Source organism: Nycticebus coucang, chromosome 14 (assembly GCF_027406575.1).
Source record: "Nycticebus coucang isolate mNycCou1 chromosome 14, mNycCou1.pri, whole genome shotgun sequence".
NCBI classification, from domain to species: Eukaryota; Metazoa; Chordata; class Mammalia; order Primates; family Lorisidae; genus Nycticebus; species Nycticebus coucang.
Window position 1 is genome coordinate 51,347,928 of NC_069793.1, and position 576,716 is coordinate 51,924,643.

The 576,716-nt window shown below is 42.3% G+C and overlaps 3 protein-coding genes, 1 long non-coding RNA gene, 1 other non-coding gene and 1 pseudogene across 14 annotated transcripts; 1 reads left to right on the forward strand and 5 right to left on the reverse strand.

The window, feature by feature from the left end:
• Positions 1-15,205: 15,205 nt before the first annotated feature.
• Positions 15,206-108,988, reverse strand: RASSF10 (Ras association domain family member 10). The gene is made up of 2 exons (XM_053562666.1): positions 107,116-108,988; positions 15,206-15,221 (listed from the first exon to the last, which is right to left on the reverse strand). The coding sequence occupies exon 1, from the start codon at positions 108,838-108,840 to the stop codon at positions 107,320-107,322; it is 1,521 nt and encodes a 506-aa protein (XP_053418641.1). The 5' UTR covers positions 108,841-108,988; the 3' UTR covers positions 15,206-15,221; positions 107,116-107,319.
• A 29,536-nt stretch (positions 108,989-138,524) lies between these two features.
• LOC128564580 (39S ribosomal protein L42, mitochondrial-like) lies at positions 138,525-138,953 on the reverse strand. Its single transcript, XM_053560032.1, has one exon. It carries the CDS (start codon positions 138,951-138,953, stop codon positions 138,525-138,527), a length of 429 nt encoding a protein of 142 aa, XP_053416007.1.
• A 17,486-nt stretch (positions 138,954-156,439) lies between these two features.
• On the reverse strand, positions 156,440-160,230 carry LOC128564710 (uncharacterized). The gene is made up of 3 exons (XR_008374144.1): positions 160,173-160,230; positions 158,067-158,163; positions 156,440-156,528 (listed from the first exon to the last, which is right to left on the reverse strand). It is a non-coding gene; the product is annotated as an uncharacterized LOC128564710 (long non-coding RNA).
• A 27,979-nt stretch (positions 160,231-188,209) lies between these two features.
• TEAD1 (TEA domain transcription factor 1) lies at positions 188,210-453,942 on the reverse strand. Of its 9 annotated transcripts, XM_053560911.1 has the most exons (15): positions 453,571-453,942; positions 452,822-452,983; positions 363,195-363,450; positions 265,354-265,418; positions 262,907-262,969; positions 262,755-262,817; positions 250,013-250,024; positions 249,078-249,212; positions 247,656-247,702; positions 246,734-246,795; positions 245,298-245,422; positions 230,524-230,697; positions 207,707-207,847; positions 202,537-202,689; positions 188,210-196,073 (listed from the first exon to the last, which is right to left on the reverse strand). In XM_053560911.1, the coding sequence occupies exons 3-15, from the start codon at positions 363,349-363,351 to the stop codon at positions 195,960-195,962; spliced, it is 1,311 nt and encodes a 436-aa protein (XP_053416886.1). In that variant the 5' UTR covers positions 363,352-363,450; positions 452,822-452,983; positions 453,571-453,942; the 3' UTR covers positions 188,210-195,959. The 9 variants fall into 9 exon arrangements, with proteins under 9 accessions (XP_053416886.1, XP_053416890.1, XP_053416889.1 ...); XM_053560915.1 differs by lacking the exon at positions 452,822-452,983 and having other exon boundaries at positions 453,571-453,728; XM_053560914.1 differs by lacking the exons at positions 452,822-452,983; positions 453,571-453,942 and adding an exon at positions 447,140-447,228.
• LOC128566227 (small Cajal body-specific RNA 16) lies at positions 226,443-226,634 on the forward strand. Its single transcript, XR_008374512.1, has one exon. It is a non-coding gene; the product is annotated as a small Cajal body-specific RNA 16 (non-coding RNA).
• Positions 453,943-512,294: 58,352 nt separating the features above from the next.
• On the reverse strand, positions 512,295-513,203 carry LOC128564980 (40S ribosomal protein S2-like; annotated as a pseudogene). The gene has a single exon (XR_008374188.1). The product of XR_008374188.1 is annotated as a 40S ribosomal protein S2-like (transcript).
• Between the last annotated feature and the right edge of the window lie 63,513 nt (positions 513,204-576,716).

The following is a 576,716-nucleotide window of genomic DNA, read 5'->3' on the forward strand; positions in this document are numbered from 1 at the left end:
CCTCATGTCTTCCTTCTTTTGTGGAAAATGCTCTTGGACTATTTCTATTAATTCCCCCCCTCCCCTTGCTTTTTTCTGTTCTCTTTCTGGGACTCCTCCTGGCTGGGCATTGGCCCATTTGGATCATTTCTCTATGTTTCTTCTATTTTCATTCATATTTGCTGTAATTTTCATATTTGTTACATTTTAAGAGATTTTCTGGACATGAATCATCTAACTTTTTTTGAGGTTTTTATTTTGCCAATCCACTTTTTTCTTTTCTAAAATCTCACTGCCTCTGGTTGTCTTTTGCGTAATGTCGCTCTGAACTATTTTTTAGCTGTAATAGTGTCTCAAATCTTCTCTGAAGACACTAATTAGAGTTTTCTTTTCAAAAGAAGTTTTTCTTCGGCTAAGTACGCGTGTCCTTTGAAGTCAGGTTATTGGTAAATCCTGGCCTTTCTTTTTCACATCAGGTTCCTTAATGTCTGGCTGCATCATTCACCACCCTCACTGGAAGGGGATGACAAACTCAAGCCGAGTACTCAAGGAGAGTTTAACAAAGAGATCGCTTATAAAGGTGGGAGAAAGGTGCAGGGAAACCAGTGAGGGACAAGGCAACATCTTAGGGCTAGCAATTGCTGGACCCTTCTTTAGGCCAGAAAGGGCAGAAGGAGGGAGGCATTCCAGGAAGCCACAAAAGGTGGCTGCATTGGGAAAGTGGTGTGACAGGGGCTGTCGCTTCTCTCAGGGGGACGTAACCAACCCACAGCAGCTCAGAAGGATCAACCCAGGGAAACAAATATTCTGACCTCACTCTTCCTGCTTCCTCCCATCTCCCACCAGTACTTTCCATGGACATTATTCAACAGGAAGCTGGAGGCAAGAAAGGCCATTGGTGTAGTGCACACCTGCTAGACTCCTGGGCACAGGGCAGGGAGGAAAAGGACAGAGAGTGGATCCAGAGAGACAGGCAGATGGTGCCAGGCACAGCAGTGATCCTTAGCTGTTTACATTGGAAGTTGAAACAATAGAAAATGAGGAGTTTGGGGGTACAAGAGAGGGAGTTTTTAGTCACTGTCAGTGTTGACGGAGTTATCTGCTGATGCAATCGTTTTGGAAAGGAATTTGGCAGTAGTAAGAGCTTTGAAACTGTTGTAACTTTGATAGCCTTGATAAATTAAGTTCCATCCCTAGGAATGTATCCTAATGAAAGCATCAGAGATGCACAGAAAGATTTATGCACAAGAAGCTTCATTGCATTATTATTTATGACGGCAACTTTTTTTAAAAAAGGGAGGTTGGTTAAATAAATTATGCTACAGCTATAGAACATTGAAAAACATGTTCCAGATTTATGCAGTCCAGTTTGGACTAGCCAAGAGTGGCTACTCAGCACTTTACATTATTGTGCACTTCATTTTTGAAGACTTAAAAGAAAATAAAGCATGGAAAATATCCTAGAAGCAATTTTTTATGTTGATTACACATTGAAATGATAATATTCTGGGTATGCGGGTTAAATAAAATACGTTGTTAAAATTGAGTTGACCTGATTTTTCTTATTTTGTAAATGCAGTTTTGGGAAAAAATTAAAATATGACTTACAATATGTATCTATAGGACAATATTGTTCTTGATAAAAATTACAAAGTGGGGGAAAGTATGTTTTCAAATAATGTTTTGTGGCAGGATGTTTTGATGGTTTAATATTTCAGCCAATTAGCATGTAAATTGATATGGGGTAAGCAGACACCAGTCAGGAAGTATTCCTCACCAAAATATATGACCTGAATCTAATCAAGAGGAAACATCAGACAAACCCAAATTAAGGGACATTCTACAAAACACTGGCCTGTGATCTCCACATATGTCAACATCATATAAGACAATGAAAAATAAGAAATGGTTGTAGATTAAATGAGTTCAAGAAGACATAATAACAAAATGCCACACTTAAAAAATACTGTAAAGGGGGCGGCACCTGTGGCTTATGCTGAGGGTGGTGGGTTCGGACCCAGCCCCGGCCAAACCGCAACAGAAAAATAGCCAGGCGTTGTGGCGGGCGCCTGTAGTCCCAGCTGCTTGGGAGGCTGAGGCAAGAGAATCGCGTAAGCCTAAGAGTTAGAGGTTGCTGTGAGCCGTGTGACGCCACGGCACTCTACCCGAGGGCGGTACAGTGAGACTCTGTCTCTACAAAAAAAAAAAAACAAACAAACAAACAAACAAAAATACTGTAAAGGACATTCTCAGGACAAATGGGCAAAATCTGAATAAGAACTGTATACATAATCATATTCTCTTTATGTTCAATTTCCTGATTTTAATCATTGTGCTGTGGTTGAGTAAGAGAATTCTTTCTTCTTTTTTTTTTTTCGTTTTTTTGAGACAGAGTCTCACTATGTCGACCTTGGTAGAATGCCATGGCGTCACAGCTGACAGCAACCTCCAACTCTTGAGCTTAGGCGATTCTCTTGCCTCTGCCTCCCAAGTAGCTGAGACTACAGGCGCTCACCACAACACCCGGCCATTTTTTGGTTGTAGTTGTCATTGTTGTTTGGCAGGCCCCAGGCTGGATTTGAACCAGCTCTGGTGTATGTGGGTGGTGCCCTAGGCGCTTGAGCTACAGGCACTGAGCCAGAGAATTCTTGTTCATAGAAAATATAAACCAAAAGATTTAGAGGAAAAGGGTCACAATGTCTACAACTTACTCTCAAATGGTTTGGCAAAAGTTTTTATCGGTCTACATGCATATATGTACACAGGTGGAATATCCCTTACCCAAAATGCTTGGGACCAGGAGTGTTTCAGATTTGGGATTTTTTTGGTCTGATTTTGAAATGTTTGCATTATATACCAATAGAGCATCCCTGATCTGAACACCTGAAGTCTGAAACAGTCCAATGAGAAATTTCCTTTGCACATTCAGATTTTGAAGCAATTTGAAATTTGGGATTTTTAATATTAGGGATCCTCCACCTGCATATGTAAAGAGAGAAAGCAAGTGGGAGGGGATTCATTGATGCTCTTTTTGCATCTTTTCTATAAATTCAAATATTTTTTAGAGTAAAATGTTAAAAAATGGCTTGGTGCCTGTAGCTCAGCAGCTGGGGAACCAACCACATACACCGGAGCTGACAGCTTCAAACCCCGCCTAGTCCTGCTAAACAACATTGACAACAACAACAAGAAAAAAATAGCCGGGTGTTGTGGTGGGCACCAGCTACTTGGGAAGCTGAGGCAAGAGAATCACTTAAGCCCAAGAGTTGGAGGTTGCTGTGAGCTGTAACACCATAGCACTCTACTGAGGGGGACATAGTAAGACTCTGTCTAAAGAAAAAAAAATGTTGGCTCAGCGCCTGTGACTCAAGTGGTAAGGCACCAGCCATATACACCTGAGCTGGTGGGTTTGAATTCAGCCCAGGCCTGCCAAAAAATGACAGCTGCAACCAAAAAATAGCCAGGCGTTGCGCCTATAGTCCCAGCTACTTGGGAGGCGGAAGCAGGAGACTCGCTTGAGCCCAGGAGTTGGAGGTTGCTGTGAGCTGTGATGCCACATCACTCTACCCAGGGCGACAGCTTGAGGCTCTGTCTCCAAAAAAAAAAGTTAAAAAATGTTCAAAGTATAAATTTTTGAAAGCAAATGAGAGGTGGCACTATAGAAAGTGCTGGAAAAGTACCTTCTTCAAATAGTAGCACCCGTAGATTCAAGCTAAAGCAGCTCTTGCTCTGGGCCTTGCCCTCAGAGGGTCTGATTCTACCCTGATCCATCCATGTCCCCCTGCCACTGCCTGCCACACAGTGTGAGAAATCTATAGGACTAAAGGGCTGTTTCCACCCAGAGCCCACCACTCTAGAGCACCCTCTGATACCCCAGAACCTTGGAATTCCTTGCCATATGAGCCTGGGCCCACTTCTTGGCTGTGTGTGTCTGATGCCTAGGCCCATACTACAGAGGAACACACTGAGGGTGTGCACACAGCTGGGCTCAAGGGACAGATGTTTGGAGAAGGGGGACTGCGCAAAGATTGGACATGCAGGCCAGGTTGTCCACATGCATTCCCAGGACACCCCTTCGAGGGCAGGATGGTGGGAGGGTGAAAAGAGCAAAGAGCAGGCTGGGAGGCCAGCTCTGGTGTGGCACTCCAAGGAGCCTGGGAAGTCTAAATTCTAGCCTGGTCTTGTAGGTAACGGTGGAGGTGCACATAAGGCAGAGGTTAAAACTCATTGTATATATTTTGCCATCTTCACATGTAGTTTTTACAGCAGATGGTATGTGGAGCTCCATTTGCAGGCTCTTTCCAGGCCCCTGCTTAGGGCTGTCAGAAAGAGCAGGGGAAGCCCAGAGCCCTAGGATGATCTGGGAAGTTTGATAGGAACCTGAACTGGATCCAGGGGGAGACTGAGATAACCCAGGAGGTCCCCCAGAGAAAACACTTTCCAAGAAAACCTTTCACAAGGGATAACAGGTCACAGAGGGAAAACAACACTTTCTGCCTGGCAAGGATGTAATCTCCAAACCCACAACAGTGCAGATTGTCTGGGAAACTCTTTGGAGGTGGAGTTCCAGTCCTTTAAGCCTTACCCAATAGCCTCAGATAGGATTGGGGTGGGACCAGTAAGTAGCCTCATCCCCAGGGTGAGGATGCAGTATCAGCTTCCTTGCAGAATCACCAGAGCTGAGAACCAGGAAAACTCCTGGACTGAGGAAGACTTCAAAGTCCCTGCAGGGGCTCATGGTGGCCCAGTCCTGGTGCTGGCAACTGCCAGCAGCCACATTTCCAACTCTTCACAGGTCTGGCTCCTTTTCATTGCTTAGGTCTCAGCTCAAATGCCACCTGCCCATAAGCCTCCCAGACCACCTCAGTGCAACCCCATCCCCACCCTAGCCATGTCTTCACCTTTTTTTGTCATCTTCACAGCTCCTTTTCCTTTCTTTTTCTTTTTCTTTTTTTTTTTTTGACACAGAGTCTTATTACATTGCCCTCAGCGTCACAGCTCATAGCAACCCCCAACTCTTGAGCTTAAGCGATTCTCTTGCCTCAGCCTCCCAAGTAGCTGGGACTGCAGGTGCCTGCCACAAAGCCTGGCTATTTTTTGTTACAGTTGTCATTGTTGCTTAGCTGGCCCAGGCCAGTTTCAAAACTACTTTGGTGTATTTGGCTGGCACCGTAACCACTGTGCTACAGGCACCAAGCCATCTTCACAGCTCTTAATACTCCTGAAATTGTTTATTGATTCCCTTACTTATGATTAGTTTCCCCTTGCCTAGAATAAACCACTTATTAGAGCAGAGAACTTTACCTGAATTATTTGTTGCTATAACCCTCAGTCTAATGGCTGAAAGATACAGACATTAAATTCAATATTTGTTAAGGGAATAAAATGTGGACCTGTAATCCAGCCTTTTGCAAGCTTTCCTCCTTAACTTTCTCTCTGTAGGAAGTATAAATGGCAAGCAACCCCATGGTGTCATTGAACAGGCATCCAAACAGCCTATAGCAAGCCAGAAATTAATCTAAAATATTTTTTATTCTAAAAAGTCAGTGTTTTATTCTTTTGTTGTGTAACAAGTTACAGGAAACTTAATGCTTAAAACAACACAAATGTACATCTCATTGGAATTAGAAATTTGAGGAGCAATTCAAAAGTCAGAATTAGAAATTCGAGGAGAAATTCAAAAGTTGTCTCAAGAATTTAACAAATTTAAAGACAAAACCACAGAAGATTTTCATGCATTGAAGCAAGAGTTTGTAGCCCTCAAAGATCTGAAAAATACAGTAGAATCCCTCATTAACAGAGTGGAGCAAGAAGAAGAAAGGATTTCTGACATTAAAGACAAAGCCTTTGAACACTTCCAAACTCTCAAAGAGGAAGAGAAATGGAGAGCAAAAATGGATCATTCTCTCAGAGAGCTCTGGGATAATTCGAGGAAGGCTAATGTCCACCTCATTGGAATCCCTGAAAGTGATGCAGTGGCCTTGCAAGGCACAGAGGCCCTTGAAAGAGAATTTTCCAGACATGCCAAGAGATTCTGAAATTCAGATAGCAGACAGTTTCAGAACCCCAGCACGACTCCATCTGAATAAGACATCCCCCAGGCATATCATAATTAACTTCACTAAAGTTAATATGAAACAGAAAATTCTGAAAGCAGCCAGACACATGAAATCCATTACCTAAAAGGGAAGACTATTAGAATGACTGCAGATCTCTCTGCTGAAACTTTTCAAGCCAGAAGAAGGTGGTAATCTACTTTTAATCTCCTAAAGCAAAATAACTTTCAACCCTGGATCCTGTATCCAGCTAAACTGAGTTTCATTTATGATGGAGAAATTAAATACTTTAATGACATTCATATGTTGAAGAAATTTTTCATAACCAAACCAGCTCTTCAGGATATTCTCAGACCTATCCTCCATAATGACCACCCCAATCCTCTACCACAAAAGTAAACTCACTCAGAAACTTTTGATCAAACTCCAACTTCCACAGTGTGAAAGGATTAAAAATGTCCACTGGACTTTTGAAAAACTCGATACCCCAAATTTTACCAGACTTATCAATATTCTCCATTAATGTGAACGGCTTAAACTATCCTCTAAAGAGGCACAGGTTAGCTGACTGGATACACAAACTCAGGCCAAATATTTACTGCATACAAGAGTCCCATCTTACCTTAAAAGATAAATATAGATTCAGGGTGAAAGGATGTTCATCCATATTTCAGGCAAATGGTAATCACAAAAAAGGAGGTATTGCAATTCTATTTGCAGACACAATAGGCTTTAAACCAACAAAAGGAAGGATAAGAATGGTCACTTCATATTTGTTAAGAGTAATACTCAATATGATGAGAATTCAATTATTAATATATATGCACCGAACCAGAATGCACCTCAATTTATAAGAGAAACTCTAACAGACATGAGCAACTTGATTTCCTCCAGCTCCATAATAGTCAGAGATTTCAACACTCCTTTGGCAGGGTTGGATAGATCCTCCAATAAGAAGCTGAGCAAAGAAATTTTAGATTTAAACCTAACCATGCAACATTTGGATCTAGCAGACATCTACAGAACATTTCATCCCAACAAACACATACTTCTCATCAGCCCACGGAACATACTCCAAAATCGATCACATCTTAGGTCACAAGTCTAACCTCAGTAAATTTAAAGGAATAGAAATTATTCCTTCCACCTTCTCGGACCACCATGGAATAAAAATTGAACTCAGTAACAACAGGAATCTGCATGCTCATATAAAAACATGGAAGTTAAATAACCTTATGCTGAATGATAGCTGGGTCAGAGATGAGATTAAGAAGGAAATTGCCAAATTTTTGGAACAAAACAATGAAGGCACGAATTATCAGAACCTCTGGGATACTGCAAAGGCAGTCCTAACAGGGAAATTTATAGCATTACAAGCCTTCCTCAAGAGAACAGAAAAAGAGGAAGTTAACAACTTAATGGGACACCTCAAGCAACTGGAAAAGGAAGAACATTCCAACCCCAAACTCAGTAGAAGAAAAGAAATAATCAAAATTAGAGCAGAATTAAATGAAATTGAAAACAAAAGTATTATACAACAGATCAATAAATCCAAAAGTTGGTTTTTTGAAAAGGTCAATAAAATAAATAAACCTTTGGCTAACCTAACCAGGAAAAAAAAAGAGTAAAATCTCTAATCTCATCAATCAGAAATGACAAATACGAAATAACAACAGACTCCTCAGAAATCCAAAAAATTCTTAATGAATATTACAAGAAACTTTATTCTCAGAAATATGAAAATCTGAAGGAAATTGACCAATACTTGGAAGCACATCACCTTCCTAGACTTAGCCAGAATCAAAGTGGAAATGTTGAACAGGCCTATATCAAGTTCTGAAATAGCATCAACCATACAAATCTCCGTAAAAAGAAAAGCCCGGAACCAGATGGCTTCACATCAGAATTCTACCAAACCTTTAAAGAGGAACTAGCACCTATATTACTCAACCTGTTCCAAAATGTAGAAAAAGAAGGAAGACTACGCAATACGTTCTATGAAGCAAACATCACCCTGATCCCCAAACCAGAAAAAGACCCAACAAGAGAAGAAAATTATAGACCAATATCACTAATGAATATAGATGCAAAAATATTCAACAAGATCCTAACAAACAAAATCCAGCAACACATCAAACAAATTATACATCATGACCAAGTTGGTTTTATCTCAGGGTCTCAAGGCTGGCTCAATATACATAAATCTATAAGTATAATTCAGCACACAAACAAATTAAAAAACAAAGACCATATGATTCTCTCAATTGATGCAGAAAAAGCTTTTGATAATATCCAGCATCCCTTTATGATCAGAACACTTAAGAAAATTGATATAGAAGGGACATTTCTTAAACTAATAGAAGCCATCTACAGCAAACCCACAGCCAATATCGTATTGAATGGAGTTAAATTGAAATCATTTCCACTCAGATCAGGAACCAAACAAGGCTGCCCATTGTTTCCACTGCTCTTTGACATTGTTATGGAAGTTTTAGCCATTGCAATTAGGGAAGAAAAGGCAATCAGGGGTATCCATATAGGGTCAGAAGAGATCAAACTTTCGCTCTTCCCAGATGATATGATTATATATCTGGAAAACACCAGAGATTCTACTACAAAACTCTTGGAAGTGATCAAGGAATACAGCAGTGTCTCAGATTACAAAATCAAATTCATAAATCAGTAGCCTTTATATATACCAACAATAGTCAAGCTGAAAAAACATTTAAGGACTCTATTACATTCACAGTGGTGCCAAAGAAGATGAAATATTTGGGAGTTTATCTAACAAAGGACATGAAAGATCTCTATAAAGAGAACTATGAAACTCTAAGACAAGAAATAGCTGAAAATGTTAACAAATGAAAAAACAAACGATGCTCATGGCTGGGAAGAATCAACATTGTTAAAATGTCCATACTACCCAAAGCAATATACAATTTTAATGCAATTCCTATTAAAGCTCCACTGTCATCTTTAAAGATTTTGAAAAAATAATACTTCGTTTTATATGGAATCAGAAAAAACCTCGAATAGCCAAGACATTACTCAGCAATAAAAACAAAGCAGGAGGAATCACGCCACCAGACCTCAGACTATACTATAAATCGATAGTGATCAAAACAGCATGGTACTGGCACAAAAATAGAGAAGTAGATGTCTGGAACAGAATAGAGAACCAAGAGATGAATCCAGCTACTTACCATTATTTGATCTTTGACAAGCCAATTAAAAACATTCAGTGGGGAAAAGATTCCCTATTTAACAAATGGTGTTGAGTGAACTGGCTGGCAACCTGTAGAAGACTGAAACTGGACCCACACCTTTCACCATTAACTAAGATAGACTCTCACTGGATCAAAGATTTAAACTGAAGACATGAAACTATAAAAATAGTAGAAGAGAGTTCTGGGAAAACCCTTGAAGAAATCAGTCTGGGCGAGTATTTTATGAGGAGGAAGCCCCGGCAATTGAAGCAGCTTCAAAAATACATTACTGGGACCTCATCAAACTAAAAAGCTCTGTACAGCCAAGAACACAGTAAGTAAAGCAAGCAAACAGCCCTAGAATGGGAGAAGATATTTGCAGGTTATGTCTCCAACAAAGGTTTAATAACCAGAATCCACAGAGAACTCAAACATATAAGCAAGAAAAGAACAAGTGACCCCATCGTAGGCTGGGCAAAGGACTTGAAGAGAATCTTCTCTGAAGAAGACAGGCACGCGGCCTACAGACATATGAAAAAATGCTCATCATCTTTAATCATCAGAGAAATGCAAATCAAAACTACTTTGAGATATCATCTAACTCCAGTAAGATTAGCCCATATCACAAAATCCCAAGACCGGAGATGTCGTTGTGGATGTGGAGAAAAGGGAACACTTCTACACTGCTGGTGGGAATTCAAATCAATACATTCCTTTTGGAAAGATGTTTGGAGAACACTTAGAGATCCAAAAATAGATCTGCCAATCAATCCTATAATTCCTCTACTAGGTATATACCCAGAAGACCCCAAATCACATTATAACAAAGATATTTGTATCAGAATGTTTATTGCAGCCCAATTCATAATTGCTAAGTCATGGAAGAAGCCCAAGTGCCCATCAATCCATGAATGGATTAATAAATTGTGGTATATGTACACCATGGAATATTATGCAGCCTTAAAGAAAGATGGAGACTTTACCTCTTTCGTGTTTACATGGAGGGAGCTGGAACATATTCTTCTTAGTAAAGTATCTCAAGAATGGAAGAAAAAGTACCCAGTGTACTCAACCCTACTATGAAACTAATTTATGGCTTTCACATGAAAGCTAAAACCCAGTTATAACCCAAGAATATGGGGAAGAGGGAGAGGGAGAGGAGGATGGGTGGAGGGAGTGGGGAGTGATTGGTGGGATCTGCGGTGCATCTTACAAGGGTACATGTGAAACTTAGTAAATGTAGAATGTAAATGTCTTAACACAATAACTAAGATGATGCCAGGAAGGCTATGTTAACCAGTGTGATGAAAATGTGTCAAATAGTCTATAAAACCAGTGTATGGTGCCCCATGATCGCATTAATGTACACAGCTATGATTTAATAATTTTTTTAAAAAAGTTAAAAAAAAATGTACATCTCACTCTTTCTGTAGGTCGGGAGTTCAAGATGTCGTATCTAAGTCTTCTGCTCAGGGTCCAGTAAAGGTAAATTGAAGATGTCAGTGAGCTGTGTTCTTACCCCGAGGCTTGACTAGGCAAAGATTTATTTCTCAGCTCCACTTGGTTGTTGACAGAACTCAATTTCTTATGATTTTAGGACTGAGATCCCTGCTGTGCTGCTGGTTGTTGACTAGTGATGGCTCTTGCCTCCCAGAGCCCACTCCTAGGTCTTCATGTGTGTTACCCTCACTCTCCACAATGGAGAAACTTCTGTGCATAGAAACCCTCTCATACTTGGAATCTCACACTTTGCTTTCTGCAACCAGCTTTGCTTTCAAAGGGTCCAAGTAAACATATCACTTACCTAGATAATTCCTCATCTTAAGGTCAAGTGAGCCCTATAATATAACCTAAACCCAGGAGTAAACTCCTATCCTACCCACAGTTCCAGGGATTATTCAAGGCACATATATCAGCTCTAGGAAATCTCAGAGGACATCTTACAATTCCACTTACCACACTCAAGTTCATTTTTATGTCTACTTCACTGTATTTTTATTTGTTTAGATAAAGGAGTATTTATATGTATTTGCATTTTTATGTATTTATTTGTATTTATATGTAAATAATTTAATAGAGGCAATCCTCAGGTTACCAACAAGAGATGTTCCTAAAAACGTCTTTGGTCAGATTTGTATGTAACACAAATCCCTGATTAACAACTCATATATTGTAATAATAATAATGAGAAAAACAACAACACAATAATGGCTCATATGTGGTAATAATAATATTATAATAGGGGTGGCGCCTGTGGCTCAGTCGGTAAGGTGCCGGCCCCATATACTGAGGGTGGCCGGTTCAAACCCTGCCCCGGCTGAACTGCAACCAAAAAATAGCCGGGCGTTGTGGCAGGCGCCTGTAGTCCCAGCTACTCGGGAGGCTGAGGCAAGAGAATTGCTTAAGCCCAGGAGTTGGAGGTTGCTGTGAGCTGTGTGATGCCATGGCACTCTACCGAGGGCCATAAAGTGAGACTCTGTCTCTACAAAAAAAAAAATAATAAAAAAGAAAAAAATAATATTATAATAGTAAGTTACAGAATTGATTGTGCTCTTCCTTTTAATTCAAACAAACATAACATAAAAACAAACTCATATAAAAAGTTTAGATAGGGGTGGTGCCTATGGCTCAGTGAGTAGGGCGCTGGCCCCATATACCAAGGGTGGTGGGCCAAACTGCAACAAAAAAATAGCCAGGCATAGTGGTGGGCACCTGTAGTCCCAGCTACTTGGGAGGCTGAGGCAGAGAATCGCCTAAGCCCAAGAGCTGGAGGTTGTTGTGAGCTGTGACGCCATGGCACTTTACGGAGGGTGACAAAGTAAGACTCTGTCTCTAAAAAAAAAGTTTAGATGGGAGATATTCAAAAAAGAATATTAAAAGTTAGTGTTCATTGACTCGGCATCAATAGCACAGTGGTTAGGGTGCCAGCCACATACACTGAGGCTGGCAGGTTCAAGCCTGGCCCAAGCCAGCTAAAGAACAATCACAACTATAACAAAAAATAGCCAGGCTTTGTGGCAGGCACTTGTAGTCCCAGCTACTTGGGAGGCTAAGACAAGAGAATTGCTTCAGCCCAAGAGTTTGAGGTTGCTGTGAGCTGGGATGCCTCGGCACTCTATGGAGGGTGACGTAGTCTCAAAAAAAAAAAAAAGTTAGTGCTCATCTAAGGTTACCTTGGTGTCTTGCTTACTGGAAGGAGCATTTCTGAGACAAGAAAGCAGGCTGATACTAACCAGAAGGCGATGGTGGGGATGGTGCTGGACAGGACAGAGAGTGGGTGCTGGAGAATCAGGATAAAATTCTGTTGCTAGAGTTGGGGAGCTTACCACTGGAGTCAGCTTCTTGAAAAAGGTATCTAGGGTTGTTTGCACAGATTTTCGCTCTCTCTCTTTTTTGGGGGGTGGAGGGGCCCTAAGTGGCCTGTGGCAGCTGATACTCTCTCTAACTGCGTGGTATAGCTCTGTCAACCACTCCGTATTAGGGTCTTGCTCTCCTAGCTTAGCAAAGCCAACTCTTTTCCCCTACACTTTCTTGGCTCTGGATCTTTTGATTCTTCGTGTTCTTGTGTATCTCTGTAAGATGCTTCTCTATCTATCCATGAGACCAGCCATTCGAGTAAAGGTGCTGCACCGGTGCACTGCTTACACCATGCGGTTTTGTTTACATATGTGGAAGAAACTAGTTCCCAAATTAGTAATTTAATTATTTAATTGTAAATCATCCTTATGCGGAGTCTTGGGAGCACTTCACAGGTAATTAAATATAATTAAATAATTGTATAAAAGAATATGTAAATAGAATTGGCAGGCTAGGAAAACTGTAGGATGGCTCCTCTGTGGGAGCTCATCACAGTCCTGCCCACCACCACACACCTCGTTTAAAAAGCCCAGCTGGGTTCAGCATGGGATGCTTTGAGCATCCAGTGAGAAAAAGCCTGGGAGGGGGCAGAGACCAGCAATTGTGGGGGCTCCCTCTACTTCTGCTGAAGCATGAAGGCCCCCTCACTTGACAGTGCTCTAGACTCAGGCGGAGCCAGTGTCAGGATGCCCAGGAGTGGAACAGGCCCAGGGAGAGCGTGAAGGCTCCTGTGGGGGGCAGGGGAAGCAATCTGAACTTTGGACCTTTTTTGAGTTTTGACTTCTCCATGAGGACACAGTCAGGGAGCCTTCAAACTGGGTCAGGCAAAGAACCAGACTGACAGGAGGCAGCCAGGAATCTTTTCACTGCTGAGATAAAATCAAGGCATCTGTCCTGCCCAGGCCATCGAGACCAACGAGGCCTTGATTCCCAAGTTGTGTGTCCTTTAATCACAACCTGCTTGGTGAAAGAGCCCCACTGCCTCCTACAGAGACACTCTTGCTAAAAGAAGGCTTGTCCAGTTATGGAGCCAATGGAGTCAAGCCTCCCCAGAGTCTCAGGATGTGTTAGGCCTTCTTTTTTTTTTTTTTTTTAAGAGACAGCGTCTCCCTTTATCACTCACAGTAGAGTGCTGTGGTGTCACAGCTCACAGCAACCTCCAATTCCTGGGCTTAAGCAATTCTCTTGCTTCAGCCTCCCTAGTAGCTGGGACTACAGGCGCCTGCCAGAACACCGAGGTATATTTTTTGTTGCAGTTTGGCCGGGGTTGGGTTTGAACCTGCCACCCTCAGTATATGGGGCTGGCGCCCTACCCACTGAGCCACAGGCACTGCCCGTGTTAGGCCTTCTTCTGGGCATTCTGGATCCCATCAAGGCCACTGATGCTTCTCTGGTTGGAAACTGACTCAGAAAGAGAAAGGGACAACCCCACTCCCACCTGCCCAAGACCAGGCAGGGGGTCTATAGCCCGGTAGAATATTATGGAACAAACTCTGGGATTGTTTGGAATTGGGAGCAGCTCTCAGAACAATTACCCCAACACCTTGATTACCTTCTTGTGTTCTGACCTGAATAGCTTAGTGTGTAATTAACCACCCTGATGGTTTTGGAATTGGCAAATCAGCTAATTAAGTTATATGACGATCAGTTGTAAGACAAAACAAAACAAAAATCTTGGGCTCGCAAATTCTTTAGCACCTTAGCTTTCACACCCACAGTTGCCTGTCCCAGGTGTTCGACCAGCCCTCATCCAGCCTAGAGAGAAGACTCTTGTGTGGGTGATGGGGAAACCAGGAGGAATTGGAGAGGGAGGTGAAAGAGGAGCAGGGTAGAAGGGTGGGACCAGATGTTATGTTTCTGAACGCATAGTCTGCATATTGTGAGGAAACGGAGTCATCAATCAGCATACAAGGATGAAAGAAGAGAAAGAAAGGGGATTGATCCTGAAAGGTCAGGCACTGGGACACTTGGAGGGTCTTTGGGGTTTTCTCTGATACTTAGCATCCTGCACAGAACTTGAAGCATCTGAGTCCTTGGCAGCAGGGAGAGGTTGGAGGGCGGGGGTAAGTCTAGACTGCCTGGCAAAGAAAGCAGAGAGGACAACCGAAGAGGCAACCCGCCCTCTGGAGCAGCTGGTGGAAAGCTGCTGGGCAATGCCCTGAGACCTACACAGTCTGGGGAGGAAAGTCAGGCGCAGGAGCGCTGGAGGTTGAGGAACCATCTAGAGCCTGCACAGGAAGAGGGGGCCACATTCTGTATAGCGGGAGAAGCCATTTGCAGCTCCAGCATCAAAAAAGAAGTGACTCTTCCAACTAAGGTGGAGGGTCACTTCTTTTTTCAGCCCTTTGCCATCACATATCCCACAATATGGCGTCTACAGAGAGAATGAAAATCCAGAGCCCTCAGAGAGCTAGAGAGACAACAATTAACACTGTTTCTGCAGGACTTGGTTTCTATTTTATTTAATTTATTTATTTATTTTTAGTGTTTGGGATTCATTGAGGATACAAAGAATCAGGTTAAACCGACTGCATTTGTTAGATAAAGTCCCTCTTATAATTGTGTCCCACCCCCAAAAGGTGTGCCATGCACTGTGACCCCCATCCCCTCCCTCCTCCCTTCTCTCCAGGCCCCCTAGGCCCCCTAGGCCCCCCCTTATATTAGCTCATCTACTCCCTTTATATTAGAATTGAGTACATTGGATTCTTGCTTCTCCATTCTTGTGATGCTTTACTAAGAAGAATGTGTTTCACCTCCATACAGGTTAATACAAAAGATATAAAGTCTCCATCTTTTTTGAAGCCAGGGTTGTCCATGCCACACCCTCCAGATTAAGTGAGTCAAGAGCAGCGAGAGGCACACAGACAGGGCGACCCCTCCTCCTTGCATCCAGCTTGGGGCCCCCCAGCACAGGCAGCTGCTCCAGGCCCTGTAGTAATCCTAACCCAGGCACTACCATTGTCTTTGGCCTCCTGACCTACGAACCTGTGGCCCAGGGACAATTGGACCCCATCCTGAGGACTACTCTTCTCTTCCAAATGTTATGCCTATCAAAGCCCTTCTCTCCCGGCAGGCAGCCGTGTTGTAGCAGTCCACGAGACCGGCCTTCATCTGCCTCCCTCCTACAGTCCTGGATCAATCCCAGGGCCCAGTAGTCCAGCCCCTGCACTAAACCCCAGACCCTGCATGTGCTCACCCATCCTTTTCTCAGGGCTGGGTCCTAATTTCCACCTTCCTAGCTTCCAGCCACTACCTGATCCACTGTGTTCTGAATTCCCACAGGATTCTGGGTGCTGACCATTTCTCAAAAGCCATGTCCGTGCACAGAATTTCACATCTAGAGAGAGAAAGTCCCCTTCAGGCCTAAGTTTATCAAGGGAGATGTTCACTGAGCTGCCTATCCTAGAACCAGAATTTCTCTCCTAAAGCTCTGGTAGGGGCTTTTGGTTTAAGCATTTGCATTTAACAATGTAGAATAATGAAGACAAGACTTGAAACATCACAAAGATAACATTGATATTTTAAGAATAATCTGTACCTGTTCTCCAAGGAGAAAGGGCATGGAGTGGCTGGTTCCTTATTTCATTTGCAGGTGGCAGGTGTGTGGCTGTTGACTTCCTCTGGGACATGTTCCAGTGAATTCTGATGTGACTTATGGGCTCAACATTCAGGTTTCGTTGTAACTGCATTACCCTGGGCCTGCCTGAGCCTCAGAGTCTGCATAATGCTTTTGGGAAAGTACATGTATCCATCTGTCCACTCATTCATTTATTCAATATGTAATTTCAGTGACCTGCTATGTAGGAGACCCTGGCCTGAGGCTTGTACCTTCTGCAGAGGGTAGTAATTTTCAACTGGTATGCTGCGAGAGAATCTTTGGTGTGCTGTGAAAATTTTTAAAGATCATTAATTAAATTATTTTCAAAAGAAATTCAAAGCAGGGTGGCGCCTGTGGCTCAGTGAGTAGGGCGCCGGCCCCATATGCCGAGGGTGGTGGGTTCAAACCCGGCCCTGGCCAAACTGCAACAAAAAAATAGCCAGGTGTTGTGGCGGGCACCTGTAATCCCAGCTGCTCGGGAGGCTGAGGCAAGAGAATCGTGTAAGCCCAAGAGTTAGAGGTTGCTGTGAGCCGTGTGACGCCACGGCACTCTACCCGAGGGCGGTACAGTGAGACTCTGTCTCTACAAAAAAAAATAAAAAAAAGAAATTCAAAGCATAGTAAGTATATTCTTTTTTTCACTTTTTTTTTGATCAACATAATTTAAGTGTGTACAGAAGTTTAAATATAGGTTCAAATGTGCTGTGAGATAAAAAATGTTGAAAAACACCGCATTACATAGTGGTTATGAGTATAGACTTAAGCCTGAGTTCAAATGCTGGGATGAGCTGTGTGAGATCTTGACCTAATCACCAGCTTCCTGAGCTTCAGTTTCCTCACCAGTGAAAGCAATAATAGTACCTAACTCATGGGGTTTCATTATGTTTGGCATAGAATAACTGCTTGATATCTATTAGGTCTTATTTTTGTTTTTTTTTAGTTCAAAACATTTTTATTTTATCAATTGAAAGTTTTTTGTTTAGTTCATTATTTCTTTTTTTTTTCTTTTTTTTCTTTTTTCTTTTTTTTTTTTTTTTTTTTTTATTGTTGGGGATTCATTGAGGGTACAATAAGCCAGTTACACTGATTGCAATTGTTAGGTAAAGTCCCTCTTGCAATCATGTCTTGCCCCCATAAAGTGTGACACACACTAAGGCCCCACCCTCCTCCCTCCATCCCTCTTTCTGCTTCCCCCCCCCATAAACTTAACTGTCATTAATTGTCCTCATATCAAGATTGAGTACATAGGATTCATGCTTCTCCATTCTTATGATGCTTTACTAAGAATAATGTCTTCCACTTCCATCCAGGTTAATATGAAGGATGTAAAGTCTCCATTTTTTTTAATAGCTGAATAGTATTCCATGGTATACATATACCACAGCTTGTTAATCCATTCCTGGGTTGGTGGGCATTTAGGCTGTTTCCACATTTTGGCAATGGTAAATTGAGCTGCCATAAACAGTCTAGTACAAGTGTCCTTATGATAAAAGGATTTTTTTCCTTCTGGGTAGATGCCCAGTAATGGGATTGCAGGATCGAATGGGAGGTCTAGGTTGAGTGCTTTGAGGTTTCTCCATACTTCCTTCCAGAAAGGTTGTACTAGTTTGCAGTCCCACCAGCAGTGTAAAAGTGTTCCCTTCTCTCCACATCCACGCCAGCATCTGCAGTTTTGAGATTTTGAGATGTGGGCCATTCTCACTGGGGTTAGATGATATCTCAGGGTTGTTTTGATTTGCATTTCTCTAATATATAGAGATGATGAACATTTTTTCATATGTTTGTTAGCCATTCGTCTGTCATCTTTAGAGAAAGTTCTATTCATGTCTCTTGCCCATTGATATAAGGGATTGTTGACTTTTTTCATGTGGATTAATTTGAGTTCTCTATAGATCCTGGTTATCAAGCTTTTGTCTGATTGAAAATATGCAAATATCCTTTCCCATTGTGTAGGTTGTCTCTTTGCTTTGGTTATTGTGTCCTTAGCTGTACAGAAGCTTTTCAGTTTAATGAAGTCCCATTTGTTTATTTTTGATGTTGTTGCAATTGCCATGGCAGTCTTCTTCATGAAGTCTTCCCCCAGGCCAATATCTTCCAGTGTTTTTCCTATGCTTTCTTTGAGGATTTTTATTGTTTCATGCCTTAAATTTAAGTCCTTTATCCATCTTGAATCAATTTTTGTGAGTGGGGAAAGGTGTGGGTCCAGTTTCAGTCTTTTACATGTAGACATCCAATTCTCCCAACACCATTTATTGAATAGGGAGTCTTTCCCCCAAGGTAAGTTCTTGTTTGGTTTATCAAAGATTAGGTGGTTGTAAGATGTTAGTTTCATTTCTTGGTGTTCAATTCGATTCCAAGTGTCTATGTCTCTGTTTTTGTGCCAGTACCATGCTGTCTTGAGCACTATGGCTTTGTAGTACAGACTAAAATCTGGTATGCTGACGCCCCCAGCTTTATTTTTGTTACTAAGAACTGCTTTAGCTATACGGGGTTTTTTCCGGTTCCATACAAAACGCAGAATCATTTTTTCCAAATCTTGAAAGTACGATGTAGATACTTTGATAGGAATGGCATTGAATAGGTAGATAGCTTTGGGAAGTATAGACATTTTAACAATGTTGATTCTTCCCATCCATGAGCATGGTATGTTCTTCCATTTGTTAATATCCTCTGCTATTTCCTTTCTGAGGATTTCATAGTTTTCTTTATAGAGGTCCTTCACCTCCTTCGTTAGGTATATTCCTAGGTATTTCATTTTCTTTGAAACTATGGTGAAGGGAGTTGTGTCCTTAATTAGCTTCTCATCTTGACTGTTATTGGTGTATACAAAAGCTACTGACTTGTGGACATTGATTTTATATCCTGAAACATTACTGTATTTTTTGATGACTTCTAGGAGTCTTGTGGTTGAGTCTTTGGGGTTCTCTAAGTATAAGATCATGTCGTCAGCAAAGAGGGAGAGTTTGACCTCCTCTGCTCCCATTTGGATTCCCTTTATTTCCTTGTCTTGCCTAATTGTATTGGCTAGAACTTCCAGCACTACGTTGAATAGTAAAGGTGACAGAGGACAACCTTGTCTGGTTCCAGTTCTAAGAGGAAAAGCTTTCAGTTTTACTCCATTCAGTAAAATATTGGCTGTGGGTTTGTCATAGATAGCTTCAATCAGTTTTAGAAATGTGCCACCTATGCCTATACTCTTCAGTGTTCTAATTAGAAAAGGATGCTGGATTTTATCAAATGCTTTTTCTGCATCTATTGAGAGGATCATGTGATCTTTATTTTTGCCTCTGTTAATATGGTGGATAACGTTTATAGACTTGCGTATGTTAAACCAGCCTTGCATCCCTGGGATGAAGCCTACTTGATCATGATGAATGACTTTTTTGATGATAAGCTGTAATCTATTGGCTAGGATTTTGTTGAGAATTTTTGCGTCTATGTTCATGAGTGAGATTGGTCTGAAATTCTCCTTTTTGTTTGGGTCTTTTCCTGGTTTTGGTATCAGGGTGATGTTTGCTTCAGAGAATGTGTTGGGGAAGATTCCTTCTTCCTCAGTTTTTTGGAATAATTTCTGCAGTACAGGAATAAGCTCTTCCTTGAAGGTTTGATAGAATTCTGGAGTGAAGCCATCTGGACCAGGGCATTTTTTAGTTGGAAGCTTTTTTATTGTTTCTTTGATCTCAGTGCTTGAAATTGGTCTGTTCAGGAGGTCTATTTCTTCCTGGCTAAGTCTAGGGAGAGGGTGTGATTCCAAATATTGATCCATTTCCTTCACATTGTCAAATTTCTGGGCATAGAGTTTCTGGTAGTATTCAGAGATGATCTCTTGTATCTCTGTGGGATCAGTTGTTATTTCCCCTTTATCATTTCTGATTGAGGTTATTAGAGATTTTACTTTTCTATTTCTAGTTAGTCTGGCTAATGGTTTATCTATTTTATTTATTTTTTCAAAAAACCAACTCCTTGTTTCATTAATTTTCTGAATGATTCTTTTGTTTTCAATTTCATTGATCTCTGATTTGATTTTGGATATTTCTTTTCTTCTACTGAGTTTAGGCTTAGATTGTTCTTCTTTTTCCAATTCCATAAGATCTCTTGTGAGATTGTTGATGTGCTCTCTTTCTGTTTTTCGAATGTAGGCATCTAAAGCGATGAATTTTCCTCTCAAAACTGCTTTTGCAGTATCCCACAGGTTTTGGTAGCTTGTGTCTTCATTGTTGTTATGCTCAAGGAAGTTAATGATTTCCTGTTTTATTTCTTCCTTCACCCATCTGTTATTCAACAGAAGATTGTTTAATTTCCATGCCTTTGGGTGGGCTTGAGCATTTTTGTTAGAGTTGAGTTCCACCTTTAGTGCCTTATGGTCTGAAAAGATACAAGGTAAAACTTCAATTCTTCTGATTCTGTTGATATTTGTTTTGTGTCCCAGGATATGATCAATTTTGGAGAATGTTCCATGGGGTGGTGAGAAGAATGTATATTCTTTATCTTTGGGGTGGAGTGTTCTATATGCATCTATCAAGCATAGTTGTTCTAGGGTCTCATTTAAATCTCTTACATCTTTGTTTAATTTCTGTTTAGAGGATCTGTCCAGCTCTGTAAGAGGTGTGTTAAAGTCCCCTGTTATGATGGTATTATCAGATATCATATTGCTCAGACTGAGTAAGGTCTGCTTCAAGAATCTGGGAGCATTTAAATTGGGTGCATAAATATTTAGAATGGAAATGTCTTCTTGTTGTAGTTTTCCCTTGACCAATATAAAGTGACCATCTTTGTCTTTTTTGACTTTAGTTGCTTTAAATCCACATGTATCTGAAAATAAGATTGCAACTCCTCTTTTCTTCTGAATTCCGTTTGCCTGAAAAATTGTCTTCCAACCCTTGACTCGGAGCTTTAATTTGTCTTTTGAGGCCAGGTGTGTTTCTTGCAGACAGCAAATGGATGGCTTGTGTTTTTTAATCCAGTCAGCCAATCTATGTCTCTTCAGTGGGGAATTCAGGCCATTAACATTTATTGAGATAATTGATAAGTGTGGTAGTATTCTATTCGTCTTATTTGGTGAGAGTCCATTGCTTAATTTTATCTTTTGCATCAGTGTGGAGGTTAGGTTTTGTCCTTTGATTTCTGAGTTCTTACTTTGCTGCTGATCCATTGTGGTGGTCAGTGTGCAGAACAGGTTGAAGTATTTCCTGTAGAGCTGGTCTTGTTGTGGCGAATTTCCTCAATGTTTGTATATCCGTAAATGATTTGATTTCTCCGTCAATTCTGAAGCTTAGCTTAGCAGGGTACAGAATTCTGGGCTGAAAATTGTTCTGTTTAAGTAGATTAAAGGTAGATGACCATTGTCTTCTTGCTTGGAAAGTTTCATTAGAGAAGTCTGCGGTAACTCTGATGGATTTGCCCCTGTAGGTCAACTGGCGCTTACTCCTGGCAGCTTGCAGAATCTTTTCTTTTGTCTTGACTTTGGACAGGTTCATCACAATGTGTCTTGGAGAAGCTCGGTTAGAGTTGAGGCGACCCGGGGTCCGATAGCCCTCTGAAAGCAGTGTGTCAGACTCTTTGGTGATGTTTGGGAAATTTTCTTTTATAATATTCTCTAGTATGGCTTCCATTCCTCTGGGGCATTCTTCTTCCCCTTCTGGAATTCCTATAACTCGTATGTGGGAACGCTTCATAAAGTCCCATAATTCTGACAGTGAACGTTCTGCTTTCTCTCTCTTCTTTTCTGCCTCTTTTACTGTCTGAGTTATCTCAAGAACTTTGTCTTCTACCTCTGAAATTCTTTCTTCTGCATGGTCTAACCTGTTGCTGATACTTTCCATTGTATCTTTAAGTTCCCTAATTGACTGTTTCAGTTCCTTCAGGTCTGCTATATCCTTTTTATATTCTTCATATCGTTCATCTCTTATTTGATTCTGTTTTTGGATTTCCTTTTGGTTATTTTCCACTTTATTAGCAATTTCCTTCATTGTTTCCATCATTTCTTTCATTGTTTTCAACATGTGTATTCTAAATTCCCTTTCTGTCATTCCTAACATTTCTATACTGGTGGAATCATCTGCAGTAGCTACCTCATGGTCCCTTGGTGGGGTTGTTCTAGACTGGTTCTTCATGTTGCCTGGAGTTTTCTGCTGATTCTTCCTCATGAGTGATTTCTTTTATCTGTTTCCTTGCCCTAATTTTCCTTTCACTTCCTCTTGCTCTTTAGGTTCTTGTGCCTGTGGACTAAGGGTTATAGGACCAGAAGGGTGAGAAGGTTGAAGAGCAAAAAAAGGGGATGAAAGAAAGGAGGACCGAGTGATAAGAAAAAAAGAAAGATAGAGAAAGGAGAGGGGGTGGGTATAAGGAATATTGACAAAAAGAAGAGAGGCACAGAAAGAGGGAGACAGGGCAATATAGGTGTACAGTAGGGTACTTTGACACAACCTTAAAAAACCCCACCTTCTGGGGGTGCCCAGTTGCGTGGTTCCCTTGAGGTCAGCAGCTCTTTGCTAACCTGATCAGACACAGTACCCCACCTCCACCAAGTAGAGAGGAAAGACAAAAATGCTTTAAATCAAACCAAAAGAAGCAAACAGAAAACTTTACGGGGATAAAATTGGGTGAAAAACCAAATTATATCGGTAGAAACACTAGCAAAAATGAAGTTGAAGTTATTAAAAAAGGCAGCAATGGGAAATTATAATTAAACTAGGAAAATTGAGAAAGAAAAAGGGATCTGTGTGGAAAAGATTGAAATTAAAAAAACAAAAGAACATCAGCAACGTCAAAATAAACAAATAAAAAAAACAACCAAACCAAAAACAAAAAGAAGAAAAAAATACACAACCAAAAACAAAGCAGTTTGTATATGTTATTGAATATTGTCTGGGCAACACGTGGTCTTCTGGGGTATGAGATGTTAGTCACAGTTCTGATACGACTGGAGGCTGCTGATTTCTCAAACCCCAGCAGGTAGACACCCTAAATCTCTCTTCAGCCTACTTAAAAGGCACTTTGAACTTGTAAACTTGCTGAGCAGAAGCTTTCCCAGCTTTCTCGCTGGAATCGCTGCTGAAGTGGCTATGCACTTACTCAGTGTGCCAAAACCCATCTCACTCTGCCCCTGAGGGTTAGGGCTGCAAGGCGGCTCAGACCCCACCCTTAGGCTACTTGGTTGCTGGGTTACCAGCTCCCACCCGTTTCTAGCTCTGCGACCCTGAGGGCAGAGCTTGCCGGGGCAGATCACTGACAATGGATCCGTGTGACCCACCGCCAAACACTATCAGCTCCGTCTGGCTCAGCGGCTCAGACTGGGGCCCTAGACAACGGCCAAAGTTCTCCGCACTCCCACTCAGGCCTTCCCCAAGGCAGTTCAACTCAGTGCCAAGTCCAAGGACATCAAAACAGTTCACAGGTAAGGCCTTTCTGGTTTGCAGTCTCGCTGCTACTGAACTTACAGTTGTGGGCGGGTTTAGACGGATTGAACACACGCGACCACTTGCCGGCTTTCCACTGTTTTAGTCCTCCTCTTGGGGTCCAGAAGTCTCTCGCTGACTCCCTGTATTTTCATAGGAGTGATGATAGGCAGTTCCCACCAGCCAGAGATGCCTGGAGTCCTATCTCCCCAGACTCACGGTGCCCAGATGCAAGGAAGCTGTTACTCGGCTGCCATCTTGCTCCGCCTCTCTCTTTTTTTTCTTTTTTATTGTTGGGGATTCATTGAGGGTACAAGAAGCCAGGTTACATTGATTGCAATTGTTAGGTAAAGTCCCTCTTGCAATCATGTCTTTCCCCCATAAAGTGTGACACACACCAAGGCCCCACCCACCTCCCTCCTTCCCTCTTTCTGTTCCCCCCCCATAACCATAATTGTCATTAATTGTCCTCATATCAAAATTGAGTACATAGGATTCATGGTTCTCCATTCTTGTGATGCTTTACTAAGAATAATGTCTTCCACGTCCATCCAGGTTAATACGAAGGATGTAAAGTCTCCATTTTTTTTAATGGCTGAATAGTATTCCATGGTATACATATACCACAGCTTGTTAATCCATTCCTGGGTTGGTGGGCATTTAGGCTGTTTCCACATTTTGGCGATTGTAAATTGAGCTGCAATAAACAGTCTAGTACAAGTGTCCTTATGATAAAAGGATTTTTTTCCTTCTGGGTAGATGCCCAGTAATGGGATTGCAGGATCAAATGGGAGGTCTAGCTTGAGTGCTTTGAGGTTTCTCCATACTTCCTTCCAGAAAGGTTGTACTAGTTTGCAGTCCCACCAGCAGTGTAAAAGTGTTCCCTTCTCTCCACATCCACGCCAGCATCTGCAGTTTTGAGATTTTGTGATGTGGGCCATTCTCACTGGGGTTAGATTGTATCTCAGGGTTGTTTTGATTTGCATTTCTCTAATATATAGAGATGATGAACATTTTTTCATGTGTTTGTTAGCCATTCATCTGTCGTCTTTAGAGAAAGTTCTATTCATGTCTCTTGCCCATTGATATAAGGGATTGTTGGCTTTTTTCATGTGGATTAATTTGAGTTCTCTATAGATCCTAGTTATCAAGCTTTTGTCTGATTGAAAATATGCAAATATCCTTTCCCATTGTGTAGGTTGTCTATTTGCTTTGGTTGTTGTCTCCTTAGATGTACAGAAGCTTTTCGGTTTAATGAAGTCCCATTTGTTTATTTTTGTTGTTGTTGCAATTGCCATGGCAGTCTTCTTCATGACGTCTTTCCCCAGGCCAATATCTTCCAGTGTTTTTCCTATGCTTTCTTTGAGGATTTTTATTGTTTCATGCCTTAAATTTAAGTCCTTTATCCATCTTGAATCAATTTTTGTGAGTGGGGAAAGGTGTGGGTCCAGTTTCAGTCTTTTACATGTAGACATCCAGTTCTCCCAACACCATTTATTGAATAGGGAGTCTTTCCCCCAAGGTATGTTCTTGTTTGGTTTATCAAAGATTAGGTGGTTGTAAAATGTTAGTTAATTTCTTGGTTTTCAATTCGATTCCAAGTGTCTATGTCTCTGTTTTTGTGCCAGTACCATGCTGTCTTGAGCACTATGGCTTTGTAGTACAGACTAAAATCTGGTATGCTGATGCCCCCAGCTTTATTTTTGTTACAGAGAACTGCCTTAGCTATACGGGGTTTTTTCCGGTTCCATACAAAATGCAGAATCATTTTTTCCAAATCTTGAAAGTACGATGTTGGTATTTTGATAGGAATGGCATTGAATAGGTGGATTGCTTTAGGTCTTATTTTGTTTTATGCCAGTCCCACTTGGATTACTAGGCATTCCCCACCATGCAATAAGGAGGTCTCAGTCAGTAAAGCAATGAGAATAAAAATATCTTAGACGTCTCTGTGTCAACTGAGATGGCCTGGGCTGTGTTTAAGCCATTTCCCATGTTGCTTTCTATTCCACCAGAAAGAGAAGGGCTTCATCATTTAGGTAGGGATGAGACAGACTTTCAGAGGAACTTTCTTTTAGGATCTTAGCAGGCAAAACTTCTTCATTCTCCATATCTTGTCCTTTCCAGCAGCTCCTCAAGCTGGGATCTCCGTGCTACCCAGAACACGAGTTGGTCTGAATGAAGCAGGACACCTGCCAGGCCACCAGTGTGGGGAGCTTAGGATGGAGCTGCTAACCCAGCTTGGGTCTGCGTCCAGCCCCAGGTAGGGGAACTTCTCGTGCCTCCTGCTCCAGCTCTCCTTCCTATGCTATAATTAACCCCGGAACTACTGGACTGGAGAAAGTTCTCAGCCTCTGTGTATCCTCCAAGTTCTATTGCACGGCACTTCACAGACCCCTCTCCCCTTGTTGGCCGCTCCAAAGACAGGGCCTTTGAGCATGATTCTTCTCCCTCATCTCAGCCACGGGCTGGGGTTCCTGACCTGGATTCTAAATCCTCCTCCTCAAGACTAAAGTCTCTTTCCATCCCTCTGCCTGCTTGTCTCCTTGCATAACCTTGATCTTCATATGGAGTCAGATCTGCCCTGCCCCTGCTCGCTGCCCGGGATGAATTTGGAAATTGTCTGTGGGGACCCTTATCCCTTTGCTGTCACCCTCAGGGCTGGCTGCTGACTGAAGCTCCTGGGTTTGGATTCCTGAGTCTTCCTATCAGGACAGCTTCTCCAGTGCCCCCCTGACCCCATTCAGCCTTTAGGGAGCCAGCACCAAGGTGTGACCTTGGGCAAGTTACTCAAAATTGTTTCCTCAAGTGTAATAGGGGATGATAAGACCTACCTCGTGGGCTATTACTGTGAGGATTCAGTGAGGTAATTAATACAGGTAACCCCGCACGTGGTAAGCTGTCAGTAAAAGGCAACTTTCACTAAGCAACGAGACAAAGAGATATTCGTTCTTTTTCGGGCACCTCAGTTTTGTGCTCTGTACTTCTCATTGTCCCTCCTCCAGCTCCCCCTGTCCCCACCTAGCACAGAGCCCAAGCGGGGGTCTGACAGGCTCTGAGTGGAGGGGGACAGTGTCCACGCTCTCAGGGCACAGGCAGAGTGGCCCAGGACTCCAGCCACCTCTTGGTCACCCAAGGTGCAGAATCTCCTCAGGACTCCAGCCTAAAAGCTGTTGGAGTGAGCATGACCCATGCAGAGGAACAGAATGAGAGTGGGAGGCAGGGGCCCGGAAATAAGGGTGGGAAACAATCAAAGAGGCAAACCAGGAGGCTCTCTGTGGCCAGGTGCCCCTCCACCCTCTGTTCTGCCGCGTCAAGCCTCACGGGCAGGGCTGAGTTGGAGGACATCTGCTGTCGACCCCTGGGCTGTCTGCACAGCACTCGGCCTGGGCCTCGCCAGCTTTCTAGGGCATCTGTCTACTTACGCTGCCCACCGGAAACACACTCTGTCCATTTCACAGATGGAGGTGGGGATGAGCAGGTGCTTTTCTCTTGTGTGTTGACTGTCCAGGAGCCATAGATGTCCACAGGCTGGCTCCCCGGGAGTTCTCCAGTATAGGGTATACTCTCGGGTCCACATCTTTCAGCCCCTTCAGCACCTTCCCCCAACAACACACCCTACAGCCTCCCTGCCACCTTGATCCGACATTCCAGGTCTGGTCCTCTTCCCGACTGCACGTGTATGCCAAAGAAAGCTCATCACACTTGCTTTTCACATGAACACTGGTCGGTGAAAGATTTGAGCCAGCCTCTTGCCTTCCAAATTTAGTAGAGGGTGAGGCTGGGAGGAGGCAACTGTCACTGATGTTCAAACATTCCTCCAAATTCTAGGATACAAATATCACTTTTCCCAACAACTCTTTTAAGATGGACCCATACTTTCTGCTGTACCTTAGGACTGGGAGATACAGCCTTCTTTTTTTTTTACCCCCCTCTCTCCTTTTTTTTCCAGTCTCAGTTTCTGTCAGTGTCCTCACTCGGTGTGGAGGTGATGAGAAATACTGGGGAAGCATCACAGCAGCCCCCCACCCCACCCACTATGCTGGCAACTCTTCACCTCAAGGACTCTCCTGAGCAGCCTCCTTCAGTTTTCTTGTTTTGTAGGTAGATTCTGGACCTATTTTTGCTAACCTCTGAGAAGTCCTGCATGGGTATGTTTACACCTCTCTTTGGAATGCATGGGGATTTCTCACCTATGTCTTCAAATTTAAGGCTTTTTTGCCAAAATTTGGGGTCAAATGACTGGAGAGCTCAACTTCACATCATTTTGTGCTACCCCCTCTAATCTCCCAGGGCCCTCACATCAGGAAGAGCCGGTGGTAATAACAGCGCTGGCCTGCCCGGACCTCTTCCTTGCTGGCTTGCCCAGACCTCTTCCTTGCCGGCCTGCCCAGACCTCTTCCTTGCCGGCCTGCCCAGACCTCTTCCTTGCCGGCCTGCCCAGACCCTCTTCCTCGGCTGACACACAGGTTGTGCCACATCTGTAGAGACACTTCTGGGACCCACAGTGGTCAGAATCCTTGCTGGTCTTTGTCACACTGGGCACCACTCTGAAGCCAAAACGCTGCTGCTGTGGTTTCTCAACCATATCAACTCTTTCAATTCTACTGCCCTAAGAATTTCCATTCTTAACTGCTAATTGTATCTCTCTTTATAACAGACCTTGGATTTAGCCCAGAATAAGAAAGAGAAATGTCTTGAGCTGATGTCACCTAGAATCCTTTCACTCACTGTCACTTCTGTGCCCAGATCTTGAAATCCCCCACAAAGACCACCAGGGAGCCGAGTCTGATGCAAAAGCAAAAGGGCCGTTTATTACAAGTTCCAACTTGGGCTCCCAGGGACTCCGTTGCAACGGATCGGAGCCAGGAGCCTGAGCTCTAGAGCAAGGGGTTCTTATGGTCCTGCGCAGCGGGTGGGCGTACACAGCTTGAAACAAAGGGGGCGCTTCTGATTGGTTAGGTGGGGGGGGTCCCTGATTGGTGGGCAGTTGTCTCATGATTTCGGGGAATTGCCTGGGCTTGTCTGGAAAGTAAACTTACTGAGTGAAATGGTGGGGGGGAGCGACACTTAACTCTTAAGATGGCGCTGGTCTGGTTCTTTGATCACTCTACGGTTGTTTACTCATTTACCTCCCAAATGTCCACTAACTGCCGCATCTCTGCAACCCACTTCATGTCTCATTGGGCTTTTGCTGATTAGATAGCTCAGGCTTCCTTTTCTGTGGGTTACACGCTTTCTGCTCATCTTTCTCTCTCTTTCTTTCTCTTCCAGTTTGACAATGTTTTTTCTTCTTTCCTTGTTCCCACTTATGCCTCAGTTATGCTGGAGAACCTAAAGACCGAAGATATTTGTGGACCCTGACTAAAAAGCCAAAATGCTCTGTGCTCTTGCTCCTTATGGCTGGACTGGGGACCCTATGCCCAGCCTCAGGCCACTTTATATTCCATAGTCACTTTGGTAAAGGCTTTTGACATCGCCCCAGTACCCTGACTTTGCTGTCTCTGTGTGTGCCAACCTGCCTCCCACCAAAAGGACCCGATGCCTATGTCCAGCTGCTGAGGCACATCTGGAACAGACGAGGTGTGAGGTGTGGGGATCAACCTTGCCCTCTCCCCTGGGGCAGCTCAACAACACCTGATGGGCGCTGGTGGCTGAAGAACCTGTGCCCCTGGCCCCTCGGGCAGGAAAACCCCAGAGCACCCGTTCCACACTGCCTCCCGCTTACCGCTGCCTTCCCTCCCCTAGCGCTCAGTAGGCCCTCTCAGGATCTTATTCTAGGCAACGCTAAACTAAGAAAAGTTCAAACTAGAAATGAAAATATCATGGATAGATTGACAGGACCAATGAACTCCGACCCAGGACTGAGCAACCTTCCTGGGTGACATGCCAAGCCTGTGGCACATCCCGGTAGGCAGCGCTCCACAGAAACAGGAAATCTGCAAGAGAGGGAACCACCTCCAAGCAGCCCCCAGGGAAAGGTGAGAAGAAACTCCCCCTCTCTCTCTGCTTCCCCTCTTCCTCCCCCCTTTTCTAGTCTCTCTCTTGCTCCCCTCTTCTCCCCGTTCCCACCTTTGGAGTACAGCCTCAAGCTCTATAATGTGGCCATCTGTCCTCCCTGCCACAGGCCACCATCTGTGGGCACCCTTCAAGGTGCCAGCCGTTGTCTTAGGAAGACAGCAAAATGATTCACTGTTAAAAGAATCTGGTCCTAGGAAATAAATCCAAAGTCAAACAAACCTACATACTGTTTTTTCTCCTATTGGATGACAGGAAACCTCTTGCCTCTGTCAGCTGGGTTAGGAAAGTGACTAACTTGTTATTAAATATTGGCAAAAGTGGTTTAAGGACTTCAGAGGAGGCCAGTCAATGTGCTCACTGCAGCGGTGACAGAAACAGAGGGGATTGCCCCATCCCTCCCCCAAACAGGTCTGGAACACGGGAGGTTGCTCCCTTCCACTTGAGGTAACCCAGAAACCTCATAAAGCTTCTTAATATATCCTCTGGGGGTGGAGGTGGCCTGAGGGGCTTGTCCCCGCAGCAAAATCACAGCCATGAAGAGCCACTGTTACATGCAGGTAGCATCACAGCCCTCGGGGTACAGGATAGGAGGGTGGGGAGGAAGGGTTGAGATGTGGCTCTGACAGTGCCCCCTGTGTGACTCCCCACCAAGGCGGTCATATCCACCCCACAGGGCCCTCAGTCCTGCTGACCCTGCCCCTTCTGTCAGCAGTGGCCTTTCCCTGGGAGAATCCCTCTTTGATCAAGGCCATGTCTCACACTGGATATGCCCCTCCTGTCCCCTGCAGCACCCTGACTATGGAGGCTGCACCCAGGAGTTGTAGGGCAACTCCCATTTCTGCTCCAAGACTGAGGTTGGGGCCTGGGAGTTGGGTGGCTCAAGGCTTGGCTGTCCTCAGAGCTCAGCAGCTGGAGCTTCACCCGCACGGTTCACAAGCACACTCAAATTTTCACCTGCACAGTTCACAAGCACACTCAAATTTTCTCTGCCAAGCAGAATGATTTATTTGCATGTCTTCATCGAGGGCGATTATTCTTCGGTGCCTCACTGAGCGTGCTGGGTGATCTCCTGGGAGGGAAAAGCCCCAAGTGCGGGTCTCGCCTGGAAGGAAAGAGAGGCCAGCAGCCTGCCCTCTCCTGTCTCACAGGAAGCTGTCCTCTCTCTGGCACTTCACACAGAGAGACAAGCTTCCTTTTTTCTCTGGACAGCCACTAGTTGACCCATAACACTCACCAAAGTTGATCATTAAAACACACCTCTGTTTTGGGGAAAGAAGTTTTTGAGTGAGAAAGAAAGAGGATTTCAGCTCTCTCTGTCCCCTGGTTTTTAAATGAAAACAAATAGCATAACCCTTTATTCAGGAAGCAGACCCAACCCTAAACATGTGTGCAATGTCCCAGATGTAGCTAGTTGGGGGCAGGGAAGAAAGAGGGAAAAGAGGCAGGACCCAGGAAGGGCCCTGCAGCAGAGGGAACCCTGCAGACAGGGGAGAGGCGGCAACAGAGGCGGAGGAGCCGGGCGCTGAGGGAGGAGAGCCAGAGAGGGCAGAGGGCATGGCCCACCCAGGCCTCTGGGCTCCCCTTTTCCTCACTCCCAGTTTCGCTTCCCACCCTCTCCTGCTGCCCCTCAGTTTGGCCCCACAGTCCTGCCACCTCTGCCCCTTCTCTGGGCCAGGCGCGAGGCCTTTCCTTGGGAGTGCCCCCCCACCCCACCCCCGTTCAGTCAAGCCAGGGGTGATGCTGGACACACCCATCCCCTCCCCTGCAGCACCCCAGGACACGTAGCTCCCCCGCCAGCCCTGCTGCTCCCTTCCTGCTCCACCTGGGCCTGCCCCTGCCCAAGCAGTGTTGAGAGGAGGTGCTCCTCAGCCTGCTTCCCACACTGGGTTCTGGGGCTTTCTGGGCGGCCTGGGTTTATGTGTGACTGGGGTATGGCCACCCTCATTCTTCATCTCAGTCCCTGTGCAGGACCTTCCCCAGGGCTTGCCTTTTACCCTCTTCAGTTCCTGACCCTCCTTCACTCACTTTCTCTTCTCCTGCCAACCCAACCATCACCCACAGTGTCACCAACAGCCGGTGACTCCTCCAACTCCACCTGCAGTCCTCTCTAGAGCCACAAACCACGCCTGGCTGCTGGCGCACCTCAGCGGCTCTTTAGATCCAACACGTCCAAGATGGATGTGGGATGGACAGAACACCTCAGTTTGCCTTCAAACCACATCTTTCCTCCAGAGGAGCAGAAAACGTTCTATGGATAGACTCAATTTTAAATCCCAGCAACACTGTGGATTGCCTGGTTGCAACCTGCCTTGGGTTCCAGTCTGCTCACTCATAAAATGGGTATAACAAAAGCTGACTGAAATGTAGGATGAGGACGCAAAGTGAGGAAATATTAAATAACAGCTCATGCAAGACGAGGCCAGGAGGGCCCACGCTGCAAGACCTCTGTTCTGCAGATGCTCCTCAAGTTCTAGGTTAGTGTGGGTCTCAGGAGGACACTCCCTCTGGCGGGGCGACAGTCCTGACTCTAGGAAATTGACAATGTAGCCTAGAAGTCAAGAGCACAGATGCATGAGACAATTCCTGGTTTTGCTACTTACTAACTGTGTTGCTTTAGTAAGTTACTTAACCTCTCTGTGCCTCAATTTTTCTCTCTGTAAAATGGGAATCATAATAGTAACCTTTCCCATGTAGTTGTCATAAGGTTTAAATCATACAAATTTATGTGGGCTGCTTACAACAATGCCTGGCATGAAGAATATACCATATAAATATTTTATTAACAAACGAAATACTTGGAGGCCTTATAACATCTTGGGAGTAAGAGGGCTAAAGACACAAGCCTTGAGACGTGCTTTGTTGCTTTGTCTTCTGTTGTGCCATAGCCGACCCTATGCAGTGACACAAGTAACGTCCATCCCCATCCTCTCCCCTCCCCCTGCCTCCTGGAGCCCTGGTTTGAGCCGGTTTCTTTGGCGCAGGTGCCTACAGGCAAGAGGGAAGTGCTGGTGCAGGCAAGTGGGTGACATGAAGGGGGAGATGGAAAGTGCCTCTGGGTCCCTGCTTTCCCTACCTTTGATGTGCACATGGCATCACCCCGTGACTCAGGCCTGTGGCATTATGGGTGACCATGGGCACAGTGGGCAGACAGGGGGTGTAGGGATTGGGGCATGAAGAGAGAAAGAGTGGTGGAGCCAGGAGCTGGGGTCCAGGGAGCACAGGGGCCATGCCCTGTGGACAAGGCCAGACTTGCTCCTAAGGGCAGTGGGGAGAGTCCTAGGCAGCTTTCTATTCCAGAAAGATCTCTCTGGCTGCTGGGTGGGCAGCAAGGCTTAGCGCAGGGCGGGACGGGAAGTGAGAGGAAACTCACAGGGCAGTTGTGGAAGAAAGACGAGGAGACCTGGAGTGAGAGGGAGCAGTGGGCAGGCAGAGAGAGACCAGATGAGTCCAACTCTAGGGGTGGAATTGGCTGCACTTGGTGGCCACTTAGATGTCAGCAACAAGGAGGAGTGGAGTCCAGGTTGGCACCAAGGAGTCACAGTGTAGCTTAGGATGGCAAAGTGCTTTGTCAACTGCGATGAGCTCTGCATGTGTCAAAGTGTCAAAGGACAGCACAGTAGTGTTCACCACTTCCATTGACAAGCCCAGCTGCTGTGCTAGGAGCTGGGCTGGCAGGTGCAGAGAGCTGGGAGATGTGGCCCTGCCTTAGGGGGGCTCATGCCTGAGTTGGGGAGGCAGGCCAGACTCAGTCAAGAATCACAGAGGACCCAAACTTCCTCCCGGGTAGCGGTGGGGCTCCAGGACAGACTAGCCCAAGATTCCATCTCTTTGCTCCTCATACCCTGCCCCAGAGTACTGAAGTGGTATGTGGGTTCAAATCTCAGTTACTGGCTTATCGAGAAATTTGTCAGCTAGTTGATTCATCTGTAAAATGGAGATGATAATAAGAGAAGAAATAAGTTAGTAACGTATATAAAGGCTCAGCACGGTGTCTAGCACATAGTAAGTGTTCAGTTAAATGAGGCATTTTGTTGTTGTTGTTGCAGTTGTCTTTGTTGTTTAGCTGGCCCAGGCTGGGTTCGAACCCGCCAGCCTCAGTATTTGTGGCTGGCACTGTAACCACTGTGCTATGGGTGCCAAGCCAAATAAGGCATGTTTGATTATCATTATATTACTATTATATTTTTTATTGCACCCCCATCTGGCTCTTTTGTTTTGCCTTTAATATGTGATATCTCCAACACTTCCCAGACCTCCTCCTCTAAGACTAATCCAAGCCAGTTAGTTACTCCTCCCCCACATGCCCCTGAGAACTCAGTGCAGGTCTGAACAAATTATCTCAGGCTCACAGTGTTTGAAGTCTGCTTCCTTCTGTGAGTGGATCTACTTACCATCAAGAACAGAGTCACAACAAAAACAGACAAGAACGATTGCATCAAACTAAAAAGTTTCTGTACAGCCAAGAAAACAATCAGCAGAGTGAAGAGGCAGCATATGGAATGGGAGAAAATATTTGCAAAGCTGCAAGAGGGTCAATATCCAAAATATGTAAGCAACTCAAACACCCCAACAGCGAAACCGACACTCTAACAACCCCAAAATAGACATTTCTTGAAAGAAAACCTAAAATGGTCAACAAGTATATAAAAAGGTGCTCGACATCACTAATCATCCGAGAAATGCAAATTAAAACCACAATAAGATATTATCTCACACCTGTTGGGATAGCTCTCAGCAAAAAGATGGAAGATAAATGTTGACGAGCATGTGGGGAAAAGGGAACCCTTGTGCATTGTTGCTGGGAATGTAAATTAGTATAGCCGTGAGGGGAAACAGTTTGGAGGCTTTTCAAAAAATTAAAAGTAGAACTACAATGTGATCCAACAATCCCAATTCTGGGTATATGTTCAAAAGAAATGAAATCAGTACCTCCAAAGGCATATCAGCAGCTCCATGTTCATTGCAGCGTTTTTCACAATAGCCAAGATTAGGAATCAACCTAAGGATTCGTCAATGGAGGAATCAACAAAGAAAATGTGATTCATATATATACACATACACACACAGTAGAGCCTTCATAGTTGACCACCTCCCTACATTGACCGCCTCAAGTAGACCTTATTTTCATGACCAGACACACATGTACGTATCAGTACGGTAGGCCTAGTTCCTTATATTGACCACCTCCATATGTTGACTAGTTTGTTACAGTCCTCTGGGTGGTCAGCTTACAAAGGTTCTGCTACTCTGTCTGTGTGTGTGTGGAGAGAGAGAGAAAGTAGACTATCATTTATCCTTTAAAAAGAGAGAAATCCTGCACTTTGTAGCAACATGTATAGACCTGAAGGACATTATGCTAAGTTAGCTAAGCCAGGCACAGAATGACAAATCTCCCTGATCTCACTGACACAGGCGCACCTCAGAGATATTGCAGGTTTGATTCCAGACCACCACAGTAAAGCAAGGCACACAAACTTTTTGATTTCCCAGTGCATATGAAAGGTATGTTTATACCATACTTTATTCTGTTAAGTATCTTTAAGAAAAACGTACATACTTTAATTAAACAATACTTCTTTGCTAAAAAGTGCTGACTTTCAGTGAATGGTCATCTTTTTGCTGGTGGAAGATCTTGCCTCAATGTTGATGGCTGCTGACTGGTCAGTGGTGGTCGCTAATGGTTGGCAATTTCTTAAAATAGGATGAAGTTTGTCATTGTTTGACCCTTCTTCCTTTCATGAATGATTTCTCAGAGCATGCAAGGCTAGTTGATAACATTCTATTCACAGTAGAACTTCTTTGAAACTGGAGTCAGCGCTCCCAAGCCCTGTTACTGCTTTATCAACTAAGTGTATGCAATATTCTAAACCCTGTGTTGTCATGGCAGCATGCCGTCTGCACCAGGAGTAGAGTCTATGCATTTCAAGAGCCTACTTTCTCTACTCATTCATAAGTAAGAACTCTTCATTTGTTTTATCAGGAGATTGCAGCCATTCAGTCCCATCTTCTGGCTCCACTTCTGATTCTAGTTCTCTTGCTATTTCCATCCACATCTGCTGTTACTTCCTCCATTGAAGTCTTGAACCCCTCAAAGTCATCCCTGAGGACTAGAATCAACTTCTTCCAAACTCCTGTTAATGGTGACACTTTGACCTCCTAAAATTGAATATTTACGAATCACAAATATTCTTAAACGCACCTGGAATGGTAAATCCTTTCCAGGAGGCTTTCAATTTATTTTGTCCAGATCTATCAGAGGACTATCTATGACAGCCATAGCTGCACAAAATGTATTTTTTAAATATTAAGACTTGAAAGTCAAAATTCCTCTTTGATCCATGGGCTACAGAATGGGAGTTCTGTTAGCAGGTATGAAAACAACATTGCTTTCCCTGTGTGTCTCCATCCGAGCTCTTGGGTGACCATGAGCACTGTCAGTAAGCAGTAATACCTTTGAAAAAAATCTTTTTACTGAGCAGTGGATCTCCACAGTGGTTTTAAATATTCAGCAAACTGTAGATATGCTGTTATCAAGGCTTTGTAGTTTCTAAAGCACAGGCAGAGTAGATTCAGCATAATTCTTTTTTTGTTTGTTTTTGTAGAGACAGAGTCTCACTTTATGGCCCTCGGTAGAGTGCCATGGCATCACACAGCTCACAGCAACCTCCAACTCCTGGGCTTACGCGATTCTCTTGCCTCAGCCTCCCGAGCAGCTGGGACTACAGGCGCCCGCCACAACGCCCAGCTATTTTTAGGTTGCAGTTTGGCCGGGGCCGGGTTTGAACCCACCACCCTCGGTATATGGGGCCGGCATCTTACCGACTGAGCCACAGGCGCCGCCCAATTCAGCATAATTCTTAAGGGCCCTGAGATTTTTGAAATGCTGAATGAGCCTTGGCTTCAACTTAACAGCCCCTGACAAGAGTGAGCCTGCCCTTTGATGCTTTGGAGCCAGGCACTGACTTCTGCCCTCACTATGAAAGTCCTAGAGACAGCATCTTCTTCCAAGAGAAAGCTGTTTTGTCTACACTGAAAATCTGTTGTTTAGTGTAGCCACCACCATCATCCTCTTATCTAGAGCTTCAGGATAACTTGCTGCAGCTTCTAAATTAGCACTTACTGTTTCACCTTGCACTTTTATGTTATGAAGACAGTTTCTTCCCTTAAACCTCATGAAACAACCTCTGTGATCTTGAGACTTTTCCTCTGCAGCTTCCTTGCCTCTCTCTCTCTCTTTTTTTTTTTTTGACAGAGTCTCTGTTGCCCTAGGTAGAGTGCCACAGCTCTCTGTGTCACAGCTCACAGCAACCTCAAACACTTGGGCTCAAGTGATTCTCTTGCCTCAGCCTCCCAAGTAGCTGGGACTACAGGTGCCCACCACAATGATAGCTAGTTTTTCTATTTTTAGTAGAGACAAGCCTTTGTCTTGCTCAGTCTGGTCTTGAACTCCTGAGCTCAAGCAATCCACATACCTCAGTCTTTCTAAGTGCTAGGATTACAGGCATGAGCCACCCCGCCGTGCCCTTCTCAGAATCGAAGAGTTAGGTCCTTGCTCTGAATTAGGCTTTGGCTTAAGGGATTGTTGTGGCTGGTTTGATCTCCTATCCAGAGCTCTAAAACTTTCTCCATATCAGCAATGCAGCTGTTATGCTTTCTTAGCATTTATGTGTTCACTGGAGTAGCACTTCTCATGTCCTTCAAGAATTTTTTTCGGGCGGCACCTGTGGCTCAGTCAGTAGGGCGCCAGCCCCATATACCGAGGGTGGCGGGTTCAAACCCGGCCCCGGCCGAACTGCAACCTAAAAATAGCCGGGCGTTGTGGCGGGCGCCTGTAGTCCCAGCTGCTCGGGAGGCTGAGGCAAGAGAATCGCTTGAGCCCAGGAGTTGGAGGTTGCTGTGAGCTGTGTGAGGCCACGGCACTCTACCGAGGGCCATAAAGTGAGACTCTGTCTCTACAAAAAAAAAAAAAAAAAATTTCTTTTTCATTCTCTTCTTGGCTAACTGTTTGGCAGAAGAGCCCTAACTTTCATCCTATCTCAATTTTTGCCTTCCTCCCTAAGCCTAAGCATTTCTAGTTTTTGATTTAAAGCGAGATTCGTGCGACTCCTTTCATTTGAACACTCAGAGGCCATTGTCAGGTTATCAGTTGGCCTAATTTCAATATTGTTGTGTCTCAGGGAACAGGGGACCCCAAGGAGGGGGAGAGAGATGGGGGAAAGCTGTTGGATGGAGCAGTCAGGACACACACATTAATGAATTCAATTTTCTGTCTTATAGGGGGCGCAGTTCTCGGTGCCTCCAAACAATTACATCAGCAACATCAAAGATAACGGATCACATCACCACGAAGATATACTAATGCTGGAAAAGTTTGGAACATGACAAGGATTATAAAAATATGACACAGGGCTGGCACGTGAGGCTGGAAAAATGGCACCAGTCGACTTGGAGTGTTGCCACCAACTTTCAATTTGTATTAGTAAATAATGCAATATCTGTGAAGTGCAATAAGGCAAAGCAAATACAATGAGGAAATGGGGAGATGTTGATCAAAGGTACCAATTCAGTTACACAGCATGAGCAGGTTCTAGAGACCTCGTGTACAGCGTTGGTGACTATCGTTAGTGCACACTTGGAAAGGGCTGGGAGTAGGTCTCAAGTGCTCTGATCTCACACATGCTCACACGTGAAAGGAAGTAATTAAGTGAGTGATAAATATGCTAACTACTTGGATAAATATGCTAACTAGTAACTTCTCATGATAAGAAACATACATCAAAACATCATGTTGTGCACCTTCAACTTAGATGCTTTTTATTTGCCAAGTACAACTCAGTAAAACGTGGGGGTGGCAGGAAGGAGGAAGGAACTTACAGTTCTCAAGGGCGGCTCAGCACCAGGCCCATCACCACAGTCTGGTGGAATCCTTACAGCCCTGGAAAGAGGAGATATCATTACCTTCACTTTACAGGAGATATAATATGAACTACAGAGAGATGAAGTTGCTTGACTGTAGGTCACACACAAGTAGTCAGGGAGGCCAGTCCAGGATCAAATGGGGAGGCTATCCTCTGCAGAACAGGGGTCGTGGCTTCTAAGCCCCACAGTCTTATCAGGCCTCCTGGCCTTGGGTGAGCAGGGTCGTCTACCCGTTTGGCCAACAGCCCAGAGAAGGAAAGTGAGTCATTCAGTTCCACGTGACCTTCCAAATGGAATTGCCAAATGTATGTTTTAGACTTGAATAATCCAGACTGACCATGCTGGGGGGAAAGAGTCACTGTTTGCTTCCCATCACTTCTTGGTGTGGCCAAGTGCTGCGATGGTTATGACACAGAAGGGCTGGGGAATGCTCTGGGCTGAGGATGTGCCGAGGCAGAACGCTCTCTGAACGTTACACTCACCTGAACAGCATCTCCACTGAACCCAGAGCTGGCCTGGCCTCTCCATGGTCAGGGCTGCGAAGCGGGGGCTCTTCCAGGTCATAAGCACACGTTCTGCCCTGACTAGTGGAGACGGTCCTCCTTCTAGCCCTGGCAGGCGACACTCATGGTTATCACGGGCAGCACTCTTGAGCGCAGTTTACACATCTCCTTTCCATCATGCTCTTGTGGAGATGAAGCAAGGGTCCTGGGTTCAGACCCCGGTTCTGCCACTTACTGCTGTGGCCTTGGGTTAGCTACTCCTCTCAGTGCTACCTGGGAGAGTTTCACTTCATCCATAAGGACTTTGGCTCAGAGAGGTGCCGGGTACAAGGCAGAAATGGTCTATGGGATTCTGAATCTGGCTCTTTCCCAAAGAACTTTTGGCTCCTCAGTTTGTGGCCCCTGTAGAAAGGGAAACCTCAGCAAACAGAGCTCTTTTGCTGCTCCTCCTGCGTCACTCACCCATCAGCAGCTCATCACATGAGGCCAGAAAACAAGCCGTCTTGGGCTCCCTCAGTAAAGACTTGATTATGGCTGAGTGAGATTGGATTTCCATTTCAGTGGTGCCTGTTTCCACACAGACTAGCCATAGGAAGGCCTCAGCTCTAGGGGCCGCCGGGGCTCTCTGGAGTGCAAACGCTGACAGAGACTTCAGGATGGTGTAGGTCACACAAAAGTAGGGCTCAGATGATCTGGGGGCCCCCAAGTTAGATACACACAGGGCCCTGGCTAGCTGAGGCCAATGCACAAGGCCCCTAGAAATGGGAAGCCTTCTGTTCTGAGATATTCCTGGCTTGTTCCCATTGCCTGTAGAGTAGCAGTTCTCAACTTGTGGGTCGCAACCCCTTTGTAACAATGAAAACACATCCCGGCATTAGGAAGGTTGAGAACCACTGCTGTAGAGGGACCAGGTCAGTGCGACTCCTGGAGACTGAGCTGCTAGCCAGCACGCACCGTACTGCACTTCCCTGGTGCAGCTTCTCTCCAACTTGACCTTCTCTAGGAGGGACTGGAGCCCTCAGGGGTTCTCAACCTGTGGGTTGTGACCCACAGGAACTAAATTAAAGGGCCAGGGCATTAGGAAGGTTGAGAACCACTGCATTGGCTGGTCGCAGTATTCAAAGCATGCAGTTTACTGCTCAGTCACCCAATTCATTTATCCTGTCAGCCATGGAGGACACCCTGGGAAGAACACAGAACACAGCCTCTGCCCTCACAGGCTTAGCAGGCTTAGCGGGGTGGCGTGGGATTTGGAGGCAATAGGACTGGGGCTGTCCTCCCAGCCCAGCATTTGCAATCTGATGATCTCACCAGTCCCTGAACTCCCTGAGCCTCAATTCCCTTCCCTCGGGTGTAAGATGTATATAATGACACCAGGAGGGAGGCAGCAGAGATTCCAGTGAGAAGGATTTGATCATGTGAATGTGAAAGTGTTTGCTAACCGTAAATGTCATACCCCTCTTAGTTATTGCTGTTAGTGAGGTGACTGTTATTATTTGCTACACTTTTCCATTCAGGAAGTTTTCTCTGCCTGACCTGCCTATTGTGCCAAGAATCTGGGTCAAACTGACTTCGCATGGCAAGTTCTTTCTATGTGAATGATCTACCCTGGGCCATTAGCCAGCTTTGATTTCTTTTCCAACAGCTTTATTAAGATATAATTCATATACTATGCATTTCACCCATTTAAAGTATACCATTTGATGTTTTTTAGAATATTGAAAGGTTGTAAAACCGTTGTCACAATCTAATTTCGGAACATTTATCTGCCTTAAAAGAAACCTATACCCACTAATAGTTTATCCTTCACTCCCGCCCCTCAACCCTCTCTCTCTCTCCACTGTAAGCAGCCAGGAATCATTTTGCCCGTAGTGGCAAATATCCACAGTTCTGACATTTTACATAAATGAAATCACATAATAATATATATAACATATAATGATACATAATAACATGCAATATAGTCATAATGTATAATAATGTGGTCTTTTGTGACTGTGACTCTGGCTTCTTTCACTTAGCATATTTTCTTTGTTTTTTCAAACAAAGCCTCATTCTTTTGCCCTGGATAGAGTGCCATGGCGTCACAGCTCACAGCAACCTCAAACTCTTAGGCTCACGCAATCCTCCTGCCTCAGCCTCTCAAGGAGCAATCCTCCTGCCTCAGCCTCAGCAGGTGTGTGCCACCAGGCCCAGCTAGTTTTTCTGTTTGTAGTAGAGACAGGGTCTCGCTCTTGCTCAGGCTGGTCTCCAACTCCTGTACTCAGGCAACCCACTCGCCTTGGCCTCTCAGAGTGCTAGGATTACAGGTGTGAGCCACCGCACCTGGCCACTTAGCATGTTTTCAAAGTTCATCCATGTTATAGCATGTATAAGTACTTCATTTTTTTATTGCTGAATAATACTCCATTTTATGAATTAAAAAACATTTCATGTATCAAATCATCACTTGATAGACATTGTGTTATTTCCACTATTGGCTATTATGAAAAATAATACTATGAACCTTTTTATATGAGCTTCTATGTAGATGTGCATTTTTATTTTTGTTAGGTAAACTGTATACCTAGGAGTGAAATCACTAGATCATATGGTTGCTCTATGTTTAACATTTTGAAGAGATATTAGGCTGCTTATCAAAATAGCTACACAATTTTTCATCCACTCTAGCGGTGCATGAAGGTTTCAAGTTCTCCACACCCTCACCAGCACTTGTTATTACCTGTCTTTTTGATTATACTTATCCCGTGGGTATGAAGTGGTATCTCAATACGGTGTTGATTTGCAGCTCCCTAATGATTAATGAGATTGAGCATCTTTTCATGTGCTTCTCGGCCATTTGTATCTCTTCTTTGAAAAAAATGTCTATTTAAATCCTTTGCCCAGTTTTGATTAAGTCATTATCTTATTATGAATTGTAAAAGTTCTTTATATATTTTAGATGCAAATCCCTTTTCAGTTACATGATTTGCAAATATTTTCTCCTGAAAGTTGTCTTTTTACTTTCTTAGTGGTATTATTTGCAGCACAGAAATTTAAACTTTAGATGAAGTCAACTTACCTATTTTTCTTTTGTTGCTTGTGCTTTTGGTGAGGTAGGTAAGGTCTACTTCTTAAATGGGCTTTGCCTCTTAAAGCACATGTACATTATTTACATAAAACTTTGGTGTTAAATACCTGGCTTAAATCCAAATCAGGAAAAAAAAAAATCAGTGAGTCATCACTACAACCTTTAAGATGTAATTGAATAAACCTAATTGAAGCCTTCCTGCTATGAAAGAAATGGGGAACCGATGGAGTTTTCAAGCTGGGCAGGGAAGCTGTTGAGTAACACCCTCACCACCCTCACTATCTCCTACATAAAGTACTTGGCAGAGGGCTTGCTGGGAGGGGGAAGAGTGAAAAGAGTAACAGGGCTGAGATGCTGAGGAAAGAAGAAAGGTTGTTACTTTACCTACATTTTCTTCTGAGGTCAAGGAGGGCCAAGACTGGGTTCCTGGCCCCCACCACCTTCCCTCTCCACTTACCCCCTGTAAGAACCTGAGGAAATGGAGTGCTTTGAGAGGTTGGGCGGGACACCAGGGCCTTTGCACATGCTGCACCCTCACCCCAATCCTTCACCCAGCTGGCTCACACCTGTCCCTCAGCTCCTGCCTGGCTTGTCAGTTTCTTGGGAACATTTCCCCTGAACCTGACACCTCCTACTAGACTAGAGTCTGCATCTGTTCTCACAATTCTGTGCTTGTGGCAAAGCCTGGCATAAGGTGGATGCTCGGTAAATACGTGTGGAGTGAATGACTGAAGAATCACAAGGACTGGAAAATCTCCCCAGAGGGGTCGAATTGTTTCCAGAGAAGTTTGTTTTCATGGTTCTTATGGAACCAGAGTAATAAAGTTAAAAAAAAAAAAAGGAAAGAAAAAAGAAAAGGCCACTCTGAGTAGGTTTCAGCAGCAGAATCTGCTCTGCCATAGGAAGGGACAGGATGTCCAGGATGGCTGGGCAGGGACAAGTGGAGGCAGCCTGGGAACACAGTAGCTCCTGAGGTCAGCACTTCAGGAAAAGAAGGGGACAGGCCAAGAGCCACTGACAGCTAAGTTATTCTCCTGAGACAAACAGCCTTCCTAGGTGGACATGTAAAAAGGAACCATTTAGGGCCGGGTGCCAGTGGCTCCCACCTGTAATCCCAGCACTCTGGGAGGCCAAGGTAGGTGGATTGCTTAAGCTCAGGAGTTCAAGACCAGGCTGAGCAAGAGCAAGACCTCATCTCTAAAAATAGCCAGGCATTGATCTCTAAAAATAACTGGGCATTGTGGTAGGCACCTATAGTCCCAGCTACTGGAGAGAATGAGGCAACAGAATTGCTTGAGCCCAAGCGTTTGAGGTTGCTATGAACTATGACGCCATGACACTCTCCAGAGGGGCACTAAAAAAAAAAAAGGAAGCATTGTCATTATCTCAATGCCATCTCATCCACGCCGCTACATCATAGGGAAGCAATTCACCTGCAAGGAAACTTGAGAAAACAACTTTGCTTTCTGGAAATTTCCAGCAAAATCAGCCCAGTTTCCATCCTGATAAACATGCCTCCTAAGGTTGCAACATTTTTCTTAACCTATCTATGTGGCTCAGTGTTATTTTATAAAATGTAAGGGTTTGTTTGTTTGTTTTGGTTTTTTTAGCTCTCACATTCCATTTACTTCCACAAACAACTTTTGAGCACGTACGATGAGTCAGGCTCTGGGTGAAGGGCACCTGGATAAACAGGCCGTGGCCCCTGTTTTCCAGGATCTCACAGCCCAGGGGCAAGACATATGGTCCACAGATCAGCACGATGTGGCCAGAAGTGCCCTGACAGAGCCCTAAGGAGGCCCTCAGAAGAAAGAGGTTCCTCTGGTCTTGGGGGTAGGGACCTGGGAAGGCCTCCTGGAGGAGGATCATGAAGTATGAATCTGAACAGTCAAGGGGACATGGTAGGGTCAAGAGGTAAAGATGTTTTATGCAGAAAGAACTGAATTGCGTTGAAATGACAGTAATAAAATTCAAACTGGAAACTTCCTGAACAGGCCCAGTGCTCTTGAGAGTGGATTCTCCATCCTGCTCACACCCACTCTCATTTCCTGCGGGGCAGTTCTAACTGGGTCCAAAAACTCAGTGTCCTGGGACTCCCAGGGCACACGCCTGTTTCAGAACCAATCCTGTGGCCGGGGGAATGAAGTCCTGACAGACACTGCTTGGCCAGGCCTGAATCACAGGCCCGCCAGGAACCAGAGGGCTGACTCCCCAAAGGGAAATAGAGGTGTCGCAACCAGCCAAAGTGGGGGTGGAGGCAGGCGGGCAAAAGGAAGAGTTGTTCACCATAGCCACTGTCCGAAGCACCAATCTGATCCTGTTGCTCTGTTGTCTTTTGGATATGGTCAGCAAGGCCTTCACAGTGGCCCACAGGTCCAAAAGGATTGTCCACCCCTGCCCTTCATGCCCGCCCATTTCCTGCTTTTCACTATCCATACCTTGGCCTGTACCGTCCCTCCATCTTCTTTCCAGAGCAGTGCAAGCCCCCTCCCCCCACTCCAGGAGGCAGCTCCCTCAGCCCTCTGGGCCTCAGCAGAGCAGGCTGCGGCTGCCCCCCTCTGCTCCACTCTCCTTTGGGTAACACTGAGAACACCATTCTGCACCTGTTATTTACCCCTCGCCACCCCAGCCTGGGAACCTCCCAGGTGTCTGCTTGTCTTTGAAACCCAAAGCCTGCACGGGGCATCCTGACACATACTAGTTGCCTGGTGAAAGTTGGTTGAATCAATTAATTAACCTGCCAGGCTAGGTGGACACTGAAGGATGTTTAGACAATTTGGGGATCGACCAGCTTAATCACGACACTTGAATTAGAGAATAAAACCTCAGCTCTACTTAACTTCGTTCCTGCTTCCCCAAAGAGAGGACAGTTTTCGTTTCTCCCATCAGTGACCGGGCACCCTCCACCCATGCACCGAGCCTCTGTGCCCATTCTCCCCACCTCTGCCAGATAGGCAGAGCCCCGGCTTGGCCATGGAAGGCCTGCTCCTGGCCTCAGGTACCCAGTTTGAAGCTGAAAGCACACACCGTGGGCCCCTGGGAGCAGGAGATGCTGTCCATGGCTTCCAAGGTGGCCCAGATTTCTGTCCACCGCACTCCTACAGCCAGGCTGCCCGTTGGTCTGTCTCTCCTTCCAGGCCTGAAGCTGCCTGCTGCCAGGAGCAGCCTCTTCTCAGATTGATCCTGTCCTGTTCAGATTTTATCAGGGTGAAGGGGGTGAGAATGCTCGTGTCTCTACCCAGGCATCCTGCAAGTATCAGAGACAAACTGAGTCTTAAATGGCAAAATAAACGGCCTGGTGTGCTTTCGTCTGCATGACTAGACGTCGTTCTTCATACCACACAATTATACATCAAGTAGACTTGGAGAAATACGGGAGGACAGTGAGGGTCTGTCCACCACCCAACTTCTCTGACCCACTGCCTGGGCCTCCATTAGTCCATCACTCATATTTATCTTCTAGGCACAATTCTCAGGTTTGGAGGATTCAGCATGAAACAAGACAGACACAATAGCTTACATTTCAGTAGAGATGATAGAAAATAAATACCTACACTATATAGATAATTTCAGATGGTGATACATGCTATGCCAAAAGTAAATCAGGTATTGTTAATATTCCAGAACTTAAATTGGTTGGCCAGGTTTGTTATCATGCTTAATAACATACTTATTCTTTGACTATCATACTGCATAATAAAAAATTCTGTCTAGGAAGATGCTGTGATGGGGTGTGGAGTATCTTAGATGAGGTCATCAGCGAAGGCTTTGTCTATTTCAGGTGAGTTCAGGAAGGTGACAGGGAACCTGCAGGGAACAGATCAGAGGATGGAGCAAGAAGGGCCTCGGGGTGTGGGGGCAGCAGGAACAGCAAGGGCAAAGGCCCTGCAGGGAATGGCCTCTACAAGGAGGAATGGCCTCTACAAGGAGGGAATGGCCTCTACAAGGAGGAATGGCCTCTACAAGGAGGGAATGGCCTCTACAAGGAGGGAATGGCCTCTACAAGGAGGGAATGACCTCTACAAGGAGGGAATGGCCTCTACAAGGAGGGAATGGCCTCTACAAGGAGGGAATGACCTCTACAAGGAGGGAATGGCCTCTATAAGGAGGGAATGACCTCTACAAGGAGGGAATGGCCTCTACAAGGAGGGAATGGCCTCTACAAGGAGGGAATGGCCTCCACAAGGAGGGAATGGCCTCCATAAGGAGGGAATGGCCTCTACAAGGAGGGAATGGCCTCTACAAGGAGGGAATGACCTCTACAAGGAGGGAATGGCCTCTACAAGGAGGGAATGGCCTCTACAAGGAGGGAATGGCCTCTACAAGGAGGGAATGGCCTCTACAAGGAGGGAATGACCTCTATAAGGAGAGAATGGCCTCTACAAGGAGGGAATGGCCTCTACAAGGAGGGAATGGCCTCTACAAGGAGGGAATGGCCTCTATAAGGAGGGAATGACCTCTACAAGGAGGGAATGGCCTCTACAAGGAGGGAATGGCCTCTATAAGGAGGGCGGGGAGTGGCAGGGAGACTGGGTCCAGGTGAGCAGGTGGGGACTACATAAAAAGGAGTTGGAGCAGCCCCCAGGGTCAGACCTTGGGGGCGCAACTTTGTGTGGATGTTATTCTAAGCATAATGGGAAGTGGGTTTTGTTTTGAAAAGATTAGTCTCCCAGGAGTGCCAAAGGAAATTGCAAGCGCCTTCTCATTTTCCCTCCTCTCTCCCCGCCTCCCCTGGTTGAGAAGGCTTTCTGTGGATGTTCCCACTTCTCTCTTTCCAGACTCGTCAACTCCCAGAGCTTTGTTTTTATAAGGCAAGGAAGCAGAACAAGTCAAGGTTTAACTTGATGCTGTTTTACTGGTGATGATTCAATTCACATTGCTAGTAAGTTTCAAGTTCAAATATGTTTATGAAACGATGCTTGAGCCATTTGATTTATACGCAAGTGTCAATTTTCCCTCCTTAACGGAGCTAATAACTTCATTCCTTTCCTCTTTGGTCAGGACTCCTGTCCCCAGCAATTCTGCAGCAGTCTGCCTGGACGCCAGCCCTCCAGGCAAGAGAAGGCAGTGGTCCTGTAGCGGAAAGAGCCTGCAACGGACCATTTAATCTCTTGGAATTTGTTTTCTCATCTGTAAAATCAGAATAAATCCTTCCTTGCAGAAATAAAATACAGGAAAAGCACTTAACACAGTCACTGAGATGGAAGAGGGGATCAGGGTAAGCAAGTTGAGTTCAATTTTAATTTCATTTTTAAATTTAAAAATTAAATCTGCTCAACTAAATAAATTTGATCATCATTAGCACTGCCTTGGTCACCCAACATTTTTCTTGTTACTTTTAAAAATAACTGTATGTTCTCATTGTAGAGTTTCTGTAAAATACTAAATAGTATAAAGGGGGAAATCCAAACCATCGATAATTCTACCATTCAGAGATAACTGCTCTTAAAATACCCATGTTTCCCTCTAGGCTTTTTTTTTCTTTATGTATTTTCATATTTGGATGGTTCTATTTATTCCATTTTGTATCTGGCTTCTATGAATGATATTTCATCCCATAAATTTCCTATGTCACTAAAATATTCTTTGAAACCTGTAATCCCAGCTACTTGGGAGGCTGAGGCAAGAGAATTGCCTAAGCCCAGGAGCTTAGGTTGCTGTGAGCTGTGTGAGGCCACGGCACTCTACTGAGGGTGATAAAGTGAGACTCTGTCTCTACAAAAATAAAAAAATTAAAAAAATGTTTGAAAACATGAGAAGTAAATAAATAAAAGAACCTCTGCCTTGGGACTAAACTGTAGTGTCAGGAATAGAAATGTGAATGGCTCCATGATTGCTGCAGGGTGACCATGCTAGCTTGGACTAGGATGGAAGTGGTGGCAGATTCCGAAGGTGATGGGAAGGGAAGGAGATGGATTAGATGTGGAAGATGAGAGACAATTTCTGGTGCTGGGACAGGGCCCCTAGGTGAAGAGCGGTTCATTTACTGAGATTGGGAATGGGAGGGCAGCTCTGGAGGACATTTGTGGTGAAGGGAACCTTGCAGCCTCTTGGGTCTCCAGAAAGCTGTGATGGGGCTGGGGCAGTGGTGGGGGTGCGGGGGTTGTGCTTAGTGCTCAGAGGTCGTCCACACATGATCCCTAAGATTTTATAAAATCCTTACCCCTCCCCCCACAGTGTCCCTTGAGCCACTCAGAGATGCCCTTCTAACACTCTCAATCTACAGCTCCCACCTTTTCTCAGGAAGGAGATCGTAGACACATCCGTCAGCAGTTAAATACTGACACAGAGTGTGTGTCTCATTCCGCTGTAATTACTGGGTGCTGACTCTGTGCTCAGCACTCTTCCAGACACTGGGCATATAGCAGTGAGCAGAACAGGTTCCCTGTCTGTATGGAGTTTCTAGTCTAGCAGGCAAACCAATAAAATTAGTACTACATAGTATGTTCAAGAGTGGTAAATGCTATGGAGAAAAATGAAATAGAGACGGGCTAGGAGGTGTGGAGGGCAGTGGGCTGCCAATTTAATTAGTATGGTTAGGAAGGCCTCAGCAACAAGGTGACATCTGAGCCATGAGCAGACAAGCGTCTGGAGGATGAGAATAATCTGGGAGTGTCAGTTCTCTTGTAGTGGCCCATATAAAGAAGACTAATGAGATTAGTTCTGATGGTCCCAAGATAGATAATGGCAACAAAGTTGGTGTGCTGGGGCTGGACAGGCTGGGACACTCACAACTGCTGTCTGGTCTCCTGATGATGGTGACAGCAGGGTGGCAGAAGGGCTCTCCCACAGAGGGCTGCAGGGCGCACTCTTGATTCCTGCTGATGCAGAGGCCTTAGCTTGGAGAAGCCTATGCAAAGAACTCAGGGTAGGAGTCTAGGTGAGAATTCCAAGGTGGGTTAGGAGAGCCAAGGCACAAAGGGAGCTAGGCAGTATACTGCCCCAGCAGGCCAAGGAGGGTAGGTGATGGGAATTGGAGGGGTCTCCTGCCTAAATGACAGACACTGCCCAGTTGCTTAATTTTATGTATAAGTGCAATTGAAGAGCTGCAATAAAGTTACTTATGTCCATAGCACCTCTTATGCCCAGCACTATTCACAGTTCTTATCCTACCTGTAGTAGGCACTAGATACATCGCTGAAGACTTAAACCAAAGTTCTTTTTTAAAAACAAAATCTATAATTTATTGAAAACTTTCTGTGAGCAAACTTCTAGGTTAGGTATAAGGTTGTCTTTTTTTTTTTAAAAGACAAGACATGAGAATTACCCTAAGAAGTTTACATTGTTAAATTAAACTGGAAATATACACTAAAAGACTAAAACTAAGTCCAAGTTAAGAAAATTTAGGACCAGATCAATGAAAGAAGTTAAGTCCCAATATAATTCCCACGTACTTGAAAGGAAGGAATCATTATCAGAAATGCATGAAACAACAGAACTGAGCAACCTAAGAACTCATTTAGCCGGTATTACTATAACCTTTTAAATCATAACTACATTAAGAATATATTTTATATCACAATTCAGTATAAACACAGTTAAAACAAGTCTCTCTTGCTCTTCATGTATGGAATATGTTCTAATATAGTCTATCCTGTTCATGTACCTATTAATGCTGGTCTCAACACCTAACCTGCTATATTGATTTCACAGCCCACTAACGGGGGGTTAGATCTGATCTAACCTTGTCCTTACATCAAGCCTTCAGCTGGGCACTCTACAGGGTCCCAGAGGGGTGGTGACTTGGTAACCACTCAGTAAAATTAAAGAGTCTTGACTCCGCAACTCCAGGGAGGAAAGAACACTGGATCATTCTACTCACCACCCTGATTCTGAGACCCGGCGCTGTGCCTGGAGCACAGAAGATGGTCAGGAAATTGGTTCGGTGATGGATGACAGCCACAGGTCCCACAGCCACTTAACTGAAGACTGATACCTCCTTTCAAAGATAAGCTAGAACAATCAGACAATTGTTGGCTGTTAGGCAATAGCAGTGATTTTATAATTCCACGGGAGAATAAATGGTAATTTTAAATGTTAAAATACTCCTCTGCCTTGGCTCTTTTCAAGTGATTCGTATGGTGCTCTAGATAATTGCACATTGTTTTATGTACATACATCCTCATCTATCCATTGTCCCTCTGGCCAAAACTGAATTGCAAGCACTTGGGTGAAATAGATGTCTTCTTTCTTTGTACCCACCAACCCTCCTAGAATAGACAACAAATATTTGGGGAAAAACAATTGAAATCAACGTATAGAACAGACTATCATCTACCTCCACCTATAGTTATCAATGTAGGTAACTGTGTAAGTATGTACCTACCTATATAAATAATGGGACGTATTCTTTTCCATTGTTTCAGAACAGCTCCATGAAGTGTAATTGACACGCAATAAATGACACATATTTCAAGAATACAACTTTTGACATAAATACGCACCTGTGAAAAATTGTCATCACAATCAAGATGATGAAAATATACATGATCCGGGTGGCGCCTATGGCTCAGTGGGTAGGGCGCTGGCCCCATATACCTCGGGTGGTGGATTTGAACCCAGGCCCGGCCAAACTGCAACAAAAAAATAGCCAGACATTGTGGCAAGCACCTGTAGTCCCAGCTACTGGGAGGCTGAGGCAAGAGAATCCCCTAAGCCCAGGAGTTGGAAGTTGCTGTGAGCTGTGAGATGCCACAGTATTCTACTGAGGGTGATAAAATGACACACTGTCTCTACAAAAAAGAAAAAGAAAGAAAGAAAAAGAAAATATATGTGATCCACAAGTTTGTTTCCTATTTCCCTTTTGTGGTCCCTCCCTCCTGCCTTTTTCCATACACTTCTCATCCCCCAGTGTGAATACAAACACACTGTACATTAGTTTGTATTCTCTATAACTTTACACAAGTGGGAAAAAAGAGCATGCACTCTTCTTTTGGTCTAGCTCCTTTCCCTAAGCATAATTATTTTGAGCTTCATCCATATTGCAGAGTCATTTCTTTTTACTCTTAAGTGGTGCTATTCTGTTGTATTCCATGGTATGACGAGATCACATATTAATGTAGTTATCTGGAAACAGTTGAATCCTTTCTGGTGTTTCCGTTATAATTTATTTGATGTGTTCCTAGCAATACTCAGTTGCTGTCATTTGAATGTTTTTCCCCTCCAAATCTCATGTTGAAACTTGATCTCCAATGTTGGCAGTGGGGCCTTCCTGGGAGGTGTGTGGATCATGAGGGCAGCCTTCATGAATAGATTAACGCCCTCCCTGGGCGTTAGTGAGTGAGCTCCCCATTAGTTCCCATGAGAGCTGGTTGTTAGAAAGAGCCCGGCAGTCCCTTTGCTCTCTTGCTTCCTCCCTTTCCCCGTGGTCACTGCACGTGTTGGCCTGGCTTCCCCTTCTGCCGTGAGTGGAGCAGCCTGAGGCCCTCGCCAGGAGCAGACACTAGTGCCCTGCTTCTTGTACAGTCTGCAGAACCATGAGCCAAATAAACATCCTCTCATGATAAATCGCCCAGCCGCAGGCATTCCTTTGTAGCAGCACTAAACAGACTAAGACATCCATTTAGGCATAATTATTTTCCACTACTGTGGCAAAACATCCTTGAGTATTCTGCCCAATGCCCCATGAATCGTGAATTGTTTTGTGTGTAATGATGGAAACAGGACTATCTCTGGCCCTTTGTGCGTGCTCATTATTATTCCTCTAATCTTTTTGGATGGTTCTTTCTCGAAACTTTGGTAGTTTCCTCACACATATAATATATGCTGATCATATCCTGCTAAAACCTTGGAAAGAGATGCTCTGAAAGATCTCTCTTTTTTAGTAATTTTACTTGTCTTTAAAGATATTTCTTGTATGTTTTGTCTTTTCTTAGTAGTTTCAGGTAGGAGTGTTAATCTGGCTCCTTTTATCCCATCTTGATCTGGAGACTCTCTCCATTTTTTCCTCTTCTCTTCCTGTACAATGTGATTTGTGTAAGATGACTCCTTAGAAATTACTCCATAAGCTATTAAAAGCTTGTTACTCGCTATTGGCCCACAACACCTTAATAATATAATTGCATATTAATTTTTATTTTTTTATTGTTAAATCATAACTGTGTACGTTAATGCAATCAAGGGGTACAATGTGCTGGTTTCATATACAATCTGAAATATTCTCATCAAACTGTTCAACGTAGCCTTCATGGCATTTTCTTAGTTATTGTATGAAGACATTTGTATTCTGCCTTCAGTAAATTTCTCCTGTACCCATTCTAAGATGCACCGTAGGTGTGGCCCCACCCTTTACCTTCCCTCTACCCTAACCTCCCCCCTCCCTTCCCCTTCCTTGGCCCTTTCCTCATAGCCTTGTGCTATAGTTGGGTTATAGCCTTCATGTGAAAGCTATAATTTAGCTTCATAGTAGGGCTGAGTACATTGGATACTTTTTCTTCCATTCCTGAGATACTCTGCTAAGAAGAGTATGTTACAGCTCCATCCATGTAAAAATGAAAGAGGTAAAGTCTCCATCTTTCTTTAAGGCTGCATAATATTCCATGGTATACATGTACCACAATTTGCTAGTCCATTCATGGGTCGATGGGCACTTGGGCTTCTTCCATGACTTAGCAATTATGAATTGGGCTGCAATAAACATTCTGGTACAGATGTCTTTGTTATATTGTGATTTTTGGTCTTCTGGGTATATACCTAGTAAAGGAATTATAGGATTGAATGGCAGGTCTATTTTTAGGTCTCTAAGTATTCTCCAAACATCCTTCCAGAAGGAACGTATTAGTGTACATTCCCACCAGCAGTGTAGAAGTGTGCCCTTTTCTCCACATCTACGCCAACATCTCTTGTTTTGCGATTTTCTTATGTGGGCTACTCTTACTGGGGTTAGGTGATATGTCAAAGTAGTTTTGTTTTGCATTTCTCTGATGATTAAGGATGATGAGCTTTATTCATGTGTTTATAGATCATGCATCTGTCTTCTTTAGAGAAGTTTCTCTTCAAGTCTCTTGCCCGCCCTGATGGGATCACGTGTTCTTTTCTTCTGATATGTTTGAGTTCTCTGTGGATTCTGGTTATTAGACCTTTATCGGAGGTATAACATGAAAATAATTTCTCCCATTCTGAGGGCTATCTGCTTGCTTTACTTACTATGTTCTTGGCTGTGTAGAAGCTTTTTAGTTTGATCAGGTCCCAGTAGTGTATTTTTGATACTGCTTCAATTGCCTGGGGAGGCCTCCTCATAAAATATTCTCCCAGGCCGATTCCTTCAAGAGTTTTCCCTGCACTTTCTTCAAGTATTTTTATAGTTTCATGTCTTAAGTTTAAATCTTTAATCCAGTGAGAGTCTATCTTAGCTAATGGTGAAAGGTGTGGGTCTAGTTTCAATCTTCTACAGGTTGCCAGCCAGTTCACCCAGCACCATTTGTTGAATAGGGAATCTTTTCCCCACTGAGTGTTTTTAATTGGCTTGTCAAAGATCAAATAATGGTAAGTGGCTGGATTCATCTCTTGGTTCTCTATTTGTTCCAGACATTTACTTCTCTGTTTTTGTGCCAATACAATGCTGTTTTGATCACTATCAATTTATAGTACAGTCTCAGGTCTGGTAGCGTGATTCCTCCTGTTTTGTTTTTATTGCTGAGTAATGTTTTGGCTATTCGAGGTTTTTTCTGATTCCATATAAAACAAAGTATTCTTTTCTCAAGATCTTTAAAATATGACAGTGGAGCTTTAATAGGAATTGCATTAAAATCATATATTGCTTTGGGTAGTATAGACATTTTAACAATGTTGATTCTTCCCAGCCATGAGCATGGTATGTTTTTCCATCTGTTAACATCTTCAGCTATTTCTTTTCTTAAAGTTTCATAGTTCTCTTTATAGAGGTCTTTCACATCCTTTGTTAGGTATACTCCCAAATATTTCATCTTCTTTGGCACTACTGTGAAAGGAATAGAGTCCTTCACTATTTTTGCGGCTTGGTTATTGTTGGTATATATAAAGGCTACAGATTTATGGGTGTTGGTTTTGTAGCCTGAGACAATGCTGTATTCCTGGATCACTTCTAAAAGTTTTGTAGTAGAATCCCTAGTGTTTTCCAGATATATGATCATATCATCTGCGAAGAGTGAAAGTTTGATCTCTTCTGACCCTATGTGGATACCCTTAATCACCTTTTCTTCCCTAATTGCAAGGGCTAAAACTTCCATTACAATGTTAAAGAGCAATGGAGACAATGGGCAACCTTGCCTGGTTCCTGATCTAAGTGGAAATGATTTCAATTTAGCTCCATTCAATACGATATTGGCTGTGGGTTTGCTGTAGGTGGCCTCTATTAGTTTAAGAAATGTACCTTCTATACCAATGTTCTTAAGTGTTCTGATCATGAAGGGATTCTGGATATTATCAAAAGCTTTTTCTGCATCAATTGAAAGAATCATATGGTCCTTATTTTTTAGTTTGTTTATGTGCTGAATTACGTATATTGAACCAGGCTTGAGACCCTGGGATAAATCCCACTTGGTCATGGTGTATAACTTTTTTGATGTGTTGTTGGATTCTGTTTGTTAGGATCTTATTGAGTATTTTTGCATCAATATTCATTAGTGATATTGGTCTATAATTTTCTTTTCTTGTTGGGTCTTTCCCTGGTTTGGGGATCAAGGTGATGTTTGCTTCATAGAATGTGTTGGGTGATAGTCCTTCTTTTTCTGTATTTTGGAAGAGGTTTAGTAATAAAGAAGAATACTTCTTCTTTAAAGGTTTGGTAGAGTTCTGACATAAACCCATCTGGTCCTGGGCTTTTATTTTTAGGGAGATTTTGAATAGTTGATGCTATTTCAGAACTTGATATAGGCCTGTTCAACATTTCTGCTTCGTTCTGGCTAAGTCTTGGTAGGTGGCATACTTCCAGGTATTGGTCGGTTTCTTTCAGATTTTCATATTTCTGAAAGTAGAGTTTCTTGTAGCATTTGTTAAGGATTTTTTGAATTTCTGAGAGGTCTGTTGTTATTTCATCATTACCATTTCTGATTGATGAAATTAGAGATTTTACTCTTTTTTTCCTGGTTAGGTTGGCCAAAGGTTTATTTATTTTATTGATCTTTTCAAAAAACCAACTTTTGGATTTATTGATCTGTTGTATAATTCTTTTGTTTTCAATTTCATTTAATTCTGCTCTGATTTTGGTTATTTCTTTTCTTCTGCTGGGTTTGGGGTTGGAGTGTTCTTCCTTCTCCAGTTGCTTGAGATGTCCCATTAAGTTATTAACTTCCTCTCTTTCCGTTTTCTTGAAGAAGGCTTGCAGTGCTATAAATTTCCCTCTTAGGACTGCCTTTGCAGTATCCCAGAGGTTCTCGTAATTCGGGTCTTGTTTGTTGTTTCGTTTCAAGAATTTGGTGATTTCCTTCTTAATCTCGTCTATAACCCATCTATCCTTCAGCATAAGGTTGTTTAGCTTCCATGTTTTTGTATGGGTATGCAGGTTCCTGTTGTTATTGAGTTCAATTGTTATTCCATGATGGTCTGAGAAGATGCAAGGAATAATTTCTATTTTTTTAAATTTGCTGAGGTTAGATTTGTGGTCTAGGATGTGGTAGATTTTGGAGTATGTTCCGTGGCTGATGAGAAGAATGTGTATTCAGTTTTGTTGTGATGAAATGTTCTGTAGATGTCTGTTAAGTCCAGATGTTGAATGGTTATGTTTAAATCTAAAATTTCTTGGCTTAACTTCTTTTTGGAGTTTTGGAGTTTCCAGCACTGCTAAAGGGGTGTTAAAATCTCCAACTACTATGGAACTGGAGGAAATAAATTTGCTTTTATTTGTCTGTTAGAGTTTCTGTTATAAATTGAGGTGCATTCTGACTGGGTGCATAAATATTAATAATTAAAATCTCATCATGTTGCGGATTACCTATAACAAATATGAAGTGTCCATCCTTATCCTTCCTTATTTTGGTTGATTTAAAGCCTATTGCATCTGCGAATAGGATTGCAACACCTGCTTTTTTCTGATTTCCATTTGCCTGGAGTATAGATGACCATCCCTTCACCTGGAGTCTATATTTGTCTTTTAATGTAAGATGCAATTCTTCTATGCAGCAGATATCTGGCTTGAGTTTTTGTATCCAGTTAGCCAAGCTGTGCTTCTTTAGAGGACAATTTAAACCATTCACATTAATTGAGAGTATTGATAAGCCTTTCGAGAGTCCGGTGGACATTTTTAATCCTTTTGCGACTGTGGTAGTTGGTATTTGATCAAAATTTTCTGAGTGGGTTTACTTTTGTGGTGAAGGATTACACTGGTCTTTATGGAGAATAGGTCTGAGAGTATCCTGGAGAGCTGGTTTAGTTATGGCAAATTTCTTCAACATATGAATGTCATTGAAGTATTTAATTTCTCCGTCATAAATGAAACTCAGTTTAGCTTGGTACAGGATCCTGGGTTGAAAGTTATTTTGTTTTAGGAAATTAAAAGTTGATGACCATCCTCTTCTAGCTTGAAAGGTTTCAGCAGAGAGATCTGCAGTTATTCTAATATTCTTCTCCTTGTAGGTGATGGTTTTCTTTCGTCTGGCTGCTTTCAGAATTTTCTCCTTCATATTAACTTTAGTGAAATTGATTATGATGTGTCTGGGAGATGTCTTATTTGGGTTGAGTCGTGCTGGAGTTCTGAAACTGTCTGCTACCTGAATTTCAGAATCTCTTGGCATGTCTGGAAAGTTCTCCTTCATAATCTCATGGAGAAGAGACTCTGTGCCTTGTGAAGCCACTTGGTCGCTTTCAGGGATCCCTATAAGATGAATATTAGTTTTCTTCGAATTATCCCAGAGCTCTCTGAGATAGTAATCTGTTTTTGCCCTCCATTTCTCTTCATCTTTGAGAGTTTGGGAGCATTCGAAAGCTTTGTCTTCAATGTCAGAAATCCTTTCTTCTGCTTGCTCCATTCTGTTACTGAGGGATTCTACTGTGTTTCTCAGATCTTTGAGGGCCACAACTTCTTGTCTAAATGTGTCAAAGTCTTTGGTCATTTGGTCTTTGAATTCATTGGATTCTTGAGATATCTTTTGGGTTACTGCTTGGAATTCTAATTCGATCTTATTTGCTATCCAGATTCTGAATTCGATTTCTGACATCTGAGCTATTTGTTTGTGCATGGGATCTTGTGCTGTGTCTGCCCCATTGATCCTTGGGGGAGTTGATCTACTCTGATTATTCATATTGCCAGAGTTTTTCTGTTGATTTCACCTCATGATTGTTTTTCACCATTGCCTCTGGCTGTCCTCAGAGTTGGGGAGATGCCTGTCCAAGATTAGACCCCAGTGAGATCACTCTGTTGTTGTTGGATCTTTGTAGGAGTGACCCTGTGTAGTTCCTCTGGGGCTGCCTCAGCCAGGGAGTTCTGGTTGTGGAAGCAGCTCCAGAGTGCGACACATCCGGATCCAGCAACAGTGTGGGAGGTGGTGCGCATGGTTCTGGGTGTGCCTGGCGCCCAGTGACTTTGGCACAGAAAGCCCAAGACTCCAGCAGTCTCTGGCCAGGAGAAGAGCTCCGTGCACAGGCAGGGAGGGCTCTGGAGGGCACGTGGCTACCAGAGTCCCTGGCCAGACGAGTGGTCCGTTTGGAGGCAGGGAGGGTACAGAAGGGAGGACACAGTGTTGCGCAGCTCCCGCAGTTCCTGGTCAGGGCATGTGCAGGTCACAGGTTAGGGGTCGTGGCTCAGCTCTTATGGAGTTCCGGGCCACACCAAGCCCAGAAGTTTGAGGTTGCTATGAGCTGTGACGCCACGCACTCTACTCAGGGCAACAGCCTGAGACTCCAGTGTGCCAAAACCGGTCTCACTCTGCTCCTGAGGGTTAAGGCTGTAAGGCAGCTCAGTCCCCGCCTTTAGGCTGCTCAGTCACTAGGTTACTAGCTCCCGCCCGGTCTTTGCTCTGCGACCCTGAGGGAGGAGCTTGCCAGGGCAGTTCTCTCACAATGGCTCCCTGCGGCCCACAGCCGAACACTATTAGCTCCGTCCGGCTCAGTGGCTCATTCTGGTGCCCTAGACAATGCCCAAAGTTCTCTGCACTCCTGCTCAAGCTCTCCCCAAGGCAGTTCAACTGAGTGCCAAGTCCAATAACACGGAAACAGTTCACAGGTAAGGCCTTTCCGGTTTGCAGTCTCACTGCTGCTTGTACTTATGGCTGCAGGCGGGATTAGGTCGATCGAACACACGCAACCACTTGCCATTTTTCCACAGTTTTTGTCCTCCTCTTGGGGTCCAGGCATTGGGGCAGGTGCCTGCCAAGCAGTCCAAGCTACTTGGGAGGCTGAGGCAGGAGGATCACTTGAGCCCAAGAGTTTGAGGTTGCTGTGAGCTACAATGATGCCACAGCGCTCTATCCAGGGTGACAGAGTGAGACTCTGCCTCAAAAATAACTAGCCAACTAACTAAATAAATAAACTCTAGCAAGGCCAACTGCTCTGCAATCTTAGCTGTTGAAAAATCGATGTAGCACCTCTCTCTGTATCCTGCAGGGTGAGCGAAGGGTAAGCTGGGGCCTGAAAGGGGCACACAATCCCTAAATTGAGAGATTTCATAAAAATTTCACAATCCCTAAATGGAGAGATTTCTCCATTTTGATAAATAGAGAGTCATAAATTTGTCTCTGACATTTATCTTCAGATATTTAGAGTAGTGGCTTGAAAGACTTTAATACAGATGTAATCTTAGTTTCAAACAGTCCAAGGTGGCTGCTGGCGTTGCTGAAAACACCATCAATGTTCTTGGCCCGTGCGCAGCTGCAGAACAGTGGATCATGTTTTTCACTGAGCTTCAGATGGCAGCATGGAACATGCCTGGGCATTAAACTTTTAGGCAAGACAGCCTTAAGGAGAAATCTCAACATTGCCATTTACTTTTTCCATAAGCTGGGGCAAATCAATAGTTCTCTCTGAGCCTCAGTTTCCCCAGGCTGTATTTTTCTAGGACTACTGAAATCACTACATCTCATGTGACAGAGCAACAGCAGTAATACCTCCCTTTTCAAAATCTCATTCAAATCATCTATTATATCTTCTCATGATACAGTTGCTTAGCTTTGGCTTTTTTGTGGTTGTTTTGTTAATTTGTTTGTTTGTTTGTTATAGAGTCTCATTCTGTCACCCTGGCTAGAGTACCATGGTGCCATCCTATTTCGCAGCAACCTCAAACTCTTGGGCTCAAGTCACCCTCTTGCCTCAGCCTCCTGAGTGCTAGGACTACAAGCACCCACCACAACCCTGCTAATTTTTCTATTTTTTAGTAGGGATGAGGTCTTGCTCTTGTTCAAGCTGGTCTTGAACTCCTGAGCTCAAGGGATCCTCTTGCCCAGCCTCCCAAAATGCTAGGATTTCAGGCATATTTGCAAATAATTTCAGGCATGCCAGCCTCAAGTATGTTAGCTAAATTTTTCTGAAATATTTTATTTGCAGGGTTGCCTTGGGTTCCTTCTGGTGATGGTTACTCTCATCTGTACTATTTAATCTTCCTAATTTCACTTAAAGAGATACCTGTTTTCCAAGACTGACTGAACAGAACAGTGCTTATTACATTGCTTTTGGAATTATTGCTATTTTTACTGACTGCCCTACTAGAAGATAAAGCCCTTAAAGGCTAGGACTATGTATTATTATTATCCATGTTTTATTCATTTTGGTATTACCAACATCTATTACTTTGAAGAAAATATAGTAGGGCCTTTTTGAAATAACAAATGAGCAGTCAGTAAGCTATTGGAAGGCCAAATGGATATGCTGTCTGGAAAGGACACTTCTGAACAGAATCAGAGACTAAAGATGAACGACCAGAGAGACCAGCTGGAAATAATAATATCAGGCCTATGGTTCTTCCTAATGTTGGATATTTTCTTTCGGACAACTCCAAAGTTTGTACTCACAAGCCAAAGGAAGTGAACACATTCGTGGAAAAATCAGCATCTCAAAGGGATGCAGGTGCCAGTACAAGCCAGTGGCAGAGTGGCTCATAATTATAAGGACCTACATTGTGTTGGTGAACTTGGATGGGATCAAAAGATTTGCTTAGGTTTGTCAGCAGATTCTGTTTAGCAATGTTATTTTCCAGGGAAAACTCTTTCCCAGTTTTAAATTAGTCTTCAATCTTCCATGTTGCCACTTCCCCTGCCCCACACCTCCCAAACTTACCACTAGCACATGAGGTTACCTCCATCCCTTATTGGTGAGTGCTTCCATCTGAGGGAACTTTCTAAGGAAACATTTGGAAGGGAGTTGAAGGACTATATCACAATTTTAAATTCTTTAAAAATTACTATTCTTTCCCCCCAAGTACATGACCTCTATTATAGAATGACGCCAGAAGATCAGACTTTGTGACAGAAAGAATGTAAAGAGAATTTCCAAGCTAGTCGTTAGCTCTGGAAGTCACAATTTAGGCAGCAGGATGATAGCTTTGCACCCAAGACTGCTGTCTTGAGAGACGGTTTTCCAAATTCTTTTGTCTTTCTCTTTAGCGCTCAGGGTTCAAGTCTGGAGAACCTGGCTCAGAGAGTGCTTCTGTGATGGGGAGAAGATGCTTTCCCCTCATAGGAGCCAGAAGCACCTTATGCCGGAAGAAAGAAATGAAGCAGGCAAAGTCAAAGACGAGCCCTCTGCTTTCCAGCCCAGGGAATAAACAGTGGGAGACAGAAGGAACACGCAGGGGGCACGAGAGCAAAGCCTTGGGTCTTGTCAGCTACCTCCTGGAAAACCACAGAGGGGGCTTTGTTCTGCTACCCAGAAAAGACCAGGAGGACAAGGCTCATTCCCATGTCCACACTGAGCTGGCAGACACCCTGGTGGCTCCAGCACTGTCAGGTAGAGGCAGGAACTTGGTTTCAGTGATGTATAGACAGTTTGGGGGAATACCCCCGAGTCAGCGAAGGAGTTAGCAACTTGGTGAGGATGAGGGATCTCAGTACCTAGAGCTGCTGAATGAAGCCCCCGAGCCAAGGTCAAAGGAGAATCTCATCAGAGGAGTCTGTGATGCCATAGAGAATCCAAGTCAGGATGACCTGACCAGAGAGTGCTCCAGGCCCTGACCCAGCCGAGATCATGACTTACACTTCAGCAGAGACTAGAGGAAGCAGAGGGCATAGGCACGAAGGCTCTAGATCTTCCCTGTAGCCATGAGGTTGCAAAAACAGCCACCAGCCCTTACACACTCCACCTCTGGACACTCCTTTGGAAATGAAACAGAAGGGGGAAGAATATTACCTGAGAGACTGAGTAATTTTTTTCCCAAGAGAGATCAATCCAAATATGCTTTAATATTCCATTAAGCTTCACTATTACATTAAGCTTTAATAGGAGTTAACCTTTAATTTGAACACTTACATTTTCTCTTTGCTAACCAGTTGAGTGTGGGCTTGGGAGAAAGGCTATATTCAATGTAGAAAGAACAAGGCATGTTTTCTCTGCACATCCAAGTTAGAATGTGAAGTCGATATTGGGCATCTGACACATAGGAATAAAGGGAACATAAAAGACTTGTCAAAAATCTCAGCAGTGTTTAGAAAAACCAGGCAGTCGGTTGCTGCAGGGTCAGATGGGTCACATTCCTAAAGCCCCTCTGCCCCCCATGAAAAGGGGCTGCCTATAACTCTCACAACTTCAGAAAATACAGGAGGAAATTCCAGGAGTCAACCAGGACAGTAGACTCTCCAACAGTAGATTCTGTCCTCCTCACAGACAGGAGCCCAAGCTGAGCCCCCAATCACACCCACCCTCTAAGGCAGTGATTTTCAACCGGTGTGCCGCAGAACATTGGTGTGCCATGAGAGGATCTTAGGTGTGCTGTGAATTTTTTCTTTTTTTTTTTTGAGACAGAGTCTTACTCTGTTGCCCTTGGTAGAGTGCCATGGCATCATAACTCACGGCAACCTCAAATTCTTGGGCTCAAGTAATCTTCTTGCCTCAGCCTCCCGAGTGGTTGGGACTATAGACGCCCACCACAATGCCCAGCTAAATTTGCTATTTTTAGTAGACACGCAGTCTCACTCTTCCTCAGTCTGGTCTCTAGCTCCTGAGTTCAAGCAATACACCTACCTCGGCCTCCCAGAATGCTAGGATTACAGGCATGAGCCACCATGCCTGGACCTGCAACAAATTTTAAAGATCATTAATTAAATTATTTTCAAAATGGCTCGGCTCCCCTAGCACAGTGGTTATGGAACCAGCCACATACACCAAAATTGGCGGGTTCGAACTCAGCCCAGGCCAGCTAAACAACAATGACAACTGCAAAAACAAGAAAAAATAGCCGGGCATTGTGGTGGGTGCCTGTAGTCCCAGCTACTTGGGAGGCTAAGGCAAGAGAATGACTTGAGCCCAAGAGTTTGAGGTTGCCGTGAGCTGGGATGTCACAGCACTCTACCAAGTGTGATATAGTGAAACTGTCTCAAAAAAAAATTATTTTCAAAAGAAGTTCAAAGCACAGTAAGTATATTCTTTTTCTTATTCCTTTGTTTGGATCAATAAAATTTAAATGTGAGTGGAATTTACTATAGGTTCAAGTGTGCTGTGAGGTAAAAAAAGGTTGAAAAATACTAGTGTAAGGGGTAGCTCAGCTGGTCTGCCCATCGTAGGCAGTACCTCTAGGCATATGTCAGCAAAAAGATTTGTTTAGAATAACTGAGTCCACATATATAAGGAATCATACACATTTACAGAATTGTTAATTTTTTTTTTTTAAGACAGAGTCTTATTTTGTGGTAGAGTGCTATAGCATCATAGCTCACAGCAACCTCAAACTCCTGGGCTCAAGTGATTCTCTTGCCTCAGCCTCCCAAGTAGCTGGGACTAAAGGTGCCCACCCACCACAACTCCCAGCTGTTTTTAAGAGATGGGTCTCACTCTTGCTCAGGCTGGTCTTGGAACTTGTAAGCTCAAGCAATCCACCTGCCTTGACCTGCCAGGATGCGGTGGCTTACAGGCATGAGCCACCACATCCAGCCAATAGAACTGTTAATTTAAGCATAAATATAACTATATTAGAAAAAACATAGTACCTACTTAAAACAACCATATGGGTCTGGTGTTCACTACCTGTCCCTCCCTGCCTGGATATGACTTTGGCAGTCTCTTCCCTGTTTCTGTTCCAGATTCCCTTCTTTAGTGTCCTTGGGACTCTCCCATGGATGTCCTGCATGCTGTGCTGGGCCACGTGTCACTGTGATCCCGGCTGGCCAATGAGGAGTGTCCTATCGTTGCATCAGGACTGAAACCATAATAGTCAGCAAGCTCTAGGTCCTTCCACCTGCAAAGTCTTGATCTTCTATAACCCTGACCATCCCTGTTCTTGCTTCTCATTGCATAATAAACTTACGTGCAAGCTGTGGTTCTCCTCCAGTGACAATCCACTCGGTCAAGTGCCTACTGCCAAAGATGAATGAATGTCACCTTCTCATGGTGCTAAAAGGGACAGGCTTTCTAGTCCTCTTTAGCTATTGGGGAAATAGCGTAATTTCCAGGCCGGAGGCTTCTGCTCCCCCATGCTATGATTCGGAAGGCTTTCCCTTAAACATTGCCTGTGTCTGTTAGTGTCCTGTCAGGTGCAGCATGCAGATTTAAAATTGCCCACTTGGGTAGTCAAAGGATTTTGCTGCTTAGTTTTGTAATTCCCTCTGCACGTATAAATCAAACCCATTCTATTTTATTTTATTTTTTGGAGATGGGGGTCTCTCTCTGTTGCCCAGGCTGTAGTGCAGAGGCTGGATCATAGTTCACTGTAACATTGAACTGGGCTTACATGATCCTCCCACCTCAGGCTCCTGAGTATGCACCACTAGCTGTGGCTAATTATTATTATTATTATTTTGTAGAGACAAGGTCTCAGTATATTGCTCAGGCTGATCTCAAACTTCTCAGGCAGGCCTCCTATCTTGGCCTCCCAAAGTGCTGGGATTACAGGTGTGAGCCACTGCTCCTGGCAAAACCCACAGTTTTGCTGACACAGTTTACCCACCTGCTTATTGCTGCACTTCTGAGCACTCCATAGCATCATCAGAAAATTCTATACAATGACAACCAACTCTTTGGAAGATTCCTTAGGACAGGGATGTTGCTTTATAGTCTTCAACTCCCTCAAATACCAAGCAAAATTACATAGTTACTACTTTGATTTGAGGTCATTTCACCTCCAACTGATATTTGATATCTAACAAGTGGTTACCAAGTACTTATAAAAGGCTTAGGGGCTTTCTTTTTTAAAAAAAGACTATTTTTACTTGACACCTAATACTTGTACATATTTATGGGGTCAAGTGTGATGATACTTCAATACTGTGTACAATGTGCAATAATCAAATCAAAGTAATTAGCAAATCTGTCACCTCAAACATTTATCATTTCTTTGTGTTGGGAAATTCCAAATCTCTTCTGATTGAAAACAGATGATATATTATAGTTAATTACTGTAAGCTATGTGTTATAGGCCACTAAAACATTAGAACTTATCCTGGTATCCAGTTGTAATTTTGAATGCATTAACCAACAGTGAGAGTTGCTTATAAATTATCTTGATTTAGGGCGGCGCCTGTGGCTCAAGGAGTAGGGCGCCGGTCCCATATGCCAGAGGTGGCGGGTTCAAACTCAGCCCCGGCCAAAAAAAAAAAAAAAAAATTATCTTGATTTAGTCTTTACAACAAACCTCGGGATTTATGAACTATAGTATAATTTCAACTCTATAGAAAACACTAATTCAGAGAGGGTAAGTGGCTTGCCCAATCACTTAGCTAGAAGGTAGCAATGACAATATCAGAAGTCAGTCTTCTTTGGAGGGCAGTGCTGTTTTCTTTTTTGTTATTGCTTTTTCCTTTTTTTTTTTTTTGCTATTTTATTAAACAATTAGATTACAATGTTTGCATTTGTTAGGTAGAGTCCCAGTTGTAGTTGTGTCCCACACCCAGGAGGTGTGCCTTATACCGTTATATCATGCCCATTAAGTGAGAGCACACCAATCCTCCTCCCTCCTCCCCTCTCCCCCATCTCCCCCCGCCCAATATTGAATTGAATCAACTTTTTCTCTTATGTGAACATCTGTTAGATCATCTACTGGCTTCATATTAGAATTGGGTATATTGGATTCTTGCTTCGCCATTCTTGTGATACTTTACTAAGAAGAATGTGTTCCACCTCCATCCAGGTTAATACAAAAGATGTAAAGTCTCCATCTCTTTTAATGGCTGCATAGTATTCCATGGTATACCACAGCTTATTAATCCATTCTTGGGTTGATGGGCATTTAGGTTTTTTCCACAATTTGGTAATGGTAAATTGAGCTGCAATAAACAGTTTAGTGCAAATGTCCTTATGATAAAATGGGATAAAATCCCATTACTTGATGCCTAGTAGTGGGATTGCAGGATCAAATGGGAGGTCTAATTTGAGTTCTTTGAGGATTCTCCATACTTCCTTCCAAAGAGGTTGTATTAGTTTGTAGTCCAGGCAGAGCTGTTTTTGATACCACAGTGGTCCTTTCCTTAACAAAGTTCCAAAACCCTTGTATCCTGTTGCTGGGAACTTAAATTAGTATAGCCATTATGAAAAACAGTAAGAGGTTCCTGAAAAAAAGTTAAAATTAGAACTACCATATAATCCAGTCATTGCACTGTTGAGCATAGGCCTAGTAGAAATGAAATCAGCATGTCAAACAGATAACTGCATCCCCATGGTCATCCCAGTGTTCTTCACAGTAGCTAAGGTAGAAATAACTCAAGGGTCCATCAACACATGACTAGATAAAGAAAATGGAATAGTGCTCAATCTTTAAAAAGGAGGAAATCCTGTTTGTGGCAGCATGGAGGAACTGAATACTAGAAGTGAAATAAAGCAGTCACAGAAAGACACTCCTGCATGCTCTGACTTACATGTGGAATCTAAAAAGGTCTAACTCATAACAGTAGAGATTAGAAAGGTGGTTACCAGGGGGTGGGAGGGGGGAGAGGTTAGCCAAAGAATTCAACTTGCACTTTAGACACGAAGAATAAGTTTAAGAGATCTATTGTACCAATGGTGACCATAGATAATAACAATGTAGTGTTGTATTGTGGAAAATTGCTAAGAGAGTTGATTTTAAAGGCTCTTACCACAAAAAAGGGTATCAAAAAAGGGTATGTGAAATAATACATGTTAATTATCTCTGTTTAGATATTTCATAATATATACCTATTTCAAAGCAATGCATACAATAAATATATATAATTTTTATTTATCCATTTTAAAAATAAACATGTAAATACATAAATAAGAGACTTGAGACCAGCAGACTTGTCCAAAGCACAGGGAGAGGGCAGAACTCCAGCCTTGTGGGGCTGGGCCTGGAGACTCCAGCCCATGCAGGCACCAGCCCAGTGGGTTCCAGGCTTTTGACAGTGTCAGGGAAAAGGCCATGAAAGTAGTTTCTGATGCATATGGAAGGGTGATCTGGGCCCATCTCACCATTCCTGCCAGCAGTGATGGGATAGAGGGGGACCAGGGCTTGCTGGGTCGAGACCTTTTTCCTGCAATGCCCATGACAATGGCTTTGGGTTTAGTCCTTTACATTAAGAAGGTAATATGGTATCCAGTCTTCCCACATCAGAAGGCTGTGGTGGGGGCAGGTGGGCATTCCCACACCTACCCTGCCCATGTTCATGATCACACAAACTCCAGGTACCATCCCTTGAGCAAGGAATGGGGCCAACTGTGTTGTAAGAACCAGGCTTAACAGGAGCTGACAGGGGCAGATGCAGATGGGACCCAGGCAGGCCTATCCTCCCCTCCACGACCATAGGAGCTCCATGAGAGCTGAGGTTTAGAATTCCTTTCTCACTGCAGTGTCTTCACTGCCTTGAACCATGCCTAACATCTAGTAGTCATCCAATAAATGCACGTTCAAGTGGATGAGCCAAAGAACCCAAAGGCATGGTGCATCTTGTGTGCACAAAATCTCTCCTGCAAGAGGACCTACACACAGGTTTTCTGGTTTTGTTTTTTGTTTTTTTTTTAAAGCTTCTCCTTACACCTTACAGCCCCACACCCTTCTCCAATACAGGCTATCTTCCAGAAAAAAAAAAAAAAATCTCTGCATGATCTCTAAGCATTGCCCTTATGCTGGCACCTTCTTTTCCAAAGGCAAGAAAAACTTGTCTATCGAGTTTCTCTTTATTTGAGTAGAGACGACTGTGGCTCTCTCTCCAGGAGCCGAGCACTTTGATCTTCACCCCACTTCCCTGAACTAAAAGGGTGGAAACAGAGCCACAGCTGGGGTCCCAGGTCTCCTGGCCACAAGCTGCCAGAGGCAGAACCAGCCTGGGGCCAGGTGCTGGAGCACATCTGGGAGAGCGGTCACAATCCCCCTGTACCCTATTAAGCTTCATCCGTGCTCCCTCAAGGCTCTTTGTCCCCAGGGAGTCTATATAGGTGGTCAAGTATTTCAACCATACACAGATTTCTTGCCTTGGCTAAGCCTTCAGTTCTTTTAATCTATAAAATTAGAATAACAATAGTGTCTGCCTCATAGGATCATTATGAGAAATAAAAAAGGCAATATATTTTTATTTATTCATTTTTTTTTTTTTTTGTAGAGACAGAGTCTCACTTTTATGGCCCTCGGTAGAGTGCCGTGGCCTCACCCAGCTCACAGCAACCTCCAACTCCTGGGCTTAAGCGATTCTCTTGCCTCAGCCTCCCGAGTAGCTGGGACTACAGGCGCCTGCCACAACGCCCAGCCATTTTTCGGTTGCAGTTTGGCCGGGGCCGGGTTTGAACCCACCACCCTTGGTATCATATACTGGCGCCTTACCGACTGAGCCACAGGCGCTGCCCAAAAGGCAATATATTTAAAGTGCTTGGCCCGTAGTAAGAGCTGGAGAAGTGAGAGCTGTTACTATCCCTGCTTACTGTGGTCTGTTTATATGCTTTTGTTGTTGTTGTTGTTTAAAAAGGACAAACACAACCCACAATCTGAAATAAGTGGGAAAAGCTCATTTATCATTATTAATTCATTCACAAAAGACTGAATCAAACTATACACAGGGTCCTAGCTGGGTCAGGGCAAGTGTGCAGGGTACCAGGGCTGAGTCTGTAAGTAGGTCTGGGCCCTCAGTCCAGCCGAACTGTGGAATGACTCACCTTTGCCCCCCTCATTTTCAGCTTCCACAACTCAGCTGAATGTTACCCCCTTTAGGACATTTTCCCTGACCAGACACAGGTCAGGCTGGACCCCTTATGAGACAAATTCTGAGATTAGCATGCAAGAAATTTACAGAAGAGTGCTCTTGGGATTGCTGCCTGTGGAAGGGAGGAGAAAACAAACCGGGCACGGGGGCGGGGGGGGGGGTTGAACTCATTGTAATTCCATGGTGGAAGGACTGGCCTGGCCCTTTATTCTCCCAATTTGATGACCTGCTGGATGCAGGGACCCCCTGGAAGGCAGGACCTTGGGTGAGACAGTTTTCTTCAGCCCATACAATCCCCACAGAGAGTTGTCAGCCGGAGAGTACCTCTGGAAGCGCTCTCCACAGCATCGGGGTGAGGTGTGGGGTGTGTGTGCATGGGGGTGGTGGGGTGATTCTTTCACTCCCCAGAGGGGTTTGGGTGGTACAACACAACATCCACCACATACTCCAGTTAAAGACGTGTGTGTCTGGGTAGCACCTGTGGCTCAGTGGGTAGGGAGCCAGCCCCATATACCGAGAGTGGCAGGTTCAAACCCAGCCCTGGCCAAACTGCAACAAAAAAAAAATAGCCGGGCGTTGTGGCGGGCGCCTGTAGTCCCAGCTACACGGGAGACTGAGGCAGGAAAATCGCCTAAGCCCAGGAGTTAGAGGTTGCTGTGAACTGTGTGACGTCACGGCACTCTACCAAGGGCGATAAATGGGAGGCTCTCTTAAAAAAAAAAAAAAAAGAAGAAGAAGAAGTGTGGGTCTGTGTCCGCTTGACAGCTGGACCCTGGTGCCTGTATCTGAATCAATACATGATGCAAGTGGGAAAAGGGGAAAAGAATTTAACAGGGCCCTGAACATCCGACCCCATCAAAATCTCCATTATCCAAACTGGAAGGCTTTCCTCTCCTATCCACAGCTGTGGGTCCTTCCTTCATCACCAATCATCCCAGGCATCAAGGCTGCCAGTCTACAGACGTAGGGGGGTGTACACTAAACAAAATGAGTCCAAAAACGTAAAGTAGGAATTATGGAATAATTTGGGGGTGGGGTAGGGCAGGATTGTGTTTATCTCCAGATTGGTCTGGACCTAATTTAAGACAATTTTTAATGTTTCGTTGCTTTGGCTTTTTTGGGGGGGGGGGGAGTCAGGGGGAGATCAGTCTCATCTGAGAGAAACCAGAATCGTTTCCCTGGGCTGTCTGGTAGACTCGCTGCTGTGATCAGTTTGGCGCAATCTGTCTTCATGAAGCGTGGCTGGTGCTTCTGCTGTCTGCTGGCATGCTCTAACAAGACCAAACCCAAGACGTACTGAACGTAAATGCCTGTTAGAATGAGTTCTGGAATCACACAGTGGATCTGTAAGCACATCCTCAATTAAAAGCCACTCTTAGGAAACTATAGCTGCCTTCCACCCTAGAAATAAAATATCCAAAGATCTAACCCCAAACTGTGAATTACAATTGTATTTGAGGCTTACAACAGACTTTAATCAAGAGTATCTGAGTCCCCAGGATATTTTCCAAATTTCCCACTGTTAGCCACTATGAGTTGTAAACAAATCCTAAACTCATTTTAGTAAGTTTGTTTATTGCAATGGTACGGGTGGAGGAATTCTGATACCACTGTGTAGGTCTTATAGAAGGGAGAAATGAGCAGTCGTACTGATCATGCTGAGATCTGAGGTTTCACTATGGAAGGGACATGCAAATATAAATAGGAAGAAGGCAAGAAAGAATCCTAGGGGTGTGAAAATGGAGATATCAACGTACACTCAAAAGCACATGTATGTGTGTGAATATGCATGTCTGTTTATACACATATATACATTTCCTGGCTCTGTCTACAGACAGGCTAAAGAAAACAACCCAGTAGCAATGAGCACTCCTTACACCCGGGGTTTGGTCTCTAATACCATTCCCCACTGAAAGGAACCAGGCTTCTTAGAAATGGCTGACTCCAGGGTTGAAGTGAGGTAGGGTCAGGATGAACCTATGATAGCATATTTTGGTGTGTCTGAAAATAAGGACAGAGAGAGAGATTGAGACGTATCACAAGAACAGGAAGCCAAATTAAAGGGATTCCCGCCAGCCAAATCAATTAAGTACAGTAATGAATTATAAATCATTGGAAAAACCAAGAAATCGTGAATCCTCTCCAATAATGAATAAACAAACAAATGAAGTAGTGGATAAGAGCTCTTGCTTAAAGTAAAATGCTAAGAGCCAGCTGGTAAGCGTGGGGGAGGGCTCTAGTCAGAAAACGTACATTTTTCAAACATCACAGTGAAGATAGAATTAGGCAGGAACTATTAATGAAAGCTACTTCTAAGGAGAAATTTTGATTAAGAACAATATATTTTGAACCATCTTTAATGTTTCCCTACGGACTGTTTATTAGTTGAAAGGTAGGGGGAAAGCAGTCATATAAAGTGGAGAAATTGAAAAACACTTCCGGGCGGTGCCCGTGGCTCAAAGGAGTAGGGCGCTGGCCCCATATACCAGAGGTGGAGGGTTCAAACCCTGCCCTGGCCAAAAACCGCAAAAAAAAAAAAACCAAAAACATTTCAACTGGGTGATGGAAATTAATATCACCAAGAGGCACAGATGGACATCATGCACCTTGAGATGTGACTTCCTGAGCAGGCTCTATACTCTGAGCTGGCCAGGAATGTACAATCCGAATGTAGGCAGAAGGAGACATCCAATAAATCTAATGTATTAACACCAGGGGGAGAGGGGTAGTATTCTCCAAAAAGGTTAATTTCATAAAAGACAAAGAAAAACTGTGGATTAAGACAAAAGGCGAAAAACAGACAACAACAACTATTAGAGAGGATGTGCAGAAACTGAAATCCTCATACACTGCTGGGCCGTTTTGCAAACAAATCTGGCAGTTCAACTTTTAAACATGAAGTTACTGTATGACTCAGAGATTCTATTGCTACGTATATACCCACAAGAAATGGAAAACTTTTTCATGCACAAAAAACTTGTACATGAATATTCATAACAGCACTACTTATAATAGCCCCAAAGTGGATAATAGGCAAATGTTCATTGACTGATTAACTGGATAAGCAAAGCTTGGTATATCCCTGCCATGGGTATAGAATATGTGACCATAGAAAAAAACGTACTGCTGGCACCTGCTACAAGATGGATGACCCTCAAAAACATTATGCCAAGTGAAAGAAGCCCATCCCTAATGACCGCAAGTTATACGATTCCATTTATATGAAATGTTTGGAACAAGCAAATCAGTATGGACAGAAAGTAGATTAGTGCTTGTGTAGGACTAGGGGAGAAGGGGAGTGATTGCTAATGGGAAAAGGGTTTAAAAAGGGGGTGATAAAAGCATTCTAAACTAAGATGTTGGTGACAGTGACACAATTCTGTGAATATACTAAAAACTATTGAATTGTACATTTTATTTATTTTTATGTAAAGAATATTCATTTATTAATTTTTAATTAATTAATTTATTTATTTTTATTGTTAAATCATAGCTATGTACATTAGTGAAATCAAGGGGTACAATGTGCTGGTTTCATATACAATCTGAAATAATCTCACCAAACTGTTCAACGTAGCCTCTATGCCATTTTCTTAGTTATTGTATGTAGACATTTGTATTCTGCATTTAGTAAGTTTCACCTGTACCCATTCGAAGATGCACCGTAGGTGGGGCCCCACCTATTACCGGCCCTCCACCCTAACCTCACCTCTGCCTTCCCCTCCCTTGGCGCTTTCCCCATAGTCTTGTGCTATAGTTGGGTTATAGCCTTCATGTGAAAGCTATTAAATTAGCTTCATAGTAGGGCTGAGTACATTGGATACTTTTTCTTCCATTCCTGAGATACTTTGCTAAGAAGAATATGTTCCAGCTCTATCCATGTAAACATGAAAGAGGTAAAGTCTCCATCTTTCTTTAAGGCTGCATAATATTACATGGTATATATGTACCACAATTTGCTAGTCCATTCGTGTGTCGATGGGCACTTGGGCTTCTTCCATGACTTAGCAATTATGAATTGGGCTGCAATAAACATTCTGGTACAAATGTTTTGTTATATTGTGATTTTTGGTCTTCTGGGTATATATCTAGTAAAGGAATTATAGGATTGAATGGCAGGTCTATTTTTAGATCTCTAAGTATTCTCAAAACAGCCTTCCAAAAGGAACATATTATGTGCACATTCCCACCAGCAGTGTAGAAGTGGGCCCTTTTCTCCACATCCATGCCAACATCTCTGGTTTTGGGATTTTGTTATGTGGGCTACTCTTACTGGGGTTAGGTAATATCTCAAAGTAGTTTTGATTTGCATTTCTCTGATGATTAAGGATGATGAGCTTTTTTTCACGTGTTTGTAGATTGTGCATCTGTCTTCTTTAGAGAAGTTTCTCTTCAAGTCCTTTGCCCACTCTGAGATGGGATCACTTATTCTTTTTCTTGCTAATATGTTTGAGTTCTCTGTAGATTCTGTTTATTAAACCTTTATCAGAGGTATAACCTGCAAATATTTTCTCCCATTCTGAGGGCTGTCTGCTTGCTTTACTTACTATGTTCTTGGCTGTGCAGAAGCGTTTTAGATTGATCAGGTCCCAGGAATGTATTTTTGATGCTGCTTCAGTTGCCTGGGGAGTCCTCCTCATAAAGTATTCACTCAGGCCGATTCCTTCAAGAGTTTTCACTGCACTTTCTTCAAGTATTTTTATAGTTTCATGTCTTAAGTTTAAATCTTTAATCCAGTGAGAGTCTATCTTAGTTAATGGTGAAAGGTGCGGGTCCAGTTTCAGTCTTTTACAGATCGCCAGCCAGTTCACCCAGCACCATTTGTTAAATAGGGAATCTTTTCCCCACTGAATGTTTTTAATTGGCTTGTCAAAGATCAAATAACGGTAAGTGGCTGGTTTCATCTCTTGGTTCTCTATTCTGTTCCAGACATCTACTTCTCTGTTTTTGTGCCAGTACCATGCTGTTTTGATCACTATCGATTTATAGTACAGTCTCAGGTCTGGTAGCGTGATTCCTCCTGCTTTGTTTTTATTGCTGAGTAATGTTTGGGCTATTCAAGGTTTTTTCTGATTCCATATAAAATGAAGTATTATTTTTTTCAAGGTCTTTAAAATATGACAATGGAGCTTTAATAGGAATTGCATTAAAATCATATATTGCTTTGGGTAGTATAGACATTTTAACCATGTTGATTCTTCCCAGCCATGAGCATGGTATGTTTTTCCATTTGTTAACACCTTCAGCTATTTCTTTTCTTAAAGTTTCATAGTTCTCTTTATAGAGGTCTTTCACATCCTTTGTTAGGTATACTCCCAAATATTTCATCTTCTTTGGCACTACTGTGAAAGGAATAGAGTCCTTAACTGTTTTTCGGCTTGGTTATTGTTGGTATATATAAAGGCTACAGGTTTATGGGTGTTGATTTTGTAGCCTGAGACATTGCTGTATTCCTTGATCACTTCTAAAAGTTTTGTAGTAGAATCCCTGATGTTTTCCAGATATACGATCATATCATCTGCGAAGAGTGAAAGTTTGATCTCTTCTGACTCTATGTGGATACCTTTGATCACCTTTCCTTCCCTAATTGCAATGGCTAAAATTTCCATTACAATGTTAAAGAGCAATGGAGACAATGGGCAACCTTGCCTGGTTCCTGATCTAAGTGGAAATGATTTCAATTTAACTCCATTCAATACAATATTGGCTGTGGGTTTGCTGTAGGTGGCCTCTATTAGTTTAAGAAATGTCCCTTCTATACCAATTTTCTTAAGTGTTCTGATCATGAAGGGATTCTGGATATTATCAAAAGCTTTTTCTGCATCAATTGAGAGAATCATATGGTCTTTATTTTTTAATTGTTTATGTGCTGAATTACATTTATAGATTTACATATGTTGATCCAGCCTTGAGACCCTGGGATAAATCCCACTTGATCATGGTGTATAATTTTTTGAATGTGTTGTTGGATTCTGTTTGTTAGGATCTTATTCAGTATTTTTGCATCAATATTCATTAGTGATATTGGTCTATAATTTTCTTTTCTTGTTGGGTCTTTCCCTGGTTTAGGGATCAAGGTGATGTTAGCTTCGTAGAATGTGTTGGGTAGTATTCCTTGTTTTTCTATATTTTGGAAGAGGTTTAGTAATATAGGTACCAGTTCTTCTTTAAAGATTTGGTAGAATTCTGACGTAAAGCCATCTGGTCCTGGGCTTTTCTTTTTAGGGAGATTTTGTACAGTAGATGCTATTTCATAACTTGATATAAGCCTGTTCAACTTTCCACTTCATTCTGGCTAAGTCTTGGTAGGTGGCGTACTTCCAAGTATTGGTCTCTTTCTTTCAGATTTTCGTATTTCTGAGAGTAGAGTTTCTTATAATATTTGTTAAGGATTTTTTGAATTTCTGAGGGGTCTGTTGTTATTTCATCTTTGTCATTTCTGAATGATGAGATTGGAGGTTTTACTCTTTTTTTCCTGGTTAGGTTGGCCCAAGGTTTATCTATTTTATTGATCTTTTAAAAACACCAACTTTTGGATTTATTGATCTGTTGTATAATTCTTTTGTTTTTAATTTCATTTAATTCTGCTCTAATTTTGGTTATTTCTTTTCTTCTACTGGGTTTTGTGTTGGAATGTTCTTCCTTTTCCAGTTGCTTGAGATGTCCCATTAAGTTGTTAACTTCCTCTCTTTCTGTTTTCTTGAGGAAGGCTTGCAGTGTTATAAATTTCCCTTTTAGGATTGCTTTTGCAGTATCCCAGTGGTTCTGGTAATTTGTGTCTTCATTGTTGTTATGTTCCCCAAAATTGGTGATTTCCTTCTTAATCTTGTCTATAACCAATCTATTTCCTTCAGCATAAGGTTGTTTAGCTTCCATGTTTTTCTATGGGTATGCAGATTCCTGTTGTTATTGAGTTCAACTTTTATTCCATGATGGTCTGAGAAGATGCAAGGAATAATTTCCATTTTTTTTAATTTGCTGAGGTTGGATTTGTGGCCTAGGATGTGGTCAATTTTGGAGTGTGTTCCATGGGCTGATGAGAAGAATGTGTAATCAGTTTTGTTGGGATGAAATGTTCTGTAGATGTCTGTTAAGTCCAGATGTTGAATGGTTATGTTTAAATCTAAAATTTCTTTGCTTAGCTGGAGGAAATCAAGTTGCTCATGTCTGTTAGAGTTTCTCTTAAACATTGAGGTGCATAAATATTAATAATTGAAATCTCATCATATTGAGTATTGCCTTTAACAAATATGAAGCATCCATCCTTGTTCTTCCTTATTTTGGTTGGTTTAAAGACTATTGCATCTGTGAATAGGATTGTAACGCCTGCTTTTTTCTGCTTTCCATTCGCCTGGAGTATAGATCACCATCCCTTCACCATGACTCTATATTTGTCTTTTAATGTAAGATGAGATTCTTGTATGCAGCAGGTATCGGGCTTGAGTTTTTGTATCCAGTCAGCCAAACTGTTCCTCTTTAGAGGACAATTTAAACCATTCACATTAATTGAGAATATTGATAAGCCTTTCGAGGGTCCAGTGGACATTTTTAATCCTTTTGCGACTGTGGAAGTTGGAATTTTCTGGGTAGGGTTACTTTTGTGGTGGAGGATTACGCTAGTCTTTATGGAGGATAGGTCTGAGAATATCCTGGAGAGCTGGTTTAGTTATGGCAAATTTCTTCAACAAGGAATGTCATTGAAGTATTTAATTTCCCTGTCATAAATGAAACTCAGTTTAGCTGGGTACAGGATCCTGGGTTGAAAGTTATTTTGTTTTAGGAGATTAAAAGTCGATGACCATCCTCTTCTAGCTTGAAAGGTTTCAGCAGAGAGATCTGCAGTTATTCTAATATTCTTTCCCTTGTAGGTGATGGTTTTCTTTCATCTGGCTGCTTTCAGAATTTTCTCCTTCATATTAACTTTAGTGAAATTGATTATGATGTGTCTGGGGGATGTCTTATTTGTGTTGAGTCATGCTGGAGTTCTGAAACTGTCTGCTACCTGAATTTCAGAACCTCTTGGCATGTCTGGAAAGTTCTCCTTCATAATCTCATGGAGAAGAGACTCTGTGCCTTGTGAAGCCACTTGGTCGCTTTCAGGGATCCCTATAAGATGAATGTTGCTTTTCTTCGAATTATCCCAGAGCTTTCTGAGAGAATGATCTGTTTTTGCCCTCCATTTCTCTTCGTCTTTGAGAGTTTGGGAGCATTTGAAAGCTTTGTCTTCAGTGTCAGAAATTCTTTCTTCTGCTTGCTCCATTCTGTTACTGAGGGATTCTACTGTGTTTCTCAGATCTTTGAGGGCCACAACTTCTTGTCTCAATTTGTCAAAGTCTTTGGTCATTTGGTCTTTGAATTCGTTGAATTCTTGAGATATCTTTTGGGTTACTGCTTGGAATTCTAATGTGATCTTATTTGCTATCCAGATTCTGAATTCAATTTCTGACATCTCAGCTATTTGTTTGTGCATGGGATCTTGTGCTGTGTCTGCCCCATTGATCCTTGGGGGAGTTGATCTACTCTGATTATTCATATTGCCAGTTTATCCGTTGATTTCACCTCATGATTGTTTTTTCACTGTTGCCTCTAACTGTCCTCAGAGTTGGGGAGGTGTCTCTCCAAGATTAGACCCCTGCAGGATCACTGTATTGTTGCTGGATCTTTGTAGGGAGTGACGCTATGTAGCTCCTTTGGGGCTGCTCCAGCCAGGGAGTTCTGGTTGTGGGAGCAGCTCTGGAGTGTGACACACCCAGATCCAGCAACAGGGCGGGGGGTGGTGCACATGGTTCTGGGAGTGCCTGGCACCCAGTGACTTTGGCTCAGAAAGCCCACGGCTCCAGCAGTCTCTGGCCAGGAGAAGGGCTCTGCGCAGAGGCAGGGGGGCTCCGGAGGGCACGTGGCTTTCAGGGTCCCTGGCCAGAGGATCAGGCCAGTGTGAAAGCAAGGAGGGTACAGAAGGGAGGATGCCAGGTTGCGCAGCTCCCGGAGTTCCTGGTCAGGGCGTGCAGAGGCCCAGCGGGCGCAGCTCTTACCAGGGTCTGGGCAGGGGCAGATCTCTGATCACGGTGCAGCTCTTATGAGGTCTGTGTGCTGGTTCCGTGCAGCTCTTACAGAGGTCCACGCACTGATCACTGATCGCAGCGGAGGTCCAGGCGCTGATCCTGATGACCTGGGAGAGGTGGGCTACATGAACGTCCCATCCGTCATCATGCTCCACCCCGAATTGTACATTTTAAATGGGTGAATTTTATAGTGTGTAAATTGTATCTCCATAAAGATGGTATTGTATTGTATTGTAGTGTAGTGTAGTGTATTGTATTGTGTTGTATGGTATTGTATGGTATTGTCTTGTATTGTATTTTGACAGGATCTGGCTGATTTTTATTTTTTATAGAGATGGGATCTCACTAAGTAGCCTTGACTGGTCTCGAATGTCTAGCCTCAGGTGATCTTCCCACTTCAGCTTTCTAAAATACTGGGAGTACAGGTATGAGCCACTACACCCAGCCCAAGATGGTTTTTAAAGTCTGTTGTTCTTTATTTAAAACATTTGGGTGAGAACAATATTTAACAATAGAATATAACTGTATAAAGAGCAATTTTGAAAAATAAAGAAATAAAACACACACACACACACACACACACACACACACAGGAAGATGGATCGGGAAGCACAAGTGACATTGTAATCTTGGCATAGCAATTTTATTGGCGGATAGTCAGAAAGCACACCAGCCTGGCTCAGAGGCCAAGGAAGTGTGGAGGTAGGCGGGTATATTCATAGTGTAGGCAACTCTTTCAAGGTGCTTCCATGTGAAGGGAAATAGAATGAGCACTACAGAGGTCTGGAGGGGTTGGAGGATTTCTCTGATGTAGGCGAGCTGGAGTGTTGAATGCTGATGGGAAGGACTTCCTAGAAAAGGCCCAGCTGGAGATGCAGGAGTTGAGAGGAGAACCCACATGGCAAGGCCCAAGAGAATTTACAGGATTCAGAATCCTGGAAGCACACTTTCTCTGTCTCATCAGAGGGATGGCAGCAGGATAGACGCTGATGTGGACAGACCCATGCCTTGGCTGTGGTGTCAGCTGGTCTCTAACTGCAGGAGAGGTCTGAGGAGATTTTGTAGCCTAAGTCTACCCCACACTAGCTATACGACGTTGGCAAGTAGAGTGAGCTGTTCTGAGCCTGTTTCCTCCTCTATAAAGTGGATGATGCCTTGGAGTGTTCTTGTGAAGACAAAATGAGCTAACATAGATAAAACAGAGCAGAGTGCTTAGCACATCAGGGTCTCAATGAATGTTACTTTATTTTTAAGTTTATTTCTATACCTTTGCTTGTTCTGCTCACACACCCAAGTGCATGTAAACAAAAAGAGCTCTTTAAAGCCAATAACCTTATTTTATCCATTCCCATGCTCTTTCTACATATAACAATGCCTGGCACATAGTAGATGCTCAATAAATATTTGTCTTCTAAATTCAGATCCAATTCTTCTCAGAGTAGCTGTAAGTATCCAGCCCCATGTTGAGGGTTTTCACTTGTGTCATTGCACTGCTGTCTCATAGCAGGACTAGAAGTGGGTGGTGTCATCTCAGTGTGGTGGGGAAGAGGGAGGTTAAGTTAGCCAGCTGCTGGCAGGCAGGGCACAGCCTCAAGCCAGTAGCTCACTGAAATTCAGGGGCTTTTCACTACCTCACAGCTACCTGGTGTGGGTTTTGTCTTTTGTTATTGCTGCTGTTGTTTCTCCTCTTTGAGACTGGTTTATATGCAAGTCTTCAAGATGTTGCCCAGAGGAACCTTTGTAAGCTGCACAGAGTAAAGAGCAGGGCCTTCTGCTCCTTCCTTTACCCCAACTCTTCTGCCTCCTCTTCCCATCCGCCCTGACTTGAGTTAGGAGATTTCAGTCTTTGTTTTTTGGTATTTTCAGACCCAATTGAAAATACAGTAGAACCTCTGTAAGTTGACCATCCAAAGGAGTGTAATAAACAGGTCAACATACGGAGGTGGTCAACATAAGGAACTAGGCCTACTATACTGATTTGTACATGAGGTGCATGTCTGGTCTTTAATAATTAGGTCAAATTAAGGAGGGGGTCATGTAGGGAGGTGGTCAACTATGGAGGGTCTACTATATATAAAACAATAGAATGAAGGATGGTCTTAAAGATTAATAAATTATCAGTCTAAGCAAATGAAATTCATCATCCACTTAGGGCAAAATAGCAACAGCACTGGAGATGCCCAAATTTTACTGGGGCAAGAAAAGGAAGAATAACCAAGATCAGGGAGCAACCAAATTGTTTGCTTTATATGTCCTATCCTTTTTTTTTTTCCAAAATTTTTATAAGGAAAAATGTCAATGATAACATACTAGAGAAATTTATAATAAACCTATATATCCAACAATTAGCAAGATTTTGCCACTTTGACTTCATCTATGTTTCTTTTTAATACAATGCTCTAATTTCCTGTCATTTCATTCCCCGTTTCTATTTGCATCTTTAAAAAAGTGGGTATTTCTTTTTTTTACGTCTCTTTTTTTAAATTTCAGATTAATGTGAGGATATGAACAATTAGGTCAGAATGTTTGCATTTGTTGAGTCCCTGTTGTAGTTGTGTCCCACACCCAGGAGGTGTGCCATGTACCCTTACCTTGTGCTCATTAACTGAGAGCACACCAATCCCTCTCCCTCCTCCCCTCTCCCCCAACTTGAATTGAATTGAGTTTTTCTTTTGTGTGGGCATGAATTAATTCGTCTACTGGCTTCATATTAGTATTATGAACTTGGATACTTGCTTTTTCATTCTTGTGATACTTTACTAAGAATATGTTTCAACTCCATCCAGGTTAATACAAAAGATGTAAAGTCTCCATCTCTTTTAGAGGCTGAATAGTATTCCATGGTGTACATACATCACGGCTTGTTAATCCATTCCTGGGTTGGTGGGACTTAGGTTGTTTCCACATTTTGGCGATTGTAAACTGAGCTGCAACAAACAATCTAGTGCGAATGTCCTTATGGTAAAATAATTTTTTTTTCTCTGAGTAGATGCCTAGTAATGAGATTACAGGGTTCAAATGGAAGGTCTATTTTGAGTTCTTTGAGGATTCTCCATGCTTCTTTCCAAAGAGGCTGTATTAGTTTGCAGTCCCACCAACAGTGTATAAAGTGAGTATTTTTAAACCCACTCATGGGACCATTTTTACACCTGATAAACTTGACAACAGTCTCTTGGCATCACCTCATTCTAAATCCATATTCAAATTTCCCTGATGGTCTTCTTTTGTTTTTTTCCTCTCCCTCCCTTCCTTCCTTCCTTCAGCCGTCAGTATGTTTGAACCACCATTCCAGTTCCACACCCTGCATTTGGTTGTTATGTCCCTTAAATCTTTTTAGGTGGTGCAATTTCTCCTTCCCAGGCCCCCTCCTTGTTTTTTTAATGCCAATGCTTTGGTGAGAAGCAGATCCACTGCCCTATAGAATGTCCCACGGTTCTGAGTGAGTGTATTTGTTTCCTTGTGGTGAAATTTAACTTGTTCTCTCTCCCCTGCAAGCTAGAAGTTGGTTTTAAACATTGGATCAGCTCCAGGTTTTCTGGCCTGATTCTTCTTCAAGGCTTCACAAGGGACCGTCTCACTCCTGACCAGGCTGAGACTGATTGCAGTGGGGAGACCCTCAAGCTGTTACCCCACTCCTTTGCAGGATACAGTAACCATCTGGTGAAATTAAGAAAGTCAGGTTAAGAACATTCTTTCATTCACTTACGAACAATCACCTGAGTCCCAACTAGGCAGCCTCTTGTGATAAGGAGATACAGAGATAAGTAAAATATGCTCTCCCTGCAACTCAGTGGCATAGTGGAATTAAAGTGTGAACTGTCCTGGCCTTACCCCGTGAACGGCCTCCTCTGTAGACTCACAGCCCTATAAACAGTTACAAAACACAGACTGGGGCCAGGCAGCACTAATACTGTCTCCAAGACATGGTCTTGCTGGAGACTTCTGGAGTCCTAAAAGGGTCTCCTTAAGAGTGTTTCTGTTCTCCCTATAGGAAATGGGAGTTTTCTGAAAAAAAACCCACAAAGTACCGAGGTTGAAACCTCTTTAATTCCTGAAAAGTTTGACTTCATAATTTAATAGCAATTGGATTTTTTGCTTTATGTGTTATAAAAGTAGAAACCCTCACCTCCCAAGGAAGGAAAGAGTTTGAATGAGTTTGTTGTAAAATGTCTGTGTGTTGAGTACCAGGCAGCTACGTGGGAATGGGAAGACTTAAATCTAACTTGGCAAAGCTAGCATTTTAGAAGTGGGTCGGCTCAGCTTTCGCATGCTGTCCAATGGCCTTGCTTTTGCTTGGCTCTCAGTCTGCTTCAAGCCCTCACCAAGACTTCTCTGCTTGAATTCGAGAGTAGTTTGTATTCAACTATTTCATGCGGGATAAACAAAAACGTGGAGTATAACTCACTGCTAGTGCCGGCACCTCAGAGAGTACGTGTTGAGTTAGGCTTTCTACTCCCAGTTGCCTGAAACGAGGAACTGGTCTTGGAGTTGAAGGGAGTTGAGTGCAACTGAGGGCCCCAGTGGGATAGCTGCCTGCGGCCTGATTTTCTCCTAGTGTTTGTATTGTGGGTATATTGCATACACCTTTAAAAGGGATGAAGGCACTCTTTATTGCAAGAACTCCCTCTGTTTGCATTTCTAGCACCACTTCCTAGCCAACTCTGAAACAAATTCTTTCCTCTACCGCCCCTCCTTCTGAGTTTCTCCTCCTGAATTCTGAGCCAGCCCTGGTGACTGAAACAGCAAATGACACATCCGCTCCCCTTGCTTTGTGACAGAGACTGCTGTGGCCTGTCCTCTGCTGCCCCACCCACCTCCTCCGGAGCCTCCTCCTGGGAGAGTTCACCCCAGTCCTCACCAGGGGTCAGGGCCTTCCCCACAGGTTGGGTTGATCAGAATGTGGTTCCCTTGACAACTGCCCTGGAGCCTGAAGGAAACAAAAGTGGGTACTTTGCCTCCCTTCTCACCTGTGTGGGAGCCCAACCGGCACCACAGGCCAGCAGTTCCCACACGGGTTGCAGGTTGCCTCACACCCAGTCACCTAGTTTCAGGCAGTCTCTTTCTTCTGTTTTGTCATAACCTTACATAACTTTGGCTCATGCACCAGATAACTCACTGGGAGGACTCCAAACTTGAATGCTTGGGATTTGTGAGAAAAATTCTGAAGAATATCCACAATAGAGAAATGAAAATCCACTTTGCTAGCAGAGTGGGCTTCAGGTGGGAAGAGGGTCATTTGCATAGCTTTGCAAATCTCACATCTTTCTACCCCAAGGTGCCATGCTCACTTTCATGGGTGCTGAGGGAACAGACAGAGCTAAGTACTGCCACAGTGCGGGTATCCTCAGGTCACAGAGGGTCTTCTCGGCCAGCTGGTCTCTTATTACCTTTGATAATAAGACATTTTTTTGCAGGTGCTTACATTTGGGTCATAAATTAATACTTTCCTTATTTAAACAAGTTTACAAACTCTCAGAGGCAGACATTGTCCCCTTAAACATAAGCACGTCCCTGGCATTAGGAAGAGGGAGAAGACCTGAAAATTTAAAGCATCACTATGTGCTCAATCCTTTTCTAGGGCAGGGTGGGCTACCTCTTTCTGCTGCTCCTGGAATCAGATCTTAAGCAAACCGCGTACTGTCTGTCCGAGGTGAGCCCTTGGAGCCTCTGCCTGTACATATATAAGTCAGGGAAGCTACCACCACATTCGTGAATGTGTTGAGAGATTTAAATAAGAGCACACGTACATTATTGGCCCCTCATGGGTGCTATCACAATGAAAAGGTGGAAGCTTTTTTAGAATTCATGAAATCAATACAGTAACTTTAGAATATGGGCTTCAAAGCTCTACTCCTTTGAGCTTAAGACTCTTTCAGAAGCCCTATAACCTTGACATGTCCATGAGCTTTACTATGCTCCAGTTCCCTTAGCTGGGAGGTAGAGAGAGTGGCAATAATTGCATTAACAGTCCCTGGCACAGGATAAGTGCTCAATAAATATAGCTGTTACATTCCAGAAGCTTACTGTACGAGTGTTGGGGTAAAACTTAACTTTCTACCTGACTTTGTCATCCTGACAAACTTCTTTTGCAATTAAAAATAAAAATTCTACTGCTTTTCTCTAAGAGGAGAAAAACTCATTAAGAAGCTACGTGAGTTGAAATGTGCTATCAGGAAGCTCTATTTGGATGGATTGTGGAAAGTTCCATCCAGCTTGCAACGTTCGAAATGAAATCAGTTACGCTTTTGTAAACTCTTCTCATTCTAAGAAGGTTAGTGCCTCTGTGGGCTCTCCAGGGACAATGCATGCTTTTCTTGGAGATTGACATTTAAAAGTGTTTGATTGTTCAGTATGTGTTGTTTGAAGAGTTGCTTTCCTACCATTTAATGGCAAATTCCAGTCCGGATTTCCTGCCAACAAATCTATAAAGCTTTGTCTGAGACTGAAAGCATGCAGAAGTTTTTCTTTAAAGCTGAAAGGTGCTGGGTGTACATTAAAAAGAAAAACAGGAGGAGGAGGAAAAGAAGAAGAAAGGTCTTGTAGATGGAGAGTAAGTGTTTGATGTAGGAACTGGCTGGTCTGCTCCAGAGTCCGGCAATTAAGAGAAGTATAAAAGAGCAAAGATTAAGAGTAGAGCAACTCCAGCCAGTAGCTCCATCAACGCCCAGCCCAGAAGAAACAGCCCAGGCCCTACTCTGTGCTTCTCATTCGACAGCTTTGTTCCTGTTCTGAGCTGATGTGATGACAAAGCAGCTTCTAGGGCATTCTTACCAGAATGCAGCATTACACAACTCCTGCCTGCATGGGGAGCTGCCGCAGGTGTCTCTGGGTAATATCAAGGCCAGTGTTCTAGTATTAAGCTCAGGAAATAAACACGTGGCTCTCCTGCCAATGCTCATGGGTAGCACATGGTTAAAGAGCAGTTTCAGGCTATGCCCTGAAGTTGTATCCGTGTTAAGCCACCCTATATTCATTTTGAAACAATACAGATTAAAAATAGAATTAAAGTGGTCATTGACAGAGGACTTGTTTTTTTTGAAAGATGGATAAACATCAAAACTATAATGTCGAGTGAAAAGAACAGGTTACAAAAGGGTATGTAACTGCACGAAGCAACGAATGTGAGTTTTAAAATAAAGCTGTATTACTATTCTTTACAGAAGCAAACACGGAAAGTACAGAACTATGCACAGCAACGTCAGGGCAGTTCTCAAGATCTGGAGAAGGATGGAAGGAATAAGGAAAAGAGGGAGAGGGAAGGGAGCCGGGGCTTACCTGAATCTGATTTATTTTCCTTAAATCCAAAACAAAAAGATCTGAGACTAGTACTTCAAATGCTAACATCTATTAAACCTGAGACTCACATGTCAAAATGTTTACATCAAATGTTAGGTGTATGGATACATGCTATATATTGTGTATTTTTCTGTTTTTTAAATATTTAATAATTTTAAAATGTCAATAAAAATGCTATATTCGTGTCATGGACTACAGTCAGCCATTTATAAGAATGAGGGAATTCTACACAGGTTATCAGAGAAATATGTACAAGAAATATCTTAAATCAAAAGAACAGGATGATATATATGTGTATAGTAGGATACAAGTTCTATTTTTGCTTATGTTCACAGAAAAGAACCCAAAGTCTATAAAATAATTTGAAGAATTTTATTCTAAGCCAGGTATGAGTGACCACGTCCCAGAGCCACACCCAAGAAGCCTTGAGCAAGTGGTCTCCCTGCAGTTGAGTTACACTTTGGTTTCATACACATCAGAGAGACACGAATTACACAGAAAGTCATAAATCAATATGTGGAAGGTATACATTGGTTTGGCCCCAAAGGGAGAGCATCTCAAAGGGGAGGAGAAATGCAGGTGAGTTCAAAGATTCTTTGATTTGTTATTGGTTAAGGAAATGAAGCTTTGTCTAAAGGTCTGGAGTATCCTAACTGACTGATTGATAGTAAATCTATCAATCAGAGATAAGGCATAAACATATACTGAGGGAAAATTGAATGAATTTATTAGTTTTATTTATTTATTTAATATTTAATTTATTTAACTCAAGCAAATGTTCATTGAAACCCAACCATGTGTTCAGGTCTATGTTAGATGTTATGTTTTGCTTGTTCAGCTTTCAAATCTAAGCCAACTGCAACAAGGTTTACGCAAGACTTTCATTTTGATTATAGCCCTTTGTAGAGGAATGTCCATGGTGGAACCTATCTCTGCTATGCGATGGGTAAGATTCAATGGGAATGCAAACACACATTCATTTCTCACAGGACAGAAAAACTCTTCCATACTAAGTCTTCCCCTTAGGGAGACAAGGCTAAACAGTCCCCATTGCAATCATTTTTATCATATACAACTACAAGTCCAATCACAAGGTAAATTTCACTATGTTCCCATTGACCACAAGTTCCAAGATTTCTGCATCACACTACTTTAAGCTTGCTAACTTTCTGTGCCTAGAGTTTACCAGATACCTGCTCAGAAGCTTCAGAGCCCTTTGTGAACAGTTCCTGGGATACACAGCCACGTCCCCAGGGCTGTGTGCACTCTGCCTGCCAGAGCAGCTTTGTCACTTTGGGCACAGTTCAGATAAAGGACTCATTTCGAAATCCTGGAGGGAAAAATCTACCAGGAGAATATACGTTGGTAAGACCTGAATTCTCTGGGCTGATTATTGCTCTTAACTCAAGTCAGTTTCCTTTATTACCTTTTTGTCTCCCTTAAATATCTGCGTGTACAAAAGAACACTCAGGGAACATCTGACTAATTGTGATATGAATGGAGTTAAGCATAGAGTTCAGAGCATGGGCTTTAGAGCCAGAGAAACTTGCACAATGTGCTCTTGCGTTCATGACCTGCCTTTGGCTTCCAGAGAAACTCCTACTCATCCATCAACACCCACCTTAAGTATCACTTCTGGAAAATACTCACCAACTCAATTCATCTAAGCAGGCAGTTTTTGTTTTTTGTTGTTTTTTTTTTGTGGGTTCTCAAAGCATATCTATATATATAGTTTAGCACTTGCCATAGTGTCACAATTATTTGTTTACTTGAGTGTCACCCCATTGACTAACATTATCCCCCCAAGGCCAGAGCCGCACCTTACCCTGTTTAACATAAAGTCTGGCATACATGACAGTCAAATAGGAGTGCTCAGCAGCCGGTCAGACCTGGGTTCAAACCCTGACTTCACCTTTGGATTACCTATTTGAACATAAGAAGTTACTTAATCTCTCTAAGCCTTAGTTGCCCTGTCTAAAAGATATCCACCTCTAGGGATTGTTGAGAAAATTAAATTAGTCATTGCACATTACCAGCAGCATGGTAACTGGTCTATGCTGAGGAAGTTCTAACTTCCATTTTTATCATTACCTGGGTAAGTGTTTGTTTGCCAAACTAATAAAGAAATGACCTACACCTCTGAGCACAGCCCTTTCATGCCGACTGAAGCCAGCACCATGAATGTCGTGTAGTAGGAAAGATCATTCGCATGATGCCCACTCTGTAAATAAACACATAGCTAAAAATAAACAGTCTCTTGAGGAGGATGCCTGTTAGAAGAAAGTAAGCTAAATTTGCTAAACTGCTCCCTGAGTTATGGTTTAAAAAAAAAAGCTCAGTTTAATGCTGCAGGTCTTCTAATGTGCATTTTATAGTCTGCCTGTTTGGGCAAGTGATTTTCTCTGGCAGCTTGCATGAGACAGCTTAATTGGTGGTCATTAGAATAGATGTAACTGATTACACATCACTTAAAAGCATTTCAGGGCTATTTTTTTCACTTTGTAATCTTCTACCCTCATCCTTCCCTGGCAACTTTTCTGCTTACGCCTGGTGGAAGTTTCAGAGATAGACACATTTTCACAAAAATTTGCAGCCTGTCCTGCTGCATCAGGCTCTTTGTTCGCTCCTTAATTACAGCAATAGTGGCACCAATTCTGGGAGCGCCTACTGTGTGCCAGACATCCCTGATCTCTCCTTTCCCTGGTGCTGTCACGTATCCTTCTAACACAGCAGATAATTTGGCATATTATTTCATTGTTTATCTTCTCTCTCCTTCCCTCCCATCCTTACCTCCTTGGAAGGTAGGAGCCTGAAGGCCAGGATCTCTGTTTTCTTTCACAATGTATCTTAACAGATGAGAACAATGTTTGGCACATAGTAGATGCTCAATAAAAATTTGTCGTCGGCTAAATGCATCTTCATAGAACCCTGAGGGAGGTAATATTATCTTCATTTTGAAGTTGGGGAAACTGAGGCCCAGAGATATAAAATAAATAGGCCAGCTCCACACAGCTATCGCATAGTAGCTGGTGGCCCTTGGACTTAGTTTTTTCTGATAATAAATTTTATACTTCCTCCATCAGGGATGCCTTGTTGCAATTGAGTCCTCTTTGGCAACATACACTGGCCCTAAGCCTTACCTGATTTGGGATAGGACTTGAGCTTGAGGACTTGGAAGCACCAGGACTGCATATAATTGTGTTGTCAGATCGGCCAGCCACAAGGAGGGGGCTTGGAATGAGGGACTCTCTGTCCTCTGTACTCAGATAGAATTCTGGTCTTTTGACAACCCCGTTGTTTGTGGGTGCCACAAGTTAGTATAATTTTCTTTGCCTCTTACAGACCTTCCGAACTTCCTGTGAAGATTCATGGTTTCTGGGCAGAGATTCCAGTTTTATGGAGAAAGGATGGTTCATAAATGCCAGGTGTTAATAAGTATATTAAGTTCTCAAATGCATAATCATTATTTATTGCTTTTCGTTCCCTTTAATATCGATACTAAGCAGCTTGGGTCCTGGACTTCTCATACTCAAAACACAGACCTATTCTTTCACTTTGAATACTGAAAGTAAAAAAAGCTCTTGCCAAGTTCCACATTCCCATTCTGGATGTAGATTTCAGTGAACGAGCCAAATTCAGAGACCCAGCCCTGTGCGGGAGGCTTGGCATGGCCTCCTCTTCTCATGGTACACACTTTCTGGCTCCCAATTCCGTAGCCGTAGCCACCATTTACGTGTCTATGGTCCCCCAATCAGTATCATGCTCCCCTTTCCTGAAAAGCATCTCACATCCAGCGTACTCAAAGCCCAGTTTAAGCCTAATCACTTCTAAGCCTTTTGCCTAAAAACAACTGTAAGTCTAAATATCCTCCTCTCCCTAAACCCTATGAATGGTATTTGTCGTCTTTTACTCCTCCTCAATTCTCATTTCCTCACCTCCCACATCCAGGCATCAAATTCTGTCCATTCCAAATCAGGAATGCCACTCACATCTGTTTCTCACACTCCGTGTTTACACACGCTGCCTTCCATCTGGCCCCAGCTGACTGCTTCCCTTCTCCCCGGTCTTTCTGCACGTGATTTGTTCCTCCACACAGGCTCACGGCAGCTGTCTCTTGAGAGGTCAGATCTGGTGATGCTGCGCACTCTTTCACTTCTCAGACTTTTAGCTTTCGTCCTTGTCTGTCACACTTATATCATCACCTCTTCCAGGCAAACCTGCTGCTTTAACTCCTCACCCTCCCCTAACACACAGCAGCCTTCCTTTCTTCAAGCTTTAGCACACTCTATTCCCCTTGTTGGGAATGCCTTTCCTCCTATTTGCCAAGTGACAGGCTCCCACGGGCCTTTTAGGTTCCATTTCCTCTCCTTTTCCAAATCCCTCCAGGGGGCATGCGTGACCTTGGTCTCTGCAGCTCTGCAGCCCTGAGCAGATGCCCTCTCACACATGTCACAGCAGTCAGGTGGCACATGGTCTGTAACGGGCACTTCTCAGATCGCTTCACACATTCACCCGATGCTTCCAACAAGCCACTGACTAGTTATCATCTTTATCCTCATTTTACGAATGAAGAGGCTGAGACCAGAGTTAACTCACCTGTCCAGGGTCACTCCACTAGAAAATGAAATTGCCAATCAAAAGGAGATGGTCTGCACTAGAATCCGTGCACGAGCCCACCACCCTTTTGTCTCTCACGATGAAATGCATCTGTCTTTGGTTTCTCCAACTCTAAAACCTGGATAATTATCATTAATGACTATTTCTCAGGCTTTGGTGGAGCATCAACAAAACGATCAGAAAGTAGATGTAGATATAGACGGTGAGATCCTGGCTGAGTTGTCCGCTGTTATTATTATCACCTGGACTATTGCACCAACCAGTGTCTTGATTATAATCATTCCCATCCCTCCTCTTTGAGACTGGTTAATATTCTAGAACACAGATGAGATCATGTGATTCTAATACCTAAAATCAATGGCTCCTGATTGTCTCAAGGATGCCGTCCAACTCCCTACCCAGAAATATAGGCCTTTTATAAGCTGTGCCTGCTGTCCCCTGTATGTTTTCTCTGCTGTTCTGGCAACTTACACTCAGCCATGAAGAAAACACTAGTCATTTTCCGAACACACCCATGACCTCTTTACCCCCCAGGCTCTATGTCTTTGCCTGGTCCATTCCCTCAGTCTTCCTTCTCTCTTTACCTGTTCTGTGAATGTCCACTCACCAATTAAGACTGTACTCCGTGATGCCCACTCTGTGAAGCCCACCCTGATATCCTCAGGCAGAATTAGGCCCACTTACTTTATGCTACCATTGCACTGGGACAGTTTCTTATCTATCACCCCTGCTAAAAAAGGAAGCTTTGCTAATTCAATTCAATCCAATTTTTTAACTAGGTGTCATCTGGACCTACCTCCTTCTTGGATATATTAGTTCCCTGGGGCTGCTATAACAAAACACCACAAACTGGGTGGATTAAAGCAATAGAAATGTATTATCTCATAGTTCTGGAGGCTGGAAGTCTGAAATCCAGGTGCCCACTAGGTCATGCTCTGACAGCTCCAGGGGAGGATCCTTCTGGTCTTTCCTAGCTCTTGCTTTTGGTAGGCAGTCCTCAGTGTGCTCCTGGGCTGGTAGACACATCACTCCAGTCCTATAGCTCTCTCCTCCCTGTGTATCTTCATATCTTTCCACCAAGCCCGTCTCTGTGTACAAATTTCTCCTTTCATGAGGACACCAGCCATATTGAGTAAAGGTCCACCCTAATGACCTTACTTTAATTTTATTACCTCTGTAAAGACTCTATTTCCAAATAAGGTCATATTCTGAGGTACTGACGATTGGGACTTCAACAAATTTGGGGGAATGGAGGACTTTCATTTGTGACCCTCAGACAATCAGAGTCACAGACCCTCTGTGACTACTGTGGCTTAGCTCATCCTGTTTCTATCAAGTTCCTCTCCTGTGTTCCCACAAGCTGTTCCAGTTCCAACACATGGCCCCCGTAAGTGCGTGTCTTCAATATTTTCAAAACTTAATCCAATAAGATCAGGAATTTCATGCATTTAGCAACTTCACAAACTGGGGAGCTGGATACATGGAAAGATGTCATTAAGCATCTGCCATCTTTCTCACTCCATCTCTCCCAGAAACTTGGCTGGTTTCCAACCCAGAATCTCCCTAGGAGAACCTTTTTATTTCCTCCAGCTCCCTGGGAGACATATTCTAGTTCTCACCTCCCATCCTGACCTGAACTGCTTCCTTCAGAGATTGCCTCTAACTTCCCTGGCCAAGATTCAATAAATAAAAATTTTATCAAATAAAAATTCGTTGTTGCATTTTTATTGGTCACTTACGCGCTGGCATTAGCTAGATGCTGATGATACAACAGAGTGAGAAATACACATTCCCTGTCACTATGGAGCATAGAGTCTGCTAGGAAGGCAGATGTGAAACGTGTGGTTATGCGTATGACTGGTATTGTGACAGAAGGCATGTGGAAGAAATGTACTGTGTGTGTTTAGCAACAACACCAAGTGCTATATTTTTACTGACATTATACTGCACGCCATGCACCATTCTAGGCCACGAGAAATCATTATCCTCATGGAGTTTGCATTCTAATGGGAGACACAGACCAATAAACATTTTAGATAATGGTAAATGCAATGAAAAAAATCAATCATGATAAGGCCGAAGGTGGAGGGATAGAATAGTCTGTGTGTTATACTGGTTAAGATTAGCTTCAATTGCTTTAATAAGGTTTGTTTCTCCACCACAGAGAAATCCAAAGGTAGATAGTTCAGGACTTTCCAAGTAGTTTCAAGGTCCAAAGCCTCACTCTCTCTTTTTTCTCTGCCATTCTTTTTTTTTTTTTTTTTTTTTTGAGACAGAGCCTTAAGCTGTCGCCCTGGGTAGAGTACCGTGGTATCACAGCTCATAGCAATCTCCAATTCCTGGCTCAAGTGATTCTCCTGCCTCCGCCCCCCACTACAGGCTCCTGCCACAATGCCTGGCTATTTTGGGGTTGTAGCGTCATTGTTGTTTGGCGGGCCCGGGCTGGATTCAAACCCGCCAGCTCATGTGGCTGGTGCCTCAGCCACTTGAGCCACAGGCGCCGAGCCAAAACCGGTAGATGTTATTAGCTGTGTGTATACGTCCATGCTCTGTGTATATATATATATATATATATATATATATATATATATATATACACAGAGCATATACATGGAGGAAGTGTATGTAGCATTTTGGCTGGGGCAGGGTTTGAACCCACCACCCTCGGTATATGGGACCAGTGCCCTACTCACTGAGCCACAGGTGCCGCCCTTCTCTGCCATTCTTAATGTGTCTTATGTCATCAAGATTGCCTCATGATTGAAGATAGCTGCGAGAGCTCCAGCCATCATATCTGAGGTCCATATATTAAAAATGAGAAAATGAGTGAGGGTAAATAAGGGGAACTGCTCAGCTGAGTCATCTCTTTTCAAGGCACTTTACCAAAAACTTTGATCAACTTCTTCTTCTTACATTTCAATGGTCACCCCTAAGTGCAAAGATTGAGAAATGAAATATATCAGCTACATATATAATGCTACCCACAAGGTACCCTATATCCAGAGTTTATTCATAAGGAAAAGATGGTGTTGAAACGACAACTTGCTGTACCTGCCAGGGTCCATCAAAGGCTTTCCAGAGAAAAGAGCTTAGCCGACACAGAAAGATGAATGAGAGTAGCAAGTCTGAGATGAAGGCAAGGAAAAGAGCTCTGCCGCCAGTCAAACAGAAGCTCTGACATTCCAGAGGGCAGGGACCACGTTCATCTTTGCACTCCAGTGCCTAGCTCATAACCTACCACAGTGCTCATCTCAAGAAATGTTTGTTTACTAAATGTTGGCCCCTAATCAGGTGCTTATGCCAGCTAATACATAATCTCTACCCCAAGAGGAAAGTGCCCAAAGAGATTCTCTCAATTATTTCCATTCTGCTTACAGCAAAACAAATGGCTCCTGGTGAAAAATCATCCAGTGTCCAGATAGAGATAGGACCATGTGCTCAGCTACCCAGAAGTCAAAATATGAACCATGTGCTACAATAATAGCTGATCACAACATGGAATACTGCTTCATGAACCAGTGAAGATCACATACGAAGTGTCCTTTATTGTTTATAGCTGCAGAAGCTGCTGAGGTTGGGGTTAAGGTGAGGAAATGGGAAGAAACCTGCCCAGTGCTTCCTGTTGATGAAATTCCAGTGGAGCCTGGTTCTCACATTTGGTGATTATTAAGCCCAGTCTAGGGGCCTTGGCATGGAGCCCGTTTCAGCTCTGCTGGCAGACCCAGGAGGAGTGGATGGGATGACACAGAGAGGGATCAGGTGAATATGTACCTTGCTCAGAGCCTGACACAGAGTAGGTGCTCAATAAATATTGGCTCCCTGAATGGCTAGGGCACTTGAGAAAGGATTTATAGAAGAGTTATATTTGAACTAATTCATAGAGGGTGAATAGGGGTTCTGGCAAGGGTAGGAAGAAGGGTCAGACATTCGAGATGGAGGGACAATGTGTACAAAGGGAGAGAGGTGTGGACAGCACAGCATGTGTAGGAAGCCTCGCGTGGTTCAGTGAGGCTGGGGGAGGGGAGAGGTGGGAGAGGAGGCTGTAAGGTAAGAGGTTGTGCCGGGCAGTGGTAAGATATTGGAACCTTTTCCAGTGGGCGAAAAGGACTCTTTCTCAGCCCTTCATCCTTTTACAGCTACAGTCAATTCTCCACCCCCATGACACCGAACTCCTCAGATGAATTCTCATTACTTGCTGTCTCCAACTTTCCACTTGCCACTCACTCCTCAAGGCACTGTCAGAGCCACTCAGCTCCTACCACCTACTGACATGTCTTTCTCCAGGTTATATTTACAAATTGCCGTACTTCCTAAGTCCAAGTGGCCACCTTGTCCTGAAACACATGCCCCTAATATGGTTTCCATGATGTTACCTTTTCTTCCTTTTTTCCTATTTTGTTCTTTCTTTGTCTTTGTGAATCCCCCATCTTCTGTCAGCTGATATCTCTGCTGTATAGTTCCCTTGACATCTACTCCACCAATGATCATTAGATGCATTGATTCATTAGTAGTTGCATAAGGCTGATTTTATTTTATTTTATTTTTTGGAGATAGAGTCTCACTATGTCTTATGTCACCCTAGGTAGAATGCTGTGGCATCACAGCTCACAGCAACCTCAGACACTTGGGCTTAAGTGATTCTCTTGTCTCAGCCCCCGAGTAGCTGGGACTACAGGCGCCAGCCACAACACCCAGCTATTTCTTTGTTGTTGTTGTAGTTGTCATTGTTGTTTGGCAGGCCCTGGCTGGGTTTGAACCCACCAGCTTCAATGTTTGTGGCTGGCGCCCTAGCCGCCGAGCTACAAGCACCTAGCCAAGGCTGATTTTCTAATTCAATTACTCCTTCTGCATTTCCTAGCTAAAATTCTCTTGTAAAGAACTTCTCCCATCAACTCTTAGATGACTTAGAAACATGGTGCATACAGAAAAGACAGAATAAATGTTCTTTTTATTACCAATTTCTAGAAAAACAATTTGGTAACTTAGCAACCTCTAATGTTAATTAATGAGTTAATTTTTCCTTTTTTTTTGGTAGCATCATTGTGAATCTGTAGATTTTATACTTTTGACAAATTGGTTGCAGTTTTTATTCTCACTGAAACTCAAATTTTTCCATCTTTAGCCATCAGGACCTCCTTAGTTCAGTTGGCCCTGAGTTCTTTAGACATAAACATACAGTTTTTAACGGTTTACTTGCTTTCTGTGTACATAAGCTGTAATAAATCCATTTTATCCATTTCCTGCCCTGGATTTGAAATCAGTCATTACTTAAAGAAACCCTTATCCTTGTAATGGAAAGTGATATTTAAGGGCCACAATGTAGGTGCTAGGGTGCTCATTACTACTGGATGGTCATTGATTCAAGAACTTTTCAGTGGACAGAGCTAAAAAATGTATAATTTCTAGAGCTATAAAAATAAGCAATGAGTTTATGCTATTTTCACTTACTAGCTTTTTAAAATAATATGTCATAGATATTCTCCCATGTCAACAATGCAGATCTAATTATTTTTAATAGCTAAAATATATGCTTATAATATATGCTTATATAGTTTATATAATCAGTTTCCTATTCAGATGATTTCTAATTTTTCACTATTGCAAACATTGCTACAATGAAGATCATGAAGTTACATCCTTTTTAGTTTGTGCAAATATTCTGTGAATTCTGTGGATTCCCAAAATTACTTTGCCTAAAAAGTATAAATCCAATGGATCAAATTTGTTTCAAATCCTAATGCCAGTGTCTTTGAGAGTATTTTTAATGATGTAAAACTACCTGTATTATTTATCCCTGATTTTTTAGGCCTAAACCTTAAACCAGGTGCATAGTAGTCATATGTGTGCAATATTTATATGGTGAGCTGAACTGGAAAAGCCATCAACCATAGAAGATGTAGAAAAGAAAATTTTAGGCTGACCTCTCTGTAACATTGCAAATGATCCTTTGGGAAAGTTCTATGCCTCTAGTACAAGGAGAATAAGAGACATAGGCAGCAAGTCTAAGCAAAGTGGCCAAGTTTAGCTGAATCAGCTAACCCTGGCAGACTCACACAGATGCACGGGTGGAATAAATAATTATTACTTTAAGACATACCAAATTTGGGGGTGATTTTTATACTACATTACTTATTATCTTATTCTTGGATAGAATGACTCAGCATTATAAAGATATAAATTCTGCTTAAGATAATGTATACATTTAATGTAATACCAATAAGATTGTCTAGAAATGAAATTGTAAATGATACCAGAGTGAAAAGAAAGAGAACAGAGAAGTGAGAGTAGTATGTTAAGATTTTTGTCTTGCTGGGCGGCGCCTGTGGCTCAAGGAGTAGGGCGCTGGTCCCATATGCCGAAGGTGGCGGGTTCAAACCTAGCCCCGGCCAAAAAAAAAAGAAAGATTTTTGTCTTGCTTGGGAACAAACACAGATTTGATAAGTTTATACAATAGTCAAGAAAAATAAGTATATGTATGCTTCTGAGTAAGTCTGAAGAAACAAAAGAACAAAATCAAATGTAAAACTTTTACAATAAGCCAAATAAAACTCTATTCTTCTAATGAATTCTGATTTTAGGGTTTTAAAAAAGAAAAAACAAAAAAATTTTAACAAATGATAACAGTGGGATTGGCAGAGTGAGGCTCTCCAAAGAGCCACTCAGCAATAAAAGCACTAAGAACACAAATAAAAATTGTCAAAATCAACTTTTTCAGAATTCTTCAAATTAACCAAAGGATTACATTTATTAAGGAAAAATGACAGGATCTCCATAAGAACAACAAGTTTTCTTGCTCCTATTGAAATCCTCTCCACTAGCTTCACAGTAACCTTGAAAACCCAACAGCCCCACAATCACAGTGAAAACAAGGCCCCTCACAACCACAGTGAAATCAGCAGCCTAGGAGCCATGGGGAAGGGAAAGAATGGGTTTGGAGCTTCTTAAAATGTTATTCTTAAAGAACCTCCAATATTTGACCTGTCTAGTAGTTCCCTGGCTGGTATTCACTTGACCTGACTCAGATCTTCTCGCAGCGCAAACAGCATTTTTGCAACATTTGTCAAAAATACCTACAGGTAATTATTTAATATAATAACTCCTTGAAACAGTGATTACTATTGGGAAAAACAATAAGCTGACCAGAAATGGTTAAAACAAAAAGCAGATGAATGAGATAGTGATAGGAAGATTTGAAAAATCTCTGACATATTCCTAGGAATCTAAAAGGTCTTGCACTATATGAGAGATATACACAAGCCCATGACAGACCTAAGAAGGTCCTAAGCCCTCATCTCTGCCTGAACTTCAGCCTCTGAGAAAATAAGGGCTAAAGCAGAGCTGTAAACTGAGTCCCAGAATAGTGAAGATAAACCCCAACTCTTACACACACATAGTCTCTCATTAAAGGCTAGGAGACTTATTTGTTCCAGGAATTTAAGGAAATCTCTGTCCAATCATTAGTGAGCAGTAGACTAACTAAGCAGACTTTACAGAATAAATTCAGTAACATCACTAAACATATAAACAGAAGTAACAAAAAGAAAAAAATAAAGACAAACAATAACAAAACAAACCCTGGGGAAGAGAAGAATATTATTTCCAGAGTTTTCATGTTATATTATTTTAAAGGTCCAATTTTCAACAAAAGATTATGAGACATGCAGAAAATAAGAAAATATGATTTATACACAGGAAAAATTACAGTCAATAGAAACTATCCATTATTCCATGAAGAAGCTCAACTGTAGAACTTACTAGACAAAGACTAAATCAGCTGAGTCCAAGGAACTAAGTAAACGATATCTAGAAAACTAAAGGAAAGAATGAAAATGATGTTTCAATAAATAGAGAATATAAAGACTCATTTTAGATTTAAAGACACAAGTAGGTTAAAAGCGAAAAGATAGAAAAAGATATTCCATGCAAATAGTAATCAAAAGAAAGCTGGGGTAGCTATTTTAATAATATTAGACAAAATAGACTAATTAAAAACTGCTATAAGAAACAAAGAAAATTAAATATTAATAAAGGAGTCAATTCACCAGCAATATAACAATTATAAACATATATGCACCAAGTGTCAGTGCTCCCAAATATATAAAGCAAGTATTGACAGAATTGAAGGAAAAATAGTTCTATAATAGTGGAAGATTTCAATATACCACTTCCAATAATGGATAGAACAATCAGAGAGAAGACAAATAGGGAAATAGGTGACTTGAACAATGTCAAACCAACTACACCTTATAGATACATGTAGAACACTTCACCCAATAACATTTCAATACACATTTTTCTGGAGTGCATATAGAACATCCTCCAGGATATAGCATATGTTACACCACAAAACAAGTCTTAATAAATTTGAAAAGATTTAAATCATTCAAACTATTTTTTCTGATCATAATGGAATGGGTTAAAAATCAATTAACAGAAGAAGAACTGGAAAATTTTCAAATGTGTGGAAATCAAACAAAACACTCTTAAAGAACCAATGAATCAAAGAAGAAATCATAACAAAAATTATAAAATCTTGAGACAAATGAAAACAAAAACATAACATACCAAAAATAATGAGATGCAGTGAAAGTAATGGTGAGAGGGAAATTTATAGCTCTAAATGCATGCTTTGGATAAGAAAAGGATTTCAAATTAATAATCTAACTTTATACCTTAAGGATTTTTTTGAAAAGCAAATTAGACTCATAGCTAGCAAAAGAAAGAAATTATAAAGTTTATGGACAAACTAAATTGAGAATAGAAAAACAAAAGAGAAAAATCAATAAAACCAGAAGTGATTCTTTGAAAAGATGAACAAAACTGACAACCTGATCTCAGGAGTTTGAGGTTGCAGTGAGCTATAATCACACCACTGCATTCTACCCAAGGAGACAGAATGAGACTCCATCTCAAAAAAAGAAATAAATAAAAAATAATCAAAACCCTCGTAATAAGAAAAGTTCCAAATAAGATGGTGAATTCCACCAAAAATTTAAAGTAGATTTAACATTAATCCTTCTCAAATTCTTCCAATAAATTGAAGAGGAAGAAACCCATAATATACTAGCATTATTCAGGTAACAAGACAAAAACAAAGTTACTAAAAGAAAAGAAAACTACAGATGAATATCTTATGAATATTGATGCAAAAATCCTCAACAAAATACTAGCAAAACAAATATAGCAGTATATTAAAAGGATTAGATGCCATGACCATGTGGGATTTATTCTTGGATTGCAAGGATGATTCAACCTATAAAAATCAATCAATGTGGTATGCTACATTAACAGAATGAAGGGAAAGACAATCATTTTCATTAATGCAGAAAAAGCACTTGAAAAAAATTCAACATCTTTCATGATTAAAAGGAAAACATCTAATAACTAGAAATTGAAACATATTCAACATGATTAAGGCTGTATATGAAAAACCCACAGCTAGCATACTTGAGGGTAAAAGTCTGAAAGCTTTTCTCCATAGATTAGGAACAAGACAAAGGTGTCCACCTTAACCACTTCTATTCAACATAGTATTAAAGGTTTTAGGTAAAGAAATTGGGCAAGAAAATGAAATAAAAGAAGTTCGAATTGAAAAGGAAGAAGCAAAATGATTTCTGTTACAAATAACATGATCTTACACGTAGAAAACCTTAAAGATTGTGTATCAAAAACATTGCTAGGGCTAATAAATAAATTCAGTAAAGTTTCAGGTTACAAAATAAACGCAAACAAAAATCATCTGCATTTCTCTACACCAGCAATGAAGAATCCAAAAAGGAAATTAAGAAAATAATTTCATTTAGCATCAAAAAGAATAAAAAAATAGTAACAAATTTAACAAAGACACAAAAGACTTGGATAAACATTGCTGAAAGAAATTAAAGATGACATAAATAAATGGAAAGACATCCCATGTTCATTCATTAGAAGATTTGGTATTGTTAAGATGACAATATTGCCCAAAGATATATAAAAATTCATTGAAATCCATATCAAAATCCTTCTGACACTTTTTGCATAAGTAGAAAACTCCATCTTAAAAGTCGTATGTTCTTTAAAAACATAGTCAAAATAAAATAAGAATAAAAAGTGGAGAACTCATACTTCCTGATCTCAAAACTTACTACAAGTATTATTGCAGTAATCAAACCAATATGGTACTGGCCTAAGAATAGGCATTCAGACCAATGGACTAAAATAGAAAACTTAGAAATAAACCTTTGCATGTATGGTCAATTGCTTTTTGACAGCTGTGCCAAGAACATTCAAAGACAACAATTCAAATTTAAAAAATTTTTGTGCATCAAAAACATTATCAACAATGCCAACTAATGGAATGAGGAACATACTTACAAATAATGTATCTGATAAGGAATTAATAATTGGAATATATAAAAAACTCCTACAACTGAACAACAGTCCTCCTCCCCCCAAACCCAATTGTACATATAAATGGTCAATGGACTTGAATAGACATTGCTCTATGAAGGTAATGCAGGTTACCAGGGGTTGGTAGGGGGTCAGGGAGAAGAAAGAGATGTTATCATTTAATGGATACAGAGTTTCTATTTGGATTGATGGGAAAGTTCTGGAAATGGATAGTGGTGGTGGTTGCACAGCATTGTGAATATGCTTAATGCCAATTAGCTTTACACTTAAAAATTGTTAAAATGATAAATTTTGTTATCTATGTTTTGCCATAGTAAAAAGTAAAAGAAAACACAACAATATACATCCTATACATTGCCACTGAAAAGTCCTAACAGCAATCACTAACCCCGGGGCAATGAGCACCCCAGACTGTGGTTTCTAAATATCATTTCCCACTAAAAGCAGCGGTTCTCAACCTGTGGGTCGTGACCCTTTGGGGGTCAAATGACCCTTTCACAGGAGTCCCCTAATGTCAGATATTTACATTACAATTCATAACAGTAGCAAAAATTACAGTTATGAAGTAGCAACTAAAATAATTTTATGGTTGGAGGTCACCACAACATGAAGAAGTGTATTAAAGGGTCGTGGCATTAGGAAGGTTGAGAACCACTGCACTAAAAGGAATCTGGGTTTCTTGAAGTGGTGGCTGATTTCAGGATTTAGACAGAAAATGTACAGTATGAGTCTAGAATAATTTGACCCACCAAAAAGCAAAGGAAACTATTAAAGACTATGAAAAATATGTAAAAAGAATTCAGGAGCTGACTGGAAGAGGGTTTCACCAGCTAGGGATGGGACAATTTGAGGATCAGAAGATTAATAACTACAATGGTTTGAAAGTCATTAAATATTTTAAATTTAAAATTTCATAATGATCCTCAAAAAGATGAAAAAAACAAGAAAACACTATTAGTCACCTTTGGAGCATGCTAGAGGGTAACCTCATTATTTTGAACCCTGGTGAATAAAAATAAAAGGTAAGAATGTTGCTTTTAGTCTATATTTCAGGATAATCATAATTTAAGCTGTCCTTTAGGATTTGATGAAAGAAAGATTCTTTCTACGAAAGTATTCCACTTAATCAATGAAGAAGAAAGGAAGGCGGAAGAGAGGGAAAGAGGAAGAGAGAAATGGAGATGGAAAGAATGAGGCTAGTAGAAGAAAACATAGAAGCCTGCTTTTGTGACTTCATTTCTTAAACATGACTTCTCAATCTCAAATCACAGAGGAGGTAGATGCCAAGTTTGATTACATTAAAATTCAAGACTTTTTTGACAACAGATACCATAGGCATAGTTAGAAGACAAATAGACTTGGTCTCAGGTTACCAAGAAAGTAATGTTAGAATACATAAGAAACATCTGCAAATCTGCCAGAAAGGTGAAACTTAAAGGAAAAATGGCCACTAACAACATAGGCAATTAATAAAACAGTGACCGAGGCCACCATGGTGGCTCATTCCTGTAATCCTAGCACTGTGGGAGCCTGAAGCAGTTGGATCACTTGAGCTCACAAGTTTGAGACGAGACTGAGCAAGAGCAATACCCCATCTCTACTAAAAATAGAACAATTAGCCAGGTGTTGCACTGGGCACCTGTAGGTCCAGCTATTCAGGAGTCTGAGGCAGGAGGATCACTTGAACCCAAGTTTGAGGTTGCTATAAGCTAGGGTGGCACATGGGCACTCTAGCCTGGGCAACAAAGTGAGATTCTGTCAAAAAAAAAAAAAGGAAAGAAAAAAGGAAAAAAGAGTGACCTAAAGGATAATAAGCATATAAATGAAGCTCAGCTTTACTAGAATTTAAAAAAATGCAAATTAAAGCAGATTTGCAAACAGTAGAAAGTTGGATAATATCAAGTGCTGGTGAGTCTGTGGGGAAAATGGGAATCTTCTCTCCTAGTAAGAGCCTAACCCAATATTGACATTTGGGAGAGCGATCTAGCAGTTTAGCACTCACAATTCTGGATTTTAAATCTCAGATCCTCACATATGTCCACTAATTTCTGGGTTCATTGTAATCCTGTTTGAGACAACAAGGAATTGGTGACAACCTAGATGTCCCTCACTAAGGAAAGACAGAAAGTGATGGCATACAATGCAGGTCAAAAAATAAATTAACTCACATACTATAATATGACATACTTGCACACACATAATGTTGTGTGAAAAGTGAAAGAAATGTAAGCTTTACACTCCAATAAGGCCATACATGTTGAACACCAGCACAGTTTTAGTCTACTTTTCAAAGATACATGTATCACATACACACAAGCATATAGGTTGTGCAGCACATTGGTCCACCTTGGGGTTGCCATTCACACAGTCTTTTATGTGAATGGTGCCCTCTGGGGCACAATGCCAGAAAACAACATGAATGGTGCCCCCCAGTGGTGTGCAACATGGCAGCCTTGACTGTGTAAGATGGCTTGGAAGGTTGTATTTAGATTAATGAATTGGAATAGGTGCCTATGGTGAAAGCGAGAGGGAAATGTGAGTGGGACTAGGGGAGGAAAAGGGAACACTAAGTAAAATAATAAGGAAAAAGACAGCCCTTGCACCAGTGGAGGACGGAAGTGTAGCCTGGATGAAGAAATGGGACCAACTCATTTCTGAGGTCTTAAATGTGGGGAGGGCGGACGTGGGGAAGGAATATTAACCTGGATAACCAACAACCTTATAAATTCTGAAAATAAATGTACATTGTATCCTGAAAGCTATAGGAAATCCTAGAAGTGTCTGAACTGGAAGAGATTTACAATGGGAATGGATGGAAATGCAGAGATGGGGACAGCAGTCCTTCAAAACAACCCATACCAGCTCGCAATGTGCACAGTGGGGTCAACGTGGCCACACATGCCCTGAGCCACGTGTGCACGCCTAACTCTAGGGGGTCCTTGGAAGGCCCAGCACTCCTCCTCTTGACTCTTCCCTAATCCTCCTTTGCCCAGAGGCTCAAACAGAAACAAGCACTGAGGACAGCTCAGAACAGCCATGATGGGTGACCTTCCAGATGTGAATGTGAATAGCACAGAGCTGTCTGCCCTGAAGCCTGGGGATTCCATGTTGTTGACTGGTGATACAACTGTGTGCTGCAGAGCAGCTACAACCCTAGGGACACTCAGTCAGAACTCTGCGCTGATAAGTTGATTTTTTGTGAGAAATTTTTCCTTCATATTTACGTGGGAATTTCTCCTCCTTTGTAGTTTGCTGAATTTTCACCTCGCAGATGTTTACTAGGTCGGTGATTTTGAGAAAATTATTCTACCTACTTGCTGGAAATACTGGGACAAGATGACAATCTCTGAAGCCTGCCCAATGCCAACACTCTGGAGCCACAAGGGGTGTTTTTTCTGGGTGTGCTGAACACAATGTGTATAAGGTGGCTAGTGTGTGTAGCAACACGGGCACAGCTCTGGGGTCAGGCTTGGGTTAGAATCCTGCATCTGCTACTTGGCAGCTGAGTCCCAGTTTCTTTATCTGTAAAAATGGGTGGTTAAAAAGTTTTATCTCACAAGATTAAAGCAGGGTAAATGCACGTGAAACTACTCAGCACAAGGACCTGCCATTTGGAAAGCACTCAGCCAAAGCTGATTCCTCCTCATCTTCCTTCATGTCTGTTTCAGAAAACATCACAAACATTTTCACACTGGAAAATTCACAGATTGTCATAATCAAATCTTTCCTTTCCAAACATTTAAGAATAAGCTCAAGTACAGTTCCAAATGTTGAAAGAAATTCCTAGAAAGATCTAACCTGATAGATAGAGGTTGTCGGCCAACCTCTATCTTTATGTGTTTATTTTATTTTGATAGACATGGACAGGGAGAAACACGAAATCAATTATGTTTTACGGTGCCACCTTCTAAGAGTGACCTTTTTTGCTAGACTCAAGATGAAAAAGATAGTATTTTCTTTTTATGAATCTGATTCTATTTGTTATTCACTCTACTGATGTGGAGTTTTTGCCACTCTTAACCTCAGATTATTGGCCAATTCTGATCTGAGACAATATTGCTATTACCTTAAGCAGGTGTTTAAGGAAAGGGAAAAATGAGAGAGAGAAACCACACCCTGTCAACACTTCTGATCTGTTGACTTGCTCTTGTTGTTGTAAGGATATTTCAACAGTGATTGCTAGCCCTGGCTTCCTGAGGCCACAAAGAACTAATTAGTAAATTTCGATAAAAATGTTTCCTTAATAAAATATAATCTCTAACGGATGCTACTCTGTGGTAAAATAGGTACTTTCAAACATAGCTGATTATATTAAATAATTAGAACAAATCTTTTGAAAAGCAATTTGGCAGTAAGTTATCAAGACTCTGGTGTCTATACTCTTTGACCTGAGAATTCTTTCTGGGAACCTATCTTATTAGGGGCAAGATGGGAATCTAATTAAGGAAACAGATACACACACAAAGAAGCTTACCAGGGTATTAGTTTATAACAGTAAAAAAAATTATGGGAAACAACCTGATCACACGAGTGGTTATATAAACTATGGTGTATATCCACCAGACGGATGGATCTGTTTATAAGGAGACTGTCAAAACCTGAGTGTAAAAGCATATGTACAATCTTATCAAAATTATATTTTTAAAAAACAGAAGCAAAATATGAAATCTGTGCAATTCAAAAGGTCTGGAAGGAAATATACCAAATTATGGTAGTGATAGGCTTTTGGTGACTTTCTCTTATTGTTTTATATATATTATTTTCAAGCTTACCAGAAGGGCTACAGTGTATAACTTTTCTAATCAGCAAAACGTAATAATGAACACATTTCATAAGGGAATAAAGAAATATAGAGATCCCATGTGGAATCTTTGGGTTTGTTAAATGGGATAATTCAGATCAAAGATACCATAAATTGTCTGAATTCCAAAAAAAGGATGAGGGCTGGCTGGTGGGGGGTATGCACTTCATACTCTTCTCCACAAACTTGCTGCTCCCTCCCAGGATTTCTTTCATCTCAGTGCCATGATGATTATAAATGTGAATGAAAATTTAAAACATTTAGCATTTATTAAGTACTTTCTAAGCACAGACACTGTTTTGGTGCTTTTTATACCTGTATTTCACCTTTCTCGGGCTTGCAGAAGCTCTCGATAAAAGGAACCATTATTTCCCCCTGCCCACGCCCTGTTCCCCTTTCTCCTGCCCACACAGAGAATGCCCTTTAGGAATAGAATTGATTTGGACAAAAGAAAACTGGGCCGACTTCCTGAAGAGCTTCACAGAGTTGACTTGAGAGGAATCTTCAAGAGGTCAGGACAGGGAAGGTTCTAGAAACAAGGCACCAGAAAAGCCCACAGGCCTTCTCTCTGTGATGTGGCTTATTTGCTTTATAGGCTTCACACGTCTTTGCTGACATCAGCAGCCCATCAACGTTTAAAATAATAACAGTGAAAAGGCAAACAGCCCCATTCTGCCAGGCAGTTGTCTTCTGCCAACTTCTATGTTCTTTTTGAGTTAATAAACGTCCAAGAACTAACCTCCCCTACCACCCTGGGGGCAAAAAAAAAAAGCACAATAATTTAAAAACCACCAGGTCAGCCTATTGCCAGCAGAAAACCATTCAGACAAGTAGCATTTGTCATATTCTAATGAAGATTTTACCTCTGCTTCAAAATGAAAACTATCATTAGGCTTTGTGTTTATGGGAGCAAATGATTGGGGACAGTGGGTTTCTTGTGGTCCCTTCCTCATTTTAATCACACTCAGGACCAAATACATAGACATTTTTCTGCATCAGATGAAACTAAAAAGCCATAATTATGCCAGCTAATCTCTTTTGAAAACATCAATTAAGAAAATGGCCTTTTAATGCTCATTTTACTTGAAAATCTGCAAACATACACACGTGTTGTCATACCAGACCAGTGGTGGCAGTGGTGGCAGTGGTGGTGGGAAGGCCGTCTCTAAAAAGGAGAGGGCATGCATAGTGGTTTGACAAGGTCAGAAGGGCAAGCATCCATTGGCAACAAGGAGATATCTGCAAGGTAAGAAACTTTTATATAAAGCAAGACCTCCTGTTACCTTCATGTGTAGTGTTGAAACTGGAGCCAGCCCCTTAACAGGCTTTTGCACCAACCCAGTACCACACACATGCCTCATTGTTAATACTTCCTCAGGACAGATTAGATACCACATTCCTCAGACATACTCAGCACCCAGCTCCGGAGGGAAATTGGCCACAGGCTCCTTCCACAGGGCTAACAACTAGCTACAACTGATAAGTGTTAATGGAAATAAATAGAACAATTAAACATTGAGTCCCCACCAGCACTGTTACCAGGTGGTAGGAAGGGTTTGCTCTTGCATTGCCCAGCATGTGCCAGACAAGAGTAATTCAAGTCCTTAGCTCACCTTTATCCATAGCTACATGCAGTTGTTAGTCATATTGCTCACCCAAGATGTACCATGAGATTGTTTTGTTTTATTTTTTCTTTCCAGGCCTTATCTGGGAAACCTTGATATTTATCCTATCTCAATTCAAGCTTGAACAAGTAACTAATTAATCTCTGACCAAAGATACTGAAGTTAAGACTTGAGTCTGGGTAAAAATCCGTTGAGGTCACGGCTGCTTTTAATCCTATAGCTTAATTCAAAAACTGAATCCTAACAAAGATCTTGGCTTTCAAGTCTTAGTTTTAACTAGAGTGTGCCTTGAGCAGCAAATTTAATTGTGCATCACATGAGTTCTGCAACTTCCTTTCATTTTTTTCTGAAATAACAGTGATTGCATCAATGGAGTGGCAATATGAATTAAAGGACAACACACCTGCCTTTGCAGGAACAGATCCCAAGGGCCCAGCTTAAATTTTAACCAGGACTATGTTTGCCAGGATTCTGTATCTCAAAAGTGTTATGTTTGGCTTTTGTAATAATAAAAGGCTATTTTGGGAAAAGAATTTCCTTCTAACATATACTGTATTGACCAGGAAGAAAAACAGACTTCAACATAGTTTAGCCTTTGAAAGAAAATAGAAGTCAAATGATTTAGCAGATGGGTAATTCCCTAATCTGCAGAAATGTAAACAGCCGGGATCTTGGTGCCTAGGAGTTTTATCAAAGATGTGTGAGACTCAGACCAATACCAGTGAGTTCTCTTTGGCTAGTTTTAACACGTTTACAGTCACAATTAACATTCAAGGAATTTCCTTTTCATCCAAGTGTTTCTTTTAAAAGCACTTTATGCCACAAACTAAAGTTCCAGCTTCCTTTCCATACAGAAAAGTAGTGAAATCTCCAGGATACCTTTCGTTTTTGTCTTTTTTTTTTTTGAAAATGGGTTTGGACCATGTCAATTTCCCTGGGGTATTTTCCAATATAGGGGGATCTCACCTTCTCCCTCCTCCTCCCCTTAAAAAGATCTTGGATCGGTGACCGGCTCCCTCCTCCTCACCCTCCTGTACACACTCTCGCCCACACTCTTCACACTTTCGCCCCAGCCTGAAGAGCCCCGCTGCGGACAGGCGTCCCCAGCCCTCTCCTGCTGCCAGACAGGAACTCCGGACTCATTCCAGCCGGGTTCTAAGTCCCTGAGCCGGCCAGGCCAGTGCATTCCACAAGAAAACGAGAAGCGTAGGTCCCGTCTCTCTCCCTGCTCCTATACAAGGGATTCGCACACAGGCACAGAGTCCGAGTCTTGGCTGTGCATAGAGCTCAGCCCCGTGTCCGAGTCCTCGTCGTTGCCAGAACAGCTCTTGGCCAGCCCGCGGGCCTGGTCCACCCACACGTCCGTGCAGGCCTGAGGCCCGGGTTCTTGCAAAGGATCTCCAGAGCTGGGAGTCCCATCCGGCGACACCTTCAGCTCCAAAGTGTGCAAAGTCTGGAGAAGGCCCTGCAGCTCCCGGTCTTTGCTGTCCCACTGCTGCTGGCTGTAATCCAAGTCCGACTTGACCGCCTCCAGGTCGGTGTTGAGCCGGAGCCCGATGTAAAGGCTGGTGCTGAGCTGCGTCCTGACCCGTTCCTGCTCCAGCAGCAGCTCGCCGTCGGGGCCACCGTCGAGCTCCGGGAGCTCCTCCCCTGCCGCCAGCTCCTCCTGGCGCCGCCGCATCCACCTCTGGTTCAGCTCCTCCTGAATCTCGGCGGAGAGGCGCTCTAGCAACTCCTCCTGCTGAACCCGCTGCTCCTGCAGCCGCAGCAGGTCTTCGCAGCGCCGGGCCAGCTCCTCCAGCGCCGCCGCTTGGGTAATCCCGTCTACCGGCGCTGCCGCCGTTTCCTTCTCCGCCGCTGCCACCTCCTGCTGCTGCTCGCCCGGGCTGGGTCCGGCGAGCTCTATGCCTGCCCCCACCAAGTAAGTCTCCTGAACGTAGTTAACCCCGTGCCGCCGCATGCGATCCAGGTGCACCTTGGCCTCGTAGCGGTCGATCTCGTGGTCCAGCTCGCGGAGCCGCTGCACCTGCTGGCGGATCGTGTGGTCCTGGGAGAGGACCAGATGCACCAAGGTTTCCATGCGCTCCACCGATGCGCCCTCGTGGGCCTGCGGCGACGACGAGCAGGACGAGGCTGTGGACGACGAAGTGGACGAACAGGACGACGGTGGCTGCTGCTGGCGCCTCCTGTTGAGCTTGGCCAGCTTGCGGAAGGCCTTGCGCACCACCCGCCGCTGCTTCTCCTGGGTCAAGGCCAGGTTGGGCCGCGCTGGGGCCCCCCGGGACGGGCAAGGGCGCTCGCGGCTGAGCACTACGCGCGCCTCGGCGCTGCGGGGCCCCGCGTTAGGCAGCGACGCCTCGCAGCGCACTAGCACGAAGCGCACATTCTCTTGCTCCTCACCCCAGGCGGCCCAGAGGCGCAAGATACGCGTCTTGTTGGGCAAAATGCGCTCAAAGCCACGCCACTTCTCCACAATGCAGTAGCACTGCGGGGGCCCGCACAGCATGCCCTGAGGCAGCGCCTCTTCGTCATCCTCGCCGTCTTCGTCCAGCGGTTCGGACAGCTCCCCTGGGCCTGGAGGGTCGCCGGCCGCCCCTCGCCGCCGGCCCCGCCGCTGTCTCCGTCGCTGCCGGCAGCCATCCTCCAAGAGCACTCGCACAACGTCCGAGCAGGTGGTGCGGCGGGAAAGGCCAGACACCAGCTTTTCCTCCTGGCATATCCACACGGATATCTTCTTCTCCGAAGGGTCCATGGCGCGACCGGAGCACAGGTGGCAGGTCCGGCCGGGCTCTACTGGTGTGGCAGGGGCAGCGCGAGCAATCCAGCAGCTCCGGTGCGGGAGAGGAGCCCGTGGCCCCCGCAGCCGGTGGCACTGGCCCTTCTCCCTGGCAGCGCACCGAAGGCAGGCGCCGGCTCTGGCTAGAGCGGTTGCGGCTGCGGCTGCGATCGGCCCGGACGGCGGGCGCTCCCGGGGCAATGGGCCCCGGATCGGGCTCCCGCCTCTGTGGCTCTGCCCAAGGTGCCCGGGGCCTCCGGGTTTTGCTCCTCCCCACGTGGCTCCACCCCCTCCCGCCCCCAGCGCCCAGAGCTGCGGCTGTGAGCTCTGAAGGCGCAGCGCCCAGACCCGCCACTAGCAGCTTCTCCGCGCTGGTGCGCCCTGTCAGCCCCTGGAGCGCGTTGCTGGCATCCTGAGTCTCAGCCCCTTCCGCCAACTTGCTACTCTGTCCCGCGCGGGCGGGCAGGAGGACTCGGAGATCCTGTTGCTGCAGAGCTGGGAGCCTGCGCCTCCGCAGGTATCGGCGCTGCGTGTTCCTGGGCCTACTGACTCCTCTCCTGAGTCTACAGCTAGCTGGACGCATCTTGCTTGACTTTCTCATTTTATCCCGCGCCGCTAGACGCGATTCCTGGTCCCTCGATCCGGCGCCGTCTAGAAAGTGCACTTTGCACAGATGGGCCAACCGAGGCATCCAGCGGTCTCTAGTGGAGACACAGTAATAGCCTTGCGTGAGCACGTAGAGCAGTCTCCCTCGACAGGAAGCAATATTTGCGTATTTAAGGCCATCAAGATACAGTCGTCTGCTTGGAGAACGAGGGTAATCGTGGAACGTGTAGGCCAGAGGGGGACGTTCGGCGTCAGCTGTCGCTCCATGGGTCCCACACCGCCTGGGCTTCACTTCTTGGCAGAGAGACTCATTTCAATGAGAGTTTGGGGCCCAGACCCCAGCCACAAGCATCCCAACGAGATTGTTTCATCTTTAGCTGCTCATAAGAATGGTCCCTTGGTGTGCCAGGCTTGCCTTGAGTTTGTGTTTGTGAACGAGGGTCTGATGATAAAATCATTTCCTTGTTTCAAGACCTTGGATGGTTCCTCACTGTTTCTTACCTAAAGCGTTTTTGTTAATTCCCTGATTCATTCAGTCAGTATTTATTGAGTACCTACTGTGCTCTCTGTCCTGTGCTAGGGCTTTGAAGACAAACAAATCACCAGTTCTGGTTTGCAAGGGGCTTGGCATCTACTGGAGAGCACAGCTGAGTGAACATTTCAACACGGTGTCTTCTGTGCTCTGACACAGGAGAGCAGGAGGGGCCAGAAGAGCCTGAAATGGCATCCAACCCATCTGGGAAGAGCAAAGAAGCCCCCCACCCCCCAACTCCCGCAGGTGGTATCTTAGACAGGGTCCAAAGGACCACTTGAGTCTGCCAAAGGGAAAATAGATGAAGAGGAGGGGCAGACAGCACTCAACGCTTGAGGAACAGTAAGGCAAAGTCAAGGAACCAAGAATATGATGGTTACTGGGGCTGCTAGGAGTTTAAGTGAAAGAAGTGTCTATTATAAAAATGAGGTTGGATGATGGAACAGGAGCTGGATCAGGAAGAACCTTTAATTCTATGCTTTAATTCTTGGCTTTATCTCAAGAACAACAAGAACCTATAGAATGGTGGCGCCTGTGGCTCAAAGGAGTAGGGCGCTAGCCCCGTATACGGGAGGTGGTGGGTTCAAACCTAGCACCCGCCAAAAACTGAAAAAAAAAAAAAGAACCTATAGAATGCAGATCTGAGGTCAGAATGGCCAAATAAAAATCTCAGCTCACCACTTAGTAGCTCTTGTGACCTTAGGAGAAATATTTAATTTTGCTGAGCCTCGGTTTCCTCATCTGTGAAATCATCATAATGAAAATACTTGCCTAATACAACTGTTACAATGATTAAATGCCTGGACCTGGTAAGTCCACAATAGTTTTATTGGAGGGTTGGAAACCTTGAAGGTTTATTGGTTTTCTATTGCTGTGTAAACAAATTGCTGCAAACTTAGTGGCCTAAAACAATGCCCATATATTACTTCACCGTTCTGTCAGAAATCCAACTTGTCATGCCTGCTGGGTTCTCAGCTCAGGGTGTCCCAGGACAAAGGCCAAGTTTGGGCTGTTTTGAGCTCTTGTCTGAAGGTTCAAGGGAAAAATCTACTTCCAGATCCATTCAAGTTGTTCATGTCCAGTTCCTTTCAGTTGTAGGTCTGAGGTCCCTATTCTCTTTTGACTGTCAACCAGGGTCATTCTCAGCAACTAGAGGTCTCTCTCAGTTCCTTTCTGTGGAATACAACCCCTACCCCATTTTAAAGCCAGCAACAGCGTGTCAAACCTGTCCAGTCCTCCTTTGCTTCTAATCTCTTTGCCCTCCTCTTCTGCCTCTGGCTGGAAAAAACTCTGTGCTTTTAAAGTGCTTGATTAGGCAAACCCACCTAGATAATTTCTTCATTTTAAGGTCGACTGATTAGTAACCTTAACTACATCTGCAAAATCCCTTTTGCTGGGTAATGTAACATAATCACTAGGGAAATGGAGACCATGAGACTGTCTTAGAATTCTGCCTAACACACGGCATAACATGATTAGATTTCATTTCTGAACGATCACTGTGTTTGGACTAGGGACGATGGGTGGCACATACGGGATGAGAAGTGAGAGGCCCTTTAGTAGACTGTCACGTTCATTCCAGGAAGAGATAGTGGCCTTTATTGAGCATCGTGGTGGTGAGAAGACTTGATGAAATTGAGTGCTATCAGGGAGGTGGAAGAGACAGAAGTTGGTGCCAGCGCAGAGGAGGACTTCTTTCTCCCTAGAATAGTGTCAGAAGTCTCTTACCATCTAGCCCAGCCCACTTCTCCAACTTCTCCTTCACATATCTAGCTATCCCATCCTCCTTTTTCTCTCACCTATGATGGTTAGAGATCTGAAATCAACTGCCATCCCTAATGGAGTTTAAGTTCCACTAGAGTAGGGATCATATCTGTTTTTCTCACTTTTGAATCCTGTACATTTAGCACAATGCCTGACATATTCTAGGTTTACTCAGTAGGAAATAAATGAGTCAATGAAAGAATACATTTAAGCAAGTCAACACCTCACTCATCTGGAACAGCTCCTGCATCTTAACACATCCACGCTTTTTGTGTATGCTTTTCCCACTAATTAAGACCCCTCTTAAACAACTGGAAAACTCCTACACATCCTTCAGCAGCTCAGATCAAAGATCAGCTATTCTGGGAGTCCTTTCTTTCCTCTCCAGGAAAAATTGGTTCCTTGCTTTTCTTCTGCCTCTGATAATGCAGAGGTTACATTATAGCTGAGATGCATTTCATACTGTTTGCCCCCTCCCCAAACTAAGCTTTTCAAGAGAAAGGATTGCCTCTGTCTTATTCAAAGTTGAGTCCTTGGTGCCTAGAGTGCCTGACACATGGTAGGTTCTCCATCTTCCCCTCTGCTCTAAGGAACACGGAAGAAGATTAATGCCTAAGATATTGTGCTACTTTCAAGGTAACTTCTTTCTAGAGGCAGATAAATATATGGAATCCCTGTTGTAGTAATGATATATGTGAAATTACTGCTGTACTAATTAGAGGATAGAATGATTGATGGGTCCTGGGAAGGAAGAAGGCAGGCTTCAATACATGGAGAGGAGGGGTTGAGGGCATCTTTCATGGGAGAAATTACATGAGTTAAAATGTTAAGGTGAGTCTGCACATGTCTACAGACTGGTGTTTTAGAGAGCAGAATCTGGACTCACCCTGCTTAAATATGAATACCATCTACAAGCTTTCTTATCCTCAATTTTCTCATTAAGGAAAAAAGATAACAATAGAGCCCTCCTTGTAGAGTTGTCATTACATAAAACGAAATAATGCATAATATATAAAAGATTTGGCACAGTATTTGGTGCATAACAGATGCTCAATGATACATAGCTAGCATTGTCAAGAAACTTTATGTGTCTACTCATTCTGTGTCCTGGGATACATGTTAAGAATGCATCAGTGAACTGTAAGATTGCTAACCTCACAGAGATCACAATCGGGACAAGTTTGGTTTAGAAATGGATGCATTAGGCTGCAGTAACAAACAGGACCAAAAGTGTGTGATGGCTCAAACATAACGAAAGTTTATTTTTCACTTCCATAATAGCCAAAAGTAAATCCCCTGGTTGGTAGGTGACCTCACGACAGACAGAGATACACAGACCCTCATTCCTTCCATCTTGTGGCTCTAATAGCCCCTATCCTTTATCATCATGGACATCTAGCCAGAGGAAAACGAGAGAGAGTATAGAGGGGGTACACCCTCTTCTTCAAGGCTCTGGCCTGAAATGCAGCTCATATTCCCCTGGCTAGAAGCCAGTCACAGGGCCACTGGCAATGGAGGTTAAGTACTACAGTGAGTGTCTCACAGAGGAAATGGAGTTTCAGAACAGCTAGTGACATGGCATAAACATCTTTGTTGAAAAATGAGACGTGAAGCAGAGAGGAGTTTCAAAGATCTAAGAATTGCAAATCAGTGGCCCATAGACCAATTCTTGCTGCCTTAGACAGAGCATATCCATTCTAGTTAGCCATGAACCCAGCACTCTGTTTCATGTATGCTCAATTCACACACATTCACAGCTCACCTGAGCCCTGGTGTCATTTGAGTTGTGACTCTTGCTTCCATGTGTCCTCTCAGGATTATCCATCCATCCCCAGGGATTTCATACTGTTTATATGCCATGGCTGCCACATCTGTGTGTCCTTTCCAGAATTCTCTGTTGATCTTCAAATATGCACATATAATAGTTTGCTGCATAGCTCCACTTGAGTACCCACAAATACCCCAAACCTTGTTAAAAAGATAAAGATGAGCCCATCCATTCCCCCCCACCCACCACCCACCCCCGCTGCTAACCTGTTCTGCCTCCTATAACATCTATATCAGGGAATGGTCACACCATTCACCAGGCAGAGCCAGAAACCTGAGGATCATCCTCATTCATTCACCATCTACTTCCTTTCCCCACAACATATTGAAGCTCCATGACAGCAGAGGGTTTTGTCTGTTTCATTTTGTCCAACGCCTGGGACATCAGCTAGCACCCAGTATGCGCTCAATAAATATTTGTGGAGTGAGTGAATGAATGAATAAATTGCCTTAGCTTCAGCCCTTTTTATTTTTTACCTGGATACAGCACTTTCCCTGCCTCCTGCCTTTCTCTCCTACTTCCTGCTGATATGTGGGATGAATCTCCATCATCTTCAGAATGGTATCTGTGTTCTCAACAGGTCCTCTATGTCCCCTGAGGATCTGAGGTCTGCTTCACTGTGTGCCTGCCCATTCCAACCACACCCTGGCCCACATCTGCCCTCCTACCCTCTGGCCAATTTCTACCTGCCTTCTGAGTTTTGCCTTAACTATAACTCCTTCCAAAAGTCTTCACTGGCAGCAACACCCTCTCCAGGAAATAATCCAAACCAAACTATGCTCAGGAAGATTAATCTACACCAATGGGCAGGATCAAATGAAGTTACAATATGCTTGTGTTAAGAACAATGGGATGGGGAGGGTGAAGGATGGACTTAAATATTTAGACTGTGCTCACTTAATCACTTTAATGTAAACTACAAGGATGCCTCTCATGGACTTTTTCAGTCTTACTCTTCAGGGCTGCTCTGTCCAATACAGTAATTGACATACATGGCTATGGAACACTTGAAATGTAGCTCTCTTAATTGAGATGTGCTAGAAGTAAAAATACACACTAGATGTCAAAGACTTGGTACAAAAAAAAAGAATATAAAATACCTCCTTAATACCATGTAATTCACCATGATTACATGTTGAAATGATACTATTTTGTATATATTGGGTTAAGTCATTAAACTTTTGTGTTTTTTTGAGAAAGAGTCTCACCATGTTGCCCAGGCTAGAGTGCTATGACATCAGCCTAGCTCACAGCAACCTCAAACTCCTGCCTTTGCCTCCTGAGTAGCTGGAACAATAGGTGCCAGCCATAACATCCAGCTAATTTTTCTATTTTTAGTAGAGGTGGGGACTCACTCTTGCTCAGGTGGTCTTGAACTCCTGAGCTTCAAGCAATCCTCCTACCTTGGCCTCCCAGAGTGCTAGGATTATAGGTATGAGCCTACAATGACCATCAGAGCTGTCATCATATGCAATCTGATAATTAAGTTCACAAACTTGCCATCAGGTCTTACAGCACTGTATAAACAACTTGGTAAGGTTTCATAACCTTGGTATATCAGTGTCTCTCAGCTGTGTTTGTGTCAACATGTGGCAGTGTCTTGCTGAGTGGCATTCATTATTTGCTGCATGTTTCTGTGTGCTGTACAGTGACAGCTCTGATGATCATTCAAGAAAAACAGTTCCAAAATTGCTCTGAAGGGTAGACTAGGTGCTGGGGTGGGTACATAGCTGCCTAAGGGGACTACTTCAAAGGTGACCATAGAGATATTCAGCAGTGAGTATGTAGCACACTCTTTCTAGGAAGAGTTCATGAACTTAATTTTTACACCTCATATACATACATAAAATCACTAATGTGTTCCCCAGGAGTACAGCTTTCCATGTGTGTATGCATAGAGCAAGGTCTTAAAACATTTTCATCAAATCCAAGGCAGTGAATCCCTCCTGGAAGAATGCAGATATTTTCAGAGGGAAAGTCAAAGGGAATTTAAACTCATCTTATAATGATTTTACAAGAAGAATTGAGTCACTTGATACTTTACTATTCTACTACAAGGTACAGCTTTTAAAAGTGAAGGAGCTTGGGTGGGATCCATAAATTTTGATTCTGCTTTAGATTTTTTCTTTACCTGCCTATGTATCCTTTCTGTGGACCAAACCCCCAGGATAACCTCTAAGAATCTCTGTTCCCTGTACCTTGGTGGAACTTACGTAACCACTAGCTTATCCCAAGGGGTTGGGAAGGTGAAGTGCGCTGCTGGCTGAGAAGTTGTCTGGTGGAGCACATGGTTCAAAGCACTGCATAGTATTTGCATTATGCTGGGTGGTGTCTTTCTCTTCCAGGCGAGCCTTTTAGAAGACAGCACAGTTTTCACCGCAGTGACAGATGCCTTTGCTAAATCCTCACGTTGGCTCTCAAAGGTGCTAGGTCATTACACAATGTAGTTTTTTTTTTTTGTCATCTTGTCATTTATTTTCATAACACCTACAAGGGGCAAGGCATAGTTCCTTTACCCATGAGAAAGACGAGGCCCAGGGGAAGGAACTGGCCAGTTTCCCAGCTCACAAAGCTCTGTGAGAGCTGGTATTTTGTCTGGAACTCCTACCTGTCCCATCTGTCAGTTACGGTTTGTGGCTGCTGTGGAACACCCAAAACAGGAACTTCCGCCCATAATTATACCAAGCCATGGAAAAGTGTGGCTGAAACTTACCATCTGAATGAGATCTTTGTAATGATTAACCTCAGAAAATATTCCAGCAAATTGTGCTTACAGAAACTTGTGGCTACTCCCTAATGCACTGGGGGGAGTTTGGGAACTGCTGCTCTGGTCCAAGGGAAGCTATCCCTGACTAGACTAGGATCAGGGCTGTGGCAGAGATGCTGAGCTGTCATCCTTAGGAACATGGCTTCTTAAGGCAAGGTCAAGTTACCTGTCCAGAATTGCCTGTGGTGTTTATTAAAATACAAATTCCTTGGTACCACACTAGATCTAGTAAATCAGATGTGGGCCTAGGAATCTGCATTTAAAACAGTCTACCTTGGGAATTCTTATGCACACTAAAGGTTGACCCTAACTGTACTAGGAGGAAAGAACTAGAGATAAGAATGCTCTTAGCAAGAATGCTCTTTAGCCATCTTGGCCCCACAGATGGCAATGATAAATCTATCACATATGTAAATGAGAGGACAGTGACAATGTATGACAGGTGAAAAAGAGATGCCCTGGTAAGAGGGAGAAAGGAAGAGATGGGTCAGAGCTGGGGAGGACCTGTTCATTCTTCATTATCCTCTATACAATCTTGCATCTTTGGTGGAAGCCTGGGTTGTAAGATGATAACATAGAAACGTTTAGGTAAGAGAGTCTAAGGTAGCAGTGACTTCAGTCATCTGTGAAAGACATTCTGCAAGATCTTTAGCTTTCTTACCTTTGTTTCAACAAAATTATCTTAGTCCCTGATTCACAAATCATCCTGGGAATGTACAGCACTTACATTCAGAGAGAAGTCTCTAGAGCAAAAAACATCACGTATTCAATGGAATGTGACATCACCATTGAAGACTATGTCAAAAGGGGTTTTGTTTGATTAATTTTCATTATCTGTTGTTCCCCAATTAATGAAAGATGATACCATTAATGAGTGTGTGAATGAGACAGTGTCTTCATTGCCACATCTGAAACATTCCCCAGCCTTTTCAGGGTAGAATAGCCCTGACCCAAAGTGTGGCCTTTCTTCATTGTAGGGAGTTACACTCTTTCTCTCCAAGTGCCCAACACCAATTATTGTGTGTCAGCTGCTCACCACCCAGAGCACAATAAGAGGCCTGTGCTTAAAATACTGCTATTTTATGTGCACAAAATGCTGTCTTTATTTTTCAACAAAGTCAATAGAGTTGGGAGAAGTTTGACGAGTAATACCGCATTTATCAATTGGAAAGCATGATTGTTTCACCAGCTGGTATAAACTGCAAAGAACTTCACAACTCCCTTTAAGAAATAATCTTTCCAAGAAATTAAATTTGACTAAATGGAACCTTTGATGCCAACGTCTTTCAAACAACAAAACCACATTCACAAGGAGATGTTCCTGTTTTCTCCATTGAAGAAGAAATAGAGACATGTTTCCTATTGTCCTTATGTCCATCTGGATAGAAAAGGAAGTCTGTGGGCTAGACAAGCAAAAATAGGTTGCATGTGGGGAGCCCAGCAGTGTCTCCCTGCTGGCTGAAGAAGCTCCTCTTTGTTTCATTCCTGAAGCACAGCGTTGTTTTCTTGGGACCCGGCTCCAAGTTAAACCTGGGCTAGACTATGGATCCCTTACACTTGATTTGGTGATTGTGAGACTTACCCAAATGCAAGCCTAGAACACAATTGAACCCTTATTAACTTAAACTTCCATGAATAGGAAAGAAGCCACTTGATCTTACAGAAGTTTTGCCTGGTTGCTTTCTTTTATACCTATTGTTAAGCCATAAAATGAAATCACTGAATTCTGAATTCTCCCTCTGTGAGCATTTGCTACTTTAGAATATACATTTAAGAATTTTACAAAACAAAACTGTGCCATTAAAAAGTACTTCATCCATATGATAGTGCAATTCTACTTCTAGTATGCATATACCCAAAGGAATTGAAAGCAAGGTCTCAAAGGTATTTGTATATCCCTGTTCACAGTAGCTAAAGTTCCAATAACCAGAGGTGGAAGCAATCCAAGTGTCCATCAGTGTATGAATGGGTGAATAGAATGTGGTATTTACAAACAAATGAGGAATTGTTCTTTAGCTTTAAAAAGGAAGGAAATTACACATGCTGTAACAATGGCTGATCTTCGAGGACATTAGGCTAAGTGAAAAAGACAGACACTGCACAGCTCTACTTACTTACATAAGATACTGAGACCAAATTCACAGAGACAGAAAGTCAAATGGTGGTGACCAGGAACAGGGGGAGGGAGGCATAGGGACTGAGTGTTAATGGTATAGAGTTTCAGTTCTGCAATATTAAAAGAGTTCTAAAGATGGATGGCAGTAATGGTTACACAACAACGTGAACATACTTAATGCCATGGAGAATGCCACTTAAAAATGGTTAAGGCTGGGTGTGGTGGCTCACACGGGTAATCCTAGCACTTTGGGAGGTGGAGGCAGGAGGATCTCTTGAAACCAGCCTAATATAGCAAGACTCTGTCTTTACAAACAAACAAGGAAAAATCAGCTGGGTGTGGTGGTGCACACCTGTAGTCCCAGCTACACAGGGGCTAAGGCAGGAGGATCCCTTGAACTAGGCATTCAAGACTTTAGTGAGCCATGACTGTACACTGCAATCCAGCCCAGACAACAGAGCAAGACCCTGTCTCCAGAAAGAAAAGATGGTTGAGATAGTATATAATAATATTTTTAAAAAGTATATTAGGGGCGGCACCCGTAGCTAAGTGGGTAGGGTGCTGGCCACGTACACTGAAGCTGGCAGGTTCAAACTTGGCCAGGGCTAACTAAACAACGACAACTGCAGCAAAAGAATAGCTAGGCCTTGTGGCAGCACTTGTAGTCCCAGTTACTTGGGAGGCTGAGGCAAAAGAATCACTTAAGCCCAAGATTTCGAGGTTGCTGTGAACTGTAACAACACGGCACTCTACCTAGGGCAACAGCTTGAGACTCTGTCTCATAATAAAATAAAATAAGATAAAATAAAATAAAATAAAAATTAGATTATATTCCAAACCTCTTATTAAGGAAAACTTCAACATTTTCAAATAACTGTAAAATGCTTCCCACCCAACTTTCAAAGTAAATACAATGTTTTGCCAATTCCTTGGGACTCTCAGGAAATCAGATTTCTGATTATTATTTATTTGAAGAAAGCACGAGGGGTGTTCCAAACTTGCCCTACACAGGAAAATGGGAAATTGTAGCTAAATGAACATTTATTGAGAAAATATTCGTGAAATGTTCTTTATAAGTTAATCACTTCTTTCTACACATGCACAGTCTTCCCTCTTGTTGCAATTTTCCTGTGTATTGTGACTTTCCGGACACCTGCTATTTCTCCCCGGCTCTGTGTATTGGTCAACTGATCTGTGGCTTTTATATTGCTCTGGTCTTTACCAGAAGCTTAGGTAAATATTTATAAATTTTGTTAAGCTTCCTAATAGCTGGGTACTGAGAAGCCTGTACATCTTTATGAAGCATATTCTTAATAAAATTCACAAAGATGAGTGCAGGATAAATAGCACAAACCCTGCTGATGTTCCTGGAACAGTAAACAAGAACACATATCGTCCTTGCTCATATTTGCTCATCCAGCAATAGCATCCAGCTCAACAGCAAAGACTAGAGCTGTATGAACCCAGAGATTCTCTTCATCCCTGCCTTCTGGAGCACTAAGTTTCTAAACAGGTCTCTTAGGAGTGACAGAAGATAGGGCCCTAAACCCCCATCTCTACATCAGCTTGTAAAACTAAATTTGCGTATAATTTGCATAGTGAGGTTCTGTTCACCCCAGAAAAGATTGAAATCTGCTAATCTTGAAAATATGTTGCTTGATTCAGCACCTTTCCTTCCCCTCGTCTCAGTTCCCAATTGTCCTAATTCCATATGGCCATCCATGCAATTATGGGAAATCCACCTTCAGCAACGGGAATGGACTTAACACCACGTGGCTTAGGCTGGACCAATCATCACATTCCATCCCCAGTGACTGGATGAGCAGGTGCCCTCACAGGGTATAGTTGGGAGGAAATCTCAGGACTTATGCTGATAACATTGCCACAAAGAGTCTCTCTGTTCGTTGTACATGAACGAGAGCATGTACATCAGGAAATAGCTGGAGGCCGTTTTGCAACCACAGCAATCTGCCAAAGTCTGCCCGAGATGAAGAAAGACCGAGGAAGCAGAGCCAAGAAATGGTGAGGGGAATGTTGGTTCCTGGGCAAGCTGTTTGAGCTTTCCAAATCCATTATGAGCTAGTGAATTCCCTTTATTACGTCAGTCAGTCTCAGACAGCTTTTCTGTTACTTAGAACCAAAAACATCCTCAGTGGCACAACGCTGACCCACATCAAATGCCCCCTTCATTTTACAGATGGGACTACGTTTCACAGATGCTACACGGTCCGTGAAGAGGCTCCGCCTTCCCAGTTCTGGGCCCTTTTCTTCCTTCTGTCCTAGCCAGCTAAAGCATGTTTGTGATGGGTTTAGCAACAACGAGCAAAAAGTTTGTTGTCGTTATGGCTAACAACTGATTGAATGTGCTCTGATGTGCTGAAATTGATTTTCCTCAAGTTGGATTTCTGACAATCAAGCTTGTTGCTTTACAGCTACACTTTGTATTATGAATTAGGATAAATATCATGATGCATTTGTCCTTGAGATTCATTAGAAAAAAGAAAGGATTAAATAGTTAGAGGAGGTATGAGGATCTGATTTTGGAACTTATTTTATCAGCAGCTAGTTTAGCTGAAACTTAGGCTCAACTGTGCACGCTGCTTTGCTGTTTTCCTCTGAACCTCTCATACGCTCTCATTTCTTGATAATCAGCTCTCATTACCATCACTCATCTTTCACATATTACCCCGTCTTCCTTCCTTTGCGGCTTCCCTCTACAGCTAGGATTTCCAGATTCTGTGGACTTTCCTCTATAAAATCTGAAAAGCATTCCATTTTTTTCTATACATTATATCTCCCTCACTCAACCATTGACCTTCTCTCTCCCTAACCCTAAAAATAATTAAGACAGTGTTCATCAAACCTTTGCAGAAATGTCCCTTGAGAAAGAGAAAAGAGAAGAGAACTTACATTTTTTGCAGTAGGAGAGGCACTAGAACTCAGGGGTGCTCAAACTACGGCCTGCGGGCCACATGAGGCAGTGTGAATGTATTTGTTCCCATTTTGTTTTTTTACTTCAAAATAAGATATGTGCAGTGTACATAGGAATTTGTTCATAGTTTTTTGTTTGTTTTTTTAACTATAGTCTGGCCCTCCAGTGGTCTGAGGGACAGTGAACTGGCCCTGTGTTTAAAAAGTTTGAGGACCCCTGCAATGCTTTACAGATACTAACTCGTTTAATTCTCACAACCACACCATGGGGAGTAGGTGGTAGTATCCCAGTCTCAAAATAAGGAAACTAAGGTTGGGTGACTTGTAGGGTTGAGTTCCAAACCTGGGTGTGTACAGTTCCAAAGACACTTCCTATTTTGTTGGGCAATAGGTTTTGCCCCTTTTGTACCAGTTCCAAATGATAACGATCTAGTGTCCAAATGTCAAGATCTCATCCAGGTTGAGAGAGAAAGACAATGGATATGTCTGCCAACCTTTGCTGAGGGGCAGAGTGGCAATTCACACATCACGTATTTCAGGTCTCGGCATGCCTAGGCCACAGCCAGTTGTGGTTTCCCAGGAAGGATGGGTGCACCAGGAAGTTTAGCTAGAGCTTGTAAACTAGGATCTGTTGGGAAGACTCTGCTGCTTAAAGTTGAGTTAGCCTTTATAGTTTATATCTGAGAAAACTGGAAGTCAGGTAAACATTATCTCCTAGGAGGTGAATCACAAACCCTAGTAGGTGAGAAGTTCGGGGTCTGAAATGACTAGTGCACTTTTGTGGTGCACTGGGGCAACATACCTGCATCTTTTTTCTTTTTTTTGAGACAGAACCTCAAGCTGTCACCCTGTGTAGAGTGCTGTGACATCACAGCTCACAGCAACCTCAAACTCCTGGGCTCAAGCGATTCTCCTGCCTCAGCCTCCCAAGCAGCTGGGACTACAGGCATCTGCCACAATGCCTGGCTATTTTTTGGTTGCAGCCATCATTGTTGTTTGGCAGGCCCGAGCTGGATTCAAACCCACCAGCTCAGGTGTATGTGGCTGGCGCCTTAGCCACTTGAGCCACAGGCACCGAGCCATACCGGCATCTTTTTTTAGATTAATGTTGGCACACTTAAATGCATGAATATGGCCCTCTGGAAAGACTCATTTAGGAAAAACCAGTTCACCTGCCATTACCTAGGCTACTCATGGTGTCTTACTATCAAACCATGCAGTTTGATATGGTTTGATATGGTTCATGTAGCACATAAACAAGCAGTGAGAAACGGTCAGGCTTTCTTTCTCTGAAGACATAGGGACATCAGGGAAGAAGCAGCAAGTTGGCAGGTGTGGAAAGCTGCTCTTATGCAGATAAGTTCATCAGGCATCATCCTTAGCCTGGTGCTAGACAACACTGAAAGTTGCCCAGTGACACGGCTTGTGGTTGCAAAGATAATGGCCCTCACCTGGGGCTTTTCAAGATGTTCAAATGGCAAGAAGTTGAATCTGGTCACAAAAGGCATTCCATAAATACTTAACAAATGAATAAGCCCTGCAGTGGAAATTGGGGCAAATTATGGATTCAGAAGACCTGAGCCATATTGTCTTATTTCCTCATCCGATGAGTATCTACCATATTCACCTGTCTGGGGAAGAATCTTTTAGTGTAGATGGCAAGGAGGCAGATTTAAGGCTCGGTTAATGGTGTGGGTATTTGGGACTGGGAGGAGCCAGCATGTGAATGACGGCAGTTTTCAAGGGCAGCTCTCTAAGGAATGAACTCTGAAGGTGACTTGGGAGGCTGAGAAGGTGAAACTCTTCTTACACTGTAGCACATTGTGGTTCTATCTGATCAAAGGAAAGGGGGCCATCCCCAAGAATGAATAACAAAGGATTTGAAAATAGACTTTGACACTGACAAATTAAAGATGCCAGATCTCTATGGAGAGTTTAGTATGATCTATAAATTCTGGAGCTCGGATTTTCAGCCCTGCCTGCATCCAAGGCTTACTCGGGAGGTTCTCAAACCTAACAACACCCGGATCTTTCTTCCAGAGATTGGAATTCAGTTGATCAGAAGTGGGGCCCAGGAACTGATATTTTCAAAAAGATCCCCAAGTGGCTTTAATGTACTGGGATGATTGAGAAATTTCCACCCTACATATAACTCAATGCAGGTAAATTTTCAGGATTACATTGTTGAACTAGGAAATTTTGAAGGACCTCAAGTGAAACATTTTGGGATTATTGATCCATAACATAGGGTCCTTGATTTCTCACCAGCCCCTATTCTTAAGGCTTGGCAGTTCCCAGGTGACTTCCATGGAGAGTTTGGATCATAATCACAGAAGACCAATCCTGGAGGCCATAATCCCCAATGCTGAAATCCTTCAATAGATCAAAATCCCTAACATCTAAAATCCTGAAAACCATTATCACAGAGCAGTTGCATCATGTTAGGTAGAACTATTATCTTGTTATTGTATTTATTTGGAAATTAATTATGGTTTAAGGAGATGCACATGGGTGCCAGGTTAACAAGGGGTGGACGTGTGGACTTAATTTTAGGTGTCACCTTGACAAAATTAAGGACTGTCTAGGAACCTGGTAAAGCATGATGTTGGGTGAGACTGTGGGCTGTTTCCAGAGATCAGTGTGTGAGTCTGAGTGGGCCAGGTGGGGAAGAGCTCCCTTCCGTGTGGGCAGGGACCACCTAACCGGCCAGGGCCCCTCCCTCTCCCAGAGAGAACAAATGCAGACGGTGAATTGTTCTCTCTGAGAGCTGGGACGGACTGTTCTGCTGCTGCTGTGGACATCAGAACTCCAGGCTCGCCAGCCTGTGGGCTCCAGGTCTCACACCAGCAGAGCCCCAGGGCCTAAGGCTGTCAGCCTCAGACTGAGAGGAAGACCATCGCTGCCCTAGTTCTCAATGTAAAAAAGTTGAAACTTCCCCAACAAATGAAGAGATGTCCCTTTTGTACATCTGCATTTGTGAAAGATAAAATTTCTCAAGATCTTGACTCTTTGGGTAACTGCATATGTGGTGGTGATTCATCATGGTTTGTGAATGATCTTGTCAAAAAATATAGGTGTTCATCATAGTAATTCAGATGATGATAACCGTGGATGTGCACGGTTATCAACCACAGTGAAATGCATTTATACATTTCCCTTTTTATTATTATTATTTTTAATTAAATCATAACTGTATACAATAATGCAATTATGAGGTACAATGTGCTGGTTTTATATACAGTTTGAAATACTTTCATCGTACTGGTTAACATAGCCTTCATGGCATTTTCTTAATTATTGTGTTCAAACTTCTGTATTCTACATTTAGTAAATTTCACCTGTACCCTTCTAAGATGCACCTACAGTTCCCTTTTGACCTATTTCTTCATGAAAACAATTCCTCTGCTCATTGTTATACCCAGGAGACTATCATTAGTATACCCGAGTGTTTATGCTTGCAAAAGTATGTGTGATTATTGCCTACTTTTAGTGTGTAAATTAGCCTATGCAGTATTCTATTGAGTTTTTACAGTTTTCTCCAATAAATTTTAAAATTTAAGGAATTTAAAAATTTTTAAATTTCCTTTTAACAATGTAAATACATGTCTTTTTAAAAATTTTTTAACTTATTGCAGCTCAATTTACAATCGCCAAAATGTGGAAACAGCCTAAATGCCCACCAACCCAGGAATGGATTAACAAGCTGTGGTATATGTATACCATGGAATACTATTCAGCCATTAAAAAAAATGGAGACTTTACATCCTTCGTATTAACCTGGATGGACGTGGAAGACATTATTCTTAGTAAAGCATCACAAGAATGGAGAAGCATGAATCCTATGTACTCAATTTTGTTATGAGGACAATTAATGACAATTATGGTTATGGGGGGGAAACAGAAAGAGGGACGGAGGGAGGGGGTGGGGCCTTGGTGTGTGTCACACTTTATGGGGGCAAGACATGATTGCAAGAGGGACTTTACCTAACAATTGCAATCAGTGTAACCTGGCTTATTGTACCCTCAATGAATCCCCAATAATAAAAAAAAAAAAAACAATATCTGTAAAAAAATAAATAAATAAAAAAAATAAAAGAATTCTGAGAAGAAAAAAAAAATTTTTTAACTTTATTCAAATTAATATAAGGGTAGAAATTTTTCAGTTACATTGTTCTCACTTCCAGGGTAAAGTTCCATTTGTGGAAGAGCCCCTCCCCCAGGGGGCGTGTTATGCACCCTCATAATGTGCACATTAGGTGAGATCCCGCCTCATGCCCTCCCCCTTCTGCCATACGTCCTCCTCCTCCCACCTCCCATTTCCCTCTATCCCCCCCGGACTGGACTATATTAGTGTTTTATTGTTCTTATGAACATGTAATTGTTTATATATTGATTTCATATTAGTATGGAGTACATTGGATATTTATTTTTCCATTCTTGCAATACTTTACTAAGAAGAAGGTACTTTTATTTAATTTATATTTTTGTTGTTGAGATAGAGTCTCACTATGTCACTCTCAGTAGAGTGCTGTGGCATCATAGCTCACAGCAACCTCAAGCTCTTGGGCTTAAGCAATTCTCTTGCTTCAGCCTCACAAGTAGCTGGGACCACAGGTGCCCGCCACAATGCCCGGCTATTTTTTGTTTGCAGTTGTCATTGTTGTTTAGCAGGCCCAGGCCAGGTTGGAACCCACCAGCTCAGTGTATGTGACTGGTGCTGTAACCACTGTGCTTCAGGCACCAGGCCAGAAGAGTGTACTTTTAAATAATTTTTTATCTGAATTATATTTTCAGGGTTGGTCTTTCAGTATTTCAACACTTGGAATTTGGCATTTGGGATTGTGTCTTTCCGGACTCCCCTCATGGACCTATACTGGGGAGACTATGACAAAGAATAAAATCTCAGAAGCAGGGTGGGGGCTCGACATTAGAGGAAAGGGCACAGCTCGGTGGGAAGAGCTCCAGGCCTTTCTTTCCCTTGTGACTCTGCAGCTGAACTCTGGCCTAGGCAAGTCACTTCACCTGTCTGGATCTGAGTCCTGTCACCTATTCCCTTCAGTCTTAATGTTTCCTTCTCTAAAACTCCTGCTAATTGGAGATCTCTAGGCCACTTGAGTTTCTGGCTTTGGAGGATACGGTGATAAGGAAGGGGAAACAGTGTAATTAGAAGAAAGGAGAAAAAGTAGACAAGTTATTTGAACTTAAAAGAGACATTGACAAGGTTCTATATCAAGGGTATGAAAAACACTAAAATTTGGTTCTGGATAGAGAACCTACTTAAAGAAGAAAAGTTGGGACTCATTGGGCACTCCTCTAGTTGGAGAGAAAACCAACATCATCATTGTCTCCGCAAGAATAATGATAATGGACAGCTATATCGCACTTGACAGTACTTCCACATAATAATTGCTATTATATGGCACGTTAGAATAACTTATTTTTAGGGCTTTTCTACATGCCCCTGTAAGAGTGAGTGTTGGTGGATAACATAGGTGGACTTACTGACCTGATTGTTGGGAGGTAAGATGGGTGGAGATTCAGCACTAGCACTTGGACAGCAAACAGCACAACAGATGACCAGGCAAACCTTCACCAATTGGGTTCAACCTACCCTTGCGTTCAACCTGGTGGTCTCTTGGTTGTGGTCAAGAGCAAAATTGGCATTGTGAGGCCGTACTTGTCTGGGCCATATATCCTTCCTTTATCATTTTTGAGTCCTTACCTGGCTTTGTTTCTCCTTCCCTTTCTTTCCATTCATTTTTTATTTTGTCCTTGGAGAGAAATCTGATCTGTAGGTCAGAAATTCTGGGTCCCAGTTCCACCTCTGCCATTGATTTTTTTCATTCCCCCAATTGTCACTTTCCTCACTTGGAGTAGAGTGAAGCCAGGTCTGACCTACCTTATCAGGTCTTCTCCAGCCTCAGATAAAGTGATGTACATAAAAATGTTTTAAAATGTTAAAAACACTACTCAGAAGACTTGAAAACATGGAAGCTATTATTATCTGGGGGCTTAACAGGACCAGGTACTTGATCTCATTGGCTCCAGGTTGTTTTGGTGCTGTGTTAACCTCATGGCCTCCAAAGACACCTCCTTTCTGTCACACAGGACTCTTTTGGGTACACCAATCCCGGGATTGTCCCCAGGATTTCCAGAGTATGCTGGGACTGACCTCACCACCAACCCGGGTTGTCTCCCTGGTTTCCTACAGTCCTCATCTGAGCTCTGTTTTCAGATGTTAGGTATTTCCCCAGGGAAAACTAAATATTTTGCTATCCATCTACAACTGTAATTAGGAAGATAGATCAGCAGCCCAAAGAAAAGAAAAACCAGGTATTACAAAGTCCAATATAAAGTGAAGTTTTACAGAGTTGGCTAAAGTTGTATCCTGACTGCCTTCTTTGTCCCTCCCTTGAAACAATATCTTTATCTTTCAAATACCTTATTCTCTGTTAAATTTCCATTGACATCTCAAAATGTGTTTGTGTGTTTCTTTCTTAATCCATGAATGTTGACATCATTTTAACTAGGGCCTTTATGGTTACTTGTAGGCAGGGACCAATGATACATAGCAACAATAAAATCTTATCAACACTTGGAAGATGGAACAGATTATTAAACTTTATTTTATTAAAAACATGTCCATAAATTAATCTACCACCAATTTCAGTCATATATTTAAGTTTATAATCCTGTGGAATCCACATAATGGTGTTTTCCAGGAAAAAAAAAAGATAAAGTTTAATAAACTAAGGACTGTTTTTAAAATTTTTACCAAATGAGCATTCTAGGAATGAATCTTTAGTGGAGAGAGAATTGATCATTTGATTGTTTGTTTTAGAAATTTAAAGTTTAGTTCATAAATAAAATGGATTCCTGCCTAATGTGGGTACCAAGTGAATTCCTTTTTAATCTAATCTTTTAAAATATTTTTTAAATACAGTGTATGTTTTCCCATCTAAACTACAAACAAATTTTATTTAAAAAGTTTTTTTTTAAGGGATTTAGTACTAATGCTTATTGGGCACTTGTCAATTGTCAAGCATGGTGTAAGCACTTTGCCTCCTGCGTATAATTTAATTCCCACAACCCAATGAAATAGGCATTTTTAATTTAGTTGATTGAAAGTCCATCAGGATTGGTTTGGCGCCCACAGCACAGTAGTTATGACACCAGTCACATACACCGAGACTGGTGGGTTCAAACCCAGACTGAGCCAGTTAAAGCAACAATGACAACTGCAACCACAACAAAAAATAGTCGGGCCTTGTGGCAGGCACCTGTAGTCCCAGCTACTTGGGAGGCTGAGACAAGAGAATCACTTAAGCCCAAGAGTTGGAGGTTGCTGTGACATCACGGTGTTCTTGACATAGTGAGACTCTGTCTCAAAAAAAGAAAGTCAATCAGGATATACTTTCCAAGAACAATAGCAATAATTTCCCGAGTTCTCACTATGTGTTAAACACTCTGCTAGGTGCTTGAATTTTTATTTAGTCTCCACTATAGCCCTGAAAACAAGGCTTTATTTTCCCCATTTTGCAGATGAAAACTTTAGCATTTCAAATGGTTAAGTGAATTTCCCAAGGTCATGGAACCAATGACAACTGTAGCTTTGGTTTTCTGCTTCTAAGCACAGAACCTCCACCAAACCCCCAGATCAGTCCAGTCCACTCAGGGTATGCACTCTGTCATAAGTGTAGGAACTGGGAGCCAAAAGCATTCATCTCAGATGGTTCAAATTTTAGTCCTTCCCAAGGAACCACAGTCATCTGTTGCTTAAGAATAGGAATACATTCTGAGAAATGCCTCGGTAGGCGATTTTGTCCTGATGTGGCATCATAGAGTGCGACTGCACAGACCTAGGTGGTCTAGCCTAGTACACACCTAGGCTATGTGGGGTATCCTATTGCTCCCAGCTGCAAATCCTTATAGAATGGTGCTGTTCTGAATACTGTAGGCAACTGTACCACTTTGGTAAATATTTGTGTATCTAAGCATATGGAAACACAGAAAAGGTACAATAAAACTATAGTATGACAGTCTCATGAGACCACCATCGTATGTGCAGTCTGTCATTTCATGAAAGGTCATTCTGCAGGGCACAAGTGTACTTCACAGCAGGGAAAGGGGGGTGAGCAAGGGAGGGTGTAGCCTAAGAGATGACTACATAGGAATCTGGTAAAGAAACAAAAGTTATAAACAGAAACCATACCCGAGTATGAACAGAAAGAATTTAATAGAATGAATTGATTATTCAGAGATTGGAGTACTGAAAGGGCAGGAGGGAACATCAGCTCAACATCATACCGTAAACAGCTTCTAAAATGCCTCCTGGCATTCATGGCCTTGTATAATCCCCTCGTGATGGGATGTCATTCTGAGATTAGATGACAAAAGGCTCTCGCTTCTGTCTCCCTTGCCCTCTTTTTCTCTCTCCGTGTTGTAAATTGCCCTCTGTTGTAAATTGCCCCATGGAGAGACCACAAGGCAAGGAACTGAGGAACACCTCTAGCCAACAGCCTGTGAGGCACCGAATCCTGCCAACAGCTACATGAGAAAGCTTGGAAGTCTATCTTTCCCTCATCAAGCCTTGAGGTGACGGAGAGTTGGACTGTCCAACTCTTTGAGTGCAGTCTTGTTGGAGAACCTGACCCGGAGACACCCAGCAAAGCTGCACCCAGATGTATGGCTCACAGGAAATGTGAGTTACTTTATGCTGCTAACCTTTGGGGTCATTTGTTACACAGCAATAGGTAACTAACAAATATAGACTTAGTAACCATGTATACTATACTTAGAGAGGAAAACAAAGGAAATAGATAAAAGAATGGGATGATTCATTGGGAGAAAGAACTCCACAGAACTGAGACCCAGACCTCTGTTGAAGAGGCACTACTCAGCTGGCCCTGAGGGCCCCAGAGCTGAGAAAACAGACACCAGGGGGCTCATACGAGGCCCAGGAGTGCAAGGTGCTCTTACATGGTGCTGGGATATGTAGGAGGGTACGACAAGGCTGATTCAGGGAGAGCCAAAAACATGAAACTTGGAACCAAGTACCACTGCCAGGGGGACAAACTATTGTGTGGATCTTGCCAGAAGAGGAGTTCAAACTGTGGACCGTGGGCCACATGAGGATTGTGTGAGGACTTTTTGATATCTGTGGTGGCAGATATCATGAGAATTAGATCTTCTTTTTCGTTCAGCAGTGCTTGTTAATGTGTGGCCCAAGACAACTCTTCTTCTTCCAATGCAGCCCAGAGAAGCCAAAAGGTTGGACACCCCTGGTAGAGGATGCTGATGGGAGCAGCAAGCCTGAATTGAAAGAAGCAAGTCCCCCCTATTCTTCCTCTCACCAACCTCCTTTAGTGCTCCTTCTGGACAGACCCTAATAGGGAGCAGCTGGCAAAGGAGGAATGCGGCTACAGAGTCCCAGACTCAGCATGAAAACCCAGAGACTAGGAGGAGGGGGTTGGAGCTGACTATCCGGCATTGTCTATTCATCATTCATATACTTGTATACACACTTGAACTTCCACACAACAATACAGTTTTAAGCCTCTGCCTAACAGCATGCAACTCTCTTTTGTACAAATGAAGACATGCCTGCCTCTCCCAGAGAGGAAAGACACAAAATCTGAAAAGTCACAGTGTCTATTTCTGGATGACAGTAACAGCATCTGTCTCTAGGTGATGTGACTATCAGTCCCTCTTGACTATTCTGTAACCTAGAATTTCCTTTTGTTTTTTATAAGATGTTCATACCAGTAGTGTTTACCTTAGTGAAAGAGAAGAAACAAACCAGGTGCAGGGGTGGTGAAAAATAGGACATTGGCTCAAATAGACCTTGTTTAGATCACATAGCACCACAGACAGTGAACTTGAGTATGTGATGTCAACATTCTAAACCTTAGTTCTTGAATGTTCACATTGGAGTCACAATTCCTGTCTCAGGGAAATGAAGAGGGCTCTGCTGAATGAGACCATATCTGGGAAGCACTTGAGAAAGACCTCAGTTAATGGTAGCTTTGGCTAGCTAGCTGCTGGTCAGAGGAGCACCCCCCGACGAGAGGGTTCTTGAGACCTTAAACAGGTGTGGAAATGAAGAAAGGACACGGTTGACCATCTCATCTTTCTCAAAACTTTCTTCCTTTTGGCTTTGGAGTCTCTTAAAAGACTAAGTTTTAAAGTTAGGTTAACCACCACCAATACTTAAATAAGTTGTAAATCATGAGGGAAGGAAAAATAAGTAAAGAAATGAGTATTTGTGTAATTACACATGTTTAAATGACATGTAGGGGAGAAACAATGCATAGCTTTTACGATCCCCAATTCTGTAACTGAGCCCCAGGCAGAGCCAACACTCACAACTTCCTCCACTACTCTTTCCACAGCTCCTTCCTCTGCCCTCGGCCAAGAGGGTGGCTGGTGTAGATTCTGTACCTCGTAGGATGATCCCAGCTTTCATTTCTAAAGGGTCTGAATCTTCAGTGGTTCTGCCTGTTTTTTCATTAAGTACTACTGGATACAGAAGTAGTAAAAGGTGCTCCCAAGAATCCCCTGGGCTCCAGATAGTCCTCTTCACTGTGGGGCAGGATCTGATTTCTTCTTGGTGATCAGAACCAGCCACCCCAGCTAGCAGAGTAACTCCTTTCTTTGCCTTGTAGTGTAGTGTCCTGAAGAGCCCCTAATGTTCAACTTAGTGGAACCTGCTGTGTCCCCTGGGGGGAGCATTCTTTGCTTGGATCCTCAGACCTCCAAAACCTCAGAATCAAGTTCTGTGAGTTATTAGGTACAGGAGTGAGAGGAGTCACTCCTGCTTCTGCCCCTTCATATTCAGGCCTGTGCGTTTTGTCTATGAGTAAAACAGCAACCTACGAGTACACTGGTTGCTCACTCAAACTGTATACTGTATCCTGCAAAATAGTAAAATAGAGCCCTAAACTTCAATGGTGTCACCTCCCTTCAGGTGCCATGAATAGGTCTTCAGTAGGTTGCTCTGTCTTACCCTTCTACCTGCCACTCTGCTTCTTACAAGATAAAGGTGGTGGATCCCGTGGGTGTGGGTGAGGTCCATTGCCTCACTTCTTTTGCTGTGAAATGTGTTTCTTAATGGAAAGTAATGCTGAGAAAACCAAGACAGTCGACAATGTATTTTGCAAGTTCATAGAGTGAGACAGCAGCCTGGTTTGGGGCATAATTTGCATCAGCTGGAAGGCATGAGCACCCTTGGGCCGGAAAGGACAAGGCAGAGGGAAGAAATCATGTTTCTGGGCCAAGTGAGAACTAGAAACTCAGAGGAGGTAGCTCCCTCCCACCCACCCTGGCTGGAGCTATTGCCAGAAGGGACACGACTATTGCCAGGGGCACAGTAAGAAAGCTGAGAGGAATCAGGAAAGAAACACTCCAATCTCCTCCTCCCTCTGCCCTTTGATCTCTAGCCACTGACTCCCTTTGTGTGAACCCAAAAGGAACCAAAGAGCAAAATTGCTGTGCGGGGACTTCCTGGAGGGGTCGGACTCCCAGGCCCAGAGGGGGCAAAGAAAGGCAGTGGGATTGAGGTGGAGGTGGCAGAAGAATTCAGGCAAAAGGAATCTGGAACTCTGAAGTACTAGGTAGAAAACCTCAGGGTTAGGATGCTCATTTTTATGCTCACTTTTATTAGTATGCTCATTTTTATTCAAAACTGGGAGTGAGTGGCTGGCTGCATAGTTGCTATGGAAACAAAAGATGTGAAGGGCCCTGCTACCGCCCTGGACAGACACCTGCGGATTGGTGCGTGTCTCCTGAGGACAGTAGATAGAACTGGTAGTGATATGCCAGTCTACATCAAGCCAATCACATTTTAGGAATAGAACTAAAATTTTAAGAGAAATCTTTAGGTTGGCAACTTGTCATTGTGGAAAGAGGTGGACTTGAGTCTGAGCACTCTGTAATGAGGAGCCTTCAGTTTGCAAGGTGCAGAAGGGGCCCAGTGACACCCACTTTGCAGGAATGACAAGGTATAACATGAAGCTAGCATTAAGCTGGTGCTCAAAAATTGATGGCGGTCAAGCAAAGATGAGAAGAAAAAAACATATCCAAAGAAAATAAGATGATCATGACACAAAATAATGCTGAGGTTCTAAAGGGCGACATCCTTGTCATTTGTATTTTGGCATCACTGGAACCAAGTCTGGGCCCAACCAAGCAAGGAACAACCACTCATGGCTAGCTGATAAATGAATAAAAATGACATTAAAAACAATTCCAATCGGGGAGAGGTGCTGAGGTCTGAAGCAGATGGCCACCCATGAAAAGAAACTAAAAAACAAGTTAAACTTGGGGTTTTAATCTAAGGATGCAAACGTGGTCCCATTCACATCTTTAGGATTTAAGGGGATGAAATTGAAGCTTAATTTTTTTTTTTTTTTTTTTTTGAGACAGAGCCTCAAGCTGTCGCCCTGGGTAGAGTGCCCCAGTGGCATCACAGCTCACAGCAACCTCCAACTCCTGGGCTCAAGTGATCCTCCCAAGTAGCTGGGACTACAGGTGCCTGCCACAATGTCCGGCTATTTTATTTTATTTATTTATTTATTTTGGTTGCAGCCTTCATTGTTGTTTGGCGGGCCGGCTGGATTCAAACCCGCCAGCTCAGGTATATGTGGCTGGCTCCTTAGCTGCTTGAGCCACAGGCACCGAGCCTGAAGCTTAATATATTGTTTGAGAAGCCATGACAAAGAAAAACAATTCAGAAGGGGATGGGCAGAGAGGCCCTACCTATGAAGTCTAAACACACCTGACTCTGAGAGTGAGTACCCAGGTAGACGGTAGAGGAAAGGAGCCTGGCCAGAGCACTGCAGGCCTATTTGGGAGCCCCCTGGGGCCACTGAGAAGGCTGTGAACTGAGATTACCATGATAATAGTTACCTGGCAGGTAGTAAGCATTTGATAAGTAAGTCATCTTTTAAGAGCCAACCTTGAGGCCTTAAAGGTCAACCGTATCCTTCAGATTTTAGAGATGTGCAGTTCAAGACTCAGAGATTTTTTTACCTGTGGTAACACAGCAAATAAGTGGTGGAACCAGGATTTGAATTGGATCTCAATTCAAATTGAGGAGTTTTGAGTGACGATCCTGGCCCCCTGGTATTCACCCTGGGTGGCACCCTACCCTGTTGTTTGTATGACCGATAGAATATGGGCGAAGTGATGGTATGGCACTTCCACATCTAGATCACAACCAACACAGTGGCTTCTGCCTCTCTGGGATCACACACTCTGGGAAGGTAGCTGCCATGTCCTGGGAAAAGGCCCAGCGGGGGAGGAACTGTGGTCTCCTGCTAAGATACCTCAGTGAGCTTGTGAGTGGAGCCTCCAGCAGGGCAAGCCGTCAGATAACTGCAGTCCTTGCTGATATTCTGCCCACAGCCTCACGGAATACTGTAAGCCAGGACTACCCAGCTAAACTGCTCCCAAGTTCCTAGCCTACAGAAACTGTGAGCAAATAAAGATTTGGTATTTTAAGCCACTCCATTTTTAGGCAATTATTTTATAGACATAGACAAGCAGGATAATGCTGTAAAACAGGAGGATCTCAGAAGACTAAGGTCTTTCTCCTAGTTTCTAATCTGCGTCTTGAGGGATGAATATGAGCTCATTGGGAAAGGAGAGTAAAGGGCAGCCTGTGCGACAACTGAAGGCTGCAGTTCAGCAGCTGAGATTCTTTTTTTTTTTTTTTTGTAGAGACCGAGTCTCACTTCATGGCCCTCAGTAGAGTGCCATGGCCTCACACAGCTGACAGCAACCTCCAGCTCCTGGGCTTAAGCGATTCTCTTGCCTCAGCCTCCCGAGCAGCTGGGACTACAGGCGCCTGCCACAACACCCAGCTATTTTTTGGTTGCAGTTCAGCTGGGGCCGGGTTTGAACCCGCCACCCTTGGTATATGGGGATGGCGCCTTACCGACTGAGCCACAGGCGCCGCCCCAGCGGCTGAGATTCTTTAAATAGCATGATTCAGTTGGAGAAGAGCACATACAAGAAGCAGAGATGGGTAGACAGGCTGCGGGGCGGGAGATGATGCGGTGTTGTTTATGTCATGCTGAGATGTTTGGACCCTATATTGCAGGTGATAAGGAGCTGCTAGCCAGTAACAGTAAGGGCCAAGGCAGTGAAGAGAATAGACTTTTTTTGTATTTGAAACAGAATCTCACTCTGTTCCCCTGAGTAGAGTGCTATGGCATTATAGCTCACAGCAACTTCGGCCTCTTGGGCTGAAGAGATCCTCCTGCCTCAGCCTCCTAAGTAGCTGGGACTACCGGTGCCTGCCATGCCACCCAGCTAGTTTTTCTATTTTTACTAGAGAAAGAGTTCTTGCTCTTGCTCAGGCTGGTCTCGAACTTCCGAGCTCAAGCAATCCATCTGCCTCAGCCTCCCAGAATGCTAGGATTATAGGTGTGAGCCACCATGTTCTGGCCCAGCCAGGACAGACTTTTTTTAAAAAGATATAAAACCAGGGCAGCACTTATGGCTCAAAGGGGTAGGCACCAGCCCCATATGCCAGAGGTGGTGGGTTCAAACCCAGCCCCGGCCAAAAACTGCAAAAAAAAAAAAGATATAAAACCATTAAAAGACCACTATGGGAGGTTTATTGCACTGGGGGGAGATGTCAACAGTGTGGGCAGGGACAATGGGGACAGGGAGGAGGGGGACAATACAGGAATCCTAGGGGCAGACACACTGTGGGTTCAGCACAGAGTGGGGGTAGGGCACGTGTGTGTGTGTGTGTGTGTGTGTGTGTGTGTGTGTGTGTGTGGAAGACAGAGGCCGGGAGAGAAGTCCTGGCACAAGGGACACCTACTTGTTGGTATTTTTATTCTTAAGGTAGACAGAGCAAGATCTTCAATTAACACATCAAAAGAATCTATGAGGAAAAACTTCTCAAAAACAGAATTCTTTACCTTTTCTGCACAGGGAGAAAGCTCAAGCTCGTGTCACTAAGAGTTTTCAAGTGTAAAAGACATTTTCTTCCACGCTGTTGAGGAAATCTGTGGATTGTGGAGACCAAGACAAGAGCGGAGTGGCTGAGACGGCAGTGAGCACGCTCTAAGTTGGATTGAGGCTTCGGCACCCGCTAGGATGGGCAGCGATCACTTCTGCAGACCAGCCCTGGCAGGAGGGAGGCGGCCAGATCTCCCAGCGGCTGACATCTGTGAGCAGGCTGAGCTCTCTGTAACTGCGGGCTCTGGCTTGTAAGTGCTCAGCGGAGAGGGATCCACTCAGCATCATGTGGCCTCCCCTGCACTTCACAGTGTCCTCTTGTTATTTAAAGAGTTTTTTTTTTTTTCCGCCTTCTCAAGTTCCTCTGTCAACAGTCTCCTGGAAGAAGCCGAGGCTGCTGCCAGAGGAGGTGAATTCGGGCTCACGTTTTATTTGTCACTGTTTAATCATCGCCTTGATCATGGGTCAAGCGCTGCCTTTGTTTCAAAAGGTTACATGTGGAAAAACTTCCCTTTCTACGTGGAAATTAATAGGGAGGCAAAGATGAGTCCTCTGATAAGCAGAACTTTCGAACTCAGAGAAGAGATGTTGCTGGAGTGTGTGTGAGTGAACCATTAAGGAATTACAGACGTGGTGGCAGCCACTGTTGCAGGGTAAGACAGTTCTACAAAGATTTTGACATCTCTGTATACTCACTCCTGTCCCCCTGAGTCCCCCAGAGAGTCTTAGCTACCCAGACAGGCAACCAGAACCTATAGGGGAAAGAATGGTGGGTTCAAAAGAGGTGGTAGGAAACATGAAAACACAGGAGGAGACAAAAAAAAAGGAATCCATGCTCGATGAAAATTTAAAAAGATGAGAGGAAGGCGGGGCTGCTCTCTTGCATGTCTTTCTGTTTTATTTTGCTTTTTTAAAATAGCACATAACACTCTATTTTATCTTGTCCGCGTATTTCTTTTTATCATTATCTATTGCCTTTCCTAAAATGAACACTGCACAGCAACATGGCAATCAATTTTGTTCAGGTCCGCACCCCGGGCCAGGAACAGAACCCAGTGAATAGAGAGGACACCAAAACAGTGGATACACATTTTAAGAAAGAGAAAATTGTATTAAAATTGTAATACTCAATATATACTAATAATGTTTGTTATCTTGTATATTGTATCTTACACCTTCTGTAACTGCAGAAGTCAAATGTGACTTGAATATTACAAAGTTTTTTCCTTTCTTAAATAACATGTATACTTTTTTTGCATCCTCTGAATTTATAGAATGAATGAGAGAATGAATGAAGATGACTTCCTCTTAGGAGCTAGGCCTTGGCAAATGTTCTCAGTTCCATCCACTCTGACCACACAGCTGCAATACATCCATTTCAGGTTGTCACACGTTGGGCGAAGGAGCATCTATTAGAGCTGCAGGCCACTAGGGAAGGTGGGATGTAGCTGGTCACCCCTTCCCCTGATCCTCATGCCAATGGCTTTCCAGTGACAGGGAGCTATGATCCCTAGCAATAAGGAGAGGGGCATTCAGAGCAGGGGGCAATCAGGGAGTAGGACAGTCGTGATGAGGCCTCATCTTCCTTGGTTCAGAAGAAGTGGGAAAATCTCCAAGGGTCAAAAGGAGGAGGAAGAGGGTCTGATATACCTATTTATAAGCTTTTCAGACAACTGGGTTTGTGCTTTAGAAAGGCAATCAAATTTGATTCTCATCTTCTGCACCCGTGTTCCCATGCTACGCAGTACTGGAACTTGGGTCAGGCCTAGCTGCCTCATTGATTCATTTATGAATCCATCTAGCCAATGATCACTGAGAACAGCCTTGTGCTGGGAACTGTGTTTCTTTGTCTTCAGAAGGTTTGGACTTGTGGATTCCAAAATCTTTTGTGACCTATTGGGTAAAACATTGCTTTCCAAGAAAAAGGGCATCCTGATAGCTGAATAACATATTCAAATTACCTTGTGGAGCACCAGCCATTCTGAAACTGGGGTTTACCTGTGTTGCCTTTTTTTTTTTTATATGACAAGGCATTTTATTATTACTATTTTACTATATAAAATATTAATGAATATACCAGATTGCATTTTCTCAAATGCCATATGAGGCACATTTCTCTCCAATTCCCTGGAAAACCTCAGTGTCATCTGTCCTTTGGAGGATTCAGTTTCTTACGATGAGTGTGATACTGTCCATGAGGATACCAACGGTGCTTAGTAGTAAAGAACTTTTTGCTAAGTTGTTCTATCATGGGTCCTTGTTCAAGGCGTTCACTTTTTTCTGCTAATCTGGTTTTCAGCAGTTGATCATGTGTTTCTTCATTATTACACACAGGATCTGGTAGAGGAATAGATTTTGTGTGTTCATATGGAATGTCCACAGAAGGATGGTAGCATACTATTGTCCTGCCATCAGATGTCAAAGCAAGCTCTACTTTGCAGTTATAGTCATCTGGTAGAGAAGAATATGTAGATTTATGACAAACACAATATAAAGCTCCATTTTGGATTGGAAATAAACATTTCAAGATACTTCTCTTTGATATCACCCATTTTACTGCTGCTCCAGCCATGGTGTATCAAGATACTTATGAAGAAAGATGTTTTGAAGAAACACTGCTTTGAAAATCTGCTTGTAGGAAAAATCAATTTTCACCCCTTGACAGTGCCTTACCATGAGCCCGCCATCTTGTTTTCTGTGTTGCCTTTAACAATCACATCCCCACTGATATCTGACGGTTTAATGAACTGTTCCCCAGCCCAGTGGGGTATTCCTTGAAGATAGGCCTGGTTAAAAATCGTCATCATCATCCAATTAGAAATGGGAAAAACATCTGAATAGATATTTCTCAAAAGTAGACACACAAACATCAATAGGTACATGAAAAAATGCTCACCATCACCAATCATCAGAGAAATGCAAATCGAAACCACAAAGAGATGTCATCTCACCCCGGTTAAAATAGCCTGTATTAAAATGACAGGAAATAACAGATGCTAGCAAGAATGTGGAGAGACTCTTAAGTCCAGATACACATCCAAAAGAAAGGAAATCAGTATATTAAGGTGGTCTCTGCCTTCCCATATGAATTGCAGTACTGCTCACAATAGCCAAGTAGGGAATCAGCCTAAATGCCCATCAATGGATGAATCGATAAAGAAATTGTGGTAACATACACAATGGACTATTATTCAGCCATAAAAAGAATGAAATCCTGTCATTTGCAGCAACATGGATGGAACTGGAGGCCATTATGTTAAGTGAAATAAGCCAGGCACAGAAAGACAAATGTTGCAACTTCTCACTCCCAAGTAGGAGCTAAAGAAGTGGATCTCATGAAGACAAAGAGTAGAATCATGCTTGCCAGAGGAAGAAAATATATATAAATGTATGTATCACCACTGAACTGTACTCTCAAAAATGATGAAGTTAATAAACCACATATGCATAGTTTACCTCAATTTAAAAAAATGACAGGCCCAAGTCCAACCATTGCAGTAAATACTGCTAACCTGGGGGCCTAATTCTGCTGCTTTTGTGGCCGCTACTTTATTTATTTTTTTATTTCTGCTGTTTCCTATGAGGTTTTTTCATAATTTTGGATGGTGGTTTGATGTTGAGTTTGTCCATAGGATTTTTTCTTTTTTTTTTTTGAGACAGAGGCTCACTTTATTGCCCATGGTAGAGTGCCATGGCATCACACAGCTCACAGCAACCTCCAGCTCTTGGGCTTAGGCAATTCTCCTGCCTCAGCCTCCCAAGTAGCTGGGATTACAGGCACCGGCCACCACGTCTGGCTATTTTTTGTTGCAGTTTGGCCGGGCTGGTTTCGAACCTGCCACTCTTGGTATATGGGGCTGGTACCCTACCCACTGAGCCACAGGCACCGCCCATCCATAGGATTTTTATGTAGCTTGTGTTAACCGTCTCTGTTCAAAAAGGCTTCTGTATTTGCTTCTGACAGCCTTATTATCAGCTTTCAGGACATTTCTGACATTGAACTATTGGGGATAACCCCTGATTCAGGTAATGTAAATTTGAACCTCAAATGCCTGTGCACATGGGTATAATCCCGTAGTTCCATTCAGACACTTGCTATACTTTCTCAGAAGAAAAATACTTTTTCAGGCCAGGTGCAGTGGCTCATGCCTGTAATCCTAGCACTCTGGGAGGCTGAGGCTAGCGGACTGCCTAAGCTCAGGAATTTGAGACCAGCCTAAGCAAAAGTGAGACCCCCTCACTACTAAAAATAGAAAAACTAGCTGGGTGTTGTGGTGGGCACCTGTATTCCCAGCTACTAGGGAGGCTCAGCCAAGAGAATCGCCCTTAAGCCCAAGATTTTGAGGTTGCTGTGAGCTGTGACGCCTCGGCACTCTACCCAGGGTGTCAGAGTGAGGCTCTGTCTCAAAAAAATAAATAAATAAATAAATAAAAATAAGAAAAGAAAAATAATTTTTTTCTGCCCAGACCCCTTTAGAGGTGAGCAGAATCTTTCCAAATGTGCCCTGCAAAGGTACTGTCTTTGAATGCCTCATTCCTGTCCTTGAATGAGCAATGAAACACAAAATTGACAACCCTGTCCCGGAGGAGGATGCCAAGGTACTAGATGCTGCTTGCAACTCCTTTTGTCAGCTTCCACTCCATTAGTAGACCCTGAGCAGTTCTTTCCTTTTGTAAATTTAGTTATTAGGAATAACAGACGATAATAGGAATTAACAGAAGCTCTAAAACCTCTCCACCACATCCCCATGTACCAAATATCACCTTCTTGCCTAACTTGTCTGATGCTCCACATTGTTCTCTCAGTCTTTTCTTGTTTTGTTTGTCTTTTTGTTTTTGTTTTTCATTTCAGATTAATGTGATGGTACAATTAGGTTACAATGTTTCCATTTATTAGGTAAAGTTCCTCTTACAATTGTGCCCCGCCCCCAAGAGGTGAGCTATATACTTTTACACTGTGCCCATTAAGTGGGAGCATACTCATCCTCCTCCCTCCTATCCTCCTCCCTCCCGCCTCCCCTATATTGAATTGAATTGCGTTTTTCTCTTTTATGGGCACATTAGATTGTCTACTGGCTTCTTATTAGTGTTAAGTACACTGGATGCTTGCTTTTCCATTCTTGTGATACTTTACTAAGAAGAATGTGTTTCAATGCCATCCCAATTAATACAAAAAAATGTAAAGTCGCCGTCTTTTTAAGTGGCTGAATAGTATTCCATGGTATGCACAAACCACGGTTTATTAATCCATTCCTGGGTTGATTGGCATTTAGGCTATTGCCACACGTTGGCGATTATAAATTGAACTGTGATAAACAATCTAGTACAAATGGCTTTATGATAAAATAATTTGGTTTTGGTTTAAGTAGATGTCTAGTAAAGGGATTGCAGGATCAAATGGAAGGTCCATTTGAGGAAGGAAGGAATTTGAGGATTCTCCATACTTATTTCTAAAGAGCCTGAACTAGTTGGCAGTCCCAACAATATAAAGTGCTCCCTTCTCTCCACATTCCTGCCAGCATCTTCAGTTTGGGGAGTTTGTCGTGTGGGCTATTCTCACTGGGGTTAGGTGATATCTCAGGGTGGTTTTGATTTGCATTTCTCTGATGATAAGGGATGATCAGTGTGTTTTCATATGTTTGTTTACCATTTGTCTGTCTTCTTGGGAGAAGGTTCTCTTCATGTCTCTTGCCCAGTGATAGATGGAATTGTTCGCTTTTTTTAATTTTTTTTTTTTTTTTTGAGACAGAGTCTCACTATGTTGCCTTTGGTAGAGTGCCGTGTGGCGTTACAGCTCGCAGCAACCTCAAACTCTTGGGCTTAAGTGATTCTCTTGCTTCAGCCTCCCAAATAGCTGGGATTACAGGTGCCCACTAAATGCCTGGCTAGTTTTTCTATTTTTAGTAGAGACAGGGTCTCCCTCCTGCTCAGGCTGGTCTCAAACTCCTGAGCTCAAACCAATTTACTTACCTCAGCCTCCCAGAGTACTAGGATTACAGGTGTGAGCCACCGTGCCCAACTCCTTTTCTTGTTTTACCAGAATTCTGACTTTAACTTTTTGGGGTAGCAATGCTTGTTATCCTTTTTAGATCCAAGTCAAGGGACAAAGCTATGGTACATGCCAGTTTCATTCATTTTTAGTTATATAATTTTTCTATTCATCATTAGTTACATAAGTCTAGATATCTGACTTTATTTGTTATAACTCCTGGTGACAGTATGGCTACAGATCCAAAGTATGTTTCTGGGCAATAGTAATAGAAATCTTTATGACCTTGGACACACCCTGTCTCACTGTACTTGCAAATAGATGAATAGCCCATTCTTGCTAGGATGAATGAAGAATGTTTACCTTTGTCAACATTTATTAGTGTAGAACTATGTGCAGCTACCCTTTTAACAAGATAGTAAATCTTAACCAGAGTTTATAGGTTGTCTTTCATCCAAAGACCTCAAAGAAACTTTGCTAACACTATGTCATTGTTAATCATCCAACTTGCCTAGGGAGGTAAGCAGTGGTTGTTTCAGAGAGAGAAATGGAGTTTCCAAGGTTTATGTGACTTCTAAGGGTCACAGGCAGGGTCAAGAATGAGCACCAAGCCCAAACTCCTGTCTCTAAGACACAAGACTCAGCCCCCCAACCCCCAGGTTTCTAACCATTTCCTTCTGATAGAAAATGCAATTTGCGAGAGTGAGAGCAAGATGGCAGCCAAGTAACAGCTTCCCTGCAACTGGGCACCGCGAGTCTGGGGAGATAAGACTCTAGGTATCTCTGGCTGGGGATCTGCCTATAATCATCCCTTTGAGGATACAGGGAGTCAGCGAGAAACTTCTGGACCCCAAGAGGAGGACAAAAACAGTGGAAAACTGGCAAGCAATCACGTTTGTTCGATTGGTCTAAAACCGCCGGCAGCCATAAGTACAGCAGCAGCGAGACTGCAAACCAAAAAGGCCTTACCTGTGAACTGTTTTGGTGTTTTTGGACTTGGCACTCATTTGAACTGCCTTGAGGAGAGCTTGAGCAGGAGTGTGGGGAACTTTGGGCATTGTCTAGGGCCCCAGACTGAGCCGCTGAGCCTGACAGAGCTAATAGTGTTTGGCTGTGGGCCACAGGGAGCCATTGCGAGAGAACTGCCCCGGCAAGCTCCACCGTCAAGGTCGCAGAGCAAGGATCAGGTGGGTACTGGTAACCTACTGACTGAGCAGCCTAAAGGCAGGGACTGAGCCACCTTACACCCTTAACCCTCAGGGGCAGAATGAGACCAGTTTTGGCACACTGGGTAAGTGGACAGCCACTTCAGCAGTGATCCCAGGGACAAGCACTTTCCTGGGAAAGCTTCTGCTTAACCAAGTTTAGAAGTTTAAAGTGCCTTTTAAGAGGGCTGAAGAGAGATTTAGGGTGTCCACCCTGTGGGGGTTGAGAAATCAGCGGAGGCCTCCAGTTGTATCAGCATTGTGATTAACATCTCATACCCCAGAAGACCACCTGTTGCCCAGACAATATTCAACAAGATATATATACTGCTTTGTTTTTGGTTGTTTTTTGTTATTGTTGTTGTTGTTTGTTTGTTGTTTATTTTGTTGTTGTTTTGTTTTGTTTTTTAATTTCAACCTTTTCTGTACAGATTTTTTTCTTTTTTCTTTTCTTTCTCCATTTTTCTAGTTTAAATATAATTTCCCATTGCTGCCTTTTTCAATAATTACAAATTCATTTTTGCTAGTGTTCTACCCCTATTATTTGGTTTTTCACCCAATTTTATCCTGTAAAGTTTTCTGTTTCATTTATAGCATTTTTGTCTTTCCTCTCTACAGGGTGGACATGGAGTACTGTGTCCAAGCAGGTTAGCAAAGAGCTGCTGACCTTAAGGGAACCACCCAACCCAGGCACCCCCAGAGGTTGGGGTTTTTTTTAAGGTTGTGTCCAAGTACCCTACTGTACGCCTATATTGCCCTGTCTCCCTCTTTCTGTGCCTCTCTTCTTTTTGTCAATATTCCCTTTTACCCACCCCCCTCCTTTCTCTATTTTCTTTTTGTTCTTTCTTTCTTTCTTTTTCTTTCTTTTATCCCTTCTTGCTCTTCAACCTTCTCATCCTTCTGGTCCTGTACCAAAAGAAATCATCGAAACTTGAGTCCACAGGCACGGGAACTTAAAGAGTAAGAGGAAGTGAAAGGAACATTAGGGCAAGGAAACGGATAAATCACTTATGAGGAAGAATCAGCAGAAAACTGCCAACATGAAGAACCAGTCCAGAGCAACTCCTCCAAGGGACCATGAAGTAGCTACTGCAGAGGATTCTACCTATAAAGAAATGTTAGGAATGACAGAAAGTGAATTTAGAATACACATGATGAAAACAATGAATGAAATGATGGAAACAATGAAGGAAACTGCTAATAAAGTGGAAAATAACCAAAAGAAAATCCAAAGACAGAATCAAATAAGAGATGAACGATATGAAGAATATAGAAAGGATATAGTGGAGCTGAAGGAACTGAAGCAGTCAATTAGGGAACTTAAAGATGCAATGGAAAGTATCAGCAACAGGTTAGACCATGCAGAAGAAAGAATTTCAGAGGGAGAGGACAAAGTTCTTGAGATAACTCAGATAGTAAAAGAGGCAAAAAAGAAGAGAGAGAAAGCAGAATGTTCACTGTCAGAATTATGGGACTTTATGAAGCATTCCAACATACGAGTTATAGGAATCCCAGAAGGGGAAGAAGAATGCCCCAGAGGAATGGAAGCCATACTAGGAAATATTATAAATGAAAATTTCCCAAATATCACCAAAGATTCTGACATACTGTTTTCAGAGGGATATCGGACCCCAGGTCACCTCAATGCTAACCGAGCTTCTCCAAGACACATTGTGATGAACCTGTCCAAAGTCAAGACAAAAGAAAAGATTCTGCAAGCTGCCAGGAGTAGGCGCCAGTTGACCTACAGGGGCAAATCCATCACAGTGACTGCAGACTTCTCTAATGAAACTTTCCAAGCAAGAAGACAATGGTCATCTACCTTTAATCTCCTTAAACAGAACAATTTTCAGCCCAGAATTCTGTACCCTGCTAAGCTAAGCTTCAAAATTGATGGAGAAATCAAATCATTTACGGATATACAAACATTGAGGAAATTCACCACAACAAGACCAGCTCTACAGGACATACTTCAACCTGTTCTACACACGGACCGTCACAATGGATCAGCAGCAAAGTAAGAACTCAGAAATTAAAGGATAAAACCTAACCTCCACATTGATAAAGATAAAACTAAGCAATGGTCTCTCACAAAATAAGATGAATAGAATAATACCACACTTATCAATTATCTCAATAAATGTTAATGGCTTGAATTCCCCACTGAAGAGACATAGATTGGCTGACTGGATTAAAAAACACAAGCCATCCATTTGCTGTCTGCAAGAAACACACCTGGCTTCAAAAGACAAATTAAAGCTCCGAGTCAAGGCTTGGAAGACAATTTTTCAGGCAAATGAAATTCAGAAGAAAAGAGGAGTTGAGATCTTATTTTCAGATACATGTGGATTTAAAGCAACTAAAGTCAAAAAAGACAAAGATGGTCACTTTATATTGGTCAAGGGAAAAATACAACAAGAATACGTTTCAATTCTAAATATTTATGCACCCAATTTAAATGCTCCCAGATTCTTGAAACAGACCTTACTCAGTCTGAGCAATATGATATCCAATAACACCATAATAACAGGGGACTTCAACACTCCTCTTACAGAGCTGGACAGATCCTCTAAACAGAAATTAGACAAAGATGTAAGAGATTTAAATGAGACCCTAGAACAACTGTGCTTGATAGACACATATATAATACTCCATCCCAAAGATAAAGAATACGTTCTTCTCATCACCCCATGGAACATTCTCCAAAATTGATCATCTCCTGGGACACAAAACAAATATCAACAGAATAAAAAGAATTGAAATTTTACCTTGTATCTTCTCAGACCATTAGGCACTAAAGGTGGAACTCAACTCTAACAAAAATGTTCGACCCCACACAAAGGCATGGAAATTAAACAACCTTCTGTTGAGTAATAGATGGGTGCAGGAAGAAATAAAACAGGAAATCATTAACTTCGTTGAGCATAACAACAATGAAGACACAAGCTACCAAAACCTGTAGGATACTGCAAAAGCAGTTTTGAGAGGAAAATTTATCGCTTTAGATGCCTACATTCAAAAAACAGAAAGAGAACGCCTTAACAAACTCACACACCAATTATGGAATTGGAAAAAGAAGAACAGTCTAAGCCTAAACCCAGTAGAAGAAAAGAAATATACAAAATCGAATCAGAGATCAATGAAATTGAAAGCAAAAGAATCATTCAGAAAATTAATGAAACAAGGAGTTGGTTTTTTGAAAAAATTAATAAAATAGATAAACCATTGGCCAGACTAATGAGAAATAGAAAAGTAAACTCTCTAGTAACCTCAATCAGAAATGATAAAGGGGAAATAACAACTGATCCCACAGAGATACAAGAGATCATCTCTGAATACTACCAGAAACTCTATGCCCAGAAATTTGACAATGTGAAGGAAATGGATCAATATATGGAATCACGCCCTCTCCCTAGACTCAGCCAGGAAGAAATAGAGCTCCTCAACAGACCAATTTCAAGCACTGAGATTAAAGAAACAATAAAAAAGTTTCCAACAAAAAAATGCCCTGGTCCAGATGGCTTCACTCCAGAATTCTATCAAACCTTCAAGGAAGAGCTTATTCCTGTACTGCAGAAATTATTCCAAAAAATTGAGGAAGAAGGAATCTTCCCTAACACGTTCTATGAAGCAAACATCATCCTGATACCAAAACCAGGAAAAGACTGAACCAAAAAGGAGAATTTCAGACCAATCTCACTCATGAATATAGATGCAAAAATTCTCAACAAAATCCTAGCCAATAGATTATAGCTTATCATCAAAAAAGTCATACATCATGATCAAGTAGGTTTCATCCCAGGGATGCAAGGCTGGTTTAACATACGCAAGTTCATAAACGTTATCCACCGTATTAACAGAGGCAAAAATAAAGATCATATGATCCTCTCAATAGATGCAGAAAAAGCATTTGATAAAATCCAGCATCCTTTTCTAATTAGAACACTGAAGAGTATAGGCATAGGTGGCACATTTCTAAAACTGATTGAAGCTATCTATGACAAACACACAGCTAATATTTTACTGAATGGAGTAAAACTGAAAGCTTTTCCTCTTAGAACTGGAACCAGACAAGGTTGTCCTCTGTCACTTTTACTATTCAACATAGTGCTGGAAGTTCTAGCCAATGCAATTAGGCAAGACAAGGAAATAAAGGGAATCCAAATGGGAGCAGAGGAGGTTAAACTCTCCCTCTTTGCTGATGACATGATCTGATACTTAGAGAATCACAAAGACTCAACCGCAAGACTCCTAGAAGTCATCAAAAAATACAGTAATGTTTCAGGATATAAAATCAATGTCCACAAGTCAGTAGCCTTTGTATACGCCAATAACCATCAAGATGAGAAGCTAATTAAGGACACAACTCCCTTCACCATAGTTTCAAAGAAAATGAAATACCTAGGAATATACCTAATGAAGGAAGTGAAGGACCTCTATAAAGAAAATTATGAAATCCTCAGAAAGGAAATAGCAGAGGATATTAACAAATGGAAGAACATACCATGCTCATGGATTAGAAGAATCAACATTGTTAAAATGTCTATACTTCCCAAAGCAATCTACCTATTCAATGCCATTCCTATTAAAATACCAACATCATACTTTCAAGATTTGGAAAAAATGATTCTGTGTTTTGTATGGAACCAGAAAAAAACCCGTATAGCTAAGGCAGTTCTCAGTGATAAAAATAAAGCTGGGGCATCAGCATACCAGATTTTAGTCTGTACTACAAAGCCATAGTGGTCAAGACAGCATGGTACTGGCACAAAAATAGAGACATAGACACTTGGAATCGAATAGAAAACCAGGAAATGAAACTAACATCTTACAACCATCTAATCTTTGATAAACCAAACAAGAATATACCTTGGGGGAAAGACTCTCTATTCAATAAATGGTGTTGGAATAACTGGATATCCACATGTAAAAGACTGAAATTGGATCCACACCTTTCCCCACTCACAAAAATTGATTCAAGATGGATAAAGGACTTAAATTTAAGACATCAAACAATAAAAATCCTCAAGGAAAACACAGGAAAAACACTGGAAGATATTGGCCTGGGGAAAGACGTCATGAAGAAGACTGCCATGGCAATTGCAACAACAACAAAAATAAACAAATGGGACTTCATTAAACTGAAAAGCTTCTGTACATCTAAGGAGACAACAACCAAAGCAAATAGACAACCTACACAATGGGAAAGGATATTTGCATATTTTGAATCAGACAAAAGCTTGATAACTAGGATCTATAGAGAACTCAAATTAATCCACATGAAAAAAGCCAACAATCCCATGTATCAATGGGCAAGAGACATGACTAGAGCCTTCTCTAAAGAAGAAAGATGAATGGCTAATAAACATGAAAAAATGTTCATCATCTCTATATATTAGAGAAATGCAAATCAAAACCACCCTGAGATACCATCTAACCCCAGTGAGAATGGCCCACATCACAAAATCTCAAAACTGCAGATGCTGGTGTGGGTTTGAAGAGAAGGGAACACTTTTACACTGCTGGTGGGACTGCAAACTAGTACAACCTTTCTGGAAGGAAGTATGGAGAAACCTCAAAACACTCAAGCTAGACCTCCCATTTGATCCTGCAATCCCATTACTGGGCATCTACCCAGAAGGAAAAAAAATCCTTTTATCAGAAGGACATTTGTACTAGACTGTTTATTGCAGCTCAATTTACAATCGCCAAAATGTGGAAATAGCCTAAATGCCCACCAACCCAGGAATGGATTAACAAGCTGTGGTATATGTATACCATGGAATACTATTCAGCCATTAAAAAAAATGGAGACTTTACATCCTTGTATTAACCTGGATGGAAATGGAAGACGTTATTCTTAGTAAAGCATCACAAGAATGGAGAAGCATGAATCCTATGTACTCAATTTTGATATGAGGACAATTAATGACAATTAAGGTTATGGTGTGGGTGGGGGGAAGGGGAGAGCAGAGAGAGAAAGAAGCAGGGACGGGTGGGGAAAAGAAGAGCAGAGAGAGGGAAGGAGGGAAGGGAGTGGGGCCTTGGTGTGTGCCACACCTTCTGGAGGCAAGACACGATTGCAAGAGGGACTTTACCTAAAAAACACAATTAGTGTAACCTGGCTTATTGTACCTTCAATGAATCCCCAACAATAAAAAATAATAATAAATAAATAAAATTAAATTTAAAAAAAGAAAAGAAAATGCAATTTGCTACCTTGATCTATTAAACAGAGATGAACTCTGAACCCTTCTATGACAAGAGCAAGTCCAATTTTATTTTTGAAGTTACTTCAAGTCATCAAACGCTTGATTCATTGTATTAAATAATAACATTGAAACAAGTAAATAGCTTTGTAATTGTCATGATACCTTGGAATTAAATAGTGCCCTGGAAAGCAGAGCAGTCCACAGGCTTCTGAAGACCTTTGGTTTCTTTTGGCTGCCCCCCTTCTTAAAATCAAATGTCTTTTTCTCACAGGTCTTTTCCCCACTGGCCCCTTCCTTCACACACACCTCTTTCCTTTCATCCAGTGATTTCTTCTTATACATCAGAAGCTCTCCAGATTAAAAAAAAAAAAACTCCCTGCCTTAGCTGCATGTGAAGAAAGACATCTAGGCCCTCTGAAAGAGGCTGTAGAATGCCATCCCTTGGGCAAGCTCCAAGAGACTCATTAGGGATGAGTCAAGATCCCATCTTGCTTGAAGGTAAATGATCAGTGTTGCAAAGACTGGTTAGAACTCATCAACATTCAAGTGCTTCTCTCAATTTCTAGCCCCTGTTCTATTTAGATTGAGGCCTTGCAACTCCTTTAACTGGCTTCCATTCCTAGCTCTGGCCAATTCCTGACCTCCTTACAGTGACTTTTGAGGTCACATCTTTCAAGATGGTGCAGCTGTAGGACAGAATATGGCTGCCCATCTGACTGCAGACTTTGCATGAGCAAGAAATAAATTTTCATTGGGTTAATTCCCTGAGACTGCTTTTGTGGCAGCTGCTACCAATTATCCTGACTAAGACCAGGAGTGAAATATTGCTATAATTTAAAAAACCCTAAGAGATGTGGCATTAGCTTAATAGCCAGGCTAGATAGATGGCAATCCATGATATACAGTGGCAAAGTTCGTGAGCTGAGGCTTGCAATAATTTGAAAGGCAGATGTGACCCAATGATGTTTTTATAAGTCTAAGGCAAGAGCTGACAAACTTCCCTGTGAGGAGACAGAAAGTGAATATTTTCAGCTTTATGGGCCATATAGACTCATTTGCAATAACTACTGACCTCTACATTACATTGTGAAAATAGCCATGGACAATACGTAAATGAATGAGCATGGTTATGTTTAAATAAAACTTTATTTACAAAAACAGGTAAATGGATTTGATCCATTTGGATCTGGATTTGATCTTTTGGCTGTTAACTGCTGACTCCTGGTCTAGGGAAAGAGTTTGGATTTTTTTTTAAAAAGTTAAGTTTGTGTTACCATTGCCTACATTTGTCAGAGAATTAAAATCAAGAGATGAGTTCAGAAAGAATTGGCTGGTTTGCAAGCAGAAATTAAAGAAATAAATCAGAAATTTGGTTCCCCAACTTTCCATAATCTGTAAGTGGGCCAGGAATGCTATGCAGCCTCCAATACCCCCTGAGATGTGGAGAAAGAAGATAAAGGCAGATGGAGGAACCCCCAGGACAGCACGGCAGGAATGGGGCAGTGGGTGCATGAGGGGTTAATATTTGAATAAAGATCTGAAAAAAATGAGGGATAGGCCAGGCAAATACATGGTGGAAGGGCCAGGATTACAGCAAGTGCAACAGCCCAGAGGCAGGAGTGTGCCTGGTACCTTCAAGGCACCACAGGGATGCCAGTATGGCTGGAGCAGAGGGAACAGGGATGGAGGGGGTGTTAAGAGAGAACATCAGAGAGGGAAGGCAGATGGACACGGGCAGTCTTGGAGGGTAATCACACAGGGCCTGGCAGGGAATTGAAGATGCCGGCTCTTATTCTGAATGAATTGGGAAGTAGTATCAAGATGAACAGGGAAACACTCTGAGATATTTTTAAAAGGATCATTCTGGTACTAGGTTAAGTAAAAAGCAAAGTAGGGGAATGTATGCAGTAACACCAGCCAGGAGTGTTTTGCAGCAATCCAAGCAAGAGATCATCCATCCATTTACACATTCGTCCTTTCACAGGTTCACCCATTCGCTGCACAAGCCACTGCCTAGGAAGACATTGCCAAAGAGTTTCTCATGTTATAAAGTTATTGTGGGGATTTTCCTCAAACAACAATGCTGTATCCCTGCTATGGCAAAGAAGCATAATTACTATACTGTGGTGATATGTTGCTAGTTCTTAAAGAGCTGAAGCCTTTTTAAAAAGTTTCCATTTTTAACTTTTGAGGAAATGTTTTCTTGTTTCAGTGTAAAAAATCTAATTTATTTTTTATTGTTTTACATTTCAGATTAATACGATTAGGTTGCGTTGTTTGCATTTAAAGTCAAGTCCCAGTTGCACTTGTTTCCATCATCCAGCTTTTCAGGAATTTTTTAATAAAAAAACTTCCACTTATGAATTTGGGGAATGATAAGTAATATGTTTAGAATCAGATGACATCTCTTCTCATGTTATTTGCTATGTTACACAGTAAGAAATTTCTAATATAAATGTCTCTTTCCTATCAGGCAGTTTAAAGTATTAAGAAATGCAATATATGATGTGGATTGGACCTGAATTGGAAAAATAATCCATAAAAGATGTTATTGAAATAATTGGAAATATTGGAATATGGACTGTAGATTAGATAATAACATAGTTATCAATGTAGCCAAGTGTGGTGGCTCACGCCTGTAATCCTAACACTCTGGGAGGCCGAGGTGGGTCAACTGCTTGAGCTTAAGAGTTTGAGATGATTTTGAACAAGAGGTCCCTATCTCTATTAAAAATAGAAAAACTAGCTGGGTGTTCTGGCAGGTGCCTGTAGTCCCAGTTGTTTGGGAGGCTGAGGCAGGAGAATTGCTTGAAGTCAGGACAATCACTTGAAGTCAGGACTTTGAAGTTGCTGTGACCCAGTACACCAGGGCACTCTACCTCTGGTGACTGAGTAAAACTCTATCACCAAAAAAAAAAAAAGGCAAAATAGTATCAGTGTCAAATGTCCTGAATTTTATAACTGTAGTGTATTTATTTATTTATTTTTATTTTTATTTATTTATTTTTTCTTTTTTTTTGGCAGTTTTTGGCTGAGGCTGGGCTTGAACCCGCCACCTCTGGCATATGGGGCTGGCACCCTACTCCTTTGAGCCACAGGCACCACCCTATTTATTTTTTTGAGACAGAGCCTCAAGCTGTCACCCTGGGTAGAGTGCTGTGGCATCACAGCTCCCAGTAACCTTCAACTCCTGGGCTCAAGTGATTCTCCTGCCTCCGCCTCCCAAGTAGCTGGGACTACAGGCGCCTGCCACAACACCTGGCTATTTTTTGGTTGTAGTTGTCGTTGTTGTTTGGTGGGCCTGGGCTGGATTCGAACCCGCCAGCTCAGGTGTATGTGGCTGGCGCCTTAGCCGCTTGAGCCACAGGCACCAAGCCACTGTAGTATATTTAGATAATATCATAATATCCTTGCTCTTAGGGATATACACTGAAATAGCAAAGATAAAAGGACATCTATACATAGAGAAGGGACATGATGCATGTAACTTACCCTGAAATGGTTCAGAAAAAAACATGTACAATAGGTACACATGTGTATATATGTATTAATATATGGACTTTTATGTGTATATGTATGCTTGTGTATGTAGAGAGATTTATGGACGTGCGTATGTATGTATATTTATTTACATACACGCAAGATTATGTGTATGAACGTGTGTGTATATATAGGCAGAGATGTATATGTGTATATACATAATGTGCATGGATATCCTTATGAGAGAGCAAATATGGCAAAATATTAACAATTAGTGCTTCTGGATCAAGTGTCTACAGGAAATCTGGGCACAGTGGCATGAGCCTGTAGTCCCAGCTACTCAGGAGGCTCAAGTACAAAGACTACTTGAGGCCAGTAGCACCCTGGGGAACGGAGTAAGAGATATACGTAGTAAGAGATAAACTATAAGATATACAGATGTACTCCTGCAGCTCGGGTATGCTCTGTGTCCCTTCCGCTCTCCCTCCCCTCCTCTACAGTCTGACAGGATCCAACAGAAGTAACGCTCTTTTTAAAGTAGTATCATGGGGCTGGGTGTGGCGGCTCACACCCGTAATGCTAGCACCCTGGGAGGCTGAGGCAGGTGGATCACTTAACCAGCCTGAGATCACACTGAGCAAGAGGGAGACTCTGTCTCCACTAAAAATAGCCAGGCATTGTGGTGGGTGCCTGTAGTCCCAGCTACTTGGGAGGCTGGGACAAGAGGGTCACTTGAGCCCAAGAGTTTGAGGTTTCTGTGAGCTGTGAGACCATAGCACTCTACACAGGGTGACTGAGTGAGACTCTCTCACAAAAAAGAAAAAAAAAGTAGTATTATTATATAAATAAATGTGAAACATAGAAATAGGTGGAGAACATGAAAAGACAAAAACCCTACCATTTTGCTCAGCACCTTCTGTAGAATTTTCTTCCTGCAGGTTGTTAGAAAAAGAGGGGTGCATTATTTATGCCAGACCCTGTACTTTTCCTAAAAAAAAAAAAATTGTTTAATTAATTAATTGTTTAACTAATTAATTAATTAATTGTTTAATTAATTAATTGTTTAACATTAATTAATGTTGTATGCATTATTCATAACATTTCTCTGTTAAGTTTGAAATTGTTTTTAAGATCTATCTATACTCCAAAATCCAGTAAAAAAAAAAAATTAAGCTGGCTGAGCTATAGGATCCCTTTTTCAAAGAAAGAAGTGAAAGTACTTGTGCCCCCCCCAAAGATATCACCAATCTCACAGGAAAGGAAGGAGGAGACTGAGCCTTCTTTGCTGGGATACTTCTTTTCTAAGCAGAAGCCAATAAAACTTCTGTTCCCCGACCGGACCCCAGAGAATCATCTCAACCACTTGGCATCACTAGTTCTCAAGCCTGGATGCATGTTCAAATCACCTGAAAAGCTTAAAAAATGACTACAGCATGGGGGCGGCGCCTGTGGCTCAAAGGAGTAGGGCACTGACCCCATATGCCGGAGGTGGCGGGTTCAAGCCCAGCCCCAGCCAAAAACTGCAAAAAAAAAAAAGACTACAGCTTGGATGACACCTTCAGAGATTCTGGTTTATTGGGTATGAGGCTGGGGAAGGGGTAATGTGTGCCCCGATGTCTCCTGATCTCCACCGTATTACATCCTTTCCAAGCTGCGCGCACAGCCTTATGGGGTGCAGGTGTGCAATTACCTTCCAGATCTCTGGTGTCATTCTTCAACTTCAGGGAGCATCTATCCTCTACTAATAGCTTTGCAGTCCCCATCAGGGGTGCAGGGCAAAAGTGCGGGGTGGGGGAGGGGGGAGGGCTTGGCAGTGCCCAACCTGGAACCATCATCAAAACCACCAATTTGTTTCAGAGTTTTAATAGCCAAGCTCATCCCTAAAGGAGTCAGTGCAGTTTGGGGGTGGCCTCATTTATGGGAATGTGGCCTCTTGCAAAAGGGAGAAGAATGGGAAAGAGTCTCATGTTTTCAGAACCTTTTCTTGCAGTTGACATCCCTGTTCTGTTTTGAAATCCTAGACTGGTTTCTCCAATAGCCTGGAATGTCCAAGTAGCCCAAGAAACACTTCTCTGCATATAAAACTGGCAATCAGAGGACAGGTCCCTGAACCCTGAGCACAGAGTGGTCTCTCCTACAGCTCAAGTATACCCTGGATCCCTTCCCCTCTCCGTTCCTCTCCGTCTACGTTCTCCTAAAGGAAGCTCTTTTCACCAGCCTTAGAGTGAATGCCGGTTCAGAACAGCCTCTGGCATTGCAGAAAGCAGCGGTACTTTTCATCTCTGATCCCCCTGCTTCCTATTAAAACATACATTTTCAAAGCGATGGGAGCAAGTTATTCATTCAAATGCTGTTAACAAATAACAGGACCTGAGTATGTAACAGGGAGTTATTCAGCTTTGACAATCTGCCTTGAAGAGTTAAAATTTCTGCTTCATTGGAAATTAGAGGGAAGGGGGGTGTACCTTTGTGGGAGGAATTTTTAGCCCCTGGAATTTTATGTCTGATCTCCCTCCCCTGCATCTGAGCTGGAACTCAAGATCCAGGGGGAGATTGCAGGAGAGGGCGGGCTGGGGACAGACCTGGGCCCCTAGGTATTTAGTTCCTGTGCCAGCCAGAGGGAACTGGTCCCCCCCCACACACCAGCAGACGCCAGCCAAGACTTGCTGGAACCCATGTCAGGAGAGCTGGCTTGTAAATGACTCTCCTGCCCATCACTCCAGGCTGGATCAAATATTAGAAGGTGGATGCCGTCAGGCCTTCAGGGGGAGGGGTCTCCGGAGGAGCTGCACCAGCAAAGCCTGAGGGGCAGTGAGGAAACGCTACAGCCTCCCCTCTCCTGCCCCAGGCGCAGCCTGACCCAGAGGCTGCAAGACCGCCCCCCTTTCCCACTTCTAGTTGTATTACTGCTGTTTCTTCTAATAAATACTTTCTGTCATCCTGTACCTTGAGAAGTGGGAACCATAACGCCCTCCAGGGAGGCTGCAAGTCCATGTTCAGTATCATTAAGTGCCCAATAAATGTCAGTGCTCTTCTGTGGTTTAAGGAAAATACACAGCCTGCCACATAAGCGCTGTGACCTGTGGGTCCTAAAATGGGGTCAGGAATAAGGAAACAAGGACAGTCGGGAGGTCGAGACTCCTCATTAGGGCAGAAAAGGGACCTCACCTGTGCCAATTACCAAGGGCTTTCAGGGTTGGCTCTTCTGCTGACAGGCCTTTGGTTAAGAGAATATTTATGGTATAGGAATTCAGAAAATACCTATTAAAAGAAGAAAGGGTGACTCAGTTAGAGGTAGGAGGGAGGGCACCATGACCAAAGCCAGAGGCAGAAAAAAAGGGTTTCAAGTTTCCACTTGAGGGCAGCTCCTGAGCCTGTGGACAGGGAGCTGGGAAGAAAAGGGGATGGGTGGAATGCCACTTAAACTTCTTTGGGGCTTCAAAGAGAGTGTGGAGGGAGAGGGAGGAGGCTAAAGGAGAAAGGGCAGGAAGAGAAGAGTCAAGGGTGAGTTACTCACGTTCTCTCCAGGCTCCCCTGGGGGGAACTCAGTCCCACCAGTGGAATTGACCTCCTTGGGTTCCCCAGCCTTTCCGGGCCACCCACTGACAAGGACACTAGATTATAGCTTGACAGTGACTGCACTCAGGACCCAGGCCAATGCTTTACATATCATCCTCCAAATCTAGAAGCCAGTCCTAGCACCTGTCATCCTACAACTTGGCTTTTTCTGCATAAATCCCCTTCCAAATTTCTTGTCTTGGATCCAGTTGGCACTGATCGACATTTTTGTGATAACAGTTTAATTAAATTTGCATTCATCTATTGGTTTTCATGCCCAGCCTCATTCCAAAAGAAATTGGAGGCAACTTCTGAAGTTTCAACATGGTAACTGGTAAGTCTGACGTCCCACCCCCCTCACAAACACCTGTGTCCACATTCACAAAATATAGATGATCGTCTTGGTTTAATTATAAAACAACATACAAAGCCCCTTTGAAAGCTGGCTCTAAGTTTTGAACTATCCAAAGACATTTCAGACAGTATTAGGTATCCTGGCCACAGAAAAGTAGTCTTGTGAGTGGCAGTATCCTGCACGTCAGAGCTGTTTGAGACATCCTAGTCTTCCCCAGAAGTGTGACCCTCCCAGCAGGACACTGACCCTCATGCTGGAGTTTGAATTTAGAGTTTGGAACAGCCAGAAATGTGACCTTCTTGACTTTCTTTCCTTTGTTAGGTACAGAGAAAAAAAAGAGGCACAAAGGTGGTATTGGAGAGAGGCATTTTGTTCAAATGGAGAAGCAGAGGAGCTGGGAGGAGGGAGGACCCCTGCAGTGCCCCAGATCTTGCCAATGCAGGCCCCGTCCCAGCCAGACATGCATCCTATCCACTGGTCAGAGCAGAACCACCATCCTTTGCTAAAAGGCCTCTTGGCAAGTGTCCTACTCAGAAGGGATGGGGCTTCTGCAGAAGGTCCCACTCGTGGGGGCTCCCATGCTATGGGCCCCTGGCAGGCACCCCTCCCCACATTCACGGAGGGTGCTTTTGAACAGGAGGTGCTTCTCTGTTATCTCTGTGAAACTCAAGACAGCCCATGCTCGGCTTCCCCAGGATCAGCAGCCAGGTCTTCTTCTGCCAGTGACTCTGCCGAGTGCTTTTCCCTCCTCAGCCCAAGGGGACCCAGAAAGAGCATTTTACTTATTTATGAATTCAACAGGTATGCCTATCTTCTGAAAACGTCCGAAGGTCTTGAGCATGACACAGGAGAAGGTAGCGCAACATGAAAAGCAGGAGCTCCTTACCGAGCAGAACACTCACTTTCCAGCCGCCAGCGCAAGGAGCAGGGGAGAACAGAAGAGCGTCCGTCTGTGAGTCCCTCAACACTTGGCATCTGCCAACCTGTTCATTTTTCACAACACTATGGTTAATGTTGTCACCACCATGCTATCAAGACACATGGCCCCGCACACGCTGGCCCCCAGCTTGTATAACAGGATGTCTGTGTGTAGTTTGTGGGTTCTTCCTATGTGTATGTGGGTTTTTTATTTTTTTTTTGGATAAAAAAGTTTCCTCCCTCACCCCAAAGCTGTGCAAGTTAGATAAATAGGCATGTCTACAAGGTCCCAGGGTGAGCAAGTGTGGGTGTATATATGAGTGTGTCCTGCAAGGGAATGGCGTCCTGGCCAGGGCTAGGTCCCTCCTTGAGCTGCCCGAATGGGCTCTAGCCATCTGCTACTGTGAACAGGAGTAAGCAGGTAAATAATTCTCTTCCTATTAATCTTCCTTAAATGTATGTATACCTCACATTTATTTTCTATGTTTAATATTAGAAGTAGTTTAGGTCTTTATTTTGAAATCTGGTGATGTTTTATGACCAGAAATATGCCATGGGAACTTAACTCTTGTTACTGTTGGTCGGGTGCAGTGGCTCACCCCTGCAATCCTAGCACCCTGGGAGGCCAAGGGGAGTGGATTGCCTGAGCTTAGGAGTTCGAAACCAGCTTGAACAAGACTGAAACCCCATCTCTACCGAAAAATAGAAAAACTAGCTAGGCGTTGTATGGCAGGCGCCTGTAGTTCCAGCTACTTGGGAGGCTGAGGCAAGAGGATCACTCAAGCTCAAGCGTTTGAGGTTGCTGTGAGCTGTGATGATGCCATGGCACTCTACCCAGGGTGACAAAATGAGACTCTGTCTCAAACAAACAAACAAAAATCCCCAAACTCTTGTTTCCGTCAATTAGTGGTCAAATGGGTTTAGTTATATGTTAAAGTCACAGTCTCAAAGAACCTGTGGACCGAGTTAAGCGAGAACTGACCATACTGTTAAGATCAAAGAAACTGCTCTAATCAGAATGGATGGACGGACTTCACAGGGGCAGCACATGCCACACGGTACCTCACTGAGGTTGGGCCCAGTTGTGTCGGGTTTCGGTTTTCAGTGATTAAAAATAAGCAGACAAACATTCACCGAGACCCAACACACACACACACACACACACACACACACACACACCTCTCTTGCCACATTCCCACACATTCAGGAAAGCCAGCTTCAAACCCCAGCCCGCTTGGTGGCAGCCCTCAAGTGGCAGTTTGCTGCCCTCTGCTGTCCCTGTGGGGAACTCCCGGGGAGGATGCTCTGGGCAGCGCTGCCAGACCAAAAATTCCAACAAGCCGGGGAGCCGGAGAGGGAGTACCAGGACCAGCCACATAATATGAGGGCTCCTGGGTCAAACAGAAATGTGGGGCACCTAAAAAAAAAAAAATCAAAAATAAATAAATAAATAAATTTTAAAGGAGGAGGGAGGGGGTGGGTTCTTGGTGTATGCCACACCTTTTGGGGGCAAGACACGATTGTTAGAGAGACTTTACCTATTAAATGCAATCAGTGTAACCTGGTTTCTTGCACCCTCAATGAATCCCAAACAATACAAAAAAGAAAAAGAAAAAAGTGTGGGGAACCTTGTGAAAAGATGTGTTAAGAATTTCAAGACAGCAGAGTGTTAAGACCTTGCTCCGGGCAAGGTTGAAGGCCGTGTCCTACGCCCCACACGTCTCGCCTGACGCTGGCCTTTGTTCATTGTCACCTGTTCCTGACATTAAACTGCTGGGACTATGCATGGTCTCAGCAGTTCCAGGAAGGAATTCAAAGTTAGCAGAATATGTCTGGGAGTGGAGCTGAAGGAAAGTCCTTCCCTAATAAGCCACAGTAGAGGAACACTTCCTCCTGGCTATGACGCAGTAGTATCACACATCTCCTCGCGTTTCCACTTACTATTGGAGTTTGAAGGATTAAAACAAAAATAATAGTCCTTGTCCTGGCTTTGGGAACCAATTCCCACTCAGGAGTTAGAGACTAAAGTATCTCCTTTATTACAGAATAGGACATATTAGAGAGCAGAGCTTACCTGCCACTGAAGAGTGTGCTAAGATTCACTCCCAAATCCCGCCAGGAGAGCCACACCCAAATGAGAATGGGAGCAGCTGCTGTCACCAGGAAGCAGATGACTCAGCACACTTCCATGGGGGGAGGAAGGTGCAGAGCGAAACTCCAGGAGGATTCAGAGAAAATCCCTCTCTGCAGAATGCTGTGGGGAGCAAAGGTCCTGTCCAGGAGCTAGCTAGGAAAAGAGAATCTGCCTCAGGTACTTATAGCAAAGGGAATCTGATGCAGAAAATTGTGGGAGGTGCTGAGAAGAGAAAGCCCAAGATTAGCAGGAATAATCAGATCACTAGTAAGAGCTGCAACCATTTAGGGTCCCTTTGACAGGAGATGGAGCCATGAAGGAAATACAGCAGCTCCTGAGATGGGTGGTGTGGGGGGACTAATACCCTGGATTCTCCCTTCTTCCCACACGTGGTCTCCTGCCAGAACCTTCCATTGGCCACATTCAGCCAAAGACCGCTGACATAGGAGCCTGGAGAAGACAGGCAACAGGGGTCAGTTTCCCTGCATCCCGGAGGAGGGAACAGGCCAGGGGTAGATATGAGCACAGGGGATCCAGCACTCTCCCCTGAGGGTGACACATGCCAAGGGCTGCCCACTGCCTAGTGGATCTATTGGATAAAAAATAAACTCTTCTCCATGCCAGGCAAGGTCTGTCACAGGCCCTGACCACTTTTTGAACCATATGTCCTGCCACTCCTTGTTTCCCGCATCATCCAGTGATTTCCCACTTCCAGGCCCTTAGTCCTCTTTCTTGAACACTCAAGGCCTGGATAGGTGGTCTCTCGTTTTCCTCCGGCCTTCTCTCTTCTCTTTCTTTTTTCTTCTCTACCCTGCAGTCTTCTCTTCACTCCAGGCTTCTTTTTCATTCCCCTCCTTTTTTCTACTTTCATATGTGTTTTCCCTATTTTCTTTTCCATTCTCTTTCCTTCCTTCCATCTTTCTTTCCTACCTATTAGCAAGTAGATTGAAGTCTAGGTATTTGTGTATGTTAGTTGTTTTTCCTTTCCAGTAAAAGTTTCTTTAAAAGCAACTACTAAAACCTATGATAACCAATAACCACCTCCTGATCTCTGCCTCCACACCCAGATAGCTCTATAAAAGATATGACAATAAAACCAGTCCAGATTTTCTTTTCTTTTTTTTTTTTTTTCAGATTTTCTCTACCACGCCACTAGATGTCATATTGATTTCACAGCAGAACTGGTACAGCCATAGTAGAGCTCAAAATCTGCAAAAAGAAAAAAAAAGAAGAAAAAAAAGCATCTAAATACTCATATTTGCCTTAATACTTCATAGTCAGACTTCTGTTTGCAGTAAAGACTGGACACGATTTTACTGATATAATACAAAACTCACCTACCCAAAAGCACTGGAGGCAGATTTGGGTGGGAAGTCCATGTGTAAAGGACAGGTGTTAGTGGGAAGTGAGCTCCCCATTTTTGCTGTTTTTAGCCTTGGGGAAGGCGCAGTCAGTGTTGCAGAAGCCAGTGGTTGTGCTGGTCAAAAAACAGCCATCTCTTTGGTGTATGAAATGAAAAGGTTGAGTTCAAGGTAACTACAGCTGCCAAAGGAAAAAGAGGAAGTTCCGGAAGAGAGTCAGAGAAGAGAGTCAAATTCTATCTGCTCACATTCGGGCTGACTCCAAACCATGTGCACACAAGGGGACCGCAAAACATCCCAGCTAAAAACAGGGGCCTGAAAGAGAGCAGAGAGGATGCCCGTGGAACAGTTTGCATTTATGTTCAATAAAGAAAACGGCCTCTAAAGCAAAAGAAATAACACTTATTAGAGAAAACTATTAGAATGTGGAGCCTTCACAGCTTAACGTGTACAATCCAGAGTTACCCAATGTCTGGCAAACAAGAAAAAGTGGGACAAGGGAAGGGACCCTCGACCAGCAGCATCTCCAAAATGACCCAGATGTTGAAACCATCAGCTCAGACTTTCAGAGCAGCTCTATAACTAGTCTCATGATATAAAACCTAACACGTAAATCATGCTTAATGGGGAAGGTCTGGATTCTTTTCTTCCTGAGATTAGAAACAAGGTATGGATACCCACTTTCACCACTTCTATTGAATTTTGTATCAAAGCCCTAGCCAGTTCAATAAGGAAAAAGAAAAAAGAAATAAAAGACATTCATATTGGAAAAGGAAAAGTAAACTGTATAAATCTGCAGATGACAAGGTCGTATTATGCTTTAAGAAAGCAACTAGAACTCATATGTGAATTTACCAAGATTATAGGACACAAAATCAACATGCAAAAGTCAACTGCAGTTTGCTTATTTATAATGAACAGTTCAAAATGGAATTTTAGTTCAAAACTTCATTTATAGTAGCTTCCAAATTCTGCAAGTTTCTTTTAAAAAGAAATTGGCAGAAGTACAGAAGTGTCCATCCACAGATGAATGGAAAAACAAAATACAGTATGTAAATATTAACGCAATGGAATATCACTTAGCCTTTAGAAAGAAAGGAAATTCTGGCACATACTACCACGTGGATAAATCTTGACGATATTATGCTAAGTGAACTAAACCAGTCACAAAGGACAAATACTGCATAATTCTGTATCTGTGAGGCACCTAGAGCATTCAAACTCAGAGAAATACCGAATAGAATGGTGGTTGCCAGAAGCTGGAGTGAGAAGGGAATGGGGAGTTATTTTTTAATGAGTAGAAAGTTTTAGCTTTGCAAAATAAAAAGAGTTCTGTGCACTGATGGTGACGATGGTTGCCCAACAATATAAAGGTACGAAATGTCACTGAACTGTACACTTAAAAATGGCTATGATGGGGCAGCACTTGTGGCTCAAAGGAGTAGGGCACCGGCCCCGTATGCTGGAGGTGGTGGGTTCAAACCCAGCCCCAGCCAAAAACTGCAAAAAAAAAAAAAAATGGCTAAGATGGTAAATTTTATGTTATGGATATTTTATTTATTTTTATTTTTATTTTTTTATTAAATCATAGCTGTGTACATTGATATGATCATGGGGCATCATTCACTAGCTTTACAGACTGTTTACCAAGTTTCACATATACCCTTGTAAGATGCCCCGCTGGTGTAATCCCACCAATCCCCTTCCCTCTACCCACCTCCCCCCTCCCTCCCCTCCCTTATGTTATGGATATTTTACTCTAATTTTTTCAAAAAGGTCTCAAGGTAGACTTTATAATGTCGGGCAATTTAAGGTATTTATGTTCAAATCTTCATTTAAAAAATACTTGATCAGGTATTCTAAAATGTGTCTGGTTAGGCAAAGGACCTAGCATAGCAAAAACAATTTTAAGCAAGAAGAATAAAGTTGGAAGACCAGCAATAACTCAATTTTAGACTTACCATCACAAGACAAAAATCACAACAGTGTGTTGTTGGCCAAAGGACAGACATATAGATCAATGGAACAAAATAGGAAGTTTAAAATTGTACCTATACTTTCATAGTCAACTGATTTTCTATAATGGTATCAAGGTAATTTAATGGGGGAAAGCATATTCTTTTCATAAATATTGCCAGAACAACTGGAGATACACACACAAAGAGATGGATGCTGTATATACATATTTTATATGTTTCTATTTTTATATGTATGTAACTTCAACCCTTATTTCCTATTGTCATCTAAAAGACCACCAGGATGACTAAATAGTAGAAAGGAGAGCTTTATTGGTGACATCAGATTGCAAACTGGGAAGAGACAGTCTCTGGCATATACCAGAGGCACACTGTCTTCAATGAGGGAAAGAGTAGGTTGGTGTTTTATCCTCACAGGCCTGTATTACACAATATAGTCACACAATTCAGCAGGCTTGGGGGGAAAGCTACACACATTTCTGAGGCGAGTCAAGTGCATGCACAGTGAGTAAACTAACATGTAACAGACAGCCCCTGTTCGTTGTGAGGTAGAGTTTTAGCATTAAAATGAGGTAGAATTTGGCTCTTTCTGTCAAAAGCTGTACATTCTCTGTAAGCTGGCTAAAACTGACTTACAGACTGCCGTTCCTTATCAGGGAGAATGTTTGTAAGTCAGCCCTCTGTCTAATCAGAGTTGTAGGAGTCTGGGTTATAAATTAAGAGTTAGAAAGTAGTTTGATAATTTGTCCGTAGCTCCTATTGTTAGGGGGCTTAACAAGAGTGTGTTTTTTCTCATAGCCATAGGAATTTAGGAAGTTGCCATCCCAGTCCAGAGCTGAACCCTTGATCCATAAGTAACTTGTTTGCTTAACCTTAGGGACCATCTTAGTTGATCAACAGGCATTTATTTGGGTCTCTCAGATCACAAGAGTATAGCATGTGGCATACATATATCAATTCTGAATTTTAGATGGATTGTAGACCTAAGTGGAAGAGCAAAAACTGTAAAACTTCTAGAAGAAAGCATAGGAAAATAACCTGGAATCAGGCAATTATTTCTTAAACAGGGCACAAGACGCACAAATCACACATACACACAAAATATAAAGTAGACTTTGTCAAGATTAAAAGCGTTCACCCCTCAAATGACAGAGTTGAAAAAACGAAAAGACAGGCCCACAGGTTGGGAGAAAATATTGACAAAACATCTCTCTAAGAAAAGTTTTCTATCCAGATTATACAAAGAATTTCTAAAACTACATAATAAATAATGGGCAAAAGGTAAGAGCAATCACTTCATAAAAAAGATATATTAGGCTCAGCACCTGTAGCTCAGCAGCTAGGGCGCCAGCCACACACATCGGAGTTAGCAGGTTTCAATCCAGCCCGGGCCTGCCAAACAACAATGACAACTGCAACCAAAACATAGCTGGGCATTGTGGTGGGCCCCTGTAGTCCCAGCTACTTGGGAGGCTGAGGCAATAGAATCACTTAAACCCAAGAGTTGGAGGTTGCTGTGAGCTGTGACGCAACAGCACTCTACAGAGAACGACATAGTGATACTCTGTCTCAAAAAAAAAAAAAAGATTTACTAATAGCCAATAAATACATGAAAAATGTTCAGCATCACTCAAGGATGTTCAATTTAAGACCATAATAAGATTCCATCACATATTCACTAGAATGGCTAGATTAAAAACATTAATTTCCAGGTGCTCTAATATCTTCCTGGAAGCAACAGAAAGCAGTATAATCAGGTTGGAAAACAGTGACAATGTCCTTCCTAGAAAGTAAAGGTATATAATACTTAACAAGGACCAACCATCTCCCTCCCTCATAGAGAAATGAAAGTACAATGTTCTCACAAAGTGCTCAGAGCAACATTACTCATCACAGCTGAAACTGGGAAACAACCCAGCTGTCCATCGATTGGAGAATAGACATGTTTTGGTATATCTATACTATGAGATGTTACTCAGCAGTAAAAAAGAAGGAACTGCAGCATGTCTCAAAGACATAGGGAAAGTGGGAAATTACAGTTAAATATACATTTATTTATAAAATATTCATTACAAAATTTTACAAAATATTCACAAAATCTTCATTCATGTTGGCCACTTCCTTGGAACAGCCCATATTGTTACATGAAACACCATGGATAAATTTCACACGCGAGGCTAAAGAGTCAAGGAGGAAGGCCTGCATGCTGCATGATTCCATTTATATGAAATTCTAGAAAAGGTGATATTCAGGGACAGAAAACAGATCAGTGCCTACCCGAGCCTGAGAGTCAGGGGAGAGGATTGGTTGTGTAAGGGCAAAGGGAAAGCTTCCTCTCTGCCCTCAGAAAATTTGTTGAAAATCACCTGCCTGAGGCAGAAGAATTGGAGAAAAGGTTTACAAATGTATTTAATGTGTACACGGGAGCCTTCAGAATGAAGACTTGATTCCCCAGGAGGCTGCAGAAGCTTATATACCATGTTGAGGTTACAGGATGGATGGGGGTTTGGATCCTGACAAAACAGGTTATGGGATGGGGGAGCAAGGGCGGTGTGGTGAAATTCTGTTAAAGGGTAATACATGATTACTAGGGAGAATGAATGGATCTGGGAATAGAGATTTATGTGTAAATCTTTGGAATTTGAATGAGTCTGAAAGACAGACATTATCCTCTAGAAGCATCTATTCAGATGTGCTTTCCTTTTTGGTCCTCTTTTCTGCAATGAGTAAGGAGATAACAGGGTGGGTCTGCCTTAGTTTGGGCAGATAAAGACCTAAACTAAGAGAAAGATGGTGTGTTTGGGGGAGTGATGGGGAGGAGAGAGATCTCCCAAGGCTGCTTCTGTTCTATGTGTCAAAGCACCATAGTTTAGTTTATCAGTTTCTGAGCCCCAACAATTGCAAAGGAGTAAGGGAGGCTTTGGGGAAGTGATGAATAAATATATAGGTTTTTTTTCTGTTTTTGGCCAGGGCTGGGTTTGAAGCCACTACCTTTGGCATATGGGTATGGCGCCCTACTCCTTTGAGCCACAGCACCGCCCAATAAATATATACGTTGAATGTGGTGATGGTAACATGATGGTATACAATTGCCTGAATTCATCAGATTATATACTTTAAGTGAATGCATTTTATTATATTATAAATCATACCTCGATAAAACTATAGAAAAAGTAAATAACAAAATTACAGTCAATGGGCTTTTCTTTGTGGTTATAAGATACAGGATCCTTACTTTCAAGCATCCTTGGTATTCATATCATGGTCCATTACATAAACAAATCATAATTTATTCTTTAATTCTACTGTTGCTGAACATTTACAGTGTATCTATATTCTTTCTTTTCTGAGCACCAAGGAGTATTGTACAAATCCATAGACCATTTTTACAAGTATTTCTTATACACCTACGTGTACATTTTGTTGGGTCATAGATGATAAATGCATTCATCTTTTTTCTGTCACTATGGTTTTATTCTGTTCTAGAATTTCATATAAATGGAAACGTATGTAGTCTTTTTATTGATACATAATAGATGTACATATTTTGGGGGGCACATATGACATTTTGATACATTCATGTAACATGTAATGATCTAATTGGGATATCCTTCACATTAAACATTCATCATTTCTTTATTCTAGGAACATTCAAATATTCTCTTCTCTGAAACACACAATAGATTAGTGTTAATTATAGTTCCCTACTAATCTAGTAAACAATAGGTCTTATTTCTTCTAACTGCATTTTGTACCCATTAATCAGCATCTCTTCATGTCCCACCTCCCCCCATCCTTCCTAGCCTCTGTTAACCACGATTTTACTCTCTATCTTCATGAGATCCACTTTTCTTGCTCCCAATCTGAAAACATGCAATATTAGTCTTTCTGTGCCTGGCTTATTTCACTTAACATCATCACCTCCAGTTCCATCCATGTTGCTGCAAATCATAGGACTTCATTCTTTTTTTTTATGCTTAAATAATACCCTATTATGTCTATCCACTACATCTTCTTTATTATTCATCTATTGATGGACATTTAGGGTTGGTCCTCATTTTTGTTACTGTGCTGCAATAAATATAGGAGGGCAGATATCTATCTCGTGTATCCATTTCTTTTCTTTTGGGTATATACCCAGTAGTAGGATAGCTGGATCATGTGGGAGTTCTATATTTAATTGTTTGAGGAACTTCCATAGTGTTATATACAATTTACATTCCCCCCAATAGTGTATTACGCTCCTCTTTCTCCACATCCTCACCAGTATTAACTTCTGTTTTTTTTTTTTTGTTTGTTTGTTTTTTAAGTTTTTTTTTTTTTTTTATTGTTGGGGATTCATTGAGGGTATAATAAGCCAGGTTACACTGATTGCAATTGTTAGGTAAAGTCCCTCTTGCAATCATGTCTTGCCCCCATAAAGTGTGACCTCTGTTTTTTGATAAAAGGCATTTTAACTGGGCATTTGATTTGCATTTCTCTGATGATGAGTAATGGTGAACATTTTTTTTCAAATACATATTTGCTGTTTGTATGTCTTCTTTTGAAAAATATCTGTTTAGATCTTTTGCCCATTTTTTAATCCCATTTTTTTTCTATTGAATTTTTTGAGTTCCTTGTATATGCTGGTTATTAATCCCTTGTCAGACGGATAGTTTGCAGATGTTTTTTCCCATTCCGTGTGTTGGCTTTTCACTTTGTTGATTATTTCTTTTGCTGGGCAGAAGTTCTGTAACCTGATGTAATCCCACTTGTCTAATTTTGCATTCTGAGATCTTACTCAAAAAATATTTGCTAGAGTGTACTTCTCCAGTGTTTTCTTCTAGTAGTTTTCTAGTTTTAGGTTGTAGACTTAAGTCTGTACTACATTGTAATTTTATTTTTATTTTTGTATATGGTGAGAGAAAGCTATCTAGTTTCATTCTTCTGCAGGCGAATGTCCAATTTCCCAGAACCATATATTGAAGAGACCACCTTTCCCCAGTGTATATTTTTGATGTCTTTGCAGAAAATTAGTTGGCTGTTGTTGTGTAGATTTATTTTTGGATTCTCTACATTGTTCCATTGGTTTATGTGTTTGCTCTTATGCCAGTAATATGCTGTTTTGGTTACTATAGCTTTGTTATATATTTTTAAGTCAGATAGTGTGATGCCTCCAGCTTTGTTATTTCTGCTCAGGACTTCAGTAGTTATTTTAGGTCAGTTGTGGTTCCATACAAATAATGGAATTGTATCTATTTCTGTTAAGAATGTCATTGGTATTTTGACAGGGATTGCACTGAATTTATAAATTGCTGTGGTGAATATTGATATTTTAACAATATTAGTTCTTCCAATTCATGAGCATAGAATATCTTGTTTGTGTGTGTGTGTGTGTGTGTGTGAACTCTTCAAATTTTTTCACCAGTTTTGGGGTGAAACTGGTGAAACTGGGGGGGGGGCAGTCTCACTCTGTCATCCTGGGTAGAGCGCTGTGGCTTCATTGTAGCTCACTGTAACCTCGAACTCTTGGGCTTGGGCGATCCTCTTGCCTCAGTCTCCTGAGTAGCTGGGACTACTACACAAGGCTAGTTTTTCCTTCCTTCCTTCCTTCCTTCCTTCCTTCCTTCCTTCCTTCCTTCCTTCCTTCCTTCCTTCCTTCCTCCCTCCCTCCCTCCCTCCCTCCCTCCCTCCCTCCCTCCCTTCCTCCCTTCCTTCCTTTTCATAGAGATGGGGTCTCACTCTTCCACAGGCTGGTCTCAAACTCCTGAGCTTAAGCAATCCACACACTTCTGGCTGTCAGAGTGCTGGGATTACAGACATAAGCCACTGAGTCCAGCCCTCATCAGTGTTTTCTAGTTTTCCTTGTAGAAATCTTTCAATTCTTTGGTTAAATTTATTCCAAAATGTTTTTTTTTTTTTTGGTAAGTATTATAAGTGGATTGTTTTCTTGATTTCTTTTTCAGATTGTTGGTTATTGGTGTATAGTACATTCTGGTTTGTTTTTTTTTTTACGTTGTTTTTGTGTTCTACAACTTTACCAAATTTGTTTATCAGTTCTAACAGGTTTTTTTTTTGCAGTTTCTGGCCAGGGCTGGGTTTGAACCCGCCACTTCTGGCATATGGGGCCAGCACCCCACTCCTTTGAGCCACAGGCACTGCCCAGTTTTAACAGTATTTTTAGGCATCTTCAGGTTTTCACAAATAAAAGATCATGTTTTTACGAAAAAGGATAATTCGACTTTTTCATTTCCAATTTGGATGCCCTTTATTACTTTCTCCTGCCTAATTGCTCCGGCTAGGACTTTCAGTAGTATGTTAAATAAAAGGGGGGAAAGTGGGCATTCTTGTCTTGTTCTAAATCTTAAAGTCTTTCAAATCTTCCCCATTCAATATGATGTTAGCTGTGGATTTGTCATACACATACATGGCCCTTCATGTTTTTAGGTATATTCTTTCTATTCCCAGTTTGTTGAGAGCTTTTATTTATTTTTATTTTATTTTGTTTTTTATTGTTGGGGATTCATTGAGGGTACAATAAGCCAGGTTACTCTGATTGCAATTGTTAGGTAAAGTCCCTCTTGCAATCATGTTTTGCCCCCATAAAGTGTGACACACACCAAGGCCCCACCCCCCTCCCTCCGTCCCTCTTTGTGCTTCCCCCCCATAACCTTAATTGTCATTAATTGTCCTCATATCAAAATTGAGTACATAGGATTCATGCTTCTCCATTCTTATGATGCTTTACTAATAATAATATCTTCCATTTCCATCCAGGTTAATACGAAGGATGTAAAGTCTCCATTTTTTTTAATGGCTGAATAGTATTCCATGGTGTACATATACCACAGCTTGTTAATCCATTCCTGGGTTGGTGGGCATTTAGGCTGTTTCCACATTTTGGCTATTGTAAATTGAGCTGCAATAAACAGTCTAGTACAAGTGTCCTTATGATAAAAGGATTTTTTTCCTTCTGGGTAGATGCCCAGTAATTGGATTGCAGGATCAAATGGGAGGTCTAGGTTGAGTGCTTTGAGGTTTCTCCAGACTTCCTTCCAAAAAGGTTGTACTAGTTTGCAGTCCCACTAGCAGTGTAAAAGTGTTCCCTTCTCTCCACATCCACGCCAGCATCTGCAGTTTTGAGATTTTGTGATGTGGGCCATTCTCACTGGGGTTAGATGATATCTCAGGGATGTTTTGATTTGCATTTCTCTAATATATAGAGATGATGAACATTTTTTATAATAAAGGGATGCTGAATTTTATCAAATGTTTTTCCAGCATCTATTCAAATGATTACAGTTGAACCTCCATAAGTTGACCACACAAGGAACTATAACAAATTGGTCAACATACAGGTGGTACATGTCTGGTCTATGAAAATTAGGTCAATTTAAGGAGTTGATCAATGAAGGGTAGTGGTCATTTGTGGAGGTTCTACTGTGTAAGGTTTTTGTTCTTGGTTCTGCTAATGCGATGCATCATGTTTATTTATTTATTTTTTTTTTGGCCAGGGCTGGGTTTGAACCCGCCACCTCCAGCATATGGGACCGGCACCCTACTCCTTGAGCCACAGGCACCGCCCCGATGCATCATGTTTATTGATTTACATATGTTGAACCATCCTTGAATCTCTCGGATGAATATCACTTTTTTTTTTTTTTTTTGAGGCAAAGTCTCACTTTGTCACCCCAAGGTAAAATGTTGTGACATCATCATAGCTCACAGCAACCTCAAACTCTTGGACTCAAGAGATCCTCTTGCCTCAGCCTCCTGAGTACCTGGGATTACAGATGCCCACCACAATGCCCAGCTATTTTTCCTATGTTAGTAGAGACAGAGTCTCACTCTTGCTCAAGCTAGTCTCAAACTCTTGAGCTCGAGTGATCTGCCTGCCGTGGCTTCCCAGAGTGCTGGGGTTTAGGCGTGAGCCATTGTGCTTGGCCAGATCATGATGAACAGTTCATCTTTTTAATGTATTGTTGAATTTCATTTGCTAGTATTTTGTTAAGAATTTTTGTATTTGTATTTATCAGGGATATTGGCTTATACTTTTCTTTTGTTGTTGTGTCCTTGTCTAGTTTTGGTATCAGGGTAATGCTGGTCTCATAGAATGAGTTTGGAAGTGTTCTCTCCCTTCAGTTTTTTTTGAACCGTTTGAGAAGAATTGTTTTTAGTTCTTTAAATGTTTGGTAGAATTTAGCAATGAATACAGCAGGTCCTGGGCTTTTCCTTGATGGGAGATTTTTTTATTATGGCTTCTGTCTCATTACTTAATACTGGTTTCTACTTATTAATGGTATAATCTTAGTAGATTCTATGTGTTCAGGGATTTATCCATTTCTTCTAGGTTTTCTTTATCTTTTTTTTTTTTTTGAGGCAGAGTCTCACTATGTTGCTCTCAGTAGTGTGCTGTGGCATCACAGCTCACAGCAACCTCAAAATCTTGGGTTTAAGCGATTCTCTTGCCTCAACCTCCTGGGTAGATGGAATTACAGGTGCCTGCCACAATACCTGTTTTTTTTTTTTTTTTTTTTGTTTTTTTGGTTGCAGTTGTCATTGTTTAGCAGGCCCAGGTCGGGCTTGAACCCGCCAGCCTCAGTGTATGTGGCTGGCACCCTACTCACTGAGCTATGGGTGCCGAGCCCATTTCTTCTAGGTTTTCCAATTTATTGTCATATATTTGTAATAGTCTCTAATGATTCTTCATATCTCTGTGGTAGTAGATAATATATCTTCTTCTTTTTTTTTTTTTTTTTTTACCTTGAGTTGATTCAGAGGCATGTTGTAAGGTTAAGGTCCATTTTAATTTTTTCCCCACAGTTAACTAATTTTCCCACTATCATTTATTGAATAATCTATTCTTACCCCATGGATCTAGTGCCTTTCCTGTCATGTACTAAGATTTTCTATATGTTTGGATCTTTTTCTCATCTCCCTATTTAATTCCATTAGCTAATTTGTCCAATTCTGTACTATTACCACACCATCTTATTTACTAGGACTTTATAATAAATATTAATACCTTGGAAAGGCTTATGCTATCAAAAACCTTATCAGTCAAGATACAATCAGGACACAGAAACCACACCAGTTATTTCAGCAGGAAAAATGTAATACAAAGAATTATTAGGTGGTAGAGTTGTTACCTTGTAAATGAGGTAAAAGAAAACTCCAAGTAGTTCAGAAGTAGTATGTGAAAAAAGGCAGCTATTACTTCTAGATGGAAGAAACGTGGACAGTGAAGGAGCTGAGGACTTAGGAGAATCCCACTCCCTTCACACCAAAGGCTGAGATTCATATCTCTTCAAAGAGAAGGAACATGCAAAGTACCAGTAGCAGAGAAAGTAGACAGAGGGCTAGAACCAGTGTGCAGAGATAGTTCACCACTGCCATAGGATGTAAGTGGAATAAAACTGGTCTGTAGAAATCACCCACTTGGTGGGAAGACAGTCAGAGCTGCTGTTGACACAGCCAAGTGAATCTGCAGAGGGGTCCACAGCTAGGAAAGTGGTGGTCTGAGGCATAACTGGAGTCCTTCCACAGGGGCTGCTGGGCTCCTGTGCAGAATAATAATGGAGGACTAAAACCCAGGAAAAAATGACTTCCTGTCACTATTGGTTTACACTGTAATCCTAGCGCTCTCTACTGACAAAGCTTAACATGCCAGCTGGAAAAAAAGAAATGTTTATGGGTTCAGCTCCACTATCACAAAGCAAAGAAGGGTGGATTTGGAGCTGAAAGAAAATTGATTGGTAATTGGCCTATTCTTCCAACTTGTTTTTCTTCTTCTAGAATTTCTTAGCTATTTTTGGTTCCTTACATTCTCATATACACAATGGGGGAGCAGTAAAGGGAAGGTACTACATTTCTACTTGAATTGCATTTAATCTATAGATTTGGTGGAACTGAGAACTTTACATTATTTCAGATCCTGAACATTCCTATCTCTCTGTTGATTCAGGTCCCCCTCAAAGTTAAGTATGTATGTATGTATGTATGTATGTATGTATGTATGTATTTGAGAAAGGGTCTTGCTCTATCATCCCGCCTGCAGTGCAGTGGCATAATCATAGTTAACTGCAGCCTTAAACTACCAGGCTCAAGTGATCCTTCTCCCTTAGCCTACGAGGTAGCTGGGACTACAGGCATGTACCATCACATCTGGGATACTTTAACTTCTTTTTTAGAGAGATTGGGTCTTATTATGTCCCCCAGGCTGGTCTCGAACTCATGGCCTCAAGCAATCCTCTTGCTGTGGCCTACCAACACTGGGATTACAGGAATGAGCCACTGTGCACAGCCTTTAAGTTTTTGATAGCATTTTAATACTGTTTTCCATATAATTTTCTTACATAAAGTTTTCTCCATAAAACTTTCATTAGATTTATGGACTTTCTGTTTTGTTTTTTTTTTTTTTACATTCTTTTTTTTTTTTTTATTGTTGGGGATTCATTGAGGGTACAATAAGCCAGTTACACTGATTGCAATTGCTACGTAAAGTCCCTCTTGCAATCATGTCTTGCCCCCATAAAGTGTGACACACACTAAGGCCCCACCCCCCTCCCTCCATCCCTCTTTCTGCTACCCCCCCCAATAACCTTAATTGTCATTAATTGTCCTCATATCAATATTGAGTACATAGGATTCATGCTTCTCCATTCTTGTGATGCTTTACTAAGAATAATGTCTTCCACTTCCATCCAGGTTAATACGAAGGATGTAAAGTCTCCATTTTTTTTAATGGCTGAATAGTATTCCATGGTATACATATACCACAGCTTGTTAATCCATTCCTGAGTTGGTGGGCATTTAGGCTGTTTCCACATTTTGGCGATTGTAAATTGAGCTGAAATAAACAGTCTAGTACAAGTGTCTTTATGATAAAAGGATTTTTTTCCTTCTGGGTAGATGCCCAGTAATGGGATTGCAGGATCAAATGGGAGGTCTAGGTTGAGTGCTTTGAGGATTCTCCATACTTCCTTCCAGAAAGGTTGTACTAGTTTGCAGCCCCACCAGCAGTGTAAAAGTGTTCCCTTCTCTCCACATCCACGCCAGCATCTGCAGTTTTGAGATTTTGTGATGTGGGCCATTCTCACTGGGGTTAGATGATATCTCAGGGATGTTTTGATTTGCATTTCTCTAATATATAGAGATGATGAACATTTTTTCATGTGTTTGTTAGCCATTCGTCAGTCATCTTTAGAGAAAGTTCTATTCATGTCTCTTGCCCATTGATATAAGGGATTGTTGGCTTTTTTCATGTGGATTAATTTGAGCTCTCTATAGATCCTGGTTATCAAGCTTTTGTCTGATTGAAAATATGCAAATATCCTTTCCCATTGTGTAGGTTGTCTCTTTGCTTTGGTTATTGTCTCCTTAGCTGTACAGAAGCTTTTCAGTTTAATGAAGTCCCATTTGTTTATTTTTGTTGTTGTTGCGATTGCCATGGCAGTCTTCTTCATGAAGTCTTCCCCCAGGCCAATATCTTCCAGTGTTTTTCCTATGCTTTCTTTGAGGATTTTTATTGTTTCATGCCTTAAATTTAAGTCCTTTATCCATCTTGAATCAATTTTTGTGAGTGGGGAAAGGTGTGGGTCCAGTTTCAGTCTTTTACATGTAGACATCCAGTTCTCCCAATACCATTTATTGAATAGGGAGTCTTTCCCCCAAGGTAAGTTCTTGTTTGGTTTATCGAAGATTAGGTGGTTGTAAGATGTTAGTTTCATTTCTTGGTTTTCAATTCGATTCCAAGTGTCTATGTCTCTGTTTTTGTGCCAGTACCATGCTGTCTTGACCACTATGGCTTTGTAGTACAGACTAAAATCTGGTATGCTGATGCCCCCAGCTTTATTTTTGTTACTAAGAACTGCCTTAGCTATACGGGGTTTTTTCCGGTTCCATACAAAACGCAGAATCATTTTCTCCAAATCTTGAAAGTACGATGTAGGTACTTTGATAGGAATGGCATTGAATAGTAGATTGCTTTGGGAAGTATAGACATTTTAACAATATTGATTCTTCTAATCCATGAGCATGGTATGTTCTTCCATTTGTTAATATCCTCTGCTATTTCCTTTCTGAGGAGTTCATAGTTTTCTTTATAGAGGTCCTTCACCTCCTTCGTTAGGTATATTCCTAGGTATTTCATTTTCTTCGAAACTATGGTGAAGGGAGTTGTGTCCTTAATTAGCTTCTCATCTTGACTGTTATTGGTGTACACAAAGGCTACTGACTTGTGGACATTGATTTTATATCCTGAAACATTACTGTACTTTTTGATGACTTCTAGGAGTCTTATGGTTGAGTCTTTGGTGTTCTCTAAGTATAAGATCATGTCGTCAGCAAAGAGGGAGAGTTTGACCTCCTCTGCTCCCATTTGGATTCCCTTTATTTCCTTGTCTTGCCTAATTGTATTGGCTAGAACTTCCAGCACTACGTTGAATAGTAAAGGTGACAGAGGACACCTTGTCTGGTTCCAGTTCTAAGAGGAAAAGCTTTCAGTTTTATTCCATTCAGTAAAATATTGGCTGTGGGTTTGTCATAGATAGCTTCAATCAGTTTTAGAAATGTGCCACCTATGCCTATAGTCTTCAGTGTTCTAATTAGAAAAGGATGCTGGATTTTATCAAATGCTTTTTCTGCATCTATTCAGAGGATCATGTGATCTTTATTTTTGCCTCTGTTAATATGGTGGATAACGTTTATGGACTTGCGTATGTTAAACCAGCCTTGCATCCCTGGGATGAAGCCTACTTGATCATGATGAATGACTTTTTTGATGATAAGCTGCAATCTATTGGCTAGGATTTTGTTGAGAATTTTTGCATCTATATTCAGGAGTGAGATTGGTCTGAAATTCTCCTTTTTGTTTGGGTCTTTTCCTGGTTTTGGTATTAGGGTGATGTTTGCTTCATAGAATGTGTTGGGGAAGATTCCTTCTTCCTCAGTTTTTTGGAATAATTTCTGCAGTACAGGAATAAGCTCTTCCTTGAAGGTTTGATAGAATTCTGGAGTGAAGCCATCTGGACCAGCGCATTTTTTAGTTGGAAGCTTTTTTATTGTTTCTTTGATCTCAGTGCTTGAAATTGGTCTGTTCAGGAGCTCTATTTCTTCCTGGCTAAGTCTAGGGAGCGGATGTGATTCCAAATATTGATCCATTTCCTTCACATTGTCAAATTTCTGGGCATAGAGTTTCTGGTAGTATTCAGAGATGATCTCTTGTATCTCTGTGGGATCAGTTGTTATTTTCCCTTTATCATTTCTGATTGAGGTTACTAGAGATTTTACTTTTCTATTTCTAGTTAGTCTGGCCAATGGTTTATCTATTTTATTTATTTTTTCAAAAAACCAACTCCTTGTTTCATTAATTTTCTGAATGATTCTTTTCTTTTCAATTTCATTGATCTCTGATTTGATTTTGGATATTTCTTTTCTTCTACTGAATTTAGGCTTAGATTGTTCTTCTTTCTCCAATTCCATAAGATCTCTTGTGAGATTGTTGATGTGCTCTCTTTCTGTTTTTCGAATGTAGGCATCTAAAGCGATGAATTTTTCTCTCAAAACTGCTTTTGCAGTATCCCACAGGTTTTGGTAGCTTGTGTCTTCATTCGTTATGCTCAAGGAAGTTAATGATTTCCTGTTTTATTTCTTCCTGCACCCATCTGTTATTCAACAAAAGATTGTTTAATTTCCATGCCTTTGGGTGGGGTCGAGCATTTTTGTTAGAGTTGAGTTCCACCTTTAGTGCCTTATGGTCTGAGAAGATACAAGGTAAAACTTCAATTGTTTTGATTCTGTTGATATTTGTTTTGTGTCCCAGGATATGATCAATTTTGGAGAATGTTCCATGGAGTGATGAGAAGAATGTATATTCTTTATCTTTGGGGTGGAGTGTTCTATATGCGTCTATCAAGCATAGTTGTTCTAGGGTCTCATTTAAATCTCTTATATCTTTGTTTAATTTCTGTTTAGAGGATCTGTCCAGCTCTGTAAGAGGTGTATTAAAGTCCCCTGTTATGATGGTATTATCAGATATCATATTGCTCAGACTGAGTAAGGTCTGCTTCAAGAATCTGGGAGCATTTAAATTGGGTGCATAAATATTTAGAATTGAAATGTCTTCTTGTTGTAGTTTTCCCTTGACTAATATAAAGTGACCATCTTTGTCTTTTTTTACTTTAGTTGCTTTAAATCCACATGTATCTGAAAATAAGATCACAACTCCTCTTTTCTTCTGAATTCCATTTGCCTGAAAAATTGTCTTCCAACCCTTGACTCGGAGCTTTAATTTGTCTTTTGAAGCCAGATGTGTTTCTTGCAGACAGCAAATGGATGGCTTGTGTTTTTTAATCCAGTCAGCCAATCTGTGTCTCTTCAGTGGGGAATTCAAGCCATTAACATTTATGGAGATAATTGATAAGTGTGGTAGTATTCTATTCGTCTTATTTGGTGAGAGTCCATTGCTTAGTTTTATCTTTTGCATCAATGTGGAGGTTAGGTTCTGTCCTTTGATTTCTGAGTTCTTACTTTGCTGCTGATCCATTGTGGTGGTCAGTGTGCAGAACAGGTTGAAGTATTTCCTGTAGAGCTGGTCTTGTTGTGGCGAATTTCCTCAATGTTTGTATAACCATAAATGATTTGATTTCTCCATCAATTTTGAAGCTTAGCTTAGCAGGGTACAGAATTCTGGGCTGAAAATTGTTCTGTTTAAGTAGATTAAAGGTAGATGACCATTGTCTTCTTGCTTGGAAAGTTTCATTAGAGAAGTCTGCGGTCACTCTGATGGATTTGCCCCTGTAGGTCAACTGGCGCTTACTCCTGGCAGCTTGCAGAATCTTTTCTTTTGTCTTGACTTTGGACAGGTTCATCACAATGTGTCTTGGAGAAGCTCGGTTAGAGTTGAGGCGACCTGGGGTCCGATATCCCTCTGAAAGCAGTGTGTCAGACTCTTTGGTGATGTTTCGGAAATTTTCTTTTATAATATTCTCTAGTATGGCTTCCATTCCTCTGGGGCATTCTTCTTCCCCTTCTGGAATTCCTATAACTCGTATGTTGGAACGCTTCAGAAAGTCCCATAATTCTGACAGTGAACGTTCTGCTTTCTCTCTCTTCTTTTCTGCCTCTTTTACTATCTGAGTTATCTCAAGAACTTTGTCTTCTACCTCTGAAATTCTTTCTTCTGCATGGTCTAACCTGTTGCTGATACTTTCCATTGCATCTTTAAGTTCCCTAATTGACTGTTTCATTTCCTTCAGCTCTGCTATGTCCTTTTTATATTCTTCATATCGTTCATCTCTTATTTGATTCTGTTTTTGAATTTCCTTTTGGTTATTTTCCACTTTATTAGCAGTTTCCTTCATTGTTTCCATCATTTCTTTCATTGTTTTCAACATGTGTATTCTAAATTCCCTTTCTGTCATTCCTAACATTTCTGTATAGGTGGAATCCTCTGCAGTAGCTACCTCATGGTCCCTTGGCGGGGTTGTTCTGGACTGGTTCTTCATGTTGCCTGGAGTTTTCTGCTGATTCTTCCTCATGAGTGATTTCTTTTATCTGTTTCCTTGCCCTAATTTTCCTTTCACTTCCTCTTGCTCTTTAAGTTCTTGTGCCTGTGGACTAAGGGTTACAGGACCAGAAGGGTGAGAAGGTTGAAGAGCAAAAAAGGGATGAAAGAAAGGAGGACCGAGTGATAAGAAAAAAAAGAAAGATAGAGAAAGGAGAGTGGGTGGGGATAAGGAATATTGACAAAAAGAAGAGAGGCACATAAAGAGGGAGACAGGGCAATATAGGTGTACAGTAGGGTACTTTGACACAACCTTAAAAAACCCCACCTTCTGGGGGTGCCCAGTTGGGTGGTTCCCTTGAGGTCAGCAGCTCTTTGCTAACCTGATCAGACACAGTACCCCACCTCCACCAAGTAGAGAGGAAAGACAAAAATGCTATAAATCAAACCAAAACAAGCAAACAGAAAACTTTACGGGGATAAAATTGGGTGAAAAACCAAATGATAGCGGTAGAAACACTAGCAAAAATGAAGTTGTAGTTATTAAAAAAGGCAGCAATGGGAAATTATAATTAAACTAGAAAAATTGAGAAAGAGAAAGGGATCTGTATGGAAAAGATTGAAATTAAAAAACAAAAGAACATCAACAACGTCAAAATAAATAAGCAAAAAAAACCAACCAAACAAAAAAAAAAAAAAAATACACAACCAAAACCAAAGCAGTTTGTATATGTTATTGAATATTGTCTGGGCAACACGTGGTCTTCTGGGGTATGAGATGTTAGTCACAGTTCTGATACGACTGGAGGCTGCTGATTTCTCAAACCCCAGCAGCTAGACACCCTAAATCTCTCTTCAGCCCACTTAAAAGGCACTTTGAACTTGTAAACTTGCTGAGCAGAAGCTTTCCCAGCTTTCTCGCTGGAATCACTGCTGAAGTGGCTATCCACTTACCCAGTGTGCCAAAACCGGTCTCACTCTGCCCCTGAGGGTTAGGGCTGCAAGGCGGCTCAGACCCCACCCTTAGGCTACTTGGTTGCTGGGTTACCAGCTCCCACCCGTTTCTAGCTCTGCGACCCTGAGGGCGGAGCTTGCCAGGGCAGATCACTGACAATGGTTCCGTGTGACCCACCGCCAAACACTATTAGCTCCGTCTGGCTCAGCGGCTCAGACTAGGGCCCTAGACAATGGCCAAAGTTCTCCGCACTCCCTCTCAGGCCTTCCCCAAGGCAGTTCAACTCAGTGCCAAGTCCAAGGACATCAAAACAGTTCACAGGTAAGGCCTTTCTGGTTTGCAGTCTCACTGCTACTGAACTTACAGTTGTGGGCGGGTTTAGACGGGTTGAACACACGCGACCACTTGCTGGTTTTCCACTGTTTTAGTCCTCCTCTTGGGGTTCAGAAGTCTCTCGCTGACTCCCTGTATCCTCATAGGAGTGATGATAGGCAGTTCCCACCAGCCAGAGATGCCTGGAGTCCTATCTCCCCAGACTCACGGTGCCCAGATGCAAGGAAGCTGTTACTCGGCTGCCATCTTGCTCCACCCTCAGATTTATGGACTTTCATTAGATAATTTTAAAGTTTTCTATTTGTTACCATTATACAAAAATGCAATTCATTCTGATGTTTTGTATCCATTAACATGCTAAAATTTAGTTCTAAATTCTAACAATATATCTGTATATTCTTTTGTATTTTCTACATCTACAAGTTTATCATCTAAAAATAATAATAGATTGGATTCTCATCCTTACATATTGGGATTTTGTTTTGTTTGCCTTACTACACTGTCTAGAACCTTGATAGGTTGAGGAGATGTGGTAAATATTGTCATGCTTATCTCATTCCCGATATCAAAATAAATATTTTCATTGTAAGGTTATTACATATTTTTTAGTAGATATCCTTTACCAGTTCAGATAGGCTTCTTCTAGTCCTAATTTGCCAAGAAGTTTTAAGAAACTATGACAGACACTGTTGTTTAGGCTTAAACAACAAGCATTTATTTCTCACAGTTGGGGAGGCTAAGAGGTCCAAGGTCAAGGTGCTGGCAGATTGTGTCTGTTGAGCATGTCTTCTCAGTTGGTCTCCTTTTTGCTGTATCCCCACATAGTGAAAAAAGAGGGAAACCTCTGTCTCTTCCTCTTCTTATGGGGGCACCAATCTCATCAGAAGAGCCCCATCCTCATGACCTTCTTTAACCCTTATTACCTTCTAAAGGCTTTCTCTCAAAATATCATCACATTGGGAATTAGAGCTTCCACATATGATTTCGTGTGTGTGTGTGGGAGTGGGGCGGGGGAGGACACAAATACTCAGGGCATAGCAGACAATAAATTTATTTAGATGCTTCTATCTCCATCTATCGAGATAATCTATGATTTTTCTCCTTTCACCTGTTAATGTAAACCAACCTTGCATTCCTGGAATAAACCCCATTTCGTCATTGTGCATTATGCTTTATATACACTGTTATACGCAGATTGCTAATATTTTGTTAATTTTATGCTTGTGTGTGAGATTAGCCTACAGTTTTCCTTTTTCATATTGTCCTTGTTGATATGCTGATCAAATAAATAGGGGAGTATATTTAGAAACAAACTGTGTGCACCTTCTCAGCCAAGTTTCCCCTCCACTTTCGGACTTAAATGAAACAGCACATCACAGGACATGGATCTGAATTTCTGCAACACAGAGGGATTGGCAGTAGTATTCTTAGTGGGTGAATGCTATCCAGTGAGGACTCATCTCTCCCATTGACTACTCCAAGATGCTGTTCCTCCTTTCAAACTTTCCAGAAAAGTCTACATGCCAAGAATCTCACATGCTGAGCGACCTAATTATGTCCCTTTTGGCTTATGGTGAGGTGGTAGTCAGCACAGTAATGCATCACATCACTGTATTTTATTTTCCTTGCTTTACTTCCATTTTTTTCTCATTCATACTGCCTTGATCTTAATTAAATCTTCCAAATAAATTATTAGCATCTTAAACCTTGCCTCAGACTTGCCTAGAAGACCTAAGACCAGAATTGACTCATTTGTCCTACACATTGAAGTATTTTATGCAAGCTTCTGGGATTTAAAAAATGTTTTTAAAGGCAGACTCTCACTCTGTTGCCCAGGCTGGAGTGTAGTGTGATCATAGCTCACAGTAACTTCAAACTCCTAGCTCAAATGATACTTCCTGCCTCAGCCTCCCCAGTAGCTAGGACTATAGGTGGGAACCACCACACCCGGCTAATTTATTTTTTGTGTAGAGACAGGGCCTTGCCATGTTGCCCAAGCTAGTCTCAAACTCCTGGGCTCAAGCGATCCTCCCACCTCAGCTTCCAAAGTGCTAGGATTAATACTCTTGCTTTCATGTCTCAGTCCCGCTCTGGGTTTATGGATTTTATTTATTTATTTATTTTTTTGTAGAGACAGAGTCTCACTTTATGGCCCTCGGTAGAGTGCCGTGGCATCACACAGCTCACAGCAACCTCCAGCTCCTGGGCTTAAGCAATTCTCCTGCCTCAGCCTCCCGAGTAGCTGGGACTACAGGCACCTGCCACAGCACCCAGCTATTTTGTTGTTGCAGTTTGGCCGGGGCTGGGTTTGAACCCGCCACCCTCAGCATATGGGGCCAGCGCCCTACTCACTGAGCCACAGGCGCCGCCCGGTTTATAGATTTTATTAACGTAAGAACCAACTTCTGACTTTGTTAATCTCTATTGTCTTTGTTTTCTACTTTCTTAGTTTGTTCTTTATTAGTTCCTTTTGTGAGTGATTTTGTTTTTCTTTTAACTTGATGCATTGAAGGCCTATCTCGTTTTTAGTCTTCTTGTCTAGTGGAAGGTGAAAGATTTATATGATCTGAAGAGAAACCAGAGTATAGTCTTCTTTTCTAATATGTGTTTCTAAGAATGTCTGTTTTTCTAAATACTGCCTTAAGTGCATCCCACATAATTTAAGAGTTAGCATTTCTTTAATATATAGTTATAAATATTTAATTTTCATGACTTCTTTTTCTCATGGCTTAATTAGAAATGCATGTAATTCACAATTACATGGATCTTTCCTTTTTATAATGATTTCTATCTTAATTGAATTGTGGTCAGAGAATACTGTATATATTGTAGCAATCCTTTGAAATACATTCAGACTTGCTTAATTTTCGAGGATGTGGTCTATATTTGCTTATTATTACTGAGAGAGACATAGGCTTTTGGACTTTTCTATTTTTTTGCTAATCTCTCATTTTTGTCATATCTTTTATGGCTATTTTATTAAGTGCACAATTTACAATTTTATCACATGAAGCAACTTTGTGAGACATAGTCTTGCTCTGTTACCTCAGAGTGTGGTGATGTCATTATAGTGACCTCAAACTCCTGCCTCAGCCTCTCCCCAAGTAGCTGGACTACAGGCATATGCCACTGTGCCTGGTATTTCTAGCCATCCTGCTGCTTCAACTTTCCCAGCGGCTAGGTACATGCCACTGTACCCAACTAATTTTTCTATTTTTAGTAGAGAAGGGGGTCTCATTCTGGCTTAGGCTGGTTTCAAATTCCTGAGCTCAAATGATCCTCTTGCCTTTGCCTTCCAGAGTGCTGAGATCATAGGCATGAGCTACAGTGGCTGGCCTTATTTTCTCTATTGATACCCTCAAATAAACCTTGCACTTGAGTTCTTTTTCAGGGTCTCCTTGGGGGAGACTCTGAACGACAGTTCATCCCCTTGATATGTTGTAGCAACATGATAACTAAGACTCCCACCTGCAATGAACTGGTATTGGGTCCCTGAGAAAGGGAACATATTGACTTAATGCAAAATCTAGTGTGACAGAGGGATGGGGTGGTGCTAATTATAAGGATTGTGGAAGAGGGTGGTTATTACTAAGCCCAGTAAGTGCAAGGGTAAAAGAAAGTCTTATGCTCAACTCAGGGTGTAAAAGAACTCCTGGCAGCATCTGAAGTGACCCTCGGCTCATGAAGACAGAGGACAGACTGTGCCAAAAATCAAACCAAAGTACAAATAAAACTGAATTGACAGCTCTCACTTGTCCCCTATTATAGACAGGTACTAACAGGTGAAGTGTGGGCCCCTGAAATGTGAGATGGGAACATCAGGGTGGAAATACTAAGAACTCTGAACCTCAGATTCCTCTGAACCTTCTGGGTTAATGGTCTACCAGAGGTCCTCAAACTTTTTAAACAGGGGGCCAAGTTCACTGTCCCTTAGACCGTTGGAGGGCTGGACTATAGTTTAAAAAGAAAACTGTGAACAAATTCCTATGCACGCTGCACGTATTTTATTTTGAAGTAAAAAAACAAAACGGGAACAAGTACAATCACACTGCCTCATGTGGCCCGCGGGCCGCAGTTTGAGCATCCCTGGCACTCTTCTCAGACCACGTCCAGGCCTCATTTGAAATGGACCCCTCCCAAGATGATGTGCTTGTCTCCCCAATATCTGCCCTACCTCCTCTCATCGCTTCTAGACCAATAACAAGGGTGAAGCCTCAGTTACCATCCAATTGGGGATGCTGGATCCTTACTTCAAGAAAAGAGCTATAGGCTTTGGCTAGTCTGCACTCTTCTCAGCAGGAGCTGGGAGAACATGTCTGGGAATAAATCTTAGACAAAAACCTGGGCCAGATTAGCAGAGATCATCAGTATGTGGGATAATGCTCCTCTACAATTCAGAATTTAATATCCTGTCGGAAACCTGGAGCAGATCCTAATGTGCTGCTGGACAGCTCCTTGAAGCCTGGAGGAAACAATGGTCTAAGGAAATGAAATGGAGGTGCCGAAACAGCCTTGGCAGATACCAAGGCAGGGCTCAGACAGTTCAGAGGCAATGTTTCTGGGGCGGGTTTGTAACTTAAGACCAGAACACCCATCTATGTGCCAAAGACACTCCCTTCCCTCAAATGATAGTCAATGCACTAGTGAGCACCAACGCTGTAGAGAAACTCCGCAACAGCTTGCAGGCCAGGGTGACAGTGGGCAACCCTGCTGTGGACCTGGCTTCCCTCATGTGAGTTCAGGTGGTAGGTTGCTGGACCAGCAGAGTCCAGGTGGCACAAAAGGCAGCAAGGAATGGCAGCCAAGGAACACAGCCCTCCAGGGGACTGTGGAGATGGCTAAGTAGCCGGTGGCAATATGGGACAAGACAGGCAGACAGCCATCAGAGATGTGGCTTGTTTTAATCATAAAATATCAAGATCAGGTGACCAGCCAGTCAGCTGCTGCAATAAAAAACCCATTACTCAGGCGGTGCCTGTAGCTCAGCGGGTAGGGCACCAGCCCCATATACTGAGGGTGGCGGGTTCAAACCCAGCCCCGGCCAAACTGCAACAACAACAAAAAAATAGCCGGGCCTTGTGGTAGGTGCCTATAGTCCCAGCTACTCAGGAGGCTGAGGAAAGAGAATCGCCTAAGCCCAGGAGTTGGAGGTTGCTGTGAGCTGTGATGCTACAGCACTCTACTGAGGGTGATAAAGTGAGACGCTCTTAAAAACAAACAAACCGTTACCCACCCTTTCCAGACTTAGCTAAGCCTGTTGTTCGACAGGCAAACCTCTGGTAAGAGGGGAGGCTGGGGCACCTGAGGAATAATGCTATGATACCACATGAAGGCATCAGATGGACTTATAAACATTTGCCAGAGTATCTACACGCTTAGGACATGAGTACCTTCTTTGACAACATGAGTACCTTCTTAGGACTGTTAGATGTACAACTTTGCTGTTTGGCTTGAGATGTTTGTTTGTTTGTTTTGGTAAATAAGCCAGATAATTATTTTAGATTTGGTGAGTTATAGGATCTTTTTATAATTCATTGACTCTGCCACTATAGTGTAAAAGCTGACACAGGCAGTAGTAAACAGCAATAGCTATGAGCCAATAAAACTTGATAAAAACCAGGCTAGCTTTGACCCATGATGCATTGTTTGCTGACCTCTGTCCTTGGACATGGTCAATTTTTATAAAATCCCATGTGTACTTGAGAATAACGTATAGTATCTAATCGCTAGGTTCATGAGTTTTGTATTTCATAAACTAGAAGAGCACATTATGCTGTTTAAGTCCTGTGTATTTGTTTGTTTGTTTTGGGGGGGAGGGAGAGAGGTCTGCTTTATCTGTAAATAACTGCATGAGATTCGTTGTTCAAAAAATTCCCACCACGTTTATCAAATTTTGCTTTATATAATTTGCAGCTCTTGTCATTTGGTGCATAAAAGTTTAGCATCATTATTCTTCCTTGTTAATTAAAACTTGCCTTATCTTCAAGTACTACTCATTAACTCTAGTAGTAATTTTTGCCTTGATCTACACTAGTTTGAGATTAATATAGCTACACCGGCTTTATTTTGGTTAGTGTTTTGATGGTATATATTTTCTTTTTTTTCATCTTTCTGTGCCTTTATATTTTAGTTGCTTCCTTATCAGTAGCACAGAGCACAAACCATTAATCCGAGCTTCTTGGAAACCCCTGTAAATGGGAGAAGAATTACTGAAAAGATGCAGTCATCAGTAGCCTATTTGGTAATTGTGACGACCTAAATAAACTCGACATATGGGGCATGGAACAGAACAAGGGAAGTGTTGAATGCAGTTTTACCGATTCTAAAGCTTCAGAGGCTTGCCCAACACTGTGTATTTTTATTGGAATTATATTGATGGCTCACACTTACTACTTAAGCACAATAGCTAATTTGGCTTTCAATAAGTAGTAACTATTCTTATTTAGTACCCTGAAGCAGTAAGGCAAGAAGAAATGACCAGAGGTTCCCAGCAAAGTTGCCTGTTCTCTCATCTTGCTGGAAGCCTTCATTTTTCCCTCCTTCCTTTTGGTCCACAAATGATGTTCGTTTACTTAATCTTTTGCTGATCTCGAGGCACCCAGAACCCCTGGCACTAACAAAGGGAAGGTAGAAACATGAGAAGGCATTTCCACCTGCAAATTCTTGCCATTTACCAGCATTTATGTCCTTTACAAGGGCTTGTACCTTCTCTGGGTGCTCAATCTTTTTATGGGAAACCTGGAAACGATTCCTTTTTTCAAGAATATGTGGGTTAGAGCAAATGGTGAAAGTGTCTGGCACACAAAAAGGACTTCAACAAAGTTTCATATATCCCTTCCCTCTGCTCTGAGCAACTCACTAGAGAACTGAAATCGTCTCTGAGAAGCAGGCAAGTTATCCCTTTGTTCACGCCCCCTCCAGGGCTTTGTGGGACTTCAGGTAAGCTGTATCTTAGAACTTTAAAGAAATGGGGAGAAGCAAGACCCTGTGAGGTCTAGTTCACAAACTGAAGAAGCCCAAGGTACTTTCAGTCTCTCTGTTAGAAGTCCAAGGTCATTATTTTTTAAGAAAGGTTTTTTATCCCAAGCCAGATTTTTCTGCTATCTTTGAGCTGCTTCCACAGTGCAGGGAGCCAAGATGCAGGCCAGGAGTCCAGGCTGAACATCAGGGAGGTCTTACTGAAGGTACTACCCCTTACTAGTAAAGACTTTGGATGAACTATCCTTTCTGGGCCTGTTTGGGGGAATGTCATTGGGACTACAGTGAAAATTAAAGGATACAGTGTATATACACGTACCAACGCACTTGCCACAGTGCCCAGTAAACAGAATCCAAGGTTTTTGTCATGCACGTGTGCTACATCCACCTGAATCCTGAGCCCCACAGTAATACAGAGGACAGGGGTGATGGCTTAGTGTGCAGTCCAACCTCTGAGGACAGACGCATGCCACAGGCAAGAACCATGCTGTATGTATCTCTATACCCCACCCTGTTCTACCTCGGTTCCTGGTATGTGCCTAGCAAGTTGCTCAGTGGCTGGGTTTGTGTGCTAAGGCCCTGTCATGTCACCAATGAACACAGGACTTGGCTTCTCAGGGTAAGTCTGGGATCCACAGTCAAGCTGCTCTGCAAAATGTATGTTGACTTCAATGACGCACTAAAGAGAGACAGGCAGGCAGGCAGGCAGGCCGACGGACTTGTGGTTTAAGAAACTCTGACATGTAAAATGCAAAGTTCCAATTATTGAGCCTAAGGGACACTTCAAAAGGACCCTGGCCTCAATATTCTTTACTGTCCTTCATCTCTCCCTCACAATACCGAAAGCAAATTTTATTGCCAACAATATACACTTTTGCAGATAAAAAAGGTGACCCACACTTTCATTTTCTTTATTTTTCATTGATACCGTATGAATACAAAGTTTCTAGAAAGCTACAAAATGTCTACCACTTTATCAAGAAGGCATCAAAATGTGTCACTTTGCAAAGACATGAAAACACCTGCAGGAACTGACACAAAAATAGCATTTTTAGAGTGATGAAATAATTGCACTTAACTGTCATGGATATTAAAGTTATCACACATATGTACCGCGAAAGCTAGAATACATTTTCTTTTTTTACAAAGCACTTTATAAAAAAATTCTCTGCACACAAACCCTATAATTTTCATATAACTATCATACTAAAGATAAATTCACTTTAAAGCCAACACTTAGAACATTTTTAAACAGAAAGGTACCGGTACCTAAACACAGACGTTAACAAATACAAGAATACTGTACTGCCAAGAGGTTTAACCAAACACCTTTTGAAAGTTTCTGCAAATAGGTTAAGAAAAACATGTGAGCATTTGCACACCCCCATCCCCATCTCGCCATCTGCCCAAGAGGAACCCAAATGCCCAAAGGCAGGGTCCACAGCCCACTCCCAGCAGCAGTACAATAATGAAGGAACCACTGACCAGATAAACGCTTACATCACAAGCCCATTTCCGTACACGTGACAGGAAGACGCAGACCAAAGCCATTTAGAATGTGAACAAACACACGTGGCAAAAACCAATTTACACAAAATTTAAGCATATTAAAGAATTAAAGGCTGTTCAGGTTTCTCTTTGAAACCTTAAAAACAAATTTTTTTTTTTTGTCATTTTTTCAGGCACGTACTGTTTTTGTTTTTACTTTTTTTTTCCTTGTCTGTAGTCCTAAGACTATTGAAAAAGGCCTATTAGAAGTCGATCTTTCAAGGAGGTAACAGGGAGATGTATATATATTTTTTAAAGTTAAGTGCAGTTAATATCTAATTTACAATGAAACGAATCACAAGAAGTGACTAATGCAAAAAAAAGGAGGAAAAAAAAAAAAGATCCGGAGACTGGTTTCCAACTGATTTACACCTAGATTCTTGTCAGCCTCTCTTACAGAAAGGGGAAACAGTCTCGTCATGGAAGGCGGATGAAAGAGTCAGCCTGAGAGAGGTGGGACCTACTGGAAGCGGACGCCATTTAATGACCCACGAGAGGGACCATAAAGGCTGTCTCCCTACTGAAAACATGTAGTGTGGCTTGTGAGTGATTCAATGCAAATTCACAGAGTAAAACAAGTGACAGCTTAGGAAGTAGGACAATAAATATGAACATTTCATCTTATTTAATGAATGGTGCATGACTTCAGTGAAACTACCTTTTGCAATGCAATAAATTTTAAACACAAAACCTTCATTCTTAATGATAAGTGACAAGTTCATGAGAGAAAACTACTGTCAAACAAAGCACAGTCACAGTTGAAAAGAGAAGCAAGAAAACAAGAATGGGACTAATTTCTCCCAAGTTGTGGTATAGCACTGGCAGGGAAGGAGCCGAGAATCCGAGCAGCTAACTCTAACCTGGGGGTCGAGTCTATGTCTTTTTCATTTGATAGTTTTCATTTTGGTTTTTGTGTGTTTGCAGAAGTTTTTGTAAATACTCAGAGCTTGGAGTGGATAGAAATCACTCCTTAAACCTCAGAGCCCAGAAAGGGTATTCTTAAAAGATGCCAGGTAGAGACAGACCCCACGTATTAAGAGTACAGAGGCTAACTTTCAAAGATGTCTGATTTTATATGTAAGTCTACATTAGCAAAGAAAAATCTTTTTTTCTTTTTTTTCCTGGCTTCTTTCTGGCTGGTGTTTTTGCCTCCTTGTCCTTCCCCCTCCTCTTCCTGACCTCTATCGGTTTTCCCCATTTCTATAAAGTCTGGATAAAAGCCAACACGGACTTTAAAGAGTCGCCCCTTCGAGGGCTGAACGTTCTTTGAAAATGCCGAATTGTGAATGGTGCTCTTTGGAGGTTTCTCTAACACATTCGTACACAACACTCATTGTCCACACATTTGCCCTAAGAACACTTCAATTGTAATGACCCTAACTCACTTTTGTTCTGCACTGTCATCTCAGTTTGAGGCTTCCAACTTTCAAAATGGTATCACTGTGTAAACCAGATTAAGTGCGCACCGTCGTCTGAATGGAAAAAGGAAGTCTCCACAGAGACCAGACACGAACACGTGGAGGAGGAGGAAGCTGTGTTTCTGTCCACTGGCCGAGATCCTGTTGTTTGTGCGCAAGCTCCCTCACGCGGATGCAGGGCTAGGTGACGAGATGAAATGGCACACACAGCAGTTTCCGGGTCCCTCCTGCTGCAGTGTGCTACGGGGAAGTGATGCTGGGGCCCCACCGGCAGGCAGGCTAGCAGTGGGTGGGGACCACGTCGTGCTCTTGTGAACAGAGGCCTGTGGTGGGTTACTCATCCCGGTAAACCAAAGGCATTACGGTGATCTTGAAATATTTTTGGTCTCTCTACACATTTATCGTTATTATGGCAGCACTTTTCTAAGCTGGAATCTCAAACCAAAGGCACTTTCATGCTAGAGTGCAGAAGATTCACAAATAGCTAAGTATTTGGTCATGAATTTAAAAGGCAACATTAAAAGTACAATTTGCTTTCATAGTAAACTGCGGAGTTGCAACCTTTTGTTTTGGTATATACATTTGAGAGTGGGGTCAAAGAACTGACTTGTGTTCAGTTTCAGATTTTAGACCAAGAAGTCAGTGTCTTCTAGAACTGGAGGAAAATGGGCTTAAAGAAACAAAAAAGGAAAACAAGTCTTGCTTGTTCTATTTCAAATAGTGGGCCAATCCTTAAATGAATGCGAGGAATTGCTGTAAGGAAAGGCTGGCGGCACGGCTAAGGTATTACTAAGGCACTGCTTACTGGAACGCTTTGGCAGCTCTGAATTGAAAACTTCCTAAAAAAGTAACAGTAGTAAGAGAAATGCTTCCAGCTTACAAAAGGGCTCACAGTTCCGAGGCAGCCTTTTGCACTGCATACCCTACATGCAACATCTCGAAGATTTAAGGCTTTTCAGAAATGACAAGTGCAGGGCTTTGCCACAGAAACATCAACATAAAGAAATAAGCAATGCAGACCCTCCTAATGTCACAGGGGTGAACACCGACAGACAGAATTAGTTCTACCCTTCGTTAGTTAGTCCAGGTATAGTGTACCAGAGCATATACAAAATTATACGATAGGTACCTGGTTTGTAAAATGGACTGTCAGCTCATAGGATTTAAATAATTTAAGGTTGTACAAAAACAACTGCTAAAGCCACCACAGTATTGAAACCTAAAGACGACTTGGGTTTAAAAGTCATTTGGGGACTTTTTAACACCAAGGACTTGGAACTGGGGCTGTTTTTTTGGCTGGTGTGAGTGCAGAACTTTGCTGCTGGGATGCTTAGCAAATACAGAAATTTGACCTGGAGCCTGTGGCAGGTAAATTTTCCCCAGAATAAGTGAAAAGGCTCATCAGCTGCATGTGGACGCCTCAGACAGCTGCTCTCAGGCACGACACTCCAGTGGGGGCAGTATCGGGGTGATGCTACTTAGCACAGGGGTCCTGAATCTCCCCCTTCTGATCCAAGCCTGTCACACATCCTTATGGATCATTTAAGCTAGAGCACCGAAGAACAGCCTCCACCAAGAGAGGCTAGAGGCCAAGGATTAAAGGGGTGGGAATCCTACAAAACTACTTATTAACAAGTGGGTCATTTGGACAAGTCATCTTGCTTCTAGGTCTCAACTTTCTTGTTCACAAAATGAAGGAAGAGTAGGCTGTGCTCTCTTTTAGATCAAGAAGGGAAAGTTCTGTTTGCCCTCTGCTGGAACTTATCCCCCACCCCAAAGAAGAAATGTTCCAGAGGTTTCAACAAATTCTACAAATAGCACTGATTGTAAGGCAGGCAGAAGCAGCCCAGAGGAAATATACTGAGACAAGATGTTTGATGATGACACTCACGAGCTTGTAAGAAATAATGACAACTGCCGGGGATTTTTTTTTTTAACCCCAGCAAACTAAGAGATGAAGATCAATCAGAAACACTCATTGAAATAGGTGTGATTGCAGGGATGATGGTGACCAGCTGTTCCTAACTTCCCCAGGGAAGAATGAATTACTCGTTATAAAAGAGACTGATGTGAAACAGAAGTTTTGAAATAAGAAGAAACACGGAAACTGTGTCCTTTGATTAACATGCCCACCTACTTCCTGGTGACCTGAGACTGGCTCCCAGGAGAGAAGCCTCTGCAGGGGAAGTGGAGGGAAAACAACTTCAACTGTGCAATTGTGACCAGTAAGATCTAGTGCAGTGGCTCTGGGCTGGGGGTGAATTTCCACCCCATGGGATGTTGGGCAATGGTTGTGGAAACTGGAGGAAGAGGGGACTTAGCAAACCACCTATAATGCCCAGGACGAGCCCTGTATAACAAAGCATTGTCTAGTCCAAAACATCAAGAGTGCTGAGGTTGAGAACCCCTAGGTCTTGGGTAGCCTGGACATTCTAGGATTCTAGGACATGTTCTGCTTAAGTCCTGGATATAATTTTGGTCACTCCCTACGATGGAAAGGAATCCCAATAGACCAGAGCCCAGTACATCAGTGCCTCACTGCTTGGCTGTGGAAATTTGGCCCCCGAACTCTGCAGCAGAAGCATGAGAACAAAGCCTAGAAACAAACCTGGCATTGGAGGGTCAGCAGGAGACAGAACACCTGAAACAGGGTAGCGAGGACAGGACTCTGGGAAGGCATCTTCATGGGTTAAAAGCTTGGCTAGGTGGAGTGGCTCCTGCCTGTCATCCCAGAACTTTGGGAGGCTGATGTGGGAGGAGTGTTCGAGACCAGGAGTTCAAGACTAGCCTGGGAAATGTAGTGAAACCCCTGTCTCTACAAAAAATAGAAATATTAGCCAGGTGTGGTATCCCATCCCTATAGTCCCAGCTACTTGGGAGGCTGAGCCACAAAAATCACTTGAACCCAGGGGTTTGAGGTTACAGTGAACTATGACTGTGCCACTGCACTCCAGCCAGCCTGGGTAACAGAAAAAGACCTTATGTCAAAAAGACAAAAAAAAAAAAGAAGAAGAAGAAGCTGTTAGGACTCAGGGAGAAGACTGTCATATAGAATGAAGGACCAAAGAGAGATTTGGATTAGGTGCTATGATACCAATCCCCCCCAAGGGTCTAATCTGGGAGAGACAAAGAGAGGCCTAAAGAGTTTGGGGGTAACTAGACCAGTAGTTAAGACAGGGAAACTGTCCTGAGGAAAGCTTTAGGAGAACAAGAAGTAAACTTTTAAAAACCTTAGAAATGTTTCAAAAGCAAAAAGCAATCTTCAAGGTCACTTTAGTAAATCCACAAAATTCAACTACAAAGGCACCCAGGAAGAGGATATGGGTGGTGAAGCATCAGAGGGCCCTGCTGACCCTGTGAGGTCAGCGGCGGGGCATGCCCTTCTCTGTAAGCAACAGAACTGTCCTCTAGCTGGTCTTTTGGGTCCCAGAGTCTTTGGGCTTTCAAAAATAAATCCCAAGAACCCTCCTGCAGCATTAATAAGTCTCATTCCCCATACATGAACCAGATAATCTCTCCCCCTCACATTTTGGATGGCCCGGCTTTAAGCCATTTGAACCCCGTCATAGAGTCCTGGTCCTGGGAGAGAACGGGGTTCCCTTGAAGAAAGAAGGAAGGTAATTGGAGCAAAAGAAACATCCCTAAGAGGGGTGTCCAACAGAAGTCATTATAACAGGACTGGCCTATAAAAGAAGCTCAAGACCAGATGCAAGAGTGGACAACTGGGCAATCTTCAAAGGCTGCCCGTATCCAAGAGGAAGAGCAGCACAGCCCTTTTGGTTTGGGTATGGGGTGGGCATTCCAAATGGGAAAAGCTCTGCACTCTCTCCTCTGAGCCTCTCAGTGACCAGTGATAATTAGGGAGAGGTGACAGTTAGCCCACGGTTTTTCTGTTTGCCACAAGCTGGCCATACCCTCGTGCTCATGACAAGATACTGACCAGTGTACAAGCAGAGTCAAAGCAGGTGGTTGGACAGGGAAGAGGGCATGTAAGTTATTTAGGTAATTTTGGACTGAGTTTTTATTTTCTGTGTAAAAAAATCTTGACATGTTTTACAAGTTACAAAACTTATTTCCTGTTCTAGTATATTAGCATATTCTTACCCCTTATAAGAACACCATTTTCCTCTGGAAGTTGGGAGGGGCCCCAAACACTGAATGGAGCCATCCCAAGACATGTAGCTATATCAAACCCACTCTGTCTGAGCGATGCTGTGGGATATCTGGATTACAAAGTGGGATCTCCCCTGGAAAGAGAACATTCCAAATGAGCCTTTTTGAAAGGTCAGTGATTGACAGTTGGGCCTCTTGAAACTAAGTACTGTGATTTACTGAGATGTTAAGGAAAGGACTGTCTGTACAGCGGGTACATCTAAGTCTAGAGACACAGACTGAAATATGCACACATGTCAGCCCCTAAGCAAACGGGGTGCCACCAAATAGATGTTCAGTAAATGTGCTAACTATCTACGCCTGTGTGTATGCACATTCATACACACAGAGCTATAGTTACAGGTTAACAGGCATATTAGGCCACCAGAAATAAAGAAGTTATCCACAAGCTGGTGAGGATGCTAGCAATTCTCTAAGGAGCAGAGATGCTAAAACTGAGCCTTTTACTTGCCTGGTCAATAAAATTTTCTCCCAGCCACAGGATTCTCTATTCTTTGCATCTCACAGTGCAGTATTCATGCCAATTTTAAAATTTCATTATTAAATTTTGGTGGTTCAAATATTTACTCATCTTCATAAAAAAATTTGGTTGTCCATAATAAAATATAACTGGACAACACAAGACTATAAACATTGTAAGTTTAGATTTTTCAGTATTTATCTACTTATTGCAAAAAGAGCCATCTTTTTTTCATTAAATAATCAATCATCACATTAGTACAATACAATTTTATATTTTTTAAATATACTATATATGTTAAGGATAAGGGGTGAAGTTTTCTTCCTCTGTAATATCTGTTCAAGAGTTTAATGGATTAGGAGATTAGTTTTCACCTTGAAGAAAAAAGTACAAATTTGTCTCATCAGGATATTTCTACTAAGCATTTCTTAAGGCTATAGTTTAACATTTGGTTTCAAAAAGAAAGAAAGGTTTCATTTAAAAAATAATTTAGTGAATTACATTCTTCCATAACTTCCACCCTAATTAGTTACAAAGATAAGTCTAAAGATTCTTAGTTTTGTGTACTAATTTACATTTATATTTAAAGATTAATTTTACTTGTATCTTAAAACAAGAATTTTATGTTGGAAAAAAAAAAGAGAACTAAAGACATTTGTGTAAAAGCTATGAATGTCCCGTGGCAAATGCTCTGTCTCAGTATTTTCTACCACAAATAGAAACAGGGCTCTGCGGAGAGAGACGTGGATTGTTAGGTAATCACCTTTCCCGAGGAACTGCGGGCTGCAGATCTGAAGAACACATAGAAACAACTCGATTTCTCTTTTTACAACTGTACCAGAACTTCACAGCTACAAAGATAGTATGAACACATGAAAAAATGACTCCACTCAAACAGGATTTAGAAAAGTTGGGGTGACCTCGGGGCCAGGGCACCACCCTGCGTGGTGAGGTTTACAGTCAGTCGTTGGATAATGGACAGAGTGTGTGTGTGCACATCCGTGTGTATATACAGATATCTATATATATAAATAACCATGTTCAGTCCTTTACAAGCCTGTAAATGTGATGTTGTGCTCCATGTTCACTATTTGAAACTTCAAATACACAGGCCATGCAGAGGAGGGTTTCTTGTGTATCCCTGTTTGTTACCACCTGTTAAGATAAAAAAAAAAAAAAAGGTACGGATATATAAGACCACTCAGTAGAAAGCATATTCCATCTGTGCACAAGGTCTGTAATTTAATAAGAAAGGAATAATAGTTTTAAGTCTAACAGAGATGTGCTCAGCCTCACTCTGTGTGTGTCCTTTCAAACTCCTGGCCTCACATGAACCTCCTGCCTTGGCCTTCCAAAGGGCTGGGATTACAGGTGTGAGCCACCACATCTGGCCGGTTTATGTCCTCTAACACACATTCAGAACCATGTAGGTACAACTTGAATCACACCGAAGCTTGGACACTAATATATATAATACGACCTTATGGACAGAAACTCACCCATAATCTAAACCCAAGAAGAGACCACAAAAACAAGTACAGTTTGTGGTTTTGGTTTTCTTGGGGCTTTCTTTAGATTTCTTTACACAAAGAGAATTTTCTGTAATTATGTCTTATAGGACAATCATTTATTCTAGTAAATTGTCTTCTATCTTTTAAATTTTATTTTTTATCTACGCATAGTGATTACATATATTTATGGAATAGAATGTGATGTTGGTATCCATACGGAGTGGAATGATTAAATTAGGTTAATCAACATATCCATCACCTCACATGCATCTTTCTTTGTAGTGAGAACATTTAAAATCTACTCTTTATCCTATCCTAGTCTTAAACTTTTGTTAAATTTTGTTTCACAACAGGGGGTGGAAGATATAGCTCTACAAAGGCTTCAGTCACACAGGATTAGCCAGCAGTGCCTGGACTCAGCAAAGTATCTACCAAGTAAAGTAACAGTGGAACAGGTAAAATCATGCCAAATGACAATTCTTTTCATTGATACAGGTTTTCAAAATGCCTTCCGAAATTCTCATCTATTCCCTTCTTGAGTGGCACTTCTCGAAACCCTCCTCTGCTTCCTCAGGCCCACGGCCTCAGCCTTTTCAGCTTCCTGCAGATCCTGAGCTTTCTGGCTCAAATCACTGCAGACCCTGCCTCAATGTCCCATGCCACACTCAAAATGAATTTTCCAAAAGCAACTCTAATTGAATTACTCAAAATGCTTCCATGACACTCTGTTATTTTTGTGCCTGCTCAAGCCAGAGCAGTGTTTGAAACTAGCTTGGATTTGAGAGCCTTGTTTCGTAGACCTAAGGAATAAAGTCTCCCAGTACTTCTAATTTTCCCCTCACAGCACACCGTGCTATCTGTAAGCACATAGAGATACGTATGTTTTTTAACACCCATCTCACCTGAGGAACAAGGACCATGCACCATAGCCATTAATACTTGCTGAATGAAGGAAATTCACACTAAAATAGCCAACACATATTGAGTGCGGCATCTATTCAGTGTTAAAGACTGTACCCAGATTGTTTCATATACTATGACAATAACTCTCTGAGTGAGTGCTCTCTGAAGCTGAGGGGTTAATTTCTTCACGGCTGTCTATTACCTGACCCACATCTTTTAACTATCTCTTCCTCAGGAAACCTTTCTCAGACTTCCCCCTGACTAGTAGGTCAAATCTTCCTACTCCGTGCTCTCTTAATCCCATGCTGTCGGCCAGACAGCTGGAGTTCCGGTTTACCTTCATTCTGTCGTGGTGTGATGAATGCTTACCGTCCCCGCCCCAGACCCTAGCATGGAGGCCACCTGTTTAGTTCACCAGAGCCTGGCACCTGGTACCTAAGCAGACAACCAGGAAATGCCCCTTTCCTTGGATGTCTGCTTACCCATCAAGGCCACAGCCTCACCCAGTTCACCTCAGCCACCATTACCTTAGAATGGTTTATTTACAGTGATTTTCAACCGCTGTGCTACGACACACTGGTGTGCTGTGAGAGGATCTTGGGTCCGCCTCCAAAATTTTTAAAGATCATTGATTAAATTATCTTCAAAAGACTTTATAGTAAGTATATATTTTTTATTTATTTTTTTGATCAACATAATTTAAGTGTGTCACAGAAGTTTAACTATAGCTTCAAGGGTGTGTGAGATAAAAATGGTTGAAAAGCACTGATGTACTTCCCTGAAAAGCTGTGAGGGACTACGTGCCAGGCACTGTATTTTAGGTGCACTGCATCCCAGCATTCACTCTCCCTAATTTAGCGAATGGATGAAAACATTCTTAATGACAACCTCGAGGTAGAGGATATAGACTCTGGTACCTTGTTTACAAGGGAGGCAAAACTCTGATCTGCCCAAGGGCATAAACTCAAGTCTTCTGATTTTGTGACTGTAACATATATTGCCAAGTGTCTTTTCAACCAATTCGAGTCTTAATTTACATCGATCCCTGGCTCTGTGACCTCAGGTAGGCCTGACAGTCCTTGTCAGGATATAATGGGAATAAATACATGGGAATGAAAATGACCTCATAGCTATGCTGTGAGAATTTCATAACATACACATGTATAAAGGTTCTAGAACAGTGCCTAGATCCTTTACAATCTACTTTCTCAAAACTTTCTACAAAAGAATGTACAGTAGACCCTTCAATACCTGCAGGTTTTACATGGATGGATTCAACCAACTGCGGATTGGCAATGTTTAGGGAAAATAAACCAATAAAAAACAATAAAATAAATAAATAAAATAAAAAAACAATAAAAAATAAACAATAAAAAAACAACTGTTTTAAATAATACAGTATAACAACTATTTACACAGCATTTACACTATATTAAGTATTATGAGTGATCTAGAGATGATTTAAAGTATACGGGAGGATGTGTGTACTATATGCAAATACTACACCATTTTAACGAAGGAAATTGAGCATTAGAGTTGAATGGATTTTGATATTCTCAGGGGCTTCCAGAACCAATCCCTAAGGATATTGAAGGGCAACTGTAACTGTCTTAGGCTTCCTGATTGAGATTCAAAAAGAAAAAAAGAAAACGAAAGCTTCTATTAGACTTCATGTTAAATATAACTTCAAAAGACAACAAATACTTGGCACACGGTTTAATTTCCACTGCCAGTTCTGCCGCCATCACTAGGGCCTGACAACTACAGGTTAAGCTCAACTCCTAAGTCATCCTGATGAAATCAGAAATTCTACTTTATCAGCTAGTTGGGTCTGGAATTGATATTTTTTTTTGAGAGAGGGTCTCACTCTGTCACCCTGGGTAGAGTGCCATGTCATAGCTCACAGCAGCCTCAAACTCGTGGGCTCAAATAATCTTCTTGCCTTAGCCTCCCAAGTAGCTGGCCTACAGGCACCTGCCTCAATACCTGGCTAAGTTTTCTAATTTTAGGTAGGGATGAAGTCTCGCTCTTGTTCAGGCTGGTCTTGATGAACTCCAGAGCTCCAACAACCCACCCACTTTGACCTCCCAGAGTGCTAGGATTACAAGTGTGAGTCATTGCACTAGCTTGGAATTGGTCTTGATGACGCAGGCTTTGTATGTGATGCACCTAGTAAAATCCCACTAACCTTGTACAACAGCTGCCAGGTGGCCACATTCCTACATTCCCACTCCTGAGAAAGAGCCGAAAAGTACGATGGCTCCTATTCATCATAATAAATGATTAATTTTCATAATTCAGGAGTGCTGGCTTACTTTCAGTTTTTCTAAAGCTAAAATAGTTCTAGCATTTATTTATTTCTAGCTATTAAGTTCTTCGTAGCAAAGAAATTTAGTCACTTTATTTGACATTAATCTAACCTGAAGAGTTCTCTGGATGGCTATATTGGTTGAAGTCCCATGTTCCAAGGGAGTGTTACTCCTATGTACTGATGTTTTACTTAATAATGAGGTAGGTTACTTTCTGGAAAACATGTCATTAGGTGATTTGGTTGTTGGACAAACATTACAGAGCATATTTACTCAGACTAAGGTGGTCTAGCCTGCTCCACACGTAGGCTATAAGAACAGCCTTTTGATCCCAGGCTGTACACCTGTATACAATAACTCTCAGTAACAGGAGCCACACCTGTATGGCGTGTTACTATACTGAACACTGCAGGCAACTTCAAAACAAGGATAAGTCTGTGTGCATCTAAATATAGAAGAGGCACAGTAAAGTATGGTATAAAAGAATAAAATGGTACTTGTGTAGGGAGGGGACTTATCATGAATGGAGGAGGCTGCAGGACTGAAAGTTGCTCTGGTGAGTCAGTGAGTGGTGCATGAATGTGAACTCTCAGATGTGAAGGCCCCACTACTAGAGACTTCATAAATGCTGTACACTTAGGTCACACTAAATTTATAAGGAAAAAAGTAATTGTGCTACTACATTATGATGGCTACAGCATCACTAGGGGATAGGAACTTTTCAGCTCCACTATAATCTTAGGAGACTGCCACCATGCATGTGGTCTGTCCTTTGCAAAACACTGTTAAGTGCTGCATGATGATGGTCACACCGGCTCTATAGGTAATGGGTGCTTGATAACATTTTTCCAAGCCATATTTATATCAGCTGTGCCCTGTGATGTAGAAATTTAGGGATTTAAGACATCTTTCTTAGCATGCAGAAACAGATTTAGAAACAGTTTTTAAGAAACAGCTGAAACTTTCTCCAAGAGATGTAGGGTGGCCATCCATTCAGAGCACTGGTTAATTCCTGAGGCAACTGAAGGTCCACAAACAGGACACCACAATCTCTTCCTAACTCATCTGAGTGCTGAGGTGATACATCTGTCCTTAAACAGCAACAGAAGACACCCAGGTGCAGGTACCTGCTACCTGCCAGTGCTGTGAACCTTGAACTGCTCAATTGTCAGCCAAAGACCATTAGATAAAAGGGCAATAATGAAGGGTGGCAGCTGTGGCTCAAAGGAGTAGGGCACCGGCCCCATATGCCAGAGGTGGCGGGTTCTACCGGGCCAAAAAAAAAAGGCAGTAATGAAGAGAGTCATTAAAGAGCATTCATTTCAAACGTTTGCCCAGATTGCTGGTTTCTAGAGGGACATAGGGGTGGGCCTATTGAGATTCTCTTCCTGGAATAAATAAAAACTATATGCAAATGATCTGTTTGCCAGCATGTCTCTGTGCACTCGGACTCCCTGCAGCAACCCTGCCAATCCCCTATAGCAGTGGTCTTGACCTAACCATACAGTAGAACTACCTGGGGAGCCTTAAAAGTAAACAAACAAACAAACAAAAATCCGTGATGCTGGCCCCACTCCAGGGGTTCTGATTTTATTCACGTGTAGCAGGGCCTAGGACTCAGATTGCTTAAAGGCTTCCTGGATGAATGTAATATGCAGGGGGGTTTTAATCTTTAATTTTTTTCCCAGTGGTATATGAGAACTGGCTTCCACTGGCTGATGGAAGTTACAGTTAAATATTAAGAAATTTCACGAGTTGAACAGCCACTGCTAGCTTGAAGTTGCCCTTGGAGGGCATATTTACACCATAGAAATAGGCAAGAGGTATAAATCAGGGGTTTGGGGGAATTGGTAAAGAGCCTTTTTTTTCTCCCCTAAGCCAACACTCCACCAACTGAGAACCACTGAACCAATGGAAACAAAAACACTCGATAAAGAGTTACTGCTCTAGGCATGCTAGTAATAAAGTAGACGTTCAGAGGGCTGAGTATTTGGCCATGAGACAGCCTTGCTGCCCCTTTTAGCAAGATGTTTCTACCAAGTTTTGTTTTGGCTTTTTCCCCCCAGTTTAATCAAAGAATATTATTTTTAAAAAATGAGCCTTAGGATGACACTGTTCCTAAAAGCCTTCCTAAGTCCTCAAGTGAAGCTTCCAGGAAAATTTGTTTTAAAGTTAAATACTGTCCTAGGGAAAACACACACCCGGCAATGTCCAGGGACACTGGTGAGTTTCCCTACCACAGACCTTGAACACTGTTATTTTTTTTTCCTTTAGCTGCCCATTAAGATTTAACCAGATTTTTCAGCCCATGATGAACATTTTCTTCTTCTAGGTTCTGGTCATTGTGTTCTATTATGTTGTCCCATCTTAATTAGCATCTCACTTCTTTACAAGGCCTTGAAAATCCTTCATGAACTGAGTCAAGGTTATGTATAAACCTTCTTCTAGGTTCTGGTCATTGTGTTCTATTATGTTGTCCCATCTTAATTAGCATCTCACTTCTTTACAAGGCCTTGAAAATCCTTCATGAACTGAGTCAAGGTTAAGTATAAACCTTCTGACTCAGGTTTTACCTCATTTATGATTTGTACACCAGATTGCTGCTGAGACTCAAACTTGGCTAACATTGGAAATACCCAGGGAATTTAACACATATAGCTACTAGCTATAGAGATCTTGATTTAATTGCATAGGATGCAGTCTGGGTATCAGCATTTTTTCATGTTCTCCTGGTCTTTCTACCCTGCAGCCAGAATTGAGACCTTCTGTGCCCTATGGATGCTATAAGGTCAATGCTAACTGACCAGCAGGGGCCCAAACCAAAAACCTGATCAATTCCTATAGCCCAGGCCCCGGTGCCTCCCAGGCCCACTAGGAAAGAGATGAAACAGTTACCAATAAAATTGTGAAGTTTTCCAAAACACTGTTCATCATATATTTCTCTGGCAAGTGTTTGAGCTTGTGGATGAAGTTGATCATATATTCACACATCGGGGAGCGGTTTATTCGGTATACAAATCGGCCATTTTCAAACCTTGCATACTCTGTCTGTGAGGAGAAAAGGATTTGAGCATTTTTATACATTTGACTTCAAAATACGTGAAACAGATATCACTGCCTATAAAAGCATTTTACTTTTCAGCATGAATCATCTGCTATATGCCATCCTGTTCATGTAGTTTTAAGTAAAAAATCCTACCTCCAAACTTACTGCTATACACGGAATTCATTATTTTTCTGGAAAAAAAAGTTAGAAAGATGATAGCTTCAAAGAAGAGTTTGATAACAAAGGTGAGAAAAAAATGTAGCAGTCTTAGTGATTCTTTCCTTGGAGGGGATTGGTGAGAGCAGGCCCCAGCAAGCTACTATTCGTCAAAGAGCCCAAAGAAAAACCCTCTTTACTATGACAAAGCCACACAGGCTAACAACAAATATAGCTAATTTCTCTACTTTAGAAAAAAACTGGTTATTTCACACTGATCATTAGCCAAAAGAGGAAAGGAGGGAAAGGGGGAAGGGAGGAAGGATATACTAATATGTTTGCAGTTTGAAGATCCTATTGAAATACTCAGAAATAAGCAACACACTCTTAGATAACTTTGAATCAAAAGGAATTAGGAAGGAAATTACAAATTATTAGGAAGGAATTAGAAAGGAAATTACAAACTAACTGAAGAGCAATAAAAAGCATATCAAACCTTTCGAGATGCAATGGAGCTCTACTTGAAGGAAACCTAACGAGGCTGCCTCACACATTTTACCATTAAAGACGAAAAATCACAGAACTAAATGCATGTCTTTAAAAATTAAGAAGAAACCCACAAAATAAGCCCAAACCACAAAGAAACCAAAGGAAACCAGAATAAGAAATCAATAAAGATAAAAGCTCAAATCAGGGAAATAGAAATTTAAAATGTAGACAAAAAAACTGGTTCCTCAGAAAGACAAAATAAACCCCTCAGCACTTAAAAGAAGGAAAGAGTCCAAACCACAATTACCAGTTACAGGAGAGACAAGAAGACATAGGAGAGATTACTTCATAGACTTCTAAAGCAAAGAAAACCCAGTGGCTAGGGACGCTTTCCCCCCAAATTACGAATTGCTAATACTGATCCAAAAAGAAGTAGAAAATGTCAATGGATCAATTACTGGGGAAGTGACCAGAACTAGAAAGTTGTTTAGAGACCGTCCAGTGGAAAAGGTAGAAACCACAAAGGACCCACAACTTGGGTTAGACAGAAGGAATATGTCAGAGATCTAATGTACAACAGGATTAACTAGAGAGTTAATAACAATGTATTGTGTTCTGAACATATTGCTAAGAGAAGACTTAAGTGTTCTCACCACAACACATGAGGTAATACCTATGTTAATTAGCTTAGACATTCCAAAATGTATACATACTTCAAAGCATTATGTTGCACACGATAAAAATACAAGTTTTATTTTTCCATTAAAAATAAATAGATGTTTTAAAAAAGGTATAAAAACCAAATATTTTCAGAGGTAAGTTTTATGTAACTTTTAAAGAATAGTTATTTCCAATGTTATTTAAACGATGGTAGGTCACAGGAAAAGGTAAACATCCCAATTATTTTCATGAAATTAATGCACATTTAATACTGAAAATGGATAAAGAGATTATAAAAAAGTAGAGACTAATACCAATTATGAAATATGCTAAGTAAAATAACAGCGAACGTTGGAACCCAGCAATGTATCTGGAATAGGACTTTTCCAGGAATGCTATGGTGGTTGGTACACAGGAAGTGTATTAACTTAACTTGTTATGTCAACAAATTGGAGAAAAAGGACATAGCAAGAGTTGTTGAAAAGACATTGGGTGAAATGCTTACCGTCATTACTACTAAAACTTCGAAGTAAAATAGGAATGGAAAGCACTTAAATTAGTAATAAGAACCATTTATAAAAACCAAGAGTAAATATAATCCCCTACTTGGCAAAACCTCAAAAATATTCCCAGTATCAGTGCCTACACAAGGATACCTACCACCACTCTTTACACAACGGTGTCAAAAGTTTTAACTAATGAAAAGGGGGGGGGGGGCGGATAAAATTGGCACAGACAGTGGAAAGAAAGAGTAAGGCTTTCTTTTCTCTGCCACTAAGATTCTGTAAGTTTTCTAATCATATATATACATATATGGTTATATGTATGATTAGAAACTCAGGGAATCAAGGGAAAATATTTGCTAATACGATTTTTGCTAATATATATAATTTTTTTGCTTACATATATGAATTTTTTGCATATATATATATATGATTAGAAAACTCAAGAATCTAGGGAAAATTTTTGCTAAGATGGCCATACTGAAGATAGACTTGAAAATCTAAGAGATTTTTTCCTATTCTATTAATTAGATCCTAAAAATGAGAAATTACAACAAATTATATAATATAGTAGAACCCCTGTCAGCTGTAACAAACTAGTCAACATAAGGTACTAGGCTCACTGTACCGATACATACAAGCAGTGCGTGTCCAGTCTATGAAAATTAGGTCAACTTATAGAGGTGGTCAATATAGGGAGGTGGTCAACTATGGAGGTTCTACTATATTTAGAAATACATTTAACAAGAAATGGACAAATCTATACGATGAGAACTATAAAATCTTATTAAGATAACATAAATTAAAATGGAAATAAAAATAGGTTCTTGCTTGTAAAGATTTAATATAAATATGAATCCCCCCCAAAAAATAACATAAACCTAACACAATTGCTCAAACAAGGTTTTTTTCTTTACATTTTTAAATGATTGAATTACTTAGAAGAATAAGTGCTGATTAGTAGCTAAGAAAAGACATGAAGTGGCACAGTGAGAATGACTTGTCTCAGCAGGTATCAGAATGTATGATAAAGTAATGTGATCAAGTCTAGAATAAAGACTCCAGAAAGAGTTCCCAGAATATATGGTAACTTAAAGGGGACAGATGTGTTCAAGTGTAAAATGACTTAAAAAATGGCTTTGAGGGCGGCGCCTGTGGCTCACTGAGTAGGGCGCCGGCCCCATATGCCGAGGGTGGCGGGTTCAAACCCAGCCCCGGCCAAACTGCAACAAAAAAATAGCTGGGTGCTGTGGCGGGCGCCTGTAGTCCCTCCCAGCTGCTTGGGAGGCTGAGGCAAGAGAATCGCTTAAGCCCAGGAGCTGGAGGTTGCTGTGAGCTGTGTGATGCCACGGCACTCTACCGAGGGCCATAAAGTGAGACTCTGTCTCTACAAAAAAAAAAAAAAAATGGCTTTGACACAAATGCCTGTCTGTTTGAAAGAAAACATAAACAGGATCCCTACCATTCACACCAAATGCAGACACGCATTCTGAAAGAACATAAAGCTTTACCTGCAACACACACCCCTCCTTCTCTACAAACACTCCTAGGACCTTATGGGTCAAAAGCAACCTCTCTCTACTCCCTGAATTCACACAGATCTTTGTGGGCATCATCTGACGACACATAAAGAATAATTTGAAATCTAGGAAAATGGGTAACCTGTCGGGTCATCTTTTCTCCCATGTGCCTGTTTAGCCATGAACCCCCTTCTACAGAGAACATTCCTGACAATGTGGCCTAAGCTTACCTTTCACACCCCCCACCGGGTGCCTTTGCTGCCTCCCACTCAGAGGACGTGGGCGGTCCACCTGCTTCCAGGTCTCCCAGCCCTGGAATCCTCTCCTTGGACCTCCCAGACATTGGGTTGAGCCCCCTCCCCGCCTCCCCACTCTGTGTCTTCATCCTACTCACCCCAGGCTGCCTCCTGCTCCACAAATTTAATCCATACCCCTGTCCTCTTGCCATTCCCTCTCTGCAGCTAATTCTCCTTTCCCACAGCTTTAATTACCCTACGTCTTAGGATCCCAATGGGTATCTCCGGTTTCAACCTATCTGCCCAATTCTAGACTCGCATCCCCCTATAATCGCCCCCTGGTGACTTCCTCCTGAACACCTTATTTCCTCATTTCTGCTAGTGGCAGTACTGTCCTTCCAAGCATAAAATCTGAGAATAACCCTTGGCTCTTTCTCCTCTTTAATCTTTAATATACTGTCGATTTCTAAGTTCCACTCAAAATGTCATACGGGCGCCACCATTTTAGTAAAGCTCATGACCCCTAAAGCTTTAACTGACTATCCACACTAACTCTCCCACGTCCCCTTCTGCCAGCACCGCTCTCCTCAGCAGCACCTCACAGAGCCCGTCCTTTGTCCTCAGAAGTGAGGCGGCCTGCAGCGCTGATAATCCCCCTGCTTGGCCCAAGGTCTTAAAAACACACCCTTCTCCCTCTCTCCGGCAGTGTAACCTCTGTCTCACTCCTCATCACAGACTTTGCACAGTCAGACTGGGCTCCTGGACCTCAGAGGTCCAGCACTGCTGCAGACAAGCTGCTCACTGAACACGTACCCACTTCTTGATGCGTAGAAGACACTGGAGAATATAACCTCAAAGGGAAGGTCAACTACAGTCACACAAAGCAGCCCACCTTGCTCAAACAAACATACAAGTACTTTTTAAAAGGGAGAGAGGCCTACACTATAAAAGGCATAAATAGATTTTTGATCCTAATATATGAAATATATTTAAAGTAAGTATAATGAATGGCAAAAACAACAATATCAAATCCAAGGTGTCAGGGTTTTAGGAGGCAGGAGCCCATCCACTGAATACCCTTCTGTGGTTATCTAGCAGGCCTGGGAGTGCCCTTGGACCCCGGGTGAGCACTATTTCTTTTTTTTTTTTTTTTTTTTTTTTAATTTGGCCGGGGCTGGGTTTGAACCCGCAACCTCCGGCATATGGGACCAGCGCCCTACCCGCTGAGCCACAGGCGCCGCCCGGTGAGCACTATTTCATCCTGGCTCCCACCAGACACCGAGAGGGCCGGCACAGGACTCCTTACTTGCTTTCTTTCAGGTCCTTCCATATCATTTTGCCTCTTTACAAAGTAATAGAAAAAAGTGGGAGAAAGGGGGAGGGGAAGGAGGGAACACCCCCAAATACAACTCTCTGCCCTTGAATGGAGATTCTGGTACACAGAAGGCAACTTACCTCTACTTTTTCTACTACTTGCTTCCCAAAAGAGCAAACTTTGGTGGAACAGGTGACTGTCATGTTTTCGGAACTCTCATACTGACTGGTTACACCATAGAAAGCCCCGGCATCATCTTGAATATTGCAGTTTAAATCAGCCTGTTGGAAAGCAAATAGAAGTAGAGGTTATTCTCTCATCCCAGGGCCCCAAGCAGTAACTGTCAGGGTGAGACCTCTATGCGGCTGAGTGGAGGGGAGGGTTGGCCTGGAGAGGCAGCGAGGTGAACAAGTTCAATGCCCATCGGTCATTTTTTGAAGGGGGTGCTAACCTGGGCAGTCTTCCCTCGAAGTGACATGCCACATGTATTGATTTCCTTTTACTTTCTTGCACTTAGTATCAGAATAATACTGTGCCCTTACGATAAAAGATCCACATAGTCTTTGAAATATATGCAGAAAACAGGATATGAATTAGATTCCTATTCACTAATCTTTAGAGATATTTAAAATAACAGGAGACTCTATAGCTGACTAGTCATTTGTTTGTAAGTAAAAACAGAAACATTACTAAAAACGACAGCATCCAGAAGGGAAACAGTCTTACTGAGATGGTGAACACAAGTGCCACTCATTTAGCACATCTGTATTAAGTGCCCACAATAGGAGGCTCATGCTAGACTTTATATAGGACTTGGTCATGACCTAATACGGGAGACAGATTACATAAAATAATTATTACTCAGAGAGCAAAGAAGTACCACGTCAAAGGTACTTCCAACAACGGAAGGCAGTACTTTCAACCAGGGTTCTTAGTTAAGGGATAGATAAGATGGGCCAATGCAGACAAGGCTGGGCTGGGGTAACAGTGAGGGCAGAAGCCTGGGAGAAATGAGTTTAGAAATGTAAGTTGAGTGCAAGTCAAGGAGGGCTAAATAAAAGGTGTGGATTGTGTGCTCTTAAGGAATGGAAGCTCCTTGGACATTTTGGTGCTGGGAAATGAAGTGATGAGTGCTGTTCTTTGGGGAAAATGTCTCGGCAGGAGATACTGCCCATTACAGAAGGTAGCTGCTGCAGTGTTTGGGTCACTGGTGTGGTCTGAATGTGTCCCCTCAAATTCATGTGTTGGAAACTGAATCCATAATGCAGTGTTGGAAGGCGGGGCCTTGGAGAGGTATTCAGGAGTTGAACGCTCTGCCCTCAGGAATGGGTTAACCTAGCCGGTAAAAGGGTTTTCGGGAAGTAGTTGGCTTTCTCTTGCCCTTCTTCTGCCCTCCATCATGTGAGGATGCAGGAAGGCCTCCCCAGATGCTGGTGCCTTGAAACTTCAACTTTCCAGCCTCTAGAAATGGAAAAAATAGATTCTGTTCTTTATAAATTACCCAGTCTGTGGTATTCTGTTATAGCAACACAAAACAGACTAAGACAGTCACTGATTAACAGGACCCCCTTCCCTTGAGTATCTACTGACACCCTACTGTAGATCAGGTGATGTGTTTAGAGCTGGGAATAACAGTGAGCAAAAGCTGAGCCAGTCCCTGGCCTTGCGAGGCTTAAGATTTAGTGGGGCAGACACCCCAACAGAGATAAGCCCCACCATGAGAGGCACAGGGGATGAGAGAACAGACAACCTTGGGGAGAGGCCCCAGGGGTCTGGATGCTTCTGATGAGGACGCAGCTTCACTCCGAAGAAGGAAGATGTGGTTCAAGCAGAGGAGTACACGCTAATAAGAGAGAGAAAAGGAGGTTCAAGGGATACATGGCCAGAAAGAAGTGTTAAAGAGACACCAGGGCGAGGGTACAGCAGGACAGCTGGGGAGACGGGAGGGTTTGGGTCTCACATCCTGAGACAGAAGCACACAGGAGTGACAAACAGATAGGACCGGAATAGGGACAGGGCACAATCAGACCTGCGTTCCTAAGAGACACCCTGAGCACAGTTCACAGAGGACTCCAGAAGGGAGCAGAGTGGGTGCAGACCACATCAGCATAGCATCCCAACGAGAGATGACGATACCTGGGCTGGTGCGGTGGCTGCTGAGACAGAGGTGGGTGTCAAATGAGACTTCATATTTTGTGAGGTTTGGCACATTCTGACCAATTTTAATACCTTGGCAGGTACCATAAAGACCTGGGTTATCCTACATATTTTTTAAGGACCTGCACTAGAATTTCCTACTTGAATTGGATATCAAGAAAATGTCCATCTTCTCAGCCACAACTTCCTATTTTCTGCTTTCAAATAAAGAAAACCATATTCTTTATATTCCCCCTTCTACCTTACGTGCCAAGAAATCCAAAGCTAAATTCAGTGCTCGGCTACAGTAATTAACTTGTCCCAGGGGTTTCTAACAGCTGCTAACAGCCGGGGTACAGCTCCTTTTACTTGTTTCCAACCTGCTTTAACCTGTACTTGTCCAGTTTTACATTATTCATAAATCTAGTAAGCTTTCTAACATTTTGCTTTTTGGATTTTATGGGGTACAAATTGTAAATAAATAAAAATACCCAGGTGTGCATTTTTCTCACATTCAAGGGTTTAACATTTGGCTCCACAGAAGAGCAGCTTAGCAGGAAATAATGCTTGTCTTTGCTTAGCTGAGATCTGCCTCTGAGCTCCCCAAGGCTGACGAGGCCCCCGGGGCTAACTGAGCACCAGCCTCCAGGGGAGACAGGCTCCCCCCACATCCTCCCACGCGGGAGCTCTGAAGGTTGGGATTACATTCATTACCTTTAAGAATTGCCCCTGCCTTGTTTTGCTTTCACCTTGAAACACACGGCTCTAAAAAGTGGCTCAGGTGTTTGAAGGTGGTAGGATTAATGCTCTATTACGATGTAGCCTGTGCCAAAAAGTTTTAGTATTTTGTTTTAAAGTAAAAACATCTACGTTGTAAGTCAAGGAGTACAGGAGAAAATCAAACTGCAAGAAGGGCATGGCCCCACACACTCGCCAACCTCTCCAGATGTGGCATCATTTTAACCCCCGCCTCTTTATTTGACAAACTTACTTTAGGGAATAATCATAGGGAATCAGTGTTACTCATTTCTCAAGCATCCTTTTAGGACATTTAGCACTGAGGTACTTAAGCACATCATATACACTTTCTCCCTTTCTGCACAGAGAGTAGCACACTATCTTCACTCTTCAATACCTTGCTTTAAAAAATACAGATACTTGTACATGTCAGAATAGTACTGATATAGGACATTGGGGGTAATAAAGAACTACCATTTAAAATAACAAACAGCCACACTTTCTAGTGGCTGCATACTATTCTACTACACAATTGTCCCTGACTTTATAATGCTCTACTGGTGACTATGTAGGGTACTTCCCAATAAACGGCCAAGAAATGGTATATGTAAAGCAGAAAAGGTGCATTAGCAATTATTTGTACTTTCTTTCAACTTTTAACAAATTCTCAGCTTTGAAAAAGAGTATTCAGGGGCTGGGCGCAGTGACTCATGCCTGTAATCCTAGCACTCGGGGAGGATGAGGTGGGGGGACTGCTCAAGCTCAGGAGTTCAAGAGTGAGACCCTGTCTCTACTAAAAACAGAAAAAACTAGCTGGGTGTTGTGTTGTGGTGGGTGCCTGTAGTCCCAGTTAGTTGGGAGGCTGAGGCAAAAGGATCACTTGAGCCCAGGAGTTGTGAGCTATGATGACACCATGGTGCTCTAGCCTGGGCAACAGAGAGAGACTGGGGTTGGGGGTGGAAAAAAATATTCGCATGCTATGAATACACTGTGAACTAATATTGTAATTCAAACTAGTTATCTTTGATGTAATCAAGTTCTCAAAGACCGGTAAACAATCAAAAGCAGTCTGAAAAGCCAGGGATAATGGTGCATTCCTATAATGCCAGATACTTGGGAGGCTAAGGCTAGAGGGACCACTTGAGTCCAGGAGTTCAAGACCAGTCTGGACAACATTAGCAAGACTCTTGTCTCTAAAAGGGGAAAAAAAAGTCTGGTGTTTTTGGTGTACAGAGTAGAGTGTGGGATGGAACACAGGGAAATTAGCAATTGGGGGCACCTGCTGTTGAGAGGCTACACTAAGTTGGGTTATGTTAAAAAACTGTCAAACTCAGCTAACTTAAATTTTACAAGATAATCTGTCAAAATAACTTTAGAACAACTTTAAAAGCGAGTCACCATGATTTGATGTTAGCAAAACTGCTGAAAGTGTTCAGCACTATGCAAGGTTCTGTGCTTAAGGCATACTAGTGAAAGCAGCTGCCCCATGGCAGGGCCACACCTGGCAGATACACTACTTGAGTGGATTGTTTTCAAGGCCCCTTTCCTTTACTCAAGAAAATTATTTTCAGGAATAATCAGCACTTTATTTCAGCTGTTGTATTTTAAACATTAAAAACTCCAAAAGCAGAAACAGAATTGCAGAGTTGAAGTAACTTAAGTCCTGTGTCCCTGTCTTCACAATCACTACACTACTTTCGCTCATCTGTATAAACCATTGTATGAAGGAGCAGATTTACCTGCACCTGAGGCAAGTTCCAATGATTCCAAACTACTAAGAACCTACTCTGGAAATGAATACCAGGCTACGTCCACATGTGTTATTAAAGAAGCCATATAATGGATAACTAACATGTGTGCTAATTTGGAGCATATATATGTTATATGCATGTATCAGGTTGGTGCAAAAGTAATTGTGGTTTTGGACCATGAACTTTTAATCATTATAACTATGCTCAAATACAACTTTATTAATCAAAATAGGCACCATTACAATCAACACATCGTGGCCGATGAGAACTATGTTTCTTCCTGTAGCGTAAAAATCTGTGCTTTGGGATTCAACAAAGTCTTGGAAAGCATTTTCTGCATCCTACTGGTTGTAGAAACGTTCTCCCTGCAAAAAGTTGTTAAGATGCTTGAAGAAAATGGTGAGAGATCAGGAGAATATGGTGAATGAGGCAAAACTCTGCAGCCCAATTCATTAAGCTTCTGAGAAAGATGAGACCCCGTTGTGCTGGTTGTGTGCCGTGTGGTCGGGCATTGTCACGGAGAACGGGGCCCTTTCTGTGACCAGAGCTGGCTGCAGGCATTGCAGTTTTCAGTGCAGCTCACCCATTTGCTGAACATACTCCTTGGATGGGATGGTTTTGCCAGGATTCAGCAAGCTGTAGTGGATCAGACTGGTGGCAGACCACCAAACAATGACCATGACCTTTTTTGGGTACAAGTTTGGATTTTGGAAGTGCTCTGAAGGTTCCTGTTGGTACAACCACTGTACCAGTTGTCATATGAAACCCACTTTTTGTTGAACATTACAATCCAATTGAGAAATGGTTTGTTGTTGTTGTGTAGAAGAGAAGACACTTAAAAACAACTTCCCTGGGTTTTGGTCAGCTTATGAGGCAGTCACTTGTTGAGCACTTCCACCCTTCCAATTTGCTTTGAATGCTGAATGAGTGTAAAATGGTCATGGTTGAGTTCTTTAGCAACTTCTCATGCAGCTGTCAGAAGATCAGCTTTAATGATTGGTTGTTGTCAACTTCCAATGGCCACCAACCGCACTCCTCATCTCCTTTGCAAAACTTCTTCAACCACCACTGCACTGTGCATTCCTTAGTAATTCTTTGGCCAAATGGGTTGTTGATGTTGGGAATTATTTTCTGCTGCTTGATGATCCATTTTGAACTCAAATAAGAAAACTGCTTGAATTTGCTTTTTGTCTAGCATCCTTTCCACCATCCAAAATAAATATAAACAGCAAGTAATAGGTCATTAGCAAGATAACCAAGGGAGAAATGCACATTAAAATGATGTATAACATAACCGCAGTTAAGACTGTAAGTCTGGGATCAAACTGCCAATTTCAATAATGCAAAAACCACAATTACTTTTGCACCAACCTAATATATATGAGATAAAAATTCAATACTAATGCCACCAGTTTCTTAGGATTTAGGCCAACAAAAGATTTTTTAAAATTTTACCAGTGACCTTTTGTTTAGAACGGTAGGCATGTGGGGACCAATTATGAAGAGCCGTACTACAACCATTCCTGGATATACCCTTGATGAACACATGGCTGTGTTTCAATGGGTGTCCCTGGGAGCGTAATTGTGGGCCATAGGCTCCATGTGCATTTTAGCATTCATTTAGATAAGTGGCGCTGATAGTTGCTGAATTATCTTGCTTTTATTTTCAACAGTTTGAGAGAATTTTATATTTAACCTTTAGTGTAAAGGCAATAGGTTAGGTTTTAATAGGCATCTCAACTACTAGTAAATAACCAAGTTTCTATTGTAACTAGAATACCCTTTTAGAATTACCCTTGAATATGGAAACAATCATACAGCCACCCAACCGCATCGCAGCTGCTCTTCAGGAATTTTCTAGCAAGAGGTATTGATGCAAGAGATAATTATCTGTCAGCTGATGGTATTATGACTCTTCCAGAAATAGTCACTGAACTCCCAAGAAGTAAAGGTCATATCAAAGAAAGAATACCAGTACTGAGTCAACAACAAAGGAGGCAAGGTCTGAAGAGAGCCTGGGATTCGCACAGAGTTTGTCACCCAGCCCACAGACACATCCCACACCTCCCCACCCAACGTGGAAGCTGTAATGGGAAGCAAATCAATTTCATATAATTCTGAAAGCAAGAAAATGAGTAAAAAATGCATCGCTATCAGAGAGTCAAACTATTTCTGCTTGATTAGCTTTTATCTGACCACAGGATATTTTCCAAAAGCAAATGAATAGATAAAACCCAAGAAACAGCTAAAATCCAGCAGACTTATCTTCCCAGTAAATTCCAAAGTCAGACCATATCCTATCCCCTGGGCACCAGCTAGCCAATAAATAAATAAATAAATAAAAGTTGGTCATGGTTCTAATGTTAAAAACCAACACTCGGAAAATGTGGCTGGGAGGGCAAGTCTGGGGAACCAGGCTCTTCTAAGAGCCTTATCTCAGTTTCCTCTAGAAATAGAGATACTAACAAAAATGAGTTCAGAGGCCTCCGCTTCCTCCTGCCTCCCTTCCACAGCACCCTGACCTGCACTGCCACTACGGCAAATACTTTCAGACCCAGGAAAATCATTACTTCCATAATGTTGCTACATAGTCCTAACTGTTAGATAGTTCTTTTTCCTGTTGCATTCGTTTTCTCAGCAGCTGTAACAAATTGCCACACATTTCGTTGCTTAAAACAACACAAATTTAGTATCTTATACTCCTGTGGGTCAGAAACCCAACACAGGTCTCTGCAGGCTAAGACTGTGGTGCTGGCAGGGCTGCACCTGAGGGATCTGTTTCCTGGCCTCTTCCAGCTATTCAGACTATTCACAATCCCCTTCCCAAAGCCGGCAACAACCAGCTGGGTCCTTCTCACATTTCCAGCTGTTTTCTCTCTGGATTATCTTCTTTGCCTCCCTCTTTCACTTTTAAGGAAGTATGGGACTACACAAGGCCTACTTGGATAATCCAAGACATTCTCCCTTGGGAGAATGGATGGCAGATGCCATCCATCTCCCCATAGATACAGATGGGGACATGTTTGGGGGAGCTATTATTCTGCTTATCACACCTGTTAAATTGAAATTAGCACCCCTGTAACTTGCACCCAGCACAGACCTAAGAACACTTTTATGAGACAATTCTCTTTCATTTCTCCCCAATCTCACCTTTTCCCTCCTCCTCCTCCTCACCCACAAGGTTCTTCAGGTTCTGTCTGCTTTCCAGGACTCCAGTTCTACATTTACTTTTATTAAACTCTATCCTCCTTTCAGACCTCCATTCATTTCATTCCTGTAGTCCAGGTATTTGCAAATGTTGCCTCTTATCTGCTACTATCTCATCTCAGCTGACTGAGCACCAACAGCACAAGCGAGGGATTTAGGTCACTTCTTTGGGTCTCACTTTTCTCATCTTTCTCCACAGAGAAGATGATTTCCAAAGGCCACTGCAGTGAGGGAGATGATACATATGAAATTCATCTGCAAACTAGGCCATACGAATGACAGCTGTTAACAATACCCACGATCGTTCCTATTAACTTGATTCAAAATACTGACCAGGACAGAGATGAAGTCAGAGCCTCAGCTCACATCTACAGAGACCTTCCCCCAACCTAGACAATGGTCTGCAATCAATAAGCATCTGGCCCCAATCCACATTTGTCAGGTGTGTGGCACAGATGTAACATTTACTTTTCCAAACAGAACAATCTGGATTTTTTTCCTGATCATGAGTTTATGACAAGTCTTAGATACTGGGGATAATATGTCAGATACAAAAATTACCATCCTTTCCACAAAGGCACGATTAGAGACGTTACGGAAGTTTTTCCTGGAAATAAAAAAGGCCATCATTACTACCTGTGTATTCAATGAATTAAAGACTGTAAGGTCTATTTGTAGGCAGGTCCTGGAAAACAAAATAAGGTAGAAGCAAAACCAGGTTTCAGTGACAGGCAAAGGCCGTGGACTGCATCAGAAAGCCAAGGAACAAAACATGCACCCTCAGAATGTTGCCAAATTCTTCCCTAAATCATCCTTCTCTTACACTTATTTTTCCCACAACTGAAACATTTAAACTGCCAGGCAAGAATTCAGATAGGTTTCTCCTCTATTAGCTTTCATTCAGCCCATTTACTCATGGGTATGTTCTGTTTAATTTCATGTTTTTGACCTTTTAGAGTCAATATTAAAAATGGAAAGGCTTCCAATAATTATCCCATTTCAAGGATCAGGAAAAAACAACAGCAACAACAAAAAAACAAGGCCTCAACCAGGTATGTGGGATCCAAATTCCTCTAAGGGGAAGGCTGGGCCAGGGGAGAGTGATCATCCCTGCAAGACCTCAGGCCTCTCCAAACCCGAGATCCGGCTGCAGGGGGCAGAGGATGAGGAAGCGACAGCTCCCAATGTCCAGTGAAGGATGGGAGCCAGCAGCGTCTGCTGAAGACAGCTACTGGGTCCCAGGCTTCATTGGGGAAAAGTGTGCTGGAACAGGGAAGCAGGTAACCCCCTAGGAAGAAGATAGGGGCCTGGGGTCAGGGGCAGGATGTGGACATTCTCTTCTTCCCCAGAGGGCTTGATTGCAAAAATGAAAACATCAAGAGGATTGTCCCTGACCAAAAACAGGCTAATAGGCACTGATGGATCTATGTATATATGACTTAATAAAAGGAAAAAAAAAGTTAAAAAAAGGATAAAAAAAAAAAAAAAAAACACCACCACCACTTTGAACCTCTTCTCTTCATCCTCTCTAAGCAACGATCAAAGGACCAAGATTTCAAATTGTGAAGCAATTTTTTCCAATGGTAGCATCTGGCTCCTTGGCAGGCAGCACAGGGAGCTGGGCCCTGTTGCGGGCAGCTGTCCAGGCCTGCCACATGGTGAGGCTCAGCCAGGCAGGGCACTGCATGGCCTCGCAGCTGCTCGTACAGGCACCAAAGGACAATTGCTCTGTGCTGGCCAGGAACGGTCCTGCAGAAGTGCCCCTAGAGGCAGTGCCCAGCTGGGAGGTCTGCAGAAAGCTGGCTGCTCCCAAATTCTCCCCACCCATCTAATTTGCATACATCTGCATCCTGGCCAAGACCCCTGAAGCCAGCCCCACTGGCATTCAGGGGCCTGGGGTGATGTGAGACAGCTCCCCAGAAAGCAGCCAGCATTTGCAGAATGAAGGGGCTGCCTGCCCGGAGGGAAGAGGGTCTTGGAGAGTGTGTGTACTCAGGGGCCCTTGTGCCCCTGCCCAGCCCAACCCAACAGCAGCTGTAGCTTGCCTGCCACAGCTGTTTTAAATAAGAATAATAGGAATAAACTCAGCCGCTGCTCTTCAACTTACTTCCCACTAATTGTGGCATATATTTACATCTACAAAAAAGAAGATTTTTAAAAACATGACCAAGGGCCCCTTTATTGTGCAGATTGGCACCCCCATTTGAATTTCATAAACATTTAGTACTTCAAAGAGTCTTAAGAGCTTGCTCTAATTACAATATACAAGAGTTGAAAAGGCTGCCGGTTTGCATTGCAAATTCCTACAAATACCAGCATTCATTAAAAAAAATTCAATTAATATCACCCACACAACTTCAGGTAATCGCTACTGGCAACTTCACACTAAGGCTGGGATGAAAGAATCAGGGTCTCACCCTCAACTACAAAGCAGCTGCACAAGCCATTTCTCTCCAAGGAGGCAGTTAATGAATCCTGGGCACACAGCCGGGCGGCCCCAGCGCTTCCCAGCATCAGGTGTGTGAACTCTGGCCCAGGCAGCGCCCATTCCCAGTAAACAGGACTTTTTTGATTTGTAGTTTTTGTGCATAAAAAGTCTTATATAGAACAACCACCACCACCAACAACCAATATTTGTAGTGAAATAACAAGTGTAGGATTGCCAGACAGAAACAGGGCATTCAGTTAAATTTTCATGTCAAAAAAAACCCAAGAAATACGTTGTGTGTATATCTGTATCTCAGAAATACAGCATAGGACATATATGTACACATGCTTTCGAGATTTGGTTCAAATGCCCTATCTTTGTGAGGCCTTCCAGAATGTTCTCAGGCAAAATGGGTCCACCTCTGTGGTGCCACAGCAAGCTTTGTCCACGGTCCTTGCACAGCCCCTACCCCCAGCTACCTGTCAGCTTTGATTATCTCTCAGGGACCAAACTCTGATCCCCCAAGGCAGAACCTCTCCTTCAAGTCTGTTTCCTCAGTCTCCAGAAGCAAGGTCAAGTTCGTGAATGTTTGCTGAATGACTTTCTAGTGATGAGATGGCCAGGGAAACTTCTGGGTGAATGTCTTGGGGTCGCCTCCCACTCCTAGACATTCCTTGAAGAGGATTCCGCCAACAAACTATCAGATGTTAATCGGAGCTGGCAGAGTGCCCAATGTGTAGCAATTTCTTTAGGATTATTTACTGAATTAAATAACTTTTCAGGCAACTAACTAAAAAAGCAAAACAAAACGTGGAATATTCATATACATGTATGTATGTATACACACGCACACATTCACATAGTGTATGTGAATTCCAAACTACAACTATTTTACGAACTTTATGTCCACCCTGGATAGCATGCTGCTGAACAAAGGCTACCGAGAGAATTCCTTGCTCCCTCCAGCAGGCCCACAAAGAAGTTTGGACACAGGGCTGGGGGACAGGAAGGAAGCGGTGCTGGGCAGCAGTCTACTCAGAAAGCACTAACAATCAGTCTACTCTGAGAAACTTTAACAAGCCTCTCTGAATATGGTAACATCTCTTGCTAATCTTTCTTCCACTTAAATCGTCCTACCACTTAATTTTGTTCAATTAACTTCAGAACTTAACAGAGTTTGAGATGAGACAGAAGTAGATAGAAATGGAAAACTTACTGAGCTGAAAGGTCCCTTCTTACTGATAGCAGTTCAAAACATGTGGGGAGCAAATGATTCCATATTGCTAACTCCCCCTTCCACGAATAGCAACAGGAACATTTGGTTCCAAATGATAGACTCAAGTCTACAATTCCAACCTAAATCATGCAGAATCCGATTAGAAACAGGCTGCAACTCCAAAGGAGGGGGTCCATTCTGCCAGTTTACATGCGCAGCCGGTTTCGTCTTTTTAAATAAAGCCCAGTGGTTTTATTTGCAGCGGCTGTCTTTTCAGTGCAACAAAAGGATTTCATTTCTACCAAGATAAAAGCATCTTCTGAAAGTTGCCCTCTTCCCAGATAACTTGTGTTCTCTTTCTGTTTTATAAAATCTTTGTGACAGAAGAAATGGCCTGAAAGAAAATGGCAAACATGTTTTCTGTCTCTTTAAAACTTCTCCCTCTCTTTTTGGAAACTCAGACTTGCAACCCTGCTTAGGGCCAGGCTGGAAAGGGGCAGGGAAATGTTTTTTGTTCTTTGCACACAGGAAGTTGTGCTGTGTGGATGGAGACCCTCAGGCCTTTGTCATGGTTTTGTCTTCAGCGGAATCATTAACTGCAGTTAAAGAACAATAGCCTAGAATTGAAAAGCAATAGCCTTGCTTAAAAAGCTCCAAGTTTCTGCTTCAGTACAGGAAATTTGGCACTTTGGGACAAGAGTTCCCCGTTTTCCCTCCTTCTTCCTTCTCCTCAAATCACTTGTCCAGTTCTTATGATGTAGCTTGGTGGACAAGTGCTGAGCTTTTGGTAACATTCTCACATCTGTGTGGTTAATAAAACTCGCCTTGCTTTTTTTCCTTTAAAATTAAGAAAGTAAATTATGTGACTATGAGCATACTGTTAACTGTTTATGTTGAATGAGCATAATTCCAAGAATTTTAAAAAGCAAAACATTATTAATGACTGTAGGATGACATCGTTTACCCTGGTTTCCAAGATATGACTAATTTAATAATGTTTGGGGTGAGAAAATACTCAATGTGTATTAAAATTTTTGTTAAAACCTGACAAAAGGATACGAATCCATACAATCTTATTTTCATTACTTTATTATTCCAATCAAAGTTTAAGACTAAGCCTTTATCATATGAAGGATTATTATGAATATAGGTTTGGCTGTTCATGAATATCATGTTAAAAGGAAATAGCTTTGGCTGGGTGTAGTGGCTCATGCCTGTAATCCTAGCACTCTGGCAGGCTGAGGTGGGTGGATTGCTTGAGCTCAGGAGTTCAAGACCAGCCTGAGCAAGAATGAGATCCCATCTCTACAAAAAAAATCAGAAAACTAGCTGGGTGTTGTGGCAGGTACCTGTAGTCTCAGCTACTTGGGAGGTTGAGGCAAAAGGATGGCTTGAGCCCAGGAATTTGAAGATGCTGTGAGCTATGACACCAAGGCACTCTACACAAGATGACAGAGTGAGAATCAGTCTCAAAAAAAAAAAAACAAAAACAAAAGCATACAGGTTTCTTGAGACCAGTGCTCCCCATCTTGACATTCTTGAGCTATCAGGACTGAGAGTAGAATTTTGAGGCCTCTCCAAAGATACTAGTCTCAACTGCATTTCTTACTTGGTTAAATCCATAATTTTATTTCAGTAAGTCAACTTCCTGTGGCTGGAAATTAACTTTTTGATGGTCATCTGCAAGCTATACTTGGGTTTTGTCCTTTACGATGCAGGATTACATCACATCTACCTCTTCTAGCCCTGGAAAGTCTGTACTCATTTCCCAGGACTGCTGACATTTTCTTTATCTTAAATTAATTGCACTGTCTGCCATATCACAGGCAACCCATCTCCCTGAATCTCAACGCTGCTATGAAGCATGGCTCTGTCCCCGGTGGGTGGACATCCTCCCTTCTTAGGGCCTACACAGCACTCCATCGGTGTTTTATAAGGAAAACAGCAGTGTGGTCAGCTGCCAGTGACAAATGTTTGCCTCACAACAAATCTGGTTCTAAAATTCCTCTTCAACCATAACAACAATCGCAGTGCTGCATCAATGTGTCATTTTCTGGGATGTTTTAATTAGGGGGTCCAAATTTAAGCTAAAATTCAGCTGTTTGTGGTAATCTCAGCGCACATAGCTCAACTAAACCAGTGGTTCTCAACCTTCCTAATGCCGCAACCCTTTAATACAGCTCCTCACGTTGTGGTGACCCCCAACCATAAAACTATTTTCGTTGCTATCTCCTAACTGTAATTTCACTACTGTTATGAATCATAATCTAAATATCTGATATGCAGGAGACCCCCCCCCCCAAAGGGGTCGCGACCCATGGGTTGAGAACCGCTGAACTAAACAGACAAGGGAATGGCAAGATGTCTTCTACACTGGCCAGGGCAGGCGATAATAACCACATCACACCTTGCTCCTCCGCCTAGGGGTGGCAGGTGTTTATGATGTCAACTGTAGTAAGAATCCCGATTTTAGAACTGTCGAAATGAGAAAAATGTGTGTCTTAGAATTGAGGGAACAGGGGATATTTAACTTAATAGTTATTTCTACAGAGAATGAAGATGGATGAACGACTTTTGAGTATGACGAAAAAATAACTACAGGTTTAGAGGTATTTGAAGGTTGTTTTTTGTTTTGTTTTAAATCATGCCAGGTTAAGAATTACACTAAACCTGATACCTTGCTTTTCTTATGAAACACCCTTCCATATAGCTAAAAGTCATTATATTTCAAATTATCATTTTTAATGACTAGGTCATTTCCTATTTCCAGAGTTTATCTTAATTTAACCATTCTTATTTTGTTAGGATAATCCATACTAAATAATGTAGCCTTTTATATATATATATATATATATATATATATATATTCCTTGACTGAAATTGCACAAACATGTATCATATTAGGTTCATGATGCATTTAGGACTGAATTAAAAATTACACGTTCCCAAGACTATCTAGACTATTATGTTGCCTTTATAACCATAGTGTAAACACAATGCTATTCCCCCCACCTTACAAAGGCAGTTAATGGAATTTCACTGTCCTCTCTAGTAAGACTTAGGATCCAGCCTGCATTTCACATGACGAGTTTTATATTCTTTAATGTGACGGCCAGTTGGGTGTGGCCACAAGAGGACATGGGAGAGGTTCAGGAAAACAAATTCCTAAAAGAGGTCCTAAAGACAGGAGGAATGGCACACCACACCACACAAGGCCCCATGGGAGAGACTCAGAGTGGTTTGGGAGGCAGGGAGATGAGGGAGCTTAGGCTAGAGCCTTTATTGGGGTTTCTACAGGCATGGCGAGGCCAGGTGGAGCAGGATGAACAGTTTAGGACAGACAAGTCTGAATAATTTCTACTGATGCTGAGCCATAGTGATGGTGCCTAAGTTGCCTGGTACCTGGCTGTGGCCCTGGCCCGGGGACGGTTAAGGCGGAGGAATACCGCTTCCGGGGGATTGTGGGCCAGATAAGGGAGGCATGGCACTGGATTGGTTAGTCTGCAAATGGAAGGCACACTCCAGTGAGCCCTTTGCTACTACTCTATGAATTGGCTAGACTCAGAAATCTCTCCCCTAGCCATAAAGTTGTTCTAAAAAAGATATCAAAATGTAAAAATATATAAAAACACCCTTGGATCTCGTGTAAACATACAGCAGAACATCCCATCATGACAGGACTTCAGAGGGAAATTATCAATGTTATTACTTTCATTTATCATCACTGGCTTCCATTTAAGTGAAGTCCTGTTAATGTAGTTTCTAGAGACAGAGCTACGTATCAACACATACTTTATAAGGATTAAACACTATAAAGTATGTACTAAGGGAAGTCTGACAATTAAGTCTGTGAATTCATCCTAGAAAAAGTGCTACATATCTCACTGCTGAACATCACTACAGTTACCTTCGAAGTACTCCCCTTGGGAAGGTAGGCACCAACATCAGCGCCTAGTCCACCCTTCAAAGTAATTTTGGAACACTTTCTCTGGAATGGCCATCAAATCTGTCATCACATTTCCTTTGGTGTCCTGAATATTGTCAAAATGTCTTCCTTTCAATTGCTTTTATCTTGGGATAAAGAAAAAAGTCACTGGGGGCCAGATCAGGTGAGTAGGGAGAATGTTCAAATACAGTAATTTGTTTACTGGCTAAACACCCCCTCACAGACATTGCTGTGTAAGCTGGTGCTTGGCCATGATGCAAGAGCCATAAGCTGTTGGCCAAGATTTTCACTTGAGATTTTCTGAACTGTTTTTCTACTGATATTTACTTGGCTTGCTCTGCTTCTCACAGTCAGCTGATGATTTTGACACACCATTGGACAAATTTTTGTAATGTGTTTGTCAGTTCTGCTCATAACTGCCTGCCATTAACTCTCTTTATCAGTGATACTTTCTGGCCCCTCAGAAAAAATGTTTAATCCATTTGTACGCTGCCATTTTCTTCATGGCATTATCCCTATAAACTAACATGTTCCTGATTTCACTTCCACTCTTGTCAAGTTTAATGAAAAATTTGTTTGATTTTGAGACAGAGTCTCACTCAGTTGCCCTGGGGTTGAGTGCCATGGCATCACAGCTCACAGCAACCTCAAACTGTTGGGGTCAAGAGATCTCTTGTCTCAGCCTCCTCAGTAGCTGAGACTACAGGTGTCTGCCACAACACCTAGCTAGTTTTTCTATTTTTCATCAAGGCAGGATCCTGCTCTTGCACAGGCTGGTCTCAAACTCCTGAGCTTAAGTGACCTACCCTGCCTTGGCCTCCCAGAATGCTAGGATTACAGGTGTGAGCCACCAGCGCCCAGCCTTAACAAAAAAATTAATGTTTGTTTGTTGCTCATGATAGCCCATAAAAACATGTAACAATAACAGATGCCACTTAGTAAGACATGGACACTTGGTAACATGAACACAACTGTGAGACACAGATATACCAAGGCTATAAAACCTTACTGAGTTGTTTGTACAGTGCTGCCAACGTAAACACATGGTAGCAGGAGGTCTGATAATTAAGTCCGTAGGTTCAAATACTGCTGAAAAGAGAAGCCCCATTCCATCCTAGTCTCATAAAATCATCTTTCTTCTCTTTGTACTCAAATATGATATAGAAATACACACCCAGGAGTAAATAAAAAGGCAAAAAAGAAGAGAAAGGAAATAAATAGGATGCTGTCATAACACAGAAAAAGATAAAGAATGAAACTAGAAAAGGCAAAATGCCTTTACAGTCTCTGTAATACTCACTAAAAAGAATACCATCACTCTCTTAGCTAAAAAATTGTTTAAACACTGCCCAAACCATTTTGTATTCACAACTAAATTCTGATTCCTGTCTTTTCAGATTTTTCCACCCACTTCCCTCATACAAGCGAGGACCCTCAATGCACCTGAAATGCACCTCCAAATACCTTGTCCTGGGGCCTTTTCTCACCAGCACCTCTTAGCTAAGTGGTTCCCTGTAATCGTTCCCTACCATAATACCTGAAGATATTAATGCTGAAAGAAGAGGTAAACCCCTGATATCTCACTGGGAAAATGTAAAATAGTACAACCACTTTAAACAACAGTTTGGCAGTTTCTTAAAATGTTAAATACAGAGTGGCTATATGACCAGCAACCCCACTCCTATGTAGATATCCAAAAAAAAGTGAAACCATATGTGCACACGAAGACTTCATAGCAGCATTATTCCTAATAGCCTAAAGTGGAGACATTCTACATGTCTATCAACAAGTGAATGAATAAAGTAAAATGTAGTATATTCATTATTTAGCAATAAAAAAGAACTAACCATTGACTCATACTACCAAATAGATGTACCTCAAAACCATTGTAAGTCAAAGAAGGCAGATGCAAAAGACCATGCACCATGTCATTCCATTTACATGAGATGTCCAGAGAAGGCAAATCTGTGCGGACAGAAAGTAGATTAGTGATTGTCTGGGGCACAGGAGATCTTAACGGACTGGAAGAACATTCTAAATTTGACCATAGTATGGTTACATAATTCTGTAAATTTTTCTAAAAACCATTAAATTGTGTACTTAACATAGGAGAATTTTATACAACATAGGTTACCTCTCAATAAAAATAAGATCTAGGGGGGCGGCGCCTGTGGCTCAGTCGGTAAGGTGCTGGCCCCATATACCAAGGGTGGCGGGTTCAAACCCAGCCCCGGCCAAACTGCAACCAAAAAATAGCTGGGCGTTGTGGCGGGTGCCTGTAATCCCAGCTACTCGGGAGGCTGAGGCAAGAGAATCGCTTAAGCCCAGGAGTTGGAGGTTGCTGTGAGCTGTGTGAGGCCACGGCACTCTACCGAGGGCCATAAAGTGAGACTCTGTCTCTACAAAAAAAAAAAAAAATAATAAGATCTAGGCTCAGCACCTGTAGCTCAAGTGGCTAAGTCACTAGCCACATACACCAGAGCTGGAGGGTTTGAATCCAGCCAGGGCCCACTGTAACCAAAAATAGCCAGGCGTTGTGGTGGGCACCTTCCCAGCTACTCCGGAGGCTAAGGCAAGAGAACTGCTTAAGCCCAGGAGTTGGAGGTTGCTGTGAGCTGTGACGCCATGGCATTCTACCCAGGGCAATAGCTAAAGGCTCTGTCTCAAAAAAAAAAAAAAAAAATCCAGCTAGGCAAAGTGGCATATGGCTGTGGTCCCAGCTACTCGGGAAGTGCGGGCAGGAGGACCTCTTGAGCCCAGGAGTTAAGAGGCTGCAGTGCAGTGAGCTGTGACTGTGTCTAGCCTGGGGACCCATTTGGAAGCAGCTAGTGACATACCAGGACAGGTACATTCTACAGATAACCCATTTATACTGAGTTGTCAGAGGAAGCCAGTAAAATGTCAAATTGTAAACCCAATTTAAATTGCCTTCCCTCTTTTATTTTAACATAGTTATGACTGAATTTCTTTATAAAGATTAAGCATCCCTAATAATTATACTGAAGGAGTGCTGTTTTTCTATCACCTTCACAGAAGTGCTCAATTTTAATTCTGCAAATCTTAATAAACAAGTACCTCATTTCAGAGTAACTGTTTCTAAATTCGTACATCTCACACCTGTCACCATATTCTAAACATCTGCAAACTAGACCTCCTTATTTGGAGATTCATGACTGAAGGGCCCCATCACAGTAATAAGCATTTATTAAAATCATCTACTGAGTAAAACAGAGGCAATTTGGGAAGTAAAACAAAGCAAACAAAAAAAATTTTCTAAGCACTCTCTATACCATTTTAAATTCAAACAATATGCTAATTATCAGAAATCTTATTATCATTAACTACTACTGCTATTTAACTTGGAAGTACTGAAAATGATTTCTTTTCATCATATCCTACAGTTTATAATTTGCTTTTAATTAACTTAGATAAATAAAAACCTCTTTTTATATCCTTTATAATAATGGCTTCTCAAATTTTTTGATCACAGGACCCCTTTTAAACTCTTAAAAAAATGCTGTACCAGGCAGCCTGACCCTCACCTAACGTGAATTCCCAGAAGTCTTTCCTGGGTTTTGAATTTGCATTAACAGGCGTGTACATTCTGGCAGCAGTTTAATGATCATGTATGATACTGCAAACAGGACAAAAAAGAAGTGATTGAGAACTTCAAAGCACTTTGGCTTATCATAGGTTCTAACCATCTGTATTTTCAGTAGTAGAAATTAAAACTAAAAACATTGAAAAGTGTTAATTATTTCATTTTTAAAAATAAAATGCCTCATCTGAAACGCTTGAGACCAGAAGTGTTCCAGATTTCAGGTTTTTTCGGATTTTGGAATATAGTTTTGCATCATTTGCCAATGGGATATTTTCTGAGAAGTGCGTCATTAGGCAATTTTGTCATTGTGTGAATGTCACAGAGTGTTTCTTACACCAGTCTAGATGGTCTAGCCTATTCTACACCTACGGTATATGGAATAGTTTATTGCTCCGAGGCTATAATCATTGAAATTTCAATGTTTTCAAAACATTGAAAAGTGTTAATTATTTCATTTTTAAAAATAAGCTCATTACATGTTAATATTAATAGATAAATCTTTTAAAAATTACACATGCTTGGGGTGGTGCCTGTGGCTCAAAGGGGTAGGGCACCGATCCCGTATGCCGGAGGTGGTAGGTTCAAACCCAGCCCCGGCCAAAAACTGAAAAAAAAAAAAAAAAAAAAATTACACATGCTTGTGTATTTAAAAAATTAGTTCTGCTTGAACAAGAGTAAGACTCTCTCTCTCTACTAAAAATAGAAAAACTAACTGGGTAGCCGGGCGTTGTGGCGGGCGCCTGTAGTCCCAGCTACTAGGGAGGCTGAGGCAAGAGAGTCATGTAAGCCCAAGAGCTGGAGGTTGCTGTGAGCCATGTGACGCCATGGCACTCTACTGAGGGCGGTAAAGTGAGACTCTGTCTCTACAACAACAAAAAAAAAAAAAAAAAAAAGAAAAACTAACTGGGTATTGTGGCCAGCACCTGTAGTCCCAGCTACTTGGGAGGCTGAGACAGGAGGACTGCTTGAGCCCAAGAGTTTGAGGGTGCTGCGAGCTGTGATGCTACAGCACTCTACCCAGGGGGACAGAGTGAAGACTCTGTCGCGCGCGTGTGCACACACACACACACACGCACACATACACTCTAAATAAAATAAAATAAAATAAAAACCCAAAATTAGTAAGAAGGGTAGTGCTGTTTTACATGTTTCAGTAGGCTCTTCAAATAATTGCAGTCACCCTTCTTAGATATTACATTGAAACTTAGCAGTGATAGTAGTTTCTTGAAGGTTAGCTGGAACACGACATGAAACCATGTCAATAAACTTTTCCAATTCTTGTAACATTAAAATCCATTGGTCTATCTAACACATAAATATTAGGAAGTTGTCGAGTTCACTGAAGTGGGAACAAATTTCCCCCAAGTCTTTTCACTTGATAATTCCAATTTTATCTTTGGCAACAAATAATGTCTGTTTTCCTTGAAGTAACAGGTTCATTTTCAACATGTCCTATAGATTCAAGATGTAATAAAAGTTATAAAGGACATTCTTGGCTTTACTGATTCATTTTTTTAAAAAACGGTGGGTACATTTTAGTAGCAGCATTACTGCTTTGATTCATATGAAGGTTAGGAGCAGTTTTACTCCACTGCTTTCACATCACGGGTGTGAACATAAGCAGAGTGCAAAAGGCAAATCGTGTCTCAGGATCAGAAAGAAAATAATAGGATCTTGTCAACCCATTAAAAGGATACTGAGGAAGCCCTAGGGGTTCATGGGTCACGTTTTGAAAATTATTGTGTAGGGTGGTGCCTGTGGCTCAAAGGAGTGGGGCACTGACCCCTGTGCTGTAGGTGGCAGGTTCAAACCCAGCCCTGGCCAAAACTGCAAAAAAAAAAAAAGAAAGAAAATTGTTGTGGTATTGTAACTAATGCCCTAACTGCCATTCAAATAACTAACAGGCAGCCACCAATTTAGAAAAGGAAAAGTGACTGAAATTGCTTCTTCAGACTGTCCATGCGTACTACTGATCCAACCACCATTGGATTAGTTAATATTAAGTAGAAAGCTACTTTTCCCAGCCAGATTTCAATTCAGAGGCACAAAAAAATGCAATCTATGTTCCGAGACTAAGTAAACTAAACTTAACGTGCAGATTTCTCTGCCGAGGAATCTAAAACATGAATTTTTTAATGTATTCCACTGGCTCCCATATTTGCTGTGCTTTTTTGTGTAGGGTTCTTGCTTGATACGCAGATGTGAAGTCTTAGGTTGCAGATCCTGTGGTCAGGGTCCACAGGCTTTAAGCAGCCAGGAAAGAGCAGAGGTATTAAAGTCAGACAGATCTGATTTCACGTTCCGGGGACCCAACCTCCATGTAGCTTGTCCTTTGTCATCTCTGAGCCTGTTTTCTTAGTTGGATACAGGGCAAATGCCACTTAAAATTGAGAGGAATAGTTGAAATGTACGTAGGCATTTAGTTCAGCTCCTAACACACAGCAGACATTCCATAAATGAAAGCCACTATATGAATAAGGGGACACACATCCAAATAATCATGACCCAGCATGGGAACTGGCTAACTACAGAATACAATGGAAGTAAAAGAAAAATCAATGGTCTGCTTAATGAGGAAGGTACTGAAAAGAGGAGTCACTGTCTCAAGAAGAGATTTGTGGCCCAGTGGGACCAAAGGAAAGGAAAAGAATGTGTATCCAGATATACAAGGTGGGCAGAGACGGGAACGGTGGGGCAAAGGGGGGTTGGCAGAATCCAGGAGAAAAACACCTGGAATCAGACCATTTAGGGCCTGTAATGCTATGCAAACAGGCACAAACATTTGAAGGAATTGTTATTATTATTATTATTGTAATGACTGAGGGATTATAAACTCTCTGTGCTAGCAGGTTGTCTCATCTCCTGCCATCCCTCTATCCCCCCAACGTGCATACATTATTATACTTACCCTGGCTCTGACCCATTAGCCACACCGGGGCCCAAGCTTACCGGCAGGCAAGGAGCTGTGGAACATCAGCAAAGCCCCAGCAGCCAGAGGAAGTTTGCCCATGTTGTTTTAAACCACAAATGAAGTACACATAGGCTGAGTGGGCCTCATCTGAAACGCTTGAGACCAGAAGTGTTCCAGATTTCAGGTTTTTTCGGATTTTGGAATATAGTTTTGTGTCATTTGCCAAGGGGATATTTTCTGAGAAGTGCGTCATTAGGCAATTTTGTCATTGTGTGTATGTCACAGAGTGTTCTTACACCAGTCTAGATGGTCTAGCCTATTCCACACCTAGGGTATATGGAATAGTTTATTGCTCCCAGGCTATAATCCTATACAGTATGCTACTATACTGACAGCCACAAGGTAAGTCTACCAATGGTAAGCATTTGTGCATCTAAACATATGAAAGGTATGGTAAAAGTACATTATGATGATCTTAGGGGACCACTATCACACATGCAGTCCACTGACTGCACTGGTATTACATGGTACGTGCCTGTATCTGCACTGTGCTTACTGGCTCGGTAGGTATAATCTGAAAATCCTGACTCCAAAATGTTCTGATGAGCATTTCCTTTGAGCATTATGTCAGGGCTCAAGAAGTTTCAGGGAATCTCAAATTTCAGATTTTTGGATTAGAGATATTCAATCTGTACATGTTGTGTCCTGAGACTGACAAAATCTTAAAGTATGTAACTATCTTCACCCCAGCTCCAGTCCTATCCTCCAGTGGAATTTATAAGCTGCTTTGTTTAATGGAGTAAGGAAAAACAGAAAACGGTATCAGTCCCCCCCCAACCTTGGTTTCCCGTGACTCTAGTCCTCTCTCGTCAAGAGTCACTGCATGAGTGATCCCCAAAGCCCAAAGAGGCCCTCATCTCTTCCGCCCTTTAGGAGGGACCGTGCATCTGCCCGGCTGCACTGCACTCATGTCAGAGATGTGACCATCACACAAAACCATGGAAATCACAACGTCTTACTCACCCAGAATTTTACGAGGAAGAAGGCATTTTGAGGGCCCTTTCCAAACAGTTCCTTTAAGCCACCTTTCTTTTCAGGAAATTTGTCATAAATCTGACGAATGTCCACTGACTCGAGCAATGGGTCACTGTAAGAATGGTTGGCATGCCCAATGTGCACGAAGAGGTGTTTGTTGTACTGTAAGAAACCAACAGAGACATTCCCATTACAAATCCTTTGATCAACCTGGACTCATTCACCTTGAACTGGACAAAGACCAGTAGTCTTGAAATTCTGGAATTAGGCCTTGAGCAGCCTAGGGTCTAAGCCTTTGAAAAGATGAATATGTTAACAAAAGCTGTTACAGCTGAAGGTTAAAGCAATGTTTGTCTTTTATTGACAAAGGCATGTAATTTTTTTTTTTTTTTTTGTAGAGACAGAGTCTCACTTTATGGCCCTCGGTAGAGTGCCGTGGCCTCACACAGCTCACAGCAACCTCCAACTCCTGGGCTTAAGCGATTCTCTTGCCTCAGCCTCCCGAGTAGCTGGGACTACAGGCGCCTGCCACAACGCCTGGCTATTTTTTGGTTGCAGTTTGGCTGGGGCTGGGTTTGAACCCGCCACCCTCGGTATATGGGGCTGGCGCCCTACCGACTGAGCCACAGGTGCCGCCCGGCATGTACTTTTTGTGTGCATACTAATAAACAACAGCTTAGGCTGCCCAACAAGCAAAGCGAGAAACAATTCTGTTACCCAATTTCACTGGATTCAACTGAAAAAGACAGTGACACTCTTTGGAGCTAAGAAATGTGTGTGTAGCTAGAATGGTTGGCATGCCCAATGTGTAAGCCCGCTAAAAAACATGTGTGTAGTTAGTTAGCTAACATTCTCCCCCATGAGGTAGTCCTCGCCCCAGCTCCCCTAGCAACAGTGTGGACGCAGCGGTCTGAGCAATGGTACCCACGTCCTTCTTCCGACACAGTCAGAGTGCGGAGCTTCTTTGTCACCAGTTGTCTTAGTAACAATCCAAAACTTCTGTGTCAGAGCTCGTCAATATGTGGTTACTAGTACAAAACTAGGATCAGGGTATAGATCGGAGAAAAGATGTTCCAAGGCCATACGTGCCCAATGAAAAAGAACACAGTTCACTCATTCACAAAAAATAAAATCACAAACCACGTTAAGTCATTTAACTTCCAAAGGACACCATTCTACCTCTGGCTTTGGTATAAGACATGGTAACTACAGCACAAATGCATATATCCAAAGCAGTAATTCTCAACTCAGTCTGCAACGGAGTTACCACGGAGCGTTTAAAAATCACTATTGCCAGGGCACAAGCCATGCTCAACCGGAATCTCTGCAAATGAGGCCAGACAGGCATCAGACATTTTAAAAGCCAGGTTTGAGAACCACTGGTCTAGGCACTATACTCCAGACCTCTCCTGCTAAATGCACAGTTACACCAACTTAACATGTCACAGACCAAGAAGTCTAGGGGTATAGAGACTCCAGGGGCCTCAGACCCAAATAGGGTTCACAAGAGAAAACTCATCTTCCTTCCCCATCGAGCAGTCCCTGCTCACTTTCCCAGCGTAGGTCAGCAATCCTCCAACTACTGTCCGTGTGAGCACTGATCCCATAGGAAGTCCTGAATTACAGAAGCTTTGGTCAAAGCCGTCTACCAGGAGAAGTACTGCATATTGGTTAAGAATGTGCAGTTGGGACCCAGCCTGCTCAAGCACAACACTTTGTACCCATTGCAAATTAGCTAGGATGTTGGGCAAGTACCTTTAAAATGAGAACAGTGATGGCATCGACCTCATGGGATTGATTGTTATAGGGTTTAAATGAAATATTGCACATAGTTCACCAGACATCCTAGATATGACAGCAAAAGTACTCCACAAATGTTAGCTATTATTTTTTTTTAATAAAACCTACTTTCTGTGATTCCCTTTAAGAATTAGCATGTTAAAAGCACTACCATAGGGTGGCGCCTGTGGCTCAGTCGGTAGGGCGCAGGCCCCACATACCAAGGGTGGTGGGTTCAAACCCAGCCCCAGCCAAACTGCAACCAAAAAATAGCCGGGCGTTGTGGCGGGCGCCTGTAGTCCCAGCTACTCGGGAGGCTGAGGCAAGAGAATCGCTTAAGCCCAGGAGTTGGAGGTTGCTGTGAGCTGTGTGAGGCCACGGCACTCTACTGAGGGCCATAAAGTGAGACTCTGTCTCTACAAAAAAAAAAAAATAATAATAAAATAAAAGCACTACCATAAAGAAACATTGTAATTAACTTTGCATAACCTAGAGAGTTTCCCAGACTCAGTTGGTCACAAAACCCTATCAAATACATGGGGAGGAAGGGCTGGTCTAAACCCATGACCGTCTGCCCACTCTGGATCTCTGGCCACGATGCCGAAAGACAGGAGGCCTGACTCCCATCTGATGCCAGCGTCGCCTGTTAAGGGTAGTGTCACAAGAGCCAGGATCTTCTGGAAGAGGGCCAAGCCCCTCTCCTGTTGAACATCAGAGTGAAAGCGTTATCAAGTCTTCAAAAACTCAAAAAGGTATCAGTGATGTGAAAAAGAGAAACATTTCAAGCTCTTCCATGGAAGCAGCTACATGGACTAAATGCCTGGTGGATTTCAGATAAGACTGAGAACCTGTGAACGACTATGGAAGACAAGAGTGTGCTTGTGCTGGGGGAAATTAAAAAAAAAAAGTGAAAAGTGAAAGCCATTATGTTAGGGAGATGAGACTGTAGAGGCTTGGGGGAATGTCTTTGGTCTTTCTATAAATTTTCTCGAATATTGGCATCATTTACGATTATATGCAAACGAAAGTCCATAGAAAGGTATGAGGCACAGTCATGGCTGCTATGGGAAAAGGAGAAAAAACAACACAGGTAAAGTTGGGAGCACAGGCACTGGTATAAAGGCAATCGGATGAAAAGACGAAAGCGGGGTACATGCCTCATGCCCAGCTCCTCTGTTCCATCTCTGGTTACCCACCATTTCAGGAGCTGAGGGCAAAAGGCGTGTGCTGATGTCTGTATGTCCATCCATCCAACCCTCATTAATGACCTCTGCTTGCGGCTAGCTCCTAGCCCTACCTAGTTTTGGGAGGTACCATTTCTATCCGCTTCAGTGCCTTCCTCAGGCAGTGCGTTTATGGGAAAGAACAGAATATAAGCAGAGCCTCGGGGCCCCGTCAAGTGAATCTGGGCCTCCCAGCCGGGATCCTCACCCTGCCTTACCAGCTGCCCCAGGCCAGCCTAGAGCTGGGGATAAACTAGAGAACTTGGAAGTCTTTTTGCTCTTGACATCGAAATGCCTCTGCACTGTACTGCTGTAAGTAAGTGACCTTAGCCCTGACCTCTGTGGGTCTAGAGGTCAGGAAGGTGAAGAGAGGGTAGAATTTATTGCATGTAGACAGGGGTCGTGAAGGTACAGCTGAAAAGCAAGAAATCTGGAGCCAAACACAAAGCTAAAATCTCAAGTTTTCTCATACAGAGAATGGGGATATAATACATGTTATATGTGTGGACCCAGCAGTTTTAAAGGTTAAAGGAAATAACACATAGCAGGTGCTGGATGCAGGGCCTGGCATATATGAAAAAGTGTTCAATAAATTGTAGCTGCCAAGATTACTATGACTGTGGCTTATTATCATGTGAGATTAACTACATCCTGGGGTAAAAGCAAAAGAACTTTCCTGCTTTAGCTATCCCTCCCGCCTAGCAAAGAAAAAATAAACATAAATAGCCAAGAGCTGGAAGCAAGTTGTAAAGCCATATGACTGTTCAAATCCTTCTTTGTGGCCCACTCTCCACCAGCTGCCCAGGGTGTGGGCCTCTCGCCACGCCTGAGGACTCCTGCGCACCGAACGCTGGGAGCAAGGTGCTTTCTGTACGTCTGATCTCAGGTAATCCCTGCCTCATGTCCACGCACTGTATGTGGATTTATCTAAATCATTTTGCAGATGAGGAAAAAGAAGCTTAGAGATGAACTGACTTGCCTGAGGTCACACATCCAGGAATAGTCCCGGAGTTAAGAATAAAACTTGGATCTGTCAACGCCACAGCCCTTGCATTTGCTACCTGTTTCCCCAAAAATAAGACAGTGTCTTATTTTAAGGTGTGCTCCCAAAGATGCGCTAGGTCTTATTTTCAGGGAATGTCTTATCTCTCCTGTAAGTAGGTCTTATTTTCGGAGGATGTCTTATTTTTGGGGAAACGGGGTATCAACATCAACCACACTGTCTTCCAGAAGAAAATGCCTAAGCCCTTTTTTCTACAAGTTGACTAGAGAAAAAACAAACAAACAAAAAAAGATAAATAGTTCGAAGCTTGTCCTGGAAAAAAAAAAAAAAAGCGAAATACTTCAAAGTTCCATGAAATTAAATTAGAATTCAGGACAAACATGATTCACAAATGTGTCAGATAGAGTCCTCAAAGGTTTCTATTTTGAGGAACAGAGAAGGGGTTGGCTGTCTTTGCCAAAGGAAATGGGTTCTATCTCTCCAAGGCTAGTGACTTGAAACCAAACCCTGACCATTGGCATCTGAATGGCTTTATTCCTGCCAAGAGGTGGTGACTTTGTTTCTAAGAATACAAAGGACTACAGAAGGTGTCCTGGAGACCACAGGGTTGAAACAAACAGACCTCCCTCTCTCCTTAATTCAACCTGAGCAGGTCAGGACTCCAACGGCCCCTAAATCCAAAAGGCTGAAAAGAAAAATAATCTACCTGATGTGTTTGGGTTCAAGTTTTAATGAAATTAAAACTCTTACAAACCATTAGGTGAGGCTCTACTTCCCGTTCAGCCAGTTTTCCTTACAAGGGAAGAAGGCGAGGGTGAATTTCTTACTTGCCTCACTCTTCAGGAGTGATGGTTTCCCCAAAACTAAAGATGGCACACAAAACCAAAAAGGGGGGGGGGGGACAATTCTATTCCACAAGGCAGAAAGCAAATATTCGCAAAAGAAAACAAGTATTTGGGGCAATATATAACAAAAGTGGAAACCAGGAGAACATCGATGAGTTATGCATCCTAAGCTTAAGACTAAAGTTCCTCAATATCTCAGACATAGAGGTTGACTCCTCCCCAGAAAAGTCTCCTGGGTACTCAGCAGAGACACACATTGACATATCAAGGGCAACAACATAAAAGGTACTTGCTCTGCATATTTATTTTATGGATTTCAGTAGAACAAACCAGCATTATATGCCAGGCACTGTGCTAGGCACAGGAAATCCACGAGCTAACAACAAAGAGTGCCTGTCTTTGAAGAATCTACAGAGTGATTATATGGGACTATTTTATTGCTTCTATAGTTAGACTCACATGTTGCCCAAATAAATATAGATTTCCATGGAGAAGGTAGGAATAAAGACAGTAAACACTATCTCTCCTGCACATCACATGAATTAAATCAGCATTTACTAGCTCTTTTTAAAAGAATGACCTGGATGGGTGTGGTGGCTCCCGCCTGTAATCCTAGCACTCCGAGAGGCCAAGGTGGGTGGATGGCCTGAGGTCAGGAGTTTGAGACTGGCCTGAGCAAGAGCAAGAGCCCATTTCTACTGAAAATAGGAAAAACTAGTATTGGGGGGGAGGAGGGGTAGCCTGTAGTCCTACCTACTCAGGAAGCTACTAAGGCAAGAGGATTACTTGAGCCCAGGAGTTTGAAGTTGCTGTGAGCTATGATGCCACGCATTCTACCCAGTGCATCAGAGTAAGACTCTGTCTCAAAAACAACAACAACAACAAAAGAAGAATGACTATATACTCCAGCACTGAAGACACAATGTTATTCATTAGCAAAGAGAAAATATATAGAATTCACTTAGAAAATGAGAATAAAGAGTTTGTGAGTCTAGGTGAAAACCATGATGAACGCTGAGTTATCCATTATCTGTGAGAGTGGATCTACTCTCAGATGTATAAAGTTTCAGAAAATTGACTGTCCTTGAAGCTTTTCTCAGGTAGCTAAAGGGGGGTATGTTCTTACAAAATGAGGGAGTTGATCCTAAAAGAGGGAGAGGGGCCCTAACACACAAGAGAAAGAAACTAGCCACGTCCCCAGCTGGCCGCTGGCCTGGACAGTAGCCAGTCCAGAGTGGATGTGGAGCTGAAGACTCCTTAGGGATCCCACCAGAGGAGCATGGGCCTGAGAGATGCCTTGATCGATCTGATCAAGTGCAGACAGCACTAGAGTTCTGTTTGAAGACCAGAGGACAAACTTGTGTGATTATGTTTAAAAAAGAAAAAAAAGGTGGCAACCACACACGTCTTTGTAAATTTTTGTAAAACAAAAGTTTTATGGTTACTAAAATAGTTCTGACATTCCCACTAACCATGCTGTGCGGAAAATTTATACAAATCTGTAATATAAACACTTAATGGTAATTTTAAAAACTGTGGTGTAACTACATTGGGAGAATGAAGGAAGGGAGGCAGCGTAAGTTGAATTCAGAGAGCTAGATCCCAGTCTTGCATGCTAGGAAATCCATAGATAAGGCCTAGAGTTGATAGAACAAGATATACAGCATAAGCATCTTATTTAGAAAAGTGGAGATAAAAGAAATGGCTGAAAAGGCTACAGTCAGCTCTCCCTAAGGAGCAGGCGGTGAGTCGACATGAAGCGGAGGTATTGCTCTTCCCACTGCCACGTGCTTCAACCTGGCTTACACTCAATGCACATGTATCACTTTATTAAAAGAAAGAAACGGCCTGCCAAAAACATGTCTCAAAACATCGCCGAGGTTGTTTGTGTTTATCAGTTTGTTTTTGAGGCAGAGAAAGAACTACAAAAGGAACAAAAGTATTACTTGGGGATATTTATCTATGTTGGCCACAAGGTCACGGGTTCTAAAGGAACTCAGGTCGGACTGCAAACCTTTCTAATGACTGCGAAATTCAGGATGACAAGAGCTAGGATGCTTGCCTGGGTGTGGGGTTCAACAAGTAGGTGTTGCACGAGCAAAACTTTACCTGGATCAAGAAAGCCCCACCATGCCTTACACAATCCTAACATTTGGACTTCTATTTTGCCTGGGGGAAATGCCCATTTTCCTTTGTACTGCTACAATCTAATTATTCCTCGTAGCAGTTGTAAACAGTGACACAGGTTAATGCAGTCCCAGAAACTCTACACATTTACTTGTGAAGGGTTAGTGACATGCCCTGGACGGTTAACGATGAGATCCTCCTCTGCTACTCTACGAGGTCACTTTCTTCCCTGGTCCCTGGCTGTTTGCTCTTTGCTGCTTAGGAAGCCTGCTGCTTAAGAACCCCTGGACTAAGGAGTCATCCCAGACGGACCATCTCAGCTCTCTCTGCTGTAGAAATAATAACAGTATCTACTTTGCAGGAGTGTCAAGAATATGAAATTCAATCATACACAGAAAACACAGCATAATTTGCTATTCCTAGTTCCCCGAACATTCATGATGTTTCTTTACCTCAGATGAGATCATTTTTTTTTTCAGATGAGATAATTTGTAATCAATGCTGTCCTTCTGTTAACAAAAAAACTAGAAATGCTAAAATTTAAAACAGAAGTGAAGGGAGGGCAGGTCTCAGACCCATCAGGGTGAATCCTACTGTTCTGATATTGCTGGCAGTGCTGGAACACAGGGCATAGGGCTGTGTATGACCTGGGCCCCGCATTCCCTCAGGCCTGCAGTGCCCTCCCTCAGACACCTGCTTTCTGAACTCCCTCTGAAGTCTGTCCTCAAAAGTGGCGCAGGGGGAGCTTGAGAGGTTGCCCATCACCGTGGATGAGACAAACTATAACTGCGCAGCTTCTAAAAGTGCTCGCTGGGGCTTTCTTTACTTTCTACCCTTTTATGAAGGACCATTAATACGTTCTCTTCTAGAGATGTCTGATGAGGCAGTACAATTTTTGCGGAAAAGGCAGGAAAGGCCCCACACATCTGCTAGTCCTCAGCATCTGTGAGTCGCCCTGGGACATGCTCCAGCGCTGCACCACACCATCCGACCTGAAGATGGCGGCCTTCTCCTAAACTTGTTCCAAAAATCCCAAGTATTTGAAGAACGTCAAGAAACCTTGAAAAATGACTACTGTCAAATAGTACCAAGAGAAAAATTATAATTCACTTAGGAATTTAAAGAAACCAAGACAAATAACTCGTGTCAAAGGATGCTAATGGACAAGTTGGAACAGAACAAGAACAAATCACCTACATTTATTTCCTGTCACGTTCCTGCCAGGACTATCTGTCCAGTCACCAGTGGGCAGCCTGGCCAGCCTGTGATAGCCCCTGGGCCCTGCAGGGACAGGGAACAACTGTGAAGCCAAGCCAGGAAAGTAAGCTGCATATTCAGCCCAGAGGTTTGCCCATGCCCAGTGCTCCTGCCTGGGAGAAAGTGAATCCAAAGTGAGCTCTCTCCTCAGCTAACTGCTCAGGGCTCCAGCCCTGTTTCAGCCACCTGGCCACCAGGTGCCCTTCATCCTTTGTCCTGTGCTCATCGCAGAAGAAACAACACTGCAAACAAGGAGCAGTTCAGTCCTTCCTTCCAGGATCTCACACCAGGACACACCCTCCCTGCCTCCCATTTCCAGTACCATCTCCACAGAGCAGTCGCTACTTTCTTAAATGCGTGTGTCTTCCCCACAGAAGTGCAGCTGAGAGGCCCACCGGCCGAGTGAGCAACTGGGAAGGCAGGCGGGTAGGGCAGCGACCTGCCAAGGAAAGCAGATGGAGCCTGGCTGGGTCTCTATGAAACGTCTATAAAACCGGGATTTCCAGATGCTTTCAATTGCCTCCTCCCCAAATGGTAATGAAGAAGAGGATGAGTGTCTGCAGCAGCTCAGAACATACACCACCAGCACAACAGACAGGCTGCTGCTGCAGGAGTGTCCCCCTGAGTGTGGACGGCCTTGTGGGCAGCTCAGCACCCAGTCAGGACTGCAGGGGGCAGGGGACTCACCACTGAGCCATCATCGCCTCATCTCTCATGTCCTACTAGAAGAACGTAATTAGGAAAACACAAGAAAAACCTGGGAGAAGCCCCCCAAACTGGGCACTCACAACCATCAGATGAGATGTTGCATTCTTCCCCAAATCTGGAAGGCCAAATGTACTTTCTGGCCATTTATTCTAAGCATATGACGGGCACATTAATGGCACATGGGTTAGAATCCAGGCTCTGCTATTTTGGAACTGTGTGACCTAAGGTAAGTTGCTTAGCCTTTTTGGGCTGTAGCTTCCTCCTCATCTGAACAGTGATGAGTGCTGGCCTGTCTCCGAGGGTCAATGTGAAGGTCAAATCAGTCAATGAGAAAGTTCTATGTGGGCCATAGAGAGCTGCACAGATGCTGGTGTGCCGGTTTACTATTATGAGATCCACATGTAAGCCTCTGAACTAGGGCAGAGAAGGATCCTCTTTTGTGAAGGAGCAGAAACTAGATCTGTCCAAATAGCCATTCCCCAACCAAAGATGTAGCAAGTGCCTCAGCAGCCACTGCAGGGCTTGGAAGTTTCTCCAGAGCCCTTCTCTACCCCGCCAAGAACACCGGCCATCTGGGACTGAAACTTTTATTTCTGATCGTATTTCTCCAATCCAATCCTCATATACAACCATCCTCTCGTCCTTCTTCCATAGACCTCATCAAAGTCTAATTTCCTTAGAGGTGTTTCAGTCATTTTATTCCAAACCTAGTCAGGATCTGTGTCTGATAATTTTCATTGATCTGTGAATTTGGCTTTTGAAAGAAGCCATAAAGATATGAAATTAAATCAGCCTGGTCCCACATTTGACCAACTGCTTCTATGGGAAAGAATCAGGGAATCTGCAGGATATATTTGCAGTCCTTCAGTGCAGGCTGGACCAGAGGCCTGCCAGTCCCCTGGGAGGAAGACCTCCAGCTTCTCTCCTCAAGTCATGAATACTGCTGACACCTGCCCCCACACTCAGAGGCCTCCGGCTTTCTGGGCAGATTCAGACACTGAGAAATAAAGATAAGGGGCCAGGACATTCCAGGTAGCGAAACTCTCTGCCTTCCAGCAGAGGTGCTGGCCTCACCAAAGCTGAGGCTACCCTTCCTCACAAATTCTCTCCTCTTCTGGAGCCTGAATCCCTGTTTTTACTTTCCTCTTCCTCCAATGTCCATCTGTGGACAGAGAACGATCCCTGCTCTCCTCCTCACACACTGTGAAGGACCGCACAGGAAAGTACTTCATAAATGATCAGATCTCTAGTTACCCCCAAATTCCTCAAAAATGCCTCAAGTTGGGCCAGGCTCAGTGGCTCATGCCTGTAATCCTAGCACTCTGGGAGGCTGAGGTGGATTGCCTGAGCTCATGAGTTTGAGACCAGCCTGAGCCAGAGTGAGACCTCGTCTGTAAAAACAGCTAAGTGTTCTGGTGGGCACATGTAGTCCCAGCTACTTGGGAGGCTGAGGCAAGAGAATCACTTGGGCCCAAGAGTTTGAGGTTTCTGGATTCTATATGGAACTATAATGCCATGGCACTCTACCCAGGGCGACAAAATGAGACTGTCTCAAAAAAAAAAAAAAAAAAAAAAAAAAAATTCCTCAAGTTGTTGGCTTTCGATTTAGACAAAGTTCAACTAGCCAACCCTCCTATCTATTACCCAGACCCCGGGCTAAGTTACTTCAACTCTGAGTCTGTTTCTAACCAATAATACTTATTTCTTTTATTATTATTATGAGACAGGTTCTGTTGACCAGGCTGGAGTAGAGTGGTGCCATCATAACTCACTATAGCCTCAAACTCCTGAGCTTAAGTCACTCTCCTGCCTCAGCCTCCCAAATAGCTGAGACTACAAACACATGCCACCATAGTTGGCTAATTTTAAAATATTTTGTAGCAATGGGGTTATGCTGTGTTGTCCAGGTCAGTCTCAAACTCCTGGCCTCATGTGATCCTTCCACCTTGGCCTCCCAATGTGCTGAGATTATAGCCATGAGCCACTATACCTGATCCCAATTTTACCTATTTCAGTAAGTTTATTTTAAGGATGCAAAGACCATTACCAAAGTAGTCCTTAGCAATTCTGCTTTCTCCTCTTATCCATGACTTTGAGTTATATCAGTATCCTCAATCTCTAAAACTCAGTCATTTCCATCTATCCTCCTCCTCTCACAGCTATTTATACCCGATGGCCTTTTAATTTTATTCTTCATGGCATCTCACCCCTCTGCCACACCTGACCACTAGCCCATAACCATTGCTAAGGACACTCACTGAATGGAATCCCTAACTCCCAGTCCCCAACTCATCTCCCCTAAAATATAGCTATTTTCTCAAAGAGTCCAAGGATGTTGACTCACACCAGGCCTTCCATTTATTTCAGCATCTTCGAAGTCATTAGGTAGCCAACTTTTTTAATTCAACAGTTATCAGCCAAATCTAGTCAAACCATTCAAATTTTTATGTGTAATATTAAACATATACATTAAAAATATATGTATATATACACACAGAGAGGGTGCATTAAGCAAGGAAAACACGGTATTAAAATCGTAATACTTGGTTGGGCACAGTGGCTCATGCCTGTAATCCTAGTAGTCTGGGAGGCCAAGGCAGGTGGATTGCTTGAGCTCAGGAGTTCAAGACCAGCCGGAGCAAGAGCAGGACCCCGCCTCTACTAAAAATAGAAAAACTAGTCAGGCCTTGTGGCAGGCACCTGTAGTACCAACTGCTCAGGAGGCTGAGGCAAGAGTTCTCTTGAGCCCAAGAGTTTGAGGTTGCTGTGAGCTATGACACCATAGCACTCTACCTAGGGTGACAAAGTGAGACTCGGTCTCAAAAAAATAAAATTACTCAAGTTACATTTTACTTCTATAATTACAAGAGATAGAGGATAACAATATTCAAGATAACCAATGTTATCAGTATCTATTGAATGTTATAATTTTAATACAGTTTTTTTCCTTTCTTAAAATGTGTATACGTTTTTTGGCACCATCTCTATACAGCTTCTAATCTGGGGATCTGGTATACCCTGGCTTCCCTAAAATACTCACCTATTTAGTAAATCTCATTTACTGCTATATACACTTCAGGTCCATCACCTCTGGAGTATTCTTCTCTTTTATTCTTTCCTCACCAGTCCTTCACGTCTCAGCATAAGCGTTACTTTCTGAAGCTGTCGTGCCCTGTTCCCTCATCCGCAGCACTCAGCATTGCCTTTCCCTGTTATCCCTACACTTCGCAGTGACCGCTGTGTAATTACTTGTTTGGCACCTGTCTCCCTCCATAAGGGCAGGGGAGGGCTGGCTGGGCAGCAGTGGGCCCCTCTTCTGGGCAGCCCCTTGCACATGCAGGCGTTTGTGAATGCTGAAGAATCAGCTGAATAAATCTATCAGTGATTAGCCCAGCAAATACTAAGACCATCAAAGAGAAATAACCAGACATTCCAGACCCTAAAAGGCCCACAACTGGAAAGCACAGAAACAATGAGGGGCTACCGCAGTCTGACTTAACTTAAACTTATTTATTTAGAGACAGTCTTGCTCTGTGCTCTGGGCAATATGCAGTGTCACTGCAAACTGAAACTCCTGGGGTCGAGAAATTCTCCTGCCTCAGCCACCTGAATGGTTGAGACTACAGGTGTGCCACCATGCCCTGCTAATTTTCCTATTTTGTGTGGAGATGGGGATCTCATGCTCTTGCTCAGGCTGGTCTCAAGCAATCTCCCTGCCTTGGCCTCCCAGAGTGCTGGGATTTACAAGGGATGAGCCACCGTACCCAGCCATAGTCCTCAAAAAAAAAAAAAAAATTGTGATAAAAATATACATTAGTCTTTCAACCAGGGAAATAAAAATCATCCTAGGGCTTTTGTCTCCTAGTGCCTTGGAGCTCTGTTTTTAGAAAAATAAAATAAAATGAGGCCAGGCGTGGTGGCTCACACTTGTAATCCCAGCACTCTGGGAGGCCGAGCAAAACCCCGTCTCTAAAAATACTTGGGTGTTGTGGCAGGCGCCTGTTGTCCCAGTTCCTTGGGAGGCTGAGGTAAAAGGATTGCTTTAGCCCAAGAGTTTGAGATTGCTATGAGCTGTGACGCTATGGCACTGACCCAGGGGTACAAAGTGAGATTCTGTTTCAACACCTGGCTATTTTTAGAGATGGGGTCTCGCTCTTGCTAGGTCTCAAACTCCTGCGTTCAGGCAATCCCTCGGCCTCCCAGAGGGCTAAGACAGGTGTGAGTCACCTCGCCTGGCCAACATGTGTATAGATTTAATTTAGTCCCCCACACTGACTCTTCCCATCAAACCACTCAGCTCCTCAGAAGAGTCACCCAGCTGTCCTTGTTCTCCTCCCTGGCCTCAGTCCCCCAATTTCTTGTACCTGCTCTGATGGGCTAAATTTACATATTTTCCCTCATTTTGAAGCAGCTCTACTTTTCCAGCAGCTTCCAGAGTTCACAATTCATAGAGAGGGACGTCAGTGGACCACCCATGGGTTCCCTGTCTCCACTCTGGGGACGGCTGGTCAAGCCCCTTTGCCCACTGCCCTCACCCATGGGAGGTTTTCCACTAAGTTAAAGGTCAGATGCTCCTGTGACAGGTCACCTCCAACTGTGGCCTCAGTTATTGGCCACAGACCATGAACACGTCCGTGACACTTCTTCCTGATAACAGAATGACAGCAAGGCAGGCAACACACAGAGAGCATGGGACTTCTGTGCTCCTGGGAGCCCCTGAGGTGGGTGGGACGGGGCGAGAGGCAGAATGTGGAAGGGAGTTGGTTTCGATCCCAGAGACAAACTCAGGATTCCTTCAGTTCTGCCTTGGGCTGCTCACCCACACGCAGATGCAATGCTCACACTCACAGCCAAGGAGTGGGTGTGAAGAAAGGGTACCGGGCTTGCTGGGTGGGAAAGAAGGGAGGATCACATATGCATTGGAGATGCCTGGCTGAGAAACAATGGGACGATGGGCACAAGATGGGGTGGGGGAAGATGGAAAAGAAGAAAATGACAAACAGAGTCCAGATGCCAATGTTACTGGTATTTATGATATTATAATACATTGCATTCTACGTCTAACTGTTAAAATACCACTTAGTTACTTGTCAAGAAGAACAACTTGCTATCTTGAGAAAACAGATCTGGAAAGACAGTATGAACGAACGGCTAAAGATTCGGGCTTTGGAAGTTCTAATCCATCAGACATTAACTGTGTGACCCCCGGGAAGTTATTTAATCTCTCTGTTTCCTCATCTATCAGACAGTATCTAACCTCATAGGCATGTTATAAGGATAAAATGTGATATGTTTAAATCACTTTGCACAGAACGAGGCACTAACAAGGCTCATGCCTATAATCCTAATGCTTTGAGAGGATCACTTGAGCCCAGGGGTTCAACTCTAGCCTGTGCAACATAGTGAGACCTCGCTTCCACAAAAAATATAAAAATTAGCCAAGTGGAGTGGCATACATCTGTAGTCCCAGCATTTTGGGATGCTGGGATGGGACTCACTTGAGCTATGATCTCATCACTGTACTCCAGCCAGGTGAGACCATGTTTAAAAAAAAGTTACCTATTCTTAAGTTTTATAAAACTCAAGAGCCTGTCAAGATCCCTCCTTCTAGTGTAAGTACTCCCTGGAACCTGAAGTCCAGAGCAGCAGTGAACATCAGTCCTGACGCTCTACGTATCTACCGATGCCTTCCTGCTTGGCTGTTTTTCCCAGGTCTGTTTGCACACAGAGTATTTGTCAGGCAGAGGGAAAAGACGCAAGACAGAGGAGGGAGGAAGGAGAAGAAAATCCTAGAAGACACAGCTCTCCGGGCACACTCACCGAGTCTGGGTCTCGCTGCTGCTCGAGAAAAGCCGAAAATTCCACCAGGCGAAGCTTGGTTGTGCCAATGGATCGACCCTGCCAGGCGGGGACCGAGGGAGCTGGGGCTGACGCAGGCTCAAACCCTGAAAGACCAATCATCACCTTTAAACCTGGCCCCTCACCTCCCCTCAGGCCAAGATGAGGCAGGGCTCTCAGGGTGACTCTGTGGGAAAGGGCAGAGGCCCCTCCTCTAGCATCAAGGAACAAACTCGGGGAGGCATCAGTGGCATTCTGTCCCAGGATCCCAGAGACAGTGACCAGCAAGACAAGCACAATGCATATGCTCCCATAAAGCCAGCTGCCGTTAAGGTTAAGGGCCATGGCATGAGGACATGAATCCTGAACCAAGGGGGCCAGCTGGGCACCAAGCTAGGAATGGCTGAAGAGTCAGGGGCAAAGACTTCCAAAGACTTCCTGTGAGACCCTGACCTGTATGTACTTCTCATGTTTGATGATCTCCTTTCTCAAGACTGTGGCTACCAGGCTGGGTGTGGTGGCTCATGCCTGTAATCCCAGCACTGGGATTACAGCTGGGGCAGGTGGAATGCTTGAGCTCAGGAGTTTGAGACCAGCTTGAGCAACAGCCAGGCATTGTGACTGGAGCCTGTAATCCCAGCTACTAGGGAGGATGAGGCAAGACTTAAGCCCAAGAGTTTGAGGTTGCTGTGAGCTGTGATGCCACGGCTCTCCACTGAGGGGGGATAAAGGTGAGATTTAAAAAAAAAAAAAAAAAAAAAAAGACCATGTGGTCACCAGCAATGCAGAACATTCTCTCAGGATGCTCCCTGGAACTGGAGCGGAGGGCAACGTGAGAGTGACTTTCAGTTTGTGGACTTTACAGTGAAGAGCAGTGATGTCACACTGTACCCTGAGCACTGAACTGAGTGACCACGAATGTGTGGTGGGAGGGCTGGGGGGAAGCTGGCTAAATTGTGTTTTCCACTTTGGGCTTCCATGGAAGCTCTCCTTTAAAGAAAGGGTGCTAGGAATTGAAATCCTACTTATCTGAGAAAGGTAAATGAAACCAGATCCGCCTTCAGGACTTGCACTGCCCAATTCTGCCAGTTTATGATGAGGTAGGAGCCAAAACAACCTCTCCTAAAGACAGTTGGTGTCTCAAGTGAAAGGGATCGTGCTTTTTGTTTCTTTAAAAACCTAACTTAAGAGCTCCTGGGAGATGACTGATGGGAATCAGGACCAAGGCAGGGACACCCCTGTGGCCCTCCCAATCTGACCCCTGATGTAAGGAGGGCAGGGTGGAGAAGGGGGTATCTATGTCCTGCAAGTCTGGGGAGCTGTGTGGCTGTGCACAAACAAGCCACTCCCCACTTTGGGGACAGAGAGAGGCCCACTCATCAGCTGTGCCCCAGAGAGGGAGTCCCAGGGCAACTCACCTGGAATGGGGGCTGTGACTGCTGGTTGGATGGGGTAGGCCTGCTGCACAAAGGGCTTGACGCTGAGGACAGAGAGGTGGATGGAGTCAGAAATTGCATCTGGAGCAGCAGCTCTTGCCCAGGCCTGGCCGTGGCCTCCCTGTGTGTGTGTGTCCCTCACCACGAGTCCCCTGCCTGCAGGTGGTAGGACATCTGTGTCCGAGGGGGAGCTCCATCCCAGGCATAGGCAGTTGCTCTATCTGATTTACAAGGGCCAGGAGCACACTATGAGATTAACCACCCAGGCCCCTGACGGTTCAACGGGACAAGCTGGACAGATGGCAGCCTATCTTACGTGAACTCTGACATCTGCCTTTCTCAGTCCCTGCAGAGACTGAGGTCAGCCATCACCATTTCCACACAAGGTTTTGGGGGGTATGCTTCACACTCTCCTTCTCCAGGCCAAATAGTTCCAATTATTTTGACAATGTATATGCAGGATTTCCTTTCCACTTTTCTCACCAAACTGCCCTTCTGTTCTGGTTTGCTGAGCTTTCTTCCCTTCTCCCACAGCATCAGCAGCCTTTTATACAGCCGTCCCTTCCACAGGGACAGAATGGCTGTGGGATGACCTTCACTGACCTCTCTCAGGCTGGGAAGACCCCAGGCTCTGCCTCCAACCCCATGAAGGGACAGGGACCCACCGCCTGTTCGCAGCTGTACTGCAGCTTCTTAAGGTGGAGAGTCAGGCGCTCATGTCCCTCTTGGATCTGAGGTTGGTCTCCCTCCTGCAGCCAGCCTCACTAAGAGATGGATGGCTTCCGGGATCTCAGTGTAACCCTCCTTTCTCTCAAAGCCCCAAGACAGCTTGGTTCTGGGAGAACTTGCCCCGTGGTGGGCTATGACTAGCCTCTTGTTAGTGCCAATCCCTCCTCAGACTTACTCTTGCGAGGATCCTGGCTGCCCTGTTTGTATCATTCCCGGCCAGAACTGGAAGGCAAAGTGCAAAGGCCTCAGGGTTATGAGTTTACTTCAAAGCACAGTTCAGGATGTCTTAGACCTTACTGACGGATGGCAGGTTCGCATCACCTATCACCAAATCACCTTTCCCAAGTGCAAATGTCATCAGCACTACACACAACCCACACCCTTGGCCTGGCACCTCAGGGTTCCCCTTAGCTCCTCCTTCCTGAAAATGCCACTGAGGAAAGGGGCAGAGTGACTACTTTACCCATGCACCTGCCCATCTGCCTCTTTCCCCCTCTGTACTGCAGCCCTCCCTGTGTTACATTCTGCCTCCAGAGCACCAAAGGCCCCTTGAGGCAGAGGATGAACCTAGAACAAGATGACCAGAAACAGGCATGGTGGTGCATGCCTGTGTTCCCTGCTACCTGGGAGGCTAAGGCAGGAGAATCACTTGAGGGCAACAGGGCAAGACCTTCATTGCTTTAAAAAAAAAAAAAAAAAAAGAGGCGGTGCCTGTGGCTCAAGGAGTAGGGCGCCGGCCCCATACACCAGAGGTGGTGGGTTCAAACCCGGCCCTGGCCAAAAACTGCAAATAAATAAATAAAATTTAAAAAAAGGGTGGCACCTGTGGCTCAAAGGAGTAAGGTGCCAGCGCCATATACTGGAGGTGGTGGGTTCAAAAAAATCCCAGCCCCGGCCAAAAACTGGGGGAAAAAAAAAAAAAAAAAAGTGAGCAGAGCTCCGAGAGGCAACACAGGTTATCTTCTTTGCTGGGACCTTCCCTGAGACTTGTGCTGCCCACTGGAGAGGGAAGCAGCAGCCTTTGGAGTCACGCAGCCCTGGGGTTGACTCCTGATATCACTATCCATTCAACTATGATCAAGTTACCTAAATTCTTGTTTTACTATTAAATAACCTCAGGTTTCTCATCTGTAAAATGGCAGTAATAGTAAGAAGTACTTAAGATTACTATGAGGACTAAATGAGATTATAAAACTAATTCTTGGCCCTTTAAAAGGCTAAAATGAAAACGTTAATATTCCTTTAGGGGGTAGTTGCCATAAAGAGCCAGAAAGAGACCAAGGGCCAGGAAAAAAACAGAGAGCAGGAGAGGCAGGTCATAACCAGAAAGTCATGGAATTAATTCCATGTCTTCAGGGACTAAGATTTCTTCTTCCTCACTTTCTCCTCTTATCTTCTTTTCCTCCTCTCCTTCCCCTCCCTTCCCCTTTCCTTTCTTTCACCACTTCACACACAGCCATCAGTTCACCATGAGGTGGTTTTTGGCCTCTTGCACACCTGACCCCAGTGATGGCAAGTGCCAGGTAGAAGATGAACACTGGCCCAGGCCAGCCCTAACCCCAGACTCTGCCATTACTGTACTGGGCTCATGACTTACCCCCGGTGCCCCCGGGAAGGTCGGGCGTGGAATCCCAGGCAGCCCCAGCTTGTTGTGAATGGCAGTGGCCGAGACGATCTGGGCTGAGGACATGGCCGCCATGTGCTGCAGGGCCTTATCCTTTGCAGTCTGATCCTTGAAGGTGACAGTGACACATCAACTTAATACAGAATGCACGGCTACCAGACAGGTTAAACAGGCACAGCCACGAGCACATAGACTAAAATACAGAGCCACAAAAGAGGTCAAAAAAGCAAACATGCACAGATAAATAAACACAGCCAGAGGCTAAAACACACTGAACCTACCATAGCTCTGAACATTTACAGAGAATACCCAGTGGGGCAGGGTGTTTTTTTTTTTTAAAGAATTAAATCCATTTTCTAAGAGAACGTAAAGCCTCTGAGAATAGTGGACAATGTATTTCTTTTTTTCAGCTTCTAGAAGGAGAGTTCTCCAATTACTTAACACACTGAAGGAAGAAGGGTGGGAAAGGCTATACTGTAACTGATGGGAGGGGGATGAGAGGAGAGATGTGGTTGTGGATTGGGGCAGGACGATCCTCAGAGCTTGCGAGCCCTTTCTGTGTGTGCTGGCCATCAGGGGCCACGGTCCCAGTGCTGCTGGAGTGTGAAGCCTGGGAGCTCTGGCAGACATCTCATGAGGGAGGGTCGGAAGCAGCGGATGGGCAGGGACAGGGGAGTGACAGGGCCAAGCAGCATGCTGGCGGGGCGCATGCTTTCTCAAGTATCCCCGCCATGGGTCTAAGGCTACATGGTTCTTATAAAGCATAGGGGATGGTACAGGTCAATGTTTTCCCCCTTTTCCTAAATGGGTCTTTTCTAGAAAAGCCAAGGCTGGTAACACAAAGCTAGCCAAAAACGTCTGCCAAGCACAGCTAAATTATAGAATACTCATTTGGTGAAAATACTTACCATGCTTGTTACCTGGATACAATAATAAACAATTTGTTAAAAGGATTGCGTACAAAGGCAGGGTTATTTTTCTTCTTCAGTTAAAAAATATATATGTATACAAACACATAACACTTGTATACAATAAAATGCATAGAAATGGTTCCCCCCCCCCCCATATTTCAGGTAGAATGCATGATCCAGATAGCTTTCCAGAAAGGCAATTATCAGGAAGAGCACCCAACCAATAGCAATGATCAAAAAACCACTCCAGCTCCATGGAGCTAGTCCTGTGGCTTTCCCTGGGACAGACGGAGGCGGGGTCAGACCCCTGGAATGAGATGGGCCCCCTGGGCACAGGCAGGACTTCAGCTTGGGAAGCACAGAAGGGCTTCTGGTTGCTAGTAGAGGGTTTATACTATAGGCCTAGTCATCAAAGCAGGAGCAAAGTGGTGACACAGTGATCCCTTCAGGGTTTAGACAGTCAGGGAAGGTCAAAGGAAGCTTCTGGCTGAGACACTGAGTGAGTTCCAGCTGAGAGGGTGTCTCACTGTTTACAGATTCAACCAAAGGTGATAAAGAAACGGGCTGAGGTGCCAAAGGTAAGGCCAGAGGAGGCAAAAAAAAAAAAAAGAAAGAAATCAAAGCTAACAAAATAACTACTAGGGGCTTCTAGGAAAGCTCTACTAGGTGTTTTCAAGGTACAGACACTGCTTTCATCCATTACGGCCTGGAACACCACAGAAAACCTCTGTTAAGCCTTGACAAAAAGAGAAGGAAGAGAGAGGAAGAGAAAAAGAAGAGAAAGAGTGAAAGAAAAGAGAAAAAAGGAAGAAAAAGAAAGAGACTAACACTTGCATAAATTTTTATGTATTTCTCTGGCCCATAACTGAAAAGTCAACAATCTTCAAACTAACAGCTTTTCAGGGACCCACCCGGCCCCTACAACATCTGTGATGGACCCTGCTGCAGCCACCTGACTGCAAGGGCCTTGGAAGCTGCAGGGTGCTACTGGCTCTCCATGGAGTGGCAGGGCAGCCCTCGGTGTGATTCTTTTGCTACTGCTACTGGTACCTCCTCATCAGATGGCATTCTTCTGCCTGGAGGCTCCGTTTGCTCACCTGTCAAATGTCCTAACCTAAAGCTAGCTTCTGCAGGCAACCTTTTTTCTTTTAAGATCTGAAACACTTCAACTACCAAGGATATCAGAAAAAAGACGAATGGTGAAGGAGATGGGATTTATGATAAGCTGACTGGGAGTGTGCCCGTGTCCTAAAGCTGAGCTGAGCCCAACACATACAGATCTCAGTGCCAGCCGAACCACTCTGAGCTGGCCCCACAGCTTCTCCTGTTCCCTCAGAGAGCAATCTATGAACGGAAGGCATGGCTCTTGTCACACTTACTCTATTCACTGTCAAGAATTCCCAGACATCAACACAAATTCACTGGTTTCTCTTTGGACTCCTGCCCCTATCCTAACGAGATGTTAATCTCCAAAACTGAGGTAACGGCATAGGTCTAACCACAGGCGTCTTCCTCAGGACAGAACAAGCCTTATAACTTCTTTGGGACCTGGGGTGGGGCTGGGGGGCTTGGAAAATGGCAGCCCAGACTTCTTGCCTGCCTGGCAGATGCCGGTGAGGAGTAACTACAGAAGAGATTGTGGACCTGGCTGCATTCCAACAGATCAGCATGGGGCCTCTTGCAGACCTGAAAGTTCTGTTTGCGAGGTGCTGGTGACAGGGCAGTCCTGCTTGCCCAAACACAGAACCCATCTGTGCACCCTCAGATGGGGCAACCCATGAATCCAAAGCGCAGGTCCAAATGGAGATGAGTTCCTTGCATCTCCACAACCCACTTTATTCTATTAAAAGCTACTTGAAATGTTGCCCTTTGCTGGGCTTATTGAAAAGTTCTTCTTAAAGTCATGAAGGTTGATATTTTTCTTTTTTTAAAAAATCAGTCAAGGCCGGGCAAGGTAGCTCACACCTGTAATTCCAGCACTCTAGGAGGCCAAGGCAGGAAGATCCCTTGAGCTCAGGAGTTCGAGACCAGCTTCAGAGCAAGAATAAGACTCATCTCTACTAATAATAGAAAAAAACTATCTGGGCCTTGTGGTGGGCACCTGTAGCCCCAGTTACTCATGAGGATGAGGAAGGAGGATCATTTGACCCTAGGAGTTTGAGGTGGTAGGACTTTGAGGTTGCTGTGAGCTAGGCTGACATCATGGCACTCTGCCTGGGAAACGGAGTGAGATTCTGTCTCCAAAAAAGAAAAACCAGTCAACATGGGAAAGGAGAATGGCAACTATCTCTGTCTCTGAAGTCATACACCTTAAAAATACCATTTTTTTCTCCATTAAATAAAGTAAGGTCTGATTTTCTTTTTACCAGAACGCCACCCGGTAACCTACATAAAAACAAGAGTTCAAAAGCAGTAGAGCAAATCAACTGCTTTTATCGCACCAACTTGCTGTATGACCATAAAAGGCAGACCTGCCGGGGAGCTGTGAGCCCTGGTTCCAGATCTGCTCGCCTGACATTAATGAGCTGTGTTATGCCGGACAAATCATTTAACACCTTCCACTTTTCTTCATCTACAAAATAAAGAGTTGTACTTTATTCTCTAATCCATGTCCTTCTACTGTTAAAAGTATTTGTAGCTAGGAGGACAAGTCCCAACATCAATAAATAGATCTTAATATATACAGCAAAAAGAAAAGAAAACAAAACCCTACTCGCAAGAAGACAGTAGCATGTAAAAATTTGGGCAGCTCTGGCTGCCTGCTCTAGAGAGAAAGCCAAGTTTGGAAGGAAATTTTATCTCAAGTAGAGGTTCTTTCTGCACTTGACCTACCTATTTAAGAATAGGCAATTTTCTGCAAATGGACTAAATTGTCTACATCAGTGATGTCCTATCTTTTGTATTAGAGCTCTGACTACTCAAATAATTTTATAACATCTCTCCCTTTATCTATGATATATATTTGAAAATTAAAAGGATTAAAATTTTTTGTTTCAAATCTAAAGTAACCCTGGAAACAATAAGCACCACTAGGAATATCTTGAAATTGGAACCAAGAGCCTGGCTGCAGATCCACTTATCCTGAGATGGGAGTGCAGAGGATGCCGAGATAAGGGATTTCAATGGAAGGATCTCTAAATTGTCATTTTCAGTCCGGAGATACATGCCTGGCTTTGAAAAAATTATAACTGTAAGTGTCAGACCTGAGTAAATTGCTCCTGTCACTTTGGTCTGATAGCCTGGACTTCTTACACACCCCACTTTATCCTTCCCCACTCACCCTCCACTCTAAAAAGGAGGGGGATAATTTATGCAAACAAGTGGAAATTAAATAGATTTAAAAACATAGGCTGCACTTGTACATGGTATTGATTCTATTTTTAAGGTATTTTTGCACCAATATTTCTGAGATGTGCATGAGATTTACAAAGAATGAGCACACCGTTTTACCTTGAAAAACTGTTAATAAGTCATTACCGGATTATGGTCTATGGTGTCTTGGGTCACAGGGAACACTCTGAGTGTGTGCATACGTACATACAAGCACAAATAAGAAAAACGTGTCCCAGATAAAAGCACAGACTAGTTCACTTTGACTTCTTACTAATTTTAAGTTCCTCTATCCCTAAGATTACATACAAAGAATACCAAAAGCTGCCTGTTTGGGAAGTGGGGGAAGAAAAGGAAAGCTCCCTTTCCAATTAAGCCCTAACACAAGCCTATAATCTGCAAGGTGGAAAACATTCAAGAAGCAGGAACGGTGGGACTACAGATGTTGACGGGGAGGGAGATGGGTGCGAAGAACAAATGGCCCACTGACTTCAGAATGGGGGCAGACACAGCACTATGATTTGGGGGGCATGTCTTGTTACCTACTCTGATTTCTTCCCTATCCAGGTTCTGGAACACCACCCCATCAGTGGTCTCACTGCGTCTGCCACTCACTCTCCAGCGGACTGTGTCAGGCATAAATTCCTCATGAGGAAGCCTTTTACATTGTTGTGGTTACTAAGTAAGCAGGCTTTCATATTTTATGAAGCAGGACAAGGTTACTGCTATAACTCTCAGTTCTGCTGACTGCCTCCTTTTTTGGGCTGAAATGAACCAATGTTTGGGAAATGTCTACATGTAATATACATGAGAAGAAGGCAGGAATATCATAAATGCACATGGCTGGAGTCGTAAACTCTTTACACTCGTGGACATTTCATGGGATCAATCCAGATATTACAGGAGTTTTAGTCCCCTCTTCCTCTTGCTTTACCAGCTTTTGGTTATTTGCAAAATCAATTATCTCATACTCTTTATGCATTACCATAAACAAATTTTAAAGGTAATATAAAAAGGTCAAATGCTTGCATATACTCATTTCATATATGGAATCTCAATGAACAACATGATCAATCAGTATCTTCAAACAGTTTATTCATAGCCCATTATTTCAGAATTTAAAGATAAAAATCTAATAATTTATTCATATAGAAGTCCACCAAATACATTGGGAAATATATGTTAAAGTCAAAACAGGACCAGGGATTCAAAAACTTCTGATAGCTACTAAATGTTTTCCTCTGAAATACTTTTCCCAGTAAAATAAAAATATAGGGCAAGGAAGGAAAGATAGCAACTTGCTTGCAAAAATCACTTTTTCAGAAAAAGACACAACACAAAATACTTTCCTAAGAAGTAATTTTGCAGATGTTGCTCCTAATCTTGCACTATGTGGATTCACATGACCCTGGCAATTATGATCCGTACCCGTGGAATAGATAAATATCACAAAACTATATGACGGTTTTGGAGAAAGGATGGAGGGCCCTTGAAGTTTCTCTAGCTGTGATCTCTAATTTGCTTATTATTAGAGAAGGCAGTAAATACAAAAGGGGGCTATTTCGGTCAGGAAACGCTAATGCAGAGGAGAGAAGGCACATTCATACTTCTTCTGACTTGCTGCCTAATGAGTAGCAATTAATTCATCTTATTGTATTTCCAAATGCCAAAGACTCCATTCACATCCAAGAAAAAATGTTCAAGGCTTTTACCATTGTTCATTTTTAAATGTGCTGAGCTATATTTAGTATTTTATAACTGTCAACAGCATCTCCTTTAATTCTGATGTGGGGCCTAGAATCAGAAAGAACTGTGGATGAGGATTACAGATGGGGAGACTCATAGGTGTACCTGGTGACTTTCCCCCAGGCAGCCAGAGATTTAGGTAGCTGCACACCAAATCTAGGTGTTGGGAGAAGGCACCCGTCTGACCCTGTCCCTTTTTCTCTGGGAGGTGACGGCAAGGGGCAGGAGGCAGATCTTCTGAAAGGCCAGAGGAACCCAAGCTGCCACTGCTCATCATTTCTGCTTCCTTCAGACATACAGACCCAGTGAAGGGAGTTCAGTGGAGAGGATGCAGCACAGCACCCTGGGCAGGGGCGGGGAATGAATTCTCACCCTGGACCAGCACTCTGAGGGGAGGCGGCAGGATGTCGGACTTGTGACCCTGAGCAAGTCACCAAACCATGCTCTGCATTCTCATTTATTAATTGGAGACAATACCACCCACATTCGGGACTGCTTCAAATACCCAGCACAGTGCCTGCAGCCTTGCAATTGGGTGAACTTACAGCCTACCGGGCCCACATGATCGAGCGACTATCAGGCTCAGTCTTGCTCAGGATCTGAAATGTGTAGGATCCCTGGCCCTCACTAGATAATCTTTGGGATCAATGTTATTCTAGGGCTTCATCTAAACTGGAGGCTGATTAATAATGGGATTTCTCAATGAAGGATAAATATGCAGAACCTGGCTATTTCTGTTGCCCACAAAAAGAAAACACAGACCTGGCTCAGCTCGCAGAGAAAGGTAAACATTCTCAATGCTCTAGCTCACATCGGAGTTCTGGACTTCCACACTGCTTATGAGAGATCCTAATTCCATCATACCTAAGCATGAGAAATTGTCTCCAGGCTTAGCTCGGTTAAAGTAAAAACAAGGTAATAAAAATATCTTTACAGAGGAGGAAGTGTATATGTCACAAATGCAAAAGGACTCCCCGAAGATTGGGAAATGCCAGGACAGGCTGTGTATCATCTCCCAAACCCCAAGACAAGGCCAAGTGCCTCGGTGCTGACACAGACACAAGCTTTCTTTGCCTCATGTGCTGCTCGTGGCCGCGGGGAATACCAGAGGGTGAAGTGAGGCGTGCCCATCTTCCCTGGGGATGGGCTGATTCCTGGATGGAATCAGTGGTGATACACCCATGATTCAGCAGTGTGGACTTTAACAATGCCCCAGTGAAGTTCTTGAGCTCAAAAGAATTAAATCAACAATTTGAACTTTAAGCTCTCTGCTTATTGGAAAGAACAGCAGATTGGAAGAATGGCCTGCTCAGAAATCAAATCACAGAGGCCACCAGGGCGAGAATGAAGAAAACAGCCCCAGGGGAGAACAAGCAGCTCATAAATTAGTCACCAACGAATGGACAGAATCAGAGAGGCTCAGGTCTTTTTCTGCTCTGCTGGGATGATGCAGGGTCAGCAAGTTCAGGCTTTTCTTCACGTCCAGAGCCTGACATGAACACATCTACGGCCTAAGACATATTCCTGCTGAGGTCAGGCAGAGTGAATACTTCCTTCCTCTTAGTTTTGTTTCTAATCATGCACTAGTCCAAACTCACTCAAGAAGGGAACCAGAAGTGGCCTGGTCCATCTTTGCAGGAAGATGCAGATGTCCACAGAGTGTGGCTGAGGCTCCTACAAGCCTCTGAAGCTCAGCAGATAAAGGATTGCCTTTCTGCTGTTAACGGGGACGGGGAAAGGAGGACAGGAGAACCACCTCTCAGGGCAACTGAACATTCAGAGCACAAAACTCTGCATTGGAACTTAACACATGGAGAATACTTTTGCAGTCTTTCTAAATGCTGGCATAATAAATCCCTGGAGCTTAAATGAATAGTTTACAACTTTTTGATGAATAAATGGTGAGTGAAATAATTCAAAGTGGAGAATAATTCCTAAAGCTGCAAGCTAGTCCTCAGACTCGGCTGCTGCTTCCCACTATTCCTTCAGAGATGCCCGTAAGGGATTAAAGTGGAGGAAAGGGGGCGATAGAGGGTATAAGCAGGACTGGTGCTGGTGCTACTGCTGTGGATGCAGCTGGAAACACCAGTCCCAGGAGATCTCTTCACTCGGCATCCATGAAGTCCTGCATGAACATTCCAGAGACCTCTATGCTACCGGCACACTGTAATCGCACGATCCACCTGCTTTATGGTAAGAATCAGGCCCACCTACAAAGCTGGTGGGTCACTCATAAAATATCTATCTATTCCCTTTAGACTCGTGGGTCCAAAGCATGTATCTGGGCAGGGGCCAAACACAAGGCACTTCATCTCTGAGAAGCCACCCCCTCACACTGAGCTCTCTCCTAGACCAGCCGTTAGTGCTCTTGTGTCAACACTGTGCTTGATCATTTTGAAGATTTAAAAACAAAAACAATCCCAGCACTCTGGGAGGCCAAGGCAGGTGGATTGCTTCAGCTCAGGAGTTTGAGACCAGCCTGAGCAAGAGTGAGACCCTCTCTCTATTAAAAATAGAAAAGAACTAGCCATGTGTGGTGGTGCACACCCGTAGTCTTTGCCTCTGGAGGCTGAGGCAAGAGGATCATTTGAATCCAGGAGTTTGAGGTTGCTGTAATCTAAAATGCCACAGCTCTCTGTTCAGGGCAACAGAGTACAACTCTGTCTTGAAAATAAATAAATAAAGCCCGCAACCTTGCATGTATATATATCTCATGTCCAAAACTCTCATGCTTTGGCCACAAATGCCTTTTATTACCTTAGTCCATCTTTCCAGGCTCTTGGCTCTCAACGGCAATCTGCCAACCCCTCTGCTCTCCGCGTTTCTGCTCTTGGGCCCTTGTCCCTCATGTTATTCCCTCTCTACTTCAACCATCCCCCATATTTTCTCGATTTTCCTGCCCCTTACAACTCTCCCCCATTGTCATGGTCTGTATCCAAGGTCATCCACATTGTTGGCCAAGTCTACCTTGGTGTAAGTTGCTGCAGATTGCATTGAAAAAGTCTCACGTTGATGCCAATGGCTACAGCACAAATTCATGGTAGGCAACGGGTGGAAATCCAGGGGCAAAGGAGAAGAGAGTTTTCACTGGAGCCGATTTTCTCAGGGAAATAAATGGCAAGGAAAAACATTGTGGGAGGCATAAGGGGAAAGATTGATTTTGATTTTAGTTGGAGAAGGAAGGTAGATGAATTTATTAAATAGAAAAAAGGACAAAGTAATATTCTACCATTTGATTTCACTTTTTAAAAACTTAATGGAAATACATCAGAATGAAAATAATCATTTCGGGACGGTAAAAAGCATGAGTATTCAACATGTTATTCTCTGTACTATTCAACTTTTATGTACTTAAAATTTAACAACAACAAAGACTTTATAGTTAATGTTAATGTACACTCTTGGTTAATTACTTTAAGAGATCCCAACCTTTATTAAGGAGATTTTTAAAATGCTGCTATGGAATATATTTCTGAAAATTTTTGGTAAACTATACTTTTCAGAATAAGGACAGAACTTATAAACACGATTTACTTTTTAAAAACATTGAGTTAGAAAGAACATGGGTCAGGCAGAGGGGACTGGAGTGGGAGTCAGCAGAGGATAACAGCTGAATGCCACAGAGTAGAGCCTGGGTGCGGGCGGGGAGCAGGGTGTTCAACCACCTGTCCAGGCCCACACCTCTCACCCAGCCTGGGGATTAGTCTTCCTGCCCGCAGCTCAGCCTCCCTTTTATTAGCTAGCCTCAAAAACATAGCTGCTGAGATTGTTCCAAGGCATCGAAGGACCCCCATGCACTCCCCAAGGCTCACAGCTGAATCCCCGATCCCCAGTGGTATGACCTAGGGCCTTCTCACCTGGCTTACCCAGTCTCATTTCCTTCTCATGCCTCCAACTATGCAGTGCTCTCCAAGGTTCCCCAACACGCTCCATCTTTATGGAAATTCCCTGCCTTCCTCTCCACTCAGCTCTAAGGGCACCTCCCCCACGAACCTTTCTTCCATTCTGTCATTCCCAGAATTAATCATTCTTTTCACTGGGCAGCCTTCACACTACCCTGTTTAATTTCTATAGCAGAGCCAGCCCCCAGCTGCAGATGACCTACTGAAAAAGTAACAGAAAATTTTTAGTGCTCCCCAAGAACACAGACTCTACTTATTCAACCCCATATGTCCAAGATCTACAAAAGAACCTACAGCACACTGGTTCTCAATGAAAAGTCACGGGGCTAAATGGAGAAATCACTTCTGCGCTTTTCAAGTTCAAATCTATGCAGAAACCCTAAAATGTCATGAGCACAAGTTTTTCTTTACTAAAATTAAGATGAAATAAAGTGCACACACTTGTGGGATGATACAGTCCACAAACAAGCACTCTGAGAACCACTGCAGTTAGCAGGAACATAAAGCTGACCTTTGGAACTTATTTCTAACACCCTGGTTCTCAACCCTCATAATGTCACAACCCACAGGTTGAGAACCGCTGTTCTAACAGATTTTCAAGAGAGTGACTTCTGTAGCTGAGATGACTTGTCTGTCAATGTGACATGAGAACGACCACTCTCTCCGACTGTTTTCTCTACAGAAACATGGTAGAACTTAGAACATGGTAGGCAGAACGTGTCCCTAAATGGGACACAGAGCTGTCCTGGGACAAAGTGAAAGCCAGTCACCTCCCCTTCCATTTGCCTAACACAGGTGGTTTTAAACCTATTGTACATCCACAGAGGACATGACTGAGGATGCAGGAGAGTGAGTGTCAATTTTTTGTGGAGATAACCTCAACTTTGTGCTGCAAGGTTCTCTCACTAGCTAATGTGGGAGCCAAGGGGACTGTGGCCATCAGCCACAACGACCTCGGTGAAGTTGTCTGTCCAGGCCTCCTCACAAATGTGCTACTGGACTCCAGGGCTGCACAGGGGAGTGTGGAGGGAGCAGCGAGACCCGCCTATCCTACAAGACCAACAGCCCTGAGCCCATATTTTGCTAAGGGCTGGCTTGGAAACTTAAGGACGGCATCAGTGCTGACAAAGCAGCTCTGTGGCCAGGACCACATCACTCACAGTGTCGATCTCAAATAAAGTCCAGATTTTGACCAAGGGTTCAAAGTTAAGATGTAAAGCTAAGTGAAGGGCTGGTAGCAAGGGCTGAATGCCCAAGCTCCGAGGCATGTGAGGGATGAAAGGTTATGCACCGCGTGCTGGCACAAAGCCTTCTGCTTGAAAACCTCTCACTTCCACTTGATACAACCCATCAGAAAGAACAATTACTTCAGGATTCAGAAAGATCTGAATCCAAATTTTGGCTTCACCCATACTAGGTAGGCTTGGTGACTTTTGCTAAGTCAATTATACTCTTTGAGCCCCAGTTTCATCTATATTATTCCTCAAAATCAGAGTAAGGTAACTCACTTAGTAAGCCTAAATGAGAAAACATGCCAGAGGCTCTGCATTACAATAACTAGTATCCATCAATTCCCAAACTCAGAAATATATTCTCCAAGCAGCTCATCCCCAGAATTCCCTCTGTGGTTCCCTTTGGCTCTTCCTGCTAACACCCAAGTGCCCTCTGCCCTCTGTTTCACATTCGCATTTACACAGCCAGCTCCCCGAACAGGAGCTCCGTACCTGGAACATGCAATTAGCATCAGCTTATAGGAAAACACAGGACTCCATTTTTTTCCAAGAATAAAGTGACAGGGAAGAAGGGAAGAACTACAAGACCAAGGTGGTCACTGGAGCTTAACTGCTGAGCCAGTTGCTACCCTATTGCCTGCCTCCATCTCTTCCTTGTGTCTGCCCCAAAGGATAGTGCCCAGGGCTGCAAGTAGAGGGGAAAGTCTTCCTTCCTTTATTTTTAAATAGCAAACGCAAAGATAGCTGTGTATTTGTACATATGCGTATGTACAAGGCAATAGCAGAATTGTTTTCTATGGAAGAAAACTGTTAAAAATCACCAAGGGAGAAAAAGAGTGCCTCCTAATACCCCACAGGGATCCCTCCTGAACAGGAGAGCTGTACCATCACTCCCAGAGCTGTGTGCCCTGGTGAGCTGACAGGCACCACATAGACAGCGCAGAAAGAGAACAATTCACAACATCGCCGATGGAAACACAAAATTGATATCTGTAAACTTCTTTGGACATTATTAATTCATTAGCTCAGAGAAACTAGGAACAGAGTCAGAACACTGGGGTAGGTACATTCATATAGAGAGTATTGCACTTTCGGTTAAAAAGCAAGATCTATGAGGTTATCTTAGTCTTCCAACTGCCCAGCCAGTGCAGCTAAAAGCCAGCCACCATCAGCCACACATGCAAGCGAGCCAGCATGCTGCCAGCTACAGAGGGCACACCAAATGCTCCTTGCTAGCACTAGTCCCACTCCACAGCCAGCCTTGTTTGTATATAAAAAAAGTTAAAGGACTCTGGGAAAGGTCCCAGTGTTCACCCCTCAGTGCTGTGAAATGACACTGTTCTTTAGAAAAACAATGCAGCCTGTAGTCCCAGCTACTGGGGAGGCTGAGGCAAGAGAATCGCTTAAGCCCAGGAGTTGGAGGTTGCTGTGAGCTGTGTGATGCCACGGCACTCTACCGAGGGCCATAAAGTGAAACTCTTGTCTCTACCAAAAAAAAAAAAGAAAAAGAAAAACAATGCAAATTTAATTAATAGATTAAAAAACAAAATTGGGACAGACCGAAAAAAAAAAAAAAAAAAAAAAGGCCAATGGGAAAGGCAACAATTTGGGCTAAAAATCAATTTTTATTATAAACTAAGCACCCTCTGTGCAAAGTATAATCCTTTTGCATTTTTATAATAAGGCATTATAGAAAAATGCAATCATGAATGTTGTACAGCAAATTTTAGAAAGGAGAAAAAATAGGGTGAATTCGTATTTAAGAAATTAACGCCTCCATTTTTGCTATAAAATATATTTTAAGAGACTGAAAAATAAGGCACACGTAGAAAATTTTTTTTGAGCAAACGCAAACATAAATGTAATTACAAACATGGGTCTGATCAAGAGCTTGCCCATTGCTAATATCCAATCTCTCTCTTTTTTTAAGGCCACTCCTCAAATTTCTTTTTTAATAGGAGAGCCAGTCACTTAAAAAGCAGTATTAAACAATGTGGAAGAAATCTGGCCGAAAATATTCTCTGTGATGGAAGAGACATACATGAAAAAGACTTATTTTAATAATTGCTAAATACTTTCAAAAAATCATCTCATGACCATTCAGGAAATGATTGATTTTTTTTTTTTCCCCCTTTTTAATCATTTCTATACCAATTTTGTGTCTCTGGACTTTTTTCTTAAGCTCTCCTAGCCCGGGGCTGTTTGGTGGACATCTGAAGGTTAAAAACAAAATCAAGTTTCTGTGCTGAAAAGTTATCAAAGACCAGCTCTCGCTGCATTTGCATTGTTATTGGGAACACACACACACACACACACACACCCCACACACACACACGCGCACACACACATTGAGTTTAATGTGAGGCTAGTACAGAAACAGAGAGATTAGACACAAAGAAATGTAAACAGCTCTCACATGCAAGGAAACTAGGTTACGAGAATCCCAGCACCAGGCATTCACCAGTCACCATGGAAAACAGGAAGTGAGATGCGTAGCAACCACAAGCCAAAAAGCAGAAAAGCGCATACCTTTAGCTTGGAATGAAAATCACGAGATTTCCTTCTGGCAAGAACCTGAATGTGACTAGACACCTGCAGGGTAGGGGGAGGGAGGAAAACAAAGGAAAAGCCTGTAACCATGGAGATGAAAAGCCCCCTACAACTGGGCAAGCCAGACGTACCTTAATGGCGGCTTGAATTTCTCGAACTTTCTTTCTTGCTAAGACCTGTATATGACTAGACACCTACATTGTTCGGGTTTATGAGGGGAAACAAAACAAAACAAAACAAAACAAAAAAAAAGGAAATCAAATATAAAATCGCTACTCCTTGGGAGGGTTTGGGGTGGGGTGGGGTGGGGTTGGTTATTTGCATCTCAACAAAGCTCTGCAGTTAGGAATACACAGTCCCAGCCAGACGCAAGCCCCCAGCGCGGCTCTAAGCTTTTTATACTGGGTCATCACTGCAGTGACTTGATTCGGGATGGAAGTTCAGGCTCATCTTCATTTTCCCACCCAGGAGAAATTACGGGCACTGGGAAAATCTAATTTGGGAGGGATGAAAGGGGGAGTGAGTAGGGGTGTTTACTTTCTAAAATTAAAAAAGTGGGGGTAGAGGTAAATGAAAATATTTATAGCTTCTCAGTGTCAGGAGGGAAAATCCTTCTCCATTTAGAAGAGACTATCCATAAATTAGCACATTCTGAAGAATCAAAAAGCTGAAGCTGTCGGTTGTATTCTGATCTCATTAAGAGCTCTGGATTCTGTAGCAAATGTTAAAATAATACTGACATGTAAATTAGATCTCAAAGAGAAATGGAAAGACCCAGTTAGCAGAGCTTTTTTTTTCCCCCCTTACAAATATCTTTAATCCTTCCACTCTTTTGGGTATTGACTGGGCGCCAAGTGGATTTGCATATTATTACAAAGCGAAATGTGTGAATACAGCCAGCCAGCCATCCTGTTAAAAATCTGGGTTGAAAACCACACAGATTTGCTGAACAACAAATTTCACATTGGAGAGGTATCACCAACTGCTGCCTAAAAACATCCCTAGGACATCAGGGTGTGGATATATAGCCAAGCCCAGCTTCTAAACACAATGATTCCACTGGGTAAACAAATTTGCATCTCTTTCAGAGGGACTTGGTTAAATTTAGAAGAGTCCCCCATGAAAGGGTCAGTGGGCAAATGACCAGAGCGCACAGACTGGCAGACAGGCCAGGCCCAGCATTTTCAGTATGTGATGGATCAGATCCGTCCGTTTCAGAAATTTAGAACCTTCCATTTAAAAGTTCAGCAACTCAGACTACGTGGCGATTACCTCATTTCAAACTCTCTAGCAATTCTAAAAACAGGATTTATGATAATAAAAGATCTTTTATCTTTAACTTCGTCTCTGAGTTTCAATTATTCCTTTCCAAATTTGCTTTTATACTTAAAAAAAAAAAAAGTATGGAGAAGCAGAAACTCCCCCATCCTCTTTCACCCCTCCATCTGGCTCCTGCTGTTACTTGTTTTCACCCAAATTTTGTTCTTATGTAATTCTCAGACTTGATGAGGGCCACTGTCGGGGGGAGCAGACCCCAAACAGACAATGCCCAGCCTCTGTGCACTGGCAGGAGGCCACTTCTCTTTGTGCTGACTCAGCAGCCAGACTCCCAGGCTGTGGCACATGCAGCATTCCTGGGGGGAAAGGCCTCTCCCCATTCTAGACACTCATGAAAACAATTCCTCAATGGGAAGAGAACCCAAATCTGCTGCTCAGTCTTAATGAGACCACAGTTTAGCTTGCCTTTTAGTTTGATTACAGTTTTTAAGGTCCGTGCCATATCATTCAGCACAAATCAACATTTGAAAAATAATTTTTTTGTTGTTGTTAACAACTCACCCATGAGATTCCCCCCCCATCCTTTCTTTCTTTTTTTATTTTTAGTTAAACATTAACTCATTTTTCCTCCATTCCAGTTCTAAACTGGGTCATATTAGAGATTTGGGCTGCTTTACATTTTAAAGAATGAGGGGAGGCAGAGCCCCAACGAAGGGCAGAGAATTCTTGATAACTGCTCTGCACAGAGGTATTTAAATTGTAACTTCATTTCAGTCACAGCAGCTACTGACAAAAAGCCATCGCTTAAGAAGCAACAGTTCCCTGGACGCACATCATTTAACATTAGATTCGGGTCAATATCCAAGGCTGCTAGCATCATTTTTTCATTGAAACGATGACTAATACGTAATCGTTCCAGGATTTTACAATGCACAAAATCTCAACATTTCGTAACTTACAAGTGCATTTACACCTGCAACTTTCACAATGTTCGCAGGTGCACATTTTGGGAAAGAGATGTCATTTGTGACAGTCAGCACAGGAGCAGCTCATTCACTGTCCTGAGCAGTGAAACTTTCCCATTTGAGTACAAAAAGAACTTGGCAGACCACATAATAAAGGGCCACTGAAATGATGAACGGTGAAAACGCAGCCAATTTAATACACCTGCAACACTGACGTCCTCACAGGGAACTCAAATTGGGGGCTCTTAGGAGCCAAAGCACAGCCAGCCACTGCAGCCAAAATGCCTCCTTGGGCCATTCACTGACATGCACAATTTCCAGGTGGTCTATTTTACCTGTTTTCTGGTCCGCGTCTTCCCTGTCCTGAGTTTGATGTATCTGGCTATCAATTCATTTCTACCTGGAAGAAAGAAGAATTTACAATAAGGTGGGTAACTTGTATGTATGTATGGATGGATGGATGTGTTTAGAGAGTCTTACTCTGTCACCTTCAGTAGAGTGCTGTGGCATCTTAGCTCATAGCAACCTCAAACTCTTGGGCTCAGGTGATCCTTTTGCCTCAAGCCTCCTGAGTAACTGGGACTACAGGTGCCCACCACAGATGCCCAGCTATTTTTTTTTGAGACAGGGTCTCTTTCTTGCTCAGCCTGGTCTGGAACTCCTGACCTCAAGGGATCCACCTGCCTCAACCTCCTAGAGTGCTAAGGATTACAGGTGTGAGCCACCGTGCCTGGCCAAGGTGGGTAACTTTTAAAAGGAAGAAAAAAAAAGCTCCCTGAAAGCTGGAAGTAGAATTCAAAATCAGAAATTTTTAAATTACAGCTATGACTTTATTAATGCTAGAAAACAGAACAATTGTTTGTAGAAGTGATAACTAGGAAAAATTAAGATGAAGGGCATTTAATTTTGAACTGAAGACAGAAATGTATCTTTTTAAAATGTGGTTTATCATTTGCCCGCTTGTACCTTAGCAACAAATACAAAGAAAGATTAGTCTGAAAAGAAAAAAAAAAAACACAAAACAAAACCCCAAACCGCTTCAGTTCTAGTCTTTTACTTTTCATATTCCTTTTCTTTCTCATTCAGGTTTATACTCATACATGGTTAACTCCAGTTAATCATTTACAGCCACAGAATGAACTGCTGTGGCCACAGAAGCCTCACAGTGAGGAGAAGCTGGGAGTACAGCGGTGCACAGCCCTCCTTCCAAGTACTATGTATCAGCAGCTGACTACGCACAAATCCCATCAATAAAAAAAATAATAATAACTCAACCTCCTTCAAGCTTTAAAAGCTTTTGGGAAAAGAAAATTACCTAAAAATATAAACAAAAACCTTCCATCCCTACCCCATCAGGAAATGAGAAGTCTCAGACAACCTGACTTCATAGAACTATAATCTAATAAGAAAATATCCACAGGCATAGTGGCTCACGCCAGTAATCATAGCTCTGAGAGGTCGAGGTGGGTGGACTGCTTAAGCTCAGGAGTTGGAGACCAGCCTCAGCAAGAGCGAGACCCTGTCAAACCAGCCTGGCATGGTGGTGCATGCCGGTAGTTCCAGCTACTCAGGAGGCTGAGGCAAGAGGTTTGCTTGAGCCTAGGAGTTTGAGGTTGCTGTGAACTGTGATGGGCATCAGAGACCCTGTCTCAGAAAAAAATGAGAGAGAGAAAAGGAAAAGAAAATATATCCCCAGAAGTGGGGAAATGCATTACCACATGAAATAAAAACCCACTCATACAAGACATGGTTCATCTGAGCAGGCCATATTGATGACTTTAACTTGCTCTAATACCAAGGACTGGAAGTCTTTTTTCATACTCTATACTGTAAATGGAAACCTCTATTTCATAATACTATTTTTGGCTGGCATTCTGTCAGTTCTCCCCTACTAGTCAAGAGCAAGTCCTGAGTCTGCTATGCATTCATTTGTGTGTTTCATCAGCCCAAGATTGTCAAGCCAGACCATACTTCCCCTCAAGGCCCTACTTCAACATTGTTCCCTGAGGGAAGTCTTTTCTTACCAACCAACTGGGTTTGGGTGCTTTGCCCCCCACTCTCACCATAGCACAACCTGCACTTCTTCCTAATACAGATGAACAGTCACTATGTTCACAGCCATGGTCAGCTGTATGATTTGTCTTCGTGGTCTAACTTCTTCCTAGACATACTACATATTTAAAGAAGGCAAGAACTCTTGTCTTATTCCACAATGCCTCCCCTCACGCTCAGCACCCACGTGGGCCCAGAAAACGAATGAGGAAATAATATAGCCTCTGGTGACCACACCCCCCAGGCAGAGTAAAGAACTGTCAACATTGAAGAGGACCATTGCCAAAATGTCCATATAGAAATCTAGACTGAGAACTCAACACACTTTCTCACTGGTGCCTAGAATATTCCCTACATTAGTCAGACCTCTATCACCTGTTAGTGTTGGGGCTATGCAGGACACGGTTGTCACCTGAAAACAAAGGAGCTGCAAAATCTTGGGACTAATAAGTGCCGCTGGAGCATCTATCCTCATCCCACAAAGTCTAACTCCTCATAAGCCTAAACCACCATTTCTAGAATTGAGGAAGCAGCCCATTCTACCTTAAAACATACCAAAGAATGAAAAGACCTTCCTTGGCCAGGCACAGTGGCTCACACCTGTAACTCTAGCACTCTGGGAGGCTGAGACCAGTAGGTCCTTGAGCAATATGGTAAGACACTCCCCCATCCCCCAGTCTCTACAAAAAGTAAAAAAATTAGCTGAGTGTGGTGGTACATGTCTGGAGTCCCAGCCACTCAGGAGGCTGAGGCAGGAGGATCACTTGAGTCCAGGAATTTGAGGCTGCTATGAGCTAGGCCGACCACAGCACTCTAGCCTGGGCAACCAAGTAAGACCCTGTCTCTCCCCTAACACAAACAAAAACAAACAAAAATGCCCAACCACCCTCATTTGGGACTTCCTGTAATTTTCATCTCCAGATGCTGCTTGTTTTTAAGTCAGTAAGAACAAGGCTACATCATAGCCACCCACAGATACATCCCTGCTCGCGTTCCCAATCTTTTTAGGTATATTTAGGATTTTCAGACCCGAATACAGAACCTTCCATTTATTTCTGCTCCAGTTCATCCTGTTAGATTCAGCCTATAACTCCAGCCTGTCAGGATCTCAGATCCTGATTCTGTAACTGAATTCTTTGACCACAGGAAAAAGGACCTCTAAATTCAGTTTGGAGGACTGCTTCTCTAAGCATTCTCTTTCAAACTTTTGAGAACTACCAATATCCCCTGTAGTGTCATCGGGTCTACTTCTCCGTCTCTCAGATGGTCGTACAGATTTTGCAATTTGTCTCAAAGGCTTGCTGGCAGCACAACCCTGCTAGGAGTACCTAATTACCAGAAGCCAGACCTAAACGACAATGTCTGCAGACAAGCTAAGCATCCCCCAGCCTGGGGGCTCCTCTGTGCTCTTGTTCAGGGCTCTCTGAATGACCCAGATGAAATGGCTCTCGGGCTCTGTATGATACATACAATTTCCTCTGAGCCTTGTCCAGATGGCAAAATGTCTCTTACCCTCAAACTCCCCTACTTTCTGCTATAGAATAGTGCGATCAGTGTGACACAGAACCTATTGAACCTATTTTCAATTTCATATGGCATTTGGTTGAATGAATAAGATCAATATCCAGAATATCCAGACTCTATAGTCTACATACAGGGACCTTTGGAGTTAATGTCAACTCATACTTTAGGTACAGTATAATGAATGACATTTCAGTCAACAACAAACCATGTAGACGACAATGATCCCGTAAGATTATAAGGGGTATTTTTACTGTACCTTGTCTATAGTTAGATACACAAATACTGAGCCACATATTACCATTCAGTGCCTTATCACTCTTAGTACATTAGCATGTCATTCAGGTTTGTAGGTAAGGGCAGTAAGTCACACACCACACAGTCTAGGTGTACAGTAGGCTATCCCATACAGGTTTGTATAACATTCTATGATGTTCGCATAATGAAATTTCTGAGGATGTGATCACCATCATTCAGCGACACATGACTATACTTCAACAGACCCTTTCCTGAGTACTATGTGGTGAATACTACGTTATACTCATCATTTCATTGAAAGCTTATCCTAGGTCTCACGTTCTTGCTCTATGGATGAGTAAGATCACCTTGCAAACGTCTGTGTTCTCTCCTCCATCCATTTCCCAAGCCACCAACAGTAATTATTTAATTCTTTTGAATATGTGGGTCATTAGCATAGTTTTTTTTAATTTTTACTTATTTTTTTTTTGGCCGGGGCTGGGTTTGAATCCACCACCTCTCGCATATGGGACCGGCGCCCTACTCCTTGAGCCACAGGTGCCGCCCATTATTAGCATAGTTTTAAGATACAGAAATATTAAGTACAATTTCTTGTATGCAATTGCACACGAACTTTAGGGACACCCTGTAGAGAATCCACGTGGACAGAAACAAATGAAGCCCTCCCAGTATCACTGATAAGCCAAGCAACCTGAAACGTGCTCAGGTGAGTCAGAAAGGGCCCTGTCAATGCTGTTTCTTGGAAGTGAAACAGTGGACCAATAACAGTCCACCTCAAAACTTTTATAATGACTCATGTATTAGAATTACCTACTTCAACTTATAAAATCTTCCTTGAAACAGCTTTTAAAAACCTAATAAATTCTCCTACATGCTCTAATATTTATAAACCTAATAAGATTTCAACCCTTCCCAAAGTCACATCTAAATCAATCACTTCATTGTACATTTTTAATTTGGAAATACAGGCTAATATGTTACCTAAGCCAAATTATTTTAAATAAGTACTTGAAATATCAAATATACATAAATCTTTTAAATAAAAAATATTAGCGTTTGGCTTTGATCCTATTAAAATTTTCTACGTTTAATTTTAAGTCTTCCCAGAATTAAGATAAATACATATTAGGAAAAGAAGCATGCCATTTCAAACAATCTTGGAATATCTTTTTGGCTGCTTGGGGCTGTGTATTTATTGTAGGTATTCTGACCAGAGTCTTACCAGCAGGCCTGATAGGGCATCCAGAGCCTGATTCCTGTATCCCTACTCCCCAAATGAGGTGGGTTCACGAAGCCCATAACCCTGGATTTGAACCGTGTTACTGTGATACAGAATTTCCTAATGAAGCACCAGGAGGTAGCACTAACCATTATATATATGACTGGAGATGGGTCCCCAGTCTACACAGCACAGTCCTATTTTGCAGCCACAATCCTAATGTCAAGTATTAGAAATATTAACCTTTGGAGGCGCATACTGGCTCACTACTGTAATCCTAGCACTCTGAGAAGCTGAGTCAGGACAATCACTTGAGCCCAAGAATTAAAGGTAGCTGTGAGCTGTGATGCCACAGCACTCTACCCAGGGCAACAGAGTAAGACTTTGTCTACAAAAGGAAAGGGAAGGAGAAAAGAGAGGAAAAAGAAAAGAGAAAAGAAGGAACTACTAACTTTTGTTAATCTCATTCTTCACACACACACACCCAGTAAACCTTACATTACAACGACGACTTTCAACAAGGTTAACTTTAAATTTAACTCCCACTTTCCTAAAAACTAATCCTGCACTTGGGGCACATTTTCCTTTGTGCCTTATATCATGCCACCTGTCTGGTGCATCAGAGATAAAAGGCTTCTCAGGAGCACAAAAATTCCTTTAGAGATGTACAACGTATGGCTTCTGTAAGCCTTGCTTCCCCCATGGGCCACAGGCGGCAGCAAAGACAAACACAGCCTGACCTGCCACTTTTACACTGTGATCCTCACCAGGCACTGTAACCGAGTCTTTATTTTTCTTTTCTCCTATATAACATAACACAGTTGAAAGTGAGCTCATCGTCTCTCCTGCATCTTGGACTGCCATGAAATTTCTTGGTGAAGGGTTAGTGAGGAGAGCGATTCCAGCAGGCATGGAGTTTGCAGTTTGTACTGGGCTTGCCTCACCCAGACAGAAGACTGGTTAACGGTTGTTGTGGGCTGTGTGTATAATGGGATGTGGCCTCAAGGTCATGTTTGAGGCATAGCAAATGCAGGGTCTGTGGCTAGAAATTGTAGCCCAGAGACACTCCTCTTTAACAGTGCAAGAGCCACTCTGTAATTGAATAGAGCCAGGCAGCCACAGAGGAAGAAGCAACAAATGGATTGCTCCTCTTCCCTGGCCGCCAGTCCTGCGGCAAACTCGTGCCCAAGGCAGGGCTGAACTGCCCTGGGCTGCAGGAAGGGGCTCCAGGGAGGCTACTCTGAGGAAACATCTGCTGGCCTTCCCTTCCCCAGGACGACTGCACTCCTGGCCTGTTAACGTCCTTGCCCATTTCTGCAATACTGTATGGATTGCGCCTACCAAACACCCAATTCTTCAAACGCCTTCTGGCTGGAAGAGGCCTTCCCCTTCCCGAGATATCCACAGCCCTTCACCTAGGTGTTTTAACCAGTACACTTTGGGACACCACATGGTTGCAACCAAACTGTAAAGTCCTTTATAATGAGAAGTAACAATACATATCTCTTCTCTCCCTCTCTTTCCCGAGCAGCTCAGTGTCTGTGAAGTGAGTCACTGTTCAGGACAGAAAAGAGGCTCCCACAGCCCCACAATCCAGTTTTGACACTGGATCATCAACATAAAATTAAAAAAAAAAAAAAAAGGAAAGGATGACCTGGAGTGAAGAAGCAAAGAAAGTCTCTCAAAAAAATAAAATAAAATAAAAAAGAAGCAAAAAAAGATGCCTTCACAAGGTGACCCCATGAGAGGCACAGCTCTGTGCCCCCCGCCCCCACTAGCAGTGGCCCAGAACACAGGGAGCACAGTCGCGCTGCTGCAAAGGCACATTCTCAGGCAAGACTCTACCATGGTGTTGAAATACTTTGTAGCTATAGGACACCCCCCCCCCACTTTTTTTGAGACAGAATATCACTATGTCATCCTCAGTAGAGTGCTGTTGCATCACAGCTCACAGAAACTCAAACTCTTGGGCTTAAGAGATTCTCTTGCCTCAGCCTCCCTAGTAGCTGGGACTACAGGTGCCCACCACAACGCCCAGCTATTTTTTTTGTTGTTGTTGTTATTGTTGAGGCTGCCATTGTTGTTTAGCAGGCCCAGGCCGGGTTCGAACCCACCGGTCCCAGTGTATTATGGCTGGCTCCCTAACCACTGAGTTACCAGCACCAAGCCTATAGGACCCATTTTTATCAGCTGGGGTTCATCTAAATAAAGGAAAAAACACCTTAGGATATGAAAGCCAACAACCAAAAATTACAAGTGAAGGGGACCCTGTGGAAACCAAATGTGGCCAGCTGGGCAGGGGTCTATAGAAGGGGGATGTTTAATCCCCCCATCTGCCCTAAGACCTGGGAGGGGCATCTCTGCGGACACTGCCAGAGGAGGCAGTAGAGAGTATTAACTCACCTGTGAGGAGTTAATAATTAACCACTTCTTCCACGATAATGCCATAGCAACTTGCCCCTACAATACTGTGGAAAGAAGGGGGTCTACCGAAGCTAGCCAGACATCCACGGGTCAGAATGGTCAGCTAGGGACTACGCACTGATGAGACACAGCAATGTGCCAGAATAACGGGGGTGAAAAGGTACATCACTGCCTTATAGGAACTTACATCTCTTTGGAAGAACTCTCACCCATGAGAATGGGGTCAGATTGCCCTAAGTGAGCTCTCACAGGAGGACCCCATGCCCCCCATTCCCCAAAGTAGCACAGCAAGCATGTTCCATTTATATGAGTAACTGTATGATGGACGCCTGCCTCCTTCTCTGAGGCCAGACAGAAGCTCCACAGGAGCACAGAGCACAGGCGGGGTGGGCTCATGACGGTGCCCCCCGTGCTGAGAATACAGCAGGTCCTCAGTGAGTGAGTATATCCTGAGGGTGCAGAGAACTGAACTACAGGGGCAGGATCACAAGGCTTACAATTTAGGGGGAAGGGAAAGTTCAGGAAAAAGAGCATTTGAACCAGCCTCAATAAGGAAGTTTAGACACCACTGTCTCAGTTAATCCCCAATATAAATCATTGACCAAAAAAATAGCACCAATGTGGAAAATCACCAGAAAGGGCCAAGCAGCCTGTTCTGAATTGTCAGGGCCTAGTACTGCATGTTCCCAATCTAAAGGTTGGAAGAAAGGACTGATGGCGTTCAGGAGGTGAGCAGTGGCAATTATCAGAGATAGCCTCTGTCTGCATTCACCCAAGGGCTTGTGAAAAAACAGCTTTAGAAGAAAGAATACACAGAGGCGGGCTGTGTTAACCCAAGGTTAGTCAGAATTTATACCTCAGATCCCTGCAAAATGTCTGGCCATAACTGAAGCCCAGCCTTCTCGGGAGTTTCTTCTGTCAGTCAACAGCAGCTGCTAACATTATCAAGTGATAGCCCTATAAACACTGTGTACTCCTTCCTCATAGAGAAACGGCTTACAAAACACGCATTTGCATTGGATTACAGGGACCAGCAAGTAAAACCGTCCAAGGCTATGTGTGGAATACAACATTGCTATGTTGGATAGAAATTCTTTTTGTTTAATTATTTCTAGAAGAAAAAGAAATATGAATGAAGTAAATTTTTCTAAATGGTCATTCTCTGTGCAGCAACAAAGATATGCCTTTTAATCCTCTGATGGTTGGACGACCCTTTAATTATACATTAACTATGCCTTTAGTTGTTATTCTTTCTAATCCATCCTACACACAAATACCTAAAACACAGCTCTGGTAGCCACTCTACTGCTCCGAGACCTTCCTTGGCTCCCACTGTCCCCAGTCTAAAGGAAAAAACTGCTCTAGTGTAGTGTTCAATGTTGTCCTACCATCTGGCCCCCCTTTTAAAATGACATCTCCCTACCTTAATCCATTTACCACCATCAAAATATACACCTAGCTCCAGTTCCCTGAACCCATCTTGCCACGCTAAAACCTCTTAAAACCATTATTAGGCTGGGTGCAGTGGCTCCAACACACCTGTAATTTCAGCACTTTGGGAGACAGAGGCAGGTGAATCACTTGAGCTCAGGAGTTCAAAACCAGCCTGAGCAAGAGCAAGATCCCATCTCTACTAAAGATAGAAAAATTAGTCCTGCATGGTGGCAAATGCCTGTCACTCCAGCCATGTGGGAGGCTAAAGCAGGAGGACTGCTGAACCCAGGAGTTTGAGGTTGCTATGAGCTAGGCTGATGCCATGGCACTCTAGCCTGAGCAACAGAGCAAAACTCTGCCCAACCCCCCCCAAAAAATAATAATCATCATCTCTCAAGGTCCAGCTCAGATGATGTCTCCTCCATGAAACCTGACCTATAATGTACCTAAAAACACGGAAGGTGTGGAGAATAAGCCAGGGAGTGAGGTGCCTGGACTCCTTACAGACCAGTGACTAGGAAAAGACCACAATATTATAAAGCCAAGTAAAACAAAAGGTACCATAAATTAAGATCAGATAGCTTAGCGTATGAGGGGAACGATGGCTCGCCTCTGACTAGCAGAGTAGCATGATATTCACTGCTCTGCACTGGTCCCACAGTTCTTTACTTTTTCGTGCATCAGGACACTGCCTACAATCTGCCTCTGTTCTGAGTTCCCTGTGTAACAAACAGATTGTACGTTTCTTAAAGATACAGTCCATGCCTTCTGCATTTCGGATTCCTGTGTGCTCAAGGTGTATATGGGATTTAATGAGAACTTGCTGCCCCCAACCTGACCTAAGTAGGTCCCTACCCACAGGCTCTCCAGGGGAGTCTTCAGTCCTGACAGTTACTGCCACTCATCTCGGGACATTTACTCTTTCCTTCCATATCCACATCTGATTATGTTGCCTTCCTACAGTGATAGGTCCCCATCCACAATAAGAAAACACAAACTCCTTAGCCTGGTACATGAGTCTAACAGCCCATTCATATAGGGCCCCTATTCTATTCGAGTACCTGGATCTTCACAGAGTGCCCCAAACCACTGTCATGTTTTTCCATACCTCCATGATTTTGCACAACCATCTGTCCTTTAAATGTCTTCTCCCTTCTCCTTTGCCTGCAAACTCCTGTTTGCCCCAGCTGGAATCTTTCCTCCCTAGTGTCTTCCGGGAGCCATCATTTCCTCCTTCACACCTTGAGCACCAAGTATGCACCTGTCTGCTGCCCTGCCATTACCTCGGTATGAGACTGGCCACCTGTCTCCTAGCACAGTGACTGCTCCATGGAAAGCACCCCTCTGGTTCTCTCTGACCCCCGATCTAGCACCCTCAATCAAAGAAGTGCTTGAAAATTATTTTTAATAAGCAAATGAAGGAAGGAATGAACTCCCCTCTTCTGTATAAAGAAAATCAGAAGAAATAATCTAAAAACAGATTATGAAAACTGGACAGCAATTGCCAACATCGTCTGAAATCTGTAAGCCCTTTTACAGCTACCATTATATTCGTGAGAGGCGCCACAATTCTCCTGACCTTCTTTGTGGTCTCTTATCTTGGCACAAGTGTGACCAATGCAGACTTATTCCATCCTTGTGCCCTATCCCCAGCCCCTGTCACCTCTAAAGCGACAGTCAGAGGAATCTCATCCAAAAAAAAAAGGGGGGGGGGGGTAATTTCAACATTAACCCAGGAAAGTCTTGTTAATGAAAAACTCTGTTAAGAACACACTGTTTACTTATTAATTATGGGGCCTCAGAGAAGTGTGAAATCTACACATTTGAAGTGCTAAAAACTGCTGGTCTTGAATAAGGAATCTTTAACAGTGGTAATGCTGCAGATTCTGGTTTTCTGACTCAGGTGCATGATGGCTGCCCTATACCTTTCTGTGGAAACTGTATTTATTAGCTATATTAACATGGACAGTTTGCTTAACTTCTCTAGACTTCTATTTCCTCACCTATAAAAGGGGAATAACAGCCTCTATATTCTGGAGGGCTGTGCGTGAAGGCCCTGGCACCTTGAGGTGCTCTAAAACGTCCCTTTAGCTGTTATGTCATGTCACCGCACATGACATAACAGTTTGTACGTCTCCATTGCTTGAACTGATATAAAGGTCCTAAAGGGGGAAGAAAAGGCTCTCTGCCCAGGATACCATGCAACCTGGCTTCTAGTGTAAACCCACGGGGCTTCTACTGCCAGTGTCATCGGTATTGAACATCATCACCCTCGATTTTCAAAATGATAAGGCCATAAAAATTATTTCCAAGTAACAGGAGCACTTCCTGGTGCTACCTTAACATTATAACGCCACCACACCAGTGACTTGTTGCCACAAAGATCTTTTCATTCAACATAGATTCTTCATTGAACAAAACAGCAAAAACTAAATTTTTGCAATAGACGACACATGTGGCCAAAATTCTCATAATCTGACAGATTGTAAAATTATCTCTAGGCTAGAGGCATTGCATTACACAGCACATCCCTCACTGGATTTCCAGAATTTAGTTCCTAGTGTAAAAACAGAACTATCACCAGAAGAATTAGGGGGCAATATCTGTAGCTCCTCTAACAATGGCTACACAAAGGTGACTGATGCAAGCATTAAATCAAAATGACATGCACATGGGATTACCCGCTGTTTGGAAAACATGCTGAAGAAAAACCTAAATGTCTAGGAAACTTAGTAATCTTTTAACAATAACGTGGCAAGTATGATGATAAAGAATAACACTTTAAAATTGCATGTAAATGGGTTAAACTGAAATGGCAAGGGGGAGATGGTGTGAGGCTACAAAAAGCTGGACACGGCCTGAGCTAAATCCCTACACGTGTCAGTGCTGTGTGAAATGCAGTGCTTCTACACGCATGTATTTAACCAACTTTCACACCCTGCTAATTCCCACCGTATAAATGCTAATACTGAGGTTCAAAGGTGTTAAAGCCAAGTCCCCAAACTAGTAAGTGGTGGAGTTGGGATTCTAATCCAGCTTTGTCTTCCAAGCTCATCATTCCTTAATATTAGACCAGCTGCTACGTGTTTAACAAGAACAAAATCTTAGGGGGAGAATCTAACTATGAAATGGACTGAAATTATTTGCACACCATCTTGAAAGTTCTCTATTCCACACCTGTAACAAAGTGTGTTAAAACTCAGCTCCCCTTTAATGCATCCAAGGCCAAAATAATCTGGGCCTCCCCTATTCATAAATTACAGAGTATTTTCTTCTCTCTGCCTTGTTTTTGAGATGGGTCTTACCCTGTCACCAGGCTGGAATACAATGGTATAATTATAGCTCACTGCAGCCTCCAATTTCTGGGCTCAAGCAATCCTCTTGTCTCAGCTTCCTAAACTAGCCTGGCTAGTTTTATCTTATTTTGGCAAAGATAGGGGTGTCTCACTATGTTGTCTGGGTGGTCTCAAACTCTTGGCCTCCGTGATCCTTCTGCCTCAGCCTCTGAGGTCACTGGGATTACAAATGTGCTTGGCTAGAACATTTTCTGTATAAAAAAGATTGTGCTAGGTAGGTTCTGGAAGAAAAATGAGGCAAGAATTCAAACAATGGCAATAAAAGACAAAATTATTAGGAGAGAAGGAAGACATGTCCTAAAGAACAGCCAGAGACAACGCCCAGCAATGTTTCCTGCTGTGGTCACCATTCTCTGGCTCCCCTGACCCACCTGCCCTGACCACATCTGACATATATTAAAACCAGCAGTACCCGAAGCAACTCTGTACAGTCCAATCACTAAGGAAAAAGCAGTGTCCTGTGAAACAAGCTTTCCATCTCAGATGAAGACCAAGCAAACCAAACCAACCCCCTCTTTCGAATGAGCTCCAGATTCAAGAATCAACCCATTTTTATTCTTCTTTTAAATTTGTAATGACCCAGATAACATGCAAACACATTCTCCCTATAAAAACTTTTGTTACAGCGGTGCCTGTGGCTCAGTCGGTAAGGCGCCGGCCCCATATACCGAGGGTGGTGGGTTCAAACCTGGCCCCGGCCAAACTGCAACCAAAAAATAGCTGGGCGTTGTGGCGGGCGCCTGTAGTCCCAGCTACTCGGGAGGCTGAGGCAAGAGAATCGCTTAAGCCCAGGAGTTAGAGGTTGCTGTGAGCTGTGTGAGGCCATGGCACTCTACCAAGGGCCATAAAGTGAGACTCTGCCTCTACAAAAAAAAAAACAAAAAACTTTTGTTACATAGACAAACTGGTTTTTGCCTTTTCTCCAGCCACTCTCTACCTACACTCCCCCATTGTCCCTAGAAATCTATATTCCTTGTGTTACGTTGGATACTATTCCTTGTGTGTGAAACGACGTCCCCCCAACCCCGCTCCCACTATCCTGTCTAAATCCACTGAACAATGATTCCCGAGCTGCCGAGAGGCTGCGGCAGGTTCCCACAACGCCTGGCCATGGGGTGGGTCTGTCCCTCTGGCTCACCCTACTTTGTGCACACCGCTAGCACTGGCTGCACTCCACCTGTGGGTGGGTCTTTCTCCTCATTTCCTTGGACAGATGTGAGCTTGGGAAGGCAGGGCCCAGGTCCCACTCGCCACCCTCTCAACTCCAGCTTTGTATGGAGAACTTCCCCCTCAATGATAATCCTGCTGCCTCCGTTAGCCCCTCTCTGAAAAAAAAAAAGCATTTAAAGAAGTGATATCCTGGCACGCAGGGGGTACTGACAATGACGTCTCTGAAGAGGAAGGAAGGAAGCAAGGAAGGGGAGAAGGACAGAGGAAACTTGGTGATGGGGGCAGGCACTGGGGCGGGAGGAATAAAACAGGCAGCCTGCCCTCAAGGAGCCCACCGTCTGGTTAGATACTCAGGGAATGCAGGGGTACTGAGGAGCTTTTCCTCTTCTGGAGCTCCAAGAAATGGAAGAGGTAGCTGCAAGCACAGGATGAGCCAGGATGGCAACAGAAGACCGACAGCAGCTGCTTTATTCCCTAGCCGAATGAACCTGAAAAACTTCAAAGGCTTTCCTTCTTCAAAATTAGCTCAATCTTTCCTGCTTTCAATTCTCAAGATCTGCATCAATTTCAGATTCAGCATCCTGCCTCAATCCACCAGCAATAATTGAGGATGACATTTTTCATTTAACTGAGAAAAACATATTTTCTAAGAAATGGCTCAACTTTTTCATAGGCGAAATGGGTAAGAATGAACTGGCTAATAACAACCGAATGAACTAGTTCAGGGCTATGTTCTTGGTAGCCACAAACATTTTCTAAGGACAGAAGGCATATGAGTGTATAGAGTCAATGTGACTTCATGTGCAAGCTCATTTACCGTGCAAGCTCATTTACATGTGGAAGTTTGATTTTTTTCTTTTTTAAAGGCAGAGCCCAAACTACTTATGTGGCTCCAGCCCTGAATTTTGCTTTGTAAAGATATCTCAGAGTGCAATTATCCAGCAAACCCTTGTGTGGATAGAAGGTTCCACAAGTCAACAACCGCTTAAGCAGTTTAAACCAACAAGCAAGATGCCCTCTATTTAAATGCTATGAGTGAATCTATTTTAAGCCTTTAAAAATCCTTTGGGCAGGTGTTTAAGCTGTGTACAGACTGAGCCTGTGGAGGCTCTGGGGGTGGGGGAGGGCGGGTTTCACTCTCCATGCAGGCAACATTTTGTTCAGACAATCTTCCTGCAGCAGGTCATGTGACAAAGGCCAAATAAACAGCATCTGGGGATTTTCAATTACAGGCCTTCGCCCAGCATGCCTGCACTGTAATCTCTACCAGATGAGGCTCAGGCCTCCCTATTTTCAATAATTCACACACTGTGTACACATAACATGACAATAAGGGCATTCATGGTGCGGCCTGATTCGCAGATCAAAGCTAGCAAAGGGCCAGCTGTAAGCATGCTCGGCTGCTGGATGATTCATGCCTTTCACAGGCTTGGAAAGACGCTCCGCGGGACCTGGCAAGCCAGCCTCTTTCCTGTGTGGTATGCTGAGCAAACCTTGAACATGAATGGGGCACAGGCCCCTGGGACAGCCAGCAAGGCAGCCAACTCCATGTGCATTTGCAAGTATTGGGAAAGATTCAAATGCCAATCTACTCAATAAGCTGCCGCTCCGACAAAGTTGCCTTGGCCAACGTAAGACCCATGCAGAACCCCGCTGCTCGCGGGGACAGGTGGTTCTTGAAACCAAACCCATTCCGTAACCATAATTAATAAAACCTTGGTCAGGTGCTTTGAGTTTACAAATCCATTAGCTGGCAGTGTAGTACCCGTTTAGACATCACACACACAAGCAGACTCAAACACAAACTACCACTACATGGACATAATATTATACACTGTTAATGCACGTCATGGAGGTTTGGGTCTAGGAAATGAAAGAAGACATTCTGTTGTGATTACTGAAATCCCTACATGTTAACTCAATTAACTCTCCTGGTAGACTAACAAATTCACCACCGTCTGTACATGTTCTCTGCTGGTGCCGTAGCTCTTTGAAAGTATTCAGAGTTCTCAAGTCCACGACACTCTAAACGCCTCTTGCACTGCAGGGAGAGTTGTAACTGGAGGAAATAAGGACACCATTTTCCTCATATAAAGATTTCATACCCATCAATCAGGGCAGGAATCAGGAGAAAGCCATGATGGTGACTTCCTTGGAGCCAACACATGCTGCTCACCAGCTGTGGGCTGTGTGTCCTTACTCTCTTTTCTCTCTTATTCAGAATGGTTTCCTCTTAATCACAATAATCCCAAAAGTGCTAAAACATATCAATCGCTGGGTAAGCCCTGCCTACAAAGGGCCAGCCGGCTGGCTTTTATGGCCTTGTCCGACAGCAGCTGATACTTCATTCAGTGACAAATCCAATTTAGCAGTTACAAGAGGTTCAGCATCCCTGAAAAAATCTTGGGGTTGATGTGACACTCTGAAGTCAGCAAAGGCTCCACTGCCATATTGTTTTAAAGATTTTTCTGCTCTCATGTTTGGATGTCTATAACCAACTATCCTGCACCTTCCCCGCCCTGGCCCCCACGATCTGGTGGTGGTGTGGTGGGCAACAACTGAATGCTTGGATAAAAAAAAATACAGGCAACAGTTGCATGCAGAAACTGAATGAATACTGTGATTATACCATCACTTGAAAAAAGAAAAGAATTGAATTTCTAACACATTGAAATAAAAAGCTAGGAGGTAAATTGATTTGACTCTAACCTATGTAACTCTAAGTCAGCTCTGAAGAGTAAAAAAAGGTAGGCAAATGTGAAGCTTTTACCCTTGGATTAAAATTTGTTTTATTAAGAACTATTTTAAGACTAATGTAAAGACTTTGTAATTGAATTATTTACATTCATTTTAAACACTAAAATGTTAAAACAAAGGTAAGCTTTAAGTCATAATGAGGGGAAACAAGAAATTGACAGAAAAAAAAACGTTTTTGAACATTAATATGCATTCTTTACAGAAAATTACATGAATTCAAGTTAAGAAAATCTCCAAAGGAAATAACTTGGATAATTTAGATATTAAAAACATTTACAACCAAAGTGTCATTTTTTTCGAGGTGAAGGCTGTATTAACTGGTTTGACGTAAGCATTCCAAATTGTACATAAAATCAGCACATTGTACCCCATAAATGCATTAATGTACAGTTATGATTTAATATAAAAATAAATATAATAAAAATAAAATAGATCATTTAAATTAAGTGTCATTTTTAAGCAACAAGGAAATTTATTAAGTAAAATAAAAGGGAAATGATATAATAGGAACATGGGCTGATTATTCCTTTAAAATTAAGCTTTGTCATCAATAGTTGGTTATTTATCCCAACTCTAGTTTTAATGATACCAAAAGAAGTGACCACAGAAACATCTGGTTTAAAAAAATAACTTGAGTTTTCAGTACCATAAACGAGACACATGCAATTGTGGCTGGCAAGATAGCAGTGACGGAATATTCCATACATAGAGCTCTTATTTCATGTGGCTTTAAAACTTTATTCTCCAGATTTTTTAAGGCATAAACTAAAAACTAAAATAAAACAAAACAACCAACCAAAGCCTGCAGACTTCAGAAGACATTTTGCTTTTGTGACTAACAATCCATTAGATTAATATTTTGTCAATGTCACTTGTCACAACAAAAACAGCAGCATTTATAATTTACTCTAAGACTGGTTTAATTAAAATTCAAAAAACCACGACAAAGCTATATTGAATTTCATTTGCCGCATTGTAATTACTTACTTTGTAGCTGACTATAAACAGTATTTTATTACATCCACAAAAATGCATTTAAAAGCTAACAGCAATTCGTAGACTCTGGAAGAACTAAGGAACAAGTCCTGTCACTTCAGTTTTGAATAGAGAGCTACGTCGCACTTTAATGAGACATTAGAAAATGAAAATCCGTGTTCTTTCCCAATCTGAGGGGATCTACTGCTCTGCCTATATTACCTTCAGTTAGAGCTGGGCCTGGACTCCCCGAGAACACAGATTTGACAGAGCCAGATCTGTGTACCTCCCTCCCAAGTCTGACTTGGCTGGAGCCCAACACTGGGACAATGGAGGCTGCCAGGCATGATGGATGACTTAAAGGACTTAAAACCACCATTTGCATCCTCCCAGATAAACAATTAGCTGGGGGGAAAAAAATTTTTTTTTTCTTTTTTCCTGGAAGCAACTTGCAATGCTGTTAATCTGCCTGGCAGGGGAAGAGTTAGTTTAGTGAAATGAGACTTAACTTTAAGAACATTTATTTGTCTGAGACATTTTCTTAAAGCGTCTTACTGGAGTGGGAAGAAAGAAACCATTCGATTTAGACAAAAAATAAAGTCCAGAATTTTAAAAATTAGGAAAAGATTAAAAACTTTTAACTCTCTTAAAGCTAGTATCAGAAAGTTGTCGATACATTTGTTTAGTTCATTTTTCCATCCCCTCTTCCTTCATTTTAAATCCATATAATTCTCAAAGGCAGCATAATAAAAAACTCTCTTATTGAACAAGGCAGGCAGGCATAAACACGATTTAAGCATGAAAGAAAGGAAACTGTCTTCAGACATGCTTGCCAGATAACAGACATGCTTGCCAGATAAAAATCAGTGGCTCTAAAATTGCATATGAGCAATTTTCTGGAGCTCATGACAACCCAGGAGGGAATGCCTAAGAAAGAACAGAGAAATATCTTAAAAGTCAACCTGCATTTCTCTAGCATGAATTTGCAGGATGGGTTAAGAGTACCTCCGGAAGTTCACCAAGCCTCCATTAATAAACGAGGCAGCAGTGTGGTTTCCATGGCAACGGAGACTCCTAACTCTCCAGCAAGCTTAGCGCATAAGTGCGAAAGGTTTCTCCTCAAATCCTAACTTCCTGCTTCCAGGTGCTGACAAAACCAAACATACTTGTAAGCCCAGAGAAACAGTGTAGGGGTTTTCAAAAGGGATTCTCATGACACTGGTTTGTTCAAAACTCTGCAGATCTGGCCTGCTGCAGACACCTGGAGAAATATTTTAAAGGGAGTTTTAAAGGCTCCTGAGAATGTTCAATGATTTGTTAAACACCTTTGCTGCAATATTATAACGTGTTATGACAAGCTATACATCTTCATCATAGGCTCCCATGGTTAACATCAGCCTGACTTCTTTCCTTGGCCCTGTGGAGATGATTCGAGGTTCAGGACCAGCCTAATTACCAGAATTCAGCACATGAGAAGAGCGTATACATTTCTCTAACATATGTAAGCCGACCTTCAAACTTCAGGAGGTCATGATACATTTTAAAAGAGACCTTTCCAGCTCCTCCATATGATCGGGAATTGTGACAGAGGTCCAAATGCTATAACTCTGCCATTAACAGCCACTGACTTTAGGGGAAGTTATTAACCTTTTTGAATCTCAGTTTTCCCAAAGGCCTAATACTCTATACAATGATGCTGCGATACCATCATGAGCTCTAGCTACATTAATATTCCTTCCAAACACAGGTAGAGGATACCACAAAAGACTGGTGTTCTTCTACCTCCCCATTTCCCTCTAAACATTGAAGGATACAAACCAAAGGAAGACGGCATGCTTCCCAACAAATTCAAAAGCCAAAAGCAGGGCAGCGACCATGACAGCAGCCCAGAAGGGCGGAGGCCGGGGGTATGCGTGAGAGGATTCTGACAAAAGCCCAAGAGAATTCTCAGCCAACCCCTCCAGAAACACAAAACCAACATTCCCAGTGTAGAGCTTCCCCTGGGGGACAGTGATGTAGGAGAGTAAGCACAGTTGGCAACCAGCATCCATCCAGCATCCATCCTTGTCCTCGAAAGAGCTGTGCTGAAAGACTGAGAGAGAGACTCATTAAAGCTGGGGGGCGCTAAGTACCAAGTATGGGCATGGCTTTGTGGGGACAGGTGAAAGGGCCAAAGGAGGGGGAAAGGCAGCTCTTCTGAACCCACTGAACTGACATCATCTGGCCCACAGTGTATAAAAGACGCAGGCGGGAAATAAACGGCAGAGTCACAGTGGCTATCTATATTTCAGAATTTTCCCTTGTAACTCTGTTCCCTTTCGTCCCCTTTCACCTATGAATAAGCTAGTTTTAAACCCCTCTCTGCACCCACAGAATAATGTAACGTCCCACATGACACTCACACATGCACTGCCTTCTGCATGCATTCCTGCTAAAAGGCTGTAGCAGACAGTAACAAATTTCTGACAGCTTCAACCGATAACTTAAGAGGAGAAAAAGTATTCCATTTCAATTTTCAGACAGGTCTGACTTGGGGACAAACCAGCTGAAGGACAAGGAGTACAACTCTCCCTGTAAAAGCCATAGTTAGCTACGGGAGCAATCAAATACCTACCAAAACTGCGTATCTAATTCCATTCCACTCACGGGATCACCCGCAGGCAGCCACCACTGACATATAAACTTCCTCATAAAGCCTGGGTCTTAGGATTTTTCTACCTTAAAGAAAAACGAGAGACTTCTGATACAAATAGAGCCCCTCCACCCTTGAGAGCAGACCTGCACAGAGCTAGGTACACCCATTAACACAGCACCTCCAGAGAACACAAAGAACGCGTAGTTAAACCTGACACCTGTGCACTAGGGGCCAACAGATGGCCATTTATTTCATTCAAATTAAAGGTAAGCAAGAAAGATTAATACATAGAAACAATCTGCAGTGTATGAATTTTGACTGACCTTTCTCTGTAATTTAATTATAGACAGTTATAAAGTATTTACCACCACACTGCTGGCTATAGCGCCTTCATTCTAGTAACTGCTTCTAAAAATTTCACCAAAGAAGCAGCAGGGTCCCAAGTCAGCAAAAGGTGTCACACTAAATATCCAAAGGTCACCCACTTGCCCGTGGGTTCATCACGGGTGAGCCAACCAATTCCCCCAAGTTAGAAAATGCAGCGCCTTGCAAGAGGGACTTTGCCTAACAATTGCAATCAGTGTAACCTAGCTTATTGTACCCTCAATGAATCCCCAACAATAAAAAAAAAAAAGAAAGAAAGAAAAGAAAATGCAGCGCCATGCATGGGTGCTTCTCTGACACAGTTGTTACTCAACTGCATAAACATAAATCTCTCAGACTCATCCACCTCCACCTTCCACTCTCCTGCATTGGCCCTCACTAGTTCCTTTTTAGTCTTTTGCAGCAGCCTCTTAACTGCCTTCCTCATCTTCTGTCTCCTCCCACTCTCACCCTTCCTTCAGGCCACAACCGGAGTGATCTTTCCTAAATTAACAAGTCCGATCACATTACCTTCAAATACTGGCTTTCTATCACGCAGTCTCCTAAGCCTAAAGTGCCAAACAACTGCTGTTGTTGCTTACAAACCTCTACTCATCTTTTACTTCCCAACTGAAATAAAGCCTTCCCTGATACACAGCGATCTCCCGATCACACACCTGCTCTCCTAACTGCACCATGTACGTCCATCATTTGTTTCCAGGATCACCTTCTCAGCTAGTCCTCCAGGGACCCCATGGCAAGGGCTTTTCCCCTATAATTTCTGCATCTCCAGCCCCCAGCATACCACCTAACATGAATGAATGGACCAGAAATACGCAGAGTAGATACTTGGAAGCGTACCATTCTCAATAAATTCTTTTAATAAGTTAGAATCAAAATATTATTTTGAGAAAAAAAATATTTCAGAATTTCCTTGAGTCAATGAAAAACAATGCTCAAAGTTTATTTGTAAGTTGCTTGTAGGGGTGATATGGCTTCCATCCAAAAAAAATTTATGAGCCTGTTACCCCAGTTTGAGCCACACAGATATTTTCTGTTGGGAAATCCTTTTATGCCTTCTGTGTGGCTTCTCATCGATCGAAGCCTTCTAATTACAAAATATTATCACCCCTAAAACCAATAAGGAAATGATGAAAATATTTATAACTGTACTGCCTAGGCTTAGAGAAATTCTCTTAGAGACTTTAATAATAGAGAGTTAGACACATTTGGCTCTAGAAGATACTTTAGAGCTAATTTCATCTAACAATTTCAGTTGTGCAGATGAGAATAATTAAAGCAACAAGAAGATGAAAGATGTGGCCAAAGCACTCATAACACTCATAAGTTTGCTGAGAGCTCCTAAGGCAGCATTCACTTTAGAACCAATCTACAGCAAACCTTTGTGTTGTATGAGCTTTATAGTTAAAATGTTAAAATTTATCTTTAAAGTACACCTCATCATTAACATTTAGTCAAAGCACAAACATGTCCTTAACATTGCTGCCAACTGGAATTAAATCCAAAATTCTTCTTAATTAGAGAAAGCTAATCCAGATATATTTGGAATTATGTCCCAGAGTCTATTCTGATCACAATTACATAATCAAAAGGGAAATGCTGGTTTCCCCCTTAAAGCATCAAGGGCCCAGGGATTTTTGGAGGGCACATAGGGTAACATCGCCTACGTTCATTATTACTCAGAACAGAACAGTGCCCTAGGTCCCTCTAAACAGCAGATTCCTGTTTGTTACAGATTCTCCTGAATGTATTACAAGTTTCTCAAAAGGAAGTCCCATATTAACACAGAACCCAAGACTTACATCTTTAGAATTCACAGGAATGTGACAAGTCGTGAAGTGATAGCACTGTTTTCAAAATCTTAAAAATCCGTCTTTATAATTTCTAGCGACATCTACATTGAGACGTCTGGGAAAATATTCAATAAAGCTACATTTATCCTTTATGGTTTCAAGCTCCCGTTTTATCTCCCTTCAACTGTCTTCTTTCCAGACAGAAGCAGCCTGATGTCTCCAGTCTGTTCTTACCTAAAGGTGCTCCCCACAATCATTTTCTGGAGAATGTATTCACAGCGCTTTCTATCCTTCAGGGCAGCAAAAGACCATGCACAATACTCCAGGGCCAATACAGAAGGACTGTGTCAGATGTTTATACGAAAACAAACACACCAAACTAGACTTAAAAGGCAGATGTGGTGGTGCTTAGAAAGAGGGGCCCCAGCATGGGAGGGGAAGACCTGCTTCACATTCCAATTTGAATTTGGCAAAATCTTGCCTGTTCTATGTATAGAAAGAGCTCCCTTAAAGAGCTGTCATGAGGATCAATAAATAATGTTTCTATGAAACCAGCAAGTACAGAAGCTGATATAGAATAGATACATCATATAACTAGTTGAATCAGGTATACCAAATCAGATATTCATCAGTTCACTTCTTATTGCTGTTAGAATTTCTCACTGACATGTTAAATATTATTTCCATGCAATGGACTCTCCTGGTCAAATAGTAACAGGCCCCTGCTCCTCCAACACTCAACACTGCCAGTTAAATGAGAGAAGATGCTGAATGTGGTGACTAATCCCTCCCACTCTGGGAGGCCAAGGCAGGTGGATAGTCTGAGCTCCAAAGTTCGAGACTAGGCTCGGCGCCTGTGGTTCAAGAGGCTAAGGTGCCAGCCACATACACCTGAGCTGGCGAGTTCGAATCCAGCTCCAGCCCGCCAAACAATAATGACGGCTGCAACCAAAAAAATAGCCAGGCATTGTGGCCATTGCCTGTAGTCCCAGCTACTTGGGAGGCTGAGGCAGAAGAATCGCTTGAGCCCAGGAGTCGGAGGTTACTGTGAGCTGTGATGCCACAGGCACTCTACCCAGGGTGACAGCTTGAGGCTCTGTCTAAAAAAAAAAAAGTTCGAGAGCAGCCTGAGCAAGACTGAGACCCCATCTCTCCTAAAAATAGAAAAACTAGCCTGGTCTTAAGGAGGGCACCTGTAGTCCCAGCTACTCGGGAGGCTGAGACAAGAAGATCGCTTAAGCCCAAGAGTTAAAGGTTGTTGTGAGCTATGACATCATGGCATTCTACCAAGGGCAATGGAGTGAGACTCTGTCTCAAAAACAATAAATAAATAAAAAATAGATGAGAGAAGAAAGAACTCTCTCTCTCCCCTAGAATGTTGGGTTTTCTCAAAACACCAGTGCACCAATAGATAGACTGATCAAAGATCTAATTCATAAAAGAAGAAACATAAATGATTTGATAAAATGAAAAAAGGTTCAACTTTACATGTAGTCAATCAAGGTAATGCAAAACAATAAAATACTTATTGTTTTTTCTAAATCAGGTTACACTAAACTATCCACTACATTCTTGCATGTCCTATGGACCTTTGAGCATATAGTCCAGGATGCTTCTCCCTGCCCTGTTTCCCTTGCCAACTTCTGTGTCTTCCCATCTTAGACAGCCCCTCCAATAAATCTGCTCTGGGCAGGAACCAGAGATGCAATTATTAACACATTAATGAATGAATTATGTTGAAGCTCTAAGCCCCAAAGTGACTGTACTTTCAGGTAGGTCCTTTAAAGTGATAACGGCGGTCAAATGAGGTCAGTAGGGTAGAGCCATAATCTAATATCACTAGTGTCCTTTTAAGAAGAGGAAGATACCAGGGGAACTTGACAGAGGAAGGTCGTGTGAGGACACAGTGAGAGGGGGGCCCTCTACAAGTCAAGGACAGAGGCCCCAGGAGAAACCCAACTTGCTGGCACCTTGATCTTTCAGACTTCTGGCCTGCAGAACTGTGAGAAAGTAAATTTCTGTTGTTTAAGCTACCCAGTGTACGGTATTTTGTCATGGCAGCGCTACAAGACTAATACAACATGTCTGTAGTTTCCAAAGAGACTCGAACCTTATTGAAGGCAATAGCCAAAACTGCCCTACCACTACTGAGGGCCCGGAGCCTCGCACAGGGGAGGGGCTCAATGAGAAAACAACAAAAAAACTTGTCTTGAGCATTAGCAGGAATTCAAAATAATTTTAAGCACACAGCCCAAGAGTACATACTTTTCAGCTTTAGAGCTAAGCATGCAGAGAGGAATGAGGGTAAACAGGCATGTTGGTCCCTTTTACTTGAAACAGAATTTAACATATTTACCCTGTAGTGTAAACTTCTGGACATTATAAATAGTTCATTTCGAGATAATTATGGATGGAGAGTAAGTTAATTAAGTTGTTTGCCTTTATGCACTAGGGTATGTGCCCGTGTGCCAGGCCTGAGAGTCACTGTGGGATGTGCAGCGTTAATTAACTTACGCATAGATGCTGAATGTTAAAAAAAGCGAAGTCAGCTGTGTTAAAGGAAACTCTGCATTTCATAATACTTTTCAAAGGTAATCTTTACCAAAGACAAACAGATCCACTTTTTCTTTTTATGACAAATCCACCATTACTCTCCACCTTTTACCCCACCAAGTCCACGAGGTGCTGAAGGTTTAAAATACCCTTTCAGGCAAAAAAACTAATCTGGGGAATAACCTGCACCTCCCCCCCAAAAGGGGGCGGTTCTGGGGCCTGAAGCCAGAAATTAAAAGGCGGCATAATTCTGCAGGTGATTATAATTAGAAATACTGTGTTATGTACTTGAAATTTGCTATGCGCTCTCACTACCATCACCACCAAAAAAATTTTATACGGTTAACTATGTGAGTGATAGATTTGTTAACTAGCTTGCTGTTACCATTTCACAATATTATGCTAATATAATATGACAAAACAAGTCCTACCATTTTTTTTGGAGACAGAGACTCACTATGCCACCCTTGGTAGAAAGCTGTGGTGTCACAGCTCACAGCAACCTCAAACTCTTGGGCTTAAGCAATTTTCTTGCCTCAGCCTCCCAAGTAGCTGGGACTACAGGTGCCTGCCACAATGCCCGGCTATTTTTTTGTTTCAGTTGTCATTGTTGTTTAGCTGATCCAGGCTGGATTCGAACCTGCCAGCCTCAGTGCATGTGGCCGGCGCCGTAACCACTGTGCTACAGGCACCGAGCCCAAGTCCTACTCCCTTAAATGCATATGATTTCTTTTTGTCATTATACCCCAACAAAGCCTCCAAAAAAAAGAAAAAAGAAGGCATAAACTTCACCGGAAAAGACATTACACAGAGTCAGATTTCCAGCTAGTCTACAAAATCTTGGTAAGCTCCTAGGTGCCAAGCCAGGTCACAAAGATCTATCTAACCCGTAAGAACAGGACTCAACAACCAACAGTGATAGTAACAGTGATCACCCATGTTCTGATTCATTAAGGGGAAGAGACAAACCCCATCCCCTTCTTCTCTGCTCTAATAAGAGGCAATGATTTTCTTCCACCACCTTCCTCCTGGCTTCACTTCGTTCCCAAATCCTAGTAAGTCTTTCTCTGGGTCACAGATACCCTACTCCTAACGTCTGCTAGGTTCCAAAATTACTCAGCCCCCTTTCTGCTCCACGTGACACTCCCATGCTCTCCACACAATGATTCCAGGCTAGAGGTAGGAGGAAGCAATCTAAATGAATTCATTCCCACTATACTCAGCGGCCCCTTTTCTTCTCATCAACACAGGAAGAAAACATTTTAAAGATTTTTTTTTCCTTTAAAAAAAATTTTGTTTCTAGTTGACGATAATTGGATATATTTTGTGAGGTACCATGTAATGTTATGATACACTTATACACGGCAGAAAATTAAATTAGGCTAATTAACATTAATGTTTGTGGTGAGAGCATTAAAAACCCTTTCAGCGATTTTGACACATGATAGATATTATTAATTACAGTCACTATACTTGCAATAGATCACTAGAACTTATTCCTCCTGTCTAACTAAAACTTTGTACCGTTGACTAAGATCCCTCCTTTCTCTATCCACCTCTCAAAAGATCAATATTGCTTTCAAATAAAACTTTGAATAGCACTCAGGCACTCAGGGTACCCTGAGTTTGCCTCTGAATAGAGGTTTTCTTCCTCCACTTTCAACCTGAAGGTTACAGAAATGCAACACATCGTTCTACGTCAGTCCTAAGTTAGAAACTAAGGTTTGTATAATTTTCACCATTTAAAATTTCACTGCCAAACAAATTTATTCTCCCACAAATATGAAAACGTTCTTCAAGTATAAATTGTAGACCTATGTTGGATAATAAGCTATTGGCATCACCAGGAATCAATCCCAAACCAGTAAAAATCAAATTCTTTTATCTCAAGGGCAGATCTACACACCAAGGTTGGGTGCTACACATATTCACGCTGGTGTTGGTACAAGAGCTCTTACTCTGCTTCCGTGACTTCCTAAGCTCTAAGAAGATCAAGAAGCTCTAAGTCTCGGGCAGCGCCTGTGGCTCAAGGAGTAGGGCGCCGGTCCCATATGCCAGAGGTGGCGGGTTCAAACCCAGCCCCGGCCAAAAACCAAAAAAAAAAAAAAAAAAAAAAAGAAGCTCTAAGTCTCATGGAAGTGACAAATCATGTAAGAGAGACAATGACAGCCTCATGCAACTAGAGGCAATATACAAATCGCAAGACTCCAAAGAGAAGCATTTTTTCTACATATAGACAGTTGTGTTTATCCTCTGCCTTTTTGAACTCTCAGAAGGAAAATAAAGCTTATCTTATTAATAGAAATAGGTACCATTTATGGAGTACCTATTATATATCACCAGGTACTGTGTAACACACTTCCCATACCCCCCCTTCACTATCATAATAGTCTAAAATGGAAACTACTATTGTTTCCATTTTGAAATGAAGAAACCGAGCCTTAGACCAGTTAAGGAACTCACTCAAAGTATACATCTAATAAATGGAATAACGGGGGGTTTAGGCCCAGGTCTGTCAGGTCACACTGCCCTTAAAAGGAAGTTGTGCCAGGAGTCCACAACTCCAAAGCTTCCACAGATATTTCTTACAGCCTATGGACAAATGATTAAAAAAGAATGAATTGTCTAAGAAAATCAAACACTAGAAAATCTATTCTGCATAACTCATACGCCCCTCTCCAAATGTCAACTGAGTAATTTATCTTCCACACCTCACATGGTTTGTTTTACACCAAATTGTAATTATTCCCCAGGGCTGGCTGCCAGTCGCTTACTCACATTGCCTATAATTTGGATTGTTTGACATCTAGTTTGATTCAAGGCATCTTTCCTAGATTCAGATTTTAAATTCTTATTCCTCAAGATGTAACTATTACAACTCCATTCAATAAATGTTTATTAAGTCCTTACTTAATAATTACATATGTTAGGCATACAGACACAGCCCCTACCCAAGGCAATCTCAAAGTCTAGTTGGGGAAACAAGCAATCAAATGTGTAAACACAAGGAGGGGGCAGCTAATTTGGTTTGAAAAAACTAGAAGGCACCTAAGAGGTTCTAGAAGAATGAACGGCAATTTTTTTTTTTTTTTTTTGAGACAAGTCTCATTCTGTTGCCCTTGGTAGAGTGCAGCATTCATAGCTCACAGCAACCTCAAACTCTTGGGCTCAAGAGATCTCTTGCCTCAGCCTCCTGAGCAGCTGGGACTACAGGAGCCCACCATAAAGCACGGCTAGTTTTTCTACTTTTAGTAGAGACAGGGTCCTGCTCTTGCTCAGGTTGGTCTTGAACTCCTGAGCTCAAGCAATCCACCCACCTCAGCCTCCCAGAGTGCTAGGATTATAGGCATGAGCTATCATGCCCAGCCTATGAATGGCAGTTCATAAAATGGCTAATGGGGAAAAGAGTATTCTAAGTATAGAAATAGGACAAAACAGAACTATAACTTGGAAATATCAAGTAATTCCATGTGACTAAACAGGTAGGAGGAATAAACAGCGGAGGCAGGATGCAAAAATTTTTATATATGAAAATCTTGATCCTATAGGAAAAGGGAAGCCAATGCTTTTTTCAGCAGCATGGTGACAGGAATAAATACAAGTTTCAGGAAGAACACTCTGGCTCTCTCTATAAGAAGGAAGCACGGCAAATTCCTCATCTTCAGATTTGCATGTCCATTTTGTTGGGTGACTAAATGTCAAAAAGAGCTGCTGACAGTTCTCCTTTTTCCTCATCTTAGTTGAGTTGTATCACTGTCCAGCTGTGCTTACCTGAGATGGACACTGTATTCTGCATCAAAATATTTCAGCACAAGGCGGCCAGGGAGAAGGCAGATCTGCATTTCAGCACATCTCTGCAGGCTACCACTCAATGTTCATAATTGAGATGATCTGAATTCCCTCTGAATCTTCTTTTTTTCCCCCCAATTCATTGATAAAGTCTTGATTAAAAATACAGACATTTTGTCATCCTTACTACATTTACCTCATCTCAAAACTCTGACTGGGTGAAAGCTAATGCTGCCTCCTCTGTCTGGTCAATTATCGCATGGACACAAGGGACCAATTAATGCCATCCATAAAAGCCTGAATCATTCTGTCAATTAACAAGAACTAACTATGTCATCAGATATATTACTGGTGAGCAAGTCTATTTGGTTGCAATATGTCTTGAAGGAGAGCAGTATCAAATGAATCGCAATTGACTTGGACAACTGCTAGCATAATTTCGGAAGATGAAAAGACAGATGTGGTAGTTATTAGTGGTCCCCTGAGGAATTACAGCCAAGCAATTGTAATGTGCTAAGACTGCACTAGCAGGTGCCTGCAGTACAAATCAGACGGAGGGTTAAATCAATATTTTCAATTTCTTAGGATCAATCTGGTGTTTGAACGAGATAGAAACTTGTTAGCAATTGGCAGGATGTGTAAATGAAAAGTCAAACTTCTTATTATTTGTTAAAAAGGAATGAGTATACTGCGTCATGCCCTTGGCACAAGGTAATGCTTTCATGACCCAGTAGCTGGAGAACTCACTAAGAATCAAACAGCTCTTAATTTTTAATAGAGTACAAAAGGTTAGCTTTATAAAGGTTGAACATCCAAGATCTTTAAAAATGATTGAAGTGTCAATAGGAAAGTTTTGAGCTGTGACAACAGTATAGTTATTAATGATTAGTGCGAGAAGCAGAAGGAAACCTTAAACTCAACGGAAAGAGAAGAAAAATACAGGTCTTACAAGAACATCGAGATTAAACGCAGCCTTAAGATCATTACTATTTTTTCTTGTTCTACTAAGAAACAGTCTGGCTTTGAAAAGAATATACCGAAAACTTTACTGTATTTCCCCCCCCAGTCTTATATACTGTATTTATGATTTTGTTGAATGTGTGGATTAACTAAACAACTATCTCTTGACAACGTTCCATCTCAGTTTTTCTTCGTGTGCTTATTACAAATGCAGGGATAGATAATCCTTTATAGCTGAGGTCCCCAACCCCCCATCCCTGGACCAGTCAGTGGCCTATCAGGAACCAGGTGGCACAGCAGCATCACCCCCTGAGCTCCTCCCCACCCCGGGTGTGGGGGGAGCTCTGTCAGTATTTACAGCACTCCCAGCTTGCATCACCACTTGAGCTTGTCTCTTGTCCCATCCGTCCCTCCTTCCATGGAAAAGCTGCAGGAAACCGGTCCCTGGTGCCAAAAAGGTTGGGGCCACTGCTTTATGGAATTCGAAATTACAAAGATGCAACAACACAAACAAACAGAGCTTAGAATTGTAAACAAAACTTGCAACCTAATGCATTTTTTGTGTACACGGCAATCACTTTAATCACTACAGGTGTGGGAGGGCAGTGTGGTTCATTAGAAGAAAGCAGATACACAGCATGAATCTGGGATCTGCAGCTTATTCACCACTGCACTAGGATCAGGGGCTGGTTTTGCAGATTTCCTGTCTCTTACACTTGTTGAGAGCAGTGAATCTCCTGCCTGGCATATCAGTTCAAGTGCAAATGCTTCCATTTGACACCCTACTCAAAACAATGTGGCGTATTTCAATAAGTAAAATAAGTAAATGCATTAATTGTGTAATATAAATCCGAAGAAGGTCGATATGTAAGTATTCATAGGTAAATAAAGACTCTACAATAGTCTTTTTGCTTAAAAACAAAACAAAAGAAAACAAAACTCTCCAGAACCTATTCAAAAAGGCTCATCCAAGCAAGAGTTCCTTGACTACTCAAGAGCAAGGTTTTTGAGACAGAAAAGATAACCAGGCAGAGCATCCATCCTCAGGGAGTTTAAGGGGAATATTTACCCAATTCATGTGGGTAATATCTTGACAACGTATCTTAGGCAGACCTAAGATAAGCTAGGGCACTGGGGGGACTCAGGGAATGGAGAAAGCCCTCAGCTAGTGAGTGGAGGAGGCAGGTGAAGGGCAAGCCCTATGGGAAAAAACTCACGGAAGAAGCGATAGTTGAGGTGGACTCTGAAGAAGAATAAGATTTAGGCTCGGCGCCTGGCTCAAGCGGCTAAGGCGCCAGCCATATACACCTGAGCTGGAAGGTTCGAAACCAGCCCGGGCCCACCAAACAACAATAATGGCTGCAAACAAAACAAAAAAAAAATAGCCGGACGTTGTAGCAGGCGCCTGTAGTCCCAGCTACTTGGGAGGCGGAGGCAGGAGACTCACTTGAGCCCAGGAGTTTGAGGTGGCTGTGAGCTGTGATGCAACAGCACGCTACACAGGGTGACAGCTTGCGACTCTGTCTCAAAAAAAAAAGAACAAGATTTAGACAGGACTAAGGAGAGGTAGGAGGAAGAGAGCCAGACAAGGAGGGCTTCCTGGAGGAGGGACTGTAGTGACTGAATGGAAGCCAAAGAAAGATGGAAGGAAGAAATTCCAGGCCGAGAGTGTTTCACCCGCCAGAGGGACTTCGTCTATGGAAGGGAATGGTGGGACTTGCCCTTCACAACAGTGGAAGATGAGGGAGAAGGAAAGAGGTCAGCTTCCTACCACTAGTGCAGGGGGCCTAGGGCAGATGAAGGGGAGGAGGGAGAAAGGCCTGTCCTTGGCCAGGGAAGAGGACCAGTGGGTGGGGGCGAGGAGGGGTGTTTCATATTCTCCCCACACTTTTTGCTTTTTCTTTAAAAAACTGTCCACAAGGGGGCGGCGCCTGTGACTCAAGGAGTAGGGCACCAGTCCCATATGCCGGAGGTGCCGGGTTCAAACCCAGCCCTGGCCAAAAACCACAAAAAAAAAAAAAACTGTCCACAAATAGGAACTAATGTGTGGGTAATTGTAAATACATATTATCACAAAATTAATATGTATATGATTACATAGGCTTGATTTATATGCATATATTATATACATGCTAACTTTTTTTTTTTTAAAGAATGAACAAATTCTAGGTTTTGTTTATTAAAGCCACATAGACAGCAGGCACTGAAGCACAAAAAGGGTGGGCTGTGTTGTGTGGGGCAGCTGTACTCTCCCAGAGGGGCCAAGGCCCTGAGACCTTGGACACCATTCTCCACGTACCTCTGAATAGAAGGATCTCTACCTCTGGATATAAGGATCTCTGTGGCCACGGGAACCTGGGTTCCCTCCAGTGGCTTGTAGGAGAAGCCAACTCACAGGAGGCTTAAAGGGGCAGCCAGGTTTGGGTTGAGTCTTCCTTTGGGCCCAGGACTCAAAGGCTGTGATGTCAGCCCAGGAGGGCAGCAGCAAATTGCCCAGGCAGCCCAAAAGAATCAGACATGCCAATAGGGACTGGGGGGCCTTCCCTGCTGCCTGCCAAGACAAATACAATGGAGGTTGAGAAAGAACAAGGTGGGAGGTGCTGAGTTCACCAAAGGGTTCAGAAATTATAATAATAATGGAAAAAAGTAATGTCTTAGAATTCACAATAGATATTTCTTTCTATTAAAGAAATGATCAGAACTCACAGTAGGAACCAAGCACCTTGGAATTTACAAAGAACTGAAGGCAAGAATGAGCTGACTTCTCTAAACACAACGGGGTCTACTTATTTCTGGCTCCTCATTTGTTCCCATGTTATCTACTGGAATCCCTCCCCCACCACACACGCACACCCTTGCCGGCCTCTGTGGATCTAGCACCACTGGGCGGTGCGTCCTCCTCAGTCCCCGGAATACTTACTCTCTTCCTTTGTTTGCTGAGTCTTTGTCACCCTCAATCACCTCATCCCTCCTGGATTCTCTCCTCCAATTTCAGCCGGATAAAGCTCTCCACTTCCCAGTGACACAAGGACTTACCCACACCCCCTGGCTCCTTTCTTTAAAGCCTCCCTGGCCTGTGTCCCTGTACCTGTCCTCAGTCTCTCTACTGCCACGGCCCCACTCGGCAAAATCACCTCATCAAATCTCTCTGATCGTCTCAAGGAGAATGTCCCTGCTCTTTCCTCTATAGACAGCCACAAACTCTCACCCAGCCCAGCCCGTCCATTAAAAAGTCTTTACACATCCTGTGCTGGGTGTTATGGAGATACAGAGATGGTGTCAACAGTCTCGTGATGCCAACACACACATGTGCCTGTCTCAAGAATTAAGAGCAAGACACCAGGCACGGACTCCAGGAGATAGCAAGTGCTCAGTGTGTTTTAGCTCTTGGCGCTTTGGTGACAGTTATCGCGCTGTGCACACCTAAGGTCACTGAGCCCAATCTCTCCAGCTGGACAGGAAGAGACGAGCAGAAGCACACTATATCTCTATGCTCCCCCACCTCTCGTGCTAACTCTGGAGCTCAGTGAGTACATGGATAAAGAAACTGTCCCGCCAGTGTTCAAAGTCGGTGAGAATAAGGAACAAATTAAAGATCCTTTCCTCTGGCTTAGATTCCACTTCTAAATACAAACATAAGAGTGAGCAATGTTCTATGCTTTAATCACAGTTGAGTTGACACTGTTGGCTCCAAAGAATCCAGGTGCCCCCTGGCCCTGGGTGACCCAAGCTACATGTCAGGCTGCCTGGGCTGGGGCAAGCTTACTGGGTGCTAATGCAGAAGGACAGATAGCTGAGGTGGATGAGCTCCTTTTTTCATCCATTCACTCACATTTTCTGGGCAGGCACCAAGAAAGGCTCAGTTTCGATGGCAAACATGAGTCTACACAACACAGATTCTTAAGGTACACTAGGTCAAAGTCTGCTGGGTAAAAATCCTGCCTGTTGCACTTCAGCCTTGGAGGGTCCCTGACACTGGTGCTTCTATTTACATAACCACTACAGCCAGCAGCAGTAACTGGGGCTCATTAGGGTGGTGGGCTAAAATCACAGGAAGGGAGACAAAGAGGAAGCAGGAAATTCTATTTTAAAATCCTCACAAGACTTAAAAAACGGTGACTCTATGCTCCGTAAACATTATCATCTGGAAAAATTGCTTATGGATATACATAATAGAATTTAACTCATTTATTTAAACTCCAACTTGTTCCAAAGAGGGTTTGAGGCAGGTTTTTAAAAGTACAGAATGAAGAAAAAAATCAGGACAAAAAAGTAAAAATGAGACAGGAGTAAAGTGATACAGAAAAATAAACGCAAATTAAGAAAAAAAAAAAAAAAAGACACTAAGTAAGAAAAGCCTACACTGACACCAGCTAGGAAAAAGTGAGTTGAGAAACCATTACTGGGATTTTCTGGTTGGTACATACTGCAAAAAAATATATGTGTGTGTATATACATATGTATGTATGTGTATCCTGCAGTTAATACACAAACACGGGCTGGGCTACATGTATTATGTATCCCTTGACTTCAGTTTTATAAAAAGAAAAGCTACACCTTTAAGAAATTCAACTCACAAACACCAGCTTTTGAAAGGAAAGTTCAGCAAAGAGGAGCCAATAAAAATGCTGTAACTTGAAACCAACCCACACAGCACAAAAAGAAAGGAAAGAGGTCTGCCCTGGTCGCCCTCGACACACCCTTCTAACTCGGTTCTAGAACAGCAGTGCCCAGTGTGCAAGACAAGAAGCTAATTGACTCAAATGTCTGCTGCATAAGCTATAAAATAAGTCAGAAAGAACAATATGAACATACAGCATCATCAGTTACATAAAAAGGCCTGACTGTCCGATGCCACACTGTGCACCTAACAACTGGGGCAATTGTTGCAAAGCTCTGCAGGGAGGAAGAATGAATAATTAGCTTCCTTGTGAATCTAGTGTCCACCAGGAAGAGCTCGCCATCCTGTAGCAGGGGCCCTGGGCAGCACCCTCCGCCCTCCAGAGGCAAGCTGGGGTTTTTAAAGGTCTTCATTGACAATCATGATGCAAGCAAACACATTCTTCAGCCAAATAACCCAACTGCTCTCTCCACTGTGGTCATTTCTCATTTGCTGCAACACTCCCGTCTCTTTCTGAAGTTTTACCAACTGCTACTTTCCATTACCAGGAAATGTCGTTTTCTCCTACTTATTTATTTTATCATTGGCTAGGAATACAACAACTTCTGCTAAAAGAGGAGGGGCAGTGACAAAAGCATCTATTTGCACTATCCTGGCACAAAGAGGGCATATGATGTTAAGTTCACAAACATTTGTGCAGAGAGTATGGACAGAAGGGAACGAGAAGTAAATACCATTGGTCCCAGGATTTTTCTCATTCTCCAACATAACTCAGTATGAAAAAATATTTTCTTTTCCTCCTGCAAATCTAAAAATAAGAGCGCAGGATGTGTGGACTATTACTAGGACAAACCCCACTGATCTGGAGGTGTCCTGTGCACGTGACAGTCTGCAACACGAGCATCACAAAGCAGGAGAACGAGCAGAGGACCCAGCACCAGTAGACTGACGCGAATCTCAGCTCTCTCACAAGAGCTGTATCATTTTGAGCAATTTATTAGCTTTTCTGGGCCTGGTTCTCATCTCACACCCACCCTAAACCCAGATGCGCTGAGGGAGTAAAATGAGGTTATACACATGAATTTCATGTGACACAAAAATGATTCTATAACTTCATCTATGTGGGAAATACCAGGCACAATCTCAGCATCTCACGAATGCTTATTGTCTGCTTAGCGCTGAGAAAAGTGCTCAGGAGACACAGAGCTTTAAAAGGTGCAGTTCTTGACTGGGAAGGATATGTTGAGTGCAGGGCTGAAGCAAGATCAAGCATGGTCTGCTGGACATAATTAGCCTTGATGCTTTGCCCTCACCTTGCTTAATTCTTCTGCACTGGAGAAAATCCACTGGGTTCTATCCAGAGGGCATACAGCCCTAAAAACAATAACAACAGAATTAATGAGTGGCATCTCAGCAGCACCCAGAGGTATTCTTGGAGACACAGAGTTGAGAGGAATTCCCCCTTGCCCTTTAGTTACTTTATGAATTCAAACCATGGGGAGTAATCAGCCCCAAAGGAAATCACATTTGCAGTGACAAAAGGAACTTGTTCCCAATCTTTCATTTGAACTGTATTTTTTTTAAAGATAAGATTCTTGCAAGCAATGCCAAGAAAAACCTAGCTTGGGAACTTCCAGGGTCTGAGTTCTGAGCCCAAAGGTCTGAAATCCAAACCATTAAGAATATTAATAAATAATGGATTCCTATATGCCAGGTACAGCACTAAATCTTTTTTTTTTTTTTGAGAGACAGAGTCTGACTTTATTGCCCTCAGTAGAGTGCTGTGACATCACAGCTCACAGCAACCTCCAACTCCTGAGCCTAGGTGATTCTCTTGCCTCAGCCTCCCGAGTTGCTGGGACTACAGGTGCCTGCCACAATGACCGGCTATTTTTTTTTCTTGTTATTGTTGTTGTTGTTGCAGTTTGGCCAGGGCTGGGTTTAAACCCGCCACCCTCAGTATATGGGTGAATGAGCAAAGGACCTAGCATCAGTAGACTGACTCGAATCTCAGCTCTCTCACAAGAGCTGTATCATTTTTGAGCAATTTATTAGCTTTTCTGGGCCTGGTTCTCATCTCACACCCACCCTAAACCCGCCCTACCCACTGAGCCACAGGTGCCGCCTGGTACAGCACTAAATCTTTACCCACACATTTTCCTTTGATGTTCAAAGCAACCCTAAGGGAGAAGTAGTTTTCTTATCTCTGTTTTGCATAAGATGTGAAGGACTCCAAGAGGGCAAGTCACTGGCCCAAGGTTTGCATAGCCAGTAAGACATGAACCATGATTTGAAGCCAAACAGGCTGATTTCAAATCCCATGGTAATTCCTATCATACACTGGCTATTACATTAATCTGGCCTATGTCTGTTTTCCCTTCTGCTGTTGATGTCTTGAAAACTACTCACTCATGCTGTTTTCCTTGCAAAAGGACAAAAAAACACTATGGATTCCATACTATGGAGGTCTCTCAAACCCACAGTGACAGAGAAAAGGATAACCCAAAGTACAAAGCCCCACAATTCTTCTTCTCCGGGGAAATATTTTCTCCTGAGAAGTTTGGAGAAAAGATGATAGGGATCTGTAGTAGCATAGCCCAGGAAGTTTTAATAACTTGGGTGGTTAATAAGTTAAAAAAAATTCAACCTTACTAGGAACAAGAGAATATACTTAAATAATGTGTATACTCTTCAGCCACTGAATGAGCAAATGTTTTTCAAAAGACAATCTTCATTGTTAACAAAACTTCTATAAAGTAATTTGGCACATGCTCCGGTTTCATATCTGAGAACTTTCTGCCTAAATTGAAGTTGTGTAGATTTTTTAAATTTATTTTTAATTAAATCATAGCTGTGTACATTAATGCAATCATGGAGCACCATACATTGGTTTTATAAACCATATGACATATTTTCATCACACTGGTTAACATAGCCTTCCTGGCATTTTCTTAGTTATTGTGCTAAGACATTTATATTCTACATTTACTAAGTTTCACATGTACCCTTGTAAGATGCACCACAGGTGTAATCCCACCAATCACCCTCCCTCCACCCATCCTCCCCTTTCCCTCCGTTCCCTCTCCCCCTTCCCCATATTCCTAGGTTTACTGGGTTATAGCTTTCATATGAAAGCCATAAATTAGTTTCACAGTAAGGCTGAGTACATTGGATACTTTTTCTTCCATTCTTGAGATACTTTACTAAGAAGAATAAGTTCCAGCTCCATCCATGTAAATGTGAAAGAGGTAAAGTCTCCATCTTTCTTTAAGGCTGCATAATATTCCATGGTGTACATATACCACAATTTATTAATCCATTTGGGGATCGATGGGCACTTGGGCTTTTTCCATGACTTACAATTATGAATTGGGCTGCAATAAACATTCTGGTACAAATGTCTTTGTTATAATGTGATTTTTGGGCTTCTGGGTATATACCTAGTAGAGGAATTATAGGATTGAATGGCAGGTCTATTTTTAGATCTCTAAGTGTTCTCCAAACATCTTTCCAAAAGGAATGCATTAATTTGCATTCCCACCAGCAGTGTAGAAGTGTTCTCTTTTCTCCACATCCACAACGACATCTCTGGTCTTGGGATTTTGTGACATGGGCTAATCTTAGTGGAGTTAGATGGTATTTCAAAGTAGTTTTGATTTGCATTTCTCTGATGATTAAGGATGATGAGCATTTTTTCACATGTCTATAGGCCATGCACCTGTCTACTGAAGTTGTGAAGATTTTTTACTAAGTTTTCTTTCAGAAGATTTAGTTTTACCTTTTACATATAAGTCTATGATCCATTTGGATTTAATTTCTGTGCATGGTGTAAGGTAAGGGTTTAAATTGACCTTTTATGCATGTGGATATCTAACCGTCTTAGCACTATTTGTTGAAAAGACTATTGAATAATTGAATTGCTTTGGCATCTGTGTCAAAAAAAATCAGTTGACAATAATGGTTCATTTCTAGACTCTCAATTCTGTACCACTATCAATGCTTAAACCACTGTCTATCATTACACCAGTAACACACCGTCTTAAGGTTTGTATTAAGTTTTGAAACTGGTGTTACGACTTCTAACCTTTTAAAAATTAATTAATTTATTTAGAGATAGTGTTTCACTCTGTTACCTTGGCGAAAGTTACAGTGGTGTCACTATAGGTCATCACAACCTCAAACTTCTGGGCTCAAGCAATCCTCCCACCTCAACCTCCAGAGTAGGTGGGACTATAGGCACCCACCACCATCCCCAGCTTTTTTTTTTTTTTTCTATTTTTAGTAAAGATGGGGTGGTCTTAAACTCCTGAACTCAAATGATCCTCCCAGAGAGCTAGGACTACAGTCAGGAGCCACTTTACCAGTCTTACCCTTTTTTTCTATGTCTTAAAATTGTTTTGTTCATGTTGAGTCCTCTGCATTTCTGTATAAATGTTAGGAACACCTTGTTAATTTCTATATCCCCATTCCCAAAAAGCAGCATGCTATGATTTTTATAAGTGTTATACTAAAACTATAAATCAATTTGGGGAGAATTAAAAACATTGAATTTCTAATCGATAAATAAGGGTTATAACTCCATTTATATACATATTTAATTTTTCTCAGCAATGTTTTATAGTTTTCAATGTACAAATCTTGCACTTATTTTGTTAAGTTTATTCCTGAGAATTTTATTCTTTGATGCTATTACGAATGGATTCTTTTCTTTTTTGGGGGGGGGGAGGAACATAGTCTCACTCGTTCTTTCTAGAATTGAGTGCTATAATGTCATAGCTCACAGCAACTTCAAACTCTTGGGCTCAAGCAATCCTCTTGCCTCAGCCTCCCGAGTAGCTGGGACTACAGGCACCCGCCACAACGCCCAGCTATTTTTAGAGACGAGATCCAGCTCTGGGTCAGATTGGTCTCAAACTCACGAGCTCAAGCAATCCACCTGCCTCAGCCTCCCAGAGCGCTCGGATTACAGGCGTGAGCCACTGAGCCAGGCCAGGAATTATTTTCCTAATGTGATTTTCAGAATGTCTGCTGCTAGTATATAAAAATGCAAGTGATTTCTGTGTGTTGGTCTTGTATCCTAGAAGCCTGCTAATCTTACTAGCAGTTTGTGCTGTACTGCTTAAGATTTTCTAGGTATTTAGCTGGGCATTGTGGTGGGCATCTTTAGTCCCAGTTACTTGGGAGGCTGAGGCAAGAGAATCACTTAAGCCCAAGGGTTTGAGGTTGCTGTGAGCTGTGACATCACAGCACTCTACCAAAGGGGACTTAGTAAGAGTCTATATCAAAAAATAAATAAATAAAAAATAAAAACAAGATTTTCTAGATATGGACTCAATTTGTCTGAAATAAAGAGAGCTTTATTTCTTCCTTTACAATCTGGACACCTTTATTTTCTGTACCCACAGTATGATTTATTTATTTATTTACTTACTTACTTAATTCTTTATTTTTTGGAGACAGAGTCTCACTCTATTGTCTGGGTAGAATACCGTGGTGTCATAGCTCACAGCAGCCTCAAACTCTAAGTTCAAGTAATCCTCCTGCCTAGTGTGTTCTAGAACTTCAACCATTTCCCCAGGTTGTTACTTTCTCAGTATTTCCTGGCTTCCTGGGCTGAGCAGTAAACCTTTGAATAAAGAAAGTATATGTGCTTGTCTTCAGAAGCAGGAGCAGTTGGGAAAGGGGCAACTCGGGGACCATATTCTGCAGAATAGCCAAACTTGAGGAAAAGGAAACCCATGTGAGAAGGATAAAATGAAGTCTTTGGTTACCTTAATGTTTCACTGCTTGTCTTTAATCTAATTTCAGCTTCCACTCTTTACCCCACATTGTTCCCGCTGTACCTGTTCTGTGATTTCTATTCTAGATTCACTATTCTTTTCTCAGTATTGCTTCCTCTTTTGCGGAATTTACTTCTACATTCAGCAGTCTGCATGGCATATCATTCTGTCACCCTCTTCCTTGCCATCCTTGGCCTCCTTTTTAAGTCATTTCATTATTTTTTCTATTTTTCCATCTGTACTGCTGGAGAAAAACAGTTGTGTAATGAATGCCACTAAATATTCAAGTCTCCAACATCAGCTAAGTCCTAACAGGAACACACAACCCCCTGGGTTCCCGGTCTATTTCCTCCTATAATCACCACCGCAGTTATTTTATACCTTCACTGCTTTCCTTAATCCCATGCCCCATCCTTATCAGATGACCCAGTCTCATTTTTTTACAGAGAAATTAAAGATCCTAAACATTGAGTCCCACAATAATAAAAAAATTCCTTAACAACCATCTACAAAGCAGATGTACTCTCTTATCTGCAGATCAGAATGTATTATCCCTACTTAACAGATAAGGAAGCAAGAATGCAGAATATACCAGAAATTCACCTTCATATAGTTACCGTCTGAGAAGGTAACTTCTCAAAGTGTTTTGACCTCTTTAGCTGCTATCTCTTGAGTGAATCTTTTTTCTTTTCTCTTGAACAGAAAATTTGTTGGGGAAGTAAAGGTTTCTGACCAGGACCATTCCAGGAATGGCTTTATGTCTACCCAATAAAATTTTCTCCTTTGCCAGTATAAGTGCAAGTAAAACAGCTTGGGAACTTCTTAACTCCCTGAAGATCAGAGGATGCGGACCTGGGATATTGTCTTCTCGGTGGGAGAATTCTTCCACATCATCTTTTGGGTGTATCCTTGCAATAAACTTTCATTGTGAATTAAAAAAAAAAAAAAAAAAAGTAGCTGGGACTTTAGGGGCCTGCCATACAACACCTGGCTAGTTTTTCTATTTTTTTTTATTTATTTTTAATTAAATCATAGCTGTGTACATTAATGCGATCATGGGGCACCATACACTGGTTTTATAAACAGTTTGACACATTTTCATCACACTGGTTAACATAGCCTTCCTGGCATTTTCTTAGTTATTGTGCTAAGACATTTACATTCCACATTTACTAAGTTTCACATATACCCTTGTAAGATGCACCGCAGGTGTAATCCCACCAATCCCCCTCCCTCTGCCCACCTCCCTAGTATTTCTATTTTTAATAGAGATGGGGACTTGTTCTTGCTCATGCTGATCTCAAACTCCTGACCTCAGACAATCCACCTGCCTCAGCCTCCTAGAGTGTTAGGATTACAAGTGACAGCCACCGTGCCTGGACTGCAGTATGATTTTTACATAGAAGTGACAAGAGTGGGCATCCTTGCCTGTTTCCAGATCTCAGGAGGTAGTCATAGTCAGAATTTGCATGAAGAAGTAGTCTACCCCAAGCTATTACCTTTCCTGAAGACTTCACCAAATAGAACTAAATGAGTATTTTTTCTTTAGACAGAATCTCACTTTGTCACCCTCGGTGGAATGCCGTTTGAAGCTCACAGCAACTTTAAACTCTTGGGCTTAAGCCATTCTCTTGCCTCAGCCTCCCGAGTAGCTGGGACTATAGGTGTCCACCACAACTCCCGGCTATTTTTTGTCATTGCTGTGTAGCAGGCCTGGGCTGGGCTCAAACCTGCCAACCTCGGCATATGTGGCCAGCATCCTATTCACTAAGCTACAGGCGCCAAGCTGAAATGAGTATTTTCTTTTCTTTTTTTTGGCTGGGGCTGGGTTTGAACCCACCACCTCCAGTATATGGGGCCGAAGCTCTACTCCTTGAGCCATAGGCACTGTCTAAAAATGAGTATTTTCTTACACTGATGACCCATGATCACACATGAATGAAAAACGTACTTACAAACTTAAAAAAAAAAAAAAGTGTTTTAAATTAGAAACAGAAAAAATGTCATCTAACAGATAAAACATATAAACTTACTAATAACAAATACATAGAAAAACAGCATCTCATGTTAACGATTGCTTAGAGCAGAAAGGAGGAGGCAGAAAGCCAGATGAACCAGGGCAGCAACAGTCCAGGGGAAACTGCCATTATTGCCAGCTCCAGCACACGCTTCAGGGCAGCACAGCTGAGGGAGGCCAGGAGCCCAGCCCCACTGGCCCTCTCTACCCTCTACCACCCGAGTCCCAGACTGGGAGGAACTGGGAGGAAAGAGCCTCTAGCAATCTGCCCCAAACTGCTCCCCCATCACCATGTGAGCCAGTTGGGAGTGAATTGGCAGGGGTCTAGAGGACAAGGAGCCTGCAGTGCAAGCCCTCACTCAGCAATTTTCACATAACAGTCTCTTATCTTGACAAAGCAGTCGAACTTCTTTTTAAAAACTTGGTTCCTGGATGGAAACAATCAGGCAGTATCCAACACAGTTTGAAAGAACACACTGGTTCCAAAGACCTTGTTTCTTCTGAAAGGCAAAAGTTTAGATGCTCCAGCAAGAGGAACAATTGGGTGTTCAGAATCTGACTGTTGGAGAAAACTGGAAAAGAAAACCGCCAGTTCAGATGCACCCTCACACTCCATCCCATACACAACTTCTAGCCTGCCGAGGATGACCACCGTTCACATTTAACAGGTCTGAAGACAATGGCTGGATACTTACTGTACGTAGAACCTGGTGCCCACAATGCATATGTAGTTATTTTTAACTTCATATATTCTACTGAACTATGCAGTAAATCTGATGGAGAAGGATGAATGGATGAATAAATTAACTAGACATTACAAGTGATAATGGAGATAAATTTCTTAAAAAATAACTCTCTCAAGGAATTTAAACCTAGGCAGAGAAGGTGGGGGAAATGAAGAAGCTGGAAATATGAAAGAACCAGAGCTCATTTCTTCGATTTTATAGAAAAGTTCTCATTTTCTGGTTTTTAAGAGAAGTGAAGAACCCCAATCACTTAGTCTCCCCAAGAGCAAGAATAAATACCTGTGTGGGATGGGGTAGGTGGATCTCCGTGAACGTATCTACCCCATGTGATGGACAATAACTTCTTAGTTACCGTTTCCAGCTCTCATGCTCTCTTGCACCCCCCAACAACTGTCTCACTTGCCTCCATAGTCCCTGTGCTTGGGACATATTAAGTGCCAAAGAAAGGTATCTACCTCCTTTCCTTTGCTAATGGTATTTAGGACAAAAAGATCTTACACTGGATGTATCCCCCAATACGGTTCACGCTTTTGTCATCTAACACTAGTGCATGTATCAGCCTTGCACCATTTTTGCAAAGAAGCACCTGCTCGGCCTTTCCCCTTGTGCGTCCCAACTAGAGAAAGCATCTCTAGTGGAAGAAAAAGCAAAGAGACAATCTTAAAACTGAAGTTCCTTTAGAGTCTCCCAGAAGGTCCCCTGCATCCCGACCTGTGCAGAAGCCTGGGAAGCCTCATAATTAGGCCTGCCCTGGGATTGCCTTCAAATTGCTTCTTGTGGCCAGGAACTGCTCACAGTATTAACTCACTGAGGCTCCAGGATAATCTTGTGAAGTAGCACCGTCTGTAAAGTGGGAAATCAGAGCTCAGAAGTCAGTATCTTGTCCAAGATCACATAGCTACCAAGTGTGGACTACTTTGGCTGGCCATTTAGAAAAGACCTTAATGGGGGGAGAAGGGGTCGGGGGATCCTTTCCAGTGGGCACAATGTGAGGGAGCATGGCACGCTTCCTGTGGGAGAGAAATACTTACCACTTAGACGTCGCCTTATAAACGCAAGCAATCTGGCTTAATTGTATGTGCCCTCATAATAAGTAGAATAAATAAATAACTGAAGTGTGACCCAGGTGACCCTGAGGTTCCACACACAAGACCTACAAGGTCTTATTTGTAATTAAACATTTCCTGAAGAGCTCAGAGAGATGGCATGATTAGCAAGGTGAGAGAGAACCAGGACGGCTGTGCTCTTTTTTCCCCTGCTACTATCAAAGATGTGCTGAGGAATAAAACTACAAAACAAGTAAAAATTAACATATGTTAAAAAAAAAACAACACTGGACAATTACCTACTAAAAATGTCTTGAAATGTAAAAACTACAAATTAAATTGGAGCTACGTTTGAATTGCTTTTTTAGTTCACTTGTTATGTAGTCTGTACAACATGTAATCAGGACATGCTCTGGAGATTACCCCAATAAGCTCTGAAAAGAGCACAGTCATTAACTAAAATCATGAGATAATTGCATGGTTCTCTGGGTTGGGCATTACTAATATGGATGCTAATTTTATCTGTGCAACCACACTGATATCAGAGTAAGGACACTCTTGAAACTGAAGCTCCTTCAGCAGAGCTCCACAGCCCACGATCCCAATGGCAACATAGCGGAGGACACTCTCCGGCTTCTGCTTAGCTCATAGGAGATGAGGGGGGTGCGTAAGGACAACCTCCCATCCCTAGGAAAAGCAACGGCCCTCTCCAGCCACCTGCTTTCTTTGTTCTTCTCCCAGTTAAGACTCCAGAGACAAGGCCTCCATCCTGCCATCTTCCACTGGACTCCCATGCAGAAGCAGAGGATGAAAAACTCAGAATAAATTACCGGAGTGCTCAGCCTGGCACGAGCGACAGGGTGAACACAAGACACTACTAATCTCTCCCAGAGAGAGATTATATGGCAGTGGTGTGCACATTAAGTATATTGGTTCCTTCGAAATAATTGTTAGTAATTGTATCTGTACTTGTGAGAGAGATGATTAATGTTTAAATTGACAGAGGACCAGTATGTGGCATATTGGACCTTTAGTTTCTTTTTTCTTTTTTTTTTTTTATTGTTGGGGGTTCACTGAGGGTACAATAAGCCAGGTTACACCGATTGCATTTGTTAGGTAAAGTCCCTCTTGCAATCATGTCTTGCACCCAGAAGGTGTGGCACACACCTGGACCTTTAGTTTCTTTACAGTTGAGGCACAGCAGTTAAGGAGAAGGAGAGGAAGTAGATATCAAGAGGGAAGAGAAAGGGGCACAGGAGGAGGTGTGAGGACCAGGGGAGGCCACAGAGAAAGGAGGGGCTGGCTGCAGGGAGAGGACACGCCCATACCTGTGTGTTCCCTGAAATGCCTCACCAATGCCCAACCAAGTCACATCTCATTGTAGGTTCTACACAGGTTAACCACCAGTTTGAAAATAAATGATGTGGGATCTGGGCATTTTCTATAAAGACATTTTTTGTTTTTTCCATAATCTTTAATTGAACATCTACGATGTTTCCAGCACCATGGAGTTGAAAGATAAAAGTCATGATCATCCAGAAGAACCTATAGTTCAGGGTTCCAAAAAATTTGCTATCATCTGTAAGAATTCTGATTTAAAACACATGTGTTTGCATGTACTGAACAAAACAAGGGTACAGAGCCCACATATTGTATAGGAGGACATCTGAATCTAGCTTAAAACAAAGCAGTGTGATATCACCAGGAGGCAAAGGCACAGTCCTTGAAACCTCAGAGAGGCGAGGCCCCTAAGAATGTACGTTTGAAACAGCCAGTCTCTGAGGCTCCATGTGTAACGTGGGCATTGCTCAGAAGGAGAGCTATCAAACGCTACTGACCACGGTACTCTATCCTGGTGATAAACTTTGGGCTCAATTTCCCAAGACTGGCTTCTTCTCACAGTGGTATATAAATTTTTATTCACCAACTGAATGAGAAGCCATCAGGTAGGGAATATCATAGCTAGCATATTTAGACTTTGAATGGACTGGCATAATGGTTAAGAGAAGGAATTCTGAAGCTAGGCTTTCTGGGTTAGAATCCAGCTTTTTTATTCGTTAGTTTTATGATTTAACGTCTGTGCTCCTCAGTTTCCCCAATCTACTAAAAGGAACATGGCAGTACCTATCTCTGTCTCACAAGGCAGCAGTCCCCAGTCTTTTTGGTACCAGGGATGGGGTTCTTGGAAGATAATTTTCTATGGACCGGGGAGGTGGGAGGGATCTGAGGAAGCAGAGCTCAGGAGGTGATGGAGTGATGGGGACCAAAGAGGATTGGCTGTAAATACAGATGAAGCTTTGCTCGCTCATCCACCACTTACCTCCTGCTATGCAGCCTGGTTCCTAACAGTCCACGAACCACTACTGGTCCATGGCCTGGAGGCTGGAGACTCTAGTCATAGGCTAATTGTGATAATTAAAATGAGTTCATCAGCTGGGCACAGTAACTCATTCCTAAAATCCTACCACTCTGAGAGGCGAAGGCTGGAGGATTGCTTTGAGCTTAGGAGTTTAAGACCAGCCTAAGCAAGAGTGCCACCCTGTCTCTACTAAAAATAGAAAAACTAGCTGGGTGTGGTGACAGGCACCTGTAGTACCAGCTATACAGGAGGCTAAGGCAAGAAGAACTCTTGAGCTCAAGAGTGTAAGGGCTCGGTGCCTGTGGCTCAAGTGGCTAAGGCGCCAGCCACATATTCCTGAGCTGGTGGGTTTGAATCCAGCCCGGGCCTGCCAAACAACAATGACGGCTGCAACCAAAAAAGAACCGGGCATTGTGGCAGGTGCCTGTAGTCCCAGCTACTTGGGAGGTGGAGGCAGGAGAATCACTTGAGCCCAGGAGTTGGAGGTTGCTGTGAGCTGTGATGCCACAGCACTCTACCCAGGGTGACAGAGTGAGATTCTGTCTCCAAAAAAAAGTAGGAGTTATAAAAATGCTGTTATTATGACGACAGAATTTATGGATATTTTATCCTCGATACACACACGAAAACATTAAGATTCTTAAGCCCATCTTACAACTAAACTTATGGAATGTAAAGAGGTGAAGTGCTAAGAGGTGAACCAACTTGGGCAACGTCATACAACCAGCATGTGGCACTTCTGACACTCAGTGGGCTCTCTGGCACTGTGACCTCAGCTCCCGTGAAACAGGGCTTTCCTCCAAGGTGAGTGTAACTCGGGCCTGACTAGAGATTCGCAGTATCAGGGCTCCTCAGCTCATCCACTAGGATTCCCATGCCGCTTACCTGTTTACTAACTCATGTCCCTAGCAACACAGTTCTGACACACCACAGAAAAATAACATGGGCATCAGGTGAGGGTTCACTCATAACTATAACTCTAGCCCATGTGACCAAACAGAATTCAAAAGGATAAGCTGTGAATGAAATGAGATGCCATCTGCAGGTCCACCCAGAGGCTACTCCACTGCAGGACACAGAAGAAATGACTACCATGAAGTCCAGTACTACTGAAATGCCTCAGTCCTCCGAAAAAGGGAAGCAGGAACCTCCTTCCATCCCAAAGATAGTCTATCAACTCCAGAGCCAGGGAGATGAGGTTCTAAATTTCCAGTTGCGGCTTGGTGCCCGTAGCACGGTAGTTATGGCACCAGTCACATACACCAAGGCTGGTGGATTTGTTTTTTTTTGTTTGTTTGTCTTTTTCACAAAAAGCTGTAAGTTTATTATATAAACATTATATACCCTGATATGTATCAAAGTTTGAGATTCCTTTTTGAATCTCAAATAAGAAATCACAATATTCAGTATTAATTAAAAAGGAGAAAAGGCAGTGGGGGTCATTCGTGGGTTTTAGTCCAAAATGAAAGTAGCGTTTTATTTGGGTGGATCTGTGTTGATGCCGTATTTCTCCTTGAGAAGTTTCAACTGTTCCTCCTTCTTCTTTGTGTCCATCTTCTGAAATGCCCTGTTGGCATTATAGTACAAAACCACAAGGTATCTGTTACAAACATTGAATCCTGAGGTGACCACATGCGTTCTCGGCATCAAAGATGTCTTCATAGACCACATAAGCCGTTCCTCTAGTTTCAGGTGTGTTCCCCACTCTTATCTGATGAATAGGTCCATATTTTCCAAAAATATCATACATTTCTTCAGCTGTGATTTTGTATGGCAAATTCCTTATATAGAAAATCCGATTTACTTCCGGCGGGCTGATGAGGTTACCGCAGCAAACACTAGAAACCCTTTGGACAGTCCGGAGCCTGCTTGGCTTCCTGCGCGACGCAGCGTCAGATGGACACTTGGGCTGGTGGATTTGAACGCAGCAGGGGCCAGCTAAAACCACAATGACAACTACAACAACAACAAGGAAAGCAGCCGGGTGTTGTGGCAGGTGCCTATAGTCCCAGCTACTCGGGAGGCTGAGGCAAGAGAATCACTTAGGCCCAAGAGTTTGAGGTTGCTGTGAGCTGTGACACCACAGCACTCTACCAAGGGCAACATAATGAGACTCTGCCTCAAAAATCAATAAATAAATTCCTAATTGCATGCTGAGGGAACTCCTTATCAAACTCTCATCATGCTCCCATTTTACAGAAGAAAAGACTGAGAAATTGAACCCTGGCAAAGATTAACTCTTCTCTGTCCACACAAAAACACTCTCTCATAGGAGGATATGATGGCAGCTTCTAAATGATTTCACGTGTATCATTTCATGTCATCTAATTAAGCATTTTTGTTTTGTTTTAACATTGAGACCCAGAAGGGTTTGAGGACTAGACAAGGATCAGAGGGCAAGAAAATGATGGAACTAGGCCAGAATAAAAAATCTGGACTCCTCATTTTCATATAAAACCCATCAAATCACTGATCTGAAAGAATTCAAATGTTATAACTAAAGGAGCATCTCAGACATTTCTGCTCAATAAGTCATCATGAAGGGGCCCTTGAAAAGCAAGGTGTCACACAAAGGATCTGGTTTTAAATAGCAACCAGAAGTGGACAAACTGAACAGGCACTGGACTTCTTAAAGGCCTGGACAGGAACTGAATGCACTTCTCCCAGTTTAAGGACAGACAGGCTGGCGGACCAGCCGAGGTAAAGAGTAAACAAAGCACACAAGAGAGGCTGGGAGCCCCCAAAGGGTTGCAAACACCTCCTGAAGGTGGGGAAGACTGGGATGTACAACAAACCTTCCTGGAGTCCCAGCTTGATCTTTAGAATTACTCTTACCTTTCTTTTTATTTTGAGTCTCACTCTGTCACCCTCAGTAGAGTTGCCGGGGCATCTCTTCATAGCTCACAGTAACCTCAAACTCAAGTGATCCTCTTGCCTCAGCCTCCCAGGTAGCTGGCACTACAGGTGCCCAACACAACTCCCAGCTAGTTTTTCTATTTTTAGTAGAGCTCAGGCTAGTCTGAATCTGCTAAGCTCAGGTGATCCACCCACCTGGCCTCCCAGAGTGCTAGGATTATAGGTGTTAACCACCCACCCAGCCTACTCTTATCATCTTAAAACTGTTCACATCTGATTTCCTTAACTTGACGTGCACCAATGGCACAACAAAAATGGTAATAACAAAGACACTTTCATTTTGGAAAATAGTTGTCACAATCCCACAGTCCTAACAAGCAAAGGCTTTGCATTTGTCTGGGTTCCTCTGTGGTCCTTGTCCCTTGAAACAGCAGCCATGGTCACCCAGCAGCCACTACTTAGCATTCTACTTTTCTCATACAGGCACATTTCCTCTCTCAACCCAAGCATGTCTAATGACCCTGGTAAGTGCCCACCCCAAAGTCTTCTTGTAGGATGTTTCCAGTTCATCAGTAATGTAGATAACTTATCTCAAACAGGCTCTGTGGCATGTCTGACTTGTAACTCCTAAGGTCTGAGATCATGGTTTGGGTGAGGAGAACACTTTGGGGATGAAAGGAGGAGGAGGAAGGCAAAACAACTGTGCCTTTCTTCTCAGAAGACAAAGTGCTATTAGAGACTAAAGCTGCAGATGCCCCGCGGGTGGGGGTGGGGGGGCAGGCCATGGCAGGAGGGTGCCTATGGCTTTTAGGCTATGCAACCAAGATGTTGCCATAAGGATGAAGCCACTCTTCACTCACCTAGAGCAGCAGTGCCCTACAGGTTGAAGAAATCACTGCAGAGCAGTGGTTCTCAACCTTCCTAATGCCGCAGCCCTTTAATACAGTTCCTGTGGGTTGCAACCCACAGGTTGAGAACCGCTGCTGTAGAGCAAGAGAAGAGCCCTGAGCCCTGAGCATATTTCATTCAAACCGGATCATATCACACCCCCATCCACACTTTCCCACTTAAAACTTCTGCAGTGTGGCTCTGTGCCAACAGAGAGTTTGCATTCCAGGGCTCTGCACACAGAGCCCCCCACACCTTGTCATCCATCCATTCTCTGTCCCAGTGCTGGGCTCCAACTGCTAAGCTGGAGTGGCCATTTGCTCACTCAATTCCTCCACCCCTAACACCAGAAGCATGAGAAACTGCCCCTGCTCTCAAAGCTCACCAGCAGGGTAGGACAGCAAAGGCTCTGAATGTATGTGTGTTTATCATATGGAAACCAGTAAGCTATTCCATTGGCTACGGAACAACAAAATCTAACACTTTATAACTGGGCCAATGTACCACACACTACAAAATAAGATTGCTTTTAAAACTTTCTTTTGTGACTATGAAATACACATACACACATAAAAGTGCATAAGACATAACTCTACTGTTTGTTTATTCATTAATTGGTTCATTATTTTGGGGTAGGGCACTCTCTGTTGCCTCATGATAGTTCACAGAAGCTTCAAACTCTTAGGCTCAAGCAATCCTCCAGTTTCAGCCTCCCAGACAGCTGGGAATACACACCCAGCTAATTTTTCTATTTTTGGTAGAGATGGGGTCTTGTTCTTACTCAGGCTGGTCTTGAACTCCTAACCTAAAGTGACACTCTCGCCTTGGCCTCCCAAAGTGCTAAGATTACAGTTGTGAGCCATTATGCCCAACCAGTATAAATGCACTGTTTTAAACAAGGGATTGTAAAGTGGATACTCAAGCAGGTAATTAACATTTTAAAAATTAAAATAATATTCCCTCTAATCTATCAGTGGGCAAGAGACATGAACAGAACCTTCTCTGAGGAAGACAGACGAATGGCTGACAAACACATGAAACAAATGCTCATTGTCCATAATCATCAGAGAAATTCAAATTTCTGTTTGGGCTCCAGCTACCCACTGTTTTTATTTCAATCAACGTATGTTCCAGATTTTCCAGCACAACCCTACTACCAACATTTAGGTTCTCTGGTCTCCATAAACCATCAAAGGCACCTCAAATTCTTATGGACTCCCAGACTTCCTTCTGAACCAGAAAACAACAAAACAAATAAAAAAACCCCTTCAATATGCCATGAGTCCTAATTTGAAGTTCCAAATGTACTTACTGCTGGTACTCTTCAGCCTGGGTATTGTGTCTGCTTTCTTTTTGTAGCTCTCTTGCAAAACCTAAGAGGATTCAGTTGCTTCACATTGGTCCCAAGTCAGTACTAAGCTGACTCACATAGATTTTCTCATTTCCACCACTAAATGTGATAAAGGTTACAAACATTTCCGGTACAATTATAAATTGCATCTGCACACCCCAGCTTGTGAGTGCCTGTGAACAATTTCACACTACTCTGGTTTGATGCCTCCCTGTTACCCTCCAAGCTTGAGAAACCTATTGATATTGAACTCCCTTGGACAGCAATGACAATTATGAGAGTTCCATATGAGGGAAGAGAGAAGGCAGGGGCAGAAGGGCAGCTCGGAGGAGCTGGACTTGACTGACCCTCTCAGACTCAAAGAGCTTTCATCTCCCAAATTGCTGAATGCCCTGACTCTGGGTCACTAGCACCACTGCTGATCTCCAGACCAGACATGTCCCCGGAGAGGCCCCAAAGCCTTACTTCCTCAACTTTATTTTTCATCTCTGAAAAAATTCCAGTGTCCTTTAGAAGAGCTTAGTGAGATGTGGCCATGTGGGAACTGTTCAAAACACATCCACTCTTTATAAAAACGTGAACAGTGGTTCCCTAGACAGTGTTTGTGACCCCAAATTTAACGGAGGCAGGAGGTAAAGGCTACAGAAAGGCATTTCAAAGGACACATCGGGAAGACTAAGTTGAGATGCACTGCGGGGCACACAGCTGAATAACATCAGAGGGATGAAAAGTCAACGTGCAATCTCATTCTCTCCAGAGTCTGAGACAAGGGTTAAACACAAAAGGTGTTTAATGGTTATTAGATGCAACCACCCACATATATGAAAAGTAATGAGAGCATGTCTCCCAATTTCCTATAGGTTGTCTGCCAAATTCCTGCCTCCTTCCTAGGAGGACAGAATCTGCAGTGTTTTCTTTGCCATCCAGATATACCCCATGTCATTATAAACAAACGCTGCTTTCTTTGCAGCTAATAACCACAATGTGTGGGTAAGAAACCTCTCCAGTATAAATCCGTGGGGACAAGGCTGCATTGTGGGCATTAAATCATTATAACAATCTGACATGAGTCAGAGGATTGTTTTTCAATGGCCCTGCTGCACTTCAAACTTTAAAGTCAGCCCCAAACTCTCTTTCCTGGCACTCTGACCATGTGCTGGGCGATTGTGAAACAATTCTCATTCTTCATAGTTTGGTCCCATTGCAAGGAGCTGGCAACTGGGCACTCATGAAATATTAACGTGTTAACATTGATTTTTTTCATAAGCGTGGCCAACAGTGGATCAATTATACTACTATGAAAAGCTTTTCATAATTCATTGGGGGGGCATCAAGATCTCATTTCTGGGCAGCACTTGAATGATGAAGTCGACAGTTTTGAAGAGGTCGGCCTTCACGTGCACAGAATACATGAAATGGGAGAGACGGCATAAATACACCGTTGACACAAGAGGGAAATGTTTACATCCAGCAAAATGAGTAAAATAGGGTACCACAGATCACCACGTTGGGAACTAAATCCTTGCCAGTGTCTCTCTACAAACAAGAACAGGGAAATCCCAAGTGCTGGCAAATCACTCCCCCTGTGGCTGACCACTGTGTGTTTATCCCCATCTCCTTCAAAAGTAAAATTTGCTAATTTCTAGATGATAGGAAAATTATTTCAAGCTATCCATGCTCTGAAGTGCCTTTATTCCAAGAACTTTAATTTGGAAAGACTCAGATAATATCAGTGGTAGAGAGTATATAATTCAGCCCAAGCAGTCTAAGGCCTGAAAGAGCAGGAATCTTGCTGCTAGTGTGAGCTGAAGGTGTACTCGGCATGAGATTCTGCAGAGTATCTGGCAACCAGAGACCAGGAGAGACATTTCTCTATAACTGTGCTATGTGCATAAACCTCACACAGGCTTCCAGGGAACTCTTCCTCGTACACAGGGACAAACACTATTCCAAGTCAGCAGGTCTCCGGCCACGCTGTTCTGGGGGCCAGAGAGCGCATCCTGAACAACAGGAAGGGCCCAGCAGTTCTAGATTCTCTGCCTTCTCAGGATAATGCCATAATGTCTACGTTCAACTATGTCCCCTCCACTGACTTGGGAGCATCTTAAAAGCAGGCACTAGGTCTTATTCATCCTGAGACCCCTTTCCCTAGTACTGGAGATTTGCACAAAAGATAAGGTACAAGCAGTCCCTGAGTTACAAACATTTGTCAGTCCTCAACTGACAAATGACTTGCACTACACAAAAGGAGGCTATTATAGGTAACAGGTGCCTGTTTCAGCTTACACACAAATTCAACTTATGAACAAACTTACAGAACCAAACCTATCTCGTTCATAACCCAGGGACCATCAGTAACTGGAGAGCCACAGGGTGTAAATTCTCTCTCTCACTCTGGAAATCTTGCACCTCCCTGGCTTGTGTGCGGAGACTAAGCTCATCTTCTTTCTTGTATCATCGGTGCACACACCACCACCAGCAGTAAAAAAGGTCATCCTCCTATAATGTCTTCCTGATCTCCAAAGATTAGTGCCCCAATATGAGGATGCCCTTAAGAAGCTGACAAATGCTTCCAGTTACTTGGGCTTGTAAACCACTAGGAATACCAACAAAGGAGGGGTTGAATTAAACTGCTGAACCTTCTCCGAAATCCCCTGGAAAATAAATATGCAGAGGAAAAGGGACTTGTGGGCAGATGACCAACAATCCTGGCTCAAGTGTCATGAGAACCGGACCATGTGCAGAACAATCTTTCTTAAAATGCTTTCCCAAAACCCTACAGGGGATTTCCAGAAGGCCCACAGGGAATGTGGTCACACAGACACTGGAATGAAAGAAAGTGGCAGCAAGGTGGCATCCTGACTTCCTCCCAGTCCTAAGCTGGGTGATGATGCAATGGTACTGGACTTGAAAAAAAAAAACAAAAAAAAACCCACATACAGGCATGGTGCAAAGACGGCTGGCTCATAAGCCACCTGGCAGCAGCCTCTCAGTGGGTACCCAAAGAAAAGAGGAGACAGGGCAGTGCCCAGCTTGCTCAGCCTCAACAGAGGCCCTGCCTAGGCTCTTAAACCCTCGGTCTTCTGAAAAACTAAAAGGACTTCAGTCACAGGCAAATCACAACCTAAAGTGCTGCTGTAACACGTAATTTTAAAGGATCACATTTATGTTATATTTATGATCATAACTTGCTACCTGCTTTCCTTCCCTGATCCAAGAAGGCACAGCAAAGAATTCATCAATCTTTAGGGCAGGCAACAACTTCTATGTGCTGTGGTTAACACCTGCTCTCTTTTGCACTCCAGTGCTAGAGACACTAAACATTCCTCCTTGGGCTCCATCTATGATCTGAAGAGCACATAAAGAACACCTATATACACGCTCAACACGAACACCCTCTAAAACTGTCAGACCCCTGCCCTTCGGACTAGGTTACAATTTAGTCCAATCATCACCCAATCCTTGAAATTACTTATTACTTGGATACATGTAGCCGAATTTTTTACCTAGAGCATTTATTGCCAAGGCCATGATATCATATCCGTGCCCAGCTTTAATTAAGTAGGAAGTCCCTGCAGGCACAGCCACACAAGTGCATTTTACATTTTTGCAGCTTAGGTCATTACATTTCTGGGAGCTCTTCTCCAGATTCCTCTACTTAACATCTGCATTTTGTAAATTATTTTAAACATCCCACAATCAAGCGCGAATGAAAAAATGTGAAGAACAAAAAGATGAAATGTGGGTGGCACCTGTGGCTCAAAGGAGTAGGGCGCTGGCCCCATAGGCCAGAGGTGGCAGGTTCAAACCCAGCCCCAGCCAAAAAAAAGACGAAATGTAAACAGTTGGGGTGGGGTGAGCATTGTTTATTCCAGCAGCAGCTGGGGTCCTCCATGGCAGATGAGGACAGTGGCTAGCTATCCGGGAGGGAGGCAGGATTCTCCAGCCCCTGCGGGACAGAGAAACACATCTTCTGCTTTAAATTCATCCTTTCTGGGATTTGGGGACCTGGACTCTGGAACCCACAGAATGAAACCTCCCCTCATCTATAAACAAAAACCAGTTTTGATGTTGGCCAGCTTGCCTGTGTCTTTGCTACTGTGGTTTATCAGCAGCAACATCTCCATTAAGCACTTAGTCAGCAATGATTACTGGGCCTGCACTGGGCGCCTGCTCCTGAGGATAATGAAAAAAACAAAATGTGCCTTGCCCACGTGGAGGCAGCGCACACTGACGGGCAGACAGACACACACATGCACAGACAATGTTTGGGACCAGAGGTGGGTAGCTGGACTGGAAATCAGAATTCCTGGCTCTCACTTACTGTGTGTGACACATTTCCTGACCCATTCAAGCCTCTCGCCCTTGCTGCTGTTAGGGGATTAAATGAGATGACATGCGCAAAGATTCCCAAGTACTGCCACACTCTTCTTCGTTTATTTGACTTCTGAACCACTTCTGGTCTGGTCTTCCCCTCCATGGCACCAGGGCACAGTCCTGGAAGCCACAATAGGGACAAGCTCCTCCGGTTCCCTAAACCAGGGGCACCTGCCCTGGCCCAGTGACAGAAGACTTGTGGCCCCTCCACGCTGGGCAGGCCAAGAAGGAGCCACAGCCCCCTCATGCATTCTTACACTAGTTTCTATACCCTTCTGTTTCAAAGGGAACAAACTCTGTTTTCAAGAACCAGGGTGGAACCAGCATACAGATACAGACACAACCCCTGTGGCCCAGGACTCTGTATCAGCCAAGGACAGAAGCTCATATGCACTACTCTTGGGACACCCAGCCCCCCCTGAGCATCCTCCCTTCACAGAGAGCACACAATGACATCCACTGTCGATGAGGCTACTTTCCAAGCCTTCCCGCTTGTCAGCCCTGGTGACCAGTGAGAGGGGCAGGCAGCAAGCTGGAGGTAAAGAGAAACAAACAGCACCCAAAACAGCCCCTTTGTGTCTGTCACGAACCTGGCCAAGGGGGAAGAAACACCCTCCTGTAGTACTCATTCAGGGCCCCGGTGGTGAGCACCTCCCAACTGCACTGGAGAGGGAGCCCGACCCAGGATGGACCCCACCCTCATTCCTCCACCTTGGGCAGTTAACTCAAGACAAAGAGTACAAAAGAGGACATGCCCCCCAGCTAAATCCAAGCAGAGCCTGCAGAGACCAGATGAACCTGCAGCTCAGCACACCACCCTCCCTCCAGCACCCTGCAGATGGGGAAAAAGCTGACACAGACTGAGTATCCACTATGAGCCCAGTCTGTCGTGTCTCCATCTCAGTGAATCCCTCCACAGCCTTGCAAAGCAGGTACACATTAAGGTTCAGAGAAGTTAAGCAGTGCACACAAGGTCACACAGCTCTTATAGAGAGGCCTCCAGGCTCCTCATATTTCATTGCAGAAAGGGCAAGCACAGTTCTTGGCTTTAAAATTACACTGCTTATCAAGAAACACCACTGTGAAAATGAAAGGCTAACATACACATATGCTTGCACACATGCACACAGTATGGGAAGTGCTATTTTCTCAGGGCCAAACTTGGGTTGCACGGCCCGTACAGACTATAGACTGCAGAACGGAAGAATGGGACTCAACGTGCTCATGTCCCCTCAGTAGCTTCCACCCCTCCCCCGCCCTTTCCAGTCCTCTAATTTAGCTCACTTTAAATGCTCTTAAGGTGGCTCTTCAACAGTTGGTTGACAGATAGCATTTCTATAATTTCATAAGAAAAAGAAACACTCAACAACCTGCCTTGACAACCTCCCACCTCTAACTCCTAAGCATCCTAAAGCTGTTTCCAGGGCTCCTGGGGAGCCACCCATTTGCCCACCTGCCTCTCCAGCTCCACCTCTCTCAGTGCAGCAAACATCCTTCCTGCAGACTGGATCCCCCCTTCCAGCTCCAAGCCAGCTCAAGACATCTGGCTCGCCTGCTCCGCCAGGCCAAGTCTGCCCAACAGAGCCCACTGATAAAGATTCAGCAGGTGCATTTGGATACCAGCTCATATGCCCATGAAGTATTCACCTTGCTCACACTGACCATGTGCTTGACTACTGGTTCAGAACATCATGGTCACTAACCACAGACCCTATACCAGGTGCCTGCTACACATTAGCCTCTCTTTCCAGTCTGGGCACGTGCTTTCAAAAAGATAATCACTGTATGAAATTCTTGCTGCATTCGAAATCTCACTGAGTACAGAGATGACCATTGGGGGTGATTCTCCAGCTCAGCATCCCTGAACTCAGAAGAGTACCACTTATACAAAGGGAGCAATTCAGTGAAGAAGAACAGCCGATACCCTCTGGCCCTGAACTTGGTGGATTTGTGAGATCTGAGGAAAACCATGATCTTCTAGCATCTCATACATTAAGCTTTCTCTTCATAAATTCTGTAGGCTCTGTAATTGTATTTGGAAGAGGCTGGATACCCATGATAATTCAGAATTCTATTTAAATTTTTTTATTTCTTAAATTGTGCCAATGTGAATCTGTCTCTCCACTATCCATCATATTTGTTACAGATCTGTTTTCCATATTAGGCTAAGAGTTCCTGCAGGATAGGGACAAACAGACCCATCGTTTTCACCTCCCCCGTGGCCAGCAGATAGCTAAGTGCTCTTTTAACTGTCAACTTTTTGAGATTCTAACAATATCATGCAGGAATCAGCCACCTATGCCAAAAAGGACTCTCCCAATTAACCCCTGAAGACCTGATTTCCACTCACATCCATCCCCAAGCATTCACTCCAGGAAGCCATCACTGAGTAAATGGTGGCAAGAGGGTCATTTCCCCACCATCTCTATAAACCCAGGAAGCAATTTTCTCAGGCCACAACCACAAGCCAAAAGCCACAAGCTCCAAAAGCCCATGTGCATAATGAAGACAGTATTTCTGAGCGTGGCCCTGCCCTGAGGTTAGCTCCAGCTGGGTTATAACTAACTGCTCTGTGTGAGATGACGATCACAGGTATGTGTCAGTATTGGCAACTGAACAGTGGCTTTGGGGCAGGGTGCTCTTTTTAGCATAGAGACAAGAGCATCACAAAGCACCAGCCTGGGAGAAGTTACATCTACAGCAACAGGCAGACCTTCCCCAGACATGACAGAACTTGGACCCTGGCCTCCCCCCACCACACACAGACATACAGTGTGGTAACCAAGGACCCCCATCCCCATCCTGGCCACTCCGCTGTGGGCAGTTCCACTGACCTAAGACCTCCCATGCATCTCATCCACACCACTGCTCCTCTCTGGTCCCCTGAGCCTCTGGGGCCACCTCACACTGCCTTCCCCTGGGAACCGCAGCTGCCCTGTCAGGCCACAACTCTTGCTTGGCATCAGATGGGAGCCAGACTCCAGATCCAGGATCAAAGGAGGATCCCCAGGCCTGTCCTGTCCATGCTGACGCCCAGCCCTCATAACAGGATATGGAGACAGCCTTCTGGGGTAAGTCCTTGACAAATTCACAAAAGGAAAGGTCTTCATATCAAGTTACTGTGCTCTAAGGAAAAAATGATGAAACTGGCTTTTAAGGCAAAAGTGGGGGAAAGAGGGTTTAGTGGCTCCTTTAACTAACAAGTCTTGTTCCACACCTCTGACAGTATCATCACCAATCTGCCCCCTTCTAGGCTATTGGTTCTGACCAGGGACCAGGCCTGCATATGTGTCAGATTCTTAAGAAACAAAATTGCTACTATGGTCCCAGACCTCATGTCCTGACACTACACCATCCATAGGATATGTGATACTCTTCCAAAAGCTTCAGGAAAAACAAAAACAACTCTGTTTTCCAGAAAGCCCAGAAAGATTTCTCTTCTACCTCACTGCCTCTGACTGGGCAGTCACCACCCCTCAACCTGGAGTTGCAAGTGAGGTCATCCCACCCGAATCTTATGGAGCACTGGGGGCGGACGAGCACAGGTGCTTTCAGTAAGAAAGGCCTCACAGGCTGAGACAAAAGCAACCAGCTCTCCAGCCCAGGGAAAGAAACATAAACTGCCGGCAGCCACTAGGAGAAGAAGGGTCAGTAGCCAAAGGAAATCTTCTCAGTGCCAGGGACAGGAGACAGCTTCTTTACAGAACCAATGGCCACAGTAAAAACTCCCCAGGATCCCTGCAGTGATATCGCCTACTATGCTGTCAGCAGGAAAAACCTAGTGCTGGGCTCCAGCCCCTCCACTGCTGGGGACTCTGCCAGACCCAGGGGTGCAGTCACAGTCTACTCACAGAAGAAAGCCCAGAACTTTCAAGTCACCCAAGATTTCAAGAAGGGGTTAGTGGAGAGGAGGAAAATGTGGTAGAGGACAGAGTTTCTCAGCTCTCCTGTCGGCAAGGAGCCCAGAATTCTCCCAGCACACCCCTAGTTTGAGAAAATGGGAAAGTATCTCTGAGTACAATCTGGCCATTTTCCCATTAGACCCCCATACAGAAAATGCTCCAGTGTCCATATGTTTGAACCTGAATTCCCAAGCTCATGCGCGCCTAAAATGGCTCTCACCTATTACTAGTTACTTAGGATTGGGAAGAGAGTTTTCTTTATTTCTTCCTCCCCATCCACTCCTCACCATTAGGTCCAGAAAAACCTCCTTCATGCCTCAGAAGCCTATCCGTAACTTTGGCAGTCAGGGGGCTCCAAGCATACAAGGTCAAGTGTGGCCCTTCTGGCTGGAGCTAGAGCTGAGGGCTTTCATTCACCTGTGGCTGCCCAGCCAGCCTCCAGAAGTGAGGCCCAGGAAGCTGGATTTTGGCAGCCCCTCTCACTCTTTAGTGGCAACACTGTCTTGTCATTCCTGCTGCAGAAAAGATGGCATCATGGAGGTGAGGAAACGCTGGGCCCCACATCCTATCTGGGTCTCAGGCTGCCCAGTGGGGTGGGGTGGGGTGGATTGAGTTCCTGTGGCTAGCTCAAGAAACATGATTTTTAAAGAACTGGGTGTGTGCACACAGCGGCAGCAACCACTTCGGTGACATTCCTCCAACTGGAGCCTCTTGCATGCTGAGAGAGTCAAAGCCAGATTCAGAAATGAGGGCCAATGTTTGGTGAAACACAGCACCTTACCCTTAATATGCTCATAGTTTGATGGGAAGAGCAATCCAACGTTGAATCCAGATTCAACGTGCCTCTATGCACAGTGGGAGTAAAGCCTCTCCCACTGTGTAGAGCAGACAGGAAAGAGTTCACTAGGAAAAAGAAACCAGGAGATCAAAAACCTACAGTCCTAAAGTACACTGAACCTACTGTGAGAGGCACAGAGCGCCCACAGCTCTTGCTTCAAACCTGCCTCTCTGGTACTGGTCTGCAGACTCAGCACATTCATTGCAAAGGAAACCAGCACTTACACCATATCCAGTAAGGATGGTTTTGGTTTCTGGGATGGACCTCTTTCCTTTTCTTACCATGGGCTCAGAATTAAAATTTCCAGGTCAAAACAGGACGTCGCAGCTCCCTTCCTAGCCACTATGAATATATCAGATAGGGTTATACAGCCTCTCACCTGTGTGCCCACAATATCACAAATAAGGAGCAACTCTCCTCTCCATTTTAACAGAAAAGCAAACTGAAAATCAAAGGGTAATTTTTTTAACACCAAGAATGAGAAAGAAAACATAGTTGACAACTTTAAAGTATGTTTACAGGCATGAGGAAGGGCAGCAAAGTTGAAAATGTGCCCGCTCAGGAAATTCTGTGAATCACACTTGCTGCTTTCTCTCTACCGTCTTAAGGATTGGTAACCAGTGAAACCACCTACCCTCCACAAGTAAGAAGGGGGCGAAGGGGTGGTTGGCACTCAGCCAGCCGTTGCTAAGTACCTCCTTTCATTCTGGGAGTACCCCTGCCATGTTGGGCATTGTCTCCCTTCTTACAAAGGAACACATAGGGAGGTGTTTTCAGTCTGGGCTGCTAGCAACTGAGTAGGAGCTACTCAAGAACAGGTGGTTCATTCATGCCCCAACTGGAGAAGGCTCCAGGGTAGACTGAGGGTGCAGGAATGGTGCCCAGTGGAAAGTCTGCTGCCCCACTCTCCATGTTACCCCAAGTTCACTCTAGGCATGATTTTATGTGCCTGCTATGACCTATAACTTCCCTGTCTATATTGGAAGCCAGTATTTGATTATTCCTGAGGAAGACTATTTAAGCATAAATCACTAAAAAGAATGATAGCTATAATTTACTTGAAAAGTGGAACAGTGCATTTAGAAAACAAAAAATAATTTTCCTTCTCATCCTTTCCCCATATTTTCTGAGACTGTGTACTGTACTCATTTAGAAAAAGAAATTTCTAGTTTTTCTGTCATCCTCTTATATTTTATACTCAAAGAGAAAAAACTATACCCTTCAAAGCCACTTTGTGGATAAGCAGCAAATCACATCTAAGACTCTGGCTATGTAGGACTCTATGCAGGTGGGTGAAGACCACAATCTGCTGTCTAGAACGGAAGGTGGGGACAGGACACAGCAACCACAGGACCCAGGATAGCTCTCAGCTCCTACCCAGGACTGGTCACCGCTAAGCACTTCAAGGCACCACCCACTTTAACTTAACAGGTAAACTCCAGAAGAAGGTCCAGCCTCCGTAGTGGAATTTTCCTTGCAGCCTTTCAGAGTTTACATAGGTTCACAGAGAGGTTCTCTCATCGCAAAATATTACCTTTATATAAACCTTTAGGGCTTTCCTTACACCAGTGAGCTAATGACAGATGATTAACAATTTGCATTTACTGAATGTTTTACTATGTGCTAAGCCTGTACTTTTTTAATCCTTCACACACCTTATAACATTGACATCCATGTTACAGATGAAAAAACTAAAACTTGGAGACAGGTTAAGTAACTTCCTCAAGATCACATAGATATCCAAGGAGTATCAGAGCCAGGACTATGACTTCAGGACCCCCTATCCACACTAAACCATTATGCTACACTGCCTCCTATGTATTATACACAAAGATAGTTTAAGGTGTCTTATGGAGAATTAGTTTCCAAAAAGACTATCTGCAGCAAAGAAAACGCTAAAGGTTGACCAGATATACTTTCCCTGGAAACTTTGAGGAATATAAACCATCATACTCTGATCATCTCAATTATGCCCGTAAACATTATTGCTTCCAAATACCTTTGCAAAAATGAAGCGCTGTCACATTTGGAGATTTTTTTATTGCGAAAACTAGCATAACATTTCTGTCTGTACTGTTATGCTTGGTACTTTCGCGTTTGTTTGTTTTTTTAAATAACCTACAATGCAACTGGCTTCCTTGGAAACTGTATTACGTTTGATTCCTATTGCAATCCACTTAGTACAAACTATATTTTGTAATCTCCCATCTCTCCAAACAGCCTTAGGATTCTGCCTATGGTAGGTTCCCATAGGAACCTACCAATTCATTTGATTTGTTCAGCACAACCTCCAATTCTTATAGGTAATCTCACAGTTGCGAGGATTTCACAGTTCATGTCCTTGTGTCTACAAACTAAAGAATATGAGAGAATTCAAACCTGACCTCACAATGATCACCTACTGTTTCCTCAGCTCTCAGACCACAGTGATATTTAGATCATTTACAAGGTTAAATGGCAAACATTACTCAGGCTGACCCAACAACTTGGTTAAACTACTCAGTTCCAAGCTCAGAAGCCTGAAAGGGAGGTTGGAAAGCTGTCATAGTTTTACCCATATTCAGTGAAGTCCTTAGATCTGGGCCAGAGGGACCAATGTGGGTCTAGATTTTGGCGGACTCTGCTCTGGTCTTCCAGCCATCCCTCCTCCTCTCAGGATGGAGTATTAGAGGGTCAAGGGGACATCCCCCAAGACCCTCCTCCCTGTGACCTATTAGACCATGGATCAAGGACCTAAGACTCCAGACTTCCTAGCCCAAGAACTCTTTCCGCTTCCAAGGCCACTTTCCTGAGTCTGTTCCCAAAGGGGCAGCTTGTGTCGCTAGTGGGTATAAGGAGTGGCCCAGGGACAGCTATTAGGGGGTGGGGTGAGTCTGGAGTATCCACATGCATGTTAGAAGATGCAGCCAGAGGTGAGAAGAGAGTAGGCCTCTAAATTTGAACCTTGGTTCCAAGTTATTACATTTCTCAAAGTAGGAGGTTAGAAAATTTTATTTAACAGTTTATTGCCTTGAATTATAACTTTTAAGTATTTCAACATATATTACATGAGGTTTCATTTTTACTCTTTCCTTAGGCTTGGTACATATTTGGGGCAAGTCTAAACACATCCAAACCCAAAAGTACTACCACTATAAATGGACAGATGTGAAGCTCACACAGACCCTCGCAATTTATAAACCGGCCTGTCAATTCAGGTATTAAAAAACACGCAGCAAAATTTCTAGTGAAAAAAATAAAAGAAACTTCATAAAATCACCTAATCAGTCTCGAAAAGCAACAAATGGAGCTGTAAAACTAACTCGATTTAAATAGATCAATTCTTTGGAAGGTACAAGGTGTACCAATCAATGCTTCAACAAGATTTTGTACCTACTAATCTTTATCTAATCACATGATACATGATTCTGTAGACACAGATTCAATTTCTAAAACTCCCTGGGTTGTCTGAAAAAGATGATGTCTTACTATCAAAAACAAAAAAATCACTATGTCCATCAGTCATGGTAATTTGTGCCATCTTTGGGATTAAGCATTTTGCAAATAAAAAGGAGGACAAATTCATTACGTGTAGACCTAAGACCCTAATTTTCACGGTTCTACATTAGAGACAATCTTTATAATAATTGTAATGCTTCTATAATGGCTAGGATATGTTACATGATCTTTACTTCCAGGTTCAAAAAGGAATTAGACACTAACCATATATAATTAGGACATACCAACCAGTGGACTGGACCTGTGCTGTGATTCTGAAGAAAAGGACTTCCAGCAGTTAACATTGCCCATCTCATAAACGATACTCATAAATGCTCTAACACAGCGGTTCTCAACCTGTGGGTCATGACCCCTTGGTAACAATGAAAATACATCGCGGCATTAGGAAGGCTGAGAACCACGGCTCTATCATCTCTAAATTGGTCATATTCAACTACCACCCCCACTCCCCGAGATAAATAAGTAAAATAAAATAGTCGTGTTAATTGTGATACATTTTTCATTCATTACTATCATTTGTCTCTAAGGTAGATGAAATGCTTTGCCTGTGATACAATGTTTACGACTGGAAATTTTAAAGAGATTCGTTACAGTTGTGTTTGACCTTCATAGCAAACCACCCCTGCTTAAACACTTCTCATTATATCTTAAAGCAGAGGCCTAGTCTACCTTTGTAAAACTATGAGAAAATATCTTCAGTTAATTGACCCAAAATCTGACTTCCTTTTAGATGCTTCGATTTTACCTCAAAGATTATAGGACAAACATTTTTCCTGACCTAGGAGCAAACTTCAGACATCAAAACATAGTTCTCATGGGTAATCCTAGCACTCTGAGAGGCTGAGGCAGCTGGATTGCTTGAGCTCAGGAGTTCATCAAGACCAGCCTGAGCAAGAGTGAGACCCTGTCTTTACCAAAAATTCAAAAATTAGCAAGGTGGGCTTGGGCCCTGTAGCTCAGTGGTTAGGGTGCCGGTCACATACACCTGGACTGGCGGTTTGAACCCGGCCCGGACCTGCCAAACAACAATGACAACTACAACACAAAAATAGCCAAGTGTTGTGGCGGGCACCTGTCGTCCCAGCTACTTGGGAGGCTGAGGCAAGAGAAACTCTTGAGCCCAAGAGTTTGAGGTTGCTATGAACTGTGATGCCACGGCCCTCCACCAAGGGCAACATAGAGAGACTCTGTCTCAAAAATAAATAAGTAAAATTAGCCAGGTGTTGGGGTAGGTGCCTGTAGTCTCAGCTACTTGAGAGGCTGAGGCAGGAGACCTGCTTGAGCCCAGGACTTTGAGGCTGCTATGAGCTAAGCTTATGCCATGGCACTCTAGCCTGTGCAACAGAGTGAGAACCTATCTCAGTAATAATGATGATGATAATAATAATTTTTAGTGAAAATGATGATGATGATGTCTCTGCCGGCCAATCAATGATTCTGTGTGACATGTGGTTTCTTCTCTTTATTATCTGGGTCGATACCCTCTGAGAAGCTCAACAATGTCTACATTCTCTTTCAAGAGGCCTTCTTTTGTACACTTTTGGGTCTCTAACACAAACCAAGGTACCTGACACCGTGTTGGAGTGAGGTACAGTGTTGGGGGGAAGAAAACAGAACACCCAACTCCAAGTGTATTCTAACATGGTGAGCACCCCCTTTTCCTCTATCTACAGCCCGAGATGACATTTGCTTCTGCAGAAGCCATGTTTATAAACTTGATCTCACAGTCAACAAAATCACACAGTACTGATCTCCCAAGACATCACCTGCTTGTCACCCTTAGGTATCAAACCACCTGCAATTCAGACCACAGTCCCTGCATTCAGCACATAGACTATGTTTCTGTTTTTGACAAAGTAGATGTGATTAAAAATCATATCAAATGCATGGTTTGTGCATTATATCAGCCATAGTTTTCAGATTAATAAACTTTTCAAAGAAAAAAAAAAAGAAGCTAGTCTGGGATGACATTTTTAAAAATATATTATAATTGAATTTTTTTTTTTTGGCCAGGGCTAGGTTTGAACCTGCCACCTCGGCATATGGGGCCAGCACTCCACTCCTTTGAGCCACAGGTGCCACCCTTATAATTGAATTTTTTATAGATAAGGGTCTCGCTCCTCCACCCAGGCTGGGTACAATAGCTGAGACAATAGGAGTGAATTGCAATGCCCAGCAATGGAGTGACCTGTTCTTAGTGAACCCATCCTAGGTCCAAGTAATCATCACTAGTGAAAAGCTCTACTTTTTTGCCCATGCTTAGGGAGTTAAACGCTCAAGAATGGTCTGCTGAATGCAGCTAAGCTGGATCTTGCAAGCTTGGGAAGCATTTTCCCCCATAGAAGTTTCTCTAAAATGTTTGAAGAATGGAAACATCATAAGACAGTCTTTCCAAATTAATACTTTGAAGAAAATGGCATTTATTTCGGTATATAAGCTCTGGCGGGACATGCCTAAAAATTAAATTCTTCTATTTCAACACTGAACCCAAGAAAAGCTCACAAAAGCTGGGCTTTATGATCTCCCAGACATACTTAGGGATCTGATTACTCATGTCCACCACCAAATTCTGACCAGTCCCTATGGCAAAGTCTCCCAGGGCCCTGCAATCTGCAGCACACACCTAAACACCACAACCAAATACCTACCACCAAAGGGCGGGCCACAACCCCTTAGGTCCCTGGTCTGTCGTCTTTAAAATGCTTAACAATTTTCAGTGTTATGTGAGCAGACAAGGACCACATTTCGTGACAGATCAACTCACTAAGATGTGGTAGGCACCCAGGAAGCCTGGTCTTCTCTCCCTCCCGTCTCCCGTCTATCCTCCTCGGATGGGAGATAAAGCTCCTGAAAGTCCCAGCACAGCGGGCCACACAGTCGGCACTCCATCAGCAAAAAAGTCATGAAAATTATCATCATCTTTGTTGTGGGGCTTATGGAAAAGCCACAGTTCCCTTCTTGCTCTACCAGCACGCTATGTGAAAGAGCCTTTTCCTCACACATGATCAACCTAAAACCATCTAAGCCACAGGTGAGAAAGAGAAGCTCTTCCTCATTAGGACTAAAAACAAAGCTGCTCTAATTCACAGTCAGATTCCTAATCTTTCATCTAAGGGCCTTGGGAAATGCCAAGACCCTCAGGGAAGTGAAATTTCCTCGAATGTACACAGGGGCTGAGAACACCCAGGGTTTCAGGATGACTAATAATGGAAGTGCACTATAAACAGGGAATATGAAAGGGCTTACAAAGCCTCTCAGGGAAAGGAGGAAAAATATCCTCATAGTTCTGGGCCTGGTGGAGAGAATGGCAGTTTTCTGGCAAACAAAAAAATATATAGGTGAAAATGTTAGGCGTGTGCAACTTTTGTTTTCACAGCATCCAGGACCCAGGTCAGTCATGGTAGAGAGAAGACTCCTCGGCCTCTGGCTACCATGGTGTTTTTTCCATCTTGACAATTCATTTCCCCCGACAGGCACGCCGCCAACTCAAATGAGACTCAGAGCAGTGAAAAGCCCTTCAGGTAAACAGTGTGATAAGCTAAACTGAAAAACTAGACAATGTTTTTGGACTATGAGGAAGTTGCTATGGAGACAGTTGCTAATTAACTGCTTTCAACCAGGAGAACAACGGGCCCGGGGCAGGCAGGCCTCGGTATCTCAGAGTGAACAATGCTCAAGCCTTGCGCAATCGGCACATCGCTCATATCTGGAATACCTGAGATCTGGCTGGATTTGCTACATGCCTGAAGAAATGACAAAAGTGCATTTTCTTCATCTTGACCTGGATTAACAGCACCTGATCACTGGTACCTCTCAGGGAAGAGGCACAGGGGGATGCAGATTCACGGCAACCAACTCACCACCTACCACCAGCTGGGCACTTTCCTAAATATTATCTTCACCCCTGTGTAGACACAGAATTGAACTATCTGAATGAAGGCTTGAGGGGAGAAACATGCAGTTGTTTACGTTTTTAATCTCAGATTAATATGAGGGCACATATGATTAGGTTGTATTATCTGCTTTTGTAAGGGAAAGTCTGAGTTGTAGTTGTGTCTTTCACCCAGGAAGTGTCATGCAATTATTTTAAAGGATATATTTCTACCTTGCATGCTTTACTAAAGAAAACAAAATAAAAACCCATAGATCCAAAGGAAAGAGATAATATTACCTCTTCTTCTTTAGGTTTCATCTTCAACCTCAAACTCTGAGCGATTCTCTTGCCTCAGCCTCCCAAGTAGCTGGGACGACAGGTGCCTGCCACAACACCTGGCTATTTTTTGTTGTTATTGTCATTGTTGTTTAGCAGGCCCAGGCTGGGTTCAAACCCACCAGCCCCGCCGCGTGTGGCCTGTGCCCTAACCACTGAGATACGGGCACCAAGCCCAGGTTTCATCTTCTTCATAGAAAAAGTTGACTGGATATTTCTCAAAAATAAACAAAATCCCGTTATTTTGTACTTCTAAACTACCTACATCGTGCACTCCATAAATAATAACAAAAGACTTAACTGCCATCTAGCTTATCGCTGATGAATTTTGTCCTCCAATACCATCCCGTGCTGACCTGGCAGGTCCAAACTTGGTCTCATCTTGAAGGCTAAGTTGATGCCCTGAGATTAAACTGCTCTGAAGGGTTGACCTTTGAGCTTCATCCACATAAAACCAAAGTTCTATATTCCCTTCACAAATATTTAAACTCAAGCAGGAAATGTGATCAGGGCTCAGCTACCTACCTCACGTGACTGCAGAGTCTCGTGAGGGTGCTGTCTTACTTCACAGTGCTTATTTCAGCCCTCAGGCTAATTTCAGGTCATTCTAAATATATCTACATTAAGTAAATGTCAGATTCAACCAACTCTTATATGATACCTTCTACTTCCCTAGAACAAATTCAAATGGGTTGTTTTTTTTTGTTTTTTTTTACTCTTAAGAATCACCAATCAGTGCAGGCTGTAAGCAACCCACCTTCATTATCTGAGGCAGAATCTGGATTAAGCACGTTATGATTCTAAATGAAAGGCAACAGTAAGATTCTTGGTTTGACTCTGGAGATGATGCACCTCAACGTCCTTAGGAAAGTCCAATGATCTTCCAGCATCACTGGAATCCATCTGAGAGCACAGACCACGGACAGGCCAGGGCTCAAACTAAAGGTCCAGCTCAGTATTGCACCACTATACTAAGCTTCAGATTTCACATCCACAAAATGAGGATACTAATACTCATTTCAGAGAGTTACTGTGCTAATTCCGTGAACTGAAGTGTTCATTATACCCTATATAGAGAAAGAACTCAAGAGATTATAGCTGTTAATTAAAGCTTCTGTTAAATTTACTACTTTTCTTTAAAATGGGATAAAATCGCAAAGGTTCTAGTTTCTACTCATGAAAAGAGAAAACGACACTTTCAGTGTAAGCTGTGACTCTCTCCACCCCACCTAGCACGCTCCTCTCTCCATGACGACCAACGCATACCAACTACCATGTAGAACTGGGCAGCTTTCACTGTGGTGAAAATTGCAAGGATTGGGCCTAATTTTCAAATCCAGCCCCAATTTCTGGGATCAATTCAGTTCTTTCTTGTGAAACGAAGGAGTTAAATTCTTGCTTTACAGATGGCAGCTTTTTAATAAGCCTTTCAGCCCCTCCCTGCCTGGGTTAAATTTCATCAGCCATTGCCCAGGGACATCTCACCTCTTCGCATTTCAATCTCTTTCCTCCGTTCCTTCTAGACTGCTTCCAGCAATCCCTATCCATCCATTCACCCATCCATCCATCCATCCAGGCATTGGACAGAATTTATCAGCCACTAAATCTGTGCTCATATTGAGAATACAAAGATACACACCACCCCGTTCACAAGGGCTACTTGGGCCAGCAGGGGAGATAAAAATGCAGACATAAGACACCTATAAATCTATGAGATTAGCCCTGTGCTAGGAAATCACAGGGAACTTGGGGGCAGAAACAAAGGAAAGAAAATAGAGAAGCCTCACCACAGTATGCCTGGAGTAGGGCCAACACACACCTCAAGGAGAAAACCATGGTTCTTGACGCTCTTTTTCCTTTTGGTGTCACACTGACTTTCATCACATTCCCTACTGTCCCCATCTAGGAGGAGGAAAGCAGACCTAGAATCAGCACCTTAGGGAACATTCCCATGGGATATAACTGTATATTCCCCAGCAGGTGTACCTGGCTTATCAGCTGTCCCCTACCCTGTCAGCTCCCTGGGCCTATCTCTAGCACCAGGGGAACCATAACAGAGTTTTGCGTCAGTCTCCCAACTGGTATGAAACTATCCAAGAGCAGAAGTCTTTTTTAATTTGTGTTTCTGCCTGGAGCACCTACCACATTTCCCTGCACACAGCTATTCCATAAAAGCTTGCTACACTGAACTAAAGTGAGGTCCAGAGCCTTGAGGAGATTTAGGCAAGATCACAAAGCTAAGATGTGAAACTGATCTGGCACCCAGAGCTCTGACTCATTCATCCTGAACATCTTTCCCAGAGGTGCAGGAGGCGGTCATCTTTCAGACACAGTGTACTTACATAACAGATGGGCTCTCCAACTCCCTATCTCTCCTGAAAACCTTCTCTCACTCAACTTAGTAAGCCTGTGCAAATAAAACTGAGAACACTCCCTTACTAGGAAACTGTATTTAATTATTACCATTAAGCACTTATTCCCATGGGGCTCCTGAGTCCAAAGATACCAGGAAAAACCCAGAAAATTTCTGCTCTTTTGTTAAAGTAAAAAAAAAAAAAAACAAACAAAAAAAAAACACCACTCCTTGTGGCATCTGATAAACTCCTCTCTTACAAAAAGACTACATTCTCAATCTCTCCTATTTTCCCCTTTTACATAGGCTTGGGATATAGGTCTTAAAAAAAAAAAATCATTTTGATCCAGGTTAGGAAAATAAAAAACTTCAAGAAAAACAAATAGGCTCAGCACCTGTAGCTCAGTGATTAGGGCGCCAGCCATCTATACTGGGAGTGGTGGGTTCAAACCCAGCCTGGGCCTGCTAAACAACAATGACAACTATAACAACAACAACAAAAAAATAGCCAGGCCTTGTGGCAGGTGCCTATAGTCCCAGCAACTTGGGAGGCTGAGGCAAGAGAATCGTTTAAGCCCAAGAGTTTGAAGTTGCTGTGAGCTGTGACACCATAACATTCTACCAAGGGTAATATAGTGAGACTCTGTCTCAAAAAAAAAAAAGAAAGAAAGAAAAAGGAAATGAAATAGAGACCATAAGACTTCCCAAGTTACAAACAGCATAACAAGTTGGAAGAGCAAAGGATTAAGAGAACTTGGGTTCAAATTCCAATGTTCTAATCACATTAAGAATACAGTTTAGTTTCTTAACCTCTCTAAGCCACTTACTTTATTTGTTAAATGGAAATAAATAATAACTCTTAACAGGGTTGCTGAACTAAGGCAGATAATATCTGAAAAAAAACAATTATAAACTATAAAGCACTGTAGGAGATTTCTTTCAGTAGGTGTTAAAACACGCACACGCACGCACACACCCCATCTGTTGCCTTTCTTTGAGGGAAATACAAGTGTAGTCATGACCATAAAAAGAAATCAGAACGATTTACGGGAATAAAAAGCCACAGAACTAAATATCTAACCAGGAAAAATGGACATCTAATTAGCTATAAAATTATTAGAGGCCAATATGAAAAAGAATAATTATTAAGATTCTTTTTTTAAAAAAAATTGCCCTGAACCCCAAGTCCCTGCTTAACCATTCTGTGCCTAGATTCTTTATCTGTGAAATAGGGAAAATGACAGCACAGCACCCACTTGTCAGAGCTGTTGAGAAATTGAAAGGAATTATTTGGAAAACACAGAGATCAATGTCTGGTGCTTTATCTAATTTGATAGGTAAGTAAATAAACAAAGAGAAGATAAACAAGTATTTCTCACAGTTCCAATCTATTCAATGACATTTTGCCAGGCCCACAGATGAGGGGAGCAGAGTAGGACACCTCAAACTTCACCTGGGTGAGTAGACAGATACAGAATGTTTATTTAATCTTTCTATTGTTAACAGGGCACCAAGCAAGCAGAACGCCAGAGGTTTTTTTATTTTTGTTTCAGGGGTTGGGGAAGGGCACTCAGGGGAAGAAGAGAGAAATGGCAAACCAGTTCATGGGCTCAGCCTAGACTAGTGCTGCTTACCTCCTAAGTGGGATGGTACTGCCTGAACACCCAACATTAATCACCACCTCCACAGAAATGTGTGTTCCTTTTAGGGAAACAGAACATTTGGGGTTCTACAAGATTTGTACCAAAAAAGGAAGAGATCAGAGCTGACTTGGTGCCAAACTTAACTGTAAATACAAGGTGTTTTTTCTTTGGTAATTACAGAGGAGAACTTTACTTTCGGCATGAACATCATAAGGCATTCTTGGTTTACACATTTAAATAAACATGCCCACCACCGGCCCCAATTTATGTGTTTATTTGACCACAGGCCCTGGGTTCCTACTATGTGCACGGCAGAACCTTGCACTGGTGAAAAAAAATAAAAATGAAAACCCAAGCTCTGATGAAGATAGTTTAAAAGCAACTGAGCCTTGCCTTTAGGGAGTTTCTGACCTAGCTGAGGAAACAGAACACTGCCATATTATTTTTTAAAAATCTATGTGAGTGAAATCACAATGCAGTTGTGCCTAGTCCAGAGTAATTTTGGAACTCTTTTTCTGGAATGGCCATGAAAGCTGTCATTGTATTACCCTTGATATACTGAATGTCATCAAAATGTCTTTCTTTCAGTATTTTCTTTGTCTTTAGGTAAATAAAAAAGTCATTAGGGGGTCAGATCAGGTGAGTAGGGAGGGTGTTCCAATACAGTTACTTATTTACTCTCTAAAAACTCCCTCACAGACAGTGCTGTGTGAGTTAGTGCACTGTTGTGATGCAAGAGCCATGAGATGTTGGCCAAGATTTTCAGTTAAGATTTTCCTGTTTCTATATCAATGCCAACGATTCTGACACAGAATACAACGAAGTTTTGCAATGTTTTCATCAGTTCTGCTCGTTACTGGCTGCCTTGACCTTTCATCAGTGACATTTTCTTTCTCCTCAGAAAAATGTTTAATCCATTTGTACACTGCCATTTTCTTCATGGCATTATGCCCATAAACTTGGGCTAACATGTCCCTGATTTGACTTCCAGTCTTGCTAAGTTTACCAAGAAATTTAATGTTTGTTCTTTGCTCTAATTCAAGCTCTGACATTCTTGCAACAGCACACAAAAACACATGTGACAATAACAAACACCACTCAGCAAGACACTGCCACACATTGACATGAACATAGCTGTGAGACACTGATATACCAAGGTTATGACACCTTACCAAGTTGTGCAGCCAACGTAAGTACACGGAGGCAAGTTCATGAACTTAGGAGTCAGACCTCAAACATAAAAGATGCCTTGGAGGATCATGAAAGAGTCAGGTGTAGCACCTATATCACACAGGATAATCTGAATAGCATGGCCCACTAGATTTTAAAGACGGGGCCTCTGAAAAATGGTAGATGGGACTAAATGACATAAGGAAGGAAGCCAGAAAACAAACAAGGTGGTGGGTTCTGTTTTGGATGTATGGAGTATTTTGCTGATGATGTAGGATAATATTTAGAAATAAACATATCCAGATGATAGCTTAAGTGTGTATGTGACTAGAAGTGTATAAAATCAGATCACCAAATAAAGAATTTTGCTACATGCCATCCCATTCTGTGCCCTCATTTCTTAACATTGCATGTCCTTCTGCAGCATTGGTATTCACACCAACAGATGAAAGAATATCCCTTTGGAAGAGAAATGGTAGTCCTCTGCACAGACACGATAGCAAAGCCGGCAGAGTAGAAGAAACTTGTGTTAATTCTTGTGAGCTTACCAAGTGGTTCTGACACACCAAAGCTTAGCAGAAAGAGAAATGGCTTTGGAGTCAGAAGTGGCTTGGAGTCTGGGTTACAAAATCCCAACCCCAACACTTCCCAACTGTAAACATGACAAATTATGGACCCTCTTTAAATCTGCATCCTTGTATACAAGCATGTGTCTTACTAATTGAGTTGTGTCCCTCAAAAGATATATGGAAGTTCTAACTCCAGTATCTCAGAAGTTCTAACCTCCAGTATCTCCGTATTTGGAAACAGTGTCATTAGAGATGTAATCAGTCAAGGTCACACTAGAGTTGAGTGAGTATTTAATCTTGTCCTTACAAGAAGATGACACACTAGGAGAAAAGGCCATGAGACAACCAAGGCAGAGACTGGCATTAACACAGCTGCCAAACAGAGAAAGCCAAGGATTCATGGCAACAGCCAAGAGCATTTAAGAGAAAGGCATGGAACGGATTCTTCCCTAAAGCCTCAAGAGAACTTGGCCTTACCAACACCTTGATCTTGAATTTCATGTCTCCAGAACCATAGAAGGAAAATGCACATCTATTGCTTTAAGGCACCCAGCTTGTGCTATTACTCACAGCAGCCCTGGGAAACTAATAAAATTAGGCACTAACATCTCTCTGGCTGAACTGCTGTAAGACTGATTCAGGACAAAGTGCCCACCCTGCTGCTCAGGGCAGGATGAGTTCCCTTCCCTTGTCAAATACTAGGGAAGAGTGGTAGGCAGTAAACATCCCCCTTGAAGAGAAAGAAACTGCTCCGGGACGTGTCCAGGTACCTGGCCGCTTAGAGGGCATCTGCGGGCTGCAGCCACAGCAGCTGGGCCCAGTATGTGCAAGCACATGCCGGGCACTCCTGCTGGGTTGCAGGAGCAGCTCTGCTCTGTTGTGAGTGGGAACAATTACAGGCCCAGCTTGCCCCCAGGCCCATTCTGGCCCAGTAGGTTCTGACAGGCAGGCCTCCACTGGGCTGGGGGACAGATGTCATAGTTCAGTAGCCCTTCTAAAGAAGAATCATCACCACCATTGTTTTGGCCCTGGCCCTACCCTAGAGAGGGTCTGTCACAAGTCCCTCTTGTGGGAGAGAGAAAAAAAGGAGGAGGGAAGCTACTTTAATTGCTCAAAAATAGGCAACTGTTAAAAATATTCATCAATTTTTTAAAAGAATTGCACAAATTTTCAATGATGTGCAAAGACTTTTTTTTTTTTTTTTTTAATTTTTTGAGACAAAGTCTCACTATGTTCCCCAGGATGGAATGCAGTGGCTATCAACAGGAGCAATCATAGGGAACTATAGCCTTGAACCTAGAGTTCAAGCCATCCTTCCACCCCAGCCTCCCAAGTAGCTGGGACTACAGGTGCATACGCCATGCCCAGTGACATGCAAAATCTAAGCTATGATCCCAGTGTTCAATTATGTAAAAAATTAAGGTTATGTAGGCACACATACACACAAAAAACAAATATATAACATAAATTAAGTTGATTGATTTTCAAATGAAAATTTTTTTGAGACAGCGCCTTGCTCTGTTGCCCAAGCTATAGGCATCACCATAGCTCCCTGCAGACTGAAGCTATCCTCCTGCCTTACTCAGCCTCCAGAGTAGTTGGGATTATAGGTGGGCGCCACCATACCTGGCTAATTGCTTTGTTTGTTTGATTTTTAGAGACAGGGTGTCCCTATGTTGCCCATACTGACTCAAATTCCTGGGTTCAAGCAATCCCTGCTTCAGCTTCCCAAAGTACTAGGATGAGCCACTATGCCTGGCCAAATGAAGAGAATTTATTTTTAAGGTTTTCACTTTTTTCTATGATTGGAAGAAAAACGATAAATGAGTGCACATTTTAGATATTACTGACAGTTTTTCCCATAAGAGAATTATTTTTATGTAAGATAATGAAACTAACATTTATCAAGTTTTACCATGACCCAGGGATTATGCTGGATGCTTTACTACACACACCATTAAATCGGCACAGCAATCATACAGATGTTCAGTACAATTTTCCCTATTTTAAAGCTGAAGAGAAGTAGGGAATAAGCAGAGTTCATCCAAAAGCTTGGCAGGACATACCCAGGCCTAATGTTCTAAAACAAAGACTTCTGACAGGACACTACAGTGGGGACCTGAGAACATTTAAGTGTCAGTGGCCATCAGGAAGACATGAATAACAAGCTTACATCAAAGAAGCCAAAAGAAAGAAAAAAGTAACAAGATTTCAGACTTGCCTCTATTTTTGTATCTAGCTCAAAATTTTCTTCAAAATACCATATAGGACATTTTTCACATTTTTCCCCTTATGGTCCCTTTCCTCTTACTCTTATCTTTGTCCTCCTCTCCCCAAACATTTGAGGGGTCAATGACATTTGCCTAAACAGAAAATATCCCAGAGCAGAGAGGTACTATTTACCTACCAAACAGAACTTGAGGGACTTCTCCCTCAAAAATACACACTCACTTTTGTCCTATTTCAGTACTCAGCAAACAACTTTCTAATCAGAGAGGTGATCTCAAAGTGTCCCCACATACCTCAGGAAGTGCCCCGAACACATGCCCATATCCATCCCAGCAGCCTGAAGTCCCGCCCCAAAGGCGCTTCTGAGTGTCCCTTCCCCTTAGTGTCAGGGAAGATGAGCATCCCTGTCGACTTCATTTGCTCCCTTGGTGTCCTTGCTCCTGCATCTTTGCGTTCCTGAAATCACATGCTACGGTGCACCTGAATGTGTTGGTTCAACTTGTGCATATAACAAACCTTTCGCTTAAGTTCTACAAATAAATTGGGCTGCTTCCCTGAGCTTTTTATTGCCTCCCTATGGCCATCTAACTTTATTCTGCCTGTTATTAAGGAAGCATTTTCCTTTATTTCCTTATACCGTAAGTTACTCACAGGAAGAACTCATATCCCAAACGCAAGAAAATATTTGATTAGAGAATTGACGTAAATTCATGGCCACCTATGAATTGACCTAAATTGCCCCCAAATCTCTATTAAGAGGTCCTGTACTTGAAGCTGACACTCATGATTCCAATGTTCGCCAACCTGCAACCCATCACTGGTTAGAGCTCCACCCCAGAAAACAAACAAAAAGCAGGCCTGCCAATCATATCTTAGTCATAGAAACTTCCCTAAGAGCCACCTGCCCACTTCTGAAACTGACAAGGCCCTTATCAGTGCCTTCCAGAAATATCCCATTACGGCCAGAATCAACCCTCCGATGAGAAACTCATCTCCAAAAGCCTGACCTGTTGAGAGAAACTTGCATCATAACAAGGAGTCCTCCCACGCTGATTACAAGGAATGCAGGAGACTAAAGTATAGGAGACACCAGCTGATAAAGATTTCTACAGAAGTCCTACAAGAGAGAGACTCTCTGGATTTGCATTCTTAAAATACAGACCAAACTTTAGGCACGTATAAATGAGGGAAGCCAAAAGCTCAGCATTTCCTACACACGAACCCCACACCATAAGACCAACAGAAGAGCAGGTCCCCCTAGGAAAGGTCTACAGGATGGCCTGGTTCATAACAGAGCTAGGGCATGGAGAGGCAGCCTGTAAGAATAAGGCCACTGTGAGTACGTGCACTCAAGTCTTAGTGAGGACTTATGTTTCCATTTCTCGAGTAGGTACCTAGAAGTGGGGGTGCTCTATAGCTAACATTTAAAGGAACTGGCTGTTTTCCAAAGAGGCTGCACCATTTTACATCCCCACTAGCAACCTAGGAAGGATTCCGATTTCTCTCTCCTCTCACCAACACTTGTGATTGTCTACCTTTTGGACTACAGTTATCCCAAAGGGTGTGAAATGGTATCTCACTGTGGTTTTAATTTGCATTTATTTCCCTAATGGCATCTTTTCATGTCCTTTTTGGCTATTTGTGTACCTTCTTAGGGAAGATACCTACTTAGATCACTTAGCAACATTAGCAAGTTTCAACCAGTAAATAAAAGACATATAAACAGACTTTTTATGTCCCAACTTGTCTGAGATTTGTTGATATTGTGTATACCAAAGGATAAGAAGCTGGGGGGACACAAGGGTCCCTTCATCTTATTCCCACTGCCACAGATTAGTGGAATTATATAACTTTTCTCTCTTCCTTAGCACAACTTAGGGATGAGGCCACTTTCATTCCCATGTTACAAATTTAAGCTATCAATGGGCTGCGGAGGTGGGGAGGGGGTAAAAACCTACCTTTCAGGTACAATGAACACTATTAGGGCGATGGCACACTCACAGCCTTGACTTCAGCATTATAAAAGCTATCCATGTAACATAAACATTTGTATCCCATTAATATTTTCAAATTAACAATAAAAGCCATCATTTATTGAGCACCTACTACATCTAAGATGTACAGAGATGAAGAAGACATGCCAACAGCCCTTAGGGGTTAGGCTCCCACATGCTCCTCTCAATACATATCCATGAGGGAGAAGAGCAGCCCAGGAGATCCTCAGCGTGGTCTGCTGATGCTCATTATCAAGCCAGGTGAACAACCGTCTGGAGGGAGAAGTCAGGTGAAAAGGCACATTCACCAGGACTCCAGGTTCTCACCTCCTGCCTAACCCTGAGCCAAACTCTGGCTGCTCCCTTTCTCTCAAGGCTTTCCACAGGTGTTGGCTGCACACCCCAACTAGAATTTGGATGGCCTTAAAAATTGTTAGCTAACACAAATTACATAGTCTCGGTATGGAAATAATAAAAGCAACCCCAGTAAGAATGTTATCAGCCACCAGGTTCTGAGAATGTATCCACGTCTGTGTCAGGCACTATCTAAGGAACCAGTATAAGCACAACCAGTCATTCAGGTAGGTTCATGACACCCATTTTACAGAGTAAAGCTTAGAGAACTAGAGGTCATTCAGCTAGAGGTGGTAATGCTAGATCAGTACATTCATTACAACATGAATGTACTTCTAGTTGTAATCCCAAACTGAGATGATAAAAATCTCAATTTGTCATGATCAAGGGGTCTCGATTACATTAAAGCAGTTTAAATTGAATTAATCTCTGCTTAAGAAAATAGCTAAAATCACTGGTCTAGAAGGTTGGTTTTTGAACTGAAATGTCCTTTTTAATTATACAATGCACATGTGTATTTTAGCCCGTGTTGTACTTTATTCAAAGTTTTATACGGCAGTTGCCCCTGTAATTCCATATTTTCAGTGCCTGGGGTGCAATTGTGGCAAAAGCAGTCCCCTTAAAAGTCTGCTTAGTTCTAAGTTTAAATATTGACTAGGTCCTTAAGATATTCCTAACAACTCCAGCAAAGTAGTCTATTTTCATAGACAGAAATGTGTACACGATACATATTTTAAAGTGTTTCGTTTTTGCTTCCTTTCAAATAAATTTTGTGGATATACCAAAAATTTACAAATCTGTTAATATGACTTAGCAGAGCTAATTTACCAGTATACCATCTCTATGCCAACAGACTTATTTTTTTTTTTTTTGGTTTTTGGCCAGGGCTGGGTTTGAACCCACCACCTCCGGCATATGGGACCGGCACCTTACCCCTTGAGCCACAGGCACCGCCCGCCAACAGACTTATTAAAGACATATAGAAAATATTTGCCACTTCCATCAGAATCTTAACTCTCATCATCAAAACTGGTTGACATTTAGAGTAATTGTACGTATTTGAGAGCCAAGATTTTATAGCTTCAGTATTTTTCTCCAAAGAACATAATTATTTTATATCATCAAGTACATATATCCCTTCGTTGTTATAGGCTTTAATTGTAAATGTGAAACGTGTTGGCCTTCTTTTGTTTAAGTTTCTAAATCAGATTGCTTCAGCCAGGTAAAGCAGCAGGGAAAGTTACATATTATGTACCCAGCTCACTCTTCTCTTTCCTTTCTACAAAGACTGGAAAAGACACATGTTTTAAGCTCTTCAGCTCTCAAACAATTTAAATTTAAATTAATTAGTTCAACAGAAAAATAGCTTCCTTTAACATCTACCAAAAAAACTGATGTATTTTTCTGAATCAGCATTTCAGAAGGCTCTGAAACTCTTGATATGTGACACCCAAGTTACTACTCCTCTAAGGCATAACAGGAAACATCAGGGAAGTGGTCCCTGGAACCAGGTATATTACATGGTGGTTGGCAAAAAAGGGGTAGATAGTTGCAACATCCCTTCCTCTTCTTTAGTAGGAACATGTCACATAAATGAGAAAAAAAGAAAGTTAGGAGAATTGAAGCTAAAGACCCTGCATGGCGATGTCCCTTCATGCCAAATGACACGCAGGTCTTAAATCTCACCTGCTACCCCTGAGGACAGACCTGGACCCAGGTTTGCTTTCCATTTCTCTCCACCCAGCAGCCAGTGACCCTCTCAACCCCCATCAGATCATACCCCTACTCTGCTTACTACCTTCCACTGGCCTCCGGTTCAGAGGGAAAGCCAAAATCCTGATAGAGGACAGCAGGGCTCTCCATGACCTTGCTGCTGGCCCCTCTCCTATACTGATCCTAAAACATAGCAGGTACACCAGGGTCTAATGTCTGTGGTGCCCTCGGCCTGAGACACTGTTCCCCAAATATCTCTCTGATGTCTGACCTTGATGTTGCATCTCCTTCAGGTGGGACCTCCCAATATGCCCTACCTACTTTCCTTCTCTGCTGTTTTCCTCTTTGTATTTCCACTACCTAACATACTTTATCTTCCTCAGTGTCTATCATCACCCCCCACCAGAATGCAAACTCCAGGAACCCTTGTCCGGTTCTGCTCACTGCAATATCCCCAGTGCCGAGAGAAGCATCTGACACATCCTTGGCACGAAGGATATCTAAAAATATCTACGACACGAAGTAGCACTTTGAACGGTCACACGGTGCTCCACAGGTAAACAAAATCTGGCCAGTTCTCATTAGCAGGGGTTGCCATATAAAATACGTCTATTGCATAGGATATACTCATACCAAAAAATTACTCTCTGTTCATCTGCAATTCAAATTTAACTAACTGGGTATCCCGGGCTTTTATTTGCAAAACCTACTCCTAACTCCAGTGAGAGAACAGTCAAATCCAGGCCACTGTGGTCACGTAGGGGAGCCAGAGGCCCATGACGGTCGTCAGATCCCCAGTAAGGAACTGTTTCCTCCCCTCAGACCTTGTCACTAGGAACACATCCATGTCAGCTTTGGATAGAAAAGCAGGCCAGTGCAGGCTGAGAAAGTAACAGGCAGAGCCTTCATCTCCACTCAACTCTCAGGGTGCCTTCTCTGCCCAAATCCCCACCTGGCTTGGTCTCAATGAAGCCCAGCTGCTCACGTGCCCTCCCACCCTCCTCTGTGACACTGGAGACCACACAGACACAAGGAGAACAAGTAACTAGCCCCTGCTCCCCTATCCACCTCCGGGGCAGAAGATGGTGTGGCTGAGTTCCTGGCTCTATCTAGGGATGGGATGTTTCTCTGGTCACTTGGATGTGACCGGCAGGCCACCTCATGCTACATGCAAGGGAAGAATGAACACATGCTTGGAAGAAAAACAAGTCAGTAAATTATGACATACCTGCACCAGCCACTGAAAATCCAAGTTCCTGGATCTGGGTTCTGAATAGTCATAGTCAGACTATTCAGAATTTTGGACATATGCTCACCATGGTTTTTCCCAGGTTTCCCATCTCCCAGGCTCTCCAACATGGGAGATCCCTGAGATTTCTTTTTTTTTTTTTTGTAGCGACAGAGTCTCACTGTACCGCCCTGGGGTAGAGTGCCGTGGCGTCACACGGCTCACAGCAACCTCTAACTCTTGAGCTTACGCGATTCTCTTGCCTCAGCCTCCCGAGCAGCTGGAGATTTCTTTTCTACAAGCCAAATCAAAAGCCCAAGATCTGGGCGGCGCCTGTGGCTCAAGGAGTAGGGCGCCGGTCCCATATGCCGGAGGTGGCGGGTTCAAACCCAGCCCCGGCCAAAAAACCAAAAAAAAAAAAAAGCCCAAGATCTGTTAAGTCCCTAGCACCTAAAGTTAAATGGGCCATAAGACCAGGAAGGGTAGGGAATGTGGGAATATCACTTGGTGTCAGGAAAAGAATTGTGCCAAAAGTAAAGGCAGGAAAGAGGATATATCTTGATTTGCCCAACCCGGCCCAGGTTACTTCTGTTTTCTTGGTGTCATTATTAACACCACTCCATTTATTTTCCAAGATGCCTTAACTTTGACATTAAATCGTATGGTCGCCCTAGGCACAGACCAAACTGGGAATGACCTCTGCAGCCTGGAGCCCGGGACCTGTGGAACAAGAGGGAAGAGCCAGGTAGGAGTAGCTGTGGCCAAGCTGGGCCAGCTCACCCCCGGGACTGGAACCAGGAAAAGGGCATCTCTGGGCAGCAGCTTCTTTTCTTTTTTTTTTTTTTTTTTTTTTTTTTTGTAGAGACAGAGTCTCACTTTACCGCCCTTGGTAGAGTGCCGTGGCGTCACACGGCTCCCAGCAACCTCCAGCTCTTGGGCTTACACGATTCTCTTGCCTCAGCCTCCCGAGTAGCTGAGACTACAGGCGCCCGCCACAACGCCCAGCTATGTTTTTGTTACAGTTTTGGCTGGGACCGGGTTTGAACCCGTCACCCTTGGTATATGGGGCCAGCGCCCTACTCACTGAGCCACAGGCACCGCCCCTGGGCAGCAGCTTCTAACATGAAAACCGAGGAGGCCAGGCTGGCCTCTGCAGATCCGTCCCGTTCTGACTCTATGAGAGCAGCCGGTAGGGCACTTGTTCTGCCTCCCACCCTCGCCTAGGAGAACACATGCAGGCCCACACGTTCCCCAGGGCTCCCCAGCACAGGGCGCCAGGAGCCGCAGTCTGCCTCAGAAGCATCTCACATCAGAGTGTCAGGTGACTGAAGAGTCGGTCTTTGATCTGACACAGAGAGAGGGCAGGCCTTGCTGCTTCTGACAGGTCATGCTTACCATCTCTGGGTTTTCTCCAGGCTTCTCACCTTTCTGGCTGGCCCCAGGAGAGCAAGTTGAAGCAGATTTTGAAAGGAGTCTGGTTCCCCAGGCTCCCCCTCCTCATGGCACACTACAAATCTGTACTTCTCAGCTACACGAGCTACAGTTAACAGAGAGAGGAGGGGTCTTACAGCTGAAACTGCAGAAGAGAGCTCAGCAAAATTCCCAGGGAGGCTGGAGAAAGAAATCACACAGAGCATAGACCAGCTGTGGCTTCAGGAAAAGGAAGGAGATGAACTGGGATCCTGGGCCTGCCCTGTTAACTCAGTATCCGAAACCACAGAGTAGACCATGCCGAGACAGCCTCCCCGGAGCCTGCGAGAAAATCAGGCCTTTCCATTACCATACCACTGGAGACAACACTTCTGCGCACACAGTACAATAAAAATACATGATTCAAGCGCCCCTCCTCCTGCATAAGGTTTTGTTTTATTTATTTATTTATTTAATTTTATTGCAGTTTTTGGCCAGGGCTGGGTTTGAACCCGCCACCTCCGGCATATGGAGCCGGCACCCTACTCCTTTGAGCCACAGGTGCCGCCCCCTGCATAAAGTTTTATGCGATGTGCAAGATCTTTTCTCAAGACAATGATTGACTCTGAATGCTTCCAATGGGTTCTTCCTTACCCTTCCTTCCTCGCTGCCCTTTCTGTGCCTCCTAGACAAGCTCATCTGCTTCTGAGGTCTCAACATCAAACCCTGTGACGTTTTTCCAAACTATTCTCAAACCCAAAATGCTGAATTGCCCAGTAGCTCCTAACCCCGTCCCATGAAGGGGGAGCTAATATATCAGCTCTCAATACCTGAGCTCTAATACACTGATATAAAATGCCCTTCCCACTCCTTCTCCTCCTTGCCGTTCCCATAGTCTATGACCTAGTTCAAGCCCCCCAGAAGTCAGAGTCAGACTTCCTGACATAAGGAAGTCCAGAATAAGGCTTCCAGAATAACACTCTTTAAAAACATTAACTGAACATCCTAAAAACCAAACAAAGACTTTCATCCTGCTCCCCACATAGGTACTACAAACACAGAAAAGCTGAGAACTGATATTAGTGTTCAAACATTACCACCAAGCAGGTCACTCCACAATCCCCCAGCGCATAATGCCTCTCCACTCCACCAATCCGAGACATCCATGCACCACCTCTGCAGCCTCAGGACTAAAGGTGAGCACCACCACATCCAGCTAATTTTTTTCTATTTTTAATTGAGTCAGGGTCTTGCTCTCGTTCAGGTTGGTCTCAAACTCCTGAGCTCAAGCAATCCTCCTGCCTCGGCCTCCCAGAGTGCTAGGATTATAGGCATGAGCCACTGCACCCGGCCAAGGGTTAGGAATATTAACTTGCCCATAGTTATGCAGCCAGTGAAGTTATAGAGCCAGGCTTTTTTTTTTTTTTTTTTTATTTCAAAGAGACAAGGTCTAGCTCTGTCACCCAGGCTGGAATTCAGTGGCACGATCATAGCTCACTGCAGCCTCAATCTCCTGGACTCAAGGGATCCTCCAATTTCAGACTCTTGAAAAGAACCAAGATTTAAATCCCAATAACCCTCACTCCTGACTCTATGCCATTTACCACTATGATGAACTTATTCCTATGTGCCAACAGACAAGCCCCTCTATAAATCAGACAAGGCGATGTCACCAGAGTTTGTAGCCTGGTAACTCACCTTAACACCTGTTGAGCAGGGTAACTCACACCCTGCTGAACTCCATAGTGGCAGCTTAACTTAGTTCACTTCTCCATGTAAGGGAATCATTCAGGATCACCAATGTCATCTTAGAATAATCAGTGGTGTAAGTGATTTTCAGACAGCTAAAACTAAACTCAGAGTCAATGTGAAAAAAGTAGCATGCATGCACACATATATCCTGCCCATCTGGAAACTTTTCAAATAAGCCTACAAACATATGTCAGGTATGTAATAGGGGAAAAGTAACTGTCAAAGACCACTCGTTTAGGGATACACTTCTGATAAATTACTCTCATTCACATCTCAGCATAGGGAAACACAGTTATAAGCACAGGAGTGAGATCTGTTGGCTCTTCCCTGAGTCTTCTTTACCTGGAGATTCCTCAAGGGAAGATGATCTCTAACAGAAAACATCCTGACCAATGTGCTTCAGTTTCTTTTCTATAAAATCAAAATCCTGGCCCTTACTATTTCATTAAAATGTTGTAAATACGATAAGAATGTGAGAAAGAATATTCTCTAGAGACAGAAGATGGAATTATCATTACCAACAGCTTTCACTAATTCAAACATTTTCAGAGATGCCAACATGTACCTGCCCTCGAAGAGTTCTCAGTGGGATGAACAGATAGTCTGATAGCCGTCGCCATAATTAAAAAAAAAAATGAGGCTGACAAGGTCTTTGAGGGACAGTTAAGTAACATGCTGCTATGCAAACACAAAAGACAACAAACTAGCTCTGCCTGTGCAGATTAAGAAGAGTTTCAGAGAAGATGGGGAGTTTTTCTATAGGGTCTTGAAGCACCAGTGGGAGTTTACCAGGCAGAAAACAGGATAAAGGGTATACCAGATATCAAGAAAAGCCCACTCTCTTTTCCTCTGTTTACCTGCAACCAAAACTCTCTTCCACACTGGCCAGGCAGCCACGTAGTGGCACTGAGTCTTGAGCACGTCACTTTCCAGTTCCATCCCCTAACACAGAGGCAGCGGAAGTAGTGCTTAAAATGCTCAAGCTCTGAAGCCAAACTGATTGGACTTCATAACCTGGCTCCAGAAGTTACTAGCTGTGTGACCCTCTGACCCCCAATTTACTAAATCCTCTGGCCTATGGTTTCTTCCATCTATAATGTGGCAATAATATTAGTGGCCATTCTTAAGATTTGTTACAAAGCGTGAGTTAATGCTAAGTGTTCAGAACACTAAACACTGGATAAATATTCTCTGTTATTTTTTTTTTCTTTTATTTTTTTGGGGGGGTGTGGGGGGCACATGGAACACCTGCCCTGGTCAATCCAGGCCTTACTAAGATTCACACATTTCAAAAGGTTCCCATCACAATGCACGGGTTCAACCCACTTGACAATTCCCTTCACCTAACAACTGTTCATGGCTGCTGTCTAAGGACATATGGGGACTAATACATGTGGTTTACGATCCCAAGTAACCTAAATAGCATCTTTCATAATCAGGATCATATCACCATCCCATTTTGTGTGTTGCTGTGACACAGAAAATACAAGGGCACATCTTAGGACAGAGATTGCAATAACAGTTGAATAAACATGCAATCCGATACCTCACATCTGGCATTTCATCATCCCCAATACCTTATTCATAATCAAATATGTTTAAGGCGGTGGCTACTTTATAGGTACAAATGTCTTTATCAGGACATGAATGTGCACCAAACCTCTCTCAATAAAAGCAGTCATAAACAACAATCTCTTCTAAGCTGTCACGGAAGCCACTGTGTTTGTAATAGGACTATTCATCTAAGAGACAGTTGCCAAAGCCCATCTCAACACAATAGCAAGCAAGTTGCTGAGCACAGAGAGAGACCCAGGGAAGAGGGGAGGCACAGAATGAGTAATTGGGACCTTTGTAAATGGCTGGGAAAACTCAGCTTATTAACATTATGTTAAATATAACCCTAGAAGCTGCAAAGCTTTGGGGTGATAAATATTTCCTCCAGAACATTCTCTTTTTAGGTAACCTAAAAGTTTCTCCAGCTTTTGCAAAAGGAACAACGTTCTACGGAAATTTTCAGCTAATGACCAATTTTACTGACTGCAGAGAAAAAAGGCTGTAATGCCATAAAGAAAAAATATTTTAATAAATTGAATGTTCTGGGAGTGGGCTTCGCGGTCACATGTTCTAAAAGGCTAAGAGGGAGAAGGAGTATACGAATACAGGAAGAGACTTGAAAGAAATAATACGCAAATGGACTTTGAAGAACAAATTTGATTTTTATTACTCATCTGGAATTGAAACACTTGAGGAAAGGGAAGGTGGACAGAATAATCTGCAGGACGGGCATAAGCAGGTACATACCAAGCCAATGAAACACATCTGTGGTTACATATAATTAACAATTATAATCAAATGAGAATTTACAGCACACGAAGTCCCCAGAGTGCTTTCATATCTAAAATCCACCCACTGCTGCCCAAACGCAGTACATTACTTGGTAGGAACCTGTTACAAAGAATAACATAGTCATCAAAAAATAACTACTGGCATTTTTAAAAGAGGCCCCCAATCTTCCAGGAATAAACCACACCCACTCTCAAGTACAAGCTGAAGAATAAACTCTGGCTCAGCAGAGATGTGGGCCCTGTCCACTCTATTTGTGCTTTGAGTCCATGGACATTTGAAGAACGGATGTGAACATTTTCCTTTCTCTCTCCCATCACCATTTTACCACAATGCATGAATGTTGGAATAATTGACTGTGAGTCGGGACGGCTGACTGACAGACCCAAGTGGCCAGGGCACCTGCTGAACTCCTGGACTGATGTCCTAAAACCTATAATAAGAACGCCCTGTTCTGTTTCTCCGCCTCAGCCCTGCCAATCTCTGACCACCTGTCGTCCCCTGAGCTCAGCACTCCAGTCACCCACAAGTGGAAGGGAGAGATGGTCTCCAAATCCCTCTCCCCTGCCCACTACCACCCTGTGAGCCTCCCCTGGCGAACCTTTGGTAATCACTGCATCACAGCAGACACACACAATACAGTTTACTTTCTAATTCTTGCTATTTCCCACATTCTTCTTTCATGAGTATTCCTTACTCAAAATCAGAAGGAAAAATAAACTTGATATAATTATCTTTTTTCCCAATTGCAAAAGTAACATATGTTCACTATTTTTTAAAATCCCATTAATACAGAAACATATAATAGAAGTGAGTCTCCAACAGTAAGTTCATCCAGATTTTGTTCTATGATCCTACCCACATGACATAATTATATATTTAAATTTATTGAGTTGATTGTTCTCTAAGATAGCACTTTACTTAAAGGGACAACAGCACACCACCATCATAATGATAACTTCTAAAAAAAAAAAAAAAAGACCACTTTAAATTCTTACTATCCATGGCATGGGATACAAATAAATAACAATAATAAGTAATCAGAGGCACATTCTCAAGTGAAATGGCAGGCCAGAGCTACCAGAGGAGGAAGGGACTAGAAGTGGGGGTCTGACAGGGGAAGAACAGGGAGATGGCGTTGAATCCTGGTCTGTGCTGCTAAGAACACAAAAGCCTGTCCACTCCCTCCTCCCCCCTGATGCTGGGGAGAGCCTTTGTTAGGGGGGGCTGGCGAACCTCTGCCCAGCAACAGGCTCCCATTGGTCCCTTCCGTCACTTGGGGCTCTGATATAGAAGTCTGCTTGGATCTCCTCTCCTCTTTGGCAGAAACCCTAAGAAAGGAGGGCTCAATACAATCCCTCTCTTAACTGAATACCCCTCTAACTAAGCTAGGGAAGCTTAATCCAGCTTGATGGCTCCAAAATACTCTTTCCTATCTTTTCAACAGCCCCTGAACAGGCTTAACCCCAAAACATTATTTTTAGAATTCAATTGAAAGCAGTTCTTCCTACATAATTGTGTTTTCTCTTAGCATTGCTGGGAGGTAGAGCCAATATGCTGGCGTTCCTACCCCAAGCTACTGATGACAACCGTGCATGAAGAGTTCCAGTGTCTGGCCCCACGACACATCACAAATGGGTATAGTTTTCGAACAGTAAAAAAACTGGAAAGGAGGAAGGTAGGGGATGTTATCATTTTCTTCTGACGCCAATGCTCTTCTCCTGGTTCTGCCACTTGCTTTTTAAGGGCCGTATCAGTCACTTACACTGTATCAACCTCTTTCCATTCCTGTCTATGGGCCACGTCACTTCAAAAGAACTCCCACAGTGTCTGAGTTACTTTATTTACAAATGCACACTTTACAGCTGTGCAGATCAGTGCCCAAGTAATTAATCAACCCAATGTTGATGAGCCTCACAGTGCCCTGCTTCCACATCTCCAATGGCCATCGCCCACATTCATGCCAGGTGACCACAGTTGGGGCCACACCCCGAAACTCATCCTATGCAATCTCTCCAGTTCTAATCTCAGATGCTACCTATCCTGTGCATGACCACAGCCTCTTGCCCTGCCTCCTCTTAAACACTCAAGAGAGCCTCTGAGCAGTATGCCCCATGATTTACCAGTCCCCCTCCCCCCAGCTTCCCCGTCCCTTCCCCAACCTACACATGTATAGCCAAGCACTCGCTAGCTCCTAGGTCTCAGGTCCCAGGCCTTGGCAACTGTCAAGATACAGATGAACCCCAATAATCCTTTTAAAAAGAAAATCATGTAATCATGCCAACGCGTTTCCTCAAATGTGTTCCTCTTAATTATATAAAAATCAATTTAAACTAGACCAAAAAATTAAATGTAAAGTAAAGGATAAAACTATAAAACTTTTAGAATGGAACAGTCTGGAGGCCGAGGCGGGCGGGGTAGATCGTCTAGAGCAGTGGTTCTCAACGTTCCTAATGCCTCGACCCTTTAATACAGTTCCTCATGTTGTGGTGACCCTCAACCATGAAATTATTTTCGTTGCTACTTCATAACTGTAATTTTGCTACTGTTATGAATTGTAATGTAAATATCTGATATGCAGGATGTATTTTCATTGTTACAAAGGAGATGCCCCACAGGTTGAGAACCGCTGGCCTAGAGCTTAGGAGTTCAAGATCAGCCTGAGCAACAGCGAGATCATATCTTTAAAAACTAGCTGGACGTTATGGTGGGCACTTGTCATCCCAGCTACTCAGGAGGCTAAGGCAGAAGAATCACTTGAGCCCAAGAGTTTGAGGAGCTGTGACACCACGGCACTTTAACTGAGGGCAACAAAGAAGTAAAACTCTGTCTCAAAAAAAGAAAGAAAAGAAAAAGAAAAAAAGAACAGAATACAGGAGAAAATCTTCAGGACTTACAGCCAGGCAATGAGTTCTTAGACTTGACATCAAAGCACAACACACAAAAGGAGAAACTAATAAATAAGACTTCATCGAAATTTTGCTCTGTTAAAAGTTCTTTTCTTTTGCCCATGTAAACACAATGAAAAGGTAAGCTACAAGAGAAATATTTGCAAACCACATATCCAAAGAACTTGTATCTGGAATAAAAATTTCCCAAAATTCAACAGTAAAATCATATTAGAAAAGACAAAAGACATGAACAAACATTTCACTGAAGAGGATATACAGGTTGCAAATGGGCACATATTCAACATCATTAGGCTTTCGGGAAAAGCAAATTAAAACCACACGAGATTTCCACACACATCTATCCCAATGGCCAGTGACAACACCACATGCTGGTGAGGATGCAGAAAAGTCAGGTTGCAGGTGAGAATGTTACATGGTACAAACACTCTGGAAAACAGATGGCCAGTTAAAAAAAAAAAACCACACCAACTAAATGTATAAATACCGTAGGAGTCAGCAATTACCCTCCTGGGCATTTATCCCATGTAAATGAAAACGTAAGTTCATACAAAAACCTACACATGAGTGTTCGTGGCAGATGTGTAATGACCAAAAACAGGAATCAGCCCAGATGCCCCTGAACAGGTGAATGGTTAAGCAAACTGGTACGTACGTACCACGGAATTACTCAACGATAAAAGAAAGAAATTATTGATCGAGGTGGCGACTTGGATGACGACTCCCCAGAGAATTATGCTGAGTGGAAAAAAGCCAATACCAAAAGGTTATATATGATTCCATTTATGCAACATGTTTAAAATGACAAAATGTCAGAAAGAGAGGATAGATAAGTGGTTGCCAGGAATTAGGGAGAAGGTGGGAAAAAGTAGGACAGAGCTGAGTTTGCTTATAAAAGGGCAACCCTAGGGACCAAGGTGTCAGAAGGGTTCTCTACTCTGTGGAGGTGGGGACATGAACCTACCCAGGGATGACACTGTACCCAACTACCACGCACACACACGAGCAGAAGTGAACTGGAGAAATCTGAGTCAGTGCAGGGAGTTGCATTGCCAGCATCTCCTCAGGACACTACACTATAGTTTTACAAAATGTAACCACTGGGGTGAAATGGACCAAATGTATTTGTGTATTATTTCTTATAACTGCATGTGATCCTATAATTTTCTCATAAAATTTTCAGTTAAAAAAAGAACACGTTCACATTCTTACACCCTTCACCACTTAGCAATTCTCTTATTCACTCTGGTCTGTCTATAAAAACATTTGTCCTGAACCTGTTTTATTTTTCAAAAGCCCACAATCGCCCATGTGGTCTTCATCTTCATCTGAAAAAAGCAATCATTAGACACCCCACCACCCATTGGATGCATCACGGATGTCCCCGTCTTCTTTAAAGCCCCTTCTGGGTTTTGCTCCATCAAATATATCCACATCTCAAATTCTTCTCCCCAACTAAACTAACCAAATAGCCAAGTCTTTCCTTGTACAAAATAAGTCATTTTCACTTGTTATGCCCTTTAAGACCCCATGTCTCCTTCCATGAATGGCCAAACCTCTCCAAAGACTGGGTCACGATAACGTTCCTTCCTGGTAGAGAAAGAACACAAACTTATAATGAAACAAGTGTTTTTAAATTTCCATCGCCTAATCCTTGTGAGAACTGTTAGTACAAACATTCTCTGTCATTGTTTCTTTTACCAACTCTAAGAATGTGGTCCCATCTTCTTGGACCCAGGCTGCACCCAGGCCCAGTGGCTCTCAAATCACCCAAGGTACCCAGGGAGCTTTTAGAAATACAGATTATCAAACAGTACTCCCAGAAATGCTGAGCCAGCAATCATCTTTTTATGTGTGCAAGTTCCTCACCTCAAGTGCTCCTTGGGAACCACCGATCTGCCTCCTCTTTTCTAAAGAAGGCGATCTCTTTAACCCTGCTAGGGACATTCCATTTCAAACACTGCCCTTGATAAACTGTGAGCCTGGGCATCACAGGCCACTATCATCTAGTCTCACAGCTTTAAGCAACTCTTCTCTGATGGTAAGTCCTCAAACTGCTGCTGCAACTTGAACTTCACTGAGCCCCAAGCACGAATTTCCAACCCCCTACAGGCCGTCTCCACGTGGATGGCCACCCAGCAACTGTAACGCATGACACAACTCACCTGCTCACCCATCTCCTCTCTACAAACCTGCTTCTCCTGTCTCCACTCCCCATCTCATTTAACAGTCCCACTGTCCTCCCCGTGATACAGAAGTGGAACCTGAAATCAAACTCCTCCTCCCCTTTCACAAATTGCATCCGGGCAACCAGTTCTGTTGGTTCTACTCTGAAACGCCTTTCTCCCACCAGCACTGCCAACACTGTGGTTCAGGCCTCGTGCTCTCCCCCCAGACTACTGCAACAGCCACCTAACTTGTCTCCACGCCTTCAGAGCTGGCTTTCCCAAACACAGGCTGAGTCACGCCGTCCTTCCTAAGAAAATGTAATGGCTTCCTTCTACCGTCACAATGGCATGCAGTGTGGGCTTTCCAAGACACAGTGCCAGCCCACATTTCTAGGCTCAGGTACCACCACCCTCCAGAATACATCTTCCTTCTAAGTGTGTCAGGCCCTTTCAGGCCTCCATGCCTTTATACCGTTCCCTTAGGCCAGCATGCCTTTCCCTAAACTCCAGATATCGCCAAATGTCATATGCAACAATCCTATAACTACACGTAATTAGGAATGTTTCTAAGAACAGGATATACAACCTTGTACAGATCCTCCAAATGGTCTACAATTCAAAGTTTAAAAACACTCAGTGGAGTGGATGTAATCCCAGCACTTTGGGAGGTGGAGGACTGCTTGAGGCCAAGAACTCAAGAGCAGCCTGACCAACACAGGCAGATCCCCATCTCAACAAAACATTAAAAAATCAACTGGGCATAGTGGTCCATGCTTGTAGTCTCATCTACTCAGGAGGCTGAGACCAGAGGATTGCTTGAGCCCATGAATTTGAGGTTGCCATGAGCTACAGTAGGGCCATTGCACTCTAGCTCGGGCAACAGAGTACCGTAAACAGTCTGACTGCCCCATTTGCTTCACACTGAACTGGGTATATCCCTAGTACAGAATAGACTTCCCTCCCCATCAGTGTTACAGTCAATTGTGCGGACTGTCCCGGTTGCAAATATCAGCTCCACAGCTTATTTACTGTGTGACTTTGAGCAAGATACTTGATCTTAGTAGGTCTCACCTTCCTTAGCTGTAAAATGGGGATGATTACAGTTCCTGTATCATTGGTTTGTTATGGGGAATAAACAAGGTAACATATTCTAAAGCAATGAAAAGTGCCGGGCATGTTAAATGCTAAAGTGCGTTGGCTTTTTAAATTATTTTCTATCTATTATTTTTCACTCGCATCAAAGCACAGTGATTGTGCTCAATGATTTATGAATCGTGTCTTCCCAAACCCAAGTCCATTCATGGCCACGGCACAGCTGTTCGAAAGCACAACTTGGTAATAATTTAACATTCTTTTCCTCCTTCTTCCCTTATGACCAATTCTTGAGCCATCCTTAATTAGCTACTCTTTATCCAGTTGCACAAGGGCTCACACCTTGTACGTAAACCTTTGCATACCCCCCACGTACTCAGCGTCCCAATCAAAATGGGTGATGACGTTGGCTTTGCTATTCTCCCAGGAACCAAACTATTTCAAAATCCCCTGTTACTCATATCTGCTCCAAAGATTTCAGAATTAACCTCTGCTTTGCTTCTGTCTCTGTTTTGAGGAAAAAATCCTTCCTACTTCTTCAACTAACATTTAGCAACACAAATAGCAAACACCCAGGGTTTTAATTGTATATAAAACCAATGTATGGTGCCCTATGATTGCATTAATGTACACGGCTATGATTTAACAACAACAAAAAAAAAAAAAAAACGGGTTTTTATTTCTTTTGCAACCTAATAAGACATGAAATAAACAAAAATATTTCTCTCTTTTTTTTTTTTCATTCTCCCTTTTTAGCCAGTCCCTCTGACAGTAGAGGCCCCTAGGGCTCACAGGCTTACTCATCCACCTCTCTCTGTTTCAACCAACAATTCATTTTATGCATGCGTATATTCGACAGATACACAAATACCTTCTATGTCCCTGAAATAAAACCTGTGAAAGACAGGGTCCTGGGTTGCTGGAACTTCTACCCTGATGTAGACTCACAGATCTTTGTGTTTCACATTTCTAAACATTATCCTAAAATAACAACCTGAATCACAAGTCAGAACGTAAGAGGAAATCAAAGATGCCACACGATGTTCAGATGTAACACTAGGAAGGACGAGTTCAGCCCAGGTCCCAAGAGTCACTTTGCCAAAGCCTGGAGATCCTACCCGGCTCAGGCTCGATGGCCCCACACCGGGGCCTCCGCAGTCTCCACAGACACAGGCCCCATTCTGGATCCTCAGAGACGTACCATCAGAGCACACTCACAACAGGACGACCCTGCATTGATTTCCTTGACCAGTTCTCCAGGTCTCCAGCAGCACAGGGAGCAGAGATTCCATCTCTTTCCCATACTAACTAGTTCACATTCACACTTGCTGTGTGTACTCTCACACCCACTCGTCAGCTGTGCCACTAGCTCCCTACAAAAGCCCCCTTCTTCCTTCCGCCTTGCGCTCCTTCCCGTGAAGTAAGAAAGGGGAGATCCCAAGTCCTGTGTTCCACTGGCTGGCAGGGCTCAGGTCAGCACCTGGGGAGGCCTGGCCCGGAGGCATCCCCCTCCCCATCTTCTCTGGTCTTCACAGCTCAGCTCTCTGGGACCAACAGACCTGGCAACCCAGGCAGGAAGGGCTGGAGCTGTCCTAAGCAAGGACCCTGAATACATCTGCTTGCAAAAGGAGAAAGTTACTGCCTGGACTGCAGGATCCCAGGGCACTAGAACCTTCCAGACATCCTCCTGGCCACCACTGGGGCCAGCCTTGTGATCCATGAGATCCTGTCCACTGCGTTATTTGAGATGCTTTCTTCCTGCCAGCATCAGGCCAGGTGCCTTGGACATTGGTAGCCAAGAACAGGCTGCAAAAGCCTAAATGGAAGGCCACCATCTTCAAAGGGCCCTCAGACTTCTCAGAAAGCTTTGGCACACATCCTTGACCTCAGGTCAGTTTCCTGCAAATGAACTTGTCACACCCCCATGAGGGCAAGGGACTGTGTCTGTCTTGTTCATTGCTGTATCCCTGGCAAACCTCAGCAAGGGGCTGCAATACAGCTGGTGCTCAATACTGATTTTTTAACTTAATGTATAATGGCCTCTACCAAAGAAGGAACAAAAACACAGTGGGAAGAGCCTAGGTTGTGGAGTCAGACAGACCTAGATTTGAAACCTTCTAGCTGCGCCAGTTGTATTGGCTGTGTGCAAGTCACTTTACCCCATCCTCTCTGCTTCCTTGTCTATAACACGGGTATCACAATACCAACCTCAAAACACTGTTAAAAGCATTAAATAGAAATCATATGAAAAGCCTGTAGCATAGAACATGGCCAAGAACAATGCCATTTTCAATTCATAAACACATTCAGCTCTCACTGCATCCTAGACATTCAAATGTAGTAGGAAGGATCCTAGATCACAATTAGTTCACTCAACAGTCCCTATGAAGAAGGACATATTTACCTGTCTTTTGCAGCTGAGGAAACTGAGACACAGGAAGGTAAGGCAACTTACCCAAACTCTGACACCTAGAAGAGGCAGGGCCAGGATTCATACCAATTATAAAGTGCAAACTGTTAAGTGCTATACTTTCTCTGCCTCTGTAGCAAGCAATCACTGCATGTTAGCTAAATCATTTTTATTTCACTGAATGCAATCCAAAATGCTTTCAAAGTTTTCTTTTTCAAAAAATCTTTATATATATATATATGCTCTAAAACCTTAAGAAACCCCGAATCATGGTCTGGTTTGTGTCCTGTTTCATGTATGGAAAGATGGAGAACAGGAAAGAAGCCAAGAACAGTAGCTTTGGCTCCATACTGCTCATGTGACTCAATCCCCGAGTGGCTGGGGCCTCACTGCGGAGGCCCCTAATTCAACTTCCTCTCACCCTGCAAGTGACAGGCAGGTCAGACGCAGCTCCCAGGCACCTGAGGCAGTTCGTCTGTAGGGGTCCAGTCTCCATCTCCATAGCCCCTTTGGCCACCATATTTCCCTTCTAAGGCACCAACAGAAACAAAACCCCTCCATGTTGATGAAAGAGAGGGAGTTGAGTGGGGATGTTTTCTCCCAAAGGCAGCTGCTTGGAGGTAGAGATGGCTCTAAGGCTAGGGCAGCAAATGTGTATCTCCTGCACCCCAAACCTACAGGCTATATACTCTGCTTGCTCAAAATCACACAATTTCTAAGACTGCTTTTTCCAAATGAGTTACAATTCCTAATGCTGCTTGCCCAAAAGGATTGCCTCATTTTAAATTAGGTTAGCTATACAACACAGTTAATAAATATATTGCTGATTTAAGAAAAAAAGAACCTGTACATCAAGAACTCAGGAAGGACTCAGATTTGAGTTACCCTGAATACTCAAGACTTGCTCCCACAATCAATACCATGTGTTCAATAACTGATCCTCTTGCTCAGTTATAAGTCACAAAATCATAGCGTCATGAAACAGAAAAGTCCAAAGGACCCACCGACATCATTGACTTTACCATCTTTTTTTCTATAGTAGAGAAAACTAAGGCCAAGGACAAAACTGTTCAAGTTCACTTTTGATAGAACTACTCAAATCCAAAAGCTTTTTCACTGTTGTAATCCTAGTCTGCTGCTTCTGAGACCCAATTACCAACAAGAGCTCTCAATTATTTTCTCATAAAATTATTTTTATGATTGAGTTACGGGCAAATTGGTTAAATCGACCAGAACTGCTATCTAAAAAAAAGTTGAATCTCAACAAAACAAAATCAGAGTTGACAGACATTAACTTTTGCTCCAAATTATGTTCTGAGCCCTGAACCCTTATTCCTGAAGGCATAGTACCTTTCCCACTCTTCCTTGTGAAAAATAAAGTGTTGTAGTGATTCCCAACCAGGATTCCCAATACTATGCCATTATTTTAGATTTAAACACTTTCTGAGTAAACAAATGGGATTTGTACAAGGTAGTATCCCAAAGCCACCTTTCACTATACATAATGAAATCTCGTTCAAAGCAGGCTCAAAGATAAGCCTTTAAGGGACAGGAGGAGCTGCCTTTTCAGGTGTAAAGACAAGACCCTGAAAGCAACCAGCCAGGCTGATGAAGAAGGGCCCAGGAAAGATGCAAATGCAGAAAATCTAGGGCCCTGAAACTTTCTCCCCATAGCAGCTGAGATTTTTCATCCTGAGTCCATTCCACCAAACATGAAGAAGCTTCCTTGGCTACAAAGGATATTATGAGAGCATACAAAAAAAAAGGTGAAGGTTTGGGTTCTCCCTCTCCCCTGTGTGTTACAGGCTGAGAGACTCCAATGCTGCAGAAAGCAACATTTTCCTTGTTTCCATTACATCATCCAAGTTGCAGAAGAAGAGGGTGGGGCAGGGGGCACAGCTGGTGGCTGCTGCACCACCATCTGCTTTCCCCTTAGCAGTGTGTGCTAGTTTAAGCCACGGCCTCTGACGGCTCCCGATAGAGGCGGCTCAGTATTAAAGGTACAACACCCCATTATGGAAAAGATTTCAGGTTCTTTAGAAATAAATCACTCCCATGATAAGTTAACAACCTCAGGTAGGTTGCTAAGCAGATTCTCTTTGAGCTTAGGTGATTTGTTTGCATCTCTTCAGACTCGGCTATAGTACAAACTCTGTCCACTCAACGTGCCCAATTAGACAAGCCAAATGTACGAGCAAACCACCTGCCATCTGCTTTCCAAAAGGTAAGCGGCCAAAAAGTTCAGGACTGCAGCTGGAAGCACTTATGAAAGAAGGGGGAATGTCCGAACCCAGGAGCCAGCCCCAGACTAGAGGGTGGACACCAGCAGCAGCCTGTGGCGCCCCAACCCATCTGGCAACCCGGCCTCACCCTCCTCAGCCCTCCTGGTTGCTTCCTTCAGGACATACTCCCTGAAGAAGGGGAGACTTAGGAGAGTGACTGGAGGAGGGCCGTTAATGCCTTGTTTGACCATCTCACTGCAAATTGGCAACAAAGCAGCAAACTGATGGTTCCAGGGGGTTGATCAAGTCCGTGCATGTGTCCCATTCTGGACTACACAGGGTCTTTGTGGTTTTTTAAGTGCTGGCTTTTTAAAAAGAATAGATATCGTATAAACATCTAGATGGGTGGCTCCTCCTGGGAGCTGGGGGGTATAGGTTGGAGGGTGGGGGTTAAGAGATTTGACAGCACCAGGCCCCCATTGCTACATGGTACCAGTTGCCTAGTTAAGTGGTAGTGCTTCCTTGAAACCAGACCTGTGGTCTGAAGAACATGTCCCTGCCTTCTGGGGCACTGCAACTATCTTATGTTCCTACCTAGACCTTGCGAGCTTCTGACGTGATGCCAAGAAGCATACAAATAAAAGAAAGCCCAGGGAGTGATTTCCCAGTGGTCCTTTACTGACTCTCCTCTTTAGTTGAGGGTTAGTCCCTTGGGTGACCAACCAAAATTCTACAAAGATCATTCAACCCTACACAATGAATGGATCTCACTGGCAGGCCAGCTATAATCTCCCCTGTACCATGACAGCAGTTTGTAGCATTTCAAAGGACTGTTCCAGGCCACTTACCATACATTTTGCCTTCGTCTGATAAGATGATTTTCCTCCTCCCACATGGTGGATAGATAGCCAGGGCCTCTTGAAAGCTCTGCTCGATGTCAGGGCTCCAGACCCCTTCCGCGTCGTTGTCAATTGGCTTATCTGCAGAGTCACTCATCCTTTCCATGTTTTCGGCAGGGCTCTCGCTGCCGCTCCAGCTGCTGGGCTCAATTTTGGCGGTGGGACTTTCCAAGCCGAAGCCTGGAGCCTTTTCAAGAAAATAAACCTGAAAGAAATCACAAAAGAGTACCATAAAGACGTGGTTGCCACAAACATCTCATTTAGTTCTATTCCAAGTTCTTCAGATGCCAGCTTCACCCAGAGAATTATTCCTAGCAGAGAACATGCAACCTGGAGATCCAAGTGGCTTTTGTTCTCCACGCATGGTGTTAAGCACTCATACGGAAATGTTACGGCAGGCAGAAGCTGGATCATCTTCACAAACAAGAAGAAATTTTCAACGAAGAATAGTATTTACTCTAAGTTGCAAGTCTGCAGTGATTCATTCATAAACCATTAACTAAGGGCTTACTGTCAACCAGGGGCACTTGGCTCAATGATAATCAAATCTCCATAGCAGAACAAGATGTTCATAAGAAAATTAAGTAAAACAAAAGACGTCCACTTCCCCACAGCAACTGGTGGTATAACTCTGAAATGTCAAACCATCTCAATATGAGATCACCAAGTCAGTGGGAAGAAAGTGGAAAGGAGGAGGATGACTGGACGATTATTTTGCCATCACAAAAACTCAGTTCTATTGAGACAGCAATGACAGCTGATCTGCACCTATAGCAATTATCTCTGGGACTTTCATCTTGTATACGCAGATTGCTTTGCCACTCTCAGCTCCTAGATGGTAACCTTGAAGCAGGGACCAGGTCAACCCCCTCCTGTCTTTCCTGCAACACCTGCCACGGGTGCCTGGCACACTTGTGGAAATGTTGTCTATCAATATGGGGCACTTCACCTAGTAGCTTACTCTGAGTTCCTGATCACATGAAAACTGCGGGGGAAATCTTTCATTTCTTTTTCTGTAACACTGAAGATTACAGAACCAAAAGAAACCTTTCTTAAAGATTTATTCCCCTTAAATTATGCATGTAACCTATAGTCATAAAGGATAAGCTTTCCAAACAAATGTCAAACTGGCACAACACCAATGTGAAAATGATCTAATCCAGTACCCCCTGCTGTCCGGCACACTAACATATCAATATTCCTTTGTTGAAAAGGCATCAGATCATTAATTCAAAGGCATCCCCAAATGGGAGAAGAATTGCTCCTGAGGACAGATTGAAAAGGGGCGGCCCAGGGCACGTGAAGAGGAAGCTTCAGGAAGCTTCCTGTGATCACCGTTCTGCTCCTTCACGCCCCCTCAAGTTCACACAATATTGTGCAAAAGAGGCACGAGGGAAACAGGTGCTGGGGGCCCCACCCAGCACCAGGGACTGCCCATGTTCCAGAGCTGTCACCTGACAGCAACCAACCTGTCTTCTTTACTTCTCTTTCCCAACTGTATCCCTCTCTCCTGTCCTCCCCTATCCGTGTCTGTCAATAGATCCCAGGTGCAAAAACTCTGAGGCGCATGAGTATTACACAATTAATAGTAGAACTAGTGGGTGCTTTTGGCTTCTTCTCTTAAAGCTTTGTAGACTTGGCAGCACCTGGACTTCAAAACAAAACAAAACAAAAAAAGCCTCAGGTTGTTGGCCTTTAAATGCTGCCACTGAGCCACCATTCAGAGAACTTGTCAGCAAATTATTTACTACCTCACCAGCCTAGGTACATGTACACAGGACTTTTGAAATTGCCAAATGTTATAGTATAATTTGGGGGGGGAGACCGAGTCTCACTCTGTTATACCCTGGCATCATCGTAGCTCACAGCAGTCTCAAATGCCTAGGTTCCAATGATCCTCTTGCCTCAGCCTCCTGAGTAGCTGGGACTACAGGCATCTATCACATGTTACAGTACAAATGACTCCAAAAGAAAGCGTTTTGTGATTGACCCCCAAATGAACTTTGTGATGCCTGCACTGTGGGCTTTCTGAATTCTTAAACTGTTAACAATTTTTGTAGAGACGCACACGAACAAAAATACATACACGTGCACACACACACACCTCACCCGGGTGGGGAACCTGTAGCCTCAAGGCCACATGTGGCACTCCTGATCCCCAAGTATACACAGCCCCTCACCCAAATCCAAACTTCACAGAACAAATCCTTTTAATAAAGGGATTTAGATTCGGTCAAAAGGCCACAGGTGGCCCCAGGACCACAGGTTCCCCATCCCAGGCAGCACCCAGGATCCCAACTATCTTTTATGTTGAATGAGAATATTCTTTGGAACTTCCACACAATACACTCTCCCATGTGACAGCTCTTCAGAGGTTATTCAGTGTCTAAGGACACTGAGTTTGTGAGTAAGGATTCAGAAGGATCTTACCAGCTTTCAGTCATAGGCTAAGGCAAAAAAATAATAGAAATTAATAGAAACAAATATAAACTGCTGCTTTTACCCTGTTTCCCCGAAAATAAGACAGTGTCTTATATTAAGGTTTGCTCCCAAAGATGCGCTAGGTCTTATTTTCAGGGAACGCCTTATCTTTCCTGTAAGTAGGTCTTATTTTTGGAGGATGTCTTATTTTAGGGGAAATAGGGTAGTTCTGAAACCAACTGCACACAAGACAGGATTCTGAAACTGCTCCTGACAGGTAAGAGTTAGAGGTTCTAGGGAAAGTAAGTCCACCTCTGACTGCCATTTACTGAGGGCTGCTGACTAAGGAGAATGCGTACATGAGGCATGGGTAGAGGGATGATGGTTTCTAAGAAACACAAGTACATACTTTGTTAGCTGAACTGCTCCACCAGTGGAGGACTACCTTAGAAGACAGGCAGAAGAGTCTTATGGATAGCTCCTTCAAGTTACTTCTAAAACTACGAATTTCAAGTCCCTAATTGTTGGGGGAATGCAATATTAGCTAACATTAATTGATCTACCCACTCCGTAAATACAAATACTGTTCTAAATGCCCACACGCTTTTATTTATTTACTCCAAAAGGAAAAACTCTGCATCCAAGGTCTTGCGATTTGGTCAACTGGAGCTCAGCAGGATGGAATTACTTACTCTGGACATGGGTCAGGATATAGCCCCAGAAACTACCAGATACATAATCCACACAGTTATACAGGCCTTTGGTTGTGTAAGTAAGATGAGGCACTGTATGGGCACAGAGTTTCCGATATCACAATAGTGGGCTGAGAAAAGCTCCCCATACTGGACACCGAAATAACCATTCTAGCCTTCTGTCCCTCAGGCTCCTTCCAGCCCAGCTCAAAACCCATCTCATCCTGAAAACTGTCCTTGTACCTACTGGCTCTCATAGTATTAGCCACACTTTAGGAGTATGGTGAAAATACGTAGAATTGGTTAACTACCTACCATTCAATATACCTCGATTCTGAACCTGTAGTAACACACACCTGCTTATTATCAACATTAAGATCTGAACAAGTGAATTGCCAGGGCAGGGGTGCACGCCTACAGTCCCAGTCACTTGGTAGGCTGAGGTGGAAGGACCACTTGAACTCATGAGTTCGAGGCTGCTGTGAGCTATGACTGAGCAAGCCATGGTGACAGAGTAAGACCCTCTCTCTAAAAAATAAAACAAAATAAAAAATAAACAAGTGAGTTATGTACAGAATATCTGTAGTTGCAAAGCTGGTAGCATCCTTTGAGCTTTCAGTCAATAAGGAACATAGTACTAGGGGCCTGGGCTGGGAGAGCAGGTGGTAGGAAGACTCCAACTCATCTTGGTTCCCAACCTGGCTCATCCAGAAGCTCAAATTCAATCTCTCAGAAGATGAGGTTTTCGTTTGTGAAAGAGAAATGATAAATTCAATCTCAATACAGAAAAATCATTTAGGGGCGGAGCCAATCTACCCAATAGAGCTGCCATAAAAATTTAAAAACACAGTGAGTGTAGGTGCCTGTCGTCTGAGACCATGCACATTCATGCATGTTCAAGCCTGTCCTCTCTAGATGACGGAATGTCCTTTGTGATGGGATGGCAAAGAACGGTTCGCTTTGGTAAATCAAACTACCAAGAATCCACTTCTTTTAGGTCTTCAGATGACCAGAAAGAAAATTTAAATTGGTGACCAATGGCTTTATTTCTAATACTCATCTAAATCTGAACTTACTGACAAGTTCAATAGCTTTCATACTCTTCTGAGAAGTGTGGTTCCAAGATGTAATCCTTTCCACAGACTACTTACAAGGGACAAGGTAAGTCTTGTTTGTTCCCTCCATGTGCCTCAGTTTCTATCATAAACACTTGTCTGAAAGCTTTTTACCTGAAATTCTTTCCAGTCACACTGTAAATAAACTCCAAAAACCAATTGTCACCAGTGATCCAAATATCCTGCTAACTGCCCCAACAGCCGCACTCCCTAAATGGATGATTCACCATAATCCATTGATATGTCAAAGAGTAACTGCAGTACAGTAGAGGTATCATGTGTGCATTCAAACAACACACGGTTTATTATAAAAAGCCTGGGGGATGAAGGCAGGAAGACAGTTAAATGCAGGTGCTTGTGACACCAATTCTATTCAATGAGGAACAAGACAGGACACGGGAATCTGCTCCTCCCTTCATCTTAAGGGCCTCTCACAATGTAAGCTTCTCACTCAATTTCAAGTGATTTAAAGGCACTTAAATAAAACGGTTAATTTTAACCAACCCTCATGACTAATGAAATGCTGCACTGAATATGAGGGTCACCAAAAAATCCACATAGCTTGCTTTAGCCAGTGTCTTAAACACTGTAAAGAGATAGTAAAGGAAAAGAGCTGGAATAGAGACAGGGCTCTGTGCCCACCTGAGTAGCCCGGGAGCACACGGCACTTGTAGCTCCTGTGTGCCTAAGTGTTCATTGCTAACCTGAAGGAGGCCAACTTATCCATCTACACCAGCTTGTGTTCCCACAAACTCCACCTGTGACAGGACTCGGTAAGTGGTTTTCTAATGCTCCTACCACCTGCCCTCCAGCCTCCATCCCTGAAGGCAAAGACCAGTGCACAGTATTCCCAGTGCTAACACAGTGCCTGGCACACACGATTCAATGAAATAATGACCAACAAACAGAAGACATGAACATTCTTTGAACTTTCCCCCAACTTTCCATAAAGAAAGGAAGCATTTCAGCTGCTTTCCAGTGAGAAACAAGAAGAGCCTCAAAGGAAATCACCAAATGAGAACACAGCAGACAGACTCGGACCAGGCACAGGGTGAATAAATAAGAACCTATCTGATCCAATGGCTTATTTATCAATCATGATTACTGACAACTAATAGTCCTTCTGTGTTAGAGGGGCAAATAGTGTTGGGTTCCTTAAGAGGTAAGCTTCTCCCATCATAAACAAATCCTACTCTGAGGGGATGATAAATTCTGAGATACTATATTTTACTTTCTCTATTTCTCTTTTTCTTTTGGCCACTAGGGAAAAGAAGAACCGGATGACAGCTACAAGGAAAGCTATACAGGAGGCAAGATGGCAAGGGCATAAGGACCAGAAGCCAAAGAGGTAGCCAAGGAGGAAATTTACAAGAGTATGTAAGTGGAAAGGGCAACATACAGGGAGTGGCTTTGCTAAGAAAAAGGATTTCGAATAGCTCAGGAGGAGAGACGGTAGAGTGGGAGCAATTTTAGGGTTTAAAGAATCACACAGTTGGAATGATAGATAGCAGACAACTCAACAAAGCATTTGATGACTTGAAGGCCACTGTGATCTTAGTGAAAGTCCACATTTTTCTCATAGGAGAAAAGCTGCCTCCAACAAAAAGATTGGCGGGGGGGGGGGGGGGCATGTGCTTTACTTCTAAGTGAACCGTTACCTCAAACCCAAACTCAACCTTCTTCTCTAAACCAGGTTTCAAGTCCAACGCCAGAAGCTTTTGCCTACATGATCTCATTTAATCTATTTAATCACTACAACTACCCCACTGGGTATTATCCCCACTTTATAAGGTCCAGAGACCTAAAAGTAGTCCAGAGACACATGCTTCACAGAATTTGAATTTAGGAGTCAATTTCCAAACAGAATGCACCTCCCACAGGAATACCAGACCCACTACCCCCTTACAGACAGTGGGATACAGGGGAATTCTCAGCCCCATCCATGACTGATGTCATCAAGCATAGTCTAATTAATTCCTAATGAATAGTGATGACACTGACTCACCTCCCTAGGCACTTGAGAGGAATGTCAGGCATTAATAACAATTAATTGCTCTTAAATATGTAAAGTGGGCCACATTATTATTTTCCTACAATTTTGGACACCAGCTGACCTTGCTAACAAGTAGCTCGAGAAATACAAGTGAGGACTGGCAGCCTGGGTTTTGTAGGTGGCCACTGGAGAAATGGGACTGCAGAACATATATCGCTGTCAGAGACGCACAACTCTCAGCAAATGCTGCACTGAGGATTGAGGCAACATCTGCTCCACGTGGAGCCAGTGGTAGCCAGCATGCTTTGGCGCCGATTGCCAATAGGTTCCCTCTAATTTCAGCAGGGAGGAAGGGATAATTACTCCTTCTCATTTTCAAAAATCACTTCCCTATCAACAGAAACCCATCAACAAGCCAATACCTTTTCAGCAAGCTCCAATGTTGTGCATCCCGTTAGAGGACTTAGCATTACCCTCCTGAGAGTCCCTGATTAATTCTCCGCTCCATCAGCCCTAAGTACTTGCCCAGGTGACAGCTCAAGAAAAGCTCTGATTGATTTCATGCTATGCGGCTCTGATGGGACCACTCTGTATTACCAGCCTTAGGGGAATCACCTTCCCAGTCCCCTTAATGAATCTGTTAGCCACTGAGAACAGAAATCTTGCCCCTTCCTTTCTCCCATCACCACCACCAGTCAAGCTGATCATTCTCCATCTTCATCAGTGGACGCCTTCAAAAGCACAAGGCCCCATAGACCCAGTGTCAGGCAGCCCTTCCGTTCTGGCCACTCCAAAGCAAAGACATAATATCAAAGACAGTGTGTTGTGAAGTGAGCATGAGCTGGATGACACGGCTTACAATCAGACTCAGGAACTCTGGGAGGTGGACAATTTAACCTCCTGACACACATTTCAAACCCAGAAACAGAAGCTTCTTTCTTGCTCCAAGTATAAAAATGCCACAGAGTTAGCAGAAAGCAGTTATCAGTATTTCAAAAGGAAAACTCACCAGCCTTTTCCCAAAAGTAATAGTAAAAGACAAAAAACAAACAAACAAAAAAGCTCCCAATTCCAGTAAGTCTACACACTGAACATTTATTTCAGGTCAACTGACCAAACATAATGCTTACTAAAAATAAAGCAAACACAAGGAAAATAATACTCCATAGCTTCTAATTTATGGATAACACCACTTTCTTAGTTGGTGAGATTTACCATGATCATACCATAGCATATTAAATGATAAGTATAAATTAGATATCAAACACAGATAGTTCCTATTTTAAAAGACCTCGCTCATGCGATAAATACACACACTGGTGTATGTGTATAAACATACACCATTTCCAGGGTCTGCTTCGGCTATATCACTAAGTGAATGCCTACAAATGGGCCCTTTACCGTCAAGAGTCTTCAGAGTGCTGGCTCCTCAGGAGGCCAGTCTATGGGTGTACACCTGAGGAGTTATGCCTGCTTACAAGAGGCCAGTGCAGACTCACCCGATGTTATAGTCTGTTACCAGCCAACTTACCAATACATTGGCTCTGGGTTCACTTCAGTCCCTTGGGCTGTTTCAGAATTCTAAATTGTGCTGCCGCAGGAATGGCCCTCCCTACTCCATATACAAAAGTGGTCCTGGGCCACCTTTTTCTCTAACTTCTATGACTTAAGATGTTTCTCTCATTCTGGTCATGCCTCCATTTATCCAGGACTATTTAGACAGACATGGAGTGAGGGGAAGAAGCAACAGGTATATCCATAGTTCAAGTCACATTAGGTCATTAGCCAATCGACAGGAAAACGTGAGTCAAGATGGCTTTTTCAAGTGTCTAATTGTGAAGGCCAAGCTCTGCTCTGATAGTTCTACCACACACACTAACATTCAAATGCTCTCAAAGATCAATGGATCTCATCAACATGTGCACTGAAGGATCCAAACTCCAGGCTACAACATGCCCAGAAAGAAAAAACTCCTCTTTACTGTCAACCTTAGGTAACCAAAAATATAACTCACCATATTTTTTTTCCTTCCTATCCTCTCAACCATCAGAAATCAGGCTGTCACTTTCTTGTGTGGGTATTGAGTCTAGTCTATCTGCCTTTACCCATTTCTAATGGATTTGAGCATACAGGTCCTGAAATTCCACCAAATCATACATGGGGTATTTTTTGAGTTCCAAACAGGATTATAAAATTTCACTGGAGCAGAAACCTCTAAGAAATAGGAAAGTATCATATAACATTAGAATGCTAGATAGAAGTGGGACGAGATAAAACAGACAAAACCAACCTATTTGAATAAATTCAGTTCTTGTGCAGTCTTAAGGAAGAAAACCAAAGACAAATGACTTATACTGCCCAATATTAAAACTTGTTGCAAAGCTCAGTTATCATTAATAGATGACATTGGTACAAAATTATAAAATATACCGAGGGGTCAGAATAGAATCGAGAAACAAATTCATACGTTCACTTCATTTGTGACCAAAATGACACTGCATTGCTCTGAGTAAAGAATGGTTTTTTCAATAAATGAACAGGGTTGATTGCTATCCCCACAAAAAACATAAATTTGACCCTTACCTCACACCATACTCTATAATCCATCTGAAATGGATTTTAGATCTAAATATAAAAAGCAAAACAAAGAATTTAGAAGGAAATCCAGATTATCTACATGACTTTAAGGTAAGCAAAGATTACTTTAAAAGGACATAAAAGGCACTAATAAGAGTGGCCAAAAAAATGATAAACTGAACTATATTACAATTAAAAACTTCTTTTCACTGAAAGAACTATTAAAAAAAAAAATAAAAAGCAGGCCATGAAGTGAAGAAGATATTTGCAATACTTATTCAAAAGAGACTCAGAAGCCTTTATATCTAAAGTACTCCTATACAACAAAAAATTGGACAACAGAGAAAAGGGGTAAAGCCAATGTATTTTATAAAACACAACCAAATGACCCATAAACAAGTGAAAAGGTGCTCAATATGCCTAGTTACCAAAGAAATGCAAATTAAAACAATAGGATACCACCATCCAGCCACTAGAAGAGCTAAAATTTAAAAATCCTAATATCACCAACTGTTGTCAAGGATATGGAGCAACTAGAACTCTCAGACAGCTCTGAAGTACATAAATGGGTGCAGTCATTCTGGAAAACTCACTGGCAGTGCTTACTAAAACTGATTATATACATACCTTCAGATTCAGCAGTTCCAAATCCTACGTACATTTCCCAAAGAAATGCATGCTTATGTTCACCAAAAGACAGGTACAGGAATATTCACACTGGCATTATTTGTAATAGCCAGAAACAGCTACATTTTTAACAATAGGATATATAAACTATAGCATATTCATAAAACAGAGTATTATGCAACCACACTGCTCAGGACAATAGGTGCTAATCACAAATTTAAATGTAAATTAATAAGATTAAACAAAGTAAAAATTCATTTGCTCAGTCACACTAGCCACATTCCATGAGTTCAACAGCCATACCTGGCTAATGGCTACTGTACCTACAGCACAGACAGGAAGTATTTCATCTCCACAGAAAGTTCTATAGGATACTGCTATCATACAACAAGAATAAATTAATCATAAGGGAAAGTAACAAGACAGGTAAGTTCCACAAAGGTAATAACCAGTGAAATAAGCCAGCTTTTGAGGAATATATACCGCATGCTTCCATTCATCCCAACTTCAAGCACAAAAGAAACTAATCCATGTTATCTGAGGTCAGGATATTGGTCACCCTGACTGGCAGACGGCATGGGGAGGCTTCTGAGTTCTGGTCACAGTGATGCAGCTGTCTCTGGACACCAGCATGTTCACAACGGACTCAACACTGACATGTGAGTGCACTTTTCCATATGTACATTGTACTTCAATAAAAATTACAACACACGAATTGAAATAACATTTGACCTGTTCCAGTACCTTTCTGATTCCATGTTATCTTAGAGGACGTTTACTCCAGGAGTTCTATAAAAGTCAGGTTTTACTGAATTATGCTTTTACATACTGCCATCAAGAAACAACCTGTTAGTCACTGGATTTACTCACCACATCGCACAGACGGCTCTTTACAAAGATCCCAAAGGAAAGTTCTATCACCAGCAGAACACCAAGTGTCTTTTATTTTTATCCCTGTCTCTTATTTTATATCAACCAATTGGCCTTCAATTTGCCACTGGCTGCCAAAGGGCACCGAGCCACTCAGGGAGCACGTGGAGGTTGTTTTTGGTCTGCAAGTGGTTATTCTAAGTCCACATCAGGTCCTCACCTCGATTCCATTCTTTCTCTTCCTTTTTTCCCCCACCTTTAATTTATGCCCTCTTACTGTCCTGCAGGCTGCTTTAAAATCATTCTGAAACAAGATGGAGTATAAACATGAAAGGGAAATGATTTCTGTTTTCTAATTATCTGTTTCAATGTAATGCGGTAACGCATTCATTGAACACTCCCTGCTCCCGCATCGCTGCACTCACATGCCAGGTGCCAGAAATAAAGAAATGCGCTATGCTCCCCGCCCTCAGCGAGCACCTACCCAGCAGGGAAAGAACACGTGCCCACACCCTCAAGACTTCAAGCCCCTCCACTGGGAAGCCCAGCCTGACCTTTCCCCCTCCTGTGAGTGCCACAGGTAGCACCTTTGCTGGCCAGTACAAATGAATTCACCTCACTCGCCCCCCGGGGATCATCTGTGTCTGTCACCTTTGTGGGTTTGTGAAATCTTTATAGGTTAGGCCCGCATCTTTAGTCACTTTTCTATCCCTGGCTTCCAAATGCCTGCCGCATGGTAAATGCTCCCCAAAATAACTGAATGGTTACCTAAAATAATGAGTCTAAGGATGGACACATGAATGAACAAATGAGCAAACGTGTCACATGCTGCAGTGGAGGAATTAACAGAGCGTCGTTTGGAGAAGTTGATGCTATCTCTCAGGAGGTGGCACGTAGGCTAGTCTCGAAGGCCGAGCAGGGCTTAGCAGGCCAAGGATGAGAAGAACACGGGAAGGCCCGCTCAGGGGCGAGTATGAGTGGAGAGGATGTGGTGAAGAAGAGGCCAAGGAAGAAAGCAGAAAGGCTGGAGCAGAGGCTGAAAAGCTGAGCTGAGCTGATCACGAGGCCATGTAAAAGACTGGACTATTTCATAAAAAGAAAGAAAAATAAAAATACCAGAAACACCAAGAGTGTGTGAGCAGCTCCTGGAGGTGCATATGTGTCTACTTGGGGGAAATAAAGGATGAAGTACAGATAATTTTATACATTTGGGACCAGAATTTTTAAACCAAAAGTATTTTTAGCATGGTCTGAGGCCAGAACGGTTCTCTAGATAAATTAAAGCATTACAAGATGGCGCATGCTGTAGCATTCCAAGTCTATAAGGGCTGTTTGAATACACCAAAAGACAGTGACGGTTTATACAGGTGTGCCTGTTTAAATAGCCCAGAGCCACAGGATTATCTCCATTCAGTACCGAGTCACTCAGCCCTTCCAATCAATAAACACTCATTAGACTTTGTCTTCCAACACTTAACATACTTCCCTGGCGTGGTCACATTCTAGCCCAACCCGGGAACCAGCCTGCCACGCTTACAGACGTCAGAGACACACATCCACAGATGGCCGACGCACAAATGCCCACTAACGCCAGGATGTGCTCACCTGCAAACTGACCAAAAATACATAACGCTGCAGGTTTGCAAATACCCACTGGTTCCCAGTGACCGCTGACACAACATAGTCCCCACCTTTCAATTGAGAAATACCATCTGCCACACCGTGATGACACAGTGACAGGGCAGCAGCAAATCCGGTCTCATACTAATAGGGATGCAAAATCAGGGCCAATTAAAGCCCTGCCCTCACCCCAATCCTGCCCTCCAAATGTGAACCGAGTCCTGGGGTTTATACCCAATTCCTGTTCAGCAGGAGAAAGAATGTTGGCGGAAGCAGGGTGGGTGACCGCTGCTCGCCCTTCAGAGGATAAGCTACCCATTCCATTTAACAATGTTACCTCGGTACCTGCTGTAGGCACAGCACCAGCTCTAAGCAATCTGCAGGCACCAGTAAGGGAAGGCAGTGGGGCACGATCTCCAGCCCAAGAGAGGCATGGACAGCAAGGCGGGGGCACACCCCCTTTGACATCAGGCCTAACTTCTGCCTCCCCCCCCCACCCCCATGGTCCAGGGTGTTCTGAGGAGAGCCATCTCCATCCATCAGACTCTGCCCTCCTCACCGCAGACCCGCCCTAGCAGTCTTGGTTCACTCAGTGTTCCTACAGCTCCCCAGCACAGGCAAGAGATCCTCTTTTGGGGGAAAAAAAAAAAAGGTGGGGGGGGGGCGCGGTATACTTCTTATCAGGATCACTTCTGCCTGATTCTGTTAATCTTTATAAAGGGAAAAGGAAGACACGTCCTGAACATCTTACATTTAATGAAATGGAATCTATTTCCGACTATACCTACAATGACCACTAAAGTCCTTCCTCTGGAGTACATTCCTGGGTGCTGCTTCCTCTCCCAGTCCAACTGCCTATTCTATATACAGGATGCAACCTGAGAGTCCAAGAGGCCTGCAGGCAAAACGAGGAAACCCAATAGTCCTGGCATCCCGGGACCCGACAACCTTCAAACTCTGATTAAAGATCTAGGTATAAAAATACCCATGAAAATCCAAGAGGGTGTCCCAGGTCCTAGGAAAGAGAACTCAATCCCACAGCCTCCTCACAGACATTCTGATTCTCTGACAACCTGGCCAGAGCAGTACCCGAAGGAAGGACAGCTCTCACGGGGCTCCCCTCTCATCCAGATCCCAACCCTTTCACCAAGAATGTTCACTCAACTTCATGTTTCCACCTCAGCTAAATTCCTCCCTCTGCGCCTCCCCACCCCACTAACTTGGCTCCTATCTCAGGGAAAGAACCCCCCAACCCCGATCCCAAGCTCTGGGATGTGCTGGCCCCTGCCTCCCCCACCATCACCACTGCTAACACCCGGGTTCTGCAGGTGCCCAGCCTTGTTACACATCAGGATGACATAGGTGACATCTTAAGCACATAGACTGAAGTACTGATTCAGAATCCCCAGGAGATATATTTTTAGCAAGCCTCTCCCACTCATCCTGCAGCCAAAAAGGTTTTCCTAAAATGAGAACTGGTCTTTTATCATCCACTCATTCAAAATTTTTCGGCAGATCCCCAGCCTTTCGGGATATGATGGCACCCATGGCCCTTCATACTTGTTCTCAGCCTGCTTGTCTGGCTGCCTGGCGGGGACCCCTGGACACCCAGCCCAGGGTGCCTGGACACAGCTGGCTGCCAGCTCCACCCCACCTGCAGGCACCTGGCCTCTCTGCTCAGCAGCTTCTGCTCTCACCAGCAGCTTTCCTTTGAAGTCCAAAGTCACCAACCCATCCTCTGGGAAATCTTAGAACACTTCTCAGAGAAGTCACTTCTGTGTCCCCAGTACACCTCCACCCCATCCTTAGTACACTGCACTCTTCCTCCGACGATACTATCTCCTTGCTCAACAGTTAAGCTCCTAAGCAGTTCTACATTTAACATCTCGCAATACCTGCCAGGTTTCGAGAACTCACAGGATATTTGCTAAGCATCACCCCTGGGAGGAAATCCTAACAGTAACAAGAGATCACCTTGTGTATCTAGAGAATCCATATGGCGGAGTAGTTAGAGGCACATAAAAAATACGCTGGATTTTGGAATCCCAAAGAATTTTGAGTTCTCCACTTATTAGCTAGCTGTGCCCCAGCTTCTTTTTATGAAAAACTGGAGGAAATACTACCACCTACTTGCTGTAAAGATTTAATGAAATGATCCATGTAAAGCATTAATAGGGCATCTCCATCATTAATAGTGGTTATCTACATTATCTTATCTGAATGCTTACAGATTAGAGTGTGTGCACACTTAACTGTGCCTGAAGTACTGGAGGTTCTCAAGTAATTGTTGAACACACATATATAACCATAACAATTACTACTTTATACCTGCCTTCTTCCCTGCTCTACTGCAAATTTTCAGAAGGCAAGGGCTATGTCCCATACAATTCTGCCCCCCACTCCAGTCCCCTAGCACAGGTCAACAAACAACCATTCTATTTAAACACTAATAAAATTGATGACTCTTTTAAGAAATTCATCCTTTTGGCGGTGCCTGTGGCTCAGTGAGTAGGGCACCGGCCCCATATGCCGAGGGTGGCGGGTTCAAACCCAGCCCCGGCCAAACTGCAACAAAAAAATAGCCGGGCGTTATGGCAGGTGCCTCCCAGCTGCTCGGGAGGCTGAGGCAAGAGAATCGCGTAAGCCCAAGAGTTAGAGGTTGCTGTGAGCCGTGTGACGCCACGGCACTCTACCCGAGGGCGGTACAGTGAGACTCTGTCTCTACAAAAAAAAATAGAAATTCATCCTTTTGTCTGAGGAATAACAAGAGTATCCTCAATCATCCCTTAGACTATACCCACAGAATAGGATAAGAAACTCACTGGCTTCAAAATCTTCTGGTTTCCAAACACTCAGACTAGCTGAACTCCAGCCTCAACAATCAACTTTACTTTCCTTGAATCTTAGGCTGCCTCCCCCCTCCACCTCAGCACCGGGCCTGCCACCTGCTGAGCAACAATCTGTGACTCCTGACCGTTCACGCCATCCCTGACTCCACTGCAACCTGCCCACTGCCCACAGCCCAGCTTCCACAGCAGCAGTTCATCCTGGGAATCAGCAGCCTTGAGCCGCCTCTGCAGCTCTCAGTCAGATCACCCCCACCCCAAGCCCAAAGTATCAGGTTACCATAAAAATAACAGTCGGCCTGCCGCCTGCCTACTTATAACAGCCTAGGCCAAGTGAAGGAGGGAAAGGAAGTGTCCCAAAGGCGAGAAAGCGAAGCCCAGGAGAAGGAAAGAAAAAAAAAGCAGACATGTGAATGAGTCAAAGAGAATGTGTGTTTCAAGAAATACACATTAAATTCATAACCACACTCTTAGCATCACCATTACAGCCCCTACAATCCACTCATTTACTTAGTATCCAATCACAGTAACTTAACATTTTTATCATATTTAATACTCTAAATGTGCTTTTAAAAATATTATTCTAGGAAAAGATGAGGATGGAGTTTTCTTCAGTTTGCTTATTTAATACTATGTATAAAAGCCAGATTTGGGTCAATGAAGGTTGTAACGAGTATTCCCACTCAACAAATTCCTGGTATTACTCAGCTTTAATTTTCTCAAAACTAAATCCAAACATGTCAGAGCTAATTAGGTCTACTGTAGAAGGGACAGACCTTAACAGGGGGAAAGGGAACTAATAAAAAGCATTTATTCGTTATTCTTTTTTTCCCTCCTCCTAAAATGAAATCAAAATTCACTCCTATGATACCCTGGTGGCAGGAGTGCTGCCAGCTTGATGTGGTCTGGCCCAGCCTGGATATTTCAAATAAAGTTAACTTCAATCACTGTAGGGAGTTAGCAGGTTATTGATTCTCCATCCGCTGTTCTTTCATCTTGGTTTTACTCCATATACAATGCCTCTTTAATTTTCCTCCTAGCAACTGTTTTATAAGTGGGTGGGTACACACCTAGCTACAAGAAAAGATGTTCTTCTTCAAGCCAGACAGGTAAGCCCCAAGATCAGGCCATCCACCTGGTGGATTAGGCTTCCCCATTGTAATTCCTTATGTGCAAAAGGAACCATGGATACCTGGGCAGGAGAAGACAGTGCCAACTCTAATAGGCATGTCAGATTCCCAACCTGAAGGTGTTGAAAGGCAGGCAGACCAAAAAAAAAAAAAAACTTCTAAACAAAAAAAATGGATTCGCAAAGTTTTTATTAAAAAGTTAATTTTGATGAGGGAAATGTTCCCCAATGCCATATTATTTTATAGTTATTATGTTTCATTTTAAAATATCACAGTTATTAATATGATACCCAAGACACAGACAGAAGTGTTCTCAATAAGACTCTATTACAAATGCTCCGGGAAAAAAAAAAAAGGCTTTAAAATGACAATTTTAGCGGCAGCCAGAGCAGCTGCAGACATGCAGACAGGCAGAGAGTCTGTGATTTTTTTTTTTTTTTTTTTTAGCTTTTCAGAAATAGCCCTCTCCCAATCAAATCAATCAAAACTTCACAAAGGAACCTATCACCAGCAGAGTTGGAGTCCTATAAATTTCTTTAAATGCCATGTCAACAATAAAATTCACTGCAGTTTCACTGTGTTTAATAACAGCCAGAGTATAGTTCTCAAAAGAGAGGATCTCATTCACCTTGCTACTCCTAGCGTGGTCAGAATTAACACAGTTCATGCAGGTAACACCACAACCATGCAGTTATCAACTGGCACTGACATTGCCAAAAGATATTTAATAATCCTGGTTTTTACCATAAAAGCTCTCATTATCATCCCAGCTCTCTTTGCTTGTTCAGTGTGCCTTGCCACTTACACGAGGATGAGAAAAAAATGTGGACTCAAGTCATCGTTCGCCAGCCGTGTCTCCCACGGAGCTGTCCGTGTCTCTGTAGCGCAATGCCACGCCACTGGCCGACCAGGTTTAAAATTAGCCGAGCGCTGGAGAGCTGCGGGTAACCTTCTGACAAGGTTAGCCAGCAGAGCAGAGCACTGCTCAGGGAGGGACATTAATAAGAAGCCAAGTAGAGCCTTTCAACAAGCCCATTAGGGCCTCTCAGAACCCTCACAGTCTGCAAGCCTGGGGGAGTCGGGTGCCCTGTGGCGAAGAGGCTGACCTAGGCTCTTATTTTTATCTCACCAAGTCAGCAGCTTCATTGGCAGGCAATAAACACAACCTCCAAATGTGTTTCTCCAAGTTTAAATTCAACATATTCACCCACTAATTGTACAGTAATGTTTAAAACTTTTCATTAGATTTTGAAAATATATTTCTGGAATACCTCTAACTATAAAGTTAACAGCCCTAAATAACAAAAAAGGTGGAACATAAACATACACAGGAGAAAATAAACTCTACCCATGTGCTACCATCAAACAATAATCAGTGCTAACCCTGCAGTAATAACCTGTTATTTTTAATTCTCCATCGTTTTAGGTTTTTATTGCCTACTTTACATTTCACATTCAGTCCAGAAAAATTCATTGTATCCATGATTTTTAAGAGCTGTATAATATTCTAGGTGGTGGATATACTGTTATTATTTCCCTGTGGTTGGGCAGAGTTTACCCAACTCTTCATTGTTGTGGGAAATATCCTTGAAATCATTTCCTATGGACAGATTCTTAGCCTAGAATCAGAGGACAGGAACAATTTGAAGCCCACCGGTGCAGACTGGGGCCCCCAAAAAAGGGACCATGTGCCTATCACACTGTACGCACCTTATTTTCTGAATAAATGAACTTTTCTCTGTGCTTTCCAAATAGACACTTTCGGAAGATAATCGGCCCCAGTAACAAGTTAAAGGAGAAGACTATGCAGGTCTCTCCCCCTTGCCAACCCCCACTCACGTGCCCAGCTGGTACAGTCACCCTGGTGTTTAACATAGTGAAATACTTCCATGAAAATGGGTGAAGGGCCAATGCCCCACATCCACACCTAGAGGCCAGCAGTGGCTTCCATGTGTCAATGCTCTTCTGGACTAGCTGTGAAATATTTTAAATATCACCCCAATCACAAATGTTAACTCAAGATCTGCGTTGTAAGGTGTGAACCTCCAAACCAACTCCTCAGAGACCACTGTTTAAAATATTAACTACCATCACTTCAACACTGTTTCTTAATTCACTAAATTTCCTACTAGCTTATTTTTGAAACCAAAGTTGACAATGATTAGGAAGCACTTAACCAAGCTTAGTGGGAGGTTTTTTTCTGCAAAGTTATTCTCTACAAAGCACAGAGAGTCAGGTTAGACAAAGGTGAACTCCGTAGATTCATGGACCTAGGACTAATACCAATTATACTGGTTCCCCCAAGGATAAAAGCTATCTGCTTAAATCACAGGGGACCTTGGAGCTCTCAGATCATCAGCTAGATCCTCAGTAAGCTAAAGCAAAAGTACTGAAATACTAAAATCTGGGTATAAAAAGAACTGGGGTACAGCCTAATCACCGTCATATTGGCTTATCTGTAAAACCAACAAAAGCAACATTTTTTGAGAGCTGTCAGTGGGCTGGGCAAACCTGCTATGTATTTAGAAACAGGAACTGTACCTATAGCTCTATGCTAAACTATTTTCTGGGGAAGGGAATAGATAACCAGTACACGGAACAGAGTTTGATTTCTTCTAATTTTTTTCTCCATCTTCTCTGGTGATGCCAGGGCAAGAACACCAGCCAAGAAAGGGAGGAGGGACAAACAAGGGGTCTGTAGAATCAGACTTTGAAAACCGAGAAGGTGCTAGCCTGGATGCATTACAGCACTGCCCAGCCCAGCAGCTGGATCACGGCCCAAGCTGGAATAAGCTCAAAGACAATACCCACCCACATCTCCATTACGGACGAATACACTCCAAACGCCAGGCCACTGTGGGAGCTGGAGGCTCAGCTGCAGCTTCTTGGCCAAATAAACATGATTCTTACAGACACAAAAAATGTTTGGGGTTCATGAAATCAAGTATGATGGCAAAAGTTTAAGGAAATAATCATGTAGTGGTAAATAAAATTAATATTCACGGCTAACATTTATTTAACACTGTATGTGAGGCACAGGCCATCAGGACTTTTTTTCTTTGTTTTAGTTCTGACTGACAATTATATTCAGGGGGTACAAGGTGACGTTTCGAAACATGTTTACATTGTGGAATCATCTAATCATGCTAATTAACATACCCATCTCCTCAAATGTTTATCATTTACCTGTGGTGAGAATATTTAAATTCCTCTCTTCCAGTTATTTTGAAATATTCAGTACATTCTTATTAACTATGGTCCCCATACTGTGTAACAGACCATCAGAACTTACTCCTCCAAACTAAAGCTTTGTGCTCTTCAACCAAAGTGTCCCTTTCCCCCTTAAGCCTCCTCCCCATTCACCCTGCCCTCTGGTAACCACCACTCTACTCTACTTTTTAGACATTTGTAGATTCCAGAACTTTACTTTCATTATTTCATGTAACCTGCCTCACAATTTTATAAGGTAGCAATGTTAATGTTGCTATCTGTTATTCAGACAGAGAAAATGAAGTTTAGAAACATTATTAGCCCCAAATCATATACCACTTCATCAATGGTCAAATTGAAATTCAAATCTAGGTTCATCTCATCTTCAGCCCAAGATCTAACTGTATTTGTGAGACAGTAAACCTCCCATCACTGCAAGTAATCAAGGAATAGCTGCCAGGTCTCTTAAAACAGAGACGCTGTAGCTAGAAGGGGCTGCAGAAGGATGTCAGGGAAGGTCCCTCCCAACCTCTGAGCTACGGTGGGTGAAAATCAGTTGCCCACTGTGTGCTGGCTCTGCACTAGGTGCTTGTGGGACAGGAGGAGCAGGCCAGACCCCATGAGTGAAGTGAGACGCCGTCAGCACTGAGATAATGGACAGCCATGCTATTTGTCTGCTCATGATAAAAGGCAGCTCAAAAGCAAGGCTGTTGTCGAGTCCAGACTCTGGCCCCTGTGATCGCAGCAGCGCTGGCACATGGCAAAAAAAGCTGGTGCTGCTTTCTGCTTTTCCCAAACAGCAAGGATGAGAGCCTAACTACTGCAAAGCAGGGAGAGATGCTCCACTCTTTTTAATTTTCTGCACCTGGATTTTTCTCCCACACAAAACTAACATTTATGGTAAGTAAACAATTCAAATCTATAGTGAAAAGTATCAAGAACAGAACCAGAAGATGAGATGAATAAACAATTGACACAGGAAACTAAGCATATGGGAAAATACGCACCAGGAGAGAGAAAAATGGCAAATTCAAGCAAACTCAAGGAGTTGTTTTAAAACTCCTAATCAGCAAACCTATAATAATCAGTCTTTGGGGGGTGGGGGGGGAAGGAAGGCATGGACTTGCTCTGCTGCCCAGGTTGGAGTGCAATGGCATCATCATCGTAGCTTGCAGCAACCTCAAATGCACAGGCTCAAGCAATTCTCCTGCTTCCGCCTCTCAAGTAGCTGGGACTACAAGTATGTGCCACCAACTATGCTCAGCTAATTTTTTTTTCCATATTTTTTGTAGAAACAAGGCCTCACTATATTGCTCAGGCTAGTCTCAAACTCCTGGCCTCAGGCAATCCTCCTACCTCAGCCTCCCAAAGTGCTAAGATCACAGGCATGAGCCTGGCCTAATAAATCACATTTCTAGTGAATATCCTAGTGGTGGCATGGATGTGAAGACTCAATTAGCAACACATACTGAGAGCCGGAGAAGGCTTAAATCCTTCAACCTAAAAATCCTAAACCTAGAAATTTATCAAAGATAAAATTCCATGAAAGAAAAAAATTATAAGCACAAAAATGTACCTTATAAAACCACCTATAATACTATGAAAAGCAGAATAAGAAAAACATAGTATATGAATGCAAAGAAATCCTAGGCATTCATCTGAAACATGAGGGAAAGCTTCCCAAAGAAAATGAATTTTAAGAAGCAGAACACAAAATTATATATCATGATAACTTAGTTTTGTGCATGTAGCTACACAAAGTGAAAAAATGAAATAGTTAGATGGTGACATTACAGATTTTTGTCTCATTTTTTTTGTACCCCGTTTTCTGCGAGTTTTAAGAAATGATTCCAACTTTTTTTTTTACTTTTTTTTTATTGTTGGGGATTCATTGCTTTTGTTAGATAAGGACCCTCTTACATTTGTGTCCCGCCCCCAAAACGATTCCGACTTTTTAAAGGAAATTTAAGAAAAGGTCAGATACAAATTCAGATACTTGAGCACTTGAATATACAAAGAAAGCTTAAAAGTCAGAGATACAAGAATAACTTGAAAAGTCCTTATTACCAGGATCCACCCAGCCAATCTCCAACTTGGGTCTAGTCACAACTCTCTCTCTCTCACACACACCCCACTTTAGTCACCCAAACATTGCTGCAGCAGTAACAGCAGCAGCTAACACTGAGTGTATATTCTATACCTGGCCCTGTTCTAACACCACTATGAGAAAAGTATCCCAATTTAGATGAGGAAACCAAGGCAAGGAAAGAGAAAAGGAAAATAAATTGCCCCACATCGCTTAAGAGAAGTAGCACAGCCAGGATTTGAACTCAGACAGTCTGACTCTAGATTTTAATGGATAACCAAGTAAGACTGCCGATATACGTAAACATAAACCAGACTCCCAGACGCTATGCTTTTCCTCTTGAAGTTCCTTTCCTCCCCTCAGCCACCAATAAAACTCCCACACATACTTCAGAGGCCTCCCAGTAAAGCAGCAACCTGTGGGTCGCGACCCCTTTCTAACAATGAAAATATGTGGCACATTAGGAAGATAGAGCAATCACTGCGGTAAAGCCTCCCCCAGCTCTCCCTGGCGGGATTTGTGTGTCATCTTTAAAGTCGGGCTCTTTGAGGGGTAGTGTTGAACAAGGGGTTGGGTTTACTTCCTGATAGGATGACTGGTGTTCCCTGTAACTCCGGTGACTGGCCCAACCTCTGCCGCCCAACACGTCATCAGTAAGAGGGAGGAAGGAACAAATCCATGAATGAGTTCTCGGTGAGGGAAGCAGAGAGCTAATTCATGGCTGGTTGAATATTTCAGACATACTCAGAGTAAGAATAAAACAGAACCTGGACCATTATTCAGCCTTGAAAAGGAATGCAGTTCTCACACACACTACAACATGAGTGAACGTGGAGAAGATTATGCTACGTGAAATAAACTTGTCACAAAAAGACAAATAAGTTATGATTCCACTCCTGTGAAATACCAGAGTAGTTCAATTCACAGACACGAAAAGTGAACCGGGCACTGCCAGAGGCTGGGGGGTGGAAGGAAGGTGGAGTCATTGTTTAAGAAGTTCGGTTTTGGGCGGCGCCTGTAGCTCAAGAAGTAGGGCACCAGTCCCATATGCCGGAGGTGGTGGGTTCAAACCCAGCCCCAGCCAAAAACCACAAAAAAATTAAAAAAAAATAAAAAAAAAAAAGAGGTTCGGTTTCAGTTTTGAAGACAAAAAGAGCTCTGTAGGTAGATGGGTAATGATGAGAGCAAAACAATGGCCATGTACTTATTAATATCACTGAATTGTACACTTCAAAACAGTAAAGACGGTTACCTTTTATGTTATAGGTAGTTTCCCACAATTAAAAGATAGACACAAATAGAATGGGACCTCAAAGCAAAGCAATCAAAAAGAGTCAAATTACACCTACAGTGAAATCTCAACGTAACTTTCAGCGCTGGAGCACTAGTCATCCGGTACATATGGATGATTCACACATAAACACAATCATTGCATGTACCTTTCCAAGTAAGTCTTCCCATCTCAACAGAGACAGCACTTCCTCCAGAAAGCCTTCCTGGATACACCAATCAGGCTGGGTGGCCCTGTGCATGCTCCCTCAGCATCATGTCCTGGGTCCGAGAACCTTTGTAAATGCCTGTCAACAACTCTATTCCCCCAACATCAAGCTCCATGAAGGCAACCCCCTTATCTTACTGAGGTATGTCCTCAGGACCTGGCTCAGCACATATCACCATTAATAAATACTGAACCAGATTACTAATGGCCAAAAAGGGAGGGTCCAGATTACTGCTCCTATTTTCTGAGCTCACATGTAGGGCTGTCTTAAGGAGTGGTTAGCAAGGTAAGCAAATATCCACAGAAAATTCTAATATTTTCTAAGCTAGAAACTAAAAGGAAAAGAATCTAACTGTACACAAGTCCCAGGCAGATTCCTACTGCCTCCTCAGAGGGAATTACTTGTGACCAAGGTAATTTCCAGAATCTACACAGAGTTAAAGCTCTGTGCCCACTTTCTGATACGCTGGGGCTGAGACTCAGGTGCCAGCTCAGTGCAGGGACTTAGACACATCACCCCTTCAGATTCTCAAGGTTGCATTTTCCTCTTTGCAGGAACAAAAGTTTAAATTGCAGTTTGATCAATTTATCAGACACCTATTCATGGGACTAAAATCAGAAGACATTCTTCGAGGCTGCTAAATCTTTCTGGATACTTAGGGGTCAGCTCAGAAGGTACGGGGCAGTAATTGCTTCTCTTCACCTATTCCATTTTCCATTCTTCTAAAGCACCTGGTACATGGATAGTATTTCTTTTTTTATGTGTTTCTGCCATATGAATTACTTAATCACCCCCAAAACTCTTCTGCTATATACACCTCCACATCTACTCTTGGTTTATGTTTCACCCAGGACAGAAACAAACTTCTGGATTTGCTACCGGGCAAAATTTGTTTCCTTCTCTTCCCACCCCCCACGCCCCCCCCAATTACTAAGCAAACAGCAAGAATGACGCTAAACAGCAAACACAAGCTAGGCTCCTCCAAACTTGAACACCATGATGCCATAAGCTGCCAGAGTACAGAGCCACACAAAAGCACAAACGATGATCAGCATGATTTAAACGTAGGAATAGTTTCCAATGTGGAATAGCTCCAAATAGTTAATGCTAAAATGACAGGAAGACTGCAAATGTAACACACACACCTGCCTGTGAGTTACCAGCGCACCCTCCATCAGCCAGTGAAGTGCTCACACAAACCTTAGATTTTGAGGCTTACTCATCCACAAAGAAATAGCATGGGTAAGGGATATTTGGGAATCTGAGATAGAGAAGCTGAGACTCACTACATTTTAAAATGTAGATAATGCTTACTTTTTTTTGGCATGGTCTTTCACTGACTTTAATCAAACCATCATTATTAAGGGACTTATACAGTAAATACAGAGGTATATAAACATACAATCTGTCTCAGAGGAGCTTAACTTCTACTAGGTAAGGTAAGATACAACAGTAACATCACTTAGAGCAATTCCTTTCTATCCCAAACTTGGACCTCAGTTTCCTCCTCTGTAAACAAAAGAGCTGAGACGTGACCTTTTTAGATAGCTGTCAAATATCATATTCTCCCTCTCCTCCATCCACCTGCCCTCTAGAACAAGCAGAATTCTGGCCTACTTATGGCAGGATTGCCCAACAGTAACATTTTTTTTTTTAAGCCTCACAAAATAGTATTGACTACATTATACATATGCACATCCTAACGCTACTTTTTCATCTAAAACAAAAATAATAATTCAAAATAATAAAAGGCAAAGGTTACAATTCTGTCCAACTTTTTTTTTTTTTTGTAGAGACAGAGTCTCACTTTACTGCCTTCGGTAGAGTGCCATGACGTCACAGGACTCACAGCAACCTCTAGCTCTTGGGCTTCCGCGATTCTCCTGCCTCAGCCTCCCGAGCAGCTGGGACTACAGTCCAACTATATTTTTTTGTGTTTTTTTTTTTTTTTTGCAGTTTTTGGCCAGGGCTGGGTTTGAACCTGCCACCTGCAGTATATGGGGCCAGCGCCCTACTCCCTGAGCCACAGGCACCACCCCATAGTCCAACTATTTTTAAAAGCACTTTTCCAAAGTAGATCTTACAAGAAAATTATGGATAAATTTTTAAAAAGAAATATATTTCACAATCACAATGAGTCATTTTAAAAAGAAGCAAGATTCATTTGGGCTTTTTTTTAAGACAGAGTTTTACTCTGTCGACCTTGGCAAAGTGCCTGACATCCTAGCTCACAGCAACCTCAAACTCTTGGGCTTAAGCAATCCTCTTTTTTCTTTTCTTTTTTGAGACAGAGTCTCATGCTGTTGCCCTGAGTAGAGTAACATGGCGTTACAGCTCACAGCAACCTCAAACTCTTGGGCTTAAGCAATTCTTCTTGCTTCAGCCTCCCAAGTAGCTGGGACTACAGGTGCCCACCACGAGGCCCAACTATTTTTTTTTTGTTATTGCAATTGTCATTGTTGTTTAGCAGGCCTGGCTGGGTTCGAACCCGCCGGCCTCGGTGTACATGGGTGTACACCACCCCTTAAGTGACCCTTTTGCCTCCGTTTTTCATTTTTAGTAGAGTGGGATCTCACTCTTGCTCAGGCTGGTCTCGAACTCCTAAGCTCAAGTGATCTACCCATGAGTGCTAGAATTACAGGTGTGACCATCATGCCCAGTCTCATTTGGCTATTTTAAAGAAACATTCCTTACCTTTTATGAAAAGCTTTTGCATTACCTAAATTTCTTTGTGAATGGGTAAGAGTCAAAAACTTAAAGTTCTAAAAACTAAGGTTCCAGCTGGGGACCACCACACTCCATAGGACCATCAAGCTTGATTAAAATCCTAAATTTAATTACATTCTAGTTTTGAGTACCTATGTAGGTTACCATGAAAGTTTTGAGAAAGACTGTGTTACGGGCTGTTATTTCACTTCCAAGAAACACAGCCGACAGTGTTCTTTCTGATTCACCCATACAAGTTTCAAGCCAGCTTATTGGTGTTGCTGGGACAACTTCATTTGTTTCCATCTACACAGACTTTACCTTTCTTGATTTTTCTGTACTTCGAAACTTTTGTAATGATCCATGAATTATCCCTGCATCTGAAACTTAGAATAACAATAATATCCATCAACCCATATTTTTTAAGTTTAAGAGCAATGGCTGATATGTTGTATCCTCAAAGGAAGAGCATGATCTCTTCTGTACTACTTTATAATAACTTTCAAAATTCAACAACATATCTAAAATCCTAAAAACAAACAATGTTACAAATTCCATTTTCCTTCCTTAAAAAAATAGAATTTGCTAGGCATGGTGGCTCATGCCTGTAATCCTGGCACTTTGGAAGTCCAAATCAAGAGGATCACTTAAGGCCAGGAGTCTGCGAACCAGCTGCAGGAGTCCTCAAACTACGGCCCGCGGGTCACATGCAACGGTGTGATCGTATGTGTTCTCGTTTTGGTTTTTTACTTCAAAATAAGGTATGTGCAGTGTGCATAGGAATTTGTTCATAGTTTTTTTTTTTAACTATAGTCCGGCCCTCCAACGGTCTAAGGGACAGTGAACTGGCCCCCTGTTTAAAAAGTTTGAGGACTCCTGAGCTAAGGCAATAGCAAGACCCCATCTCTACAAATACAAAATACACAAACCAAAAAAAGTTAGGTGGATGTTGTAGCGTATGCCTCTAATCCTAGCTACTCAGAAGCTGAGGCAGGAAGATCATGTGAGCCCAGAAGTTGGAGGTTACAGTGAGCTATGATGATGTTCTTGCACTCTAACCCAGACAACAGAGAGTCTGTCTTTAAAAAAGGAACATTTGCTGTAGTCCCAGCTACTCGGGAGGCTGAGGCAAGAGAATCGTTTAAGCCCAGGAGTTGGAGGTTGCTGTGAGCTTGTGAGGCCGCGGCACTCTACCGAGGGCCATAAAGTGAGACTCTGTCTCTACAAAAAAAAAAAGGAACATTTGGGCAGTGCCTATGGCTCAAAGGAGTAGGGCGCCAGTCCCATATGCCGGAGGTGGCGGGTTCAAACCCAGCCCTGGCCAAAAACTGCAAAAAAAAAAAGGGAACATTTATTTTATCTCAAGATACACTGCTACCATGCAAATCTATCTTTTCTCAATAGTTGTTCTAGGTGAGGCAATGACAAAAAGGAAAAAACAAAATCTAGAAAGCACAAAGACTTTGGTGTTAAAAGGCTACAAACATACCCTCACATTCCGGTGTTTAATAAAAACAGAAGACAAGAGAGTAAGAGAAAAGGATGCATTTGTATTTTAGGACATTACAGAGCTGATTCACTGAGAGGAACCCGAGAGGTAAATACTTGCCAAAGTAAGCAATTACCACAGTCATATTAACATTCTAAAGGGGATTTTGTTCACAATCCACACCCAGTAATGAAGCGCTGGAAGGACTGCCTTATTCACTTCTCAAGATGTCCAGCTACAGGATAAAACATGACCTACTATGTGCTAGGTTCTCTAGGACTGATTGGGACACAGAAGTGGTATGTTCCTGGACTGCTCACAATTTAGTTGTGTGCCATAAAACACACAAGCACTCGTTCAATCAGCCTTAAACAGGCAGGTGGCCAACTTTAAAAGGCAGGCTTTGTGCTAGGGAGATGAAGATGATAACAACCTCCTCCCTCAAAGATCTCACAGTCTGATGAGAGAGAGGGCAGATACTTCAACAGGTCATTCTCATGCAACCCAGGAACATGTCTGCCTTGGGCACAGCTGTAGCCCCAGAAGCCAGAAAAGTACGTAGCACATAGTAGGTGTTCCCGAAGAATGAAGCAGGAAAAGGAGGCAGGAAGGGCAGGCAAGGATCTGCCAGAGGAGAAGCATGACAGAGGCTGCGTTTGGATGTACACTCTGATGCCTTCAGTATCTCCAAGCCTCAGTGTCCCCGTGTGCTCCCCACAGGCTGTAATGAGGTAACATGCACGGGAACACCAGCTACAGCCATCTCTGCTCTGGAAAGCACAACTTGCCTAGTGCAACCTCTTCTGTTTATGGCACAGAACCACAGCAGCAGGATTTTTTTTTTTCTTTTTTCTGTCTCCTCTTCTCCCTTTTCTAACCCTGCAGTGTCCCCCTTTCAGATGAGACTCAGCGAGAATCAACCAAAAAGGAAATGGGAGGAGAGGGGAGAGAGAACCCCCTGGCTAGCTATGGAGAAAGGACAAGATCCTTTTCACCCTTTGGAATGGACACTCCCTGCATTTCTATACTGGAAAAGAATAAAGAAAGTCCTGAGTCAGGTACCTAAAAGATTCTTCTGCCTGGTCATACTGCTTTTCTGGACTGCCTCAGAGTCTTGACAATTAAGCTGAGTTATATTTTCTCCATCACCTGATTTGAATTTCCTTTACTAAATTAAAATAATTACAATGCAGTAACACTTGATCAGCACAAAAGAAGTAGACTAACCTAGCCTTAATATGACTTAGATCATCCAATTTCTTAAAAAAGATAACAGTAGGTGCCAAAAAAAGTATATACATTTAAGAAAAAACTGTATTAAAATTGTAATACTCAAGTCACGTTTGACTTCTGCAATTACAAGAAGTGTTTGATGTGACTTGTACTTATCTTTTGTTATCAGTATATACATGTATTTAGTATTACAATTTTAATACGGTTTTTTCCTTTCTTAAAATGTATATATTTTTTTCCCACCAACTATATATGGCTGTGTGTTTTTATATATGAAGTTGTGTTTACCTATGAACGCACACCTGTTTATGAACAATCAAATGTTGCTTTAAGAAGGAGACACATTGGGGCAGCATCTGTGGCTCATTGGGTAGGGCACCGGCCCCATATCCCAAGGGTGGCAGGTTCGAACCCGGCTCCGGCCAAATTGCAACAAAAAATAACTGGGGGTTGTGGCAGGCACGTATAGTCCCAGCTATTCAGGAGGCTGAGGCAAGAGAATCACCTAAGCCCAGGAGTTGGAGGTTGTGAGCTGTGACACCACGGCACTCTACCGAGGGCAATAGGATAAGACTCTGTCTCTACAAAAAATAAATAAGATTTTTAAAAATAATAATAATAAAAAGTAAAGTAAGAGACATAGTCAGGGAAATGCACTGTCAGGCAATTTTGCTGAAGTATAACAACAGCGTGTACTTACACAAACCCAGATGGTCTGGCCTACCACATCTAAGCTACATGATATGACCATATACAATATACAGGCTACAAATCTATACAGCGTGTTACTCTTCTGAATACTGTAGGCAACTGTAACACAATGGCAAATATGTGTGCATCTAAACATATCTTAACATAAAAAAGGTACAAAAATTCACAATAGGCTCGGCACCCGTAGCTTAGTGATTAGGGCACTGGCCACATACACCAAGGCAGGTGGGTTTGAATCTGGCCTGGGCCTGCTAAACAACAATGACAACTGCAACAAAAAAATAGCCCGGCATTGTGGCAGGCGCCTGTAGTCCCAGCTACTTAGGAGGCTGAGGCAAGAGAATCACTTAAGCCCAAGAGTTTGAGGTTGCTGCAAGCTGCGACACCACGGCACTCTACCGAGGGTGACATAGTGAAATTCTGTCTCAAAAAACAGAAATTTGTTTCAGCATAAAAGATTAAAAAAAAAAAAAAATCTGCATAGAGCATTTACCATGAATGGAGCTTACAGGACTGGAAGTTGCTGAGTCAGTGAGCAAGTGGAGAGTAATGTGAAGGCCTAGCCCTAGCACACCACTGTAGACACTTAGGCCATGCTAAATGTATTTAAATTTTTTTCTTTCTTCAACCATTAGCTCATCTTAGCTCACTGTAACTTTTCTATTTTATAAACTTTCTAATTTTTTTTTAACTTTTTGACTCATTCATAATAATGTTTAGCTTAAAACACAAACCTACTGTATCACTGTACAAAAATATTTTTTTGCAGAGTCTCACTCTGTTGCCTTAGGTAGAGTGCTGTGGTGTTGTCATAGCTTACATCAACCTCTAACTCCTGGGCTCAAGCGATCCTTCCCCAATAGCTGGGACTACAGGCACCTGCCACAATGCCAGCCCGGCTAGTTTTTCTATTAGTAGAGACAGGGTCTCACTCTTGTTCAGGCTGGTCTCAAACTCCTGAGCTCAGGCAACCCACCCACCTGTGGCAGGAGACTGAGCCTGAGGGATCCCATGAGCCCAAGAGTTTGATGTTGCTGTGAGCTATGACACCATGGCACGCTAGCCTGGGGCAACACTGGGAGAATCTGTCTCAAAACAAAAAAAAGGGTAATCATTTGAGGGGGAGAAAAGATAAAAACAAAAATGAAGATGTAAACACACACCTAGTTCTAAGGCCTACATGGGGTCAGGATCATCAAGACAGCACTAGGCAATAGGAATTTTTCAGCTCTATTACAATCTTAGGAAACCAGTTCATCATGGACCAAAACCACCATTGACCGAAACACTGTCTTATGGCATGTGACTGTGCGTATGTACATTCACCCACACACGTGGTGTTTAAGCACGCGGCAGGGCATGCATCTATATATAAACACAAACCGCCTTCTGGTAGCTCAGGGACGTGTGACCAACACCATTATGCACACGGAGGCAGGAAGGGCTGATCAAGAGACCCCCAAGCTCACCCTGCACAAATAGCCAAGGTTCCATCCAATGAAGAAGCTGTTGAATTTCCAAGAAGACCACTGGGATAGGGCTCAAGGTGCTCAAACTCCCTGTGACGGGACCTAGGAACCTCCCCTTCCTTCCTCAAGAAAAACTTCCCTTTCAGATAACCAGAAGCACTGGCACTATTAAGGGACAGGAAGCAGGGGCCCTGGAGTTGCCACCATGCTTGGAAAAGACCACAACCTCACCAGGGGAGCTAGGACACTGAGGCCCCTGTCCCTTACATTCTGCGGCTAGGAAATACTGCAAAGTCCAGGGTCATTAACTCAACAGGTCTTAGTATCTAGAAGCAGCTATGCCCAAAGCCCAGTGCTCAGAGCTTGCTTCTTCTAACACCGTCTTACGTGTTTCACACCAACCCAAAGGAAAGCAGGGTGGTGTTATCCCTCTCAGGTGAGGGGTGTGAAACTCCAAAGTGGGGCTGAGGTCTGCAGAGGAGTCCTCAGCCTGCCTTCACAGCACACACCTGGCTGAAAGCACTGGCAGAGAGAAGCAGCCCAGCTCTTGGGCTCTGCTTTCAGCTCATCCTCTCATCTAAGAATAATCAATTGTGAGTAGGTTTTAGCTTGGCAAAGTCTTAAGAGCAATGAATGTGAAAAGAAAAAAAGAGAGGGTAACTTTTGTTCTATGTCTCCTAAAAGAGGCAGATAAAAAAAAACCCTCCAGTCTGTGTGATCATTACTCAGCATAATTCTCATAGGCTGGGTGGCTGCTTTCTGGTCACCAACTCTCCTAGCGGAGTCCCCAGCATCCCCCTTGTCCCAACTCGGCTTTTTCACTGCCTTGGGCGTTCACCTACTATGTCCTTAGGAGTCCCTCTGCTGCCTTTCTGGATCACATCAAGATCCATCTCAAGAATCAGATCAAGCCCAGTCAATCCCAAGACCCCTCAAAGCAGTATTTAAATTTTTCTTCACTACAATCGTTACTCTTGTTCTGGCCAGTTTTCTATCTTTCATCCTCACTATAAGACTCTCACCCAGAAACCCGAGCCCAGATGTCTCTAACTCTTCATCACGGTGATACCCACAACCACCAAGCCTTCATCTCTGGAGTCAAATCAAAACAAATACAGTAGAACTCTAAGTTGACCACTCAAGGTAATGTAACAAAGTGGTCAACACACGGAGGTGGTTAACAGAAGGAACTAGGCCTGCTGCAGCACCATGTACATCTGGGGTATGTCTGGTCTATGAAAAGGTGGCCTTAAGGAGGTGATCAGTGTAGCGAGGTGATCACGATGGAGGTTCTACTGTATCCTGGGTACCCACGAGTGTGATAAAATAAAAGGAGAAACTGGGTTTCAAAGAGAAATACAGGATTCGGCCTCTGCCCTCAAAGAATTCCCAACCTAGTAAAGACAGAGATCTAAATGACTGCGGGATCTGCTGAATCATTTGACACTGGAATTTGCCAGTGACTGGGAGTGGAAGGGACAGTGACTATGAAGGCTGATAGAGTCTATTCCTGATACTATCTCTAAGGGTATAATGACCAGCTGACTCTAATAAGGTGGAAATTTAATAAGGATAAATGCCAAGTCATGCACTTAGGTCCAAAAAAAAAAAAAAAATCAACTCACAAGTATAGGATGGAGAAAATCATGTAAGAAAGTGTTAAGCTAAATGACTCAGTGTGATGAGGCCCTAAAAAAGCTCATGCAGTGTCAGGCTGTCCCACATATAAAATAAGGAGAGTATCTCAAATCTGATATGAATGGTGAAAAGTAAGCACAGCACAGTTAGGAGAAAAAAAAGGAGAACTCAGCCACATCCCCAAGGGGAATGGGAATGATGAGGCTTGGGAATGAGTAAGTAGGGGGCCATGAATGTTATCTTTAAACCAGAGCCTTGGGCTTTACTTTTCCATTTCTAGGAACAGACAACAGAGATGATTTACCTAAACTATGAAGGCAGAGATTAACCTATTAGGACATTTACTACAGCATGGTTTGCAAAAAAAAAAAAGAAGGGAACAGGCAATTCCCTTTTATTCTGGCAAAAGGGAATAAATTACACATCCTATTATAAAATTATTAATTGTAATATTATAAATGTTCATTGGTGTGAAAGATATTCTACTTACCGGAAAAAGGAAATTGTAAAATATTATGCACAAATAGTACGGCTTGTTTTGTTAAAAAAAACAAACACAACAACATACACCATCAAAAAACATTGATTAGGAGCCAGAAGACTATGTGTGAAGCTAAATAATACTAATCTCAGTGGAATTATAGTTTTAAATTTTAGTTTCACAATGAACAAATATTGCAAATCTGGTAAGAAAAATTATTTTAGATTTCTCAAAAGAATAAACCTAAATAGGCCAACCATGATAAGAAGAATTAGGCTTGTCAACATAAGAGAAAAGTCAACAAACAGCCCTTGTAGTGAGCTCTACCATCAAAACATGGGTGCCTCTAGGATGTATCAGAACTATTCAGGAATGAACTATTACAGGAGAAGCCTCCATGGGGTCAGAAGTACAGGATTAGATTCTCCTAAGGTTCTCTCTAATCTGTAGATTTCAATTCCTTCAACACTGAATGAGCCACCCCTGGCTCCAGAAACCACCACACAGGTAATTTCTCTCACAGGTTCAAATCCTCAATCAAGCTTTTAAGATCTACCTCTGTGCTCTCCACACATCAAGGCCAAATGGAGTAGAGTGAAATAATCACCTGGGAATCAAAACTTCCAAATCTCGCTGGAACCACCTAGAAAGAATATGGCCTGGAACACTTAATCTCTAACAGCCTCAGTTTCCTCAACTGCGAAACGGCAGTAAAATTTATATAACCTCAAGGTTCTGCTGACAATTCAAGATAAAGTCTGCAAGAGTGCTTTGTAAACAATAAAGTGCTGTACAAGAAAGAGACCATTCATCCCTCTGTGCACGGTGGTTAGTACACCATGGCTACTTAACACATGTTTTATGAGTGTTAAGTGAGTCCTATTTTAACTCAGTACAATGAACACAAACTTGCAATGTATTAATAAGCACTAATTAAATGGGAGCAAAGTTATGGTCTAATATGTTGGACTCAGTTACCTTGGGTAATACAAAGTTAAACTGCTATGTCATGCCAAACACAGCAGAGCCTTTGATATGCTGCACTGTAAATCTGGAGAATGCAGAACAACAGCAACACGCCAGCATTATTCACCCAGGCAAAGCCTTTTCTCAGGGCATCTCATTAAGATAAGGGTTGGCAACAGTCCCCATAGCATTCTCGATGGCATCGTGAGACCATTTCAGCACAAGTTGAATGGCCAACTGTCATCCCATAGCTTAGGGATCCCACTGGGTTGGAACCAGACATGACTTTCATCCCGCGATTTCATGATTCTAAGCTATAGCTCAGGCAGTACCACCTCCGTAAGAAGGCCCTTCCCTCCTCTTGCTTTCCCCTGGCCGTTATTCATACCACACAGTGTAATAACCAACGGCTCTCCTCCAGTTTATGGGTATGAGTTTTGATTTTTCACCATCACTGCAAATTTTTTCTTGACATGAAGACCAACATCTCCATTGTTATCCACAATCCCGAGTGTATACAGGGAACTTCAATGAAAGATTCATTGATGATTTGACTGAACCCTAAAAGAGCCCTGCTAAAGTGTAGCCTGTGGACCAATGCTACTGGCATCACCTGTAAGCATCTTAGACACGCAGATTCTTAGACCTGTCCCAGATCCAATGAATCAGAATCTGCACGTTAACAAGATGCCCACCTGACTCTTACACACTGACAAGGTGATGCTGGGGCTGCAGGTTGACAGGCTGCTCTCAAGAAGTAAGAGGAAGCAGCCTGAGCAAGAGGAAAGAGCCCACCTCTACTCAACACAGACGGAAAAAACTAGAGTCAGATCCCACCTCTACTAAACACAGATGGAAAAAACGAGCCAGGTGGGTGTCATGGTTGGCACCTGTAGGCCCAGCTACTCAGGAGGGTGAGGCAGGAGGATCACTTGAGCCCAAGATATTAAGGTTGCTATGAGCTATGACAGCACAGCACTCTAGTCTGGGCAACAGAGAATCTCCCAGAAGAAAAGAAAAGACGCAAGAGGGGCCAGGTGCGGTGGTTCACACCTGTAATCCTGGCACTCCGGGAGGCCGAGGTGGGTGGATGGCCTGAGTTCATGAGTTTGAGACCCGCCTGAGCCAGAGTGAGATCTCATCTCTAAAAATAGCCAGGCATTGTAGGGGGCACCTGTAGTCCCAGCAACTTGGGAGGCTGAAGCAAGAGAATCACTGAAGTCCAAGAGTTTGACGTTGCTGTGAGCTATGACACCACAGCACTCTACGGGGGGTGGCATAGTGAGACTCTGTCTCAAAAAAAAAAAAGGGAAGACTTGGGGAAATCTCGGGGAAAGATCTCATTTGTCCATTTGTTCTCATGCATTCAAGAACCATATTATGTTCCTCCATCAGGCCAGGTACTTTCCTAGGCACCAAGTCCTATTTTAGCAGCTGTCACTGAATGGCGAGGCTCCTCTAATGTTAAGAGAGGATCACTCACTACAGTTGCTTGCGCTGAAAGTCACCTGAAAACAATTTAAGTGCTTCTGAATTCCAGCTTCTTCAACCCTGAGCCAGCTCCTCAAATGCTTTGCAGGTGTCAGGGCTGATATCTCTTCACAAAACATCTGAGAAACCACCCACACAACAGCCATGACCCAATGATTTGGGCAGAGCCCCTTTATATTTCTACAGGTGCCACATTCCAAAAATGTTTTTCTTATAAAGCATGGCAAGAATTCTACACTTAAGGAAGAAAAGTGGTTAAAGAGGGGCCTTATTTTTCCTTAGGGAGAGAAGAGACTAAAACCTCTCACAGAGAGGTTTACATTTCTAAAATGTATTTATTTTATCAACCACATGCTTGCAAGTCAAACATCTCCTCAAAGACATTTTGCAGACAGAGATATTCTGGGAACACTGGAGGCAGCTTATTTATCTGCTGCTATTACAAGACTAGCCTGAAGGGATGAGTATCAGATGCTATCTCCCACTGAAATGACTGTCTGCCTGCCTGCCTACTCCAGGCCAGGTCACAGCTCCCGCATGCCCCTCAGATGTCCCCTGCTCAACGCCAAACTGCCTCTGACCCACTAGTCCCCTGCAAGCCTTCTAACTAGCTTGGGTCACTCGCTGTGGGGAGAGCTATCTGTGTGCTCCACCTCTGAAGTGTGTGAAGTGGCAATGAAAAGTGTAATTAATATACAGGTGCAACGTTAATATTGAACATTGCCACAGTGCTGGAAACTCCTGGGGACTGGCAGGATCCTAGGTAAACACAGATCCTTGGTCTCACTGTCCAAAAGAGAATTATTATACGATAATTCTGATCCTGCCATCAGCTGCAATGGTCCCTTAGCCCCCCCACCCCCGCTTTGATGTCTTTCATCAAATCATCCCTTGAGTTACAGGATTTAGCAGACAGGAACACTGTCCAGGTCTCCCACAGTCCTTGGGCTCACCTCCACTGTGGCCTGCTCATGCTGCACTGCACCACCTTGAGGGCAGGGGCTGGCTGGCTGGCTGTTGCTCATCATCGGACACCTGCCACGTAAGGGCCTCAAACAGTGGAGAATGGCGATTCATTCGTCAAGTTTCAGGAATACAATACAAAAGAAACACTTGAAGATCAAAAACAGAAATATCCTTATTGCCCTTGTGATACTAAACAAAACAAGGAACAAGAACTATGAAAGCCTGCATACAAACTTTGATGTAAGGAGTGAGGGAATTCCTGGAGCACAGCAAGCCAAGTGCAACAGAAGAAAGTTTTCCTATCCGCAGCATCTTACACAGAGCCAACTCCAGGCTGTCCTTCATTCTGTATGAAATGTAGTTCCCACACACCAACCTACTATTATAACTAATCAAAATTGTTGTCTGCCTTTCAAAACATCAGTACAGAGTAAGGAATATATGTGATCTTAATCCTCAACAATTTGATTACAAAGAGAACCATACCTCACAAGTAAATGTGCTTGATACTTAATATTTTCCAAAAACAAAAACAAACGAAAACACACACACACACTTCACAAGCATTCTGGCTTTATTCTCAGTCCCAGCCATAAGGTAAGTGTTAAAATGATGTTAGAGACAGAGCAAGAGGGTTCAAAGATGCAAAGGGACTTCCCCTGGGACCAGTTCATACCCCTTCACTCTTAAAATTCTCTCTCATCACCAACCTGGCTTCCTCTCCTGGATCACTCTCAACACCAGAATCACCACCCACAGAATTATATGAGCCACATACATCACTTGACATTTTCTAGTAACTTCCCTTAAAAAGGTGAAAAGAGGCTGGGCACAGTGGCTCAATGCCTGTAATCCTAGTACTCTGGGAGACCAAAGCACGTGGATTGCTTAAGCTCTGAGTTTGAGACCAGTAAGGCTGCTTACTGGAGCACAAAGAACAAAGAGTGAGACCCCATCTCTACTAAAAACAGAAAATCTTGCCAGGCATTGTGGCAGGCGCATGTAGTCCCAGCTACTCAGGAGGCTGAGGCAGGAGGACTGCTTGAACCCAGGAGTTTGAGGTTACTATGAGCTATTATGCCATGGCACTCTACCCAGGGCCAACAGATAAAAAGGTGGAAAAGAGGTGAAATTGATTTCGACAACTTCTTTTATTAACTCAACACAAAATTATCATTTCAACCTGTAATCAATATTAACAGAATTGTTAATGAGATATTTTACATTCTTTTTTCTGTAGTAAGTCTTGGAAATCCAGTGGCCATTGCGAACTTATAGCACATCTCAATTCAGAACAGCCAGCGGGCTCCCCCGATAGTGCAGTGCAGGCCTAGAGAACTTGAGTCTCAGGGCCTAGTGTCTGTTGTCTCCTTTTTAGTTTGGATTTGAGAATTATGAAGTCCTGGTTTTCGGTCAATAGAGGTTCCCCATTTTTAAATGACTCAGCAAGATTCAAGCATTACCACAGGCATCACTCCTTTGAGGCAGGCTTCCCTGCCAACCTCTCCTAGCCCCCTCAGTTAAATGCCCCAAGGTACCCTGACTTCCCTCATCACAGCCCTTAACACACCATATTCGTGCCTGCTTGGCCCTATTACCTGCTATTGTATGTTCCTTGAAGACAGAACTATGCCTGTTTCATTCACAGCCTAAGCCTATCTCCCAGCCCAACGCTTGCTCAATAAATATTTGCTGGATGCACAGATGGATGGTTCAATAAATGAGTGGAATTCCTCCCAGCACAGAATCTCTCACTCTAGGCCATAGTTTCCTCATCTGTAAAATCTCCATGGTTCCTGCTGGCTCTAAAAGCCAGTGAGGCCATGCACAGTGACTGGTGTGAACTGTACTCAGGACACAGGAAAAACAGGGATATGTGCACTTAACCCTCCTGGCACAACCAGCTCTATCAGACATCCAACACAGGAAGGAAAACTTCTGAGACTACATTATAAAGTTTACTTCTCTGGAGCAGTGCAAAGTTTTTGCTTGTAAGTCTCCACAAAGTATCCTGTGAACCTCCTATTAGTCTACTGAACTACAGAAATATAGACATATTTCTTAAAGAGTTTATCTGGCCAACCATTTATATATTTCTTAAGTGGAAAAAGTTTCACTTTGTCCTTAATGAATGAGTATCCTGAAAAGATCCTAAGGCCAGGTTTCAGACCTCCGAAGTCCAGGTTTTCACGGCCGCTACCTCCACCAGCTAGCTGCTAGACCGTGGGCATGTCATTTGAGCCCTGCACACCTTAATTTTCTCATCCATAAAATGGGGATAACAATATATCCAACTCACAGATTTGTTTTCATGCCAGAACACCTTACAAACTACAAAGGGCCAAACCAACATCCGCTACTGCATTAACTATTTCTCTTGAGGCAAGTCAGAGGGACACAGCAAAATGCAACCAATACTGCCACCTCCAAGGCCTAGGCCTGGGGAACTCGAGCAAAGGCCAGAGGAACCCCATGTTCACTCCCAGTCTAAAAAAAAATCAGACAGGCCCACAATTCATAGCCTCATAAAGCAAAGCCCCCAAGGCACTGTCCGGAATCACGATTAGGGAGCAGCCTGGAAACACAGGCCTTGCCAGGTGAACCAGGCATCAGGCGCCTGGCCTGGCAGGTGGGAAAGGCTGCTTACTGGAGCACAAAGAACAAGCACAAAGGAGCCGGCCTTCCGGGGAAAGGCAAGGAGGAGGAGAGGCCAGAGGAGAGGCCGGGCGCGGCTGGGAGTTCCCATCCCCGGTAGGGCCCCCACGGAGCAAGAGATCCTGCCCTCAGTCAAGCCAGGCCAGAGAGCGGGAGAAACAGACTCCTGGCCTTTTCTTTCTTCCTCCTGCAGTGTTTCAGAGGCAGCTGAACTTTCCCAAACAGGTTCTGCCCATTTCAAATGGAAACCAGGCTTGCATGTGCGCGTGTGTGCGCGCATTTTATGGTTTCAGAAGAAAGCACTCTACATGCAGAGAATGAGTCATCAGCCCTCCTTGTCAGTTTGCCAGCAGCCTGCCCCTCTTCATTACAAACATAAAGATAAAAGCTCTTGCACTACATTAGCTGGCATATGCCTCCACAGACAGTACAAATAAATTAATTGTGCCTCATCTCAAACAGCCTGAGAGGTGTGCAGGAAGGGGAAATGCACTCTGTCTTGTTTCATTAACAAATTAAACTGAAATAGAGCCTCGACCATTCTCTTATGTACAGAGAGACCCAGCTAGTCCGCCAACGTCAGATTCTCTTAACATGTGCCCATTGGGGCAGCATTACCAAGGAGAGAGCCCATGAGCTCCAGAAATCACGTCCACGCCCAAGGGAGTGTGTGTCCTTTAGCCCTTTCCTGGTCTTTGTCAGGGCAGGGAACAGTGTGAACTCAGGGGCCACTGTAAGGCTAGACATGGGTTTGGCAACACCATTAGGGAGCCCAGGGAACAAGAACTGTGCTGCAAAGGGAGTGCATTTCAATCATTTACCCCAGGCAAATGAACAAACCAGTTCAGTGGTCACGGTATATACAGCAGAGTAAAAGAGTTTGTCATCAAGCAAACTCTGTCATACTGAGGATGGCAAGCATTCCAGAAAGAACAAAGTTATTTTCAAGACCAACTTGAAAAACAAGTTAGGCTCTCCTGAACCACAAGCTACGATTACACCCTCAAACACACCTTTCTAAGATTTCATGGGAGAAGTTTGCTTTTGCAATGCAGTCACAGGCAATTTGTTACAATACTGTGATTTTCTTTGCCCTCCTTCCATACTAAGTAATTTAGGCAACTTATGTTTTTTAAGTTGAAGGAGCATGACTAAAAGCTGATCCTTTTACATTTTATCTCCAAAGAGACAAAAGTAGTGCTTCCAGGGGAGGGGAAAGACCAGAAATGGGGGGGGCACGGTGGGGAGATGATGGAAGACAGGAAAGAACAAAGGAGAATCTAAGGAAGAGAGGACAAGCCCCTCAACTCTCCAAATGTCACCCTATTAACTTGTGACCTATGAGGAAGTAAAGATGACAGTTAATCCAACCATAAAATATGTCCTAAGTAGTTATTTTATGGAAGGACTCTGAGTTTTGTTTTTGTTGGTTTGCTTTTTTAACTACAAAATCCAAGAACCTAGAAAATCTAGCTTCAACTGGCTAGGTTCTGACTATAAGAAAATAAAAAGAAAAATTAAATAAAATTTTAAAAGATAGTAATAAATTAAGCCATACTCAACCTTAATCCAAGAAACACCAATTAAACAATGATGCACCATTGAGCCAAACCGTTGTAAAAATTACAATACCCGACTCAGGCCAAGATGTTGAAATTGGTACCTTCATACACTGCTGGTGGCACTGTAAACTGGTATAACCCTTTCAGAAAGCAATTTAATTTAGCAACATACACTGGGAGCCAAAAAGATATTTGCGCCCTTTAACCTAGAAATCCTGCTCTTGGGAATTCACTCTAAGGAAATAATCTACAATAAGCTGTATCTCAAAGTATTACTTACAACAGCACAGAACTGTAGGAAAAAAATCTAAATGTCCAATAGTAGATGAATGGTTTAGTAAATTCAGCCTGTGGGATGATAGATTGTAAGACCATTAAATATCATCTTAAAGACTAACGTAACCATTTGGAAAGCATTTACTTAGGGTTTACTGAAAAGAGCAGAATACCAAATTGAGTCTACATATGATTACGGCTATATAGAAATATGCCTGCATACAGACAAGGGATAACAGTTAAAATGAAAACAGTTGTGTTAGAGTGGCAGGCCTGTAGACAACTTTTCTTTTTCACTTTCGTTTGATTTTCTTTATTGCGGTTATAGTATTTTTTGGAGTGCAATCTTGAGAGAAATTGGGGTTTATATACAGCAGCTCAACTCAAAAAAAATGAAATCAGGAATTTGAGAAAACAATATGTATGTTATTTGTTAGCCTGCACTGATACCTAGTTTCTATTCTGTGCTCCGCCTGGGTCCTTTCTGTCCCATCTCTCAGCGTGGCCCAGGCTGAGGAGAAAAGGGATGCCCGGAGAAACTGAACGGCCTGCCCTAGGCTGCCTGCATGAAGACACAGGATGGTGGAGACAGGATGAGATTCCAGATGTTCCACTTCAAAGCCCTGGCCCATCCTGTCCTCTGTAGTTTCTCATTCCTGGGCCCCTCCGCTCTCCGGGAAATAGTTTCCTCCTGAATAAAATGAGGTAGTTGAATTTTCTTCCAGTATTGTGTGAGTATGACACTGTTTCATCTATATGCTGTACACAGTCCTCCTGCAACCAATTCACCTGCACTGCTCAAATGATTGACTCCAACCCAGACCTGTGATTCAGAATATTTGGGGGTGAGGCGCCTGAATGTGAATTTAACCAGCCTCCCAGGCAATTCTTATCCACAGGGATATCTGAGAAACACTGGCCTAAGAATCATGCGAACATCTACCAAATGCAAACTCCCAAATTCATATGGCCATCTCCCTACCCACACAGAAAAATCTGCTGTAGTGTGAAGGGGAGTCATGGTTGAGCATATTTAGAAGGTTGTACTTGGCTTGGCAGCTGTAGCTCAGCGGCAAGGGCACCAGCCACATATACCAGAGCCAGAGAGTTCAAATCCAGCCTGGGCCTGCCAAACAACAATGACAACTACAACCAAAAAATAGCTGGGCGTTGTGATGGGTGCCTGTCGTCCCAGCTACTTGGGAGGCGGAGGCAGGAGAATCACTTGAGCCCAGGAGTTTGTATTTGCTGTGAGCTGTGATGCCAGAGCACGCAACCGAGGGTGACAAAGTGAGACTCAGTCTCAAAAAAAAAAAAAGAAGAAGAAGAAGCAGCTTGTACTTGTTCCAAATGAATATTCAACCCCAAAAGTTAAAACATACAACGTGGAAGAACACAAGAGGGTGATCTATGTTTTCCAGACCCTTTTTCCTGGTGAAATAATTCCTGAGCTAACACACATTATCTAATTTCACATGTTCCATGTTTAACATAATGCTGAGAACATAACAGGTGTTCAAAAATGTCACTGAAAGAAAAGGTGAATGAGGGAGTGAATAAATGAGAGAGCTGGTAGACCGTATCTGCATCCCACTATATTTAGTATTCTCTTTGCTTATCTCTCCACCATCCCTTCTCCACCTCAGAGTCAGCTCCAGGACATGGGAGGGTTCCACATGGTGTTTGACACTGAGCACCCAAAACAGGGCCTGGGGATACTGTCCCCTAGTAAACAGTGGCTGAATAAATGAATAGCAGGCACTAGCAAGAGCCAGAAAAAAATGTGGGCGTCCCTGGACCCAGTCATCTGATCACTAAATCGATGTTCCTACAGGAGGCGGCAAGGAGAAAGAGAGCAGAAGGAGAAGCTTCTTTCCCAAGCCCACACCACGCGCTGGGCCAGGGGCTGCCACAGTCACGCGTCCTCGAGGACGGAACTAGCAACCAGAATTAAATGGTTTGTCCAATACACCAGGCATTAGAGTCTACACTCAAAATCACTACATTCTTCACAGTCTAACTAAATGCAGATTAGTCAAACATGAAAAATAAGAAAATAAAAGAAAAATTAGTCTAACCCATAAAGGACTCACGAGGTACACACAAGAGCCAAGATGCTGGATGAGTTAACTCTGAGAAGCTTCTCAGAAGAGGTGCCTGGGCCTACATGAGACACCAAGGAGTGTCCCTTTAGCCGGAGAATGCTGTAAGAACGCCTTGGGATGGCACTCAGGGCCTGCCTGAATCTCTTCCTTTTTTTGGGGGGGGGGGGCAGTTTTTGACCGGGGCCAGGTTTGAACCCCCCCACCTCCGGTATATGGGGCTGGCGCCCTACTCCTTTGAGCCACAGGTGCTGCCCCCGAATCTCTTCTTGAAAGCAGGAATGGTGGTGCAGATGCCTCCCTCAAATTATTAGCAGCAGCAAGTTCTTAAGAATTAAAGGAGTCTCGAAACTCAAATCACCTGCAAAGTTCTATTGGTTTCAATTACTGGACACACAGAAGCACCTCACAGTCTAGTCAAGCACTAACTTTGAAAGGAAACTGGCCTGGATTCAAATCCTGCCTTCCTCTGCAACAGACCCTGAGATCTTCACCTTTGGGGCCTCGATTTCCTTATCGTATAAAAGGGGATAACAATGTCCACCTCACAGAATTGTTTTGAGAATTAAATAAAACAATGCATTTAAAGGACTCACCGGGGGCCTGACACACAGTGTGGTTGCAAAAATAATACCAGTTGCAAAAGTTACTACAAGCACTACAGAGTCTGAGCTGAATCCCAGACATTTCCCCAATTCACAAGCACACAGACTATCTGTATTTTCTGCATTTCCTACTAATTTTTTCCCATTCCAAATAAAAAACTTCACGCATTAACACAGGGCTGATACTTGTTATTTTTAATAGGCACAGAATAAGTACCTATTCCTCTCCCTAGGGATCTAAGTTTTTAATGATTTCCACATTAGATTTAACATTAAATGCAAATTGATCCATGTAGTAGTCTAATTAGAAATTAAGTATGCCACAGACATTATCCGCAACTTAATTAGAAGAGCAACATGATATAATGAGATACGCCCCTCACTAAGAGGAGAAGGTGGGGCTACAGTTCCACCTTGGCCAATTACTGGCTATGAGATCTGCAAGGCCATTTAGCCTGCCTGGGCCCCCACGAAATGAAGAAGTTAAATTTCTAATGTCCTTTCTAGTCAAAGAAAAGAAATCTATCATTCAAACCCCCTCATGAACTATTTATGGAGCCATAGGCTCTGGGGATGAAGAGTCACTCCTCAAGTTTACAGGATTAGGGAAACCACAGCCTGTTCCATCCCACCCTCCTCCAACACACCCTGGCTTACAAAGTAGAAGGGTTTGTGTTTTCTTTTTTTTTTATTGTTGGGGATTCATTGAGGGTACAATAAGCCAGTTACACTGATTGCAATTGTTAGGTAAAGTCCCTCTTGCAATCATGTCTTGCCCCCATAAAGTGTGAGGGTTTGTGTTTTCATTACAGCCCAGGCTACCTGGACTGTGTTCCTCTCACTCCCCTCTCTCTCTTTTTTGGGGTTGTGTGTGCTATCTTCCTCAGTATTTATTTCACAAAGCATAAATTTCAAGTCACAGTCTCAGAGCCTTTAGCTCGAGGTTGTACAGCTAGCCAAGCTCTTCGTAGTCTGAACCAATACGCCAGCAACATTTCCAACCCACGGCTTCTCCCAGGTCAAAATTTGAAAAGGTTGCCAAGATTTATCTCAGCACTGCTTGTCTTTTTCAGTACAGAACAATCCTTGTTCCTAGCCTGCCCTTTTAACGCAAAAAACTGGAAGAAGAAAGGGAAAGATATGAAGATGTGCTGAAAAGTCACCTGGAACTTAGCAGCAGTACAGTGTCTAAGAGGCCATGGGGCACGGGGTGTGGTTAGGGACTATGGCCTGAGCCACCTGCACTGGACAAGGCATGAGGTTTTGTCAGCGGTGTTTCCCTCTCAGGAAGATCGCAGGACAATAGCTCACCTCATTAACATGAGCCTATGGGAGGTACTTTCCCAATCTCCCAACATGAGGCCAGGACCTTTCTCCATAGGATGTGGCCACCGGCCACCACAGCCCCTCTCCTGCTCAACAGAGTCCAAGATCCCCAAGTACCTTTTATTACCGCCCCAAACTGTTCTCTCATTTCACTCTGGTTCAGGGTAAGATAAACAGGGGCTGCTGATCTTGGGGAGACACGGAAGAGAGAGCTTGGAAATGACCTAGGCCAAGATACTGAGTCCTGTCTTGATGCCTCAAAATGTCAGCATCAAATCTATAGCTTCCCAAGCCCTGGGAATGCCAGGAAGCAACCACACTTCAGAAGCAGTTGCTCAGAAGCCACTCAGACTCCCCAAGAAGGCCTTAGAGCAAAGTTTTCAAACAATTACAGTATTGCCCTTTATTGAAAGAATTATGATACACGTAAATCATGGAGAAATTCACACTACTCAGCCCAAGTTAGGACAAGGAAGACACTTAAATAAGGTTAACATTAGGATGAAGGTTTCGGTATTTAATGAAATTTCTCCTTTTAAAAAAGCCTGGGGCGGGCCAGGCACAGGGGCTCACGCCTATAATCCCAGCACTCTGGGAGGCCAAGGAGGGTGGATGGCCTGAGCTCACAAGTTTGAGACCAGCCTAAGCTAGAGGGAGACCCCACCTCTAAAAATAACTGGGTGTTGTGGTGGGTGCCTGTAGCCCCAACTACTCAGGAGGCTGAGGCAAGAGGATCGCTTGAGCCTAGGAGTCTGAGGTTATTGTGAGCTATGACACCACAGCACTCTACCAGGGACAACATAGTGAAACTCTGCCTCAAAAAAATGGAAAAAAGGGCGGCGCCTGTGACTCAAAGGGGTAGGGCACCGGCCCTATATGCCAAATGTGGCGGGTTCAAACCCAGCCCTGGCCAAAAACTGCAAAAAAAAAAAAAAGCCTCAGCCAAACAGAAAACCAATATAAAGGAAAATTATCTGATATAGACTGGTACTTAAGAACTCTAGAGCAGCAGTTCTCAACCTGCGGGTCAGGACCCACAGGAAATGTATTAAAGGGCCACGGCATTAAAAAGGTTGCGAACCACTGCTCTAGAGGAATAACTTAAGAGAAAAAAAAGAGAAAAGAAAAGGCAGCCAGGCACAGTGGCTCATGCCTGTAATCCCTGCACTTTAGGAGGCCAAGGTGGGAGGATCACTGGAGTCCAGGAGTTTGAGATCAGCCTGAGCAACATAGCAAGACCTCATCCCTACAAACAATAAAAAAAAAAACAAATTTAGCATGGTGTGGTGGCTGACACCGGCAGTCCCAGCTACTCAGGAGGAAGCTGAGGCAGGAGAATCACTTGAGCCCAGGAGCTTGGCACTGCAGTAAGCTAGGCTAACACTGCTGCACCTCAGCTGGGGCAACAGAGTGAGTTCCTACCTCACTAAGAAAAAGAAAAAAAGGAGAGGGGAGGGGAGGGGAGGCGGGGGAAGGGGAGGAAAGGAGAGGAGGGGGGGGGAAGGAAAGGGAGGGGAGGGAGGAACTGGATTTAGAAATAATACCTGTACACAAAATCAAAATGTTATCATATTCTTACACAACTTCAAACTTGAATTATGTCAATAATTTCACCCAAAAAGTGGGGGGGGGGCAATCAAAATGAACATGATATCAAAGCCCCTGCCCCACAGGAGCTGGAGGAGGCCCAGCAAGAGACCAACATAAAGAGGGAAATGATGATAGCAACAGCAATCGTCTCTTTCCTCTCAGGAGGAACTTTTCAGCTTACCTTCTGTCTCGCCCTCAAGACAGTCTTAGGGATGGAGTTTGGATACCTGATTATCTCTTATTTCATGCTCAGCAAGGTTAGGAACCTGCAGAAGGTCCCATCACCAGCAAGTGACTGTCTAGCATGAGAACCTCGGGCCATAGGAGGACCCAGCATCCTGGTCCATGAAGCAGTCCTCCCGAAGAACACCCAGAAGGCTTCCCCACAGATGTTCACGTCTCCCCCTCCTGAGCTGGTGGAACAGGGAACAGGTTACCAGCCTATTTCAGTGATTACTACCAGAACTGTACTTACCCTCACAGCATGAGGTTGGGGGATAAGAAAGCCACTTCTTCCTCTACCATCACCACAACAATAAAGAGTCACATGCTTCTCACCATGGGCCAGCCACGTTGGTTAGCTTGTTTTACTCTTACAACAGCCCTATGAGGAAGGTATGTCTATTAATACCCCCACTGTACAACTCAGTAAATAGCAAGGTGAAGTAATTTGCCCAAAGGCAAAGAGGTGGAAAACAGAGGGCCAGGAGCCAGGCAGTCTGAGGCCAGACGCTGGTCTCTGACCTGGAAGCCACACTGCCTTCCAGGAGACCCCAGACTAGGGGATTCGAGCCTGCTGTGGACCTGGGGGTGAGGGGTGGAGTGCAGAACCCCAACAGCTCACTGCTGACACCACACAAAGCTTTCTCGACTTTCAGATGCTTCCCAACTTCAGAAATAAGCAGGTCACCACCTTCCCCTCCTCGCTCCCCCTCCCCACCCCTTCCATTATTGAGTTACTGCAAGAGGACCATGTATTAAGGCAAACACTGCTTCGACATAACCTAATAAGCACCCGTCTCCCAGCATTCGGCAAGAATGAAAGCTACAGGGCACACATGCAAACTTGATTCTCAGACCAGGAGTGATTTCTGTGGCGATGTAATTCCATTGCCCACCTCACAAAGCACATCTTCTATCCATAAAACACAGAGCCTCCATCGGTCATACTCAGGAATGAAAGGCCCTGCCTCTCAACCCGGGTTTCAGGTGCAGCCACACTCCATCCGGTGACAGAAACTCAAGGCTAATCAATCTTCCTACCTAGAAACCACACAACACCAAGCACGCACACAGCAGTATGTCGAAAGGAGCATTACACCAGAGGCATACAATTGCCCCACATTCAAATCTGCTGGTTACTTATTTATTAGCCCCAAATTACCCTGGGTATTAAAGCATATGACCATTATGAACTACATTCGTTATTACACTGAATTTATGGCCAGACTCGACCGTTAACGGCTCAGACTCTACAGAAGATCTACAGACCCACACAGGAACCACCTCCGTGCAGCCGGGTTCCTGCACTGCTGGCAGGTTAAAGGCCAAACCCACAGCTTAAGATCCTGGCCCACTCACCTGGTAGCAGCAGAAGATGTGACCTTAGGACAGTGGTTCTCAACCCTGCTAATGCCATGGCCCTTTAATACAGTTCCTGTGGGTCACGACCCACGGGTTGAGAACCACTGCCTTAGGGCAAGAAGCCATTTAGCCCCTAAGAGAGAAGCTGAGAGCCAGGTTTCTGATCTCTGCTGATGACTCAGAAGAGGGCTGGCAATCATGGCTCACATGTTTTTGTGTGCCCCACAAATGAAGAAATCGTTTTCACATTCTTTAATGGTTAAAAAATAATAAACTACATGGAAGTCACATTTCAGAGTCCATAAATAGAAGTTAACTGGAATACAGCCACATCTACTGATTTGCGTGTTGTCACGCTACAACAGTGGGGTTTAGTGGTTACGGCAGTGACCAGGTGGCCTGTAATGTCTGGCCTTTACCAGAAAAGGTTTGCTGACCTCTGACTTAGAAGCAAGTGGCCAGAGCGCTGCTAAAAATAAGACCTCAAGGGCCAGGTACGGTGGCCCGCGCCTATAATCCTAGCACTCTGGGAGGCCAAAGCAGGTAGATTGTTTGAGCTCACGAGCTGGAGAACAGCCTAAGCAAGAGTGAGACTCAATCTCTAAAACTAGCTGGACATCATGGCAGGCACCTGTAGTCCCAGCTGTTGGGGAAGCTGAGGCAAGAGGATTGCTTTAGTCCAGGAGTTTGAGAGTTTGAGGTTGCTGTGAGGTTTAATGCCACGGCACTCTACCCAGGGTGACAGTGAGACTCTGTCTCAAAAAAAAACTCAAAAACCTAGGAGGAGCTCAGGAAGAAAATACAACTGGTTATCTCTTAAGGGGCTTCAATGGAGGCAGAAGAGACAACAGCAGAAAGCACTGTAGTTTCCCAGGGATATGGGAAAACCCTGTTTTTATCTAGCTTTGCTCTCCCCTGCACCCCTTTGTAACACCTGCCTTTTCTAACAGATAATAGGCTGGATTGGGGCGCAGTGATTCTGCTTGTCTTGTGGCTCCAATGCAACAGAAAATGAGGGCAGGGAAGACAGAATTAGCAGGAGTTTTCCCTGGAGTTCAGACTACTCCTTCCAATTTGCAGCTGGAAGCTGACAAAGAGTCAGTGAAGGACAGAAAGCCCATCCTAAGTCAGCAGCCTAGGGCCTCTCTGTGAGACGCGGAAGGAGGCACACAACAAGCTCGCTCCTGGATGGAGGATGGCTGAGGTGCGCTAGGAAGTCAGCTAGGAAGTGATTCCTTCTCCAAGGTGGTTTGTTGCTGTTGTTTTTAATAAGACGATTTAGGATTATCCTTGTCCTCCTCTCATTTTCTTTTCCACCTCTGGTAATCTGGGAACTGCTAGGACTGGGAATGTCAAGATTTGGCAAATAAAAATAAAGGATGACGGCTCGGCGCCTGGAGCTCAGTGGGTAGGGCGCTCACCACATACCCAGGGCTATCGGGTTTGAACCCAGCTTGGGATGGCAGTCATCCCATACGGGAATCAATGAAGATGCGCGGGTACAGGTAAGTGAGTGGGTCTCATAGGAAGAGGCAGCGTTGGCAGATTCCAGAGGCAAAACAGGCAGACCAGGAAGAGGAAAGCAAACAGAGTCCCTTGACACTTTATTTTTACATCCTGAGGACTAAGAATATCCTGGGTGATTTCTTGTATTAAGGAGCTCAGGCTCAGCGCCTGTGGCTCAAGCGGCTAAGGCGCCAGTCACATAACACCTGAGCTGGCGGGTTCGAATCCAGCCTGGGCCCGCCAAACAACAATGACGGCTGCAACCAAAAAATAGCCGGGTGTTGTGGCAGGCGCCTGTAGTCCCAGCTGCTTGGGAGGTAGAGGCAGAAGAATCGCTTGAACCCAGGTGTTGGAGGTTGCTATGAGCTGTGATGCCATGGCACTCTACACAGGGTGACAGCTTGAGGCTCTGTCTCAAAAAAAAAAAAAGAGCTCAGACTATCAGATGGATCCATTGGAGGGGTAGTTTCTAAGGAGGACTAGAGTGACTCCACAAACAAATACTTTAAGACTGCCCTATGATGGGGGGTGGGGGTGGCTGGCAAGTTCCCATCTATCCATACAGTGTCTGGGTATATGGGGTACATGGCGTACTTCCTGGGTGAAGGACTCAACTACAACTTGGACTTTACCTAATTGTATGTACCCTCACATTAACCTGAAATTGAAAAAAAAGACTACCCCTATGTACGTGGTAGAGCTTGAGAATAAGTGCCCCTCGTAAGATGCAAATTACTCAGGTGGCCCATAAGCGGACACTCCAGGTTTAGCCCTGAGGGCTTTAATTACACCTTTTTGCGTAGCGGACAGCTTTCATGGAGAAAGAGGTGAGGAGGACATGGAGAAGGGGAGTGGTGAAGACAGGCAGGTCTGGCACATTCAACCCTGGGGAGTAACAGATGAGATTGTGGAGCCTGGGACGGCCTGACCAGAGACCAGGGAGCAGGGGGTGACTTTGTAAGAGCAGAAGAACCTCCTGCAGGACCCCGCACTTGCTTCCTTGTTTAACTTGTTGCCCTGGCTGTCTTTACCACTTCACCTCTATTACTTTGTTACCTTTGCTTCCTATCAGTATCCTTGTATTGATTCTCAATAAAACCCGAGAGGGTAAAGGGCCTGTTTACTAACCTTTAGGGGACAGGAAAGGAGGTCGGAAGCTGCATCTCACCCCAGCTCCCAGACATGGTGGAAGAGTCACAAAAGGACGAACAGGAACACAAAAAGAAATAAAGGACAGACTTGCTTGGTCCAGCTTTCAGGATGCCAGCCAGGGACCCTTGGGAAAAGGGTCTCTGCAGTTCCTGGGGACGGTCAAGGCATGAAAAATCCCAGACAACAGAGAGAGTCAAGCTAAGAAAAGCCCAGGGTTTAGCCTTAGGAGGTCACTCAGGACTTTTAAGAGGACATCAGAAAAACCTATAATCAGATGAACGAATATGAATTATCTCATCACTACCTCAATCTCTTACTGGTCCTATTCTAGTCAGAATTTCTGTTGCTTATAATCACCTGGTCCTCCACATTCTGTTTATTTCTTTACTTCACCATCTCTCCCATGCCATTGTAGTGGCCCCTTCCTCTTTCAATTCAATCCCAACGTCAGAGGGAACTTTCTGAACTACTGATCCCCTCACGCCTCTTTGCAATTTAAAGTCCAGCAGGCCAGCCAGTCACCAGCAAATCCAGTACCGACTCCAAAAGTGGCATTCACAATGAGCCCTAGTAATGCCCCTCCGGACTTGCTTTCCATCTGTACAAAGGCTAGGGATTCCCAAATAGCCTACACCTCTGGGCCTCTGCACCAGCTGAACCCATTGCCTGGAAGGTGGTCTCCCACTCCCCGACACCCTTCTCTGACACTAGCATCTGCCCTCTCCTCTCCACACCATCCCTCCCTCTCCCTGAGGGCTACTGCTCCCTGACTTGGGTCACAACCACCCCACCCCCCAGCGGTCACGATCTTTATTTTTTTGTCATCACACTGATCATCTTCTTCTTGGCATGTCTATGTCTCTCTCTTGTTTATGGAAGTTCCATAAAATTGGACTTTACCTGCCTTGTTCACTACTGTCCCAGTGCCAAGAGGAGTGTCTCTGGCCAGAAAAGGCACGTCCTGTTACTGAATACGTGAACTACCAGCATGGCTCCCCTCTCACTGTGTGCACTGTGCTGCTCTCTGGTTAACACCCTATCACCCAGTCCAACTGTCACTTACCACTCTAACTGCTCTCCTGACTTCACTGTGAACTCTGAAGAATGGGACCCCATGTCTTATTCATCCTTGTATCCCAAACCCTGATACGCTGTAGATGCCCAGTGATGCCTGCCACATAATTTTTATAAAGAAGAGATGCAATTCCATTTTTTTAAAACGAACTGTTAATGCTTTATTATCATTAGCTTGCTTGTGATTGTTCAGGAAGAGAAAAGGATGTTGCAGTATCCGACTTTTCAAAGGTGGAAGAGCCCCTTATAAAAAAAGGAAATCAGAGAAGTTCCAGTGAGTCAAAGAACTACAAGACCTTAAAAAGGGAGGCCCATGCTGATTGGCCCAGCTACTGGGAGGCTGAGGCGGAAAGACCACTTGAGCCCAGAAGTTCAAGTCCAGCCTGAACAACATAGCAAGACAATATCTCTAATAAAAAAAAAAATTCTAAGTTAACATCAAATATTCTGGTTTTATATTTATAAACAGTTCAAATAATACAGAGATTTAAGAGATAGAAAATGAGTATCTTCACATAATCCTAAATAATCACTATTTGCATTTGATATATATTCTTCCTCTCAAAATAAATATATACAACGTTCCATAACATGTATTCATTTTATACAGACATATTAAAAATAGGATCACACTGTACAACTGATCTATAACTTTCACACAATTTCTTTGCCATCATTCCTTCACAATAAATGTTAAGCAGACCCTATCTTTTCAATGGTTTTATAATATTCCACTCTGTGGTTTTAGAGATAATTATTTCACTATCTCCCCACCCCTTTTTGTTTAGATACAAACTCTCACTCTGTCATCCCGGCTGGAGGACAGTGGCAGAACATATCTCACACCAACCTCAAACTCCTGGGGTTCAAGTGATCCAGCTGCCTCAGCCTCCCAAGTAGCTGGGACTACAGATGTGTACCACCAAACTTTTTTTCTTCCACATTTTTAGAGACAGGGTCCCACGAGGTTGCCTAAGCTGGTCTCAAACTCTTGGCCTCAAGGCCCACGCTGGTCTATAAGAGAGCTACAGATCTCAACAACAGAAAAAAAAAATTCTTTAGAATAAAAAACACCGCCACCAATCAGCATGGCATGAGATTTCATGCTGCCAGTATCTGTAGGGAAAAACTGTTCTTCATTAACACACTTTCAGTATAATCAACACTTTGAGCATCACAACTTTTAATTTTCTGAATATTCCGAAAATTCTCCCCTTCGTCTTAAACAGAGTCCACCAGACTCAAGTAGGACACTTCTCAAAGGTCACAATCAAAATTACAACATGCCCAGGGTCCTATTGTGCTGGATGATTAGTGCTGACCTTCTGAAACAAGAAGGGCAATTAGGGCTAAAGAACCAACTTAATAAGGTTTTTAAATGTGCCAGCCGTACTGTTTATCATCTCTCTCTCTCTCTCTCTAGAGCAGCAGTTCTCAACCTGTGGGTTGCAAGTCCTTTGGGGCTCCAACGACCCTTTCACAGGGATCACCTAAATACATCCTGCATATCAGATATTTACATTACATAACAGTAGCAAAATTACACTTATGAAGTGGCAACGAAAATAATTTTATGGTTGGAGGTCACCACAACACGAGGAACTGTCTTAAAGGGTCGTGGCATTAGGAAGGTTGAAAACCACTGCTCTAGAGGATGTCCCCTTCACTACTTTCCAACAGTTTATGCTGTCAGAGGCAAAATTAAACAGGTTAATTGTAAAAACTTTAAGAATAGGTGGAGCCTTGAGAGAATCACCTAGGTGAGCGATATATTTAAGTTGGATAAGGTGGCCTGAGAGTGAAGTAGTTAAGTTCTGGTGCACAGTCGTTGTGAAAACTAATTCAAGTGCCATCGTTAAGTCTGAATATGTGTCTTAAAATGGCTTGCAGATAGCTCTATCACGTCCTTGGGTGGAGAGATCTTGTTTTTGACACATAGAGGCAGGCAGCTGGCCGGCCGCCAAAGCAAACAGTGTGAGGAGGAGTGGAAGGGTGATCCCAGGTCTTCAGTCCAGTGTTTTTAAAAGAACACATCTACTGCGTTCCTTCATAGAAAGTGAGATAAACACCCAGCCACACAAGGATAGCACCACAAGTAAACAAGTCTTCCGCTGGCATTCTGCTTCTCCTAAAAAACACGTGCCACCAGTGTTCTTTCTTTCCTTTACTTAAACCTTCTGGAAACTCTCCAACTGGCCATCAGTTGTGCAGAGAGTTCTACCAGTCAGAACTCCCCACCTAGGCACATCCACTGAGAAAAACAAGTGTAACACGGCATGATGAAAAGACTGCTCTGCTAGTCAAGGTCAACAGATGGGCCGGTCGTGTGCCCTTCCTTGCTTGGTTTTCCATCCGTGTAAAAAGGGAGTAACACCTGGTTTTCTCTGGCAGAAGAGAGTGAGAGGATACCATACTATCACCAGACTGAACCCCTCACCCGGGCTTGGAACACTTGTAAACTGTGGCAGGACTGTCACGTCTGGCCCAGCCACAACAGAGGATCCTCGAAGGAGTCAGGTGAGAGAAGAGCTCAAGGACAAGTTTCCAACCCAACCACAGCAGGCTACATGCAGGAGCTTCACTGTCAGCTAGGAACAGCGAGGGCAATGGATTTTAAAGAATTTTAGCAGCAGAATCAGCCTTTGTCAGGGGAAACCTTATATACAATCCCAATATTCAAAAAAGAATTACATAAATTATAGTATTTATTATAAATATGAGACTATTCCTGCAAACACAACTTATATCCCAAAGGAAGCTTCTAACACATTTCTCTTTTATTTTGCCTTCATAATATACAGAAAATCCTGATGCACAGATCATTACTTGCAAATGGTATCCAACCTTTCACTTCAGCCTCTAGAATCCATCCAATTAAACAAATCCAGAGACCTGAAGGCAGAGCAATGGGAAATTTTTATTTTAAAGTTGACTTTATTTAGTATTAGTTGACTTTATTTAGTATTTTAAAGTTGTCATTTTTTATTAGGAAATGTGCAATTCAGAGGGAGTTGAAAAGTGGTTTCCTTGACCAGTTCAAACTTTTACTTCAGTAAGAAAACACTGTTAAAACATATAACATAAATGATGTTCAATAAGGTCAGCTCTAAAAATCCCCAGGTACTTGGTGCCAGGCTCTGAAAGATATTGACGCAAAAGTTCTAGAGTCAAACTTACTTGGCTTTGCGTATTAAGTTCACACTAAGTTTCAATGTCATCACTGACATTCTAAACAGCCTTTGTAAGCATGGTAAGAAAACAGCCTGTTATTGCTTAATGAAACTCCTTCAATTTATTTTTGAAAATTCAGCAGGACACACAAAGGAGGGACCACGTAACCTTTAAAAGATTTCAAACAACAGGGAGGTGCCCGTAGCTCAGTGGGTATGGTGCCAGCCACATATGCCGAAGCTGGCGGGTTCAAACCCAGGCCGGGCCAGCTAATCAACAATGACAACTGCAACAACAACAACAAAATAGCTGTGCATCGTGGCAGGCACTGTACTCCCAGCTACTTGGGAGACTGAGGCAAGAGACACCCTTAAGCACAAGAGTTTGAGGTTGCTGAGGGCAATGTAGTGAGACTGTCTCAAAAAAAAAAAAAAAAAGAGTGCAGGTTTATGAAAAAAATAAAATAAAATAAAGAAGAGAAAGAGAGAGAGAGATTGCAAACAACAGAGTTCCTTCGTCAATTAAAAAGAAAAAGTGATTGGGTGGCACCTGTGGTTCAGTGAGTAGGGCACCAGCCCCATATACCAAGGGTGGTGGGTTCAAAACTAGCCCCGGCCAAACTGCAACAACAACAACAAAAAAAAAAAGCTGGGCACTGTGGCAGGTACCTGTACTCCCAGCTACTCGGGAGGCTGAAGCAAGAGAATTGGCTAAGCCCAAGAGCTGGAGGCTGCTGTGAGCTGTGGCGCCACAGCACTCTACCGAGTATGACAAAGTGAGACTCTGTCTCTAAAAAATAAAAATTAAAAAAAAAGTGATTTATCATCTCCTTTGAAATATTTGTAGTTAAACTTCTCCTTTAGTGCTCAACTAACCATGGTATAATAAAGTAAACTCCTAAGAATCATTATCCACCTCATTATAGATAACTCATAAAAGAACTTAATATGCCATACATTTTGTATATTCCATGCGTAACCATTCTAAAAGACCATCTACCAAAAAGCAGAATTTGTATATGCAACACATGCAACTTTTTTTTTTTTTTTTGTAGAGACAGAGTCTCACTTTATGGCCCTCAGTAGAGTGCCATGGTATCACACAGCTCACAGCAACCTCCAACTCCTGGGCTTCAGCGATTCTCTTGCCTCAGCCTCCCGAGTAGCTGGGACTACAGGCGCCCACCACAACGCCCAGCTATTTTTTGGTTGCAGTTCAGCCGGGGCCGGGTTTGAACCCTCCACCCTCGGTATATGGGGCCGGCACCTTACCGACTGAGCCGCAGGCGCCACCCGCAACTTTTGTTAATAGCTACAATCATTCCACAATCTTTCCTGCCATTGTCCTCACAGTACTAGATACATTTTTCTTCACTTCTCCATGTGTCAAGCATTTGAAGTAACTGGTCTTACACTTGCCTGGGTAAACTCACCTAATGCAGGTGAAATGCTGACAGCCACACCATCCACAGTCCCGTGTAGGTGAGCGGTAAGAGCACATGTGATCCCGCTGCAAGACTGTCCCTCACAGGGGGAGCACCCCAGAGTCTTTTCCACACTGCATAGCTCTATGATGACACCAACTATTTTCACAGCAGGTTTTGAGGTGAGAACTTTGAGTCTGTAACTGCCTTTTCTGAATTAGACTGAAAATTGGTGATAGAATTCTAAGGAATATGGAAGGAAAGGTAAAAACGCGTGGTCTAAGAAAATGGGAGAAAGTATGGAAGACCTGTTATTTCCCAGAAGCAGAAATGATTAGAAAATGTGGATTGCCAGAGAGCTTCTGTCAGCTTAGCTCCTGCTTCATCCCTCCCTCAAGCCAAGCAACAAGTGCTGCTTCAAGGGCAGTAAGGTCCTCCAGCCCATTTCCCCCTTCTCATCCATTCATTAGTAATCTGATCATCTACAGATACAGTACATGTTGGATACCTACTCTGCAAGGCTCAGGTTTGGGCATATGCATGGTGTATGTTTTCATTAGCATAAATTTAATTGCATTTTTGAGACTTTGGCAGTATCTCTAAAGGTAACCTGAAGGTACCAAAAATGAATGAGCAGCGTCAGAACTAGGACTCATTTCTGTTAATTAAAACAGCACAGCACTTGGTAAATGTTAGCTATTATCACCACATTCAAATTCTCTGACTTATGCAAGCACACTTTGAGCTTCTGTGCACCAGGCAGGGTACAAAGACAAGGTCCAGTTCCTGCCCTCAAGAGGTTCAGAGGGAGAGCATGTAGCTGAATCCAACACACAGAAGACAAGGTGACCAACGCGAGCTAAAGCCGAGTGGCAGGACGGAGGACTAAAGGAACAGAAGAAGGCTGGGACTTACTACACTGCTGGTGTTGGGAAGGCTTCAGCAAATGGGGTACCTTTCTCTCTACAGAGCAGTGATTTTCAACCTGTCAGCCATGAAAGGATGTCAGGAATATTGTGAAAAATTTTGAAGATTAATTATTTTTGAAAGACCCAAGCACACATAAATATATTCTTTTTTCTACTTTTTTTTTGATCAACACAATTTAAGTGGGCCACAGAAGTTTAACTATAGATTCAAGTATGCCATGAGATTTTTTTTAAAAAAGGTTGAAAAACTACTTTAGAGGAAGCAAGAGCAAGGATGTCAGGAGACGCCAGGCAGCCAGGTGGAAGCAAAGGTCTAAAGGCAGAGGACACTGCTGAGTGTGGCTGAGACAGAGGAACACTGGCAGGGAGTGCTGGCCAGGCAGCTGGACGCAAGTACCCAGCCTTCCTCATCTGCAAAGTTAATATGAGTGGAGTCAACTGGCCTCAGAAGACACTTCAACTGTCTCTAGCTTTTCTTTTCTTTTTTTTTTTTTTTTTTTTTTTTTGTGGTTTTTGGCCGGGGCTGGGTTTGAACCCACCACCTACGGCATATGGGACCAGCGCCCTACTCCTTGAGCCACAGGCGCCTCCTGTCTCTAGCTTTTCAGAAAGGAGAGAGTGGCGCCTACAGCAAATCCCACATACCAGACTAAGTGATCTCAATGCATTCTCCCTGTGCTGGGCAGAAGGCTTGCCCAATATACATGTCATGTTCCTGTAGTCCAGGCATATGGCAGGGAGCTCCCAACACAAACCAACCACAATGCCGACTCAGCCATAAAAAAAGAGATAAATATAATACATGTCTCTGACTTGGCAGGAGCTAAGTTCCTCTAACATAACTTTTTCCATGTTTTTTTTTTTTTTTTTTTTAAGTACATCTAGGGCCACTCTGCTTCCAGGGAATTCAGGGTTTTAGCCAATTTGCTCAGAAGATAGTTGTGCAAATTTGTACTACCCCATGGGCCTGGGTTTTATAAGAGGTTGCAGGGGTGTGGAGATCTCCAGCTATAGCAAGGGAGAATTTTAGCAAAAAGCAGACCCCAGAGTCCACACAACAGATGACCTGCTCCTGCAGGTCAACTCACACTGGGCTCCACTCACCCAGCTCCTTAAGAGATGCAGGGCCCCAAATTTCCTCACTCCACTGACATGGTCTATTACATGCAAAGCACAGTGGAGAAGACGAAGGTGTGCAAGCCACAGCCTGTACCCTGCTCGTAGAGTGCCAGAGGACGAAAGACAACAACAAAGGATGGTAAAATACCCTGGATGCTGGTAGACCACAGAAAGTGAAGACCCAGTGTTCCCTCAGGGAACACTTCCTAAAGGAAGCAGCTTTAGAAAAAACATGGAGGTTTTGGCAGACGAAATAAATGGCAAAGATGGTACAGTCCCCTTTTCTGAGCACTTGCTATGTATGAAATACCCCTCAAAAACTGTACAAGAAATCAGCATGTACTGGGCAGGGGACCCCAGCAAGTAGGCTGACTTATCCAATGTCACACATATCACCTTGGTGGCACAGCCAAGATCCAAAGCCCTTGTTCTCTGCTAAGGAAAGCTTTCCTGGTAGAGGGAACAGTACAGGAAAGGGAACACATTTGGGAAGCCACAAGAATCCAATTTGTGGGATGGTTACCTTATAGAGCACTAGGCTATAAAGACGCACTGAGACCACACCGTGGGGACCTCAGGCAATGAGGCTGAGGATGCTGGGCTCACTGGCTGGGTGATGAAGTGGACAGGGAGGGCACTGGGGGCCTGGGAGTCCCAGGATGAAGTGTAGCAGCTAAGAATGACTCTGGCACCAGTCAGCCTGGATCTGAACCCCAGCCCCAAACACAAACCACTGTGTAATCCTGGACAAGGTACTTACCTTCTCTGGGCCTCCACTTCCTCATCCATTAAATGAGATTAAGAGAACTACCTACTTCACAGAATTATTGTGAAAATTAAATGAACTGCAAAACAGTAAGAACAGAGCCAGTCCACAAGAACAACTATGTAAGTACACTATTATCAGATAACAACAGTAATGGTGATGCCACAACTTCATTAACCAGATGAGACACAGTGGAGGTGGAAGATCAGCCACGAGGCTACTAAGGAAACCAGAAGAGGGAAGGATGGTAGTAGCTTCTGGGGTAGGGGGAAGGAGAAGGGGAAGGAAGACGGTTCACTGAGGCCTGCAGCCTGGGAGAAAGGCAGGGCTGCTGGAGTGGCTGCTCAGCCATAGAAGCACTGGACAAAGACCCAGGAAGATTCCTCACTGGACTCTACTCCTTACACATCCAGCTCCATTTCTCTAAGCCTCCATGATCCCATCTCTAAAACGACGCTCACAATCCTCAGCCTCGACTCTCAGCACTGTCATGATGCTCCAATAGGAGACTGTGAACTCGGCCAGAGTCTATTTCAGGCACAAAGCACTCTATAGATAGAAGCCATGAGGCACAAGAGGGAGCTGTGACAAGGGCCTAGCCTTGAGAAATGAGCCAGAGAGAGAGAAACTTGTCCACGATGTTCCCAGACAGCAACAGCCAGGGTCAGTTTCTAACATCCTCACCCTGCATGGCTGCAGGCTGCTCCCAGCCCAGGGTGTCCAACACCCAAGCTTGCCACAGCACTGAGGGGCAGAACAGGTGAAGGGTCTGGTTCAAGGGGCAGCCCTCGAGCATGGAGAATTCACCATTCCACCATTCACATGACCAATAAAGGAAGTACACAGAAAGGTAATAACAACTAGCTCTATCTTCCCCAGCTCTCCACTTATAATGTTATAAAAGTCTGTGAACAGATCCATAAAGGTTTGGAGGCATGGAGGGTAACTAGCCTGCAGCAGGAAGCACCCCAACAGTTCGCCTTCGGCTGTAGCCAAATACCTGTTTACATTTCCTACATAATCTTGCCACTCATTGAATAAAACTTCCCATAGAAACTCATCTTTTTAATGTCCAGTATAGTCTACATAGCCCAGACCCTAAGAGCAGCAGCTCAAATACCCTACATAATTTTAGGGGAAAATTCCTCAAATTCCCCCACATAAATTTTTTTAATTTTAGCTTCAGTAGGAACTCAGGACGTCCAGCCTGAAGTCTCAGGCAGGCCCCACATCTCCCCTGTCACATCGCTCACCACCATGGACTGGACCTTAACACAACCCCACACGCACAAGCCTGGGGTTGTCATTCTTCTCTGAACCCCCACCACCCAACCCAGACCCTGGCCCAGAAGGTCTTGAAATTTCACAGCATCTTCTGGAACCCAAAGACGGGGAAAGCCCACAGGCAAAACCCCTCCGATTACTCACATTTCGCCTCACTCAGAAAAGACTTGCAACACAGCAGCACCTCAGGTAGTCAAGACTACCTGGTTTGGTTTTCTAAGATCAAAAGAAAGGGCTAATGTAGGTTTGACATCTTAGTTTTTGTCTTGTTTGCTACAGGTTCTGGGAATAGTAAAAGTCCTTATTACTCCCTAAAACATAGTTACTAAAACTTAAAAACACTCCGGAATAGCGCCTTCTCCCTTCGACCAACTTTTTTGGCTGACTTTCAACAGTTTTAAAGCTGATAAACTGGAGGAAGCCTTTATTTAAAGAAAGGAGAAAAAAAAAAACTAAGTAAACAGTTCCCAGTGTTCTCTAAGAAATTAGACTCTAAGAACACAATCTGTCCACACAAGGATAAATGCAGTTTTATTAAAGAAAACACAACGGCTTTACAAACACTGTACACTGTACACACGAAAACTCAAACACAAAATTCAAAAGGGTCCCGGGGGGGGGGGGGGAAGACTACCATGGCTTTGCTCAAAAACTGAACTACGAGGCAGCCTGTGCTGGAGTCTGAGAGGCTCCTGCTTTGTCTTTCCAAGGGAATTGCTCTTACTTTCCATCAAATGCAGCTCAAGGAGAGGACCACAAATCATGCAGTACAGTTAACTGTGATTGTTCTCAGAATAATTTTATTGAAGAAACAATCAACTGAACTACCTATAATCTACGAAACCAAGCCCCTGGCACCAAATGCAGTAAAGTCCTCAAATATGACTAGAGTTTCATGTTACTTCAAATATAGACCTGAAATCACACATGAGGGAGCAAAAGCAACAGTGTTTTAAGTGACTGACCAACTCCATCTAAATACCCCACACTTTTCATCCCAGGAAGAGAGAAATCAAATGAGTCAAGAAGTACAATTTCTAGAAATCCCCTATTCCCAGGAAAAAAACCTTATAACATCAATGTGGTTTTCAAGAATACTAGCAGAAACTAAGATAAATGCAAAACTTACTTCCAGGGTCAGGGCACAGGGGCTCACACCTGTAATACCAGCACTCTGGGAGGCTGAGGCTGCTACACTGCTTGAGCTCAGGAGTTTGAGACCAGCCCAAGCAAGAGTGAGACTTCATCTCCACTAAAAAAAAAAAAAAAAAAGAAAGAAAGAAAGAAAAAGTAGCCTGCATTTATGGCAGGCACCTATCGTCCCAGCTACTTGGGAGGCTGAGGCAAAAGGATCACTTGAGCCCAAGAATTTGAGGTTGCTATGAGCGATGATGTCATGGCACTCTACCCAGGATAGAGTGAGACTCCGTCTCAAAAGCAAACTTACTTCCACTACACTCCACAGATAAAACATCAGCTTTTTGTTTGTAATGCATTGTACATTTATAATGTGGTCTTACTATTTGAGCCTTTTTTTAGCACCTGGATGTTAAGAGTTATAAAAATGAGTGAAGATTCTATTCCTGGCCATAAAGAGCTCTGAAGTTGGGTATCTGTACCTAAAATGAAAGGGTTTAAATGGGTGGCGCTAGTTTCTCTAAGAGATCTTAGGTATAGAAAAAAAATCCAAAGTACTCTGCAGAAATATGTTCTTTCCCTAATTAAAAGAAAAATTAATACCAGAATGATCTAAATAAAAAAGGGAAACGCTGCTAAACACCAAGCAGTGGCTTGGATGCACAACATTATTTTCAAAGGGCCTGAGGGATTCATTTTTCATTCTGAATTCACACAAAACAAATTCATGTCTTATACATCGAAACGTCCCCAAGCCCATCCTTGAACTAATGCTTCCCAAAAAGACCACACAATAATCTCCAATGACAGTCGGAATGGAACTGGGATCCAAGTCCAGACAATTCTACACGTCACTGATCTTCAACTAGAACAAAGGCCTCTGCTTACCAAAATTTCATTCATTCAAGATGTATTGATTGAATACCTCCATACCAGGGATTTTCTAGGCACTGAGCAATTACACTGGTAAGTAAAACAGACATGGAACCTTCCCTGGTGAGTCTTATAATGCAGTGAGCAGATGAAATAATAAACGAGTTTCATTGTGAGATACAGATCAACAAGGGGAAAGCCTCTCTGAATATAAAACCCTACAAAAGACAAAACTTTCAAAATATCCATTACAAATGCTAGTGTGACTATTACCGAAAAATGTTCTGATGTGCTAGCATATACAATTCAGAAAAGGTTTAAAAAAAATTTTTTTAATGAGGCTAAGCTAATCTATAAACTTAATGCTACCCCAACAAAAATAGCTTCTGGAATTTCCTTAACCAGACGAGCTGTTTCTAAAATTCACTAAATAAATAAACTGATGAGAAAGGCCAGAGGGAAAAAAAATTCTTCAAAAGAAAAGCAATGAGAAATAGGTAGCTGTACTAGATATCAAAATGCATTACAGAGCTATAGAAATTAACACAACAGGCTCGGCACCTGTGGCTCAAGCAGCTAAGGTGCCAGCCACATACACCTAAGCTGGCAGGTTCGAATCCAACCTGGGCCTGCAAAACAATGACAGCTGCAACCAAAAAAATAGCTGGGCGTGGTGGCGGGCGCTTGTTGTCCCAGCTACTTGGGAGGCTGAGGCAGAAGAATCACTTGAGCCCAGGAGTTGGAGGTTGCTGCGAGCTGTGATGCCATGGCACTTTACCAAGGGCGACAGCTGAGGCTCTGTCTCAAAAATAAAAAAGAAAGAAAGAAATTAACACAACAGATAGATGAAGGAACATACATGAATTTAGTATGTGGACACAAAGAGAAATCAGTGAGAAAAGATAAATAGTGTTGAAACAAGTGACCGGTCATTTGGTCTCGATCCCTACCTCACTCCTTAGCTATCCCAAACAAATTCCAGACATATCCAACTATGTAAAATAGACTATGATTTCATTTTTAAGTGTAAGACTTTTTTCCCAGTAATTTCAGAAAAGGGAAGCCTTCAGTGTACAAATGACAAACTTAGAAACCATAAAAGAAAAATGGATATATCTGACAATTTCTACATGAAAAAGTTATATAATTAAGAGGGTCAAAAGGCCAATGACAAACCTGAAGTTTCCCTGAGGTATCTTTGTAACAACACTTCTCAAATTTTAGTGAGCATACGAATCACCTGGAATCCTACTAAAATGAAGGCTGTAGTTCAGGAGGCCTGGGATGGAGTGTCAGATTCTGCATTTCTAACAGGCTCCCAGGACATGCCAGGTGGCAAAATTCTACAGAACTTTTCTAGTAGAAAAAGAGTAGAAAGGGCTAGAACTGAATGAGTCTCATACACCTCCTAAGAATCATCTGTTAAGGTTTCTGAACACTCAGGCGATCCTGATTTAGGAGATCCCTGGTGAATGACAGGAATATTTTCTTTTTCAATTCCTGAATGAAACATATTTAGCCTGGTTTGAAAACCAGTGGATGAGATCACTGGATCCCCTTCTGCTCTATCTGTGCTCTGAAAACTGCAGAGAGACCTATCTGATGTGGAGATTTAAAACCATTCCTTTATCATCTCAGACCCTGTACCTAACCCCCTCATCTACCCCATCACCTTTCCCCAGCCTTGTCCTAACACATTCTTATCCCACAAAATAGGCTGAGAAAAACGGGAGATCATAGCAAGAGAGCGATGTGGTTCATGGCTTTATTCTCTGACTCCATGATCCTCGGCTCTCAGTCCCAACTTCCCTCACTTGCAAAAACCAGGTTGTTGTGAAGGATAAAAGAGTTAACCCACTGAAAAAGCTTTGTGGATTGTAAAGCATCACATGAACATGTTATTTTTTATTATGACTGGAAACTTATTAGAGTCTGAACCTCTCACATCCATGTCTCAAGAACGTTCTGCCTCTTCCCCATTTCCCAGGCCCCTCTCAATTTAAAAGAAGAAAAAAAAAACTCCACATTTTCACTTTCTAAATATACAGACTGAACTTTAAGAACAAAACAGGTAAAACATGTCTTATCAAGCCTAAACTGAAAACAGCTGCAAATGTATAAAAGATACCAACAGATAGTGCTTCTGTGGTATGTCTGTGAATGAACCTGTTCGGGTTCTCAACCTCCCCCACACACACACAAAAAATTATATCCCTTATATCTTAAATAATTCTGCTGTTATTTCAAATCTTTGCATCTCATCTAAATCTTCATCCCTACTTACTGACACCGCCATCCCACCCCCATCTGGGGAACAGTGGAAGAAGCTGACTTTTTGTTTGACACCATCCACTTGGGCACATGTTGTATTGGTCTCTCCCAGAAAAGCATTTGCTATTTAATCCACTTACTAATAAAATCCTCAGAATTTCGAAGGTTCCCTGGCAGAGGAAGCATTAGCATGTGCACTTTATATTTATCAGTTTTATCATGGGGAAGCACTTGCCAAAGGGACTGAGAGCACACCTTCTGCATTCTCAGAGTTGGGAGGGGAGGAGATGAAGGGTGGAGCCACCAGATAGGTCACTCAGGTCTAATGACACACCTGGCTTGCCTCTTTCCAGGTGCTCAGCCAACCAGAACTCTTCAGTGCCCCCAGGCACAACTGGGAAAATTCCTCACCTGCCAGGCTTAAACCCAGCACCAAACAGCCTAAATCTACCAGGTACACAGGGCAGCAGAAAGGCCTACGGCCATAAAATATTCTAATCTGAGACATGGTAGGAAAGTAACCCTCTTGTTGCTCCTCAATTAGCCAGACAGTCCAGAGACCAAAACAATGCTCCCCTGGATCGAACACATACTGGAGAACAGGGTCCAGGATGGCGCTCCCTGCTTCAGGGAGCAGAAAGCCCCAGCAGGAGACACGTGCTACCAAACTGAGCTGCCTCTGCTGAATGGGGCCCTCTCCAGCACACCATACGAGGCTTATTTCCCAACAATCTAGTTGGCCAGAGACCATTTGGTTTCAATTAACATAAACCCATTCCCACTAACCTAAGGGGAGAAAAAAGCTAAGGGAATATGAGTTCATTATAAGGCCAAGGAGTCCATCAGAAGACCCCAGAATCAGAACGGCAGCCAGCCCTCAGGAGGGATGGAAACCAGGAAATGGAAAACCATCAGAAAATGAGACTATTCCCAAGGACCTTTATCTCATCTTCCACACAGCTATGTTGTGCTTGTCTAAAAAGCAGTTTTATTCATACTTCTCTGTACTCTTGGGTCCAACATCTACTCCCCAGTTAGAGGCTCCCTGAACTACAGTGTGCGCATCAAAGATAAACTAGGATTGCTGTCTCAATCCCAAATATTCAGGAGACAGAATTTAACTCAGCCTGGGTCAAATGTCTCTCCTTTGATCCAAACATCAGAGAAGAGGTGGGTGTGCTGGTCTCACTATAGAAAATATCTACCTGTCTTGCACAATTACAAAAAATAACAATATGAATGACAAAAGCTAAATGAACTCTGACCTTTGTCAAAGCCACAAGGTTTTCCAAAGGTATCCTGTCTTCTTATCATCACTCCAAGGAAGTGCAGCTCTATAGCCAGATCCTCAAAAAATAAACATCTTTGTAGCTTGCCTGTTGGTTGCTTGGGTTAGAGAAGAAAGCATTTTGCTGTTATCAAAGAGGAATTTATTTCTGGTTCTTGCTTTTTTCAGGGTTCTCAATGGGAGTCTTGCCTTGGAAGGGGCAGAACCTGGCTGATCCATGTTAAGTGTCCCGCACGCATGAAAGGCAAGGGTCAGGGAGACACAGGCACACAGAACAGAACACACAAACAGAACTTGCGCCTTCTGGGGCAGACTCAGAAAATAAAGCAATCTGCCAACCACACGAAGAATCTGTTCAGTGTAAAGGTTAAGTAAGGGCCCTACCTACAAAGGCCATTGGGTTTTTCTTCATGTGGCCCCAAAGAGTCCATCACTCTGGGTCTATTTCACCTAAGGCCACAAACACATTCCTCACAGATCATGGGCTGTTCTGTGTGGTTGCTAATAAGATCATCTGTTACAGTAGGCTTACAAATCCATTTACATTGATTTTAATTAATGAATCAATCCCTGGCCCTGAACAACTCGGTCCAGAGACAGTAAGCAATTCAAGATTCATTCTCTAATCCCAGTCTGCAATCTACATAAAAAAGAAGTTAACTCTTAGATCAATGAAAGACAAATAAAAATAATTGGATTTGCACCTCTCACAACATAAGAAAAAAAAAATCTCTTCCAAGTTTAGACAGGGACTCTTCACGTTAATAAGAGGAATATATTTTCACAGTAATTTCCAAACAAATGCACCTAAAACTAAGGGGCTTTTATATCAGCCTGAAATCTGGAAAACCATGGTCAAAAATGATGAATCCCAGTCCAACCTTTAAAATTAAAATAAGCCCAACTTCCTTAACAGCTTATCAGCCTTTAGTTCAGTCTGAAGTTGAACCGAAAATTACCCATACACAAAATACAAATGACAAGCAAGAATGAAGTGGCACTTGCCAGCCTGGCTGTGCGCTGAATTGGCCATGCCTCATTAAAAAGCCAGGCAAACTTTTGCATTCACTTTTATTTTATTCTTTCCAAAGGCTGAAACAGAATTTGACCTTTCTGAGCTGCTGCCAGCTATGAATTGAAAATAAGCTCCATTTAAAAGACAGCATCAATATCTAACTGCTCATCATCTCAAATTTCCCTTCCATCTCTCTCGGTGTCTTTTCACAACGCCTGGTCTACCCTGCTCTATTTTTAGACTTCTATCAGAATGTCCAGCGACTCCAGACAAACCTAAAGGGGGGGTGGAGGTCTCGTTTCAGTCTCATTTTCTCAAATCCCACACCTAGCTAACACCAATTAGTGTAGGAAAGGAACATTCGAGTTCATAAATGAAACTGAGTCACACTCAATTTTAATTTTTTTTCAAAGATCAAAAAAGCCCGTAAAATTGAGCGTTCACCAGTAAGCGTAAGGCAACAGTGAGTCCCAAGTCCACGTACACAGAACCACCACCCCAAGTCTGCTGTGACTCGGGAGCATATACACAGTGGGCGCTGCTCGAAAGGAGAAAAATAAATGCAAGTTGCAGCAGACACAATGTAAATGGGGAGGCTACTTCCTTATGTCTCTGCTACTCTCCAAAATATTTGCTAAAACAACTACCAAATTGATTTTGTAGTTGGGGAGACCAGCTTGAAACACTACAAAAAGAAGACATGTACACACACACAGAGACCCTGTGTGTACGGAAGTAAACTGCAAGCAGAGACAGACAAGCGCCTGGCGGCAGGCTGTGTCCGTTCGTTCTCTCTTCTTTCCTGTCTCTTCTCTCCTCTCTCAACTGATAGAACAACAAAAGAAGTTGATCCTGCAACTATACATATGGAATCCAGAGCTTTCTGCCTAGCATCTGCTTGCGTGCCCCCAAGTTTCAGGATTCACTGGAACACTAAAGTCCCTTGAAACCTTTGCCATGTGTTGGCTGGGCACTTCCCGGGACCCAGCCTGCTGCCCTTCCCGGTCAAGCTGTACGGGGCTGTGCGGGCTGTACTCAGCAGTGCAGAGTGTGCCAGCGCTGCCTGACGTTCAGACGAAGACCACAAATTATAAACAGTTTCAGTAAATTGACTCGAGTGCCTTTGTTCCTCAGACATACATCTTCCTACCGTGTACAAAGGCAGGCAGCAGAACCTAACCACCAACGCAGCTACAGCCAGGACTGGGAAAGGAAGTTATTGAAGCCTGGATTTCCTGCTTTTGCTTGTAGCCAAGAACTATGAGGCTTGTAGTGGTTTCAGGAACTGACTCATCTCATGATTCATGGATAAAATACTGCTTTTAATATGTTTCTGACCCTAAGTCTCAGGAACTTCAAAACCAACCTCAACCTATGCTTCACTCTTATTTGCAAATGAATATTCATAGCAAAACAAACAGGAGGACATCAGTTGCTGAAACAAGGAACACATCACGCTAATCACAGGGAAAAGCAGAATGTGGATATCACATGGGAAGCAGTCATCAAAGCTTAATCCACAGGCTGTGACTTGACAGCATCCAAACCTCCCAAAAGGGGATAACAGGTGGGATAAGGTTTATTTTTAGATGTCATTCCTCTAGATATAAAAATAGATTTAGCATAGCAATATTTTAATTCAGGCCCATCTGGGGTTATGACTGAATATCCTAGATGTACAGGAGCACGTAGCTAGAGATTAACCATTACAGCTACCAACCGAGTAGAGCTCAGAATAAGCTGACCAATGAATATCAGGGAATAAAGGACTTGCATTGGAACTCATTCTTCTCAAATCATCCTCTGCTGGAAGACTGCATGTCTGTATTTCCACCATCCTCTGACGGGCTTTCTCTCTCCCTGTGTACACATATACAGGCACGCATGTGCAAGCACACATGCACACACAGCCCAGTACTTAAGAGCAAAGCTCTCTAAAAGTACCCGATGTCTGGAGCTGGCACCTCTGGCTGCACCCCATGACATCCCCACAGATTTATTCCTTACGGAAAGGTCCCCACAAGGGAAAAGTTTCAAGCCTCTCTTGCCCCACAGATCCTTGGGTGCCCCCACCGCCACATGGATCAGTTTTAGGGATGTCTTTCAAAAGCATTTACAAGTTTCAACACAAGCCGAGTAGCACAGAGGGAGAGGGAAAAACAAGGACACAAAAACCCAGGCCGTTGTGGGGATGGTGGGGGTGGAGGACGCTGTAAGAACAGTTGACCAGGCAAGGCCAAAGTGCAGGGGCTGGCTGGCAGGCGCTGCGCGGCTGGGCTACTCCAGCAGATTTACTGACATGACGTCAGTGGCTCCCGTCCAGCTTTTTCTTTGGTAGCTTTTACCACTTGCCTCCTGAAGCCTCCACTATATTCGGGAGCCACAGGACCATAATGAAAATTCCCTTTGTGAAACTGAGTTTACCTCGGGGCATGGAGGTCTGCCTTGTGAATGACAGGGCTCTTCCCCCTGCTCTTGGAGCCCGTGGAGGAAAGGGGAGGGAATAATCCCCTACAATACTGTACTTTCCTTAATACAGAGGAACCATTAAAAGAAGCTCGCTGCTTTAAAAAAAAAAAAAAAGGCCGGGGTGGGGGTGAGGGGCATAAAATGGACTCCAAAATTTCATAAGCCAGGATGACTGGTTAATTTCTCAGTGGTTTCAGGAAGGATGGTAATTTTAAGACTACTCTCTCATGCCGCTGTGAGGCTGTGTTGGCTGGACTCTGAATGCATACAGCTTTGTTTCACCAACAAAGCAAAAAAGTACTTCTGAAGCTGAAACTCCAGGCCTGAATGGAACCTCTGAAGAAAGCATTATAAGCATATCTTTAAAATGAGCCCCTTTTTTACTCCCCCTAAGTGCATATTCTGTGATGTACCAGCATGGGCATAAAACAATTTCCAAGAAGCAAAGGCAGGAATTACTAAAAATAAGTTTAATAGCAGACTTGTTAAACAAAAAACACTCATCTGGGACTTACAGGCTTACTATCAGACCCTACAGCGGCACAACAATAGCTGTGTTCCGACAAGGACACCAATGTATTAATCTGCCTGAATCTACAAATCTTTAACTTTTGCCTATTTATAAAAATAATGGTTAGCAATAAATTCTTTAAATGACTAAGACATTAAATATACCCTATTTTAAACACTTTGGAGGAAATTACAAAGCTGGATTCAACTGGTATTTGTTGAAACAGGTGTGTGTAAATGGCCCCAAAAATATCATCAAAATGTAGCTTACAGTCTGAACGGCTTACAGCAGTAATAAGACAAGGAATCTCTCGTGTCCTGGTTAGGTATACATAATAGAAGAACAACCTACTGGGTAGACAAGAGTGATGGCACTGTCTTCTGTGAAGCCTAAATTAAAGTGAGCTGTGGCAAGTCAAATCACGAACTGTCCACTGGTAATCCTTTCTCTTTGGTCTTTTCCCCTTTTCCTTTCCTTTTTTTTTTTTTTTTTTTTTGAGACAATGTCCTACTTTGCAGCCTCAGCTATAGTGCCGCGGTGTCAGCCTAGCTCACAGCAACCTCAAACTCCCAGGTTCAAGGGATCCTCCTGACTCAGCCTCCAGAGTAGCTGGGATTTACAGGTACCTGCCACAACGCTCACCAGCTAACTTTATTTTTTAGTAGAGACAGGGTTTCCCTCTTGAGCTCCTGAGTTCAAGCAATCCTCTTGTCTCCGCCTCCCCAAGTGCTCGATTACAGGCCTGAGCCATCACCCTCAGCCAGTTTGGTCTTTTTCTTAAGGGTAGAAAAGGCAATATGACAAGAACAAGCGTGGAAGTAGCAAATGAGAGGCAAAGGGCCAGGCATGAGACAAGCGCACAATCAAAGATCTGATATGGTCAAGGATCCATTTCCAAAGGTGGGCGGGAGATTATTCAACAGAAGGGGGTGGAGAGGAGCAGAGGACCTAGCACACACATTGTAGTCGTGGAATACCATTTCCCACTACAAAGAACCCAAAACTCTGCAGAAATGATTCATTCTACAAGCAATTTTGGAACTTTTGCTGGAATGGCCATCAGAGCTGTTGTATAGGGTCTGACAATTAAGTTTGCAAATTTGTCCTAGAAAAAGTACTCTAAAGGACGGACTAGGCACAGCACCAGTGCATACTTCCCAAGGGGAGGTCACTGAAGGTGACACAGTGATGTTCAGCAATGAGGTATGTAGCACTTTTGCTAGGATGAGTTCTTGAACTTAACTGTCAGACCTCAAATAGACCAGATTAACCAAATAGTTGAGAGAACACTGCTCAAAAAAAGATGGAAGGAGAGAATTGGAATGGTGCCACTTTGCAAAGTCCTCATGAAATAACTGATAAAGACAGGGACCATGGATCAATGGTGCTAATATCACAAAGGGACAACTGGCCGTTATGCCTCCTACTAGAATACTCATTATGAAATATTACTGTCAAAAAAACAAAAATATTGGGCGGCGCCTGTGGCTCAGTGAGTAGGGCGCCGGCCCCATATGCCGAAGGTGGCGGGTTCAAACCCAGCCCCAGCCAAACTGCAACAAAAAAATAGCCGGGCGTTGTGGCGGGCGCCTGTAGTCCCAGCTACTTGGGAGGCTGAGGCAAGAGAATCACACAAGCCCAAGAGTTAGAGGTTGCTGTGAGCCGTGTGACGCCACGGCACTCTACCCGAGGGCGGTACAGTGAGACTCTGTCTCTACAAAAAATAAATAAATAAATAAAATATTTAAACCTAAATTAAATTGAAATTCCCATTTGCAGGAAATACAGAGGATAAGGGAACAGGATAAACAGCACCATAGAGATGCAACTGCAAAATCCAGAATGACAGAAAATCTGCAATTGAAACAATGGAGCTTTTATGGCAAATCAATTACAAGAGAGAAAAAAAGGCGGGGAGGAGAGATCTTTTGTGTGTGTGGTTTTTGGCCGGGGCTGGGTTTGAACCCGCCACCTCCGCATATGGGACCAGCGCCCTACTCCTTGAGCCACAGGCGCTGCCCAAAGGGAGGAGAGATCTTTAAAGAGCTTTAAAGAAACACAGAAAGGAACTATAACCTGTTGATCTTGTGTGAACCCTGATGGGAACAAACTATGAGAAAGCGTTTGTGAGACAAAGAAATTTGAACAGTAACTAGGTATTTGATACTAAGGAATTACTACTGTTAAAGTGCTAGTGTAATAATATTTTAGCTGTTTTTTTTTTTTAATAGAATCAATGCTGAAAAATTTACTGATGAGATGGGATAACACCCAGGATTGCTTCCAAATAAGCCGGTGGGAGAGGAGCCAGGAGTTTAGAAGAAAATAAGAATAGCCGTGAGTTGATGATTGCTGCTGAGTAATGACGGGTACAGGGAAGGGCACTGCTCATACTGTACTGAAACTTACTACAATAAAAGCACTGAAAATCTACAATAAAATGAAAATAAGACATTGAGCCTGACCCCATCCTTTAAAAAGAAAGATGTGGGGCAGCGCCTGTGGCTCAAGGAGTAGGGCACCAGCCCCATATGCCGGAGGTGGCAGGTTCAAACCTGGCCCCTGCCAAAAACGGCAACATAAATAAATAAAAATTAAGTGTTTAATAAAAAAAAAAAAAAAAGAAAGAAAGATGCTATGTAAGAGGTACCTGGCACTCTAATTCACAGCTACTAAATGATGGTAGTCACAATAAGAATAGTCAGCAGTTAACATGTATGAGACACTTCTGTACCAGAAGCTGTGCTAAGCTTCATTCAACCCACACTAACCTGTTAGGAAGGCCCTACCATGTCCATTTCACAGGTAAGCAAACTGGGATTCAGAAAGGTTAAAAAGGTTGCTCAAGGTCAAACAGATAAGTCAAGTACAGGAAATGGGTGTAATTCCACAAGTTCATAACCATAATGAGAAGGAGAATGAGTTATGTCTTTTCAAAATAGTAACAACTCTGAGGCGTGCTGGCAACTTTATACGCCAAAAGATTCAATCCAGTGTTAAAGAGAGCAGAAGCAATGCTTTTCTGATGACCATTTTTGGTGAAACCCTGGGTGGGAACTGCAGAGACGGGAGTCTCTGATCCCAAAATGATAAGAGGAAAAAGGGTGAAAAGTGGAGGGGGGAAGGGCGCGTGAGTGTGTTTTGGACTGAGACAAGGAATAATATAAAATAAGAAAGCAAAAGAGAAACTGCCTGAAGAAAGAGGGAGAAAAAAACAACAGAGCAGGAAATCCACCAAGAAGGGAAGCTGGGAAAAAAGCTTGAAACCAAACCCAGAGGAGGAAGATGAAAAAGTAAATAAATGAGCTCCTGTCCGACTCGTCCACTTCAGTTGGGAGGAAGCCCTCAGGCCTGAGAACTGGAGGGTGAAGGCAGAAGACCTCCAAATGGGCCGGGCGACCATACAGAGGCTCACTGTGGGCCATGCACTGTATTAATTTAAGCTCACACCCACAGAAGTACTGTTATTTTCTCCATTGTGTAGATGAGAAAACAGAGGCTTTGAGAAAATAAATACAGTAACTTACTCAAGACCACACAGCCAATAAGCAGAACTGGGCCTGAAACCAGGACCTGACCTCTAAGCTGTGCTTTTAGGCTATTCTGCTAAATCCATCAAGTGTACAGGTAGAGAGAGCAACACCACAACAGCCAACAGCAGAAAGACCTGCATGGAATTTTAAAAATGTATGAAGATTAAGATGGGGGCAGCTGCGTACTAGGAAGAAGCACAAGCCCCAGAAACTGGCAATCAAGACCACAACACATTTTGGCTCAGGTCACCAAAATTAGGTGGGTAGGAAGAAGAGAGTCTCAACCAGCCCACTCTCCCTCCATGTCAAAGACCGATACCAACCCCATTAGCAGCCCCATCACAAAGCCCCAATTTCTTCTTCAGAGGCCATTAGGAAGTTAACTCTCTCCTACCCATCACATGTCACAAGCCAAGGAAAATTTTTAGCAGGACACTTGGGTAAGAAACTCACTCCATCTTGCAGGTTCCCAAGCACTCCCATTATCAAGGAATGAAGTCAAGGTCACCTGCCTAAACAGTCATGAAGCCATTTCCATATCCAGGCCTTCAGGGTGGTTGTGGTGGGGGCCTAACTTATTCTGACTGACTGCCAACAAAGCACATTCCAAAGCAAAACCAGATAAACTGGCAGGTCTGGCTCCAAGCCTCCAAATCACATCAGCCCCCACCCACCCACCCACCTATGGAGCAAATGACACCCCCCCCACACCAGCAGTCTCAAAGATTGCTATAACCAGTCAGGGCATGAGGGACCCTAATTCCTACAGTTTTGGAGAGCGAAAACCTCAAAGGAGAGGTGAACTTTGTAATTTTCCAACAAGACCAATGATGGGGGTAAGACAAATCCCCTCTGAAAGGTTCAACTTGGTCACACTGAACTTTTTAAGACCTTAGCCACATTTGTATTGAAGACAGAGTAAAAAGGGCCACCAAGAAAACAAAGTGTCGTGTCCCCTCTTTTCTGGGCAAATACACTGAATGAGGAGAAGCCTACCTTTGTTTCAATGTCACCAACTACCTGAACTCCATTCAAAAGACACGGTAAGACCCAACAGGTGACTTAATATGTAGTCTTTTGTTCACCTGACAGCAGTAGTCACAAAAATCTAGAAACTGATTTCAAATTTTGGCTGTGTGACCTTACGCAGATTACTAAACCTCTCTGAGCTTCACCTTCCTCAACTACAAACAGAGCTCTTAAGTTTCAATTGATGCTGAAGAATGGGCTTAAGACATCACCTGGCCTCTCCGACTTCCCTTCCTATCCAAACTCTCCCACAGAGGCCCAGGAATTTGTGGAATTAAAAGAAGGGTTATACAGTGAACTCAGTTGCACTGCTCCTTCACAAAACCTGGCTCTGAGAGAAGAGCCCAAGGGTTAGGGTGGGATAGCTCAGATAACAAAGCGGTTCTCCAGGACTTGTCCACCTGAAGGCTCCCAGGCTCCTACATTTTATCTCTCTAAGGCTTTAGCACAAAAACAGGCTAGAGGGGCAGAGGGCCTCCAGCATAACGTTCCCCGAAAGGGAAACCAAAGATTTTCAAGTGATTTACCCAAAGTAGCAGAGAAAGCCAACAGCAGACAAAGGCTTCTCTACAAAGCCTGCCGTCCATGCCAGTTGTAAGTGAAGGAACCAAGATCCTAGCACATGAGGACTCCCACAACCAGGGATTTTCAATGAGCATGCCGTAGCACACCAGTGTGCCATTAGAGGATCTTAGCCGGGATGCAAAATTTTTTTTTTTTTTTTTTTTTGGCCAGGGCTGGGTTTGAACCCGCCACCTCCGGCATATGGGACCGGCGCCCTACTCCTTGAGCCACAGGCTTTTTTTTTTTTAATTTTTTTTTTTTTTTTTTAATTTCAGCTTGCTTGTTCATTCTTCTTTGTTTGAAGTACTCTTTTTTTTTGTTGTTGTTCATTTTCTTTCTTCTTTTTTTAAATGTTCTTCCTCTGGCGATGCTCTGTCCCATTGCCTCCCCAGTAGCTGGAATTACAGATGCCCACCACAACGTCTGGCTGGTTTTGATGTTAGTAGAGACGGGGTCTACTCTGGCTCACTGCTGCTCATACTGGTCACGAACCTCTGAGCTCAGGCAATCCACCCGCCTCGGCCTCGCACAGCGTCTGCAGGCGTGAGCCACCACGTCCGGCAGATGTGATGCAAAATTTTTAAAGATGATTAATTATTTTCTTAAGAAATTCAAAGCACAGTAAGTATATTCTTTTTACTTTTTTTTTTGATCAACATAATTTAAGTGTGCTGTGGAAGCTTAACTATAAGTTCAAGTGTGCCATGAAACAAAAAAAAGTTGAAAAACACTGCTCAAAATCCCTCTTCTAGTGAATCACCTCCACAAGGAAATAGTTCCCTTACTGAGCTTTCTTTTTTTTTTTTTTTGTAGAGACAGAGTCTCACTGTACCGCCCTCAGGTAGAGTGCCGTGGCGTCACACAGCTCACAGCAACCTCTAACTCTTGGGCTTACGCGATTCTCCTGCCTCAGCCTCCCGAGCAGCTGGGACTACAGGCGCCCGCCACAACGCCCGGCTTTTTTTTGTTGTTGTTGTTGCAGTTTGGCCGGGGCTGGGTTTGAACCCAGCCACCCTCGGCATATGGGGCCGGCGCCCTACTCACTGAGCCACAGGCGCCGCCCCCTTACTGAGCTTTCAATGACAAAGTCTAGAGGCCTCTGTTTTAGCTAGAACTGAAAGATACTATATTAGACCAAACACCTCTCTCCTGCCCAAAGTCACTGCGTAAGGCACATAATAAAATAACTACATAGTGGTATCAAAAGAACCATGGGGAACTAAACAGGTTGTAACAATGACTTCTGGTTTTAGGTAAAGTACTATAATTTCTTTTAAAATGTCTACATTTCCACCCAATTTTCCCTGCCTTATGTATTTAGGTGCATCATAGGACATCATTAAATAGTCTGCCCCAATAACAAAGGTGAGTTTGGAACCTAAAGAATGCCAAGAAAGCAGGTTCACAGGGGTCCTCAAACTTTCTAAACAGGGGGCCAGTTCCCTGTCCCTCAGACTGTTGGAGGACCAGACTATAGTTTAAAAAAAAAACTATGAACAAATTCCTATGCGCACTGCACATATCTTATTTTGAAGTAAAAAAACAAAACGGGAACAAATACAATCATAACGCCTCATGTGGCCTGCGGGGCCACAGTTTGAGGACCCCTGTAATCTAAAATATAATCTGAAATCTCCAAATTCCATACAGCACAAACCTTTTAGAATCCCACTAGGAAAAACTTGTTTCTAAATTAAACTTTGTTGGTCTAAAAGGAAATGAACCAGTGCTGAATCATTCTTATGAATGATGAGAAATCTTTTAAAAAAAATACTTATGAATTGATCCACAGAACTTCACAAGGTTTGAAATAATTTGGTTGAAATAATACAAGTTTGTAGACAAAGGTATTTTTCTGAAATTCCCCTCATTGAGGTTCTGGTCTCAGAAACAGCCTGGGACAATCCTTCAAGAATAATACTGCCACAAGCTTAGGCTTCCTGCCTAGGATTTTCTCTCTATTCTGCTTAACAGGAGTCTGCTCAACAGTTTCCTATTAGCAGGTTGGTTATATAATTTATTACCCAAACTGGGACATTTTGAGAGTAAAAGAAGATGCTATTAAGGATTATGCCAAAACAACAAGTATAAACCAGTGGGTGACACCTGTGGCTCAGCAAGTAGGGCGCTGGCCCCATATACCGAGGGTGGCAGGATCGAACCTGGCCCCGGCCAAACGGCAACAAAAAAATAGCCGGGTGTTGAGAAGGGCGCCTGTAGTCCCAGCTACTGCGGAGGCTGAGGCAAGAGAATCAAGCCCAAGAGCTGGAGGTTGCTGTGAGCTGTGATGCCACAGCACTGTACTGAGGGCGACAAAATGAGACTCTGTCTCTAAAAAAATAAATAAAAATAATTTAAAAAAAACAAGAAGTATAAACCAGGACTATACCAGACAGATACATAGCCACGAGAAACAATAAAGGACAACCCTTCAGAAAATACAAATGGATAAAACTGCCACCAACAGACATTGTGAGGAAGGCAGTCAGGATCTGGTGGCAAGACACAGGAACAAAAAAGACTAAGTTAAAATTAAGAAAAAACTGTGTAGAGCAAAACCTAAAGCTCAAGGTGTATCAATTAAACTGACTCTGGGTTCATTTTTTTCTGCCATCTTAAGTCAATTGACTAATCAGATTCAAGGCTTGATTTGTGGCCGCACATGCCTTCCAGGCGTCTCTTCTTCATTATCGCAGACCTTTATGATGTAGTTCTTGGATTAAAGGATAAGCCACAAAAATAGGTAACAGGGTAAGCATTTCTCATTAGGCAGCAAGTCACTGCACACTACGGAAACTCATGCTTTCTAAAGTAAAGTAGTCTTTCATTTTATACGTCTAATGGACATCTTTAAAAAGAACTATATGTGTTTTCCTGGCTCCTCACTAAAATCAATAAACTAGTTCAAACATAAACTCTTCTCAGTAGGTCTGAATCAGTCTTAATCACTGGACTACCAAAAAAAAAATATATATATATATACACATGTACAGACAGAGTGCTGGGAATACCATGGTGGACACAGCAAAACGCTGTTCAGTGTGACAGCCAGATTTGGGTTTGTTTTTTGTTGTTGTTGCAGTTTGGCTGGGGCTGGGTTTGAACTCGCCACCCTAGGTATATGGGGCCAGCACTCCACTCACTGAGCCACAGGTTTGTTTGTTTTTTTTAATGATATATACTTCACATGCCATAAAATTCACCCTTTTAAAGTATGTAATTCAAGTGATTTTAGGAGGATCACATGGTTGTGAATCAGAGTTTTTAAATCTATCTTCCTTGTTAACTGTTTGTCTGCTTCTAAAAGCTTCTCTTCCCAATCAGACTAAGCTCCACAACATCTTATAATTTTTTAATTTAGAACTGAGAAACCAGACTAACTAACATGCTGTTCTGTTCATAGTGCTTGACAGACAACAGGAAAAGATGTCAATAAAATGCAGGTGGTCCCTGGCCTAGGCTTACACAAAGCAATCTTAACTGCTCAGACCAGTCGCCGGGAGTGACCCCAATCTAAAAACACAGGGACTGACACACCCTCGAGTACAGCTGGGAATCTGAGCAGCGCAGGACTGGTTTAGGGCAGCTGGTTTTGAAAACAAAAGTTTCTACCCACCAACTTCCAGAAAGGATTCAGCTCCTCCACCCAAGAAGTACCTAGAGTTAAAACACTGAACTTGGGTTAACAAACATCCTCTTAAGTATGCAAAGAGAGGAGCTACCATTTATCTGAATACACTTAAGATCCAGAGAAAGGGAGTCCTATGAGAACAGTAAAGATTTAATTCTGGAGCTCGGAGTACCTGAAGGAACAGGATGGCCCAGGTTTGAAAAGCGGTCGCACCTGCAGCTCTGGCCTCCTGCTCCAGCACTTGGTACTCCAAGTAGTTAACATCACCCCCATTTTCCAGGTGACAAAACCGAGGGCACAAAGAAGCTAAGGAGCCCAACAGGGACAGCAAAGTTACCCCACCTGCCTGCCACCTGAAACTCTGTGCCCTCAGCACCCCAGTGGGGAATAATTTACTCAATGGTTTTGCCAGCAGGCCGAAGACTCTAAGCATCAATTTCACTATGAAAAGATGAGTTACCCACAACCACCTTAGAAGAAATGTTGAACCCAACCCCAATGTTAAGAGTGTGGCTTTCAAGCAACAACCTAAGGAAAAGGTTTTTCTTTGGGACAGATGAGGTTGCACCATGCTACGCACATTTTGAACTATTTCCTTTTAATTTGTACTACCATTTGACAAGAAATGACCGCAAATATTTACTGATGCATTTTCTCCACTTCATGAATAAGGGAAGTGGGTTTCAAATCAGTTAATGGTCAAGCGCTTCATGAGATTGCCTCGGCCTCTCCTGGATTTCAATCCTTTTGCCTGAGACCAGAAGTCTGATTTTTTTTTAATTTATTTATTTTTATTAAACCATAGCTGTGTACATTAGTATGATCGTGGGGCACCATACACTTGGTTCATAGATCGTCTGACACATTTTCATCACATTAGTTAACATAGCTTTTGTAGCATTTTCTTAGTTATTTTGCTAAGACTTTTACATTCCACATTTACTAGGATTCACATATACCTTTGTAAGATGCACCGCACGTGTAATCCCATTAATCCCCCTCCTTCCCCCTCCCTCCCCTCCCTTTCCTCTTTCTCCCTATTCTTAGGTTGTAACTGGGTTATAGCTTTCATGTGAAGGTCCTACATTAGTTTCATAACAAGGGTGAGTACATTGGGTACTTTTTCTTCCATTCTTGAGACACTTTACTAAGAAGAATATGTTCCAGCTCCATCCATGTAAACATGAAAGAGGTAAAGTCTCCATCTTTCTTTAAGGCTGCATAATATTCCATGGTGTACATATACCAATCCAGCAACATATCAAACAAATCATACATCATGACCAAGTCGGTTTTATCCCAGGGTCTCAAGGCTGGTTCAATATACGTAAATCTATAAATGTAATTCAGCACATAAACAAATTAAAAAACAAAGACCATATGATTCTCTCAATCGATGCAGAAAAAGCTTTTGATAACATCCAACATCAATTCATGATCAGAACACTTAAGAAAATTGGTATAGAAGGGACATTTCTTAAACTGATAGAGGCCATCTACAGCAAACCCACAGCCAATATCATATTAAATGGAGTTAAATTGGAATCATTTCCACTTAGATCTGGAACCAGACAAGGCTGCCCATTGTCTCCATTGCTCAGAAGTCTGATTCTTCTAAGTAAATGCCTCAGCCTGAGTGTTCCTCACGATTCTCTGTCCAGCTGACTTGGCAGAAAATCCTTAAAGATCTGCTATACACAGATACCATCTAAAGTTGCTATTGACTGAGCACTTACTATACTATGCATATCTGGTACATGCTAAGTACTCTATCAAAATTTATGGAGCTGGAACGAGGCTTGTAGAGAGGAAGTAATCTGTTCAAGGCCACACTAGCACTGAGTGGAGCCAAGCTGAGCCAAGGTGTGTCCAACTCCAAATCTCTGCTTTTAAACCCACATTATTCTGCCTCATTTTTCCAAACTAAACTCAGAAACAGACTACTCTTCATATCGATCCGTTCCTTCCTTCCTTTTTGTTCCCCTTCAATTCATTGCTGAAATCCGTACTAGCCCGTTATTGGCAATAAACCGTCTCTATCGATATGCAAGGGTTGGTGGAGTTCATTACACAGGAGGATATTTCAGTTTGTTTTCTAACAGCCAAGCCCCACTCTAGCCCCAAATGACACATCTGGCAAAAACCTTGCAGCTCCTTCAAGGCCCAACTCCAACATCTTTTCCCCTACGAAGCTTTTTTCAGTCCCAAACACCTGACAATGAGGCTCTTTGGATACCACTGAATTTTCTCCCTCATTCCAGTATTACACAAGGAAGTCTACACTCCTAAAAAATACAAACATGTAAAAAAATCCCACTCTCTCAAAGCAACCACTGTCAATAATGTATAATCTCCCAGATCTCTCCCTTTTGGCTAGAGATGCAAACGTGCTGTTTCAACATTTCACCAACTCGAAGACATCACTGACGGTAAGATGCAACACATTTAAAAAAAAAAAAAAAAAACTACTGCCAAATAAACGATGCCAGAATTCTTCCTCATCACTTAGAAATGATATTTTATACATACTGAAATGTTTATCCTGTATCAATCTTGTGCATGTATAAAAAGGAATATATGAGCTAAATAACTTGGGTAAGATATACCTAAAACAACTTCTCAGAGTGATCAGCATCCATGCAAGTCCACACACCAGCAGTTCTCAACCTGTGGGTTGAGACCCCTTTGTAACTATGAAAATACATCGCACCATTAGAAAGGTCGAGAACCACTGCCCTGCACTACCACTCTCTGTGACAAGGGCATTCTTAGGAACATTCATGCTGGGGGGGAGAAGGGGCCTCCTTTCCAGCGCCTTCACCCCACAGCAGGGCTTTTCAACCTTTTTTATCTCATGGCACACTTGAACCTATAGTTAAGCTTCCATGGCACACTTAAATTACATTGATCCAAAAAAGAGTTTTTTAAAAAAAAAAAAAAAAAAAAAGAATGTATTTACTGCGCTTTGAGCCTCTTTGGAAAATAATTAATGATCTTTAAAAATTTTCCCAGCACACCAATTGAAAATCACAACTCTACAGACTTTGATGAATATATGCAACATCGAAGGTCATGACCACCACCTAGCCTGCCATGATTGTCAAACATGTCCCAATTTCAAAAATGTGCAAGTATGTAAAAAAATGTGCACCTTAGAATTCATGAAATAGGATATACACAGCCTTCTCACTGGATTGTGATTACTTCTTTACATGTCTGTTTCCCTTCCTAAACCGTAAACTTCTTAGGGTAGGGGAATTTTACTGATCGCCATTCACTGGCCACCTTTTCCTAATATCCAGCTCCCTGGCACACAGTAGCACCTGTAAATGTTTAAATGCTCAGTAGCAAGTAGCAGCTCTATGAAAACCAGGAGCATCTGGATTTCAAAGTGCCCAAGGTGCTGGGAGGAAAAAAAGACAGGAAAGAATGAAAAGTATGGTGGTTTATTTACAGGTCCATCTCTGGAACGCCATCAGGATCACCCTTCCTACCCCCTCATTCTCCAATGTCAAGGGATACCAAGTGAGGAACTCCAAGAACATTCCCACTACTCATAAAGCAAAACCTCTGCAAGCAGCAAGAACAGAACTCAGTCTTCTAACCCCTCACCAAAAGGCCTGACGCACACCTCCACAATCACATCTGGAAACAACTGGTAAGCTCCCCAGGGGTGAGTAACAGATGAACGTTCAGCACAGAGAAGGTGGTTCTGGTTCATTTTACTGCTTCCCCTGCATGGAAAGGTGAGACCTTATTTGGGGCAGGCTTACTTTTAAAACCAAGAAAATCTTAGTGAATTCCATAAAGATTCAGTCTATGTTCCTGAGTTCCCTGCCTCACAAATAGAAGGTAGAAAAATCAATCACATTAGGAATTAGAAGAGGTGACCAAATTTAATCTGGTTCTATCTGAGGATAAAAATTAGAATATCTAGAGCAATGGTTCCCGGCCAAGAGCAGATACTAGAAATAGTATCCTTTTAGAAACACTGTAACACTGCCCCTAGTCCAACTGTCCCCCAGTCCAAGTCTCCCCAGAGCTAGTACCCAGGCCGTAAAAGCTCTACAGAGGATACGATGCCAATGTGAAGGTGGGAACCACTGATACCTAAGACAGGCTCTCTGGGGCTGGAGTAGGGGCAGGGCACAGTGAGTCCCAGCACCTGGGAGGTGTAACACTTGCTGGTGTAATCCCAGCACTTGGGAGGCCAAGGTAGGTGAATTGCCGGAGCTCACAGGTTCAAGACCAGCCTGAGCAAGAGCGAGACCTCATCTCTAACAATAGCCGGGCGCTGTGGCAGGAGCCTATAGCCTCATCTACTTGGGAGGCTAAGGCATGACAATCGCTTAAGCCCAGGAGTTTGAGGTTGCTGTGAGCTGTGACACCATGCCACTCTACCAAGGTCTCCAAAAAAAGAAGCTGACTTGTGTGTCAGTCAGATCCATCCTGAATTAGCCATGTAAATGAATCCATGTTTCCTGAATTACAGACCCAAAAGTTAAAAGGTGAGGGGCCTGGAAAGGTGAGTGAGAATCCACAGGCCAGGGGCGCTGGAAGAGGGACAGTCTTGTCCTAGCTTCCTCAGTGCCTGACACATATCAAGAACACAAGTATATCCTGAAGGAGATTTCATGGGTCATGCACACCACCCAACTCCCACTGAGCCACCTATTGTGTGCATGCTCAAGCCCTCTTGATGCATCAGTGTAAGAGGATTGATTTAGTTTTGCTTTGGCTCCACTGGACACCTGAATGATATTCTAGAGGCCTTCCCCACTTCAACAATCCCCATACATAAAGGAAGCCACCTCCAAATCACAGATGGCACATTCCCTGATTTCAAGTTATGCAGAAGTTAATCGTTTTTGCATCTTATGCTTCAGGTAAAATTTAAAGGTGAAAGGAAATTAGGAAAGTATTCAGCTGCCTAACAAAACTAGAATATTTTCATCAAAAGAAGAAAAAACAATATCAACCTTACCTCTTCGACATTTAAAACAAAAGCAAGCTTTGAAATAAAAGAATTTCTTGGCTCTCCCAATTTGAAATGCCATTAATGCTATTAAGTATATGTGTTCTATTTTTCTCTCAATGACAATACTTGAGAGTCTTCCAACTGCCCCAGATTTCAAGATGGGGGCTGACAGCTCCTTCAGCTGATGGGGCTCTTTCTAACTCTCACCACCATTGTCTCCGAAAGGCTTTGAGATGAAAAGGCAGCCAGGGAGAAAGGATTGAAAAAAGATTCCACCAAAGGAAGCATCGGCTCACAATGGTTTCAGAATCAGTTAGCCCTGAAGACACCCCCAGCCACAGAGCGATGGGTGATCTGAAAATGAAGCATATCAAAATGCTATTGATAAGCTAAATTACCAGTCAGCTTATCTGAGGCCCACATCCGCCATATGGTGCCCCAACTTCTGCCGCCTGTTGCTGCCACAACAATAGACACGCCTACCCAGAAAGCACGATGGGACAGAAACCCAGCAGCGGCGGCACGTAGGGCAGCCACTGTGTTTACATTGTATTTTGTGCCATTAGCTTTGCGCCTCCCCTGTCCCAGTAGGGGTCTGAAACACACACACATTTAATGTCACAAATCTGTGTTACCTGCAGAATGCAAAGTGAGCACGCTGCATGGATGGGAGAGATCAGGTGAACAGAGAGAAAACCAGATGTCAACTTCAGAACCGGAGCTGCCTGGTGGGAGAGGGCAAGTCAGGCAGGCTCCCAGCTAGAGCTGCAACCAGACAATGCGCTTTTCTCAAAACACTCGGGCGGGCGGGCCTCGGGGAGTGGCTATTTAAAACACTTGGCTCCTTTTATTGCACCACCATGGGAGTGAATTCGGTTCTTAAGTGCCAGAGCAAATGAAGTCATTTGGTTTCCGCGGGCTCTCTGCATTTCAGCAGCAGGAGTAAGCCTGGACAAAAGTCGGAAGACCTATCTAAGTTGTTCTCTCTTACAATTAAAACTGAGTCCCAGAGGATTCGGCACTTGGGCTTCATTAACTTTTTTTGTCTTTGAAAAGCTACGAAAGGACGTAGAAAAGTCAAAGGATCTTGGCCACTGGAATAAACGCTGTCAGAGAGGACTCCCCTGGCAAAATACCATCAAGTCAGGGTGGAAAGAAGGAACTGATAAGACAATCACCTTGTAAAGGTGAATATAAAAGACAATCACCTTGCTGGTTAATATAAAAGATTAACAGTGATTTTCATCAAATGAATCATGTGCTGTTTCTTTCTACTCAAAAGACTTTCCTGTCTTTGCTTAGTAATAAAGTATTCATGTATTACAGTTTACTATCTATTAGAGAAAAGACTGGTTTTCAAAGAGAACTCAGCAGCATGCAGTATCGGGTTATGCAAAAATGCACAAGAAGCAGCAGGTCTGGATAAAATGCAAAGTGAAAAAAGGCAAAGAGTATCTGTCTTAACATTCAGATGGAATGAACTCTTACAGAAAGGCACCCATTTCATTTCCCCCAATTTACCCATACCTAACCAGACAATATTTGTGGATGAACTTCTCAAATTTTCTTAAACATTCTCCGTTTAAGAAAAAAAACTCCTTTCAAGTTAAATTGAGATTGCACTTGAACACCATCCAAGAGCGGAGCTGAACTGAATTATGATAATTAGAAAGCTGTGCCTATAAAAAAAAAAAAAGGCAGCACAGTTGACGCTTTTTTTATAAAAAGTTCATGCCAGAGAATGTAAGTTCAATATGTTCTCACATAATTAACATTTCCCACCATTAGCAGCAGTTTTTCAGTTTATGTATCAGTAAAAACAACAGCACTCCTCATTGTCATATATCCCCAGTCAACTGTGTTCCAGTCACTTTACACGTACATCTAAACCTGTCAGATGCAAGGAGAATGCTCCCCTGAAGATGACGGAGACTTAAGTTGTTCATCAATAAGCTGGCTTTTCTTTTGAACCCATTTTCCAGGGCCCTGTCCCTTCAAATTAAAACTGCTAATGAAATCCTAAGACAGAGTCTTAAAAACTAATGGGAATCATGAAAAAGGGCAGAGAGCACGGCAGCAGAATAAGTTGAAACAACAGGGGTTGGGAGAGGGGCGGGCAACACAGTCCTCCCTTGGCCTGCCACGAAAGTAGAAAAAAAAAAAAAACGGCCTCTTATAGTACCCACCCCCAAACACACACACACACACACACACACACACCATTATCCAAGCTGAAGATGGACCAGGGCGGTTCACAGTTAGCCAGGACTCCCAGACTATGGAAAGTATTTTTTTGAGAATCCTCCCAACTATGCAAAAAGTCATAGACAAAAAAAAGAACTTAGGAGTAGTGAGTAACCCATCCTGTAAGAAACACTGTCTAGAAAACCCACCCACGAGGGCATCCCATTTGCTTTGACTAAAATAAAAATACATATTTATTCTGCACCCTTACAAAGCCTGGTATCTGAATAAATGGTCAAATTTTAATTCCAATTTCAAATACAGAACAGGGTCAAGGAAGCTTATAATGTAAATCTTACAGACTGAGGATTCAATAGTTCACAGCTTGAAACAAAACAAAACCCACAGAAAAACAGTCCAAATATTTAGATCCAAATGTTCTAGCATGCCACAAACTACCCAAAGGGAGGACCAGAATGTCCACAGTCACCACAACTTTCTCTGTAGAACTGCAACACAACAGGGTCTGAATTAGACAATCACCTGTCAAAAAGCCCAATCCTGAAAAATTAGGTGCTTAGGATGTGCCTGAATTTTATCACCTTTGTGAACACGAAAATTTTTCACTGATGTTCAAACACGATTTGGGATCTAATTTAAATATCTTTATAGGTCATCTGTGCCTTCTACGGATAAAATTAAGAAAAAGTAATCACACAGTTATAAAAGATTGTGCCAGCCATTCGTCAGTCCCCAAGTTAGCCCAGCAGTGCAGGCTAAGTTTATCAAAGGGGAATAAGCCTTATACTTTCCCTGCTGAGTTCAAAAGTAGGACATAAGCACTGTGCAGTTCCAGTCACTGAACTCCAAAGGAGAAGCTGTAATGCCTGCATTTAACAGAAAGGTTGGCTCAGATATTCTTGTAGTTCTACAGAGAAAGTTGGGACACTTGCTTTGGCCTGTATTTTTCAGTCTTTGGAGAAAACACACCCCTAAAAGTTTTTTTGTTTGTTTGTTTGTTTGCAGTTTTGGCTGGGGCCGGGCTTGAAACTGCCACCCCCAGTATATGGGGCTGGCACCCTACTCCTTGAGCCACAGGTGCTACTCCAACCCCTAAAAGTTTTATCACTCAATGGATTCAACCTCTAAACACAACTTTCACTCAGAAATATACAGGCTGGGGCGGCGCATTTGGCTCAGTCGGTAAGGCGCCGGCCCCATATACCGAGGGTGGTGGGTTCAAACCCGGCTCCGGCTGAACTGCAATCAAAAAAATAGCTGGGCGTTGTGGCGGGCGCCTGAAGTCCCAGCTACTCGGGAGGCTGAGGCAAGAGAATTGCTTAAGCCCAGGAGTTGGAGGTTGCTGTGAGCCGTGTGACGCCACAGCACTCTACCGAGGGCCATAAAGTGAGACTCTGTCTCTACAAAAAAAAAAAAAAAAAAAAGAAATATACAGGCTGTACCAAAGAAATGTATACACATTTTAAGAAAGGAAAAAACTGTATCAAAATTGTGATACTCAGTATATGTCAATAGCAAATGATGAATACAGGTCACCCTGAGCACCTTTTACAATTACAAAAACTGTGACTTGAATGTTACAGATGTAATACAGTTTTTTTCCCTTTCTTAAAATCTGCATAAATTTTTCCACCCTCTGTATAAAATAATTTTTCCTCTCACAATCTCTTTATTGGGAACAAAAAAAAGTGCCTAAAATATATGTTTAAAATATTGTCTGTATGTGAATATGGTCAATTTTTAAATCCACCAGATCATACAGTTATTTGCACCAATCTTTTAATTGATAAGACACCACAGTTTTCATGTGCAGGTAGTGTAATTACGCTATTAATAATAACCATGAGATTAGAAAGACAAGTAATCCCACGGATGTGCAGGTTCTTGTATGACCACCATGTGTAAGAGATCAATCCATTTCAGAAGCAAATGACCTTAAAACACCGTTCCTGGCACAGTTCCTATCTTCAAAGGTCTATTTAACATTTGGCATCTATGTTCTCTAGACTGCTCACTTTACATACTTTTCCGCTGAAATGTGTCGACAAATACAATCTAAATATGGTTGATACACTGTAAGTATATTCTTCCCAAATTTCTCCTGTAAGAAATCCCTCACACTTGCTGCTCTGTATTGTCAGAACCAACAGAACTCAAAATTGTTTATAAATTGCTGAAGCTCAAGCAGGAAAACACTTGAACATTATTTTTCCTCCTGAGTTATCTGTCCTTTTTCTAATAAAAGGAAATGCCAGTCTCCAAAGTGAGAATACGAATATGTAATTCTTACTGTACAAAGCAAATGGTGGGGGAGGAAATGAGAAGGGGAGGAGGAAGCTGATTCCCCCCAGACTACCCTTCCAAACCAGCCCTTATGTGTAATTAGCTTGCTGCTGGGGCCTAGGCATATTGTACCACAATGCAAGGAAGAGCCTCTCAGTGAGAAATTCGTTTCAGTCTGGCTCAAACTAAGCTAGGACATCCTCCTTCTTTAAATTAAATTTCATTAAGTATATGTTGTGGTGAGTCCTAGTTTTTGTTTTGGGAAAAGAAAGGAGAAAAAAAAAAACCCTCCATAATCTCTCTCAGGCATGTTCCCTGGAGCTCATTACTTTATAAAGAATCACACAGAAGGAATTTACACAAAGATTGTTTCTTATAATTTTTTTTACTCGTATTGTCAAGGCAAAGAGTCACACTGATTTTGTTTGAAACATGTTTTTAAAAAATTCTAATACTCCCCCCTAAAAATGCAGATCCAATTTTTTTACTTACCACTCAAGTTAAAATAAAATGGTCTGCCTTGGCACTTACACCATCAGCTAGAACTGGTAATAGATACAGCTTATCAGTTCATTTTCTTCTACCAACTATAAATAAAAGAATTGTAAACTCTGTTTAAAAGCTGAAACCTGAGAGTTCAGCACATAATAACACATACAAAGAAATACTAAACAAAAATATCTGTGACCATTTATGGAAATAGTGAGATTAGAAAAATAAGCCTTTACCCCCCAAAATAATCAACAATTCAAAAGCGCACCGTTGACAACATTTGTCTTTCCTGCATCACTTTGTAATTAGTTCTACTATTTCCTTCTAAAGAGGAAAGACTCTTACAAAGTTAGATCCAAGTCTGGCCCTTATATGCATTCATATGCGCTTAGGCCCAAAGATCCTGCTATTTACAGAAGGGCACAAACCCAACAGTGAAAGGATGGATGAAGCACCCTGTTCCCCAACCTCTGCCTCAGAGTATGCCAGCAGAGAAGCCCCACCAGGTAAGAGACTGGCATGATCCCTACATGCTGCAGAGAAAGGGGCCCTCTCCCAGCTCCCTGGGGAGTGGACCACTTCCCCCTGAAGGGAAGGAGGTGTCTATGCAAGTAACCCCTGCAGGTACTCAGCACACCCCAAGCAATCAGACCTCCTGAACTTCCAAAACAATCCAAGTGGAGGAGGGTGGAGAGAAAGAAACTTGTGATTGCCATGAACTGACAGTGTTCTGTCCCTTCGCAATATCTGTAGCATTTTTATTTATTTTTTTACTATTAATATTTTCAAATCTGACAGGCTTTACAGACCTGAGCTCCTTCCAAGGCACTGTTTTTAAATACAGCCTTTTTACATTCCCTGCTCCGGGAACATCATCTGTCTCTTAAGTTTCCAAGGCTCGCTGAGGTCAATTTTCATTTCTGCAAATCACAGGAAGCCACTTGCTTCTAAGAAGTTAACAAGCCTCCTGAGAAACTCTGGTATTTCATTGTTTCATAAATATTTTTATACAGTGACACCATTCAACTTTAAATAAATCTTTTAAAAAGACAAAAAGCAAAGAAAACTCTGATGTGGATTTTATTTTCTGGGAGGAAGATAAAGCGTGAGCCCCTCTTTTTTTATTCATTAAAAATGCTGCTTTGGCTTTTAAAAAAATATTAACACATTTTTTTAAGGAAACTCATATAAGTTGAACTTTCTTTAAAGCGGGCTTCTGGACTTTTGAAAACAAGTGCTGCTGCTACGAACAAAGACTAGAAGTGTACCCTGATTTTCTCCCCTTCTGGGGATCGTTTCTGTTCCAATAAACAAACAAATCCCCCAGTATTTCCTACCGAAGGGAAGTTTTCCAGAGAGAGTCTCCTCCTAGGTTTGGTGGTAACTGCGACTCAGTCCTTTTTGGACACAATGTTTCTGCTGACTCCTGAAAATTTTCCACTTGAATGTGCAATGAAACGGCGGCGGCGGCGGCGGCGGCAGCAACAGTCCTGGAGAAGCTGCAAAGACGACCGTTCCCTCTTTCATCTTTGGGAAGAAGCGAAACTCCCACCAGCAGCACAAGTCGACGCAGACCCCGGGCCGGCTTCTGGGGGTTCTGGCGCCGGGGGATGGCCTGGGGCACGGGGGATCGGGCCGGCTCCGGGCTCCGAGGAGGCGGAGGCGGCGGCGGCTCTCCCCGCCCGCGCTCGCTCCGAACTTCTGGCTCCACCGAGAACCGCGTGAAAAGCGCCCGAGGGTGTGTGTGCGTGTGCGCGCGTGCAGGCGGCTGGAGAGGGGGTGCGCGGGGGGCGCGGCGGGGCCGGCTGGGCGCCTCCAGGGCCACCGCCGGGGGCCGCCTGTTGCCGCGCGGGCTCCCAACGCGCGGCCCAACTTGGCGTCCCGGCAACTCGCGCGGCGGCGGCGCCCGGCCGCTCACCTCGGAGGGGGCGCGGGGAGGCGGTGCGGGGGCCCGGCCACGGCCCTCCGCGTGCCCGCCCGCCCGTCGGCCTCACACAAAGCACAGCCCACAGAGAAAGAGCGGCCCCCGCCGCCCGCCGCCCCGTGCGTCCCCCGCACCCAGCATCCGCCCCGCGCGCCAACTTACCTTGGCCGAGGGATCCGCCGCTGCGCCCGGCGAGTCCGAGGCAAACTTCGGCGCCGCTTCCCCCGCCCTCTGCTCAGTGCCCAGCTCCCGGTCCCCGGGCCGGGCCACCCCACCCCTGCCTAGCACCTCTCCTGCCCCAGGCCGGCTGGGCGCGCTGGGCTACTGCCCGCGCTCTGGGCAAAGGTGGAGGGGGTTGGGGGATCGTCACTGCATGGCCTGTCCCCCGACGCGCCGCCCCGGGCTCGGGCCCCGCCGCGCGGAATGGCCCGCAGGGTGGAAGCGAGTCTGCAAAGTGCTTGGTGGGCGCCCGCGGCGGGCGGCGGGGCCGCGGCGGCGGCGGCAGAGGCTCGGCTCGGCTCGGGCGGCGCGGCGCGGCGCGAGCGATGCTAAGAATGTTCGGAATGAGGACAGGAATGAAATGAACGCCGGGACCGAACTCGCTCCGGAGGGGTGGGGCCTCGGTGACGTCATGCGGCCTGCCGCCCGGGGCCGGGGGCGGGGCCTGCTGCCCTGGTGACGTCATGGGGATTCGGGGCGGGCCCGGCTGGGCCGCTTCGCTGTTGGGGCAGCGGCTGCCCCCGGAGGGGTGGCGGGGCGGAGTCTCGCGCCCACGGCGGGGAGCGCGGCGCGCGAGGGAGCCGCCCTCCTCCTCTCCCGGCGCGGGCTCCGGGCTTTGTCCCGAGCCAGGGCGGGGCGGACGTGAGCAGGGTGGCTTGGAGGTGCCTGCGCCCGCGCGAAGAGCTGTGGAAGCCTGGGTTCCGTCCCTGGGCGAGGGGGCTGCGCCTGCCGTGCCTCAGTTTCCTTAATCCGGGAAGCGGGAGCCCGGGCGGCCGCACTGAGCGCTCCGGGACTCGCGGAGGTCTGCAAGTGTGGGAAAGAGAAGTTTCTTTTCTGAAAATTCAGGTGGTGGTATTCCAGCGCAGTGGACGCCTTCCCCGGCCAGATTCCCAGGCTGCCATTTCTTTCCCTCTTCCCTTTCAGTTGTTATAAAACTTCACAGCTCTCGCTCAAGTCGAAGTCCGTCCGGCTGTTGCAGAGCAGAGAAGGATAATTACAGGGTTCAGACAATCCTGCCCTGCTGGGATTGTCGTCTTCGTAGTCGCTTGAACTAAATTCACTCATCTTTGCTGGTTCTGGTTTTCAAAAGTAAAGGATCCGCTAAGAGCTTCCTAAACTTTATGCTGTATCCAGCACCTTTAAGTCACCGCTTTCTTTGTTAAGAAACTTCATGTCAATAATAAAAGAGTAATTTTAACCCTGGAGTTGACAACGCAGAAGTGATACAGTAGACCCAGTGGACAAATGAGAAAAGAGGGATAAAGTCAACCTGCTGGGACTGTGAAGTCTGGGGTAATCATAATTTTAAATTTCGCTAAAAGTAGCCAAGCAATTCCTGTACGATGGACCCTGCTCCTTCTAGGCATTTAGACAGCTTTTCCAGTGGAGCCCTCCCAATAAATAATGGCGCCTATTTTGTGCCCCAGGAATCCCTTAATAGGGACCACTGAGGAAAGTGTAATGGGGCAGCACATTTTCAACAAAACATAACTTTTACTAATGCATGTTGCTTGCCATTGTAAAAAACAATACAGAGAAATCCTTTATTCACTTTGCTCGGTTTTCCTTACTGGTAATGTCTTCCAAAACTATAAAATATAGTCACAATCAATGATATTGATGTTGTCAATGTTACAATCTACCAATCTTGTTCAAATCTGTACTCATTTCTGTCTGCCTGTATTTAGTTCTATACAATTTTGTCATCTCCACGGTCAAGTATCTCTAGTTTATAGGCAATAAGGTAATACAGTGAGGTTTACAATAACCCCAGCCACTTTGGCAGTGGTTTTTGGAAACGTGTTAGAAAACACATAATTTGGCATTAAAATGTCCTAGGCATTTCTCTCTCCAAATATCAGCTTCTAAAAGCACCAGATAAAGTTTAACGGCAATGCCAGGAGGAGAGTTAGTAGGGTTTCCAAACCACTATTTGTTGGCCCAGTATGCCTGGGCATCTTTCAGACCAGTTCCTGTCTTACAGCCACCTTACAATACAATGCCTTCCTGTTCCTTACTGAATTAAAGAAAAGTTATTTGGCCTGGTATTCAAATCTCTTTACAACATGCTATGACTTCCTGACCAGTATTTTCAACAACCTCTGCACATACATTGAGACCCACCTTTAAAACTTTTTCCTCCAGGAAGACCGCTAAATTAGGTATTTCCTCCCTAGGACCACAGAAGCACCTTCCTTCAAACACACTACTGATATTCTACCTGTTAGTTACCAGCATATGTGTGTTACTTGTGATGCCCACCTACCTGAGCCCCTAAAAAGTGGACCAGGTGTCATTCAGTTACACATGCCCTGCCCAGGACCTGCCCAGAAATGGGAGGGATTCTCATTGTCCTCTCACCACTCTAACTCCTCACACATTTTTCACTCTCCTCCGTCACCATGCCTAGGACCTATTGCTTTAAGGCCCATGTGCTATTCACCACCAGCATCTTCGGGGCAGGAATAGAAGCTGCCACCTGCTAAAATGACAGCAGCTACCATGCATTGCATCCCTCCTCAGCACTAAGCATTTTGTATTCACCACTTCAAATTACTCTTTACAACACAGGTGAAAGGTAGCAACTATAACCCCAGTTTATACAGACTAGGAAGTGAGATGTAGGGATAGTATATGACTTGCCCATGGTCAAATAAATATCCAGGATAGAGTACAGCCAAAACCTGAACTCCATCTGACTCATGTTCACAACACATGTTCATAACCCATGACCTCTACTGTCACGAAACCTAAAATGAATATAAATCAAAGCAATAGGATGCCAGGCCCTGCATCCTAATACATACTTTTCATGCATTCTCTCATTTAATCTCCACATAGTTACCCTGCGCGGTATAGGTTCTTTTTTTTTTTTTCTATTGTGTTTTTTTTTTTATTAAATCATAACTGTATACAATGATATGATTATGGGGCATCATACACTCACTTCATAAACCATTTGACACATTTTTATCACAGTGGTTAACATAGCCTTTCCGGCGCCATCTCAGTTACTGTGCCAAAACATTTACATTCCACATTTACTAAGTTTCGCAAATACCCCTGTAATATGCACCACAGGTGTGATCCCACCGATTCCCCTCCCTCTACCCACCCCCCCATTTCCCACTTCCCCCTATTGTTAAGTTGTAGCTGGGTTATAGCTTTCATGTGAGAGTCCCAAATTAGTTTCATAGTAGGGCTGTGTACATTGGGTATTTTTTCTTCCATTCTTGGGATACTTTACTAAGAAGGATATGTTCCAGCTCCATCCATGTAGCGGTATAGGTTCTGTTATTATTCTCTTTTTATAGTCCTCTTGAGGACTCTTGAGGACTAGAGAAGTGAAATAACTTGATCGAGGTCACATAACTAGTAAATGAAGAGCAAGGATTCAAACGCAGATAATCCAGCGCCAGATGTCACCTTCTTAGCCTTCCAGTCAATTGCCCAAATGCAGCGCTACATGGAACACAAAGGTAACGATCAGGAGAGGTAACAATCATGTGTATCACTAATGATACAAGAGCCTTTGTTCCCTCTCAAGTCTTAGCAAAGAATAAGCAAACTTGTAACATACAAAAGAAACAGGGATCCACTTAATGGTAACAAACTTGCTGAGGCAGAAACTCTGAGTCAGCCTGAAGCTAGAAAGGAGAAACAGTGAGTTAGAACTTACCCCAAGGAAGCACATGGCTCCAGAAGATACTGCTTTGGAAAACAAGTAAAGATGGGTTAATAATAATGAGATAATTTGCCTCAATTCTAATTAGGTTGAACACCTTTTATTATAGGAGCATAAACTGGTACAACCACTTTGGAACAGTTTGGTATTAGCTAGCAAAGATTCACATACTCTGTGACCCAGAATTTCCACTCTTAGGAAAATACCCAAGAGAAACTCAGTCATGTGTGTACCAGGACACAGGTACAAGAATATCCATTGGGCATTTTTATATTAAACCCCAAACAAGAAACAAACTCAATGCTCATTAGTCGTAGAAAGGATAAAGGAATTGTGATGTTCTCATACACTGGAAGACCATACAGGGATGAAAATGAGGGAGTCACAGCTGCATTCAACAACATGGATGAATCCTAAAAATATAACGTTGAGTAAGAGGTATCAAGCAGAAGAGAGCACATAGTACAATCATATAAAGTTCAAAAACAAGCAAAAGATAACAGCATGATTTAGGATATGTATTTAGAAAGGAGAAAAAAATCAGGTAGAACAGGAAGTAATTACCAATAAATTTGGGGAAGTGGTTACCACTAGAGAGAGAGGTTGTGATTTGTAAAAGGTGGGGAGACACGGGTAGGGGGTTCTGGGCTGCCGGCAATGTTTTACTTTTGTCTGGAAACATGAATGTTCACCACAGTGATTTATTAAGCTATGTATTTGTTTTCATCATTCTTTTCTATATGTCTATTATATTTAGCAATTGTTTTGAAGTTAAAAATACGTGTTTAGAGAGCCTTTGATATTCAAATGTCTCCCATGTGCCAGGGATTTATCTACTTGTGAGTCTCATCCAGGGATGAGAATGAATGAATCTCATCCTTATTTCTCAACCCATCACTTACTGCATTAAAACAGTTATTGTTCTGAGCTTCATGACTCGGAGTAGCTACTTCGATCAGCCTTACATCCACCACATCTTATTTAGGATTGTGTGACAATATTGATCATTACCCCAGATTTATGGGTAATTACTTGCTGTGCTTCTGCCTAGTTTTTAGCTTCTTTTTCGTTCTAAATGTGTATCCCCGAACATTGCTTTTAAATTTTGCTCATTTTTGAGCTTTATCTGAACACAACTGTGCTATATGGATTTTTCTTTTATACTTCTTTGTCTGAACATTATATTTGTAGGATTCATGTGCCTCGTTGGACTTAGCTGTTGCTCATTCGTTTGCATCCCTGCGTGGTATGATTGACCTGGTTGTGAATCTCACCTCTCATGTTCTCGTGCTCCTTTCTGTATGTACCGTTCTCTCTCTCTTCCATAGCCTCAGCTTCACTCTACACTGGATCCTTTCCATCAGCTTTCAAACATGCACAACCTCTCTCCTATCTTAAAAAACAACAACATAAATAACCCTCTACTGTACTAACCTCCTCTCCAGCTACTGTTCTCTCTCCTTTTCTCGCAGAACTTCTGGAAGGAATTGTCTGCCCTCATTGCCTCTGTTTCTTTAGCTCCTGCTTATTTCTCAACCCTTTTCAATTGAGCTTCCGCACTCATCACTTATTACATTAAAACAGTTGTCATTCTGACCTTTGTGACTAAAGTATAGCTAGTTCAATTGGCTTTGTATCCACTCTATCTTACTTGGATTGTGTGACCTAACTTTTTTTTTTTTATTTTTGAAAGAGAGTCTCACTCTGTCACCCTGGGTTGAATGCTGTGCCATCTTAGCTCACAGCAACCTCAATCTCTTGGGCTCAAGGGATCCTCTTGCCTCATCCTCCCACATAGCTGAGACTACAGATGCCCACCATAATGCCCGGCTAATATTTCTATTTTTATAGAGACACAGGGGTCTTGCTCTTGCTCAGGCTGGTCTTGAACTCCTGAGCTCAAGCAATCCACCGGCCTCAGCCTCTCAGAGTACCAGGATTACAGGTGTGAGGCCACCTTGCTGGCCTGATTGGGTGATCTCACTGACCACCACCTCCCTGAGACAATCTACTCACTTTGATTCTACTCCTATGGCTGCTGTATTTCATTTTCCTTAGCTGGCCCAATCTCCTCTAGCTAGCCATTGAATTTTTTAGTTCTAGATTCTAGGCTTTCTTCTAGTCTCACTCTAGATCCTGTCTCCAGCTGAGATAGTAACTGCTTTGGTTTCAGTTACTATTGTTTGCTGTTGTCTTCCAAATGTGCACACGTAATCCATATCTCTTTTTGGAACTCCAGAGGTGTATATATAATCTCTTGCTTAATGTCACCATCTGGATATCTCAAAAGCATCTCAAACAACCTGTCCAAAACCGTGATCTTCCACCATAAACACTATCTCCCTCAGATATTACCTATCTCTGGAAAGTCACCAGAAACCTAGATGTCAGGCTTGATATACCTCTACCTACTGAATACCCTTTAGGAACATTTTATCTTATTTAGGAAAAAAAATCCTCTTAAGGTCTGTGATCTAATGCTCCCGTCCTACCCTTTAGACATCTTACATTTCTCCCTCCCAAATGTGTGTTCCTCCCACACTGGATAACTTTTCATTGCCCACAGGGCCCTTGTGTGTGTTAGTATAGCTCCTTTTTAGCCGATTAATTCCTCTCCTTCTGTTACTACCTCAAATGTTACTTTATCAGGCAAGTCTTTCCTCATTCCTCAGACTTTATCTCCTGATTTTCTGTCATATGAATTATCTAATAGTGGGTGACAAATCTCTCTAAAACTTAATGTCTTAAAATAGTAATAATCATTTATTATAATATTTACTTATTTATCTCATGGCACACTTGAACCTATAGTTAAACTTCTGTGTACAATTAAATTATGTTGATCAAAAAAAAAAAAAAGACTAAAAAGAAAAGAATATACTTGGGGCGGCGCCTGTGCTCAAAGGAGTAGGGTGCCAGCCCCATATACTGGAGGTGGTGGGTTCAAACCCAGCCCCAGCCAAAAACTGCAAAAAAAAGAAAAAGAATATACTTACTGTGCTTTGAACTTCTTTCAAAAATAATTTAAGTAATGATCTTTAAAATTTTTTGCATCACACCCAAGATCCTCTCATAGAACACGAATTGAAAATCACTGATTTATTATTTCTGTCAGTTTTTGTATCTGGGAATGGCAGGGCCGATTGGTTCTAGCGTGTGGTCTCTCATGAGACTGCAGTCATGGTCACATATCAGCCAGGAATGCAGTTATCTAAAAGTATGACTGGGATTGGAGTTTCCACTTTAAGACCACCCACTCTTTTTTTTTTTTTTGAGACAGTCTCACTTTGTCACCCTCAGTAGATAGAGGGCTCAAGCAATTCTTTTGCCTCAGCCTCCTAAGTAGCTGGGGCTACAGGAACCCACCACAATGCCGGGCTGTTTTTTAGAGACAGGATCTTGCTCTTGCTTAGGCTGCTCTGGAACCTGTGAGCTCAGGGCAATTCACCAGCCTCAGCCTCCCTGAGACACTGCGCCCAGCCACTACTACTCACTCTTTTTTTTTTTTTTTTTTTGTAGAGACAGAGTCTCACTTTATGGCCCTCAGTCGAGTGCCGTGGCCTCACACAGCTCACAGCAACCTCCAGCTCCTGGGCTGAAGCGATTCTCTACTGCTCACTCTTATGGTTAGCAAGTTGGTGTTGGCTGTTGATGGGCAGTTCCTCTCTACCTAGGTCTTCCCCGCATTTCTTGCACTTCTTCACAGGAAAGTTGACTTGATTTCAAAGTCAGGCATTGAGGTAGAGGGAGAGAGAGAGCAAAGAGAAGGAAGCTGTACTCTTCTTTATGAAATACCCTCAGAAGTCACATAGCATCACTTCTGCCATATTATATTTCTTAGAAGTAAGTCACAGAGATTGGCTCATATCCAATAGGGGGGAAAATTAGATTCTACCTTTTAGAGGGAGAGTGTCAAAAAATCCACAGGTGTATTTTATTTAATTTATATATTTGTTAACTTATTTTTTGAGATAGAGTCTCAGTCTGTCATCCCGTATAGAGTGCTGTGGTGTCGGCATAGCTCACAGCAACCAACCTCAGTCTCTTGGACTCAAGCAATCCTCCTGCCTCAGCCTCCTGAGTACCTGGGACTACAGGCTTCCACCACAATGCCGGGCTAATTTTTTCCGCTTTTAGTAGAGACAGGGTCTCACTCTTGCTCATGCTGGTCTTGAACTTGTGAGCTCAAGCAATCCACCTGCCTCAGTCTCCCAAAGTGTTAGGATTATAGGCATGAGCTGCCACATCCGGCCCAACAGGTGTATTTTAAACATCATCTTACTTTACTCTCCCTTCGTGGACTTATCACAATCTATAATTTTATGGAACATACAATTATATTATAAAGATACAGTATTTCTTGTATGATTATTTGATTAATGACTACTTTCCAGCTATTGTTTGGACATGGTCTGTCTCCACCAAAATTCATGTTGAAATTTAATTGCCAGTATAATGATGTTGGGAGGGAGAACCTTAAGAGGTGGGGCCTAATGAAGGTGTTTGGGTCATGAGAGTGGATCTCTCATAAGTGGCTTAGTGCTCTTCTGACAATAGTGAGTCCTTGCTCTCACTAGACTGGATTATTTCACACAAGAGCAGGTTGTTATAAAGCAGGGATGCTGGGTTTACTTCCCCTTTGACCTTCTACCATGTTATGAAGCAGCAGGAAGGACCTCACCAGAAGCCAGCAACGTGCTCTTGAACTTCCCAGCCTACAGAACTGTCAGCCAAATAAATCTTTTTTTTTTTTATGAATTGCCCAATCATAGGTATACTCTTACAGCAACACAAAATGAACTACTTCCCATACTAGAATATAAGCTTTTTCAGAACAAGTATCCTATCTGCTTTGCACATCATTTTATTTCTAATACCTAACATATTACCTGGCACATCATGTAGAATAAATATGAAAAGTTATTAATTACAAGTAACATCCACAACAATTCTTTCAGTGGTTTCCATTTTATAGGCATCAAAAGGAAAGTCAAAATAGTTGGATAACTTGTTCCAGGATGAAAATTTGAGTTTAAGTCTCTCTGATTCTAAGCCAGGACTATGTGTGGGATACCAGACTTTCTCCGTGTGACCACAGAAGAGGAACAGGAGTTTGACCTTAGCGAAGCAGCCTCCTGTGTTTCCACATCTCATCAGGTATCCTTGGAAGAGGTAATTCTGCATCCCAAGATACATAGATTTAAGGACGGGACTGTCTTAAGATGAAAGAATATTCAGCATCTAGTTATAAAAAAAAGTTCTCCAAAATACTTGATCTTTGTGAGTTTGCTTATTATGAGCAAAATGAGAATGTGGAACTTTTGAAACCACCAAACCTACTCTTGGCTGAGTCATCCAGAGTAGACACTGGGAAAACCTGTTCCTCTCAGCACCAAGTCTTCTATCTGACCCCTCGCTTTCCTCCACTCCTATGGAAGGTCTTATCTTTTTCCTTATTGAGGAGAAAGAGACCATTCAATAGCTGTTCTGCTGAAGGAGGCCATTAGTCACTTGTGGCTATTTAAATTTTAATTAATTAAATGAAATGAAACTTTAAAATTTAGTTCCTCAGTCTCAATAGCCACACTTCAAGTGCTCAAAAGCCACATGTGGTTAGTAGATACCATATTGGAAAATGCAAATATAGGATATTTCTATAATCACAGAAAATTCTACTGGATAATGCTACCTGGGAACCTAGATAATCCTAGCCCCTGAGAATTCCAAGGTCATAGAGGAAGGCAAAACAAAGGTCTGAAGTGTCTCTGTCCTCTCTGTGAATGGGAAGAACTTATCCCCCCTCCCAAGAGCTCTAACTCACCTGTAGGAAATGGTCCCTAATAATGGGGCTTTGGGCATGGAGTCACCTCTGCAGGTCTGTGTTCTCCTCAGCATTTCTGCCTCTTCTGTATTTGTCCTTTGATCTATCAGTCTCACTTTATTTATTTAATTTTTTTTTTTTTTTTTGAGACAGTGTCACTCTGTGGCCCTGGGTAAAGTTCTGTGGTGTCATAGCTCACAGCAATCTCAAACTCCTGGGTTCAAGCAATCCTCTTGCCTCAGCCTCCTGAGTAGCTGGGACTTCAGGTGTGTTCCACTCTACCTGCCTAGTTTTCCTAATTTTTAGTAGGTACGGGGGTCTTGCTTTGTTCTGAGTGGTCTGAAACTCCTGAGCCCAGATGAGATACCCACCTGGTCCTCCCAGAGCGCTAGGATTACAAGCGTGAGCCACTGTGCCTACAAGCCACGGAAGTTCAACTATAGGTTCAAGTGTGTCATGAACGTCACCAACATACGTGTTCTTGATTCGATGCCCCTTCACCTAATTGCTTCATTATTTTCTGTTTTTCCATCTCTACTAGCACTATTTCTTTACCCTTCAAGTTTGCACAACTTCTCCCAATAACTCTAATAACTTTAATTGACCCTTTAGGGCCACCCTCCTGTCTTCTTTCCCTACTCTCCCTCCCCCACCATTCAGCTCTAGGGAGTTGTCTACAAAAGATCCTACCTCCTCATTTCCATCTGGGGCCTCTCATCCAACTCAGTTTCTTCCTATTTAATAAAATTTGTTCAGGATATGCATTCAAGGCTCTCCACGGTTGGTCTCTGGTCTAACTTCTTACTTATTTTTCTCTTTCTCACCTCCTACCCACGCTCATTTTTTCACTCTCTACCACACATATCTAAAGCATTCCAGTCCTGGCATCTTTATTACAGTTCTTTTTCTTGATGCGACATGTTCTGTGTACGCCCTATTCACCATTAGAGGATGAGCTCAGGTTCCTACTTTTTTTTTTTTTGAGACCGAGTCTCACTCGGCTGCCCAGGCTAGAATGCCCTGTTGTCATAGCTCACAGCAACCTCAAACTCTTGGGCTTAAGCTTTCCTCTTGCCTGAGCCTTCTGAATAGCTGCGACTACAGGTGGGTGCCACCAAGCCAGCTTAGTTTCTACTTCTTGATGGAGTGTTTCTGAGGATAAAGCCCATGGTGGCCCCTCTCCCCTCTGGCCACCACCACTGAGTACATGCTGCCTGACACTACTGTGTACTACTGTTGGTATTTACCTGCTCTCCCTAGTTTAATGTCAGAGTAATTCCTGGCAAAGAATTCACATTCACATTTTTGCACTCTCAAGAATTTTGTGCACAGTGGATATTCAAATATTGGTCGAACCTATCCCACCATCTCTTCAAAAGAGGCCGGTGATAAGCCATGCAGCACTATTTTAAATAAACCTGTAAGAAATGCTATGAAATAGAGACATAGTTATTGGCTATGTAAATGCCCATGGTTGAAGGTGGGGCACTGAAAAATAAAACACCTCTGGCTCGGCGCCTGTAGTTCAGGGGCTAGGGCGCCAGTCACATACACTGGAGCTGGCGGGTTTGAATCCAGCCTGGGCCTGCCAAACAACAATGATAACTACGATCAAAATAAATAAATAAATAAATAACCGGGCATTGTGGGGGGCGCCTGTAGTCCCAGCTACTTGGGAGGCTGAGACAAGAGAATCACTTAAGCCCAAGAGTTTCAGGTTGCTGTGAGCTGTGATGCCACAGCACTCTACCCAGGGCGACAGCTTGAGACTCTGTCTCAAAAAAAAAAAAAAACCCACCTCTTTGGTAGATCCTGGAATGACCTGTGTGAATGGGTGCAGGGAAGTGCAAATAACTGCAGACCTGGCAAGCATCATTGCTGTTATTCATACATTTTGATGGGAGAGGAAAAAACTCTGCACTGTTTTGTCCTGCTTTCGGACGGAGAGGGGGGCCGGGAGAAAGAGCACAGGCTTTGGAACCAGGCAAAACTTGGTTGAGTCTCAGCTTCATTGTTTCCTTGATGCGTAAAGCAGGTAAGGAATTTCTTTTACAATGATATTTATATGTATATAAATTATAAATTATATAATAAATTTAATTTATAAAGTATAAGTTATATAATATTATTGGTATGTTTATGGGCATTTAAAATAAATATATAGTATAATAAAAAATAGTATAATATCCTGTTTGTGGTTTTTTTTTAAGTATGTGTGGATATACAACATACATATGTACAGAGAAAAGACCAGAAAGTTACATGCCAAAATATTGGCAGGCAATCCAGACACAGTGACCCGTGCACAGTGACTAAGCACTTTGGGAGGCTGAGATAGGAGGATCACTTGAGTTTGAGACCAGCCTGGGCAACACAGCTAGAAACCACTGTACTCAAGCCTGGGCGACAAGGCATGATCCTGTTTCTAAAAAAAAAAAATGGTGACAGATAATTAGATAATAGGTGATGTTTAATTTTTTCCCTTTGGACTTTTCTGTGCTTCTTAAATTTGAAGCACTAAGATTTTTATAGGAGAAATCAGCTAAAGAATTACTGGAGTTGGCCAAGTGTGGTGGCTCATGGCTATTTTCACAGCACTTTGGGAAGCTGAGGCAGAAGAACTGCTTGAAGTCGGGAGTTCAAGACTGTCCTGGGCAACATAGTAAGACCTCATCTTTACAAAAAAATTGAAAAATTAGCCAGGTATAGTAGGATGTGACTGTGGTCCCAGCTACTTGGGAGGCTGAGGCTAGAGGATCCCTTGAGCCCAAGAGGTTGAGGGTGCCGTGAACTCTGATTGAGTAGATAATCATCCACCCTGATGTTCTCTCAAAAAAATGTTTAAATTAAAAAATAAAAATAAATAAAAAGGAAATGAAAAAAAGAAATGTCCAGAGTCAAAGAATTGTGCTACAAAATCCCTAAATATCTGTGTTCAAAGTATTTTTAAGCAAAATCTGGAGACTAAGCCAGAATTCTGGGGGAAGCCAGTCATTGCATACTGAGGACACTCCAACAGCTCCGTGGAGAAGCCCCGTGGAAACGAGCGGAGGCCTCCCCTCGGCAGTTAGCACTCACTTGCCAGCCATGCAAGAGCCACCTTGGAAGTGGATCCTCCAGCATCATCAAGAGAGAGCCACGCCAGGGCCCCCCATCCAAGCTGCTCCCAAATTCCTAACCCATAGAAACTGTGAAAGAGAATAAATATTGTTTTAATCCACAAAGTTTGGGGGTAATGTTTTACAGAGCAATAGCTAATGAATACAGGTTCCTCTGTTTCTCACGTTTACATTCAAGTTACTCACCTTTGCGAAACACATCACGGCAGTGATGCTGTGTGCTTCTCATGGCATCCTCTCACGCCCTGCAGGACCTCCCTCCCTTCCTCCTTTCTTCCCTCCTCCCTTCTTTCTCTTTTATTTATTTCTTTCCCTCCCTTTCTCCTTTTTTCTTTCCCTCCCTCCCTCCCTCTCTCTCTCTCTCTCTTTTTTGTAGAGACAGAGTCTCACTTTATGGCCCTCGGTAGAGTGCCGTGGCCTCACACAGCTCACAGCAACCTCCAACTCCTGGGCTTAGGCGATTCTCCTGCCTCAGCCTCCCGAGTAGCTGGGACTACAGGCGCCCGCCACAACGCCCCACTATTTTTTGGTTGCAGTTTGGCCGGGGCCAGGTTTGAACCCGCTACCCTCGGTATATGGGGCCGGCGCCCTACCGACTGAGCCACAGGCGCCGCCCCCCTTTCTCTCTTTCAAATTTCAGATTAATATAAGGGTACGAAACGATTAGGTTCCAGCCACTGCTTTTTCTTTCTTTCTTTCCCCCCTCCCTCTCTTTTTCTCCGTCTCTCCTGTGCCACTTCTCTCTTTTTCTCTCTCTGTTTCTTTTTTCCCAACCAACTGCAACCTCTTGTTGTGTCAGTAAATAAACCCTTTGGGGACCTAATGAAGAAAGAGTGGACATTGCGACTATGGTCAGCTGGTAATGATTTAACACCTACAGACAGAATCGAGAAAGCATCAATCACCTAGGTTTGTGATTTAATCCTAAAATCAGAGAATGGTGTGAAGAAGGAAGTGGTTGGAAAATTGTTTAAAAAATGCATCATCAGCAATGCTAGGGATGGAACTGAGGATCACGAAATTTACCAGAATAAAGAAAGTGACTCTTCAGAAGGCACCAGTAAAATAGAAATTGCAGACCAGGCAGGGTGGTTCACACCTGTAATCCTAGCACTCTGGGAGGCCCAGGTAGGAGGATCCTTTGAGTTGAGCTTAGCAGTTCCAGACCAGCCTATGCAAGAGCAAGACCCCGTCTATACTTAAAAAAAAAAAAAAAGGGCAAATTAGCCTGTCGTTGTGCTGGGCTATAGTTTCAGCTACTTGGTAATTTGAGGTCTGAGGATCCTTGAGCCCAGAAGTTTGAAGTTGCTGTGAGTTATGGCACCAGGACACTCAACCCCAGGGAACAAAGTGAGACCGTCTCAAAAAACAAAAAGAAAAAAAAAATATATATATATATGTATAGAAATTGAAGATGATGTTTCTGATATTGACAGTAACAAAGAGCTCTTGGCCTTCTCTAATGCGTAAATTGTAAATTTGTTACTGGCACATAAAGTTTCTTGTATCTTGTATCTGTTCCTGTGTTTTTATTTATTTATTTATTTGGTGGGGTTTTTTTTTTGTTGTTTGTTTGTTTGTTTTTTGAACACAGTCTCACTGTATTATCCTGGGGAGAGTGTTGTGGCCTCATAGCTCAGAGCAATCTCAAACTCCTGGGCTCAAGCAATCCCTCTATAGTTGCTGGCACTACAGGCGCCTGCCCCAACAACAGGCTAGTTTTTTCTATTTTTAGTAGAGATGGGATCTGGCTCTTACTCAGGCTGGTCTCAAACTTCTGAGCTCAGGCAATCTACCCACCTCGGCCACCCAGAGTGAAGAGATTATAAGCATGAGCCACTGTGCCTGGCCTATCCTGTATTTTCTAATTATTTGTCACATAAAATTTCTTGTACCATAATATATCAAAAAGTAAATGTTAAGACCAGGCACAGTGGCTCACGTTTATAATCCTAGCACTCTGGGAGGCCGAGGTGAGTGGATTGCCTGAACTCAGGAGTTTGAGACCAGCCTGAGCAAGATCAAGACCCAGTCTCTGAAAGAAATACCTGGGAATAGCTGGGCACTGCAACGGGTGCCTGTAGTCCCAGCTCCCCGGGAGGCTGAGGCAGGAGGATCCCTTGAGTCCAAGAGTTTGAGGTTGCTGTGAGCTATGACGCCACCACACTCACCAAGAGCAACAAAGTGATCTTTTTTTTTTTTTGTAGAGACAGAGTCTCACTGTACCGCCCTCCAGTAGAGTGCCTTGGCGTCACACGGCTCACAGCAACCTCCAACTCCTGGGCTTACGCGACTCTCCTGCCTCAGCCTCCCGAGCAGCTGGGACTACAGGCGCCCGCCACAACGCCCGGCTATTTTTTGGTTGCAGTTTGGCTGGGGCTGGGCTTGAACCCGCCACCCTCGGCATATGGGGCCGGCGCCCCACTCACTGAGCCACAGGCGCCGCCCGATCTTTTTTCTCAAAAAAAAAAAAAAAAGAAGAAGAAGAAACTAAAATTCCTTCATAATACAAAAACCAAATACTTAAATATAAACAAATAAAAATTTGAATGAAAAGTTAAGACAAGAGATTTTTTTCCTGAAAGTTTGGGCCCAAAATGTGGGTGTATATTATACATGGGAGTATATCAGACATGACAAAATACAGTATTTTTTGACTAGTTATTATTATTATTATTTGCAGTTTTTGGCCAGGGCTGGATTTGAACCTGCTACCTCTGGTATATGGGCACGTGCCCTCCTCCTTTAAGCCACAGGCACCGCCTTTTTTGACTAATTATTCAAGATCAAAATCAAGTCAACAAACTGTTAAAGTATATTCAATATATATATATATTTTTGAGACAGAGCCTCAAGCTGTCACCCTGGGTAGAGAGTTGTGGCGTCACAGCTCACAGCAACCTCCAATTCCTAGGCTCAAGCGATTCTCCTGCCTCTGCCTCCCAAATAGCTGGGACTACAGGCGCCCGCCACAACGCGTGGCTATTTTTTCGTTGCAGCCGTCATTGTTGTTTGGCGGACCCGGGCTGGATTCGAACCTGCCAGCTCAGGTGTATGTGGCTGGCACCTTAGCTGCTTGAGCCACAGGTGCCAAGCCAGTATGTTCAATCTTAAGAAAGAAGCAACTGGAATTAGTAAAACTCTTTTTATTCATTTATTTATTTATTTTTTATTGAAACAGAGTCTCACTTTGTCACTCTTGGTAGAGTGACACTCTTGGTGTCATAGCTCGCAGCAACCTCAAGCTCTTGAGGTCAAGCAATTCTCTTGCTTCGGTCTCCCTAGTAGCTGGGACTACAGGTGCCCGCCACAACACCTAGCTATTTTATTTTTTTGTTTATTTTTGTTTTTGTTTAGCAGGCCCAGACCTGGTTCGAACCTACCAGCCCCAGAAGATGTAGCTGGCACCCTAACCATTGAGCCACAGGCACCCAGCATTTTTAAAGATGATTTTTTTTTTTTTTTGAGACAGAGTCTTACTTGGTTACTCTTGGTAGAGTACCTGGCGTCTCAGCTCACAACAACCTCAAACTCTTGGGTTCAAGTGATCCTCTTGCCTGAGCCTCCCAAGTAGCTGGGACTACAGATGCCTGCCACAACTGCTGGCTATTTTTAGAGATGGGGTCTCACCAGCTCAGGCTGCTCTTGAACCTGTGAGCTCAGGCAATCCACCCACCTCAGCCTCCCAAGTGCTGGGATTACAGTCGTGAGCCACTGTAGTAAAATTCTTAAAACAATATTTTATTTCAGAAATAAAACATGAATTTTATAGTATATCATGTTCACTACAATAAGGTTATGTCAAAAATATCTTTTTTGTGTGTGTGTGACAGAATTTTACTTTGTAGCACTTGGTAGAGTGCTATGGTGTCATAGCTTACAGCAACCTCAAACTCTTGAGCTCAACTGATTCTCTTGCCTCAGCCTCCCAAGTAGCTGGACAACAGGCACCCACCACAATGCCTGGCTATATTTAGAGACAGGTCTCACTCTTGCTCAGGTTGGTCTTGAACTCCTGAGCTCAGGGCCACCCCCTTGGCTTCCCAGAGTGCTAGGATTATAGGCGTGAGTCACCGTGCCTGGCTGATTAAAAATATCATTATTATAAAATATGAAATATTTTAAGTTCCTTATATTGTTACCACTTATAAATGATAATTCTCACTGTCTCATAACATATTATCTTCAAATAATAATGTAAATAATTATTGTAATAGTCCTGCATGTTTCATTTTTCATCTTGCACTGAGAATGAACTCCAAGAGAGAGACTTGTGTATATGTTTTTAAAATATACCTATATATTTTTTCATTTATTTATTTATTTTTATTAAATCATAGCTGTGTACATTAGTATGATCATGGGGCACCATATACTTGGTTCATAGATCGTTTGACACATTTTCATCACACTAGTTAACATAGCTTTCGTAGCATTTTCTTAGTTATTGAATGTCTGTGATTATGTGAGAAAGGTTAAAGTTCAGAGTTGAGGAGAGGTAAGTATTTCCTAGGTCTAAAGATTATACTATTTATTTTATCTTGTAAACAGGGAAGTAAAAGATTACTGACCAATTTCTAACTCTCTTTGACCTCTCCTTACAATTTTATTCTCCCACCTTCTCAGAAGCTGTCACAATCATAATTTTGGTACGTATAGTTCCAGCTATTGTTCATACTTTTATTATATATATTACATACAATAAATGTTATTGTTAAATATATGTGTATTATATATTATTTTATATATGATCTATTGCTATATAGTGACCATATGTGTATGAGCTATATTACTGTTGATGTACATTATAGTGTGCTTTCTAGTTTGGAGAAACTGTGAATGAACCTGTTTTGAATATTCTTGGACATATTTTCGGTAGATATAAGCAATTATTTCTGTTGAGTGTATACTTGGGGATTCAAGTGGTAGGTCATAGAATATAAGCTTGTTCAGATTCAATAGATATTTTCAAACAGTTTTTATCTTGGTTATACAAATTTAAACTTCCTTAACAATATACGAGCATTCCAGTTGCTCCAAATTAGTATCCACACTTATTATTGTCAGCCCTTTCAGAGAGGTGTAGCATTATCCAATGATGGTTCTATTTGGATTTCCCTGATTATTAATAATATTGTGCAACTTTTGATCCACATGTTGGTGATCCTCTTTTCTGATATGCCTGCTTAAATCTTTAGCCATTTTTGTGAAAGTCATCTAATTTTTCCTAAGTGATTTGCCAATATATGTATGTTATATATTCTGTATAGGATTCCTCTGATGAATGAGTACAGTGCAAATATCTTTTCCACGTCTGTAGCTTACATTTTCACTCTCTGAATAGGAAATATTTATTTTTAATGAATTACATTTTATTAAATTTTCCTTGTGATTATGAATGATACTGTGTTTTTAATCTCACTTTGTTCATTTTGAGTATATAGAAATACAACTGATTTTTGTGTACTTACCTTGTATCCTGAGCTTGTATCTTGGCCTTGCTGAGCCCATTTATTAATTTTAGGAGGTTTTTGTTTGTTTTGTTCTTGTTTTTAGATTCCTTAGGATTTTTTTTTTTTTTGAGACAGATTTTCACTCTGTCACCCAAGTTAGAGTGCCATGGCATCATATCTCACAGTAACCTCAAACTCCTACGTTCAAGTGGATCCTCTTGCCTCAGCTTCCAGAGTAGCTGGGACTGCAGGTGTGCACCACCACACCCAGATAATTTTTCTATTTTTAGTAGAAATAGGATCTCCATCTTGCTACGGCTGGTCTTGAACTCCTGAGCTCAAGGAATCCACCTGCCTCAGCCTCCCAGAGTGCTAGGATTACAGATTTGAGCCACCACACACGGCCCCTTGGGATTTTTCCTTAATGTAGTTATGATGTCTTCTGTAAATAGGGACAGTTTTTTTTCCCCCTTTCAATCTGTATGCCTGTTATGTCATTTTTTTTTTTGTCTTTGTTGTGCTGGCTGGTGCCAATACTGTGTTGCGAGAAAGTGATGAGAGCTAATATCTTTGTCTTCCTTTGGAATTTAGATGATCTTTCGCCATTAAGTATGATATTAGCTCTATGGGTTTTTGTATGTGCTCTTCGCTAAGGTGAGGAAGGTCCCCTTTATCATAGTTTGCTGAGTGTTTTTATCACAAACAGGAAATGAATTTTGCTAAGTGCTTTTTTTGCATCAATTGATGCAATCATGTGGTTTTTCTTCTTTGGACAATTAATATGATGGTTCACATTGATTGAGTTTTGTATAATTTTCAACATAAATACCTTAAAAAATCTTTCCCCTAGATTTATTCCTATGCATTTGGTGTTTTTGTTTGTAAATGGAATTATTGCTTTAATTCCATTTTCTAAAAAAAATTTTTTTTTGAGACAAAGTCTCACTATGTTGCCCTCAGTAAAATGCTGTGGCTTCACAGCTCATAGCAACCTCAAACTCTTAGGTTTAAGTGATTTGCTTGCCTCAGCCTCCCCTCAGCCACCTCTTTCAGTAGCTGGGACTACAGGTGCCTGCCACGATGCCTGGCTATTTTTTTTGTTGTTGTTGCAGTTTGGCTGGCGCCAGGTTTGAACCCGTCACCCTCAGTATATGGGGCCAAAGCCCTACTCACTGAGCTATAGGCGCTGCCCTGTTTTTCTTCTTTTCTACTCTTTATTTTGTTTTTCTTGCCATTTTGTACTGGTTAGACTCTCCAGTACAAACCTGAGTGGACATTTTTGTGTTTTTTTTTTTGGGGGGGGGAGACATAGTTTCACTTTGTGGCCCTTGGAAGAGTGCTATGGCATCATATTTCACAGCAACCTCAAATTCTTGGGCTCAAGCAATTCTCTTGCTTCAGCCTCCTGAGTAACTGGGATTACAGGCACCCACCACAGCTCCCAGCTATTTTTTATTGAAAAAAAAATTTTTTTTTTTTTTTTTTTTTTTTGAGACAGAGTCTCAAGCTGTTACCCTGGGTAGAATGCCATGGTGTCACAGCTCACAGCAACCTCAAACTCTTGGGCTTAAGCAATTCTCTTGCCTCCACCTCCCAAGTAGCTGGGACCACAGGCGCCTGCCACAACGCCTGGCTATTTTTTTGGTTGCAGTTGTCCTTGTTGTTTAGCTGGCCTGGGTCAGGTTCAAACCCGCCACCCTTGGTGCATGTGGCTGGTGCCATAACCACTGTGCTACGGGCGCTGAGCCCCAGCTATTTTTTAGAGATGGGTCTCCTTGCTCAGGGTGGTCTTGAATTCCTGAACCTCAAAAGATCCACGCATCTCAGCCTCCCAGAGTGCTAGGATTACAGGTTTGAGCCATTGTGCCCAGCTTCTTTACCTTATTTCTGAAATCAGTGAGAAAATATTTAATACTTTACCTTTGAGCAGGTTTTCAGCTACAGGTTTTTGTGGAGGTTTTGTTTTGTTTCTTTGCTTATGGAAAATTCAAGACTAAGTTTTTTTTTGTTTGTTTGTTTGTTTTGGTTTGTTTTTTTTTCGAGACAGAGTCTCACTCTGTCACCCTGATAGAGTGCTGTGGCATCATAGTTCACAGCAACCTCAAACTCTCTTGGACTTGAGCAATCCTCTTGCCTCAGCCTCCCAAGTAGCTGGGACTACGGGCACCCATCACAACACTTGGCTAATTTTTTTCTATTTGAACTTTTAAGCTCAGCAATCCCTGGCCTCCCAGAGTGCTAGGATTATAGGCATGAGCACAACCAACCAGTTTTATTTTTTATTTTTTGAGACAGAGTCTCACTCTGTTGTCCCAGGCTAGAGTGCTGTGGCATCAGCCTAGCGCACAGCAACCTCAAATTCCTGGGCTCAAGCAGTCCTCCTGCTTGGCCTTCCAGAGTATTAGGATTACAGATGTGAGCAATTATATCTGGCCCCAGAGCTAATTTTTAAAAAAATAGCCTTACATCCCATTTGTCACTATAAACTCAGAGTCTAATTAGAAAATATTACTAATAAGGAACATGCAAGGTAATTTATTTTTGATTATGATTGAGAATGCAGCAAATGTTAAAATAAGTTAAAAATGTTAAGCTCTTTTAAATAAAGGTAAAATTTACATATAGAAAAATGCACATATCTTATATGAATTTGAATATACCATGTAAACGCTATTCTAAGAAAGATATAAAATGTTTCTACGTTACCTCCAATTTTATCTTTCAGACACTATTTATACCACATACACTAATGATCTGATTTCTGTCACAATTTTACTTTTGTCTGTTCTAAAGTGTCACATACATGGAATCATAGAGCATGTGTTCTTTTATGTTTGAATTATTCACTCAGAAAAATATGTTTACCATGACATAAATTTTTATTTATTCTCCTATTTGGTGAACATTTAAGCTATTTCTCCTTTGAGCCTATTATAAACAAAGCTGCTATAACGATTTCCATACCAGTCCTTTTTTGAACCTATGCTTTAATTTCTCTTGGGTTGATATCTGAGGGCAAAAATAGTTGGGTCATAGTCTGTTTAACTTTATAAGAAATTTCAGAACAGTTTATTATAGGGATAGTGCCATTTTCTTTAACCAAGAGCAAATATGAGTGCCAAGTGTCCCATGTCCTAGACAACATTTGGTGTTACATTTCCTCTCTCCCTTCCTCTCTCCCTCCCTCCCTCTCTTCCTCCCACCCTCTCTTCCTTCCTCCCTTCCTTCCTCCCTCCCTCCCTCTCTTCCTCCCACCCTCTCTTCCTTCCTCCCTTCCTTCCTCCCTCCCTCCCTCTCTTCCTTCCTTCCTTCCACCCTCTCTTCCTTCCTTCCTCCCTCTCTTCCTTCCTTTCTCCCTCCCTTCCTTCCTTCCTTCCTCCCTCCCTCCCTCCCTCCCTCTCTTCCTTCCTTCCTCCCTCCCTCCCTCCCGCTCTTCCTTCCTCCCTCTCTCCCTCCCTCTCTTCCTTCCTTCCTTCCTCCCTCCCTCTCTTCCTTCCTTCCTTCCTCCCTCCCTCTCTTCCTTCCTCCCTCCCTCCCTCCCTCTCTTCCTTCCTTCCTTCCTTTCTTCCTCCCTCCCTCTCTTCCTTCCTTCCTTCCTTCCTTTCTTCCTCCCTCCCTCTCTTCCTCCCTCCCTCCCTCCCTCTCTTCCTTCCTTCCTCCCTCCCTCTCTTCCTTCCTTCCTTCCTTCCTTCCTCCCTCCCTCCCTCTCTTCCTTCCTTCCTTTCTTCCTCCCTCCCTCTCTTCCTCCCTCCCTCCCTCCCTCTCTTCCTCCCTCCCTCCCTCCCTCTCTTCCTTCCTTCCTTCCTTCCTTCCTCCCTCCATCCCTCTCTTCCTTCCTTCCTTCCTTCCTTTCTTCCTCCCTCCCTCTCTTCCTCCCTCCCTCCCTCCCTCTCTTCCTTCCTTCCTTCCTTCCTTTCTTCCTCCCTCCCTCTCTTCCTTCCTTCCTTCCTTTCTTCCTCCCTCCCTCTCTTCCTCCCTCCCTCCCTCTCTTCCTTCCTCCCTCCCTCCCTCCCTCTCTTCCTTCCTTCCTTCCTTCCTTTCTTCCTCCCTCCCTCTCTTCCTTCCTTCCTTCCTTTCTTCCTCCCTCCCTCTCTTCCTCCCTCCCTCCCTCCCTCCCTCTCTTCCTTCCTCCCTCCCTCCCTCCCTCTCTTCCTTCCTTCCTTCCTTTCTTCCTCCCTCCCTCTCTTCCTTCCTTCCTTCCTTTCTTCCTCCCTCCCTCTCTTCCTCCCTCCCTCCCTCCCTCTCTTCCTTCCTTCCTCCCTCCCTCCCTCCCTTCCGTCCTTCCTTCCTTCCGTTCCTTCCCTTCCCTTCCCTTCCTCCCTCCCTTCCTTCCTTCCTTCCTCCCTCTTTCTTCTTTCTTCCCCTCGCTCTTTCTTTTTTTTTTTTTTTGGTAATAATCTTTTCACCAGATTAAGGAAGTTCTATTCTTAGTCTGCTGTAAGACTTTATCATGTATGGGAGTTAAATTATATCAAATACTAATATTTTTTTCTGCATCTATCGAGACATTTGCAGGCTTATTATTGTTAATGTGCGGAATTGAGGCATAATTTTCATACCTTACATTCACCAATTTTGAGTGTACAGTTTGATGAGTTTTTTTTTTTATTAAATCATAGCTGTGTACATTAATGTGATCATGGGGCACCACACACTGGTTTCATAGACCGTTTGACACATTTTCATCACACTGGTTAACATAGCCTTCCTGGCATTTTCTTAGTTATTGTGCTAAGACATTTACATTCCACATTTACTAAGTTTCACATATACCCTTGGAAGATGCACCGCAGGTGTATCTCCCTCCCTCTGCCCACCTCCCCCCTCTCTCCCTCCCCTCCCTTTCCCCCTTCCCCCTATTCATAGGTTGTAACTGAGTTATAGCTTTCATGTGAAAGCCATAAATTAATTTCATAGTAGGGCTGAGTACATTGGATACTTTTTCTTCCATTCTTGAGATACTTTACTAAGAAGAATATGTTCCAGCTCCATCCATGTAAAAGTGAAAGAGGTAAACCTCTTTCTGTACATATACCACAATTTATTAATCCATTTGTGGATCGATGGGCACTTGGGCTTTTTCCATGACTTAGCAATTATGAATTGGGCTGCAATAAACATTCTGGTACAAATATCTTTGTTATGATGTGATTTTTGGTCTTCTGGGTATATGTCTAGTAGAGGAATTATAAGATTGAATGGCAGATCTATTTTCAGATCTCTAAGTGTTCTCCAAACACCTTTCCAAAAGGAAAGTATTAATTTGCATTCCCACCAGCAGTGAAGAAGTGTTCCCTTTTCTCCACATCCACGCCAACATCTCCGGTCTTGTGATTTTGTGACATAGGCTAATCTTACTGGAGTTAGATGATATCTCAAAGTAGTTTTGATTTGCATTTCTCTGATGATTAAAGATGATGAGCATTTTTCATATGTCTGCAGTTTGATGAGTTTTTGTGAATTTATACCCTTATGTAATCACTTTCCCATGCTATCACCCCCAAACTTTCCTTGTTCCTCTGTACAGTCCAGTGCTATTGTTTTTCCAGTATTTAGGCAAGCATTGAAATGTTTTCTGTCTGTATAATATTGTCACTTCTAGAAATTCAGAATAAATGGAATCATAAATTATGTGTTCTTTTCCACACATGGAGGAACTGAGGAGTTCTGCTAACAGCCCTGTGAGGAAGCCACCTTGGGAGCACAGTGTCTTACCCTCCCAGACCTTCGGGAGGCTCAGCTGACACCTTGGCTGCAACCTCATGAAGGATTCTGAGAGCCAATTCTACCTACCTGAGTGCCTGTCAAACTCCTCACCCACTAAAACTGTGAGATAATATTTTAATTTTTATTAGCCATAAGAATTTATGCACTTATTATGCAGCAACAGATATTAATAACAAACACACTTGCCTTCATGGAATAAGCCCAATTGGTCATTATGTATTGTCCTTTTTATATATCCCTGGATTCGATTTACTATTATTTTTGTAGAATTATTGTGTTTAGATTCAGGAGAGTTAGTGATCTATAATTTTCCTTTCTGATAATGTCCTTTTTAAGCTTTAGCATTAAGAGTAGGCTGGTTTGGCTGGGCAAGGTGGGTCAGGCCTGTAATCCTAGCACTCTGGGAGGCCAAGGCCCAGCCTGAGCAACAGTGAGACCTCGTACTAAAAAAAATAGAAAAACTGAGGCAAGAGGATCACTTCACCCCAAGAGTTTGAGGTTGCTGTGAGATATGATGATGTCATGGCACTGCACCCAGGGCATCAGAATGAGACTCTGTCTCAAAAAAAGAAAAAAAGAAAGAAAAAAAAATTATAAATGGAATTTCCTTCCTAGAAGTGGAAGTCCTGAAAATTTCTATTTTTTCGTATTTCAGTTGTGTTAACTTTTGTTTGTGCAATAATTTATTCATTTTACCCTAAATGTCAAATTCATTACCAAAAGTATTTCGTAATATCCTCTTATCATTGTATCTGTAGTAGCCATAGTTTTTGAAATTCATCAGTTGTGTTCTCTCCTCTAGTTTCTGCAATCTTTCTATGGATTTATGGATTTTAATGGTCTTTTCAAAGAACCATCCTAGGCTTTAAGTCTCTATTGTTTTGGTTTCATTGATTTCTGCTCTTATCTATCTTATTTTATTGCATTGATTTCCTGATGTTTATCTAATTTGTTTCTATTTATAATTTATTTTTAATACTTCTCTTTTTTTCTAACACATATAGTTAGGTATTTTAAATTTCTCTCTAGGCACTGCAGTAGTAGCTTCCTACAAGTTTTTACATGTAGTAATGTTTTACTATTTATTCAATTTAAAATGTTTTTTAATATTCATTGTGATTACTTCTCTGATCCATGGACTATTCAAAGGTGCTTAATTTCAAAATCTCTAGAGATTCTCTAGTAATTTTTAAAAAATGTCTGCATAGTTTAAATCTATTGTGTTCAAAGAATATAGTCTATATTTTTGTTGTTCAAAGTACTTGTTAAAATTTCCATGTTTAAAAGTTTTTAAATCTTCCCATTTATTTTTTGTTACATGAAATCTCCTCTTCACCTTTAGTAATATTTCTTTCCTTAGTGTCTTAGTTTGTTTTTAATATATGTATGAATTTATATATATCCTTACATACATATGCATATATTTGCACTTATACCATAGTATCAAAATATAAAAGAAAAAATTAATCTCCGAAAGGAGAACTACACAAATCCACAATTTGGAAACTTTGATAAGTCTCTTTCAGGAAATAGTAGAACAAGCTGACAAAAATTCACTACAGATATAGAAGATCTGAGAAGTGTGATTAATCAATCTGACTTAATAGACATTTATAAAACAGAATATCCACCACTGTACAATGCACATTATTTTTTTTTGTAGAGACAGAGTCTCACTGTACCGCCCTCGGGTAGAGTGCTGTGGCGTCACACGGCTCACAGCAACCTCCGGCTCTTGGGCTTACGTGATTCTCTTGCCTCAGCCTCCCGAGCAGCTGGGACTACAGGCGCAATGCACATTATTTTTATGTGCATGTGAAACATACACCAAAATAGAATGTCCTTTTTCTTTGTTTGTTCGTTGGTTTTTTTTTTTTTTTTTGAGACAGAGTCTCACTCTGTTGCCCTGGGTAGAGTGCCATGGTATCTCACAGCAATACCAAACTCCTGGGCTCAAGTGAGCCCTCCCTAGTAGCTGGGACTACCACCCACCACAACACCTGCTTGGCCAATGTTTCTATTTTTAGTAAAGACGTGGGGGGGGGGTTGTCTCACTTTTGTTCAGGCTGGTCTAGAATGCCTGGGGTCAGGCAATCCACCTGTCCTGGCCTCCAGAGTGCTAAGATTACAAGAGTGAGCCACCATGTCCGGCCTAGAATATCTTTTTCTTTCTCTTTCTCTCAATTTGTCTTAAATTTCTGTTTAAGGTTTTCTTTTTTCTGGGGTGTATAAATAGTTTATAACTGGCTTTTTAAAAAATCCAGCCATGGCTGGGTATGGTGGCTCACACCTATAATACTATAGCACTCTTGGAAGCCAAGGCAGGTGGATTGCTTGAGCTTACGAGTTTGAGACCAGCCTGAACAAAAACAAGACCCCATCTCTACTTAAAATGGAAAAACTGAGGCAAGAGGATCTCTTGAGCCCAAGAATTGGAGGTTGCTGTAAGCTATGATGCCACGGTACTCTACTCAGGGTAACAGCTTGAGACTTTGTCTCAAAAAAAAAAAAAAAAAAACCTAAAAGAAAAAAGCAAAAGAGTTTGAGACCAGCCTGAGCAAGAGGGAGACCTTATCTTCACTAAAATAGAAAAACTAGCCAGGCATCATGGTGGCACCTGTAGTCCCTGCTATTCAGTGAAGCTGAGGTTACAGGTTCTCTTGAGCCTAAGAGACTGAAGTTTCTGTGAGCTATGATAATGTCATAGCACTTTACCCAGGGTGACAGAGTGAGATTCTGTCTCAAAAATAAAAAATCAAAAATTCAGCCTTTTAGTATTTATCTTTTAATTGCTGTGTTTCATTCATTTATATTTAATGCACATAGTTAGTGATAAAATGAGTTTAGGTCTACCATCCTTCTATTTATTTTTCCATTTGTCCATTTTATTCCTTTGTTTCTTCCTTGTTCCTTCCGTCCTTTTTTTTAATTAACAAAAATGTTTTTATTGCTACCTTTTCTTTTTCCTTTTGAGTAATATATCCTTTTACTATTCATTTAGTTGTTACAAAATATATGACCTGTTCTTCAATTTATTAAAGTTAATTTTAGGCTCAGTGTCCATAGCTCAGCTGTTAGGGTGTTGGCCACATACAACAGGGCTGGTGGGTTTGAACCTGGCCGAGGGCCTTCTAAATAACAATGACAACTACAACCAAAAAATAGCCAGGATTGTGGCAGGTGCCTGTAGTTCCAGCTACTTGGGGGGCTGAGGCAAGAGAATTGCTTAAGCCCCGAGAGCTTGAGGTTGCTGTGAGCTATGACGCCACAGCACTCTACCAAAGGGTAACATAGTGAAACTCTGTCTCAAAAAAAAAAAAAAAATTAAAGTACATTTTAGATGAATAAGTTTGCTATCTCTTGAATCATGCAAAAAATTTACAACTGTCTTCTTTCATTTATCTCATTCTCATATTTTATGTTGTCACATAGTTTATGACTGCCTATTTTTAATCTCTACGTGACATTACTATTATTATTTCTAACAGTAAAACATTATTTATTTTATTTACATATTTGTCCTTCTCAGTGATCTTTATTTCTTCTTTTAATTCCATGCTTCTGACTGGGTTCATTTTCATTCAATCTGAAGTAGTCCCTTCAGTGTTTCTTATAGTGGAAGACTTCTGGTGGCAAGTTTCTCAGCTCTGTTTGTCTGAAAAATCTTTACCTTAATTCTAAAGGTAAAGATTTCTAAGTTGGCAGATTTTTTTTTTTTATTTTTTAGCAGAAAAAAATGCATACATATTTATTTTAGCTAAGCACAATGGAATCACAGGGGAATAACTGCCCAGTCACCCCAGTGGGGATGCTTACATATGTCTTCTTCAGAGGGGAAGGAGATAGAGAAATGTGGATGATTTGCAGGATGTTAAATGATTTTTAGGGGGTAATGATTGGGCCTAATGTTTAGACAAAGGTTAGTAAATAATTTTCTTTGGAAATTGAATGGTACAGAGAGCGGACAATAAGGGATGAAGTTTGTCTGGGCTCCTGGTTTGGTGGTTAATTTCCAGTCTCTTCCTCTGTGGTGTGATCTTCTCTGGTTAATGAAATTTCAAGGAAGGCAATTGCGCTTCTCTTTGGCAAGTTTGGTTTCCAGGTAGATAAAGGAACTTCAAAGAACAGCTTCCTTCTCTGCTTTGGGAGAGACAGAGGATTGGAGTGGGTGTGGGCAGGGCCAGGGAGGTCAGAGAGACCTTAAGGCTGCTTCATGTCAAAGTGTCTCATTGGGGGGTAACATTTTCCAAGCCCCACCAATAGATTCTGGCTATTAGGCCCTTACTAGATACATGATTTGCCAATATTTTCTACCCATTCTGTGACTTATCTTCTTTTTTTTCTTTTCCTCTACCAGTGTTCAGAAATACTTTTTTATAGTATACTTTGGAGCACAAAGTTTTACTTTTTTGATAAAATTCAATTTATCTATTTCTTCTTTCATTGCTTGTACTTTTGGTGTCATAGCTAAGAAACCGTTGCTTAACTTGAGGTCATGAATATTTACGCCTACGTGTCCTTCTAAGAGTCTTACCGTTTTAGCTTTTACAGTTAGGTCTTGGATACATTTTGAGTGAAATTATGTACGTGGTGGGAGGTAAGGGGTCCAATTTCATACTTTTTGCCCATGAAGATATCCAGTTAATGCAGCACCTTTAGTTGAAATGATTATTTTTCCTCCATTGAATTGTCTTGGCACTCTTGTGGAAAATATGTTTACCATAAATGTATGGGTTTATTTCTGGATTCATGATTCTCTTACATCACCTACATGTCTACCCTTTGAGAATGTGTGAGAACCACACGGTCTTTTCATAACTGTAGCTTAAGCTTTGAAATTGGAAAATGAGAGTCCTTTAACTTTTTTTTCTTTTTAAAGATTGTTTTGGTGGGTCCTTGTATTTTTTTTTAATTTATTTATTTTTATTTTTAAGTCATAGCTGTGTACATTAGAGCAATCAAGGGGTACAATGTGTGGGTTTCATATACAATTTGAAATATTCTCATCAAACTGTTCAACGTAGCCTTCATGGCATTTTCTTAGTTACTGAATGTAGGCATTTGTATTCTGCATTTAGTAAGTTTCACCTGTACCCATTCTAAGATGCACGGTAGGTGTGGCCCCTGCCATTACCCTCCCTTCACCATAACCTCCCCCCTCCCTTCCCCTTCCTTGGCCCTTTCCCCATAGTCTTGTGCTATAGTTGGGTTATAGCCTTCATGTGAAAGCTATAATTTAGCTTCATAGTAGAGCTGAGTACATTGGATACTTTTTCTTCCATTCCTGAGATACTTTGCTAAGAAGAATATGTTCCAGCTCCATCCATGTAAACATGAAAGAGGTAAAGTCTCCATCTTTCTTTAAGGCTGCATAAAATTCCATGGGATGCATGTACCACAATTTGCTAGTCCATTCGTGGGTCGATGGACACTTGGGCTTCTTCCATGACTTAGCGATTATGAATTGGGCTGCAATGAACATTCTGGTACAGATGTCTTTCTTATATTGTGAGTTTTGGTCTTCTGGGTATATACCTAGTAAAGGAATTATAGGATTGAATGGCAGGTCTATTTTTAGGTCTCTAAGAATTCTCCAAACATCCTTCCAGAAGGAACGTATTAGTGTGCATTCCCGCCAGCAGTGTAGAAGTGTGCCCTTTTCTCCACATCCACACCAACATCTCTGGTTTTGGGATTTTGTTATGTAGGCTACTCTTACTGGGGTTAGGTGATATCTCAAAGTAGTTTTGATTTGCATTTCTCTGATGATTAAGGATGATGAGCTTTTTTTCATGTGTTTGTAGATTGTGTGTCTGTCTTCTTTAGAGAAGTTTCTCTTCAAGTCCCTTTCCCACCCTGAGATGGGATCACGTGTTCTACTCTTGCTAATACGTTTGAGTTCTCTGTGGATTCTGGTTATTAGACCTTTATTGGAGGTATAACCTGCAAATATTTTCTCCCATTCAGAGGGCTGTCTGTTTGCTTTCCTTACAATGTTCTTGGCTGTGCAGAAGCTTTTTAGTTTGATCAGGTCCCAGTAGTGTATTTTTGATACTGCTTCAATTGCCTGGGGAGTCCTCATAAAATATTCACCTGGGCCGATTCCTTCAAGAGTTTTCCCTACACTTTCTTCAAGTATTTTTATAGTTTCATGTCTTAAGTTTAAATTTTTATCCAGTGAGAGTCTATCTTAGTTAATGGCGAAAGGTGTAGGTCCAGGTTCAATCTTCTACAGGTTCCCAGCCAGTTTACCCAGCACCATTTGCTAAATAGGGAATCTTTTCCCCAATGAATGTTTTCAATTGGCTTGTCAAAGATCAAATAACGGTAAGTGGCTGGACTCATCTCTTGGTTCTCTATTCTGTTCCAGACATCTACTTCTCTGTTTTTGTGCCAGTACCATCCTGTTTTGATCAGTATCAATTTATAGTACAGTCTCAGGTCTGGTAGCGTGATTCCTCCTGTTTTGTTTTTATTGCTGAGTAATGTTTTGGCTATTCGAGGTTTTTTCTGATTCCATATAAAATGAAGTATTATTTTTTCAAGATCTTTAAAATATGACAATGGAACTTTAATAGGAATTGCATTAAAATTATATATTGCTTTGGGTAGTATAGACATTTTAACAATGTTGATTCTTCCCAGCCATGAGCATGGTATGTTTTTCCATTTGTTAACATCTTCAGCTATTTCTTTTCTTAAAGTTTCATGGTTCTCTTTGTAGAGATCTTTCACATCCTTTGTTAGGTATACTCCCAAATATTTCATCTTCTTTGGCACTACTGTGAAAGGAATAGAGTCCATGACTGTTTTTTCAGCTTGGTTATTGTTGTAAATATATAAAGGCTACAGATTTATGGGTGTTGATTTTGTAGCCTGAGACATTGCTGTATTCCTTGATCACTTCTGGAATTTTTTTAATAGAATCCCTAGTGTTTTCCAGATATACGATTATATCATCTGCGAAGAGCGAAAGTTTGATCTCTTCTGACCCTATGTGGATACCCTTGATTGCCTTTTCTTCCCTGATTGCAATGGCTAAAACTTCCATTACAATGTTAAAGAGCAATGGAGACAATGGGCAACCTTGCCTGGTTCCTGATCTAAGTGGAAATGATTTCAATTTAACTCCATTCAATACGATATTGGCTGTGGGTTTGCTGTAGATGGCCTCTGATTTCAATTTCACTCCGTTCAATACGATATTGGCTGTGGGTTTGCTGTAGATGGCCTCTATTAGTTTAAGAAATGTCCCTTCTATACCAATTTTCTTAAGTGTTCTGATCATGAAGCGATGGTGGATATTATCAAAAGCTTTTTCTGCATCAATTGAAATAATCACATGGTCCTTATTTTTTAGTTTGTTTATGTGTTGAATTGCATTTATAGATTTACGTGTATTGAACCAGCCTTGAGACCCTGGGATAAATCCCACTTGGTCATGGTGTATAATTTTTTTGATGTGTTCTTGGATTCTGTTTGTTAGGATCTTATTGAGTATTTTTGCATCAATATTCATTAGTGATATTGGTCTATAATTTTCTTTTCTTGTTGGGTCTTTCCCTGGTTTGGGGATCAAGGTGATGTTTGCTTCGTAGAATGTGTTGGGTAATATTCCTTCTTTTTCCATATTTTGGAAAAGGTTTAGTAGTATAGGTACCAGTTCTTCTTTAAAGGTTTGATAGAATTCTGACTTAAAGCCATCTGGTCCTGGACTTCTCTTTTTAGGGAGATTTTGTATAGTTGATGCTATTTCAGAACTTGATATAGGCCTGTTCAACATTTCCACTTCATTCTGGCTAAGTCTTGGTAGGTGGCGTACTTCCAGGTATTGGTCAATTTCTTTCAGATTTTCATATTTCTGAGAGTAGAGTTTCTTGTAGTATTCGTTAAGGATTTTTTGAATTTCTGAGGGGTCTGTTGTTATTTCATCATTACCATTTCTGATTGATGAAATTAGAGATTTTACTCTTTTTTTCCTTGTTAAGTTGGCCAAAGGTTTATCTATTTTATTGATCTTTTCAAAAAACCAAGTTTTGGTTTAATTGATCTGTTGTATAATTCTTTTGTTTTCAATTTCATTTAGTTCTGCTCTGATTTTGGTTATTTCTTTTCTTCTGCTGCGTTTGGGGTTGGAGTGTTCTTCCTTCTCCAGTTGCTTGAGATGTCCCATTAAGTTATTAACTTCCTCTCTTTCCGTTTTCTTGAGGAAGGCTTGCAGTGCTATAAATTTCCCTCTTAGGACTGCCTTTGCAGTATCCCAGAGGTTCTGGTAATTCGTGTCTTGATTGTTGTTTTGTTCCAAAAATTCGGTGATTTCCTTCTTAATCTCGTCTATAACCCATTTATCCTTCAGCATAAGGTTGTCTAGCTTCCATGTTTTTATATGGGTATGCAGGTTCCTGTTGTTATTGAGTTCAATTTTTATTCCATGATGGTCTGAGAAGATGCAAGGAATAATTTCTACTTTTTAAAATTTGTTGAGGTTAGATTTGTGGCCTAGGATGTGGTCGATTTTGGAGTATGTTCTGTGGGCTGATGAGAAGAATGTGTATTCAGTTTTTTTGGGATGAAATGTTCTGTAGATGTCTGTTAATTCCAGATGTTGAATGGTTGAGTTTAAATCTAAAATTTCTTTGCTTAGCTTCTTTTCGGAGGATCTATCCAGGACTGCTAAAGGGGTGTTAAAATCTCCAACTACTATGGAAGTGGAGGAAATTGAGTTGCTCATGTCCGTTAGAGTTTCTCTTATAAATTGAGGTGCGTTGTGGTTGGGTGCATAAATATTAATAATAGAGATCTCATCATATTGAGTATTACCTTTAACATATATGAAGTGTCCATCCTTATCCTTAATTATTTTGTTTGGTTTTAAGCCTATTGCGTCTGCAAAGAGGATTGCAACACCTGCTTTTTTCTGCTTTCCATTTGCCTGGAATATAGATGACCATCCCTTCACCTTGAGTCTATATTTGTCTTTTAATGTAAGATGCGATTCTTGTATGCAGCAGATATCTGGCTTGAGTTTTTGTATCCAGTCAGCCAACCTGTGCCTCTTTAGAGGACAGTTTAAACCATTCACTTTAATTGAGAATATTGATAAGCCTTTTGAGAGTCCAGTGGACATTTTTAATCCTTTTGTGACTGTGGAAGTTGGAATTTGATCAAAATTTTCTGGGTCAATTTACTTTTGTGGTGGAGAATTACGCTGGTCTTTATGGAGGATAGGTCTGAGAATATCCTGGAGAGCTGGTTTAGTTATGGCAAATTTCTTCAACATGTGAATGTCATTGAAGTATTTAATTTCTTCGTCATAAATGAAACTCAGTTTAGCTGGGTATAGGATCCTGGGCTGAAAGTTATTTTGTTTTAGTAGATTAAAAGTCAATGACCATCCTCTTCTAGCTTGAAAGGCTTTAGCAGAGAGATCTGCAGTTATTCTAATATTCTTCCCCTTGTAGGTAATGGTTTTGTTTCGTCTGGCAGCTTTCAGAATTTTCTCCTTCATATTAACTTTAGTGAAATTGATTATGATGTGTCTGGGATGTCTTATTCGGGTTGAGTCATGCTGGAGTTCTGAAACTGTCTGCTATCTGAATTTTATCTCTTGGCATGTCTGGAAAGTTCTCCTTCATAATCTCATGGAGAAGAGACTCTGTGCCTTTTGAAGCCACTTCATTGCTTTCAGGGATCCCTATTAGATGAATATTGATTTTTCTTCGAATTATCCCAGAACTCTCTGAGAGAGTGACCTGTTTTTGCCCTCCATTTCTCATCCTCTTTGAGAGTTTGGGAGCATTCGAAAACTTTGTCTTCCATTTCAGAAATCCTTTCTTCTGCTTGCTCCATACTGTTACTAAGGGATTCTACTGTGTTTGTCAGATCTTTGAGGGCTGCAACTTCTTGTCTCAATGTGTCAAAATCTTTGGTCATTTGGTCTTTGAATTTGTTGAATTCTTGAGATATCTTTTGGGTTACTGCTTGGAGTTCTAGTTCAATCGTATTTGCTATCCAGATTCTGATTTCGATTTCTGACATCTCAGCTATTTGTTTGTGCATGGGATCTTGTGCTGTGTCTGCCCCTTTGATCCTTGGGGGAGTTGATCTACTCTGAATATTCATATTGCCAGAGTTTTTCTGTTGATTTCACCTCATGATTGTTTTTCACCATTGCTTCTGGCTGTCCTCAGAGTTGGGGAGGTGTCTGTCCAAGATTAGATCCCAGTGGGATCACTCTATTGTTGCTTGATCTTTAGGGAGTGACCCTGTGTAGTTCCTCTGGGGCTGCTCTAGCTAGGGAGTTCTGGTTGTGGAAGCAGCTCTGGTGTGTGACACACCCAGATCCAGCAATAGGGCAGGAGGTGGTGCGCACGGTTCTGGGAGTGCCTGGCACCCAGTGACCTTGGAACAGAGAGCCCAAGGCTCCAGTAGTCTCTGGCCAGGAGTAGGGCTCTGCGTAGAGGCAGGGAGGGCTCCAGAGGGCATGCAGCTTCCAGTCTTCCTGGCCAAACGAGCGGGCCAGTGTGGAGGCTGGGAGGACACAGGAGGGAGGACGCAGGGTTGCACAGCTCCCACAGTTCCTGGTCAGGGCATGCAGAGGCCCGGTTGGTGCAGGGTCACACCACAGATCTTATGGAGTTCCGGGCAGCGCCAAGCCCAGGATTTTTTGAGGTTACTATGAGTTGTAACACCATGGCACTCTACTCAGGGCAACAGCCCGAGCCTCCAGTTTGCCAAAACCATCTCACTCTGCCCCTGAGGGTTAAGGCTATTCAGTCTCTAGGTTACTAGGTCCCGCCCGATCCTTGCTCTGGGACCCTGAGGGTGGAGCTTGCTGGGGCAATTCTCTCACACAATGGCTCCCTGCAGCCCAGCTCAGTGGCTCTGTCTGGGGCCCCAACATTGCCCAAAGTTCTCCGCACTCCTGCTCAAGCTCTCCCCAAGGCAGTTCAACTGAGTGCCAAGTCCAAAAGCACCGAAACAGTTCACAGGTAAGGCCTTTCCGGTTTGCAGTCTCACTGTTGCTTGTACTTATAGTTGCCGGCGTGATTAGGTCCATCGAACACATGCAACCACTTGCCAGTTTCCCACTGTTTTTGTCCTCCTCTTGGGGTCCAGAAGTCCTTGCTGACTCCCTGTATCCTCAAGGGGATGATTATAGGCAGATCCCACCAGCCAGAGATGTCTGAAGTCTTATCTCCCCAGACTCACCGTGCCCAGTTGCAGGGAAACTGTTACTCAGTCGCCATCTTTAATCCCAGATTTATTTTTTAATTTACCATTTTGGAATTAACATTGTCTTCTGTGTTTCATAATTTTTACTAAAAATGCAACTGAGTCGTATTGTTTTTCTTTTGAAGATTATGTACCTTTTCCTTCTCTATTGGATTACATTTTACTCTGTGGTTTTGATTTTCAGCAGTTTCGCTGTAACAAACCTAGGTACAGTTTTCTTACATTTATCCCGCTTGGGGTTCAAAGACTCGTTAAATCTGGTTTGATATATTTCATCAGGTTTGGAAATTGTAGGGCTGGTATGTCTTCAAATATTATTACTTCAGTCCCTAACTCTTCATATCTATTTCTGGGATTCCAATTATATATAACTTAGATCTTCATATTGTGCCTTATACTTTTCTTATACTTATCTCTGTAATATCCAATAGTTTTCCTATCCTGAGCTTCAACTGTGTATTTTCGTTTTTAATTCCTTACGCCTCTCTTTTGCTGTGCTTTTATTTGCCCTTTACCTCATCTATTGAAGTCTTAATTTCTGTTCTTTTTTTCCTCTTTTAGACAGAGTCTTACTTTGTCACCCTCAGTAGAGTGCTGTGGCATCACAGCTCATAGCATCCTCAAACTCTTGGGTTTAAGCGATCCTCTTGCCTCATTCTCTCAAGTAGCTGGGATACAGGAACCTGCCACAACACCAGGCTATTCTTTTTTTTTTTTTTTTTTAACTTGATAACTTTTTTTAAATTTTTTTTTTTATTTTTGGGGATTCATTGAGAGTACTAGAAACCAGGTTACATTGATTGCATTTGTTAGGCAAAGTCCCTCTTAAAACTGTCTTGCCCCCAACTGGTGGGTCATACATGGAGACCCCCACCCCTCCCTCTTTCCCTCTCTCTGCTCTTCCTTGCTCCCTTTCTCCCACCTCTCTCCCTCCTTCTATCTCTCTGCTCTCCCCTTTCTCCACCCCACACCATGTACTAGGTCATTAATTGTTCTCATATCCAAATTGAGTACATAGGGTTCTTGGTTCTCTATTCTTGTGATGCATTACCAAGAGTAATGTGTTCCACTTCCCTCCAGGTTAATATAAAGGTTGTAAAGTCTCCATATTTTTAAATGGCTGAATAGTATTCCATGGTGTACATATACCACAGCTTGTTAATCCATTCCTGGGTTGGTGGACATTTAGGCTGTTTCCACATTTTAACACCTGGCTATTTTTAGAGATGAGGTCTTGCTCTGGTCCAGGCTGGTCTCGAACTCGTAAGCTCAGGTGATTTGCCTGCCTCAGCCTCTCAGAGTGCTAGGAGTACAGTCATGAGCCCCTGTGCCCAGCCAGAAGTTAATTTCTGTGAGAATTTATTTTTTCATTTCTAGAATTTCAATTTGACTTTTAAAATAGCTGACAGTTCTCTATTGAAATTTCCTGTATTTTTTCATGTTAATCGTATTTATTCAAAATGTTTGCTTGATAACTGCAATGTTCAATTAACTTGAGATCTTTTTCTATTGTCTGTAGCATATAATAGATAGGGAGACCTCAAATCCTACATCACTGACATTGTCTAACTGCTACCTACATTTTAAAATATTGTCTAATGACACCAATAGCTTAGACACCAAAATAAAAACAGATAAATGGACTACCTCAAAACTGAAAACTGTGCATGAAAGGGTGTGAGCAGCTGGACACAATGGCTCTTACCTATAATCCTAGCATTCTGGGAGGTCAGATTGGGTGGACTGCTTGAGCTCAGGAATTTGAGACCAGCCTGAGCAAGAGCGAGATGCCATCTCTACCAGAAATAGAAAAAAATTAACCAAGCATTGTGTGGGTACCTATTGTTCCAGATACTTAGGAGGCTGAGGCAAGAGGATTGCTTGACCCCAAGAGAGTAATTTGTTTGAGGTTGTTGTGAACTATGATGCCATGGCACTCAACTCAACTAAAAAACAAAAAACAAAAACAAAACATGATTAACAGTGAAAAGGCAACCTATAGCATGGAAAGGATATTTGTAAATCATACATCTGATAAGGAGTTAATATATATGTAAAGAACCCCTAGAAATCAATAACAAACCCCAGAACAACCTAAAACATTTAATTTAAAAGGATTGAATAGAAATTTCTCCAAAGAAGTTATACAAATGGTTAACAAGCATAAGAAAAGATGCTCAATATCACTAATCACTAGGAAAAAGCAAATCAAAACCTCAGTGAGATACAATGTCACAACTAGTAGTGTAGATACTACCAAAAAAGCAGAAAAGGGGGTGGTGGCAGAGGCTCAAGGGGGTAAGGCGCCATATGCCAGAGGTGGTGGGTTCAAACCCAGGCCCCGCCAAAACTGCAAAAAAAAAGCAGAAAAGACAAGGCACAGTGGTTCATGCCTCATAATCACGGCACTTTAGGGGACTGAGGGGGGAGGATTGCTTGAACCCAGGCATTAGAGATCAGTTTGGGCAACATAGTGAGACTCTATCTCTATAAAAAATTACAGTATCAGGTGGATGCGGTGATGTGCAAGACCCTGTCTGAAAGCAAAACAAAATAACACAACCAGCGTTGCTAAGGATGTAGAGATATTTGAACCTTTGTGCCTTGTTTATGGGAACGTTATAGTATAGTGGTTCTTCAGCACGTTAAAAATCGAATTACCATACAATCCAACACTCCTACTTCTGAGCTACAGGCGTTGAGCCCCAACTCTCCTACTTCTGAATATAAATCCAAAAAAATTTAAAGCAAGGTCTCTGATATACGCATACCCATAGTCATAGTAACATTGTTTATGATAGCCAAGATATGGCAGCAACTCAAATGCCCTTTGACAGATAAATGCATAAAGAAGACATAGTATGTACAAAAAATGGAATATTATTGACCCTTGAAAAGGAGGGGGATTTTGACACATGCAACAACGTGAGTGAAATTTTAGTACATTATGCTAAGTGATAAAAACCAGTTACAAAAAGAGAAACACACCATGATTCCACTTCTGTCGGGTACCTAGTGTAGTCAAATTCATAAAGAAAGGAAGTAAAATAATGTCTGCTTGGGATTGGAAACAGGGGAGCAATGGGAGTTGTTTAATGAATAGAGAGTTTCAGTTTTGTGAGGTGAAAAAAAATTGGGAGATTGCACAATTGGGATGTACTCGATGCTACTAAACTGTATACCTAAAACTGATTAAGATGGTAAATTTTATGTTATGTGTATTTTATCACAATTGAAAATAATTTGAAAAAATAAAAGTTAAATAAATTACTGTTTAGTATATTTGTTGCAACAAAGGCTAGTTTTTAGTAGAGGCTTTTGCACACATTAGACTAAAAGATAATGAAATGGTTTTTAAAATTTATTACTGTGGTAAATTAATTGATAGACATTTTAATAAGAGATTCTCCATGCATTCATGGATAAACCCAAATTAATTTTAATTTGCTTTCCTTTTTAATATACTTTTTAAATCCAATTTACCTTTTAAATATACTTTTTAAATCCAATTTATCAATTTTTTTTAAGACTTTTGGTCTTAGATTTATTGGAGAGATTTGTCTATAATTTTCTTTTCTTGTACCTTGCTTGTGTTGTTTACATATCAATCTTTTATTAGACTCATAAAACAAATCTCTGAGTATCTTATCATCTTTTCTTCATCAACTGAAAAGCTTATGTATAAGAAAGACATCTCTCTTTTTTATTATTTATTTATTTGTGTTTTGTGGTTTTTTTCTTTTTTTGGCCAGGGCTGGGTTTGAACCTGTCACCTCCAGCATATGGGGCCAGCATCCTACTTCTTTGAGCCACAGGCGCCGCCCTATTTATTTATTTTTGAGACAGCGTCTCAAGCTGTCACTCTGGGTAGAGTGTTGTGGCGTTACAGCTCACAGCAACTTCCAACTCTTGGAATTAAGCAATTCTCCTGCCTCAGCCTCCCAAGTAGCTGGTATTATAGACGTCCACCACAACATCCGGCTATTTTCTGGTTGCAGTTGTCATCATTGCTGTTCAGCAGGCCCGGGGCCGGGCTCAAACCTGCCACCTTTGGTGTACGTGGCTGGCGCCCTATGCACTGAGCTATAGGCCCCGAGCCCCTCTTACTAATATTTTCACTGCTTTTTCTTCTTTTTTTTACTTTTTACTTTATTTATTTATTTATAACAAAGTCTTACTCTGTTACCCTGGGTAGAGTGCCCAGGCAGCTTACAGCAACCTCAAACTCCTTGACTTAAGTGACCCCTCCCCAGTAGCTGGGACCACAAGCATCCACCACAAATGCCTGCCCAGCTACTTTTTCTATTTTTAGTAGAGATGGGGATCTCAGTCTTGCTTAGGCTGGCCTCAAACTCCGGGATGAAGCAATCCACTCACCTTGGCCTCCCAGAGTGCTAGGATTACAGGTGTGAGCCACTGTGCCCAGCCTTATTGTAGTCTTTATACTTGTTTGCTAGTTCAGTAATTCTCTCTTTGGTGGTATCTAGTATGATCTTCAAGCAGTTCATTATAGTTTGTGTTTTTAATTTCAGTGACTGTGTTTTGTATTTGTAGAAACTCTATTGGGGTATTTTTGTAACTTTTAAAAAATAAATGGTATCTTGCTATTTGATTTTTTCACATTTACATATTTATTTACATTTCAGATTAAAATGAGGGTATAAATGATTAGGTTACACTGTTTGCTTTTGTTATGTAAAGTTCAAGTTGTAGTTTCCTTCAACCGAAGGATGTGCTATATACCCTTACCTTGTACACGTTAGCTGGAAGCTTACCAATCACCCTCCCTTCTCTTTTCTCTTTCCCTTTTCCCCCCACCTCTTGTATCTAATTTTGTTTTTCTCTCCTGTGCGATGTGGTTGTTTATTGATTTCATATTAGGATCACATACATTGGATACTTGCTGATTTTTTTTTAATGTTTCTATTTTTAAAAATAGGTATTTTTTAAATGTATGTTTCTCATACATATTTTTCTCTATTTTCTTTAGTTTTTGTTCATGTTTTCCTTTAGTTTGTTGAGACTGTGCTGTATTAAACAGCACAACTATTTAATATAGTTGATTTAATGGTTTTGTCCACTAATTCAAATGTCTGGGTTTTCTCAGGAATGCCTTCCGTCTAAATCATTTTTTTCTGTGTTGGTCATACATTCTTCTTTCTCTGTCTGTTTTGTGATTTTTTTTTTTATTGAGATCTGGACATTTTGAGTATTAGAATGGGCTAACTCTATAAACTTGATTCTTCTACTCCTCAGGGATTGCTGACTTTTTCTTTCAATGGCGGGAATCATCCATTTGTGACTTGTCTTAGGTACCTTTTCAAAGTGTGTATTCCTTGTTGTGTATGATCACTGAAGTTGACATTCCATTATTTCTGTGGTCATCTGACCTGACAAAGGTTTCCTTGAATGCCAGACTTCACAAAGACAAAAAGCATTCTGTCTTTTAAAATCTCATAAATGCTGCTTGGGGAACCTATTGCTACTGAGAGTAACAAAACTAAGGCAGTGCCTATGCAGGTCCCTCCGAGAACTGCCAGACCAACCAAAAGGCACAACTCCAAATGTTTAAAGGATAAGGTCCTCCTGTTTTTTCTGGTTCCAGTCAGCTGCCCTAGGAATACAACTGCTGTTCCTATAGCCTTGATGATGTTGAGAAGTGGAGGGCAGTTGCCTTAGAGTTTTCACTTTATATTTACAAATAATCCATGTCGACTTTCAAATAATATTATACCACTTTATGGATAGTGTGAGTACCTTATTATAACAAAATAATCCTATTTCCTCTCTCCTATGACTTGGCCATTGCTGTCATTCATTTCACTTATACATAAGTATATATGGGTATGTGTATATATACACGTGTATATATATGTGAGTGTTATATGTATTTAAATACAGTGTTGCTATTATTATTTTAGTGAGACTCTGTCTCATTCTGTTACCCAGACTGGGATACAGTGGCTCAATCATAACTTACTGCAGCCTCAAATTCCTGGCTCAAGGCAACCCCCAGCTTCAGCCTCCTGAGTAGCTGTGACTAAATGTGCATGCCACTATGGCTAATTTTTAAATATTTTGTAGAGATTGGGTCTCACCACGTTACCCAGACTGGTCTCAAATTCCTGGGCTGGAACAATCCTCCTGCCTTGGCTCCCAAAGTGCCAGGATTACAGGTGTGAGCCCAGTATCACTGGTTCTTTGCTGCCATTATCTTAAATAAACTGTTAGATCAATTAAGAATTAGAAAAATACAAGTTTTTATTTTTATCTGTGCTTATTACTTTTCTGATGCTCTTTTCTTCTCCATGTAGATCCAATTTTCTGACCCGTATCATTTTCTTTCTAGGAATTATTTTAACATTTTTTGTAAGGCAGGTTTACAGGTAACAAATTCTCCAAGTTTTGTTTGTTTGCTTTTGTTGTTGGTCTTTTGTCTTTGTGAATATTTTTCTTTTCTTTTTGAAAGATAGTTTTTTGGTGTCAGAGATCAAGGTTGGTAGTTTTTTCTTTTCAATTCTCCAAATATTTCACTCTGCTCTCTTTCTTCTTGCATAGTTTCTAAGGAAAGTTGAAACTTTCATTTGAAGTTTAATTCTTATCTTTGCTCCTCTATAGATAAGGTGTTCATTTTTTTTGTTTTTTTCCTCCCTCCCTTCCTTCCTTGTCTTTTTTTTTTCCTTCTTGAGACAGGGTCTTACTCTGTTACCCAGGCTGGAGTACAATGGCATGATCATAGCTCACTGTAGCCTTGAACTCCTGGGCTCAAGCAATTCGTCTACCTCAGCCTCTCAAGTAGCTGGGGGGATAGGCATGTACTACCACACCCAGCTATTCAAATGTTTTTTTTTTTTTTTTAAGAGAAGAGGTCTTGTTATGTTGCCCAAGCTGGTCTCAAACTGCTGGCTCCAAGTGATCCTCCCACCTCAGCCTTTCAAAGCGCTGGGATAACAGGCAGGAGACACCATGCCTGGCCTGATTTTTTCCTTCATCTTTGATTTTCTGTAGTTTGAATTTAATATTCCTAGGTGTAAGGGGTTTTGTTTGTTTTTTGGCATTTAATATGTTTGATGTTCTTTGAATTCTCCCAATCTGTGATTGGCGTCTACCACTAATTTGGGAAAATTTTCAGTCATTATTGTTTCAGATATTTAACATGGCAATTCTTTTTCAAATAAATTCTTCTGTTCCTTTCTCTCTTCCTTCTCCTTCTGATATTCCCAATAGGTCTATCTTGTGCCTTTTATAATTGTCCCACGGTTTTTGCATATTCTGTACTTTCTGTTCTGTGTTTTGTTTAGTTTTGTCTTTTTTTCTGTTTGCTTTCCAGTTTTGGAAGTATCTATTGAAATATCCTTAAGCTCAGAGACGCTTCCCAGCTATGTCCAGGGTACTAATAAGCCCACTAAAATAGGCTTGTTTCCATTAGCGTTTTTGATTTCTTATTTTTTGTGTGTGTTTCTTTAGATTTCCAGATCTCTGCTTACATTGCCCACCTATATTGTTGCATGCTGTCAAGTTTATCCATTAGAGCCCTTAGCACATTAATCAGAGTTGTTTTAAATTCCTGGTCTGATAGTTCCAATACCCTTGTCATATTTGAATTCAGTTTTGATACTTGCTTTGTTTCTTTAAACTATGTTTTTCATTTTTTAGTATGTCTTGTAATTTTTTCTTGTTAGTTGGGGATGATGTACTATGTACAAGGAATTGCCATACACAGGCCTTTGGTAATGTGCTGGTAAGGTGTTGCAATGGGGAAGCATTCTGTAGGCCTGTAATTAGTTATCGGTCTTGTAGTGAGTCTGTGCCTCTGGACTGTGAACTCACATGTGCTTCTCAGTACCCCACAGCCTTGGTGGAATAGGATAACTAGAGTGGGCTGTAATTAGGTATTTCCCTTCTCCCACATGTAGGGCTAGAAGGAGCTAGACTTAGGCATTAGAACCAGCTGGAAATTTTTCTTCCTCCAGATTGGTTAGGCTCTGTTATAACTCCAGCTGGTTAGGCTCTTGTTAAATAGTTCCCCCTGAGGACAGAGCTTGTTAAGAGGTATAAAATGCACTGGTGTACTTCAAATGATTCCTTCCCCCCACCCACCATGGAAGTAGAAGGGCATTTCCCCCATATTTTCTGTAAGAACTTGTTAGAGCTCCAGGAGATAAAACTTCACAGAAGTACATGTGGGCCCTCATGACTGGGACCCCCTGAAGTTTTTATCTCTCAGACTTGTCCGCACTGAGCTTCCAGCAATACCTCAGTTACAGCTCAGATTTCCCTGCCCTGGCACTGGTTCCAAGTAAGTTTCTGCTTTGGAGTTTTGCTTTGCTAAGTTGTGATTCTCTGCATTTGCCTGTTGGTCTTTCCAATTTGGGGGACAGAGGTTTGCATTGTGACCTCACTTCTGTCATGGACCTAAGAAGAATTGTTGATTTTGGGGGGGTATATTTAGCTTTTAAATTGTCATTAGGATGAAGCAGTGACTTCCAAGCTTCTTACATGCCAGAACGGAAACCAGAAGTTGCCTGTTAATTTTTTACCTTTTACTGTTGGATGTGTGTGTGGTTTGCCGTCTGCTATCACAGTTCAGGAAGTTTATGCTTTTGCCCTACATGCGGCCAGGGACTGGTAACTTCTGAGTTTCTTCTCTGATTGCTCCCAAGAGGGTGCAGCCTTGTGTATGCACACAGTCTTCCAGATTGCCAGGGCTGAGTGATTTTATTTTTCAACGCGCCTTCTTTGGAGTTGTTCTGGGGCAGACTAGCTTATTGTTCAGTTACTGTTTGGTCAGATGTTCTGTGTAAGCTCCTTGTTCCGGTAAAGCCTCACCTTGTGTTGATGGGGCTACATGAGACTTGGGGAATGCTTTCAAGTCCGCCCCCATGACTGCTCCCAATGATCCTGTGTAGGGGGTGCCTTGCACATGCGCACAACCATTCTGACCTCTAGAGTTGACTGTGACCCTAGGAGGCCTCTTCTTGGCTGTCTCTTTCCCTAGCTCTATTAAACTTCCTTCTGAGGCCGGGGGTGGTGGCTCATGCCTGTAATCCTAACACTCTGGAAGGCAGAGGCCAGAGGATCCCTCAAGCTCAGGAGTTTGAGACCAACATGAGCAAGAGAGGAACCACATCTCTACTAAAAATGGAAAAATTAGCCGGGTGTTGTGGCAGGCACCTGTAGTTGCAGCTACTGGAGAGGCTGAGGCAAGACGATTAATTGAGCTTAAGAGTTTAAGGTTGCTCTGAGATGTGTTAATGTCATGGCACTTTACGGTGACAGAGTGAGACTCTGTCTCAAAAACAAACTAACCCCTTATGGCTGCTTTGCTATTTTGCTCATATAATGGAGTTTCCAGCCTCCTTCTCCACCTGGTCTTCGTTTTTCTGCAGCCAGCATTCTTAGACACGGAGTTCCTCTCTGTGACATCTCTCTGTTCCAGTTGGACCCTCTCCTCAGGCAGAGCTGCTGAGCTCTTCATCTCTTGTCCTGCTTCTCCCCTGGGTTGAGCCCCAGAGCTGCTGCACAGAGGGGAGGGAGGAGACTGGTATGACACCCCTGCTCTATGACCAGAAATGGAGGGCATGCAGCCCCTTCTGTATTTGGCTTGCTTGACTCTCCTGTCATGGCAACTCTACCCTGTGAGCACATGGGGTGGGGGCCAGTATTTGCAGCTTGCCCAACCTGGGGTAATTTCTACCCAATGAGTGAGGGCTAAGTGGGGAAAGAGAGCCCTCGTCCCTTTGGCTGTGCCTGCCTAGAATAGAGCATCTGCAATACAAGATGGGGGCACGGGCAGATGAGAACCCCAGCAGCCTCCCCCTCCTGGGTTGAACCTATAACTCTTGACTGGGAGATGGGGTGGGGGATGGGGGAAGGGACATTTCAGTTACTCAGCTACTTCTTGAAAGCTATTTCCACCTGGAGTAAAGCACCTGGGGTAAAGTTTCCACAGAATAGAGGTGGGAGTAGATAAGGGAGTGGGTGGTGGCTCACCAAGATTTGGTAGATTTTCTTGAATGAGTGTTTCTCCATTTGCTCTGTATCTTTAGGATAATTTCCAGGGACTTTAAATTGTTTTCTTAAAATAATATTTGCCATTTAAATTGTTTTGCTGGGGAAAGTGACAACTGAGTACCTTACTCTGCCACTCCAGAAGTTCTACTCTGAACTTTTTTAAAATTGGAAACCTAATAATGACTTTTCTGTTCTAAAATGATTCCTTCCCTTGAACTTAAAGCAATTTAATGATTCCCCATTGCTTTTAGAATAAAATCTAAAATTCCTAATCTGGCCGCCAACCTACATAATCTAGCCTACCTCTCTAGCCTCACTCTGAGTCAATTTCATTCTTCATTTTTTCCTCCACTGGCCACAAAAGTTCTCTCCCAATTCCTCAAGCAAATAAACTCTTTCCTGCCTCAGGACCTACCCACACCCCTTTCATTTGTTGGGAAAGCTGCTTCATCCTTTCTTTATCTGTCTAATTTCTATTTATGGTCCTGAATTCAGCCCAAGCCTCACTCTTCTGCAAAGCCCACACTTCGTCTCCTGACTTGAGTGAGTGCAATGTTTCTCTGGAACCTAGAAGCTCCCTTTCCACACCTGTAATACTCTAATTACTTTGACTTATTTCTTATTTCATACATCTGCTTCCCTATTTGATTATAAGATCCCTGAAGAATTTTTTCCTATTGTGCACTTCTAAGGCACTTGACGAAGACTTGACTGATGGCCTGATTGGTTCACCACAGAGCCTTTACACATGGGGACAGTGCTGGATCATCCTTTCGTATAAAGTGGGAGGAAGAAGACAATGCTCACTAATGGTTATTTTTACTTTTCATCCCTTCACAATTTATGTAATTATTCTAAGGAGATTATGTTTGGTCAAGGCATACAGAGTCTTTTGGATGTATTATGTATTTGGAGATTATATATAGTTTGAATGCTCAGATCAAGCACCCACAACTCAAAGGGACAGCAGTAGGGCGCTTCTGCTAGTAAGTCCTATACCAACAGGGAAGGGTGCTCTCTGCGATCAAAGAAGGCATCCTGGGTGACAGGCTCTTGTAGAGACCAACACAGAACATGTTGACTTGCGTTTCCTCCCTATCACCTTCTTTCTTTTGTCTCAAGTAGAATTATGAAAATGTCTGTCCATTAGCACAAGTAGGCCCACAATCTCTTTTCATTTCTTTTCCAGTATGTAGTTAATTAGTTTAGTTCCATTACATACCTGTGAGTTCTTAAAGTTCCTTCCATTGTCTTCAAGCTCCTGTCTAGTTATCTATGGAAAACGACTCAGTAATAATCTTGGTCGCATTTGTCTCAAAGCTAGATAGCCACGTTTAAGCCCTCCAGTGTGTGTATATTGTTGGTATTTATCTTGCATCAAGGAAAAAAGAACAATGCATTCACAAGAATAACTTCACATGCAATTTGAAGAAGTAGCATTAACTCGCTGAGTACTTTAAGAGTGTCCAAAAGTCTTTCTGGAATCTCTGCAGTTGCTAACTAGTGTTTTATCCTTTAAAAAATAAACCCAATATACTTTTTTGTTTGTTTGTTTTTGAGACAGTCTCTGTCACTTGGGCTAGAGTATCTAGTTGGCTTTCGCCTAGCCTAGCTGGAATTCAGCCCAAGCTTCACTTGGAGTAACCTCAAACTCCTGGGTTTAAGCAATCCTCCTGCCTTAACCTCTTGAGTAGCTGGACTACAGGCACCCACACCATACTCAGTTAACTTTCCTTTTTTCTTTTCTTTTCTTTCTTTCTTTTTTTTTTTTTTTTTGAGACAGAGTCTCACTATGTCACCCTCAGTAGAGTGTCATGGAATCACAGCTCACAGCAACCTCAAACTTTTGGGTTTAAGGGATTCTCTTTTCTTCAGCCTCCCAAGTAGTTGAGACTATAGGCGCCCACCACAACACCCAGCTAGTTTTTGGGTGTAGTTGTTACTGTTGTTTAGCAGGCCCAGGCTGGACTCAAACCTGCCAACCTCAGTGTATGTGGCCGGCGCCCTACTCATTGAGCTACGGGCACTGAGCCTAATTTTTCTACTTTTAGTACAGACAGGGTCTTGATTTGGTTGGGGCTGGTCTCAAATTCCTGAGTTCAAGGGATCTTCCTGCCTTGGCCTCCCAAAGTGCTGGGATTATAGGTGTGAGTCACCACTCTCAACCAGTAAAGAGTTTTGAATGAATGAACAATGTGATGGATGTTCCCTCTGTGAAAGTTAGACCACTTAAGGAGGTAGTCAACTATGGAGGTTCTACTGTATTATAGAAGATACATAGACAGTTCACAGAAAATACTAATCTTCTTAAATATATGAGAGAACTCCAACTTAAGAGGATACAAATTAAAGCAATGTGAACTATCATAATCATTCGCGGAAGACTAAATGTTAGATAACCTCTGTTGTCGAGGGAGAGAGAACCAGAAACTCACACACCATGTTAGTTATCTATTGCTGTAGGGCAAATTACCCTTAAACTTAGTGGCTTAAGACCAATGTTTCTCTCAGTTTCTGTGTGGTTGTAATTTTGCAGCAGCTCCCTTGGGTCTCTCTGGCTTAGGGTATCTCATGAGGTTGCCTTAGGCTGAAAGCATGACTGAATGTAGACATTTCCCTTCCAAAGCATCTCACTGCCATGGTTGGCAAGTTGATTCTGGTTGTTGGTGGGAAGTATCAGTCTCTCACTGGGGGGCTTCTCCACAGGGCTTTCTCATGCTACTCATTGTCATGATGTGGTGGCCGACTTTCCCCTGAGCAGTCTAAGAGGACAGGTGGCAGCTGGCATACCTTTTATGATCTAGCCTCAGAAGCCAAACTCATCTTTACCAAACTCTGTGGGTCACATAAACTACCTCTGAGTCAATGTAGGAGGTGAGCACATGGAGGCATTAACCAAGTGAAGATTTTCGGGGCCATGTTGGAGGCCCACAGACTTCAAGATATTTGGCAGTATCTCTTGCGATTTAAAATGTGCAAACCCTTGGACCCAGGAATTCAACTTTTAGGAATTTATGCTGCAGAAACATTTGCATTTGTGTCTAATGACATGTATGAGGACAGTTTTTCTGATATTGCTCTAATGGCAAAAGCTGGAAACACTGTAAATGTCTACCAATAGGGCATTTGTTAAGTACAGTATAGTATACCTTATTTAATGTAATATGCTGTGAAGCTGCTAAAAAGAATGAGGTCGTTAAGTTCACGTACTGCTGTGGAACCATATCCTAAATATATTAAGTGGGATATTTATGTGTAAATTGGTAGCCCATCTCAGGAAGCACACATAAAAGGCTGTTAACACTTGTGGCTCCCTAGAGAAGCAGGAATGAAGGGAAATATGGACTGATCCACTCCAAAATGGCTGAGTGAATGATACTTTTCTCAATCTTTGTTTACCTTCTAGATTTTCTACAATGACTATATATGTTATTTCTGTAATCAGAACACAAATCAGACATCTAATTTCTGGTTAATGAGATTACGAGAAACTTATTTTTTTCCTTATTATTATTTTTAAATAGTCTCACTCTGCCGCTGGGCTCTAGTGATGCCATCATAGCTGACTGAAACCTCAAACTTCTGGTCTCAAGCAATCTTCCTCCTTTAGCCCCTGAGTAGCTGGGACTCTATGTGTTCACTACCATACCCGGCTCATTTTCTTTCTGTTTTTAATAGAGATGGGGGTCTCACTCTTGCTGAGGCTGGTCTCAAACTCTTGGGCTCATGTGATCCTCTTGCCTTAGCCTTCCAGACTTCCAGGATTACAGGTGTAAGCCACCACGCCTGGCTCTCTTTATTCTTTTTACTGTTTTTTCCATAATCATTTTATATTTTCAAATATAAAAAAAATAAAAAAAGATTTAACAACTCCAAGCCAGGGTTTCCAGTGAAACTTGCCCTGCAGAGTGAGAAGCACCCATCCCTGGACACTCTGTGGCTGGGTTGGGCTCGGCCCCATAGCACCCACCTGCCTGGCTCTGAAGAGCTGTGGAAAGAGCTGCCCCTTTCTGAGGGCTGTGCTGTTTCACAGCCAAAGACCTCAGGCACATTTGCTGCTGCAGAGGGATCGGGAGTGAGGTGGAGAAGTAGAGTAGGAGAGTTGGGAACAGCTAGAAAGATAGAGGCCGGGTGGGGGGGCAAGCTAATCACAGAGCATCTTCCAGGCGGCAAACATTTGGGAAGAGTGTTCTAGGCTGCCTGGAGCACGTCCCAACTCTAACCATCCTTTAGTCTCCCAGGTTGCTTGAGTATCTCTCATGCAGGAAGTCTTTGCCTCCTTCGTCTCCCCAGGACTTTGCCTGCCACTCTAGATAGACCACTAATGCCCACCCCTCTGCAATTCCTGGTACAGTCCCCTGACCCCGTGCATAGCTGTTTCCTGAAAATAACGGGTGGGGCTGTGCAGTCATATAAATGTAGTCTGTTAAAGTCAATAGTATAAAAGCAAAAGGCAGAGGCAAGACAGTCCCTCTGAACTGAGATGGCTGTTCTATACTGGAGAGAAAACGCTACGTGTTGTTGTCTAGGTTGTGGATGGCTACATCTAAAAGGGCACCATTCATAAAGGAGACATTATTAATTTGCATATTTATTACAATTATTTTTCTGGAAAGTGGTTGTAAGTTGGTTGAACAAAGTTAGTATATTATGATTTTCAGACATTTACAAGTGTTTTCAGGAAGGGACACCTTTTTCTGGCTGTGTTAAACAGAAATTGCTGCCTGACTCACAGGCTTCAGTGAGCTGGGTGATATGGTGTTTAATCCTGACTCAGGGCTCCACGTGCTCTTTCATAGGTTGCAGAGTGTAGATTTTGTGACTCGCCACATCTGACTGCTCACATCCTTTGTCTTGTGTGTGTGTGTGTTCTGTACGCAAGCCCACTGTGTGTAATCAATGCATGTTAGCTTCTTTCTAAAAATGTTACTGAAATACTGGTACAAATTACCTTTGGCAACATTCACATTCAAGGTAGGACAAACCAATTCTCTGGAGAGAGAGTGTTGAAATAGCCTTAAGCTGCCATGTAGGAAGCGTTTAGTAACGGGGGTCCCCAAGTCTGACATGGCCCCGTGCTCTACCACACAGGGTTTCTTTTTCTCTTCCTCCCTTCTCTGCTCTCCTCCTCCTTGACTGAGCTGTTGGGCAGAAAGAACAGGGAGTTGCTGGAATCCCATCATATCTCCTCTAAAGAGATACCTAAGATTCTTTCATAAGGCCCCTCTAGGTGTCACTTTCTAATGTTCTACCTGACAACCGAGATTCCCCTGCTGAATTACAGACCTGTATATCTGGATGACTGGGGAGCATGTAAGAGGGAAATACGTATCAACTCAACATGTCTCAAAGTGAACACATCAGTCACCTCCCCATTCACCGCTACTTTCCCTTCCTCCCATATTCCCTATTTTGGTGCAGTGGCTGTAAGTGTGTGCCTCGCTGAACTCTTAACTACAGGAAGTATAATTAACCAAGGGCCCAGTTCCTGTGCTCTGAAATCCATTGCTGGGTTTGCCCTGAGACCATGGTTCCCACCGGCTGCTCCCAGCCATGACTGAGCTTGGCAGGTCCATTGCTGCGAGACATGGGGCAACTTTGACAACTGACTTTAGTCCCAGGACTCCCTGATGGCCTTGTAGAAACTTCCATAGTCTGCATGGAAATCTGGGATGCCTTTATTGAACCTTTCCTTCCTCACTCCAATACATGGGGTCTCCTACACTTGAGGTCTGTTGGCTTTCCCAACAGAGAGTTTTTGCAACTCTACCCATTTTCTTAAAATAAAATCTTTGCACATTTAATCCCATCATGGCATCTTTTTCAAGAATCCAGACTAAAAATAAAGCAGCATTGCAAGTGCAGTAATAGTACTACTGGCCGGTTTCCATCTTGGCGGGATTAGCAGTTTGTCCTCACAGAGATAGATAACCTATTCTGAGTACAGCTTTGCCTTTCCTGCCTCTGGATGGTGTGGTAAGTGATGTAACCAAAGGTTCACTCTTTCCAGGGGACGCAGAAAGGGTAACATCGAACTACAGAATTTTAACCTTAAGACTGTTCATCAAAAGAGACCATTAGAGACTGAGAAATCAAGTTCACACAATGGGAAAAGACATTTGCAATACATGCATCTGATGTATTGTATACACACAATATATGAATTCTTCCAAGGCAGGTAACCGAATAGAAAAATGGACAAAGGACTTGAACAGACACTTCACAGAAGAGAATGTCCAAATGACCAATGGACGTTTGAAAAGGTGTTAAACCCAGTGGGGTAGGGCTGGTGCCTCATTCCTGTAATCCCAGCACTCTGGAAGGCTGAGGCAGGTGGGTTGCTTGAGCTTAGGAGATCAAGGCCAGCCTGAGCAAGAGTGATACCCCATCTCTAAAAATAGCCAGGTGTTGTGGCAGGTGTCCTAGCTACTTGGGAGACTCAAGAGGATTGCTTGAGCTCAATAGTTTGAGACTGTTGTGAACTGACTCTCAAAAAAAAGGGGGTGGGGGAGAAAGGTGTTAAATTCTACTAGTTATTTGGAAACTGTAAATTTAAACCTCAATGTAATGCCACGTGCAATGGCTAAAATGAAAGCATGAGACAACAGCAAGTGTTGACAAGCAACTGGAGTCCAGCAATCCACATTCTCACACTCTCCTGGTGGAAGTGTTTGGAAGAACTATTTTGGAAAACTATCTGATGGAGTCTGCAAACCTGTAGTACACATTTCCCATGGCCAGCAATTCTATGTGTACATATGTTCAACAAAAGACAGTACAAGAATGTAACTTGTGGCACTATCATAACACCAATAGCAAGTAGTGACACAAATGTACATGTATAGAAGAATGGATAAATAAAAGATAAACTGTATGTTTATACAATAGAACATAGCACTGTGGGCTTGGCTCCTGTAGTGCAATGGTTACAACACCAGCCATATACACCAAGGCTGGTATGTTTGAACCCGGCCTGGGCCACCTAAACAACAATGACAATTGCAACAACAACAATAAAAATAGCTGGGCATTGTGGCGGACACCTGTAGTCCCAGCTACTTGGAAGGATGAGGCAAGAGAATCGCAGAAGCCCAGGTATTTGAGGTTGCTGTGAGCTGGGTTGCCACGGTACTCTACCAAGGGTGACATCGTGAGACTCTCAAAAAAACATAGCACTGAGGATGAATGTTCTGCAATTATGTGAAACAACATGGACGACTCTCTCCAGCAATGATGGATGAAAAGGATAGGCACAAAGTGATCAGAGTGATGATTCCATCTGTAGAATGCCTAAAATGTTTTAACCTAGGCAGGGTGTGGTAGCCTGTAATTCCAGCAGTCTGGGAGGCTGAGGCAGGTGGATTGTTTGTGTTCAGGAGTTCAAGAACAGCCTGAGCAAGAGTGAGACCCTGTCTCTAAAAAACATAGCCAAGCATTGTAGTAGATGCCTCTAGTCCCAACTACTCAGGAGGCTGAGGCAAGAGGATTGCTGGAGCCCAAGAGTTGGAGGTTGCTGTGAGCTGTGATGCTATCATACTCTACCAAGGGCCACAAAATGAGACTTTGGCTGGAAAAAAACATTTTTAACCTATCTAGATGGTTAGAAACCAGGATGGTGGTTATCTTTAAAGGGTGGCTGGTGACCACAACTGGGTAAAAACGTGGCTTCTCGGGTGCTGGTAAGTGTTCTGTTTCCTGATCTGGGTGCCAATTACACACAGGTGTGTTTACTTTAACAAAAGTCATCAAGCTGTGGTAGAACTTGGGTGACATTTCTGTATGTAGGTTTTGTTTCAATGAAATTTACCAAAAATGTTTACTTTTTTCCTCAATATTTTCATCATCAAAATGTTAGAAAATACAGAACAGGAAAAAGACTGCAATAAGACTACCCACTTTTAGAATTTTAATGATTACTCTTTTGGTTTTTCTCTATATAGTCAGATGTTGTCATTTCCACTCACCCCCCTCAAATTAAGTCAGGATCATGTTCTAGATGCTATTTTAGAAGTGGTTTTTGACACTTCAACTATATATTCTACTACACACATTGTAAATACCTTTCCATGTTATTAGCATTCTCTTACCACATTTAAGGGCCTGCAAATTGTCTGTTGAATTGGGAGTTCCACCATCTGTATAGTAATTCATTTTCGTGTCTAGATTGTTCTAGGTTTTAGTATTGTAGACAATAATGTGATAATCATTCTTGGTAGCTAAATCTTTGCCCTACATCCATAGTTATTTCTTCGACTCAAAATCTGGAAGTTGAGTGTTTGGGTAGAATGAGTGTGTATATTCTTGAAGTTTATACATGTCACAGTTAATTTTGGAACAGTCAAGTAACAGTTTCAAAGGCAGTATAATTTGAACTGAGTTCCGATCAGGTGTTTCTTGGCATCTTAACAGTGACAACAATGGCGATGTTAATAGCTACGATGCTGCCTCCTATATCTTATTCCTCATTAACAATATGGCTAGGTGGGTTTTATCTTATTTTATTTTTTGTGAGACAGAGTCTCACTTTGTTCCCGCCAGTAGAGTGCTGTGGTGACATAGCTCATAACAACCTCCAACTCTGGGGCTCAAGTGATTCTGTTGCCTCAGCCTCCCAAATAACTGGGACTACAGATGCCCACCTCAATGCCTGGCTATTTTTAGAGACAGGGTCTTGCTTTGACTCAGGCTGGTCTTGAACCAATGAGCTCAGGCAATCCACCTTCCTTGGCTTCCCAAGCACTAGGATTACAGGCGTGAGCTCCTGTGCTGGCCATGCTAGGTGGGTTTTAATAGCTGCCTTTTATAAAGGAGAAGAGGACCTCATTCAAGTTCTCTCAGAAGAAAGCTGGATTCAAAGCCAGGCCTGTACAGTACTAAAGCCTACCCTTACCCTATACTTTGTCCTCAGGGAATGGCAAGGCCTATGCCAAGTTGTCCCAGGGTGCCCAATGGTTATATGGGCAGTTGTATGATGTCAATGGTTCCTAATGATCATGGTGAGACCTAATGCTCCACTGATGCCAGTCAACAGATCAGAAAAGAGAGTAAGATTGAGACAGGAGAAGAGAATGAGTCTGAAAGGGCGGGTGCATGTGAGAGGTATTCTGGTCTGATAGAAGTTGCCAGAAGATAAGAAACTGAAATCCTGTGTTAACCTACTTGCTGATGACATGTTGCAAGCTTGTGCAAGCCTCCTTACCCACCAGGGTACCAGGTTGTTTGGCCTCATTCCCAAGGCTGATAAGCGCATTCCACTGAGATCAGATGTAGCTGGGAGAGGCCAAAAGCCAAACTGTTTATAAGAAGACACAGAGGAAGTAAAGAGGTTTGTGCAAGCTTTTTGGATGTACCTTGGAGTTTCTGGGAAAAGCCAAGGGGGAAGTGAGATTTTGGGAGGCATGTTTCAGGACACTGTGGATTGTACTGCATCACTTTTTCAATGAAGCTGTAAGTGCTGGCTGCTCAGAAATAGAAGACTGTGCGCACATGTGAGTGTGGTCGGCATTTGGGAAGAACATGCTGTGATTGACACGTCTTGGGGGAAATGGAAGGGTGTGTCTGTTTCTGTTGGCAGTTTGTCTCCCTTCTTTGCCCTGCTGACTTAGATTTCTGCACATACTCCGCTTGTCAGGTGACAGGGTGAGTAGTGAGGACCCAGATGAAGAAGAGAAGAAAGAGGCAACATGGAAAAGTGGGAGGGAAGGCTTTGGTGGCTGCAGATCTAGCCTCTCTTCCCCCTTTAGCCACCAGTTAGCTCCTCATACGAGGTAACGTTAGCTAACACTTATTGAGCATTATATGATCTTAGGATCTGTGAAAAGTATAGATCCTTTATCTCATCTAATCTTCAGAATCATTCCATGATTTCATTTAATCTCCTAATGTCCCCGTTTCATAGGTGAGGAACCGAAGTTCAAGAGCTTAGGGACCTTGCTGGAGATCTCATGAGACTTGGTGAGAGGTAGATGTGAACTCAAGCCCATCTAAATCCAGCATCTCTGCTCCTAATGGGATGACCTGGAGGGGAGTTTTTAAAGCCCAGGTTTCCATTTCTTTTCCTTTAAAGTAGAAATAAACATACTGTCTATGCCATTTTCTGGAGGCCTAAGTTAATGTGGTATTTTAAACCAGAGTCTGATACTTAACAGAAGCTCAATGAACATTACCTTGTCTTCCCTCCCGGGACTTTCAGAGAGTATGCACATAAAAAACCAAACCACACCAAAGAACCTAAAAAACATCTGGGGGCTCTGTCAAGGTTAGATTAGACACAGGGTAGTGTTAAAAACAAGGAGTCAGATTCAACTATGAATACTGACAGGATGGAGGACGTTGGCTCAGAACTTCACATATACCGACTTTAACAGTTAATGGGGATGGTGGTATTGTGTCCAGTCAGCAAAGGAGGAAATAATATCCTAAAAGACAAAGCACCTTGTCCTAACTCATGCTGCTGGGATTCTCTCCACAGGGAGGAATATATATATCTTCAGTTTTTAAAAATTGAGATAGAATTCACATACCACAAAATTCACCTTTTTGAGTACACAATTTAGTGGTTTTTAGTATACAAGAAAGTATAACCGGGCAGTGCCTGTGGCTCAGTGAGTAGGGCGCCGGCCCCATATGCCGAGGGTGGCGGGTTCAAACCCAGCCCCGGCCAAACTGCAACAAAAAAATAGCCGGGTGTTGTGGCGGGCGCCTGTAGTCCCAGCTACTCAGGAGGCTGAGGCAAGAGAATCGCGTAAGCCCAGGAGTTGGAGGTTGCTGTGAGCCGTGTGACGCCACGGCACTCTACCGAGGGTGGTACAGTGAGACTCTTTCTTTTTTTTTTTTTTTTGTAGAGACAAAGTATAACCATTACCACTATATAATTAATTGCAGAGTGTTTTCACAACTCCAAAGAAAATCTTTATACTCTTTAATAGTTAATACCCATTCTCTCTTCCCCCAGCCCCTGGCAACCAGTAATCTGCTTTATATTTCTGTGGGTTTGCCTTTTCTGGACATTTCGTACAAAAAGAATCATACAATATGTGGTTTTTGTATCTACCTTCTTTTACACAGCATAATATTTCATGCTTCATCCATGGTAACCTGAATCAGTATTTCATTCATTTTATGGGTCAATGATACTCTATTATATAAATATACTACATTTTGTTTATACGTTAATCAGCTGATGGAAATTTGGGTGTTTTCTACTTTTTTGGCTATTATCAGTAAAGCTGCTATGAACATTTGTGTATGTGTTTTTGAGTGTACATATGTTTTCTGGGGTATATGCCCAGGACTAGAACTGTGGACTCATATGGTAATTCCATAGGCAACTTTTGGAGGAAATCCTGAAAGGTTTTCCAAAGTAGATGCACTATTTTTACATTACCAACAGGAAATATGAAGTTTCTAATTTCCCTGTGTCCTCACCAACACTTACTTGCTTTTTCATGATATTCATCTTAGTGGATGTTAAGTGGTAGCTTACTGAGGTTTTGGTTTTCACTTCTCTAATGACAAATGATGTTGAACATATTATCATGTGATAGTTGGCCATATATATATGTATTTCTTGAGAAATTTATTTTGCCCATTTTTTTTGTTTTTTGTTTTTTGTTTTTTGCAGTTTTTGGCTGGGGCTGGATTTGAACCTGCCATCTCCAGCATATGGGGCCGGTGCCCTACTCCTTTGAGCCACAGGCGCCACCCATATTTTGCCCATTTTTAAATACGTTACTTTTTGTTGTTGACATGCCAAAATTCTTTATTTATTCTAGATTCTAGATGCTTATTAGGTATGACTTGCAATATTTTCTCCCATTTGTTGGGTTGTCTTTTCCCTTTCTTGATAGTGTCCTCTGATGCACAAAATTTAATTTTCATGAAATCTAATTCTACTTTTCTTTTGGTGTCATGTCTAAGAATTTGTTGTCAAATCCAAGATTATGAAAATTTAGTCCAGTATTTTGGAATGAAGTGTTTCATATTTTTAGCTCTTAAATTTGGGTCCTTGATCCATTTTGAGTTAATTTTTGTATAAAGTGTGAGGAATGAAGCCAACTTAATTCTTTTGCAAGTGTTAAGATTATTCATTCCACATTGAATGGTCTCTGGCACCATGGTGAAAAATCAATTAGCCATACATCTGTTGACATCTGTTAACTGTAGGTTTTGCATAGATGCCCTTCATCAGGTTTAGGAAGTCCCCTTCTCTTCCTGCTCTGTTGAATGTTCTTATCCTGAAAAGTTATTGCATTTTGCCAATACTTTCTCTGTATCTGTTGACATGGTAGTGTGTTTTGTGTGGCTGTATAAATCCTTTTTATATAAGGAAGGATTTGGTTTGCCAGTATCTTTTTGAGGATGTTTGCATTCAGAAGGAATATAGCTTTCTATAGCTTTCTTTTCTTGTGATTTCTTTGTCTGGCTTTGGTATCAGAGTAATGCTGGCTTCAAAAAATGAGTTAAGAAATGGTTCTTTCCTCTTCTGTTCTTGATAAATTATCAATCCTTTCACATCTGGCAGGTTCTGCTTCATGTATTTGGGGCTCTGTTAGGTTTATTATTGTTTTATATTTTTGATGGGGAGTGATCCTTTTATCTTCATAAAATGTACTTCTTTTCTTCTAATAACAATTTTTGCCTTAAAGCTTGTTTTGTCTGATATTAGTATAACCACTTCAGCTCTTTTTGTTTACTGTCTGCATGGTATATACATTTCCATATAGTTCCAAACCTATTTATGACTTTGATTCTAAAGTATGTCTCTTATAGACAGTATATATTTGAATCATTCTTCTTCCCCTACCCTCATAATCCCAGTCTCTTCCCTTTAACTGGAGTGTTTAATCCATTTATGTTTAACATAACTGATAAGTTAAGATTTATGTCTGCATTTTGTTATTTGTTTTCTATGTGTACGTTTTTGTTTATTCCTACATTATTGCTGTCTTTTTTATTAAGTGGATATTACTTAATGGGCCATTTTCTTTTTGTTTTGTTTTTGAGACAGAGCCTCATTGCATTGCCCTCCGTAAAGCACTATGGCGTCACAACTCACAGCAACCTCAAACTCTTGGGCTTAAGCAATTCTATTGCTTCAGCCTCCCAAGTAGCTGGGACTATAGGTGCCCACCACAACACCTGGCTATTTAATGGGCCATTTAATTCTCTTGTTTCTTTTTCTTGTGTGTGTGTGCATGTTTTGGTGGTTATCCTGGGTATTACAGTTAACATTTTAACTTGTAACAGTTTAATTTGCACTAATACTGGCTTAATTTACAAAAACACTCCTCTTATGTAGCTCTTGGATGTCTTTTCTCATTTGTGCTGTCATGTTTATATTAAATTACATCTTTATACCTTGTGTAGTCATCAACACAGATTCATACTTACTGCTTTGTGTAGTCATAGGAGAAAATAAATGACAAATACATTTAATATTGTCTTTTATATTTAGTTATCTTTACTGAAGATCTATAGTTCTTAGTTATCTGGCATTCTTTTGTGTTTCCCTGAAAAATTCCCTTTTGTTTTTTGTACTTGCTCTACAAAATTCTGTTTTTGTTTATATTGAAATGTCTTACTTTTGCCCTCATTTTTATTTTTTTAATAGACTCAATTCACTTTATTATTATTGTATAAAAACCCCATGTTGTAGCCACAGCTGGAGCCTGGGTCCTCTGCACAGAGACTCTGGTGTGGGTCTTGACAAGATGGTCAGTGAATTCTTGGTAAGGAGACTTGGTGAACACTGTCTCTTTCCAGAGATCGGGAGTGAGATAGCTATAGGTCTTGGAAATGGCATCAAAAGTGGCCTTGGCAAAGTTGCCCAGGGAGGCAGTGTAGCCCCTGGCTGAGGTGTAGCAGTCATCAATCCCAGCCATCATTAGCAGCTTCTTAGGCACAGGCACTGAGACAATGCCAGTTCCTCTAGGAGCAGGGATGAGACGTACCAGCGCAGAGCCACAACGGCCTGTCACCTTGCAAGGAACAGTGTGAGGCTTGCCAATTTTATTCCCCCAGTAGCCTCTCCACACTGGGACAGTAGAGAGCTTGGCCAGGATGATGGCCCCTGGATGGCAGTGGCTACTTCCTTGGAACACTTAACACCCAGACCAACGTGGCCATTGTAGTCCCCAATGGCAACAAATGCCTTGAACCTGGTCCACTGGCCAGCGCGGGTCTGTTTTGGCACTGGCATAATCTTGAAAACTTCATCCTTGAGAGACGCCCCCAAGAAAAAAATCAATGATCTCAGGTTCCTTAATGGGCAGAGAGAAAAGATAGATCTCCTCCAGGAATTTGATCTTCATGTCCTTGACCAAGCGGCCCAGCTCAGTGACGGGCATCCACTCTTTGTCTTCGGCCTTGCCTCCCTGAGCTCCGTGGCCTCAGCCTCGGCCGCAGCTGCGACCCCGGCCCCAGATGCTGCTGCCGAAGCCTCCATGGAAACCACCACGGCCTCCCATTCCAGGGCCCCCGGGGCCTCCAGGCCCTCCCGCTGCACCGGCGTCATCCGCCATTTGGTATTTTCATCAGAAAAGAAGCTCGCCCTCATTTTTAAAGGATAGTTTTGCTACATAGGGAATTCTTTTTTTTTTTTCTTTTTTTTAAGTATCAAAAAATAGACAACTATTATTTATAAATAAAAATAAAAGATAATTTCAAAAAACCAGATCATGCTAAATCTTATAGACAATAGAAAAAGAAGAAATACATCAAAATCATTCTACTTGATCTGGAAATTCTTGGGCTCAGCATAGTGGCTCACATATGAAATCCCAGCACTTTGGGAGGCCAAGTTGGGAGGATTATGTAAGGTCAAGAGTTTGAGACTAGCCTGGGCAACATGGGGAGATTCCATCCCGATTAAAAAAAAAATATGCTAAAAATTAGCTGGGAATAGTGGTGCATGTCTGTAGTCCAACTACTCAGGCTGAGGTGGGACGATAGCTTGAGCTCCAGAGTTTGAGGCTGCAGTGAGCTGTGACCATGCCACTGCACTCCAGCCTGGGTGGCAGAGACAGAACTTGTCCCTAAGTAAAAGTTCTTGATTGAGAAGCTTTTTCTTTAAGCTCTTCAAATGTGCCATCCCATTGCCTTTGGTTTCTTGTGAGAAATAAATCATTATTGAAGTTCCTTTGTTCATGATGTATCATTCCTTTCTTGCTGAGAGAATTCTCTTTGTTTTTATCTTTTGATAGTTTGATTATTATGTGTCTAGGCCTTTGAATTTACCTTCTTGGAATCTTGAATTTCCCGGAGGTTTAGATTTATGTTTTTAAATCAAATTTAGGGAGGTTTTTACCATTATTTCTTTTTCCCTTTTTCTCTTCTCTCTTTCTGGGATTTTCATTGAGTGTATCAGTACACTTGATTGTATACCATAGGTCTCTGAGATCCTTTTTTATTTTTATATTTTTTTCCTATTGTTCAGACTGTATAGATGGCAGAGTGAATGAAAATAAGAGAGTGGGAGTTAGCCTGGAGGAGAAGCGTGTTACTGAAAAATTTTCCTGCAGTGGAAGTGTTCACAGTCAGACAAGGGCCTCATAATGCCTGCTTAAAAATGGGGGTGGGGGTGGGGGGTGGTCCAAAGCATATAGATGCAGGAAAATTCTCACTTTTCCTTTACTTTCTCTTAGAAATATTCTTAAATTCCATGGTTGCCTAGGACCTTAGGGACTTAACATCTCTACTTTTAGTTTAGCCCTTTGTCTTGAACCACAAGATTTTGTGTATAACAGGTGAGGTTGTAGATTAGTCAGATCCAGATTAGTCTGACTCCAAAGTTATGAAGTTAGTTATTAGTCAGATCCAGATTAGTCTGACTCCAAAGTTTGACTCCTATGTACACTTTCTACTGTTTTCTCAAACCCTTCTCAGGGTGTCTTTCACAATGACTTAATTCCTTGATGGAGAGGCTTGTAGTGAAGTAAGTTGGGGAATGTGGCAGGCGAGGTGAGCTGCCTATCTGGAACTGGATGAAAAGCCAAAGTCAACTTCATGTCATTTACAATTTAGTTTATGATTATCCTGGCTGTGCCACTTCAGGCCCTTTAGAAGGTTTCTTTTGCTTATGTACTACTGATTACTTGCGACAATGAAAAATAGGTCTGAACTAGTGGCTCTGTTGTAAGTATATTACAGAACAATACAGGGCTCTCCTTTTCTGCTACCCATTCAGAATGCATGAAGAAATTCGGGGGGGGGGTCCTTTAGGTATCCTAGGATCTACTCAGTTTTCTAGCCAGAGGGCTAAGAGTCCTTTCTTTTCCTCTATTGTTCCTTCCTTCCTTCCTCTTTTGATTCTTCTTCTCCCTCTCTTCCTTTTCTTATTCTTTCCTGAATTCAAAATTATCTCTCTTATGTTCTACCCTTCCACTATCCTGCCTTAGTCAAAATCTCCTTGTCTTTTCCATCTGGAGAAAACTGAAATTTGTTCGTAATGAACCTTTACCTCCAGTCTTCCCGTCCATTATCCACACCAAATCAGAGAGATCTTTCTAAAATCCAGATCTGCCCAAGTGAGTCAGGTATTTTGATATTTACCTTTCCAAGCTTCTTTTAGGTACAAACTCATCTTGGTTTCTCATAACTGGTTCTTCCTAAGGTATAGTCTCATTCTTACAAAATTAGTAGTATACATTCTGGCATCCCGTACTTTGTTCAAAATAGAACTTATTTTGGTCTATGGTAGAGCAATGCATGAGATGTAACTGGGATCTTAGGTTCTTGTGCCACTAGGTATCCAAAATGCAAAGAAAATACCTTTATAATGTAGAGAAGGCAAAATGAGCACACAGCCAATCTCTCACAGTCAATGCATGTTCATTCTGGTTTAAATAGAAAACACATCTTGCAGCTTATGAAGGAATTCCAACACAACCCCTTTTTGTTTGTAGACTAGCGCCTGAACTTCTAACTAGTATTGCATTTCACTCCTTGTTTGATCATCATGGATTCTCTTGGGTAAGGACCACAGAGCTTGTTTTCATGTTTCTTCTTGGAGTCAACACATAATCTTTATTGTTTGTGACTCTAGATTGATTTTTATCTCAGTTTCAGCAGTGTGTTAACAAAATGACTCAAGAACCTGAACTTCTAAGTGGCTTTTGCCCTACAAATACTCTTTCAAGAGACTTTTCAGCCCAGGTGCAGTGGCTCACACCTGTAATCCTAGAACTCTAGGAGGCCAAGAGAGGTAGAACACCTGAGCTCCAGAGTTCCAGACCAGTCTGAGCAAGAGTGAGACTTTGTCTCTACTAAAAACATAAAAAAACTAGCTAAGCATTGTGACAGGCACCTGTAGTCCCAGCTATTCAAAAGGCTAAGGCAAGGGGCTTACTCAAGTTCAACAGTTTGAGGTTGCTGTGAGCTTCATATACTATAGCCCTCTACCCAGGAGCAACAGATTCTGTCTCAAAAAAAAAAAACAAAAAAAGACTTTTAGTGGGGTCCAATCCTAAAATGCCTATGGAGGGTCCAGACAATTTAATGTGTGTTGAGCAAAAGAGAAGTAAATTATGTGCTGGATCACACTGTGAGGTCTTTATAAACCAGAGTTGAGTTGGGCCTTGAAGTATAGGAAAGACTTGGAATGGTCAGAAGAGAGAACGGTTATTCCAGGTCCTAGAAATAAGGTGAGAGATTCTCAGCTATGAGTGGAGATACATGCTGCATATGTATAGCAATGAAGAGATAAACTGATTAGAGCTGTGTATCGGAAATTTGGAACTGTAGGAACCATGGCAGAGCATTTTTAGTACTGGGAATAGTTTTAGGATTCATCTAGTTCATTATTCCCTAAATCACATTTCTTAGTAAATTCATATATAAGTATTAATAAACATCTCCTAATTAAAAATAATTAAGAGGTCCCATGGTCACATAAGTCCATCTAGTGAATATAGATGTTAAAGTCCTTATGGAGGAATGTCTTGAAGCATTCATTAAGTAAATGCACATTACGAATCTCCAAACGTGAATGTTTTATTCACAATTTCCCTGCCTTATTTGGCTATGGAGTTCTGTTCTCAAGAAGGTTCAAGTAATATTCACAGTGGGATGTCCTATGGACAACAGGTTGTAAATTAATCTAAAGCAGCCCCCTTAATTTTCAAATGTCATTTTGAGGGAAGAAGTGCTTGCTTAAGGTTATCCATTAGGTCAGAGACTGTGCTTGTGATGAACTAGGTCTTTTGTCTCCTGACAAAATCAAATTGTTGTTGGTCTTGGTAGCCATGGCTATTACTAGAGAAAAACACCAGAAGCTAATAACAAACCAACCCTCAAATTTGGTGCCCTGTCTCAATAGATTTTTTTTTTTAATTCATGTGGCAATCTCCACACTGGAAGTTCTATTCAGGGTAAATTTGCTTCTCTATCGTTAATCAAAACCCAGGCTCCCACAGCTGTGTGGCTCTGCCATCCACTGGGGCCACAGAGTAAATAGAACTAGAGACATGGACAAGCTGAGCTTGCTTTTTAAGGGCCCTGGTCCAAGAAGAAGCAGAATGCAGTGATTAAGAGCATCATAGTCCCTGGAATTAGACTTCCTGGGCTGGAATCTCATTTCTGTTACTTATTAGCTGTGTTCCTCAGTATTATTCAACTGCTCTGACCCTCAGTTTCTTCATCTGTAAATGAGGGACAATAATAGAACTACCTTATAGGATTGTTATACACAGTAAATAAGTTAGTATTTGTCAAATACTTGTCTATGTCTGGCACATAGTATGGGCCTGAGGAGTGCTTTCTAGATAATGATAATAATATAAAAAAAAAAAAACTCCTGTTCATATTTTATTTAGCTATATCTGACTGTAAGGAGAGCAAGGAAGCTATTTTTCCAGTGCCAATTTCATACTACGGAAGGGGAAGTTTTGAATTTGTGGTAAATAGCTAAGTATTCTTCCATGAGGCATCTCTGCTAAACATTAGAATCTGGATCTGAACAGGTAGGTGATGGAATTTTTTTTTTTTTTTTTTTTTTTTTGCTGTTTTTGGCCGGGGCCAGCTATGAACCCTCTACCTCCAGTATATGGGGCTGGTGCCGTACTCCTTTGAGCTACAGGCACCACCCCAGTGATGGAAATTTTTTAAAGTTTTGAGCAGAGAGGTGAAATAACACTATATCACTCCAGATATTTCTTTTCTGTCTCAAATATTGTTTCTATAAAATCATAGTTATGGAAAGTTAAATTATGTATATTGTTTTAGACTGCAAACATATCTAATTGAGAATGTGAATTTTTATTTGTCCTAAGGAATGAAAAGTAAAATATGACACTTGGTAGAATACCAAACAGTAGAAAAAGACTCTTTACATATTACATTTGCTACTAGGCAAAATGAATATGTAGCTAGTGTTGAAACACCTGAGGAGAGGAATTAAAAAATTTCCAGAGAGAAAACCATGATAATAGGAAATTAATTATATAGAATCTTTACTGCAAATCAAATATGTTAAAAACTATTATTTGATATGTTATTTGAAGTAATTTATTTTCCCTGAAAGTTTAAAAATATTTACAAGATGTTTTAATGGTCTTAACTCTACTTTCCCATAAGGTTGTACATTTCTTATCTTTAAATGGTGTTATAGAAGTAAGGGTTATTTGGGTTGTTCACAGATGCTCCATCTCTCTGCAGGCATTGTGGTGCCTCACTGTCCCATCTTGAAGTGTGGCATGGGCCATGGTACTTGTTTTGGCCAAGGAAACATGAGTGATTGTCATGGGTATCATTCCCAAATGGGAAACTTAAATACCAGCATGTGATTTGCCATGTTCTTTCCTTCAACTGTGGGCCTCATGACCTGACCCATTACAGCCTTTAGCTAACAGGTCTGAGTGTCTGCAGAGTACAGCCTCACTGCCTACCAGAACTGAACATGCCCCGTAAGTAAGAAATATTTTTATGTTAAGCCATGAAAACCACTGTTTCACCATCCAGGGGTGTTCAACCTGTAGCCTGTGGGCTGCATGCAGATTATTTGAGGCCTGTTTTGCTGATCTGTGGTGTTGAATATCATGGAAATTATGCACGGACACTTTTGTTTTTTGCTTATCAGCTTTCTTTAGTGGTTGTGTCTTTGATGTGTGGCCCAAAACAACTTTGTTGTTTTTTTTTTTTTTTTTGAGATAAAGTCTCACTTTGTCACCCTTGGTAGAATGTTGTGGCATCATAGCTCACAGCAACCTCAACTCTGAAACTCTTGGGCTCAAGCAATCCTTTTGCCTTAGCCTCCCAAGTAGCTGTGACTACAGGGTACCCACTACAATATCCAGCTGTTTTTTAGAGACAGGGTCTCAATCTGGCTGGTCTTGAACTCATGAGCTAAGGCAATCCACCTGCCTCTGCCTCCAAGAGTGCTAGGACTATAGGCATGAGCCACCATGCCCCATCCAAAACAACTTATTCTTCCAATGTGTGGCAGAAAGAAAAGGACAACCTTGAGCCAACTGATGCAGGGAATAGCAGGTTTGGAAAGAATGACTCTTTAGTGTTTTTAGATGATTGAATTGTAGAGTGTGGCATAGATGGGTGGAAGCACTGCCTGGAGCTAGAAACTTGTTTTTTTTGGGGGCCTGGGGGGCAGTCTCACTATGTTGCCTCTGTAAAATGTGGTGGTGTTACAGCTCACAGCAACCTCAAACTCTTGGGCTTAAGTGATTCTCTTGCCTCAGCCTCCCAAGTAGCTGGGACTACAGGTGCCCACCACAACACCTGGCTATTTTTTTGTTGTTGTTGTTGTTATAGTTGTCATTGTTATTAACAGGCGTGGGCCAGGTTGGAACCCACCAGCCCCAGTATATGTGGCTGGCACCCTAACCACTGAGCTACAGGCACTGAGCATGTTTCTTGTTTTTTCTTAAGATGGGGTCTTACTCTTGCTCAGGCTGGTCTTGAACTCCTGAGCTCAAACAATTCACCTGCCTCAGCCTCCTAAAGCTAGGATTTTAGGGACGAGCCACTTCACCTGGCCAATGGAAACATATGTTAAGTGATAAGGGCCTGAACTAAGCTTACTCTAGTGGAAACAGAAGATGATAAAAAATAAAAAAGAAAGAAGAAAAGAAAAGCATTACCCAATTTAAGAATAAGCTTTGTTCTTAAATATCATGTTCTCTGGGCCTCAGTTTGCCTCAGGTACAGTGGTGACTTAACGCTGCTCTTGGCAATCACAACATCTTCCCAGGAAATGACTTAGCTTTACCTCCAAACATATATATATATTTTTAAATCTAAGGCTAATTATGTTTAATGCATTAGTACAGTTGGTTATTGGCTTATGGGATATTGCTTCTAATTGACAGGATTTCTTCCTATCTTGCAGACTAAAATCTCTTTAACATGATAATTACTGGACAATACTGTATTCAATTTATTCTGAAAGTAATCATGCTGTAATAGCAGGCATTGCTTTTTACAATCAAAGGAGATTATTATTTCATGATAACAGAAAGAAATAGTAATTTTAGGAGTCACAATAGAAAGATAAGGTCCAATGGAGTCATTATTGGTATAGGCAGCTGATTTCAGATCAACCAGCTAGTACTGTTTGCTGAATCACAATAGAGCGAGGTCCCAGGGGCATTTGTGTAGATAAGACGTAAAATACACACCTAACCCGAGGGAATTATTGAGTGAGCCAGGTGTTTCCTAGATATTAGCCGAAGCATAGAATTAGTCCCACTGTCTTGGTCTGTAGATCATAGTTGGGACAAAAGCCACCATAGAAAACTAACTCTCCTAATATCCACTAACTTTAGCATGTGCTCACTTATCATTTCCAAAAATTTTAAATGGAAATGTTTGGGAAGGTTTTAGTCCTTTGGAAGATGTGATATTTATTATTTAAAAAATTATAAATACAACTGGGCACCTGCTATTTTCCCCACTTACCAAGAAAAGCTTCATAGCAATGGATATGGCTATCCTGGAAAGTGGACTGCAGTTATATTTTATGTAAGTGATGTACTTGTCTTGTCCCTTTGTGCACACTAAAGTTTTAAAAGTGCTATTCAGAATTCAATTGCTATGTAGCTTCATTTATAGTTCTAACTTTTTATGAATAGTAGCTAGTTGTTTAATTCCTCTTTGTTTTCTTTCTTCATGTTTGTTTTGGCTCTTTTCAACTTTTGCATTTTTATTTTATTTTTTGTTTTATTATTTTTTTTAATAAATGAAGCCTATTTTATTCAAGTGTTAATGATAAAAAAATTTCAGCACAGCTGTTGCATTTAAAAAAGTGAAACTACATACTATGTTTCTAGCTCAGTAAACAGATGAACCTGATGTCTTTGAATGACAACAATTGAGCATGGTACAGGACATCTTAGGAAGACCCGTAAATTAAAGAACTACTGGTTTAAAGTTAGGGGTGGAGCCTGTGGCTCAGTCGGTAGGGCGCTGGCCCCATATACTGAGGGTGACGGGTTCAAACCCGGCCCCGGCCAAACTGCAACCAAAAAATAGCCGGGCGTTGTGGCAGGTGCCTGTAGTCCCAGCTACTCGGGAGGCTGAGGCAAGAGAATCGCTTAAGCCCTGGAGTTGGAGGTTGCTGTGAGCTGTGTGAGGCCATGGCACTCTACCTAGGGCCATAAAGTGAGACTCTGTCTCTACAAAAAAAAAAAAAAGTTAGTGATTACAAAACAAAAATGTATTCAGAGTTTCAGCTTCTTTTTTCTTCCTCGACCATCAGGTGAACTTTTGCATTTTTATATGAATTTTAGAACCAGCTTGTCAATTTATGCCAATAAAACATTGCTGACATTTTGATCAGGATTGCATATAATTAATAGGTGGATTTGGAATTAATTTTTATCTTAAAATAGTAAATCTTCCATTCACAAAGATGATCTATCTGTCCATTTTTTTTTTTCATTTATCTCCATAACTTTTGTGGTTTCCCATATAGAGGTATTACATATCTTTCATTGGATATGCTAGATAATTGACGTTTTCTGATCCTTCTTGTAGTAGGCTGAAAAATGGTCCTCAACACTTGCCTAATCCCTAAAAACCTACAAATTGTTATCATATTTGGAAAAAGGGTCTTTGCAGATGTGATTAAGTTAGGGATCTTGAGGTGAAGAAATTGTCCTGAACCACCTGGATGGGTCCTAAATACCATCATATATTCTCTTTTCTTCCTTTCCTTTCATTTCCTTTTCCTTTTCTTTTCCTTTTCTTTTTTTTTTTGAGATAGCATCTCACTTCGTTTCCAAGGCTAGAATGTTGTAGCATCAGTCTAGCCCACAGCAACCTAAAACTCTTGGGTTCAAGAGATCTTCCTGCCTCAGCCTCCTGAGTAGCTGGAAATATAGGCACCACTATAACCCCTGGCTAATTTTTCTATTTTTAGTAGAGACAGGGTTTAGTTTTTGCTTAGGCTGGTCTTGAACTCCTGAGCTCAAGAAATCCACCCACGTTGGCCTCCCAGAGTGCTAGGATTACGGGTGTAAGCCACTGCACCAGGCTGGTTTTCAGCACTTTTAATGTAATATGTGTATATTTGGATTTTCTTTGCATTTATTCTGTCTTGGTGTTTTTGGCATAGTACTTCTCAATTATGTGATCAGATTCGTTCTGTCAGTTTTATAAAAATTTTAGCTATCTTTTAAAATATTTCTTCTGTTCCATCCTCTTTCTGAAATTTTAATTATAGACTATATTAAGACATTTTCTTGTGTTCTATCATCACTCATATTCTTCCATATTATTTATTATCCCCCCTTGCTTTGGTGTAAATACGTTATTGACCTAGTTTCTAGTTCACTGATTTATTATTCGGAGGTATCTAATCTTTATTTTATTTGGGAGTTGAGCTTATTTCAAGATGAGTTTGTCTTTTTGAGAGTTCATCTATTCCTGGTTTGGAAGACTTACTGAGAGCTCATCTAGAAATTTAAGAACAAAGCCTAGCTTCCACAATGGTGAAAGGGATAAAAATAAGCTCTGGACCTCTCAAAAACAAGATGGCCAAAACTCCACCATACCTATCAATTCTATCAATTAAGGGGAATGTCTTGAATTCTCCTCAAAAGAGGCACAGGCTGGCTGACTAGATACAAAAACACAGGCCAGATATCTGTTACCTCCAAGAAACTCACCTTACCTCAAAGGATAAAACAAGACTCAGGGTGAAGGGATGGGCAACAGTAATTCAGGCAAATGGAAAGCAGAAAAGAAAAGAACTAGGGTTGCAATCTTATTTGCAGATACAATTGGATTTAAACCAATAAAAATAAGGAAAGACAAGGTTGGACACTACATACTTGTTAAGGCAAGCACAAACCATGAAGAGATTTCAATAATTAACATTTATTCACCCTACCTGAATGTTCCTTGAATTATAAAACAAACCCTAACTGATTGGAACAATATGATCTCTTTCTGCACTATAATAGTAGGAGATTTTAACACCCCACTGGCAATATTGGACAGATCCTCCAAGTAGAAACTAAAAAAGAAATAATGGACTTAAATGTGAGCCTAGAACAAATGGACTTAACAGACATACAGAACATTTTATCCTAACAAAACTGAATATACATTCTTCTATTTTGTTGTTGTTGTTGCTATTTGGCCGGGGCTGGGTTTGAACCTGCCACCCTTGGTATATGGGGCCAGTGCCCTACTGGGCCACAGGCACCACCCCTGAATACACATTCTTCTCATCAGCCCATGGATCATCCTCCAAAATTGATCATATCTTAGGACACAAGTCTAAACTCAACAAATTAAAAAAAATAGAAATTATTCCTTGTATCTTCTTGGACCATCATGGAATAAAAGTTGAACTCAACAGCAATAGAAATCTTCATACTAAAATAAAGTCATGGAAACTTAATACCCTTATGCTGAATTATAGCTGGCTTAAAGATTAAGGAGATCATTAGATTTCTGGAACAAAATGATAATGAAGCCACATATTATCAAAACCTAAGGGTTACTGCAAAGGTAGTCTTTAGAGGGAAATTTAGATGCCTTCATCAAGAAAACAGAAAGAGAGCAAGTCAGTAATTGAATGGGCCATCTCAAGCAACTGGAAAAGGAAGAACAATCTAATGCCAAACCCAGCAGAAGAAAAGAAATAACCAAAATTAAAGCAGAATTGAAAGCAAAAGAATAATTTGGAAGATCAGCAAAACAAAAAGTTGGTTCTTTGAAAAGATTAATAAAATTGATAAACCCTTGGCTAGAAACAGAAAAATAAGATCTCTAATAACTTCAATCAGAAATGACAAAGGGGAAATAACAACTGATACCACAGATATACAAAAGATTCTCAACAATTACTACAAAAAACTCTATTCCCAGAAGCATGAAAATGTAGAGGAAATGTTCCAATACCTAGAAGCACACTATCTTCCAAAATGCAACCAGAAATAATTAGACATTTTGAATAGATCAGTATCAAGCACTGAAATCAATTATATAAAATCTCTCCCAAAAGAAAAGCTCTGGACCAGATGGTTTCACATCAGAATTCTACCAAAACTTTAAAGAGGAACTAGTTCTTATATTGCATAATCTATTCCAAAGCATAGAGAAGGAAGGAGTCCTCCCAACACAATCTGTGAACCAAATATAACCTTGATCCCCAAACCAGGAGAGGACCCAACAAAAAGAACTGTAGACCAATATCATTAATGAATATTGATGCAAATATATTCAATAAGGTATTAGCAAGCAAAATGCAAGACACACTAAAAAAGTTTTACACCACAATCACTATGCTATTCAACATAGTGTTGAAAGTCCTAACCGTCATAATCAGACAAGAGAAAGAGACCAAAGATATTCAAATGGAGATGGAGGAGGTCAAACTCTTTGAAGATGACATGATCGTGTATCTGGAAAACCCCAGAGATTCAACTACAAAACTCTCTAAAGTGATCAAGAAATATAGCAGTGTCTCAGAATACAAAATCAATACCCACAAATTAGTAGCCTTCATGTATGCAAACAATAGTTAAGCTGAGAATAAAATCAAAGACTATTCCTTTTACAGTAGTGCCAAAGAAGATGAAATACCTGGGAATGTATCTAACAAAGGACATGAAAGATCTCTATAAAGAGAATTATCAAACCCTGAGAAAGAAATAGCAGAAGATGTTAACAAATAGAAGAACATACCATACTCATTGCTGGGAAGAATCAACATTATTAAAATGTCCATATTACCAAAGCAATCTATAGATTTAATGCAATCCCCATAAAAGCACCAAGGTCATACTTTGAAGAACTTGAAAAAAATACTTCTTTTCATATAGAACCAGAAATAAACCCTAAATAGCAAATACAATTCTTGGAAATAAAAACAAATCTGGAGGCATCATGTTATTAGACTTTAGGTTATACTATTAGTCTGCAGTGATCAAAACAACATAGTACTGGCACAAAAAGAGATGTAGATCTATGGAATAGAATCTAGAAATGAACCTAGTCACATATTGTCATTTGATCTTTGATAAGTCTAACAAAAGCATATACTGGGGAAAAGAATCCTTATTTAACAAATGGTGCTGGGAGAACTTGTTAGCCACAGGTAGAACACTGAAACTGGACCCATACCTCTCACCATTGACAAAAATTGATTCTTGCTAGATAAAAGATTTAAATTTAAGACACAAAACAATAAAACTTCTAGAAGAGAGTATGGGGAAAATGATTGAAATTTTGACCTGGGAAAAGACTTTGAGGAAGATGCTCCCTGGCAATTGCAGCAACACCAAAAATAAATAACTGGGATTTGATCAAACTAAAAAGCTTTAGCACAGCTAAGGGTATCACAAAAAAAAAAAAAGGCAAACAGACAGCTTTCAGAATCAGACAAGATTTTTGCGTGTTATGAATCTGACCAAGTCCTAATAACTAGAATCTACAGGTAAAAGAGAACTCAAACAACAAGAAAAGTGCAAACAGCCTCCCTATAAGTGGGTAAGAAACTTGAACAAAGATGACAGATGATGGCTAACAAACATATGAAAAAATGCTCATCATCCCTAATCATCAGAGAAATACAAATCAAAACTACTGAGATATCACAACCCCCGTGAGAATGGCCTACATCACGAAGTCCCCAAACTGCAGATGCTGCCGTGGATATGGAGAGAAGGGAACACTTCTATGCTGCTGGTGGGACTGCAAACTAGTACAACCTTTATAGAAGTATGGAGAATCCTTAAAGAACTAAAACTAAATTGATCCTACAATTCCATTACTAGGTCTCTACCCAGAAGAACAAAAATCATTTTACCACAAAGACATTTGCACTAGAATGTTTATTGCAACTGAACTCATAATTGCCAAGTTGTGGAAGCAACCTAAGCACCCATCAACCCATGAATGGATCAACAAATTGTGGCATATGTATATCATGGAATACTATTCAGCCCTAAACAGATGGAGATTTTACATCTTTTATATTAACCTGGATGGATTTGAAACACATTCTTCTTAGTAAAGTATCTCAAGAATGGAAAAATAAATATCCAATATACTCAATACTAATATGAAACCAATATATAGACAATTATACACTCATATTAACAATGAAACACAAATATAGTTTAATACGGAGAAGAAAGGAGAGGGGAAGGATGAGGAGGGAGGACAATTGGCAGAAGGAGGAAGGGCATCTGGCAGGATCTCACTTAATGGGCACAACACAAGGATGTATAGCATGCCTCCTGGGTGAGGAACTTTACCTTGGAAGTGAGAACAACGTAATCTAACAATTTGTAGCCTCATACTAATTTGAAAGTAAAAATAATAGAAAATATTTAAAAAAAAAAAGTACCTACAGAAAACCTGAAGATTTTATTGGTGGGTCTTTGTTTGGGGGTAGAGGGAAGTGGGGGCGGGAGGGGGGAGGACATGAGATGGGATTTCACCTAACGTGCACGTTCCGAGGGTGTATAACACGCCCCTGGATGAGGGGCTCTACAAATGGAACTTTACCCTAGTATTAAGACAACGTAACCTAAAAATTATACCCTTATATTAATTTGATTTAATTTAAAAACATTTTAAACAACTAAAAAAATCCTATTTATGTTTTCCTAGCACTGTGGGAGCTTAAAGCTCTATTTAAATCTGTCACCCTTTTAGCCAATCTTTTCTGCTTAGTATCTTTGCTTCTATTTACAAATCAGTAAATGGTCCAATGGGAAAATACATGCCCAATTATCAGATTCCCATCTTTAGCTTTCCTGTTGTTCATGACAAAGGGTTGGTGTGATATAAAATAGTTTCTTGTGAGTGGCAGAAGTCCTACCATAGTTAAAGAAGAATTTCTAAGTCTTTACTGAAACTCCTAACTTTTTATCTTATTGAGACAAGTTATTTTAAAGACTATCTAATTATGTAATATTTGGAATCCTGAGAGTTTGTTTGTATTATCTGTTATTTCTGCTGGGACTCTTATGTTGCCTTACCTCATAGTGTGTCTGGTTATTTTAAAATTGTAGTCAGACCTTATATTTAAAAATGATTTTAGAAATCATGTGAGTATTTAGAAGTTGTATTATTCCTCCAGAGAGGATTTTATTTTGCTTCTATGGAAGTTTCTGGTGCCACTAGCAATTTGGGATAACCTTAATCTAATTATAGCAAACGAGATAATCTGAAACTTGTCTTCTATTGAATCACCTTCTGATTCACTTTTACTTCTAGGTTGTAGTCTCTTAGGATCCCAGCCCAAAGCCTAGCAAGTTTACCAGCTTTTATTTCGTGGCAACTCCTAGACATCCTTTTTTGGCAGCCTGCAAGGCTATCACAAGGCTGCAAAATGTCTCAGATACTTTTTCTGAAATTGGTTAAGTATCTGTAACTATAGGCTTTGGGCTGGGATCCTAAGAGACTACAACCTTGAAGTAAAAGTAAATCAGAAGGTGATTCAATAGAAGACAAGTTTCAGATTATCTCGTTTGCTATAATTAGATTAAGGTTATCCCAAAAGCATTCCCAAATTCCATGTCAACTCTGTGTTCGTTATCGTATATATAATAATATCTAGGTCTACCAATTCTTTATTATCTTTTGGGCTTTTCAGCACTATAAACAGGTTTAAATTTTTAAATACAGCTTTTACAGATGTTTTCATCAGTAGAATGTTTTTATTATCTAGTCTCACATTACTCAATAACCTCATTGCCATTTTCTTTTTTCTTAGACAGTCTCATTATGTCACCCTTGGTAGAGTGCTGTGGCATCACAGCTCACAGCAACCTCAAACTTTTGGGCTTAAGTGATTCTCTTGTGTCAGCCTCCCAAGTAGCTGGGACTATAGGCGCCTGGCTATTTTTTGGTTGTAGTTGTCATTGTTGTTTGGCAGGCCCAGGCTGGATTCGAACCCGCCAGCTCCGGTGTATGTGGCTGGCGCCCTAGCCGCTGAGCTATAGGCACCAAGCCCTCATTGCCATTTTCTTGAGTGCATTTTAATTTTTAAAAGTTTATTCATTTCCTGAATTATTTCTAGTTTCTCTACATCTCCTTCCACCCACACTTTTCCTTCATTTTGTATGCTATGTTAAAAGATTTCCTCAAATGTCTGGTAAGTATGTGTGTGTGTTTAAATATGTTTTAAAAAGAAGGCACTAAATGCTGATTGGAGAGGTGAGAGAGGGGAGAGGCATGGAGATTGTTAGTGGACTCCACTGGTCAGGAGTGAACTTGCTATTTCCTTTGGGGGGTGGGGATCAAAATGTCAGTATGTGTAGGTCTTTTGAGCAGGGTTGTACTCCTAGCTGCCAGTGTCCTGGGAAATCTCACCGTTCAGTCTGATGACTTTCTACTTCTTCAATATTCAAGCCAGTGCTTCATTATTTCCTTTAGTCGTTTCCTGAGTTTAAATCATCACAACCAGGGGACAGAGTGTGACCAGCTTAATCTAAGGTCTTTATCTCTAGCCCAATTAGCTGTTGGTCACAAGCTATGTCTATATACTTGCCACTTTTGTGCTGAGGGGAGTATATTATTCCAAGAGGCCATCTACTGAAAAGAAATTATGGGCATACTATTAATAAGGCACATTCTTATATCTTGACTTGTTTTACTTGAAGCACTTTTGAGAGTTCTGGAATATTTATTTTTCCAGGAAAATCACTCCTCTGGACTTGAGCAAGTGGGCAAGGTAAACAGGCTATCTTGGGTAGTTAGTTTCTTCTCTTCAGGGACTTAAAAGTTTTCATAAGACCAACTTGAGACACATTCCAGATGATGAAATGTCCATTTCTTCTCAGGTGTGGTGTGGGTCTAACCCTCTTTCAAACAACACTGTCTATGGGGTGTGCAGAAGCAATGAGATCAGAGTAGAAACTTCCTTCATTCTTAGGTGGATTCCTTTAGTTCCAAATCTACCTGGGGAAATTTGGGGATAACCGAGGTCTTTCTAGCTGCTTTTATTCCCCGGTGGCAACTTGATGTAGGTAAACGAGAGAATAAACTTTATATTTAGAGAGACTTCAGTTTGAACCAGAGCCACTCACTAGCTCTGTGACCTCAGGCATGTTATTCAAACTTGGAGTTTCAGTCTCCTCTTTTATTTAAAATGGGAATAACAAGCCTCGCTCTGTTCATTTTCTGTGAAAATAGTAACTCTAACATGTTAAGTACTCAATTGTTTTCCTGCACGTTCTTATATCTCTCATCATTCCAGTGACTTGTAGGCATTCTACAAACTTTCCATCTGAGTGGGAAAGCCAGGTTGATGCCTCACCATGTTCTGCTGAGGATATTTTTGGGGCATGATATAATGACGGTGACTCTGCCAGTCATTGGTGTATCATTCATTCAGGAGTTGAAATGGATGGTTGGAGGGAATGACTAGAAAGGCAGCAACTTAGAGAAAAAGCCGAGTAAGAGCTAGACCATCCATTTGTCAAATGTGAGAAGTTCAGTTGTGCATAAATTAGTATAAAACTTAAAAAAATCAATCATGGGTGAAACTTTAAAGAAGGACTGGAAGGCAGAGTCTGGAGAAATTGCACTGCCATGCCCTCTGCAAAGGTGATCTTTAGACTCTGTCTTAGTTAGTTTGGGCTGCTATCATGAAATGTGCCATAGACTGTTACTTATAAACAAGAGCGATTTCTTTCTCACAGTTCTAGAGGCTGGAAGTTCAAGATCAGAGTGGCAGCATGGTCAGGTTCTGTTGAGGGCTTTCCTTTGGGGAACAGACTGCTGTCTCTTCATTGTATGTTTGCCCAGTGAAAAAGAAAGCTGGAGGGCTCTCTAGGGCCTCTTTTATAATTCCTTTCATGAGAGCTCCATCCTCAGCATCTGATCACCTTCCCACCTCTTAATACCTGCCCACTGGGGAACAAGATTTCAACACATGAATTGGGGTGGGAGGACACAAACTTTAAGTCCCCTGTAGACCCTGAAACACATACAGCAAAAAAACTTTAAGTTATTCAAGTGATTATTTAAATGTCGGCAAAGCAAAATCTGTGATAAAGGCATTGTTATGACAATGACTCATTTGCAAATATCTCATTTACAGGAGACAGAAGGGGGTTTCTGTGAAAGCTTTGGATTCAGAAAAATGTCAATGACTACCCTAGATAAGAAACCTTAGGTAAGTTACTTCTTGTACCTCAGCTCTTAACCTATAAAATGGGGGTAATAAACACTTCCTTCATTCAATGATTGCAAGAATTAAATGAGATCATTTTTGGCAGCATGACATGTGAAAAAGAACCAATGAATGGTAACAGCATTATTAATGAAGGCTTGGGAACATAGAGACATGTCCAAGCCCTCGTACCTAGAATAATCTTGGATCCATGACTTCTTGTACTTTTCACTACATTGCACTTTTCCAACTGTAGAGAGGACAATCAGGAAAGACCCAGATTAGTCTCTCAGCCAGTGAAGGGACCCTATAGAGATAAGACATTCCCTAACTCTCTCCAAAGGAACTTTGGGCAAAGTTCCTTTTTCAAACATTCTCCCCCCAAATCGGTCTATTTAGAATGAGATCTTCGCAGGTGCTGACCTTACACCACCTTCAGGTTTCCTACCAGAACTAAGACCTCAACAGCGTTGTCCAAGGTCCCAGCGCTCCCAGCCCAGGCTCTCCCTGGTGGCGACTGCAGGGAAGCGCATGGTGCCCGCTGGGACTAGAAGCCCTGGAGCCCGCCAAAGAGGCCAAGAACCCGTGCTGGCAGCTGTTTGTATTTACTAAGCCCAAGCAGGACAAACATTTAACAGAAAGTACCCAGCTTTGGATGCAACCCTTCACTGGGGGGAACACACACTCACATTGTGCTCTGGGGATTCTGGAGCCAAGAGGGGATACACAGTGGTAAAGGATGGAGCTGAGGTCTTCCAGGAGGAAAGTGGCACAGGAATGGGATGGGGGAGGCTACAGCCGATTATGACCCCACTAAGTCTCAAGTAGCTCACTCTGATCCCTCAGGACTGGGATCATAGAACCCGTAGTGCTTAGCCAACTTGGTGGAATTCAGACCTGTCTCTGAAGGGCTGGCTTAGTCTCTGAGAACCCAGTCTCTGATAGACTTCAGTGGAAGCCTGTGCTGTTTAATCTTAGGACTCTCCTATAAGCTAGACACTTATTATCCCAGTCTTAGAGATGAGGAGACTGTGATTCAGAGATCCTACATCTCCTGCCAAGGATCACACATACATGGAATGGAAACGCTGTCATTGATGCCTCTATCTGAGGACTTCAAAGGCTGTTTTCTTTCCACCAGGCGACCCTGTACTGAACACAGTGATTATTTGTTACCTACAGACACCATTGATCATAGAACTGAAGAAAAAAAATTTGGAATCAATGCAGATGGGAAAAACTTCATCATCCACAATTCTATTTGTATCTCCGTTCCCTGCCTCTTACCCATCTCCCTCCCTCCCTATGGTTTGTTCTACAAGGCTTCCTTTTATCTAAGAACCACTGCCAAGCCACAACTTCCTGTGTTTTGTCTTATTATCCAGGGAAGAAAGTAGTGTCTGCTGGCCCCATCTGTAACTCAGGGCCATAATTAATTCTGGACTGTTTGGGTCCAAAGACCCAAAACAGAAATCTCCAAGAAATACCACAACCTTCTGGTTCTTTCATCTCTTTGATGGAAGTTAAATGGAAGTAACATTATTGGAGCATTATTAAGTATCACATCCTGATTTATATGTATGTATTCTGAGATAAACATTAATTGGCTTGTATGTGTGTGTATTCACAGATACATGTACAACCATTTAATGTGGGCATCAGTGCTCTTGCTATACAGATGAGGAGCTGAGAGGTAAAGTGAGCTGCCCAAGTCACATTCCTGGAATGTAGAGGTGAGAATTGAACTCTGTCCACAAGTCTATCATCTATCTTGCTTTAAAAAGTTTTCTTATTAAATTAACTCTAGATAATATTAAATAGGTTACAATAAAGTATACCTATTCTAAGCGTACAGTTTGAGTTTAGTTAATGCATTTACCTTTAAATACCACAACAATTAAGTATGAAATAGTTCTGTTACCCTAAAAATTTCCTCGTGCTTCTTCGTGGTCAATTTCATACACCCTGCCCCAGGACTAATCTGATCTCCCTCTCTACAGATTAGTTCTGACTTTTCTAGAACTTCATATAAATGGAATCATAAATATGTACACTTTGGGTCTTGGCTCTTTTGCTCGACATAATGCTTTTGAGATTTATCCATGTTGTTGCATGTATCAGTGGTTGGTTGGTTCTTGCTGAGTAGGATTCTATTGTCCATATACAATAATGTGCTTATTTATTCATTTTTCTTGATAGACATTTGTGTGGTTTCCAGTGAAAAATGCTGCTTTGAACATCTGTGTGTATGTACTTCTTTGTTTAGACAGATGCTTTGACTTGTCTCTAAAATACAAGGTTTGACAATGAAGTTTGTGAACTTGCCACTGTGCATTTACTTTGGCAACCCTGTACAAACAACTTAATACGGTTAAGACGTTGACATATCAGTGTCTTCACAGCTGTATTCATGTTGTGTTGTGGCAGTGTCTTGCTAAATGGCATTTATTATTATTGCGTATTTTTGTGTGTCATCATGACAATGTTGGAGATCAAATTAGAGCAATAAACAAACATCAGATTTCTTGTTAAACTTGGTAAGAGTAGAAGTCAAATCAGGAACATGCTAATCTAAGTTCATGGGGATAATGCCATGAAGGAAATAGGAGTGTACAAATGGATTAAATGGTTTACTGAGGGGAGAGAAAGTATCACTGATGGAGAGGTCAAGATGACCAGTAATAAGCTGAATTGATGATAACATTGCAATCGTTCATCAAATTGTACATCAAAATTGTCAGCTGATTGTGAGAAGCATAGCAGACCAAGTAAACATAGATAGAGAAACAGGAAAATCTTAACAGAACTCTTAGCCAACAACTTATGGCTCTGGCATCATGATAGTGCATTGGCTCACACAGCATTGTCTATAAGGGGTTTTTCGCCAGTAACAAGTAACTATTGGAACACTCTCCCTGCTCACCTGATCTGGCCTCCAATGACTTTTGTCTTTAGCGAAAGATAAAGGAAATACTGAAAGGAAGACATCTTGATCAGTACATCAAGGGTAATATGATAATAGCTTTGGCCATTCTAGAAAAAGAGTTTCAAATTGCTTTGAAGGGTGGACAAGGTGCTGGCATCAGTAGATAGCTTCCCAAAGGTAATACTTTAAAGGTGACTGTAGTGATATTCAGCAATGAACTATGTAGCACTTTTTCTAGGATGAGTTTGCAAACTTAATTGTCAGGCCTCATATATTTTTATTACCTGTGAGTAGAATTTCTGGGTTGTATGGAAAGTGTGTGTTTAACTTTTAAGAAATTACCAAACTGTTTTTCCAATTGGTAACATTTTATATTTTCACTAGGACTGTTGGAGTTTCAGTTGTTCTAAAACCTTGTCAACACTTAGTTTTATCAGTGTTTTAAACTTTAGCCTTTACACATAAACTTTAGTTTTTATGTAATTGCATTTCATAATTCTAATTTGAATTTCCTTGCAGATAAGTTATGCTGAGCATAGTTTTTATGTATTTATTGGCCACACATAAATTCTTTTCTGTGAAATGGCTGTTTAAATCTGTCTTAATAAAATAAGCCATTTATCTTTCTGAATGAATTTTAGGAATTTTTATTTATTAAATCATAGCTGTGTACATTAATGTAATCATGGGGCACCATACACTGGTTTTATAGACCATTTGACATATTTTCATCACGCTGGTTAACATAGCCTTCCTGGCATTTTCTTAGTTACTGTGTTAAGACATTTATATTCTACATTTAGTAAGTTTCACATGCACCCTTGTAAGATGCACCATAGGTGTGGTCCCACCAATCACCTGCCCTCTGCCCATCTTCTCCTCTCCCTCTCCCCTTTCCCCATATTCTTAGGCTATAATTGGGTTATAGCTTTCACATGAAAGCTATAAATTAGTTTCATAGTAGGGCTGAGTACATTGGATACTTTTTATTCCATTCTTGAGATACTTTACTAAGAAGAATATGTTCCAGCTCCATCCATGTAAACATGAAAGAGGTAAAGTCTCCATCTTTCTTTAAGGCTGCATAATATTCCATGGTGTACATATACCGCAATTTATTAATCCATTTGTGGATCGATGGGCACTTGGGCTTTTTCCATGACTTAACAATTATGAATTGGGCTGCAATAAACATTCTGGTACAAATATCTTTGTTATAATGTGATTTTTGGTCTTCTGGGCATATACCTAGTAGAGGAATCGTAGGATTGAATGGCAGATCTATTTTTAGATCTCTAAGTGTTCTCCAAACATTTTTCCAAAAGGAACATATTAATTTGCATTCCCACCAGCAGTGTAGAAGTGTTCCCTTTTCTCCATATCCACACCAACATCTCTGGTCCTGGGATTTTGTGATATGGGCTAATCTTACTGGAGTTAGATGATATCTCAAAGTAGTTTTGATTTGCATTTCTCTGATGATTAAGGATGATGAGCATTTTTTCATATGTCTGTAGGCCGTGCACCTGTCTTCTTCAGAGAAGTTTCTCTTCAAATCCTTTGCCCAGCCTGAGATGGGATTACTTGTTCTTTTTTTGCTTATACATTTGAATTCTCTGTGGATTCTGGTTATTAAACCTTGTCAGAGACATAACCTGCAAATATTTTCTCCCATTCTGAGGGCTGTCTGCTTACTTTACTTACTGTGTTCTTGGCTGTGCAGAAGCTTTTTAGTTTGATCAGCTCCCAGTAGTGTATTTTTGATGCTGCTTCAATTGCCCAGGGGGTCTTCCTCATAAAATATTCGCCCAGGCCGATTTCTTGAACAGTTTTCCCTGCACTTTCTTCTAGTATTTTTATAGTTTCATGCCTTAAGTTTAAATCTTTAATCCAGGGAGAGTCTATCTTAGTTAATGGTGAAGTTTTAGGAGTTCTTTGTGAGTTCTGGATGCAAATTCCTTATAAGGTGTGTATGTCTGTGTATGTATATATATTTATACACATATAAGAATGGATATATACCTATATATTATACTTAATATGTGTGTATCTCAAACTTGCCTTTTTCATTTCTAAGAGTAGTATCTTTCAGAGAGAAGGAGTTTTTAGTTTTGATTAAGTCCAATTTATTAATTTTGTTGTATTATTTTTAGTGATTTTTTTTTTGTCTTTCAAAAAAGAAAAATCCCAAAAAGGAAATCTTTGACCCCCAACTTGCAAAGATTTTCTCATATATTTAGACACTTAATAATTTTCACATCTTTGTTATATCGAATTTTGTAGCTAATTTTTCTGTATGTTTGAAGTAAGGGTTGAGGTCATGTTTTTTCCAAATGAATATATAATTATACCATCACCATTTATTAAAAGGACTATTCTTTCTCATTGAATTGCCTTGTCAACCTTGTTAAAAATTAAGACTGTATATAGTAGGTCTATTCTGGACTGTTAATTCTGATCCTTTCATTTATATATTTTTCCCTTATAATACCATATTGTCCTGATTATTGTAGCTTTATTAGGTTATATAATTCCTCCAAATTAAGTTCTTTTTCAGACTGTTTTGGTATTCTGTGTCTTTTGTACACTTTGGAGTAAGCTTTGGAATCTGCTAAGATTTTGATAGGGATTGAATTAGAGCTATAAATTGGGAAGAATTGATATATTAACAATATTGAGTTTGCCAGTCTAAGAGCATGATATATCTATTTATATTTTTAATTTTTCTCAGCAAGTTCAGTCTCCATTTTATGTCTCATGTAATTTAGTTAAATATCTCCCTAAGTAGTTCATCGTTCTGAATGTTGTTATAAATTAGTTCCTTTTCCAATTGCCTTTTGCCAATATACAGAGATGTAATTGGTTTTCTTTTCGAGACAGAGTTTTTTTGTCACCCTTGGTAGAGTGCCCTGGTATCATAGATCACAGTAACCTCAGACTTTTGTGCTCAAGAGATATTTTTCTTGCCTAAGCCTACTGAGTAGCTGGGACTATAGATGCCCACCAGAACACCTGGCTGTTTTTAGAGACAGGGTCTTGCTCTTGCTCAGGCTGGTCTTGAAATGGTGAGCTCAGGCAATCCACCGGCTTTGGCCTCCCAGAGTGCTAGGATAACAGGCATGAGCCACTGCAGTAAAACTCTTAAAATAATACTTTATTTCAGAAATAAAACATGAATTTTATAATATGTCATGTTCGCTAAAGCAATTAATTTTTAAAAAATATTCCTGGATTACAATTTACTAATTATTTTTGAAGCATTTTGTATTTATGTTTATAAAGGACAACAACGTATAGTTTTGTTTTTGTTTTTCCTTGTAATGTCTATTTTAGGTTTTGTTATCAGGAAATACTGTCCTCATCTTATATGTGTGAAAGAGCTCACGTAAGATTTGTATGATCCCTTCCTGAAATAACGCATCAAGAAAGACATCTGGCCCCAGAGATTTCATTGTGTGAAGGTGTTTAGTTAAAAATTCAATTTCTTTAATAGGACATTTTCTTTAAATCTTTATTTAGATTTTATATTTCTTCTTAAGTCAGTTTTGGCAATTTGTATTCTTTTGGGGGAACATGTCCATTTCATCTAAGTTGTTAAATCTAAGTTTAACATCTAAGTTGTTGGAATTATGTTGTTCTCATTTCCTGTCATCTTTTCATTTTATTTTTTTGCAGTTTTGGCTGGGGCTGTGTTTGAACCTGCCACCTCCAGCATATGGGGCCAGTGCCCTACTCCTTTAAAAGCCACAGACGCCGCCCTCCTGTTGTCCTTTTAATATCTGAAATACCTATAGTGATGTTCCCTATTTCATTTCCTAACATTAGCAATTTGTGCCTAATCTTTTGTTATTGAGAAATCTAGCTAGAGTTTTATTAATTGTACTAATCATTTTCAGAGAACCAACTTATGCTTCCATTGATTTTTGTCTATTTATCTGTTTTTACTGTTTTCTGCTCTTTTTACATATTTTGACTATAATTTTCTATCCCTTTTCTAGCTTTTTAAGATGGAAGCTTTGATCATTGACTCTACTCTCTGCCTATTGATTCACAAGTTTCCATTTTGCCTGACTGATCTTTTATAACCTGTGTTATCTTAAATACTTTACCATTATTGTTCTTTTTTTTTTGTTTTTTTTGCAGTTTTTGGCTGGGGCTGGGTTTGAACCTGCCACCTCTGGCATATGAGGTCGGTGCCCTACCCCTTTGAGCCACAGGCGCCGCCCTGTTCATTTTTTTATTATGTTGGAACATGTCTTGTTTTCTCTGTTTTATAATCTGTTTGATGAATTAAATAGAACCTTACCTTTATAATCTGTTTGATGAATTAAATAGAACCTTACCTTTATTCTTCTTTGAATGCTGCACAAATATTACATGCTTAATAATTTAAATAACAAATAATTTTTCAGTGTATTTCTAAGCCCCAGAGATATATCAAAAGTGGGGGATAGTGTACTTAAGTGAAGTTGAACTTGACATTCCTATTTGGTCACCAAAAGCCACCTCAGACATCATCTCTCCTTGGAAGAAGTCTCTATAGGTAGAAAGAAATGCTTTCATTCATTCCAATTTCTTTATATTGTAGGTACTCCTATTGTTGCACTTATGCTGTGTCATAATATTTTAAAAATAGCTTATAAGTCTGTCTCTCCTATTGAAGTCTTAGTCTTTTGATAACAGGGACCCGTCTTATTCTTTGGTGCCTAGCACAATGCCTGACATACAGAAATCATCCAGTAAATGTCTGTTGGGTGAATGAGAGAACAAAAGGCCTTTCTCTGCCTCTGAAGTCTGTTGAAACATTCAGAACATATATAACAATCCATGCTCTGTTGTGCTATATTTCAGAGAATAAACATGCAGGCCTATTGTGTTTTTGAATGCGTTTTAAATGGGAAAATGTTCAGCATGTGTTGTAAGTTACTGCTCTCAGAGTAGGGTCGGGAATCAATCAATGTCTAAGTTGCAACAGCAAGTGGACAACCACTCATCCCCCACCCTTTCATTTGTTTCAAGAGAAAATAACTGGTTTAAGCCACGCTAACCTCTCCCATCTTTGTTCTCAGATATGAGGACTGTTTCACAAAGAAAAGAGGGTCTGTGGGTCTGCTGTTTCAGAAATACTGAATTCAGAGCACTTACATAATAGGAAATGTCCCTAAGCTCCAGCCAGATCAATTTGTTCCCCCTCCCCAGGGCTATTATCACAGTGCCCTTGCCAAAGCTCTCAACAAGTCTTCATAATCTCTTATATGCTTAGTTCTCTGTGGAGTCTTCCAAGTACTTTCCTCCCCATTATCTTTTCTAATCGTCACAACAGCTGCTATATACAGTATTCCAGAGGGCACTGAGTAAAGGAAAGAGATCCAACTCTAGAGCTAGAAAGCACTGATTCAATTCCTGCTCTGCCATTGACTGGTGTGTGCCAGTGGCCAACTATCTTCATCTTGATGACCCTTGGCTCTCACATTTATAAATGGAGATAATACTTACCTTAAAGGCTTCTTGCGATAGAGTTAACATGTATTAACCATCTAGAACAGTGTTTGGTACATGGTTGATGCTTGAGAAATGGTAGTTCTCATTGTTATTGTTTTCATGTTATAATTATTTTGGGTTCGTGTAGCAATTTGGGTTAAGATTAAACCAGGTACACTGATGCAGTGAAATAGAGCCAATGGGCATCACATATATTGTCAATTACTTGCCTCTCACCACCTCACATCCTAAAAGCAGAAGTGTAAAGAACTTCAAAAAAACAGCACAAAAATGAAGTGGGACAAAGGCAGGCCTTGTAGCTTCAATATTGCTGGAGTGCAACTATATCCATCCTGGAATTGGTATAGGCTTCATGCTTAAAGTGGTAGCTTTGGAGTATTTGGTAGTAGTTAATTTGTTCCTGTGAATATAATTTAACAAGAATTGAACTGGCATCTATGCTGCGTTGAATGCTAAGTTTAGGGAGATAAATGAATAAATTAGCAACTGAACAACAGAAGACTGCACGAAGAGGACAGAGCATGGAGCCACTCACTGGAAAAGTCTCTGAAGGAGAGTGTTGGAAGGATAGACTTGTTTCTTCTCAGACAGTGTAAACACTGACTCTTAAAGATGTGATGAATTTTTGTGAAGTTCTGTCATGGGTTGTGGTGAAGGTACAAGTAGATTCACGTGAAGGCCAAGTGTTTGCTCTGTAGTTAGAGCTGAGAATCCATGCCCTGTCACTGATAAGCTGGAGACCCTTGAATAAGTTGGCTCAGTACTTGTTTTTATTTAACTTAAAATGGAGGTACTAGTAATGCTTACTTTGGAGATTTTAGGGGATCAACAAATGATTTCCCATCTTCCCTATTGAGGCTTGGAACTAAATGAGAGGGTGAAATTAGATAGATGGACACAAAAATTTCATTAATTAGACTATATTAGAAACCTTGGATGTTTAGAAATAATAGCCTTCCTACTCTGGCTCCCCAACATACTCACTAGGTACAGGCAGAAATGGAAAACATAGACCCTTCTTGGGAGTAGAAAGAAGATCTCCACTAAGCTCCCTATGGGATTTAGCAAGCAAGCTGGGATACTTTCTTTCTCTAGGCACACAGACCAAAGAGTGGTCCTAGGTGTGCCTGAACTAAGTGTGTCTAGTTTCCTCTTCCCAACTCTCTCCAGGGAAAATGAGGGGATGAGCAAGAGGTTAAAAGTTTTACTCTAATAGAGACCCTTAATTCCACAGGGGGAATTAACATGAAGCCTAAGGAAGGGAGGTTGCCTCTAACATTTATAGCAAGGAGTTGTGAGGATTAAATGTGAGGTAATGTATATAAAATTCTAAGCATGGTGCTTGGCACATCTTAAGCACTCAACCATTGTTAGCCTTTATTGTTGTTGTTGCTATGGCATCAGATTAGCAGGACTCAATATATTGTCCAATATCCTCTCATTAACATATCCATGAAGATACACAAAAACAAACACTGGACACCAGTTTATAAGCATATGCCAAAGTCTGAGGGGGGCTTTCTTCCAGCTGTACTGTTGGTGAAGGTACCCATCCTAGATAATCTTCTTTAGAAAGTAAGGAACCCTACTTTTGGGAAACAGGTTTAAATTCATCCAAAATATTAATAAACATCATGGAGTTACATCCCTTCTGCATTTAGAAATTATCTTTTGGGCTTGATGGAAATGGTCTGTTTTATTTCCATAAATTTCATTCCACACATCAGAAGCAACCATTTTCAGAATATGTGATTCATTGTACATGAAAATAAGTAGCTATTCAAGGCAAAATATTCTGGTAGAAATGGTAGAATTCTGGGAATAGTAGTGATGGAAGAAGAGGCAGGAGAAAGAATGTACCCTTTTAAGCTTTATCTGATAAAAGGACTAATAAATGCATCAGTAAGTAAGAGGAGAGTTCACCTCAGGCCTGCTTAGTCAAGCAAGATGATTGCCTGCCCAGAACAGGGCCAGGGGAGATGCATGTTCATTCCTACTGTGAGTCCAGGTGTTAAAGAAGAATACTCCAGCACCCAAGTGGACAGGGAGAGAAACCCAGAAGATCCTATGACCTCTACTTTCTAGCAGAAGTTGGGGCCTATTTAAGAAAAAGTCAACAGTAGAGGGGGGAAAAGGTGCCCTATAAAAATTTCAGTGGCATAAAGGAAAGGAAAAATTATTTTCCAGGCTCAGAGAGAATTTATAACTCTAAAAATTAGTTACTAAAGTCAATCTTTTGGAAGAGCCTTGCTTATTATTTTCAATAAGATGCAAGAAAGTATGGTCTGCCTGAAAAAGGATGAGTGAGCATTGAGCAGAAAATGGTATGAGATGAAAAGAGAAGCTTGCAAGTCAACTCCCGAAGGGAAGATTAAAATCAATGTCAACAGTGAATGTGATTTTATAGAATGGAATTGTTCTTGAAAAGATTAGAGCAAAACAAAAATATGTAAGTTTGGATAAAAAACTTCTTCAAAGGAAGAAAAGGCCAGTGTTTAGAGATTAATATGATTTGTATGTTCTGGGTGACACTAATACATATACTGATGACTTTTTAAATCTTAAGGAAAACAGAATTCTATAATTCATGCAAAAAAAACTGCAAAAGAGAATCAAAACAAAACCAACAGTATAGCTTGTCTACAAAGGAAAAAAATCAGATATTTCTTTGACAACCTTGAAAAACTTAAGAAAATAGAGCGATGTCTGCATAATTTTGAAAGGAAAAGTATGAACCACAAATTGGTCAGAGAAACCAAGTGAGATGTATTAATTCAAGAATGTTAAACTAATTGAAGAATGTTAAATTGTAGTACAATAGAATAGATGGCAAGCAATGAAACAAACATGAGAACATAAAATCTGTGTCAGCTAGGATCCTGTCAGGAAACAGAAACCATCTAGGTATTTCAGACAGAGGGAATTTAAGGCAGGCTATTTGTTGCTTGGGGATGGTTTTTCTGAACACACAAATAGGGTATTACTTCTTTTTTTTTTTTTTTTTTTTTTTTTTGTAGAGACAGAGTCTCACATACCACCCTCAGGTAGAGTGCCGTGGCGTCACACGGCTCACAGCAACTTCTAACTCTTGGGCTTAAGCGATTCTCTTGCCTCAGCCTCCCGAGCAGCTGGGACTACAGGCGCCCGCCACAACGCCCGGCTATTTTTTTGTTGCAATTTGGCCGGGGCTGGGTTTGAACCCGCCACCCTCGGCATATGGGGCTGGCGCCCTACTCACTGAGCCACAGGCGCCGTATTACTTCTTAAACTTTAGTGTGTATTCATATCACCTGGGAGCATGTTAAAATTCAAATAGATTTGGAGTTAGAAATGAGTCCCTGAAACACTTTTTGAGGAATAAGGAAATAGAGTTGTTGATAAAATAAGATATTCATAATAGCAGAAAGCTCCAACCTACCTGAGGGTTGAAGGAACACAGGAAAGAGATGTTATTTCAGTGCCATTGAGTGGTAGCTAACAACATGGCCAGCTTCTAGCTGGGAGCAAGGTGGGAGCAGCTGGCAAGTTCTGAAATTACAGTGGAGATCCAGCTGCTGCTGAAGACCCAGCTGGAGGCAGAGGGATGGGGAATAAATACCTTGGCTTCTCCTTCCCTTCTAGCCTCTGATCTTTAGCATGTTTTTCCTGCCAGCTGAAACTCCCTTCCCCAGTGCAGCTTGCAGCCTCTCTGGCTCTTAGCTTCTTCTGGGTCACCCTTTAATAGGCTGAGCAACTAATTAAACATGATCCCAACTTCCACATCTAACCATCTATAGTTAAATATATCACAAAGGGCTAAGTATGGGATCCACCTCTTAGAAGGGGTAGGGAAGAGTGAGGGGAAAATACGAAGAGTTCTATAATAATAAAAACATGGTTTTTCTCTTATGCTTAATGCACTGTGTAGCTCCTCCCTTTTAGTGTGTTGCACACCAAGTGCTGTCCCACTTCAAACACTTAACAAAGACTGGTGCCTTACCACCGGAGGCTTTTCCCCATAATCTGTGGCTGGGTAAACTCCTGCTCATCACTGAGATCTTAGCTCAAATGTCTTTTATTATAGAATACTCCCCTAAGACCCCAGGCAAGGTAAGATCTTCCTGAAATAACTTCTCATAAAGTCTTTTGCTTGTTCTTTCTGGCACTATACAATGTGAAATTATCTATCTGTGTGATTGTGGTCTATGTCCTGTCCCTAAGTAGGCCATAAGTTCCATGAGGGTAAAAATAATGTCTACCTTGTTAAATGCTGTATTTCCCATGCCTGGAAAACTGGATTGATACATGGACACCCCTCTCCAGTTTAGGAGTATGAAAAGCAAGTTGGGAGTTATGGTGGCTAGAAATATGTTCCTGATGTTAATATTTGAATGTGAATATATTCTAGAAATGTGATTTCTGGAAGGTATTTTGCTTTGGTAATGAGGTGCTCAATCAGGAGTTGATCTAAATTTTCAAAAGTTGTGTCATATATGTAACCCATGGAAGTGGTTGTTAAAAATAGATAACAGCTACAGGTTTGTGGAATACTCCCTAGATGCCACCAACACTGTGCTGTTACAGACATTCCTCTTTCACAGATGAGGAGACTGAAACTCAGTTGAATGATGTTCACAAAGTAGCAGAGTAAAGATGAAGTCTGGTGCCTTTCTTCTTCATCAACCAATGTGACTAACTTTTATAACTTCAAAATAAGTAGCTTCAAGCTCAATTGAATAGGCTTTTTTTTTTTTCCTTTTTCTAGCTCAAGGGTGAGGACCTAAGATGCGGGTGGCATAAAATCTTCAGGGAACGCTCCTGCCTGTGAGAAAGGTAAGTAAACCAGGCAGCTGTTTTGTGCTGTGGCAGCCCCCAAGGAATCCCAGAGGGAATGAAGTTTGCATTTGTCCCAGCTGCAAAGAGCCAAAGAGGTCTTTGTGGGAAGTTAAGTCCAAATTAGAACCATGAGGAGCATTGGCAGGTCGAAGCCAGTGGTGTGCCAGCTCCCAAGAGCTGATTATTAAATTATCAGGAATTTTTGCAAGCAGGTTTTAGATGTAGTCATTATTAAAAATTAAATTTTGGAAACTCATTAAAATTTTTATTAAAAGCAAGATAAATGCTTAAGACACCACTTCCTAATTATTTTACTACTTTTTATTGTAATCTATGGTCTGGAGTTGCTGATGTCTATGGAAACTGGTGAAAATAGTGTATGGTGATGTGCTACCACACCTCTCTTCCTGATTCTGTGTTCAGTGACTTCGCATAAGTACCTTGAATTGTCCATCATGAAGTGTTTACACCATGGAAACTGGCAAGCACTACATGTTAGTCCCCATTTTACTGAAAACTAGTTGTTAAGCATTTGTCAACATTACTACTGGGTTAGTCCCTGGGAAAGGGGCAAGGTTCCCCAATATCAAAAGCCAAAGAACAGTACAAATGAAAACTGTAGCTGTTTGTGGTTGCTCCCCTCTGCTATGTGGGGTAGCTGAAGAAGGGAGTTTCGGTACTACAAATAGAAATGTTTGGAGTGGTGTTCTTTAGTGAAGAAAGAGAAGAAAATGCTGGTGAAAATATAGCTAGGAAGTAGAAGATATATATTAATATAAATGCAACTGTAAATTTTTGCAGTATACAACAATCCCATTTGTTAAATTAAGTAGTTATAGATGAGATGATGGGATTCTTTTTAAAGCTGATTAAACTTGGAGGTGATGTGTGAGGTTTAATCTGTGTTTACAAATTTGACACTTGCCACACCCTTCGACTGCCTTGTTCATGACTATGGAAAGCTACAAGATGTTTGTGTAAATTTTGGAAGTTTTGGCTCTTGTTGTATTTGGAAGAGGCTCTGGGATGTTGTCTAAAGAAACTGAGACTTTATAAGAGGCAAAAGCTGACTGCAATATGACGTGACGGTGGGAAGGTTAGAGTTACTGTCAACACCAGAATTTTGGTTGTGCTTGCGTAATAGGTTTTCCTTAAGGGCTTTAATTGTTCTTTGAAATCTGATTCTTAACAACTCAGGCAATATGGCAAGGAATATGAAATTTTAGAGACATGTTCAATGTGAATTATTTGGATGAAGTTGGCTAGCCACGATACCTGGTGCATATTTCCTGGCATACTTTTCCTAGATGTTTTAATTCATTATAAAGAAATACGTGCTATGTGCTTCTTGTAAAAATTCAAGTAATGCAGACTGTGACTATCTTATAGACTTAAAATCCAAAATCCCAGAGTGAAGGCACCAAAAATAAGGCAATTTATTTTATATTCCAAAATGTCTCTACTTATATGTGCTTATTGTTAAATACGAAAACTAAGTGAGATCTTATTGCTCTGAACCTGATTTTTCTTTCAAAAATTATGAAATGGCATATCTACGGAGGACAATATAAATGAATGTGTACATTTTAATGAATTATAATTAAATACCCATACAATCTCTACTTAGGGTAAGAAATAGAAAATTGCCTGCAACTTAGAAGTTGTATGAGTTGCTCTGTAATCATTATTTCTTACTCTTCCATAGGAAACCACACCTTTAATTTTTTGTGATAATTATTGTTGGGCTTTCCTTCATACTTGTATCATGCATTCTTAAATCCTTTCTTTAGTTTTGATTCTTCTGAACTTTATGTGGAAAAAATCATACTGCATGTATTTTCCTGTGCCTTTTCTTCTATGCATCATTATTAATGAGAGTCATTCACGTTGCTGCATGTAGGTAGAGTTTAGCATCTTCATTGATGTATAGTATTCCACTGTAGAGATAGACATCAACTTGTTTATCCATTAGTTTGTTGATGGACATTTGCGTTGTTTCCAGTCTTTTGATGAAGAATGCTATTTTCAATATTTTTGTATACTTCTGGTCTAAGTGTATAAAAGTTTTCTCATACCTAAGAGAGAGGTGGTTGGATCATACATCTTAAACATGTTCATCTTTATTTGGTAAATTGTACTCCAAAATGGTTTTGTTGGTTTACTCTGAGTCACAGTGGATGAAAAATCTAATCTTCTCAAATCTTTGCCAACACTTGGTATTGTCTGACATAAACATTTTTGCCTACGTGTGTTATTGTTTGTTAATTTGCATTTATCAGATTCCTAATGAGGCTAAGTTTCTTTTCAGATAATTATCGACCATTTTGGTTTTCCTTCTCATGGAATTTCTCTTCAAGTCATTTGTCCATATTTTTGTCTTGAGTTGTCTTTTATTTAATAATTTTTCAATGTTCTTTACATGCTGTTTTTCAAAATCAGTTCTAAGATGCTATTGATTTTAAAATGTGCCACTGTTTTATGTTCCATTAAAGAAAGAATATTTAAAAAAATTATAAAATATTAGTGTTCATAATATGTACCTCAATTTCCATGAGAGTAAAATGTGGAAAGCTGTCTTAGAAATAAAAAATATGGCATTCTAGTATAAGACCTTTCCCAGTTATGTGTGTTGCAAATGGCTTCTCTCCATTGTTGCTTATTTTTTCTCTTTATAGTTTCCTTTGATTAACTGAAGTTCTAAATTTTAATGAAGTCAAATTTATCTACCTTTGTTCATGTTTTTTTTTCTTTTTACATCTTATTTAAGAAATCCTTTCCAACTGTGAGATAACGAAGAAACATTAATTTCTAAAAGTTATATAGTTTTGCCCTTCTCATTTCATCTTTAATCTTCCTAGAATTGATTTTAGGTATGGTGTGAAGTAAGAGTCCAATATTTTTCCTTTTGGCCTATACCTATCTTTTCCACAATTTCCATATCTATCTTTACACCAGCAGTCTCAACCTGTGGGTGGCAACCCCTTTGTAACAATAAAAACACATCCTGCATATCAGATATTTACATTATGATTCATAACAGTAGCAAAATTACAGTTATGAAGTAGCAATGAAAATAATTTTATGGTTGGGGGTCACCACAACATGAGGAACTGTATTAAAGGGTCACGGCATTAGGAGGCATTAGGAAAGTTGAGAACCAGTGCTTTACACGAATACTGGACTGAATTTTCTGTAGCTTTCCTGTCAGAGCAAGTTGCCTATTTGTTCTTCTACAAGGCCATTTTGGTTATTCTTGGCCCTTTGAATTTATATGTCAATAGAGGAGAAATGACATCATTATAATATTGAGGCTTAAAATCCATTAATGTGATGTGTATCTCCATTTTGTATTTTTTCTTTTTCTTTCTTTTTTTTTTGAGACAGATTCTCAAGCTGTCACCTTGGGTAGAGTGTTGTGGCGTCACAGCTCACAGCAACCTCAAACTCTTGGGCTTAAGCAATTCTCTTGCCTCAGCCTCCCAAGTAGCTGGGACTACAGGCGCCCACCATAATGCCTGGCTATTTTTTTTGGTTGCAGTTGTCATTGTTGTTTAGGTGGCGTGGGCTGGGTTTGAACTTGTCAGCCTCCCTGTATGTGGATGGCACCCTACCCACTGAACTATGGGTGCTGCCATTTTTTTTTTTTTTTTTTTTTGAGACAGAGTCTGACTTTGCTGCGGCGTCATAGCTCACAGCAACCTCAAACTCATGGGCTCAAGTGATCCTCTTGCCTCAGCTTCCTGAGTAGCTGTGACTACAGGTGCCTGCCACAATGGCTGGCTAGTTTTAGAGACAGGATCTCATTTTTGCTCAGGCTGGTCTCAAACTCCTGAGCTCAGCCAATCCACCCACCTTGGTCTCCCATAGTGCTGGGCTTAGAGGTGAGAGCCACTGCACCTGGCTCTTTTTTTTTTTTTTTTTTTTGATAACATTTTATAGTTTTGTGTTTTGTATGATTTCTATAAGATTCATTCCTGGATATTTTTAGGCTATTAAAAGGTGCCTGTGGCTCAGTGAGTAGGGCGCCGGCCCTATACGCCGAGGGTGGCGGGTTCAAACGCAGCCCCGGCCAAACTGCAACAATAAAAAAATAGCCGGGCATTGTGGTGGGCGCCTGTAGTCCCAGCTGCTCGGGAGGCTGAGGCAAGAGAATCATGTAAGCCCAACAGCTGGAGGTTGCTGTGAGCCGTGTGATGCCACGGCACTCTACCAAGGGCAGTAAAGTGAGACTCTGTCTCTACAAAAAAAAAAAAAGCAACATTTGTGTTTTGTTGATGTATATAAAAATACAATTGAGATTTGTATATGGGCCTTGCATTCAGCAACATTTTATTCAAGCTGATTAATTTTAATAATTTCTGTGCAGATTTGAAACATTTTCTATTATATATGTATCTAAAACCATTAGCATATGTGAATAGTATCAGTTCTGTTCCTTTTGTTTGACGTTATGCATAGTCGGAGATTTTAGAGATGTTAATAGGAGGCAGTCTCGTCTTACTCTTGACTCAAAAATAGTACACCATAGTTCAACAGTAGAGATAATATTTGAGATTTTGTTTCTGTAAATATACTATGTAAGATGAGTGGATTTCCTTGTGGTCAAAGTCAAGCTTCATGAATAATTACTTGGATGTCTTTAGCAAGATATTTTACCTCTCTGAATTAGCATCCTCATTAGAAAAATGGGTTGTCCTACTCCAGATTCCCTAACAGTGGGACAAATTAACTGCTAATGCTTTAAGTGAGGGGTGTAATCTCAGGGCAGCAGGAATGAGTGAAAAGGAAAGTGAGGTGGTGAAACGTGGGAAGCCATGCACTGGCCCCTGTCCTGTGACTAGCTGCAAAGACATACTCAGTCGCTCAGCAGGTAAGTCACTCAGCCGTGATGCCTCTGGATAGGCAGCAGGGCCATCTGAGTCTCGGCCCAGTCAGTGGGCAGGAGGAAGGAGAGATTTTTGTCCTCTTGGTTTCGATCTTTTACTAGGACTCCATTTGTCCCACTGGGAGTTAACTTACCCTCACTTCTGGGTTGCATTATCAGGCTTTGTGGCAGCTGTGGGCAGATACTTCTATGGAGTGGTATTTCATCTGAGTTTGAGGTTGTGGGAGGGGCCGGAGACTCCAGGCAAGTAGCAGATCAGCCTCAAGCAGCAGAAAGGCCGTCAGGTGGCTGAGCTGGTGAGTGTGGCAGGGCAAGTGGCTGAGCCCAGGAGGCAGGTGGGGCTGAGAGACTGCGAGGAGGTGCATAAGATAGGCCAGTTTATGGGGCTCCTAACAGCATCTCACGGGGAAAAGGGTTGTGTGGATGAAATACATTATTTGTATTTATTTTAAGGTGGAATAAAATCCTTAGAAAAAGTGCCTGGTGTGAAGGGAGCTTTCAAATTCAATTAGCTAAAATGCAGCCCAATTTATAATCCTTTCCTCTATAGACACTGATGTTCGTGAAATGCTTAAAAAGCCTTCCCTACTCAGCTGTTACAAAGGTAGTGTCCATCTGGATTTTATTTTAGTAGAAGAAATGAAGTCAGAATCATGCTTTATGTTTTTCCAAATGACTTGACACCGGTCCAGACACCACATACTGAATGTTTCATGTTTTTTCCTTTGCTTTGAAATTGGATTTATAGTATATTGAATTTGCATATTTATTTGCTAATTTATTAACTGTAGTGTTCCATTGATAAGTCTGTGAATTCTATTTACTATTATAAGGATTGTGGCTTTGTCATAATATAGTATATTGAATTTGCATATTTATTTGCTAATTTATTAACTGTAGTGTTCCATTGATAAGTCTGTGAATTCTATTTACTATTATAAGGATTGTGGCTTTGTCATAATATAGTATTGTAAGACATGCTCCCATTTCTTGCTTTTCTTTCTAAAAAGATTTTCCTGGTTATTTTCATAATGTTTATAATTTTAGATGAAGTTAATCCTTTTTAAAATTTTTTCTCCTAAAAAATGTCCTGCTGGAATATTGATTGTGAATATATTTATGGTTTAAATTAGGAAAAATTTATAACAGTGAATATACTTTTTTTTTTTTTGAGACAGAGTCTCACTTTCTTGCCCTTAGTAGAGTGCAGTGGCGTCACAGCTCACTGCAACCTCTGGACTTAGGTGATTCTCTTGCCTCAGCCTCTCGAGTAGCTGGGACTACAGGCGCCCGCCACAACGCCCGGCTATTTTTGTTGCAGTTTGGCCAGGGCTGGGTTTGAACCCGCCACCCTCGGTATATGGGGCCAGCACCCTACTCACTGAGCCACAGGCGTCACCCCAATAGTGAATATACTTAAAAAATAAAATAAAATTGCCAGGCATGGTGGCTCATGCCTGTAATCTTAGCACTCTGGTAGGGCGAGGCAGGTGGATTGCTTCAGCTCATGAGTTTGAGACGACCCTGAGCAAAAGCAAGACCCCATCTCTACTAAAATAGAAAAACTGAGGCAACATGATCACTTGAGCCCAAGAGTTGAAGGTTGCTGTGAGCTATGACACCACCGTCGTACTCTACCCAGGGTAACAGCTTGAGACTCTGTCCCCTGCCCCCCAAAAAAGCTCTCTTAATTTATTCAATACTTAATGTTTATTAGTAGAACTATATAGTTTCCTGTAAGTCCCAAACATTTCTTGTTGCATTATTCCTAATTTGTGATTTTTCTATGATTGTAAATGGAATATTTTATCTTTATTTTACTTATATGTATATCAGGAATCTATTGGCTTTATTTGAAATTATTAACATTACTGAGATATATTTGATAGTGTTTTACCCATTTCAAGTGTGCAATTCAATGATTTTTAGTAACATTACTGAGTACTGTGACTACCACCATAAATTTTCTTTTTATCATTTTATTATAAAACATTAAGGGGGTATAAATATTTTTATAAATTCATTTTAGAATATTTTCATTCTCTGATAATATTTTTCATGCCTGTTTATAGTTATTCCCTGTCCTCACCCCCGGATCAAAATCAGTCTACTTTCTGTCTTCATAGATTTTCCGAACAGTTCATATACCTGAAATCTTACAGTATATAATCTCCTTTGTCTGGTTTGCTTTCTTTCAGTGTTCATTGATGATGTGGCATAAATTAGTAGTTATTTTATTTTATTTTTTTACTGCAGACTAGTATTTCACTGCATGGTTAAACCACATCTTGTCTAGTCTCCAGACATAGCATTTAGGTTGTTTCCTCTTTTGGATTCTGAATAATGTTATTAGGAACATTTACACAGAATCTTTGTGTGGACATGTTTTCATTTCTTGTTGGTAGTTATGTAGGAGTGGAAGTGTCGTAAGGTAATTTTATGTTTAGCTTTTTGAGGAGCTGCTAAACTGTTTTTCAAAATGGTTACATCACTTCACATTCCCACTAGCAATGTATGAAGGGTCTTTAATGACTTTAAAATTTTAATTTTTTTCCTGACTACTTTATGGAATATGTTTTATTGCCTAAAAGTTTTTTTGGTTGAGGCTGGTATTGTTAGTATATATTCTTAGTTGCAAGTGACAGCATTCTAGCTCAAAGTGACTTAAGACCAAGATGCATTGGTTTATGTAATTAAGAGGAACAAATGAGGTGCTGATCAGATACAACTAGAATTCAGGAACTTAAAAAATAACCAAGAGATCTCTCTGTCAACTTCTTTGAGTCAGGGTCTCACTCTGTTGCCCCTGGTAGAATATGGTGGTATCATCATAGCTCACTGTAACTTCAAATTTCTCTAAGCAATCCTCCTGCCTCAGCTTCCCGACTAGCTAGGACTACAGGTGTGTGCCAGGCTATTTTTCTACCTTTTGTAAAGACAAGGTGTTACTCTTGCTCAGGCTGGTCTTGAACCCCTGGCCTCAAGTGATTGTCCCACCTCAATCTCTCAGAGTGCTAGGATTACAGATGTGAGCTCAGTGCCCAGCTGTGAGCTATGCTTCTTTATCTTGAACATCTTGACAGATGATGATAGATGCTTGATACAGCATTTGTCCCTTGATTTCTCTATGTATTATGTTGGTCAATCTCTTGCTATTATACCATCCTTGAATCTCTGAAACCCTATTTGAGGCTGTGAGCTATTGCTCATGCCTCTAATCCCAGCACTTGGGAGGTCAAGGTAGGTGGGTTGCCTGAGCTCACAGGTTCGAGACCAGCATGAGCCAGAGTGAGACCTTGTCTCTAAAAATAGCTGGGTGTGGGCAGTGCCTGTGGCTCAAAGGAGTAGGGCACCAGCCCCATATACTGAGGGTGGTAGGCTCTAACTTGGCCCCAGCCAAACTGCAACAACCAAAAAAAATAAATGGCCGGGCATCGTGGTGGGCTCCTGTAGTCCCAGCTACTCAGGAGGCTGAGGCAAGAGAATCGCCTAAGCACAAGAGCTGCAGGTTGCTGTGAGCAGTGTGATGCCACAGCACTTTACCAGGGGTGATAAAGTAAGACTCTGTCTCTACCAAAAAATAAAAATAAAAATAGCTGGGTGTTGTGGCGGGCACCTGAAGTCCTAGCCACTTAGGAGGCTGAGGCAAGAGAATCATTTGAGCCCAAGAGTTTGAGGTTTCTGTGAGCTATGACGCTATGCACTCTACCTAGGGTGACTGAGTGAGACTCTGTCTCAAAAAAAAAAAAAAAAACAAAAAACCCCATTTGATCATATTGTATTATTTTATTTATTTATTTTTTAAAATTGAGACAGAGTTTCCCTTTGTCATCCTCTGTAGAGTACGGTGAAGTCATAGCTCACGGCAAGCTCAAATTCTTGGGCTCAAGCAATTCTCTTGCCTCCACCTCCCTAGTAGCTGGGACTATAGGCGCCCGCTACAATGCCTGCTATTTTTTTTTTTTTTTTATATTGTTGTTGTTGTTTAGCAAGCCCAGGCTGGGTTCAAACCCACCAGGCTTGGTGCATGTGGCTGGTGCCCTAACCACTGAGCTACGGCCCCCATATTGTATTATTTTAGATACTATTGTATTTTTTGCTGATACTGATGTTTAGAACTTTTCTTCCTAAATACATGAGTGAGCTTGATCTTTGTTTTATGCTATCTTCAACCAACTTGGTTATTGAAATGCTTACTGAAAAAATGAGTTGAAGAGGTTTCTCCATTTTCATGCACCTTGGAATAATTTATATAACATTATAATAATTCGCCCAATAGCTTAGATAAAGCTCAATTCTAAACTTGTTCAGATTTAATGCTATTTTCAATGGTACATTTCTTGTCATATCTCAACAGCCTTTATAATTGGTCTGTTCAACCTTCTTGCTACTTCTTGAATTAATGTTGGTAATTTTTATTAGGAAATTGTCTATTTCCTATAGATTTTCAAATTTATAATTATGAAATTACATATAATATTCTCCTTTAATTCTTTTAATCTGTTATATCTTTGATTAGAAATTGGTTATACCGATTTACCATTTTATTTAAAATATAAAGGTTTCTGTTTTCTTATATTGTTTTCTACTCTTGATGTTATCAGATGATAAAAAATTTGCCAGACTATTGTGTACATGTTTTATCACATTAACTTCCATTTCCTTGATTTTAAATGAAGGTCAATGTACTTTCATGAGTTTATCCATTGTGGCTCTCTGCCTTTGTCGAATGTTTGTTCATAACCTTGGCCTGCCTTAATAATTCATTTGTGACTTCCGGTGCTGGCCAAAATAGATTATGTCCACTCTAGCCTATCTTTCCCACAGATGATAACTAATAACTCAATGAATCCAAAACAACTATCTGAAGTCTTTGAAAAATAAATGCTAATAGTCAGATTGGGGAAGGAGGTCAAATTTTGAAGACTATCCAGTATGGGAATGTATTTTATGGATTGGTTTCCTTTTTTGCCTCCCAGCTCTCTCCCACAGGTGGCCCCAGTTGCAGAATTGTGTAACAGATATGCAAAACTCAGAAAGCCATCTCCTTCTGACCTGAAGTTAAACATATGGAGCATCTGATAAGGGTACAAGTCAAATCTGTCAAGCGTAGAACAGAGATGTTTGGGCACAATAATCAAGTAAATGAGGTGAAAGCTATGTTGATTGGTTGGATCTAACCACGTCAGAGTGTATTAAAAAAATCACATTGTACGCCACATATGCATGAATGTATTCATCATCTATGTGTATTTGACTTAATAAATAAAAAATAAAAGCATGAAAAAAAAGGAATAAAGATAAAATTTGACACCCCCGTCCCCCAAAAAGGAGACCTCTGCAAGCCAGGGAGTGTGAGGGAGGATCCTAGTTGTTGTTGTTGTTTAAGTCTTTTGGGGGCAGCCCCATCTGTGAAGCTGCTGTGCTATAATGGTGGTGGTAATGATTAGCACAGATACGTAAAACCTTGAGAGAAAACGTACCTGTCTGGTCAGAGGAAGTGGAATAAGAAGTTCCTGTGGTCTGAGTTCTTGCGGTCCCTTTTTTCTCTCATTGTTTCACTATGGCTGTGGCCCCAGGCATGTGAAACTCCAGGAAAGCATAGGACGTTAAAGCTCAGAGAGAAACGAGTATTTCTGATTAAATAAGAAAAGGTGGGATCTTGGGACCCAAAAAGTGTGGGGGCAGAAGAGACAGCTGGAGAAGGGAATGCCCTAGTTATGTATAAACTGGTCCTTCCTCCACTGGGCATGTGTGAAATAGGCCCAAAGAAGCACAGCATAGGATTTGAGAGCTGAACGAGAATGTAATTCACACCCCAAGTCCTGGACTAATGGGACATCCCTGGGGCAAACCCCACAGCAAAGGCTTTAAAAATTCAGGTGACCATTAGAAGCACAGCCTGTGGGAGATGAAACTGAATTTAAAAGTCTGGCTACAACCTATAACCAGGTTTACTGCCAAATCAACCTTCTCCAGGAGCTGTTAAAAAACCCAGAGTTTCATGCACAACGTTAAAATTATCCAGATGCCGGGAGAAAGATGCCAAGGGGAGGGATAAATTTATACCTACTGTGTACCATGCATAGTATCCATGTGATGGCCAAACTCGTAACTTTGACTCAAATTGCTCAAAAGCAATTCATATAACCAAAACATTAGTACCCCCATAGGTGTTGCCAATGTACTCAGGGTGGGAACTTTTAGACATAATTAAGTCATGAGGGCTGCTCCCTTATGAATGGCACTATGGCCCTTTTCAAAGAGGTTTTAGGAAATGTTGGCCTAACCTGCTCTTCCATTCCCATCTGCCCCTCTGCCTTCTGCCATGTGAGGATGAGCGGGAAGGCCCTCGCCAGGTGCTGCCACCTTCATGTTGGACTTCCCAGTCTCTAGAACTATGAGAAATAAATTTGTTACTTATAAATTTAAAAAGTAACAAAACCCCTCATCTTTCTGTCATAGCAAAACTTCTGAAAACCAAAGAAAATGAAAAAAAAAAATCTTGAAAGCAGAGAAAAATGGCATATTGCATGTTTGGGGACAATGATTCTATGACAGTGGATTTCTTACTAGCTGCCCTGGAGGCCAAAGAACAGTAAACTAAAATATTTTAAGAAAGAGAACTGTTATTCTAGAATTCCGTATCCAGTACAAGCATTGAGAATGAAAGAGAAATAAAATACTTGGAAATGATGAACTGAATTCACCACCAGCAAACCTGATCTTTTAAGAAACATTATGAAATGTTAAAGGAAATTCTTCAGTTTAAAGAGAAATGATACCAGAGGGATCTTTGACTCGTCAGGAAAGAAGAATAACAGAAATGTGAAATATCTGAGTGTCTGTAATTATTTTTCTTCTCTTCTTTAAAATATATCTGTTAAAAGCAAACACTATACAATTGTTTGATAGGGTTTTCTTTATATACAGATTTATTGAGGTAGATAATTCACATACCATACAGTTCACTCATTTAAAGTGTATGAGTGTGTGTTTTTAGTATATTCCGAGTTTTGCGGCCATCACAACAACCAATTTTAGAACACTTTCCTCGGCCTATGATGAAACTGTACCCATTAGCAGTCACTCCTGGTCCTCTTGATCTCCCTAGCACTGATCTACTTTCCATCTCTGTAGTTTTTCTTATTTGGGGTATTTCATATTAAAGGAATCATACATATGGGGCCTTTTGTGACTGGTGTAATAATATCGGCAAGGTTCATCCATGCCGTGGTACGTGTCTGCACTTCCTTGTGTTTATAGCTGAATGATATTTCATTGTATACACCTATATACATGTGTATTTTATTTATTCATTTATCAGTTAGTGGACATTTGACTTGTTTCCAATTTTTGGCTGTGAGGAATAATAGTGCAATCAACCTTCACGTACAAGTGTCTGTGTGGACATAAGATTTTACCAGTATTGCTGGCTCACGTATTAACACTATATTCAACATTTTGAGGACATTCCAGACCATTTTTCAGGGTGGCTCTACCACTTTACACTCCCAGAGGCAGACTATTTGATTGACAATGTATCTATTTGGGGTTCTGATTTCTCTGCATCCTTGCCAACACTTGTCACCTATCAATCTGATAATAACCCAGCTAGTGGTTGTGAAATGGTATCTCATTATAGTTTTGACTGCGTTTCCCTGACAGCTAATGATGTTGTTCATCTTTTCCTGTACTTATTTGCTATTTATGTCCTTTGAGTCAGAGCCTTTGACCATTTTTTAAAGTGAGTTGTTTATTTTCTTATTATTTAGCTATAATTCTTTGTATATTTTAGATAAACATCATTAACTATATATATGACGTGCAAATATATTCTCTCATTTGGTGACTTGTCTTTTCAATTTGACAGTGTCCTTTGAAGCACAAAAGTTTTTAATTTTTTTTTTTTTGAGACAGAGCCTCAAGCTTTTGCCCTGGGTAGAGTGCTGTGGCATCACAGCTCACAGCAATCTCCAACTCCTGGGCTCAAGCGATTCTCCTGCCTCCACCTCCCAAGTAGCTGGGACTACAGGCATCCACCGCAACGCCCAGCTATTTTTTGGTTGCAGCTGTCATTGTTGTTTGGCAGGCCCTGGCTGGATTCGAACCTGCCAGCTTGGGTGTATGTGGCTGGCGCCTTAGCTGCTTGAGCCACAGGCGCTGAGCCAAAAGTTTTTAATTTTGATAAAGTCCAATTTATCTATTAGAGTTTTCAACGTATCTAGATGTAATACCCATGACACCTCTGTGTATAGGAAGTTCAAGGTTAAGAGAATTATCTGGTTGTAAGACATCTACATTTCACTTGCTATTTTTAAATATTCTAAAGAAGCTGAGAAAGGTGAGTCATGCGTATAGTAACAACTAGAACAACTACTAAAAGTGACCATATTTATTCTGCAATCTAATAATAGTTACTCCCAACTATTTGATTTTGAATTGATATTTGAATGGTGTATATGTCCACACTTTTAACTTATTTGTGTCTTTATATTTGAAGTGCATTTCTTATAGACAGGGTATAATTGGGCTTCACTCTTTTTTAACTCAATCTGACGAATTTTGCCTTTTAGTTAGGGTATATAGAGTATTTACATTTAATATATTATTGATATGGTTCAGTTTAAATCTGTCATTTTGCTATTTTAAAATATGTGCTCCATTAAGTCTTTGTTCTCTTTTCCCTCTCCTTCTAATTTTTTGAGTTACTTGAATATTTTTATGATTTCATTCTATCCTAGTGTTGGATATAACCCTTAGTTTTATGATGTTAAAAGTTATTTAAGTTTCTAATACATACCCTTGACTCATCACATTCTAACTTCTGGTGATATTATAAGAAACTTGAAACAGTACACTACCATTTCTTTCTTCCTAAACTCTGTGCTACTGTAATGCAATTACTTTTATATATTATAAAATCCACATTAACCAAGACTCAGTTACTTTTATCTGCCGCTATATAACAAAAAAAAATACTATAATGCAGTTTACTCTTATATATTATAAAATCCACATTAACCAAGACTCAGTTACTTTTATCTGCAGCTATGTCACAAAAATCTTATATATTTATCTAGATAATTACCATTTCCACTGTGCTTCCTTGCTTTGGATAGATCCATATTTTCATCTAATACCTCTTTTATCTAATCCAGTGGTTCTCAACCTGTGGGTCGCGATCCGCAGGAACTGTATTAAAGAACCATGGCTTTTGGAAGGTTGAGAACCACTGATCTAATCCTTTCTACCCACAGGACTTTATAAAATATTTCTTATAGTATGGGGCTGCTGGTAGTGAATTATTTTCTTTGAATATTTGAAAAAAATTACTTTTCCTTATGATTTTTTTCTTCTCCTTACTGGCACTTTGATTTTAGATCACCTTTGTTTTTGAAAGATATTTTTGCTAGATCTATTAATAGAACTCTAGGCTGGAAAATTATTTTTTTTTTTGGCCGGGGCTAGGTTTGAACCCGCCACCTTCGGCATATGGGACCGGCGCCCTACTCCTTGAGCCACAGGCGCCGCCCTGGAAAATTATTTTTATTCAGCATTTTGAGATGTCTTTTATCTGCTCGCTTGTATTGTTTTAGTGTGTTATCTTTATTCTCTCGTCTATTATATACTGGTGGTTTTTATTTTTCTAAATCCAGCTACTTTTCAGTATTTTTTTTTTAATCATCACTGGTCTTAAATAATTTGATTATTTGGGGCCTAGGTGTGGTTTTCTTCATTTTCCTTGTTCTTAGAGTTTGTTGATGTTCTTGGATGTGCAAAATGAGAGTCTTCATCAAATTTGGAAGAATTTTAGCCATTACTCCTTTGTTTCCTTTTTCTTCATAGATTCCAATACAAGTAAATAGCTCGCAGATGCTACGCTCATTTAAAAAATCCTCTTTTCCATATGTTTTCCTTTTTAGTGGGGGGATAGTTTCTATTGTGGTATCTTTGGGTTCACCAATCTTCTGAAAAATCTAATTTGCCATTAATCCTATCCAGTGTATTTGCCATCTCACATTATAGTTTTCTTCTCTAGAAAGTTTTATTGGGTTCTTTTTTATATCCTCCATGTCACCACTTGACTTTTAAAATATGTGGTATATAGTAACTGTTTTATTAACCATGCTTGTATCTTTTCCTCCCTTCAGGTTCTCACTCTGTCACCTGGGCTAAAGTGCAGTGGTGGCTTCATGGCTCACTGCAACCGCAGTCTCCTGGGCTCAGGTGATCTTCTTTCCTTGGCCTTCTACTTGTATTTCTAATACCTGTTATCGGTTACAATTTTATTTCAATTTATTTTTTTCTCATTACAGATCACATTTTCTTCCTTTTTTTGTATCTATGAATTTTTGATTGAATGCCATACATTGTGACTTTTTCTATGATGGGTGCTGGATAGTTTTGTGTTTCTATGAAATACTATCACCTTTTGTTCTGGGACACAGTTAAGTTACTTGAAGCAGTTGGATCCTTTTAGGTGTTGCTTTTAAGATTTATTAGGTAAAACTGGAGCAGTGCTCAGTGGAGAACTAATTATTCTCCACTGTTGAGTAAAGATTCTTCTTTGTACTCTCCCTTACATTTTGAGAATTGTAAGGCTTTTTACTCTCTCTGAGGAACAGGCACCATGCCTAGTGATGTGTGAGCCCTGGAGAGTGCTACTTCTATATCTTTTGGGTGGTTCTTTTCCCAATCTGTGATAGTTTCCTCACACGCGTATCATACTCAGCTGACTACTTAAGGGTGCTATTCTGCATGAGCTGGTATATGCAGACCTATTCCCAAAGGGAACTGAGAGGGCAAAGAAAGAAGCTGACAAATCCAGTTTCTTGAAAAGAAACATTTAACAGGAGCTTATGAGAAGTGATGTCTTGGGCAGCAATGAGATGGTTCATTCCCATACACACCCTCCAGAAAATACCCTTTATAGGGCAAACTTTTCAGATAGAGACCTGTGCAACTGGTCATGCCTCAGATTTTCTTGTGAAACTCAGAACCACTGGAGAAGTTAGATAAGCATCTTTATGAGGGGTTATCTATGCTGCAGGCATTGTTTAAAGACTTCACTGCAGAACACCTTGGTATGTGGGGGTCAAACATGGGTCATGATGGTGGTTTCACTTCAAGATGGCGTGACTCTTGCCATGCAGCAGGCTGTTGTCCTGCAGGTTCCCCCTGCAGACCCATCTCTTCGTGTGATACAATCTGCTCTGCTCTGGCACTCTGTCCTGCAAATAGCCACTTTGGTTCCCCCAGATTCTCAGTTACATCTCCTCAACTTAAACATTATCTCTTTTTGATGAATTGACCCAATGATAATTGGGTTATTATTATTATTGTTGTTACTGCCACATATCAAGTTTATCCATGATAAATTTCTTTGTTCGGAATCTAAATATTGGTATCACTAATGAGGTGATATTCCTTTCAGTACTCTACTCAGTGCCCATGAATTAGGGTTTCCATGCTGACTGGTGGAAAAACAAGCTATTCCTGGCTCTGTGCGAATTTTGGGGATTGTTCTCTCTGCTCTTTTTAGTTGATTCTTTCCCCCATCTTTGGGTAGTTTCCTCACATGCATGCTCTAGTTCAGTGGTGTATAACCTTCTTTTTCTGCTGCAAATTGGAAGAATATGAGTTGCCTTCAGCCACACATTAAATACATAAACACTAATAATGGCTGATGATCAAAGCAAAAGGTCTGTATACTTTTCATGCTATCTGACACCACAGATAAGCAAAACAGTCCTCAAAAAATCAGCATGCCACCTGCAGGCTGCAGCTTGGACACCCCTGTGCTAGTCTGTGCTCAGCTGGCAACTCGAGAGACTCTAAAGATCTCTGGAGTGATCTATCCTTCTGTTCTCTGGTGCTCTGTCCTGTGGATCCTAGCCACCTTAGCCTCTGCATCTCCCGGCAATCTCTCCCCACCTCAAGGGGACTATTAGACTCTGCCTAGATTCTCCTGTCTTGCGTAGTGGCTTGGAAACTCCCTCTCGCCAGAGCTGGGGCAATTGTTGGGATCCACTTCTGTATCTCCCCTTTCTCAGCTGTCACTGTCTGAAATTGCCTGATGTCCATTGTCTGAAAACTATGTTCTAGGTATTTTTGTCATATTGTAGTTGTTTAAGATGGGATGCAAATCCAGTCTCTGATATTCCATATTGGCCAAAAGTTGAAGTCCTTATTTTAATAACTTTAAAAGTGTCTATTTTGTGGGTACAGGCAATATTTAAGATTCTTGTTGATTATCTTGTATTCTATATGGGGCATCTTAGTTTTCACTCATGGTGAATTATTTTGTCAAATGTTCAATGTATGTATTTTTTATTATTAGCTCATCTTCAGTGTTTTTTTTCTGTCAGAATCCTGTGCAGCCTGTGTTGAGGGCATTTCCTTCCAGGGTAGTTGTTTCCCTCTACCAGATTATGTTAATCTCTCAACTACACAACATTCCCATTGATAAAATTCCCATTGAAGATGAGCTCACAAACTATATGAAATAATTGCCTTCAGACATTGGACATTTTTTGTTACTCTCCAGATCATACAGATAGTATAAATTCAAAGTTAAAACCAATGTATGTGTTGGTCTACATTTTCAAATTGTCAAGAGAGTTTTCCTTTTTTCTGGAGCCTAAGAAAAGACTGACAAACTTTCTGATGATCTTTGCATACTGACAGGTGTTTTTTCCTTCTCTGGAAGGTGCCACGCTTTTTGTAGATGACTCAGTTACAACTCCAAACATTACATGAAGCTTTTCTGTCCTCAGATGAGTATAAAAGCCCAGATCCCTAAATTACTGAAACTAGAATCTTTTTCCTTTCTTTTTTTTTTTTTTTTTATTGTTGGGGATTCATTGAGGGTACAATAAGCCAGTTACACTGATTGCAATTGTTAGGTAAAGTCCCTCTTGCAATCATGTCTTGCCCCCATAAAGTGTGACACCCACCAAGGCCCCACCCTCCTCCCTCCATCCCTCTTTCTGCTTCCTCCCCCATAAACTTAATTGTCATTAATTGTCCTCATATCAAGATTGAGTACATAGGATTCATGCTTCTCCATTCTTGTGATGCTTTACTAAGAATAATGTCTTCCACTTCCATCCAGGTTAATACGAAGGATGTAAAGTCTCCATTTTTTTTAATAGCTGAATAGTATTCCATGGTATACATATACCACAGCTTGTTAATCCATTCCTGGGTTGGTGGGCATTTAGGCTGTTTCCACATTTTGGCAATGGTAAATTGAGCTGCCATAAACAGTCTAGTACAAGTGTCCTTATGATAAAAGGATTTTTTTCCTTCTGGGTAGATGCCCAGTAATGGGATTGCAGGATCGAATGGGAGGTCTAGGTTGAGTGCTTTGAGGTTTCTCCATACTTCCTTCCAGAAAGGTTGTACTAGTTTGCAGTCCCACCAGCAGTGTAAAAGTGTTCCCTTCTCTCCACATCCATGCCAGCATCTGCAGTTTTGAGATTTTGTGATGTGGGCCATTCTCACTGGGGTTAGATGATATCTCAGGGTTGTTTTGATTTGCATTTCTCTAATATATAGAGATGATGAACATTTTTTCATATGTTTGTTAGCCATTCGTCTGTCATCTTTAGAGAAAGTTCTATTCATGTCTCTTGCCCATTGATATAAGGGATTGTTGGCTTTTTTCATGTGGATTAATTTGAGTTCTCTATAGATCCTGGTTATCAAGCTTTTGTCTGATTGAAAATATGCAAATATCCTTTCCCATTGTGTAGGTTGTCTCTTTGCTTTGGTTATTGTGTCCTTAGCTGTACAGAAGCTTTTCAGTTTAATGAAGTCCCATTTGTTTATTTTTGTTGTTGTTGCAATTGCCATGGCAGTCTTCTTCATGAAGTCTTTCCCCAGGCCAATATCTTCCAGTGTTTTTCCTATGCTTTCTTGGAGGATTTTTATTGTTTCATGCCTTAAATTTAAGTCCTTTATCCATCTTGAATCAATTTTTGTGAGTGGGGAAAGGTGTGGGTCCAGTTTCAGTCTTTTACATGTAGACATCCAGTTCTCCCAACACCATTTATTGAATAGGGAGTCTTTCCCCCAACGTAAGTTCTTGTTTGGTTTATCAAAGATTAGGTGGTTGTAAGATGTTAGTTTCATTTCTTGGTGTTCAATTCGATTCCAAGTGTCTATGTCTCTGTTTTTGTGCCAGTACCATGCTGTCTTGACCACTATGGCTTTGTAGTACAGACTAAAATCTGGTATGCTGATGCCCCCAGCTTTATTTTTGTTACTAAGAACTGCCTTAGCTATACGGGGTTTTTTCCGGTTCCATACAAAACGCAGAATCATTTTTTCCAAATCTTGAAAGTACGATGTAGGTACTTTGATAGGAATGGCATTGAATAGGTAGATAGCTTTGGGAAGTATAGACATTTTAACAATGTTGATTCTTCCCATCCATGAGCATGGTATGTTCTTCCATTTGTTAATATCCTCTGCTATTTCCTTTCTGAGGATTTCATAGTTTTCTTTATAGAGGTCCTTCACCTCCTTCATTAGGTATATTCCTAGGTATTTCATTTTCTTTGAAACTATGGTGAAGGGAGTTGTGTCCTTAATTAGCTTCTCATCTTGACTGTTATTGGTGTATACAAAGGCTACTGACTTGTGGACATTGATTTTATATCCTGAAACATTACTGTATTTTTGGATGACTTCTAGGAGTCTTGTGGTTGAGTCTTTGGGGTTCTCTAAGTATAAGATCATGTCGTCAGCAAAGAGGGAGAGTTTGACCTCCTCTGCTCCCATTTGGATTCCCTTTATTTCCTTGTCTTGCCTAATTGTATTGGCTAGAACTTCCAGCACTACGTTGAATAGTAAAGGTGACAGAGGACAACCTTGTCTGGTTCCAGTTCTAAGAGGAAAAGCTTTGAGTTTTACTCCATTCAGTAAAATATTGGCTGTGGGTTTGTCATAGATAGCTTCAATCAGTTTTAGAAATGTGCCACCTATGCCTATACTCTTCAGAGTTCTAATTAGAAAAGGATGCTGGATTTTATCAAATGCTTTTTCTGCATCTATTGAGAGGATCATGTGATCTTTATTTTTGCCTCTGTTAATATGGTGGATAACGTTTATGGACTTGCGTATGTTAAACCAGCCTTGCATCCCTGGGATGAAGCCTACTTGATCATGATGAATGACTTTTTTGATGATAAGCTGTAATCTATTGGCTAGGATTTTGTTGAGAATTTTTGCGTCTATGTTCATGAGTGAGATTGGTCTGAAATTCTCCTTTTTGTTTGGGTCTTTTCCTGGTTTTGGTATCAGGGTGATGTTTGCTTCATAGAATGTGTTGGGGAAGATTCCTTCTTCCTCAGTTTTTTGGAATAATTTCTGCAGTACAGGAATAAGCTCTTCCTTGAAGGTTTGATAGAATTCTGGAGTGAAGCCATCTGGACCAGGGCATTTTTTAGTTGGAAGCTTTTTTATTGTTTCTTTGATCTCAGTGCTTGAAATTGGTCTGTTCAGGAGGTCTATTTCATCCTGGCTAAGTCTAGGGAGAGGGTGTGATTCCAAATATTGATCCATTTCCTTCACATTGTCAAATTTCTGGGCATAGAGTTTCTGGTAGTATTCAGAGATGATCTCTTGTATCTCTGTGGGATCAGTTGTTATTTCCCCTTTATCGTTTCTGATTGAGGTTATTAGAGATTTTACTTTTCTATTTCTAGTTAGTCTGGCTAATGGTTTATCTATTTTATTTATTTTTTCAAAAAACCAACTCCTTGTTTCATTCATTTTCTGAATGATTCTTTTGCTTTCAATTTCATTGATCTCTGATTTGATTTTGGATATTTCTTTTCTTCTACTGAGTTTAGGCTTAGATTGTTCTTCTTTTTCCAATTCCATAAGATCTCTTGTGAGATTGTTGATGTGCTCTCTTTCTGTTTTTCGAATGTAGGCATCTAAAGCGATGAATTTTCCTCTCAAAACTGCTTTTGCAGTATCCCACAGGTTTTGGTAGCTTGTGTCTTCATTGTTGTTATGCTCAAGGAAGTTAATGATTTCCTGTTTTATTTCTTCCTTCACCCATCTGTTATTCAACAGAAGATTGTTTAATTTCCATGCCTTTGGGTGGGCTTGAGCATTTTTGTTAGAGTTGAGTTCCACCTTTAGTGACTTATGGTCTGAAAAGATACAAGGTAAAATTTCAATTCTTTTGATTCTGTTGATATTTGTTTTGTGTCCCAGGATATGATCAATTTTGGAGAATGTTCCATGGGGTGATGAGAAGAATGTATATTCTTTATCTTTGGGGTGGAGTGTTCTATATGCATCTATCAAGCATAGTTGTTCTAGGGTCTCATTTAAATCTCTTACATCTTTGTTTAATTTCTGTTTAGAGGATCTGTCCAGCTCTGTAAGAGGTGTGTTAAAGTCCCCTGTTATGATGGTATTATCAGATATCATATTGCTCAGACTGAGTAAGGTGTGCTTCAGGAATCTGGGAGCATTTAAATTGGGTGCATAAATATTTAGAATGGAAATGTCTTCTTGTTGTAGTTTTCCCTTGACCAATATAAAGTGACCATCTTTGTCTTTTTTTACTTTAGTTGCTTTAAATCCAAATGTATCTGAAAATAAGATTGCAACTCCTCTTTTCTTCTGAATTCTGTTGGCCTGAAAAATTGTCTTCCAACCCTTGACTCGGAGCTTTAATTTGTCTTTTGAGGCCAGGTGTGTTTCTTGCAGACAGCAAATGGATGGCTTGTGTTTTTTAATCCAGTCAGCCAATCTATGTCTCTTCAGTGGGGAATTCAAGCCATTAACATTTATTGAGATAATTGATAAGTGTGGTAGTATTCTATTCGTCTTATTTGGTGAGAGTCCATTGCTTAGTTTTATCTTTTGCATCAGTGTGGAGGTTAGGTTTTGTCCTTTGATTTCTGAGTTCTTACTTTGCTGCTGATCCATTGTGGTGGTCAGTGTGCAGAACAGGTTGAAGTATTTCCTGTAGAGCTGGTCTTGTTGTGGCGAATTTCCTCAATGTTTGTATATCCGTAAATGATTTGATTTCTCCGTCAATTTTGAAGCTTAGCTTAGCAGGGTACAGAATTCTGGGCTGAAAATTGTTCTGTTTAAGTAGATTAAAGGTAGATGACCATTGTCTTCTTGCTTGGAAAGTTTCATTAGAGAAGTCTGCGGTCACTCTGATGGATTTGCCCCTGTAGGTCAACTGGCGCTTACTCCTGGCAGCTTGCAGAATCTTTTCTTTTGTCTTGACTTTGGACAGGTTCATCACAATGTGTCTTGGAGAAGCTCGGTTAGAGTTGAGGCGACCTGGGGTCCGATATCCCTCTGAAAGCAGTGTGTCAGACTCTTTGGTGATGTTTGGGAAATTTTCTTTTATAATATTCTCTAGTATGGCTTCCATTCCTCTGGGGCACTCTTCTTCCCCTTCTGGAATTCCTATAACTCGTATGTTGGAACGCTTCATAAAGTCCCATAATTCTGACAGTGAACGTTCTGCTTTCTCTCTCTTCTTTTCTGCCTCTTTTACTGTCTGAGTTATCTCAAGAACTTTGTCTTCTACCTCTGAAATTCTTTCTTCTGCATGGTCTAACCTGTTGCTGATACTTTCCATTGTATCTTTAAGTTCCCTAATTGACTGTTTCAGTTCCTTCAGGTCTGCTATATCCTTTTTATATTCTTCATATCGTTCATCTCTTATTTGATTCTGTTTTTGGATTTCCTTTTGGTTATTTTCCACTTTATTAGCAATTTCCTTCATTGTTTCCATCATTTCTTTCATTGTTTTCAACATGTGTATTCTAAATTCCCTTTCTGTCATTCCTAACATTTCTATACTGGTGGAATCATCTGCAGTAGCTACCTCATGGTCCCTTGGTGGGGTTGTTCTAGACTGGTTCTTCATGTTGCCTGGAGTTTTCTGCTGATTCTTCCTCATGAGTGATTTCTTTTATCTGTTTCCTTGCCCTAATTTTCCTTTCACTTCCTCTTGCTCTTTAAGTTCTTGTGCCTGTGGACTAAGGGTTACAGGACCAGAAGGTGAGAAGGTTGAAGAGCAAAAAAGGGATGAAAGAAAGGAGGACCGAGTGATAAGAAAAAAAAGAAAGATAGAGAAAGGAGAGTGGGTGGGGATAAGGAATATTGACAAAAAGAAGAGAGGCACAGAAAGAGGGAGACAGGGCAATATAGGTGTACAGTAGGGTACTTTGACACAACCTTAAAAAACCCCACCTTCTGGGGGTGCCCAGTTGCGTGGTTCCCTTTAGGTCAGCAGCTCTTTGCTAACCTGATCAGACACAGTACCCCACCTCCACCAAGTAGAGAGGAAAGACAAAAATGCTATAAATCAAACCAAAAGAAGCAAACAGAAAACTTTACGGGGATAAAATTGGGTGAAAAACCAAATTATATCGGTAGAAACACTAGCAAAAATGAAGTTGAAGTTATTTAGAAAGGCAGCAATGGGAAATTATAATTAAACTAGGAAAATTGAGAAAGAAAAAGGGATCAAAAACAAAGCAGTTTGTATATGTTATTGAATATTGTCTGGGCAACACATGGTCTTCTGGGGTATGAGATGTTAGTCACAGTTCTGATACAACTGGAGGCTGCTGATTTCTCAAACCCCAGCAGGTAGACACCCTAAATCTCTCTTCAGCCTACTTAAAAGGCACTTTGAACTTGTAAACTTGCTGAGCAGAAGCTTTCCCAGCTTTCTCGCTGGAATCGCTGCTGAAGTGGCTATCCACTTACTCAGTGTGCCAAAACCGGTCTCACTCTGCCCCCGAGGGTCAGGGCTGCAAGGCGGCTCAGACCCCACCCTTAGGCTACTTGGTTGCTGGGTTACCAGCTCCCACCCGTTTCTAGCTCTGCAACCCTGAGGGCGGAGCTTGCCGGGGCAGATCACTGACAATGGATCCGTGTGACCCACCGCCAAACACTATTAGCTCCGTCTGGCTCAGCGGCTCAGACTGGGGCCCTAGACAACGGCCAAAGTTCTCCGCACTCCCTCTCAGGCCTTCCCCAAGGCAGTTCAACTCAGTGCCAAGTCCAAGGACATCAAAACAGTTCACAGGTAAGGCCTTTCTGGTTTGCAGTCTCGCTGCTACTGAACTTACAGTTGTGGGCGGGTTTAGACGGATTGAACACACGCGACCACTTGCCGGTTTTCCACTGTTTTAGTCCTCCTCTTGGGGTCCAGAAGTCTCTCGCTGACTCCCTGTATCTTCATAGGAGTGATGATAGGCAGTTCCCACCAGCCAGAGATGCCTGGAGTCCTATCTCCCCAGACTCACGGTGCCCAGATGCAAGGAAGCTGTTACTCGGCTGCCATCTTGCTCCGCCTCCTCTTTTTTTCCTTTCTTTAGGAAATTAAGAATCCATTCCCATATCTTGTGTATGATGTTCAGATTCTTAATTTCTAGGATGTGGTAGTTTCTCTTTCTCGTGGGATTAGCTATTAATTTAAAAGTGTACACATATCATTGCATATGTATATAAAATTCCATATAAAAAGTATATTTTAATATACTCTATAAGAAAGAAAAGATAACATGTTTTGATTACTAGTTGTAACTTCCTAAGGCTTCTAGCCTTCAATAATTTGAAGTTAAAATGTAAGGGCCTATATATAGATAAGAGAAATGATATTAATAAAGATATTGCCAGTAATGAAAGGAAATGGTTGAATAATGGAACCAGGGAATGAAGAAAGAAGAAAAAAGAAAAGTAGCGATCCAGGCACATGAGGACAGATGTAATAAATTAATAATCACCAATTACTGGGTGCGTTTCCTGAGCCCTTCTTGTAGGGAAGGTAATACTGTTCCCATGATCCATAGAAGGGAACTTAGAGCCCAATGAAGTTAGAAGACTTACTCAGGGTTCCACAACCAGAATACAAGAGAGCTGATTTTAATTTGGTCTGACTTGGAAGTTCTTTTCTTTCCATTAAATTATGCTGCCTCTCTGAGGTGTGTAAAGCACATTGGATTCTTGTGAGAAAGAATGAGGGTAAGATTATTATGGCCTCTTTGAATGAACATCTGGTTCCTGATCTTATTGTTATTTTTATCATAAGAGTATGCCACTATACATATGTACACGTGCGTATATATGCATATACATAGCCATAGGCAAACAGGTTTGTTTTGTTTGTTTTTGGACAGAGTCTCACTCTATCACCTGGCTAGAGTGCCAGCCATGGCCTCAGCCTAACTCACAGCAACCTCAAACTTCTGGGCTCAAGTGATGCTCCTTCCTCAGTCTCCTGAATAGCTGGGACTACGGGTGCATATCACTATGCCTGGCTAATTTTTCTATTTTTAGTAGAGATGGGGTCTCCATCTTACTCAGGCTATTCTCCAACTCCTGAGCTCTAGGGATTCTTCTGCCTCAGACTCTTAGAGTGCTAGAATTATAGGCATGAGCAACTGCACCTGGCCCAAACAGGGTTTTTGGTATTGATGATTCAGGCTATATGTGATACCATACCTAATTTTGTCTGTCAGAATAAGCTGGATTCCAGGCCAGGATACTGGTGAGCAGGGTTTAGCAAATTTTTTCTGTAAAGGGTTTGATACTAGATATTTTTGGCTTTGCAGGCCACATGGTCTCTGTCACAATTACTCAACTCTGCTTTTGCATCATGAAAGGGCCATAAACGTTATGTAAATGAGTAGGTGTGGCTGTGTTCCAATTACATTTTATTTAGAAAAACAGATTTGATTGCATGGGCTGTGTTCTGCTGGCCCTACTCTTCTATTCCATGGTAAAATTCCATAGTCACATAAATGTATCTATAAAGTAAGGCTTCCATTGTACATAAAGAATTCTCAGAAGTTTTCTGAGTCCAGGTAGAAAAAGTCTGGATGGCAACTCTTAGAACTCCAGGGGAGTAGAGACAATGAGACGGAACTTTGGCACGCAACTCTTTATTGCAGACCTACTGCAAAGAGAAGCTAAGCAATATTATTCTTGGCCAAGGAGATTTTTGTAAGATAAATATACTATCGCATTGACTTTTTGAATCATCCATGCTTTGTAGAGCCTGGTTAGGCTGGAAGGATGACCAAAATGAGGTTGGGTTTTTAGGGTACAATAATCAGATAGAGACGTGTGAAAGTTCCAAAGGAACTTTGTAAAAAAAAAAAAAAATTAACAGTTAGGATTAGTTTAAGCTTTAATTGTTAGTCTAGTAATTTTACAGAAAGACAAAGTGGCTGGGCCCAATAGTGATTTTCCAGTCGGTATCTTCCCTTTTAAATGTTACTGATCTTAGGTTCATGAAGGATTTAACAGTCTACACTGAATTTAAATGGGAATCCATTGACCTGACTACACTACTCAAGAAGCTGAATGGATGGATCCTGAATAAATACCATTCCAAGTTGTGAGGTTAAATGAATTCTCTTTGCAGATAGCGTGCAATTTACAGAAATCATAATGGATTTTAGTTTGCTTCCTGCTGGACCAGGACCTTCTTGTATATGTAGCATCTCTCTTTTTTTTTTTTTTCTTTCCTTCCTGGAGTTTCTAAATACCTTTTTTTCTTTCTTTCCTTTTTGTTTGTGTGTGTGTGTCGATAAAAGAATAATGTGCTTTTGTCTTATAACCAAATCTATGTGGTTTCCATTTTAAGATTAAAATTTCTATTTAATTTTTTGAATATGTAATACATTCACAGGGGTCAACTATCAGGAATTTTAAAACAATCTCCTTCTCACTTTATTCCTCTCTTTGCTCAGCTCCCATGAGAGGTGACCCCTATTGCTAGTTTCTTAATCCTTTTAATTGAACTTTTATGTGTCTTCAAGCTAGTGCACACAACTATGTTTTCTTATCCCCATTATACACGGGGATAACAAATTACTTTTTTGCACCTTGATTTTTCACTTAATAATATATCTTGGTAATATTTTAGTATTAATTTATAAGGAGTTTTTAAATGTATTTTACACAGTTTTCTGTTGTATACATAACCATAGATTATTTCATCTTTATTATATATAGACATTCTAATCTTTGGCTTTAGCCAACAACATTGCAATGAGTAACCCTATTTGTGGGTTGCATGTGCCTATGTACAGACATACCTTGCTTTATTGCACTTTGCTTTATTGTGCTTTGCAGATATCATGTGTTTGAAGATTTGTGGCAATCCTTCATTGGGCAAGTCTCTTGGTGCTGCTTTTCCAGTAGCATGTGTTTGCTTCATGTCTATGTCACATTTTGGTAATTCTCACAGTATTTTAAATGTTTTCATTATTAGCATTATCTGTTACCATGATCTGTGGTCACTGATTTTTTTTTTTTTTTTTTTTTTTGAGACAGAGTCTCACTATGTCACGCTTGGTAGAGTGCTGTGGCATCACAGCTCATAGTAACCTCAAACTCTTGGGCTAAAGCAATTCTCTTATCTCAGCCTCCCAAGTGTCTGGGACTACAGGTGTCCACCACAATGCCCAGCTATTATTATTACTTTGTAGTTGTTGTTGTTTAGCAGGCCTGGGCTGAGTATATGTGGCCAGTGCCCTAACCCCTGAGCTAGGGGCACCAAACCAGAGACCTTTGATGTTACTATTGTGTTTGTTTTGGTGCCCATTGTGAGACATCAAGCTTGGTAAATGTTGGGTATCTTCTGACTGTCCACGGACTGCCTTTTCCCTCATCTCTCTTCTTGGGCCTCCCTGTTTCCTAAGATACCACACTATTAAAATTATGCTGAGTAATAATCCTACAGTGGTCTCTAAGTGTTCAAGTGAAAAGAAGAGTCGCATGTCACACTTCATTATTTTATGGATTTTTTTTGATATGTCCATTAAAAAAAATATTTCTAAGTATTAAGGGGGTACAAATATTTTTGTTAGAGAGATTGATTTTGTAATGCTTGAGTTAGGGCCTTCAGTGTGCCCATCACCCGAATAGTGTTCAGTATGCCCTTTGGGTAGGTTTTGCCCCTCCCTTCCTTCTCCTGCCTGGTGCTTGATTTCCACCGAGTTTGACTTCCCTCTGTGCACATGTGTGTGGCTAGGTTAGTTCCAGTTTATTAGTGAGTACAGGTGGTATTTGTTTTTCTCTTCTTGAGATACTTCATTTAGGATAATGGTCTCCAGTTCCATCCAAATTATTATTTTTTTTTATTAAATCATAGCTGTGTACATTGATATAATCATGGGGCATCATTCATTAGCTTCACAGACCATTTACCAAGTTTCACATACTCGATTTGTAGTATAGTCTGAGGTCTGGTAGCGTAATCCTCCTGCTTTGTTTTTATTTCTGAGTAATGTCTCGGCTATTCGAGGTTTTTTCTGATTCCATATAAAACGAAGTATTGTTTTTTCAAGATCTTTAAAGTATGACAGTGGAGCTTTAATAGGGATTGCATTGAAATTATATATTGCTTTGGGTAGTATGGACATTTTAACAATGTTGATTCTTCCCAGCCATGAGCATGGTATATTTTTCCATTTGTTAATATTTTCAGCTATTTCTTTTCTTAGAGTTTCATAGTTCTCTTTATAGAGATCTTTCACGTCCTTTGTTAGATAAATTCCCAAATATTTCATTTTTTTTTTTTTTTTTTGTAGAGGCAGAGTCTCACTTTATGGCCCTCGGTAGAGTGCCGTGGCCTCACACAGCTCACAGCAACCTCCAACTCCTGGGCTTAAGCGATTCTCTTGCCTCAGCCTCCCGAGTAGCTGGGACTACAGGCGCCCGCCACAATGCCTGGCTATTTTTTGGTTGGAGTTTGGCCGGGGTGGGGTTTGAACCCGCCACCCTCGGTATATGGGGCCGGCGCCTTACCGACTGAGCCACAGGCGCGGCCCAAATTCCCAAATATTTCATCTTCTTTGGCACTACTGTGAATGGGATAGAGTCCTTAACTGTTTTTTCAACTTGACTATTGTTGGTATATATAAAGGCTACAGATTTATGAATGTTGATTTTGTAACCTGAGACGCTGCTGTATTCCTTGATCACTTCTAAGAGTTTTGTAGTAGAGTCCCTAGTGTTTTCCAGATATACTATCATAGCATCTGCGAAGAGCGAAAGTTTGATCTCTTCGGACCCTATATGGATACTGTTGATCGCCTTTTCTTCCCCAATTGCGGTGGCTAAAACTTCCATTACAATGTTAAAGAGCAATGGAGACAATGGGCAGCCTTGTCTGGTTCCTGATCTGAGTGGAAATGGTTCCAATTTAACTCCATTCAATATGATATTGGCTGTGGGTTTGCTGTAGATGGTCTCTATCAGTTTAAGAAATGTCCCTTCTATACCGATTTTCTTAAGTGTTCTGATTGTGAAGGGATGCTGGATATTATCAAAAATTTTTTCTGCATCGATTGAGAGAATCATATGGTCTTTGTTTTTTAATTTGTTTATGTGCTGGATTACATTTATAGATTTACGTATATTGAACCAGCCTTGAGACTCTGGGATAAAACCAACTTGGTCATGATGTATAATTTGTTTGATGTGTTGCTGGATTCTGTTTGTTAGGATCTTGTTGAATATTTTTGCATCTATATTCATTAGTGATATCGGTCTATAATTTTCTTTTCTTGTTGGGTCTTTTCCTGGTTTGGGGATCAGGGTGATGTTTGCTTCATAGAATGTGTTAGGTAGTCTTCCTTCTTTTTCTACCTCTTGGAACAGGTTGAGTAATATAGGTACTAATTCCTCTTTAAAAGTTTGGTAGAATTCTGATGTGAAACCATCTGGTCCCGGGCTTTTCTTTTTAGGGAGGTTTTGTATGGTTGATGCTATTTCAGAACTTGATACGGGCCTGTTCAACATTTCCACTTGATTCTGGCTAAATCTTGGAAGGTGACGTGCTTCCAAGTATCAGTCAATTTCCTTTAGATTTTCATATTTCTGAGAATACAGTTTCTTGTAATATTCATTAAGGATTTTTTGCATTTTTTTTATTGTTAAATCATAGCTGTGTACATTAGTGCAATCGCCTGTACCCGTTCTAAGATGCACCATAGATGTGGCCCCACCAATTACCCTCCCTCCACAAAAACCTCCCCCCTCCCTTCCCCTTCCTTGGCCCTTTCCCCATCGTCTTGTGCTATAGTTGGGTCTTCATGTGAAAGCTATAATTTAGCTTCATAGTAGGGCTGAATACATTGGCTACTTTTTCTTCCATTCCTGAGATACTTTGCTAAGAAGAATATATTCCAGCTCCATCCATGTAAACATGAAAGAGGTAAAGTCTCCATCTTTCTTTAAGGCTGCATAGTATTCCATGGTATACATGTACCACAATTTGCTAGTCCATTTGTGGGTTGATGGGCACTTGGGCTTCGTCCATGACTTAGCAATTATGAATTGGGCTGCAATAAACATTCTGGTATAGATGTCTTTGTTATATTGTGACTTTTGGTCTTCTGGGTATAAACCTAGTAAAGGAATTATAGGATCGAATGGCAGGTCTATTTTTAGGTCTCTAAGTATTCTCCAAACACCCTTCCAGAAGGAATGTATCAGTGGGCATTCCCACCAGCAGTGTAGAAGTGTGCCCTTTTCTCCACATCCACACCAACATCTCTAGTTTTGGGATTTTGTTATGTAGGCTACTCTTACTGGGGTTAGGTGATATCTCAGAGTAGTTTTGATTTGCATTTCTCTGATGATTAAGGAGGATGAGCTATTTTTCATGTGTTTGTAGATCGTGCGTCGGTCTTCTTTAGAGAAGTTTCTCTTCAAGTCCTTTGCCCACCCTGAGATGGGGTCACGTGTTCTTTTCTTGTTAATACGTTTGAGTTCTCTGTGGATTCTGGTTATTAGAACTTTATTGGAGGTATAGCCTGCAAATATTTTCTCCCATTCTGAGGCTGTCTGCTTGCTTTACTTACTATGTTCTTGGCTGTGCAGAAGCTTTTTAGTTTGATCAGGTCCCAGTAGTGTATTTTTGATGCTGCTTCAATTGCCTGGGGAGTCCTCCTCATAAAATATTCACCCAGGCTGATTCCTTCAAGAGTTTTCCCTGCACTTTCTTCAAGTATTTTTATAGTTTCATGTCTTAAGTTTAAATCTTTTATCCAGTGAGAGTCTATCTTAGTTAATGGTGAAAGGTGTGGGTCCAGTTTCAATCTTCTACAGGTTGCCAGCCAGTTCACCCAGCACCATTTGTTAAATAGGGAATCTTTTCCCCACTGAATGTTTTTAATTGGCTTATCAAAGATCAAATAACGGTGAGTAGCTGGATCCATCTCTTGGTTCTCTATTCTGTTCCAGACATCTACTTCTCTGCTTTTGTGCCAGTACCATGCTGTTTTGATCACTATGGATTTATAGTACAGTCTCAGGTCTAGTAGCATGATTCCTCCTGCTTTGTTTTTATTTCTGAGTAATGTTTTGGCTATTCGAGTTTTTTTCTATTCCATATAAAACGAAGTATTATTTTATCAAGATCTTTAAAATAGCACAATGGAGCTTTGATAGGAATTGCATTAAAATTATATATTGCTTTGGGTAGTATAGACATTTTAACAATGTTGATTCTTCCCAGCCATGAGCATGGTATGTTTTCCCATCTGTTAACATCTTCAGCTATTTCTTTTCTTAGAGTTTCACAGTTCTCTTTGTAGAGATCTTTCACATCCTTTGTTAGGTATACTCCCAAATATTTCATCTTCTTTGGCACTACTGTGAAAGGAATAGAGTCCTTGACTGTTTGTTCGGCTTGGTTGTTGTTGGTATATATAAAGGCTACAGATTTATGAGGGTTGATTTTGTAGCCTGAGACATTGCTGTATGCCTTGATCACTTCTAAAAGTTTTGTAGTAGAATCCCTAGTGTTTTCCAGATATACAATCATATCATCTGCGAAGAGTGAAAGTTTGATCTCTTCAGACCCTATGTGGATACCCTTGATTGCCTTTTCTTCCCTAATTACAGTGGCTAAAACTTCCATTACAATGTTAAAGAGCAATGGAGACAATGGGCGACCTTGCCTGGTTCCTGATCTAAGTGGAAATGATTTCAATTGAACTCCATTGAATACGATATTGGCTGTGGGTTTGCTGTAGATGGCCTCTATTAGTTTAAGAAATGTCCCTTCTTTTTTTTTTTTTTTTTTTTTTGTAGAGACAGAGTCTCACTGTACCACCCTCGGGTAGAGTGCCGTGGTGTCACATGGCTCACAGCAACCTCTAACTCTTGGGTTTACACGATTCCCTTGCCTCAGCCTCCCGAGCAGCTGGGACTACAGGCACCCGCCACAGCGCCCGGCTATTTTTTTATTGTTGCAGTTTGGCCGGGCTGGGTTTGAACCCGCCACCCTCGGCATATGGGGCCGGTGCCCTACTCACTGAGCCACAGGTGCCGCCCAGAAATGTCCCTTCTATACCAATTTTCTTAAGTGGTCTGATCATGAAGGGATGCTGCATATTATCAAATGCTTTTTCTGCATCAATTGAAAGAATCATATGGTCTTTATTTTTATGTTTGTTTATGTGTTGAATTACATTTATAGATTTATGTATATTGAACCAGCCTTGAGACCCTGGGATAAATCCGACTTGGTCATGGTGTATAATTTTTTGATGTGTTGCTGGATTCTGTTTGTTACAATCTTATTGAGTATGTTAGCATCTATATTCATTAGTGATATTGGTCTATAATTTTCTTTTCTTGTTGGGTCTTTCCCCGGTTTGGGGATCAAGGTGATGTTTGCTTTGTAGAATGTGCTGGATGATATTCCTTCTTTTCCTATATTTTGAAAGAGGTTTAGTAGTATAGGTACTAGTTCTTCTTTAAATGTTTGGTAGAATTCTGACATAAAGCCATCTGGTCCTGGGCTTTTCTTTTCAGGGAGATTTTGTATAGTTGATGCAAGTTCAGAACTTGATATAGGCCTGTTCAACATTTCCACTTTGTTCTGGCTATGTCTTGGTAGGTGGCGTGCTTCCAGGTATTGGTCGAATTCTTTCAGATTTTCATATTTGTGAGAGTGGAGTTTCTTGTAGTATTCATTAACGTTTTTTTGAATTTATGAGGGGTCTGTTGTTATTTCATCATTACCATTTCTGATTGATGAAATTAGAGATATTACTCCTTTTTTCCTGGTTAGGTTGGCCAAAGGTTTATCTATTTTATTGATCTTTTCAAAAAACCAGCTTTTGGATTTATTGATCTGTTGTATAATTCTTTTGTTTTCAATTTCATTTAATTCTGCTCTGATTTTGGTTATTTTCTTCTGCTGTGTTTGTGGTTGAAGTGTTCTTCTTTTTCCAGTTGCTTGAGATCTTCCAGTAAGTTATTGACTTCCTCTCTTTCCGTTTTCT

Excerpts from the sequence above, each read along its gene's own strand:
- LOC128564580 (XM_053560032.1), bottom strand. The coding sequence starts at position 138,953 with ATGGCTGGAGCAGCAGTAAAATGGGTGATATCAAAGAGAAGTATCTTG.
- TEAD1 (XM_053560906.1), bottom strand. The coding sequence starts at position 379,901 with ATGATAATGAGAGCTTTTATG. Across the intron at positions 245,423-246,733 it reads AGTCACAGCCCCCATTCCAG|GGTTTGAGCCTGCGTCAGCC; the intron begins GTGAGTTGCCCT and ends TTGGTCTTTCAG. Across the intron at positions 207,848-230,523 it reads TCTTCCTCGTAAAATTCTGG|GCTGATTTAAACTGCAATAT; the intron begins GTGAGTAAGACG and ends GCTTTCCAACAG.
- RASSF10 (XM_053562666.1), bottom strand. The coding sequence starts at position 108,840 with ATGGACCCTTCGGAGAAGAAGATATCCGTGTGGATATGCCAGGAGGAA.